The sequence below is a fragment of the Pristis pectinata genome, chromosome 12 (assembly GCF_009764475.1).
Source record: "Pristis pectinata isolate sPriPec2 chromosome 12, sPriPec2.1.pri, whole genome shotgun sequence".
NCBI lineage: Eukaryota > Metazoa > Chordata > Chondrichthyes > Rhinopristiformes > Pristidae > Pristis > Pristis pectinata.
Window position 1 is genome coordinate 22409180 of NC_067416.1, and position 478505 is coordinate 22887684.

A 478505-nucleotide genomic window follows, 5' to 3' on the forward strand; every position below is an offset into this window, starting at 1 on the left:
AAAGTCATAAGAAATGGGAGCATCCCTCCCATTGAGCCTGCTCCGCCATTCAATAAGATCACGGCTGATCTGGCCATGGACTCAGTGCCACCTACCTGCCTTTTCCCCGTAACCTTTAATTCCCTGACTATGCAAAAATCTAACTGTGTCTTTTTTCTTTTTACAATATTTTTATTAATTCCACATAGAAAATACAGAGTACATGAATCATAAAAAAGACAAAATACTACAGAATACATTGTATTAAATCATACATAAAATCACAATACCCTGTATTGATAAACAAAAATGATAATTAATAACAATTAAATTAGAATAATTTGGAATAATTTTATTAAAAAAAATCTAAACCCACTACCAAGACTAAAGCTGTTTGATTAAAAAAACAAAAAAAACCACCCTAAACAGATAATAGTAATTAGCCAATATCTATACTTAATCACCAAGTCAAAGGTTTTGAAAATAGTTCAAAAAAGATCCCCACAATGTTTGAAAGTCTAAATTAGATTCAGAAATTGAACAACGGATCTTCTCTAAATTTAGGTATGACATAACATCCCATGGCCATTGGACATGAGTAGGGGGAGTAACTTCCTACCATTTAAGCAACACAGCCCTCCTGGCTATAAGAGAAAGAAAGGTCAATACATGTAGCTCAGAAGTCTCCAAAATTATATCTTTTTCTCCTACAATCCCAAATAATGCAGTCAGAAGATTAGGCTTAAAATTTATTTTAAACTGTGTTTTAAATATATTTAATGAGGTAGCCTCCACTGCTTCCCCGGGCAGGGGATTCCACAGATCCACTCCTCTCTGGGAAAAGCAGTACCTCCTCAGTCCATTCCCCCCGATCCTTGAGGCAATGTCCCCCTAGTTCTAGTCTCATCTACTCGTGGAAACAACCTTCCCGCCTCTGTTGTGTCTTTCCCTTTCATTGTGGTGCAGAGCAAACCCCCAAAGTCCATTGTAGTTGTTTAATAAAAACCGATGAAACACCAACCTGCTCTGCGACGCCCCGGCAGCTCCCAGAGCGCCGAGTAACCGCCGCCTCCCCGGAAGTGACGTCACGGTGGGCGGGACCCCCAAGCGGCCGGCTCGTGCGGCAGAAGTTTCTGGTGACAGCTCGGCGCTCTGGTGCGCGGTCGGGCGGTGAGCGGAGCCGGAGCCCGAGCTGGGCGGTGCGGGGTTACCGGGCAGGAGGTTGGGGCGGACCGGCGAGTGCTCTGTCCCCCTCCCCCGGTCCTCCTTGTGAACCGCGTACTAAAACCATCGCTCATTTACCCGTGCGCGCGCCCGTGTAATAATTTTCTAGAAGGTTCTGGAATAGTTTGATGGTTCTTTCCAGGAAGTTGATTCTTTCCCCGCAGCCTACGGCGCCGAGCGAGGAGGGATGGAGGCCAGGGAGCCCCGGGAGTGTGCAGCGGCAGCTGGCGGCTCTCCCCCTCGGACCGCCACCGACCACAGGGACAGCGGCAGGGAGGATGGTGACTTCAAACAGGTAGCATCTCCCCTGCGCCTCCTCCAACTTCTCCAGCTTGTTTAGGTCCCGTCGGAGATCGGTGGGCATCGGGGTAGCGCAGGCCAACCTTCGACCCACGGTGAATCCTGCCCCTTGCCCGCTGTCATCCGCGATTGAATGTGTTGGGGCTGGCAATGCTCTGTCCCCCTTCCTTCCAAAACCTTCCCACGTTGTCTCTTTACTTCCAAAGTATGCCGCGGGTGGTGAAGCTGTCTAATGAGCTGGGACCCCCCCCCCCATAAAAGCGGGTGTTTTTATTTTTATTAGAAAACCAGATAACAAAACCAGAATACAGAAGAAATTGCGAGGTGTTGTGCAGTTCGCCTGCAATCATAACACGGAAGTGACTCGCACATAGTCCTGTTTAACACACTTTGTCCTCTCATCCACCCCTTGTGGGATTCCCATCTCCGCCCCTGAGGGTTTTAAAGGTGGTTGTTTTCCCCCCACGAATCGCACGTAAAACGTTCGAAGTGTTAACATCCGTGTACAGACGCTGTTTGACCTGCTGAACGTTTCAAGCACTTTACTGGTTGTTATTTCAAATTTCCAACAGTTGTATTATTTTTATTTGATTTCCCCCCACCATGATTGGATTTCAAACAATTCCCTCACAATATTCATGGGAAAACAAGGTACAAACTTAGGTAAACAGAGGACTGCAGATGCTGGAATCTGGATGAAAAAAACAATAACTTGCTGGAGAAACTCAGCAGGTCATGCAGCATCAGTGGAGAAAAGCAGACTGTCAACGTTGGGTCAGGACCCGTCCTTTTATTAAACCAATGTTGTCCAATACATTTGCCACTTGCATCCTTCTGGCAAGTTCTGAAGCTAAAAGTTGCAGATTGCACATGTGACTTGTAAGCAAGAGTAATGCACACAAATGTTGACTGAGAAATGCAGTGCCTGTTTTGTTTTTGGTGTATGTTACACTTTAACTTTTTGGTGACATTTGAAGATAAAAAACTGCATACATATTTTTTGGTTGCATGCGCTTTACTTCCTTGGACTGCTTGCTAAAATGATGTAGCATGTTGAATATCCCAATCATCAATTAATGGCAACATTGTGTGGTCGTCATTGCGATCAGCTACATTTTTGTATTGGGAAACAGTTTGGGTTTCGTTATCTGTTTTTTTTAATATCTTTGCCATTGTTAGGAAAAGTAGAGCTCTTCAGAATTTCATCTTCTGAGGTGCATTTTAAACATTAGACTTAAAATGGTAGAGTTTTAAAATGGCATGGAAGCATGGGGGCTGTGATCCCCTATTTTGTAGAAAAGATTTATCCATGTATAGTATTCACAACATGGATATAAGTTTAATGGCATGGATTCCAATGAGATCTTCCCTGTCCACAGAAATATGTTAGATCCTGTATAGCAGTGATTCTCTACATTTTTTAAGCTAAGGTAAATGGGGAGACGAGGACCTTTTGGTGACAGATGAAACCAGGTCATTCTAGTTAAGCCTTGGTTTTATTGCTTTGATTCCTAGAAAGCACTCCAACTAGAATCTTTTATTCTTCAAATGAATCCTTTCATGAGCAAGCCATGCTTCAAGTGGAGTACATGAATTAAACTATCTGCAGGGCAAACTACTATCAATAATATAGGCTCTGCTATTGGGTGCATGAGAGCAGCTGTACTTGTATAATGGAGACACAAGAGACTGCAGATGCTATAATCTGCAGCAACAATCTGCTGGAGGAATTTAGCTGGTAAAGTAGCGTCTGTGGAAGAAAAGAAATTGTTGATGTTTTGGGTTGAAACCCTGCATCAGGACTGAGAGTGGAGAGGCGAGATGGCCAGTATAAAGAGAAAGGGAGTGGTGAGACAGGAGTCCAAGGTGATTGTTGGGTTGAGAAGGGGTGTAAGATGACAGACAGGTTGTGCCAGGTAGGAAGACAGTGGTAGGTGAATAATAGGTGAGGGTAGATGGAGAAGAAAAAGAGAGGCAGATGAACCATTGTTATACTTGTATAATGATGTTTGGCTGCAGTCACTAGGTTTAGCAAAGAAATTGCTCATAGACATCACTTTGGGAAAGGTTTGTTTTTGACTCATCGATCAGCTTTCTGACTCTGAGCATGAAGACCTACTGCATTTCATACTATTTTGATAGTGCCATCTTGAGTTATGTCCTTTTGGAAGAGGGAACTGTATTTGCTTCATCAATACACTGTCAGGGCAATTCAGGAAACTTTTAAGGTGGCAACAGAATTACTACATCCAGAAGCTTCTTATTTCTGAGAGGATCAAGAAACGAGCTGTTTTCTGATCAGACAGCCACATGCACTTGGCTAAGGTTTATAGCTTGGAAGAAAACTGTAGAATGCAGGAAAATGTCAATGGACTGGTCAGTTGTGCAGAAAAGTGGCAGTGGAATTTGGCTGGATAAGTAGCAGTAATAGATTTGGAGAAGCAAACGAGTCAGTCATACAGCATGAAAACATGCCCTTTGGTCCAACTGGTCCACGTCGACCAAGATTCCCATCTAAGCTAGTCCCATTTGCCCACGTTTGTCCCATCTCCCTCTGAACCTTTCCTATCCATCCAAGACAATGAAGTGTACACTAACTAGTTGTGTAATTAATTAAGATGTTTTTTTAAAAAAATGAAAGTCTTAGGGTGGATACCAAAGCAGTTTCCCACAGTGGTCAGTAACATCACTCTCTATCATCTGGGTTCTTTGTTATTCAAATGGTGAAAGAAATATGGGAATGTATGTAAATCATCTAAGTTAGCATTCAGTTCATCATGTCCATGATGAACTAAAACAAAACTAGCCAGATTACAGCTCTCATTCCATTTCTTTGTACGTTAAGGCATATTAACTACTCAGCCAGTGCTTTTCAAATGGATAAAGACTTTCTGCGTTTTACTTTTTCAAGCAATGAACTCTGGACCTCACCACATTCTCTGTGAAAATAATTTTACTCCAGTTCTACTAATCCTTTTCCCAACTACCTTCAATTAATGCCCCCTCCTACTTGCTCACAGCTATTGAACGCAGGTAGATGACATCTAGTGAACAGAAACAGTGGATAAGATCTTCATTTTTAATTTGTTCCCTGAGTTTTAGTGATAATCCAATTATCCAGAGATGCTTTTGACTGAAAGCGATTGCCATACGCAGTAATAGAGCACATCTGTAGTTCACATACTGTCATCCATTCACATCGTGTTAATCTTCAACTTTCAGGTTGGAGCTACCTATATAAATTGTTCTCATCCAATTTTTATTTGCTCCCTAAGTTCATATGACATTTGTATTAATGCACTAGAAGCTAAATATTATTGTGCACCAAAAGGAATTATGCAAAGACATGATGCAGGTTGGTCATGGGTGATAATGCATACAGATGGATGCTACTGCAGCCTCTACCTCAGACTGACCAACAAAATAGCATATCATGCTTCAGACATTTTGATCCAGAATACTTGCTTCAATCTTGGTTGGAGATCTGCACCCTCTGACAGGATGAATTGAATGGTGCAAAAATATATATGTTCCAATAGCTTTACTGGCATTCTTTTAGTTATCTGATGTAGGCAGGCAGATGTGTTTCTAGAAACTATTACTTTAGTCTTGAAGTCAACAGACACTGTAGTATCCTTTTAAGATTTTCCTATCACTTTTCTGTTATATAAGCTCTGAACTATATTTAGATTTTTGGTAAGGAGTAAAATACAGAGGTTGGCACTCTGGATTTTCATGAGTGTGTAATCTAACCCCAGCTGATTTAGATAGCACAGTGATGAAGCAGGTAGAGCTGCTACTTGCAATTCCAATGACCTAGGTTTGATCTGGGCCTTGGGTGCTGTGTGGAGTTTGCATGTTCTCTGACTGTGTAGGTTTTCCTGGGTACTCCAGTTTCCTCCCACATACCAAAGATGGGCTGGTTGGCAGGTTAACTGGCTACTGTAAATTACTCTTGGTATAGGTGGCTGGCAGGAGAATGGCTTGTGGGAAAAGCTGATGTCATGTGAAAAGGTAATAGGTTACCAGGAAAGGCCATGGATTTGTTTGCATGCCAGCATAGACTTGATGAGCTGAATGGCCTTGTCTTATGGAAATACAAGAATTAAGAGAAAATACTAGAAACTCATATACAGGCCATATGTGTGGTTACTCACACATGTTCTCAAAATAAAGTTGAATGTTGTTAAAAATTTAAATGTCCTTTTATACTTTCATAGGACTTAAAAACTTTTGTAGCTATCATAACCGGAAGATATTCCAAAGTCTTTATAGATGGAGTACAAGCATAGTGCAGTTCTGCTTTTTGTACTGTTTTTAACATTGTGTATCTTAAAATGGAAAGTAAAGAGTTGTTAGTATTGGTTCCTCAATGTTGGTCTTCAAATCTGCAATTCACATTCTTTTCATAAAAAACAGGATCTATTCAATTAACCGTTGTATCGCATCAAGATGCTCAAATGCATATTTGCTTCCACTAAGAAGAAATGGATATCCATTTTTTTAAAATAAAAAAGTGCATTTCACCACCTTGGGATATTCCAAAATACTTCATTGTAGATAAATTACCCTAATGTTCAATTTTATGATGTTGGAGAACACAAATATTGACAAAATTCCAATTCCCTGTTCTTTTTATAGTTCATCTTATGATTGATGAATATCAATACTTGTAGAATGTATGCTGTGTATAATTAGATGATTTAAAAACTCTATAGAATAAAGTATTTTCAATTTAATTCAAAGCAATATCCTGTAGTGCTGTCTTCATTGATAAAAGCTTCATTTCAAAATAGGAAAGCATTGTTGGAGGTAATGAAGTGAAGAGTACAGCAGTGGTAAAATATTCTGCTGTCCCACCTCCTGCTGCTTATGCACGACTTCAAGAAAAAACTGACCTTAAGCTGCCACCTGCAAATTGGTTGCGTGGAATTAGTCAGCTTGGACAAACAGGTGCAACCTCTCTTGGTACAAGCAAAAAAAGCAAGCCATTTTCCAGGTGATTCATTTTGCAATTATTGTTAAGAACTGCAGATTTACCTATGAATAATTTATGCTTATTGTAAAATGAGAGCTTATTTTTCATTTTGAAAATACCATTTGTTTTTTTATAAACTTATTGAATTGATGTTAAGGGGCTAATTCACACATACAGTAAGTACTCAATTTACAATACAATGAAAAATGTTTTTCATGAGTGGAATAACTGCACATGAACAATATAATGTAAAACAACTTCAAGTAATATTGGTATTTGGTTGCAGGAAATCAGCCAGTAACCTCTGTCTGAAGATTTTAAAATTACCTTGAATTATTATTATTTCAATCCCCTACAATTTTCATCTACCCTATATGCTATTTTTAAAGAGTCGACACATTCAGTTGTCACCAGTTGTGATAGTAGTGGGTTGGGGTGGTTCTGTAGTAGCTGGTGCAGATCATAGAGATGAGTATCACAACTGACTCCAATTTTGTTATCCTTCAATGGGCATCATGTGCATTTTACTTGAAATGGAGTTGCAAGGATGCGAGCTGTTTGGAGGGAATAAAATAAATATTGCGAGGGGAAGTTATTATGTTAAACACCTGCTTAACCTTAGATTAATTGAACAGGAAAACTAGCCTTCACTAGGCTTTCAACAGAATTGTATTGTGTAACCATTTGGAAATTTTAGAAATATGTTACTTAAAAGTAATGTAAAGAATAAATTCAAAACTATCCAAGGATCTAAATATCTGCACCTACGCACTTTCACTATGAGAAGATTGCTGAATAATTATGATAAGGCACTGCAAGTATGGCTATTTAAGATGTGACATGGTTTCATTAATCACTTACGAAACAAAGTAAAATTCTTTGTAAAGTGCTGGACATGAACTGACCTTCCAAGAATTAACTTTGTTTAATTTGTAGCTTTTATTTTGAGATTTATTAGATTTATTAAACTCTTTATTTTTCCTCAAGCTTTGGAATGGCATATGACTTCATTGACTGCATCGGTAATGATGTTGATGTTGTGTCTGATTCAGAGGTACTGTGTTCATTTAAATGATTAATGTTTATGTAAAGCCAGGATATTTCTAAATAGTGTATCAGTTTTGAAATTTTCCAAATGTGAATCTCCCCAAAAATTCACAAATGAAATTTTAAGGATATTATAATTGAAGTGATATCATCAGGTTTTGGTAAAACTGGCTGGAAGAAGTGACTTCCTTTGGAGATGTATAAATCAAATAATTTCTGAAGCATCCTAGTTAATTATTTCAACATAATTTAGTTTTTTTTTAAACTTTTGTTTTGGGGTGAACGTAGACCATAGCATAATGCTGGTGCAGTTTTTTATTTTTCATTGATGTTGAACTTCACAATTTAGGTGCAATCTTAAATTTCACTGCATTTCTTTCTGGTATTAACGTAACTTGCACAAGTTTAACATTGTTACAATACTGAAATCATTTTGCACTAAAACTAATCTTGAATGTACTTAATGACATTTATTCATATTAGATAAGATCACAATTTAGATATGTTGAGAATTTGTAGAAAAACATTGTATCTTCCCTTTATAATCCATCCCCCCCACCACCACTCAGCCTGAAACAAATTTCTCAATTTCTTTCTCTGTCAAGTATGGTGATTCAAACTTGTTTGATTTATTAGAATTATACAGTTGTACAGCACAGAAATTGGCCCTTTGGCCCATTATGTCCATGCAGAATATTCTAATATCAATTACCCGCATTTGGTCCATAGCCTTCTATGCCTTGGTGATTGAATTGCTTGTCTTAAATGGACCATCACTTATAATATTGTGTCTCGATCACTGTTCCACGTAAAAGTCCTAACAGTGTGTTATTAATGCTATTTGATGATGGATACTTCATAACTTGCTCCTGCTTGGTGTTGGTAATCCTTATTGAAAATAATCAGGCAATGTAATAATAAAATGTGTGAACCTTGACAGACTCTGTGCGCAAGTCTGGCAACACCATCCCCTTCCCCTACCTTGCCCAGCTCATTTCTAATAATGTTTAAAAGCTGGATTGAATATCATCTACATCCAGCTTGAATGCATTATTTATTTGCATCAAGAAAGCTTGTGAACACCTGATCAGGAACAAGTGCAGTGATTCTTTATTGTTCTTATGTTTACTGTTGGCTAGTTATACATGCATTATCCAGTCAAGTAATTACATGTCAAGCTATGTTTGCTGGTTGCTTGATAGATTAGATATGCTATTTGTAATAAATGGAATATTTTGATGCAACTACACTATCTGCTTATACACATTTAGCTATTCTAAATATTCAATTTTTATTTAAAATTTTTATAGTTTTGTTAATTTGTATAAATATTTGTAAGATGTTTGGATAAAAAAACAGTTGAGGTTTTTATTTTACTAATGTAAAAAAGCACATTAAAATGAAAAATAGACTATTGTTTCTATGTTATACCAAAAGTAAAACATACTGTGCAAAGGACATCAAGTTTTATTTACCTAACAACTTATAATTTTAAAAGTATTAAGTTAAACATATAAAACATTGGTTAAAGAATATTTTAAAGAATTTAGTGTGGAAAAACAATGCATTTTAATGTGATTTTCTGTGTCACTGAGTAATTACTGCTTATGTAATTCTATATTCATTGTGCCTAGTATGATTGAGTTAACAATATATTTTGGACATTAGATTAAATAGTGATATGTCACTGCTGTATTCTACGAATGCTCAGTTAAATTGTTAGTAAATGTTTCACTTAGACTTTATTGGAAAATTCTTTATTGTGACAATGAATTGTAACTCCATATTTTGTTAAAATTAGAACATAAAAAAATTGCTGAAGATTCCATATAGCAAATCACATGTCAGCATGGGTGTTCATCGCATTGGAAGAACTCTCCTGCTTGATGAATTGGATATTCAGGAACTCTTTGTGACCTCGTCTCAGGTAAGTAAAACCTAACAGTGTGCTTAATATTTTAACTGTATTTCATTTAGTCTATTGGTGCTATATTGTACTGGTTAATGCATTGTGTGAGCAAGGACAAGGGCGCAAATTAACGTGCGTTATCTGCTATATTGGAGTTAGAACATCGAACAGTACAGCACAATACGGGCCCACAATGTTGTGCTGACCTTTAAACCTCGCCTAAGACTATCTAACCCCTTCCTCCCACGTATCCCTCTATTTTAAATTCCTCCATATGCCTATCTAGTAATCTCTTGAATTTGACCAATGTACCTGCCTCCACCACCGCCACAGGCAGCGCATTCCATGCCCCAACCGTTCTCTGGGTTTAAAAAAAAACCTCCCTCTGATATCTCTCTTGAACTTCCCACCCATTACTTTAAAGCCGTGCCCTCTTGTATTGAGCATTGGTGCTCTGGGAAAAAGGCACTGGCTGCCCAATCTATCTATTCCACTTAATATTTTGTACACCTCTATCATATCTCCTCTCATCCTCCTCCTCTCCAAAGAGTAAAGCCCTAGCTGCCTTAGTCTCTCCTCATAATCCATACTTGTTACGAACCAGCAACAAAAGAAACACCCCGCGTCATGTGATAAGTGTTTAAAACTACTTTATTAATAACTACTTATGATTTAAAAAAAAGTAAAAATGTTAGAAGTAAAAATGTTAAATCTTAAACATTAACCCCAAAAACTAAACTTGTGTGTGTGTGTGTGTGTGTGTGTGTGTGTGTGGGGAAACTCCAAGTCCAGGAATGGTTCTTAAAGTTCAGTTAATCAAGCCGTAAGGTGAAACATGATCAAAGGCTTCTTCAGCAACCACCGTTGACTGAAGACAAAACATAGATGTAGAGAGTAATTACGAAATTCAAATGTTCCACTTTGTAACCCAAACGACACCTCAGTGTCTACTCGGCAGTGACTATTCCACCGAATCTTCCTCACCCCGAAAGGCTCTCAAATCGTGGCTGTCCATACAAACACCTGTTTCCTTCTACAGGTCAACAACAAAGTGAACTCCACTGCTTTATTCTTAAGTATCTGCCATCCCGAAAGGTATCCGAGACGTGGCCGTCCACGCAAATACCTGTTTCCCTCAACAGGTTAACGACAAAGTGGACTCCTCTGGATTACTCCAAAAATCCATACGTGGATTGTAGTGACAGACAGTTACTGTTTCTCATCCATCGATAGAGACAAGCAGGCTGCTGTCTCTCTCTCTTTTCTCTCTCTCTCTCCTCTAGACTGACTCCGACTGACTGCTTCAAAAACGTCATTACACCCTTTATCTTCTGTTGACGTAAGCACCACACACACACACACACACACACACCACTATGCTCTATCTTAAAGGGGCATTCACCAATAGTAACCTAGTCCGTAACATACTCTCTAAACCAGGCAGCATCCTGGTAAATCTCCTCTGCACCCTTTCCAATGCTTCCACATCTTTCCTATAATGAGGCAACCAGAACTGGACACAGTACTCTAAGTGTGGTCTAACTAGAGTTTTATAGAGCTGCATCATTACCTCGCGGCTCTTAAACTCGATCCCTCGACTTAAGAAAGCTAACACCCCGTAAGCTTTCTTAACTACCCTATCCACTTGTGAGGCAACTTTCAGGGATCTGTGGATATGGACCCCAGATCCCTCTGCTCTTCCACACTACCAAGAATCCTGCCATTAACTTTGTACTCTGCTTTGGTGTTTGTCCTTCCACAGTGTACCACCTCACACTTCTCCAGATTGAACTCCATCTGGCACTTCTCAGCCCAGCTCTGCATTCTATCAATGTTCCTCTGTAATCTTCAACAATCTTCTACACTATCCACAACACCACCAACCTTTGTGTCATCTGCAAACTTGCCAACCCACCCTTCTACCCCCTCATCCAAGTCATTAATAAAAATCACAGAAAGCAGAGGTCCCAGAACCGATCCTTGTGGGACACCATTAGTCACAGCCCTCCAATCTGAATGCACTCCCTCCACCACAACCCTCTGCTTTCTACAGGCAAGCCAATTCTGAATCCACATGGCCAAGCCTCCCTGGATCCCATGCCCTCTGACTATCCCTACTACCTTTTTTGAATAAGGGGACAACATTTGCCACCCTCCAATCCTCCGGTACCATTCCTGTGGACAATGAGGACTCAAAGATTCTAGCCAAAGGCTCAGCAACTTCCTCCTTTGCCTCGCGGAGCAGCTTGGGGAATATTCCATCAGGCCCCGGGGACTTATCTGTCCTAATATTTTCTAATAGCTCCAACACATCCTCCCTCTTGATATCAGCATGCTGTAGAACATTATCCTTACCAACACTGTCCTCAGCATCATCAAGGCCCCTCTCCTTGGTGAATACTGAAGAGAAGTATTCATTGAGGACCTCACCCACTTCCACAGCTTCCAGGCACATCTTCCCACCCTTATCCCTAATTGGTCCTACCCTTACTCCCGTCATCCTTCTGCTTTTCACATAAGTGAAAAATGCCTTGGGGTTTTACTTAACCAAGGCCTTTTCATGCCCCCTTCTTGCTCTCCTCAGCCCCTTCTTAAGTTCCTTCCTTGCTACCCTACATTCCTCAAGAGACCTAGCTGATCCTTGCTGCCTAAACCTTATGTATGCTGCCTTCTTCCTCCTAACTAGATATTCCACCTCTCTTGTCAACCATGGTTCCCTCAACCTGCCATTCTTTCTCTGCCTCACCGGGACAAATTTATCCCTAACTTCCTGCAAGAGATCCCTGAACAACGACCACATCTCCATAGTACATTTCTCTTCAAAAATGTCATCCCAATTCACACTCGCAAGTTCTAGCCTTATAGCCTCATAATTTGCCCTTCCCCAATTAAATATTTTCCTGTCCTCTTTGCTCCTATCCTTGTCCATGACAATGCTAAAGATTAGGGAGCGGTGGTCGCTGTCCCCCAAATGCTCACCCATTGAGAGATCTGTCAGCTGACCCGGTTCATTACCTAATACTAGATCTAATATGGCATTCCCTCTAGTCGGCCTGTCAACATAACTGTGACAGGAATTCGTCCTGGACACACTTAACTCAGCAGACGGGACACAGTGTGTTATTTCAATAGTTGCAATTAAATTTGAAGATTTTGTTTTATTGATACAAATGTCATTGAGAGATTCAAGATTTTGTCCCATAAAGAATCCTGTGTCTTTATAAGAAGTTATAAAATCTGGCTCACTTGCAGGTCTACTGCTGCTGCTCCTCGGTAATTAGTTCTGCAAACCTACATCAAGTATTCCATGACTTTAATCCCCATTCCTAACCAGCCTCTTCTTCCCCCTCTCTGCCCCCTTGCTTCCCCTCCCCTCCTCACAGCCTGTCCTAATACCCCATTTTTATTGGGCCTTTGGGGATCTAGTTATAACTTTCTAATGCTGGTATGCTGAATGTACGTCTGTTGAGCAGGAAGACTTTGTTTAAACTGCAAGTGTGGATTCTACAAAACTGAATCTGTACTGCACAGTAATTTGATCCAACTTTTGGGTTCTCTGGCCTTTCTGGTCTCATCTTCCTCCCCTCCCCTCCCCTCCCCTCCCCTCCCCTCCCCTCCCCTCCCCTCCCCTCCCCTCCCCTCCCCTCCCCTCCCCTCCCCTCCCCTCCCCTCCCCTCCCCTCCCCTCCCCTCCCCTCCCCTCCCCCTTCCTTTTTTTTCTGTCTGATCCACTAGATATTTCTTGATAGGATCTATGACAGCTCATTTTTTGAAACAGCACTGTTCAGTAACTATTTTTTCAGTGCAATGGGTGAAATGCAAATAAATTGTAATATGCCTGGGTATTGAGTTTTATGATCTATATATGCCAGTTGTTAGCATTATAGTGCCAATATTTATTAATAGAAGCAAGGAATTATTTTCATGAAATGTGGAAGTATTTGAAAAATATTTTCTTCATTTCCCACTTAGGATTCCATTTGCCCATCTTGTAGGAAATCCAGCACAAGTAAGCCACGGTCAGTGAGTGGAAGGGGAAGAATCAAGTAGGGCTGGGTTTCACTCAAGGCCAGATACAAAGTTAGCAAAGAGAGATCAGATGCAGAGAGATCAGAACACCCTTCTGAAAGTGAAATTGTGGATGCAAGTTTGGGTCTGAAATTATGAATTTGGTTGGTTTGGAGAGATTGGGATCTAAGACAGGAAAGGGGATGGAGATGTTGATGAAACTTTGTAAAGTGTTGGTGTGTGCTTGGTGTGCAGTCAGATCATAAGGATATTAACAGGGTAGCTTGGTAAGCAGGTGGATGGTGATAGATAGGAGAGGGAACGGCAATCAAGCTTATTCGGGTCCATGGGGAGTGCTTAAAAAAGGTAGTTAGGGTTCATGTTTCCTCCCCGCTCCCACTCACCCTCTTACCCAGGTTCAACTGGACAGTTTACTGAAAGGTTTGGGTAGCCAAACTTGCCACTGTTGAGAATGGAACACTTTAAAATTATGATATACATTTAAATTAAGGATCTGCCCTCTAAGAGAAGATTTGTCAGTGTCCCCTCTAAACTGGAATAAGAACTAGGTGTCTGAGTGGGTTCACATTTTAAATATTTAATGCGGCTTTCTTGCCCATTTGCTTAACACATTTGCATGTCCTCTGCAGACATCTTGCATCCTTCACACTTTCCTAATATGATCTCTTTTTAGGCCATATTCTATGATGTGTGAGGGAATATTCTAAAATACTTTAATTTTGATATTAACCGAATACCATAACTCAACATATTTCTTTTATCCATGGGGGCAGCTGTGTGCAAGAAACTACATTGATTATAGTGGTGATGCAAACTATGGGGTTTCCAGTTCGTAATGAAATCTTTGCCAGGACGTTCTGTGAATTTTATAGACATCAAGGAATCCTGATCCATTGGAAAGAAATTATTTTTGTTTTGTTAGCACTTCATCTAAATCTTGGTCATTTATTTTTCTTTTGCTAACCTATTTTTGTTGGTTTTGTTTTGCAAATTAACAAGACTTACTTTCTTTAGACAGGGGATTGGAATTGGTTAAAAGAATTATACCAAAGGCTTGTAGATCCAAAATGGCAGAGGAAAAAAAAGAGCAGAGAACATTTTTATCAGAAAGCAATTCTGTCCAAATTTCTCTACTATAGGTGAGTGTGCATTTTAACATGAGTTAATAGCTTGTAAGTATTAATCTTAGTTCACATTAATATGTCTGTAATATAAAACTTCTTGAGTTATTTAAGAGGAGTGTTTTTGTTTTGATTAATCTACAAAAGCTGGGCTTGAGGCATTGGCTAAATATAGTTGTGTGCAGTACAAAATGAAATGCATTCTGGTCTGGGGATTCAGTTCTTTCCTAGTTAAATATTTTATTGTCAAAAAAAAGTCAATTAAGATACTTTTAGGGCTGATAAAATGATTAGTTGGAGAATTTTACTTCTGTAACATAAGAATGTGAGAAAATAAGTTTTAAAAAAAAACGTTCAGCCCCCTCATGCCTGTTCTGCCATTCATTAGGACTAAGGTTGATCTTTTACCTCGGCCCACTTTCCTGTACTAATCCTGCATCCGTTGATCCACTTAAGATCTAAAGATCTATCCATCTCTGACTTGGATGTATTCGGAAACGCAGCATTCACAGCTTTATTCAGCAAAGAGCAAAGATTCACTATTCTCTCTGAAGAAATTTCTTCTCACGTCAGCCCTGAATGGCTGAAACCTAATTCTGAGACTGACGTGTGGTTCTAGACATCCCAGCCAGGTAAACATATTCCCTGCATCTACTTGGTTAAGCCCTGTGAGACATTTCCATAAGATATTTTCTTGTTTTTCTAAACATAGAGAATATAGGGTCAGTTTGCTTAATCTCTTCTCAATGAATGATTTCCTTGCAGCCCTCTCCTCCCAGCCATTCCAGAAATCAATCAGTGAACTTTTTGTTCTCCCTCTATTGCAAGTATGTCCTTCCCTGGATAGGGAAACCAGACCTTTACGCAGGATTTCAAGTGCTTGTAGGGCCTTGATAGATAGGGTACTGATTCAGGATCTGGGCCCAAAATGTCGACCATTCCTCTGCCCCCGCTGATGCTGCCAGACCTGTTGATTTCCTTCAGTTTGTTTTCTGTCCACTTTCCTGCCCAGTTTATACATCCCTTAGACTTTTGGCACCAAAGGAAACCATTAGGCTCAACTTTGAATAGACTTAATGACTAGAACATAGAACAGTACTGCACAATACAGGGCCTTTGGCCCACAATGTTGTGCTGACCTTTAAACCTTGCCTAAGACTGTCTAATGCCTTCCTCCCACATACCCCTCTATTTTAAATTCCTCCTTATGCTTATCCAGTAATCTCTTGAATGTACCTGCCTCCACCACTGCCCCAGGCAGCGCATTCCATGCCCCAACCACTCTCTGGGTAAAAAACCTTCCTCTGATATCTCCCTTGAACTTCCCACCCATTACTTTAAAACCATGCCCTCTTATATTGAGCATTGGTGCCCTGGGAAAGAGGCGCTGGCTGTCCACTCTATCTATTCCTCTTAATATTTTGACTAGGCATTCATTGTTTCCAGGGACAGAGATGAAATAAAGAAATTTCTCGCTTCAGTCTTAGTTTGAGACTATGGTATGTTCTGGAAAATTGGCCTCTTCGAATCAGCTCTGACAATTACTTTTCGATTCTTGAGCATCTTGCTGAGATTGCCAGTCATTCTTCTAAATAGAGAATACATTGTGAATCTTGCTCAACTCCCTCATTTACAGTTATCAGTTTGGCAAATAAATTATGCACATTATCCAAGACAAATGTATCCTTAAAGTATAGAGAATAAAGACTGCACACAAGGCTTTGATATAATCTTGCTAAAATCTCATATGATTGCAGCAAGGCTTCCATTCTTTTGTATTCAGCCCCCTTTGAATATAGCCTAAAATGCTATTTGCCTTCCTAATTGCTTCCTAAAACTGTTTACTTTCTACATTTTATGAACCAACATATCATGATGTACTGTACAACACATTGATCTTTTGCACCAAAGAGAATGACTTCATGGTTATTTTCACATCTTCCATTTGGCTCACTCATTTAATCAATCTGCAGTCTCTTTATTAGACTATTTATGTCTATTGTGCAGCTTGTTATGACTTTGAATGAGCCGCATGGAGACTGGAGTTATAGATGTAAAAGGTCTTTGTTCAGCACAAACATGAGGAGACCTGGTGGGAAAATCTTGTGGTAGAATCTCCCTGAACTTAAAGGATATAATGTCTTGATGTACATTAAGTACAGTGATAACCACAGGTGATTAAATATGTTACAATTGCCTAGTTTACTTCAATATTTTGGGTGTTGTTGAATGGTTTCATAGAAATACACATTTACAATAGGAGCATATGTTAACTAACAAGACCAACTCAGATGTGCTAAGTTGCAAAATAGCCAGTATGGATCCTTCCTCGATCTTTGTTCCAATGGTGCAAAATATCTTGGGTCAAGATGCCTGATGCCTGGTTTAATGCAGGCCAATTTACTGGTTTCAGTAGGCCCTATTTTCTGTACATTTGGTCAATGCAAGTGAGTATGTTTCATGGTCATGTCAGTTTCCAAAGCACATCTCTTAAATGGACTCCCGTTGTGAGTCAGTAGTCTGCTCTTTTCACTGACAGTTACACAGCTGTTCTTGTAGTTTCACGACTGATATAAAACTTCTAGGTTACATTTGAAGATGGTTTGAAGGCTGGTTCTCATTTGCATTAAATGGCTACTATCCTGTAAACTCAATTATAGCTGTTTCTCCCTAACATTGCTCACTTTCCCACCTAGCTCTGTATAATCAACAAACTTCAACTCCTTACATCCTTGCCTTTAATAATTTATATTAATAATTCTGCTGAAAAGCTGAGAAATCGATCCTTATCACTAAGGTGTTAACAGTCTGCCAACATTATGATCTCGGGAGTATAGTACGTCACAAGAAAAGTATTATTTTTGCTGAAAAGGAGTAATTCTACTGTGAATTCTTTTCCTTGAAAGTTGAAGGGCATATCGCTTGTTTACTGTGTGAATAGATGTTAATGGTGTAATTGTGTCATCATGTTGATGTTGGTGATATGCCTATGTCCATAATGCAGAAAAGGCTGTGAGTGCTGCAAAAATATAGTCTATCCAAACCAGCACACACCTACATGAATCATTTTTCAACCAACAAATGTGGTGTAATCACATCTCAATCAATTCTCATGTTGGCACCAAACAATTGTTATTATGGTTTATCACCAAAGCTAAAGTGATATCTGTGTGTTGCAATAATTCACAGGGTGAAACCCCAGAATGTTAAAATAATTTGTATGAGAAAAATGTAAACCCGCATCTCAAACTGATTATAACACAATTTGATTCAGAGTTTGTGGCACTTTCTGCCAAAGGTTAATGTTTTTTTTAATTTTAAAGAATTTGCAAACTATTAGAGGTAATAAGCCATGATTAATCATTGATATACATAAATATTGTTGAAACATAATATAACAATACCCAGTAGAAGCCTGAAATAGTACACATATAATATTTCAAGAAATGTATTGATTTGATTTTAAAAATAAATAAATTGGAAGATAACCAGTATGTTTAATTCAGTAATTGGTTTACTAAACTAAACTGAGTACACTGAGATTCTGTTCATGTAGAAATATTTGAGATGTGGAGGAAAACTTTCAGTGTACAATACAGCGCAATCATAATTTTTGGATGAGCGATTTTATCATTTTATTTAACACAGCTTAAAAATTCTCCCTCCATTAATTCTTTTAATCACAATGTGTCATAGTCTCAAGTACAATAATAGTAATGGAGATTTTACTTTAAGGATGGAAATTCCTGTAAAATTTGACTGACTTCTTGTTGAGTGACTGGACTCTCAATTAATTTTCAAAGGTAATAAATGTTACATTTTCTTGTACAGATAATGGGCCAAATCATGCTGGACCCACTGTTTTACAAGACATGTCACCTAAGGTGCCCATGTGTCTGGACTTACCTTTCTTTAGATAGGGAGGATGGAACACTTGACCCTGCGTACCAACAGGCACCAGCACAGTTCAGTACATTCTGATGTCTAGACCTCGGGTATCATATCCTGAGACTCTGGCCTTGGAATGCACTGACAGCATCTTAATTGTTGTCATAGGCTTTTGATCTATTTCTAAACATTTTTAAAAACTGGTAAGGTAGATTAAATAAGGTAGATTGAAATAAAAAATAATTACGTCAAAGTAAAATAAACATTATTAACTATTTTCTCCACATGGTCAGTGACTCTATCAAATGCGTGGGCTGCCATTTGTACACCAACTTCTTCAGGTATACAGCTGCATCAGGCCCTTTATTCCAGGGCTCATTGGACTCCGTGTTGAATCCAGCAGCAGAGCATAAGTGCTGATGTTGGCTGAGACACTGTGGCAAAACCACCAATTTTTAATTAGTTCAATCTGGCCTAAGCTTTACCCTGTAAATGTTTATTTTTGTTTAATGATTTAGAAAAAAAATTGTGATATTTCGTGTGAATTAAATATACTTCATGATATTTAATTTGCATCGCAGATATTTTTTGTTACAACTTGGTTTTCGATTTATCTAGAATGTTATCAGCTTTTTGCAGATATAATATTCTTTCAAATAATTTTAGCATCAATGGGGATTGTGCAGCAGAAGCAGTTCCAACTCCGATAGCACAGCCCACTGACACACAGTCCCAGGAAAACCAAATAGAAGTAGAGGAGTCCTCATGGCCTGCACCTCTGAGAGCCCCTGCTTCTGTCCCTGAAGATGAAAATCCTCAAGAACAGGTAGACTTATTTAGTCTTTGTGAATACATTTCCTAAGGTGAAACTAAATGAAGGTGTTGAGTAGGTTTTTTAAAAAAACATGTTACTAGTTGTTAAATCTGGTTAAGAGAAAATATTTTAATAAGTGTTGATAATATTTACAACCCAAATTTGTAATATTTAGTGGATTTCTTTAAAACTTGGATTGGAAGTATAATCACCAGGCAACCTGTGGCAAAAGTCATTGATAAAGGGTATTAAACCATCGTTTATTTCTGTTGTAGAATTATTGAGTCAAGCATATTTTCTATGACGGTCATGTGGGTAATTTCCCTTTCCAACTAGAATACTTTAGATAAATGTTTGTAATCTTTTGGATGGAGTTACAAATTGAATAATCAAAATGGTATAAAAATTGAAAGTTCTGAATCTATTTCTGCACATCATGATTTAAGCATAATTCCTTAGGAAATTAACATTTACTAATCCCACTACATTTTAATAGTACAGATGTCGTAGCTAGTACTTTCCTTAAATTGCTTCAAAATTATTCAAAAGATTAAAAGACCAGCCCTCTTCTGCATGATATTCTAATATGAATGCAACCTTCTAAATGAAACTTGCCACTCCAGTATCTATTGAACTGTATTCCTGAGGCATGAAGGTTAAGTTTATACTAATGTATTACAGTGGAGTCTTGAAGATCAGTTTCAATTATTTTTATATTGGATTCTATGGAGTGTCTACAAAATGTTTGTGCATTACTGGCATTCTGTTACTGGATTTGAGTTTAATTGCCACAGTGCTGAGTACTGTATTTTCAGTGATAGACATTTGGTGGGAGGAGGTCTAAATTTTGTATTTCTCAAGCAATTGGAGGTAATTGCAATTTAAGATGGGAAAATGGACTTGTGCTTGAAAGCACAATCTAAATTTTAATCTGATATAGGGACTGATGATTCAGCAAGTATTCTAATTGTATTATATTAATATGAAATAATAACTACATTGGGAAATGATGGAGAGTTCTTTGGAACCTGATCTTAAGTAGGCTCTACTGTGTTAATATTTTAACACTTTTCAAATGATTAAATAGTGTGTGTATTGGGTAAAAATATACATGCTTGCACTTTTTGCAGGGGAATGTTCCTCTGGGAGCCACATATGTATTAGAGCAGGTGGCCTCTACCCCGAAAGAACAAAACCTGACTACTTTTTTGAATGAAGGGGAAAACAGTCAGGTATGGTGAAGATGACCATTTCCAATAAATTCCCTAAACAAAGGGAACTTTTATAATAGGTCCTGATTGGCATTTTTAATAGATCAAATTGGTACTGTTATTTTTGTTAGCCTTTACCATGATAACTGATTTTGTTTGTTTCCTTTATTCAATATTCTATCTTAAAACTAAATAAATTTTAATAACATGTTTCTTATTCTAAAGGGGCTAAAAAATGATTTTGTAAGGAATATTCTATGGACGTTTGAAGACATTCACATGCTCGTGGGTTCAAATATGCCTATTTTTGGTGGTGGAAAATATCCAGCTGTCAGCTTAAGACTCAGGTAAATCCTAATATCGAAAGCAATTCTTTTTATGGATTTTCTGTTCTCCTGCTCCTGGAGATGTTAAAGATATTTGATGTCAATTTGCAAAAAAAAAATCCACACACATGAAAAGAAATGCTGTATGTAGGTGCTGGCCTTTCCCCAGTGCCTTATTTGTGTATGAAGGTGAATGTTGGCAAATTACAAATCCTGATGATTTTTCACCCTTGAACTTCTGTGCTGAGGCAAATTGTAGCTCCTTAACTAGAACTGGAAAAGTAAACAGCCAGCTGGGATTTGGTCTGACAACCTTCCAGGATTATTTTTTTAAGTTTTTTTGTTGTTGTATTAACTTGCAAGGCAAAGGATTTTTAAACAATCTAATGATCATAACACTATTCTGTACAACTTGGTACAAATGTTGACACGAGAGACTTCAGGTGCTGGAAATCTGGAGCAACATAAAGTGGTGGAGCAACTCAGTGGGCCAGGCAGCATCTATGGAGGGAAATGGACAGTCAAAGTTTTGGCTCGGGACCCTTCATCAGGACTCTGAAGGGTCTCGACCCACAACGCCGACTGTCCATTTCCCTCCATAGATGCTGCCTGACCTGCTGAGTTCCTTCAGCTTTTCGTGTGTTGATACAAATGTTATTGTGCTCATTTGAATTCCCCAAAGTTTAAGTTTGCAAATAGATTAGTTTGTTAACTTGTGTCTATGATTGCCAGCTGGGTTTGAAGTAGATATTTATTCATATTTATGAAGTTTTTTTTAGAGACTTTTGAAGAGCTGCGATATGACTGGGACTTCCAAAAGATCTAGTTCACACTAGCGTATGTTTAAAACAAAAATACATGAAAAGATATATATGTATAAAGAAGTTATTCCTGTTTTCTGATGCTTTGTTTTTACTTTTTTTTAGAGATAGCAACAAACCAATTAATATATTGACGGGGATTGATTATTGGTTAGATAATCTAATGTGCAATGTTCCAGAGCTTGTCATGTGCTTTCACGTTAATGGGATTGTACAGGTAAAAACACTTTTCTTTATGGGAAAATATTCTTTGCTTTTAGTCCAATTACCTTTTTTTATGTTTAAAGTGATCAACCTGAGGAAGCAATAAAACATTTTTATCATACTCCAGGAAAGTTGAGGATTCAAAAATTCCAGTAATTGTGATGACAAGAATGCTCTGAATATCTTTCTATCAAAAATAACTTGTGTGTTCTCTTTGTCTTTTGAAATTGACTACTGTACTGTAGATTATGAAACATTATTTCTACCACTCTATTTGATTAACTTTTGGTTAACTTTTGGTTAACTTTTCTCTGATAGGGAAATTAGTTAAAAGGAAAAAGTCATTCTTGAACCTTGATCCATTGATTCTCAGCAGTATAAATAAAACTCAAATGTCTTGAATGCAGAGAGGGTGATAAAGTTTAGTTCTAAAACATTCTGGTTACACTAATCCATAAAAGATTTTATGCTTGTGATTATGCAAGATCTTGAAAAGAAACTGATCAGTTTTCCTATTGATTTTATAGTTCAGTTTTGAGTGCAGTTTGCTCCTAGGGTTTTGTCTTAAAACACAATAGCAACCATTCATGTCATCTTCCCTGTTCTGGCATGTTCTCCCACCTCCATCACCTGCCTCTGAAGTTTATTTCCACCAAAATTCATTTTTGCATTTTCCTGCATCTCCTCTTCAAATCATACTGATGTTTTTAATTTCTCTTCTGCCTAGCCTACTTAATTGATGCTGGCACTTTTTCCTTCCCCATCACCCAAATCGTAGCAGAAATTTGGGATGCTTTTATGCACTGTACAGAGGAATTTAATCTAAAATTCAATATATGGCAGTTCTTTGTACATAGGTCTTAGTTTTTCTGAAATATCTTCAAGTATTTGTTATTATGTCAGCTAGTATGCAAAGTGAGTTTTGTATCATGTGCAAAATTCATTTGTGCACCTGCACAAAAGCAGTCCTTAAGATTCTTAGGGGACCTGGTCCATGGCTGTTGACACAAGAATCTCCCTCAGCTTGATCCTTGCTTTAAGCATTCTTCACTGTTCTTGTGTCCTACAAATAAGTCATTTTCCAAGTTTCCCATCATCACAACCAATTTTCCAGTCCAAACACATCTCCAATTCTTTGTTGTACCTGAGCCCACAATATTCCTCTGTACCATTTGATCTCTCTCACCTGTTCCATTTACTCCACTACTTGCCTGCTTTCCATTACAGATTTACAAGTGGAAGGGCTAGAGAGGATTGCTTCTGTGTTGGTGTGCAAGGCTTGCACTAATGAGTGATACCTTAGGCCACATGTAATAGAGTATTATTGCTTGGGGGCTGTCCACATAATTGGCTCAGCACCTATTTAATGCATCTTGGGGTACACAGGAGTCACTTGGCTGCTGTTTTCTATTTGCCTCTTATTACTGCTGTTATGAATAATCCATTTTAAGTAATGCATAACCCATAGTGAGATTGCCAAGGTGGAAAGTACCTTGCTTTCACTTATTTTTAACCACGCGAGGTAGTAATGTTTCCAAACAATTAACCCGAGATAACGTACAAATGTGGCATTTGTACGTTATGTTCCAATTGTATAAAAATTGATAGCCAGTTTAGATGTCTTCTTGTTTAAACTATTTAAAATTTTTTTTTTACAAGCAGTGTGTAGTGACATTACAATTTTTTCCTATTCCAGCTTTTAATTAGTTTTATAACTTTTTTTTAACATAGCGATATGAAATGATAAAGACAGAAGACATCCCCAATTTGGATAATTCCAGCTTCTCCACAAAAGTGGTTAAGGATATTGCTCAGAATATACTATCATTTCTAAAAGCAAATTGTACTAAAGAAGGACATACATATTGGCTTTTTAAAGGTGAGCTTTGAGAATTGGATTAGAATCCCGTATCTTTTTAAAGATAATATTATGCAGACTATATATGTTTTCATGTTATGTATTGATTTATATATTATTAATTTTCAATTTTTTTTGAGTTGAGCTGCTTATTAATTTCCAGCAATGTTGTGCATTAATTTTTACATCCTCCAAACCATACAATTGTGTTCTAACTTTTTAAATTTGCATTTCTCTATTCTCCAATTTGCTTTGAAAACGCAGTTGTGTTTCTGTTCCTTCATGTCTCTTGCCCATTGTTGTCTGAAATCATTGTACCTTTGTTCCAGGTAGTGGGTGAGAAGGCAAGGTTTTACTGCATCTTGTTTTAATTGGCCTTGTAAAAACAAAATGTTTTTAACATCAATGCTTTTTTTAACCCCCTTTTCCCTTCATCTCGCATTTGTAACTATTGTCTGGAGAGGACAATTTCCAACTCATGTTTGCCTATCCAGCTTTGATTTGTTGTTTTAGATGTATGAGTATTCAAGTTATAGGAATCTGATGTAATGTAATTTACTCCAGGGTATACCTCCTCAATTTACAAAACTTTTTCACTTATAATAAACATTCCTTAATGCCAGCCCAGAGAGAACTATAGTCAGTAGTTGTAGACAATAGGAACCATTAATAAACAAGTACCAACCTTTGACCTATATCTGTTGTATCCTACACTGACATATGTAATCAATGGCAATTGAAATTACAGAAGTAGTTGTATCAGCAAAATCAGTCCATTAGGTTGACAGCTGTACTATGTTAGCATGGTTGCCTTGAGCAGATCGTAGTCACTTGGCCTCATGCGTTCCACTTAGCGTAAAACTAGCCATGGTATTAACATAGACCATTTTTGAAATTGACTATAAAGATACAAATAGACCCCTGTAGGGACATCATTTGGAGACTACGTTCATCTCAATGGATAATAAAATTGTTCAAGGGTTCAAGGCAGCCAAAGGTCTCCTTGCTATTCCCCTTGAAGGCAATGCTGAGGATGACTCGGTATTAGCATCTCTTAATCTACTACTCGGAGAGCCTAGAGACGCAAGAGATTGCAGATGCTGGAATATGGAAGAACTCATTGGATCAAGCAGCATCTGTAGGGGGTGGGAGGGAATTGTTGACTTTTTGGGCTGATATCCTGCGTCTGGATCCAGGGTTTCAATTGGAAATATCAACTATTCCTTTTCCCTCACAGATGCTGCTTGAGCTGCTGAGTTCCTCCAGGAGGTTATTTGTTACTCAGAGAACCTAAGGGCTTTAAGGGAATGTTCAAAGGCCAATCTTCCACTGGTGTGGCAATTTAAGAAAAAAAAAGTCTGGATGATGGTACTGCTCCTCCAAGATTATATATAGTTTTCCTTCTCCCTTCATCAAACAATGATTGTGTGAGCAATAATTTGGTCAACAGGGCCTTGCACAAAGTTAACAAAGCTTCTGGACATCTGCTTAACATTGGAGACGTGGTTGACAACATTCAAGCAGAATTTTTGTCCCATGACACCAGTTTGTTCTTACTACTAAAGTGCTATTACTTTAGTCAAGGCTTGCAATTGTAGCAATCATCGGGTATTTAATTTCAGTTTCAAGCAGCAATTCAGGAAGAGGAATAATACCAAGATAACTATAGACTACATCAGTGCCTCTTGGGATGATGTAAAGTTTGCAGCAATGAATAGTCTATAAAAAGGTTTTCAGGGGCATTCTGCTATGTCAAGAAATTGTTTGGCATCTTCAAAGATGCCAATTCCAACATGGAGCACTGCATTGGATGAGGCCACGTAATGGAATATTCTGTAGTTTAGTATAAAGAGTTTTATCAGACAAAAAGAGAGCTCTCCAGATGTCCACCAATGACACTTTTAAGCATAGGTTGTCAGCCACATAAGAACCATCACAGGAAGAACTCTTACCATCAACACTGCAGACTCCAGACTCAGATTTATCAGCACCTCCACCATCTTGCTGCAAAATTCATCACTACCATATGAAGATAAATTTAAAGGCCAGAGTAGACCACTTGCCCTTGAATCTGGTCTGACATAAAAAAAGAATGTGACTGATCTGATTTGTAACCTTGACTTTGCAATCTGCTTACTTGCACTAACCTTTCATCTCATTGTGTATCAAGAACATATCTACCTCTTAAAATATTCAAAGGCTTTGCTTCTGTTGCCCTTTTGAGGCAAATTTTTAAATATTCACAACTCTCAAAGTAAAAATTTCACCTCCATCTGTCTTGCATGAGTGATCCCTAAACCGTGACATCTAATTCTAGATTTTCCCTCAAAGGGTTCACCCTATCCTCAGGATGTATTGTGTTTCACTTGCTGTGTTCCCTGTAGGGCATGTTATGTGTAATTTTTATTATCTTAATACAACATATACTCAATATTTTTTATTTTGGATGCTACTGTGATGTATTTTATATTTTTAGGCTTTTGACTAACATACTTGACCAGCTTTTATATTGAGACTTAAGATAAATGCCATTTTGATTTGTGCATTTTTACATAATGCAATGTTTTCATGGATGTGAATCAATGAATGTCTGTGTAAATATGAATAGTCATGCCAAATCGATGTTTTTGTCATCTCTAGCAAGTGGAAGTGATATTGTAAAACTCTATGATCTGACAACACTTTGTGAAGAAACAACTGAAGACAAATATCAAAATCCTTTCACAATGCCCGTGGCAGTCTTGCTGTACAAGTAAGTTTTCAATTCCTTCTAATTATCTGAGGCTTAACTTAAAGGACCTTAATGGTTTGGAACATTGAAGAGAACAATTCAGCTCAAAATTTCTATGTCAGGTTTTTTTTTACTGGAGTAATCCAATCTAATCTAATTTCCTTATTTCCCAATCTACTTTTGAAGATTATCAACTCTGGTAGCTCACTATGTTTAGCAATTATCTTTTTACTGATCTTGACTCTCGTGGTGGTTTCCTTGTATTGAATGGCCTTCTATCATCCTTTCATTTGGTTTAGAAAGTTCTCTATACCATCATCATGAGGCTCTTCCATATATTTTGCCTTAATGATTTTGCACTGGTTGATGAAAAGGTATTGAGTTGGAGGCCAAGTATGAGAATTATCCCCATAATTCTTTTGCAAAACCAGTGCATTAATGTTCTTTGCAGATTGATTGGTGAAAGTTTTCACACTGCAATGTTATAATTATTCTTATGGTAATCAATTTCTCAATCACTTTCTTGAACTTCCACTTAAACTTTATGTAACTTGAATATCCTAGTCCATATATTTAAACCTCCAAATCCAGGTAAGTGTTGAATGACTGCTCATCCATAAATTATACATTTCACCATGGAAAACATATTTGCAGCCAGTTACACACTTGAATTCATTAATCTACAAAGTGAAAATTGTGGGCTTTATGCCTTTTGACAGCAATTCCATTGAATGTCTTTAATTGTGAAGGTAGTGCAGAAATATACATTTTTGTGGTTTGGATTTTGTATATACTTCAGATAGGACTTTGAGCAGAATGTTTCAAAATGAAGTTGTACCAAATATCTGAATGTCTTCTAGACAACAATCTATCTGGGATAATTTAAATAATATGAAATATGGATGGACATATTTTGCCATTCTAATCTCAATATTTTCTTGTTTTTTTTTAAAAAGCCTGTCTGAAAATGTCAGCGAAACAAAAATGGGCAAATGGAAGATGAATGGGTGATGTTTTAAAAATGGGTTTGGTGACTGAGTAAGGAGTTTATTGTTTGAACAGATGGCTCAAAGGAAAATAGGTGGTGTGAGATAAAGTGGATCTTGCTGTGATGACAACTAGGGATCAGCAGTGTCAGAATAGAACTCTTGAGATTGCTGGCCATGTTTTCCTAACACTTCCAACCAAAGAAAATTTTGCTGCCTGTAGTTTATGGCTCTATTTCTGTAATATGTCATTGCCACCCACCAACCCTTCCACAAGATGGATTAAAACCAGACAAATAAAGTGGAAGTAATGTAAAGGAAGAAGGAGACAGGGAAGAAGCATTGACAGAAGGCCATAGTATCTAATTTATTACACACAGTACAGAACTGCATGAAATTTGCTTTTTGTTGAATAGTTGTTCAGCTTTGCAAACCAATCAAATGTACATTAACCAAGACTTTGCATGAACATATGTTATGGTTTACAGGGTTGCTAGCAACATGATGATGAAGAAAGTTCAGAACAGAAAGCATTACGGGATCATAAGGATGCTCTTGTTAAATTGCATTAAATTACTGGACAAAGAAAAACATCCCCAGGTAAAAATTATATTGTTTTGTATGTACTTTAATGGACATTGTAGACTCTGGAATTATTTTTAAAATTCTGCCATCAAAGTATTTAGCATACTGACCAATTTTAAGATCTATTATTTTTTGCAACAAAGCTACATTTTTTAAACCTGAAGCCATAAATGCCCATGTGCAATAGTACTCATTAAGCTACATCGCAAGTATTTGTGCATTGTATCCTGAGCTTCTCATAACTTCTGACAACCTTCATGAGATCGTAACAAAGAACCACACTGTTTTCCATGGGACTTAATTCTATTTTTAAACATCAATTATTATAACAGCTAGTTTGTATTTCAGGGATTTGAGGAGGGGAGGCAGACTTGGAGAGAACTGAAGTTTTTTTATGCCTGCTACCATACTAACAACCTACCTGAGGTTAATAAATATAGCATTGCTTCAATGTTTATACAATACTGATCTTCCAGGCATTTTGAGGAGAACTTAAAATTGATGGTCTTTAAATATGTTAAAAGCTAATTGGAGTTCCATTGCTTATAGTGAGTAAGTGAGAGAGCTTGGTAGTGCAGGGAAATCCCAACTTGGCTAGTAATTGAATAACAGAACCATGTGCATGGTAGATGAGTTGTGGGGTGAGAGTTTGCTGGCTGTCAAAGCTGCTAAGGGATAGATTGACCACTTGTGGTTGGAAAGGCCCTTGGGGATTAGCTAGGAGCTGGCTCCTCTCTGAGGCATACTAGCAGAAAGTGTGGTTGATAGCAATGGTGTTTGATCACGGGAAGATCTAATTCTGGGAAAAAAAACAAGAAAAATCTTGTACCAAAAATTAAGGATGGTTAAAGGTCTGAGCTTTGTAAGCTTTCTGGAAATGGATACTGTAATTATTTTGTTTGCAAGTTCTAAAATGTATCAGCTATTGGATGCTTTACACTTTGCATGATGCACTTTTCCCCTAGGATTATGGACAGTGTACACAGCTGCTTGTATTTTTTATAGTACCTTTCATGACATTGGGATATTCCAAAGCATTTTACAGACAATGAAATAGTTTGATGTAGAGATTATCAAATTGGATTGATGCAATTAATGACTTTGCGATGCAGCATTGTCAAAATCCTCTAAATAATGGATTGAAAATATTAAACATTTTATTGTTCAAGACTTGAGCAGAATTAAAAAGGAAATGCATTTCTATCCTATTGTTATTTCAACTAAAATTTCAGTTTGTGCAGATTATTGCTTCAGCCAATTATATGATCTCAGAACTTTTCCAACTGAATGAGCCACCAAAGCAAGATGAAAATGGATCAACCCTGAATGAAAATTCTGATGATAGTTACAGTGAAGATGAGGATCTTCCGGAGGACAGTGATGATAATGGTTCATTCAGCAATGGCTCTGATCCTTCAGATGATAGCAAAGCTGTTGCCGTCATTAGATCTGTTGGCGAGTTGTCTGTACCTGAAAAGTACAAATCAACACACCAGATAAGGGTATGAACAAATCTTTAATGTTTGTTGCAAGGAAATGTATATTCCAAACTTCTTGAATACTAATCAGAAGTGTAGATTATAATCAAAAGTAATGGATCACATTAATTGTTTATCTTCAGTAAAAAAAAATTATTGTCCAGATTCTCTTGAAACAGATTTGCTTACAGTGGGGACAAATGATATAACCCCAGAATAATATGATCATTAGTTTCAAAACGAATGAGATTGATTTTAAGTTGAGAATATTTTACACACACAGTTTTTTTTTGTTTTTAAGCCCAGCTGCGCCTTTCCAGTCTGTCATGACATGGAGGAACGTTGTAGAGTTGTTCTCAATTATGTTCTCGAGGTAACTTACTAGCTTGCATTTGTATTTTTTTTAAACAATCACTTTGTGTAAATGCTTGCATGTGTTTTTGATCTAGCTTTACATTTGTGCACATTTCACATACTTAATGTAAAAAAAAGTACTAGGCTTACCGAATGTCGGTAATGGAGCCTAGATCAATATTGGGGCATGGACTGGATTTGAACACTAATTTTCAGAGTTCCAGTTTTCTTTTGCAAAAAAAAGAATATTTTCTTTCAGTAAATATCCTTGCAGGCAGATTTGCTAGGGTGGTTCAGGAGGGTTTAAACTAGTTTGCGAGGGGGATGGGAACCAGAGGGGTAGGTCAGAGGAAGAAGTGGAAAAGTCAGATCTAACATGTAGAGAGGCTTTGAGGAAGGAGAAGCAGAGTACAGGGTATAAAAGTAGAAAGGTGGATGGGCTAAAGTGCATTTACTTAAATGCAAGAAGTATCAGGAATAAGGACGATGAACTGAGAGCTTGGATAAGTACATGGGACTATGATATTGTGGTTCTTGCAGAGACTTGGCTGTCACCAGGGCAGGAATATTCTTGGATTCTAGTGTTTTAAAAGGGATGGGGGGGGGGTTGTGGGGAGAGAAGAGGAGGAGGGGTGGTGTTACTGGTCAGGGATACTATTACGGCTGCAGAAAGGGTGGATAATGTAGAAGGATCCTCAGTATGGGTGGAAGTTAGGAAGGTGAAAGGAGCAGTTCCTCTACTGGGAGTATTCTACAGGACCCCCGGTAGCAGCAGGGATACTGAGGAGCAGATTGGGAGGCGGATTTTGGAAAGGTGCAAGAATAACAGGGTTGTTATCATGGGAGACTTCAACTTCCCAAATATTGATTGGCACCTGCTTAGTGCCAAAGGTTTAGACGGGGCAGAGTTCAAGTGTGTCCAGGTTGGATTCCTGTCACAGTATGTTGTCAGGCCAACTAGAAGGAATGCCATATTAGATCTAGTATTAGGTAATGAACTGGGTAAGGTGACAGATCTCTCTGTGGGTGAGCATGTGGGGGACAGTGACTACCGCTCCCTAACCTTTAACATTGTCATGGACAAAGATAGGAGCAAAGAGGACAGGAAAATATTTAATTGGGGAAGGGCAAATTATGAGGCTATAAGGCTAGAACTTGAGAGTGTAAATTGGGATGACACTTTTGAAGGGAAATGTACTATGGAGATGTGGTTGTTGTTCAGGGATCTCTTGCAGGATGTTAGGGATAAATTTGTCCTGGTGAGGCAGAGAAAGAATGGCAGGGTGAAGGAACCATGGGTGACAAGAGTGGTGGAACAACTAGTTAGGAAGAAGAAAGCAGTGTACATAAGGTGTAAACAGCAAGGATCAGATAGGGCTCATGAGGAATATAGAGTAGCAAGGAAGGAACTTAAGAAGTGGCTGAGGAGAGCAAGAAGGGGACATGAAAAGGCTTTGGCGAGTAGGGTTAAGGAGAATCCCAAGGCTTTTTTCACGTACGTGAAGAGCAGAAGGATGACAAGAGTAAAGGTAGGACCGATTAGAGACAAAGGTTGGAAGATGTGCCTGGAAGCTGTGGAAGTGGGTGAGGTCCTCAATGAATACTTCTCTTCAGTATTCACCAAAGAGAGGGGCTTTGATGACGCTGAGTTCAGTGGTGATAAGGTTAATGTTCTTGAGCATGTAGATATCAAGAGAGAGGATGTGTTGGAGCTGTTAGAAAATATTAGGACAGGTAAGTCCCTGGGGCCTGACGGAATATTCCCCAGGCTGCTCCGCAGGGCGAGGGAGGAGATTGCTGAACCGTTGGCTAGGATCTTTGAGTCCTCGTTGTCCACGGGAATGGTACTGGAGGATTGGAGGGTGGCAAATGTTGTCCCCTTATTCAAAAAAGGTAGTAGGGATAGTCCAGGGAATTATAGACCAGTGAGCCTTACGTCTGTGGTGGGCAAGCTGTTAGAAAGGATTCTAAGAGATAGGATCTATGAGCATTTAGAGAATCATGGACTAATTAGGGACAGCCAGCATGGCTTTGTGAAGGGCAGATCATGTCTCACAAGTCTGATAGGGTTCTTTGAGGAGGTGACCAGGAAGATTGATAAGGGTAGTGCTGTAGATGTGGTCTACATGGATTTTAGTAAGGCGTTTGACAAGGTTCTACATGGTAGGCTTCTTCAGAAGGTCAGAGGGCATGGGATCCAGGGAAGCTTGGCTGTGTGGATTCAGAATTGGCTTGCCTGTAGAAAGCAGAGGGTTATGGTGGAGGGAGTGCATTCAGCTTGGAGGGCTGTGACTAGTGGTGTCCCACAAGGATCGGTTCTGGGACCTCTACTTTTTGTGATATTTATTAATGACTTAAATGAGGGGGTAGAAGGGTGGGTTAGCAAGTTTGCAGACGACACAAAGATTGGTGGTGTTGTGGATAGTGTGGAGGACTGTCAAAGCTGGCAGAGGGATATTGATAGGATGCAGAGCTGGGCTGAGAAGTGGCAGATGGAGTTCAATCCGGAGAAGTGTGAGGTGGTACACTTTGGAAGGACAAACTCCAAAGTTAATGGCAGGATTCTTGGTAGTGTGGAGGAGCAGAGGGATCTGGGGGTTTATATCCACAGATCACTGAAAGTTGCCTCACAGGTGGATAGGGTAGTTGAGAATGCTTATGGGATGTTAGCTTTCATAAGTCGTGGGATCGAGTTTAAGAGCCACGAGGTAATGATGCAGCTCTACAAAACTCTGGTTAGACCACACTTAGAGTACTGTGTCCAGTTCTGGTCACCTCGTTGTAGGAAGGATGTGGAAGTGTTGGAAAGGGTGCAGAGTAGATTTACCAGGATGCTGCCCGGATTGGAGAGTATGCATTATGAGGAGAGACTAAGGGAGCTAGGGCTTTACTCATTGGAGAGAAGGAGGATGAGGGGAGACATGATAGGTATCCAAAATATTAAGAGGAATAGATAGAGTAGACGGCCAGCGCCTCTTTCCCAGGGCACCATTGCTCAATACGAGAGGGAATACCTTTAAAGTAATGGGTGGGAAGTTCAAGGGAGATATCAGAGGGAGGTTTTTTTACCCAGAGAGTGGTTGGTGCATGGAATGCACTGCCTGGGGTAGTGGTGGAGGCAGATACGTTGGTCAAGTTCAAGAGTTTGTTAGATGAGCATACGGAGGAATTTAAAATAGGGGGATATGTGGGAGGAAGGGGTTAGATAGTCTTAGGTGTGGTTTAAAGGTCGCCACAACATGGTGAGCCGAAGGGCCTGTATTGTGCTGTATTGTTCTATGGTTCTAATCATTTACATCTGGCAATTGAGTTTTTCTTGATTATGTGAATGCTAAGTTTTAATTAAAATTGATCCTAATATATTCAGATATCTACTGCAACTTCCTGTTGTACAACACCCTGAACCTAAAGATCAAATTACATGGTCTTTGTCATTTATCTTCACTGTGAGGACTGGTTTTGCTAATCTTATGCTAATTATTTATTTCAGGGACTGAAGGCTGTTGATGGGAGTATTAAAAAGGAGAGTGATCTTCCAGCTGCTGATCCAAGTATTCCAATCCCTCTGAAGTATGCAGATGAATCAGAATGCACGGGTCACAAAGCTCTTAAGAAACAAATTGCTCTGTTTTTAGATAAAGGTAAAAAAGACATCCTGAATATCTCATGTACTTTATTTTGCTAAACTATAATTTCTAATTATTTCATATTTTATAGTTACTTTATGGTGGTATATTACCAAAAGCTACTAATTGTTAACTGTTTTAAAGGTATTTTTCTAAATACATGGCTAGAGGTCCAAGCAAATTAATATTTCACTGAGGATGCAGGGTTTCAACCCAAAACATTGATGATTCCTTTTCCCACCCCAATCCACTGAGTTCTTTCAGTAGATTGTTGCTCCTGATTCCAGCATTTGCAATCTCTTGTCTCCTTAGTATTTCAACATTGAATCATTTCACAGTATTGTTTCTTTAAGCTCCCAATTTATTTTTAAATGCAAATGTGCAGCTCTTGAATATATTAAAACTGCATGCTAATGTAATATTTGAATTCATTATTTGAACTCACTGTGTGCATTGCATTCATTTGCAGACATTGCAGTTTATGTTCTCATTATTCATGTTCGTTTTTTAAAATTTTCTTGCTGTCATGAGAACATGCATTCAAATTTAAAATAAAATCCAAGTTAAACTTTAATTTTGCCATGGAGAGTGATCTGCACGCTTGTAATTACTTTGCCTGAAATCCAAGTTAAACTTGTGTGCTATTGAGTTAAGTGCATTAACAATTTTAGAATTCTTAATTTCTGACAAATGTATATCATTTTATCTAAACTTTTTCAATCATTTTAATTTTTAATACTCATCTTTTTGACAGTGGGTCCAGTTCATGATACAGTTAACCTTCCCAGTCAATCTGGAATGATACCAAACACGTGGCAATATCAAATGAAATTGAATCTGATCTTCAAAGCTTCAAGAGCTTATTTTATTCTTTCAGAGGCAGCTACTGCTCTGCAAAAATATGGTAGAGCTTTGAGATACATTAAACTTGCTTTACAATCTCTAGGTAAGTAAGTGGCAATATGGTTAATGTTGTTATGATGCTCTGTTATGATGAAAAATGCAGCATGGATTTAGAATGATGGTATAATGGCTCAAATTGTTTTGAAGTCCGTGATTCTGGCAAGTTTTATGGAGGGGCATTAATTCTAGTTAAAAAATGATTGTATCATTCTTTGATCAGATTTTTACCAGTTGTTATCAGTTGATTTCAGTCAAATAGAATTGAAATTTAATGGGTATCTTCGAATCATTCTTTCTTAAAAATTGCTAAGTTTATAAAATAACTTGAAGAAACACTTCAATTTTCAAAGGATGCTAGCAGTCTGAAGGCTTTACAAACAGCAGTTAATGCTAGAATAGCTAATTTCAAACCTATGTTTGCCATATACAGTATATTGAGGGATTTGAAGTGTGGCAGGGTATAACATGGTTTGGTCACAGCTCAACCATAATATTGTTAAATGGCTGTACCAGCTCATGGGTTGTTCCTGAGGTTATCCATTAGGCCTAGGCAGTGTCAGATAGTCTATTTATGATGGGCAGTGGACACTCAATGTGATAAACCTTTTGCTGCAACAATAATATAGCTTTAACTTGAGCTGGAAACTTTGGAGAAAATTTGGACCTTGGAGCTAAGAAGGAAATTGTGCCAAGGAATTATAGCTTTGATAACTTTGTTTGTCAGCTGTTCATGTTTTGGGCAAATGGTGCAAGTTTGCCTTTTAATGTTATACTTCAATAAACTTGTAATATTACGAACAGTGGGAAAAGTAGGATGTCGCAGAAACTTGAGGTAAATGAAAAAAATATTTTCGATACAGAAGAATACAGGTGCTGAATCATTTGACTACTGCCACAGGAAAGTTATTGGAATATATAACGTCTTGGTTCCAAGCATGATGTGTTAACTTGTACTTTTCTTTTCTTTTGATAGATGCCTATTGCTGCCTTATTAATAATTTGTCACCCGAGGTCTTATTTTTTCTCAGTCAGTGCTTGACACTTAATGGTGACATTCAGTTAATGTTAGCACAAAATGCAAGTAATAGAGCAGCTTATCAGGAGGAATATAGCTACCAATCCAGAGAGGATCAAGAAATCTTACATAGTCTCTACAGAGAATCAAGTTGCCAAGGTTGGTTTTTATCTTTATTTTGTAGTCGCACAGAATTAAAGACTGAAGCTGAATAATTCTGATAAGTATAACTCCATACATTTCTTCCAGCCAAAGCAGCAGGGGGTGCTTTTAATGATGCCTGTTGCAACAAAAACCTTGCAACTCTAAACCACTTCGTTTCCCATTAATACTCTTTTGCATAGTTTGATCGACAGTGGAATGCCAATGACGTCGTGCCTTAGATTGTCATCCCACAGATGATCGAACATTCGGACCCTTTTGAATCTAATCACGAGGCCAGTTCTTGCTTTCAGGGTAAATAATTTGCAAAAGTTGAGTGTCAGTTTAGACCATTGTAGGTATTTTGCAAGGGTTTTGCTTTGTCTGGAGTGAGTTGATGTTTCAGCATTTTCTTAAAATCACATTCATGGTTATGAGTAAAAATGTGGACAGGGCAGGAAGACCCCAAATTATGTCCCTGGTCTTTTCTCTCCTTGACTTCAGTGGTGAAAGCTGCGGATACTACTTTTGTGTTCAGGTGTGGAATGATCTCTGATTATCATCCAATGACCTATCTTTAGTGTACTTGGACTTGGCTATTATATGTACTTGTGTGCAAATTCTGAACTTACTGGAAACTCTTTGTTAGCTTTTTCTGACTGCACTGACATCAAATTCCTCTTGGATGCCAGCAGTGAAGCGTGAAGTTGAAGCATTTCCTCAGCAATTATTCAGGGGTATCTGACCATAGGACTGCATTAGGTTCTGATAATGGAACATTGATTTGAAATGTTGACCCTGTTTCTTTCCATAGCTGCCAAATGACCTACTGAATGTTTCCATCTTTGTTTTTGCTGCACTGGATTAGACCTGGTGCAGTTTCAGGAACTATATTCATTTGAATGGAGAGGCATAGCTTCAAGAGAACAAAGTTGCTATGAATTAATTCTTTAATGTAATTGTGTTTAATTGAATATTTTTAATTATTTGTTTTAATAACATTTTAAAAGATTTTGTTTTGAAGGTTAATCTTGAGACATCCAGCAGGTACTGGATTTAAACTGATCATATAATAATTAAAAGTTTTTAAACATATATCACAATTGTATATGTGCACATCACATTTGATAAGAATATATAACTGGGGATAACCTGGTATAAAGTAATCGGGTTATATCCAGCACTAGGTAGATTTTGCAATAAAAACATCAAAAATATATTTTTGAAAACTATATTTAAAATACCATAATTTGCAACCATTTAATTAAAAATTGCTTCAAACAAAATATCTTGGGTCTACATTATTTCTTGCAGCTGCCTTTCTCCCTTCAAATGAATGGAGTGCCAGGTACTGCACAAGTCTATCCTCAGAAATTGTTATAAATGTCCTTGACAGTTTTGACAACCAGCTGTCTTATCATCATGTTTATGGATAGGACTAATTTTGCAGCTCCACTCCCCCCAAATTATTTGTACCTGGACAACTTTGGATAAGAAGTTTATGCCAGTAAATGCATATTTAGTATAAGTTAATGTGGAGTGCAATAAATTTTGGGCCAATGTATTTAAAGTCCTGTTAGTGATAATTGACTATTTTCCACCTATAGTTTTTCATTTTTTTCCACCAATTTGTATTGTAATACTCTCATTATTCTAGCTTTCAGCTGGGCTACAGAGCTTTATATGGATCTGGAATACCAACTTTCAGTTAGCTGCAAATGCTATGAGGCAGCAAATGAGCTGCTGCATTCCTGTGATCAGAAAGTTCATGTTGTGGAGCAACATACACAAGTGCTAAAAAGATTAGGCAATAGCAGAAATGAGGTTGGAGTTTTCTATATGAATCAGGCTGCTGCTATTCAAACAGAGGGAACAGGTAAGGACTTTTAATGATCGTTTTAGACTACATATTCCTGCTGTGTGTGGCTTCCAAGTGAACCGAAAACTGTCCAAAACCATTTTGTTGTTTTCAGATGTTGGAAAATATAGTTTTAAGAAAATTCATGGAAAAATTAATGCACTATTGACTGTATTACATATGATTGCAATTAATAAAATAATAATATGCTTGATGTTTCTATCCTATGCAGCAAGCAAAGGCATCACAGCATTAGAACAAGAACTTTGGAAGAAAAGTTTTTCCTATTTTGAAAAGGGAATTCAAGATTTTGAGACCATAGAGGATGCAACCAATACTGCCTTATTACTTTGCAACACTGGTAGATTGATGAGACTTTGCGCGCAGGCACACGCTACTACTGGAAGCAATATGAAACGAGGAGAATTTTCACCTGAGGAAGCCTTGTATTATAACAAGGCACGTCTTTTTTGGTCATCATTCCTTGCTTTGCCTGCATCTATTTTTGAAAATACTGAGTTATATTTTCAGAATTACTCAGCAGTTGATTTCAAGTGCCAATATGTACGAAAGAAGTGTACAAACTTAATGTACCAGATTATCCTCGATATACATGGCATACACATCATTAGCTCTATTATATTCTTAATGAGCTGTGATGTGTATATGCCCGATACTTGCTAGATCCTTTTTTTAAGAAAATAATCCATAAAGGTTTTTAAATAAGCTATTAAACAAGTTGTTTGCAACCTTTCTCTACCATGAAGATTAAGAAGGCATTCCTTGTGCCTCATCAAAATTGGTGCTGAGTCTTGAACTGACTTCCCTCCACAAGTAGCAGGCCATTAGCTCATGTTATGTCTCGATCATTGTGCCTTGTTTTGAGCTCTATGTTGCTGTTCAGCTTGCATGCCTGTGTTGGAGCAGTCTTTGAATTTCCAGTTCAAATGGACTCCAGGCCAAGTAGCCTCCTCCTTCACTTATTCTCTAAATATGCTTATGGAGAAATCCTAAAGTCATTCTTACTTTCACGACAGGAAAGGTAGTAGTTTTTCCAATTATTACTTCTGCAAACTCCAAGTCTCCATGTTTTCTCAAGTTTTCTCAATTGAATGTACTGGAGTTGGCGAGCTTTTTTTCAAGAAATTGGATGTCCTAATCCAAATATCATAAACTTAGCCACATTAATTTTTAACAGCTTAAATTTTGTAAAAGAAATGACTGCAAGGCTGCCAGCACATATCATTGATTTAAAACAAAAATAAGTTGGAAGTATTTTCCCCATCAGCCCTGATGGTGTTAAATATGGAAATCAGGAAATTGCTGACTGGATCTGGAAGTTTGACTAGTGCAGTAAACTTGCCACAAAACTTGCCATTCAAACGCATGAAGATGCAAACCCACTTATACACTAAAAAAATGCCAGGTAAAATTATGATGTCCTATTTGGTGTGTAAATTTTTAAGCCATAATTGATGTGGTCAGTGCCAATCTACTTCTAAAAGAGTGGAGTCTAATTCCTTCAGATTTAATTATGGTTGGAGATTTTATTTTTTTTAAATCAATTTTTTTCTAACCACATTTTACTTGCCCCCTTTCATATATGGACGTGCAGTATGTTAAATTTGCTAGCTTTTGGAGGGTTTATATATACGTTATCAATGTTTTGGAGTAAATTAAGTATTCTACTTTAGACTTGCTGATTTGGATTCTGTATATATCTCAGTAAAGATTCATTTTAATTAGTTTAGAATGTATGTCAGTGATTGCCCTATTTACACAATTCCCACAATTCATTTGAGAGAACACTGCACTCATTTAACTACTTATGGTCACAAGTTGCAGTCAAAGCCCAGAGAGTCTGTGGACTAGTGTAATTAGACTAATTCTGTTTCCTGCATATAATACTTAATTTCAAATATTTTTCATATCCATTTAAACTCTTTTACCTATATGTATCTGAAGGGTAATCTGAATTATAGGTTTTCACAAATGTATTTTGAAAATGAAAACAATAGTGTTGCCATTTTCTCTTTAAAGGCCTGAATGAGAGCACAGGACTGGTTATAATATACATGTGGTTCCCAACTCAAAAATCCTAAGACATCAACAGGATTTTGTATGAAGCAGTACAATGAAAAGAATATTCTTTAAACTTAATGACAAGATGTTTAACACTGACAAGGTTACGTTTATTGACCACTTCCATTTACTTAGCTGAACTTAAAATATGGTCATGCCATATAATGATTTGTTTCCCAACAAAACGTTTTGTTTGAATTATCATTTCACTTCACATCTTTACATAAATGCTGTGTAAAAACAAAAATAGTTCTTGAAATCTATAAATAAAATTCATGTTATATGTTTAATACATTTTTATTCTTTCCCTTTTTCAAATGATACACTTAAGTCATAACCAGGATGTAGTTACATATGCCAATGTAATTGTATCCTGCCTAAGACTTGTGAACCCATGAGGATCAAGACGAATTGTAGCATATAGCATTTTTCTACTCCCTACCACAGATGGTTCCAGCTAATTTAACAGAGAACAAAGACCCATCACCTCTTTATAGTCTAGCATCTACACCGTAACTATCTGAGCAAGTGATATGAATTCAAATATTAAAATTAAAAGTAAATATGAATAGTAAGAAGGCTCTTATTTGCAAAATAAGATTACATTAATCACACAATGCAAGTATTAGTTTATTGTGCTGTGAGGTGCTCTTAAATTTTAAAAGAAAACCCATTGGAATGAGGATGTTATAAAAACAATAAAAACGTGAGTCGGTCACTGACTTCCAAATAGCTGACTGTACTCATGCAAATTAACACCTAAGCGTTCTATATAATTTGAATTTGTGACTGTTGGATCATGCTTGAAAAGTCTTTTATTTGCTTACAGGCTGTGGATTATTATCTAAGAGCAATGCGATCACTCACTAAATGGGAGAAACATCCAGCTGTTTGGGATTCAGTGAAATGGGAGCTGTCAACAACCTATTTTACAATGGCAACACTAGAACAAGATTACGCTCCACTGTCGAGAAAAGCTCAGGAACAGGTATTGGAAAAAGATGCATTTTGTGACTTTGTAATCTACTGTTACCTATCTTCAATCTGTTTAATTATTTTCCATATTAAGAGGATAATGTTCATTGTGCATCATTTACATTAATGACTTTATTTTTCTTCTAAACGTACTAATCTATGATTGCGTGGTTGCTGGAGGTATCATTTTGTTACCCATAAGGCCATGTTTTACTTTGGTAATAAATATTTTCAAATTATTTGATTATGAAATGACAACCAATGACCATACTGAGCACACACATGTTCTTCCCACCACAGAGTGCTGCAGAGAAGCAGAGATCCCAGATGATTTGCCTTTTTCAAACAAAAAACTTCAGTCCCTAAGACATAGAGCAGAATTATGCCATTTGGCTCATTGAATCTGCTCCACCATTCAATCATGCTTGATTTATTTTTCTTTCTCAACCCCATTCTCCTGCCTTCTCCCCATAACCTTTGATGCCCTTACGGTCAAGAACCTATCGTCCTCTGCTTTAAATATACTCAATGACTTGGCCTCCACAGCCGTCTGTAGCAATGAATTCCACAGATTCACCACCCTCTGGCTAAAGAAATTTCTCCTCAGCTCTGTTATCAAGGGATGTCTGTCTGTTCTGAGGTTGTGCCCTCTGGTCCTGGACTCTCCCATGACTGAAAACATCCTCTCCACATCCACTCTATCCAGGCCTTTCGGTAGGTTTCAATGAGATCCCCCCTCATTCTTCTAAACTCCAGTGAGTACAGGCTCAGAGCCATTAAATGCTGCTCATACGTTAATCCTTTCATTCCAGGGTCATTCTCGTAAACCTCCTCTGGACCTTCTCCAACGCCAGCACATCCTTCCTTGGATATGGGGCCCAAAACTGCTCACAATACTCCAAATGTGGTCTGGCCAACACCTTATAAAGCCTCAGCATTACTTCCTTGCTTTTATATTCTAGTCCTCTTGAAATGAATGCTAACATTGCATTTGCCTTCCTTACTACCAAATCAACCTGCAAGTTAACCTTTAGGGAATTCTCCACTAGGACTCCCAAGTCCCTTTGCACTTTGATTTTTGAATCCACTCCCTGTTTAGAAAATAATCTACACCTTTATTCTTTCTACCAAAGTGCATAACCATGCACTCCCCTACACTGTATTCCATCTGCCGACACTTCGTCCATTCTGCCAACCTGTCCAAGTCCTTCTGGAGACTCCCTGCTTCCTCATCGCTACCTGCCCCTCCACCTATCTTTGTATCATCTGCAAACTTGGCCACAAAGTCATCAACTGTGTCATCTAGATCATTAACATATAATGTGAAAACTAGCGGACCCAACACCGACCCCTGTGGAACACCACTAGTCACTGACAGCCAACTAGAAAAGGCCCCCTTTATTCCCACTCTTTGCCTTCTGCCAGTCAGCCAATCTTCTATCCATGCTAGTACCTTTCCTGTAATACCATGGGCTCCTATCTTGTTTAGCAGCCTTGTGTGGCACCTTGTCAATCCAAGTAAACAACATCCAAGTCCAACATACATGGAAAATCAAAGTAAACAACATCTACTGACTCTCCTTTGTCTATCCTGCTTGTTACTTCCTCAAAGAATTCCAACAGATTTGTCGGGCAAGATCTCCCCTTAAGGAGACTTTGGCCTATCTTATGTGTTTCCAAGTAACCCGAAGCCTCATCCTTCATAATGGGCTCTAAAATATTGCCAACCACTGAAGTTGGGCTAACTGGCCTATAACTTACTGTCTTTTGACTCCCTCCCTTAAAGAGTGGAGTGACATTTGCAATTTTCCAGTCCTCTGGATCCATTCTTGAATCTAGTGATTCTTGAGAGATCACTACTAATGCCTCCACAATCTCTTCAGCTACCTCTTTCAGAACCCTGTGGTGTAGTCAATCTGGTCCAGCTGACTTATCTACCTTTAGACCTTTCAGCTTCCCAAGCACCTTCTCCTTATAGTGACTACGCTCACTTCTGCCCCTGACTCTCGAATTTCTGGCATGTTGCTGATGTCTTCCACAGTGAAGACTGATGCAAAATACTTCTTCAGTTCATCTGCCATTTCTTTGTTCCCCATTAATACCTTTCCAGTGGTCCGATGTCCACTCTTACCTCTCTTTTACTGTTTATATATCTGAAAAAAACTTTTGGTATCCTCTTCTATATTATTGGCTAGCTTACCTTTCATATTTCATTTTTTTTCTTCCCTTATTGCTCTTTTGGTTGCCTTCTGTTGGTTTTTAAAAACTTCCCAATCCTCTAGCTTCCCACTAATTTTTGCAATGTTGTATGCCTTCTCTTTTGCTTTTGTGCTGTCTTTTGACTTCCCTTGTCAGCCACAGTTGCCTCATCCTCCCTTTAGAATGCTGCTTCTTCTCTGGGATGAACTGATCCTCCGTCTTCCAAATTACTCCCATTCCATTTTATTTTAGTTGTAATGTCCCTTCTGCAACTTGCTGGATATTGTAGGGGTCAATATAAAGGTATCTGCCTTAACATGGTAAAACTTCTGAAGGTGCAGTGCAGCATTTTCAAGCAAAATTTGACTCTAAATTCCTTGAAGGAATATTGATAAGGCTTGGTAATACATTTTAAAAGTAAGAGAAAGGGGAGAGGGCTGAAAGGTTTAGGACCAAACAGCTGAAGGCATAGCACCAAAATAGGATTTGTGCAAAATGTTATGTATGGAGCTCTTAGAGTGTTGTCAGGCTGGACATGGGGGTGGAGGTAGCAGGGGATGGGGGAGGCCATGGAGGGATTTGAATTCAAGGACAGTAATTTAAAAATAAGTGTTTGAAGCCCAACGAGTGAGGGATGACTGTGTCAGCATGAGGTAGGATCTGTTGGCAGAGATTTGGAAGAAGGACCTTTTATGGATACTGACTGGAATATCATTGAGATAGTTAAATCCATGTGTATAAAGCCCTGGATGAAGGTTTCAGCAGCCTTGTACTTTTTCTGCAGCCAGTATCATGTAAGATAACTACATGCTACTAGGAGGAGCTTCAAACATTCTAAATGAAAGTAAAGTGCAAGTAATACACTTTAACTATTTATCTGTATACTTTAAGAAAAAAATAACAATTTTAATGTACACAATTATTAGTGTAAATAATCGAGCAATTTGTGACAAGGCAGAGTTATACCTTGAGTTCAAAATTGTCCAAGTTTCTGAATGAGTCCCCCACCTGTGCCCCATTTAAGCTGTACCCTCCACCCAACCTCTCCTCCATGTTTCACAAAATCTGTACAATAAATATTCATTACAGTCACTGCAAAAATTTAGGGTGAATTACCACCCTTTTAATAATGGTGTTCCTGCAAACCTATTTAACTCCTCTAACTGGGTGGGATGAGGGGCATGGAAGGAACTGAATCTGGATTAATTACAGAGAGAATTATTCTGAAGGAATTTCATAAATTTTACTTTTCTTTGTCTCTTCACCCACCCCACCACCCACCCCCCCCACACACACACACACACACACAATCCAATCATTTCTCCCCTGCTCTTTCGTTCGTCACCTGATTTCACTCAAGTGTTCTTAATTTTTTTCTGGCCCTATCTCCGTGAGTAAGGAGATAGCTGGCACAATTCAGCCCATTGTGTTTGTTTGTTGCACTAGAGAAGGGAGCAGCAACACGTCCACAGGGAACACAGTCCTGAAGCTCTAATCCTAGAATGCTGCTGACTGGCTTCGACAGAAGCTGGGGCATAGTTAACAAAATCACAAAACATCCTAACATTTAGGGGTGAGGTGCAAGGGGAGAAATGTGAAAAAATAAAATGTTACATTTCATGTATCTCTTTCTATTATTACTGTCCTTTCAGCAGTCACTTGAAGGTAAGTGTATTTTAATAGTAGGGATCAATGTCATCATTTCTTTAATGAAAGCAATTTGTAATTTGGTTGGTCAAATTTGTTGTTTATTTTTCCCGTAAGTGATTTAGCTTGTGTTGAGTGCCTTTTAGTTTTCTGAGCTATGGGTGGAATCTTGTTAAATAATATGGGAGGTTTCTTATCATTTTACAGATTGAGAGGGAAGTCACCGATTTCATGATGAAATCTCTTAAATACTGTGATATACATACAGAATCTGCAAGACAACCTTTGTGTCAATATCGGGCTGCAACTATTCATCATAGACTTGCTTCCATGTACCATAATTCCCTTAGAAACCAGGTAATTTGCAATATTAATGAAATTGCATGTTTGTATGTTTTAAAGCGCACATCTGACAATCATGACATGATTTAGTTTGCAACCCAATAAAAGACTTATTTCCTGAGTGTAATGCTATTACAGTGCCAGCAACCTGGGTTCAATTCCTGCTGCTGCCTGTAAGGAGTTTGTACATTTTCCCTGTGTCTGCGTGGGTTTCCTCCGGGTGCTCCAGTTTCCTCCCACATTCCAAAGACGTACAGGTTAGGAAGTTGTGGTCATGCTATGTTGGAGCTGGAAGCATGGCGACACTTGCAGGCTGCCCCCAGTACATTCTCAGTAATGCAAAAAGACTCATTTCACTGTGTGTTTTGATGTACATGTGACTAATAAATAAATATCTTATCTTACAAACCTGTAATCCAAGCTTGGCAAAGACAAAGGGTAGATAAGTCCCCGGTGCCAAATGAGATTTATCGCAGAATGCTATGGGAAACGGGATGAGATTGCTGGGGCCCTGACAGACTTGCATCTTCCTTAGTCACAGGCAAGATTCCAGAAGACTGGAGAATAGCTGACATTGTTCCTTTTTAAAGAAGGACAGCGGGAATAAGCCAGATAACCACAGACTAATAAGGCTTAAGTCAGTGGTAGAGAAATTATTGGAGAAATTTCTCAGACAGGATTTGGAAAAGTAGGGTCTGATTAGGGATTGTCAGCATGTCTTTGAGGGGGAAAACCTGCATCCCTAATTTGATTGAATTTTTTGAGGAGGTAATGTAGGAGATTGATGAAGACATAGTGGTAGATATTGTCTATATGGACTTTATTAAGGCATTTGACAAGGTCCTGCCCAGTAGTCTGGTCCAGAAAATTAAGGCATATGGATCTAAGGTGAGCTGGCTAATTGGATCCAAAATTGGCTCGATGATAGAAAGGGAGTGGGTAGCAGTAGAAGGATGTTTTTCTGATTGGAAGTCTGTAGCTAATTGTGCACCACAGAGAGTAGTGCTGGGACCTTTGCTGCTTGTGACGTTTATCAATGACTTGGATGTGAATATATGAAGTATGATTTTAGGTGAACCCCCACCTCCCCCCCCCCCCCCCCCCCCCCCCCCACCCCGCCATGCTACAGGGGAGGGTTCTGTTCCTAGTCTGTATCTTCTGGTCTGTATCATTTTTCTTAACACAAAGCATCAAGAAAAAACAGTTGAACAAAAATTTGTGTATTTTTTTCACTAATTCTCTGAGCGAATTTTATTCCATCTCTCAAATTTTGGGTAGTGACATGAATTCTGTAAGGGCAAATTTTTGCTACCCAAACATTCATAACGTAGGGGTTGTCTACAGTAAGTTTGCAGATGTCGTGAAAATTAGCAGTGTTGTGGATAGTGAGGAAGATTGTCTAAGGCTACAGCATGAATTTTAACCCTGACAAGTGTGAGGTAATGGTTTTTGGGAAGTCAAATGAGCAATATGACACCATTTTAATTTGTAAAATGTAGTTCGATTTTGTTTTTATTCATTTAATACAATTTATTTTCCATACATTATTTTTAGACCATATGTATGTTGTTTTGTTTTTAGAATTATGTTTACATTCCATTATCTTGAATGTTGAATGGATAGTTTTCAGGCAGTAGACATGGTGCAGAATTACCAAAAAGGCAATTCCTGTATTGACTTCTTTCCCCTCTTTACCAACATGTGTCCTGCAGGAAAGCTACTGCAATGAAACATTTTTTAGGCTTACTAGTAAATTTGATCTTATTATATCATGGCACTCTATTTAACAGAAAAATTAATTAGTACCGTATTGTATTTATTTTGCATTTCTGTCGATACAATTGGAAGTGGGAACTAAGTCACTTTCCCAAGGTGGACAAATTGGAGCTAATGGTCTCAAACCATCTTTTACAATGTAAGATGTTCTGACTGGCACTGCAGTCTGCATGATAATCATGAATAAGGAAGGCCCTTTGCCATCTTGTTTATCCATCCAGTCAAACTGTAAGCTTCCATTGTGAAGTAATCAGTTGTTCCTTGATTGATTTTCAGAGTTTTCACCTGAGAGTACTTTTAATTTATTGGTTACTCATTATCTGAGGGGAATACTTAGTGGTTTGATGTAGCATTCCACTATACTATCTGCCTTCTCAGTTGGGATGCAAGTGATCAATTAGACATTAATCGACTAGTGTCTAATTGACATTAATCGACTAGTGTCTAATTGACATTAATCGACTAGTGTCTAATTGACATTAATCGACTAGTGTCTAATTGACATTAATCGATTAGTGTCATCATCTTGGTATCCTTTCAATATTTGCCACCATCAACCAACATTCTGTTATGCCACCATCATGTTGTGACATGCCAAAGTACTGTCCTTATTTTTCTCTCTAACCAATCTTCAGGCTTGAAGTCTGCATGATACCTAGTGTGACTAATGTACTAGTTAAGTCACTATTTCCAGTTACCAGTTTGCTACATTTTCTGGCAACTTAGCCAAAACTGCGTGGAAACCCTCATGTACCTAGCTTTGTCATTGTGATCTATGATTTTATGCAAAGTGGCTATCCAGTTTCCCAATATTACAACAAAAGCCATGCTTTGAACATCTGGAGGTTTGATTATTTTCCATTCAAATTGAAGAATGTTTCACATTGTGGAAATAATATTTCTGATTTTATAAATTTGAAATTGGCAGCAAGCTCTGGTCGAGTGCACAATATTACCTGACAGCTATCCAAAAAATAATATGGTGCAGGGAGAGGAAGCAGCAGAGAGATGCTGAGAAACTCCCCCCCACTTGATTATTTAAATAAGTAAAATTAAATGGTAATATAGATTATTTAATCCAATAATTCTGCATCTTGGCATTTAAGGATTCTGGCAAAAAGGATTCTAATTGGTTTAGCCAATATATCCTATGTGAAAGCATAAATGTTTTAGCTAACAAGATGTGCAATCACTTTTGTTTTAAATAATAAATACAGGTTGGTGATGATCACTTCCGCAAGCAGTACCGTAGTTTGGCTGATCTCCATTACAACAAGGCTGTAAAATTGTTTCAGTTGCTGAAAGATGCACCTTGTGAGCTTCTGCGAGTTCAATTGGAGCGAGTTGCATTTTCAGAGTTTCAGATGACAAGTAAGTAAATATAAAGTTCTGTAATAGCTGAATTTTAATACTTTTAAAAGGTAGCTATTCCTTAATTAGTGGATATGGTTCTAAAGCAAAGATAAGCACAAAATGAATAACTGACAAACCACAGCAGTCCAAATTTCAGTCTTATCACCTTTGTATTGCCTAGCTATCCCACATTAATGCCTGCTTTCTGGTCCTCCTATGCATGCATTTCTATAATATGTTGAAGTATACAATATTCAGATCTCCCTTTATTAGATAAGCAATATTAGATAATTATCAGAGATTGGGAAGCAGTGTTTTGGGCCATCTTGGTCAATTGGAATTTCTAGTTTTGAAAGAATATATACTATTGCAGTATTACTATTGCAATACTATTGTAATACTATTGCAATATTACTACAGTAATTTAGTATTGGGTATAGTGCAGGAGAAAGTGGCAGATTAACAATGGTCATTGTCAACTGTGCTTGAAGCACAATTTCATCATGTTCAAGAAATAAACAATTGTAAACTTGTAGAATCATAATGAAATAATAAACAAGATTAATAACTTGTTGCACAGCTGCTAATTTGAGCTGCAGTATTTTAGGCTAGTTTTGCTGAAAATAATTTGAACCTAACCAGCACAAAAATAACCACAAAAATCCATGTACCAGTGAGGAGAATGATGCCAGAAAATAAAATGAGCAAAAAAACTTGTTTCCTGCTATAGTTCTTACTGTATTACATTGGGGGGGGGGGGGGGGGTTGGGAGTGTGTGGATAGGTTATTTAAAAATGTTGGGGTTAAAATTGCTCCCACCCAACATTTCTCCCAATCAGGAGTGTCTCCATTCTCCCAAAGAGGGGGAATGGGCAGAATAACTTGTATCCACTAAGGGAGATTATAATCTTTGTTGCTCATTACTTTCAACCAACAAGCAGTTTTTGTTAATAAAATTTGGGTGCAAACTGCTCCCTTTTACACAATCCTTAGAAATTAAAACATTATGCACAGAATTGTAAATTAAAAGCAGGCATGTTTATCTAAAATTTGTCTTCATGTTGGTGTCTCTTATAGAAATTATACCAGTATGCTATAATAGTGAAATTTTTTTTTCTCCATTTGCAGATCAGAATAGCAATGCATCAAAGTTGAAAACACTTTCAGGAGCATTGGATATAATCATTAATTCAGAATATCCATTTCAATTGATCCAAAGTGAACTTTCTTGTGATCAAGCACGGGTAATTATTTTTAAACAATTTTAGTGCAACAAGTGAAGAAAAATGGGTAATGCAGCAAATTGGTGTATTTTTTTCCATCTGAGATCAAATCCATGACTGATGAAATGGAGGCATACTGACTAAAAAAAGGCTTAAGATAGTCTGTGGCTAAAGTCCTACTCTTATTAAAGCAGACCACAATTATATTTTTTTAACTACAATTCAGATTTGAACTTGTAACAGACGTGCTTGCTGAAAGCAGTCTGAGTTTAAAATCAGAACTATATTCTATGTTAATCCATCAATATGTATAAACTAGTATTTATTATTTAAGCAGTCATAATGTGTAGACAATAGACATTGAGGGGAAAAATAGTTCCGTAAACCAAACTCAGAATTGTGGAAATACAAAGCATGTTAGGTAGTTTCTATGGAGGAAGAAACTTTCAAAAAAAAACTTTGCATTTTAGAAGGCAGATCTTAAATTAATACTTCTCATCTTGTATTCACTAAGGAGAAGAACGTTGAAGTTGGTGAATTTAGGGAGAGGGATGAATGAATTCTAGAACATGTTATTATTAAGTCAGTATTAGATGTTTTAGCCAATTTAAATGTGGTTAAGTCTATAGAGCCTGATAAGATGTATCCCAGGCTACTATGGGAGATAAGGGAGGAGACTGCTGGAGTCATAGTAGTAATTTTTAAATCTTCACTGGCCACAGGTGAGGTGCCAGGTGATTGGAGGGCTAGTAAATGTGGTACCTTTATTCAAGCAGGGCAGCAGGAATATGACAGGAAATTACAAATCTGTGTGCCTAACATTTGTGGTAGGGATGTCATTGGAGAAATTTCTGAGGGATAGGGTTGATCTACACTTGGAAAGGCAGTGATCAGTCAAAGATAGTCAGCATTATTAGAGGGATATCCTCCTTGAACAATCTGAGTTTTTTTTTGAAGAGATAACAAAATGTATTGATGAAGAAAGTGCAGTTGATGTTATCCATGTGGGAAACTTGCCAAAAAGGTAAGAGCAAATTGGCTTGGAAATTGGAGGCAGAGAGTGCTGGTGATACCACAACAATTTGTGCTGGTACACTTACTTTTTTTTGTGTATATATAATAACAATTTGGACATGAATGTAAGAAGTATGATTAATAAGTTTGCAGAAGACATGAAAATTGGTGGTTTTGATAATGAGGAGCACAGTCTTCAGCCACAAGATGATGTTGATGAGCTGATAGGATGGGCTGAGAAATGGGCCTGGAATTTAATTGCAAGTGTGAGGTGATGCACTTTGGGAGGGCTAAAGGTTGGGCATACAGAATAAATGTTAGGGCCTAAAGGAGAATTGAGGAACAGAGGGACCATGGTGTGTGCATCCAAGGATCCATGAAGGTGGCAGCACAGGTAGGTAAATGCTGGACCATAGAATGCAAAAGCAGGGTGGTTACGGTACAACTTAATAAAATATTTGTTGGGCCGCAGCTGGATTACTGTGTACCGACCTGGTCATCGGACTATGGAAAGGACATTTCTGCTCTGGAGAAAGTGCAGAGGAGAGATTCATCGGGATGTTACCTGGAACAGAGCATTTTGGTTATGGGGAGAGACTGGAAGGGTTTGTTTTCCTTGCAGCAAAGAAGGCTGAGAGGAGATGTGATATGCATGTACAAAATTATGAGGGGCGTGGATAAGATTGATACAGCAGTAAAACTCTGATAATTCACTATCCTATCATTTGAAAATCTTGATGCTTCTACATCTGACTCACCTGGTCCAGTTCCCTGTGCACCTTTGAAACTCACTGGGGTACCATTCCCTGTACTCTTTGAAACTCACCAGAATCCATTGGAAAATGTATTATACTACTGTGCATTATCCTTTTTTTAAAAAAAAATGTTAATTAACTGTGCATAGATATATTAATAGGAGTAATATCCAATAGTCAGGAAAATCTGCACCTGGCACTGCCAAAGTCGTAAAGGTGTTGGATTATCAGTTTTATTGTAGTAGGAAGCTTTTTCCTAGCACAAAGGTATTTGAAACTAGAGGGCATTGGCTTAGGATAAGGGTTAAGAGATTTAGTGGAACTCTGAGGAGGAATTTTTCACCCAGAGGGTGATTGGAGTCTGGAAAGCTCTGCCTGACGGGGTTATAGAGGCAGGTGCACTCAGAATATTTAAGAAGTATTTTGATGAGTCTTGTATCACCAAGGCATAGAAGGTCACAAACCAAGTGCTGGTAGGTGGGGTTAGTATGATTGAGTGCTTGTCAATTAGCATGGACATGGTGTGTTGAAGGGCCTGTTTTTTTTTGTGTGACTCTGTGACATTTGTCATGAGTATTTAGAAGAAAAGTCAAGTTAATATATCCTATTTGTATTCATTCATCCAGCAAGGTGGTTGCCATGAAAATCAGGAGGGAAATGCCTCTGAAAATGATTCCTCCAGCCTTAACGAAGAAGAGATTCTGAAACTTGTCAACATGTTTGAAACTCGGCTCTCCTTTCTTTTGTTTCAACTTATCAAATTGCTAACTTCAAAAAGAAAAAGCAGGTAAAGCAGTTTCCCTATTCATGACATGATTTCAGCCTATTTTCCCAAGTATATTTGGATTGTTTTTTTTTAACTAAGTGCTTCAACAACGTTCGTAAATATGTGTGTGGAGGATATTTAATATTGATTTTTTTTAAAAAGTTTAAATTCCTGCCTGTGTTGAAATCTGAATCTGCCTTTGAGATAAGTCCACACCCATCCTTTAATTTAGTAACTCTGGAGGGATTGAAACCCATAAAATCTTGCTCCCTATCTTGTCCAGTTCCAATAAGCTGCTGGGAGACTAAAGCTAACTTAATGCCTTTTATTGCAGTCTCTGTTGCTGCTTCTGTTATCCAATCAAATGCAAAATCTGGAAAAATAAACTTAATTTGAACCAAGAGTGTTCCTATTTTGTTGTAGGAATCAGTGATGAAATGTGGTTAAACTAGGGGAAAATTAAATGGAATTTAATTCAGATTCTGTAATTTTTGCATTCTTAAACTAATTTTGTATTTTTTTACATGTGTAGTGGAACTATTGATGATCAAATAACATTGAAAAACTACAAACATGCTTATTCAACACTACTGCGGGCAACAGCAGATAAAGACACCACCTTACTACAGAGAGTGGAAATGATACTGAGTTTATTAAAACAATTATCATCTCGTTAATGACACAAGATTTTCTCTGACGGTTACCATATTGACAGCACCATTATAATGTTTATCTTTGCTGACAAGACTTTATTTGAACAGTCAGTAATGCAACCTGTTCAAAGATAGTGCAGCGACTTTCCAAGAGCCTCTTTGATCTATGGAGGTATAATCATATGGTGTTACTAGTCTGGATGGTACCTCAGCAACAGATAAGTATCACCAATTTAAAGCTAATTATTTGAAGCAATACTTTAATTTACCATTAGACATTGCAATGAAATTGTCAGAACCTGGGACTTGGTCTGCATGAGTAACCTAGTTTTGGGCAAATTGGTAGTTATGGTGCTACAGTTAGCCATGCCATTCCTGAATTAAGGAATGTGGTGAAATGATTCATGTTCCCTGCTGCTGATGGTTTTTCATGTCAGGTGAATGCAGGACTAGGTCTGACAATGGTATCTTCACCTTTCAATAGTTGTTTGAAACTTCTACCTCAAACTTGTCACATATGAAGAATGTCTATGGCGAGAAACTGAGTTCAATATCCCAGCATGTCGCAAAAAAGGAGGAAAATGGTAACAAAAGCAATTTAAGAGCTTAATTATAATATTGCTTTTTTAATTGTAATTATTTCCAATGTGTATGCAAATTGCATTTCAAAATGTGTCGGTGAATTACTGTATGAAATGTAAATCTTGTAACTAGAGGCAACATGAATGAAGCTCTCTAAATTGTGTAGAACAAACAAGGTACCATAATAAAACTATGCCCACAAAATCAACTTGCAAGACAATCTACAGTGTCGTAAATGACATTTGGAATATTTTGCAATTTACTTAACAGAATATAATATGTGAATATTAAACAGCATTTGCCCATGATAATAGAAAATATTTGCAAAGTAAGCAAAATGTTACGATTTCATTTCAAAATGAAGACAGTAAGCTAGACCTGTGGAAACTTCTTATCTTGATCAGCTCTTGGGCATAAAGTTGTTTTTTTTCTTTCTTAGAACATGTGTGTTTCAGGCAGGATTTATTCCCTAGCCTTATTTAACTTGAGAAGTGCAGGTCTTTCTATTTTATATGTGCTGAAACAGCTCCCACTATTACCTTAGCTAGGACTTTGAACCAGCAACAAGTGAATAGTAATATATGTCTAAGCTAATAAGTGTTAGGATTCTTGAAGGTGATGCTTTCCAGTCAGTTATTAAATAAAGTAATGAGTTTTAGAAGTTATCAAAGGAACATTTAGATTTTCTGCAGACCATTATGTATTTGGTGCACATTGTGTACCAGAAGTAGAGAGGTATATTTTAAGCATGAATGAATTTGTGCATATTTTAAGCTGATTTTGCTGTGGGCAGTTGCTATTTTTTTTGCAACTGAACCCATCCTGACAAATGGGTGTGCTCTATCACATTCCTAACTTCTGCTCTGCTCCCATAATGCATTCTGGGTGACAAGGAGGCTCTTGTTGCAAAACACCCAGCCTTTATCTGATTTAGTAGTTATGGTACTACTGAGGCTAGTCCAGTAAAGTTTGTGTCAGTTGGTGAATTTAAAGTGCAGGGCAGTAAAGTGGAGGGGGCAGTTGGGCTAATCTTTACTAGAATAGTGCTTGCCCATCAATGTTACTTGCCACTTAATCAGAACCTGGATGATATGTTCTACGCAGATAGCTTCATTATTGATATTGAAGCAGTCTTCTGGTAATGGTGAATGATGGATATAATGATACTCTCCATGTCCATGGTTCTCATAATTATCACCTTTATTAACTTTTTGGAAAAAAGCCCTGCAGCTAATGCATTCAATCAGTTCAGAAAAGATTTTTAAAATTGCTTAGCTTTACAAGTTTGAATTGATATTAACAGTTCCAAGGGAATACTTTGTTAGCTGTAAAGCACTTTGGGGTGTTCTATCATTCTGAAAAGTGCTATTTAGAAGTAATCTTTTGTGTGTTTGCACATAATATCCTTGTGTTGTTCAACATGTTAAATCTGCAGTTTCATAATAAGCATAATTGTTTTTAATAAAGAGAATTCAACAGTATAAACTTGAGATTTTCAAGATTTACAATGTGCATCTTGTATAATACTGGATTTTTGTTATCAAGTTGTAAAGTTTGTAACTAACTGTAGATAATTTGAAACAATGTGCAATGTTCTCCAATGGGCAGATTTGAATGCAAAATTTGTAAATCGGGTCAATATTTATACTGTAACTTTAATGTATGATTTGAATGCATAACAAGCACGTTTTTGTAACTTGGAATGAGTGACTGTCTTCTAATTGGTATGCCGAAGAAAATTGTGTTACTTCATTCATAGTTTTATTTCCTTGTCTTTATGACCTATTGTTTCTTTTGTGGTTTGGATGAGAGAATTTTATTTAGGGAGAAGAGTCTTTGTGAATCCATCCTGAGATTTCAGGTGGTTTGGAAAAAGTGTTAAGTAGATGGAGCTCAAAGAGGGAACATTTCAGAACTAATAGAAGTTGAGTGGAAAAGCTTACGATAATTTTTTTTCAAGATTGGAAACTTGAATTCTATCAACTTTTATAATTAGGAGTCTGGTTTCATAAAACCCAGAGGGCTTTGTGGCATTTAAATACTCAGAAATGTATTATATTTTGGAAAAACGTTCACTCCGCTACCAATAGGTAAAAATGTGTGACATTTTAAAATAAAATTTAATAAATAAGAAAGAAATTACTTTCATGTTGTCCTTTGTACATTGGTACTGAACAAATGTCTAACTTGAAACAGTAGATTTAGCTATTACAGTGATAAATTATAACCATCTATGTAGTAGCTTTCCAGAAAACCAATTTAAGCATCCTTTTTTACTACATGTATCTGTTGTTTACATGGAGAATACTGCATATTAAATTGGTCATATTTAAAGTTTTTAACCAAATTTTAAGAATATTTGGAATTGTGTGATAGTTTGTCTCAAACATTGATGCTTATAATTTTAACTATCGTTTCTTGTCCTTAAGTTTTGGAAACTTTTTGGCATAAATTTATTAGATTAAGTTTAAAAGCAGGCTAGCAATTTCATTTGCAATTCAAAATGGCCTTTGTCATGTTTTAATTCCTATTTGCATTTAAGTTTCTAATTTGCTATGAAGACCTTTGTGCCAAGTTCAATGGCTAGTTCAGCATAGAATAATGAACATTACAAATATCAAACCACTGTTCTGATATATTTCTTTTGGGCAATAATCCATTCATTGGTAATATTGGGTTCTGCTTTTTATCCCAATTATCAACTACTTTCCAAAAGAAATTGCCTTTGAAGAAAAAGATTGATTGGTAGTGATAAGAGTAGTATACAGCATTTAGATTTTCAATGGGATGATCATTCAACATTATTGGTGGGAATACGTCTATGATTCTTTTCGGATATCCATTAACCTGGTTGGTATTCACATTGAATGTAGTCACCTATAAAGAAAATGAATGTAGTTAAATAAATGTAGGAAAACATAGAAAGTGGTCATTTCCTTTGAAATAAAGTATCCCTGTATCATTGGGTAGAAAAAAGGAGCAACATATAGAACCTCGTGATTGTAACCCCTGCCACTCATGTCAACTGCAGGAGCTCCCACTTTGGCCTTTTACAAGTGTTTCACAAAATACTGGTTACCTTTACCATAGCTATCACTATAATTTCCCGAAATAAAGTTGGTGTTGGCTTTTAAAAGCAGAGTTAAGGTCCTTGTCGTAACCATGTCGAACAAATGTATTCCCCTTTTTAAAAAAAAATAAAAACATGGTAAAACCACACAAGAGCTGCACCATATAGCTTGCAGAATTAGTGTACAGTTGTATCTGACCAGCTTAAGATGACCAAAGATTGATGTACCTCATTGACTTCTGTTAATTTTGGTTGTTATCTGTCTTTAGTAAAGCAAGTATAGAAACAAAAAAAAAACTCACCCCAAAAGTGAAAAGTACCAGAAAAGTTTTTCGAGCACTAATTGTGTACCATTGCACATCTTCCAAAAGTTTATATATACATAAATTGCTTTATCTTTTCTGTGACTTGAGCAAGAACTTGATTAAGTCAGTCAAATGTAATTTGCTTTGACATTCCATACAAACTTAGAGTGGAGTGACTTTTATAAATACCAATTAATTTTGTCCCAAACTATTGTCTCAAAATGTCTCCTCAGCAGCAGGTGGGGAAGCAACCAATCTATATATAATGCTTCTTGCACAACATTCCATATTACACTTAATGCCCTCAGGATAATCATGGTTGGGTGAAAGTGTTTTGCATCTGTCACATGCAGTGCAAGAAGAACAAAAAAAAACTTACATTTGAACCTTTAAAGAAATATATATGTTGGTCTCTCCTGTCATAAAAAGCTGCATCGATTGGGCCCCTCACACCTGGAAATCCTTCAGAAATTAACATGGGATATCTGTTTCCCTCTGTGTCCATTGTGTATGTTTGATCATTTTCATTATCATATCTCCAATACTGAATACCTGAGTAAGAGCATAAATTAACATTGAAAGCAATTTGCATGAATTAATGGCTTTTAAATGTATTGATTATTAAATCACCTTTAAAGAAATAGATGGCATCTCTTGTCCACGTCCATATGTGTACAATAGCATCAATTCCACTACTTGGGATTCCTTGCCATCCAACTGAGATTGCAATGGGATCTCCATAGCGTGTTCGATTATTACGATTTTCATAAAGCCAATACAATTCATTTCTGAAGAAGTAAGTGTTAAATTGAATCATCAGCTCCCCATATTGATTTTTCTCCTTGTGAATCCAGTCAAATACCGTGTCAAAAGGACTTTCACATACACCTAAGAAGAATAAAGGATTTAAATCTATTGCCATGTTTTCTTATATAATTTGCTCAACTATAGCCATTAGATGCAAGCCTTAAAACACTGTATTTTGATGACAAGTAGCTATGTGTATTGCAGCAGTATTGTATATAATAGTGTTTTGTAGGATTTTTTCCTGCACCCTTCATGGTGTGTTGCACAAAGTGTTGATGAGGCCAGACTTGGAGTATTGTGTGCAGTTTTGGTCACCCTGCTATAGGAAAGGTGTTATTAAACTGGAAAGAGTTCAGAAATGATTTACAAGGATGTTGCCAGGATTTGAGGGACTGAGTTATAGGGAGAGTTTGGACAGGTTGGAGTGCAGGAGACAGAGGTGATCTTATAGAGGTGTTATCATGAGGTGCATAGATAGGGTGAATGTATTTGGTCTTTCTACCAAGGTTGTGGAATCATGAACCAGAGGGCATACGTTTAAGGTAAGAGGGGAAAAATTTAATAGAACCTGAGGGGCATTTTTTTGTTACACAGAGAGTGGTATGTATGTGGAATAAGCTTCCAGAGGAAGCAGTTGAAGCAGGTACAATAACAACTTCTAAAAGACAGTTGGACAGATGCACAGATAGAAAAGGGTTCGAAGGTTATGGGCCAAATGCTGGCAAATGGGACTAGCTTGGATGGGCATCTTGGTTGGCATAGGCCAGTTAGGCTGAAGGGCCTTTTTCTGTGCTGTATGACTCTACACTGCCATTGGTTAAATTTGTCCTGACGTTTCTAGTTATGAATTACCTTTGTCATATGGTATGTTTTCCAAGTCAGTGAAACATTTGATGACAGGATTCCCAAGACAAATGGTTTGATTTTTGCAGGGGATTTGAACCATATTATCCTCAGGGTGTCTGTTGTGGGCTGCTGCCAGGACAACAGGTGTTAATTCTGCAGCACCACACAGACAAACATGCAGGTAAATGAGAAGCTTGTCTAACTCATCAAGGCCCCCCTCCCACCCCCCCCCCCCCACCCATGTCACCCTGGTTCCTCTGCAATTCCTTCACCAACCCCTAACCTTTACTTCCATTTCCACCTCCACTCCATGTATTAATTCCAGTGCTCCTGATCCATAATCTCCTCCTGCAGCACAAGTAATGTTTTATATTGTTGTGCCATAATCTCCCTGCTATTACATTCTATATCCCAACTAATGAAGAACTTGCTGCCTTAACTACCTGCACTGATGTCTTTAGGGATCCTTGGACACTTACAATAGCTCTCTCCATTCCTCTGTACTTTCTAGGGGCCTACCATTTATTATGCATATCTGAGCCTCAATATTCTTCCAAAATGTTGAGGACATTGTGGCTGCACCGTGCCAGAATAGTGACTATCGGGCAAAGCAGTAGACGCAAGCAGATAGTGCAGGAGTCTTCTGTGGCCATTCCCTTCTCAAAAAGATACTGTGTTGGATACTCAGAGTCAAGCAGCATGGAACTATATAAAATATTTAATGAGAGGATAGTTTTGGGTTACAGAATGATATCAATCAGCTAAGCAAAGGCAGATTAAATTTAATCCTGAAAACTGTGATGTTATTCATTTTAGACTCGTACAGCACAGAAACACGATCTTTGGCTGCCATGAACATACTCAACATCAAGCAGCCATCTATACTTATCCTGTTTACCAGCATCTGTTCTGTCACCTTCTCTGTCTTTGTGATTCAAGTACTTGCTGACTGTTGCAAGAGTACCTGTCTCTACCACCTCCCCAGGCAATTTGTTCCAGATTGCAACCACCTGGGTGAAAAAAATTCCTCAGATGCCTTCTAATCCTCACTACTCACCATAAACCTATGTCAACTGGTTTTAGATGCCTCTGTTATTGGTAAAAGTTTCTCACTATCCACCTTCTCCTAATCAGATATACCTCCATCGTCCCAACTCAGCCTCCTCCACTCCATTGGAAAAAAAACCCAACATATCCAATCTCTCCTCGTAATTGATAAACTCCACCCAGCCAAAATGCAGAGATTTACAAGGATGTTGTTTCTTTGTTCCAATCCAAGAAACATCCATGGGCACTTTTTTAATGCTCCGAAGACTATAACTTAAATCAGATCTCTTATTCAGACATTTCATTTGATACCAAACTGAGCATACATCTTTGCCCCCATTAAAATACATTTACAAAGTTCTGCTTTTTCCTGACTAGACAGTGGAGAGACTAAGCCGTAGCTATTTTGTGTTTGGTTACAGCCCTTTCAAAAAACAAACTCAAATTCCAATTTCAGGTAACCTTCGCCTCCTGTGTCCCCCTTTCTATCCTACTGATCCACCTCCAGTCTTCCCATTTTTGTCTCAATCCCCCTCCTGGTTCCATCCTACCCACACATTTCACCCACTGTATCCCCTCCTCCATCTGTCCTAAATCTGTCCTTAATGGTTCCCATTATCACCTTCCTTACTTATCAAATTCGAGCACTTGTAGCCTTTGCTTATCACCCTCCAGTCTCTGTCTCCACCTTCATCCTCCCCTCCCCCACCTGGTACCATCTACCTTTTTTTCCCCTTGTCTGTTCCACCCACTACCCACCTACCCCTGTCTCTCATCTCGACTCCACCCCACTCCCTCCCCCACCTGGCTCCATCTGCCTTCACTCTCCCTCGGTCCACCTATCATCCAATGACCCCTGTTTTCCCCCTCTCCCTCTCTTTATTAGTCACATGTACATTGAAACACACAGTGAAATGCACCTTTTGCGTAGGGTGTTCTGGGGGCAGCCCACAAGTGTTGCCATGCTTCCGGCACCAACATAGCACGCCCACAACTTCCTAACCCGTACATCTTTGGAATGTGGGAGGAAACCCACGCAGACACAGGGAGAATGTACAAACTCCTTACAGAAGCGGCCGGAATTGAACCCGGGTCACTGGCGCTGTAATAGCCTCTACAATACTGGCTATCTTCCCTCTCCACTCTCATGCAGGCTGTCCACCTGAAACATTGATAATTCCTTTCCCCCTACAGATGCTGCTCAAGCTGTTGAGATCCTCCAGCAGTTTGGATTTTGCTCCTCATTTACTACCTCATTTATTATGTAATTGATCATTTATTTCTTGCTTACTGGCTGCACAATATTTTTTCACAAAATAATGAAAATATCTTGAATGCTTCAATTATGTTCCATCACTATCTTTTGTCAGAATTTAAATTTGAATTACATGCTCTCACCATAGAGTTGCTGAATGGCTTTTCTGTCAAGCCAGTCCAGTTCAAATGTTGAATCTTGTGGGATATAGCTGGGCTGCATTATTGAGCCAGTCCTGTAGCTATGAGGCAAACCCAATACATGACCTAGTTCATGAACAGCCACCTGTATATTGGACAGATTGAAATGTCTCATGAATTGAATTCATCGAAAACTACTGGTCTTTTACACATAGGAGCTGTTTCCTTTGGTATTTCAATCCTGGTTAAGTTTGTAAATTAAATAATGGAAATCATTGCCTTCAGGGTTGTTTTATAAATGTGCAATAAAGCCCAGTCAGAATGTGTGAATAGATGCAGCACCCAGTCCAGTACACAATCAGGAAAGTTCTTGATACTACAATTAGTTTTACTTTCCTGGAGTAAGGGAGGAATCCTTTATCCTGCTGCCATCTATTGACCTCCTCAAATGGTAAATACAACAAAATGTAAACTAAGCTTGGCAATCTGCTCCTTACATTATATGCTCCTGCATTGTGTAGATAACCCTGTGAGTTCCTCATTCTAGGCTAGCTCTCTTTTAAAATTATTTGTAGAATCTATTTCTACCACCTTTTCAGGTAGGTGATTCCAGATGCTGACAACTTTGAGTAAAAACATCTATCTTTCTCTCTAAAGTCCTTCTTTGTTGGATTTCCCCCCCCCCCCCCCGACCTTTAACACATCAGTGAAAATATAAGGCAGTAATTAAAGACTGCCAATATTACTGTATTGTTCTTGCACATTTGAAACTAATTTGCTCATTTATCTTCTTTCCATTGTTTAGATTGCCATTGCTCTGTACAAAAATCCTCGTACCCATGTCATAACACTTCTGATTCCTAACTCAAACCAAATAATTCATGTCCTAGAAATACCTAATTTACCTATTCTACTTAGTGTTAAAGATTATGACCGAGTTCTGTTACACCCCACCTCTTTTTACTTATCATTCCTTATTAAGCACCTTATTGTTTGGTTCATTTGGCGTGGCAATGTATGCCTCACAAAACGTAGTTATGTTGCACATATTAACCTCCATGAATTAATATGACCTATATCATTTAGCTAGCTTCTCAATCTGTTACCTGTAATTTTCTGTATATTTCTATGAACCACAGAGTATGGATATTGCTTTTCCTCCTGACTGTGTGTGTGTGTTTATAGCATAATTCTCTATGCTGCCTGTTTAGCACCCAACTTTAGAGTAGGTAATGTCAAATAACTGCAACTTGTAACAATACCACCTGTTTTGATTGATTCTGTGAAAGCACAGTGTATCTGCACAAATCACTGGTTTGTGGATGAGAGAGAAATAGATTCAATTCACAGATAATATAGCAGTTCTAATACAATTTTCTTCAAAAAATAAATTTGGAAGCATTTAATTGCCAATTGCAGAAAACCAATGAAAGGAAGAATGCTAGGGGAAAACTTACTTTCAGCAAGCTAATTCCATTTCCATTGCTTGGAATGGTAAAGTGATCATCATCATCAAAATGAATATCACCTAATTGCCATGCATGAGCAAACTCCTGCCCATTGCCATCAAATGCCCGTGTGCAGCCCATATGGCGACCTACAGCAAAACGAAAATGGATTTTCATGTTAGCTGATCATTCCTTAGACCATTACACAAACTAACTTGTACATCAATAAACGTATGTAAAATTCACAGTTTTATGGCAAATATCATACTTTCATCTTTTGTTCATTAATATGTTCATTTATTAACATACGTAATCTATTTCATGCTTCAGTAAATGTAGTTATGAATAATACATGCATTTAAAAAGCCATCAGCGTTACCTTTTCCAAAGCCAAGTTTGATGTCGACCATTGAAGCAGAAGAGTCAGTATTCTCTTCAAACTCTAAAGGAATGACTTCACTCCACATCCTGAAAGCCAATTTCAGCACACGTTTCTGGTCTTCAACAGACAGCTGATTGCTATAACTTTCTCCCATCAGGCGCCATGTTAGCTTTGATTTAGAAAAGGCCATTCTCACTGCCTTATTATCCATGTTAGGGCCAACTGATAATTTTTTTTGTGTGGGAGAAAATAACAAATGTAAAAAACGCTTCTTGCGACCATTGGAACCGACAACCACGTCAGTAGTTTCACTGTTATCAGCTGCAGTTTTGTTGAAGTCAACAGTATGGTTGTCAGTGGATGTCTCATTGTTTATCAAGATATCATTGGACAGGACTTTATCTGGGACCCCACATCGTGGTTTGTTCATAGCTCCTTTAGTAGCCTTGTCTAATTCTCCTGTCACAGGTATGCTATTGGCCTTCTGGAACTGTTTTAAGGCTTCCGTATAGGCAATACTTTTAGTGGGATCAGCCCTAGACTGTTCCCTTTGTCTAGAAGCAGATGATCCTTCTTCAATAAGGTCCAGTAAATCTTTGGGAGCTGGATGCTCATCTGCATGATTCTTCAAGTCCTGGTACTTGATGTTCTCCCAGTTTACTTGTTGAGTCCATCCATATTTGGACAGGTATTGCTTAAAAAGATATTTCACAAGATACAGGAAATGCAGCAGACATTGAACAATAAGCATGGATATTAATTTGATCAATAAATATACAGACAAAAACTTAAGAATGATGTGACCAATATGTTGACCCAGGATGATGGTTTAAAACCAAAACTTCAGCTACTTTAATTTCTATAATTTTATTAAGCTTCAAAATCAATCTTTTCTACATCATCCATAGCACACAAGTGTCAGTCCTCACTATCTTTCATATTTAGCCAATGCACAATGCTGAGCTGCTTAACTACGGAGGATAATGACAGGTGAAATACACAGTGACACAAAAGATAGTGCTGTTGCCTTGCAGCTCCAGTGACCTGAATTAGATCCCAAGCTTCAGTACTGTCTGCGCAGAAGTTTGCATGTTCTCCCTATGACTGTGTGGGCTTGCTTCATGTGCTTCACTTTCCTCCCACATCCCAAAGATGTGCTGGTTGGTAACTCAATTGGCTACTATACATTGTCCCTTTGTAAAGGGCTAGTGGGAGAATCAGAAGGGAGTTGATGGATATGTGAGAGAGAATAAGTTACTTTGAGAGTTGGCATAGATTCAATAAGCTGAATGGCCTCATTCCTATATTGCGAAAAATATGAAATATGAATCCAAACCTGTTCTAGTCTAACATGGAGAGTCTTAACCTTTAAACAGGAATTTGCATATTTTTCCTCTAAAGACAGGTTACATTTGGGATCTCACTGACACAAGCATAGAGAATAGTTGCAAAACTGAAAAGGTTCAGCAGGTCTGGCAATATCACCAAAAGAACGGACTAATTGAGTGATCAATTGTCTGGTTGGGAAGCCTGAACTCAGCATAGAGTGAGCATAGTGTGATGCCAAACCAAATAAACAAAGCCTTTCCTCATGTAAAGTGCCGTCTGCTGTTGACCAATGGCTCCTCTGTACTTGAGTGCAACACATTCAACTTTAGAATGTTTGCTGTGTGATTAGGAAAAAAATCACTTTGCTTTTGATATTATTGTCAATTAGTAATGGGCAGGTAACACTGGTTGTACTGCCATAGAAATGTAGTTAATTCGTTTTTGAGTTATGGTATTTTTCAGCGAGTTTGCTTCCACTTTGCTATTTGTAGTTGGAAATTTTGATTGTAAGCCTGTAATAATTGGAAAAGATTCTGAGGTATATGATGAATCTACACTGGAAAGGCAGGGATTCATTTATTTTCAATGATGATTATTCAGGATTTCCAGCTGTGTTCTTCAACAGATGAAGGGATTTGAAACTAATAGAAAAACACCGGTAAGGGATGCATCAGGATTTCCGACTGGTCCAAACGCCAGATAAATTACCCAAGACTATGCTTAATCGTTGACAGGCCGTTTATCAAAGCAACCGACCCAAAACAGTGACCTCCTCCACTTCGGCAGGTAGAGGAACCAAAAGGTTAAGCTCCTATCACTGAAGTAGATTCCGCGTGCATTGAGTTAATCTAAAGCAACACAAACTGAGAGGCGTGCTTTCTTACCTCGGCGGCCAGCTGGTCATGGATGAGAGGTGCCCAACGTTGCGACGGAGGCGCGATGTCCGAGTGGTCACGGCTATGAAAAGGTTTCTCGCAGTTTGCCCGGACAACGGCGGAGACCGACAGCAAGCCCAGCTGGAAAGCCACCCACATTGCTGATGGCTTTGCAAATGTCAACTCGTGCACTGGCCGCCGTGCGAGGAGATTGAATTTATGTACCTCAAGCCCACGGATTCTTTGACCCAACCCACCCTCAAGCAATTCTCAATTTTCAGTAACTTTTGTTTTAATCCTACCGGAGGAGGACAGTGAACCTCTTGAGTCCTGTGCTGATTTGTTAACAGACCAATGATATATTTACGGGAATATTATTTTATATGAAGGTGTTGCGTCCTTCTGTTCTGCATTTGCAAGGGTGACTTGCTGAGATCTGTCACCAAGATGAGGTCAATTCCTCCCCGACACTTGTGTGTTTGGTAAACAACATATTTAATTTATGTACATTTGACAGCTGTTGTTGTCCTGAATCGTCGGGGTGTTGAGCAGAATTGGAGAACTTCACTTTAAATCAATTGCATTTCGCGTTTTCCAACCTGTTACATTTTAAATAGCCTTTTTTTTTCCCGAAACAAAAATCGTCCCTTCGATTAAAAAAGACAACCGCACATCGGAAGGAACGGGGTTTGTGAATTTTTCAGTAAACACTCACTCAGAGCTGAACAAAGCTGTCGGGGATTTCAGGATGCCGACAAAAGCAAACTGTCAATTGTCAGAGTTGACACCAATTTGATGGTTAATTTGCTCAGCTGAGAGGAAAAGTGTGGATTCTTTTGTATTTCAACCTGTTTGACTGCAGCGTTGTTCCAGGGATCGTTGTGGCTCTAAGGAGACGTGGATAGTTTTAATTCCAAAATCTAACTCTCCGGACGAGAATGAAAATTAGTGATCGACCAATGTACCTCAGCAACCTCTTTTATAATGGTAGATGGTAATTTGATGGGTCCGGGATGGGTACTTATTCTCAAAAATGTCAATTTTGGTTTAATAATTTGACTTTAAAGAGCAGAGAATAATCTAGGCCAGTAATCTTGATTCATTGGAGCACTTCTGTTTTGCTAAAAGCTGAATCAGTGAGCACTGTAGAACATAGAACAGCCCAGCACTGAAGAGGCCATTCCGCCCACGATGTTGTGCCGAACTTGTTGCCACTTTATACTAAATGTCCTCCTCTTGTGTATCATCCATATCCTTTCATTCCTTGCATATTCACGTGTCTATCTAAATGCCTCTTAAACTGCACCAAACTGCCTGATTCCACTACAACCCCTGGTAACCCATTCCAGGCACCTACCACTCTGCGTAAAAAAACTTGCCCCTCATGTCCCCCTTAAACATCTCCCCCTCTAACCTTAAAAGCATGTCCTCTGGTGTTTGACATTTCTACACCGGGGTAACAGATTCTGACTGTCTACCCTATTTATGCCTCTCATAATTTTAAAAACTTCCATCAAGTCTCCCTTCAGCCTCCAGTGCTCTATGGAGAACAACTCAAGTTTATCCAACCTTTCCTTATAGCTCATACCCTCTAATCCTGTCAGCATCCTGGTAAACCTTTCCCGCACCTTGTCCACAATCTCCACATCCTTCCTATAATGGGGCGACCAGAACTGCACACAATACTCCAAATGCAGTCTGACTAAAGTTTTATACAGCTGCAACACGACTTCCTTACTCTTATACTCAACACCCCTACGAATGAAGGCAAGCATGCCAGACACCTCCTTTACTACCTTGTCCATTCATGTAGCCACTTTCAGCGAACGATGGCCCTGGACCCCAACCCAGTAACCTTATAGTAAACCCAGTATGGATGAAAAATCAAAGATACTATAATGTTCCCTTCATTTCATTTCAACAACAGTGATTCAGTACACAATCTGTAATACTTAGTTTGAGAGAAAGGTCAGAATAAAATACATTTAGGCTGCTCAGTACTTGGCATCATACTTTGGTTCATGTGGTCCAGGGCTTGCTTATGAGAGCTGTCTTATGCCCTGACTGTGGCTTTGGTTTGGGCTATAAATTACGAATTCAGCCATCCTTGCCTCTGTGCACCTGGTCGGTTTATTGAGGTTTAGAAACCTTATTGACAATAAAATAAATATAAAATTACTATTCAAATGAATCTGGGCCACATCACTAATATTTAAGTGATCAACCTGTATCCCATGAGCTGATTGGTCACATGACCATGTTCCACCTCCAGTAAATCAGAAGCCAGTTGGGTTTGGTCCTTTTTATAGATTTCTTGCACTTCAACTTGGAAGTATGTTAAAAACACAATCCATCTGCTCTTGAGAGTTAAAATTCACCTCAAATATTTCTCAAAATGGACATGACTTTGTTCTGATTGCCATTACAATGATAAGACAAGGGATCAGGTTAAGGCTAAGCCTTTAGATATCACAAGGAGCTCTGAATAAAGATTTACAGTTGTAAATAGATAAATGGACCATTGCTTTAATGAAAATAAATTCTTTACTGTATCATGCACAGAAGTTAATTACAAGTTAGAATCAGCCCTGAATGTCAATTACTTTACCTTATACCAAGAATACATATCATTTAAAGATGTAGCCATCACATTGACATGTGAGATTTCATTCAGTTACATACAGAAAGACAGTTCAAACAAATTTCCTAGAAATCTTCTTCAAGCCACCCAAATTTCTTTACCGATCACAAAGTTTTGGTTAAAAAAATTTGTAATATTCCAGTGCAAAATATCCTTCACTAATCAGGATTTCTCAATTTTTCAAAAAAAAATTGCAGCCCTACAAAAGGGATTTTTTTTTAAAAAAGAATTTTCATGTACCTGTGCAATTAACTATCAAGGGAGTGAGATATTTTAAAGTGGAGTTCAATCAGTATATTCCACTTTGCACACCCAGTACATGTAACCACATGAATTTCTACCTCAAGCAATCTCCAAGTGATTCACACATGCAGGATATTTCTAACCAATCTTTTTTAGCCCTTTGCCACATAGCAGACTGGAATTTGATGGTATCTGTAGCAGGCCCAGTCAACTATTCCAACACTGATCAGGTCAAGCTGTCAATGGTGTGGTGAGGGTAACAGGCATGCAAGAGCTTAGTGAATGGTGGATCCAAGAGCATCTCTTTAACCAATGGAATTTAATATTTGAGAAAGAAACAAAGGGAAGAGAAGAAGGATGAATTAGTGCGCATGAACTCAGTGTCAAATCAGGTTCACAAAGAGGAATAAGTAACATGAAAGAAAGATTAAACAGTGAACAGTTCAGTGAAAATGCAGCAACCTCAGGGAGGTTGAAGACGAGCTGCTGTTTTAACATAGCTAAAGAAAGATTGGCTGAAATCATCTACCAATTTACTGGTTCACAATTCACAGAGCATCTCTTCAATATCAAAAGTAGCTGGCCCGTTTGCACATTAATGATGTATTATTGATCACACATTTATTCACAAAATTCAGCTCAATATCATAAGTAATTTAGAAAATCATGTTAAGAGATGACACTACAGATTTTTTCCAGGGTATTACAAACAATGCAAATTTGGAACTATCCTGATTTAAAGTAATTTTACAATGAAACAACAGGGCAATTCAAAGTGAGGACGGAACAAATTAAGCATATATTTTAGCCATGAGACAAAAGCAACTATTTATTACTATGTACTCTGTGCATTGCTAGAGCACTCTTCTTATGCAAGCCGCCAGGTCTTGTGGTGTAGGTTTTTCGGCAGTACAGTTCACAGTCAGTCCCGCTGATGCCATTGCTTCAGCTGTTGTTGATCCTATTGCTGCAAACTGAAAAGAAAAAAAAAATTAACAAAATGACCAAATTTCACCTAGCATAGAAGAATGAATGAAATTTATCATCACATTTACCAAAGGACTCTGAACACCACACAAGGCCTTTCAACTCATTGTACACGTTGGCCAAAAGATAGTTGCACTAATCCCATTTCTCAGCTCTCAGCCCATTGCCATATGCGTTATGATACACTGAGAAAATGGTAACCCTGAAAGCTCATGAGAAGGGGCATGCTATTGGAAACATGAACAACCTGGAGGGCTGGTCTGTACCTGTTAGAGAGCTCAGAGGTTGGTAAGCAGTTTTATACAAGAAGGGTATGCAGGCATAAAAATTAGCAGCAGAATTGGCTTGATGATTAGAGAGTGATAGTTGAAGGTCACTTCTCTGACTGGAAGCCTGTGACTAGTGGGGTGCCCCAGGGGTCAGTGTTGGGATCTTTGTTATTCATTGTTTATGAAAATGATTTGGATATGAATGTACATGACACGATTAGCAAGTTTGCTGATGATACCAAATTAGGGGGTCTTGTTGATAGTGAAGCAGGTTACAATGAATTACAAAGAGATGTTGATCAGTTAGGGAGATGGGCTGAGGAAAGGCAAATGGATTTCAACTTAGATAAGTGTGAGGCAATGCATTTTGGACAGTCACACCAGGGTAGGACTTGTACAGTGAATGGCAGGGCACTGAAGAGTGTTGTGGAACAGAGGGACCTGGGAGTACAAGTGCACAGTTTGCTGAAAGTGGCCGCGCAAGTAGACAGGCTGGTGAAGGTGTTTAGCATGCTGGCCTTCATCAGTCAGGGCATCGAGTTTAGAGTAGGGACATTATGTTGCAGTTATACAAGTCGTTGGTGAGGTTGCACTTGGAGTATTGTGTACAGTTTTGGTCACCATGTTATAGGAAAGACATTGTCAAGCTGGTGAGGGTGCAGAAGAGATTTACAAAGATGCTGCCTGGACTGGAGGGCCTGAGTTATAGGGAGAGGTTGGCTACACTGGATCTTTATTCCTTGGGGCGTAGGAGACTGAGGGGTGACCTCATAGAAATTTATCAAATCATGAGCGGTATGGATAAGGTCGACAGTCATAGTCTTTTCCCCAGGGTTGGGAAGTCCACAACTAGAGGACACAGATACAAGAGGGGAGAGATTTAAAAGAGACCTGAGACGTAACTTCTTTACGCAGAGGGTAGTCAGTACTTGGAATGAGCTGCCAGAGGAAGTGGTTGAAGCAGGTACAATTGCAACATTTAAGAGGCATTTGGATAGGTACTTGGAGGGGAGGGGCTTGGAAGGTTATGGGCAAACTGCAGGCAACTGGGAGGATGCTGTGGTCAGCATGGACCAGTTGGGCTGAAGGGCCCGTTTCCATGCTGTATTACTCTATGACTATGAGTAGGCCATTCAATAAGATCATGACTATTTTGATTGTAACCTTAACTTCACATTGCCACCTACCCTGTAACCTTTCACCTCTTATCAAGAATCTTTATAACACTTTCTTTTGAGGAAGAGATGCGTGGATTCACAACCCTCTGAGGAAAAAAGTAAATTGTCTCATCTTTGACCAATTGGCAACCTCTTATTTTCAAACAGTGAGCCCTTGTTCTAGATTCTCCCACAAGAGGAAGTATCCTCTCCATATCCACCCCATCAAGACCTCCAAGGATTTGCACATTTCAAGCAAGTTCTCTGTTACTCTTCTAAACTCCAGTGGATACAATTCTAGCTTGTCCACCATTTCCTCAAAACCCATTCATTCCAGCTACCTGTCTAGTAAAACCTCCCTGAGCTACTTCCAATGCATTCACACCTTTCCCTAAATAAGGAAACCAATAGTGCACTGAGTACTCAAGATGTGGTCTCACAAATACACTATATGATTGAAGCACAACCTCCTAACCTTTCTACTCAATTCCAACAACAATAACTTATAACATTCTACTAGCTTTCCTAATTACTTGCTTCACCTGTATACTGGCCCTGTGCAAGAAAGGCACCAGGACACCCAGGTTCCCCCTGCATCACAAAGCTCTGCAATCTCTCCCTATTTAGATAAAACTCTTCCTTAATTTTACCTGCCAAAATGGACAGTTTTGCAGTTGCCAGATCTTCATCCACACAGTTAATCCATCTATAACCCTCTGTAGCCTGCTGATGTTATCTTTGCAACTTACTTTCCTATCTACCTTTGTGTCATTGGTTAGTTCAGCAAGCTTACCTTTGGTGCCTTCATCCAAGTTATTAATATAAACCATAAAAAAGTTGAGAACCCAGCACATTCCTTGTGGCACACTACTCATTACATCTTGCCAACCAGAAGAAAAACCATTTCTGCCTAGTCTGTTTCTTGTTCATCAATCAATAGACCATGAACTTTTCCTGTTGGTCAGCCAATTTTCTATCCCCACCAATGTTACCCTCTATATCACAAGCTCGTATTTTCCATAATAACTTTCGGTGGACATCTTATCAAATGCCCTTTGGGAATCTAGGTAGAATCACCAATTCCCCCTTATCCCATTCTCCAGCCATTCCCAGATAGTCCTGAAAATTTGATCCTTTCCAGTAATTTATCCATTTCCTTTTAGAATGACACAATTGAATTTGCTGCCACTGCTCCTCCTGGCTGTTCATTCCAGGTTCCAACCACTCCTGTGTATTAAATAAATTCTCTCGTCACTTTGGTTTTTTTGTCAATCAGCATTATTCTATGCACACTAACTACTGACCTTCTGCAATTTGTAGAATCAAATAAGATGTATAACATAGGAGGCCATTCAGCCCAAGGCTCTGTGTCAGTCGATAAAGATCTACCTAGCACATAGTCCATTGCCACTGGTCACAGCTCTTCAGTTACACAGCCAAGTATTTTTTTAAATGTGATGAGAGTTTCTGCCTCTCCCACACTTTCAGACTGTGGGTTCCAGGCCCTGACCACCCTGTGGGTGAATAAACATTTCCTCTCTTCCAATTATTGTACAGTTTACTTTAAATCCAGGCCGCCTGGCTTTGATCCCTTTGCTAAAGGAAACAGATCCTTCCTACTTACTCTGTCTAGGCCCCTCATATCTAATAGTAGGCTTCTCCTCAGTCTCTTCTGTACCAAGAAAACAAATTTACCAAGCTTTGTCAAAGGGATTGTAAGATTGGCCAAGCACAACATGAAAACCACTTCACATATACTGTACCTTGATTTGATTAATAGAATCTCCAGCCAATTTTTTAATGGTCTTCAAACAAAACCTGACACCAGAAGGACTGAAAAAGGTAATGCTTGCTGGGATTCCCTGGCAGAAAAGAGGAAAATATTTATTTTAGTTCTAAACTCTAACGTCCTTGAGAAGATGGGTCAAGTCTTACTGGACTAGACCTGCTGCATGTGATCTCGCCATTCTCAGAAATTGCATCGAAAGTTTTGTTAGCCCAAAGTACCCTAGGTTCCAACAGTACAATCTGAGCATTGAGTGATGCACTGAAGAACTCTGTTCCAGAATCACCACTGAAAGCTTTGTCAGTTGGTAAACCCACCCTCAGCTTTTTTTGGCTGTCAAAGCTGTTTGTCACTTAATAGTTTTTAAATGACTGGCATTCAGAGATATAAACATCATGAATAATTAATAAAATAAAAACTACAAATAATTATCTTAAAAATAAAACATTAACTATCAGCTCAAAGTACATAGAAATAATTAAAAATAAACTAAACTGAAATAATTAAAAAGCAAGGAAATGACCTTTCCCTTTGTTTCATATCTGTAGTACAATTCCTATTGAAATCAATGGGGTTTCAGATCACAAGCCGACCCATCTTGCACTTCCCTTTAGGAGTTTCACAGCCTGTGGTCATCACAGGGACCACTTCAGCTGACAGGCAGGAGGGTGGAGGCACATCGGCTGTGTGGAAGTTCTGGACTTGCCAGAAATGGGGATGATTCCATTCCGTATAAAACAATCATGGCAATTGCTCCTCCCAACTAAAATTCCCCAGTTCTGGCAACATCACTATACATTTCTGGATCCTCTATGGTGCAATCAAATCCTTCCTGTAATAATGGTGACCAGACTTGTATGCTGGCTGCTCTGATGAGGGGCCAATCATCTGTTGACCCCTGAGCCACTCAAGAACACCAGCTGCCAGCCATTTCTTCCAGTAAATACCCAGATACAACCTTATGATAGGAGTCTGGTCCCAATGGGTTAGTTGTTCCTGTGCAGCATAAGTGGATGTCCAGGCCACTAATGGCTCTGACATCTTATGTGCTCCACACCCAAGGCTAATGAATGTCAGATAAACCGGTCCCTTTGATGGCTGCAGTCTAATTGTGCAACACCTAAGGGGGAAGGGAAGTGCAGAAAGACTCAGTTCACTGTCCTAGGCTTTGCAGTGAAGCCTTCTTTCAGCCTCCTGCTAGCACCACCAAAATATCCTGTCCCTCCACCTTCAAACCAAAGTAAAAATACCTTTTGTTATCTTTTTTGATAGAAAGGAGGCAGTTGTAGTTTAATCACCCTCCAGGTGGCTACATGGGTTCCATCAATCATTTTTTACTTTAGAAAAGCAGATAGTCATGTTTAGTCGATCAACCTCTTTAAACTCAGATTGGCATCGGAAAGGATAGGTTGATCTTGGCCCTCCCTCAAAAAGTGTCAGTCAACTGCTTGAGGTACCCACTGAAACTAAATTGGTCTCAATGCAAATCAGGAAAAGCCAGGGGCAGAAAGATATAACAGAATTGAACATTCTAATAATTGGAGTGACATTCGAGCTTGATTACAATTCTTTCCTAAGCAGATAAGCAGGTGCCCTCCTCTGACTCCTGAGATTGTGACCTTGGGTTATTGCCAGGTTCGAGCTGGTATACCCAATGGATATCAGAACAAATTGGACTCTGCTATATTCTTGCCTCTTGCCACTCCATTAGCCCAGATTCACCAAATCAGGTAAGTGCTATCTAGACTACTGGTAGCAGGGGTTATCTGCAAACACAAGGGCCAGTAACAATACTGCCAGGAGGCTTTTGCAAGATCTGCTCCAAGTGGTTCCAGCATGACTTCCTTGCTCTTATATTCTTTGCCATGCTCCTTGTATTCTATGCCAATAAAGGCAATTGGACCATTTGCTTTGATAACCACATTACCCTCCTGTCGAATGTCATAGAGAGAGCCATAGAGTCATATAGCACAGAAATGGGCCCTTCTGCCCACCACATTCATGCTGACCTTTCTGCCCATCTATATTAGTCCCATTTGCTGCATTTGGACCTTATCCTTCTATGCCTTGCCTTTTTAAGTGTCTGTCTAAATGCCTCTTAAGCATAGTAATTATATCTAATTCTACCATCTCTGCTGGAAGGAGTTCTAGATATCAATTACCCTCTGTATAAAAATACTTAACTCTCCTTCAGGGATCTGTAGATATCCTGTGGGCACCCTCTGATCCACCGCATGTAGCTCTCAGTATCAAGCATTTTCAGTATCATGACATATTTTTGTCTATACTCAATGAGCGACACTGATATATGTAAGGTAGGGTATGCATGACATTCCTCTACTCACTACTTCATTAGCAGTGGAAACCACACTTTGTGCTCTCATGGCATGGCATATCCCACACTCTACCATTACTATCAAATTATGGGATTAACCCTGGTTCAATGTATAGAAGGGCATGTTGGGAACAGTGCAGTCATACCTAAAAATGATGAGCTGCAATACAAGAGCATGTGTATGCTAAACAACAGCAACAAATAACATAATAAGTGGAGCGAAAAAATCTACAACCATTGGATCAGATTGAGGCTCTGAAGTTCTACCATATCTAACTGTGAATGGTAGGGAATTAAAACACCAAAGGGAAGAGGAGACTCAAAAAACATTCCAATCTTCAATAATGGCAGACCAAGCATGCAAGTGCTAAAGAAAAACCTTAAACACTTGTATCCATGTTCAGTCAAGAGTGCCGAATAGATGACCCATGTTGGTGACTTCCTGCAGATATTACCACTGTGAGAAGCCAGTGAACAAAATTCTCTCTACTTAATTAGATGAGTTGTTTCAACAATGCTGGAGAAGCTCAATACAATCTTGGACAAAGCAACCTACCTGACTGGCACCCCATCCTCTACCCTAACTCCACCTCAGGACTCCATGGCTGCAATGTGTGCCATCTACACATTCACAGCAATTATTGACCTAGGCTAATCTGACAGTACTTTGTAAATCCTGAGTGAGAACCATAAAGACAAGAGCAGCAGGTTTATGGGAACATCACCATCTGCAGATTCCCTTCCTGAAATGGAAATGCACCGTTATTTCATCATTACTGGTTCTCAAGATTTTGACAATGCCTTGGAGGCAGTTCCCTCCAAGGCATTGTCAAAAAGTAGTAGTTCTTGGCATCTTTTCTATTTTGTGCAGGTATGTCAACTCACATTCTTCTCCTATCTAATGCAATTGCAAACACAATCTATTCCCTTGAAGCATCTCAATTATATACTCTGGAAGTCCATGATGTCACATGAATGAAATCAATAATGCTTTATACTTGGAGAATGATGGAAAATTGAGTCTGCCTTGTTAGCTGGTACTTCATATTACTTTTGAACCTGATGTTGACAGACATATTGCAGAGTAGGGCACCTGCGATTAAGGGGATGCAGCTGTGAATGGCACAATAATATCACATAGAAAAACCCAGTAACTTGGATGCTTTAGTGAAATGGCTGCTTTCAGTTCCACAGAGAGTTCTGCCCGTGGTTACATTAACTATGGCTCCGATCCCAGAAGCTGACACAAGTCTGAAATCACATTCCTATCAAGCCCTGCTCCTGACACACAAGACCCTTATGGATGACAGTTTAGCAGTCTTCAATATCAGACAGGGGATTAAGTTCTGTAGTTTCACCTCTTAAAGCCTCAAATAACCTGTATTTTGAGCTCTGAGAGTTGCTGATATCTCTTGTATTTAATTTGACTGATTTGATCAATACTCTTACTGAAGAATCTTTTATGCAAGATCTCATTTTGGCAGTTTCCTCCAAGGCATTATTCCCAGTTTAATATGGGATAGAATAAACAAGACTTAGAAAGTTTGCAGAAATGTATATAGTCCACATTATTTATTACTAAGCAAATCAGTAACAGAAGATAAAGATGACTTATTAAAGTACATCAGAAATATTAATTTCCAGGCAGAAGACCATGGACAGTGATATGTTTTTGTTCATTTAATGCTAATAAGTAAAATTACTATTGTTTAATACAATGTAAATGTGTCTAGTCACTGGAACAAATAAATTACTCTTCAAAATGATTGCCCACGATATTAGCATTCTTAATGTAGTCACATTTCTATATATATATTCCTTTTTGGATGGTATTAACTCATATAAAATAAGAAGAATAATAAGTCTATTAATTTGGTTCTAATTCATTTCCAAGCCCTGCATAATGCCCATCCCCAATTGCCCTTGTAAAGGTGGTAGTCACCCACTTTCTTGAAGTGCTGCAGTCCTTCTACTGAAGGTACTTCCACAATACTGTTGAGTACAGAGTTCTAAGATTTAGACGCAGCAATGCTGAAGAACTGGCAAAATATCTTCAAATCAAGATGCACTGTAGCTTGGAAGATAACCTGCAGGCGGTGGTGTTTTCATGCACCTGCTGCCCTTGTGGGAGAAATTGCTGGATTGGCAAATGCTGTCAGGCTAACCTGGGCAAGTAATGACAGTGCACATTGTGCTCCAGTGGTGAAGCAAATGAATGTTATACAGCAACTGTTGGCATGCCAATCATGTGGGCTGGTTAGGCCTGGATGGTGTCAAGTGCCTTAAGAATTATTGGCACTGCATTCATCCAGATATCACAGTCCAAACATTGGCCTTGCAGGTGGTCAAAAAGTTTTGGGAAGTTTAGGAGGTGAAGCATTTAATGCATGATGTCCAGCCTCTAACCTGCTCTTCTAAACAGTGATACTTATATGGCTGGTTCAGATGAGTTTGTGTTCATTGGTGATCCCCCAGAAATTAATGGTGAGAGATTTAGAATGATAATGCCATTGAATGTCAAGAGTAGATGGTTAGACTCTATTGTTGGCACTTTTGCTTAGTCAGAACTCATTACAGTTACAAGAGATTCTTCATAGAGTGGGAACTTTGGCTGACAGAAGCCACTGAATAATTCATTTACAGAATCTTATTTCATTTAGTTTAAATAGGCAGGTACTGCACTATGATCTGAATCGCATACCTGTTCTGAAAAATAATCATTTAAAGCCTGCTGGAAGGAAGGATGTGGAGATGTCTGATAGACAGTGATACTCTCCAAAGGCACATCTGAAATCAGAGTAGACATTTGGAAACTAAGCAGAAGTAAATAATACAGTGCAAAAGCTTTTAAGAGTTATATCACCACTTTGTGTACATTGCTTTGCATAAAAATTCAGCAAACCTAATTAACATCATTTCCTTTGAGTATTGATTAAAACCGATACCTCAAATTGGATTGATTTTTAGCAAGTATAGAAGACGTGTATATATTATAACAACATTTTAGAATAAAAATGCAAAAGATATCAGAAATCTCTGAAATGAGAAATTTGGTTTTCATTTCTGAGACCTAGGTTTAAATGCAGTCCAGAATGATGGCTTGAAAATCTCCTTGCTCCTCCCTCCTCCAATGTGAAAGTAAGTTGTGGATGGTAAACAACAGTTATAGGGAGAGGCTGGGGAGACTGGGCTTGGTTTCCTTGAGCAGAGGAGGCTGGGGGAACCTGACAGAAGTATACAAAATTATGATGGGCATAGATAGGGTGGATAGTGAAAAGTTTTTCCCCTTAACAGGGACATCTAAAACCAGAGGACATAGTTTTAGGATGAGGAGTATAAAGGTTACAGGGGAAAAAATACACTCAGAGGGTAGTTGCAAACTGGAACTCATTGCCTGAGTGGTGTGGAGGCAGGTCCTCTCAAGGCATAGAAGACCATATGCTGGTAAATGGAATTAATATAAATGGGTACTTGATGGTTCCTAGGGATCAGCATGGACTCACCACAACTCCTTTAGTTTTAAGATAGCTATAGATAAGGATAAGTATGGACTTTGTGGGAGAGTATTAAATTGGAGCAGGGCAAATAACAGGAAGCATTAGGCTGGAACTAGGGAGTATTAATTGGGAACAGCTATTTTTTGGCAAGTCCACATCTGACACGTAGACAGTGTTTAAAGGCCAACTGCACAGAGTACAGGACAGGTATGTTCCAGTAAGAAGCAAGGACAAGGATGGCAAGGTAAGAGAACCTTGGATGTCGACAGAGATGGTGAATTTAGTCAAGAAGAAAAAGGAAAAGCATGTAAAGCTTAGGAGGCTAGGATCAAACAGAGCACTTGAGGATTATAAAGAAGCCAGAAAGGAACTCAAGAAGGGAATTAGGAAAGCCAGGAGGGACCATGAAAAGTCCTTGGCAAGTAAGATTAAAGAGAATCCCAAGGCATTCTATACATATGTCAAGAGAAAGAGGATAACTAGGGAAAGGGTAGGACCACTCAAGGATAAAGGAGGGAACATGTGCCTGGAAGCAGAGGATGTGGGCGAGGTCCTTAATGAGTACTTTGCACCAGTGTTCACCAAGGAGAAGGACATTGAGGATAGGGAGACCAGTGTGGAGCATGCTAATATGCTAGAGCATTTCAAGATAAAGGAGGAGGTAGTGTTGGGTCTCTTCAAGGGCATTAAGGAGGATAAGTCCCCAGGGCCTGATGGGATATACCCCAGGTTACTGAGAGAGGCAAGAAATGAGATTGCTGGGGCCTTGACCAATATCTTCATGTCCTCTCTAGCCACAGGTGAGGTCCCAGAGGAGTAGCTAATAATGTTCCATTATTCAAGAAGGGAAACAGGGCTAATCCTGGTAACTATAGACTGGTAAGTCTCACGTCAGTGATAGGGAAGTTACTGGAGAGGATCCTTAGGGATAGGATTTATGAGCATTTGGAAAACCATAGCCTAATTCAGGACAGTCAGCGTGGCTTTGTGCAGGGCAAGTTGTGTGTTACTAATTTGATTGAGTTTTTTAATGAGGTGATGAGGGTGATTGATGAAGGTAGAGCTGTAGATGTTGTCTACATGGATTTTAGTAAAATGTTTGACAAGGTCCCTCATGGGAGGCTCATCCAGAAGATTAAGATGCATGGGATCCATGGTGAATTGGCCGTTTGGATTCAGAACCGGCTTGCTTGTAGAAAACAGAGGGTAATGGTTGAGGGGACTTATTCTAGCTGGAGATCTGCGATTAGTGGTGTTCCTCAGGGATCCGTACTGGGACCTCTGCTGTTTGTGATGTATATAAATGACCTGGATGAAAACGTACGTGGGTGGGTTAGTAAATTTGCAGATGATACAAAGATTGGTGGTGTTGTGGATAGTGTAGAAGACTGGCAAAGGATACAGTGAGATATAGATCAGTTGCAGATATGGGCGGAGAAATGGCAGATGGAGTTCAACCCGGCCAAATGTGAAGTGTTGCACTTTTGGAGATCAAATGTAAAGAGACAGTACACTGTTAATGGCAAGACCCTTAACAGTGTTGATGAGCAGAGGGATCTTGGGGTCCAAGCTCATGGCTCCCTGAAAGTGGCTACACAGGTTAATAGGGTGGTAAAGAAGGCATATGGTATGCTTGCCTTCATTAGTTGAAGCATTGAGTTCAAGAGTCAGGAAGTTATGCTGCAGCTTTGTAAAACTTTAGTTAGGCCACATCTGGAGTATTGCATTTAGTTCTTGTCACTCCATTATAGGAAGGATGTCGAGGCTTTGGAGAAGGTGCAGAAGAGGTTTACCAAAATGCTGCCTGGATTAGAGGGCATGTGCTATGAGACAGGTTGGACAAACTTGGGTTGTTCTCTCTGGAGCAGCAGAGGCTGAGGGGAGACCTGATAGAGGTTTATAAGATTACGAGAGGTATAGATAGACAGCCAGTATCTTTTCCCTAGGGTTGAAATGTCTCATACCAGAGGATGTGCATTTAAGGTGATAGGGGGTAACTTCAAAGGAGATGTGTGGGACAAGTGTTTTTTTCTCCTCCCCCCCCACACAGAGAGTGGTTGGTGCCTGAAATGCACTGCCTGTGGTGGTGGTTGACGCAAATACGATAGGGGCATTCAAGAAGCTCTTGGATAGGCACATGAATGCGAGGGAAATGGTAGGATATGGACATTGCGTAGGCATAAGGGATTATTTTAGTTGGACATTTTATTACTAATGTAATTGGTTTGGCACAACATTGTGGGCTGAAGGGCCTGTTCCTGTGCTCTACTGTTCTGTGTTCTATCTGACTGTAAAATACAATATTGATCTGCATCTAAAAATGTTAGCATTTTTTCATCAATACTCATTGGCTCTAAAGAAGTGTCATATCTGAAACATCAATCTATCTCAATCTTTTAAATACTATTTGACATACAATTCTATTTTGTATTTTCATTAAAAATTTTCAACATCAAAATTAATACCTACTATTTTCATTCAGGCATCTGGGGAGTGTCTCTCTTTTAAGCGTACCACATAGAAATAGAAGAGGCAGGGAGTTTGAAGATTCTTCTGTTGAAAGCAGTGCAAGATGTTTTTAATTACAAAAAGGCTTTTTTCACTACACAGCATTATAAAGCATAATTAGTATAACAAAAGGTGCAATCCAAAAATCAAAATCTACATTGTAAGAATCACATCTGTATAGACTGGCTCTACTGAAAAGCTTGTATTTTCTACACTGTAAAGGGGGTAACATAAACCAAGATCTGTTTAATTGCCAGCTCAAATCTTCTGTAATTTCATTTATGAGTCTTCCCAATAACTCGCCTGATCACTGGCTTCTAATATATTATTTTCTGAATTCTAACCCTGAAAGTGACACGGCATGTACAGAAGCCCCTTTTATCAGCTACTACACATAATTTGAAATTGCAAATCAGCTAGCCACTTTTTTTAAACATTCATTGTAAAACAAAAACCAACACTAGCTTGTAACCTGCTAACAATAAAACAATGCTGACTGAGAGCAGAGCTCAGATTACATGCTTGGGCAAACACTGACAGTGCTGCTTCATATGACTCAAACAACACGCAGTAGAGTGCCTAACTTTGATGTAGCAACTGCACATTGCATTCCACCAATATTGTCATAGAATAGTTGATGAAGCATAGCTAATGTCTTGTATATATTCCAAAGCACTCATTTTTTACTTCTGCATCATGCCTGATATAATTGATTATCTCTAACTATAGTACACATCTTATTAACATTTTCTACTTGCTATTAAAGGTTAATCCAGTACAATAATTAACACAGAGAAATATCTCATAAAATGGAGTTGAGAAATGCCCCAGTTTAGTTATTTTCTCATCTTAAATAAAATCAATATGTTATTAGAGAATGTTATTTGTATTCATAAATGACTACACCAATAAAATGAACTACATACGAAATGCTTAAAAAGATAAATTATGAATGCATGTTTATTCACTTACTGCTACAGATGTACGCAGCTAGGTTTTCTGCATTTCCAGATTCTTCTCCTAGTGTTGAAAGACCAATTTCCTTTACTTGTAACAAGGGGGAAAGAAAAAGGATTTTTCACTGATTAGTTACACATCAATAAATCTGAAGTTACTGAAGAATACTCACGTGCAAAAGCCAGGAAATTCCTTATAGATTGGACAGCTCATGAGACTTTCTGACTTTGCTCATTCACTTCCCTACATTTACGCTACTCCAGACAGATCAGCCTTTATTAACTAGCATTCATTCCTCTCTCTTTGATGCCACCAAAGCCAATTGTGTCACATAGACAACCTTGGTCTCCATCTTATCACAGACATTCTCCACTATACCCCTCCCTGTAACTTAAAACACACTTATTTTCTTACTTTTCCTGTTCTGATGAAGGGTCATTGACCAGAATTATTATCTCCATTCCTCTTTCCATAGACACTATCCAACTACCTTGTAGATTAGACAGAACAGGTGAAGTTAAGAATTTAAATAATTCATTCTTTCCGAACTTCTTTTGAGCTAGGACCATAAAGAATGCATCACCCAGTCCTTAGTGGGAGTCATTGGGGTCCTTAACCATTGCTCGTTCATGCAACACAAGGGAATATAGTCCTTTTTAGCGCAAATAAATGCCCTCCTCAAGCCAAAACTGAATAGATCCACAGTCATTTCAATTTCTCCATGGTTATTCCAGAACTCTTCAACCTACTGTGCTTTACCACCAAGGGGCTTTTGGGAATTTTGTAGTCAAATTCCCAACAGCTGTCAAATTGGCTTATTATAATGAACAGCTTACAATTTTTTCCCCACACATCTGTGTACTTCTCGGATACCAATGATCTCCCAACATTTTAGAATCAACCAATCAGACTGGATGCAAAGTTGTCAGTTTCCTGTTTCAGTTGTTTGTACGTGAATCAAACATGGTACAAAAATAACTGTTTTCTACCCTCTCAGCCACCATGTTTGTTCACTGCCAAAACCCAGCGATACTGAAGATGAAATTGTAAGTCACTTGCTACGTGCACTCTCTGATGTTCCTTCTCCAGGTATCTCTCCACAATACTCATTCCAAAAAGCTCACTACTAGGTCACGCTGTAACAGCTTTCAACCCTTGCCCGGTGTAGTGTCCCTTCTATTTTCCTATTCGGTTCTGGACTCACCTTACTGCTTCTACCTTGTCTCAACTCCTCACTCCCAGGCCTCTGATCCTCATCCTGTGCAACATCAAGAAGGTTGGAACAGTTCTAAATTAATATCACACTCTATATCTATTCCAACTTAATTCTTCCATTGTATAATTTTTCAGAAACATGATTAATTTACCTAATGTGTAAAGTAATACTTGGGGGAAATATCTGTGATGTACATGGAACTAATTTTTCTTACCCAAATTTGCCGTTGATCTTCCTGCAACATAGATAGATTTTTCATTCCACTGTTCTCTTAAAGAATGATTGTACCATGCTGTTAAAAATTAAGGAAATTTGATTAACTGCATTTAAATTTTTAGTTTAAAGTTACAATTTTCCTGATATTATGATATTCCCCACCATCGAGGACATCTTCAAGAGGCGGTATCCATCATTAAGGACCCTCACCACCCAGGACATACCCTCTTCATGTTACTACCATTGGGGAGGAGGTACAGGAGCCTGAAGACCCACACTCAACGATTCAGGAACAGTTTCTTCCCCTCCACCATCAGATTTCTAAATGGTCTATGAGCCCATGAACACTACCTTGTTATTCCTCTTTTGTACTATTTGTTTTTGTAATTTTTATGTCTTTTATGTCTTGCACTGTACTGCTGCCACAAAACAACAAATTTCACAACATATGTCAATGATAATAAACCTGATTCTGATTACCAATTGCTTTTCCTTATTCCCAATTACAACATGATTATTGCAATGTCGTCTTTAAATACAAACTCTGAAAAATTTTAAATATGCTAATATTGCACTATGGAAACTATACCAAAAGTTTGCTATTGGTCCAAATGTTCTGATCAATCCCTGCAGAATACACTGGGATAGAAATTCTTTGACAAAGTGAAACATTGTTGTGTACCATGCAGGAATTGGATTTCAAACCTGATCACTAAATGCAACACCATTCTTCAGGGTCATACATTTTCAAAAATTTGTTTGGGTCATCTACAGATATGAACATCTGGGAGCTGAGTGAAGTCTTACAGCACAGACTGCATGTTCAAACATCAGTTGAACAAAATTTATTTATGCATTTGAGGCCCGCAAATAGCAAGGCTACTTAATGAGAAGCAGACCTTAAATGAAGAGCTGAGACTTGCTTATGCATTAGTTAAGGTCCCTCCTAATCCACGATCAGGCCATTTATCTTCTGGCACACAGATCCTTTTTGAGAATTTTGTTTGGTGTTTACTCTGATGCCCCTCCTCCCCAACATACCACTGCCAAAGGTATTCATGCTCCTACCCTCAGATCAGTACCTCCCCAGCCCAGGCCTGTTCCCTTCTGAAATGTTCCTTCACTTAAGGCCCTCAGGCCTTTATATATATCCTCAGAAGGACCTCTCAATCCCCCTCTACTCCTCAATTTACCAGATTTCTTCTGTTCTTTCTGCAATGACAGAAGCAATGAAGTAAGTGCTTTTTTGCATACGTTTTCACGCAAGACCTGTTCACTCAGCATGATGACACAGGCTCTGTACTTGATAGAATAATCCTTCCAAGTGAGGTTGCTCAAAGCCTATCTCCTCTCTGGCTTTGCTGTTTTATGCAGCTTTTTAGATGCTAATGTCCTGAGGCAGTGTGTTCAATAATAAAATAAAAATGATTTTTAGAAATTAGAAGGATCTTAAACGTTCCAGACATTCTTGATCAATTTTCATCTCTGATTCAAAAGTAAATCAAACTAGCCTGTGATATTTATAGCTGAGCAAACAATTATTTATTGATAAGGCATTAAAAAGCAGGCTGAAGAGATTTACAAGAATGATTCGATGGATGAAGAGCTTCACTTATGTGGAAAGACTGGAAAAGCAAGGGTTGTTCTCCTAAACAATGGTTGAGAGGACACTTAAATGCTCACAATTTGGAATTATTTCACAAAGGATGGTTCGATGCTGTGATGAACATTCATACAAATTCCATGTTATAATGAACTAAACTAATTAAATACGAGAAAAAATAAATAATATCCAATTGTTGTAATTAAAATACAAGAAATTTGATTTCATTCATTTTTATATTTCTATTTTTATCTCTAGGCAGTTAGTTAGTAAAAGATAATACCTCACAGTTAAATGTATTATAACATATTATCAGAGTTTAATAATTCACTCACCTTCTCTAATAACCTTCTCTCCCAAACATAATTTCACAGCATCTACTGCTCTGGGACTAGTAAATATCAGCCCACCATAAGCTTCAGGGCGTTCAAGCTACATGCAAAGTAGAATGAAAATGAATTACTGCAGAATTAATTCCTTACAATTCAGAAAATACAATTCAAATACCTATTACAACATGACTAATATGAATTTCACATGAACCAAGTATTATGCAAACTTTTCAAATTAACATTGTTTTATAAAAGAATCAAATGGTTTGCTTAATTTGCATTATTTTCAGTACTGAATCTCAACTCAATCTTATAATTTATTCAAAGACTAATACTTGCTTTGGATACAATGATTCAGTATAACAATTGTCCAAAAATTACTAACCAGCTGTAATCACAATGACCAATGAGACACACTAGTTTTTGTGGAAAACTCCTTACATATACTTAGATAATAAAAGTAAATAAACATCACCTGTACATTTTATTTCTTAGGATTTATCACCATTCAGTAGCTAAAAGCAGAAAGCATTTACTGATCAAAGAGTACTTACTTTTCATTTTACCACATAAATACACAAATGCTGATGTCCATATGATTTGAGCTTAAATGCCCAATGAGCTTGTTAATCATCTATTTGCTAACCTGAAACAAAGTAACCCTTTCAGAATTTCCCAATCATCTACACATGACTAGTACTTCAGCACTATACAGCTCTAATAAATGCACAGCAATGGGCATTATTAAAATAAACATAAATGAGAATGAAATATGTTCAGTGAAGAATTGTTTTCACTAACATTTTAGAATGACGTTGTCCTGAAATGAATGATTTCATTTGCCAAATGCATTGTAGCAAATGCATTGTTTGTATGCGGCCACGTGCAAACCTAACTCAATACTCACAGAGTTGAACTTTAAAAAACCATAAGCCAAAGTTTCATCAGTTATGGGCAATCCACATCAACAACTAGTTTTCAATAATATAACTCCTTTAATTGTTTTAAGTGTACACAAATTTAAAAAATGTTGAACTAACCAAGGAGATATTTATAGACAGATGAATAAAAATTTGGTCAAAGAGGGGATTTACGGAGCGTTTTCAAGGAGGAAAAGGAGGTAGAGAGGTGGGGAGAGTTACAGAGGACATACTGTATCAGAGCTTAAGGTTTTGGCAACTGAAGGTGTAGCTGGCAATAATGAATTAAACACGTGAATGCTCTGATGGTCAGAACTGGAGACAGCACAGAGTCTTCGGAGGATTATAGGAGTGGAGAACATTACACAGAAAAGAAAGAACAAGACCAGACAGAGATTTTTAAATTTGCAGCTTTGCTTAACTAGTTGCCAATGTAGGTCACCAAGCACAAAGATAATTAGTGAACAGACTTGATGCAAATTAGTGTACCGGCAGCAGAGTTTTGTATAAAATTAAGTTTACTGAGAGTTGAATGCAGAAGTTGAAAGCAAGTTGTAGAGATGATCTAGATGATAGCTGTTAAGATCTGAAGCAGGAGTTTTAGATTACTAATATCATGAGCACATACGATATAATTAGTGATTTTGATCAAAGTGCTGTTCCAAGGGGGGAAAAGAAATTTGATTGTAAAAATTCAAACAAGAAGTTCTTCCTCTTTTCCCACACCTTTCAAAACTGAAATTGTGGAAAAAATTTTTGGCCTTAATCCTTGTCAGAAGGGCTTGATAGCAATAATTTATGATTTAATTATGAAAATTCATTCAGAACCACTGGACAAAATTAAGAATGAATGGGAAAGTGAACTCCAGACATCTTTACCTACAGAGACTTGGAAGAAAATTCTTCATTTAGTTAATACATCTTCAATGTGTGCCAGACATTCTTTGATACAGTTTAAGGTAGTTCACAGGACCCATATGTCAAAAGATAAGCTAGCTCGTTTTTATCAACATATAAATCCTATATGTGACAGATGTAAATCGAACGTGGCTTCTTTGACACATATGTTTTGGTCCTGTCCTCTTTTGGAAAAATATTGGAAAGATATTTTTAACATTATTTCAAATGTATTGAAGATTGATTTACAACCTCATCCTATCACTGCAATTTTTGGTTTACCAAGGATAGAATCTGGCCATCTATCTGCCTCCGCTAACCGTATGATTGCCTTTGTTACATTAATGGCCAAACGATCCATTTTGCTTAAATGGAAGGAACCAATACCCCCTACTACTTTTCAATGGTTCTCTCAAACTATATCATGTTTAAACTTGGAAAAAATTAGGAGTGGTACTGTTGATCCTTCACTTAAATTTGAGGAAGTTTGGAGTCCATTTATTCAATATTTTCACATGATATACATCCCCTTATAATAACCCTTCAATTTAAAGGAACGGAGTTGATGACATAATATTGCTCTGTTTCTATTGAGAAATCTTAGTCCAGTTTTTTTTTGTTTGTTTTTGAATTTTTTTTTCTTTAGCTTAGTTTGGTTTGATATATTGTTTATAATTTTTCTTATTGTTTTGGTTTTTTTTTTCTTTTTCTTTATATTTTATAATAAAGCTTTTTCTTTTATATTATATTCATTCACTAACAGATCATTGGATCTACAGATTTTTTTTATACTCTATTGTTCTTTATGATTATCCATGTCATGATTGTTCTCCTGATCTCTTTGTATTGCATGTATAAACATTGATATATCAATCTGTATTAATTTGAGAACTAATAAAAAGATTGAAAAAGAAAGAAAGAAGTTCTAGGCAAGAAAGGCATAGGTTTGGAAGGTAAGGACTGATTTGGGGATGACAGTTTGCAATAATGGAATAGGTCATAGGCTTTTTTTATTGAGAGGACAGATGACACTGGATTGGAAGGAAAGGATGGCAGTAACTAAGGAGACAATGCTATTAACAATATCAACAAACAGTAGGGTTCAGGAAGAGAAGTAGCATGACTAGTGGTTTAGTAGGAACTAAAATATAATGGAATAGGTAACACTATAAAATCTTACTATTATTTCAGGGTTTACTCCTATTTAGTTGACATTATAATATTATGAAAATGATTAATTACTTGCATTCAATAAATAGCAACTATAAATATTTGAGTTTCATAGTCTTTCCTAAATTTTCCTAAATGTTATCTCAAACATCGTAATTTGCTGCTTTTTCTGCACCTATCATAATGCATCCATTTCCTTAAGAATGGTTTCCATTGCCAATTTAAAAAAATGTTTCTGAGTTGCAAACTCCAATATAAAATTCTCAACCACCAGTGACACAGAGTATCAGTCTCTGTATTTTCTGTGGCATAATTCATTTGTCTTCATGGACATAGATTATCATCTCACTATCTAACAAAAAATACAGAGCTAATTTTCTAAGCATTCAATATTTCACTACCCTTATTTACCTTTCTTGATAAGTCTTGAAGCGATATAAATTCAAATGATAAAACAGGAACTAAAGTTGCTTGAAGGCCATGTGAAGCAAACTCCTGGTAACAAGAAGTCCAAATTAGAATACATTACAGAAATTTTAATTTCTTTTCATATGAAATTGTAAAGCATCGATCTGGTACATTCAAATAAAATCTTAAGCCAAAAATGTCTACAATAAAGTCTATGTTGCATTGAGTAACATTTCAAGGAGTTGGTTACTTGTCATAACATGCAAACACAATTGCAGCAAAGTATTATAAAATAATGTAAAAGTAAAAATATTTCAGGGAACTTACCTGAACATATGGATCAGCTCCCAATTCTCCTTCCCTAGGATCTTTAAGCAAAAGGACTTTCATTTCTCACACTTCATTCACAGTGCTAAGAATGAGATTGCAAATAACTGAAATTGCATGGAGCAAAGACCATAAACTGAAACTTGCAGACTCATTTTCATAATATCAAGATAGTGTTGTGTCAAATAATCATTGATGGCTTCTTTGTAGCAACACCCTTTTGTAATAAATAGATAACAACTTCCAACAGGTTAACTCAAACTTAAACCACTACGATGTCCTTGCAGTCACGAAACCACTCATTTTAACAAATGTTTTGTAAGATAAGCCTTAAATGTCGAGACTAACGGTGCCTTCTTCAGCTTCTGTGACTTTTTCTTATTAGCATTATTGTACTACTGTATACAATTCATTTGTTCACTGAGCCTCTAGGGTTCATTTATATATAAAAATGAAATTATTTAGGGTTTTTTTACTTTTATTCTCAAACACTTTGCTTAATATTCTTGTATAGTTTCTTCCCATAACAGAAATTTACATACTAATTTTCTGTTTATGTATTTTCTTGTCTCCTCATTCTCAGTATTATTATCATTATGTGTTTTTTTCCATGTTCCTCTTTACATTTGTCATCATCCTCCTTACTATATATCTTAAATTTATGCCCTTCATCATAGACCTTCTGTTTCTCACAGCCACAATGCATCAAGTTAAACACCACCCTACCTCCACAACCCCAAAATGTGGCAGCAGAGCCTAAACAATTCCAAATCACTAAGCACTCACTTGGTTCAGAGAACACAGGGAAGAATGTATTGAGCTGTGGTGGAAGATGGCATACTGCCTAGATGCACTCTTCCTAATACATATAGACTTTTTCCCCAATTTGAGTGACTAACTGTAACAACGAAACTCTAATTCCCACCCTTTCCAACAAAAAAACAGGTATCAGTGTTTGAATATCTAGCAGCCCATTACTGGTTTATGATACACCACATTTCAGCTGCCATCCATGAATAACATTTCCAGAAAGCAGTTTCAGCAGTTCTGGCCACTCAGACTGTATATACCACCCACTGAAACTTGCATTCTGCAAATATCTGTTTACGTCATTCAGTGTGAATTTTGCTTACAAGTTGTTCCTTCGCATATGTGTGTACTAATAACAGCTGCTATCATTCTGCAAATGTCCTTCATATTACTATTTTTACTCTATGTAAAGCTGCTGCTGTTTCCATCACATTTGTCATTCGCTGTCCTGGTTACCTTACGTATCTGCCTTTCTAAATGTGCCTGTCACTTTCTTTATCACTTATTATCCCGTTACAATAAGTATCTCTTAATCGTTCTCACAGCCACTTATTGATCCTATTCACTCAGTGTTTCTGTCACATTATGTTTATTCCTCACTAATCCTATCACTCTAGCGACCAGTCATTCAGTCACTCACCAACTGTGTCCTCTTTACTTCTGTGTTACTGCATGTTTACCCCTCGCTGTCTGCCCCTACCTCACTGGTTGAGTTTAACTCTCACACACCTCCACTGGATCCTGTCCCTCACTCTGTCTTTCTGAATCTGTGACCCTCATTGACCCCATCACCTATATCTGTGAGGGACACCAACTTTGCCTCTGATGATTATTTGCTGCACTAATCCTGTCTCTGGTGTTTGTTTCACCTCCTGCATGAGTCTGCCCCCATTGGCTGACCAATGATCCTGACCCAACTGGTTTTGTTTGGCCCTCAATGACTCTGCCCCCATTAGGTTTGTTTGCCCCTCAATGACTCTGCCCCCATTGTTTACGTTTGACCCCCCCCCCCGAACCTGATCCTCCCTCTGATTGGCTGTTCCTCCTCGGGACAGGGAGCCCACCACCAATGACGTCGGCAGAGCACATTAACTCACGTGAGCCGCCGGTTCAGCCAGGGGTCGAAGTTCATGAGTGGCGGGTTGTCCCAGACCTCAGCAGGTTTACACGTCGCTCATGAGCAGCAGCTAATGCGCCGTTGGTCGGTAAACGCCGCACAAGGCATGATTCCCGGAAGAAGTGCGATGGGTTGACCGGACAGGCTGCAACAACAACCTGGAAATGGGAGGCCCTGAAGAATAAACTTCCGCTGACGGAAGCGCAGGAAGATGGCGTCGTTGGCCAAGCGCCGCGCGTTGGAGGATGCGGAGGGGACGGGCAGCGGCAGTGGGAGCAGCGGGTCGGGGGAAGGGTCCGGCGACAGCGGCGAGGACTCGGCAGAAGAACTGCACGAGGTGAGGCGCGGCGGCCCCGAGACTCCGAAACCACGTGGGCAGGAGGGGGGGAGAGGGGCAGGAGGGGGGGGAGAGGGGGAGGAGGGGGGCGGGAGGGGGGGAGAGGGGGAGGAGGGGGGAGAGGGGGAGGAGGGGGGCGGGAGGGGGGGAGAGGGGGAGGAGGGGGGGGAGAGGGGGAGGAGGGGGGCGGGAGGGGGGGAGGAGGGGGAGGAGGGGGGCGGGAGGGGGGAGAGGGGGGGGAGGAGGGGGGCGGGAGGGGGGAGGAGGGGGCGGGAGGGGGGGAGAGGGGGGGGAGGAGGGGGGCGGGAGGGGGGGAGGAGGGGGGCGGGAGGGGGGGAGAGGGGGAGGAGGAGGGGGGCGGGAGGGGGGAGAGGGGGAGGAGGGGGGCGGGAGGGGGGCGGGAGGGGGGGAGAGGGGGAGGAGGGGGGCGGGAGGGGGGGAGAGGGGGAGGAGGGGGGCGGGAGGGGGGGAGGAGGGGGACGGGAGGGGGGGAGGGGGGGAGAGGGGGACGGGAGGGGGGGAGGGGGGGAGAGGGGGACGGGAGGGGGGGAGAGGGGGAGGAGGGGGACGGGGGGGAGAGGGGGACGGGAGGGGGGGACGGGGGGGAGGAGGGGGACGGGAGGGGGGGAGAGGGGGAGGAGGGGGACGGGAGGGGGGGAGAGGGGGAGGAGGGGGACGGGAGGGGGGGAGAGGGGGAGGAGGGGGACGGGAGGGGGGAGAGGGGGAGGAGGGGGACGGGAGGGGGGGAGAGGGGGAGGAGGGGGACGGGAGGGGGGGAGAGGGGGAGGAGGGGGACGGGAGGGGGGGAGAGGGGGAGGAGGGGGACGGGAGGGGGGGAGAGGGGGAGGAGGGGGACGGGGGGGAGAGGGGGACGGGGGGGAGGGGGGGACGGGGGGAGAGGGGGAGGAGGGGGACGGAGGGGGAGGAGGGGGACGGGGGGAGGGGGACGGAGGGGGAGGAGGGGGACAGGGGGAGAGGGGGAGGAGGGGGACGGGGGGGAGAGGGAGGAGGGGGACGGGGGGAGAGGGGGAGGGGGGAGAGGGGGAGGAGGGGGACGGGGGGGAGAGGGGGAGGCGGGGGACGGGGGAGGGGAGAGGGGGAGGGGAGAGGAGGGGGAGGGCAGGGGGGGAGAGGAGGGGGAGGGCAGGGGGGAGGGGAGAGGAGGGGGAGGGCAGGGGGAGGGGAGAGGAGGGGGAGGGCAGGGGGGGAGGGGAGAGGAGGGGGAGGGCAGGGGGGGAGAAAGAGAGGAGGGGGAGGGCAGGGGGGGAGGGGAGAGGAGGGGGAGGGCAGGGGGGAGGGGAGAGGAGGGGGAGGGCAGGGTGGGAGGGGAGGGGGGGAGGGCAGGGTGGGAGGGGAGGGGGGGAGGGCAGGGGGGGAGGGGAGAGGGGGGGAGGGCAGGGGGGGAGGGCGGGGGGGAGGGGAGAGGAGGGGGAGGGCGGGGGGAGGGGAGAGGAGGGGGAGGGCGGGGAGAGGAGGGGGAGGGCGGGGAGAGGAGGGGGAGGGGGGAGGGGAGAGGAGGGGGAGGGGGGCGAGGGGGGGAGGGGGGAGAGGGAGGGGGACGAGGGGGGGAGAGGGCAGGGGGAGGGGGGGACGAGGGGGGAGAGGGCAGGGGGAGGGGGGAGAGGGCAGGGGGCGGGGGGGAGGGGGAGATGGGCGGGGAGGGGGCAGGGGGAGATGGGTGGGGAGGGGAAGAGGGGCGGGGAGGGCAGGGGGGAGGGGAGAGGAGGGGGAGGGGAGAGGAGGGGGAGGGCAGGGGGGGAGGGGAGAGGAGGGGGAGGGCAGGGGGGAGGGGAGAGGAGGGGGAGGGCAGGGGGGGAGGGGAGAGGAGGGGGAGGGCAGGGGGGAGAGGGCAGGGGGAGGGGGGGAGGGGGAGATGGGCGGGGAGGGGGCAGGGGGGAGGGGGAGATGGGCGGGGAGTTGATGGGGGAGATGGGTGGGGAGGGGGGAGGGGGAAGAGGGGCGGGGAGGAGGGGGGAGAGGGGCGGGGAGGAGGGAGGGGAGGGGGGAGAGGGGAGGGGAGGGGGGAGAGGGGCGGGGAGGAGGGAGGGGAGGGGGAGAGGGGCGGGGAGGAGGGGGGAGAGGGGCGGGGAGGAGGGAGGGGAGGGGGGAGAGGGGCAGGGAGGAGGGAGGGGAGGGGGAAGAGGGGCGGGGAGGAGGGGGAAGAGGGGCGGGGAGGAGGGGGAGAGGGGCGGGGAGGAGGGAGGGGAGGGGGGAGAGGGGGTAGAGGAGGGGGGAGAGGGGGACGGAGGGGAGGGGGGGAAGGGGAGGGGGAGAGGGGGACGGAGGGGAGAGGGGGAGGGGAGGGGAGAGGGGGGGAGGGGGTCAGGGGGGAGGGGAGAGGAGGAGGGGGGGACGGGAGAGGGGAGGGGGGGTAGAGGAGAGGGGGAGGGGGGAGGAGGGGGACGGAGGGGAGAGGAGAGGAGGGGGGGGGACAGGGGGGAGGGGAGAGGAGGGGAGGGAAGGGGACGGGGGGAGGAGGGGGGGACGGGGGAGGGGACGGGGAGGAGGGGGGGAAGGGAACGGGGGAGGAGGGGGAGGGGGGTACGGGGGGGAGGTTGTGAACCCCTGGTTTTGGACTTCTCAGCCAAGGAATATATTCTCCCTGCTTTCAGCCTGCAAGGATTTTGTGAGTTTTAATCGTGTATCTAATTTTCAATCCGTATTTCTATTTTGCAGGAAGTGCAAATAGATTTTGAAGCACATACCATATCTGACAGTGATTGCAATGGAATCAAGAGATTGTTACAGCAGGTAACTTGTAAACTGTGAAACTATTTTGAAATTGGAAGTCTTTGTGTGGGTTGGTACATGTATGCTTACAATTATTGTCTTTATTGTTTACAGTTATTTCTCAAGGCCAGTATCAACCTCACCGAACTCGCTGATATCATTATACAGCAAAATCACATTGGAAGTGTTATACGGGTATGGTAACATCAACCACAGTGATTATCATTAATTTAAGCAAATTATTTATAATGTATCAGAGCAGAATTGAGGGGAAGAATAATGACTGGGTAACAAAATATTGCTCTTGTTTTGATCTTCGTAGGTGGAATTGGTTGATAAACTCAACCAATTTTTTTGACTCTGATTTTCTTTTTGTTCAATTAGTCAAAATGAAGTTTATTTGAACAAAATTCAATGTGTTTAAATTATTTATCTTCCTGGGAGAATATTCTATGCCTTTATCTTTCAAATTTTACACCTAAAACTATGTTTACTGTAAAATCTGATGTTTTAAAAACTGAACTTGCTAGAAACAGCAAATCGGGCAATATCTACAAAGAGAAAAATAGGCTTATTTCAGACTGGCCTTTCACTTGATCTGAAATGTTAATGTCTGGTTTATTTCACTTGGATACGTGTTATGAAAGTATTGCGTATGGTAGCTTGTTTAAACCACTACTTTAGCAATTATAATAAACTTTTGAGTGAAGCAGTTCCCTTTGTACAGTGTAATACAGAATTCCCTGACATTTACTTTTTCCAATAGTTTGCTCATTATGGAATATTCTCATAATTTCCAGTGTTGCATTTTAAGAGCATGTTTAATATTGTCTGCTTGATGACAATTTGTCTTTCCCAATCTTGTACTTGCAATGTTCTTTGTTACCATTACAAGCTGTAGGTGCAGCTAGGAATAAGAACTGCCGTGTATAATCTTCACTCCTTACTGTGGCAGGCACAGTAGTGTAATGCTATTAGAATGCCAGCGAGTCAGGTTCAATTCTGGCCACTGTCTGTAAGGAGTTTGTACGTTCTCCCTAGGTCTGCGTGGGTTTCCTTTGAGTGCTCTGGTTTCCTCCCACATTCTAAAAACGTACGGATTAGGAAGTTGTGGGCATGCTGTGTTGGCACTGGAAGCGTGGCAACACTTGCGAGCTGCTCTCAGAACGCTTGACACAAAAGATGCATTTCACTGCTTGTTTTGATGTACATGTGACCAATAAAGATATCTTATTTATTAACCTGTAAATAGTATACTAGTACATATTCTGTAGTTAAAAGCCTTGCCTTTGGTTTTTGATATGTGGATTTTTTTCTTAAAGCAAGCAGAAGTCTTGGATGAAAGTAATGAAGATGATGATGAAGATGGAGTTTTTGGATTTATCACAGTTTTAAATCTGACTGAAAGAATGGTATGTAGACCATGCATTAACTGGTCCAACTAGAATGTTGCCTTGTCTTTGGGCCTGAATTATTAATTATAATGTTTAGTCTCTATTATAAAATCAGAGTCATTGGAACTCGTTGGCTGCTTAATTGTTTTGTATAGGAAGTCCTGTTGAGGAAATTGCATCATTTTGCATTTGCAGGAATGTCTGGTTTTAAGTTCATGAAATACTGGGTTTCTGTCAAGTTCTTGTCAAAATTTCCTTGTTGCTTAATCAGGCTGACTGTTTTGTGAGCTACTACTAAGAATGCAAACAATCCTTCACTTTCTGAACATTTTGAACAAGAATGATCCAAAAGCTGAAGGGTGATGGTTAATTCATTGTTTATAAACAATTATAAATCAACAGTTGTTTTGTTTTTATGAATAAATTTGTTTCATTCATTACTTGGAATGAAATTAGTGGATAGACTAATGGGGGCTGTGAACATAGATTTCTGAAGGTCAATTGATGGTTAAGTAATTTTGGCAACATTGCAGAATTAAAGTGAAATCTTTTTTTGTCTATATTTGTATGCTTCAAAGGAAAAGTTTATTACAATAGTGCATGGTATGAGGCTGAGGCTAGAACTTGCGAGTGTGAATTGGGATGACATTTTTGAAGGGAAATGTACCATGGAGATGTGGTTGTTGTTCAGGGATCTCTTGCAGGATGTTACGGATAAATTTGTCCCGGTGAGGCAGAGAAAGAATAGCAGGGTGAAGGGACCATGGTTGACGAGAGGTGGAACATCTAGTTGGGAGGAAGAAGGCAGCATACATAAGGTTTAGGCAGCAAGGATCAGATGGGTCTCTTGAATATAGGGTAGCAAGGAAGGAACTTAAGGGGCTGAAGAGAGCAAGAAAGGGACATGAAAAGGCCTTGGTGAGTAGGGTTAAGTAAAACCCCAAGGCATTTTTCACTTATGTGAAGAGCAGAAGGATGATGGGAGTAAGGGTAGGACCGATTGGGGATAAGGGTGGGAAGATGCCTCTGGAAGCTGTGGAAGTGGGTGAGGTTCTCTTCAGTATTCACCAAGGAGAGGGGCCTTGATGACACTGAGGACGGTGTTGGTAAGGTTAATGTTCTAGAGCATGCTGATATCAAGAGAGAGGGTGTGTTGGAGCTGTTAGAAAATATTAGGACAGATAAGTCCCTAGGGCCTGACAGAATATTCCCCAGGCTGTTCTGTGAGGCGAAGGAGGAGATTGCTGAGCCTTTGGCTAGGACCTTTGAGTCCTCATTGTCCACGGGAATGGTACCGGAGGATTGGAGGGTGGTGAATTTTGTCCCCTTATTCAAAAAAGGTAGTAGGGATAGTCCAGGGAATTATAGACCAGTGAGCCTTACATCTGTGGTGGGCAAGCTGTTGGAAAGGATTTGTAGAGATAGGATCTATGAGCATTTAGAGAATCATGGACTGATCAGGGACAGCCAGCATGGCTTTTTGAAGGGCACACCATGTCTCACAAGCCTGATAGGGTTCTTTGAGGAGGTGACCAGACAGATTGATAAGGGTAGTGCAGTAGATGTGGTCTGCATGGATTTTAGTAAGGCATTTGACAAGGTTCCACCTGGTAGACTTCTTCAGAATGTCGGAGGGCATGGGATCCAGGGAAGCTTCGCTGTGTGGATTCAGAATTGGCTTGCCTGTAGAAAGCAGAGGGTTGTGGTGGAGGGAGTGCATTCAGATTGGAGAGCTGTGATTAGCGGTGTCCCACAAGGATCAGTTCTGAGACCTCTGCTTTTCGTGATTTTTTTTTATTAATGACTTGGATGAGGGGGTAGAAGGGTGGGTTGGCAAGTTTGCAGATGACACAAAGGTTGGTGGTGTTGTGGATAGTGTAGAGGATTGTCAAAGATTACAGAGGAACATTGATAGGATGCAGAGCTGGGCTGAGAAGTGGCAGATGGAATTCAATCTGGAGGAGTGTGAGGTGGTACACTTTGGAAGGACAAACTCCAAGGCAGAGTACAAAGTTAATGGCAGGGTTCTTGGTAGTGTGGAGGAGCAGAGGGATCTTGGGGTCCATATCCACAGATCCCTGAAAATTGCCTCACAAGTGGATGGGGTAGTTAAGAAAGCTTATGGGGTGTTAGCTTTCATAAATCGAGGGATTGAGTTTAAGCCGCGAGGTAATGATGCAGCTCTATAAAACCCTGATTAGACCACACTTAAGAGTACTATGTCCAGTTCTGGTCGCCTCATTATAGGAAGGATGTGGAAGCGTTGGGGAGGGTGCAGAGGAGATTTACCAGAATGCTGCCTGGTTTAGAGAGTATGCATAATGAGGAGAGACTAAGGGAGCTAGGGCGTTACTCTTTGGAGAGGAGGATGAGAGGAGACATGATAGATGTGTACAAAATATTAAGAGGAATAGACAGTGGACAGCCAGTGCCTCTTTCCCAGGACACCAGTGCTCAATACAGGAGGGCATGGCTATAAAGTAATGGGTGGGAAGTTCAAGGGAGATATGAGGAAGGCTTTTTACCCAGATAGTGTTTGGGGCATGGAATGCGCTGCCTGGGGTGGTGGTGGAGGCAGGTACATTGGTCAAATTCAAGAGATTGCTAGATAAGCATATGGAGGAATTTAAAATAGAAGGATATTTGGGAGGAAGGGGTTAGCTGTCTTAGGTGAGGTTTAAAGGTCGGCACAACATTGTGGGCCGAAGGGCCTGTATTGTGCTGTACTGTTCTATGTATTAATGGTAATGTGACAACATGGAATAGCTGGGAGATGAGATCTGAGAACAGTAAATGGGTGAAAATAAAATCTGCAGATGCTGAATCTAAAATAAAATAAAAAATATTTGGAAATACTCAGCATGTCAGGCTGCATCTGGGGAAGAGGAACAGTTGATGTTTCCTGTTGGAGACCCTTGGAACTCTGATCCAAAACCTTTTTATGGTTTCTCTTTGTATAGATGCTGCCTGATGTACCAAATCTTTTTCCCAACACTTCCTCTTCTGTAAACTTTTGGCTGATGTGATCTATTTTAAAACAGCCCATATTCTAGATATTGGCCCAGTTAATTGACAGCAGACTAGTTTGTGACTTCATTAAAGAACCACTTAAATTGCAAGGAGATATTATTAAAAAATGCATCTGTCCAAATTGAACATATTCACAAATTCTGGTTAAAGTGCTTAATATTGAATTGTAGATTCTCTAAAGTTAATTTTAAAAACAATGTTTTGATGGTTTATTAACTCTGAGTGCTAAACGTATTCAAAAACAATGAAAATGTTTAGTTAGCAGAGCTGGGTCCCAGGCCTTTGCCTTCAGTCAAAGGTTTCCAGAGGCGTTTTATGGTCAGGGCTTAGCACTGATTTATGTCACTCAAGGCCCTGCCCACTCACGGGTCTTGCTGTTCAGCTCTGCAATTATCTGGGCCAGCAATATTGGTCTCCCACATATAGAGAATTGGGAATATGGGCTATTGGCTGTATTCGGGGTCATAAAGTGAATAGAACATTGCAACAAACATTTTCCTATGGCTTTCAAAAATGAGTTGCCATTGATTCCATGATAAACATTTGAAGTCACTTGATCTTGTCTAATAGCTCTGGTAACATTTTCAATGAATGTGAGTGATTTTCATACTTCTGTAAAATGGTGCACTATTTCACTACATTTTCTAGATCTGTTTTGTTTTTAATGATGAGTTTGGTTATCTGTTTTTCTCTGATTTAGGGAACTGAATCTGTAGAACAGATTAAAGATTTGGTTCTGAGCCAGTGCAAGACCCATCATCCGATGGCAGCTGAGCAGCTGGAAAAAATACTAAATGACAACAGCAAGCCTGTGAATTTTCTCATCAGTGAGCGCTTCATTAATGTGCCACCTCAGATCGCTCTGCCCCTGCACAAACAGCTCCAGTAAGGGCCACATGCTGAGCAATTACATTGTAATAGAAGGTTTATTTGTGAACAATCCAGCAAAGGAAAACTTGTGTTTCTAATCCAGTCTCTTAAATTAGTACAGTGAAACTGGTTTAAAAATGCTTGTTAACTGAGTTGTCTATTACGAATAGAAACAAAGTACTGATATGTGTTGAAAGCATACTGCTGTGCAAAGCATACTGTGATTATTGTACTTGCTAGTTAGTGTGTTCTGTAAAAACAAAAAGGAAGATGCTCATTAGGTTCTTTAAATCTGCTCTTTGGATTTAGCAGCTGAGGCATTTGGATATGGTATTTCATGTATGAAGTTCGTTAAGACTTCAGTTTGTAACTTAAAGGATCTGTATCAGTATTTTAAATGTTGGTCTATCTTGTCTAATTTCATGCCTCCAGCTAAGGCACAGTAACTTCCATCCACAGTCTGATTCCCATTTTAGGATGCACAGTTTCTCAGCGTAGCTAAGTTGTAAGTGCCAATCTTGGTGGTGTCGTGGCAGAACTATTTATTATTTCACACTTTCAGGAAAGAATAGAGCTAGAAACTGCCCTTAACACATGCCCCTTATACTGTCATGGGATAGCTGAAAAAGTACAATAGATATAACAAAAGGTCTTGCAGCTTACAGCTGGGCACCCATAAGGTGGTATTACTCTACTTTTAATGATGTTTACTGCACCTTGGCCATAAGGCATTTGGAAGATAAGTATAGCCAGGTAATTAAACAGCTATTGTCAATAGCAGAATTGCATGCTGCCATAGTGAGTAACGTGAAATGGTGCATTCCTTACACTTCTAATAGCAACTAGGCAGCAAATCAGCCTGGTGTAATGGTGTATGCAAAAAGACACGAGTCTATCAGCAGACATTTGTTCCATACTATGGGAAACTCACAATGTGGGGCTATCTACATCTTAAAGACCAAGAACAGTTAAATAGTCCATTGGCTAGGAGGTTGGAGCAAACCTCTTAATTCGTCATTAGAAATGAAACAAAGTTGGGGTGGGGGGGGAGGGGAAGGAGATGGAGTTTATGATGAATATTCCAGGAGCAGTAGAAATTATATAGTACTAAGCAGATATTGTCACATTGTGCTTCATCTAATGTAAAGATCTGGCAGCATCTCTTTCCATAGTTACTGCCTGACCTGAGTATTTCCAGCATCTGCAGTTTTTAGATTTTCATGCTTCAACTAATATTGAGCTTTTTGGTAGTAAGAAAGTGGTTTATTTCGCAGCATTCAGTGCTTTGTGTTCAAAACTGGTATAATGCTTGATCAGATAGACCAATGAATGCTTTCTTATGCAGGCATTTATGAGGATAAACTCTTATGCTAGATACTTACAAGTCCAAAAGTTGTTTTTCAGTGATGAGAGTTTGAAGTTTAACATAGAACTTTAGTGACCTACTTTCATTTAGCAATGTACTTGAATGCCTTGTGAAAAGAATTGCTATCTTATTTGTAAGTTGTGTACTCATTTCATGGAAATGTACTCCTTGTTTCTTGATTATTACTCTTTTTAAATGTTTAGAGCAGAATTGGTTGATGCCCAAAAGACCAATAAACCTTGTGGCAAGTGTCATCATTACCTTATAATCAGCAAGGCCTGCATGGAAGCAGGAAAGAAAAAGCCACATCAAAGGGGCAAGCAGAAAGAAGATTTAATGTTTGCAAATGCAGAAGATGAGTTCTTTTATGAGGTGGGTTTTTCCTCTTTCCACTTGCTCAATGTTAGGTTAGACCCTTTCTGCTTAAGCTTGGCAAATTTATGTCAAAATTGGCATATTCAAGTTTCAAGTGTAAATGTGAAACAAATGTGCATCCATCACAAAACAAAATGCATTTGTTTTTTGTACTTCAGGTTTGATTTCCCATTTCTAATTATTTGCCTTTTGTTCTAGCAATCAATTATGAAATTCAGCTACAGTGTGGAAGAGGAGAGTGACAGCTGTTTATCTGGACGTTGGGCATTTGACGATGTTCCCATGAAGCCTCTTCGTGTAGTAATGCTAATTCCTGCTGACCGCTTAAACGCAGTTATGGACAAACTCAAAGAATACTTATCTGTATAACCAATATCTTTCACTTTGGCTAATGGACAAATTTCAAACTATAAATATTTAGCATTTTGTCCTGTGATTTTAATGAACAAATAAAATTTTTAGACAAGAATATTAAACTTTTACAAGTAAAATCTGAAATCTAATGCATTGAAATAATTGATTCATCTCTAAACAAGATTTTAGTCTTTCAAATCATTGCAGAGGTTGTATACAACTTTATACCAAGGTAAGATTATCTTGTCCAATCCTGAAATTGTGAAAGTTAGCCCATTATTGAATGGTGCATTTGTCTTCATTTGGATGGTTAAGGTTTTTCTCTGGTTTATCATTCTCTTTGTTTGTTACGTGGTGTACTTCATCTGTTGACAGTTTTAAGTGATCAATAATTTCCTGTAGTAGCTCCTTACTCTCACTGTGGGGTAGGTTACTGAAGTAGTACTGAGGAGCCAGCTGTACAAACCTGAAGAGAAATATGCATTCAGATTAAGAAGCTGATTTCACAAACATTCCATGATGTGGCTGTGTTGCATAGTTACTTTGAAGCAATGCTTAATTTATGAAACTAAATTGTCTAAAGGCACTTAGCACAACTCAGTCACTGACAGCTGTAAGTAATCAGAACTTTTTCAACAAAGAGACCTGCAGACAGTTCAAGACTGCCCTAGCAGGTTTCATTACTGTCCACACCACAATGCAGATGTGCAGTGGCCTGAAGATGGCTTGCTGCCAACACCCTTTGGGCCTCATTTCACTTTAGCATGAGTAGCGGTTGCTACCGTGAAATAAAACAAGACGCTAGTCGGAGGATTGTCAAACAAGAACTGGTTTATTTTCCTGCCTTGCGCGGGCCTTTTAAGGGAGACTGTTCCCGCCCAATGCAACCAGCAATGACGTAAGTACTATGTCATCAAGTCTTTCCCGCGTGTGGGTTCTCCTTGTCGCTCGGGAAAGACGAGGCCTGCTGCCATCTTGGGCCTTGTTGCTCCGAAGCTGCGCGACCCGACTGCCGAGCCGGTTCGCCTGACCAGACGGTGAGTCGCTACACATGACATTATTTTGTGAAATGAGAAAGCCATCCTCCTGTGCCTTGTCCATTACTTATCTCAATCAACATCACAAAAACTGATGTGGTCATCAGGCACCCAGTTTGGGAACCAACTGCACACAAATTGACTGCTATTTTCCCTAATTTCAAAAGTTTGTCACCTAAAGCTCTTCAGCTGTCCAGGTGTTCTGAAAAATGTTAACTTGTTCTGTACTAAACAGTAAATATTGAAATGCCATTTGATTCAAAATGGCAAGAGTTTAGTAACTTAAAGAAAATATTAATCTTAACAGTTCTTGTTTCAGGCATAGATGTTAACATTTTTTCCATCTGTTTTTCTTGAATCTCATTTTAAAATACAACTGGCAGGCATATTACCATTACATCATGTAGGGCATCCACCCAGCAAAGGCAATTCCCCCCAGCGTGATCGTCCTACACAGAATTAGCTCCCTACTTGTAGGAATGTGATTTTTAGGTTGGGGTAGCCAGGAATGGATTGAAATGAACTGAACTGCTATAGTTGGGTATAGGAATTCAATTACAATCGAGTTTGGCAATCAGATCTCTAAAGGGGTACATAGCTGGAAAGATTGCTAAGAATGAGTAGTATTAAGGGATTTAAAAGCAAGGACCAATATTGTGAAGTCTGTATGGCCAGACTTGGGAAACATTAAAATAAAATGACAGTAGTAATAGAGTTCAGCACTTTGGGGTTAAGGTGTAATGTTTTGAATTGGCTGCAATCTGAGAATGCTGGCAGAATTTAGAACACTCTCTGGATCGTAAGTAATCTGAAATGATGAACTGCCACCTAGATGGTGAAGAATGAATGGGGTAAGATAAAGCAAATTTAACAAAACTAGTGCTTTACAGTGCAAGTGTAAAGTTGAAAGTTAAGGATTGGAGTGCCTTTGGAGGTAAAATTAAGTGAAGGCCACAATATGAAGTGGGATGAAGAGTAGGTCCTATGAGAGGCCAAAGTGGTAGCCCAAGTGTGGAGGTGGAAGATGCATAATTTGAAGAATACTTGTATCTGTGTCATAGAGGGGGATAATACAGAATTAAGATTGAAGAACAATGTGAAATGCTGGTTATAATAAACAGTAAAAGGGAACATAAAGAGTGTAACATCTTTCAAAGTGGATAAATCATCAGGCCTGGACAAAGTAGATCAGAATTTTAACAAGGGAAGAATAAGTAGAGAGAAAACAATTTTTGGTCCTCTGGTTATCGAGCTGGAAGACTTCAATGCTGAGAAATTCATCCTATAAATTATAAACACTATATAGTACATGATGAATCAACTCTACCTCCAATACAGATCAGAATGATTTGCTTAATATTGCAGCATGTACAGTGGCATGTAAAAGTTTGGGCACCCCAGTCAAAATTTCTGTTACTGTGACTTGCTAAGCGAGTAAAAGATGACCTGATTTCCAAAAGGCATAAAGTTAAAGATGACAGTTCTTTAATATTTTAAGCAAGATTACTTTTTTTATTTCTGTCTTTTATAGTTTCAAAATAACAAAAAAGGAAAAGGGCCTGAAGCAAAAAAGTTTGGGCACCCTGCATGGTCAATACTTAGTAACACCCCCTTTGGCAAGTATCACAGCTTGTAAACACTTTCTGTAGCCAGCTAAGAGTCGTTCAATTCTTGTTTGGGAGATTTTCGCCCATCCTTCCTTGCAGAAGGCTTCTAGTTCTGCGAGATTCTTGGGCCGTCTCGCATGTAATGCTCTTTTGAGGTCTATCCACAGATTTTCGATGATGTTTAGGTCCAGGGACTGTGAGGGCCATGGCAAAACCTTCAGCTTGTGCCTCTTGAGTAGTCCATTGTGGATTTTGAGGTGTGTTTAGGGTCGTTATCCTGTTTTAGAAGCAATTCTCTTTTCATCTTCAGGTTTTTTTTAAACAGACTGTGATGTTTGCTTCCAGAATTTGCTGGTATCCAAACATACCTTTGCTCATTGCAGCCAAAAAGTTCTATTTTAACTTCATCAGTCCAGAGGACTTGTTTCCAAAATGCATCAGGCTTGTTTAGCTGTTCCGTTGCAAACTCCTGATGCTGAATTTTGTGGTGAGGACGCAGGAAAGTTTGGAGAAAAAAGGGTGCAGAATTTCAGGAAAAGAACACCTCTCCAACTGTTAAGCATGGGGGGTGGATCGATCATGCTTTGGGCTTGTGTTGCAGCCAGTGGCATGGGGAACATTTCACTGGTAGAGGGAAGAATGAATTCAATTAAATTCCAGCAAATTCTGGAAGCAAGCATCACACAGTCTGTTTTTTGGAAAAAAAAGCTGAAGATGAAAAGAGGATGGCTTCTACAACAGGATAACGATCCTAAACACACCTCAAAATCCACAATGGACTACTCAAGAGGCACAAGCTGAAGGTTTTGCCACGGCCCTCACAGTCCCCCGACTTAAACATCATCAAAAATTTGTGGATAGACCTCAAAAAAAACAGTGCATGCCAGACGGCCCAAGAATCTCAGAACGAGAAGCCTTTTGCAAGGAAGAATGGGCAAAAATCCCCTAAACAAGAATTGAAAGACTCATAGCTGGCTGCAGAAAGCATTTGCAAGCTGTGATATTTGCCAGAGGGGGTGTTACTAAGTACTGACCATGCAGGGTGTCCAAACTTTTGCTTCAGGCCCTTTTCCTTTCTTGTTATTTTGAAACTGTAAAAGATGGAAATAAAAAAGTAATCTTGCTTAAAATTTTAAAGAAATGTGTCATCTTTAACTTTATGCCTTTTGGAAATCAGGTCATCTTTTACTCGCTTAGCTATTCACAGTAACAGAAATTTTGACGGGGTGCCCAAACTTTTGCATGCCACTGTATAAAGTATATTTAAGATTATTTACAGCAATGGTTGATTTCAGGACAGGTATGAATTTTAAATTTCTGCACCAGAGCAGGCTCAACCTTGTGGCATAATCACTGATATCAAGTTCTGTATTTGCATTTAATAGTACATAGCTTTAACAACTAGTTTGTTACCACACTTGTTTCTGCGATTTTGCTATGCAAGTTGGTTGCTGTTTTGATACTTCATGACAAGTGGTTGTACTTAAAAGTACATCGTTGGCTGTAAGTGCCGTTGAACACCTTAAGGCAACAAAATTTATCCAGGTGCAGAGCACTGACCTTGCTGTCAATTTTACTGAGTAACAATCGATAACTTGTTCTCTTAATTTCAGATGAACACTTTTCTCAGAGGTTGTTTGCTCAACCTCAGTGCATTTGGACCTCTACTTCCCATCTGTAGTGTCTTCAAACAGTTACTTTGCCATTTAATTGTAATCAATTAAACTGCATGCATATAAAAATAGAATTTAATGGTTCCTAGCAGAAATTTACACTTACATTTCAGGTGACACCTCTGAGATAATCCTGATGCAGTTGTTCTCTGATATTGTAAATTCATGGAACAAAACCCATTCTGGCTTTAATCTTGTGGAATGGTAACTTGAAAAGGGGTGCAACTGTGTTACATGTTTGTGTGTTAGCATGACGTAGTTTCCTAATCCATCAACATCTCGAGCAATCTAGGATAGAAGGATTGCATTAATATGGTAAGAGTTTCTAGAATTCTGAATTAGATTAAAAATTACTTCACTTTAACTATTTCAAAGTAGTTCATAACTTTCAGTCCACAGTTCAAAAGATTTTTTTGATGCTTTTGCATCTCAAAACTGAGTTAATGTTCAAACCCATCGGCTACGTACATGGAGTTTGTTTTTCCACTGAAAGCCTGACTATTGACTAGCTGTGCCTCAAATAGAAATTAGACCTAAACACAGTGTACAGTGAAAAGATTAAAGTATGACAAGAAGTTTATACACTGTCAAGGAGGAAGTGCAGATGCTTTGTGGAGATGAACATGATATATTTAGAAATACTATTGTTAGTAATAAACCCCTTTCAGACCATTGTGAAAAATCTTTCCAAAAGTCTTTACCTGCATGAAATAGCCAGACAATAAAGCTCTTTTCACATTCAATGAATTCTTACGCGTGCCAAAAGCAGGTTCTGAAATGGGAAGCTCAATGCGCTGCATGATGTCCAACAGATCAGCCCGGATGGCATCTGCTATTCTCAGAGCAGAACAATTTAAAAAATTGTCATGGCACCATTTTTCATCTTCAGAGACTGTTAAAGTAAAACCAAATCCATCAGAATAGCAGGATTTTTAAAAACAACAAAATGCAAGGGGTTGATTCAACGCTTTCAAAATGATATTCAATTCTTTTTAAACAAGGTCAAAAAGCATGCTTAAGAATTATTAATTTTAAAAAAATCAATATTCTTCCTCTTTTAGTTTACTTACATTCAGTTGATGAGATCATTTTGCTTTGCTTAAATGCAGTGTAAATATTTATAAGTGTAAAGTGATCGCCCTCTGGATGGAAGAATTTCCTTCGACAAGTGTATGCAACTTCCTCTGAACTGGGAGGTGGATCCAAGAAACAACAAGGAGCTTTACAAAAGATAAAACACAGGAGGCATTTTACTTCTGGTGCAATTCCCTAAACTGTTGTCATTAAAATCCACAATTGCCATAATAATGACAGTGAAATCTGTGTTTGCTTTCATTACTTAATGAAATTTCCATGCTTGCAAAGGTTAGTGTGGAAATGCTTAAGTTCCTGTCAGAGAATTAGTGCAATTAGCTAACAATTAGTTAAGTTCTCTTAATCGTGTATTATTGATATGATGTAGCTCCACTATAAATTCCTTGTAAATCTTACAAGGTTGCTTCTCAGTATGCCATTAACATTTCCATTCTAATGCATAACTAACTGGCCCTTATATTAATGCATACTGTAACTGCTCATTAATTTACAAAATAAGGGATTTTATAATAGATATTTAATGTTTTACCCTTTACCTTAATTGCATGTATATTCCCATTGTTATTTAGTACTGGTTTAATGCTTTAATAGAAATTTAATTGAAAATCAATAAAGCAATGAAACTATGATCATCAAGCTGTGCAGAGAAAGGGGCGGTTTGTGCTACATAAATTGCTGGAACCTTGTAGGAAGCTTCCTTAGAGGTATAAACGCCATTCCTTAACAGTTGATCATAAATTCTGGGACAATGATACCAATCATATTAAATCTTTAAATATGTCCTCGGATTTTTTTTTTCAGTTTTTAAATTTGATTTTCTGCACACTGACTATTTTGAATCTCCAAAATGTAGCGCACCTTATGAAATGGGACATAAAAACAATAGTATTGCTTAGAAATGTCTTGACTATTAATATAGCATAATGTTTCATTATTTTTGGAAGATTTATAGATACAAGTGTTTTTTTTAAAGTCCATACTTAATCAGTGTGAGAACTAAGATTTTTATTTGCTATTGGATACCACTATTCCAACATTATTACCTGAGCAACATAAGTACATGTGAAACGGAAAATGCTGGAATCATTACGACCTCTTGGCCTCCCCACATTGCTCCAGTGATTCCCACGTGGGCTTGAGGAACAGAATCTCATCTTTTGTTTGGCATGTTCAAGTTCTTGGGGCTCAATATTTTAGATACGCCATCCCTTCCTCTCAGCCCCCATCATTCTCCATAGACTTGGCTATACCTTTCACTTCCAATTTGTTTCTCTTCTGTCTCTAACTGATGGTTTTTAAAGTAGTTGTTACCTTGACAACTTTGGTCAAGAGTTCCTGTCAGAGACATTCCCTCTGTTCTCTCCACTCTTCTCTCTGCAACTTTGAACATGCTTGTTTTCTCATTTGTCCATTTCTGATCATACTGAAACATAATTCTATTTGTCCCCACTAACCATTGCTTAACTTGAATGTTTCCAGCATTTTCTGTTCGTGCTTTGGACTTCAGCACCTGCCATTTCTTTGCTCCAGTAAATCTGCCTAAATGAGACCAAAAGAAACCGAGTACTGGATTGTTTAAAGTACCTGTCACCATGGCAGCTATTGTTAACATTTCATGTACACAGTCAAATTCACAGGATGCAACAAGAGCTTTTGCCATTTGGGGATCCAGGGGAAATTCTGACATAATGATTCCAATCTCTGACAGGTTTCCGTCATCATCCAAGGCTGCAAGGTAATCAAGGTCTTCCAATGCCTGCATCAAGGCTTCAGGAGCTGTTAGAAAAAGGAAATTTAGTGAACCGATATGCATTTAATTTAAAATCCAAGGCATTGTACTCATAGTATTCTGTAATCAATGCCCCCATCCTTCTTCTGTGATTCTATAATGGATGATTAAATAAGACTTTGGTTGAGATACTAATCTGCCAGGTCAATTAATGATAGTAAATTACATTTTACAATAATTCATCAAAGCAGATAATTAGCTACAGAAAATTAAATGAAGCAGTGAGAGTTAAGAATCTAGCTTAGCTATCGCTGTGGGTGATGAGTAGAGTCAAGTGTTCATAAATAATAATTAACTAAAGATGTTGGCTATAACATATAAGTTTGCACAAATACAATGCTAGAACCAAAATGCAGCAGTGCTACATCTGGTTTGTTGTAGGGGGTAGGGGAAGAGAGAGGAATTTTTGGGAGAATGGTTTTATGAAAAACACAAACAGTAAAGCATCCCATGAAATAAACTTTGGCATAATGTACTTCTTCCTTTTATACATGAAGTGAGGGTTATTCCAGGGACCCATTTCCACTCGAATGACAAAAGTTTTTATACAGTCACTGGGCAACCACCAACTTATCTTTTGGTAACTTTTCATACTTGGCAAAATGGGCTTGAGTACTGTTGTATCAACTGGGGTGCTGCTGATGGTATTTAATGAAAGTGGATTCCTCATATTTTCAGAAGACACGAGTTTCAATAGGTCTTAAAAAGGGTTGGAATCAATTCAATTTAAAAAAATACTTTTGTACACTTAATGTTTGTATTAAAAAGTTATAATTCTTCAGTTTCTAATTTTAAGTCTTTCATTATCTTTTTTTCATGTTTTGGGATGCGAGGCCAGCATTTATTACCCATTACTAATTGCTCTGGAACAGAGTGATTTACTGGGCATTTCTGAGGATATTTGAGAGTCCACCAGATTGGTGTGGGTCTGGATTCACATATAGACCAAATCAGAAAAGGGTGGGCAGTTTCCCCTCCTGAGGGAAATTAGTGAACCAAATGGCTACCACAAAAATCTGGTAGCTTTGTTGCATAATTATGAAGAATTTTATATTCAAATTTTGTTTTGGACTAAATTCCAGAACTGCATGGTAGAATTTGAATTTTGATTATTCATCCGGGTCTCTGGGTTGCTAGTTTGGGTATACAATAACTATTTTGGTTATGCTGAAAGTCAGAGAGGCTATGAAATAAAAAGCAGCTTTAGATATTTTGTCAGATTGGTTGCATGTAACTTTGGAATGATTTGTAATAGTGTACCAGCTTCATTACAATTATGGTCTGAGACTAAAATTTTGAACAGTTTAATAGCTAATAGCCACTTAAGAAATGGATAATTTCACTCATATATTGTATATTGTAACTATAATATTACCTGGCCTCTCAATGAAGTCACATTGGCCCATATCTGCTATATCCATTCTCTTTAGGAATAAAACCATGCGAGTGAGGTTTGATTCTAGCACACAAGCTGGCGAGAGGTCAGGCATCTCTTTCTTTAGAAACTCCTCAGAATATAAGCGGAAACATTTGCCTGAATAAATCAATTAGATCAATTTATTAATTAAGTTGCGCATTCATAGTTGTATAACATGACAGGATACATCAATTATAAGAAAACATGTAGGTAATAACAAAATTTGCATCATCCAATAAGGAAAATATCAACAGGAGACCTAAGAGACTGCAGGTGCTGGTGTCTGGAGCAACAAACAATCTACTGCAGGAACTCAGGGGGTTGATCGGGGGGGGGGGGGGGGGGGGGTGGTGGCGGGGAGTGGGAAGGGATTACTAATGTTTCAGGTTGAAACCTTGCATCAGGATTAAGAGTGGAGAGGGGAGGCAACCAGTATAAAGAGGAGAGAGGGAGTGGTGATGCAGGGGCCAGACATGAGTGGTGGACCAAGAAGGGGTGAAGGATGGTGGGCAGATTAGACCAGGTAGAGGAGGGAGAGGAAAACATCAAGCTTTGGTGTCAAGAAATGAACACATTGTCAATAGTTGTTCTGCTTGTCTAAGCACATACACCAGTCAAAGCAGGCTTGGGGTACAAAGGCTCAGGAGCAGATGGTTTCGTTGCTGAAATTCTAAAACTCGGCAGAGAAGAGCTTCAGTCACAAATCCACAATCTCATCATCTACATCTCAGTTAAGGCAGGTGTCAAATAAGGCTGCTTAACACTTTTCTCAATCTTTCTCACTGCACCTTATCGCTCATAAAAGGGGAGCTAATCCTCAGAACTAATGAGAAATTGTTCAACCTATGGCAACCAGACTCCAAAACCAAGGTCACCCAAACCTCAATAGTCAAGCTGCAGTATGTAGCCCATCTTTGGAAATGTCATACTCAGAGGCCGAGTTCCAAGCCATTGAGAGAATTGGCTTACATTAAATTGACTGCAGGGCAAGATTCCACCACCAAACTGTCTCTGCTGCACCACACTGCCTAACAACTATAAAGATTCAAGGTGGACCACTTCCTGCATCTTGGGAGACACTGTTTGGTGAAGGCAGATATTGATGATGAAAATCACCATTTCCTTCAACGCACCAGCACAGTCTCTGGTCAATTGAGGAAAAAGCTATTTGAAGATCAAGAGCCTACCTGGCACAAAACTCAAGGTATACTAAGCAGCAGTAATCCCTCCCCTCCCCTCGAATATGCTTTTGAGACCTGGACTACCTACAGCAGGCATCTCAAGACACTGGAAAGGCACCACAAAAGCTTTTCCAGAAAATCCACCAAGTCACTAGGAAGGATGCGAACCAACATCAAAGTCCTCTCCCAGGCCAATGTCCTTGTCATTTGTTGCATTCACTCATCTCCGTTGAACAGGTTGCCTTTTTTGCATGCCTGATATCAGACTCCAGAAATAGACACTCTATTCTGATGTCTGTCATGGGAATGGATTACCAGATAGACACAGGGTAAGATTTAAGGATGTACTCAATGCCCCCTTGACGAAAGGTCATTAATTCCATGACTTCTGGGAATCTCTAGTCCCTGACCATTCAAAGTGGAGAAGGACCATCTGGGATGATATTGGGAACCTCGAGGCCATGTACTGGGAGCACACAGAAGCCCAGCGAAAGTGGTGGAAGGACTGTGCCAGCTCTCAAACAACCCACCCAATTAGGCACCACCTGCCCCCAATCTGTGGAAGAGTCTGTGGTTCCAAAATCGTCTTCATCGGCCACCTCACAGTCCACAAAACTGGAGAGGAAATAGGTCATCCCAATGTGGAGAAGAGGAGGAGGAAAATGAAAGAAGAAAGGTCTTAGGCATTCAGTGATCAGCATCATTCATTTCTGCGTGTTGTGTACAAAAATAGAGCGTAGCTCTCTGTCAATCAAATTCAGCATAACGAGTTCAAAAGATACATTTTTGGATGCATATATACTGTGTTTAGGGGAGTTTTTATATCAAATAATATCACTCTTTACCCAGTCTAGAAGTGTCTATGATTTGTGTGCGCATCTTTGCCTGAATTTTGCTGATGGGTCGCATTACTAAAGATTCAGCTCTGATTCTTGGATTGTAAACCTAGGGTTAGATAGAACAAAGTGATTACTCGATGGCAAAAATGAATCCTGCCTAAGGGACAGATACAATACAGCACAGTTTGTTTTTCTGGCCATCTGGATAGCCAACATATGCAGAAACTGCCTCTAAATGTAGCTATCAAAATATTCACAAAGGTTCTCCAGTAGGCAGTGCTTACAATTCCTCAGCTTTGACATATGGAGGTAAAATAATGAATTAAAGGATTTTGTACCTCTACCACAGATCCCAAGGAGAGTGCTGATGGTGGAAGAAAACACTTGAATTAATCAATTAGTTTCAAGCCAATTTACTTTTGGACAAACAATTTACTTACAATCTATCTCAAATCTCAACTCCACTGGTGACTTTTAGAGATGCATTAAAAGTACTATGACCAGTATCTTGCATCCTAGTAATGGGAAGCAAGTGAGTCTCAAACTGGATATCTTTACCTGGTTGCACTCCAAGAAAAAGCACCTATTTGCAGTGTGAAATATTGATCTTGATTCTCTGGATGGTATAATAGTGCAGTTGCTCTCATAGTGTAAGGGTTTGAACTCACGTTTGTAGTTTACAGAGATACAGGGAACAGAGAATCCATCAAGATTTTTAAACATCAAGATTAATGTCTGTTAGAAAAACAGGGCTTTTAGGGGACACTGTCTGAAATTTGAGCTTGTTCCTCTCGCTTGGTTGTTAATTTTACCAGAATGTTGCAATATTTGTTTCACACTTCAGACTTCAGCCCAAGTCTCATGGAGCTTGAACGTTTGATCATTTACTCATACATGGTCTCGCAGTAATAGCAAGGCACTGCAGTTGATGGATTTGGACTGAACCTCCATCCTTTGCTATTTCTATCCATTCCTTTACCCTTAAGATTTCAAATCATACAGATTGTTTATGAATCTTCACAAAAATATGTAATTAGAAAGGAAATGGTGGGGATACAATTATTTTAAAGTGCAGTCTTCCCCCAACAAACAATGCTGAAGCATACTTCTCAGATCAGAATACCACTTCTCATTCCATTCCAAATCAGAATACCATTTGTACAACCACTTCTCATTCCCATTAAATCGTGCACTGACAGTGAAAGACGTCTAATCAATGTGCCAATTCATAAACACAATTTGAAATTTGCTTCAAACACTTGAAAATTCAGTATAAAAAAATGTAAAATATGTAAAAATACAAGTTAGATTTGCTCAAAAAGATGAAGTGATGCTATAGAAAAGGAAGAAAACATCCAGAAGTGATGTAGGATCTGGGAATAGGATACCAGGAGAACATCTGTGAGTGGTTTCACTTTGTGCTGCCCTCCTAGATTCTCTTTTGTGATCTATTGCAAAAAAATGTGAACTTTTTGGTCTGAAAAGTTTTGTAAATGCTGTAACTTTATATCCCTTGAAATATAGTACTTGTATTTTCAACACATTTATTAAACAAAATCTGCTACAGAAGTGGTGTACTCACATTCCTTCTCTCCATGCCCACATCAATGACAAACTTCACATTTTCGATGTAAAGTAAGGACTCTCCCACACTTGTGGTCAGTATCACCCTCCTCTTGTATCGTTTGCCGTTCTGCTCCAACATGTCACTTGGTCTGTCAAAAGACCTTGTCTGCTCTGGATAAAGAGGAATTGGCACTAGTTCTCCCAGCATCGGATGCTGTTTAGAAATATCTCGTTCAATAATCTTGTAGGCCTCATCAATTTCCTGAAGGTATATAATTGATCATTTGAATCCTGATAACTCACAGCCAAAATTAACTTTCATTCTTTAGGAGATCCAATTCAATCATACAAAATGATACTGTATTTGATTCATGCAACACTGAATACTGCTTTAGCTCATCAGTTTTATGGTTATTTTATTACAACCATCCAATTGTAATGATACTGGTAAGAGATGAAGAAAAAGCTTCAATGACCCTGGCTTAATGGACATCTCTTTAGACTGAACATAGTTATGATGCTCCATTATCAGAAACTCTAGCAACACTCTTAAGCCTCATAAAGGAAGAAAAGCAATCTGAAAGCTACTAGGGCACCAGTGACACTTCGGAAACTGATGAAAACAGGAGAAATTGAACACATAACAGGAGAAATAAAATTACATTGCAAACCTCTGAAGAATAACGTGAAAACATTTTCTGGAAGTATGCTGTTTTTTTGAATAACTTTGGGTTACAAGTGTAACTGGAGCAGGACAAACAGAAGGTAGCTCTATTCTTCACAAGAGGCTAAAAACATGGAGTGGCCAGTTTTATGTTAGAATAGCCAAGGAATTTAGTTATTTATGTCCCTCAGATAATCAGTGCAGTACGCCACTGTGATCAGAGGACCAGGAGCAATAATTCATCTTCAGTCAAAAGTATTAAGGGACCAACATTTAATGGGTGTGAAGCCATCAGCTACAGTTGTACTCATTTCTGATATTTGGTTCTAATGGGTGTTTCTTTACTGCCATGTCATTTGTGTATTCAACAACATTTCTGTATCTTGTTATTAGGAGGAATGCAAATGAAACAAGCAAAGAGCTTACCTTTTTACAGGATAGAAAAATTGCAACATCGCCCTTTTCTCTTGTACTATGTATGTTAAACAACAGTCTAAGTGCTGGTAAGAAATAGTTTTCTTGAGGCATGCAACTGTAAACAACCTCGAATGGGCACTCAATGGGCTCTTCACTCTCCACTTGTATTAGAGGAATATCACCATAATAGGCGTGCAGCTTATTGGACATGTGAGGGGAGGTTATTATTACAACCTTTAGTTCTGGTCTCTGTCTCACAATGTCTTTCAGAAGACCCAGTAGCACATCTGTAGAAACAGTTCTTTTGTGAGTTTCATCTACGATGATAACTGCATAGTGTTCCAGTAGAGGGTCTGACATCATCTCCTGCAGAAGCATATCATCTGTGCTATACCTAAGACATTAGGAGAATATTATTTGGATGGCTTGATTTGAACTTGCTTAAAGGAGAAAACAAATGGGTTAAATGTCACAGACTTTTTTTTATTTTTCCCTAAAACAGAACACCTCTCTTCATCCACGTGTACATCTTTCACATCTGACAGGATTCCAGGGGAATGATAGAGAGAGTAGATTTTCAATAGACTGAATTTTGATCATATGTAAAATGAATTCTGACAAGTTGAATTAGCAGGAGCGGCCCTCAGTTTGACAACCTTACCTAGAAGTTTTAAAAACTGCAGGTGTGAGGAGAGGAAGTGCAGAGAATGGACTGCTCTTATTTTGCATTTAGCTCAAAATATATTTGAACCCTGTGAATTGGAGGAAAGTTTCTTTCCCTGGAAGCAATCTACCCTCGTTCCACAGGCTTCTCCAGTTCATCCTAAGTAGCAATTTAAAAGCAGAGATCTGATATCAAGTAACCTGTCCTGTCAGACAAGGAATAATCCCCAACCTATTCAAATGTAAAAGAGAGCAAGAACAAAAAAATAGTGTGGAATGATAGAAAAAGGAAACAGTTATATTTTTATCATGAATTTCTGTGCCATAAGTTTTCCATTTAATTATCATAAACATAAATAAATCAAGTTACATATAAATAAGTCATAAAGGGTCAGATAAATTGTGGAAGTATTAACTACAGGCACAGCATTGGGTTAGAATTGCCATTTAAGAGATAATCCTTCCCAAAATGTTAACTTGGATTCTAAAGTTATAAATATAATTTACTCTTTGGATGTTTGCAGCATGGAGTTTGCTCAGAATTGTTTCCATAATGTCTATATTAGACCAAAAGAGATAAAGGTATTTGGACATGTATCAATTACAAGTATTTTAACCCTGGCTTTGAAAAAAAGAGCTATCTTCAACTCATGTATTTAACACTTAATTTACTATTTGATGTTAAATTATATACAATGCTTTGTTCAAATTTTGTTTCACTCAGACTTCTTTTGTCTTGCTCTCCTCCTGCTCATCATCCTCATTCTAATCCATTCTCTTTGTCTGTCATTATCATTGCACTCTATTGTTATTCCTTGTAAAGAGTAATGTAAATGCTAAGGAGCAGCATATGGTGTCAGTTGCTTAAAAAGAGGCATGCAGCTGCAGGCCCCCATTTATTGTTTTCCATTTGTATTTGAGTGATGGTTCCACAAAGGTCACCAGAAGTAGACAGAAGCACACAGACCTCAGGATAGTTTCATTGATGCAACAGTTTTCAAATGGAATTATGTAGCCCACTTCATGCCCTATGTTGACATCCATCTCATCTGCCACACGAAGAGCAAGGCCAACAGCCGTCTGCTTGTGTGTCTGTGTGCACACAACAACCCCATGCTGATACTTGGAGGAAAGACAATATTCCGCACACCACTGGGGAATCTGCAAAAGATAACAAAGGAAACAATCATGGCCACTGCAGTCTTTGAGTACAATGCTTCACTATAGCATGCTTGGGCAGCCAAGCCTATACATCTATAGAAGTTAAATAGCTTCAGAACAGACGAAATACTACGTAATAAGCACTTGACATATATCAATTTGAATACATACATTGTCAATAAGTATATACATATACATGACTCTTAGTTTGGAAATGAAATGGATGAGCATAACACTCCCCTAATCCCATTAGCTCAATAATTTTTCTAATAGGTCAGCAACTAAAAACATCGTGCTGTAATGAATGCATTAGTCGTTGGTACTAGACTTCTGTGATTTTGGCAGGGATGTTAGATGCACTATAAACAGCGTCATTGTACCCTGAGGTAACTTGCTGTTCCAATTCTAATTCCTGCAAAATTCAAACCCAAATAAATCTCCTATGGTTCTCCTCAACTTATGATTATCATCATTTATCCATACAATCTTTAGGTTTTATTGTTGAGTGTTTTAGGTATATTAATATTTGTTATTTTTACAATATTATTCTACTCTCTCTTAATATTTTGGGTTATTCCTTTCTCAATTCTTCATCTCTTCTCCCTCCACCTGCCTACCTCACAATAAATTTGTAGCTACATAAATACCTCGAAAGTTTAAAATAGACTTTCAAAGGATACTGTAAAGCTGAGAGAGTGATAAATATGCATGGTAGATGCTATTAAAGTGCCAGCGATCCGGGTTCAATTCCAGCCTCTGTCTGTAAGGAGTTTGTACGTTCTCTCCATGTCTGCATGGGTTTCCTCTGGGTGCTCCAGTTTCCTCCCACATACCAAAGACGTATGGGTTAGGAAGTTGTGGGCATGCTATGTTAGCGCCGGAAGTGTGGCAACACTTGCGGGCTGCCCCCAGAACACTACGCAAAAAGATGCATTTCACTGTGTTTTGATGTACATGTGACTAATAAAGAAATCTTATCTTACAAAGTAAGACACTGCAAAACTTCACAGATCAGTATTTCATAAATGTTCTTTGTTAAGCTGATGACTGAAATTTACATCACAAGGTATAAGGAAACTTCCTTTAACTTTCATTGACTTTTGTAATGTACAACATACTTTAAATTTCCCTTTTAAAAGGAAAGGAAATTCTAGGAGTTTGAAACACATGCAGAGGAGGGAAACTCTAGGTTGCAGAGAAGAACTTGCTCACTCTGATATCTAGTCCTCCCAAATCACCTGAAGAACAAAAAAAAAACTGCAGATGATGGGAATCTGAAATAAAACAGAAAATTCTGGAAATATACAACAGGTCAGGTAGCATCTGTGGAGAGAGAAACAGAACTAACACTTCACGTCAATGATCTATCATTAGAACCTGAAATGTTAACTGTTTCTCCCTCCACAGACGCTACCTGATCTGCTGAGTATAACATTTTCTAAGTTTCGGGGAATGAGTGGGGGTGGGGGGGGGAGGGAAAGATCAAAGAGAATGTCTGTGGTAGGTTGGAGACCAACAGAACTGAATGACACAAAAAGTGTTGGCGCTAGTTGGGGCGGGAAGTGAAAGTTTGTTAATCACAAGTAATCTCTCTGGAGGAGATATAAATAGGAGGAAGAAAGAAGAGGGAGAGAAAGAGAAAAATCAATCCTGCAATGGTGAAGTACTAAACACTGCATTCCTGGAAATAAATGAAAATGATAGAAGTACTTATAGAACATAGAACATTACAGCACAGTACAGGCCCTTCAGCCCACAATGTTGTGCCAACATCTTATCCTGCTCTAAGATCCATCTAACCCTTCCCTCCCACATAGCCCTCCAGAATATTACATATTTGTCTGATTTGCCCACGTAGGGAAGGATATACTTGTGATGGAATGAGCACAGCAAAGCTTAACCCAAGTGGGCTCCTCCTCCACTGTGCATGACAGGTCTCTGAACCAGTTCTGTCCCATTACTAGTATTTCTATTCTAACCCCCCTCTCCTCCCAGGCTCTGCTCCTCTTGTCTTCACCTTCCACCCAAATAGCCTCCACCTCGTGAATCATCAACCACAATTTCAGCCAGATATAATGTGAAGCCACATCTTCCACTCCCACCGCGATATTCCAAAGGAGCTGTTTCCACTGTTCACTCTTTCATCACCATCACCCATTCCCCTTCTCACAGCACCTTCCGTGCAGCCATAAGGGATGCAAATTCCAGGTGAAGCATGGGATTTGGATTTGGGTCCCTGGATGACGAGAAGTGAAGAGGCAAAAGGGCAGGTATTGCATCCCTTACTTGTACTTCTTCCAATTCAGTGCACTACATTTAGTGCTCACGTTGTGGTCACCATTATAGTTGGAGAAACCAAATTCAGATTGGGTGACCACTTTGTAGAACACCTCCACTCAGTCTGCAAGGGTGATCCTGAGCTTTCAGTTCCTGTCACCTTAATTCTCCATCCTCTTCCACTCTGCCTTATCTCTCACACTACTCCAATGAAGCCCCCAATACAAGGTTGAGGAACAGCACTTGAACTTCCAGCTGAGTAAGTTATACAACCCATTGGGCTTAACATTGAATTGCCAAAGTTCTTCTCATTTATATGAAAAAGATCCCACATGCCCTAAGTTAGCAACTATCAAATACTATTCTGTAAACAACGTGCAAGTTATAAGTACAATATTTCCAATGCTATAACCCACATTTAGATAAATGGAAAGGAATTTAGTTAAAAACTAAATGTAGTAGATTTAGTTAAAAACTGAAAAGGATTTTCAGAAAAAGAATAATTTTTTTTTAATCAGGACCAATTAATGTAAACACTTGTTTACATTATAAACAAAACTTACAACAGGCATTGTGTTCCCTTTTGCCAGAGTTCCTCTTTAATGCCATCTTTAAAATAAGGCAAGAGCATCAGAACATGCAATTCTGTGTTGCAGTGTTACACAAGCTCGTTTGGAACCATTCCCCTACTGTAGAGGGTATTTGTGCCTTAGCTACTGAATAAATAAACCTTTGATAGTATTGGCGCCTTTTTCAAAACCGTGGGACACTATGCAGTGGGATAATTACTTAAAGCCAGCCTCCACTCGCACTACCAGCCCTGCCCCCGCACACACCAAACACTTGCAACCTGCCAAGTATTAAACAAGCGTTTAATTTCGCCGCAATTACAGTTACTTTGGTTATTCCTACCTGACTGCTTTTGCCGATACCGGCTTCTCCAGATAGGATGACGAAGTGACTGCCTGCTAAACTTTCCATGAAGACGTCCTTAGCTTCCCACACCGGCAGCCTCTTCCTTTCTTGCAGGAGTTTGTAATAGCGAGATGAATAAGGCAGCCCATCAAAGGGATTCATCTCCAGGTCTGTGTCACAGGGTAACACTTCATCCCCACTGTCGGATCCAAACTCCTGCGGGAAGCTTTGCCTGGCATTGTCCTGGTTTGCAGTGCACAGTCTAAGAGTAGCCATACCAGCGCCAGTCAGCACAAAGAGAGCCAAGCAGACGGCGAGCAACTCTCCGCTTTACTTCGTTGTTAGTACCTGGTCCTACAGGGAAGGTTGCCGCAGGTCACAACAACCTCACACTTTCCGCCTACTTTCCCAGCGATCATCTGCAAACCAAATCAGTATCTCTTGAAAATCAACTGTTTAAAAACTTAGGGGGTAAAAGAAAGCTATTCCTGTGACCATCTTTTTAGTTCAAAGCTGCTCGATTTCCCCCGCTATCCCAGCCCACGTGTCGGGCTATTGATTGACTCTGAACAGTCCCGACTAAACGAGGAAGTATTGTACAGAATAATACGGTCATGTGGCCACTTAATCTCTTGACAATAAGGGCCGGGGAATGCTTGTTGGAATCTGCAGAGTATGGAAAGTCTAATTGGTCTCTTAGTAACCGACTGCACAAACACATCTGTCACAGAACCGGCTGGTCACAGCCCTGAAAGCAATGCGAATTATAACCCTCTGGTTGATTTGAATGTGAATGGGATCATATTTAATTGTGTTTGCGCGCTGTCCGAACGGACGCTGAACTGGGGATGTTTTCCTCATACCCAGAAAGTAAACCTCTATAAAGGGATAGTCACCAGCCAAAGATGTTAGTTCCATACTTCCTCTCAAATGAACTATGAAAGAAGCATCGCAATTTCAGAACAAGTGCCATTAATATCTATGATCATAAAAATCTCCATCTATAACATAATAAATTGCAGATACTGGAAATCTAAAATAAAAGCAGAAGATGCTGGAAATACTCAGTAGATCAGGCCACATCTGTGGGAAGAGAAACAGAGCTAGCTGTTCAGATTGAAGTCCCTTGGTCAGATATCTATACAACATACTGCTGTTTTATTAATGAAGAATAAAACTCTATCATCAACCTAATGCAACCCTAATTTCATTTTCTTAAGCAAGGAATCAAGTTGCAGTACATAATTAGAATAAAGAGGAATAAAAGAAATCATGTAACAAGTGACGTGGCTGGGATTGGTGTTGAGGCTTCAACTTTTTACAAGTTATATAAAAGACTTGGATGAAGCCATCAAAGGTATGAATGTTAGATTTGCTGATGACACAAAGATGGGTAGGGAATGAAGAGGGCAATGACATGTGGGTAGGTTAACTATGTGAACAAAGATCTGGCAAATGGTGTTTAATAATGGAAGGTAGGATGTTGTCCATTTTGGGAGGATTTTGTCAATAAAGCACAAAATCTACAAAATCAGAGATTGCAGAGCTCTGAGGTGCAGAAGGATTTGTGAGTCCAAATGAAGGATCCACACAAGACCAGTATGCAGGTGAAGCAAGTAGTTAGGAAAACTAATGCAATGTTGTTGTTTATTGCTAGGGGAATTGAATACAATGGAAGATGGTGATGTTTCAGTTATTATATGCAATCTCTAGAGTACATTTCAAACTCTCAACTTCCTGATTCAGAAGCAAAGGTGTTATGCATTGTGCATTGGTTGGGAATAGATATCTGCCTGTGAAAGTTTGGTTTCTTTTCCCTCATTCTGAATTCTTTATTCACCCTGAGACAAGGCTGATGCTCTGTGATTCATCTCAGAGCCCTAATCAGCAGATTCTATCTGTGGGTCTTTTATTCAGACTGTGTTCCTTACACTAGAATAATATATCATTGGCATGATCTGCCATAAAGCACATTGTTGCACTTCAAGAAATTATGCTACTTTGGTCTATTTCCAGAACTGCATTATCAGCAGCAGCTCCTTTTGCCAATCCTGCCAAAGTCAATCACCAATCATCCATAACATATAAGAACAGAATTAGGCCATTTGTCCCATTGAGTCTGCTCTGCCATTCAATCATGGCTGATTTTTTTTAAACCTCTTCTCCCACCTTCTCCCCATAACCCTTAACCCTCTTACCAATCATGGACCCATCAGTCTCTGCTTGTAATACACCCAATGATTGGCCTCCACAGCCCTCTGTGGCAATGAATTCCACCACCTAGTGGCTGAAGGGATTCCTCCTCATCTCAGTTCTAAAGGGATGTCTTTTTATTTTGAGCTATGCCCTCAGATCCTAGACTCTCATACTAATGGAAACATCCTCTCCATATCCACTCTATCCAGGCCTTTCAGTATCCAGCAGGTTTCAATGAGATCCCCCCTCATCCTTCTGAACTCTGTCGAGTGCAGGCCCAGAGACATCAAACACTCCTCATACGTTAAGCCTTTCATTCTTGAGATTATTCTTGTGAACGTCCTCCGGACCTTCGCCAGGGCCAGCACATCCTTCCTTACATACAGGGCCCAAAATTGCTCACAATATTCCAAATCCAGTCTGACCAATGCCTCATCAAGCCTCAGCAGTACATACATGCTTTTATATTCTATTCCTCTCAAAATGAATGCATTTGCCTTCTTTACAACTGACTCAACCTGCAAGTTAACCTTGAGGGAATCCTGAATGAGGACTCCCAAGTCCTTTGCACCCCAATTTCTGAATTCTCTCCCCATTTAGAAAATAGTCTGTGCCTTTATACTTCCTACCAAAGTGCATAACCCCACATTTCCCTACAGTGTCTGCCACTTCTTTGCCCACTTTCCCAACCTGCAGACTCCCTGCCTCTGTATACGAGCTGTTCTTCCATCTATCTTGGTAGCATCTGCAAACTTGGCTACAATGTCATCAATTCCTTCATTCAGATCATCGCATTACCTTCTGTGAGATTTTCCTGTACAACCAGCTGCAAAAGGGCCAAATATATTATATGTATGCCATACACTTTGAGTTTTACAGTCATAGAGCAATACAGCGTGGATACAGGCCCTTCAACCCAACCAGTCCATGTCGACCCTGCTGTCCACCCAGCTAGTCCCAATTTCCTGTTTTCGGTCCCTACCTCTCCAAGCCCCGCCCCTCCATAAATCTATCCAAGTGCTTCTTAAATGATATTGTACCTGCCTCAACCACTTCCTCTGTCAGCTCGTTCCATATACTCACCACCCTCTGGATGAAAAGGTTGCCCCTCAGGTTCCTTTTAAATCTTTCTCCTGTCACCCTACATCTATGCCCCCCTAGTTTTAGACTCCCCTAACCTGGGGAAAAGACTGTTACCAGCCTTATCTATGCTTCTCATAATTTTAAACATTTCTATAAGGTTGTCCCCTCATTCTCCTATGTTCCAAGGAATAAAGACCTAGCCTGGCCAAACCTCTCCCTATAACTAAGGCCCTCTAGTCCTGGCAACATCCTCGTAAATCTTCTCTGCACTCTTTCCAATTTAACCATGTCCTTCCTTTAACAAGGTGACTAAAACTGTACACAGTACTCCAAGTGTGGCCTCACCAACAACTTAGATAATTGCAGCATAATGTCTCAACTCCCATGCTCAAAGACCAACACTGTTTCTAGGCCACTTGGGCTTTTATAGCTCTGTGCCCTAGCAGTGTCCAGCCCCTCCTAAAGTCAATTCACTGGAATGGAATTGGAATTGGTTTATTATTGTCACTTGTACTGAGACACAGTGAAAAACTTGTCTTACATACCACTCATACAGATCAATTCATTAAATAGTGCATTGAGATAATACAAGGTAAAACAATACAGAATGCAGAAAAAAGTGTAACAGCTACAGAGAAAGTGTACTGTAGGCAGACAATAAGGTACAAGGTCATAATGAGATAGATTGTGAGGTCAAGAGTTCATTTTATCATACTAGGGAACCATTCAATAATCTTAGTGGGATAGGGCTGTCCTTGAGCCTGGAGGTACGTGCTTTCAGGCTTTTGTATCTTTTGCCCGATGGGAGAGGGGAGAAGAGAGAGTGTCTGGGGTGGGTGGGGTCTTTGATTATGCTGGCTGCTTTACTGAGGCAGCGAGAAGTGTAGACAGAGTCCATGGAGGGGAGGCTGATTTCCGTGATATGCTGACCTGTGTCCACAACTCTCTAGTTTCTTGTGGTCAAGGGCAGAGCAGTTGCCATACCAAGCTGTGATGCATCCAGATAGGATGCTTTCTATGGTGCATCGATGAAAATTGTTGAGTGCCAAAGAGGACATGCAAAATTTCTTTAACCTCCTGAGGAAGTAGAGGCACTGCTTAGCTTTCTTTGCTGTGGCGTCTGCGTGGTTGGACCAGGGCAGGCTATTGGTGATATTCACTCCTAGGAACCTGAAGCACTCAACCCTCGCGACCTCAGCACCATTGATGTAGACAGGTATATGTGCACCTCCCCCCTTCCTGAAGTCAATGACCAGCTCTTTTGTTTTGCTGACATTGAGGGAAAGGTTGTTGTCATGACATCATGTTACTAAGCCCTCTCTCTCCTTCTTGTACTCCAGTTCATTGTTACTTGAGATATGGCCCACTATGGTGGTATCACCTGCAAACTTGTCAATGGAGTTAGAGCAGAATCTGACCCCACAGCCATGAGTGTATAGGGAGCAGAGTAGAGGGCTGAGGATACACCCTTGTGGAGCACCAGTGTTGAGAATAATCATGCTGGAGGTGTTGCTGCCTATCCTTACTGATTGCAGTCTGTTGGTCAGGAGTCAAGCATTCAGTTGCAAAGGGAGGTGTTGAGTTCCAGGACTTGGAGACTGGTGATGAGTTTGTTTGGAATTATAGTATTGAAGGCAGAGCTGTAGTCAATAAACAATAGTCTAACATAGGTGTCTTTATTGTCCAGATGCTCCAGAGATGAGTGTAGAGCCAGGGAGATGGCATCCACTGTAGACCTGTTTCGGCAGTAGGTGAATTGCAGTGGATCAAGACTGTCTGGGAGGCTGGAGTTGATGCGTGCCTTGACCAGCCTCTCAAAGCATTTCATGATGGTGGATGTCAGAGCCACCAGGTGGCAGTCATTAAGGCACGTTACCTTGTTTTTCCTAGGTACTGGGATGATAGTGGTCTTCTTAAAGCAGGTGGGAACCTCAGATTAAATCAGGGAGAGGTTAAAAATATCTGCAAATACCCCTGCCAGCTGATCTGTACAGGATCTAAGGACACAGCCAGGGACACTATCCGGGCCAGATGCTTTCCGTGAGTTCACTCTCTGGAAGACTGATCTTATGTCCTCAATGGTGACTATGGATTCAATGCAGAGGGCTTCTTAATACCTGACAGGTCATTGGAGGCAGTTGCAAGAGTAACTTTTTTTTAAAAAGAGAACATCTGAAAAAAAATGCAGAGCTGCAAGGGAGGAGCAAAAGGAAGGTACGAGTTGCAATACTTTTCCAAGAGTCAACAGAGGCAGAATTATCCAAGAAGCCTCTTTCTGTAAAGTTCAATGATTCCGCTGTCTTCCCCATCTCCCAGAACCCTATTGAGACCACACCTAGATTATTGTCTGCAGTTTTCATCTTTGCTTTACAAAAAATATACCTGTCCTAGAAGGATTACAACAAAAATTTACCAGACGCGTTTCTTGCTTCTTATGAGAAGAAGTTTGAGTAGATTAGACCTGTATTCTCTAGGTTTAGAAGAATGAGAGGTGATTAGTTGGAAATTGTAAATTCCTGAAGAATCAGAGTGGATTAGGGGAGGATGCTTCCCTGGCTGAGGAATCTAGAACCCAGAGCACTGTCTGAGAATAAGAGTTAGGCTACATCAGCCCAAACCGATAATGCTGGAAAAACCCGGCAAGTCAGCAGCATCTGTGGAAAGAGAAGCAATCATTGTTTCAGGTCTGATGAAGAGTCACAGACCTCCGTGGCCAGTTCTGGTGAAGGTTACAGATCTGAACCGGTGACTGTTTTCCTTCCACAGACACTGCCTAACTTGCTGAGTTTTTTTCCAGCATTTTCCATACATTTTTCTCATAATTTTGTCCTCTCTTGCACAAAATCGTCACCAGGAGAGTTTAGTTTTTGCCTGAGAGACCTGCACCAAGAGCAAGAGCAGTGGGAACCGGTGGAGAGAGAGAGAACAATCTCGCTGAGGAGAATGGGTATCAGACACAAGTGGCAGGTGCAGGAGGATCATGTGATGTGCTGTAGGAGAGACTCCTTCTCTGCATGTGCAATTGGAAACAGTTTACTGGCCTGGAGGTTATCCTGAATGCCTCACCCCATGGTTCCACGTCACACCATGTCTGATGCAGCAGTATGGAAATAGCTCACTATCCCGTATACTGCAGCCATTATTCTCAGTGGACAAGGAAGGGAACATGGCAAACTATGCCACGACTACCATTCTCTTGAACTACAGTGGACCTCACACACTGACCAAACTAAGTACTGCATTATCACAGCAGGTACATCAGATAATATAGATGTATGAAACAGGAACAGTTTGTTCGGTCATTCTTGGCCTCAACACTACCTTCCTGCTCCCTAGCCTATTCCCCTTGAACTCTCAAGTGACTTACATGTCTGTCAGTCTCTGCCTTGAATATATATAATGATTGCACTTGTAGCTCTTTGGGGGTAGAGAATTCTCAGAGAATCATGTTGTTCTTTTATGTCTTTTATGAACTAACCTCCGGGTCCTTTTATACTGCCAACATATGGCAGCCTCATTCCATTTAAATAAGAATTTGATTTTTTCATTCTTCCTTCCAGAAGACATAGGAGCAGAATTAGGCATTTGGCCCATTGACATTGCTCTGCCATCCGATCATGGCTGATTTACTTTTCCCTCTCGACCCCATTCTCCTGCCTTCTCCCAGTAACTTTTGATGCCCTTACTAGTCAAGAACCAATCACTTCTGCTTTAAATATACCCAATAACTTGGCCTCCACAGCTGAGTGTGGCAATGAATTCCACAGGTTCACCACACTCTGGCTAAAGAAATTCCTCCTCATCTCTGTTCTAAAGGGACGTCCTTCTATTCTGAGGCTGTGCCCTCTGGTCCTAGAATCTCCCACTACTGGAAGCATCCTTTCCACATCCACTCTATCCAGGGCCTTTCAATATTCGGTAGGTTTTCAATGAGATCGCCCTCATTCTTCTAAACTCCAGCAAGTACAGGCTCAGAGCCATCAAACGCTGCTCATACGTTAATCCTTTCATTCCAGGGTCATTCTCGTAAACCTCCTCTGGACCTTCTCCAATGCCAGCACATCCTTCCTTGGATATGGGGCCCAAAACTGCTCACAATACTCCAAATGTGGTCTGGCCAACACCTTATAAAGCCTCAGCATTACATCCTTGCTTTTATATTATTGTCCTCTTGAAATGAATGCTAACATTGCATTTGCCTTCCTTACTACTGAATCAACCTGCAAATTAACCTTTAGGGAATCCTCCACTAGGTCTCCCAAGTCCCTTTGCACTTTGATTTTTGAATCCACTCCCGGTTTAGAAAATAATCTACACCTTTATTCCTTCCACCAAAGTGCATAGCCATGCACTCCCCTACACTGTATTCCATCTGCCGCCACTTTGTCCATTCTGCCAACCTGTCCAAGTCCTTCTGGAGACTCCGTTTCCTCAACACTACCTGCCCCTCCACCTATCTTTGTATCATCTGCAAACTTGGCCACAAGGTCCTCAATTCAATCATCCAAATCATTAACATATAATGTGAATAATAGCGGACCCAACATCAACCCTTGCGGAACACCACTAGTCACTGTACAGCCAACCAGAAAAGGCCCCCTTTATTCCCACTCTTTGCCTTCTGCCAGTCAGCCAATCTTCTATCCATGGTAGTGACCTTGTCCTGTAATACCATGGGCTCCTATCTTGTTTAGTAGCTTCATGTACTGGCACCTTGTCTAAGGCCTTCTGAAAATCCAGGTAAACATCCACTGACTCTGATGTCTATCCTACCTGTTACTTCCTCAAAGAACTCCAACAGCTTTGTCAGGCAAGATTTCCCCTTAAGGAAACCATGCTGACTTCAGCCTCTTTTATCACATGCTTCCAGATACCCTGAAACCTCATCCTTAATAAGGGAATCTAACATCTTACCAACCACTGAAGTCAGGCTAACTGGCCTATTATTTCCTGTCTTTTGCCTCCCTCCTTAAAGAGTGGAGTGACATTTGCAATTTTCCAGTCCTACTGGAACCATTCCTGAATCTAGTAATTCTTGGAAGATCACTACTAATGTCTCCACGATCTCTTCAGCTACCTCTTCAGAACCCTGTGGTGTAGTCCCATCTGGTCCAGCTGACTTATCTAACTTCAGATCTTACAGCTTCCCAAACACCTTCTCCTTAGTAATAGCAACTACACTCACTTCTGCCCCCTGACTCTTGAATATCTGGCATGTTGCTGGTATCTTCCATAGTGAAGACTGACACAAAATACTTCTTCAGTTCGTCCGCCATTTCTTTGTTCCCCAGTGCTACCTCTCCAGCGTCATTTTCCCAGCGGTCCAATGTCCACTCTTGCCTCTCTTTACTGTTTATATATCTGGAAAAACTTTTGGTATCCTCTTATATTATTGGCTAGCTTACCTTCATATTTCATTTTTTCTTCCCTTATTGCTTTTTTAGTTGCCTTCTGTATGTTTTTAAAAGTTTCCCAATCCTCTAGCTTCCCACTAATTTTTGCAATATTGTATGCCCTCTCTTTTGCTCTTCTGCTGTCTTTGCCTTCCCTTGTTAGCCACGGTTGCCTCATCCTCCCTTTAGAATGCTTCTTCTTTGGGATGAAGTGATCCTGCATCTTCTGAATTATCCCCAGAAACTCCTGCCATTCCTGCTCTACCATCATCCCTGCTGGAGTCCCTTTCCAATCACCCTTGGCCAGCTCCTCTCTCATTCCTCTGTCATTACCTTTACTCAACTGTAATAACCAATACATCCGATTTTAGCTTCTCCCTCTCAAACTGCAGGGTGAATTCTATCGTATTATGATCACTGCCTCCCAAGCTCCCTAATCAGATTCTGGTTCATTGCACAACATGAAGTCCAGAATTGCTTTTTTCCCCTCGTGGGCTTGACCACAAGCTGCTCTAAAAAGCCTTCTCACAGGCACTCTACAAATTCCTTCTCTTGGAATCCAGTTCCAATCCGATTTTCCCAAACTACCTGCATATTGAAATCCCCCATGAGCACCGTAACATTGCCTTTTGTACATGCTTTTTCTACCTCCTGTTGTAATTTGTACCCCACATCCTGGCTACTATTCGGAGGCCTATATATAACTCCCAATAGGGTCTTTTTACCCTTGCACTTTCTTAACTCTACCTACAAGGATTCTACATCTTCTGATCCTATGTCACTTCTTGTTAAGGATTTGATTTCATTTTTTACCAACAGAGCCACCTCACCACCCCTCTGCCCACTTGCCTGTCTTGTCGGTAGGATATGTATCCTTGGATGTTTAGCTCCCAGCTATGATCTTCCTTCAAGCACGATTCAGCAATGCCCACAGCATCGTCATACCTGCCAATTTCTAACAGTGCTGCAAGCTCATCTACCTTATTTTGTATACAGTGTACATTCAAATATAACACCTTCAGTCCTGTATTCACCACCCTTCTCAAATTGGTCTCCATGTTGCCTAAAGTTAAATTCTTATCCATTTCTAAACTCTGTCTTATTCTTTATTCTGGAGACTTCAGTAACCCTCTTCCTGCACTCTCCTTGCTCCTCTTTACTTTAACCCTACTTTTCCAATCTGTTGAACCCACCCCCCCCCCCCTACTATTTAGTTTAAAGCCCTATCCACAGCCCTAGTTATGTGATTCGCCAGGACCCTGGTCCCAGTGTGGTTCAGGTAGAGCCTGTCCCCTATCAGAGCAGCTCTCTCCTCTTCCCCAATACTGGTGTCCAGTGACCCCTGAATTCAAATCCACTTCTCCCACACCAATCTTTGAGCCGCACATTTAACTCTCTGATCTTATTGACCCTGTGCCAATTTGCGTGTGGCTCATGGTAGCAATCCACAGATTACCATTTTAGTTTCTGCTTTCTATTTAGTCCCTAGCTCCTCAGATTCCCTCAGCAGAACCGCTCTGTCTTTGTTCTACCTACGTCATGGACCATGACAACCTGGATCGTTTCCCTCCCACTCCAAATTCCTCTGCAGGTCCGATGAGATGTCTGAACCCAGCACCAGGCAGGCAACACAGCCTTCAGGTCTCTCGATCCTTGCGACAGAGAATTCTGTCCATTCCCCTGACTATACTATCCCCAATTACGACTATATTTCTCTTCTCTCCCCCCTCTCAAGTGGCTCCCTGAACCACATTGCTTCAGTTCAGTTTCTCATCCTTCCTACAGCCCCTACTCTCATCCACACAGGGAGCAAGAAACTCAGTACTGCTCCGGGGGGGGGGGGGGGGAGGGGGGGTTTAAACTAGATTTGCATGGGGAGGGGAACCAGAGTGTTTAACTTATTGACATTTTATTTATAGTTTTGTTAATCACTTGTACCTAAAGCTTATGTTTCAATTGTCATTTCATACTGTGTAAAGTATTTAACAAGTTGACAACATTTCACCTTTTAGTAATTTGTTTGTTGTCTTTGTGAATTCTTCAGTGTGAATGAGCAGTCAGCCTGCCTGAGAACACTACTGTTGGTGGGTGCTAGAAACCCCTGGAACTGATGAGTTCAGCCACATGGCAAGTACCAATATTTCACCACTGACCACAAAATCAGAACCATCATCAACAGACACTCAAATTATAAGAAAATAAGGGGCTCTGTTATCACACCTAAGTGAAATGATTAGGAGCCTGGACAGAAGTTGGATGCCAGGGGATAGATATAAGGATTGGAATGCCATTTACATAGAAATAGGAAGTAAATACTACAGAACAATTGAGGAGGAGCACACAAGTGCAATTGGTCAAATATTATTGTAAGTCTGAGTTTCCTTTCATAACAGGTGCAGAAAATGCATCTGAGAGAAGTGTTATTGTGCAAAAGGTGAAGGAAATTCTGACTGAGACCATGAAAATATCATGGAATGTGATATGTTCTATTAGGAAGATCACTGAGAATTCTCTGGTAGTTAGGAAATGATATTGATGGAGAATCCAGAGGCTGGTCAAACTTAAACAGATGAACAACTTGAATTGCACAGTCAGAGTGGGGAAACTCAATTCAACCCAACTCAATTCAACAGAGATCTGTGCTGTTTAAGTTGCCCAAGATTTGGACAACATAAGAGCCACAGGGTTCATTCCTACCTGATAGAGGAGATTGCATAAGCCAAAGGTTCCTTGAAAAGTGATAAGGACATTATCACTTTGCCAACAGATCAATTGGAAACGTCAATCCAGAATTATTCTCAACATAAATTCATTGGGTGATGTCCCAGCTCAGAAGCCAGGTGCCAGTTCCTTTGTTCACAATATATACTGCAACTTTCCATATGGAAGAGGTGATCTTTCCATATAGAGAGGTGATTGTGTTTGACGAATCTTGTAGAGTTTTTCGAGGAGTTTACCAAGATAGTAGATGAAGGAAAGGCTGTGGATGTTGTCTACATGGACTTTAGTAAGGCTTTTGACAGTGTCCCACATAGGAGGTTAGTTCAGAAGGTTCAGACACTACGTATCCATGGAAAGGTTGTAAACTGGATTTGAAACTGGCTGTGTGGGAGAAGACAGAGAGTGGTAGTGGATGATTGTTTCTCAGACTGGAGGCCTGTGACTAGTGGTGTGCCTCAGAGATCTGTGCTGGGGCCATTGTTGTTTGTTGTCTATATCAATGATCTAGATGATAATATGGTAAATTGGATCAGCAAGTTTGCTGATGATATTAAGATTGGAGGCGTAGTGGACAGCGAGGAAGGATTTCAAAGCTTACAGAGGGATCTGAACCAACTGGAAGAATGGGCCAGAAAATGACAGATGGAATTTAATGCAGACAAGTGTGAGGTGTTGCATTTTGGAAGGACAAATCAAGGTAGGACATACACAGTAAATGGTAGGGCACTGAGGAGTGCAGAGGAACAAAAGGATCTGGGAGTTCAGATACATAATTCCCTGAAAGTGGCATCGCAGGTAGACAGGGTTGTAAAGAAGGCTTTTGGCATCCTGGCATTCTTAAATCAAAGTATTGAGTATAGGAGTCGGGATGTTATGCTGAGGTTGTATAAGACATTGGTGAGGCCAAATTTGGAGTATTGTGCAGTTCTGGTCACCTAACTATAGGAAGGATATTAGTAAGATTGAAAGAGTGCAGAGGAGATTTACTGGAATGTTGCCGGGTTTTCAGGAGTTGAGTTACAGGGAAAGATTGAACAGGTTAGGACTTTATTCCTTGGAGCACAGAAGAATGAGGGGAGATTTGATAGAGGTTTACAAAATTATGAGGGGTATAGACAGAGTTAATGAGAGTAGGCTCTTTCCACCTAGATTAGGAGAGATAAGTACGAGAGGAGATGGCTTTAGGGTGAAAGGGGAAAAGTTTAGGGGGGACATTAGGGGGAACTTCTTCACTCAAAGAGTGGTGGGAGTATGGAAGGGTCTGCCATCTGATGTAGTAAATGTCGGCTCACCCTTGAGTTTTAAGAATAAATTGGATAGATACATGGACGGGAGAGGTCTGGAGGGTTACGGACTGGATGCAGGTAAATGGGACTAGTGGAATACTGTTACGGCACAGACTAGAAGGTCCAAATGGCCTGTTTCCTGTGCTGTAGTGTTCTATGGTTCTACGTGTTGGACAAGTTTAAGTACTGATGCTCCTCCAGCACTACCTCTTGGATCCCCCTACCTGCCTCACTCACAGTCACACCCTCTTGTCCCTCACCACAGACCAAATTTGAAGTAGTTAATCTAATGGGTGTGACTGCCTCCTGAAACACAGCATCCAGGTAACTCTCCCCCTCCCTGATGTGTCGCAGTGTTTGAAGCTCAGATTCCAGGTCATCAACTTTGAGCCTGAGTTCCTCAAGCAACCAATACTTGCTGCAGATGTGATCACCAGGAACCACAATGGGGTCCACCAGCTCCCACATCATGCAGCTACAACACATCACCTAATCCTGCACCCTTACTTTATTTAATTAGTTGTAATTTGGTGTCTTTTTATTTAACTACTATAAAAAACCTTACCTGTTCTTACTTGTGCCTCCTTGCCAAACCTTCTTGACCCAGAGCCAGAGCCTCAGATTCCCACTCCTACACTGTCCCACTCTCAAAATGGCCACTCCACTTTACCTGACCTTCCTTTTATTGGCTGAGATGCCACACACTTAGCCAATCACACAACTTTAAAAAAAAGAATCAACTTCCACAATGGATAAACTTCCACAATGGATTAACTTCCTTTCTGTTCATCTGCCAACTTCTTGTCCATCTATGTCACCTTGCAGGCTCTTTATGTCTTCGTCCCGACTTGCTAACACACCTATAGTAGAATTACCAGTAAATTTGTCTCAAGTTTGTTCACCTGGCACTTGGTTTGTCCTTCAGGTCATCGATATAGGTTATGAGTGATTGATGGTTATGAGTATGAGTGGACTACTTGACACTCTATATTGATACTGATTGCCTATCCAAAAATGACCCTTTTATCCCAACACACTCAGTTTCCGTTAGATAGACACTCCCCTTTCCATAATCTTTTATTATGAAAAAAGAGGGAGTTATTATGTTCTCCGCCTGAAAGGAATCCTTCATCTGCCGAGTTGTTCATTAACATCTGAATGAACGGTAAATGTAACAATTGAGTGCAATTGCGCAATGCAGCAGTACTCCGCACATTAACTTCACCGCCCAGTTAGAGTGGATTACTGGTGAGAGAACAAAATTAACATTATAATAGCATCATTATTTCAATGAAATTTACCATTTTTGCATCTGTCAGTTGCAGTATAACATATATGCCATCAAACCTGGCATAGGGTGCATGTGATTCTACCATGACTCCTGTGATGAGTGGTTGGAAATGGACTCCTCTGTGCTCCTTGTCACCTTTTGTACTTGGTCAGAACAGAGAACAGCAGAACACAGGAACAGGCCCTTCGGCCCACGATCTCTGTGCCAACCATGATTCCAATCTAAACTAATCCCACCTGCCTGCACATGGTCCATATCCCTCCACTCCCTGTCCGATCATGTGCCTGTCTAAATGCCTCTTAAACATTGCTAATCATATATGCTTCCACCACTTCCCCTGGCAGTCCATTCCAGGCACCTATCGCTCTCTGTGTAAAAAAGAATTGCCTCAGAAATCTCCTTTAAACTTTCCCCCTCTCACCTTAAACCTATGCCCTTTAGTATTTGACATTTCCATCCTGGGTCTGACCATCTACCCTATCCATGTCTCTCATAATTTTATATACTTCCATCAGGTCCTCAGTCTCCGAGGTTCCATTGAAAACAATCCAAGTGTGTCAAACTTCTCATAGCTAATACACTCCAATCACAACATCCTGGTGAACCTCTTCTGTATCCTCTCCAAAGCGCCTACATCCTTCCTGTAAGGCGGCAACCAGAACTGCACACAATACTCTAAATGTGATTTAACCAAAGTTTTATACAGCTGCAACATGACTTCCCAACTTTTTTTATTCAGTGCCCTGACCCACAAGGGCAAGCATGCCATATACCTTCTTTACCACACTATCCACATGTGTTGCCACTTTGGTGAATCAAATATCTCAGTGCTCAGCTGCATCAACTTTTGCATGAATGTTACAGTCCTCATTGAGTCCTTTGGAACAATACCGATGTGTGTTTCCCACACCTCCCCCCCCCCCCCAAACCCCCAAATCAGCCCCACACTGGATATCCTTCACTTCTTGTTTGACGGCAGCTGCCTAGTACCAGGTGTCTTTCCTCTGATGCTCTCCTCTAACCTATTCTGCACATGTGATGCTGGCATCAGAGTCAATATTTAATAGGGTCAGTCACAATGATGCAATGCCCCTACCATCTATTTTTTTTGGAAGCTGCACAAAATTCCATCAGGAAAAAGGGGAAGCATCACAAGAAATAAATTTGCCTGCACTTTCGTACTGGGATCATGATTTAAAATTGGCAGCCAATGAAATGAGCTGAATTGACACATGTGGACCATGCAACAGTGTTTCAAAATTGGTAATGAATTTCTAGACATACAATTTTCAAATATAATGAGAGATAATAAACTTCAAAAGCCACATAGCAATAAATTGAGGCGGTTCTAACATAAAAGTGACAATTGTTACTCAATAGCAATCTCAACTATAGTTTTTTCATGTAATTATGATTGACTTTTTTATGGAAACACAATCTCCAAAAATTTGCATGAAGTTGAGAAATTACTTTTACTTTGTTTGCAATGCTTTGACCTTATGGTTCACTCCCAGTTATGACACTATCTTTAGCAGTGACCTCGCAGCATTAATAATATGGACGTTGTTGTGATAGTGTGAGCTACAGCAGCAATGACCTCATTCCCATAATGGGAACCAGTCCAAAATAATTTGCATAACTATAATTGAAACACTTATGGTTTGCTACAATTCATAGATAGCATTACCTCTTTCTAGTGCTATGTTTATGTTGTGTTTTCTGCTCTATTAAATGGCCATGTGATAGTCCTCAAGCCAACTCCTCCTATTGTGACGCACCATGGTATTGAACTTTATTGGAATAAACACCAGCTGCAAGGAATTGGATCATCAGTCAAGAACTATATCTCTCAGTTGAAAACAAAGGCATTAAAACACATGCAATTGGTAACATACATGTGTAATCTCTTAAAACTTTGAGAATAATCAGTATTTCTCCTGTAGCATCAATGATTTAATGCAACTTTGGTGTTATACAAAATTTTTGCATGTCACTGGTAGGGAACATATTTTGTTTAGAATACATTTTTGATGGATTTACCTTATGTTTATGTTTGAAATAATATGCAAGATAGACAAATTGAAAACTAAGTAAACAGTAATATATCACTTTGTGCAACCATTTTTCTTACCTCTGTTGTATCTGGGAAACTACCTGCTAAGCTGTTCCTGTCTCTTTAATCTATCAGTCACTCCATCTATAATTTTGTCTAGGAATGCCCTTTGTACCATGCATAGAAATGTAGAATACAGTCAATTAACTGAAGTTGTGGAGATGGAAATCCACAATATTGTGAAATTAGGAAAAGTCAAAATTAAGCTTTTAACGTTGCTGTCAAATATTTATTATGCTTTCCTCTTGTTATGTCATCAAAGCAAGATTGATGGATGGAACACTGAACAACATAGAATGAACAGCTGTGACATCATCAGGTTATAACAAAGATTGACTTTATGACCCAAATGATACACAATGAAGCTGAAAGCTCTGAATTTCAGGATTTAAGTGCATAATCTAGGGTGACGCTTAAGTATATTACTGAGAGAGTGCTACCTTGTCCAAGTTGTGATATTTTAATGAAAAATTAAGCCACAGCCCTGCCTTTTCATTGAAGTAAAAATAAAAGTGGTTTTCTGTGTGTCAATGCCTACATTCCTTCAAACTAAAATAGATTAACTGGTCATTCAGTTTGTTGATATTGTTGGGACCACCAGACTCAAGGACAGCTTCTATCCTACTGTTATCAGACTCTTGAATGGACCTCTCATACGCTAAAAGATGAACTCTTGAACTCTTAATCTCCCAATCTACCTCATCATGGCCCTTGTACTTTATCTGTCTAATTGCACTGCACTTTCTTTGTAACTAATACTATATTCTGCATTCTGTTTTCTTTTTACTACCTCGATGTAATTATGTATGGCATGATCTGTCTGGATGCCACGCAAAACAAAAGCTTTTCATTGTGTCTTGGTACATGTGACAATAATAAACCAGTACCAATACCTTGCTGTGTGCAAATTGGCTGTCTTGGAGAGTAAACATTGATTTGAATGGGTTGAATCTAATATCTTGTTTCTCTGCTGTAACTTGTGTGTGAAAGAAATAATTACTGCAATACTTGAATTCTACCAATAGATGCCACTAATTCACTAATAAATACTGGATTATGCTGTGAAATAACAGTGGTTCTCAGGTTTCTTTTGGGGGGAGTGGGGGAGAGTTTATTGATCAAGTTTCAGTACTTTGGAAACACTGTCCCGAATAGTGTTGCCAGATGAAAATCCAAATAAGCAAATGATTCCACATAAAGCCCCATCAAATTTGGTGTATCTCTTTATTCATTGCATTAAAATTCATTGCAAAAAGTGAGACATAATGATCCATCTCAAGTTACTTTAAAAACTTGTCTGGTTTTGACAGTAGAAAAAACCCATTTTAAAAGTGCTCACATGTGGTACATTCAGTATATATAATTCCTACAGATGGCAATGTGATTCATACTTACTTTGTAATAAACCTCACATGTAGTATTAATTGCATGTCACCCACTGGCTCCGTTACAAAGGCATTCCAATCCAGATGGCAGCTCAGGATGCTACTTATCCTTATTACTGATTATCTAGTGAGATTAACTGGTTCCTGAAGAGCAGCAGTGTAAACTAAAAATGCTGTTATTCCTCTTCATGGTAGAATGCTAACAATTAAACCACCCAGAAAAGTCTGGAACAGTGTAAAGGGTAACAAGAAAAGTCTGCTAGTCTGCTTCTTATTATCTTATTTCTGTTATCAATTGGATCTGAGTTTAACCACATGACCCAGGAGAAATTTGTCTTCCTAACATCTGTGATCTGAGGGAGCCTCCAGTTCATTTATTCTTCCGGTTTCCTTCCCAGATAAGCCATTAAATATGTCAGCAGATTTCTCATGCTCCTGATCATTTCTTTTCAAAGCTGAATAGGAGAAACAACCATGTTCTCTTGATTGTTCATTTGGGGTAATCCATTGCTTAAGCACAATGTAAATCTCACTGTGTGTCTACCAATATCATCTGTCTCAGTAAACCACCATGACTGGAGGAAAGTTCAGCATCTCAGCTGCTCTCTCCTGCCACTGTTAGGTGGCAGGAAGCAGAAAGACCAGAACAACTTTTGCTTTGTTGGGGCCACATGCAGAGGTTTAATTTGGTCCCCTACATTTCACTCCAGGCGTGGCACCTATAACATTGTGAAAAGTATCTCACCTCCTAACTCCTCAAAGCTGTCCACCATCTACAAAACTCAAGTCAGCACTGTGAAGGAATACTCTCCACTTGCCTGGCTGAGTGCAGCTTCAACAATACTCAAGAAGCTTGACATCATACAGGACATAGCAGCCCATTTGATAGGCATGCCATCCACAAATATTTACTCACTTGCTCACCAACCCACAGAAGCAGAAGTTTGTACCATCTACAGGATGCATTACGTCAACTCACCAAAACTCCTTAGGCAGCACCCTCCAAACCCACAACTTCTACCAACTAGAAGGACAAGTGCAGCAAAAGCATGGGAACACCACCACTTGGAAGTTGCCCTCTAAGCCACACACCATCCTGTATCGCCGTTGCTTCACCGTTACTGGGTCAAAATCCTGCAACTCTCTCCCTAACAGTGTTGTGGGTATACTCACACCTCAAGGACTGCCGCAGTTCAAGAAGGCAGCTCAGCACAACCTTCTCAAGGGCAACTAGCGACGGATGGGCAATTCAATACTGGCTCAGCCTGTGAAGTCACATCCCTTCAATGAACGTACAAAAATAGTTGAAAGCAATTAGACAAATAACTGTGAATGAACTATTAATATGGTGTGATTTGATTCTTTGTTCCTGGGTTGGCTCAAGGCTTTGTGCATAGGTTGCATGGTCCCAATTCTAGTTCCAGGAAAAGAGACAGAAATGGGAGAAGGCAGAGAGTGGGTGTGGAAGGGAATGAGAGAAAGGAAAAGGAAGGGCAGAAACAGAGAGCAGAGATGGATGAGAAGGAATGAGGAAATGAGACTAATACTGTGGTTTTTCATCACAATGCATTGTCATTGGCAACAGTACCACTTTGGGACCCCTTTTTTAAACTCCAGAGTCAACTACAGAGATATTAGTTATTATAAGGTTGCAGGTTCAAGTCATATTTTAGATATTTGAGTTCAAAAGTTCAGACTGAATCTTCAGTGCAGAATTAGGGTGTGCTGCATTATTGCCATTGCCATCTTTCTGGTGAGGTATTAATCTGAGTCCTGACTATGCTTTAAAGTGAATCACAGAAATATGAAAGATCCTCTCACACTATTTCAAAGAGGAGCTTGGGTGTTATCCCTCATATCCTAGACAATACTTATTCCTTAATCAATAGTACAAAAGCATATTAGCAGGTCATATAACATTTCTGTTTGTGAGAGGCTGTTCTACACTAATTAACTATTGTTCTTCCTACATTACAATCGTAGAAGTATTTAATTGGTTTTGTAAAGACCTCAGGTCATGAAAGGTACCAAATAAATCAAATTCTTTTTACCTTTTTAACTTCACAAAGTTTGTAACCATTTACTCCAGGATTTTCCTTTTCTACTTCATTTCCATCTAGCTATCAGCATCTTTCTCCCTTAGTAGATTATTGAACCTTCTGTAAAAGTAGGCTGCAAAATCCCTTACTCAGGATAGAAGCAACAAGCTGTCAACAGGTGTGGATGGGTGTTTGCAGGGCTTGAATTTCTGCCTCCCAGGTGACTTTAAATCCAAGAGAAGGTCATCCCTTACAGCCTAATCCACTTCCATCTCCCCTCTGATTTTCCTTTCTTTTCATTTCTCTTTCCACTTTACTCCTCAATTTCTCCATCCCATCTGCATCACTTCATCCTCTAGCTCTGCATGACCTGAATCTATGCAAGGAATTGAGATCAGATGCACAGCAATCAGCTGATTAGTAGGAAATTCACATGTGAAGTGGTGAGTCATTGAAAGCTTATTCTGACTTGCTGTTTTAAAGTTAGTGATCAGTCTTTCCAAAATCTCCAGTAATCAGAGCAATACCAAAGCTCTTGTGATTGTTCACCATTCTTGATCTTTCAGCATCTTTGGAGGAAAATGAAAGGCTTGACCTGAAAGGTTTTGCTCGTCATTTTGTCAGTCCACCCTGAATTTTCCTATAAAAGGTGCAGAGCAAGGAATAAAAAAATATAGGCCATTTAGCCCATAGCGTCTGTGCCCCTTGAAAAAGATGTGCCCAGCCTACTCTGACCTTCCAGCACTGTTATCATATCACTGCAGGTCAGAGCTCTTCAAGGATATACCCAAGTTCTGTGTATGTATTGTGAAGGTTTCTGCCTCTATCACCCTTTCAGGCAGTGAGTTCGAGACCCATGCCACTCTCTGTGTATAAATGTTTTCCTCATCTCCCCTCTAATCCCTCTGCCGATGCCCTTATATCCACTTCCCCTGGCTTTTAATCCTTTGCCAGATAAATCAATTTATTTATTGTGCAAAACATGAATCCAAAGAGGGCAAAATTTAAAATCTTTATTTCACCAATGGCCATTATATATCAATTCTGGTTTATTTTCTTTTTCCCTCTTAAAATTTCAACAAAGTTTATGTGAGCAGCACAAATGATCTAGTATAGTGTATGAGAGGTAGGCAAAATAAAAATATTTCAGATAGCTTAGATCTAGAACCAATATAGGTGTTTCAATTCAGATTTTGCTCATTAAAGATTAAGGAAAAAACTATACTCAATTTTTAGCTTAGTACTTCCTTAGTTTTCTAGTTATGAGAATGTGAATTTGTGCTTCCATTTGGATCCAATGACTGAAAAACAATTAATATTATAACTTAATAAACAAAATTTCAAACACACAATATTTTATTAAACACAGTACTGTTCACAGTTCTGAATGGAATTAATGGTTACACTTTACACAGATAGCAAACTCCCACTTGCTTATACATGCTTGCTTGCCTATGCTTGGCAGCTTGTTCCTCCCATGTTCCTTATCTTCTATCTTAGAAGGTTCCATTTTTCATGTTGGAAAATATTGGGTAGTAACATCTTTGTAGTAACTTAATCCTCTGTTCTTTAGAGACTAGATGAGATCTGAGAGGGAATTATTGTGCCTAATCATGGAGAAGACCTATTTGACAGCATTGGAATGTAGCATAATTAAAACTAATTGAGCAAATCAGGGGTGGGTGTAGCCATCTGTGCAACTCCCAGAAACTCAAGAGCCACAAAGTTGTCCTTGTTTACATTACAACAGCAACTACAATCATTTTTGTTTTGTAAGTCTTGGTTATAAAGGCATACATCTTCTTTCTTTCCAGGAGGTTGAGTGATGAAAAAAAGAGCAGAAAAATTAGGGCAGCAAAATCCAGCTACGTGGTGCTGTGTTCACTGTTTGCTGACAACAGATGCCAACTTGCTTTCAGCTTGGCATCCACTGTGTGAGTTGATCTGACCTTCACACTGGGAAAATTGCCATAAATATGCAGAATAAGCACACCACAATGCCAATCAGTTGCAAAACTGATTTAATAGCAGTGCTGTTAAATTAGGGCTCAGTGATGCAGCTAATGTTGCGTGTTAAGTACGCAGAGAGAATGCAGTGCTCAGCGACAGGAAGGGTGCCTCTACCATATGCTCTTTAGAGGGATGATCATGTGCTTCCAAGTTTGTTGATAATTTGTCTTTGTTAGATTTTACTGCAATCCAAATTGGGTTTAGTGGTTCTAGACTTTAGAGTTGAAAAGATCCGTCAGGAGCCCATGTAGTTTGTCTGGGCTGAAACTTCTGTAATAATATGATTGCTTTGGTGGTCGTTCCTCTCAGAGTACAAAGTGATGAGGAGACATTACAACAAATTATTAGTCACAATACAAGAATAAAAATCAACACAAAATAAACAATGTATTTCAAATTAATGAAGCAATGCAAACCATTCTGCACTGAATTGTTAACCAGTCACTCCTGTGTATTCACTTAATGCCTATCTTCTATCTACCATTGCCTGACCTGGTGTTTTTATGCACGATTCTCCTAGTAATTTAGAAAGGTTTGTGGATAGTTGCTAATTTTCATTGGAAGGTAATGCAGATAATCATATTGGGAGACCTAGAATAGCTCTAGACTTAGAAAGCATTGGTTTGGAACATAATTTCTTGGCACGGTCTGCAGCAGTCAGTGGTGCTGAGTGACAGGCAACAGCTGGGACTTTCATAGAATTGACAGTGGGGAGATTATGAATTTTGGCATCCTGAGAGAGGACAGCAGATTTATGTTCCAAAGAGCCATCACTACTCTTCTGGATTATGATATTTGTGTCAGATCAAGTGACAGTGTGTCCTTATCCCATTAACATTGAAAATTTACATGGTGATAGAAGAGTTATTGCAGCTATATCATTCCAGGCACCTGAGTTCAATCTGGTCTCCAGTATCTCCTTAGATCCCAAAGACACACTGGGATCTAAGTTAGTCTAAGTTCTAAGTTAGAAGAGTTTAGTCTCCTTCTGTGTTGTAGTTAGGAAGTAAGTAAATGATCTACAGCTTGTAAGTGACAACAGAGTGTGGGCTGAGTAGAAAGCAGGGTCTGAGGACTAGGAAAGATATGAGGTTATCAACATCTTCTGTGGTTTTGGTCTCACTGCTGGCCACAGATTTCATCTTGACTGTTATAGAAAGCACTCTCCCCTCCAGGTAGATGAAGACAAACGTGCGACCCATTTGGTTTGCTTCTGCTAGTGCCTTCTCCACCTTCTCTGGATTGCTTTTAGAAGCATGCCTTCCTTGTAATGAGTTTATTGCATCAGCATCAAAACATTCATCATGTCCCACACAATACTTGACCATGCCCACTTCGAAGAAGTCTTCCCTTGACCATCTCTATCCTTATTGATCATGGTGTGTATCGTTTAGGAATAATAATTCACATACCCAATGTTTTAATCTTAACCTATTGCACAAGAAAGTTTAGTTAGAATGTTTCCTTTCCTGAAGAAGAATCAAGAGCTGTAATTTTATTTTGTTGTGAAAATTGTATTTTGTAAATCAATCATCTTTTTCCTATTCTTTTCATGTTCAATTATCCTCAATAAAACATATCTCTTCTACTTCAGGTAATACATGTGTATTGCATGTCAAATATTGATTCATTAGCTCCAAGAAACTCTGCCAACTGAAGCCTTCCAAAGAGTCACTAAAATAGCATTTAAGGTATTCTCTCAAGAGTAAAGGGAGAATATAAGCATCCACAAAGTCAGGCAGGATGTTCTCCACAGTATCATGGAATAGATAACTGTTCCTTTAGCCTTTGTGACTTTAGCTTGGAAATTTAGTCCATTAATGGCTGCTTCTTATGCACAAATTTCACATAAAAATGATTTATCCAAAGTTAGATCACACTGATTCTCTAGAATACCTCCATGTGCAGTTCATATTAACACATCCAATATTGTCCCCTGGTATAGGTCCTGCACCTAATGACATCACAATGTCTTCACAAGTGTTGCACTGTATGCTTGCTCTCTACTGACTTAAGTTGGAGCTTTTGGGTGCAACAACATCCTTTGTTAAACAGGCACAGTACAACTAAGAGTATCAAACAATTTGCTGGAGGAACTCAGTAGGTCGAACAGCGTTCGCAGGAGGAAAGGAATTGTCAATGTTTTGGGTTTGAAACCCTGCATCAGGACAACTAAGGGTATATTGCGTTACTTTGCTGCTTTGTATATATTTAAAGAGACCCTGTCCTGCTGTTGGAAGACCTGAATGGGCAATTCCAGAACTCACTGCTGACTGCTCAAGCACCTTCCAAAGGACATAGGGTATGCTTCACCCAGTAAGGAATGCTTTTTCCAACAATCTATGGGTACATTGGTGGTGATGGCACAGGCAGCACTCCATTAACAAGCTACAGACCCTGTCAAAGCTGAGCTATGACAGAGTCTGCAGCAACGCCAACTGCTACTCCACTGGTGTCATTTATCTCTGCAGAAAGAAGAATGTTAATTAGCCTAAATGAGAGCACATTATATCATTTTTACAACAGGGAAAAGAATTGAGTAATAAAAACATGGAAAATCAAAGCATTTTTCTGTAAAATTAGTGCCTGTTTTGTTTCACTACTGTTGTATATAGGTTTCGAAGTCTGAATGCTACATCATAGTGTCTCTGTGTAGCTGCTGAAAAGACAGCTCCCTTTCAATTAGAGTCTGCACAGATGTTCTTGCTGACCCATGAGATTCTCTTGCCCTAGATGGGTCAGCTTCAGACAGATGCCCAGGACCAATTGAAGGAGCAGTCTAGGCTGGCTGCAATGGGGAAGAGCAGACATGTTGATTGAGAGGTCATGGTGGGGAGTGATTTGATTTCTTAAAGAAGAGGTCATCAGTCTTCTGAACCTACACTTCAAGCAACCTCTGCACAGACAATGGTACAATTATCTACTGACACTCTGACTATTCCACTTTGTTCCAATGTCAGACCTGTAGCTGAGTTTGTTGACAGATCCTGCACGGACGGATCCAGGCACAAGTGTCCTGTCTCTGCTGTCTTCACTCTTCTCCTTGAGTCAGTTCTCTCCATAATCTAAGTATGGAGAGAACTGACTCAATAGACCCTGCTAATGAAGAAGAGGTGGGTGAGCAGGGGGGATATGTCTCTGCTCCTGTACGAGAGGAATATGTTCATGAGCAGTATCTCACTGTTTTGTAGAACAGCAAGCTGCTGATATAGTGCCCCTTTGCTCCCATGGAGCTATGAGCTGCTGATAGATAGCACCCCTATGCCCATTGTCAACAGCAATCAGCTGATGAATGATATCTCACTGTACAATGAGGATATCATGCTACTGGTGGCATATCACTGATCCTTCAGTGCTTCAAGCTGCTTTCCTGCAGTAGAGAACAAAAGAATGGAAGAAGTGAGAGCCGGCTCTTCTAGCCTGTTTTGCCATTCATCAGGATCATGTCTGATCTTCTACCTCAGTGTCATTTTCCTGCATTATTCCCATTTCTCTCAGTATCCAGAACTCTGTCAATCTCTGTTTTAAATGAGCTCAGCTGAACCTCCACAGGTAGAGAATTCCAAAGATTTACCATCCTCAGGGTAAAGGAAATCTTCCTCAATCCCAACCCTAATACTCTATATTCTGAGCCTGTGACCACTGTTTTTGGACATTTTGGCCAAGGGAAAAATCCCATGTCATCCAACTTTTGGTGCCCTGTAAGAATTCTGTAAGTTTCAATTAGATCATCTCTCATTCTTCTCAACTCTAGCCTGTTCAATCACTCTTCATAGTGCAAACCAGGAGCCAGGCTAATGAAACTTTATTGCACTCCCTCAATAAAGTTAAGGAGATCAAAACTATACTCAAAAGCCCTGGAACATTTTTCTTAGGCACTATATAATTGCAGTAAGACCTTTTTACTCCTATATGCAAATCCTCTCATAATAAAGACATCATAACATTTGTTTTACTGGACCTGCATATTGGCTTTAAGCACCAAAACCTCTTTGAACATCAACATTTCCTCGTCTATCACCATTTAAAATGTATTCTGCTTTTCTGTGCTGGGTGCCAAAGTGGATTACTTCATATTTTCCACATTGTATTCCAGATACCATGTTCTTGCCCACTCACTTGGTCTGCCTACATCACCTTGAAGTTTCCTTTTATTCTTCCAGGTAACACTTCTAATTCACCTTTGCACCATCAGCTAACTTGGAAATTTGGTTTCCTCAGCCACATTGTTGTTATAGATTACGAACAGCTGGAACCCAAACACCAATCCCTGCCAAATCCCACAAGTCACAGACTGTTAACTCTCTTTGCTTTCTGTCTGATAACTATTTCTCAATCTATATCAGTATATTGACCTCTATTCCACAAATTCTACCTTTCCTCACCATTGGCTGTCTAGGATCATATGGAAAGCCTTTTGAAAATCTAAATGCAACACATCTACTGGTTTCCCTTATCTATTCTGCTAGTTACATCCTCAAAGTTCTTTTAGATGAATAAGCTTTACATTATAAGGAAAATGGGAGAGGGAGTGGGGAGGTAAATGAAAGAAAGAAATGGAGGAAAGAGCAAAAGGGAATATTTATGATGGTTGAATATTTTGTCATTTTTTTTCTTGTAACATTGAAGGAAGCCACTTGATCTTTTGATAGATGCTCCGAGCTTAATCCCATCAATCCCATTCCCCCACTTATTTCCCTCAACCTATTCTCTGTCACATGCCCATCAACACTGCCTCCCCCCTTTCCCCCACTTCCCTTACACCAGGGCAATTTACGGTGGCAAATTAACCTACCATCACTGTTGTTAGGATGTGGGAGGAAGCCAGAACATCCAGGGAAAACCCATGCAGCCACAAGGGGAATATGCAAGCTTCACGCAACCAGCACCAGAGGTTGGGTTCAAACCTGGGCTGCTGGAGCTGCAGTTGGGCAGATGAAATAACAAATGAGGCGACAGTCAAGACAAGAAAAACTGATAATGGGACAAATAAAGAATCAGTAAATTAGTGTAGAAGAAATGTAATTGGAAACAGCAAAGCTTGATCAATGTTCATCATCTTTTGTCCAGCCTTTCACTTTCAACAATCGTAGCTAATGACTCTACTGCTCTCATTCACTTCTCCTCTGGAGCCATATTGTGTTTCTCCACTTTCTCCATTATCACTTGCTTTTGCCTTGCATCATCTCCTGTCATTTAATCTCCCCTTAATACACCCTACCTCAGACCTTCCCTTTAGTTCTTTACTTCCCCTCCAATTTGCTTGAGATGTGGCCTTACGTGGGCCCAAATCCTGGGTGGTCAGCAAAGGACAATGAGGTAGAAGACTATGGTACTTCACCACTGGTCCATTTGCGTGATGTGGTAATCTATTCATGGGTTGGAAGGGGTCAGGATATTTAACTCTGTTCATCTTATGAAAAATGCGCAATTAAAATGATCTTGAAATACTACTTTCCTGCAATGATTTCAGAGCCCTTTTTTAGAAGCTGCCGATGCGATTACAAAATGGCTTCATATATTCATGCAAATTAATGCACAATGGATTCAGATGGCATTTTAAATAACTTTAAGTAGGATGCCTACTTGCAGGTAGCCTGGTCAGTGAAGTCTGGTCTACAGGAAGAAAATACATTATAAGTTAAATATTACATTTACCCCTTTAGATTTGGGGATGTGGGAAAATGGGGTAGCCAGAGGTGGCCAGAAGGATAACTTCAGCTAGTGATTTCCTCTGGTCCTGGGAACATTGCTGACCATGTAAGATATGTTAAGGTAAGCACTCTAAAACTTTGAACCATCCCTCAGTTATAATGCCTCTAAACACAATCAGCTGCTACTTCAATCCTGCACATTCAACTAACACACACAGACACTTATCCAATTCAGTTACCATTTCTCTAGGTTATACCTTCCATGACTCATTATCTTCTCAGCAAATGGCACAGTTAGACACACAGACAGACACACGCAGCTTTTATTTTTTGGGAGAAAGTTACCACAAGCACTTGAAACAATAATCTGGAGGGGGCCTCTTCTTGTCACAAAAGCTTATTTCATCTGAGAGAAGGCCTTGCAGCATGTGCTTCCTCTGAGCATTTGCCATGGAGAGAGGTCAGACTGCAGAACTATCTGTCAAGTGGATGAGTGGCCTTTCAAATCCTTCAACTGCAGTAAATGGAGTGTTATGAAAATCTGCTTTCTTTTGAGTGTCCAACCAGTTTTGCAGAGCATAAAAAGCTGACCCAATTTTGGTTGATATTGCTTGTGTGTTGCTCACTGGATGACGTCACACCTGTGCACCCTAAGACATCTGACCATAGGCTAATTGTGACTGGAGGTGCCAGATGAATTTCATAAACCACGGTTCTCGCAAAAATGAATGCATTTTTGCCATTTGTTGACAAAAACGTAGAAGTATAAAGATAAAGTGTTCACAACTTTGCTCTATATTATCCACTTCCTAGGCAACCTTGTTGCATTTTGCTAACTCTGGAGCTTAACAACATTTAATTGAAATGGTACTTAACATTGTATTTAAACTTGGGAAAACACTAAGCCTGTTTCTAATATATGCTGCAGTAATGGTATTGTGGTTTTCATTAGTACATCTATCCTGAATGCTGCTTCAGTATAGATGCCTTGGCAGTAAAGACTCTTCTAAACTTGGGCTCTGTTATAGCTGCCAATCTCCAAAAAGAATAATGTTGAAAACTTACAGTGTCTTGGATACAAGCTAGCATTAGCAATTTTCAATTGCTAAAATTTGTATCAAATAGTTATTAATCATTATTTGCTATAAATTATAATTCTGTAATGCCACATTAATATGTTGAGACTGAAACATGAGGTGAAGAACATCTTCATCCCTCTCTACTGTCATTTTCACTAATATCACTAGATGGCAGAAGCACATTGTTTTCAAACTGGCTGGCAGCAAGAAGACACTAATTTATCAAAGAAATGAAACATATTTTCATTTTGTATGAAATTAAATCCAATCAGTATAAAATGAAACAATTTTTCTCTCTAATGAGCTTGATAATGTTTCTTTTCCACGATTAACTTTTCGTGGGGCCCGGTAACTGGAGGAGAGTCATCACTAAATTTATGAAATCTTGTTTGTAGTACCTTATTTATGAGTAGATGAGAATTCTTCATGCTGCATTATGATAATATTAACAACTATGTACTAAAACTAACACCTATTACTGCAGTGTTGTGTAATCTTCTACCTTGGGCACATGACATCTAATTTTGAGGATTTACAAAACTGACACATAGGTTTAAGCTTGTATGCTAATACTAATTCAGCTTCCTTGGCTCTCTCATATTGATATCATCTATATTCCAGACAGGCAGTGGAGTTCTTAATCGATGTAATCAGTAAATATTTATACTGAAATCTCAGTAGAAAAAAGGTATTAAAGTGTTTATAACTCGTAAAACTTTTAGATTTTTTTGTAGGGATGATGTTTACTCTTTAACATCCCTCTTACTTAAGTACTGTGTAAATATTTATTTTATATGGATTTCATATTTAATTTATTTAACCAAGTTTGGTACTATGCTTTTGGTGTCCCAAAAAATTCTTTTATATCTTTACTTTACAGAGGATGTGCCAAGTAGCATATTGCAAAGGGCTCTCTGCTTTCACTCCATGTAGATTTGGATTAAAAGTCATTAATTGTTCAGGATCCGATGCCCACTGTTTCTACTGTACATAAGTGTCACTGAATATTCTTTTCACTGCTGATGAAATTTTTTGCCATGATGTTACAGCTGTATGCTGAGCTGGTTTATTCAGTGGCTGATGTGTTGCCAACTAGTCAAAGATTTATTTTTTTTCCATTATGCATTGCAACCTCTTGCATTTATAATGATCATCAATATGTATATGCATTTTCATTCAAAAGAAATATTAATTGAACTGTCAACTTGATTTCTTGTATCAGATGCAAGAGAAAACAGAATGAAGTTCCACTCAAGGGCTGAATGTTTTGTATTTCTGCTGGCCTGAATTAGCAGTGCTACATTAAGATCACATCCAATTAGTTGTTTGAGATGACGTCTTCATTAGCTTTTATTTCCAATTCGATGTAGATTAATTCTAGCCATCATTTTGACTCCACACAATACCTCCTCCAAGCCAATTTTGATATCAGGTCTTTTATCTGTGTTTAGTAGTTGCACATTTAGTTCTTGCATACTTGTCAAAAATATGATGAAACTTCCTATCAAACCAAAGAGGACTTGCATTTCTGATACACAAAGTGATAAAAATCCATGAATTCACATAATGAAACATAAATGTAAGGAAATACAATTCAAAAACTTCCATTTTCAGTGCTTTGCCTAATTTTGACCTGTTTTCTTCCTTTGTTTATCAAGGCGGTCTTCCTTGATTGAAAAGGTCACTGTTCCTGGCTCCCTCCTTTGCCCCTTTAGTCCTTGATACTCTAATCAGAGACCTGTCATAACTTAGAATGAAAGCAAACTATTTACATAATCTTGACCTTGATATGACTTCCTTCCCTGGGGATCTCAGAGTTATGTGATATCAACACATTTCTATCCATCAAAGAGTCATGCATCTGCACTGTGAATATTGCAATTTGGGTATGACGTTTTCTATATTTTTTCTGTACAGTAAGACAACAAATGTTATATTTTTGTTATAGTTCAATAAAAGGTAGATGCTCTATTTATCTTAAGGAGATGCAAGTCCCTGCAGATTTGCACAGTATGCTCATGTTCAGTACAAACTGAGCACATTGCAATTGGAAGGCTGTTTTATTTTGTGTAGATGTTGATATCTTTTAATGGGGTTAGCTGAAAACTCTGGGAATGTAGCAATTGCTAAACAGTAGTGCTTGGTAAATATGTTGTTTTACTCATATTTGGGATGTGAACATTGCTGGCAATACTCATCCCTAATTAACCTTGTGAAGATGATAATGTGCCACCTTCTCAAAACTGGTGCAGTCCTTCTGGTGCTCCCACATGCAATTGGGTATGAAGTTTCAGGAGTTAGACCTGGTGGTGATCAAGGAGCAACAACATTGTGCATGACTTGGCAAGGAAGCTCCAGATAGTGGTGTTAATATGAGCCTGCTGTCCTTCCCCTTCTTGTTGGTAGAGTTCAGAGGTTTGGGAGGTGTTGTCAGAGTATCCAAGGTGAGTAATTGTGGATGAAATGTATGCAGACACAGTGCACTGATGATGAGGAAATGAATGTTTAGAGAGTCTGGTAAGGTACCAATAAAATGCATTCTATTGTCTTGGATGGTGTCAAGCTTCTTGAGTGTTTCCACTGATTTTTGGTCCATATTAAAAGATCTTTAGAATTTTTTAAAATCCAGGCTATTTCCTATTTGGGAGTGGAGTGCTGTCATCAAGATTGACGATATTAACACTGGCATGAAACTTCATCTTTTTCCACTCCTTAATTACTTTTTCCAGGTCTAAAGGAGGATAGATTATTTCATCAACAGTTTTTATTTGGTATATCCTTATTCTGTTTTTCTGCCTTCATGGTTGATATGAAGATTTTAATTATTTACTTTTTGTTTTATTATTAGGGAAACCGGTGAACAGAATGCATCTACATCATGCTGTATTTCAGAATGATTTAAAGGGAACATTGCATATATTTCAGCCATAATAGGTGATACTATTACATTTATTCAGTGATTTCCACCTATTTGCAATACTGGATTACTGATATTCTTATGCTGATTTTAGTTTTTGGTCCAGTGATTATTCAATTGACTAATTTGTGAATTTCTGAATGAAAATAATTGTATCCTTACATTGGTATTAGTATTGGTTTATTATTGTCACAAGTACCAAGATACAGTGAAGCCAGTCATGCAGATGATTTCAAACCAGAAGTATATTGACATAGTAGAAGGGAAAAGCAATAACAGAATGCAGAATATACTGTTACAGTTACAGAGAAAGTGCAGTGCGGGTAGACAATAAGGTGGAAGGGCCACGATGAGGTAGATTGTGAGTTCAAGAATTCATCTTGCATGTGCAAGAGGTCAGTTCAAGAGTCTTATAACAGTGGGATAGAAACTGTCCTTGAGTCTGGCGGTGCATCTTTTCAAGCTTTTGTATCTTCTGCCCAATGGAAGGGGGGAGAAGAGAAAGTATACAATGTCTATATTTAACTTCATATACCTGATTACTCACAGACACCTAGTCCTCACCAATCTACCTAAGGCTGATGCAGCCATCCATAATAATATTGTTAGAAGTGATCACTTCAGTGATCCTTTTGGAGACAATGTTTCATTGCCATATTGAAGATGCTGACTACATGTTGTGTGGTACTATTGTGCTAGATGGAATAGATTTAGAACAGGTTTATCATTACAGTAGTGGGCATGCTTGAGCCATAGTGAGCCAACAAACTAACAGAATGGTATTCTTTCACCTTCATATATTACCAGTCGGCTGTAGGCAGAGCAAAACAGCCCATCATCAAATGGGTCAGCTCAAAACGCTCTACCATATTCAATCATGATAAATAATGGATCATTTGGGCAGGCACAGTAGTGTAGCAGTTAGCTTAATGTTATTACAGCACCAGCGACCTAGGTTCAATTCCCACCGCTGTCCTTAAGGGGTTTGTATGTTCTCCCCATATGTCTGCGTGGGTTTCCTCCAGGTGCTCTGGTTTCCTCCCACATTCCAAAAACATACAAGTTAGGAGCTGTGGGCATGCTATGTTGGCGCCAGAAGAGTGACGACACTTGTGGTCTGCCCCCAGCACATTCTCAGAAAAGCAAAAGGATGCATTTCACTGTGCATTTTGATGTATGTACATGCGACTAATAAATAAATATCTTATCTTATCTTGTATAGGCATTGGGATGAGTAAATTCTGATGGAAGCCACACTGAGAGTGGATCTCAGCTTTTAAATCCAGAAGGTACGACCGAAACATTTGCAAGAATTTCCAGCCAGAAATGCTGTGTAGACTACCTGTGTCAAAGCAGATTATCCTGCTCTGCCTCCACCTTCATGGAAACCAGTATTCAGCCAATTTAATTGATTCAATGTGCTGTGGAAACACAGCTGAGTGAACCAGGTATGGCAGACATCATTCTGACTGTAGTGCTAAAATCATGCTCTCGAACAGGCCAAGCTGTTTTTGTGTAACTACAACACTGCTATTTACCAGACAATTGACCAGGTAAATCCATTCACAAAAACCAGGACAAACTTAATCCTGGCAATTACCTTCCCACTTGCCTGTTGTCAATCAGCGAAAAAGTGTCATTGGCCACTTGGCTCCAAATCTCTTTACCTCCCTGGTCTAAGCGTGGGTAAAATAAATGAATTCCCAAATTTATACACCTCAGTTTGATCGTCCTTGACATCCCAATTCTCTTTGACCGATTGTAGATCAAAGAGTCTGAATAAATGAAGTTAACAGGGGAATTGAATCAGAGTAAGTTCTCTACATTACACCTAACACAAATGGTTGTGGGTTATTGGAAGCCAAACATCTCTGTCCAGGACTTCAGTGAAGGAGTTGTTCAAGGTGACGAACCAGTCTAACCACCTTTTGCTACTTCATCAATGACCTTCTATATTGTCAGAAATAGGGATCAGGTGCTCCCCCCCCCCCCCCCCCCCCCCCCCCCCCCCCCCCCCCCCCCCCCCCCCCCCCCCCCCCCCCCCCCCCCCCCCCCCCCCCCCCCCCCCAACAATAGGTGAAAATGATAAACTGGATTAAAAACTAATTACAGAGAACTACTGGAGAGAACTGTCGTGCATGGATCAGTTTGTGCCTGACTTCTGGGCATTGTGATGCAGAAGTCAGGAATGAGGTGGTGTTCAGATCTGAACACATCTGATCTTGCACTCTGCCCTTGGACTCAGCACTGAGTCTAGGGCAGAGCACAGATGTGCTAAACTGAGGGACTAGATGAACTTTGCATCTGGTCCCTCACCTTTACAGCACCCATTGGCGGTATTTATACCTCAATTCCATCTGAATGGGGTCGCAGATCTTGTTGACAGGGTAAGCGCAGCCAAATGCTTTATTTAACTTTGCACTTATAATTAAATTCTACCACTTAAATGCATTTCTTCCTTAACTTTTTAATTTTTATTTATTTTGTTCTTGAAATTTAAAAAAAATCAACTGTTTACATTTCCCTGAATGTCAGAAACATCTAAAAACAGCTTGAAAGCCTTTGATGGCAGTGAGCTATCAAAAGGCCAATAGGTGGTGCTGGGAGGTCTCAGGATCAGTTGTCTGAGGCCTAGTCAATGCTCAAAGACTGCTCAACTTTGTGTGGCCTGGCGGATTTTGGATCTGCAGCGTCACCAAAAGAAGGAATGAAATGGAAACAGGACTGGCAGCAATTGCAACTGCTGGGTCTGATTGTCCAAGGTACCCACTTTTTCAATATATTGGTGTTAAATAAGTTTAGGAGTATCATTTTCCACTATTCTACAAATTTGATAACATCAAATGTAAGTCATAAATTCAAAGGACCATGCATGCAAGGCAATGTAATTCCTAAAATGCAAACAGGTCCCTAAGCATGAAAGCTACTCACTTCATAATTCCCAAACTAGTCAAGAATCAATTCATATGACAATCATCTCCAGAAGGTTAATGGCAGGACTCCTAGCAGTGTGGAGGAACAGAGGGATCTTGGGGTCCATGTTCATAGATCCCTCAAAGTTGCCATGCAGGTCGATAGGGTTGTTAAGAAAGTGTCTGATGTGTTGGCCTTCATTAGTCGGAGTATAGAATTCAAGAGCTGCGAGGTAATGTTCCAGCTCTAGAATTCTGGTTAGACCACACTTGGAGTATTGTGTTCAGTTCTGGTCGTCTCATTATAGGAAGTATGTGAAAGCTTTAGAGAGGGTGCAGAGGAGATTTACCAGGATGCTTCCTGGATTGGAGAGCATGTCTTATGAGGATAGGTTGAGTGAGCTAGGGCTTTTCTCTTTGGAGTGAAGGATGATGAGAGGTGACTTGATGGAGGTGTACAAGATGATAAGAGGCATAGATCAAGTGGACAGTCAGAGACTTTTTCCCAGGGTGAAAATGGCTAACACGAGGGGCATAATTTTAAGGTGATTGGAGGAAGATATAAGGGAGATGTCAGAGGTAAGTTTTTTACACAGAGAGTGGTGGGTGCGTGGAACGCACTGCCGGTGGAGGTTGTGGGGGCAGATACATTAGGGACATTTAGGAGACTCTTAGATAGCCACATCAAAGATAGAGAAATGGAGGGCTATGTGGGAGGGAAGGGTTAGATAGATCTTAGAGCAGGATAAAATGTCAGCACAACATTGTGGGCCGAAGGGCCTGTACTGTGTTGTAATGTTCTGTGTTCTCTGTCCTAAAGTTCAAATAATAATTTGGGTATTAATTATACTTGATTACTTTATTAAGTCACAGCTGTTCACACACCCTCAGCACCAATACATCCTTTTTTTTAATATAAAAGTATTCATTATTTTGCGTCCCTCCTAATCTTTGGATATCAGCACCAGGATGTTTTTGACAAGGATGAATGGATGAGCTTGTCAGTTTGAACTCATTCATCTCTTCGACTCACATGCAGCTCTATGCAAATATTTATAAGTGAACGTCCATGAAAAAGTATCAGAAATTCAAGTGATATTCATTTTCACCTTAGCGGTCCAAAAAGTCTTGCAAGCCCATCCGAGATAAGACTGGTGACACAAGTTGAAGATCAAGTCAATGCTGGCTTCATAACACTGAGAGCCACACCACTGGAGGGAGTCCCTACACAGGACTTATTTCCATAGAGCTGACTGCAGAAAGGAGCCCCTCACAATCCAATGATGATTGTCAACAGTCATAAAATTATTATAAGTCTGGTTCATATATAAGTGTGGTTTATATATATGTGTGGTTTATATATATATCTGTATGGTTAACTCAAAACAGTCTCGTTCTGTGAAAGTAATAGGAGCTTGAATAAATTAAAGTGATTGTTTTATGCAATCTTCAAGGTTAATGTTTGAAAGTTAAAATTTATTTTTATTTCATAATTTTAAAGGTATCTTGCTGCTATTCGCAGGTGAACCTATTTATGATACTTTCAGTGATGTGAAGGTGAATGTACTTGATATGCTGTGGTTCTCTCCACATATGATTCTGCAAATCTTTTGTCAGAATACTAATGAAAGAGACTTAACAACAATATGACAGACAAAGGTGGTAAATCAAAAAGCCAAAAACCCCTGTAATTTGAAGAAAATCCAAAAATTGTTGGTGGTTTTTGATAGTTCTATTATGCCCAGACAATTAGTTTAGGTTTTAATCTTTCAGAAACTAACCTGTATATTTCTATATTTCTAGAATGTTATATTTTAGCTAGCTTATTTCTACTATGTTGGTTTATTTCACCCAATATTTCCATCCATGATTTTCGATTATAGACATCTCAATCATAGGTTGATTCTTGATTGGTCAGGGAATTATGAAATGGGGAGCTTTCGTGCTTAAGAACCGGTTTGCATTTTAAGGATTATTGTTGTGAAATCTATTTCTATTTTGTAACAATGTTTTAATTCAGTTCCTATGGCTCATAAAAATGTGCGGCATAAAACAAATAACTTAAAGCCCCCTTCATAGTTCATGTTTATTTCTGTGTGGTCCCCACTTCAATCTATCACACAATGTCAGCCACATGACAGCTTACTGATGGTTTTAGATAGACCTTAGATGGTGAGCCAACTCAAACAATACTGGAAGGTAAAATTCCTCTAATGATTCAAACTCTGCAGATGAAAATTATATCAACTACCCCCTAGGCTGTGTAGCAAAAGTAGAAAACCAGATGTTGCAAAGTTGATCTGTGGAGAAAGAAAATCTATCGAGGACCAACAGATGTGAAGCAAGATGTAGAGTTCACAAATATTTTGAGAACAATTTCAGGGAATTAGTCTTTACCCAAACCCTCCACACATCAGTAACCATGTCTGAAAGAGAGGAATGAGGATACAAAACTGCAGAAAATTCAGAATTCTTTGTAATGAGATTATTTTCTATTCACTTGCAACCACCTTCTTCAATTGCTACAGGTCCTGTAATGAAAGTACCCCCACAGTGTTGTCAGAGGAGGATTTTGACTTAATGACTGTGAGGAAATGGCAAAATCTTTCCTTTTGGATGGTCTGTGACTTGGAGGTGGACTTCTGGGTAGCAGTGTTCCCAGGTCCTTCTAGCTGAATGAGGTCATGGGTTTGAAGAAATCTCTGTGAATTGCTTCAGTGCATCTTGTAGATGGCATAACCTGCCATGTGCTTCAATAGTAGTAAGAATATATGTTTAAACTGGAGAAGGATGGGATGCCAATCAAGCAGCTACTTTGTCCTTGATTGAGCTAAACCTGGTGTGTGTTCTCATTAAGCCAAGTATTACATCACATGGCTGACATGCCTTGTGATCCATAATTCCTTGAAAGTGGCAGCACAAGTAGATAGGGTTATAAGGAGAGCTTTTGGCACATTGGCCTTCATAAATCAGGGCATTGAGTACAGGAGTTGGGATGTTAGTTTGAAGTTGTATAAGAGGTTGGTGAGGCCAAACTAGAGTATTGTGTGTAGTTCTGGTCACCTACCTATAGGAAAGATATCAATAAGCTTGAAAGAGTGCAGAGAAAATTTACACAGATGTTGTCAGGACTTGAGGACTTGAGTTACAGGGAAAGGATGAATAGGTTAAGAGTTTAATCCCTGGAGTGCGGGAGAATGAGGAGCAATCTTATAGAGGTATACAAAGTTATGAGGGGTCCAGGGTGAATGCATGCAGACTTTCTCCCCTCAGAGACTAGAACTAGAGATCATAGGTTTAGGGTGAAAGGTGAAATATTTAAGGGGAACCTGAGGGGGAACTACTTCACTCAGAGGGTGGTGCGAGTGTGGAATGAGCTGCCAGTGAAAGTGGTAGCTGTGGGTTCAATTGTAACATTTGAGAGGAGTTTGGATAGGTACATGGATGAGAGAGGTATGGAGGGCTATGGTCTGGGTGCAGGTAGATGGGACCAGGCAGAAAACCAGGCCAGCATGGACTAGATGGGTCAAAGGGCCTGTTTCTGTGTGTAGTGCTCTATGCTCTATGACTCTATGATGGTGGAAAGGATTGCCTATTCAGGAGGTAATTCCGTTACTGCAGACTTTATGCCTCTGACCTGCACTGGTAGCCACAGAGTTTATACAGCTGATTCATTTAGGTTTCTGGTTAATGGTGGCCCTGAAGATGCTGATTGTGGGGTATTTGAGTATGTACTGTTATTGTAGGCTAAGTGCTTGGATTCCCTCTGGATGTCATACGAGTTTGTTGCATGCAGGCATTGAGTGCTTCTTTGAGGAACCACAAATGGAGCTGAAAGCTGCTCAATCATCAGTGAATATCCTCAATTCCAATGTTACAATGTGAGTCAGATCATTGAGGAAACAACTGGGCCTAGGGTAATGTCTTGAGGAAGATCTGCAGTGATGCCCTGGGGCTGAAGTAATTGGCCCCCAATATCCACAATCTGAACAATAACACCCTAATTGTATATTATAAATATTTAAACACATTTAGAAAATAGTTCCATTAATTATATTCAGATGATAATTGCTCAATAACTTAACTTCCATTTGTAGTACAAACTCAGTAAATTATCGAGGCAGCTACATATAATATTCCACATAGGACTATCACCATAACAACTCAACTGCAAATCAATCACTTGTAGATTCTGAGTGTTGAGAAAAATGTATCCCTTTGACTGCCCTAATACTTATAATGAATAAACACAGATGAAGGGAGCCGAGTGAACTGGGGCAACATATCACTGCCTGTCAGTGCAATTACAGATTTGAGTTTTATGTTACTATGATACTATATTTTGCAGTTCAGCTAAAACCTGACCTCAAAATGGAGTAAGTCTGTGTTGATTTATTTGTTCCATATGCAGCTGTGGCAGTTTACAGGTGGGCAGTCTTGAAGCACTATGCTATCTGCACGTTTAAAGTCAGCTTCAGCTTCATACTTTGCTGAGTGTGATATTGGACTAACGCTAAAGCCACTTATGTAAATGTTGAATAAATCTTACTTAAAGTCATTATGCTTCTCTGAAACATTTCTGATATTTAGAACACGTGTAATGAAGAAATTGCTTTCACCAAGAACATTGATAGTTTACGTTTTGCTTCACATTATGTGTGATGTACAACTGTTGCCAGGAGCAACCACTAAGTTACATCGATGTTCAATTTAATATTTGTTGCCTTTTCCCTAGTACAAATTAACCTGTCCTACAAGAAAAGATGATGTTTAAAATATGTATCATCCGAGAATTATAGAAATAACAGAATAGCGGAAGGATCCCATTTGACTAATCATGTCTTCCCTGACCCAAGAGCTATTGAGTACAATCTTACTTTCTAACTCGTTCTCCTTGGTCTTGTAGGTTAAACTACAATAAATGCTCATCCAGATAATTTTTAAAAATTATGAGCATTTCAGATTCGACCATCCATTCAAAAATGATGTTTATGACATCATCATGACACTGAGTTCCACTCTTTCGATGAAAATATTTTTCCTCAATTCTCCTGTAATCCTTCTAGCTGTTATCTTAAATCTAATTCCCCAGTTATTCTCCTCTTTGATAAGGAAAATAAGTCTTTTTCACTTGCCCCTTCTCGGCCCCTCATAATTTCACACAGCTCAATTAAATCTCCCCTGGATTTCCCCTGTTCCAAAGAAAACAACTCCAGTGTAGCCAAACTGCTTGGAAAACAAATTGTCTTCATCCCTAGCAACATCCTCATCAATCTCTTCTGAACCTTGTATAGTACTGTCCTATCCTTCCTGTAATGCAGTGAACAGAATTGTACATAAGAATTACCCAACATATGTTTTACTCTGTTCTAGCATGACCACTCCTTTTTGGTTACTAAAGGAAAACATCTTGTAAAATATTCTCAGCTACTGTATATACCTGTTCTACTACTTTCAATAATCTTGTCAATGTCATACAATTTAATTTGTACTCCCATTCCACATTTGCCCTCTTTTTTTCTCATATTGAATGCCCTGTGCCACTTCTCTGTGGTAATTGGTAACACCAGTTCATAACACATTTAGTCATACACAGAGCCTTGATTATATCCTTAACAATCTGAGATTCCTTAAAAATGTATCTACTCTATAAGATGTGAACAATTGATAAACGGATAAGAATGCCACTATTTGGAATATTTTGCACTGAAAATGAAAGAAATCTGCTGGAAATCTGAAATGAAAACAGGAAGTGCTAGAAACACTCATCAGTCAACAACTGTGGAAAGAGAAGCAGAGATAACATTTTAGATTTGAAACCCTTTGTCAGAACTTTGCACATCTTCTTATTTTGCATTCCTCCTTAATCAAGAAGGAATGCAAAATATTGCCTGTTTATTTATTGTTGTCCTCTTCTGAAAAGACAGGTCCTATATTGTTTTAGAACTGTTTCCATGATTCCTTCATCACCCACAAGTTACTATTTTCATCTCCACACAGACCCTACATATTCCCTTGATATCCTGTTGCCCAGTAGATTCTTAATAAACATTATCAGGTTTCTTTCATATCTTTGGAGCATTGGTTTGAGGTTTTGAAAACCGTTTTCCTTTTATAAACCATTGGAATCCTGTTGAGATAGAACAGAATGGAAAAGGGCAGTTAATGATTAGTGAAAATGAGAACAAACAGGATGAAATAAGATAGCAAAGCAGGATGGCAAGAGAAAGATGAAATGTGATGGAAGATGTTTGGGAAAAAAGTGTAAGAGAAAGAATTTTTTAAATATTTAAAAATATTAAGACCCAGGGTATGGCAAGGCCAATATTTATTGAACTAAAGCAAAAATGCTGGAAATACTAAGCAGGTCAGGCAGAATCTATGCAGAGGGTTAAAGTAACATCAGAACTCAACATGTACAGAACTATGAAGATGATGGTGCACTGAAGGTACTACACAGTCCTGTTACGTAAAAACTTCCAAGATGTTGACCCAGCAGTGATGAATAGTGTTTTCGTTCAAGTTGGGTGACTTCTGGCTTAGAGAGGAACTTGGAGTTAAAACTGTTCACACATACCTCCTGTCCTCGTTTTTACTTAGCAGCAGAGGTCGCCGGATTCCAGGTGCTTCTGAAGAAGCCTTGGCATGCTCTTATTATGCATCCAGTAGATGGTGTGCACTGAGAAAACTTGGCTGCTGGTGCTGCTAGTAGCTTTTCACAGTTGTTGGTGGGCCACCAATTATGCTTTGTTTGAGGTGGTGTAAGAGTTGTATGGGGATGAGATTGGATAGGGTTGAATGAGACAGACAGGGTGAAATAAGATAGGAGGGGATGAAGATCATCAACTTCAAAAAGGGATGCAATATGAAAGTGCAACAACAGATAGATAATGGAGAACATTTACTCTGCAGGTACTGCTGATTAAGCATCCCTGAATTGGGAGCGTTCTTGCCTTTCAGTCAGAAATTTCTTGGTTCAAATCTCAGTCAAGAGATTTTACCACAACAATCTAGAATGATGTTCCAAAGCAATATAGAAGGATTACGGTACTGTCTGCAACCTTTTTTCAGATGAGCTATTGAATCTCTCTCTGCTCGTTCCTGTAAAAGATCCCATTACACTCTTTTGAAGACCAATGGAGTAATCGCCAGAGTCCTCCTTATATTTAAAAGGTCATTATTACAATACTGTTTGTAGGAGTTTGCTACGTGAAATATGGTTGCCTTGTTTCCTACACTGAGAAAATTAACAACATTTCAAATGAACCATTAGCTGTAAAAGAGCTTTGGATTTTGTTTATGGTGCTGTATAAATGTAAGTAAATCAGAGACAAATTTCTGCAGGCTGCTGAATTTGAGGAAGGTGCTCCCAGTTGGTGGAGTCAAAGGCTTTAATGTGGGCAAATAGGGCTATGTTAGTGCTGTGCCCAGCAATTCTGTTGGAGTTGATGTATTGGGAGCACATAGAAGCCCAGCAGGAACAGCAGAAGAAGAACATCACCTTACAAGGTACCCATATGCCCATTCAGTCATGCACCTTCTGCCCTATCTGCATCCCACATTGGGCCCAGAACCTACAGAACAGCAGTGGACACAACTTATCTTTAATCTCAAGGGACTTCCTAAGAAGAAGATTTATGGAAATCTTTTCCTTTATCATACCTATAATATTGGAGGGAGATTATATGAGCCAAATTTATTGCAATATCCAGAGAAAGACTGCACATTTGTTGAATGTTTTGACAATTTGATTTGGTCACAGGAAGAAGCAAATCCACCTAGTCATGTAGTAGGCTGCTTGACAATGACAAAATCCCAATTAAATGTTTACTATTCCCCAGTTGGTAACGATTCTGACAAAATTTGCTGCTAATGTTATCCAAAAGCACAGCAGAGATAAAGACAGGCAAAATGAAGTAATAAAGAAAAAAGCTGTACAAATATATTGGGCTGATTGTTTGACAACCTTATTTAAGCTAGCAATGAATTCAATTTTGATTATTGAATCATATTGAAAAATATTGCTTTACTTCTTAAAGCTTTATTTTAAATAACATAATACCAACATATACATTTTCAGAAAAGTGGAAAATATTTGGAAGAGAAGAAAATAACATTTCACATTTTGGGACAATATCTGTATCCTTCTCATGTTGCAGCTTAATGCTAGCCTGCTTTGCCGGACACCTGGATGTTGTTAAATGCCTTCAGAGATTTGGAGCTACATGGGAAGCCCAAGATAATGGGGGATCATCCTCTGTGTACAAGGTTATGGATGGGGAACACTTCAATGTGATTGAATGGATGATAGATGATGGTTGTGAGGTATGGAATTCATTCAACACTAGTTTTATAATTGCTATACAAATGGAATCAATAAGAATCCTAATTAGTTCCATATGTTTTGGTGATATGACTGTTCTAATTTCCTCTAAAATTTGGCAGTACTCACTTAAAATAGTAGAGGTGCCATCAAAAGAAGTCAAATAAAAAGAGATTAAAGGGGTGCTTTTCCTAAGCTTAAGAGCAGTATCGAGCTGGTAGAGAATGCAAACTTTCACTGTCTCAGTTAGGATTTATGGGCACAAGAAATTATAAATTACCAGGATGACAACATAGAAACAATAGCCTAGAAATTTTAATGTTCCCTACAGTGTGCACTACAGCAGCAGGATGCAATGAACAATTTGATCATGGCTCTTCATTGAAAATTTCATTTGTACCCGAATTGGAAAACTCAATACTCCTTTCTGATATGGAGATGATGGCAGGGTGGGTTTGATAGATACAGGTCTGATTGGAATCACCTTCGAGCCAGCGAGTCAAAGCAGGACAGATTCGGATTTTGGAAGGTTGTGGTTGGTGGTGGGGGTGCGGGGAGTGGAGGGGGGGGGGCGCAATGGTAGATTGGGAACTGGCAATTCTTACATTGTCTGGAATGGTGTAAAGATAGGGATTGGCATTGGCACTTGGCATAATACAGGCGGCTGGAAGGATTGCATACTGTACCGGGATTTGGGTTGCTGATGGAGGTGGGAAATGGGATAGTGATTGACGTTGGGGCAGGAGATCAATGAATCAGACCGAGATTTGTGATGTTGTTTAGTGGTTGTTGGAGTGGTGACGATGGAAGCATGGGGATTGGGACCAGCAGTCCCATTGGACTCTAGTTTGTAGTTAGAGGTGCTTGCGGAGTGGAAGTAGAATTGGGGTTTGGGAGATTGAGAAGAGCAGAATCAATGGACAGGTTTGACAGGGGGTGAGAGATTGGGGCCTGGAACTCGGGTGCTCAAGGGGTTGGAGGTGCAGGGTGGGGGAGAGTGTGAGGGCAGGTGGCATGAATGACAAAGCTAAGAATTCACTAATATGCCAACGTCCCAGTCCATTGCTACTCTTGGGAGACCCTCTTGTCCATAAGTCCACAAGATATAGGAGCAAAATTAGGCCATTTGGCCCATTGAGTCTGCTCCGCCATTCGATCATGCATGATTTATTTATCCCTCTCAACCCCGTTCTCCTGCCTTTTTCCCGTAATCTTTGACATCCTTACTAATCGAGAACCTATCAACCTCCGCTTTAAATATACCCATTAACTTGGCCTCCACAGTTGTCTGTGGCAATGAATTCCACAGATTCACCATCCTCCGGCTAACTAAACTCCTACTCATCTCTGTTCTCAAGGGACGTCCTTCTATTCTGAGGCTGTGCCCTCTAGTCCAAGACTCTCCAATTACTGGAAACATCCTCTCCACGTCCACTCTATGCAGGCCTTTCAATATTTGGTAGGTTTCAATGAGATCCCCCCTCATCCTTCTAAACTCCAGCGAGTACAGTCCCAGAGACATCAAGCGCTCCTTATACATTAACCCTTTCATTTCCAGGATTATGCTTGTAAGCCTCCTCTAGACCCTCTCCAATGCCAGCACATCCTTGGATATGGGGCCCAAAACTGCTCACAATACTCCAAATGTCATCTGGCCAATGCCTCATAAAGCCTCAGCATTACATCCTTGCTTTTATATTCCAGTCTTCTTGAAATGAATGCTAACATTGCATTTGCCTTCCTTACTACTGACTCAACCTGCAAGTTAATCTTTAGGGAATCCTCCACTAGGACTCCCAGGTCCCTTTGCACCTCTGATTTCTGAATTCTCTTCCCATTTAGAAAATAGTCAACGCCTTTATTCCTTCTACCGAAGTGCATGACCGTACAGTTCCCTATGCTGTATTCCATCTGCCACTTCTTTGCCCATTCTCCCAAAGGATCTGATGCTGGTGTTCCTTGGACAACATGGTCTAAGTTCTCCTGCAAAGCATTAGGATCTTTGGGCAGAGAATTAAATAATCCCACATGTCATATTGATGTGAAGCAATGTGAAATGAGTAGGCAGTGGCTGTGATCATGTTTCACTCAAGAAGAAAAATTAATTACGTAAGGCTGAAAAAGATATTGTTATACAATTGAATTTCTAGGTAAATATGTTTTCAATCCAAAGTGTTCACAATTTTCCTTTTACACACTTCAGAGTGCAAGCACACATCTGGAAATGCGGCACATTATATCCTGCTTTCTAGCAAGTAGAGTTTCAGTTTCAACTTCAATGCCAGCTCAGCATTGGTGTGAGTAACGGCTGATTCAGATTCTGAATTTTTTTTACATTATTTACTTTTAGTGATTCGATCATTTTTCATGAAAAAGTCTAAATAAATTTATCAACATGACATCAATTGTACAACCTATTATACTACACTGTAGTGTCTGGATGAGTGGAAAAAGACAAAAAGCAAATTAAATGCATGTGAGGGAAATAAATTGCAAGGCTACGAGGAAATCAGGAGGAGGCAATGGGACGGATGGGATTGCTCTCTCGGGAGCTGTAATGGACCCAATGGACTAAATAACCTCCTAATGCATCAAAGTGAGCAAGAAGCTTGTCGTGCACTGTCATCCCAGGTTGCTTTCACAAACATCCAAGTAACTAGTAGTAGAGGTACAAAGTCAGAAAACTTTCAGAGCTTAGGTGAAAAGTAACATCCCAAAAGAAATTATACAAATAAAAGCTGGATGGTATGATCATAAGAGCATTAGAACATAAGATATAGGAGCAGAATTAAGCCATTTGGCCCATCTGGAGGAACTCAGCAGGTCGAGCAGCATCTGTGGGAGGTAAGAAATTGTCACAGTATCAGGTTGAAACCCTGCAACAGGATTGATACCATCTGGCTGCAATGATCTGAATCTCTCCATCCCCTGCCTGTTCATGTGTCCATCTAAATGCCTCCTAAATGTTGCTATCATATCTGCTTCTTCCACCTCTCCTAACAGCACACGGCTCTAGCTCCCACTGGCTATTGGGAGGCCTATAATATAACTACATCATAGTGATTGCACCTTTCTTATTCCAGAGTTCTAACCATATAGTCTCACTGGATGAACCCTGTATATTCAAAGATCTGTACACTAAAAGGCCAGTATATTGGGGCTGGTATATTGAGCTTCATATATTTAATTGGAAACTTTCATATTGGCTCAATCTTCTTAAAATATTTCCCCCAATGTAAAAATTAATCCTGTCAGCATCCCACATGTACTGTGGTGAAGCTGTGTCCTTGAGCAGATGAATTCCCAGTAACTAAAGTTGAAATTTAAAGTTTTCTGTATTCAGGCCTATAATAAATACTTGTGCCTCATCCATGAAGGAATGAGCAAGTAACAAGTAACAGCAATGTTTTTGTTGTGGCAGATGTCTTGACTTGGGAATTCCTTTGTTATCACACTCCAAATTAGGCATAGAGAAGTAGAGAATGCAATCAGACAGGGAGATTGATTGCCTCCTTTACCTAATGTAAATTATATTCTCCCAATCACAACCCTTCATTGCCCAGTAAAATGTAAATTATGATGGGGTGGCACTGGTTGGGAACATGGATGATCTCTTTGTCTTCTGCTCCAATCCTTCCACCCCAAGGGAGCAGCAGGAGAAACATAGCCTTTGTTCTTTCAGCAAAACTGAAAGGGTCACTGAATCTCCACTTAAATGTTAACACAGAATTAAGCAGTGGATATAAAGATTTCAATTATAAAATCTAACTGCAGGGCTGGTGTCAGGAGATTTCTTTATATGCAGACTGTGATTTATATTTGAAATGAATTTCTCAGCAGAGTGGCATTGGCAGGCATCCTAAAACAAAGTATATGCATCGAGGGCTCATGGCAGCTAGAAGCAGAGAGGGGATGGGTGGTGACTCTAAAGTTGTTTAGTACAATAGGTCACGCGGCCTTCATCTGTAAGTAATTTGCAGCTTGTGAATGCTTGCATTCAATAATACCATATTAATTCAATCTCCCATTCTCACCACCCCTGGTAAAATCCCCACTTTCATATCTTTATATTTAAGGTCTTGACTGCAAACTATGCACAATATTAGATCTGTGTTCATGCTCTAAATTGATGTCCTCTCTAGGGAAGAGAATTATGTGATATGACTGAACAGTGATCCGTATTTCTACAGACTTCTTGGAATGTGCCTTCCATTACGTAGAATGAAAGGGCAGCTAAAAGCCCAAGAAACATATTGGGAATATTGAAATGCAGGGAACCAGCTTCCACTATCACTTTCAGGGAAACCTTGATGAGCCAGAACGTTTGTCCCCAGCATTAGAATGGTGTGACCAAAGGATAAGCACTATAAAGCTAGGTCTTCTTGGCCCTGGGGGCATGGGGGGGGGGGGGGTGGGTGAGGAGGGGGGAATCTGTTGGTAGGCTGATATATGGAATGAATAAACCGATTATGATTTACAGGTATGATTCATCTGCAGGTGGATCAAAGGCTGTACAGAGCATTCCGCTACAGTATGAGGTGCTACAGAAATAAAAGTCTTTACTTTCCTTCCAGGGGCTTTTGCTTGGATTTCTGTGGGTTTGCGATCCCTTTTATAAGTGGCTTAGGGGCGCTGTGTTTGGCCTCCACTGGTCTCATGATGCACAAACAGCACCGAAATTTGCCATTCTTGTCTTTTCAGATGGTCTCCTGCAGAGGCATAATTGTCCTAAGGCATATTTAAATTAGGGAGCCTCCCATTTAATACCACATTCTCTGGACAGGTCCACAGCAAAGTTTGTTGATGCCCTCCTCATTGAACCCGTAGATCTTGGTCCTTAATTTTCCAGTTTTCTTACATTTCTGTTCTTCATAATCCTATATATCTTTAAAACATTAAAATATTCAACATTCATTCCTTTTTTTTGGCTGTGATTGCATCTGCTATCACATTGAATTACATGTTAAATCTTTTTCAGTCATCACTTGATCTGGGTCAACCCTTTATTTGAATATTTACAGCAAATGTGTTATTTTTGTGAACATCACAGTTTTAGACTCACACTCAATGTTTCAGGAACAGCTTCTTCCACCATCAGATTTCTGAATGGTCCATGAGCCCATGAACTCTGCCTCATTATTTCTCTTTTACTATTTTATTTATTTATTTATTTTTGTAACATAGTAATTTTTATGTCTTCTACTGTACTGCTGCCACAAAACAACAAATTTCACGACATATGTCAGTGATAATAAACTTGATTCTGATTCTGGACTTTAGGAATATACAAATGCAGCAACAAATTGCTTATTATTTTTGTGAAAATGCTATTGTTTCATAATACTTTTAAACCTCAGTATTTTTAATATAGAAAGTTCTGAACCAGCTTTATCATTTATGTTACGGCTTGTAAGAATGTCGTCAATAAATGTTGATATGGCAGACCTACAGGGTTACAGATGGATGTTGTAGAAGGATCATCTCTAGAGTCAGTATGGGTGGAAGTAAGGAACAAGAAAGGAGCAGTTACTCTACTAGGAGTATTCTATAGGCCCCCCGGTAGCAGTAGAGATATAGAGGAGCAGATTGGCAGGCAGTGTTTGGAGAGAAGCAAAAATAACAGGGTTGTTATAATGGGAAACTTCAACTTCCCAAATATAGACTGGAACCTGCTTGGTGCCAAAGGTTTAGATGGGACGGAATTTGTTAAATGTGTCCAGGAGGGATTCCTGACGCAGTATGTTGACAGGCCAACTAGAGGGAATGCCATGCTAGATCTAGTTTTAGGAAATGAACCGGGACAGGTGAAGGATCTATTGGTCGGTGAGCATTTGGGGGACAGTGACCATTGCTCCATAACCTTTAAAATTGTCATGGACAGGGACAGGTGCAGAGAGGACAAGAAGATATTTAATTGGGGAAGGGAGAACTATGAGGCTATAAGGAGAGAACTTGGGAGTGTAAAGTGGGATGTCCTTTTTGAAGGGAAATGTACCATGGAGATGTGGTCGATGTTCAGGGATCCTATGCAGGATGTTAGGGATAAATATGTCCCGGTGAGGCAGAGAAGGAATGGCAGGGTGAAGGAGCCGTGGGTGACGAGAGAGGTTGAACGACTAGTTAGGGAGAAGAAGGTAGCATACATAGGGTATAAGCAGCAAAGTTCAGACAGGGGCCTGTGAGGAATATAAAGTAGCGAGGAAGGACTTAAGAAAGGGCTGAGGAGAGCTAAAAGGGGACATGAAAAGGCATTGGCTAGTAAGGTTAAGGAAAATCCCAAGGCCTTTTTCACGTACGTGAAGGGTAGGAGGATGGCTAGGGTAAAGGTAGGTCCGATTAAAGACAAAGGTGGGAGAACGTGCCTGGAGGCGGCGGAAGTGGGAGAAGTTCTCAATGAATACTTCTCTTTGGTATTCACCAAGGAGAGGGGTCTTGATGATGTGGAAGGGAGTGCTGGTAAGGGTAATGTTCTCGAGGTTGTAGATATCAAGAGAGAGGATGTGTTGAAGTTGTTAAATAATATCAAGACGGATAAATCTCTGGGTCCTGACGGGATTCTCCCCAGGCTGCTTTGAGAGGTGAGGGAGGAGATTGCTGAACCGCTGGTAAGGATCTTTGAGTCCTTGTTGTCCACGGGGATGGTACCGGAGGATTGGAGGGTGGCGAATGTTGTCCCCTTGTTCAAAAAAGGTAGTAGGGATAGTCCAGGGAATTACAGACCAGTGAGCCTTACGTCTGTGGTGGGTAAGCTGTTAGAAAGGTTTCTAAGGGATAGGATCTATGAACACCTGGAGAATAACGGACTGATTAGGGACAGCCAGCATGGATTTGTGAAGGGAAGATCTTGCCTCACAAGCCTCATAGCAGTGGATGTGGTCTATATGGATTTTAGTAAGGCATTTGATAAGGTACCTCATGGTAGGCTTCTTCAGAAGGTCAGAGGCCAAGGGATCCAGGGAAGCTTGACTGTGTGGATTAGGAATTGGCTTGCCTGTAGAAAGCAGAGGGTTATGGTGGAAGGAGTGCCCTCGGATTGGAGGGCAGTGACTAGTGGTGTCCCGCAGGGATCGGTTCTGGGACCTCTACTTTTTGTGATATTTATAGGTGACTTAGATGAGGGGGTGGAAGGCTGGATAAGTAAGTTTGCGGATGACACTAAGATCGGCGGTGTTGTGGATAGTGTGGAGGGCTGTCAGAACTTACAGAGGGATATTGATAGGATGCAGAGCTGGGCTGACAGGTGGCAGATGGAGTTCAATCTGGAGAAGTGTGAGGTGGTACACTTTGGAAGGACAAACTCCAGGGCAGAGTACAGGGTAAATGGCAAGGTACTTGGCAGTGTAGAGGAGCAGAGGGATCTGGGGGTTCATATTCACAGTTCACTGAAAGTTGCCTCACAGGTGGATAGAGCAGTTAAGAAGGCCTATAGGATGTTAGCTTTCATAAATCGTGGGATTGAGTTTAAGAGCCGCGAAGTGATGATGCAGCTTTACAAAACTCTAGTTAGACCACACTTAGAGTACTATGTTCAGTTTTGGTCGCCGCATTATAGGAAGGATGTGGAGGCGGTGGAGAGAGTGCAGAGGAGATTTACCAGGATGCTGCCTGGATTAGAGCGTATGGAATATGAGGAGAGGCTTAAGGTGCTAGGGCTTTATTCACTGGAAAGGAGGAGGATGAGGGGAGACATGATAGAGGTATACAAAATATTGAGAGGAATAGATAGAGTAGACAGCCAGCGCCTCCTTCCCAGGGCACCAATGCTCAAGACTAGAGGGCATGGCTTTAAGGTTATGGGTGGGAGGTTCAGGGGAGATGTCAGGGGGACGTTTTTCACCCAGAGAGTGGTTGGTGCATGGAATGTACTGCCTGGGGTGGTGGTGGAGGCTGATACATTGGACAGGTTCAAGAGTTTGTTGGATAGGCATATGGAGGAATGTGAGATAGAGGGATATGCAGGAGGAAAGGGTTAGATAGTGTGAGGGTGGTTTGATGGATGGCACAACATGGTGGACCGAAGGGCCTGTTTTGTGCTGTATGGTTCTATGGTTCTTTCTGTCTCTGTTTGAATTTTGTATGCCATGAGTAAGCTGGAAGTGGCCAAATCCTTCAACACAGAAGTACTTTATGTAACTCAATGTGAATCATTTCATTGGTGCAGTAATGGACTAGCATTTTATTTACTGACATTGTTAATTTTTTGCTTTTGTGTAATGGTATACTGTTTATATCCTTTCTATTCCATAGAAAGTGATTGGTCTCCTTGAGGAATTTGGAAGACAATGAGAATTTACATGAATGGAAACCCTGACATTGTCTTTGTTCTAAAACAAATCAAGGGCAGATTAATACTAATTCACCTTTACTCACAGATTAAGTTGTGTATCTTAAGATGGAAGTTTTATTGGCAATAAATTATTAATACGAAATAATTTGATTCTTTTTAGATTCTTTGTCTGTTTTTCAGTGAGGGTGCAATGCCCTTTGTTTTCCTTCCATTGCCCAACTTCCACGAGTTTCCCACGAGGAGTGGGGTGGAAGCACCAACATTGGATGTTTCTACCAGTGCTGTTTCAAAGTGAACTCCTACGAGGCCCTTATACTGGACGGTGACTCATCTGCCTCCAACCAACCCATGAACTGGTGCTCCAACACAGTGGAACAGAGCGCTTTTTACCATATTAAACAGAATGCTTCTCAAAGTTGTGATGTACCACGAAGACTTTTTTTGGACTTGTATTCTTATAATAGAGGACTATGTTTTGAATTTTTACAAGCAAGCAGGAGTATGATTAAAAACAACTGTACTCAAGTGTTAAACAGTGTTTTGAAGAAGGGGTGGAGATCATGAATTGATAGTAGTGATATAAATGTAAAAAAATTCAAATAAGTTAGAAAATTTTATACTGAATGCATTTGAAGGCATATAATATTAATGGTCTCCTCTTAGTCTTAATATTGATTGACTTGTACATTTCCAACATGGTTTTCTTTTGTCAAGTTTATGAAGTTGAGAAATAAAAACAAAAAGTGCTGGAAACACTCAGTAGCTCAGACAGACAGTAGAAAGAGAAGCAGAGTTTTTCAGGCTGAAGGCCCATTGTCAGAAGAATCTTAATTTATGTTCAGTACGAAAGACTTTATTTGGGTTAAAAAAACCAGGAGTTTATAGTTCAGCCTGTTGAACATAAATAGAGTGGGTTTGCCCTGAAGCTGTTCATCTTCTTTTGGTGTGTTAAACACAGATTGTTTAATACCCACTCAGATTTCCTGCAAAAGCATCAGATGTTGTGCAAAAAAAAATTGTGCTATGGCATTAAGCACATGGATTCATGTAGATCAATGGGACCTATGTGCTGTCCAGAGGGTGTTGCATGAAGACCTCACACCTGCTGTGCCATTGCTGTACTGACTGCTAACATTCAGAGAAATCTTACAACAGTGACAGTGCAAAGGCAGAAGGCATCATGGAAGTTAGAAAATGTGCGGAGGAGAGACACAGTGCTCTCCTTTATATCTGGGTCCTCACACTCCTGGTCAACTCCCCTGAGCCACTGCGCGATTTGAGGCTGATCAAGGGACAAGTGATCACAGCCTGCAGCTCACAGACGGTTTTTAAAAGAGGTTGTGATCACTGAAGGGAGCACCACTGATTAATTCTCCACAACGTTGACAATAGGAATGAGGCTGGGAGACACTGCATGCAAGAGTTTATTTGTATTTCATTCCTCAAACCTGCTTGATATGGTCCTAGTTTGTTTCTGAGGGAATAGCAATAGTCGTAGGTTTTCCCCAAAAGCTACATCTTCTGTCAGCATTGGAGCAATGTGCGATGCACAATCTATGAAATTATTAGCCGTAGTACTGATGCCAGGCAAACATCAGTCGCAGTAAGGGGAATTGCACTCAAAGGTGTCTGGGCCAATTTCCCGATCAGTGCTTTGTGACCAGAAATGAGCACTAGCATGATCTAAAGAAAATGACAAGCAATCTTTATGCATGTTTTGCACACGTGTGATGGAGTACCCTCCACTTGACTGGATGTGCAGTTCTGCCTGCATTCGAGAAGCTCGATGCACGCAGATGAAAGGAACTTGCATGCTTCCACGCAATCCACTACTTTAAACATTAAATCACTTGGCTACTGTTGCAACATGACTACAGTGTTTACCCTCTGCAAATTGCACTGCAGTTAGTCACCTCGGGTAAAATGACGACGCCTCCCAAATCCACATACCCTTCCACCAAAATGTACAAGGGCTGCAAGCACATAGGAACACCACCACTTGTGGGTTCCCCTCCACATTACACACCATCCTGACTTGAAATTATATTGTCCTTCCTCCATCATTTCCAGGTCTAAACCTTGAAATTCCCTACCCAAAAGATTTGTGGGACTGGCTTCAGCAGAAGAACTACAGTGTTTCAAGACGGTAGCTCCCCATCACCTTCTCAAGGTCTAATGATGCTCACATTCTGAAAAATGAATAAATAAAAACTAAACTCTTCCATACTTTCATTTATACATTTGATTTGGAATGTTTATATGGTATTGCTCTTTATTTTTGCTGTGTATTCTAATGGGATGCATTGTCTTGGATCTAACCCACTGCTCAAACTCACCCACCTGCATAAACCTAATTTGGAATATAGAGGCTGGATAAACCAGCCAGATTTTGTGATCCATGTACTTTACCTAGACTTCTGATGTTCTAGCTAAAATCTAAGAAGATTTCAATTAGTATTGATGCAGAATTATTTGTTTTATTATGGATCATATTCAAATAAGGTATTATTAAGCTCTTTTAAAAATCTAATTGTTGTTAATTTTCCTGGCTAATTTAAATTTAAACAAAATGTGAGAGTATTAGTTCCTGAGGAACAATTCCCAATACCAGCCATTTATTTTGTAGGCTGCTGTTTATAAATTGTAAAATCCTTGGTTTCTTTCTTTGTCCCTAAGCATCTCTTTATCAGAATGTGATAAGTGGAAAATATCAAGTTATATTTCATGAATATAACTATCTCATATTGGAGGAGAGATTTATGCGTTATCTACTTATTTCTGGTATATTTTGCACAGGTGATAACTGATTAAATATAATTCTGTTCTTTAATTTGTTAAACTTACTGATGTTATCTTGAAAGATTAAAACATGACAATGTACACAATAACTAATGACACAAAGGGAATTGTTTGAACACAGAATTTAGTGAATAATGGACAGTTCACAAGCATAATCTTGAATCAATGGCAAAGGAAAACAAATTGCAGAAATGTTTCCCTGTAAAACCTAAAACATACAACTAACTTGAACAAGCTTAAATGGAATGTTACATACATTTCATTTAAAAATACGAGCTCGGAGTGGCTAGCTGACCTTCTAGTATATGTAAATGCTACAAAAATGTGTGTATAGTTTAATCAATAAACTACATCAGACACTAATAACAAATTTGGAATTCTTAAAAATCATTTTACAAAATGGTTTACCTGAAAAAGGAAACAATGCAGTGATTTGATTTATATGAATTCTGTGAATCAGTCCAATCTGTGCTGAATTCCTCATTTAAATCTGATTTTTGTTTTATTTCCTGCTGTTTAAGAGTAATAGCACATTGTGTTTATTGGTGCCCTAGTAACTGTAGAGCAAATGCATTTATTCTGCTAAGCTGCAAATAGGCAGAATGTTTTCACTGAAAATTATCACAATTATGACACTCAGAGTTTTTCCTTTAAGAAATTTCAGCTATTGTAAAAGTGTCTACCACAGTGCACTGCATTGTAATAAATATTCAACATAAATTAATAATTTACACGTACCTGAGCAAGTACACAGCACCATAAGGAGCCACAGCACCAAAAATAGGAGCTCAGAATCCTTTTATCTGTACACGAAATATGTTGAGCGCCAGCTAATTTGATTACAACCTTTGGTGGTGTGAGTTTATCTCTTATTTACAGTATAAGGTTGCATTTCAAACAGTTGGTTCAGTCACTGTTAGCACATGCAGCACTTCTGCTAAATTAAAATGCCTAATCGTGTTGGTTCATAAGTCACTCAGAGATTTAACAGATATTATGTCTGCTGTTATATAATTCTAATACTATGAATGGGTCTGATCATACAGCACAGAGGCATTATATCCATGTGATCACTTGTTTGTACAGTGAAAGCACTGTTAAATTTCAGTACTTTAACTGTCGAAATGATTTGCTCTGATGTCATCAAAAATTGAATAAAATGCATTTTTAGTATGGATGCAGAATGTTACACCATAACAACCAGTGATGGGATACAATGAAGCTATTACAGCACATTGCTAAGATGCATTGTGGTACCATGAGATGCTAATGACAGTGGGATGCAGGACCACTTTCACTGTATAAAACATATTGATGGTCCAGGTTCTAGGCATCTCTCAATTAGATACATTAACAGCTATTTCCTCTTCCACTAATTAGGCTGAGAAGAACAGTTTGGCCGTCACCTATATTTTACTAGATTTGCCCATGCCAGTCAAGAAATATGGGCACAAATATGGATATATGGCAGAAACATTCCTACTCGCGATGCTGGTTAAAAAGCGGATTAACTCCGTTTAGAATTCTTATATAGTGCAAACATGTTTGGTCAGTTGCTGGCAGATAAACTTCTTCTGTCATTCAATATCAACAACGCCGATTAATATTGTATTGTTGAGGCTTCTTGGGAGCTGGTCTGAAAGAAAACAATAAAGATAATGAGTAAACGAGAGTGTTGAAGAAGTCCTGCAAGTGTCAAGGAACAGATCCCCAATGGTCTGGCATCATGCTTTTTGGCAGCTATCCTTCCTTCTTGAATGATTTACCAATCGAACTCTTCTCCCCATCACTGCCCTGCTTATCTCCATAATCCATCTGCAGCTAGAACTGTCAAATGCTGGCATGTATGGCTGATAGTCACTGTCCTGTCATCTGTCTTGTCTCTACTGCATTTGTTTTGGTTTAGGTGATCAAACGTCTTCAGGTATAACTGACTGTATCTAAACTCGATTTCTTCTAAGGTTGAGAGCAATCAAGATGTCACGTATGATAAACCATTCCTCTTAAAATGCTTGAGAAAATGTAAGTGTAGGTAATACTATTTACGGTCTCTGTATCTTCAATGTAAGAAATATCTGATGTAAAAAATTAAGTCAAATGCAATTTATATAAAAAGTAATGTGAGTGGACCCAATCTAATTTCATAGTCGCTGTATTCAAGGAGATCATTTCTGAAGATTAGTCCAAAAAAGTGAAAAGAATAGACCCCCAGAACTTACTTTACTCAGGTAACGCATCATATTGAAATGACATAGGAATTGATGAGGATGCAAATATGTTGGGTTCCAACATGTGAATCCACTTATCCTTACAAGATGAGTTACACACAAGAACACAAGTAAATAGGAACAGGAGTAGGCCACTTGGCCCTGCAAGCCTGTTCCATCATTCAATCTGACCATGACTGATCTACCCCAGGCCTCGACTCCTCCTCTATGCCAGATCTCCATAACCTCAATTCTCCGATCTTTCAAAAATTAATCTACCTTCACTTTAAATACATCTATTGATCTAGCCTCCACAAATCTCTGAGGAAGAGAATTCCAAAGACCCACTACCCTCTACAAGAAGAAATTTCTATGCACCTTTGGGGGAGGGGGAGTCATGATTGGGGGAGGGGGAATTATGATGCCATTAGGCAGGAATTTGGGAGCGTAAATTGGGAACAGATGTTCTTGGGGAAGAGCACAATGGAAATGTGGGGGTTGTTGAGGTTGTTTAGGGAGTACTTGCATGGTATTCTGGATAGATTTGTCCCATTGAGGCAGGATAAGGATGGTAGAGTGAAACCATGGTTGACAAGAAACGTAGAATATCTTGTCAAGAGGAAGAAAGAAATTTACCTAAGGCTTAGAAAGCAAGGATCAGACAGGGCTCTGGAGAGGTACAAGGTAGCCAGGAGGGAGCTTAAGAATGGATTTAGGAGAGCTAACAGGGAGTATGAGAAGGCCTTGGCAAGAAGGATTAAGGAAAACCCTAAGGCGTTATACACGTATGTGAAGAATAGAAGGATGACTAGAGTGAGGCTGGGACCGATCAGGGATAAAAGAAGAAACATGTGCCTGGAGTCAGAAGTGGTAGGGGAGGTCCTTAATAAATACTTCGCTTCAGTATTCACCAGAGAGAGAGTGAGACCTTGATGCTTGTGAGGATGGCGTACAACAGGATAATACATTAGGGCATGTTGACATGAGGAAAGAGGGTGTACTGGAACTTCTGAAAAACATTAGGATAGATAAGTCACCAGGGCTGGACGGGATATATCCAAGGTTATTACGGGAAGTGAGGGAAGAGATTGCTGTGCCTTTGGTGATGATCTTCGCAACCTCACTGGCCACAGGACTAGTGCGAGATGATTGGAGGGTTCCTTTTTCAAGAAAGGGAGTAGGGATAACCCTGGGAATTACAGGACAGTGAGTCTTACTTCAGTGGTGGGCAAATTACTGGAGAAGATTCTTAGAGACAGGATTTATGGGCATTTGGAGAAGCATAGGCTGATTAGGGACAGTCAGCATGGCTTTGTGAGGGGCAGGTCGTGCTTCACAAGGCTGATTGAATCCTTTGAGGATGTGACAAAGCACATTGATGAAGGTAGAGCAGTGGATGTGCTGTGCATGAATTTTAGTAAGGCATTTGATAAGGTTTCTCATGGAAGGCTCATTCAGAAAGTCAGGAGGCATGGGATCCAGGGAAACATGGCTGTGTAGATTCAGAACTGGCTCCCCATTGAAGACAGAGGGAGGTTGTGGATGGAGCATATTCTGCCTGGAGATCGGTGACCAGTGGTGTTCCGCAGGGATCTATTCTGGGACCCCTGCTCTTGGTGATTTTTATAAATGACTTGGATGAGGACGTGGAAGGGTGGGTTAGTAAGTTTGCAGATGACATGAAGGTTGGTGGTGTTGTGGATAGTGTAGAAGGTTGCTGTAGGTTACAACAGGCCATTGACAGGATGCAGAGCTGTGCTGAGAAGTGGCAGATGGAGTTCAACCTGGAAAAGTATGAAGTGATACACTTTGGAAGATCTAATTTGAAGGCAGAATACAAGGTTAATGGCAGGACTCTTTGCAGTGTGGAGTAACAAAGGGATATTGGGGTCCACATCCATAGATCCCTCAAGGTTGCCGCACAGGTTGATAGGGTTGTTAAGACGGTGTATGGCATGTTGGCCTTCATTAGTCAGGGTATTGAGTTCAAGAGCCGCGAGGTAATGTTGCAGCTCTATAGAACTCTGGTTGGACCACACTTGGAGTATTGTGTTCAGTTCTGGTTGCCTCATTATGGAAAGGATGTGGAAGCTTTAGAGAGGGTGCAGAGGAGATTTACCAGGATGCTGCCTGGATTGGAGAGCATGTCTTATAAGGATAGGTTGAGTGAGCCTGGGCTTTTCTCTTTAGAGAGAAGGAGGATGAGAGGTGACTTGATAGAGGTGTACAAGATGATAAGAGACATAGATCAAGTGGACAATCAGAGACTTTTTCCCAGGGCGAAAATGGTTGACACGAGGGGACATAATTTTAAGGTGATTGGAGGAACGTATGGGGGGGGGGGGTTATCAGAGGCAAGTTTTTTTACACAGAGAGTAGTAGGTGCATGGAACGCACTGCCAGCAGAGGTCGTGGGGGCAGATACATTAGGGACATTTAAGAGACTCTTAGATAGTCACGTGAATGATAGAAAAATGGAGGGCTATGTGGCAGGGAAGGGTTAGATAGCAGGATAAAATGTCGGCACAACATCATGGGCCGAATGGCCTGTACTGTGCTGTAATGTTCTATGTTCTAAATGACTGGCTCCTCATCTTGAAACTATGACTGTCTACAATGCTACTATATCCTTTCTTTGGAAGAAGACCAAAACTGTGAGCAGTATTCCAGGTGTGGCCTCACCAGCGCCCCGTATAATTGTAACAAAACTTCCCTATTTCTAAACTCCAACCCCTTTACAATAAAAGCCAATATAACATTTCCCTTCGTAACCGCTTGCTGCACTTGCCTGGTAACTTCTTGTGATTCATGCAAAAGAACAGTGTCTTTCACTTAAATTGCAGTCTCCTTTCATTAAAGCCTCATCAATTTATATGGCACCTTGTCAAATGCCTTTTCTAAGTCCAAATACACCACATGTAAAGATTCCCTTCCATCTACTTTGCTTACAAAAGCTGGATGAGAGTGGGAACTGGAACTCAGCACACTGGAAGCTTTGGCTTCTCCATAATTTAGTTGCAACTGGGGTATTTTCAGAAGTTAATACAGCAGAAAAAGGAAGAACGCTAGCATACAAAAGACAGTGGGTGAACTCCAGAAGAAACATCTGCATTTTCAGGCTCACTTCTGCACTCTTTACTTTTCCAACCTATCAAGTTCATGAAGACTAAACTTAAAAATAACCGAAGCAAAAAGTGAAAAAAGGTTAAGATGTTGATTTGTATCTTCCACTGAACAGAGAGTGCCCGAATTCACTGCACAACTGTCAAAGTTCAGTCTTACCTGGAGCAGGTTCCCATGTCCTGTCTTCCTCCAGGATGCCAGCTCCCAGCTGATCAATGAAGGCTGGCTCAGCCCCAGCCCCAGGATTGCCTTGTACAGAATGGTTGGTACAGTACAAAACCATTCAGCACATTTTATTCTCCACTATCAGATGTGAATTAATTCATCTATTCTCTTTGAGGGCTTATTTTGCTCATTGTCAAGTAAAAACTAATGCTTCCTTGAAAAACTTACCTGACTGGCCTGATCTGGATCTCAGGGTTCTGAATGGAGGCATGCAGTTGAGCTGGCCGATTAACAGGATTTGCTGGCAGAGGTTTCTGTGGCGGACTACGTTTAGAAGGCCCCTGCAATGAGCATGAGAAATAAAATGTGGTTTGTAATAATTTGAAGTGATGTGGTTCGCCAGTTAGAAAAGCAAATACTGTAAATGCCCACACTTTTCACAGACAGACTGCTGCAGAAATGTTGGAATTCTAGATTGCCAAAGACATGGAGGAACTAGAGAGAGGTAGGGTTGTAAAACGTAACAGAGATGCGGAGTGGCAAGACCATGGAGTAATTTGAAGGTAAGCATAACCGTTTTAAACGGGGCATCAATATATGCCAGCAAGCAGAGGGTGATGGGTAAATGTGACCTGGTGCAAATTTGAATATGGGCAGCAGAGCTTTGGTTCACTTCAAGTTTATGGAGGATGGAAGATGGGAAGGTTGACTGGAGAGTAATAGAATAACAGAAGTAACAAATATTTGTCAGCAGCAGATGAATGGGGCTAGGGCCAGAGATGGGCGGTGTTACAGAGGTGAATGTAGATGGCTTTGGGATGGAGAGAATGTGTGGTTGGAAGCTCAGGATGTTGAGGTTGTGAACCATCTGGTTCAGCCAGCAGGAGGGATGGGATCAGTAGCTAATTATGGCCTGTGGCACAGTTTGTGTAGAACAACTCAGGTTTAATATTATCTTAAATACACTAAATCAATTTTACAGTTGTGCTATTAAAAAGGGTTAGTTTCTTTAAAAAAAAACTGCTGTAGATAATTTGTATGCCAAATGCTGACAGTTCCAGATACACTGCATTGTTGGACTCAGATGTGGTTACCTGTCACTAATACAAATGAAAGATAATGATAGGTCTTCTGCTGACTGATGTCTATAATTGGAAGTGTATGTTACTCACAATCCATAAAAAAATTCTGTTCACTATTCACTTGCAATGTGTCAACATACTTAATAACAACAATTGCTTCATTCATAATAGCAAATAATAACCTTTTATAACTTTGGCTTAATAGTATAAGATATAACATATACTGTACAACCAGGCAAAGAAAAAAATAGTAATCACATATAGAAGTCCACTGGCTGTCTCCTTTCATAATAATAGTAACTCCAATATAAATAAAAATAAAAATTATTAAAGAGAAATGCTGGGTTTACCATTTTACCAGCAGTTCAGAAATTGTTAATTTCTTCTTTTCGTATGCTGACATTTATGTGTATCTCCAAGATCCAGAGCTTTTATTTTAAATTTCTAGTATTTGTACTAAAAACAAAAAATGCTGGAAGCAATCAACAGGTAAGGCAACATTTGCGGAAAGAGAAACAAAGTTAACACTTCTGCTGGAGGGCGTCTGACCAAAAGCATTAACTCCGTTTCTCTTCCCACAGATGCTGCCTGACCTGCTGAGTAACTCCAGCACTTTCTGTTTTTAGTTCTGATTTGCAGAAGCTGCAGTTTGTTTGATTTTAGTTCTAGTATTCGTGCTTTTTCTCTGAGTATGAACTAAATCACCTTGAGTTCTTCAGGGATGTTCAGATATTTTATGGTGCTGCTTTTAGTGTGGTTCTAATGACTGGAATGGGACAGCTGATATTTTATTGCAATGTGACACGCAAATACTTTTTACAATATTTGCATTTAAAAGCCAGTGGGGCAAAGCAGGTAGGACAGTTTAATTTATGTTGTCCTGTCATCCACTGATGCTTCAAATTATATTTTATTTAAAAGCTGCATGATAAAAGTTAACAGAGTCAATAAAGCATTCTTATCAGCATTACTGTCTCCCTTAAAGTTTTTTGTTCCCATAAAGTTGCTTTTATGTTGCATTTGTGGTGGTTTTTAACATCTGAGTGTCTTGCATCTCTAACTAGATTACTGAATCTTGACAATTTAGTTTTTAGGTTGGATTCAGCTGTGTGAGACATGGAAGTAGTTTCAATATAGCCATAGAGGCACAGGGTTGTACAGCCCTTCGGCCCAACTCATCCAAGCTGACCATGATGCCTATCTACACTAATCCCATTTGCCGGCATTAGGCCTGTATCCCCATTTCCTACTTTCCTATCTAAATATCTGCACAAATGCCTTTTAAATGTTGAAATCATATCTGATCATTCCAGATAACCACCACCCTCTGTGTGAAAAACTTACCCCTCAGATCTCCTTTGAATTTCTTCCCTCTCACCTTAAGCCTATGCCCTCTAGTTTTCGACTCCCCTACCACAGGAAAAAGACCCTGATAATCTATCTATGTCCCGCACAATTTTGTAAATTTCTATAAGGTCACTCCTCCTATGTTCCAGTGAGAATGAACACAGCCTTCCTGATCTCTTCTCATAAGTAAAGCCTTTTATTCCAGGCAACACCCTGGTGAATCTTTCCAATGCTACTACATCCTTCCTTAGTGTGGTGACCAGAACTGTACACAATGCTTCAACTGTGGGCTGACTAATGTTTAGTACAGCTGCTACATGTCACCCCAATTCTTATAGTCAATGCTTTGGCCTATGAAGACAAGCATGCTAAATATCTTTTTTAGTACCCTATCCACTTATGTCACCATTTTCAGGGAGCTATGAAATTGCAACCTATGGTAAGATGAAGCAGAACCAGTGATTTCCCTGTTGCAATCACTATCAAATGGCTGAATATATTAACAAACAGCTGACTTAAGCTTCGTTTTAGGCTCTGGTTACACATGTAGGCCTGACTGTGTGCATTTACTGGAAATCATGTGGTGGTTTCCAGAAAACTGTGTATCGGTGGTCCTGCCTTATACAGAGTTGTTATTCACTTGTAGGGGAGATAAGGGAGACCCTGAACAATATAATTGTAAGGTCTTTTGAAGGGATTTTTGGAACTTTTCCATGGGCTGGGTTGCAACTGGTGACTGGCGACCTTGATACCCCTTCATGTCTCGTCGAAGTGTCGGGGCTCCCCGGCCGCTAAAGACTGAGTGGTTAAGAACACACGAGCAGTGCTGCTAATTGTTAATTGCTGATAAGTTCTACTATGAATTGCATGTAACCTTGAGCTTGATTTATTAGTGGAGAATCAAATAAAGAAATCTGAGTTTTGTTCTTTAAGAAGGGTCAAATTTGATCTGTAGTTAAGGGTTAAATAAAATTATTTGAGTTACTGATTTCTTTGTTCTTTTAGTTAAGATTTAAATTATATAATCAAACTATTTCTGTAGTTGTGTCTTCCATTGCCGACTTGGTTGCTCGAGAGGAATCAAAAGAAACCTGAGCTCTGTTTTGAGACACACCCCAATGTCCTGTACATCAACAGGTCCCTGAGGACTCTACCATTTACTGTATATGTCTTATTGGTATTTGACAACCCAAAATGCATTACCTCACACTTGTCAAGGTCAAATTCTGCACTGATCTACCCAACTTTCCAACTGATCTATGTCCCGCTGTATCTTTTCACAACCTTCTTTGCTATTTACTGTTCCACCAATTTTTGTGTCATCAGCAAACTTACCAATCAGACCACCTTCATTCACATCCAAGTCATCTATATATGATGAATGACAATGGTCCCAGCACCATTCCCTGCGATACACCACTAGTTACAGATTTCCAGTCAGAAAAACATCACTCCACCACTACCCTTTGTCTCCTATCACAATTTTGGATTCAGTTTGCCAACACATTGTGGATCCCATGTGCCTTAACCTTCTGGACAAGCCTACCATACAGGACTTTGTCAAAGCTCCTTGCTAAATTCCATGTAAATCATGTCTTCTGCCCCACCTTCATCAATTTTCTTACTTATCTCCTCAAAAAACTCAATTGGATTTGTGAGACAGGATTTCCCCTACACAAAACCACATTGACTCCTCCTAATCAGTACCCACTGGTGATCAGTACTTAACTCCTGTCCATTAGAATTTTTTCCAATAATTTCCCTACTACTGATGTAATGTTCACCAGCCTGCAGTCACCCGGCTTATCCCTGCTACCTTTTTTCAACAAGAGAACAACATTTAGCTGTCCTCCAGTCTTCTGGTATCTCACCCATGGCTAACGAAGATGCAAAAATCTCCATTAGAGCCCCAGCAATCTCCTGTCTTGCTTCCCACTGCATCCTGGGATAGATCGTGTCAGGTGCTGGGTATTTATCCACCTTAATGTGTGCCAATATCTCTGACATGTTCTAGAATATCAGTGTGCCCCCGCCTCCCACCCCCCTCCCCCCAAACCATCTCTCCATCCTCCAACATCCTTCTATCCTTCTCTCTGCTATTCACTTAGGATCCCACTCATATCCCCTGGCTCCACCTGTAGATTTCCCTAAAGGTCCCTGAGGGGATCTACTCTTTCCCTAGCTACCCGCTTGCTTCAAATATACCTATAAAAGGTTTTGGGGTTCTCCTTAATCCTGTTTGCCAAAGCCATTTCACAAACACTTTTTGTCCTCCTTTCTTAAGTCCTCGCTAAAATTTCCTACAAACCTAAAGGACTCACTCAAAATGCCTATGCCTGAAATATGCTTCCTTTTATTTCAGTAGTTTGTTTTTAAGTTTTACAAAAACTAAATTTGCAAAGCCATTCCATAATTAGGCAACCAACGGTAATCTTTAAGCTAAAAGAGCCCCATTTAAATCTAATTAAATTTGAATTCCAGCAGCCTTCTTGTCCTTTTCTTTGCCTGAATGATAAATATTTCAACATCACTCAGCACATTCTCAGCAACATGATTTTTCATATTTTCTGTGCTGTCTTCAGACTTTTATTTCTAGTCCTCTCAAACCTTACCAGAGCTTAAAAGATAACAGAAGAAACAATTTGTAGGAAAACACCTAATGTGTAACTTTAAAGCAACAAGAATACACTAGCTTTAGACTTCCATGAGCTCTCCAAGCCAAAATAGTAGAAGCTGGTGATCATGGGTTAGGACATGTGGTTGGTGGTGCTGCGTTGAATATTTATGAGGCTTCCCTGCTTTATAATCCTGGGATATATTTAGCAGAAAATCCAGAATCGAGAGCCACTATTTTATCTCAAGAGTAATTAGTTCAGTGAATCCACTCAATTGGAAAACTGAAGACTTGAATTTTTCTTTACATATATTTGTCATGAAATGCTCTATTGAAAAGAGAATCTTATGAAAAACAACATGAATATTATCATATTTCATATTTTTCATATGTCTTGTGACATGGATGGAAGCCTTTCAGCCCATTGTGCTCTCCGGTGCATTCCCATCAATCCTATTTCCCCACTTACAGGTTCTTCCCAGGTTACGGCAGGGTTCCATTCCTGCTAACTGTTCGCAACCCGGACAGTTCACAAGTCAGAAATCTGGCCGTGAACTGAGTTCTCAGGCAGCAGAAACCACCTGCAGCCCTGCAGCAGCCAGCAATTCCATCCCACCGGTCTCCCACATGCTCATTGGTATGTATGGGTTTTCCTGAGTCAGGCCTGGGGAGTACATGTATTACGCAGTAACTTATTCTTTCCCGCATGCCTGTGAACACACCCTGATTCTCCCACCTACACAAGGGATTATTTACCATAACCAATTAACCAACCAACATGTCTTTGGGATATGGGAGGAAGCCTCAGCACTTGGGGAAACCCACACAGTCACGGGGCAATATGCAAATGATGACTGCTGAATTTAAAGTTTAAGAAATGGGTTGGCTTCCGAAAACAAGAGTGTAATGGCCAAGTTTAAATAATTAATTAGTGAATAATTAAAATAACAAAGTTATTTTAACATACCTTCTCGGTCTTTCTTCATGTTAGTAGATTAATACATGCAAAATTTATGAAACAACTTCAATTAAACTGTCTGTTTTATTTGTAATATTTATATTAAAAAATTCCAGAAATTTCTGAGAAAACCCAGAAAATATTGCAGAAACATTTGAGAAGCAGTTCTTTTCAAGTATTAAACTTCTTTTGAACCTTACAGCATGTTAGCACCACACAGAACATGTGCATACCTGTGGATGTCTGAGGGAAGGGTTGGCTGGCAGTGGTCTGCTGGGTACTCCAGAATTTGACTCCATGCCATGGTTCAATGGCGGAAGGACCCGCTGCGGTGTCAGGGAAAAGTGCAAGTTTGCTCCTCTGACTGAATTTGGCAGTGGGTTGCTAATATGGACAGGCTGATAGCCGGGCGGCCGCCGCACAGCTTGATCCAGCGCAGCAGGGGATGGGAATGAGCTGGCAGGCTGAAGATTGTCTGCCTGCTGAAATAAATAGACAACCAAAAATTAACTATAATAGAACTGCTCAGTATGTGTTAATGGGCAATCATTTAATACTTTCCTGAGGTCATGTTAACTTGGTGTACAACATTTTCTTTGGATTTAGTTGAGTAAATTATTAGCAGAGTCTGTATTTTTTGACAAGAAACAATGAACTCTATCTCATATTGAAAGCATATTTTTTCTGGTATATACCTTGTATATCTTGGATTGTCTTTTGATAGGAGTTGTGTAGGCTGTACTAGACTGGCTCGGTGTAGAAGATCTGGTAGGATCCACAAAAATACAATAGGAGAAAGTCTTAGTACAGCTAATTTGAACAGATTTTATACAGTTAATTAAAATCAGAGACAATATAAATACATTTCTAATTAATCATATCTTTGCCAAATGCAACTTGAAGTAGATCGTCTTCTCATTCTCATCCTGAAAGTAATGAGTCGTGCTCCATTGACACCAAAAATAATCTGGTGGTTTGTCCAAAGCATTATTATTCTCCTATATGCAGTTGGGAAGTGTGTTTACATTACAAACAAGCCTGGTTCAATTCTTATCTGACACCAATATACATAAAACTTTGGATGAAGAAATTTCTTCTCATCTCAATCCTGAATGGCCGAATCCTTATTTTTAGACCAGGATCCCTGGTTCTACACATCGCAGCCTGGGGAAACATGACCCTTGCATTTACTCTTTAAACCACGTAAGAATTTTGAATGTCCCAAAGAGATCACTTCATATTTTTCTCAGCTCTAGAGAGTACAGGCCCAGCATGTATTCATAGGATAATCCTTTATTCCAGGAACCAATCTGGTGAACCCTTATTGGGCTGCTTTTTTAGAACACAGAACATAGAACAATTACAGCACAATTCAGGCCCTTTGGCCCACAAAGCTGTGCCGAACATGTCCCTACCCTAGAAATTACTAGACTTACCCATAGCCCTCTATTTTACTCAGCTCCATATACCTATCTAACAGTCTCTTGAAAGACCCTATCGTATCCGCCTCCACCACCGTTTCCGGCAGCCCATTCCACGCACTCACCACTCTCTGAGTAAAAAACTTACCCTTGACATCTCCTCTATATCTACTCCCCAGCACCTTAAACTTATGTCCTCTTGTGGCCACCAATTCAGCCCTAGGGAAAAGCCACTGACTATCTACCCTATCAATACCTCTCATCATCTTATACACCTCTATCAGGTCCCCCCTCATCCTCCGTCTCTCCAAGGAGAAAAGGCCGAGTTCCCTCAACCTGCATTCATAAGGCATGCTCCGCATTCCAGGCAGCATCCTTGTAAATCTCCTCTGCACCTTCTCTATGGCTTCCACATCTTTCCTGTAGTGAGGCGACCAGAACTGAGCACAATACTCCAAGTGGGGTCTGACCAGGGTCCTATATAGCTGCAACAATACCTCTCGGCTCCTAAATTCAATTCCCCGATTGATGAAGGATAATACACCATATGCCTTCTTAACCACAGAGTCAACCTGCGCAGATGCTTTGAGCGTCCTATGGACTCGGATCCCAAGATCCCTCTGATCCTCCACACTGCCAAGAGTCCTACCATTAAGACTATATTCCGCCAACACATTTGACCTACCAAAATGAACCACTTCACACTTATCTGGGTTGAAATGCATCTGCCACTTCTCAGCCCAACTCTGCATCCTATCTATGTCCCTCTGTAACCTCTGACAGCCCTCCAAACTATCCACAACACCCCCAACCTTCGTGTCATCCGCAAACTTACTAACCCACCCCTCCACTTCCTATCCAGGTCATTTATAAAAATCACAAATAGTAAGGGTCCCAGTACAGATCCCTGAGGTACACCACTGGTCACCGACCTCCACTCAAAATACGACCCTTCAACAACCACTCTTTGCCTTCTGTGGGCCAGCCAGTTCTGGATCCACACTGCAATGTCCCCTTGGATCCCATGTCTCCTCACCTTCTCCATAAGCCTCGCATGGGGTACCTTATCAAATGCCTTGCTGAAATCCATATGCACTACATCTACTGCTCTCCCTTCATCGATGTGTTTAGTCACATCCTCAAAAAATTCAGTCAGGCTCGTAAGGCAGGACCTGCCCTTAACAAAGCCATGCTGACTATTCCTAATCATATTATACCCCTCCAAATGTTCATAAATCCTGCTTCTCAGGATCTTCTCCATTAGCTTACCAACCACTGAGGTAAGACTCACCGGTCTATAATTTCCTGGGTTATCCCTACTCCCCTTCTTGAATAAGGGAACAACATCCGCAACCCTCCAATCTTCTGGAACCTCTCCCGTCTCCATGGACGACACAAAGATCATCGTCAGAGGTTCCGCAATCTCCTCCCTCACCTCCCACAGCAGCCTGGGGTACATTTTCTACATATAATCTTTCCTTAAGTAGGGAGCCAAGAACAGTACACAATATTCCAGGTGCAGACTCACTAGGGCCCTGTATAATATTTTTACTTTTGCACTCGTATCCTCCTTTTTTATTATTAAATCAAGACCAATTTAACACAACTGTCTGATTGAGACCAGTTAACTGAGGGCAGATAGACTCAACTAGGGGCTTTCTGTTTCTTCATGCTTTTTCATTGTTCATTGCAGTGCATTGACCTAAACCAATTGGGGAATTAACTTTGGCATTGTTAACAGAATTACAGGCTAGGAAGTACACAAAACTTTTTTCTATTCCTTCTACTGCATGCAACTATATTTTTAACTACTGGATTGAATAGTTTGTTGATTTGGGAAGGAAATACTTTGAAATGCCAGTCCATTAAATGAGGCTATTGCTTACTTTGGATTTTGCTTTATAATGTCTGGTACCTAGATTCAAATCCAGCCCATATTACTTATTTGCAATTTTTCTCCTTTTGTATGGACTGTTGAAACCTATTTAGGTTGGTATTTAAGTTAAAAAAAAACTAAAGGGGGAATATCCAGCATTAATTATAATGGTAAGATAAAACCAAATCAGATCAAGCCCATGAGCATCAGGAAAGAGAAACACAGAGAAAGGTCTTCTGCAAACTGCCAGACCCAGTGACCAACATAAACTAAAGAACAACACCTCATTCTGTGTGGGTAGTCTACAACTCAATGGTATGAACACTGAATTTTCCAAACTGAGGTAACCTTTACCTCCTGTGTTCCCCCCTCTCTCTCATCTTCTGTTCCATCTCTTGTCCTCCCATTTTTATTCCCTTTCCCATAGCCCCCTCCAGCCCCCGTCACCTATTTTCATCCCCCTGCCCCCCCTCTGGTTTCATCCACCTACTACCCACACTTCATCCCATTATCACCTTCCTTACTTATCAAATTCCAGCACCTGGTATCCTTTGTGTTCCTGCTTATCACTCTCCAGCAGCTGTCTCCACCTTCACCCTCCCCTCCCTCCCCCACCTGGACCCATCTGCCTTTTATTTCCTTCTCTGCTTCCACTTCCTCTACCTCCCAACTCCACCCCTCCCCCACCTGGCTTCATCTGCCCATCATCCCTCACCCCTCCTTAGTCCACCTATCACCTACCGGCCCCTGCTTCAGCCCTTCCTCTTCCCTCTTTATATTGGCTATCTGCCCTCTCCACTCTCAGTCTAGGGTCTCAACCTGAAACCAACAATTCCTGGCCCCCCTCTCCACCCCCCCCCCCACAGATACTGCTCGACCTGCTGAGTTCCTCCTGCAGTTCAAGGACAGCTTCTATCCGAACGTGATAAGACTATTGAACGGTTCCCTTATACGATGAGATGGACTCTTGACCTCACAATCGACCTTGTTGTGACCTTGCACCTTATTGTCTACCTGCACTGCACTTTCTCTGTAGCTGTGACACTTTACTTTGTACTCTGTTATTGTTTCTTTTACCTGTACTACCTCAATGCACTCTGTACTAACTCAGTGTATTTGCACTGTGTAATGAATTGATCTGTGCAGACGGTATGCAAGACAAGTTTTTCACTGTACCTCGGTGCAAGTGACAATAATAAACCAATACCAATACCAGTTTGTTTTGCAACATACAGCAGTGTTTTGTTTACAGCCACTTTCTTCTGCTTTAATTTCTTTTGAACTAGAATATACTGCTACATGATGCCACACATTATCTTTCATCATTTCAGTCCAAATGGGTTCCACTATCCAGATAATATGCATTAAAAACAATTACATTGTGGACAAAGGGAAATCTCTTCACCTTTTACATGTATGGTATCAATAATATATGGTTCTTAAAGCTGGTGGCACAGAAAGGGATGCTGAAGATATTTATAGAATAGAAAGACAGAAACAAAGCCACAAGATGTTTTAACAGCTTTAACTTCATCTTTAAAACATTTCGTGGTTATTTCCTGTAATAGGAAAGCACATATTAACCAACTTTTATGTATTAGTAATGCAGATTTTCTAGTGGATCATCACCTTAGCGCCAACAATCCTTTCATTCATTTATAATAAAAAAAACTTTGATTTTTAACAGAAATAAATACTATCAAGTTTTTGCTTCTGTAATTGACATCTTGATAAATTGGAATGCCCAATATAATCAGTTGTTCTTTCAAATTATGTTGACATCAACACTATTGGGCAAGTAGTGTGTAAGTAATGGTAATTGTGCACAGTACAATAGTGCTGGTTAATAGCAGGATTTGTAGACTGATAGTGGCACAGGGGATCTGGGTTTGGGATTTGGCAGAAATAGTAAAAAGCTCAAAGTTTGGGAGCACATCCATGTATTTTGAGCTTGGATTAAAGGAATATGAGTGAATAAAAGGACAAATTTATGACATGGAGATCCCAGGCATACAAGATCCTTCGGGATTGAAACAAAGGTGTTCTGGGTCGATTTAATCTAAGTGCTGCATGTGTAATATTTGGTACCCACTGCTGCTATCAGAGACAAATTGGAACATTTTCCATTCACTGGCACTGTCATGTATTACTTTGATGAATGTTAAGGATTAAGAACATTTCTTTTAACATAACTATTATACAGAATTAGACACATTTCCATAGTTAAAGGGATATGAACAGGATTTTTAAAATTGAGACTGAAGGAAATGAAATAGAGAAGGATTGGAGAAACAGTAATGATTAAATCTATTATCAAAAACTAGGGCACTGGATCAGCCAGACCCTTCCCCTTCTAATAGGAATTCTCCGTAACAAAACAAAGAAGGAAAATCTTCAAGAGTCTCCATTGCAAATGATGAAAATATCTTTACCTCAATTTTTTTTAATATATAAAGGCTTTACCTTAATTTTTCTACGGTGGTTATTTTATGTGAGAAGAGAAGCTGAAGCAGTGTCTTCCGTTTGAAACACATTATCATGCCAGCTGTGATAAGACTCAAAATGGTAACTAGAATGCCCACAAACAAGCTGTTGTTTCCTGAAACACAATGGGTACATACAATTTCAGTGCTGACAGCAACATTGTGTTTAAAATAGATATTTGATAACTGTACAAAAGTTTAATCAACAGTTAATCTAGGCAATTCTTTCACTGATAACTTATTCACAAATTTCTAAAATTTGGTTGCCTGTTTCGTATTTGAAAACCTTTCATTCCTAAATGTTCTGTTTGCCCACTAACACTGTGCTCTCTGACCTACATCTTTTCTGGTTAAGCCTTAATTTTAAAATTGTCGCACATGGTTTCAGATTCGTCCAAGGGCTTGTTCCTCCCTATCATTGTAATTTCATCCAGTGCTTCAAATTCTAGATTCTTGCTCATAGCTGATTTTAACTACTGCACCACCAGCAACACCCCAAGTTCTCTCCCTAACCATTCTCTCCAACCCTCCTTCCTCCCTTAAGTTGCTTAAATGTATTCCCATGGCCAAGCATTTAGCCATCTGCCTCAACATTTCCTCTTGGTGCTGAGTGTTAAGTTTTGGCATTATTAACAGATTCACAAGCTTGGAAATATTCCACACTTTTTTCTATTCCTTCGTTAAGCACTTTGGGGCATTCTACTGTGTTAAACATGTGAGGTAAATGCAAAATAAAACCAGCAAACCCTGAAACACTCAGCCAGTCAGGCAGCATCTGTGGAAAGAGAAACAGTTGATATTTCAGGTCCGAGTCCCTTTGTCAGAACTGGAAAAGAGAGCAAACAACTTAGTTTTCAGCTAATGAGAAGGCGGGGAAAGGATGGGTAGAACAGAGGGAATACCACTGATAGGGTGAGACCAAATCACTTAATGCAGTGGTTAAAAATCAGATTAAGCTTCTTTGTCTCTATTATGTGTTGCTAGTGGCAAGGCTAAGGCAGTTGCCCAGCAGGCTAGGCCAAGAGAAAAAGAAAAACTGAGCCAAAATGATGGCAGGCAGAAATGGCCAATTCTGATCGAGACAGAAAGAAAGAGTGAGTTAAAGGTGGATAATTCAATATTGAGCCCAGAAGGCTGCAAACTGCCCAGATGGAATACAGAATGCTGTTCCTCAAGTTTGTATTGGTCCTTGTTGCTACACTGCAGGAGGCCATAGGTAGACAGGTCAGGTTGGGGGTGGGATGGTGAATTAAGATGGCAGGAAACCGAAAGCTCAGGGGCACTCACTGCAAAATCATCATCCAATCTGAGTTTGACTTCTCCAATGTAGGGAAGGCCACATTGTGACCACGAAATGCAGTACATCAGAGTGGAAGAACTGAGGTCAGGTGGGGATCAGACATGAAACATTAACCGTTTTCCTTTCCACAGCTGCGGCCTGACCTGCAGAGTGTTTCCAGCATTTTCTGTTTTAATTCAGATTTCCAGTATCTGCACTTCCTTTGATTTTCATTGCTTACGATCAGAGGATTATTGTAAACCACTTAGCAGCCACATAAATAGAGCTTTTGCCAAAATAATGAACACACAGGAAATCCACCCCCCCCCTAAAGAAAGGTCTAGAGACCATACTAAGAGGATATTTTAAAGTTACAGTTTTGTTCTTCAGTAACAAGGCTTTTCTTCAATTCATAAAATGCGCCTCACGTTATTTTTTGCTGCACCGTGGCATTTTAGTGTTCCATACAGGAAGATATGAACATTTTTAGACTGTTAGCATGCTCTCGCGTTTAACAGATTTTATTAGTATCATACTTCTTCACGTTACCTTGACTAGCTTCCATATTTATATGACATCTTGTGTAAAAGCTAGCACAAAAAGAAGCTAAGTTGATAATCACAGTCAATCCTCACCTTCAAGCCTCATAGGTCCACTGTCAATACTCCCTCCTAAACCAGGTTTGTCACAATACGGAGGAGCCCAATCATGGTCACAGTGGCAGTTTTTATTGTTGTTGCAAACCTAGGAACAAGTAAAATAACTTGTAAGTAATTGCTTAAGTTTAAAAGAAGAACAAACTTTAGCTTACTGTTTTACTTAATAGTTCACACATAATAGATATTAAGCAGAAAAAACTACAAAGGCAATCAATTTAGTAACAATGACATGCTCAATGTTTCAGATATTTCATTTAGAATTAATGATGAATAACTCGGAGCTCCACTGATAAATCCACTTTAAGGATCCTGCTGGTGAATGACGGAACAGCTGACATTTACACATTTAAATGGAACCAAGTCTGGCACTTTTCTACACATGATGTCAAATGAGGAATCTCTGAACCTCAGGATGGATTTGGAATGCAGAATCTGTTCCCATATTTTACACAGAATCCAGCAGCAAAACTATAGCTTTAGAACATAGAACATTACAGCACAGTGCAGGCCCTTCAGCCCACAATGTTGTGCAGACATTTTATCCTGCTCTAATATCTATTTAATCTTTCCCTCCCACATAGCCCTCCATTTTTCTATCATTCATGTGGCTATCTAAGAGTCTCTTAAATGTCCCTAATGTATTTGCCCCCACAACCTCTGCCGGCAGTGCATTCCATGCACCCACCACTCTCTGTGTAAAAGACTTACCTCTGACATCCCCCTTATACCTTCCTCCAATCACCTTAAAGTTATGCCGCTTCTTTAGAATTGTCTCTCAGATTCTATGCCAGATTAGACCTGGCGTAGGATCCTCAATGTGTTTCCTACGCCAAAATTGGTGTTTCCAGCATTTTCCGTCTGATTTTCCATCTGATTTCCAGCATCTGTAGTTTTTTATGATTTTCATTTCTTGTATTACGTGCCTCTGATTAAAATGCCCAGGATTCTGTATATGTTTTAACTGTTTGCAATGATTTATGCACATTTATGCCTAGATCCCTGTTCTTGTAGCTCCTTGAGAATTGTGTCCTCCTGTTTATATTGCATCTTCTCATTTGTCTGCTGAAATGCAACATTTGTCATTTTTCTGTGTTAATTTCAGCTGGCATGTCTAACCATTCTCCCACTCTGTCTGTATTCTCTTGAAATCTAAAACTGTTATCAAAAAAAAATCTGACACCAAACAATATAAGCAGATATCAGGGCAGATGAACAAAAAGGTTAGTCAAAGAAGAACATTTGAAGGAGCTTCTTAAAGATGGAAATTAGAGAAACACAAGATATCAAAGAGGGTCTTGAGGCTGTCAAAGATTATAGAGATATGGAGGGGCGAGTCATACAGAAGTTTGAAACCAAGCATGAGACTTCTGAGATCGAAGTGCTGCTTGACTGGGAGCCAATGTCGGTCAGCAAATAGCTTGATAAGTAACATATAGGGCACATTTAGCATAACACAGCAGAAAAACATGCCATTGTGCTATCATAAAGAGTATCAGGTCAGAAGATCACAATTGCAATCTCTTGCAAGAACATGAGATCAATGGTGACTGATACTAATAGTTGAGAATAATGGTAATTGCAGAGGCTTATGTATACAAACACACATCTTCTTAATGTATTTAGTAATTATTGAGAGAAGGGCAGGAAATCAGGGCTCCTCAGTGTCTTCCAGTCTTGTGTACACCCCTGGGTGACTGAATCAAATAAAATTAATCCAGTACACCCAGTCCCCCATAACTTGATCCAGAATAACTGCAGGTTGTTGGTTATATCCTTGCCTTCTCAGTCAGATAAGAGCAAGGTTGGAAGAGAAAAAAAAATTAAATGACATAGAAGGCTGTATAAAAATACAAGACCATTGGAAATCTGGGAATGAGAAATGTCCTTTCAGACTGTCCCAAACACAACCTCTCCACGTTTGTTCTCTGATGGCCTTCCTTTCCCTGCCACCCATTGTTTGCTTACTTCAGCAGTATCAAAAGGGGTAGTTTTCTGGTTTTGCTTTCTTAGCAGGAAGCCGTGCCCACTGGCAATGCATATTTAAAATTAAACTGCTGACTGCATGTAATTTTCCAATTTAATTTAAAGTCATAACCATATCATATGGAAAATCATGTCCATTTTTGTTTGGCTTTGCTGGTGGGAGCTTGAGCCTATGAGCTCAGATAAACAGTGGAAGCAGAGAAACTGTAATCTGTGAAGGACTGCAAAGTCTTAGTCAAAATCTTTAACATTATATATAAACATACATAAAAATGTTTTTTAAAGATGAGGTAAACACAACCTTTAAAAAGATAATTTTCTCAATTTCAAAAGATTTAAATTCAGCAAAATGAATATTTTAGCAAATAAATGGAGTTTAAAAGGTGTTTATTTGTTGCCTGAATCTGAATTTGTGGGATTCATAAAATTTCACACTTGAAAAAGAATCAATAGGTTGAAATATTATGTCATGCAAAAATTAAAATTAGAATTAAAGCACAATATTAGAACAATGGATAGGTTATAAATTCAGCTGAAGTGGTGGTTTGAACAAGTGAAAATTAAATATTTTAATATTGGAACTGATTACTCAATAATGAAAGCAGTTTTGTAAACATCGTTTATTAATGTCTGAAAAGGATTTTACACAGCTTGTGAAACTTTTTGGCTTGATCTACTATTTTTAAGAAAAATAGTTTTTAAGTGGAATAATTACACTTGGCAATCTTACAGTGTAGCATTAAAATAATGGGTCAAATTTTAATCCAGATGGTCATTTTACTGGGAAAGTAAACAGGGTTAATTTTCAACTTGCTGGTGGAGCATAAAACAGACCGAGCTGAGGAATGAATGTAGAAAGCTGCCCAATTATCTTTGCAATTGAACGAAAACACAAAGACAGTAAATTACCCACTTCCTTTGAAAGGAAAATTGCCTGACTCAAATCTTATTTTTATGCTCTGGCACTAAGTTGAAAAGCACCCTCAATATATATACCTATAAACAGTGATGCAATATGGGAATAAAGTATTACCCACCATTCTTTAATGTGCATTGCTTTGCTTCTCCCCAAAAATGGGTTCAAAGGAACAATGGTAGAAAGGCATTTTGTACTACTAGTTAAGGCCTTGTTAATTTGCAAGAAGTTGCGCAGGACTGGGGAGGAGAAAGCAATGATAACAGATGGTTGATTGTTTTATTCAAAATCAGACTGAGTTTAATTATTGAGAAAATTTTGCAACAGGTCTGCAGTCAAACTTGTATGCTAAAGGAAAAAAGTTCATTATATAACAAAACAGAAAGGAATAGTTAGAGAGATGGTGACTTCTGTGTTTTTCTTTTCTCTTCTAATTAGTGTTCCTATTTGAATACTAGGTAGCTCTGTTACTATTGTACAGGGAAGATGGATCACGTCAGCAGGAAGTATTCATTTGAAGGGAAATAGCTTGTAAGCTGGGTGAGTATTTATTGTTTAGTTTGTGTGTATGTAGAAAGGAAACAAAGACAAAAAGACAGGGTAACAATAGTCTTTTTAAAAACAGCTACAGATAATTAGCAGAAAATGTCATTACATGTAAGGTTACACATTTTCCCTTCCACCCCAAAGCTTTGGGTCTGTAATAATACTGATTAGCAAACAACATTGGACATCAATATTGGGTGGTTTTGTAGTACTGAATTATTTTATTGGCAACTCATAGAAGTTGCAAATTGGAACAAGCCATTTAATTCAATCAGTCCATATTTTTATTTATCTTCCATGCAAGACAACAGCTCTAGTCACATTTACTAGACTACTTATGCTGTAATTCTATTGGTTTTATCTGCCAGTCAATCATTATTCCTTAACTCACAAGTGTGCAAAGAAGTCTCTTGATGTCTGCTTTAAATCCCTTGTACCCATGGTCCCTCAAGCACTTGGAATAGTCTGCTACCTAATTTCATCTTTTCATAATTTGAAAATGATTTTATCGTATTGCACCATATTCTGTGCTGTTCTAAGGAAACAACACAATTTATCAAGTTTTTCTTGACTTTTTGCCTTTCCATTTTTTTTTACCAGGGAGCATCTTATTGAAGCTATATTGTACCAGCTCTAAAGCCTCAAAAATCTTCCCAATAATTTGTAGCACTTTATTGCATAGTATGTTTAACTGAGATCTTGTGAAGATTTCACATACACTCATTATTTAAAGACTTTTACATATTTACATATCTTTATTATAAGACCTGAAATTCCATGACATTTTTTAAAGTGATTTATTAACCAAGGCACCACATGTCTAATAAAGTGGAAATGCTACTAGAGCTTTTAGAATTATTTCACACATTTCTTTATTTGAACTTGAATTGTGTATATAAATTAATTTTGTCATTACTTCTGGAATTAATGTAATAGCCTGCATTTTCAATCACTCTAGGTACTAAATGGTGTTTAAATGTACTTTCAATGTAACATTTCTGTTACTTAATTTAAACTATTTTCAACTGAAATTTTCATTTGTCCAGGCTAATATTTGTATGAAGAGGTTAAAACTAAAGCTTGTGGAACTGAAGGCAAATTACTAAACTGGTTGGGAGACTGGTTTGACAGTATGAGCACTCCAACTGGTGAAAGTGACCAGTGTTGCCCCCCTAAGGTTCTGGGCTGGGCTTCAACTAACAACTCAGGTTACATGGTTGAAATCCACACATTCAAGTTTGCTGGTGACACAAAAATTGGGGATATAATTAATGCTAATGGGAACATGAAATTATGGAAGGTCATTGATAGACTAAGTGAGGGGACAATGATGATAGATAGATTTCAGTGCAAGTGAGCATGATTTTTTCTTTCAGGGCCTATAAAGGATAAATTCAAAATTTATTTAAAAGATGAAAAGTTAGCAATAGTCAAGATGCAAGAGATTTAGGGATCAATATGCACAGATAACTATAATGTCATAGTCAGGTACTAAACAAAATGAATTGGTAAAGGGAAATGGGGTATGGGATTGATGGGATTGGTCTGAGAGTCATCTTAATGGGTCAAATAGCTCTTCCTATGTTATAAGGAAATATATGACAAGAAGTTTGGGTACTGTACAGATGTGGTCCTTAGTGAACCACATCTGGTGTACTGTGAACAATTCTGGGGATCACACTTTAATAAGGAAACATTAGCCTCAGGAGAAGTTCTGTGTAGTTTCATAAGGGTTTTCATTATGGGAGAAGTTGAATGGGGAGTCTTGAAATAGGGAAGAAGAGATGATTTGTCAGAGCGATATTAAGACTTTGAAATGAACTGAGAGTGTAGATATTATCCTTTTCCGTTGATAGAAAAGTCTCTGGTAAGAGGGCCTAACATTAAAAATCAGACCCAGGATGTTCAGGTGAGAACTTGAGAGAAGAAAAATCTTCACACAAACGATGATGTGATTGTAGAAATCCCTTCCACAGAAAACAATAGGTGCTCCCTTGATTAGTCATTTTATGTAAACAGCTTTTATGTAGACAAGAACAAGGAAGTATCAGGTCACAGATCAGCTATCATCTCATTGAATGCTGGAACAGGCCTAGGAACTGAATGGATGACTCCACTTCCAATGTTCCAAAGGCAAAGAAGTCAGTGCACATAAAAAGGGAGTTTGGAGGAAACACAACCAGAATGTTTTCTTAATTTGTGAGAGCTTGTCTGGATGAATACAAGGAATTTTGTTTCATGGGCAAATAGTTTTTGAGTGGATCTGATCAAAAATATATGTTTTCACACATAAAGGCTGGGACAGTTAAATTATATTTCCGTTACTTCCCCCTTCTCTACTGTAAGGATTCTGTTCCACTTTGCAAGTTATATTTCTCCCTTATACCACAGTACATTAACAAGCCCACTGGACAAGCAAATTACCTGATTAAGACTCATTGTCAATTAAGTTCTGCAGAGAAATGTACAAGGATTGTGCAAGTTGGCTTTCTTTCTGATTTTCTCTAATAATTTGTTGCCCCATTACAGACTGCCTGAGTGCAACAGCTCCTTCTCAATGAAGTTCACTTCTCTTTTTCTCCCATTTTCATTGGAGGCTTTTGTGATAGTGTTGCGTGATGTGGATAGTTTGCCTTGTTGTTTAAAAAGAGTGAGTTTCAAAGACATGGGGGTCATTTCCCAACTTTTATATATATTCATCTATGAATGATACTTCTGTGGACAAGATAATAGCATTTTATTTAAATAACTGGATGAACTGGGAATTGATTGGTAGCATCAGTAGCTTTGTTAACCTAAACCATGAATTTGTAGTAATCACCTTAATAAGTGTAAAGGCAATTAACATAACCTAAACAATAACATAACCTAAACAATGATAGGTCATGCCTTGCTTGGTATTGTGTGAGAATATAATTATGGCCATAAGATTTCATCACAGTGTAGTGCAGCAAGTAAAATCCACAAGTAAGAAATGATTTTGATATGCCAATGTGAAACAATACATTTAGAACTGTGTTAAGATAACAATTTCAACAATATAATCAAGTAGTAACAAGGATTCAGACAAGGGTGTTTCAAGATGGATAATTCTGAAGTTGGACCAGAAATTGGCAGGCACTTGTGCATATCCTCATGCTGTTTGTATAATAGACCTAACTGTGTGGAGTTGACTAATTTGAATAATTTTTCTGAATGGAATTTTTTTTAACATCAAGGTAAAAAGCTAACAAAAAATAAATCTCTGTCAGGGACTCTGCTAAACCGACAGTGGGAAATGGGCATTGTCAACTGAATTTCATTTTCTTTTAGATTGAGAAAAAGGTGGAAGTCCTTCTGATTTTTTATATATTACAAGGATCTTTAATCTGATCGATGTAGGGAGGTACTTGAAAAAGAACCAGAATAAGCAAGTCAGCAGTCCTGAGTGAAAACCAAATAAAGGTTAAGATGAATTCAGCTAAGTTTTTCCATATTTAACAGTTATTAGCTTAAGCAACCATCTGTTCCACTGTGGTAAACAAAGACTTCAATGAAGCATTTGGAGGGAAATTGGACTGATTCTTTCATCAAAAATGAATAAAGGAATTTGGTTTTTTTGGACAGAAAATCAGTGCAAAATAATTAAATTAGCCAACATCACTTGAATAATGGAGTGAACAGTGCTAAGTGAATTGTTTTCTACTCTTCTACTCTTCTACTTTTCTACTCTCCTTCTACTCTTGGTCCAACATTTACAAATATTTATGCCACAAATCCTATTCAGTTCATATAATTATTCTGTATGATTTCAGGGTTGTTAAACCTAATATACAACCTATGATGACCTTTATACACGCTCAAAAAATATTCTGAAAATATCCAACAGAGAAATGTTACCTATTCATATCTATCCTCAGAAGCACGTCAAAGGAAACTTTACCAGATAGCATTACTGATGAAAATATGCTTTTGATTGTTATTGCTAACCTCTTTTTTTTTACCAGTTCTTAAATTCTACATATAACATTACAAGTCTTGACTTTTTCAATTTGGCTTTGCTAATATTAGCTTCAGGATTAGACTTAATTTGCATTTAGAATATGTCACCAATCCAGCATCTCATTAATATTTTTAGTTGAGAACAAGATCAGACTTAGGTTGCTATTGATTTAAAAATAATCAGAACAATTTGGCCTTTAGAACTGATCATTAAATTTAAACCGGTTTTGTTGATGGAAGTGCATTTATATTAAATGGGATGTGATTTTATCAGCATTACTCTTAAGTAAGCATAAGTGACCAAGAAAGTAGCCTATTTTCACAGACAGCCTTTTTACAATTAGTATTAAGACTAAAACATGCATTTAAAAAGATGTATCAATGTACAATCTCACCCCTTGACCATGACATTTAGATGCACACTCTAACACTCCAAAGGCACTGATGTTCTGGCACCGTCGGTTCAGACAGATCTGGGAAAACAGAAATATTTAAAGATATCTTTATTAGTCACATGTACATCGAAACACAGTGAAATGCATCTTTTGTGTAAAGTGCTCTGGGGGCAGCACGCTTCTGGTGCAAACATAGCATGCTCACAACTTCCTAACCTGTACGTCTTTGGAATGTGGGAGGAAACCGGAGCACCCGGAGGAAACCCACGCAGACACGGGGAGAACGTACAAACTCCTTACAGACAGTGGCTGGATTTGAACCCGGGTCACTGGCACTGTAAAGCGTTATGCTAACCGCTACACTACCGTGCCTGCCCTACACTACCCTGCCTTTTGTGATATTCTAAGTGTACATGAATAAATTTGATTACATATAAATTAAGCAAGAAGAGCTGCCTCTCTTAAACATTCGAACTTCTTTGCATGAAGCAATTTTTTATAGTATAATGTACAATAATAGTCCATAGAAATCCCTGCTTTAAGTAGCTTGAACAACAATAACAACCCCTTTGACGTATAAAAACATGGTAAAACACTTCATTGAGTTGTAATAAAAAAAAACACGATGGTAATAAAAATGATACATTAGGAGCGGTGATGAAAAGCCATCATGGAGGAATTATAGTCTGAGAGAATGCTGCAGAGATCAGGAAGGGGTGAGTTCATGCTGAGATCTAACATATGAGGATTAGGTTTTAAATCTGAGGCAGCAAGCAAAATGATGGGTGAGCAACACTTGCTATAGGATGAAACACAGTCCCAGAAAACTCCAATGAAAGTTACATTAAAACTTATTGCAACCTTGATTGTTGCTTTATTGTGCAATTTTTCCCCTAAGTTTACAATTATAACAATAACTGTATTTGTCTTTCTTTTTGTAATGTTAAAATTTAAGTAAAAACAGGAAAACTCAGGGCAGGCATCCAAGTTAATGTCCTTTTTTGTGCCTCAAGTGTCAAATTTTGTTTGATAATACTCTTATGAAGCATCTAGGGATATTTTACTATTTTAGGGGAGCTTTATATAAATGCAGGATGTTATTTTCTGCTCCACCCAACACAAACAGATCTACCTCTCCCCCATCCCTTATCCTCATCCTTCTGCAGAAGGAGGGAGAGAAGGGTGAAGGTGGAGCAGATGTCTCCACCTTCGCCCTCCCCTACCCCCCTCCCCATCTTCCATTTTTTTTTCTTTTTTTGTCTGTCTCCATCTATCATCCACCTGCCTCTGTCTCCCAACTCCACCCCTCTTCCTTCCCTACCTGGCTCAAACTGCCTGCTATCCTTCATCCCTCCTTGGTCCACCAATCACCTCTAACCCTTGTCTTACCACTCCCCCTCTCCTCTTCATACTGGCCATCTGCCCTCTCCACTCTTGGTCCTGATGCAGGGTTTCCACTTGAAATGTCGGCAATTCCTTTCCACCCACAGGTGCTGCTCGACCCGTCAAGCTCCTCCTGCAGATTCCAGCATCTGCGGTCTCTTGCGTCTCCATCCTCATCCTTCTCTAAGCTAAGGGGCATAATGGAGTCACGTGCTTATATCTCATATTGCAACATGTGCAAGCAAGACGTGGTATCAACAGCCCTTGAGTTCAGCTTCCTTCATATGATGAAGTATCCCATGCTGCCTCCCCATAACGTCACTAAGATGAGAAACTTATTGACTGTGAGCACAAGTCTCAGTAGACCATAGAACACAGAACAGTACAGCACAGAACAGGCACTTTGGCCCACGATATTGTGCTGAACTAATTAAACTAGTAATTAAACGCCTAACTCAACAAGTCCCTTTTGTCTACACAAGGTCCATATCTCTCCATTCTCTCCGTATTCTTGTGCCTATCTAAGAGCCTCTTATACACCTCTATCATATTTGCCTCCATTACCACCCCTGGCAGTGCACTCACTGTGTAAAAAAAACTTGCCCTGCAAGTTTTTTACACTGTCTGTTAGAAATTCATTTAAAGATTAATGGACAAAATTACAGCGCTATTTTCACTGAAATTGTATGTAACAGATTTTTGACAAGGTGCAGATCTGATAATACTTCCATCTTATCCTGGGTGATAGCCTTAGCCCAGTGGTAGATGTCCATAGGTTCAATCCCCAGTTCAGGCTTATCCTTGGGTGATACTGCAGTGCGGGAGTGAGGGAAGTACTATCTTTCAGATGGGTCATAAGATCAAGGTGGATTTACAATTCCCATTCTACTACTCAAGGCTGAGTGGGAGAGTTCCCTCAATATAATGGCCAATCTTTATCCCTCTACCAGCTACCTCAAACAGTTATTTTATTCCTGTATATGGCCTCGTGCAAAAATTGGGAAATGCTCCATTTCCCTCAGTTTCATGAGTAATTACATATCAGAGATAATTCATTGGCTCTGATTTGTTTTGGAATGTCCTAAGACTTTGAAGTTGTTCTGTAAAGGCAAGTTTTTTTCCTCCTTCTTCCTTTTCAATAATGATAGCAATGACAGACTTGTCAGATCAACAGTAAATTGTATAGAAATTAGTGCAAAGGACATTGGCTTAGCAGTGAGAAAGCCTACACCAGTCAGCAAAGTGGTCAGTTCCAGCACTATATGCCTATATTAAAATTTTAATCTATTAAGTCTGCCCAACACTGAACCCCTATTGGCCATCGATAAGGGGAAGAGTTATATTAAAAAAAATTATGCTATGGAGCCAGAAGAAACAGGAGGAATGTTTGTTGCCAAGACCCTGCAGCCTCCTCTATCCTCTTCTTGCTGAACTTTGTGAAACCAATGATTTACATAGACAGGCTGTAAATGACGTGCCACTACAGCGAGCAACTTGAGCTGAGTACTCCGAGGCCCCCTTCAATGTTTTTTGCTCAGGCGTACTCTAACTCCATGGAGCTGAATCTACTCAATGTGTCTTATTAGTTCACAATACATAAGGTATTATGGAATGAACTACTTATTAATAAGTTATATTGAATGTCAGATTGCTTTTATTTCCACCTTTCCAATATAAATACATGTTTTAACCTGTTTTAACATTCGCAATGGAAGGTCATTTCATTTAGATTTTACAGGTAGTAATCCAATTTAAATGGAATGGCTGGATATTTACTTAAATGGGTGTCAACAGGTTATTGATTATGGATCATTCCTACCTTCCCCTCTCCACATTTAGTGCCTGTTAGCACAAGTCCTGGGTCAGGCATATCATCACCTAGATAGACATGAGTACCACGGCACAGGATCTTTCCACCTTCTTGCAAAGGGATGTTAGTTTCTATGGAGACTGCATTTGTTCCAATAACAGGGCGACTTGCTCCTCCCTGACACTGGATTTTTCCACACTGGGCATCCCTGTTAACAAGAATAGATAACTGGCATAAATGAGAGGAAATGTCAATCAATTGAGTTATGGCAAAAAATATCGTCGATAGCATCATCTAAACATACAATGCAAATAACTGGCAATTATCCTTTAATAATTGGATTTCTTTTAGCAAGGTTCAAAATATCCTTTGTTAATGAGATCATACAGTCATAAATAATCTTCTGTTGGCTATTGGCACTTGCAAAAAGTTCGGAATTATTCTTAATTTGTAGTAATCTCAATAAAATAAAAGGGACTTTTTTCGGTTGACCATCATTCGTGTAACCCTTACAGAGTTCAAAATGAAATATCACCACAATCTCTGTCTTCTTCCCTTCGTACCGCTAATTTGATTAAATAAGTTACAAATTTGCCTTGTTTAGCTTTGTTCATACCTTAGGAAAACATTTGACTGGCAGTTCATTTAAACAGTATTTATGTCTGAACTGCCAAATGCACTGGGCAGTAAGTAAATTATTAGGGCTCCTGCTTATTGAATAAATGATGAGGCCTGAAGCAAGTAGTTTCAATTTGCATGGAAAACACTTACACTGAGTTTTGCCCTTTCAAAGAAGTTTTACGTTAAATAATAATAATTATGCAATAATTTAAAAGTCAGAAGTAAACAAAGATATGGTTCTCCTGTTTACCATAAAGTGAGAGGAATTTCTGCCGTCAGACTGGAGCTTTAACACGTATGCCTTGAGGGTGGCTTAATTGGCAGAACAGTTATTGTGTCCAAGGGTTCTTTTGCAGAACAGATACACGATTCCTTAGGAATGACCTTGGATTTGATCAATTAATTAGCTATTTAGTTAACATTCATAAAATCCTTGGATATGTAAAATAATACTTGTAATCCTTACTTCTTCCACAGGATAGCACTGCAACTTCTCAAATATACTTGCTCCTAGGGCACACACAGGTATTCAAATTTTCCAGCGTTTGGAGTGTTGTGTCTTCCTTAATGTTACTTGTGCAGGCACATCACAATATTTCAGATGATTAGTGCAAAGGTCCCTGCCAACTCCCCACCACCCCACCCCACCCCAGACACCCCTCTCCCTTTTGCATGCTCCCGCCTATTCCAAAAGTGATGCAACTTCTCTTGGTCTGCCACAATAATTGACAAAGGGATAATTTTCTCTCAATACTTTAGACATAAAAGAGTCTCCCAGGTTCTTCAAAGACGTGGTTTGAAGCTGAAATGTCAGTTTAGTACATACAAACAAATGAATTAGCAGCAGGAGTCACCCAGCTCCTTGAGCCTACTCTGCTATTCAGTAAGATCATGTCTGATCTGAATGTAACCTCAGCTCGGTGTTTCTGTCTTTCTCTGGTAACCTTTCATCTATCTACCTCTGCCTGAAAAGACTCTGCATCCGCTGCCCTTTGGAGAAGAGAGTTCCAAAGACTCACAACCTGCTGAGAGAAAAAAAAATCACCTCATCTCTGACCTAAATGGGTAACCTTCTGTTATTAAACGGTGACCCCTAGCTCTAGATTCTTCTACAAGAAGGATTATCCTCTCCAGATCTGCTCTGTCAAGACATTTTGGGATCTTATATGTTTCATTTAAGTCACGTTTTTCTCTTCTAAACTCCAATGGATACAAACCTACTTATTCTACCTTCCCTCATAAGACAGCCTGCTCATTCCAGGTATCGATCTACTAAACCTTCTCTGAATTGCTTCCAATGCCTTTACATCCTTTCTTAAATAAGGAGACCAACACTGTACACAGTACACCAGATGCGGTCTATTTATAAGTGAACCATAATGTTCCGTCTTTTGTATCCCATTCCCCTTGCAATAAACCTGATAACATTCTACTGGCAGTCATGCCATCCATTGGTTGAGTGCTTAAGAAAAACTTTAAGATGGACACTGACTCATATACCACCCCACTTGGAAAAAGGGATTGTTACCCGAATTTTACCTCCATGCCTACTAAAACCTGATCTTAACTTTCCGTTAGTGTGAGCACTGCATCCTGAAGCATATTGACATTACAAAAGAGGAGTTAGCTGTTTTGAAGTGTGTAAGGTGGATAAATCCATGGGGCCTGACTGAGTGTATCTTGGGACATTGTGGAGAGCAAGGGAAGAAATTGCTGGGGCCCTGGCAGAGAATTTTGTATCTTTGTTAGCCATGGGTGAGGCACCAAAAGCAGGTATCAGGTATGCCTTACTAGCACCCATTTGATGTCTATTAATTACCTCTACAACAAAATAACTCACAAGGACCTACAACTAACCCCAAACAAAGCTATGCCAAATTTCCAAGTGTTTACTTAAAATGAAGGACCATGAACGTAAATCAAATTGGAGTTAGTATTCCCTATGCATGTAGAAACTTTGTAAGGATTTTCAAAAATAAGACTTTGTCTTTCAAATGTGTTCTTAAACTTAAAAAAAACTCTATTTCCCTGGGTTCAGAAGGTTAGAGGTGTGCTCAGTGTCATCTCCCAAGGAAGTTATGACTGATCCTTTTTCCATCTTTATAGCTGCTGGAATTAAGTTGCAGTTGACCCAAAGGTTGACTTAACCCTAAAGTTCAAAGCAACTTCAATTCACTGTTTTCTGCTTGAAACATTCTGGCAGGGCTAAGACCAAGGTACCTCATAATGTTATCATTTTCTTTGAAATATCATTTCACTATTCCACATATCTATGGAAACAGGGAGTACTGGTGCATCCCTGTTGCTACTTTCAGAAATTTATGCATAGCTATCCAGAATTGACTTGGGATATTTTTACAATAGCTTATGTGATGGTTAATTTTCTGAAGTGGAATGAAATCAGTTGCTGCAGCTTCAATGCTTCAAAATGTAATTTTCCTGGTTGAAAGGTTTTCTCTATTCACTGTGGAATTCAGCCACCTGGGACCATTTTTGGTAGAACACATTCTTTTATGAAACTGTTTCAAATTTAAATGAGCTTTTAACAATATGTGGACTATATCACTGAGAGAATGACATTCAGTTTGCTTGTGTTCAGTCTCCTTTGGAAATACTGTGCAGGCCATATTGGTTGGGGCACTCAATAATTGTTCAAGATATCAGCATGAAATTGGCATTAGTCAGCTGAATTGTACAAGCAAATGTTCAACAAAGGTTTCAAGCCCCTTTTTACATAAAGCTTGCAATTAATCACAGGCTTTGCCTTCGCCAATTGTATTTAAATTGATGCAGAGCAGGCTGTCTCCCAAAGGCAAGCTTAAACTTTTTAAAAACTCATCAGAATGTTTGATGCATCATATGTAATACTGGCTGTTAACAATAATGGCTATATTAAGTCAGTACCACTTTAAAGGTTATACCATGCACCTTAAAGCTCACTGCATTGCAGCAATAAGATTTTGTGTTTGAAGTTCCAGAGCCTTTTTGTCCTTCTGCAGAAAGTGACAGTAAAATATGCTGTCCTGACACTACCTTTCGCTTTCTTAAATAAAATGCAGCATACCAAAGAACCATTTTTGCAGTGTTAATCACTGATAAAATACTGTTTTTTTAAACCTTTTGACTTTTATAATTGGTTGTAAAATAACCTAAGTAAAATCTTGTTAATGAAGAACCCCTGTCAACTTGAATTATTGAATATTTTCTAGTAACTTAGAGTGAGAGTCTGAAACTTGGTATCAGAACCAAATGGTGATTGATGAAACTACAAAATTTACATAGCCTGCCTGAATCAGACTACCAAATGCTGATGTGATCCCTCTCAGTTGAGACAGTATGTGGATATGCATCGAGAGCCAGGGAGTTGACATAGTACATGATGGCCTTGGCGACTGGATTTCCAACCAATTAACTTAACTAAAGAAAAGTAATAGTGAAAGGATGAGTTCATACTGAGCCAGCTATGGTTAAAAAAGCACCGTAGATGAAAGCAGTTATTTTCTCTCGTTGGTCACAAGGAAAAGAATTCTACCAAACCATAAAGCCTTCAAATGGGACCACTTAGAATGCATTAAACGATTCCTAGCACATTGCTAACCCACTTAGAAATGGAACAGTTGACCTCTACAGATTATTTACATGCAATCAGGAGTAGGGAGAATCCATGGGCACTTCCTTAATTTTGTAGAAGATAATTGTAGTTTCATAGACTTGCTCAGTAGAATCCAGGAGACCGGCCAGAAGTAATGGCTACTACATGAGACGGAGTTAACTCATGAAAGTAGTTACAGACATGCAAAGCTGTGTAGCTATCCAAAGACAGGCTTGGAATGTTGGATGACCAACAACAAGAAGTACATGGAGTAAAACACAAGGCAAAAGGCAAAGGGAAAGTACGGCTAAAGTTTGTTAGGTGTTGCAGTTATTGTGGATGACAGTAAGTGGCCAAAAAGGAAAAGTTCTGCATATGGGAAAAAGTGTGTGCAATGTTCATTGGAAAATCATTTCTAAAAACAGTACATAATGAAGAGACATCAGAAGTTCATTGGGTGAAAGAGATGAGCTATGCAGGAATGGAGACAGAGTCTGATTCAGAATATCAGTTGAAAACACATACCTGATATCAAATAAGATCAACTCTGCAAAATACTATATATATCTTCACCAAGTGCAAAAGAAACTAGTTACAACTCAACTTGATTTGGGAGCTATGTGGAATGTTCCACAGAAATAAGGCATCAGCCTCAGGACAGTGCAGCTGAAATCAAAAAGATATGTTTTGTCAATTTGTGCAAGACTACACTGGAGCCTTCTGGGAGATACTTGCAAGGTAGCGAACACAAGAAGTTGAGAGAAATATGATGTGGATTCATTGTAGAGACCAGAAAGATACCATAGCTATACATTTCAGCAATGGGGACTGATATAGGCACATTGTGACAGGATAACAAAGATTGGTTCAATGTAAGCAATCGCTTCAGCTGTGCAACTTTCAGATGAATTTGCAGATGTTTTTCACAGAATAGACGAATGAAGAGTGCACTGATGCTGCTTTCTGCTCTGAGTCAGAACTCAAAAAATTTAATTATTTTGCCGCCAATCTCCAACCTGTTCTCACCTTTACCTGGTCCATCACTGACTCTACTCTTCCCTTCCTGGATCTCTCTGTCTCCATCTCAGGCTAGTCACAGACATGCATTACAAGCCCACAGTTCCACATCCATCTTGATAATATTTCTCCTACCAGATTCCTTCTTCTACAGCCCTTTGCCTCTTCTACCTATCACCTTTCAGCTTCTTACTTCTCCCCCCTCCCCCACCGTCCTACCTTCCCCCTCTCACCTGGGCTCACCTATCACCTGAATGCACCTAGCACCTGCCTGCATGTACTCCTCCCTCTCCCCCGACCTCCTTATTCCAGCTTCTGCCCTCTTCCTTTCCAGTCCTGATGAAGGGTCTCGACCTGAAACGTCGACAGTTTATTTCTCTCCATAGATACTGCCTGAGCTGCTGAGTTTCACCAGCATTTTGTGTGTGTGTTATTTCCTCCCACCCTACGTCTTGTAAGGACTCCATTCCATTCTCCCAGTTTCTGCATCTCCTTTATATTTGCTCCAACGATGAGACATTCTGTACTGATGCCTCTGAAATGTCATCTTTCTTCTTGAACCATTGCTTCCCCTCTATCTCAGCAGACAGAGCCCTTGACCACATCTCATCTATTTCCCACACCTCTGCTCTCACCCCCCTCTTCCTGGACAAAGCAAGGATAGAGTTCCTCTGGCCATCACCTTCCACCTCAGCAGTCTCTGCATTCAACAGTTCAGCCTTCGCAATACCCACCATCTACAAAATCCCATCACCAGGCACAGGTTCCTCTCCCCTTGCCTGTCACCCTTCACAATTCCATTCTCCATTCTTCCATCCCCACCAATCATTCCCCACCTTATGGCATTTTTCAAGGCAATGCAACACCTGACCTCTTCCCTTCCCACCATCCAGGGACCCAAACGGTCTTTCCAGGTGAAGCAGTGATTCACTTTCCTTTCTTCCAATCTAATGCACTGCAATTGATGTTCACAATGAGGCCCCCTCAACATCAGAGAAACCAAATGCAGGTTGGGCGATGGCTTTGCAGAGCACCTGTGTTCAGTCCGCGAAGAGCATGAGCTTCTGGTTGCCTGTCACTTTAACTCCTGCCTCATTCCCACTCTGACCTTCCTGTCTATGGTCTACTACACTGCTTTGAGGTCGAATGCAAGCTTGAAGGACAGCACCTCATCTTCCACCTGGGCAAACACACTCAATATTGAATTCTCCAGCTATAGTTGACTCATTTTTTCAACTTGTCTGTATCAGAATTGGCCATCATATTTGCTCAGTTCTTCTCATCTCATCAGTATAGTATGACCTGCTGGGTGTGTCCCACAGATGTGTCAGCAACATATCAAGCAGACTAAGAAACATATTGGGCTTCTAACAGCCACTTTAAGTCATTTGGACTCACCCCATCAAAGTTATTCCCTTTGTTTTACACATTCCTCTCCCTCCTTCTCTGCGACTGAAAACTAACCTGTTTTCTCCCTTTCCAGTTCTGACAAAATGTCCAGCACCTGAAATATTGACAGTTTCTCTTTCCACAGTTGCTGCCTGACCTGCTGAGTGTTTCTCGCATTTTCTGTTTTTATTTCAGACTGATATTAGACATGGCAGAAGGCAATGGTGATTCAACACACAGTACACCCAAATCATATGTGGCTGTGAGGGAGAAGAATGTCCAAATCAGGGGAACAGATGCCATGTCAGAAGGACCACTGTTGGGGAAATGATTATGGATGAACTGTAGGATGTATCACCAACCCTACAGAACGAGAATACCACAGTTCAACAGGCCCAGGGAGAACAGCAATTAGGTAGATCCTGATCCAGAAGGATTGTCTGTCACATAAGTATCTGGAGACCCATGTGCCGAAGTAAAGTACACAGAGACTAGACAGTTGTTTTAGATGGAGACACAAGAGAGACACAAGAGCTGGAAATCTGGAGCAACACATAAAATGCTGGAGGAACACAACAGGTCAGGCAGCATCTATGGAGGGAAATGGACAGTTGAGGTTTCGGGTCGAGACCCTTCTGGTTTAAACTTGTTTTCTTTCCACTCTTAAAATGAGGAATGTAATACGTAGTCCTATCATTGTTTGTTTTAATGCTCTACCACTTCAAGGGTTGTATCATGTAACTAGTCCCTCTCCGTTTTGTTTCAACAATGTATAGTGTGGAAGTTCCAAGGTGTCTGTCTGTGTGAAGGGAACCATGGTAGGAAATGCTGTTCTGTCACTGTACACTTTTCTTGTATTAACAAAGTATCCTTGTAGCCAATTTGAATTACTGACTATTTCCAGTGTCTTAGTGAGAGAAACTAAGATAGAATGTGGAAGCTGGAGGAGACTGATGCTCGAGCCAGTTGACCTTAGTCCTTGGCCCGTGGCTGGCAGGGAGTCTCCTGGGCTGCATCAGCCACCCGCAAGCTACAGCTTACAAACAAGTGCTGCCAGCTGTCCTCTACAGTTGTGTTCAGCATGACAAGTATCTGCACTGTGTTTCACTTTGGCCACAATCCAATCCTTTGGGCTTCAAACTGAAACTTTGGCTTAATGAAATTTAAATTCAAAGTTCCCAAAGGACAGATTTCAGTTGTGTAGCAAATTGATATGGCACCCACCTAAGATAAGCAGAGAAATTGTTGCACTCATGACTTGAATCAGACACTTTAAACTGTCATTATGTGAGTGGTATGAGCAAAGCATCGCCATGGACGACAGAGAGGATGGGGTGAGGGATGAAACAGTCCTAATGAATATTTGATGTAGACTCCTGAAGGAACTTGATATTTTTGATATAATTGGATACAAGATATATCTTGCTAAAAAAAAATCAGACAGTGATGAATATAACAGATTTAAAGTTCTATAGAAATTGGATGATTATTGCTTTCTACATACCCTAGATTTGTGGGGAACTTTAATATTGAAGAAATGGATAAGTAATTGCTACCAAGAAATTGGAAACAATGGATATAGTGTCAATTCAGTCCTTTGGAAAATGAATGGAAAGCAAATAGTGGAAAACTAAATATTTTGGTTGCACATTCAATTGATTTTTATGGAAAATTGACTTCTTATTGCACAGAATTAAGACTGGTGGAAACTTAAATCCCTTTCACAGGTGTAATAACTTACCAAGTTTAACATGGATCACATAATTTGGAAAATAAAAGGTCTTACTTGCTGTCATCCAATAAATTGAAAGATTTTCAAATAAGAGACAAATTTTACCGTGGATAATATAGCTCCAATGTAGTAAAAGAAATAAAGTGGAACAGACATGTCAATATAAAAGCAAACACTTAGCCTGTAGGTTACTCTCTTAAATCTACACGTATCCAAACTCCTCATAATATAGTTTAACACTTCAGTGGTGTTTTCCTCCATTGCGGAACAGGTTAAATGTAATCAAAACATCCAATAAAAATGTGCTGTACCTTGTATTAAATGGTGAAGTAACTAATAGTCATCAGAGAGAAAAGCAGCAAAAAGATAATTAACAATAAAAGTTAAGTGGAAGCTTGTAAAAGTACATTGAATTTTCTGCAAGCAGATTATTGGGCACAATCAATTGCTTGTATCTTGAGAAGTAATAGGTATATTGCATGTACCTGATCTCACATTTTGCAAATGAACCAGTTGAGTCCTTTCCACAATTACCATATGGATCACCTGCTGAGTTTACTCTTTCAAAACAGATTCCAGGGGCAGGTTTGGCACCTAAAGAGTTGAAATATTGCAGTCACTTTTATGGATGGATGCTTGGAAAGGTGAACAATGAAAGAACTGAAATTGAGTTCTTTTTCATTTTCCACAAAGGCAGGATTAAACAGAATATGAAAGAATTCTGATTTCTTTTACATAATGTACCCAAGTAACAATATTTCATAAAATATAAAAATTGACTGAATAACTGGTAGCACTTAGCTTTTCAAATGTATTGAATGGTATATAGTAATAACTAGCAAACTGAAGTGAATTAGTTTATGTCATAAATCAAACATTTTATATTTCAATTTCATTCCAAAGCAGTATACCATGCAGACTTCCCCACAAGTCAAGTAAATATTCTTTCACGCACATAAGTGCCCCTTTGCAGACAGACTGCCCATCAACCATAATGGCAGAATGTTCCTTTGCCAAAAGCTAGCCATTGAAACTCATCTCTGACAGGAGTAAGTCAGGGCTGGGCAGCTGTAGGAGATGATCAGATAGCCACATATGCAATGGAATTCTATAATAATCATGCCGAGCCTTGTAAAATTAACAATTATATATTTTTCAATTCTTGTGATAGCTTTTTCAGATAAATGTCTGGTCCTTGACCAGGATTGAAATCAAATCAATTTCATGGCCGTATAATACAGATGAATATAAATTTTGTTTCTATGATTCTTCATAACAGGAACTTTATGGTTTGAATCGGACCTTCTAAAGGTGACATGCTGCTGTAGAAGTAGGAACTAACAGGTAATTAATAAATAAAAAACTGTGCCAGTTGTGAATGATTTAAGTTGCTTCTGCGAAAATCTTCAAATTAGTTCAACTAGCTTTTTACCAGTTAAGTTAAATGCATTTATTTTTTATTTATTCACTGTTCATGATTTGGGCATTGCTGGTATGACCAGCATTTATTGCCCTTGTGGAGGTGCTTGTGAGCTGCTTTCTTGAACTGCCAAAACACTTCGGATGAAGGTACTCCCACAAAATTGTTGAAAGGGAGTTCCAGGACTTAGACCAAGCAACAATGAAGGATCTGCAATATATTTCCAAGTAAGGATGGTGTACGACTTGGAAAGGAAGCTGTAGGTCATGGTGTTCCCGTGCATGTGAAGACCTTGATCTTCTTTGCGGTAGAGCTTGCTGCTTTGGGAGGTTCTTGCAGAGTAGCTTAGATAACTGTAGTGCAATTTGTAGATGGTACACAGACCAAGAAACACTGACCAGCCTCTGTGTACCAGTGGTAGAAGGAATGAATGCTAAGGGTGGTGAAAGAGGTACAAATTAAGTGGTCTGTTTTGTCCTGAACAGTGTTGACCTTTCTGAGTGCTGTTGGTGTTGGAGGCAAGTAGAGAATTCTGTCATGCTCCTGACTTGTGTCTTGTTATGTCCAAGTAGGTCTTGTTCACAAAAAGCAGGACAAACCCAATCCAGCTAATTATAGCTCATTTATCAGCAAGGTTAAAGAAGGTGTTGTCATTGTTATTAATTACTCTCTGATGCCCAGTTTGGGTTTTGTTAGGGCCACCACTTCAGACAGAGTGGAAAGTCTTTTGAGAGTCAGAAGTTGAGTCACTCTTCACACAACACCTAGCCTCTGACTTGCTCTTGTAGTCACGGCATTTACGTGTCTGGCCCAGATGAGTACCTATTCAATGGTGAACCCCAAGATGTTGATGGTAGGGGACTTGTCAATGGGAATGCCATCGAATGTCAAGGGCAGATAGTTAGGCTTTCTCTTGTTGTAGATGATCATTGCCTGGCACTTCTGTGGCACAAATATTACTTGCCACTTATAGCCCATTCCTGGATGTTGTTGAGGTCTTGTTGCATGCAGGCATGGACTGTCATTTGCTGAAGAGTTGCTATGAAATTGAATATCGTACAATCATCACTTATGATGCTCATTGATGAAGCAGATTAAGATGGCGAGGGTTAGGGTCCTGCCCTGAAGAATTCCTGCACTGACCTTCAATAACCAACCACAGCCATCTTCCTTTGATCCTGCCCAGTTCAGCTGGCAGGGGTACTTGCAGAGATTTTTAACCTCTCCCTACTTCAATCTGAGTTTCTTACCTGCGTTAAGAAGACCACTATCTCCCGGTGCCAAAGGAAAACTTGGTAATGTGCCTTAATGACCATCGCCAGCTGGCTCTGACTTCCATCATCATGAAGTGCTTCGAGAGGCTGGTCATGGCACACGTCAACTTTAGCTTCCCAGACAACCTTGACCCACTGCAATTTGCCTACCACCAAAACAGGTCCAAGGCGGACACCATCTCCCTGGCTCTACATTCATCTCTGGAACATCTGGATAAAAAGACACCTCCGTCAGTCTCCAATTTACTGGCTACAGCTATGTCTTTAATACCATAATTCTAAACAAACTGAACTCCAAACTCCTAGACCTGGAACTCAGCGCCTCCATTTGTAACTGGATCCTTGATTTCCTGACCAACTAACCCCAATCAGTGAGGATAGGCAGCAACACCTCTGCCATGATTATCCTCAACACTGGTGCCCCACAAGGCTGCATCCTCAGCCCCTTACATTACTCTGTATACATACACTACTTTATGGCCAGATTCTGCTCTACTTCCACCTACAAGTTTGCAGATGACACCACTATAGTGAGCCGGATCTCAAATAACGACGAGATGGAGTACAGGAAGGAGACAGAGGGCCTAGTGGCATAGTGTCATGACAACAACCTTTCCCTCAATGTCATCAAAACAAAGAAGCTAGTATTTATTTCAGGAAGTGGAGCGGAGCATACGCCCCTGTATGTTGAGGTGCAGATGCACCATAGCAAGCATCCTATCCAGAGGTATCACAGCTTGGTATGGCAACTGCTTTGCCCAAGACTGCAAGAAATTGCAGAGACACAGCTCAGCCCATCATAAAAACCAGCCTCACCCCCTCCCCCACCCCCCCCATGGACTCTGTTTACACTTCCCGCTGCCTCAGGAAAAGGCCCCTCCCTTTCTCTTCTCCCTCCTTCCATTGGGCAGAAGATACAAAACCTTGAAAACATGTAGCACCAGGCTCAAGGACAGCTTCTATCCTGCTGTTATAAGACTCTTGAACAGACCTCTTGTAGATAAAGATGAACTCTTGACTTTGCAATCTACCTTGTCATGGCCCTTGTACCTTATTGTCCACCTGCACTGCACTTTCTCTGTAACTGTTACACTATATTCCGCATTCTGTTATTGCTTTTCCCTTTGTACTACCTCAATGTACTTATGTTTTGAAATGATCTCTATGGATGACATGCAAAACAAAGTTTTTCACTGTACCTCAGTACATGAGACAATAATAAACCGATTATCAACTTGTGTGAGGTATAATGGGAACCATTGAACTGTTTTCTCCTTGCTGCCAATTGTCTTCAATTTTACTGGGGCTCCTAGACACCACACTCGGTTCAATGTTACTTACCTCACATATGGAATTCTGACCTTTGATCCATGTTTGGATTAAGGCTGTGTTAAGGTGTGGAGCTGAGTGGTCCTGCAGGTATTGGTGTACTACTGCTGCATTATAGCAAGGTCAATGTCATCTTCTGTAACTTTGCTTAAACTGGAGAGTAGACTGATTGTGTGGTATTGAGCTGGTTTGGATTTGTTACACTTCATGTGCACTGAACATACCTGGACAATTTTTCACACTGTTGGGTAGATTCTAGTATTGTAATGGTACTGGAACAGTTTGACCAGGGAGTGGATCTTCACTACTACAGCCAGAATGTTGTCTGGTCCCACAGTCATTGTTGCATCCAGTTCACCCAATAATTTCTTGATTTCATGGGGAGTGAACTGAACTGGTTGAAGACTGCAATGGTGGGGTTCTCAGGAGAAAACTGAGGTGGGACATCCATTCAATACTTCTGGCTGAATGTGGTTGTAAATGCTTCAGCCTTGTCTTTGGCAGTTGTTGGTGAAGGAGATTATTTTTGGAGTACACTCTGCCCGTTAGCTGTTTAATTGTCTACCACCATTCATGGCTAGATGGGTTAGGACTCCAGAACTTTGATCTGATCAGTTAGCTGTGAAATCTTTTACCTCTGTCCAATGCATGCTGTTTTAGCTGCGCTCCTCATTGAATCAGGGTTTACTCTGTGGCTTGATAGTGATGGTGGGGTGAAAGATATGTGAGGCCATGAGGATATTCATTATGATGACGTACATTTATTGTGCTGCCAATGGTTGACAGTGCCTTATGGATGCCCTGCCAATTCTGTTCTGTGTCTATCCCATCCTGTGCCTCCATTTTGTCCGGATGTTTTTGTATGCAGATGAGGATTGATTCATTCTCTGGGGGAGTTGTAAATGGAATTGAACATTGTGCTATCATTAACACCAGTTAGGACAATTTTACAATGTATTAAACTGAAATTCAGAGTTGAGCTCAAAACATTATAAAAGGATGAGTTAACTTGCCTTGTACACATCGTAAATGTGTTAGATTATTAATAAGCTCCAGCTTCCAATTTGAATACATTCCATACAGAACTGAATAATACGATTTCTTGTGCAGTGTTATAGATAGATTTAAGTAACCATTATCTACCTGGTCCCCACAGAGTAATACACTGTTGCTCATGAGTCTGACAAATCCCATTGTAACAGTAGCCATCTTTCTTATGACATGGTTGCCCGTCGTGGAGATATACATTGGCTGGACACTGTGCATTTGTTCCAGTGCAAAACTCTGGCAGATCACAAGAATTGCTGGAATCTCTGCAAGGGGTTCCTGGAGGCTTCAACTGTAAGTGCACATCAACAAAAAAAAAACAAAATGAAACAATGGGTTTGAAGTTACATGGGATCAGTTTCAAGTTGTGCAAACAGCATGATGTCCCGTTCTAGAAAAAAGAAAAACTTTCAGTAGATGTGAATATTTTCACTTAATATTAATTCAAACAACATTTTGAACAAATTATAAACCTGCCTGATTCACTCATGTTCTTTAGGAAAGAAGCCAGGTGTTCATACCTTGTTAAATCTATATGTGGCTTCAGTCTCATACTAACTTGGTTGATCTTAACTGTCACTTGAAGTGATATAGCAAGGTACTCTGTTGTATTAAACCCCTCCACCACCTTTTCTAAGTAATCAGTGATAAAGCAACAAATTCTGGCCTTACCATTAACTCCCATATCCCAAGTATGAAATATATATATAAAAATATATATAAATTTGTTGATACTTATGGAGCCAAGGTATGATGGAGGGAAAGGGTATATGGCTATAATGGAAACTGCCTGGGAAAGAAATGTCAGAGGAAAGTCTAGTATCCGTGCCATTCCTTCTGTAAAAGCCAAGTTATCCGTAGGATTCAAGTTGAGGATCAGAGAGACCTTTTCAGCTCCCTCTGGCATCAGAATCAGAAAGCAGCATTCATTTCTTGCCCTTGAAAATCCCAAATAGCAAGCTCAGCTAGGGCGTTCGCAGAAACTGATCATCAGAATTTCTTCAGTCAGCACTGAAACCAGAGGGCATGTGAAAACCCTCCCTCTCCATCTTCAGTAGTATTGGTGCAAAAATACCGATGGAACGTTTCCCCTTTCATTTTACATTTTGGAAATAAATTAACCTTTGTGAGGTAACTGTCGGCAAGAGTTGAGCCCATCCTTAGCTAAATCCGGTCCAGGCAATTTTCATTTCAGAAACGATTGAATTAGGCTAATCGATGTGTTTACAGTATATGATGAAATACTCTCATGTTCCTCTACCAGCAGAGGGCCTCATTTATTGGTAATGCATTTTAAAATTTTGAAAATACTTTCATAACAACAATTTAATTAAAGGTAAATCATGCACACCTCATGTCCAGATTTCTATGTGCAGTATCTGCGATTTAAAGTCCTTTCTAGTGTCTACATAAAGGTGAAATATCACCCATACTAACAATCCCTAAGCCAACTAAAACATACTTATACTAATCATATTAATCAGCTATTTATAATGTCAAAATATATAGATAATATAATTAAAACAATTTCTCCTCTCCTACTGGCCTCTGAGCTTCATCTATACACATCCCACCAACAGTGAGGGGTAAAAGGGCTATGATTTTATGTGGCTTCTTTATCATTTCAGATCAGGCTTGTATCCAGTCCTTGAAACTTGAATGCAGAGATGTAAGGTCCATCAGACCAACAGTGGTAGCTGCCATGTGGAAGTCCTTCCTATCAATTTACAATTTGGTGATATTAACATTTTACAATGAAATGATGTTTAATGAAACCAACTGAGAAAGGTGTGAGCAAAAAGCAAAACATTGCAGATGCTAGAAATCTGAAAAGGAAAGAAGAAAAAGCTGGAGTAATACTTATTAGGTCAGGTCCACTGAGGAGTGGAAAAAGTTGATCAGTCAGTGTTTTAGTGTTAAGATCCACATCATGACTGGAATATATAAGAGGTGAATACCATTTAAAAAGAACAGCATGAAGGAAAGGAGGGAGATACATGGGAAATGAAAAGTTCTTGTGCCAAGGACAGGGGCTTATTTAATGCTATTGCTGGACGACAACGTCACTCTTTCTGCTATGCTTCCTTCTGTCTGGTTAATATCACTTTTATCATTTAACCATTTCCTATTTCCAGGCAAGTGTTTCAAAAACTATCCTATTTTTTAACTTCTGTTTTTTTTCTATTCCTCCTTCCTAATGCTTTTTCTTTCCTAAAAATGTTTCTCATTGACATGATCTCTCAGTGCTAAGAAAGGGTTCTAAGTCTTGTTTCTCCACAGATACTGCCTTTGCTGATGCATATTCCCAAGGTGGATATGGCATTTGCTCACAATGATAAATATACACGCCCTTCTTGTTTGTTACACATCAAAGCTGATTTTTTTGTTTACTTCTGTTTGAAAAATAATTTTCTTTCGCATTTACTTTTATCCTTAAGAGAAACAAACAGACTCTCCTGAATGTAGCAGGACAGGTAGCTAAGGTAGTTAAGCAGATACACAGGATACTTTCATTTGTTGACCATGGAAAAGAAAATGAGGACAGGAAGGTTATGCTAGATCTGTAATAAAATATTAGTTTAGGTATAGCTAGAATGCAGTAAAACTCCAAGAATTTGCCACGCTTTGCACTTTGGTGTTTCCGGATTGGCATATTTTCCAGACTATTAAATGTTAATAACCCAACTCACTTTAAAATCAGTTTTTTTAGATGTAACACGGTATTATGATAAATTTTACAGTTAACCCACTAAGTTTAAAGGGTGCACAGAAATCAGGATCCTGGTGAGTTTCAGGAGAGCATGTGAACTAGGGCACTGGTGAGTTTCAGGGTAGTGCAGGAACAGGAGTCACAGTGAGTTTCTGGGTAGTGTGGAAGCAGGAGCCATGGTGGGACTCAGGGAAGTGCAGGATTTGGGGTCTTGGTGAGTTTCAGGGGAGCATGTGAAACATCACCTGTGAGCCAGATGCTGAACCACTGTGATTTCCAAATAGTCAGATAACGGATTCATGGAGTATTCCTGTAATGTGTATCATGGTTACAGCATTGCAGGATGTGATTGCAATGGGAGGGTGCAAATGAGATGTGTGAGAATGCTGCACTGACTTGTGAATTTTAATTATGAGCAAAAATTAGACAGACTCGTGTCTTTTTTGGAAGAAATGATGCTGAGGACAGATTGAATGGAGGCAGTTAAACTTCTGTTGCAGAGAGATTGATACCAAGAGGGCATAAAACACTTGTCAGGAATGGATCGAGAAATGAGAAGTTTTTGATCTCTTAGGTTTAACTCACCCTCTCAAGGGGTGGGCAAGGCAGAAACTGTCATTATATTAAACATTACTTGGATGTGTACTTGGAAATCTGTAACTTACAAGTTTATGGGTCAAAAGCTGGATAGTGGAATAAGGCTGAACAACTCTTTTACAGCTGCCATTTGCCATATTGGGTGAATTGATCTTCTGTGTCATAGTTTGTTGTCATAACGCTCTGTCAATAAATGCTAGTACATTAATCACCATTAAGACCTGCACAAAAAACATGGATCAATTATCCCTTCAACTTTCTCTACTGGGATAGTGTCTTTGCAGAAAATGTGAAGAAGAGCTAGAAAAATGACCCCTGGCTGGGCAACATTGAGCTATGAACAGTTGATGCCCTCGCACTGTATCTGCTGGAGAGACAGTGACTTGGAGGGAACCAATCCAAGCCCAGATAATTACTAAAGGTGATGTCATGCAAGAATGACATTTGTTTAAAAGTCCTGCATATAAATACAATCATCTCTGCTTGTTATCATGGTGGTTCCAAGATCATAAATAGTATAATAAGTCAGGAATGTGGATGCAAATACTATGCTGAGCACAATATATTACTTGACCTTTGAACATAATGTGCCAAATTTTGAGTTTCATTGAAGTATATATTCTATATTTGGTATCTGTTCTATGTTTTAACAAGTTTCCATTAATTCTCTCATAAATGCAGCATATGCTCTTTCTCTATACCATATCACTTTACATTCATTGTAGTAGATTTAGACAACATCTGTGCTAACACATTTTTTTGGGGATCTTTGGATGGAAAATGTCAATTTGTTATAAGAGAAGGAACCTCAATTCTCGAAGGATTCAGTTACCTTGCAGTCTTTGCAGCAAAGTCCATGAGCACAGACTGCCTCAGGCTTCAGAGTGCAAGTACTCGCATTACAGCAGGGGTTGGTACATTCCTCAAAAGAGAAAAAAAGAAATAAGTATGGTTACTTATGTCCATATATTTATTCTGCCAAATTCAAGGAATAGTCAATTACTAAAATACAAAGACAGTTTTGAATTGTGATCATTATAAGGTAACAAAGCATCAAAGTCTGCTTATATCCATCAAAAAATGTAAATCTTAAACCTTATAAAAATAACCTCTTCCTGACACATTGATCATGTTATTCTTTGTCTTTGCTGCACTTAGATATTCATTTCTGCTCTACATGCAGTAAAATGCAGAACATAAATTCATCACTTGAGCAACTGACATTATTGACAAAAGCCACAACAAACTAACCAGTATGTGCTAATTCAACTCTTACAATAAACCTTGAACATCAATGTAAGCTGATGTTCTTACTTACTCTTAATCTAAAGTGTTTCCCTACAACTTGCAATTTAGAAACAAATATAATAAAGATGCCCTCAACTTCAAGCAGCAGAATCATCACTTTTGCTTTCTACTATTACAAATAAGATACAGTTAGATAGCATGCTGGCTTTTATTCACAAAATGATTAACATTGAGGAAGGCATTTGGTCTGTCTTAGTATGTCTAGCCAGAAAAATCTGAATCCCACTAATTGGAGATGTTGATCATATCTTCAATGACTACATGTTTTTATTTACCTCTCTCACTTTATGCAGAAGTTTACTTCACATGCTAATTTTCCATGGATTTCTGTCCTAAAATTAGGTCTTATAACTTCCCACCCTAATTCTCTAGTTTTATTTATGTGGTTAATCTGAAGTAATATTTTGGGTGCATCTCCCAGAATCTTAACAATCATATTGTGACCTCTCAGCTATCTTCCCTCCATACTGCAAACCCCAGGTTTTGTCAGTCTTTTCTTGTAACCTGCATCCCTAACACCTGGGATTAGTCTAGTAGTTTTTCTCAGCATTTCCTCCAGCGCTCTCATGTTTCTCTGGTGTCTTGGCAACCAGCTTTGGATGCAGAATTGAAGGTATGTTCTGACATATGCAAAGCAAATTTTGATGATTATTTCCTTTTGTTCTACAATTTTAGCGAGACAGTTTAACATCCTATAGGTGGTGTTGAATGCTTTACTGGATTAGTTGAACAAAATTAGAGTTGAATCAATATAGACTTCCACGTTTCTTTGAGCTAGCCATTTCAACACCATTTAAAATGATGCATGCTACTGATTCTTGCTTCCCATGCCTAGCACTCCATGTTTATTTACTTTAAGTTCACTGTTCTGTCCACTTATATACTTTGTCTTCTTCAGACAATTGAATTGCCTCTTCTCATTGAGTATCATTTACAAACATAACCACTTTAGCTTGAATTTCTGAATCCACATTATTAACATAAAGTAAACAGAGCAGAACCAAACCTCAAGGCCCTCCATTTAGAAGTTCCCACCATTTCAAGATAATTCTCCAACCATCATTTGTTGATTTCTATCTGTCATTGGTGTTTTATTCATGTGCATATTGTGACAATGACACAGCCAGCCAAAGTGAGATGACTGGGTTAATTACCTCAATCAGAGGTAACCAGATTGCTATAACTGACCGAGAGTGATCTTATGCACATAATTTATCTGTACTTATCTTTCACTCACTTCATTTCCTGCTTACTGAGTAAATTGATTTTGTTCACTGTTCACTTTGAGTATTTGCACCCCTAGATCTATTTAAGTTTGCAGATGATACAATTGATCATAAGGTTGAGGAAAGGTTTAGACCTCAGAAAGATACAGATAGTTGAGTTGGGTGGACAATAAGGTGGCAAATGAAATTTAATCCATAAGAGCATCAGGTAGTTCATTTTGGGGAAGTGCAACAAGACAAGGGAATAAGAGGTAAATGGGATGATATAGAGAAGTGTGGAGGAACAGAGTTTGCAATTAGAGGTAGCAATATGTAAATAAGGTTGCTAAAAAGGCATCAGGATGCTATCCTTTACTAGTGAAGATGTACAGAAAAGAACTAGGAGGTGATACTAAAATTATATCCAAGCCTGTAAGGCAACAACCTGGGCAACATGCACAGTTACAGGAAAGATATGATTGCATTGTGGATGGTGCTGACAATATTTATTAGGATGTTGTCAGGACTAGAAAACTGTAGCTATAAGGAGTGATTGGATCAGCTAGCAGTGGTTTCTTTGGAACAGGAGAGGGTGACAGGAGACTTAACTGAGGTGTACAAAATGATAGGGGGTCTTGATAAATAGAAAGGAACTATTTCCTTTAGTAGAAGGGTTAAAAACAAGGAGTACATGTAAAATAATTAGTACTGTGCGTGTGTGTGGGGGGGGGGGTGTGGGGGTGGTGGGGGGAGAAGGGGGTGGGCATGAGCACAGAAACTATCATCATACTTAAAACTTGTCTAGATGTGTACTTGAAGAGTTGTGACCTGCAGAGATACGAATCAAGTGTTGGAAGGCAGAATTGGGTTGGATAGCTCTTTTTCCACCAGCACATAGATGATGGGCCATATGGCCACATAGTGTCATTAAATTTCAATGATTTCTAATTTATTGGCTGACAAAATTTTGGCAATGTAAGCTTTTTTTAACAAAACTTGCGACTGAGAATATTGGTACACTGTAGTCTGGATTTAGGTGAAGTATGTTAATATTTGCATGGTCCCCACAGGCTTTTAAACTGGTTGCTTGGTTTGGAAGTCAGTGCTAAAACTACTTCACTTCTTGCATTAATGTTTGGATAATACACATGTGGTTTTGACTCAGCTACCTGATTTTGTACAATGACTTATTTACTACAGCACAATTGAATAAATATTCAGTAGAATATACTGGCTATAAGTATTGCTATTCTATACTTTATGCATAATTTAGTTAGATGTCAATCTGCTCAGAATTTTTTCTTGAATTTTAAGGGAATCAGAAACAAATTCAATCCCCGTTTTGTACCCTTACTTCAAGCTCCCCACAGTCACACTCTTCGCCTTCCTCAACGTATCCATTGCCACATTTTTGCCCACCATAGAGCTGTTTTATTTCTGGCATGTTGAAGAGGCACATTCCAACACCCTTTTCCAGGCTACTGTCCAGATCTTTCTTGCTACAGCTGCTAAAAACTGTGGGAAAAGGATATCTGAAAAAGAAAGAAAACAGTGTTAAGCCAAACAAATGCAATTGTGTTGTGATATCCTTTAACTTCCGTATCAGTTGTCACAAATAGCAACAGGACATTCATTTTAAAGAAAGGAAAGTCTGGTTATTTAACATGTTTGGTCTACAACCTAAGGTTCCAGGTTTAACTTTGCTTACAATATTTGGCAGTCATTATGGTGAAGGGCTGTATCAAATTTAGACTGTGAACATCAGTTTAAGATTAAGGCTTCTCATATAATGCCACTATTTACAACCAAAATGCACTCAACAGCTGCTACAATATTTAATATTTACTTATATAAAATTCATTCTGATGAGTGATGAATGGTGAAACAAAGATGTCCAGTTTATTGTGACATGATGGTAATAATATGTTCAGTCAGGACAATGACTGGAATTCATCAGCTGCAGAGATCTTGCAGCACAGAAACAAAGCATTCACTTCCAACTGCTCTGCGCTGGTGTTATACCTTGAGATGAGCTACTTCTCATTCTCATTTGACCCTATTAGCAAATGAACCTATTACAGCTAATGTTAGCAAAGTAATTATTATGGCAAAGTATCAGAGCAGAAGCATAGAATGCACTTGATTCAGAATTAGTGATATAAAGCAGCATGACCAAATATAAATGAATATTTGTCAGTGAAGTAATCCTATCAGAAATCACAAACAGCAAGAAAGAAATTGAAGCAGGTACCATATATTCCATCAGTAATTGCTACTGCAATCTCTTTTACACTGAAGAAAAGTTAACTTGCTAAGATTTACTGTATTGGATTCTCACAGTTGACCTATGGTCACAAACTCAATTGCTACAAAGGCTACATCTATATATTTCTCATATTGATGCATTTTGCTGCATTGGAATGTCGCAGTTGTAAAAATGTTGTATCCCCAATACTGATCTTATCTGCTTGACATAAGCAGAACATTTTGGGTCAACTTCATTGTGCTCTGTCCAATTAACCCACAGGGAATTACAGCAATATCAGTAATGCATGGAAATATGTTAATCAGGCACATTACAGCCTTCCAAAGCCTCAACCAAGTTCAAGAGCTTCATGTAATACTTCTTCCATTCCCATTTACAATCTCCTGGACCTATCTTTTGTTTCTTTACTTGTGCCATTAATATCCACTTTTTCTTTGCACCATCATCCTTATGGTTATTTAATCTCTCATGTTTTCCACTCCAGCATAGACTTTCCCATTTATCTTTTCCTCTCATCTCCACATTCCCTATTTATAATTGTTTAGGACTACATTCTGATGCAATATTAACTCTGTTTCTCTCTCCATAGAGGTCGCTGAGAATTTGCGGCTTTTTCTGGTTTTAGTTCAGATTTTCAGCATCAATGGAAAATGAATCACTGCGCTGCAAACACAGGGACAGAAAATCCTGTGATATTGTTTGTGGAAGATTGGTGGGTACCTGTAAGAAATGGGTGAAGAGAAATCCAATGGAAATTAATGGCAACAATGCTTTTCAAATTATATTCATACATTGGAATTGGTTGAGATGCTAATGTACAGCATGTTGTTATATTGTAATAAATTCTACAAAAGTATCTACATTAGAATACTCTGTTAGTCAATTAATAGAGAATTACCATAATATTACACAGGGTGGACAGAGGGAAGATATTTGCATTAGTAGACAAGAGGGAAGAGATATAAAAAATTTGGCTGAAAGATATAAGGTGGATGTGGGGAAATTTATTTTTGATCTGACATTCACTGACTGTAGGGGCAGTGGAAAAAGAATTAAACTGTGCCTTCTAGAGCAAATAGAAAAGGTACTTGAGAGAGAAATGTCTGTGGGATTATGGGGAATGAGCAGAGGAATGGGACTGACAGGATTGGTCTTCTTGGAAACAGTTTAGACTCAATAGGATGAACGACCTCCCTCTGTGTGTAACAGTGGCATGATTCTATGATAACCCAAATAAAGGAAGTAAATCTTAATCTCTCCATCTTTAAGGATTTTACTTAACATTTAACATCCATGTATTCTAATTATCTACTTACTATCCAAAATTTCTTCATTGATATTTGATGTGTACTGGATATTAAATCCAGTGACCAATCTGGTTCCCTTCCTTTGTTTGAGCACTGGAGAGAGAAGCTACTTGGTCTGGCCAACATAGAAAATAGGTGGGCAATGCCATTACTATGGTCAAATGACATGCCCTGCAGCCATTCTCCTTGGAAGTGCTACACATTAGTAAACAAGGTGGGAAGACAGGTAAAGAAGTAAAGCTTGCAGCTGCAGGCCTGACAGCAAACCTTCTGGCTTTTGTTGAAGAACACAAGGCCCAAAGATCCAGTGGATTCAAGAAAAATAAATGGGACAATTTGACATTTAGTTTTCTTCGCCTTCCTCTTGAGCATCTTCAGAAATTTTGATAATAATGAAGTCCCCACTGTGAGTTTCTTAGGCTTGCACAGGAAATGTGTGGTCCTTTGTTATAAATCTACAGATATGCTAGGTGTATGCCTAGTTCTATAGCAGAAGTGGCTATTTTGGAGAAGCCTGATCAATCCCAGAGGCTGGGGATCTATTCAAAGCGGTATCTATCTCCTTTCTTCTCAATGATACCTGAGAATGCTCATTCCTGCATACTTAGTATGAGGACATATGGTCCTACCATTCTCAAGATGGATTGGATTTCGATGGTTCGCATCCAAAGCATTTATTCACAAAGGTAGCCTGACAGAAGCTGACATCAGTAGGAGTATTAATAAATCTTTTGAAATACAACTACAATAACAGTCAGATCTGTAGACCCATCTATATAACCAAAGGATTTGTGATTAGCAAAGTGAATAATTAATCAATTTTCAGACAGCAATTGTAATAAATCAAGAAAGGTATGTGTACTCAAAACATTTCAATTCAAAGAAGGTGACAAACCACAAACTTGGAAAAAATGGCAGTTATTTGAGCTGCAACATTAGTTCCACACACTTCCCACAATAAACTCCTGACATTCAAATCCGATTCCTGAATTTTCTGTGGAATGTTTCCAGCATAAAATAGTCCCAGATGATGTCAACAGTAGCACGTTGCCCAAAATTCATCTGCTGTGTTACATTCAACTGGTTCTTATTTACGTCGGGAACAGATGAGTTTTACTAACTCTGTTTCCACTGAAACAGTGCTGTTTTAAGGGTCATCGCTCAATGTACATTTACTGTCTTCACTGAGATTTATGACTTCCTGTGATCTCAAACAAGCTTCGCTGGTGTGGCTGGACTGCTTTATCCTTGGAGGTCACTTCCAGACACCGGGGTCATTCCATATCTCACAATTTGCTGCTCACTACTGCATTAGGAATGTCACTAAAGCTCCATACAGAAGGAGCAGAGACTTCAGATGCATTTCCTTTAGCTCACAGTAGCAGTCAAAGAGGTCACAGGACATGATTGGTTTGCAGGCTTCCCAGAAATGTAGTTATTCAATGGCTGCACTCTTGTAGTGTAACTCCTTACAGGGACCTCTCTGACAACCTCTTGCCAAGAGTAGCTGCCTGCAGCTCTGGAGGATCTCCTTGGCCTTCTGCACGAAGAACATGTTACTTATTGTACTATTCTTCATCAGTAAAGGAAAATCAAAAAAATCTACAGATTCTGAAAATGTGAAGTAAAAACAGAAAATGCAAGAAACACAAAGTAGGTTGCGCAGAATCTGTGGAAAAAGAAAGTTAACATTTTAGGTTGAGTTCATCAGAACTTCCAACCAACCTGCCCAAGTCCCTCTGATGTCTTAGGGGAACTCTCCTGTCCCTTCCAATCACCATGTTTAAGTATCAACATTCCCCTTTGCTGAAAGATTGCTAAGTAGATTGATATATTCCCTTAAAGCTGGCTGCCAAGATCATGGCTATAAGGCTAAATGCTGGCAGCTGTGAGATCTGTCAATAGATCAATAGAGTTTGACACACTACAAGTGATGCAGCATGGGTTTACCAGGGAAACTTAACAATGGTGTTCTGTAACCCTCACAAATGAAGTTCATAATCTTTACAGGATTTTTACAGTAGCTTTAGTATGACCAACAATGTTGTTTTAAAGCCACTAAAGTGCAATAAAGAAATTTCTCAGCCCAATGCTTGTAAGTGACCTCTGTGCTACCTCAGTCTACTGTTCCTTGAGCAGAACTGGTTTACCTTCATTGCTTAATACTTAAGCTACTGAAAATGTACATAACTTTTCCAATAGTTGTTCTACTGAACTGTTTGGAACCAACAATGCATTACCTTGTTTGTGTTTAGTGGCTCCTTGACTGTGTGCATTTCTGTGTGTGTACATACATTTCCATTCCACTTCCCTCTGTTCCATTCCACTTTCTCTTTCAAATACCGTTCATCTGTAATATCTTAAACTCTTGATGAAGGTTTCATATCTTTTCACAGATGCTAACTGACCTGCTAAGTGCTTCCAGGATTTCTGGATCCTTTCTTAATACTATCATTACTTTCTAATTCCCTCCTGTCAATCCTTATAAATTTCTAATTCAATCCAGATTGTAAGAACTGGAGAAGAAAGGGACTCTATTGAAGGACTGTCAAGTATTTTATTACAATTACAATTGACAATATGGGGAACATAAATTTAGCTAGAATAAATATACTACTTTATGTTATAGATAAGTGTTAAAGATGTTGCACTATACAAATGTAAGTTGCTATTAATGGATTTATCACTGAACTCAAAACTTCATACAAAATATAAGTGGAATTCAAATTAACTTAATAAACTGACATTATCAAGATTGAACTTAGTTTAAGAATCAAATTAGGGTATGTATTGTTCTGGCTGAGAAACATGGTGGTTGTAACTGTGATTGGATCAGATTCAGATTTCATTGCAGGTAGTAAGTTAGTAGGCATACCAAAAGTGCCTAAACAATAGAAGAAATAATGAAAAAGAATGCACTGAAGATTAGGAAAGGCAGTTCAGAAGAATTATGAAAAGAAAGAAAAATATTAAATTAGCAGGAATATAGAAAGGAATTTGGCAAACATATAAAGAACAAAAGAAACATCAGAATACAGAAAGGGCCACTGGGGGCGGGGGGGGGGGGGGTTCACATAACAAAGTCACAGATGATGGCAGAAATATCAAACGGTTAATTTACCTTTATATTGCAGGCAGTGTAACACGTTTGAGATGACAAAGGAAGTGCAGTTCAAAAAAAGATAAAGTTATTGATAAAACAACTGTTCAAGATGGTTTGTATTTGCACATATTAGAAAAATCATATCATAAAAACTTATGACAAAATAAGGAGCCCATTTGGCTCATTGTGTCTGTGGTGATTAGTTCAAGCTTCCTACCCTGCCATCCAGGACCAGGTCAGAAGCCCTGCAGATCACAGTCTACATCATGCAAATACCCTTTTAATTGTGATGACTGTTTCTGCTTCCACCACTCTTCCAGGTAATGAGAAATAGAGATGAGATTATAGCCGAGAAACTCAGTCATGTAGCATTCTGACCATGTGGAATTCAAAATACAATTCCTATGAAAAGTTTTCATTAAAAAAAAATTTCCTGCAAAAAAACAATGTTTTTATGTCCTGTGCAATGGATACACCATTGTGCATTGGTAGAGGTATCCAACTGTGGAAAATACATGCCTGAATACCAATACCATGACTTTCCATCACACACACACGTGGCCAAGCCAAACATGCAGGAGCAGTCCTTACAGCACATATGGCCCATTGTGTGGTTAGCTAAAGGAAATCCCAGACTGTGGAATCCAGCACCAGAAATCTGCATTTGAGAGGTCTCTTTTTAAGTCACATGTATATATTTTACTATAGTCTTCCATCAGTTCCTTAGTAACTGCACCTTCAACAACTCAACTTCAACGTGCCTGATATTCCCTACAAAACTGATTATAAGCCTGATCCATAACACTCCCTTGATTGTAAGGCTGACCCTCAATCTTCCAAATCCTTGCTGCCCCAATCAGAATACTAGTCTAGCCACCCAACAACTGAGTCTGTTACCTACCCAACCCACCCCCCTGCTTTCGATGATCTAACCTAAATTGTAAAGTCTCAAATCCGTTGAACCCACTGCCTTCCATCTTACCTTCTCCTGCTGATTCAACCACCTTCCCCACTCTCATGGGCTTCGCTCACTTACAATCTATTTGTTTCCTTCACATGTTCCAAAGGAGAAACTTTAATCGCATAAGGCCCAGTCTACATTGCATGGGGTTTTGGGCCTGTAGAATCTTGGAGCAGCTGTCCCTTGGGGGAATCATTCATTGGCCTGCTGTACACCACCAAATTAATGCATTTTATAGTCACCATAAAATTTCCAGGTCGTAACCACAGGCCAATTTCGACAGAACTTTCCTCCCTGTAAACACTGTTCTGCAACCTCATTGTCTTCTTGTGTGAGAAGAAAATTTCTGGCTAGCCTAACTAGAAAGTTACCTGACCTTACAAGTGAAAATTTCTGGCTAGCCTAACTAGAAAGTTACCTGACCTTACAAGTACCCATCTGAAGATTGCGACCCAAGAAAGTGTTTTCATCTTGGGAAGGATTACAAAGATTAAACAGGAGAAAAATAACAAAAGCGCTCCACAAAGATGTATTTTCACTTTAACTACATATAAGTATGAACCAGTGGTGCTGCCAGTTTATAAAAATATGGAAAATATTAAGCTTTAATGTTATTGTTCTATGAACTTATGTTTGCCCATGATATGTAGTTATTTTCATCAAGACAAAATGACTTAGTTGAAGCTTTAGTTGAAAAGTTAGAATAAATCCTTCTCTTAACAGTGCAACAGATGTGGACTATTTATTCAAGCCATAAGGAAGCCATATTTATCTCTTATTTTTCATATCTTCTTACAAAATATGAGGCCATTTAGCCCATCACATCCTTGCCAGCTAACAGAGAAATGCAATCCGTCCCTTGTCCCCAATTATTTCCCTGGAATCTATTCTGTCTTACTTTGCTTAGTAACTATACCCTAATTCTCCCACCAGCCAGCTAATTTATAGTAGTTAATTAACCTACTAACTGGCACATCTTTGAGGTGTAGGAGGAAATTGTTTATTGGGAGAACAGCACTGGAGTTCAGGATCACCGGAGCAGCGAAGCTCATTGAACTTGCTGGAAGCAATAATGGACAATGAAAGAAGAAAGATTTCTAATGTTCCCCAATCACGTCAAGTCTGAAATTGTCTCAATATAGTTGGGCATTTCAATTGAAAGCAATGTGCAAGGAAGGACTAACATGTAAGCATTCTGGATTCTGAAGTTCTTAAATATTGTTTTATCTTTCTTAAGTTGTCTAACTGCACTTTGAAAGAGAAAGGGAGAAGAATAAAGTTCAGTATCAGATTACTGTAACAAATCTATCAGATGCTTTGATCTGGAATCATACACAGCCGTTACCTTATACCATCCATCTTGTATGCCCTGGGAAAGTGCAAAGAGGTCATATTATCATCTGGTGTTAAACTGGCACTGAAAAGATGCACTTCTAAACCTATGAAAACTGCCACATAGAGTTTATCAAAATTTAAGTAAACATTTTTTTAAAGAAAGGGGATTTTAGATTTTGAATATTTTTACATAAACTTTGTTGAAGTTGTAGAACACTTGCATGTAACCGACAATAAATAAATAGAGATGAACCTAAGAATTCTGATTTACATTGATTTCAGTGGGCTGGAACTTCTGTTCAATTGCACCATTTTTTTAAATGCAATTCAGCTAAAGTTGACAAATTGGCATGAAATTTTGAATGTTTTATGCATGTATTCCATGGTACATCAATTTCTGTGCTAGTCCCTGCCCACAAAATTGACCAGGCCTCGAGAGTGTTTCTGTAATTGTGATCATTTGCAAATCTTTAGGGAGACTTTAAACTAGAAAATAGTTCTATAATTTTTGCAAAAATATACTTCAATGAATTCAAACTTTTGTTGAAATTGACATGGTGGTGTGCTATTATCAGAACAAGTTAACTCTTTCACACATATGAAGGAAGTACATAAAAGCCAATTTTTTTACATTATGTTTTTTTTTACATTATGTTCTAAATTAGTCTGGTTTATGGCAGGTTTTGGCAGTTTTGCAATATTTATAATGATTTTGAGCAAAAAAAATGCAGAATGAAAACACTCCCAAAACAGGAGCAATTTTTCCATCATTTGTGTCTGAAACAGCAACTGAGCCCAAAGTGAGAAGTCTATCCCTGTTTCTCATCAATTGTTGCTGAAGCCACTATTACAAAGTTGAAGATGATAATTATCTGAACCTGAAATGGCTCTGAAACTTAATGAGTATAAAAGATAGCAACATGCAAATAACAACTCCAGGAGGAATTATAAAAAACTTTACATTTAAACAGCAGCTGATGGCAAATGTGCAGTTCTCTTGCCATTGGCAGTGATTACTAATACATTAATTTGTTTTCGTCTGATGGCTACAGTCATTTTCTGGGCTCTGATAAGGAACAGCATCAGTTAGAATAATAAATGGGGTTGGAATGGCAGTATGAGGCGCACATAATGGTGCTGTTCCAAAAGCAACTCTGAAATATGGCCACAAGATTAATTGTGGTGCACTATGCTGAAATTCATCACAAAATCCATCCCTAATGAACAACACGTTCAAATTTCTGAAAGTTAGGAGCTACTTCAGCAATGGAATTTCAGATACTGGGAACATTTGGAAAATCTGCTCCAATGAGAGAGTTGACTTGGAAAGTGTTAGTGGTGTCCAGCCGCTATATGCTCAACGCTGCATATGTTTGCCAACTCCAACTTAACCTTTTCCTGGATCACATATCATTTGGTTCCACAATGTCCACTGCTGTTTGCATTTACTTAATGGCTTAATATTTGTGCTTTCCTGGTCACTGTTAATGACCATTATTTAAAACAACAGAGCAGCCAACTCGACAGTAAGATTGAAGTTCACAGATTAATTTTATTGTCAACCTGAGACCACAATACTTATTTTGCATTTTGATGAATAATGAGTGGTCTTCAAAACTAAAGCCAATGTTCTCATCACTATTTAGTTCTCCATCATGTAAGGGTTGACCATTTCTTGCCTGCTCTTGTCAATAATGCAAACAACTATTGAATAAATCCATGATTTTACCTCCTTCTGCAGGAATACTTGATTTCTGTTTGTAATCCATTTCTGTGGCACAATAAGCAAGAGCACTAAGGTACTGCAACATTTTAAAGCTTTTTAGTTGCCAGCTTCTGGCAATGCCTTTAGGAATCTGCTCTATTAAGGACAAACCGTTTCAGCTTATTCAAGAGGATTAATGCATCTCCACCACCGTACTTCCTTCCTTTGTTTGTCTATTCAAGAGCCACAGCAAGTTACAATGTTATTGATTGCAAAGACACAGGATGCTTGAAGAACTCAGCAGGTTAAGCGGCATCTGTGAAGGCAAAAGGTGCAAGTTTGACTCTACGGGTTGAGACTTTGCATCAGGACTGAAAGGGATGAGGTACAATTGCCAGTAATATAGTACTGGAGGGGATGGACTGGGTTGGGACAGAGGCTGGGAGATAATATGTGGAACCAGATGGAAAGGTGATGATGGACAGGTGCAGCTAGCTGGGGGTGGGGGATGGGACGGGGGCTGGTAGATAAGGGGTGGAACCAGATGGGGAGGGGATGATGGGCAGCTGGACCCAGGTGGGGAGAGGAGATGTGAAAGGTGAACAAAGGGAGAAGAAAACTAGGTACACAGGTGAGTGTGTGAGACAGGAGAATACCGGGAGTGTGGGTTACCTGAAAACTTTCTTTTGTCTCTGAAGCAGTCTCTTCTGCCTTCAGTGCTGTTGGACAGTTTGGCAAATTGTGCAACTAACAATAAGCATACTTTGTAACAGTCTTGTAGGAATATATCAATAAGGAACCATTAACAAGCGAATTGAAGTGAAGTTAGAAGTGGAATATATCATTGCCTCAGATGGTTAGTGAAGCAGGAAGACTGGAGGTTGATGTGGAACATTAACAGTGACAGAGACCAATTAATTCTGTACTAAAAATTCTATATTAAGAATAATCTCAGTGTTGTCTTGAAACTTTAAAAATTATTTTACTTTACAACAAATGAAAGAGTTACCATCTTGGTTAGTGCAACCAAGCTCCCTTTCTCTCCCTGCAAACATCAGTGTGAGTTTTGTCAGGAATAAAGTGAAAGGGAAGAAGTATGAGACACAGTTAGCATTCCCAGCCTGAGTAACATCATCTTCTAAGGAGTGACATCAGTGACACTTCTGGAAAACACTGTATATTATGATACTTTGTCTCTATGACTTCAGAATCAAACTTACAAAGAAAAGTCCAGTGACAAAATGAGCAAAGAACTTCAGAAATGAACTCTCCAGAGCACATAGCAAAATAGGAAATTAACAATACAACAGTAGGGTAATTTTAACTGGTTCTCGCTTGGCTGCAATAGGGTGCAGAGTGGGGGAAAACAGGCTTTCTGGGTAGGGATTGGGATTTAAAAAATGGCAAGTTTAAAGCCAATTCCAACAAACCTAATTCAGTCAGTAAAAGAAGCACATTGGAGAGGAGGCAACTAAGCCAGTGTCCTAAGGAAGGCCCATAATCGAAATACTTCAGCAAGATTGCATACTTCAAATTTTAGCTCGGTAGATGGGGCTTCCCAGCTAAATTCAATGGGTAAGTTTCTATTGACTTGTGGGTCAGGAGAAGGAGAGCATTTCCCAGCCCACCAAACAAGATCTGTTAACTTCCCCGCAGCTGGGACAGCAAAGCACTCCGCAACTGTCATCCACAATCTCTTTCATCCCTGCCCACCTTTCTGGTTCCCAATTAATCCCTCTCACCAATCTTATGCTCTCAGTACATCCGCAAATAATGATCCCTCCCTCCTTGCCCATCTGTTGGTGAACTCCCAGTCTGACACTAGCAGCGGCTGCAAAATGGAGCCCAAAAATTATATCAGGACCTGCTGTTAAATTTGCTACCCACTACACCTTCTGCCTGCTCCCTGCTTGTCTCCTGTACGTATCAGGATATCTTATTACTTTTTAAACTCTATGTCCATTTACCATTTAAATATTTCTATGCTATTAATTGTCCATGTTATTTCCAAAGTACTGTGTGAAAATATTTAGCTTCAATTTGAAATATTATTTTCATAAGATGCATAAAAAGGCTTTGTGACAAAGAAAGCGAATGTTAATAAAGATTTAATGTTGTTATGATTGGTGACAGATTTGACACATGGCCTGGGTAGCCTGACAAAAAAATATTACATTCACAAATGTAACAAAAACACTTTGAAGTTGTGGCTCAAGCATAAAATGAACACTGAGAGCTAATTCATCAAAGCTGACAGCTTGCGAGCATTAATCTAGAGGGGTCTGTCTCCAGACCACACTGGGAATTTCACTCAGACAACAGTTTTTCCTAGAGGAAATCATGCAGCCAGGCAAAGTAGCTGTAATCAGGTCGAACCTATAAGTTGTTGGCTCATCTCCCTTCTCTATTTCTTTTTAGGCGACAGATCCATCAGTAAAATAAATTACAAAAGAAACATAGGTGAAAGATACGAATCTTGTGTTTGAATATGACACTGTTCCTGCTGCTGACAACGTAGGAAACTTTGAGCATATAAAAGGGGTTAATGGAAAAAAATGCTTTTGGAATACAGTTGCGTGTTGGCAAGTCATAATATCTGAAACTGCAGGAAAACCACTGATAAAAAGCCAAGATAGACTGGCTGTGTTTAAATTCGGTCAACAGAAACATTACATCCTCTACAGCTTGATAGATGGAGACAACCCTCAAGATGCCAAATTTTTACAGCAAGTGTGTTCAAAAGCAATGTCCCTTGACCTTGGATTGAAGAAATCAGAAGAGACCTTTGCACTTAGATGAAATTTCCACTTAAACAGATTGCTGCTTTTCATTTGTTCGTTCTACAAGTCATCTAAGGATGCATGCACACGCAGTCTTATTTTCCATAGTCAGAGTGAAGTATAAACCTAACCTAATTAAAATGTCATTGCTTACCTTCTTTAGATGCAGGATATAAATCTGGCCCATCTACACAAGAAATAATACGTGTTAAATACCCTAATATTGATGGCTAGGAAGGAAGGAACTGGGTGAGAGTTTTAGCAGCCAGGAAATTCAGAGGTAAGTGTTTCTTAGAGGTCCTGCCAAATTTAACAACAGGACTTAATTTAAAATTTTTGCATGAATTTCATGACTTCAGTCAGCTTGGCCATTGGGCCAGTTGGCTATAGGCAAGGCCTTGCAGGATGCACCAGCTCCTCCTGGCCCACATACAGAACTAGCAAGGCTCTGATCTGATGTATCTTGTCCTACTTGTCTCACTTTATCTCTCAGGTTTCCCAAAGTCCAAAAAATATACCCATCTTACAAGTAAAGTAAATGTATCCTCATTTAAAATGCTTCAGTAGTTAATGAGCTCCTCCAATGATATAAGTTACCCTACTCTCCACTAAAAACAGAAGTCCAGAAGAGTTGAGATAGGATTCCAAATGGTGGATTTTTAATCCTCCCCTTCTTATTCAGAGGGCTAAAATTACCTACCACAGGGTGGCTGGAGACAGTCTCCATTCTGTTCATTCTATTCAGTAGAGATTCTTTGGCATGTGTAAATTCATCAACAAGTTGTCTGTCAAATCAGTTTTATACATTTTGAATATTCCTCAATATGGATGAAAACTTTATAAAATTACCTCAGTTTGGAATGAATATATATATTATGTCCAGATTTATACCTGAGATTTTTGTACAGTGACTTTCTGACCTCAGGCTGCCTGTCTAAGAGGCTGGAAATTTTGATGACAGGTCACCAAAGGACAATGCCACAGCTTCCAAATAAATTAGTATTGTTAGAGGATTGGAATAAGGTGGACAATCAATTAATCTAACTAGGTATTAATGCATCATATCATACAATATAAATGAAGTTTTCCGAGACCTTATGTGGTTTGATCATCTTGCCTTATAATGAAGACTGGATCTTAAAGCTATATTTTAAAGTCAAATACCATGCACATTGGAAAGTAAAATAAAAATGCATTCAATTGCTTCCTGGATTACAAAGATAAAATCCCCATTTATTATGAGTTCAAAAATATATCAATTATTAATTAATAATTATCTGTCACTGTAGGATTTTAAATGTCTTGAAACTTCAGTGATGAAAGGGTGGAAGGAATTTCTGCATAGGAATCCCAATTTATATTCATTTGTCTAAATTCCTTCATGGATAATCTCAAAGAAAAAAATATTTGATGCCTTTAAGTGTAACCACCAAAACAACTGCATAAGTTAGTATTGCATGTAAATATTACTTCATGTTGAAATCTCATTTCAGAGACTCCTGCTCACAAATTTCACATCTCATACAGTGTCCTTAAAATATTAATAGTGATGTTTTCTAAAACAGTTTTTTGGCATGGAATCTGCAACAGGCTAGTCCTTTAGACAGTATAAATTGATATTAAAATGTTATGACAAGCTCAAATGTTAGCACTTGGGACAATTTACTACTGAGAGGTAATAGAGACCCATGGGTACACACTACAGCAGAACGCCTCTTGGGTAAAAGTGATATTTCTACTTGTATTTCACATCAAGTTCTGCACTGCTGGCTAAACTATATGAGCCTTGTCACAAGCAATATATCAGACAGAGGTTAAAACACTATGTTCTTCTTACAAGTTACTATTTTCCACATAAGCACAGAATCAAGTTCAGCATGAGAAACTCCAACAGAATAAAAAAAAGGTCAATCTTTATTCACGAAATGTTTACTGGGAAACCAGGAATGTGTAGTAATTTAGATTTTCCTCTACTGATGAAATTTCATGATGGACTGCAGTGTGGTGCAAAAGTAGAATTGTAGGTTACAGTTATTAATATACTTAAATATTAGTCTGTGATGGTAATCTAAGGCTTGTAATTAATTTGCATTGACCTATAACTGGCAACCAGTTGGCTGAAACATGTCTAATCTGTTAGAGCTAATATTACTAGTTCATCAACATACCACAATCAACTTTGTTTGGTGTGCTGTTTCCACTTAATCCATTCAAACATAAGTCATTTTTTTCTATTATTATCTATTAACCTGATAATTGATTTAACAGGTATTTAAGAAGTATCAATCCAGTGAACAGAATTAGTTTGCATAGAATAGAATGTTCATGGCGTAAAGGGCATTTCCCCAATTCTGCATTAATGGAGAAAAGGTTACTCTGGACACTATAAGGGTAAACGGTAGACCATTTATGACTGAGATGAGGAGAAATTCCTTCACTGAATGGTGAATCTTTGGAATTCTCTACCCTGGATGGTTGTAGAGGCTCAGTCACCATGCACATTCAAAACAGAGACTGAGAGATTTCTGGAACCAAGGGATATGAGGATATTGAGAGAAAATGGTGTTGAGTTAGAAAATCAGCCAATGAATGATGAAGGGCCACATGGCCTGTTCCTGCTCCTAGTTCTTATGTTCTGGTATATTTTTTAACTTTAACATAACTCAATTGGCAGAAGATGAGCAGGTTTGAGTCAAATACCCCAAAAATGGAAAGTGTGCATAACAAATGGTTGGCCAAACCTATTTTCTTCCTGGTGTTAGATTAAAATGGCCTCTAATGTGAAACAATATTATAACTTTTCATGATTCGTGGAAATGACCAGCACTTCTAATGAGATTGTGAATGTCATCCACGATTCACCATATATTCTTGCTCAAGGAAGAGTCTATATTCATTTCTTCACATTATAAGCAATGGCCTGTCATCAAGTATAGAGTTTAAAAATATAAAAGCAGCATTAAGAGCCTGAGATTTGTAATATTTTCCTTGATCAAAATGTGAGAAAATATTTCAATGTGTCAGCAAAATTTGAAGAAGATGTGTTCATCAAAGCAGTAAGGCACATTAGCCACATTGACTGTACACCTTCATTGTCTCTGTAGTGAATGGGTGTCATAAATATTGTCGTTTTATATTCAAGTCAGAAGGATTTCATAATAAAAAGTCTATGAGATCTGTGATACATTCCTTGCTGATTCTGGGCAATTTGATCAAGCTCACAGCAAACATTTGTTTTTTTTTGGACCTTTTAACAATAGCATTTAATATGGAATTCATTGGTTGTTGACACATAGTGTAGTAAGATACTATCCCATACCAGGCCCACAAGGATCAAAAAACTATGAACTGTCAAAGAATCAAAATGAAGTGAGAGTTCCTTGATCTTTAGTTTGTGCCAATGGTGTGTTTAGAGTACCATAGGGATGTTATATACATTGTTCTTTATCAGTCAAAAAAAATTAATGCATACTTGTATATTTGTTCAGACTTCAACATTAAAATATTTTCCTGGACAGCTTCCAAGTTTCAATGATAAGGGCAGTCAAATTCATTCTCTATGTACAGCTGTATAGTTTGTAACCCTGTTTACCCTGTGGACGGTGTCATAATGCAGCCTCCTTTGTCTGATGATGCCCTGCATGTACAGCCACGCTCAGGAGTATCATGGTTCATGCCAAAATTGTGGCCCAGCTCATGTGCCATTGTTACTGCTGCTCCAAGAGGATTGTCTGAATGATCCTGTAAAATTGGAGAATCAAAATTATAATTTGGAGTTTAAACTTCAGAAGGAACATCATGTCATCCAAAAAGCTGAAAGAATCAAATAAATCAAAGAAGCAATGTGTTGATTATATTGTCCATTACAGTATAAATTAGTAAATGAACTGTAAATGAATGTAAAAACTCCAGTTAAATATAGCTTCCCTATTCATTTCCTATGGCTATAATAATGCAGGAACAACAGGAGGCCATTCAGATCCTGAAATTGTTCTATCATTCATTAGCAGCATGACCGATCCTTATCCCATAACCCTTAAAAACCTTAGTTAACATAAATCCACCACCCTCTGATTTAAGAAGAGAAACAAAGGACTGCAGATGCTGGAATCTAGATGAAAAACAGTACGATGCTGGAGGAACTCAGCAGGTCAGGTAGCATCCTGAAGAAGGGTCCTGACATGAAACGTTGACCGCCTGCTTTTCTCCATGGATGCTGCCTGGCCTGCTGAGTTCCTCCAGCATCATAGTGTTTTTCAGCCTCTGATTTAAGATGATTCGCTGAGGGGACATAGCCTCAAGATTCGGGGGAATAGATTTAGGATGGAGATGAAGAGAAACTGCTTTTCCCAGAGAGTAGTGAATCTGTAGAATTCTCTGCTCAGGGAAGCAGTAGAGGCTACCTCATAAAATGTAGTTAGACAGTTAGATAGGTTTTTGCATAGTAGGGGAATTAAGGCTTATGGGGAAGGGGCAGGTAGGTGGAGCTGAGTCCACGGCCAGATCAGCCGTGATCTTATTGAATGGTGGAGCAGGCTTGACAGCCAGATGGCCTACTCCTGCTCCTATTTCTTATGTTCTTATGAGCTAGCATCTATGCTATCACAGTTTCACAGTTCTGCCATCCTTTGCACAAAGAAATGTTGCTCAGCTTATTTCCCAGATTCTGAAATTAATGTCTCTTGTCTTAGATTCTCTCACTGGCAGGAAAGCTTTCTCTCGGAGTCCATTTCTATCAATGTCTCTTAGTAATTTTATACATCTATCAAGGCTACTTGCAATGCCACCTATCTTATGTTGAGAACAAATTTGGAAACATGACTCTCCACTGCTGTATCGTAGACATTAATTAATTTCGTGAATAGTTGACCACCAGCATTATAGTATCCTGTGGGATGCCACAAGCGACTTCCCTTAAATTTGATTACATATCCATTATGTCTCCTCTCTGTCTGCTACTACCGAGGCAACCCACCCCCCACCCCCCCCAACCAGATCAAAAATTTGCCTAATCCCAAAGCTGTCATTTTATCTCACAGTGTTTTACATGAAATCTGACTGAATGCCTTTTGGAAGTTGCTATAAACCATTTCTAAAGATATTTCCCTGTCTACTACTACTTCAATTACTTCCTTACAATTATCAATCGGATCTGTTAGACTCATACTACACTTTACAAATCTACTTTGGCTCTCTCTAGTCGGTTCTGATTTCTCTTATGTGCTCAATCATTCTGTCCTTAATTATAAGCTCCCAAAACCTCCTCACGTCAGATGTAAGACACACAAGTCTCCAATTTCCTCATTTTTTTCTCTCACCTTTCTAATGGGAGTTGAATTTGCAATTGTCCAAATAATGAAAGAAATCGTGAATGAAGAGAGCTTCAGAAAATTATGGCTTAAGTACTTATAATTTCCTCACTTGCTTCCTTTAAATTGCTGGGGTAGAAACCAGCAAGTACAGAGGACTTGACATTCCGTAGTGCCATTTTTAAAATCTAATTTCCTTGCTTATGTCAGCTTCAGTTTATCTATCATTCATTTCCCTGAAATATTAGGCATATTATCATGTTCCCCTTTCACGAGGTGTGACCCAAAGTATTTATCCATTCCCTTATTTTCATTTGCCCCCATCTTTTATAGTAGTTCAGAAAACTATCTCATTTCTTCTCTTATAATTATAAAAAACTGTGTTAACCTTCGGATTCATTTTATTACTCTGTTTTTTTTGTCTTCTTTAGTTTTCTTATATATATTCATCCTTGATCCTTGGTTCTATAGCATTATTTTGCTCTTATACATCCTTGCCTTAGTTGTATGTTGTTACTCACCTTTCTGTCAATCTCAAGAAAACAAATTTTGAATTACAGGAATAATTATGATAGTTTTGTGTTTAGACACACTTTTGGGAACCATTGGAATGGATTCTGACTGAATTAGCAGATATGAAGCTACATAAATGGCAGAAAGACTTGCTTGCTTGAATTTCCAAAATAGTATATTGTTACTGAGAAACATTTTTTGAAAAAAGAAATGGATTTATTATCATCCTTAATTAAGCTAAACCTATATAAGTTCTTTTGACCACTAGTACACTTGGAGTCCAGCTGAGAGAATAGCTTAATGTTGTTGGCCAGCCTGAACAAAACTTTGAATATTAGGAAATATTTGTTCACCTCTAGGGCGTTTCCATCAAAAAACTCACACTAGCTATAAATGCAGCTGAAATCTAAAAGTCATGAATTATTAATCCTTATAATATCAGTAATTATTGTTGATGAGATAGGGTTTGCTCTTGGATTAAGAAAGTCAATGAAAAAGGAGAAGGAAAAAAAGAACGCTGCCCTCCCCACCAACGCACCACTGAGCAGCAATTGCCATCAAACTCTCCCACTAAACTTAATCGATGTACTTTTCCACCTATGATTAAAAAAAAACAAACTACACCTAAGAACAAAGTCACCCAGCTCCTCCACTTCAACCAAATAAGTCTTCCAATTTGTGCAACCAGGAAAAATCTGGCCACATATGCAATCCATAATTTAAAAGATAACATCTCTTGCCACCAACCTCCCGTATACCCCACTGAAGAAAAGCCCACCCTATTAAAAAAAACCTTCATTCAAAAAACCTTCATTACTATTACATCATTAATAGGACACAGAAAATTTCAAGGTAATCAGGCAAAGTCAATATGGTTATGTGAAAGGGGAAGCGTACTTGCCCAATTTACAGAAGTTCTTTGAAGGAGTCATGCAGATAAAAGGGAATCAGTGGAGACACAACACTTAGGTGTCCAGAAGGTGCTGCATTAAAGATTATTGCAGAAAATAAAAACCCAAAGCATAAGTGGTAGTATATTAGTGTAGACTGGCTGCCGAAGAGGAAACAGAGAGTAGGTATGAATGTGTCTTTCTCAGATTGGCAAGATGTAATGAGTGGTGTGCAACAGTGGTAAGTGATGGGGGCTCAAGTGACTACAACTTATATAAATGGTTGGATGAAGGTACTGAAGGTATGGTCGCTGAATATGCTGAGGACACATGATGGGTAGGAAAGTAAGTTGTGAAGAAATCATACTAAGGCAAAGAAGAGATATAGTTTGATTGAGTGACAGGGCAAAGAACTGGCAAATGGAGTAAAATGCAAAATGCGGAAGCATCCATTTTGGCAGTATAACAAGAAGAAGTGTCTAAATGAAAAGAGATTGCAGAGGTCTGAAGTGCAGAGGGATTTTAGTGTCCTAGTGCATGATTCGCAGAAGGTTAGTGTGCAGGTACAGCAAGTAATAGGATAGCTAACAGAATGTTATTATTTATTGTTAGAGGAATTGAGTAGAAAAATAGGAAGTTATGCTTCAGTTCTGGAGGCCTGTATATTGTATTGATCTCCTTACTTAAGGATGGATGTAAATGCATTGGAATTAGTTCAGAGAAGGTTTATCAGAATGATACCTGGAAAGGTTGAGTTGACTTATGAGAAAAGGTTGAACAGGTGATATTTAGAAGAGTGACTTGGTCCTGAGGGATCTTGACAAGGTGGTAATGGAGAGGATGTTTTGTCTTGTAGGAGAATCTTGAATTAATGGTCATTGCTTAAAAATAAAGATGCACCCATTCAAGACATAGAGATGAAGTTGTGAGTCTTTCAAACTATCTTCCTCAAAGGGCAGTGGAAGTAAAGTCTTTGAATACTTTTAAGAGAGAGGTAAATAGATTCTTGATAAGCAAGGGGGTAATCAAGGATGTGGCACTGAGGTTAAAATCAGATCAGCTGTGATCACTTTGAATCACAGAGCATGTTTGAAAGGCTGAGGGGCCTACTCTTGATTCTAATTCATAAGTATGTACTAACTGCACTGAGCACAAACTTGGCTTCACTGTCATTTCATCATCTCTCTCCCTAAGGGAATGGCATTGTGAAAAGTCATTTTGTGTTTTGGGGATGCTCCCTTTAAACCTGGTTTAAGATCATTACTGGGAATTGGTCCCCTGATTTCTAGCTAATATCTTTTGGTATAGATTTGCACGTATTTTCACTAATTTGTCATCCTTCCTTTTCCAGAATTCATTCTCTCTCGCCAAGAAGAAAATATTCCCATTTGATTTTCTTGGATACAGAGTAAAATACCTCACTCTTCCCCATATTGGACTTCTTCTACCACATATGTTTTCCCACTTATTTAACTTCTATATGTCCATTTGTAACATCCTGCTTCAGACATATTAACATTTAGGATGGTAGTGTCTAACAGGCAATCAGTGTACCAAATCTAGCCAAGAGCCCCTTTCATATACAGTATTCCCCATTTCATCCTGTAGCCAGTTTGAACTTGTTAGTTTAAATCAGATCTGACAGTAATGGTTGTTGAAGTTGTCTTTATGTGATTAATATGAGAAAAGTGGGCTGGAAAAATCTCTCAGCTGTAGACCTCCTGGGTCTGGAGGATTAGAAAAGCAGCTTCTCATTTTGTGGATTTAGACCCACTTAGGGAGCATTTCTTTATTCCAATCAGTCCTCTGGTCCAACAAGTTTTAAAAACTAAGCCTAAATCTGTGCAGTTTTCGAGTTTTAGAGTATGGAAAGAAAAATAAAAAGGGCCATGTTTCCTGTAGGTTGCCCTGATGTTAGGTTAACATGACAACAATCATCCAATGATGCAAAAGGCCGTGAAAGTTTTGTCTAGTGCAAATTAAGTTTCTGGGAGTTTTTTTTGCCTTGTTTATTTTTAAACTGTGCTGGAAAATGATGCATTCACAGATGTGGTGCACAACAAATTTAATCATCATGCCAAGTTTCAATAATTGTGCTCATTAACAACTCTTTGAGGATGATCCCAAAATTGAAATGGTTCAGCATTTGGGTGCAAGGGCAATGGCAGGCTACTTTCAAATATTTTTAAACATTACTCTGCACACCATTTTCACCAGTAAATGGTTCAATATCATTTTTAATATCACTTGTTTAAAATCATATTACTCAAAGTGGTGCACTAAGGCACACCTATTAAAATACTCTTTTGCTGATGAAGCTATTTTAAGCTGAATTACAAAAATGCATTGGGTTAGCAATCTTAAATATATCAGAGAATATTTTTAATGTATCTGAGAGAAAACAAAAACTATGTTGTAAAATTTGGCCCAAATACATTGATTCATGGAAGATTTACATATATGATTATGCAAATGAGTTTGGACAGAAGCTGGGTACATGTTTTTATGGCAGTTTTTTATGGATACATATTTTTCACCAGGCAATATTGTTGCAATTTACACTGGGTTTTATGATTTTTTCAAAAGTACAAAAATTGCTCTAAGTTGAAGATAGTGGGAAGAGAATAGTGGTGTGATTATTTTTTTGCTACGTATTTTAAACATTTATTAACAAGGAGCTTGTTTTTCCCTTGGAAGCTTTATAAATGTGTTGGAGGTAAACTTTTTTGGTGAGGATGATGGGTCATCATTGGTGCATTGGAATGGATAAATGGTTTGTATGTCAGGATTTGGATTTCTCCAGAATCATACTGTCCTCTTGCTTGATATTTAGCCCTGAATGTTAGGCCTCAATAGTTACAAATCAGGCAAGGAACCATAGAAATTGAAAGGATTCAACAGGCACAAAAAGTAAAAATACCTGACTCTTTCAAAAGCTTTTATTATCTAGTTAGGTTATGAGTGTGTGGGAGAAGTATTTCTCAATTTAGTAGAAACATTAGGGGAAATGTGAAAAAAAGCCTTTTATTCCAACTTCTTACTGATATTATTGAAAGGTATTTGGAGAAATCCTATAGAAATCCCTGGCCTGTCAGTTTCCAATGGGTATCCTTATACAAGTCATGTTTTAGCGAGGGCATTTAATCTATTCTGGAAAATTAATTTAATAAAAGAAAACTCAGTGCATGAGGGTACATTTTAGATGATATTGGCTGAATGTTTTACTTCATGTTCCTGTGATACTGCTTTTCTAAATGGTGTCAATACTTGAGAATTAAGTGAAGAGCTCTAATAACATGTGGAAAACTATATTAACTGAAAAATAAAAAAAAATGAAATAAAATCATTGCATGTGCTGGGATCTAGCTTGGTGCATTGGCACAAGGTAGACCAAACAGATCATTACTGATATTAAATCATGAGCAAAAATTGACATCTTTTAAGTCTGCAGAATGGAAGAAGGAATATCTTCTGGTTATCAATACACAAATTCAACAGGTTCAATAGTACACGTTTATTTCAAAGAAAAACTTGGGAGTTTGTATATGACAGACTGAAGCCAATAGTTTTCAACACATGTAAGAAAAGCCCCACTGTTAAAACTTTTCCTGCCAAAATTTTTCTTCCGTGAAGCTGTTGACCCCTGCTGGGACCAAGTTTTTTGGCTAAGACCTAGAGATGCATATTATTCAGTAGGGGAGACCACTGGATAGCAATCAGAAGTAGAACCATAGGGGTCTTTTTACATCCAATTTTCTCCCCATTACTCTCTCCTGTACTGAAAATGCTCAGTCATCCTGGGGCACAATTCCAGTTTCTCACCCCGTGGAAATTCTTCATGGCTTTAAGCAGGCTGCAATACCCTGGGAAATAACACAATTGAACCTGATCCTGCCATTGCTTGCCTCTACAAACACATTCTCACACAGAATGTAAAGATAACAGGAATCTTGGCTGATTTTTCTCTACTTTATTCCAAGATGCTGAGGCCAACTGCTGATAATCCAGCTGAAATGAACTAATTCAGAACAGTTTGGTCTTCATTTCCTTTCAGTGAGGCAAGAAAGACCTCACTATTAACCCTTGCAATTATATCCAGCACTTGAAGTATAAAACCTATCATGAATAGTATGTTGGGAGTAATGGGACTAGGAGGTAATGCCAAGCCGTTGACATGTGTTTACACTGGTAAACTAAATACTGCAATATTACTAGATTCCAGCATCTGCAGAATTTTTGTGTCTCCGTACTAGAATAAGAATGTATACTAAAACTTTTTATTTATTAGAAAATCAGTGGGGGCTAAATTTGCAAATTTCATGCTGCCTGTTTATTTCAATAATTCTAGCTTTCTGTCAGTGCTACTTGTGCCATTCACTGGCTGAACACATCACTGGAAGCCCATTATCATTAATGCCTGGCACACATTTAGAGCTTGCCAGCATTACTTGAAGTCAGGCAGCACTTTTTAAAAGGGGAGGTGCACTGTGGCAAGGGAAGGGGCCAGCAGCTGTTGTGCAACTGAAGCTAAACCGGAAACTGTGAAGAATGCACATCGCGAGAGAGCACAAGCATGTTTTCCAGTGCTACACTGGAAGCTTTGGTGGAGAATGTACAAAGGAAGCAAGATGTTCTGAAGCTTCAAGGGAGTGAGAGGCTCCACAGGCACAAGTAGCCAAATAACCAACACTAGGAGTCAAACCCTGATGCATGGTGAAAGGCCTTTGTATTCTGGTCAATATCAATCAGTGCCTTATCCTCCAATGTTGCTCAATTCACTGCTCCCTCATTCCTCATCTACCAACAAACTCTATCAACCAATACTCATACCCAACCTTCATGCTTCTTTGCACCCTAATATATTTAGCACTGCTACAAGCCCCACTCCCACATTTCACAGCTTGCATTCAATGGCTGTCACTTGTACAACCATGTCAGCCACATCAGCAAGTCACTCTTCTGATTTACAAGGTAAGCATGCATCTATTATTTGTGCACACTTCCTCCCTCTGCCTTCTCTTCATCATTTTTTTTGCTGCTTTCACTTCTTATGTGGGAGATGATAAGCCAGAAGTCACAGTAAAAATTGATACCATGGCATGAAGAGAGCAGGAAAGGAGGTTCAAGAGTTGAAGTTTCAGTACGTTATAGTAAAACCAGATTGATCATTATGCTATGGTTTAACTACTAATTACATGTAGTGGAATAACTAAGAACAAGCAACATAATGAACTAGTACTGAACTATTCAACAAAAGGACTGCCAGTTATACAGTTACTATTAGTAATATAAGTTATTTGGTGCCTCTTCTATACTTTATTCAGTACAATTTTTTGTGATTTAAATGAAAATGGCACCACTTAATTATAATTGCACAATTTATAATTCTAAAGTGAAAGCGAAAAATCTGGATAAAGTCCAGGACAAACACAGGTTGACAGATTGTCACTTATAAAGAGAAAGGGCTTGAAAAATATGACCTGACTCAGGCTTTTAAAAGTTTTAATTTGACACCTTTAGGAAATATAGGAAAACTGTTGACACTTTAATTATTGACTTCAGAATCATATAAGAGGATTTTTTTTGGACAATAAGTAGATTTGAAAACAAATGTGAAAGAAAACAGTTGTTGAAAATGACTGTTACAAGATCTTGTTCTAAGAAAAAATCCTAATAACTCTATTTTGGGAATGAATGTAATTTATTACTTTAAGATATCCAGTGGGATATGATAGATACATTGCAGTGGTATGGTAGGGGGAGGGAGACATGGGATGGTTTTAGTGGGGTCTGTGGCACAAAAACAATCTTGGCTTATGGTGCCTTAAGTACCTAACAGAATATACTAAACTGTGGCATTTTTTGATGAATGACCAATTATAAGTCAGAGCAATAATTTCTAAATGAGTATCTTTTGAACACTTGTTTCCCCAGTAGGCAGTGCAGCCCAGTCCTGGCATGCATTGAGGTAGCTTTGTCCAGTTGTAACGAGAATGGACTGAAAAGAAGGTATTCAAAATGGAAAATGCTGGAAATACTCAGCAGCTCAGGCAGCACCTATGATAAGAGAAACAGAGGTGACGTTTCCATCAAAAACTCCTCATTAGAACTGGAGCAGGACTGTCCTGGCAAACCCATTATCTCAGCCTGTTCTTGCCCCACCAAACTTACTTCTACTTGTACCCATGCTTTTTCTCCTGGTCCAATCCCTTCCCACTTACTTTCATGACAGCTCTGATACCCCACACATTTGAGAAAAAGGTTCTGACAAAGGGTCTTGACCTGAAACATTTGTTTAGTTTCTCTTTCTACAGATGCTGCATGACTTGCTGAGTGTTTCCAGTATCTTCTGTTTTCATTTCAGATTTCTAGCATCTGCAGTTTTTTGATTTTCAATCACTGAAAAGAAGGAAATGGGAAACAAGGATATACATTTGTCTGCCTAGAAAGTCATTCTTGGTCATCAGCATTAACTGCACCACATAGTAGCATCAACACACTGATTCAGTCTCTGAAATTTATTCTCTTGACTCCAACGGAATGAATTTCAAAGACAGAGTACAATGTACTGACACCACTGCATAGCACATTCAAAGGTTCCAACTATCAATGCTTTCTGGGCAATAGCATGTTTTAACAGTTAACTTAATAGTTGTTTTCAGATTACAATTTTGAATATTAGAAACATAAGGTCCCAAAATAGAGCTCTGGTGGGCACACATCAACACAACACGTGGAGAGTGATATGAAACAATCACCTCTTTGGTAAATCTGGAATTCCAGGAGGTACTTAAAGGCGAAAGTTTTTATCATTAAGTTAGCCTCTATAATTACTCAGTTTCCAGCATCAAATTCAACCATATCAAGATCAAATGCTGCAACTACTTTTTAAGCCAGTCTAATAACATTCTCGATTCCAACCTGCTGAAAATCACTTTCTGTTTCTCCTCTGCCCCCACCATTTCCGTTTCCCACACATGCATCCTCTTTGAATAGAACTGTAAATAAGTGCTAGGTTGTTTATCATTTTGAGGAACTTTACACTGTGACCTGCCAAATCCATTTCATTTATAGACAATCTACCATCAGCAGAGATGAAAGACTTTCAGCCAGAAACTAGACTGCATTTGAACTTAAGGTTTAAGAAGTGAAAGGAATTGTGCTGTCATTTCATCTCCATTCTCAACCTATTAAGAACCTTTATGATAGACAAATTCCAGTTCACACTGTTCATTACTTCCTGATCATTACTCACCATAACGATCCCTCCTGACTGTTCTGCTGTGCACATACTCATAATTGGTGCCATTCCAATGGTGGTTCCCTGGAAGTACACTCCACTGAAAATAGATAATAAACACACTTCATCATATTCTGAAGTTGAACAATGCTACAGTATATACTTACTATTCTCATAATTTCAGCACTTCATAGTTTTAATTAACATTTCAAACGAGATTGAGATTGATATTTGGACCCTGGTTGGGAGTCTACTCTTTGACAATTGAGCTAACTGTAATTGATTATTGTACAGCTCACATATTAGACAATCCAAACCCAAAGATGATGTTGTTTCTGAATTATATGATTATTACTGCCTTCTATTTTTTGTCTTTTATCCTGAGGTAGGCATGTCGAAGAATGTGGATCCAATAGTTTCAATATCTCAGCAACATGTTGCCAAATTGACATTTTTCATATCTAGGAATCATCAGTGTATCAGTTAAGAGAGCAACACATCCGTAGAATGGGCGGCACGGTAGCATAGCCGTTAGCACGATGCTATTACAGTGCCAGCGATTGGGGTTCAATTCCCGTCGATGTCTGTAAGGAGTTTGTACATTCTGCCGTGTCTGTGTGGGTTTCCTCCGGGTGCTCTGGTTTCCTCCCACATTCTAAAAGACGTATGGGTAGGTTAATTTGGGTTTAAAATGGGTGGCGCGGACTCATTGGGCCGGAAGGGCCTGTTACCACGCTGTAAATAAAATTAAAAAAAAAGGTGCCAGATTAATGGTCATGACAACAAGAAGTAGCTCTGATCACTAATCAACTATTCTAATAAATGGTTGAGTCATCAACATTGATATGTTAAAAGTATCACAACCAGTTCCTAGGTAATTAGACTTAAGTCTATCGGCAAGAACTTTGATATACTAACCAATTAAAAGTAGATTGAGTGGAAGTGTTTCCAACAAACTACATGGAGGGGAATGATAATTGATTGATGTGCAGACCTGCTCCAGCACAATGCTGGATGCTTCTGTCAAATTGCTCAATATGTAAATGTTTTAATTTCCAAGATACAAGTTGGATATCAGCCAGAGACCATTTCTTTATGAAACAGAAAGCAAACCAAACAAACAAATCAAACTGCACAAGCAGCACCTCTATTTTTTTCATTTTAATTTTACTAATGATCCCAATTTAGTTTCACCTTCAAACAAGAAACGCGTTTGTTGCTGACCAAGAGAAAGTTGCCCACAGAGATTTTGATGGCGCTAAAGAGCTGATTTTCTCAACGACAGTGGTGCATAAGTTTTTTTGCAGAGGGAGCCATAGTGACAATCCAAGTATAGTCAATGGCCACTCTTGAGAAATATTTTATTTTAATCATGCCTAATGAGACAATTTTAGTCATGTTTTATAAAGACACAATTGGCGTGGCCAGAAGTTACATTTTCTTATCAGTTTGTTAAATTTAAAATATACACACTTTTACAAAGTTACATTTTAAATATAAAAACAAAACAATGCAATACCAGCTATCTCACTGCCTTCCCATGTTGCCTCTCTGCTGTCTTCCTCACTGCTCCTCCACTGTCTCTCTTCCCCCATCTCCATCTCCCAATTCCACTCACAGTCTCCACAGTTTCTTCCCACTCTGCCTACAACTGCTACATCCGTGCACTTTTTATACATGAAGCTGTCGTCGTGTGGTCAGAAGCACATGTTTGTGTTGAATGGGACAATCAAACATTAACCAAGTGGGACACTGGGACCTCTTGAAGACCATGAGGCAGGCCAAGTGTGGTGCACCACAGCTTCACTGTCCTGGAGTCTTCCCCTGATTCAAGATCCATTCTCCCAACCAATCAACATTGAGAATGTTAACATCGGGAGTAGTAGGAGTCTGAGAAGCATGCTTCACTGAACAGTGTGTGTGGTGAGTGCAGGTGGGCCAGACAGAAGTAAATATCATGGAACAGTAAACCAGTCAGTGAAGGCAGGCTGTGTACACCCATCCAGCAAGGAGGGTGTCATTTACTATGGCACTCTTTGGTTGACACCCTGAACCTAGTTCTATGGTACCCATCAACAGTGAAGTGATAAAACCAGGACAACAAACCAGGAAGTAAAGAGCGTATATCATAATCCACTTCTTAATCATTTTACAGAAACCATATTTATACCTGGGAACTAACTATATGACTTAGCAGAAGCTGAAATATCATAGACTTTAAAAAAAAAGAATTTTATTTTAAATTTGATGATCTTCCTAATTGATGAGACTCGACCAATGCCCTTATTGTTACCCATCAGCCAGCCAACCCAGATTGCTCTTGTCAGTTCACAAGTGGGTCTTTTCATTTATAATTTTGATTGGAGATCTTTATTTTGCGGTGGATTTTATTTTTCTGGCCGACCAGATGTGATGGTCCACACACAGGGACAGGAAGGTATGGGAACGTTGGTATTGTAGTTTCAGTTTATTGGTATTGCATGGATGAGTCCTTGCTTCCTCCCTTCCTTTTCCTCACCACCTTCTTATTCTTTAGCTGCTCAAGATATAGCTGGCGGCAAGGGCTGCTCCTCACAATGCTGAGATTGCAAAAATTGATATGTATTCTGTCAAGTACGCCCAAGCTACTCCAGACTATCCAAAGAGCAAGCTTTCAGCTTGTCAGTGACATGCTCTATTGTATTTAGCGTGGCAGTACACCTTCTATTTTATGCATGATGCTGACATGTTTGTGGTTTCTATATCATTGTCAGCAGTCATAGCTAGCCCATTGCCATTAGCCTTGTTGCCATGCATATGCTTTGTCAGCATCATGTTATCATTGATAGCCCTTATCATTAACCACATCGTCATGGAGATCCTTTGCTACCAGCCATGTCATCACGGTAGACTAGACATTAGCCACATCAGCCAAAAGCAATCGACCTGGAACTAACCTATAGGTTTTTGATGACTCCTTTCAGTATCATTGGGGAGCGAAAGGCAGCCTTCCTACTGTTGAGCAGGTAGTCAAGTTAAGCACTGAGCTCCAATAGGACAAAGCTGATGTCAAATGAGGTTGATGCTGATTGACATCATGACCTATCTGCTTTGTGTACTTCCAATGAACTTTCACTGCATGCATGCCTTTTCTGCAAAGCAGTTCCGCTTTCACATGTGCATATGTATCATAGATGCCATTGAATGAGTGCCATATGAAATTTGCTGGTTAGGCTCCTCAAAGCTGTAATAATAAACAACAAACTTCCCCACTCCCAGTCAAAGATACTGACTTTCAATTGTGAGAATGGTTCATTCATACAGTTCACTTCCAGTACTTCTACACACAGCTAGATTTAATGTGCTATGATTTGAGAAGTAAATGTTATAATTCACTGGTTGCTGAATAATTATAAGCAGTGTTACAGAGTTGCAGAGAAGGTGGGTGAGGGCGGTGGGTGAGGACAGTGAGTGGAACGAAGGGAATGTCTGTAATAAGGTGAAATGGTGCAGCCACTGAATGCACAGCTGAGCTCCTTTGTCTGGCTAATGTGTTCCTGATGAGAAGTCTGGATAGTGTCATATAGTCTGGTCTCCAGATGTGCTGGGCAGGCCAAATGTATTCAGATTTTAAAATTACTCATATTAATATAAAATATAAATAATTAACTCAATTATAAGACAATTGAACGGTCCCCTGGTACGTTAAGATGGACTCTTGACATTAGAATCTACCTCGTTATGGCCTTGCACCTTATTGTCTGCCTGCACTGCACTTTCTCTGTAACTGCAATATTTTATTGTACATTCTGTTATTATTTTCCCTTGTACTACCTCAATGTACTGATGTGATGAAATCTGTATGGATGGCATGCAAAGCAAAGTTTTTTGCTGTGCCTCTGTGCATGTGGTACAGAGAATAATAAACCAATTTACCAATAACAATGTTGAAATTGCCTGATTAATTGGTAATTTTTTTTGTTGTAAAAATGAATAAAGACTAAAAATCATGAAAATGGCAAACATTAAAACATAAAACAGATTACCAAATTATAAAAATGCAGGCAGTGAATTTCAGTAACAGAGCCGTAAAAATCAGGTTTGATTTCTGGCAACTGTGAAGTTCGATGTTTTTGAGCAGGCCTGTTCTAGAGGTGCTACAACTGGCTTCAGTAACCTGTATAAAAGGGGAAATGCCAAAATTCTCACCTGGATCATTATCCAGGGAGTCTCAGTGAGGACAGGTTTAGACTTGCTAAAGATGACCAATGGTTGTTATCTGCCAATAATTTTTTAGTACTCAGATATCTCCAGCAAGGACTCTAAGCACATCAGAGAAGAAGAAGAGAAAATTAGCAAGAAAACTGACAGTCTTTTAATTTTATAGCCTGGAAGTGAGCATTCGTGGTATTGGCAGACAAAGCTTTATGATACTCCTCAGTTTGCTGCTTTAACAGAGGAAACAACTTGAAGCTGATTTATGGTGCATTTTCTGTTTTGAATGCACCATCAGTCATTCAAAAGGGCTTCCACTGCTAACTATCATCAGAATTGCATATTTTCTGATGAATAGTAAGTGCTTCATACACAAGTAAATATTCTAATTAAAAGTCATGTATACTTCATTTCAAACTAAGATAATTTATGAGATGCTGCTTGTCCTAACTTGTGTTCTTTGCTAACGCCCTTTTCCTAGTTGTGACTTGGCACATGCAGAACTACACAACTTTTTATGTAAATACTTGTCATGAATTAGTCAAGCTCTGTGTTCAGATTCAGCTCAGATACTCTTTTACTCGGAGAATGTTAATGGAAGTTGCAATTTGCAATATGAGGAGATGCAGCTAGAAATCATTTGTCCTCCATAATCAGCCATTTAAATTCCCTTTATTTGTAAGCTTTGACTGGAGGGTCATTGAGTTATACAGCACAGAAACATGCCCTTTGGCCCAACTTGTCCATGCCAAACATGATGCCTGTTTATACTAATCCCATTTGCCTGCATTGGATCTCTACTCCTTTCCTGTCCAAATGCCTTTTAAACATAACTGTATCTGCCTCCACCACTTCCTCTGAATCTGGCAATTAATTTGCCATGTTATTTTACAGGAAGAAGGGCTCCTTCCATGTATGGGGCTTCACAGAGATTTGATTAGTACCTCTGCTTTTTGATCATCCATCTTTAATTCAGAAGATTCAAAGAAACTTAAATCTCAAGTGGCATTTTTACAAGATGTGGTGTTGATATCTTAGACCAATTTTTACAGTGCAAACGAGAGTCATAGAGCAACAGCCCAACTAGTCCATGCCGACCATGGTGCCAACACATCTAGTCCTAATTTCCTGCGTTCGGCCCATATCCCTCTAAGCCCTGCCCCTGCATGTACCTATCCAAGTGCTTCTTATATGATACAATTATACCTGCCTCAACCACTTCCTCTGGCTGCTCATTCCATATACTCACCACCCTCTGCATGAAAAAGTTGCCCCTCAAGTCCCTTTTAAATCTTTCCTGTCTCACCCTAAATCTATGCCTCCTAGTTTTGGACTCCCCTACCCTGCTACCATCCACCTTATCTATGCCCCTCATGATTTTATAAACATCTATAAGTTCACCCCTAATTCTCCTACACTCCAAGCCTGGGAAACCTCTCCCAATAACTCAGGCCCTCTAGTTCTGGCAACATCATCATAAATCTTCTCTGCACTCTTTCCAGTTTAACCACATCTTTCCTATAATAGGGTGACCAAAACTGTACATAGTACTCCAAGTGTGGCCTCACCAATGACTTATACAACTGCAATATAATGTCCCAACTCCTATACACAATGCCCTGACTGATAAAGGCCAGTGTGCTAAACACCTTTTTCACCAAACTGTTTACCTGTGATGCCACTTTCAACGAACTATGCACTTGTAATCCTACATCCCTCTGTTCCATTACACTCCCTAGTGCCCTACCATTCAAAATATAAGTCCTATGCTAGTTTGACTTTCCAAAATACATCACCTCACACTCATTTGTATTGAAATCCATTTGACATTCCTTGGCCCACATCCCTAACTGATCAAGATCCCCTTGCAATCTATGATAACCTTCTTCACAATCAACAACACCTCCTAATTTCATATCATCCACAAACTTACTGATCAAGCCTTGTGCATTCGCATCCAAATCAATTATATAAATAATGAATAACAAAGGTCCCAACACCGAACCCTGCAGCACATCACTAGTCACTGGCCTCCATAACAAGAAACAACATTCAACCACCACCCTCTGCTTCCTACCTTCGAGCCAATTTTGAATCCACCTAACTAGCTCTCCCTGGATTCTATGGGACTTAACCTTGCAGACCAGCCTATCATATGGGACCTTGTCGAAGGCCTTTCTGAAGTCCAAATAGACAACATCCACTGCCCTACCCTCACCTAGCTTTTTGGTTACCTCTTCAAAAAACTCTAAAAGGTTTGTCAAGCATGACTTCCCATGCACAAAGCCATGCTGACTCCCCCTAATCAGACTCTGTCCATCCAAATGCTGGTTGATCCTGTCCTTCAGAATTCCTTCCAGTAACTTCCCCAGTACTGATGTCAGGTTGACTGACCTGTAGTTCCCTGGCTTGTCCTTTCTACCCTTCTTAAACAATGGAACAAAATTATCCACCTTCCAGTCTTCGGGGACTTCACCAGTGGCTAACGATGAAGCAAATATCTCTGCAAGGGCCTCCTACTTCCATTCTAGTTAATGCATATTGCTTCTCTTTCAAAGAGATGTAAACAAAGGTTACAAAATTGCCCAGAGGAGTCAAAATTCAGATTACCCACAATTTAATTGAATATTGAAAGAGGCTTGAAGAGTTGGGTTCCTTACTCTTGTACTGGGGGTCTTTCTCACTTCTGTAGCTGTTTAAACTATAAAAGGTCAAGGCAGAAGGAAGAACTGAAACAACAATGTGAATATATTTGACCAAACGGTGCATCTGTGCAATGTATCTTGAATTCAGCACAATTACAATCTTAATAACTCGAGGTATTGCAGAATGCCTACCTCACCAGTTGGGCATTGTCATGTGGTTTACGGGACAGTAGTTTCACCTTCCTCCAGTCAAGAAACTCATTGAGTGTAGTAAATGGGTCACCAGTTATTGAGCATTTATCCATATCAGTCCAAACTTCCACTCCAACTAGGGCAACTCGAATGTTCAAGGATCTGTAAAACTACAATGGAATAATTATTGTAGCCAAAGGAAAAAAAAGTTTCAAGTATGACTGGTTCAGGATTAATATTAGTGAAGACCAGTTACCTCCAGTTTAAGGCACTGAATTGTCAAAGGTCATAAAAAGGTCACAATTCATCACAAGATACAAAAAATGGTTTCAATTTCATTTAAACTTTATAGCACTGCTCCTTTTCATTATTCATTTACTAATTTCTTTAATAAAAAGCAAAATAACTTATCAAGACTACTGTTGTCTACATCTCCCATGAGCATCATCCAGTGATAGCTGAAAGCCAGAATTCATGAATCCATGAAAGAATTTAAAAAAAACAATCATTTCTAGGCTGTCTGCTTGGACAGATTTTATGGAAGACCATCAGTAAATACTGCCAAACTTTACTTATTCAAATAAAATAAGGGGTAATTGGTGATGAAGTATATACTTTTCTGGATCACAAACAATACTAACAAATAGTTCCCGTAGATGTCTCACTAATACATCCAGGGACTGGAAGAATCTTTGGTGATTTCCTGCTACGATATGGTGAGAATTACTAAAATGAAATGCAAAAGGTATAATTATGACCAGAAAGATATTTCTATGTAAAACTGTCATTCACTTTCTTCAAGGCAAAATTGCTAATTGTTGTAGTTGCACGTTTATTTTTCTTAACTTCACTATTAGCGAAGTATATATGTCAAAACCAGCCCTTTCCCAAGCTGGTCTTGCTGAACACAAAAATTCTTAAAATTTAATGAGGTGTGGGCATGGATTCTCCTCCTGTTGGAGTTCTATGCACAGGATGGTGTTGATGCAAGTATGTAACAGAGACTGGGCTGGAGAGAGGTTCTAACTTACATGTCTTCCACCCTTTCTGTCCAAACCCATTCGAAGTCCATGTTAAATGTCATTTAGCCTTGAAACTCACGAGTCATATAGGAGCATTTGCAAGTCAGCAAATTTTTGGCTTACTGCTTTTGGGAGGGAATAAAATATAGTTTTGGTATGTAGCATCCGCAGCCAGCTTTTATAGTTCCTCATGTTGCAAAATAGCTGAAGCAACAGAAGCAAGAGAATCAAAGTTTTCATTCTGCCCTGTGCATGTGCTTCTGGCAGAGACAGAGGCAAAGAGGGGCAGTCTCTAGTGCAGAGCACATAAAATTATGTGGAGTATTTAGTACAGGAACAGGAATATTACTGCCACTCAAGCCTCCTCCTGTCCTTTCTTATCCAACTCTATCAGTAAAACCTTCTTTTCCCTTCTTCCCATATGGTTAACTAGCTTTCCCTTGAAAAAAACATCTACACTATTTGCTTCAACCACTCTTCACGGTAATAAATTCCACTTCTCTCTCGATAAAGGAATTTCTTCTGAAATACTGTTTAATTTTTTGGTGGTCATTTGCTTTGATGGTTTCAGGATGAACATTTCAGGAACAATTTCTTCCCCTCTGCCATCAGATTCCTGAACAGTCCATGAACCCATGAACACGACCTCATTATTCCTCTTTTGCACTATTTATTTAGTTTTGTAACTTATGGTAATTTTTTATGCCCTGCGCTGTCTTGCACAGTACTGCTGTCACAAAACAACAAATTTTATGACATATGTCAGCGATAATAAACCTGATTCTGATAATGACATTTAAGGCACTGGTGAACAACTTACTGACAAAACTATGCTGTTGGTAAAAGTGGTCTACTGATCTCAGCCAGCAGAATTAGCAGTTTATATATTTCCCTGATGGCTTCAGCAAAAGAAAATCATGTAAACTTTTAAGGCACAGACATCCAGAGAGGTCTAATTTATGTGTGGACCCGTCGAATTTGTGTTTAGAGAATAAATTCTCATGTCTCACATTGTGATGATTTGCATATTCTCCCCTATTTCTCCTTCCTAACAAAATAAGGATATTCCCATTAGTAATATTTCACAAGATCATTCGGCAGTGGTGTAGTAACATTAACAGCTAATTTTTTTTAAGTCCCAAGAAACATCAAGCAAAACTAACACAGCATTCTTCTTCAATTTGTCATATAACTCAATGGGCTGTATTAAGCATCTCTGAGGACCTTAACGCAGGCAAATTTTTGGGGGGAGGAGGAAGCATGTGTAGATTTTTGAGTGAAGATTTGAGACAGTAGTCTTAAAACTCACCTTGTTCTTCTTTTCCCAGATCTACCAAGCAGATGTTATTTAGTCAAAGAAACTTGCACAATGGCTCCTTGTCAGTAGAAGCAATGAATAAGAGCAAGTATCCACAGATTTACAAATTGCTACATTCATCAAATGACAATATTTATTTTACACCCTTCTCTGTTCATCATCAACTTGGGAAACATATTGCTTTCAAAATACCTTGCTGCATGCTTACCTTATCCACAAAGTTGCCAATTTCTATCAATCTTTGTTTCGTCTTTTCCAAATCCTTTCCATGTTTCTGAAACTGTATACACATAAGACTCTGATAGTTAGGTTTACATTGTCTTACAAATCTTGTTATAACTATTTTACTATTTATACTTAAGTCAGGAAAATTGACTGGCTGAATAGGTCAATGAGTAATATATCTATAGAATGCTGACCTCAATAAAAGAGATTGATTTTTTTTCAAAATTTCTGATTATTATTGTGTCATATCATTGAGTTCTCCTGTTGCAGCTTCCATAGAAGATAGAGGAGACATTGCTGAGATATGCTGAACCATATGTATGTGGTTACGAAAGGATAGTGGATTCCACCTGGGCACCCAGGTTGGCATTGAGGGCTAAAGTCCCAAAATATATATTTTAAAATGTTTGTATTTGTAAGGAGGCAGCAGTAGGCACACATGAATCATTTCTGGTTTGGAGGAGTTGATGTGTCAGGTCTCCCAAATTAGCCATCAAGTGTGCTCCACTGGTATGGATGTCTGTCATCTGCTGGAGATGACAGGAAATCCACCTTACCACAGAAACTCAGCTGGGGCAAGTATGCAAGGTAAGAGACATAGGGCAGTGTTAAGAAAGTGCTGCCCTGTGGGATGTGCTAACTTTCAGGTGATGCATTCTGGTCTCTCAAGTAGTCATAAAGATATCCCATGGTAATATTTCAAAGCTTCCATATCTGGCTAATATTTAATCCTCATCAACATCATTGAATATGTTTTGTTTTAACATATTAATGATTATAACAGCTTGCTGTGTGTGAATTGGCTGCTGCGTTTCCTAAATTGCAAAACGTGACTTGGCTGTAAAGAAATGAAATGTCCCAAAGTCTTACAAGCTGTTGTATAAATGCAAGCTTGTTTTTGTTAGTAAAAAAATGACTTTGATGCTTATTGCCAGTTAAGTGTCACTGTCATATCTGATGCCATATGCTGCAACAGCAGTTTTGCAATTAATAAATCACATTGTGAAATGTCACATTAGCCAGTAACTAATTGCATAATATAAACGGGTCCAACCACAATATTGTGATTTATACTGACTGGTCTTAAGCTGTTGGAAATAGAGAAATAAACAAGAACAATCAGAATATGATGTGAATTTTTTTGTTGTTGGAGGCATCAGATTTAGAAGAGGGAAGAAGAAGAGGGAGTGGAGGTAATTTTCAGTTTGGTTGCAAATGGAAAACCGGTATCTTTCGATTGGCTACCCAATTTACATCCTGTTCCATTCACTTTTTCATGAACTCCAATGGTGCAAGCACCACTAGCTTACAGTAATAGTGGTGAAGGTATGGAACAGAATTCCAAAAAAGACGGTGGAGGCCAGTTTCATTAGCAACTGGATAAATATTCTGTGAAAGGCTTGACAGCTGTGTATGAAAGATATTGAAGGACATGAGATCACAATGGTCTGTTGGATTCTGAGCAGTCCTAATTCCATTATATTGCAATTCAAGGATAAGATATTTGAGGTGAAATTTTATAATTTAGGTGCTTTTGACCTCTAACTATTTTTCAAAAAAAAATCACAGAAGGATCAAAGGATGGTAATTGCTGCACCTAACGGTTTCATGCACTGTGCCTGTCTAAGTGCCACAATTATACATGAAATAGTCATGGGAAAATTTAATGGTTAATGAAGACCAACAAAGAGACTTTTCCACAAATAGACCAGATAGGTAGAAAAAAAACAAGTCAACAGTAATGTACTGAAACATCCCTTCAAAATCAGCTCATGAAAAATATTTTCATTCTCATCAATCGATAAACAAATCATATTGTGAGATACTGCGAAAGCAGTGGTGTTTTTCCAGTTATTCTAGTGCTCAACAGTAAAACAGAAACTACAATTAATTGAACAAAAGACCTGATGTATCCTGAACTGAAAATTAGTTCAATATCCTACCTCTCGATTGTCTGCTACTATAATCAGTTCCACATATTTAGTGGTCTTCAAAATGTCTCTCTTGTGCTGTAAAACAAAGTACAAATAATAAGCTACTATTTTCTAAAAGCTCTCAAATCCCATTTACCTTTTTTAAAATATATTATTATAATAAAATAGGTTGGAAAGAGGATATCACAGAGCTCAAAAGAGGCTCTCTGTGAGGTTGAAGGACCAACATCTTTAAAAACTGTTGCTTCCATGTGAGCTACATTTGAATAACTATTGTTTTTTCATGAGGCAACATTATGTTTGTTCGAGAAATTGAATTGGGAAAAACTCAATAACAACAGAACAGTCAGTTTAATCTCAGTTTGGAAGTTCTAGAACAATAATTGGGGAAGCATTTTTTAATGAAGTTGATGAGAGGAAAATGCAGTTGATATTGTATATGAACTTCAAAAGGCATTCAATAAAATGCAATATTTTTGGATGTCATCAAAATCCAAGGCTATGGAATAGAAGGAGTTGTAGAAGTATGGACAGAAGAATGTCAAAGGAACAGGAAGCAGAGCATAGTTTGAAAGCTTGTTTTTCAGATTGGAGGGAAATGTATAGTGAAGTTTCCTAGGGGTTGGTTAAGGATCACTGCTTTCCTTATTATATATTATTGATTCAGACTTGGGATATACAGGGCACAATTTCTAAATTTGCAGATGACACCAAATTTAGTGAACTGTGAAGATTATAGTAATGGGCTTCAAGAGATATTCACTCCCTCCATTACCAGCACACCATGAGTATAATGTGCACCATTTACAAAATGCAGTTACTTATCACAGCAACTTTGACAGCATGTCCCAAATCCATAGCCTTTACCACCTGAAAGAACAAGGGTCATGGGAATACCTGCCTGTTTTTCCCAAGTATATATCATTCTAACTTGGAAAAATATCCCTTTGTATTTATTTATAAATGTCATAGGGCCATTGAGTTATTCAACCTGGAAACAGGCCCTTTAGTCCAACTCGTCCACGCCGACTAAATTGTCTCCCTGATCTAGTCCCATTTGCCAGCATTTGGACCATAGTCCCCTAAACCTTTTCCATTTGTGTCCCTGTCTAAATGTCTTTTAAACATTGTAATTGTATCTGCCTCTACAACTTCCTCTAGCAGCTCATCCCATGTACTCATCACCCTCTGTCTGTACATTGCCCCATGTCCCCTTTAAATCTTTCCCGTCTCAACTTAAACCTATGCCCTCTAGTTTTAGATTCCCATACCCTGGGAAAAAGATTGCGACCATTCACCTTACCTATGTCCCTCATGATTTTATAAAGTCACCCCTCAGCCTCCTGCACTCCAGGGAAAAAAAGTCATAGCCTATACAGCCTCTCCTTATAACTCAAGCTCTCCAGTCCAAGTAACATCCTCGCGAACCTTTTCTGCATCCTTTCCAGCTTAATGACATGTAGCAGGGTGACAGAACTGCACACAATACTCCATGTGTGGTCACACCAATGACCTGTACAGTTGCAGCATGACATTCCAATTCCTGTACTCAGTGCCCTAACCAATGAAGGCAAGCATGCTAAACGCCTTCTTCACCACTCTGTCTACCTGTGCCTCCAATTTCAAGGAACTATGTATTGGAATTGGAATTGGTTTATTATTGTTTTATCAAACAAGGTAACATCCATTTCTGGTTAATTAAAACAACAACCATTTCTCCTCTGCCTGCAATACAATCGGAATTTCCTTGCCTATAGAAATGCAGGAGTACACTGTAGCTCTTTCTCTGAACAAGTAACATTTTGCCTGATAATGCATTTTTTACATTAAGGGTGCTTCATAAAGGCAAGTTGTTGTTTATACACAGCTCTGCACAATTAGTCCACTTCACATTTTGAAACAAGTTGGAAACCAAACATCTCCACTCACACAACAAAACCATTAATTGCTTTCAAGGGAGTTGTCATTTGTCACCTGTAATAATAATAGGTTGTTGTCCATTTGAATCAGTGGATAAAAACCTCATGAGAGTTTTCAGTTCTCCACTCAGTGCTGCCTGAGACTGGACAGATTAAGTCTTCTCATTCGCTGGAGCCATGCTGTCTGAGGCCTGTGGCCTGGCAGGAAACCCTCCCAGGCCTCCTCCAAGAGATTTAGTGAGGCTGCAGCCACCCACTTGATACTGCCTGATGCAGGCAGTGTGCAGTCTCCTGATATGCTGCAGCTGGTTTGTTGGATCTGACTCTGTTTTGTCCAAAAGACAAGTACAAGACTGCATGGCAACAACCCTGACCCAGGAATTAGTACCTCTAAAAATATGTCATTGTATGAATGAGTGACCACCAGGATGTCTGCATCACCCATGCCATGACAGGTACCTATAACTGCTGGACTGATCACCACAGAATCCACTCCATTATTTCCATCAGTGTTGTCCCAAATCAATAGTGGGAGCACAAACACTGAAACAAGGCTGTTAAAATTGAAGGTCAAGGACGCAGCAGAGAAAGCTCTTTTCAAGCGGCAACTCACTGACAACCTGACAGTTCCCAACCAGTAGTAGCTACAGAGTGTCCACAGTAACCAAACTGCATGGAAGTCTATGATTAATTGGCACCTGAGGAGAGAGTCGTTGCTTCCCCACCAGAAAACACTAGGGTTGATTTGATCAGAATGACCAGAAGATCCATTAGACTATTCACAACACAAGGTGCTGTTGGATTGGAAATTTCACCACGTCGTAAGGGCAGAAAAAAGCTCTACTGATGATGGCCAAAGTTCAACAAATAACCCAAGACCTAAAGAGCAGACAATGGGTAGAAAGTGTGCTGGAGATCTAGCAGCTTGCCGAGATATGTGTGTTCTTCAGTTCTGTTGAGATAATCGGTGGCCTTAAAGCCCAAGAGTCCAATCCGCTGACACTCAAGAATGGAGCAGAGCTTATCTAGGATAGAGAGGTAGTCAACACTATCTAGAAGGAGCACTTCGAGGAGAACCTTCAGTTATTTGCAACCCAACAGGACTGCCCTAGATGAAGAGAAGGATGATTCCAAGGTGCCAAATGATGCTAGCTGGAAAATTAGAAACTCTGCACATTTGAAATATGTGAACAGGATTGCAGCATTGGAGTAGGACACTCAGAAGCCAACTTTCCCATGGAAAACTAGACACATATAGTATTAAAATACATTTTTCTTATTTGCAAGATTTCTGTTTTTCTTTGTAATCTGTGTCATGGATGTAATCAAATGGCTTATTTTGTATTTCTTTTCCATGCGGAAAATAAAGCTGGTAAGAATGAATACAATCATTTCCTTGTTAAATGTACAATTTTGCAACTGAACCTTACTAACAAGAATGTTCTGGAGCCAATTTCCCAATGGCAAAGTTAAAATATACAGCAATAACCAATCAGATGCCTGTTTCTGGGCCTTCACAGCAGGCTAAAAGACTAAAAATGTAAAAACATGCATTAAAATGTTAAAGACATTACTTGTAAAAAACGTTCCAATTTAAATGTCCAGATTGCTTAAGAGATGTTTATAATCTTTGAAATCCAATACAGTTGGACTTAGCTGTCTAATTACTTTTCAATGTAGACAGTGGCTCAAATTACTTGAATTGGGTGTAAATCAATCATGGTTTCACAATCATGCCAAAGATTTCATAAGGTAACAAATGAGTGATTAACAATTTTATGTGATTTAAAAAATATAATTGTTTTTGTTTCTTAGCAACTGCTACATAAGACTGCATGAATAAAACAGTACAAAAAATAGTTGGAGGTGCTTTCATACTATTGCTATTACACTAACAAGCACAGAATCGTTGTATGAACTGATCTAGAATTGTGTTAAAGAGATCTACATGTGAAAGGCAGGATTTAAAACTGCACTACTCAGCAATCAGTAGCAAATGGTAGTGTTCATATTTCTCAGTCAGAAGCTTGTAGGTTCAAGTTTCAGTCCTGGCCTTAGAGCGTGTAATCCTTGTCGGGACATTAGTCCAGTATTGAGACCCTGTCTCTTACATGAGATGTTAAAATGAAGACCCATCTGCTTATTCATGGGAATGTTAAAGATGCCCTTGCCCAGCAGTAATCTGGTAAGATTCAGTATTTTTCATCAATATCATAGCAACATATTAACTGGTCATTTAACTTGTATGCCAGTTAGACAAAATTGTGCAGAATTTTGCTTACAAACCAATAATGATTACAGTTCAAATGTGGTTACAAAGTATGTGGTTACAAAGTATCTGGAGGACATGATAAACATTATAAAAGTCCAACTTCTTTACTTCCATAGTTTATGGTTTATTTGGCAACTATTTTGACATTCAATACTGATGAAACATACGCTGAATATCACTGACAATACTGCATAATGAGTTCATACGGACTTTTGTAATTCGAAGGCCCATCCATACTCTTTGGTTTGCATGGTCATATTTGAAGATAAGCTTTCATCACAAGCTAATTGTGCAATACTTAAGGTAATGAAATGCCAAATTATTAACTTTTTTGTAACTTTTGGCAATCCTTAACTTTGAGAAATCTTTATGTTCCAACTGTGAATGACATCATGGAGAAATGGATAATGAGAAATTGCAGAATTGCATTTTTAATATTTTCTTTACAATACTGAACAATGAACTCGTGACATTGCTGAACACTGCCAGGCACAAAATGTTCTCCTCATCTCAGAAGCAGTGTCTGCTGTCTGCTGACCTAAACAACAGTGAACCCCAGGTCTTCCCAAATATTGTATTCTACTAACTGAAAGAAAAGTTTTTGTATGGAAAGGAAAACATTAACCTCCAACCTCTCTATAATTCTTATATTTGAAGATGGACTATTGCTATGGTTCAGTGCCAGCATAAACAGTCACATAAATTAGATCTGTTAGAAATCTGTCAAGTTGGTGATAGCTGATTCATTGGAAAATAATTATATTAGGAAGTTCTTTTCACAAAGCTTCTTAAAACATCATTGCTACTTGGCCACACATTGTATGTATTTTGTTCTCCTAAACAAATGTAATTAACATACCCTTGTGGAAGATTCCTGCAGGGACTCAACAATACTGTTCATAGTGGTTTCCGAAGTTCTGTAGTTATGTCCACAGGCACCCACAATGCCCTGAAGATTTTCTGCTCGGTAGATCAAGTGTGTATTATTGGTAGCACCTTCAATGGGTTCTAATATATAAGTTTTATTTTCGAATGAAACAAATCCCCTGTCAAGGAAAACACAAGTTTTGTCAGAAGATACAGCTCCCAATCTTACAACATAAAATTTTCACCCTTAAAGTTAAATACCTTTACACCACCTTATTTGTCCAGCTGTGCAACTTCCTCCTCTAAAATCTATGCATTCTGATTCTGAATTCTTATGTATTTCTCTAACCAATGGCTATTGTGCTTTCCATGAAGTAGACTTCACACTCTGGAATTCTCTTGAAACTTTCTGCATCTTCAGCACTTTTCCCTCCAGCTCGATGTACTATTAAACATTTCCTTTTGCAAGTCCTTTGGTCACCTAGTATCTACTTCTTTGCCTTGGGTATCTGACTTTGCCTGCATGAAGCACTAAGAGGCATCTTCTCTACAATAAAGACACCAGATGTTGTCATTATTTAATGTAGGAGTGTAGGAGTCTCTGGGGAAATTTGAACAGTTCATTATTAAAATCTAAATTAGCAATTGATTAAAATACATTTCGGAAATAATTACCAAGAACTTTTGTGTGCCAAACAAATTATTGGGTGATGAAAGTCATCTTTTTTACTGGCCTGCACATGAACTGAAGAAATTTCAGTTGGTTTTTAACATTATTACTAATCTGGTTTTAAAAAAGTGTTCAGTACTTAATATTTGTTAAGTGGCAGCTGAAATGTTTGCCACAGCACTTTCTAATTTTGTAGCAATTTATCCTTAGTGAGAACCCAATTAAATTCAATAAATCTTCACATTTCAGGAAACCATAAAGCATAAAGGAGCTTTTATATTTTCCAACTATTTGAGAGCTTGAATTGATTTGATGTAATGCATCATGGTCAGGGGTGAAGAAAGTGCCAACATAAACTGTCTGCTTGTACTTCATATGTCACTACTTTCCTACACTCATCACAAGTTAACATTGGTTCAAATTTCACATCGCTATGAAACCCTGCTTTGATTTCCCTAAATGCAGAGCTGCAGGATTCTCTACCAACATATGACCCCACAGAGAGATCTTCCTCGCATTGAGAAGCAACCTAATGACTTTTGTTTCTGTTCACTGATGTTATGAATTTAGTGCGAGTTAAACAATGAGACCCATCTGCAAGATTTTTTGTTGAGCAACATGTTATTAAAGTGATGGAAAAGCAATGAAGAAAATCTGAAAGAGTCTAGCAACTACCGTAGGAACATTTCTGAAAATTTGCTTTCATTGAATCTTTTTGTCATTAGGGAGTTGTGTTAAATTGATGGGATCTCTTTTTAGATATTATGCTCTCCTCCTCCACTTTGGAAGTTACCACTGTCATGCTACCATGCACATCTAATGGAATTAGTCTAACAACCAGTAAGCTATGCCTCACAAGGGCACTTAAATCTCAGTATGCATATTGGATTGCTATCACCGACTTGGATCATGGACTGTTTCAACTCTCTGAAAGCTAGCACTACCATAAAAATTTGAAGAAAAACAGTACAGCATGTAAAAATGTAAATCTAATGAAAGTGCTGGCTGGCATTTCTCTGTACTTTCATTGTATAAATGAGAGCACTAACAGGCATCCTTTATTGATAATGTTTCATTGTGGCACAGTGTCACTTTTCAACTGTTTGCTGCTCTAGTTGGCAGGGTAGGGAAAAGCAAACTGTAGATTTTCCACAGTCATGTCACTCTGGAATTGGGTTATACAAGTTTTGAACTGAACTGATAGCTCATTATTTTTCTCTCCTCTCCCCAGTGCAGCACACTCTCTCCGAAAGGTGACCAAAATAAGAAATGCACTGCTGGTATTTGTGAAGCAAACCATCAAAATCTTGGGCTCATTCCTGTCTTAGTATCTCCTCTCTCTCATTCACCCTCTAGGATACTGAAGAATGGCTGGTAACTGAAATGAACAAACAAATGTACTTTATTTATGCAAGAACTTACATTGTGAAAAGCCGGTTTTCTCACAGTGACCTTCCCTAGAGACTGACAGCCTCTAGCAAGCTCCTACACTTAAACAGTGTAGCAATACAAAAAAAATTGTTGCAATTTTTAACGTGGAACCATCCACCTTCACAAATGTTTCATTCGTCCTTTAATAATGAAAAAAAGTCAAAAAGAAAATGAAATCATATTTGAAATAACATCAGTCTTCTGGTAGTCTTCCAACATAGTTTTTTTGTTTCCTTGTTTTCTCTATTCCATGAAAAATTTTGTACATTCATCTGTGAGTTGCATGGCTAAAGTGATAGCTTGCACTGAAGCAACCTTCATGATCCAGTCATGGTACAGATTTATCAACCACATCTGCTGCAGCGTCCAACTTACCGGTTTAGGAATTATATTTTTCTGGTTCAATACAATGAAATCCATATTCTATCTCAATCCTTAGGTTCACTGCCTCCAGAGAGCATCTCGCAGCAGGTCCCAGTATAGTTGCACATGACTCATTTATTTCAATTGCACCGCTTCAAGGCTGATGGTTGTTTCGGGAGGATAATACACATTACTCACAGCCAAGCTGAAATGTCACAGGTTGCTCCCACATCAACACCTTCAAATAATTACATCTAGTGGGTGTTCATTTCACAGAATTGACCTTATTTTTTATTAATTATATTTATATTTTGTATTTATTATTGTACCTTATACCAGGTACATTGTGTTCAACAGGTACGGTGAATCTGACCCTGTCTCTGCACAGCTTATCTCACCCACTCCAGGGACTTTAAGCATCATCTTCATTGTGCAGTCTTCAATCCACATCACACACACTCGTTTCCATATACAAGACTTTACTTAATTAGCCCCTCAACCTTCTCTCTACAATACTTGCGCCATTTCAGCAACCTTGGCTGTACTTTCCCTGTTCTGCTTGCTGCTTGTCTCTCACTGCATGCACTTCCTGTTGCTTCTAGCCTTGTACGCCTGAATGTTTTTTCTAGAGAAACTCTCTCTCACAAAATAGCTTCTGATGGTACAAAGAGATTCCACAAATAATCTGATTTCTGATGAGTGAGTTCTCAAAATCTCTGAAACTTCACTACTTGCTAAGAATCTTAGTTCTGTGAAGAAAACATGACAGGATTCTTCCTGCTCCTGCTTGCCATTAAAGAGCAGGTAGTGATCAACTGTTTTATTTCTAAGTGGGTTGTGATATGTTTACAATGCATCTAATGCCACCTCCAAACTCACATTTGAGGGTTTTGTGTACAATTCTCTCCCTTTGTAGCCAATGAGATACAATAACATCCTTCCATTCGCCTCTTCAGGTTTACCTACCACTGCCAGTTCGACAAGGAATATAAACTCCTCCCTCTCTTCCCTCCTTTGTCTCCATTCTTTACTTGGTTACTTGCCTGCAAAATGCAGCACCTTGGGAATCTTTATCTTCCCACCGTTTACTATCTGAAATGAATCACTCAGTTTGTTGTCTCTCAGCCGACATTCACGTGTTATTTCCATTGGGAAGGATTCTACCTTCTGTTTGGTATTTAGATTCAGACAAGGTGGCATCTAAATTTTATACTTTCAACAACCAGCACTTTTGACAGCATGGATCAATATATTCACTGTCTAAGATACCAGAAGATAACTACTGATTTAAACTAACAAACAAAGCTACCTTTTGTAAATGAAGAATAGAAAATTATGAACCATCTAGACAGAGGGACAGTGAAAGGCTATTCCCTATCATGAAGGGCAGAGAACTAGCGATCATAGGTAGAAAATTAAGAGGTTGAAAATTAAGGGTGACATGGGGAAAACTTTTTTACGCAGCTTGTGAGCAGAATCTGGAATGTAGTGCCTGCAGATGTGGTGATGGTGGGGAGGCAGCTTCCATTGTGGCCTTCAAGAGGGAAGTGAATAAGTATATGTTGATGAATATTTGCAAGGCAATGAAGAAATGGCCAGGTGGTGGAACTAGTGAGCTACTCTGGTAGAAAGCTGGCATGGATACAATGGGCTGAATGGCCTTCTGTGCTATAAGCTCTTTGAGCTCGTGCTGCTCCCATCACCTTCTGTTATAACCCATGTCTTGTAACCTTGCCCACAATAAACCTTGCTCACAGGCCCCACCCACAGCAACACCCTCCCACTCTACATAACACCTTCTCCATAATCTATCCCTAACTGTTGGAAGACAAGTTGGCAACCCTACATCTGACCAAGCTCACTGAATTTTTTTTTGAGGATTAAGAATGAGGTTTGTTGAGGAAAATATATATGATGGAGTCTGCATGGATTTTAACTACGCTTTTGACAAGGTTGCACATGGCAGCCTGGCCAAGAATGTAAAAGTCTATGGGATCCAATGAAGAGTGGCAAGTTGGATTTGAAATCGGCTCAGTGGCTGTAAGCAAAGGTTAATACTTAATAGGTATTCTTGCAATTGAAAAGCTGTTTCCAATAGAACTCCACCAGCTTCAGTGTTTGATCCTTTTCTAATTATTGCTCATATTAATAATTAAGACTTAAAAATGTAAGGGACATGATGAAAAAATTTGCAAATTTCATCAAAATTGGCTGCGTGATTGACTGTGAGGGAATACATAACTGACAGAATATCGAGAGGAGTGGAAGAACTGAGCAATCTTGAAGTGTATGCCCAGAACAGATTGATAAGGTGTTTCATATGGCTAATGTTATGCTCTCCTTTACTGGTCAAGGCGAGAGAGGTTATGCTGGAACTGTATTAGTTAGCCCAAAGATTGCATACTGCAGACAGTTCTTGTCACCGCATTATAGGAAAGATGTGACTGCATTAGAGAGGTTGCAAAGGAGATTTAAGAGGACGATGCCACGGCTGGAAAATGTGTACAATAAGAAAATATTTAATAGGCTAGGGTTGTTTTCCTTCAGAATAGAGGGAGGTTTAATTGAGGTGTATAACAGCATGAAGTGCCTAGATAGAGTAGAAAGGATAGGCAGGGTAAAAAGAATAAATAAATTTCCTTTAGCAGAGGGGTCAAAAACAGGGGCATACATTTAAAGTGATTATTAGAAGGAATAGAGAAGAGATGAAGGAAACTTCTTCAGAGGGTGTTGTGAGTCTGGAACTCACTGCCTGAAAAAGTGGAAGAAACACAAGCCATCATTGCATTTAAAGTACTTCGGATGTGTACTTGAAATGCTGTCATCTGCAGGGCAATGGATCAAATGCTGGAAAGAGGGATTCAGCTGGGCAGATTTTTCTCAGCTGGCAAGGACACACTGGGCTGAATTGCCTCCTGTGTTGTAACTTTTCTATGATTCTGTAAAGTAGTGGTTACACATGGAAGAAATTAAAGGAACCCATAATGTGTGGAAAAACTGCCAGTCAGTGATCCAAGGAAATGGGAAAGATGAAAAATGTGGACATTTCCTCTCTGATTAAAACAGAAAATGTTGGAAATATTCAGCCGGTCAATCATACTCCTTATTTGGGAAACGGTAAAACTCAGTCTATAAGACGAATCTGAAGTAAGGTTTCAAATGTTTTGAATATTTTTGGTTAAATAATAAATGCTGATGATGTCATCAAAGGGTGTGTCTTTTCTTGAAGGAGAGCTAAATGCTCAAGGCAGGAACATAAATCACTCTCTCTGTCAATGTTAATTCATCTCTTTCCATCTGTTAAATTCAGTAAGTCAGTTCCTCCAATCATTTGTGACAAAGTCTAAATTAAAATGTTCAACTAGCTTGCTATGTTCATTTTCTGAAGTGATGGGGAAGGAAGGATTTCAAATCTTTGAATTTTACTCGTTATGGGTGAAACATTGCTCCACACTGGATATAAAATATTGGGGTAAATCTTCACTTTCTTCATTCTTCAAAATGGATCATCTTTTTTATGGAAAGCCCTGATTTTATTTCTTTTACACCACAAAATTATTGGATTTTACAGCATAGGGAAGGCTAATTGACAGTCATGTCTCTGCTGGTGAAGAAGGTGTTTTGCCGTCTAAGTCCATTTTCCATTTTCTAGCTCTTGGCTCATTGCCCCTATGTGACATCATCCACCTCTAGCAACATTTCAGCCAGTGAACTCCAAACCCCACCAATTTTTGGATGAAATAAACCTCAGCATCCCTCAAATCCTTCTACCTGCAGTTAATGCCATAGGTTTTTGACCATATTAGTTCCCTCACAATTTTATGTCTCGTTAAATTGTCTCCCCCATCTCCTGTTCTGAATAAAATTAATCCCAGGGTAGTCAAATCTTTCCAGGTTGACTAAAAAAATCCTCTCTACTTTTGTCATGATCCACCTTAATGACCTCTGCATCTGCTGAGGTGTTATGATGTCCTTCCTGTAATGTTGTGACAGAACTATGTACAGTACCCTAGTTGTGCTCTAAGTAATGTTTTAATGCTATACTAGCATGATTCACTTGCTATTATGCTTCAACTAACAGGAAAGTAACTCCTATTCCATTTTAACCATCTTACCTATCTGCCCTACTACCTCCAGGGACGTAGACATGCAGTCCAAGATCACTCTGCAACATCAGGATATCTACTGAAGAGTATACAGAGCTTCTATTATCATTGAGACTGGTTCTACCATAGAAACTCTACATTGTGCATATAGGGCTGAAGTGTACTTACCTTTTGCTATTGATTAGGAATTGAACCACTGGTAAGATGTTCTCTGCAAGTCGGTGCATTCATAACCTCCATGCATGTGTATGCAGATGTGAAATTCAGGAATGTGCTCGAGGTCGGAAGCACCAGAACCTGACCTTCAGTTCTGTTGCTTTCACGACCTATTTTCACAAGGCCCAAATGTGGCCTCTGCTGTTGGACTATTCCCAGAGTGCAGTAGTTCTGATCTGAGGGACAGGATACATTTTATTCTGGTCCCTCATTTTTACACAAACTGTGGCTGACACATGCACTGCAACACTATCTATTTGATTGGGCTGCAGGACTGGATGGAAAAGGTAAATGAAGGCAAGTGGTCTGTTTCTTTTTTCGTTACTTTAGTTAATATTAATTTCTAATCAATTCACATCAATGAAATGTGTTTTAAATAAATCTATTACTCATTATTTCTTATTTTAAAAAATCTCTAATTTTCTTGGATTATTTCAACAGTTCATAAGTGTCTCTGATTTTAGACACATTCAGAAACACTTGAAAAGGCCATCGGGATGTAGCGGGGCAAAGTCTTTGGACTGAGGCCTGGTGAGGTCTGGTTGCTATTCACGGACCATGCTGCTTCATGGGTCAGCCATGCCAGTGAGGCCTGGAGTTTGATCTGTTGCAAAGGGCCACAAAAGGTTAGTGGGCTGCCTGGATTGTATGGGTGGCAAACTAGGGCCAGGATGAGCATCATCAACCCATTATGTTCTGAGTCTTGCACATGCAGTGTTACTGTAGCCTCAGCATGGGCAGTGAAAAAACATTGTTTATAAAACCCAGGCAAAGTAATTTCCCTGTCAGTCACAATCCCCAAAACCTGTTCCAGGTAGTTTATCAAAACATCAGGATCTGCCTTCTACAGTTGCATAAAGAAATAAGATGGATAACATTTTAATTTTATAAGCTGAAAAAATCTCTTTAATCTTCAACAGGTTAAGGTAGTAAAACAAGATATTTCCGTGCACTTGATCTTTTACAGATGTTCTTTGAATCTAAATTTATTTGTACTTTACTGGAGTGCAATGGTGTGCTGTTTCAGAGCAGTGTACACTGAGTTATTTTCTTCAAGGAAAGGAAACTTATCAAATGTATTTTAATTGATTTGCTTCAGTTGACATAAAACTCAAAGCTCATACACTCACATCATTTCTTCAGGTACATATATACAAACATATAAAACCCATTTTCACAAGGCCCAAATATGGATTCCATTGCTACTGACTCTAAATGCAGGTCAGCAGTAGTGTGAATGCACCTAAGAAAGTTACACGGCAGCAGAAATACCAAGTTGGCACATACAAGGCCACCTAATAATTGCTCTTCATGGGGTGGATGTAGAGAGGATGGGTTCCTGGTGGGAAAATCTAGAAATAGTGGTCATTGCTGAAAAATAAGGAGCCAGCCATTAAAGATAGAAATGAGGTGAAATTATTTCTTTTGCAGGATCACTGGAACTCTTTTAATTAAAGGAAAATGGAAGCGGAGTCTTTGATTATTGTTTAGGGTAGAGGTAGATAGATCCTTTGTAAGCAAGAGTGAAAGGTTACCAGGAGTGGGTGGAAATGTGGAGTTGAGTTTATAATCAAATCAGCCATGACAGAGGGACAGGTTCAAGTAGGTTAATCCTACTCCTAGTTTGGATGCTCGTATGTTCATAACTTAACATTTTGAAACTAAATTTACAACATAAAGGTGACACAAGGGTTCACTATATTTGGTTATTGGTTCCTTGCTTCTGCATGTTATTGTGCCCCAGACTTAAAGTACTAGGCTTATGTGCTGCAGAACAGAACTTATGCAGATAAACTCACACAAAGGCCTCTCCTCTACAAAATCCCATCTTTACGGGGAGTGAAGATCGTGGGGAAAATGTGTTCAAGACCAGACTGGAGGAGGGAGAGGGTGCTGATGAAAGTGGAGCTGAGGTGTCAAATGGAAGTAAGAAAACAGGCTGCGGGGTTAATGTGGGAGAAGGATCATGAGTGGAAGAGACCAGAGGAAGGGTGGATTGATAATCAGGGGAACGATTGAGGATTAGTCAAGAGTAGGTCAGTAAGAATATTGGGAAGGACCAGTGGACATTGTAGGTGGAGAGGATGGGTGGAGGAGGACATGGTGATTGGGAGCAATCATAAATAATGAAGAATTAATGATTAACCAAGTGATGGAAGACAGATGACTTGGATTACCCAGAAGTGGGCCAGTTAGGAATGAAGCAGAACTAAATGTTCTTGGTGAGATTTGGTTTGGTGTTGGAAGCTCAAACCAGTTGCAGGTCTTGCCTACTCAGTACAGTTTTAGGCAAACAACATTAAATAAGCTTGTCCAGTGGCCTCCATATTCTGATGCCTCATGGACATTACAATTTTGCCTGCTGTGTGAAGCACACTAATTTGCTGCATTTGCATGATGTGCTGGCAAATAAATAGGCTGACAATCAGTTTACAGGGCACTTAGAAGGCAAGTGACACCAGTCAAAATTTCAAGTTGTGTTTTTGAAGGAATCCGTAGCATCACAATAAATTACCTTTTCACTTCCCACTCGATTGAATCTGCATTGCTCTGATTCAGGACAAAGAGAAGGTTCAGCTTATCTCTTCAGTGTGGATCAAAAATAAGGAGAGCATCCCCTTTTGTACCTTTGAGTAGATCAGTCACTGCTCTCTCAACCTGAATCCATCTTTGTCTTACTTAAACCAAAGAACCCAAACATAAACAAGGATACCACATGTAGATTGTTATTTAGGAAATTAATACATGTACCCAAAGGAGAAATAATAGCATTTTTATAAAAACATTATACATGTGGCAAATGGGAAGTGTTTAATTCATACCTGAGACCAGAACAAGTGCTGAGGCTGACAGTAGACTGAGAATATCCTTGCACATGACCGTGGTAGTAGCAGTGACCCTTAAAAGAAAATATTATACAATATAAACTAGGTTTTTCCTCAGGTGTGCCAACATTTTAATAAATAATTAGCAAGCCCATTGGTTGAATGCTCCTAATTTGCACGTCTATAAATAGAAAGGCGCTTCCATAGAAAAATCAGTTATTATTTGACCACAATATAGATTATTTCAGGAAAAAAATTATCTGTGCTTACTGCATGACTCTTTTACAACGGTGTTATCTTTAACTTAGTGAGCTAAATATATTCCATTGAAGAATATGAGATTCTCAATGAAGTAAATACATGTTATAATTATGGTCAATTAAAAAAAAACAAATGATATCGTGCCTCTGTTACAACAACTTTCTTTGGACTACAGTAACAGTGCATGTGATTTGGTAGTAGAAAACGTTTTACCAAAACTTACCTGAATATAAAGTTTGCCAATTTAATAGAGACAAAATATTCCACAGAAAAGATTCCAAATTAGAATCAGCTAATTTGTCAGGAATTTACAATCAACGAGTGAAGGAAAGAAAGATATACTTGCATTTATTTTGCATCTTTCACATCCCTTCAGGGATATCTTAAACACTTTTCAGCCAATGAAGTACTTTTTAAACATAATAACTATTGTAATGTAGGGAAACTGGCAACTATTTTGACAGCAAGCTCTCACAAACAGCAAGCTGGTAAGGTTGAGGAAGGTATAAACATTGGCCAGGTAATCTGCTGTTCTTTGACATTACGCCATAGAATGTTTTGCAAACACTTAAAAAAGCAGGTATGGACTCACTTTAACACTCCTTGCAAAAGACAGTATCTTGGACAATGTAGCACTCTGATGTACTGCTCAGGGGCATTGACCAAGATTCTCATGCTAATGGCTCTGCAATGGGACTTGGAATACTCTTACTTGTAGGTAATGGGACTACTGATACAACATTTCCCTTTCACTCACACTAACTATTCTTATGTAACAGCTAGGATTATTGAAGTTTCTTTTCATTACATTAATGGAACTATTTGATGTGTATCAATTTTAAGTGGCTAGTAAAAATATTCATTTTGCACTAAAGCGCAGACCTTTTAAAATATGTATGGAGAAGCATAGCAAGATATGCAGGTTTGGCACTAAGGCACAATGACTCAAAAGATGTGCATAAAACTATTCCATATTTTTCTATGTGGAACATTTTCAGTGGGGTCCCATTATGTCTCAGCTGGTTAAGTACTGAGGAGCTGGACTGTGCAAGTGGGAGGTTTCAGCTCAATGCCTGGTCTTGCTGCTTTTAACAAGGGAATAACAAGTGAGTGACAAATGTTCCAAGGATCCCTCAGTGCAGAAGATGACAATCAGTTGGGTTGTTTGGCTTTGATTGCTACTCAATGCTCTTTACTGCAAATGCAGATGCATGGGCTTTGAGTGATAATAGGACTGGGCTCATCTTTGCATTCCATTCAGTAGTCAGATAAACACATTCTGTGAAAGTCACGCGAGAAATGTGACTTGGGGGTAATTAATTGGAGGTGCTGGTTGGTTATTGAACTATACCTCAGCAAACAGTGAAAATCTTTCAGTGCACTAGGACAATTTTCATGGAATTGTAATTAAATATACCTGAATGAAAATACTTATTACTTCCAAATCGTGGAAGGAGAGAAAACAAAACAGCAAAATTGATTATAGCCCTTCGGAAGAATCTGTTTTGCCTTTGTCCCGTGAATGGAACCTGCTGAGTAGATCCAAAGAGAAGGAAAACTATAGACAGTTTTTTGAAAACTAACGAACACAACTAAATTCACTGACCTGAAACGTTAATTCTGTTTTTTTCTCTATATATGCTGTCTGACCTGTTGAGTATTTCCAGCATTCTCTGTTTTTATTTCCACTGTGCGATGGTTGCAGACAATATCGTTGCTATAACATATTGTTTTTAAATATTGCATATATGACTATTGCATATATATTAAATATATGGTGTGCAGAAAAAAATTGGCCCAATAATGTTCCAATGCACTAATATAACACTTAGATTTTTGCCATCAACAATCAGTTTGTTTGCTTCCACTAACAATGAACCTGAACAAGTTCTAGATTAAGAGACACTGCTATAATATATCTTGTTAAATATAATGTAAAAAGAGAGAATGCTGGAAAAATTCAGCAGGTCAGGCAGCATCTGTGTAAAGAGAAACAGTTAGCGTTTCAGGTCCGAGTCCCTTTGTCAGAACTGGGAAAGAAGCAAAAACATGTTAGTTTTCAGTGGCAGAGAAGCTGGGGGGTGTGGGATAGATAGAACAGAGGGAAAATCTCTGATAGGGTGAGACCAAATGAATTAATGTAGCAGTTAGAAGCAGATTGTACTTCCTTGTCTGTGCAGTGTGTTACCAACACCAAGGCTGTGAGAGATGCCCAGCAGGCCAGACTATACAAGTAGAAAGAGAAAACTGAGCCAACATGATGACAGGCAGCAATGGTCAGTTTTGCTACAGATAAAAAGAAAAAGTGCATAACCTAAGTCGGAGAATTACCCAGACAGAAGATGAAGAGGTGTTGCTGAAAATTGCATTGGGCTTCATTGTAATTGCGCAGGAGGCTACAAACGGATAGGTCAGAGTAGGAGTGGGACAGGAAATTAAAGTGGCATAAAGTTGTTGTACATTTAGGTGTAAACTAAGTAAGTGCCTGGTCATGGTGGTATAGCAGCCCACTGTGAAGTAGGGAATGTCTTACGACCTTTAGCCTACTCCAACAGAGAACCAATATGTTTCTCTCATCTGTGCCTATGCTCCAAACCTGAAAGCTTCAGATTAGGTCAAGGAATACTTCTATTTTGTCTTGGAAAAAACCCTGGCCCATGGACCAAAGGAAGACAAACTGATCCTTCTGTGTGACCTCAATGCCAGGGTGGGAAGGGACACAACCCTCTGGCAAGGCACATTCAGCAAGGAAGGAGCAGACGAACCCTAACAGGGTCTTTCACTTGACATGATGCTTGGGGCCTCTTCATAATCAGAGAGGGCAGCATAAGACATCATGACATGACATATGACATGCATGGGTTCTTCAGTGTTGTAAAGGTCTTCCACAGTCCAAACACCCAAGGCTCCATCCCACTGAGATCCAAGAATGGGGGTAAACTCATCAGAGGCGGAAATGTTGTCAATGCCGCTGGAAGGAACATTTTGAGGATCTCCTCAATCACAATTCTGTTCTTAATGTGAGCGCCCTGGACTCCATCCCGCAGCAACCTGTTTGGGCCAGCCTTGTGGCCACTCCTGACCAGCAAGAAATCAAGAAGGTCACTTCCCAGCTCAAAAATAACAAAGTTTCTTCTGAAGTCCTAAAACTCCACAGCGAAGAGCATCAGCTATAAATCCACAATCTCTTTGTCCACATCTGGGAAGAGGAGGATGTTCAGGAGACCTCAGAGATGGCATAATAGTCACCGTCTTCAAGAAAGGAGATAATTCTTACTGTGGTAACAACAGAGGGGTCACACTGCTGTCTGCCAGAGGGAAAGTCTTAATGTATTACATAATCCTTATATGGAGTGATCTAAAATTAAAATAAACTTACTAGAGGTAATAGTTATATGCACACTGAAATAAAGGAACATTTATGGTAATATTGAAATAGAGAAATCATGAAAACCAATGGTGTTCTTGCAATAAAAAGTGTTCAAATAGCATCATCAAAGCGAAGTTGAAATGACAAACTTTGGAACATTCAGATGATACAGTACTTAAGTGCTAAATTGTTAATATACTTAGTATATTAATTTAGCAACCTGAACAATTAGTCTGATGTTATTGGCAATTTGCAATTATACTGACATAGATGGGGCTTTCAAATGCACACTAATGCTCCTCAAGGCACATTTTCTACAGACATTACAATAATTCTTAATGCCTGTTAAGCCTCAGTAACTAATTTCACTCAAAAAGTGAATTCTGATGAAAGGTCATCAACCTGAAACATTTACTTTGTTTCTCTTTCTACAGATGCTGCCTGACTTGCTGAGTGGTTCCACCATTTTCTGTTTTTATTTCCTAAAATGGTAAATAAGTGAAGCACTATAATAAAATTCTATTATGACTTACTGCTCTTAACTACCCTGGTCACTGACACTGAACAAACCATTTCAGTAATCATAGGTGGAACATTCTGGTATCTCAATTCAAAAATATTTTACACCTGAACTTTTGTTTCTTCTCATTCTTACATGGCTTTATACTTAGCATTTGATCATTTTTGGCATTTCTTCTTCTTTTCATTTATTTCTCATCCTCTTTTCTGTGTCATAAAATTTTACCAATGCCTGCTTTCATTTCACAGAGTTTCAAAACTAAAATGCACCTCTTCTCCTTAAACTCACAAGGTCAGCATTATGCACAGCAGCATTTATGATTACACTTGCAGCACTTCTCCAATGTTAATGACTAACTCTATAATTTGGGGGAATTTACAGCATAGAACCAGTAAATCTCGGTAGATTTACCACTGCTATGCATGTACTTCACTTCATTGGTGAACAAACAGCTGAAGTTGTGGCCTACACTGTCTAAATACAGGTCATTCAAAATAATACAATTAGAAAGCAAATAAAATAGAAGAATGAAAGGTAAACTTAGAATATACAAAAAATAAAATGTCTTTCCTTTAGAGTAGTAAGTGCTTGGAATAACCTACCTAGCAAGGTAACAGAAATTAAAAGATCAGGACATGAGCCCAGAAAGTGGCTATCAGTGGGCTATTTAACAATGGTGTTTCATAGTGACATCTGGCATCTGATATAGTCTCACCTAACATGCTGAAAGCACATTTCCTGCATGGGTCACAGAACAGCAGTGACCAACATGGACTAGAGATCAAACTCCAAAACTTGTGGCTGATATAGGTCAGGTACTCACTGGAATCACCTTTAAGGCAAATGGCATCTCCTACACAAGAGGTCTTCCAACTTTTCTAAGAACAGGGATCATATAATTATAAATATGCTTTAGTTTAAGGTAAATTCATGCAGGTTTTAAAAAAATAAAAGTTGCAAGATGCAGCATGGAAAACAATTATAAACCAGATAAGGTGAAGCCTGAAATGTTGCCACTCATGGCTTACTTCACACAACTTCATTGCTTCGTTCAGATCTATTTCATCAGATGCATCTTATCATTTTGAGAGTGACAGAGCTTTTCTTTATGCCACACCCCAACCATTCAGGGTAAGGTATCTGCTTGCACTGATAGGTTTACTAATGAATGATTAATGCAGAGAGTACTTAGAAGGCCAGCCATCCACTGCCTGAATACAGTGAAAAGGTTCAAAGAGATACATAAGCAGCAGTTCATTATGCTGCTGGGGTGATGGACATGTAAACAAATCCAACAGAATCCTGAAGCTCGTTAGTATCTTAAACTGGCCTGGAGTAATTAAATGAGTAGCGATAACATGACAATGTCTTTATTACTTTTCTTGTGCCCATGTTGGTTTTGTTACTTGAATAAGGGATAAACTGATTATTCTCTACAGTCATTTGCAATGCAGAAAATAAAGATTAATGATTCTTATCTTACTGGGTATTTCAGTCTGCCTTCAGAAAGATAGGAGCGATGCACTCAAGAACATAATTCAGATCACAAGATGATCCAATTGACCCTTGGATTGTGCTGCTGCATAATTAGGTATTGGGCACACTCCTCTACATAATTTTTTCAGATCTCTTACAGAATCAAATCCAGCAACTGAATATATGATTAAGGGTTGGGTGAGGGGGAAAGAGGAAATAAACTGTAAAGAACAAGAATCTCAAAGCATTTACTTAATTTAAGACACATCCTGACTGTCTTTTAATAATCAAGGAATTTGTATAAGGAGGAAATTACTAACAGGAAGTCAGGAAATGACTGCAAAGAAGAACTCAGCAGCAGTGACAATGAGAGTCTCTGAAAAACAGAGAATGATTTTGTATTATTAGCACTGGGATTGGAACAAGTTTACTGTTTTAGTATTGGTTTTCTTAAGAAATATATTAAAACATGTTTCATTATGGTTTCTGTGTATGACTGATAGATATACTGTAATCAAAAGATTATACTATAATCAAAAGATATGGGCAAGGACAGAATTTATTGCCTGCCCCTAACTACTCTTAAAAAGGTGCTTGTGAGCTGCTTTCTTGAACTAATACAATCCTTCTATTAAAGGCATTCCCACAGTGCTACTGGGAATGGAGGTTCAATGATAATGAACAATTGGTGAAATATTTCCAAGTTAAGATGGTGTGTCACTCGGAGGGGAACCTGCCGCTGATGGTGTTCCCATGCACCTGCTGTCTTTGTCCTTGGTGACTAAGGTTGCAGGTTTGAGAGACGCTGGCCTAGGCAGTGCATTTTATAGATATGGCAATCATTATGGACGAGTGGCAGAGGGAATGAATGTTTATGGTGGTGAACGGGTTACCATTCAAGTGGGCAGCTTTGTCTTCGATGGTGTTGAACTTCTTGAGAATTATTGGAACGTGAAGAGTATTCCACCACACTCCTTACTTGTGCCTTGTTGATGGTGGAAAGGCTTTGAGTCGTCAGGCGGCGAGTGACTCACCAGTGGTTACCCTGCCTCTGACCTGCTCTTATTGCCTCAAATTTAAGTGGCTGGTCCAACAGACGCTCTGTTTTTTGGTTGTGCCTGGAATGTTGATGGCAGTGAAGTGAGTGATGGTAATGCTATTGAATGCTAAGGGTAAGTAGTTAAATTCTCACTTGTTGGAGATGGTCATTGCTTGGCATTCACATGGCACAAATGTTATTTGCCACTTATCAGCCCATATCTACAGACTTCCATTTTAAACATGTATTCAAAAAAGTACAGAATTATAATTTTCTTTGGAAGGTAGTGCATGTATTTGTTTCTTAATAATCATACGTGACACATTAATATAAAAACTACGAACAGAAAATTGGAAAACTATAAAGAAGAAAGTGGTGTCATGGTGCAGAGCCAGAGGGGGAGAGGATGTAACTTGTTTTCCCTGCTCTAACCCAGTGGTGAGTGAGATAGAGAAGAAAAATTAGACCATGTGCCAATCAGTGTTAGATTTTCACTGCCGACTCAAAATGCTGATAGCAGAACAGAAGCAGCACTTTGAAAATGAGTTGGGAAATGGCACTTATGTCTAGAGACAGAAAAAGACATTGCATGGAAATTCAAAGTAAAACTGGCCAAAGTAAACCTTGTGAACAGAACAAAAATTATCTGGAGATCTCAGTACAAATTCTAATCAATTTGAAATTGTACTGCTGAATAGAACTGAGCCAAGTTTGACTTTGATAATGGATTTCCAGTGGTTCAGAAGCTCAGTGACAAAGTATTCACTTTGCCACTGAATTTAAGAAAGAGAAAAGCAATATCAACCACATAAATTCAGACTGAATTTCTTTTAAATTCCATAGGAGGTCAGTCACTTGGCATTCCTTGGTTTAACTTGTGTTTGGATATTTTTACCTTCCATTGCCCAGTGCTCATCAGGCATCTATTTAAAAGAATCATATGTCAGCAAAATCAGTAATAAAGATTCCTGAAGAAGGGTCCTGACCTGAAACGTTGACCGTCTGTTTTTCTCCACGGATGCTGCTTGGCCTGCTGAGTTCCTCCAGCATCTTGTTTTTTCATATGTCAGTAAAATGTCATTCTCTTCAGGGAGACAAATTTCTGCTCATCTAAGATTCTCAAAGAATCATTATTATGAAGTTGAAATGCTGAGAAAGCTAAACTGATCAGTCCCCAGAATCAGGTGTAAGATTAATATACACTCATTGCTTCTTATGCAGGCAGCACGCTAACTTTGTGTGACCTGCTAATTTATAAGACCGACGAGGGCAACAGTAGTTACTGCGCTCTTGTGCAGCTGCATGCCTGAACAAGAAGCCAGTGTTGTGAGTGACTAGCACCACTGTGAGATCTGATGTAAGATCATTAACCTGTTTCTCTCTCCACAGATACTGCCTGACCTGCTGACTAACTTCAGCATGTTCTGGCCTTACATCAGGTTCCCACTACTTGCCGTCTTCTGCTTTTAAGCCACTGCAAATTTGTCTTGCCTACTATCCCGTAAAGGAGAGGTGCATTGAGACTGCAGCAGCTGGAGGAAGTTGCTTTGTCAGCCGTTCTAACTGGGAAAATAATAGCGCAACTGATAAAGAGCTAGCTTCAAGAATTTCCAGAGGCTTGGTGGAGGAAGTGGACTGGAGGATATGTGTTCTATCCACAAAAGACAAAGAGACCTTACAATCAAATTCTTCAAAGACAGCTGAAACAGTTGGTGGTAACTGTTAGGCTTTAACCTATAGAAAAACTCCCAACTCATTTAAATCTCTAAGTTTGACCTTCATTTGTGAAAAAGTTATGGATCAGGTACATCACAATTTTTGGAAGAGAGCCATATATCTGGGCAGCAATACCCAACTGTATCTTGTTCAATGATGGACTATCAACCAATTTTAAGAATTAAAAATAAAATTCTTGTACCTGTACTGAGCAATTTTTAAAAACAATTAACTCAACATGTTCTGTCAGCTTCAATAAGATTCTACCACTTGACTCATATTCCCACTTTGATGAGATCACGAGTCCCTGGTCTGCTCTTCCATTCCCTATCACTCCCCATCTTACGGCCCTTTCCCATGCAACCACAGGAGGTGCAAATATCTGTCCTTTCCAGGGAGCCAGACGGTCCTTCTGGTTGAAGCAGAGATTCACTTTCACTTTTTCTAATCTGGTGTACTGTGTTTGGCATCCAGATGTGGCCTCTTTCACACTGGAGAAGGCAGTCACAGATTGGGTGATCACTTCACAGAGCATCTGTACTCACTCCGCGGGAGTGACCCTGAGATTCCGATTGCTTACCTCTTTAATTCTCCTTCCCACTCCCGCTCTGACCTTTCTGTCTGTGGCCTTATGCACTATTACAATGAGGCACAATGCACAGCTTGAAGGACAACTCCTCATCTTCTGCCTGGGCACAATGAATTCTTTAAATCTAGATAACTTGCTCTTTCTTTCTACTTGTATCAGAACTGGCCATTTCTGCCCCTGTTAAATTATTCTTTTCTTTTTCTTTTTTTATATATGGTCTGGCCTGCTGGGCTTATCCCACAGCTTTACATTAGTGGTATATCATACAAAGAAGTTTTATCTGATTTTAATGACCCCATAACTGCCACATTAGGCCATCAGGACTCATCCTGTCAGAAACACTCCTTTGCAGCATTCACCCCCATCCCTCCCCACTGTTCCACCTTTTCTGCTACTTAAAACTAACTTGTTTTCTTTACTTACCACTTCTGAAGGGTCATTAACTGTTTCTCTTTCCACAGATGCTGCTTGACCTGCTGAGTGTTTCCAGCACTTTCTATATTTTCTACTGATTTGTAAAATTGAATCTGCTAAACACTTCTTGGGATATAATTTAATCAGCATCGTCTTTCCTTCAGCACCTCACACAAGTGTCTGTGCTTCATGTTTAGCAGGGTATTTTTCTGTGAAACCATCAATACCTTTTAGAAATATTTCTTTGCTTACTGTACACACATGCATTTCTCAGCAGAGGTTTCCAAAAAACGATCAGATTTGGGAACCTTGCTGATTATTCCTTCTTCCTAGGCAGGGATTGTGAAGGTCAGCACAACCCACAGACGTCAACATTCCACTCCTCTCTGGTATACTGTGTACTTACTGCTAATGTCAAGTATTGGTATTGGTTTATTATTGTCACTTGTACTGAGTTACAGTGAAAAACTTGCCTTGCATACCGTTCGTACAGATTAATTCATTACACAGTGCATTGAGATAGTTCAGAATGCATTGAGGTAGTACAGGGTAAAAACAAGCACAGAAAATGTCACAGCTACAGGGAAGTGCATTGCAGGTAGACAATAAGGTGCAAGGTCAAACAAGGTAGATTGTGAGGTCAAGAGTCCACCTCATCGTATAAGGGAACTGTTCAACAGTCTTATCACCGTGAGATAGAAGCTGTCTTTGAGCCTCAGGCTCCTGTATCTTCTGGCTGATGGGAGAAGAGAGAAGAGGGAACGACCTGGGTGGGTGGGGTCTTTCATTATGCTGGCTGCTTCACCAAGGCAGCGAGAGGTATAGACAGAGTCCATCGAGGGGAGGCTGGTTTCTGTGATGCGCTGGGCTGTGTCTACAGCTCTGTGGTTTCTTGCGGTCCTGGGCAGAGCAGTTGCCATACCAAGCTGTGATGCATCCAGATAGGATGCTTTCTATGGTGCATCGATAAAAGTTGTTAAGGTTAAAAGGGATATAAATGTTTAGACACAGCAGTGATATGCAACGTTAGAAAAAAACACTTTCCTTTCACACAGCACCTATAATTTATGTGCCACTCTAAGTGATCGTGACATTTACCAACTAATATTTGAAATGAAGTTTCTCCAAGGGTATTAATAATAAAAACAGCCATAAAGAATGTTTATTAATGGCAAGGCAATGCCAATAAAAATAAGTTGAATTATTTGACTACCAAATCAGAAAATATGTTATTGTTATATCTATTTTCACCTTTGGCCTACTCATTAGGTCTGTTTGTTTGAGCCAACAGCATGGCCGAGGGTGACATTAGCTCCACAAGTGCAGCTAGCCAGTCATGACATATAGTTCAAGCAGGATCAAGAGCGAGTAAGTCATTTTTCATCTGCTTGAAGGTGAATTCTTTACATCTGTGAAATAACTGATGCAGTAGATCAAACAGGATCAGATGAAATTTACACTGGTCTACAAATTCTGGTGCCAAGCATTCCTCTGCTTAAATTTTGACTCTTTAATTATCGAGTAAAATCTCACTCTATTAGTAAACTGTAAACTAATAATGATTAAAAGTAGATTAGAATTGTAAGCAATGATGGATATAATTGATTAATATGAATAACAGTTGATTGACAGCACTGCCACAGTGCTGAGTTTGTTCAGCTCAATAACTGCACTGAAGTCAATGAAATGTGGTTTTGTTATTTATTAATAAGAAATTTCAGTTCCTTACCGTATGATTCCGTGTGTTTGTGACGGCACTGCCATCAAGCAGGTAGTGTGTCTCTGTATAGTTTTCAGCAAAAAGCATACTGTAAGACAGGGAAGGCATGAAAGGTTTAGAAGTATGGCTCAGTACATTGCAGCCTCATAAACAACATCATCATACCACCGGACATGGAATAATTCAAAATTAAGTTACCTCTCACTTGCTTTAAATCCAAAATAATCACACAAATAATTGTGTTATTCTTTTTAAATGCACCTGTAAACATTTTGTGGGGATTGAAATATTTTTCTGGCCCTCTGGTTTAGGGTGAAAATCACATCCAAAGTTGTTCTGTCAATTCCATTCCAAAAGTTGCCTCTTCCAGAGTTAAGGTATTGATGTACACTGTGCATGAACTAAGGTTGATGATGGCAGGTACAATATAATGGATAATGGACATCCTCTTACTTGTGTATCACTAGAGACTCATTTCCTGCTGTTCCTGAGGCAGCCAACCACACTATGCTAAAACAGGCCCTCTGTTAATATCTCTAACTAATATCTACCCCAAATGTTCAGACAAGAGTTATGGTTGTTTAGGTGTCGAACGATGGGGCCATAATCCAGCAAAACCCAATTACCTAGAACTTGCATTACCACCTGTTAGTGACATTAAATTAGCATTGTCAGTCACCCTAATGTTTCTGGAGGTCACATAAAGATCAAAACCTCAAATGTGAGGTTTACTAAATATCATTGTTCAGGTTCCTCTGTGTAACACTGCACTGAAATTGACATTCTATTTTGGACCCAGAACTATAACTCTGCTTCTCTTTCCACAGATAGGGCCTCACCTGTTGAGTATTTTCAGCATTTTCTATCTTTATTTTTGAAACTGACATTATTGTTTTCAGTGCCTCATTTCTTTTTGATATATTTCAAGTTCTCGTACCTGCCAGCATTTAGCATAGCAGGTGGATCTCAGCAGCTGACTCTTAAGGGACATACCTTAAGAGCAGAGGATGTGTGACTGAATCAATGGATGCTGCAATAATAAGAAAAAGAATGAGATATTGCTTTCAAGAGGTCAGAGGGACTTGGATAGATTGGTGAAGAACAATGCCTACATGAAGCATGCTCTTTGTGCATGGGGATGACAGAAATCCTCCAGCATAATAGCAAGGTGCTCTCTGGCAGAGACTCTGGAGAGAGCTCCATAAAGACACGAGTGCACTCTGAACGCCTACACTTTGGGAAAGCCTGTAAGTATAGCCAATGCAAGCTATTCTGCCTGTTCCTGTGGGAACATGGAAAAGTACATAAAGTCTCTTCTCCTCGGGTATGGAGTTCAGGAAACTCCATAAAGCAGCAGTGAGCAGCAAACTGAGATGGAGTGGAGATCAGCAGCAGCAGCCTGAAATGATCCTGAGGCCAGAAAGCTGAGGTGACCATGATCCTGACCTCCACAAGCATCTACCTTCAGCAATCTCTTGGGGTTGAAGGAACTACTTCATTTCTAAGAGTTCTGAGGTGGTTGATGAGGCCAATAAGGAATCTGGAAGAGGTTTTTATTAGGGTGGGTGGGTGTGTAGGTGCTTGGGAGGTGATATTCTCCTTCTGCCATTTATGTTGGGCTTCTGTGTGTTCCCAACAAATGAGCTCAAGGTTCTTAACCCCAAGTGTTCCTTCTTTATTTTAAGCAGTCATGGGCCAGACTAGATGATGGGGATGCTTCAAGGAGGTTTTAAGGAGATCCTTGAATGATTTCCTCCATTCAGCTGGTGATCTCTTGACAGAGTTCAGACTACAATATCAATTGCAGTATTCTGGTGATCAACATGGGTGCCCATCAGAGCTAACTGTAATTAGGTCTTCAGTGCTGGGTATGTCGGCTTGGGTGAGGACATTATGTGGATTCATTTATTCTGCCAGAGGATTTGGAAGATTTTGTGGAGACCATTGTGGTACCTTCCCAGCTGCCTGCTCCAGGTAGTCCATGTTTCAAGAGTAGACAAGAAGGCAGGGATCACTGCTGCGTGGTAGACCATGAGTTTAGTGCCAGTATGAGATCTAGATTTTTAAACACTCTTTCTTCCAAACTGCCAAAAGGTGCGCTGAAGCACACAGGGTGATGATGAATTTTATAAATAATGTGTGCCTTTGCTGAGAGGTGCTTGTCAAGATATAGGAAATGGTCCAAGTTTTCCAGGATCTTGCTGTGGACCTCTACTGACCACAAGCATAGAATTCCAGGCATACATGTGAGGCTGTGTTTTCAGTCATAGGAGGTTATGGACATCATTGAGGACAAAGAATGCAGGAAATGTCTTAAGTCTCTTCGTGTTATTCAAAAATTTGTGACAAGCCACTGAAGGTGAAATTAAAGTACATATGACCAAAATCTTAATCAAAGATTAATTAATCTTAATTAATTAATGTTAAGGACTCATGAAGGAGAAAGGAGGTACACAGGGATGGAGAGGCCATTGAATTCATGGATGACCAAGTGTTCAGAATTAAAGATTACACAGATGGGGAGGGGGCAAAAACAGGGATGGATTTGAAAACAAGGATGAGATTTTTAAACAATTGAGTGGCTGCTTAATCAGAAGCCAATGCAGACCAGCAAGCGCAGTGTGACAGGTGAATGAGATGTGGTGTGGGGTGGACAATATAGTTTTGGCTAACAGAGGTTAGAATGAGGGCGGCCAGGCAGTAATGTGTTGGAATGGTCAGGTGTACTGGTCACAAAGGTATGGATGAAGGTTTCAGCAACAGATAAGACAGTGGTGGATGTTAAAGAGATGGAAATTGGTGGTCCTACTGAACAAATGTATATTTGATTTAAAGCTCAACATGTGACTATATTGGACACCAAATCTGTAAAGAGTCTGCAGATGCTGGAATCTGGAGCAACAAACCTTCTGCTGGAGGAATTTAGCAGGTCGAGAAGCATATGTGGGGCGGAAAGGAATTGATGTTTCGGGTCAAGCAGGGTTTCCACCTGAAACATTGACAATTCCTTTGCCCGCACAGTTGCCGCTTGACCTGCTGAGTTCCTCCGGCAGGTGTAAAGAGCCTGGTTGTTCACTTTCAGAGAGTTGTTTCATGGAAAGATGGAGTCATTGAGTAGGGAATGGAGATTAATACAGGGAGTGAAAATGGTGGTCTTGCAATATTTACTTGTGCATTCATTACTGGATTGCAACAAGAAATCTGATAAATTAAGGACCATGGAGGGACAGGAAAGATGGAAGTGGAGAGGAGCTGAGTGCCGTGAGTGTACGTGTACAACTATAGTTATGGACATTGGCCTGGACCACCAATTGTTTGATTGGCATGCCTATTCTTTTCAAACCTTTGGGTACCTGATGATCTGCTCACTATCTTGCATTTCTGGGACATGGATCTTTCAGATTGCAAGTTGCTGCGTCTGTTTCCATCTCCTTCCCCGACTGCTCACCAATAGCCAATCAAAAGCTAGGACTCAGCACACATGACTGTCAACCTAATTTGCAGAGTTATACTAGGTGCATACTAGGAGGACTTTGGATGCTTACCCAAAATTTGTATAATCGTATAATAGCAGTGAAAGAACTTTGCAGTTATTCGTAAAGTGATATCTTAAGCCGCTTAAAATCTGTGGGAGTCCAATATTCTTTGGCAAGTTTCTCTAATGTGCAAGGATACAAAACATAGTTGTACAAAGAATTTTTCTCTATTTGTCATGCTGCTTTGTAATTTTGGTATCAAAATATGCCCAGAATCTAATCAATCAGGATCAAACCTCTCCATGCAGCTTGCATAAGTCATTGTAGCTACTCTGCACTGTAGTAAGAAACTGTAACATACTGCTTAGTACAGATGAATGCAGGTTGTTTACAAATTTACAAAAATAACAATTAATTACGTTTGATAAAGATATTGGCATTAACGGAATGATTAGTTGGCATTAAAGTAGCAAAATAACATTTAGCTCATTTCATATTTTTGTAATATTGGACCATTGCAATAAATAATCAAAGTCCAATATTTCAAACTAATTGGAGACACATATGATGAACTAAGATAATTCAGAGTTTAATTAAATTAACACACAAGCATGCTGAGATAAAGGGTGAGTGTTCTGAATCAAGGCACCTAGAAGTGTGGATATGATACAGAATCTGGCTCTCCAATTAGCCAGGGGCAGCAAGTCACAACATGTACTTCATACACAGAACTAGAACAGAAAGATATCAGTTAAAAAATCATATTGGATTTTCAGTTAAAAACTGAAAATCCAATATGAATATTAATATTGTTAATGCATTTCAGCCAGGGATTGTTTGCAATTCCAGTTGGAAGTATACCAAATATATTTAACAAGTTTGATTTTTCTCAATAAAAAAAGTGCTCATTAATAGTCCCTAATTAGAGTGCTGAGAGTAGATGATATCCTCCTTGGTTTTCTATGGGGATTTTATGCCTTCTGTAGCAAAACACCATTTATGTCATACAACTTTATTGCTTAATTTTAATTACTATAAGACATAACTGTTTACATTCTTCTCCATTTGCATAATTTATAATCACAGTTTAATTTACTCAGAGGCCCAATTGTGAGAACAGTAAATACACTTGTAAATGCAAAAACCACTTGAATTAATCTGGATGAATTGATTTTGTTCCTGGCACAGGCAACTCATCTTTCAGAATGTGAAAGAATATTTACTTTAGGATTGTGATTTTTTGATATACACTAATTGGGGTAAGTAAAGAAGATACTGTTTTATGTAATGTAAATGGATATTCTGAAGATGTTCAATAAAGACCCATAATATACTTGTTCAAAAATTCTGGAACAAACAAATATAGCAGCTAAGGAAGGAATGTGGTCAAAGGATGAGAAAATAAATTCTTAAGGTAAATGTGTTTTGCTCAGACTGGAGACAGATTCTAAGTAATGTGTCCCAGGGGCTGGGGCTGATCAATGTTATTATAGATTATCTCGACTTGGTGATAAGCACCATATCAATATTTGCTGGTAATACCACAGTAGGGATTATAAAAGGTAGCAAGCAAGCTTGCCACTAACCAATTTACAAAATAGTCAAAAATGTGGCCTATGTAATATAATAAGAGAAGCATGAGATTAGAAATGTGAAGTTCTTTGAAGGTTTCAACAGATACAGGAATAGTCCAGCAATTTTTTTTCTAGCAAGAAAAATTGAAGCTGCTTCTCCCCAATTTTCACTTATAAAACATTTCACACAAATCTCCTTACACATTTTGAAATGTTGCAATCAGCCTGATGAATCGCCATTCATCTAATTTGCATTAGTCAGAAGCAGCCCTCAGCATTCCTGAATTTGCACTGCTATGGCACCCTGAGCAACATAGATTGAAGTGAAATGTTTGTGAATCTGAAGCCAGAAAAGTCCAGTGACTTCTGCAGCTTAGAATCATGCACTCTGAGGTTCAGAATAGTATAGCTCAGATGGAGGACATCCAGCCTGTCAGATCCATGCTGACCCTTCCAAAGAATTCCTAGTACATTCCCCATTATCTCGACTTCCTTTTTGGAGACAACTATTGAATTGTTTCCACCGTTCTAACAGCCGCTATATTCTAAATGCCAATCACTCATTGTATAAATGTTTATTTCCTCATGTGGTCTCCAGTTCATTTTTTAATCACCTTTATGTCTGTGTTTCCCTGGTTCTTGACCTCTTAGTCACTCAGTTTTTAGTTATCTGCATGTTCTCGGCTCTCCATGACTTTAAATATCTCTTTCAAATCTACTTTGAGAACTGTAATCCCTCACCCCAGAACTGCTATACTGAATCACTTCTGTACCCGCTCCAATGTTGCACATCCTTCACAAAATGTGTTCCTCAAAATTGGAAACAATCCTCAAACAGGAGCCATAGCAGTGTTTAAAATACACAACTTTGTTAAACGTAACATTCTGGCTTTAATAATCCATGCCTTACCAGTTGGTAGACGAATGGTGCTGAGGCAACAATGAAAGAGAGTGCAACCCATCACTTGTTAACTCGATGCTTGGAAGATGTGCAAGAAAAAGATCAGGACATTGACGATGAGCCATGCATATGAGTGTGCTTCTCCAATCTGGCAAAATAAAAGCTCTACAACCTCCTACTACAAGACCTGCAGCTCTGCTCATCTGCTGGCTATGAAGGTGAACTTTGTCTTCAATTTCTATACCACATGGTTATTTCAGGCATCAGTGGTGGAAATCTCTGTATCATCAGCCAGGGAGCAGTACAAGCACACGTTCTTCAGATCACTGGTGCTTTGCAGCACACAACAGCTCAAACTACACTTTCCTGCAAGGCATGCCAAAGGATACTGGGTATGTAGGCAAGAGAATGGAATTGAAGGATAAGGTAACAGGGCAGGATGAAGTAATGGAGAAGAAGAAACCTGTAGAGCACAAATACCAGTGTGGATCTGTGGAAGCAGGTGGCCTATTTCTGTGCTGCAATTTCTTTTTGTATTCTGCAGTAAAGTCTTATGGGATTGTGTCAGCTGTGTAAGTGTTGAATAAGCAAGTGAAGAGTGTGCTGTCGCCAACAGTGAGATAGTAAGAAAAATCAATTATGTCCAGTGCCTTGACTTCTGAGAGTGTGTAATCTATACTCTGCAGTCCCAAGTTCCGGGCAGTAGAATTAGTAATTCTCTTGTGACTTAATGGTCGTCACACTCAACAGTCTGTTCATCCTGTCTTCAAAGGCTTCCCAGGAGCCCTGAAAGTTTGAATGAATGAAGGTGTTCATTCATCTTCTTTTGCTTAGTGCCTTCCGGGCAAAACACTGTTGAATCAGCGTAATTCCACATATTGATAAAAACATTGCTAAGATAACGCAGCACAGTGTTGCTACAGCTCCAATGTCCCTGGTTCAATCCTGACTTCTGATGCTGTCTGTGAGGAGTTTGTATGTTCTCCCTGTGACCACTGGGGTTTCCTCCTGGTTCTCCTTTTAAGATGTGTGAGTTGGTGGGTTAACTGGCCACTGGAAGTTACCCCTGATGTGCAGATGCGTGGTAGGCCTCTGGGGAGAGTTGATGGGAATGTGAGGAGAATAAAATGTGAGCAATATCGGATTAATGTAAATGGGTGCTTGATGGTCAGTGACCGAAAGGACCCATTTCTGTGCTGTATGCTCTATTGATTTATGACTCTATAAGCAATTGGGGAATGAAAACGAAGAGCCAAACAGAGACACAAGAGATTGTGCAGATGCTGGAATCTGGAGCAACACACACAGCTCCCCTTACCTATTGGTCACTCACCAATATTAATGTTTGTTGCAGAAGCATGCAGGGAGACTGTCTTTTTAAAAACTGCAAGGAAGATTCACAGTATTAAGCTACTTATACTCATTTAACGCTCATCTTAAACAAATGACCACAATTACGAAAACATGAATGAACTGACCAGAAGTATATGTATAACTCCATATGGCGCTCACCAATAGCCCCAACAACGTTTTAGTCAAAGTATTTATTGACAATACTGCATCAGCTGATGAGGGAGACAGAATGAGGCTTATAACTTTGGTACAGAAAAACAAAGTTCATTGAATTAAAAAACAGAGTCTGTTTAAAGAATGGAAACAGAAACAATAGCAACATCTCCCAGAAAAGAACAGGATAATTTCTCCAGAAGAATCCAGTGAGTGGAGGATAGCGACATACAATTATGTGCATTAAAGCAATCCCAGGCACTTGTTTCAGTGTAGCTACCAAGCTTCATTTGCAGGCAATTTACTCAATCACCTCCACTCAGGTTGACAAAAGCATCGTCATTATATACTGCCAATTTTGAATGTGTAAAATTGTGTAGGAAATTTGTTCAAAGGGAATTTAAAAAGTCTACAGGCAACTGTAATACAAGTTCTATTACTGTGGCAACTTAACTTGGGATGTTGGATTTCTCCAAGAAATAGCTCACAAGCTATCTAACTTCTGTTTTCTACGGGTGCAGTGAATTGAACTACTGTACATTCGGTGACAGGAATCTGATGCGTGAGGTCACCTTGCATCATTTTTTACATAACTGATAATGGGGCTAAATGAGCCAGTGCATTTACAAAACACTGCCTCATAATCTTCATAATACCATTGCCAATTATTAACCCTGTTTGGTTTAGTTTCAACATTGCGGATCAAGGCTCTGTGATCCAAACATAAACAAGCAAATCAGAGAACTTCCTCTGAGCGCTGTGTTTTATGAATATCATAAACATAGTAGCAAAATAATCCAGCAAAATTGTAAATAAGTTCCAAAGGATTTTGGAAATGTTTGCTATTATGTTTATGATATTGCTAAACATAAAAACTGAGAGGAAATGTTGTCCCTTTGTCCAGTTTTACATATCTGCATAATGGATAAACAGATCACAGGAAGCAAAGCTTCACTTTTGCTTTCAACCGAGGAACTAATTGAATATCACAATAAATACTGGACTCCATTTTTACCAATACAAAAATTAATGATCTTTTTGTGCCAGCACACCCCTCCAAAACACAGCCTAGAAATTGTCCAATGCAAAGAAACATGGGTGAAAATGGAGACACAAGAGATTCTGCAGATGCTGGAATCTGGAGCAACACACACAAAGTGCTGGAGGAACTCAGCAGGTCAGGCAGTATCAATGGAGGGAAATAAACAGTCGATGTTTCAGGTTGAGACCCTTCATCAGGACTGGGAAGGTGAAAGTGGACCATATAGAGTGAATTGTGAGTAGAATTTCCAAACTTTCAGTGTGGCAACTATCCACAATTTCAGCAGGCACAGAAATCGCTCAAGTGTTACACTAAGGAATGCATCATACACGACAGTTTCTAGTATATGACCAGCAGCAGTGATGATGTCTTTGTTCTTTGGCAATCCAGCCTACCATCTGCATTTGACTTGCCACAACAAACCAAAGTGTGGCTACTTGATGATAAATGCCATACACTGGCTGTTGGCTCAACTATGCAAGTCATATCTAAGTCCACTGAATACCATGTTGCCACAGAAAATGGCACAAAGCAAATCATGCTGAGACCATTCCAGTGCCACCCTGCAGCATTCAGCAGAGATGATGGAAAGATTTGTGATGGTTGGATCACCACATCATGAAGTAACATGGCCCCAGCCACATAGCAAGCAGGTGGGTTGGGGTATCATGAGGAAGCGAAGGAAGGAGAGGAATTGGAGGAAGAAGAACATAAGGGGCAACAAGGACCAGAAAACTTCTTCCTTGCTGGGCAGTTTGTGGACAAATCATCCAAAGATGACAGCAATAAACACAGCTCCAATTTCCCAGTCACCAACAGTCCTACACCATACCCACCTCTGTCACTGAGCTCTTGCTTTGGTTCCAAGATGCTGATGGCTACTATTTGTGATGGAAGGTCAGACATTAGCCAAAAGATGTTGTGTGATGGTTGGGTTCACAAGTATGTTAATAGAATTGTTAACCACTTCCATGTGAGAAGGCTCAAAAGTCCTGCGTAAGGTCAGAGTTGGACTTCCCTATGCACCTCAGTCTTTCCAGCAGGCCTTCTAATATCCTGTGCATTTCTTTTTACAAACACATCGGCTTCCAACAATAGGCTGCCCATCAAAAAGCCCATCTGAATCCTCTGCAGCAGAACTTTTGTGCAACTTCACTCTCTGGAGAGTTGGTTGCTAGGCAATCCTTTCCACCCACCTAGGCTGCAGTATGTTTTTGCCCAGTGAGTGACTACATGCAGATCTTGTTGTGAGGCTAACTATATTGTACTCAAAGGCAATATCCGAGTCAACAGCTGTAAATTTTATATAGAGTGATGCTATGCATGCATCTTCACCATCTCCTTGTTGTGGACACCCTATAGTTTTAGCTATAAGAAAGGGAAAAGAAACAGTGGTGGTAATTCTGCATTGAGAGAGAAAAGAAAATAAGATGTTCATTCTTACAAACATCTGAGTTTGTAAATCTGATGAAAACATTTATGTGGAAGGAGAGTTTATTGTGGCAATACCATCTTCCATGGTCTCAGCCCCTCAGCAATGGCCACAACAATGATAGGATAGTTTTCTCCCTCCAGTTAAGGTTTGGCAGCCACACACTCATTCCCTGCCTGTTATCTGCTGCAGAATTTCATTGCATACCACCTCGCTGTGTCAGTGAGTGTGTTCAAGGTGTAAGATGTTTAATGAATGTGCCTTTGATGACTGACTACCTGGTAATGTATAAAGCTGAAAGATTTGGGAATGCAGCTGATACTAATAAGTGTGTGAGAGTAATGTTAGCTTTGATTCCCATTGGATTATAGATTGATGATAGTTGACTAATGGGGTTGGGAGGCTGCTGGTGCAGCTGCTGAGCTCGCCACTGATGGGAGATCACTGAACTGCTTGCAGAACCACACCCACATGACCACCACAGCTATCTGTTCCCACTGCCTCTGGAAAGTTTGTCTGGAGGACATTGATCTTCTGCAGTTAGATCATTTCTCTCCAACCTTTGCATCAAGCCCTCCAGTACAGCACCTGAAAAGGTGGTACCTTGTTCTCTCCTGTGTACTGCCCTTGCTCAAAGAATAAGTGCTCAGACTGATTTTTGAAAAATCTCCCAGCATCTCCTGCAGCGACAAGTCACCTCTTTTTTATAAGGTGCAGTCTGGCTTTAATTAGTGCAAGCTAGCTTTAAGCAGTGTGAACTACTTTTGATATTGGTTCCTTGCTGAGGCATGCAGCCAATGAACAGTGTAGTTAATGCTGGCTGCACGCACCAATCATGCAAAGTTGATGTGCTGCCTGTATCGGAAGCAATGGGTACGGTTTAACCATGCATTGCGATCCTCTGGCCCATTGTCAGAAACTATTGAAGTTAGCCCCAACAAGCTCCAATAATAAACCTCCAAACACAGAAGAAATACTAAATAAATCAACCTATTATAAAAACAAATAATGATTTGGAGTGTGAGTTTACAACACACTTTCTTGATTCAGTTGAGCAGGGATCCCCTCAAGCGTGGTTGCTTGTGGTTTATGATGCTATCTGAATCTCTCGATCGAGTTTCAAACTTGTAACACACTCCAGGATCATGATCAAGCTTTTCCTGTAAATTGCTCAGTTTTCCTACACCTTTTTAGAGTTTGTAATGTACTCACTTATTAATCAGAAAGAAATATGATAAATCAATGTCATCTCTTTATAGAGGAGAAATACAACATGTAATCGTTAAGTTATCCCCAAACACAAATAATTGGTTACTTCACTGTAGCGAGTTACAGGTCCCTCCCAGCTTACGAACACCCGACTTATGTACATTGAGTACATAAGAATGACTGTTTGGGAGATCGGCAGGATGGATTTACCGGCTGCTGCAGGGCTGCAGGCATCTTCTGTCATGTGGGAACTCAATTCCCTGACGCATTTACGATATGCGAACTGTTCAGGTTACGAACAATTCAGAGGAACAGAACTGTGCCGTAACCTGGGGAGGATCTGTCCTATCAAAGTATTAGGATATTACCTTCAGATTGTCTTTAGGAAGATAGAAAGATTCATAATGCACCAACTGGTAAATCGTTTGATCATGGTATGAGGTTGCAGGGATAATAGCTTAAAACATTGCTACTGCTCTTTTGAGGAATGGGATGTGAAATTATAAATTAGGCTTACAACTTTGCATTAAAGAGTTAATGATTCTAGAGATCTTTAACTGAGTTTTCAGAGAGTGCAAGCCAGAAATTTTGCCCCAATAACAGAAGCACAATTTAGGTAAATATGTGCTTCTCATTTCCACTGCTTCCCTTTTACGATTCAGTGTTTATTTTTTCTGATACCTCATAAAATTCATGTTTCTCCTCAGTGTCTTAATTTCTTCTGAATTTAAAGTTAAAACCAGCTAAAGGTGATTCCCTGAGAAAACAAGATACACATTTGAACAAACCACTCGGCCATGGGTTTCCAGGCAAGCTTAGATGATTGAATAACTTCAGGAGGGCTCTTGGCAAGAATATTGTATTAATTTTTCTCAGAATATTTTGTATTTTATCAACACCTGCAGTAGAAGAATAACTTTTTTGCATTTGGAAAGGTACTAATGTTGATCTTTTATAACTGGGAACTCCAGTTAATTATATTTAAATTATTCAAAGTTGTAAAGAATAATGTTGGCTTATAACACATTCATTTCAATGGGACTGCAATAATCGCAGCATGCTCAAACACAGATTGCTCAACATAAGAATTAGGAAGTCTGTGCAAATTCCTGCTGATCTATTGGATTGCATAAGGATTCCACTGGTGCAGTTGGCACAAAGTAAAAGATGTTGCTGTCAGCTTAAGTCTACACCAGTGCTAAACTTTGGGACTTCAACAGAGTAACATGGGTTAAATCCCAACAGAAGTGCTGATGCCCAGATGGAAGATCTATCCTGTTATTTTAAATAGCTGTAACTCCTTAGCATTAATCCACACATGTAATGCATCAGTGCCCTGTCTTGGCTCTAACAGTAAATTGAATTTCTTTATTATATTTGATTAGGACCTCAGCTAAGCTGTTTGAGGGCATCAGTATGCACAATTCTGGCACTTGTGCTGAAACTGAGACCTATTTATTTTCAGCTTCAATGGCTTTTCTAACAATTGTTACCAGGATTACATATTAAATCAGGTTACAATTTCTACAATGAATTGAATTTCATTCCTTACATGATGTGCGGACGTTCTGCCAGAATGTTTCAATTTACTGCCTCAAGTCTTCCTTGGCTGAATTTTAATAAATTCAGATCTCTACTTACAATTCTGTCATTACTTATTTTACCACTCTGAACTGAAACTTTATTAGGTAAATATTGTTCTTTCATTTTCCCTCTGACTTCACCATGCATTAGTCTCTCACGCACATTTACATATATTCTTAACACATAAATATGTGAACAGCATGTGGAAATCTCAATGGGCACAATTTGTGGTGCCCTTTGGTAACCTCCCCACCAACAGCTCTGCGTGGGTGAACATAGTACTGCACAACTGGATTCAAACACTCATGTCTCAAGTCTTATTATGACTTCAGCTAAGTATGAGAAGATTCACAGAAAGATAGGAAATGTCAAGTCCAAAACTTTGGAGACATAAGAGACTGCAGATGCTGGAATCTGCAGCAAAAGGTAAACTGCTGAAGGAGTTCTATTCCCATTCCCACATCCACTTCCAATTCCCACATTGACCTGTCTGTCTTTGGACTTCTCCACTGCCACAGTGAGGCTAAGTGCAAACGAGAAGAACAGCACCTCATATTCCTCCGGGGTAGCTAACAGCTCAATGGTATGAACATTGAGTTTTCCAATTTTAGGCAATCCACTTCCACTAGTCCATCCAGGGTCTCTCTCCCTCTCTTCACCTTTTCCATCCCTCTCCCCTTACGCTCCCCCCCCCACCATTACATAGATCCATCACCCTCCCCCGCTGGTTCCATCTGCCCATCACCTGGGTTTCTTCTCCCTTGACTCACATTTCTTGTCCTCTCCTCCACCTGATTTAGTTTGCCCATCATCCTTCCCAAATCTACTCCCACCCATCACCCACCAGCCTCTGTCTCACCCCTTCCTCTCACTTCTATGTACCGGCTATCTTCCCTCTACACTCTCAATCTCGATGCAGGGTCTTGACCTAAAATGTTGACCATCTCTTTGCCTCCACAGCTGCTGCCTGACCTGAGTTCTTCCAGCAGTTTATCTTTCAATCCAAAACTTTGACTGCATAACCAAAGGTAGTATGGCAATAGATGCCCTATTGTTTGGGATGCCATTTTCTTCCTTTCTGCCTTTATGTTTAGGTTCTCAATAAAACTATAAACTTAAAAATCTCATCTGTAGCATCAATGATGACACCATACCATCAATTGTGCTATAGATGGGTTATTTTAAAGTTTATAGAATCAAATGTGATCAATGATGCCATGCCATGGTAAAGCATTTTGCAAAATTCCAAAAAAGTGAGTTATTCAAATGTACGGTGAAACTCCAAAGCACGGACCAAAGTAAGGGGTGGAGAAAGTGCAATAATTTCATTGGATGCATACATTTCCCCAGCCCAAATGTGTTCCTTACATTTGCATAAGAGGTATTACTGACTCAAAGGTACAGGCAAATTTAACCAACTACATTACTGACAAATGTATAATTATTTAAAAAGTGAGCTTCCCATCTGTTGCATCAGAGCTATAGCATCTAAACATGCAAAAGTGCAGCCTCAGATTTATGAAATGATAAATGCAAATGGGACTAGGCTACATTCACATGGGAAATAAACTAATCTTAATACTATGTGGGTCACAGGGAAGTTATGAAAACATTTGACAAAAACATCACTGCCTGCAGTTATGGTTCTTTTATTGAAAGAGTTCAGGCAAATAGCCTTGTATATTAGAGCTACCCAAACATACATTCTAAGAAAAGTCTTGACAGGAGTGTAAATCAAGATGTTGCTTAAGCCAGGGTCTTTAGGAACAAATCTGACAGTTTTTCTTTTCTTTCGCATTCCTTGATCATAAATCTGGTCACAATTCTCTAAATCACTTTGATCAAAATGGCCTGTGGCATAATTTATTGGCTCAGGCCAGAAGGAAAAGCTGAAATGAATAATATTTCTGAATCACACTGAGCCTAGGACAGCTCCTAGCCTAAAGAATTCACTTCAATCAAGATGGTTCTAACTCAATTGAAGAAGTAAAAGAAAACTGCAGATGATAGAAATCTGAAATAAAAACTGAAAATACTGGTCCTGTAGCATCTGTGGAGATACAGGGAGAGTTAACATTTCTCAGAACTGTAAGACTACTCATTTTAATGTCAGTACTTGTGAGGAGTTTTTACATGACTTCACTATATCATGTGCTAACCATACCATGGTCAAAAGGAAGACTGTGGCCTTATTCAATTAAGCCCCACAGAATAACTGAACTGCACTGAATAAAACATCCTTTGATTTGTGAGAAAAGTGTATAAAATCCTTGTACCACACATTTGACTCATAACTAAAAACATATTCTGCAAAGGCAGTGTACACATAGTTTCGGAAAACTTTAACAGAAGTAAAACCCTAACAGGAATGGCCATTTACTGTGAAATTCAAGAACAAGTACACATTATAGCAGATTGCAAAAAATAAGTTAAGGTGATAGCACATTTGACTCAACTTCACAATGTCTACTTATCATTAAGTGTCCACAATGTGAGTTTGTATATGCTAAGCAACAATCATGAAATATCTACAGAAGATGACAGTTAAGAAAAAAAGTTGAATTCATTTTACTCCTTTTGTTTCTAACTTCATAGCACTACTTAAAATACCATACCTTTTTGATAAAGGTATAGTGCCTTAAAAATTCTTTGATCAACATAAAAATTAGATATATTTGCTATTGGCCTTAATGTTTGATATACAGAATAGCTAATGTGGTTTTCATTTCTTACGTTACGATAACAGAACAAGCTGTAGAGGACCCATGACCAGTGCCAGACAATGGAGACAACCACAGATGCACGCTAAGTGAAAAAACATTGGATTGCTGTTCAGGATTTATGACAGGAAACAAAGCATTTTGGTCTGCCTTAAGGGGGAAGAATACTTTCAAAATACTTTCCTAAATCTCCTTTGTTGATTTAAGTTAACATGACAATGTCAATAGTTTTATTTATTTTAGTAGAGCAGAATGAATTTGGATCAGCTGGATACATCAGTCTCAGCATGCTAACATTTTTAAAACATCAGGTCCACATTTGGTTATGTAACGTGGTGCCATCAATATGCAGCATAATCTAATGGAGTGTGGACAAGGTCTTGAGTTACTTCAGGTTTCACAGTTTCACTTTCTTAATTGGAACTTAATCTGGAATCAGTTTAGATTGAATTTATCCATTTCGGTGAAGTGAACTTAGAGTCATAGAGTCACAGAGTAATACCACATGGAAACAGACCCTTCCATGCCAACCAACATGCCCATCTAAGCAAGTCCATAGAGTCATAGAGCAATACAGCAATGGAAACAGGCCAAACCTTTGTGAATTAACTCATTGAGTAAGAAGCAGTTGTGCCCATATAATATCTGACCCCTCACTTTTTAAAACACTAATTAATCAAGCACAGATCTAGTTACCACTGTAGGATATAGAGAAAAGAGAAAAATCTGATGCCTAACATGATAGTGAAAGTGAAGCTTGTTAAAAACAATCACCAGTGATGAGTTCGGCAGGTTGTACTGCTGTACATAGTTTGTCACCTTTGAAACTTGAAGCAGAGCTGAACATAATCTCAAAAGAATGAGTTGCATTGTCAGTGTCTATAAAGCCTGGTCTCTCAGCTTTAAACTTCCTTGTCATCTTACAGTTTATGGAGCAATCTGTTATAACTGGTAGTTTGACACATGGCGTTGATTTGCATAGTGTATACTGAAGCATCAGTATCATTGTGAAGCACAATGTCAGCTGTTTAGTACTTCATACAACTTTGTTATATTAGATGCATCTCAGACTAGCTAGTTCTGCATTTCTAAAGGAGGATGATTGAGCCTTCATTACACAGGATTGGCAAGAAAAGACTTAAAAGTGCATTGTTCAATTGAATCTCAACACAGGTTTTTAAAAGAAATCTTCCAGCTAAACACATTACACTTTCCAGACTTTTCACTGAGTCCAAAAATTTCAGAAAATCAGCAATTCCAGACTTGGTACCTCACAATTCCAGTATTGATAGCTTCTTTTTTTTCCCCTCTTTCTGCTGGTATTGTCACATATAAGAGAGAGTGGAAAGATTGGGCTTACATTCACTAGAGTTTAGAAGAATGAGAGGAGATCTGACTGAAATTTATAAGATCCTGACAGATGCAGTGAGGAATTCTAGAGCCAGCAGTCGCAGCATTAGGATACGGGCTACACAACTTAAGACTGAGATGAGGGTATATTTCTTCACCTAAAGAATGGTGAACCCACGGAATTCTGTACCACAGAAGGCAGTTGAGGCCAAGTCATTAAATATATTCAAGAAGGAGTTCCATACAGTTCTAAAGGCTAAAGGGATCAAGAATGAGAAGACAGGAACCGCTGAAGTTGGATGATCAGCTATGATATATTGAATGGTATGCTTTGAGCACCATATGGTCCACTGTTACTCCTACTTCATGTGTTTCTATATTTATTCACCTATTTTGCACCTCCTCCAGGCTCACTTATTCACCAATTTCTTTACCAACCTCATTCACTCGGCTCCATTTTCCCTTTAGTTATTCAATGTCTCCTGTACTCTGTCTTGTCACAGACCTTCCCTTTTGTGCTGGAGTAATGGCAAATGTAGGCATTATTGTATATGTTGGCAGATAGAATTTGTTGCCATTTCATTTAAACTTGACCACATCATGAATAGGTTCATTAAACTTCTTGCAGTACTGGGGTTAATCACAGTAGATATTGTTCCCACTGCACTTTTTTTCTGCCTTTGATGGCTTCCTGGAACTCCAGTGTTCAGATCCTCCGTCAGGGTAGCCATCTTTTCTTCTAAAATCCCTAGGGTGCATTTGTGAAACAGGGCACCTGCTCCCCATGTCTGTGCTTTCTTAAATGGTCTGAGTGCTTCCCAAGTTGAATGATTACTTTCAGCAATGGTCAGATTTAGTGGATGCACAAGAGATTCTGCGATGCTGAAATCTGGAGCAACACACACAAAATGCTGGAGGAGCTCAGCGGATCAGGCAGTATCTATGGAGGGAAATAGTCAATGTTTCAGCTCAAAACCCTTCATCAGGACTGGAAAGGAAGAGGGCAGAAGCCAGAATAAAAAGGTAGGGGGAGGGGGAGGAGCACAAGCTGGCAGGTGATAGGTAAGTCCAGGTAAGAGGGGGAAGATAGGTGGGCGGGGGAGGGGGGATGAAAGGGAATCATGTAAGAAGCTGAGAGGTGATAGGTGGAATGTGGTTACTTCTTCCAGAGGAGCTGGTACAACATCAGTTTGTGGTGGTCAGATTCAACAGGTGATTGGACCTCCTGAAATTACTCATGAAAAGAACATTGGCCCAGGCCTCTGAGGAGTACACCCGTAAATCACACACTAACATCAATGGGACCAGATTTTAACCCATAGGCATTTGAACTTTGAGAAACTCCCATAATTGTTTTCATAAAAGGAGGTAACTTGTGTGAATTATTTTTGCTGTTATTACTCATATTTGATCAATGCAAGCAAAGCACATTGAATAACATTGTCTTATTCACTCTCACCAGTTTTCTACTTCCTCTGGAGTTTAAAGAAATTTGGTATGTTCCCTTTGACACTCACCAACTTTTATCGATACACCATAGAAAGCATCCTATCTGGATGTATCACGGCTTGGCATGGCAACTGCTCTGCCCAAGACTGCAAGAAACTGCAGAGAGTTGTGGACACAGCCCAGCGTGTCATGGAAACCAGCCTCCCCTCCTTGGACTCTGTCTTTACCTCTTGCTGCCTTGGCGAAGCAGCCAGCATAATCAAAGACCCTACCCACCCAGGTCATTCTCTCTTCTCTCCTTTTCCATTAGGTAGAAGATACAGGAGCCTGAGGGCACATACCACCAGGCTTAAGGACAGCTTCTATTCCACTGTGATAAGACTATTGAACGGTTCCCTTATACAATGAGATGGACGCTGACCTCACAATCTTCCTTGTTGTGACCTTGCACCTTATTGCACTGCACTTTCTTTGTAGCTGTGACACCTTACTCTGTGCTGTTATTGTTCTTACCTGTACTACCTCAATGCACTCTGTACAAATTCAATGTAACTGCACTGTGTAATGAATTGACCTGTACGATCGGTATGCAAGACAAGTTTTTCACTGTACCTCGGTACAAGTGACAATAATAAACCAATACCAATACTATAATCACATGCTGATTCCAATATTTCATTTTTGTTCTTGAAGAGCTGAAGCATGGTAGAGTAAATCTTGGAGTGAAGGAAGGGAAGGGTGTTCTGCCAGACATTATTTCATACATTGCATCCGAATGGAATCAGCAAAATGCATCTCCATCAGACCATAATCTTGAGGGAGTCCACGTAATGTAATGACCTGGTTTCTATTGGTACAAGTGTAATTTAACAGTAAGTATCATTGTATAAAAAGCCATCTGTTAAATTCTATGTCAGAATAAAATCCTCACTGAACTTATTCTTCAGCACTTGGATTCATAACCAGATCTCAGCTCTGACGTTTTTATGTTAATCTTTAAATGAAACTGGGTAGTTCAGGGTTCTGAATTTTATTTATGGTGAAGCTAATTCCAAACCCAACCTTACCAAATTGCCTTTCCAGCATTAGCTAAGGAACTGACACAGAAGTTACTGAAATTTGATTGTACTTTTTAAAATCCGAATTATTCTTTTCCAGGAAGCATTGCTTTCAAGTTCCCAGATTTGTAGCATTTGGAGTTGCAGAGGAACTACTTGCTCTTGGTTTCATCATTTACAAAAACGGAACGATTAAACACAGAAAAGACAATTGCTTATCAATATTACTTATCCGTATAGAAAGCATAATGGATTAACTATCATTCGAAAATCCATCGGCTGCATTTATCACTTTAGTCAGTTGAGCAGTGAATTTTTCTCTGCTCTTTTTAACTTGCTTGTTGTTCTAATTAAGGTTAATTTGTTCCTTGATTGCATTCCTGTATATTACAGGGCATGGGGCAATTTCAAGAAATACACAACACTGTAACTTTATTCCTTTTTATAAATCCCAGTAGTTTTTAATTCTAAGGAGATTGAATGTTGTGGAAGGAATTCTTGTTGCCTTGAAGCTAAATTGAAAGTGTACCGCCTTCATAGAGAAAATTGTCACGTCCACCACTTAATTTGCTTTGGAACAATCAAGAATAATTAGCTGGTTCTATTGTAATACAGGCAACACAGTTCTCATAGTACTGTGTCTTATTCAAGATCACTTTATGGGACGCTGTATTTGCGTTTGCCATACTTCATCAGATGCCAACTCTTGTTACATTTACTGAAAAAAATTGTATGTGTCATATTCATAACAATTAAACACTATTTATTTACTTTTAAAGCTTTTATTTACTCTCTGATCAAAATTGCAACAAGCTGATCACAAAGGAAGGCCACTGCAGGGCTCTGGTCCACTGAAATAAATAACCTGTCATAAGCTTTCTCTTGTAAAATTGAAGCATTAAAAATAAAATCCTGTCTCTTAATTTTAGTGAAAGAAGTTAAATAAGCAGATGACCAACACCTGGAAAAAGAGGTAACAGACTCTTCATTCCTTATTATCATTGCGTAGGATTATGCTTCCAGCCTGAGATATGCTGAAGAAAATTTGAATAGAAAAGATTTTTGGGGGGTAAAGGAATTATGATATTGCATAAGCAGTCTGGTCGGTAATATTTAATCATATGGCATCAGTACTGTGAGATGCAACTGGAGGACACAGCAGCCATGAACTTCAGAGAACAGAATTCTAATATGGAGCACTGCGGGATGAGTCTCAGACAGAAGGTGGAAATAAGTCATGATCTCTGGTAATCTGCAGGGACAACCAATCAATCATCCACAAAGCACCATCACTGATAGTCACAGAGGTTAATTTTCTATTCCCTGCGCATCTAAACATTGAACAGTGAACGGCATTCTTTTTAAATTGTTCCTGATAGAGGAACGAGTTTTCTAAACCTTCCTTTGTGTTTCTTTCCGTGCATTCTCCAAGTGGAATCCCAAGGCACTCTGACCATTGCACCATCCCACTGCTTGGTCCACAGAGTAAATTGAGACAAATGATTGGTCCCAGTTCACATGTTCTCTGTTGACAGGTCCACAGAGGATTATATTCTGAGATAAATCAGAAGGGATAGGGTTAGGAGAAGGTCTTTGGATTACAATCTAGCACTTGATGTGCCCTCAGTAAACTTCATTTCTTTCATAAACAATTCTGTCTGCACTCATTTTTTTCTCAAACACATTGATATCTAAATGTGATGAGGCATCTATATTGAAACTGATAGAGGTTATTGTTCTGCTGCTGTGCACTGGGAACTACTTTATTTTTCCTGGCTTGTGAAAAGGGCAAGGAGGACAATTGAGAAAGAAATTATCTGGCTGCTGTATATTAGTTACTTTATAACCAAAGTGGGAATGGTCTGTGTTTGCTGTTTGTTTAAAAAAGCACAGAACATTTTAATAGCTATTTTTGATCTTATTAAATATAGAGATTGGACAAAATTATTCCACTATATTTCAAATGTCATTAAAATAATGACCAAAATAAATCTTACTTTGCTGTGTACAATAATTATTTACATACTTTTCATCCATTTCATACACTTGTATATCAGCAGTGCAAATGAACATACTGATGTAATAGAGCATAAAACACAGAATGTAATGAATAGAACACTTAGTTCACATTGAGGATCCATCTCAACTGTTTCACAGCTAACTAATCCTTACTGAGCTTGACATGTCTCCACTCATCTGCACAATGAATTTTTTCTTCTGATGAGCTGTCACCTGTTCACTCCTGACCTCCCTGTTGCATACCACTCTAGTCTTTAAAAATAAAAATAAAAGCTGTTCATCAGGCATGGAGCTTTGCCTGATGCAATTATAGTTTGAGAATCTAGTGCAGGGGTTAATAAGCACTGCAATACTTTATAACTATTAATTTTAACTACTACTGAAGTACAAATTCACATGATGAATCCTTATGAGTAAGCCAGACCATTTGGACACGATGAAATGATTTATTTCTCTGTCTATAGGTAAGTTGTCACAGCAAACTAAGTTTTTGTATGTCCTCTTCTTTATTAAGCTCAAGTTATTTACCATATTGAAAGTTATTCTGTTCTGAGACATGAAGATCTACAACCGTTAAATACAACTTAATACTTGATCTTATTAATAAGCCAACTAATTTAGCAAACTATTGGCCCAGAACTTCTGATTAAAAGCCAGCAGTTCCACTCAGAACTGGTTGTTGCCAATGGAAATGGACCAAAGTGCCAACTTTGCTGCTGGGGTAGTTAACAAGTAGCATTATATGTTGCATGTTACAAGACATGTGACAAGACATGTTGCAAATGGATAACTTGGCTATTCCAAAAAAAAATCCACAGTAAAACCTCTTTCCAACAGCAGATTCTATCATCCCCATTTAAATTTACAAATAGGTTATTAGCTTCTTTGCAAATGAGAAACTTGCAACGTGCTTATTTCAATGTTTAAGCATAGTTTATAACATACAAAATACAAACTTACATCTTAGTATCAAGGATATAAGACTGCAGCTTTCTGTGTCTGAACCCAGAAGGCTGTGATTTTCTTTTTCCCATCACGAAATCCAAAATCTATTAAAACTGTACATCCCAATATATGTAGTTTGTTCAACAGATGTAAACATTAACCAAAAGAAAGTATCAATTCAAAGTAATAACAATATATTCCCATAATGTTACTATTGTGGTTGCATTTTTGAGGTCAAAACTTTTCATCTGGCAATCTGACAATAGAACATCTGCCTTCTAATGATGCACAGAGTGGGTAAATTGTGCTCAAATAAGTTTTCCCTTTATGTGAGCAACAATCATTATTGCTATATAAGCAGCCATCAAGCAAATCCATTAAAGTAATTGTGATCCCTCAAATGCATGTTATTTCTCCTTCAAAGTTATCCAAACCCAAATTTTAGCTGGAGTTAAGTTCATGAACCACTCAAATATTTTTTTTTTGTTATCAAGCTGAAGAATGCTGCAGAAATCAGATGTTGGATGCAGCTTATCAAACTTCTTAATTTATGTGGTACTTTTGTGTTTTGTTATGGTGAGAAAATGTTTTTCCTTTTTGTCCTTTGTTGAAAATAGTCATTAAACTTCAAAAGGCTGAATATTACACTAATTATTTAACTACTATCTTCATTAACATTTTCCACATTATTTCATAAATTACTTTTCAATAAAATATTTAATTCTTGTCCACTTAACTCTTTATTCAAACACAGGCTTTTCATTTAGTAATTACATTAACACACTGACTACGAGAAACAAGAGGGAAGGGAATATTGGTGATTAGAATTGAGAAGTAGTGCAAGTAGAAAATAAGAACATTCTTAAGTTGTATATGTTTAGAATGATTAAGATATTTTAAATTCTCCCCCAGTAATGAAGTGCAAAATTGAATATATTATTGGTTTTATAACTGCCTTTTACATTGGACCTTTCAAGAACAACACCATATTCTTCATTTAAATTCTAATATAATGCATTAGTATACAATATACCTGAGAAACTATGAATAGCATTTGAAGAGGTATTTACTCTTTATTGCTCATGTTCACGGTTTTTGGCAATGCATCCAGGTCCCTTAAGTATGACTCCTGGCATTGATGTCCAGAGTTATTGGCTAGCACTACCTTTTTGCTCAAGTCTAAAGGGCCTCCTGCTGTTCGAGGACATTTCTCCCCCTTCCTTCCTGTTCACCAAGGCCCCAATCAACATTTGAAAATAACAGAGACCACTCCCTGTTTTGCCTTTTTCCAGGTTCCCATGTTAGCTTCAGTCGTAAAATGCCTGCTGACCACAATGCTTTTCTCCTTTAAGAGACGCAGGCATGGTTTGACAGTTCAGACTAGCTTTAGTGTTGGTCCCTGCTGAAGATTGCAGTCAATGCAGTGCCGCCTGCATCCCAGCATAAGTGCTTATTATGATCATCATTCTTTCTTTGTTAGATGAAGGTGGTGATCGAGGGAGATGCTTCTGCAGGATGGAATTGCTGGCCAACCATATGCTGGGGATCATAGAATCATAGAGATATATCACACAGAAACAGGCCCTTCAGCCCACCAAGTCTGCATTGACCATCAGCCGCCACCCATTTATACCAATACTACTTTTGATTCTCCACACATTCTTATCAACTCCCCCAGATTCTACCACTCACCCACAGACTAGCGACAATATAGAGTGGCCAATTAACCCACTAACCCACATGTCTGAGACGTGAGAAGAAACTGGAACACCTAGTGCGGGCAAATGGGACGAGTATAGACGGGCAAGAAGGTCAGCATGGACTTGGCGGGCAGAAGGGACTGTTTCTGTGCTGTACAATCTGTGCTGTACAACTCTATGATGCCCAGAGGAAACCTACACGGTCACAGGGAGCATCCGAGCTCAGGATTGAACCTGGGTCTCTGGCTGTCTGAGGCAGCAGCTCGACCAGCTGTGCCACTGTGCCACCCATCAATCTCTCTGAGCATATGGGGGCTAGGGGTGGAAACAACCTGCTAACATCAGGCAGCATTGGGCAGGTGGCTGAAGTTCCTCCCTGAGGAGTTTTAGAGGAGGTTTGGGGAATGGGGTTGGGAGCCCATGCCAGACCATGGGGCTAGGGCAATACTGTTGCTGGGTCTGGGTGCTCAGGGAAGGGAAGAACTCATTGGTACGGGAGCAGCACACAGAAGGGCGAGCTGAAAGGAAGGAGGTGAGTGAAAAGAAAAAGTGGCTGAGGTGGAGGGGGTGAAAGGGAGGGAAAAGGAGATAAGGAAGGGAGATTGGGGAAAGAAGGAAATAAAGGATAAAAGGAGGGACATTAGCAAGGATACACTCCATATATACCCACTACAGGAAAGATGTGGAGGCTTTGGAGAGGGTGCAGAAGAGGTACACCAGGATGTTGCCTGAATAAGAGTGTATTATCTAAAGGGAGAGGTTGGACAAGCTTGGATTGTTTTCCCTGGAGTGTCCGAGGCTGAGGGGTGATCTGACAGAAGTATGTAAAATTAGAAGAGGCGTAGATAGGTTAGAGAGTCAAGAGTCTTTTTCCCAGGGTAGAAATATCAAATACTAGAGGGCATTGGTTTAAGGTGATAGTTTAAAGGGGATTTATGATGCAAGTTTTTTTACACAAAGGGTGGTAGATGCCTGGAATGTGCTGAAAGGGGAAGTGGTGGAAATGTTTAAGAGGCATTTAGACAGGCACATGACCAGGCAGGGAACAGAGAGAAATAGACCATGTGCAGGCAGATGGAGTTAGTTTAGATTGGCAATGGACATGGTGGACCAAAGGGCCTGTTCCTGTGCTGTACTGTTCTATGTTCTATATTCTATGGAGCAGGGTGGGGAAGCCACAGAGAAACTTGTGTTCAAGTACCCATCTGGCTCTGTGTGGAATGAGTGTATCTGTGAGTGGTTCGGTTGCGAGTGGATGTTCCTGTCTGTGCGTCTTCATGTCCTCATGTGTGTGAGTATTTTGTCCATAGAGTAAATCCTGGTGTGCAATCATCTTGAACCATTTTACCACTGGATCAACACACTGCTCTGCCAAAACCATGTGATAGCTTGCATGCAATGGCCATCCCATGTTAAAATAATTCACACATAGGCAACTGTCACTCCATAAAATGAAGTTCAGGATCTGGAATGTCAGGATCATCATGGACAATTCCACCAACAACAGCTCCAAATATGGCACTTCTATCATAACCAAGAAATTACATCTTTCACCACTGGTAATGCTGCCTTGATTGAGATTGTAGGCAGGAAAAAGCAGCTCAAGAAAGAAGGAAGGCATACCTTCTTTTGAAGAAGAATAGCATTCTCATGTGTTTGGTTTTGCTATCAAGGATGAACTAGTCTGGCATGTTAGTGACTCCCCTCCACGGAAGTCAACCAAAAGCTCATCTAGTTTACCATATGACAAAGCCAGCAACCTATCACATATATTCCTTGACCCTGGAAGCAATGGATGAGGCCATAAAAGAATTCCACTCCAAACTTGAGCAATGGCTGAGTTCCAATGGAAGATGGGCCTCTTGCTGAATTCAGAGCTGGAATAGCCACATAACCTCTGCTAAGGTGTAATAGGAAGCGAAAGAGTAGTGAAAGCTAATATTAACAAAACTTTCCTCCTCCAGAATGTTTAGAACATAATCCAGTCATAACTGGCACCTTATTTATTCAGAGAAGCAAGTATAAGACCTCATGGCAAAACCTGCAATCCATGCACTGGCACCTGCTGGGCTATGTTACTGGCTCTGTGAGAATCTGCAGGGATGTCCATATCACCCATACCATGGCAGGAGCTGACTATGACTAGATCATTCATACTCTCAATCTACTCTGTCATTTCTATCAACCTGGCCTAGAATTCACAATGTATCCATAAGTGCCTGGTCTGTCCTGAACTGCATCATAAGTCACATCTATGAATTGAAACTCAGTCCCTCTACCAGAAAACAGACTCTGGCTTGAGGAGAATTTTCAGAAGATATAGAAGCAAACAAACGGTAAATCCAAGGCATTCATAGACTGCGAGCATCATCCCAACTCAAGGAGTGAAAAAAAAACAGATCTACAGGCCTTGGAATGCTGAGGTCCAACAAAAAGTTTGAAAACTGAACCACAGATGATAAGTGGAAAGAATGCAGAAGATCCAACAACCAGCTGGTAACTGTGATGTGCAGAAATTCTTCAGTGCTGTCAAGACACATTTATGGTCTAAACACTTAAGAACTTACCCCAATCATCAAGTGAGGCAGTCAGCAATGCTGGGAGGGGCACTGCAAAGATCTTCAGAGATATTTGGGTTCTCAAAGGACAAAGAGGGAGAGCTACTGGAAGTCTGAGAATTCGATGTTCATGTCGCCAGGTTGGAAACTGCCCAGTCAGAAAATGAGGTAAAATGGCTGACCACTGGGAGATCCCAGCCAGCATAGCAGATCAAAGATGCTCAGTGAAGCGATCACCCAGTCTGCATCCTGTCTCACCGACGTAGAGGAGGCTGCAACAGGCTCTCTGTCTTTGATACATGTACCCTTGACTCCACTCCCCGTTGATCCGATTCACCATAACCCTGGTGCTAGTCTAGTCTGAAGAAGAGTTCACAGAGCCATTCATCGGCTGAAAAACAACAGAGGATCTGGAGCAGACAAAATCTCCAGTGAATTACTAAAACCTGATGGAGAAGTACTTCTGGCACCAAATCATGACCTCATTACATCTGGGAAGAGGAGACCGTGCTGGGAGATCTCAGAGATACTGTAATCATGAACACATTTAAGAAAAGAGACAAGTCTGATGCAATGATTATTTATCAACCTCCCACAAATGGGCTCAAAAACTCCTAGTTACAAAGACAAACGCTTTAATGTAGCTAGAACCTGCTCTGATTGGACCTTTAGTTAACATTTAATTCAAGTTACAGGGACAAATACAATCCTTCTCCTTCATCAAATGGGTGTGTTTCTGGGCCAATAGGAGAATTCCTTCTGCCACACCTTCGAAAAGGTTCAAAAGAGACAATAAATACAATCCATCACAAATGCTTTTGAAAGCTTTCTCAAGGCAGCAAACCATCAGTAGAGTCCTTAATTTTGTGCCTGAGGGATGATTATGTTCTCTAGTGCAGTTGGAATTCCAATATGAGTTGAGAAAATGGAAAGAAAATTCATTTGGTGTTATGCTTGCAATTACTCTCAGTGACTTCCCAGGCCAACATTCCCAGCATCATAGCTCTGATCACACTCAACCAGCTTCGATGGCAGTCCCACTTGTTCACATACCTGGCACCAGACTCCCAAAGCAAGCATTCTACTCTGGCCCAACTCACAGTCGGTGATCTGTGGGACTGCAAAGAAAATTCTTAAAGCATGTCCTCAAAACCTCTCGGAAAAAAATGTAACATCCTCACTGATTCATGGGAATCTCTGCCAGAGACCACTCAGACTGGTAGAGAAGCATCCAGGAAGCTACCAAGTTCTCTGAGTGCCTTGACAGGAGCATGTGGAAGCCAAGCACAACCAATGGAAGGAGCATGCAAGAACCAAATAAGCATATCCATATACCCGAGTGAGAGCCTGCAGATCCAGTATAGGCTTCATTCATCACCTCAGAATCCATAAAACTGCAGTGGAAGCAAGTCACCCTTGAAGGAGTTGACTTGTTTTCAGCATTATCAAATGTAACTTCCTTTTTGTTTTAAAAAAACTGCCTTTGTAGAGTTACTTTAGTTCCAATTGTTTTCATCCTTAAGTATTTTCACATTATATTGCTGATAATGTTTTAACTATTGTTGGTTTGGCTGGTAGTATTTGGGTGAATATTTCTGGTAAGAATATTGCACAAATTACTATCCAGATATCCCAGAACTAAAATTGTTTGATTGCCACATATTTTGTCATCTTTATGAAAGCATCCAAGTGGTTATGTTTAAATCTGTCACTTTTCTCTCCAACAGTGATTTACAGGCAAAGTAATGCTATTCTAGGTACTAAACAAGGAAGGGAAGGACAAACTGATGAATGTGGAAATGTGACAAATAAAAACCAGCCTATCTGGTCTCCTGCTTTACTCAGTCCCTTTTCAAGACTGCAGCAGTTAGGTTTAATCTCAACTTCAATGTCTATTTGTTTAATTGTTCCACATGATGGGACTGAACAAATTTATAGAACATAGAACATAGAAAACCTACAGCACAATTCAGGCCCTTCGGCCCACAAAGCTATGCCGAACATGTCCTTACCTTAGGAAATACTAGGCTTACCCATAGCCCTCTATTTTTCTCAGCTCCATGCACCTATCCAGAAGTCTCTTAAAAGACCCTATCATATCCACTTCCACCACCGTTGCCGGCAGCCCATTCCATGAACTCACTATTCTCTGAGTAAAAAACTTACCCCTGACATCTCCTCTATACCTACTCCCCAGCACCTTAAACCTATGTCCTCTTGTGGCAACCATTTCAGCCCTGGGGAAAAGCCTCTGACTATCTACCCGATCAATACCTCTCATCATCTTATACACCTCTATCAGGTCCCCCCTCATCCTCCATCGCTCCATGGAGAAAAGGCCGAGTTCCCTCAACCTGCTTTCATCAGGCACGCTCCGCATTCCAGGCAACATCCTTGTAAATCTCCTCTGTACCCTTTCTATGGCTTCCACATCTTTCCTGTCGTGAGGCAACCAGAACTGAGCACAGTACTCCAAGTGGGTTCTGACCAGGGTCCTATATAGCAGCAACAATACCTCTTGGCTCCTAAATTCAATTCCCCGATTGATGAAGGCCAATACACCATATGCCTTCTTAACCACAGAGTCAACCTGTGCAGCTGCTTTGAGCATCCTATGGAGTCAGACCCCAAGATCCCTCTGATCCTCCACACTGCCAAGAATCCTACTATTAACACTATACTCTGCCATCATATTTGACCTACCAAAATGAACCACTTCACACTTATCTGGGTTGAACTGCATCTGCCACTTCTCAGCCCAACTTTGTATCCTATCTATGTCCCGCTGTAACCTCTGACAGCCCTCTATACTATCCACAACACATCCAACCTTTGTGTCATCTGCAAACTTACTAACCCATCCCTCCACTTCCTCATCCAGGTCGTTTATAAAAATCACAAAGAGTAAGGGTCCCAGAACAGATCCCTGAGGTACACCACTGGTCACCAACCTCCATGCAGAATATGACCCTTCAACAACCACTCTTTGCCTTCTGTGGGCCAGCCAGTTCTGGATCCACATTGCAATGTCCCCCTGGATCCCATGCCTCCTTACTTTCTCAATAAGCCTTGCATGGGGTACCTGATCAAATGCCTTGCTGAAATCCATATACACTACATCTACTGCTCTCCCTTCATCGATGTGTTTAGTCACATCCTCAAAAAATTCAATCAGGCTCATAAGGCAGGACCTGCCCTTGACAAAGCCATGCTGACTATTCCTAATCATATTATACCCCTCCAGATGTTCATAAATCCTGCCTCTCAGGATCTTCTCCATCAACTTACCAACCACTGAGGTAAGACTCACTGGTCTATAATTTCCTGGGCTATCTCTACTCCCTTTCTTCAATAGGGAACAACATCCGCAACCCCCCCCCCCCCCCCAAATCTTCTGGAACCTCTCTTGTCTCCATTGATGATGCAAAGATCATCGTCAGAGGCTCCGCAATCTCCCCGCTTGCCTCCCACAGCAGCCTGGGGTACATCTCATCCGGTCCCAGCGACTTATCCAACTTGATGCTTTCCAAAAGTTTCAGCACCTCCTCTTTCCTGATATCTACATGCTCAAGCTTTTCAGCCTGCTGCAAGTCATCACTACAATCACCCAGATCTTTTTCCGTAGTGAATACTGATGTAAAGTATTCATTAAGTACCTCCACTATTTCTTCCGGATCCATACACACTTTCCCACTTCTGCACTTGATAGGCCCTATCCTTTCGCATCTTATCCTCTTGCTCGTCACATACTTGTAGAATGCCTTGGGGTTTTCCTTAATCCTGCCCGCCAAGGCCTTCTCATGTCCCCTTCTTCCTTCCTGTTAGCCTTATACTCTTCCAGATCTCTAACATTACCTAGCTCTCTGTACCTTTTGTAAGCTTTTCTTTTCCTTTTGACTAGATTTATTATAGCCTTTGTACACCATGGTTCCTGTATTCTCTTGTGACTCCCCTGTCTCATTGGAACATGCCTATGCAGATCTCCACACAAATATGCCCTGAATATTCGCCACATTTCTTCCATACTTCCCCCTGAGAACATCTGTTCCCAATTTAAGCTTCCAATTTCCTGCCTGAGAGCATCATAATTCCCTTTACTCCAAGTAAACACCTTTCTAGTCTGTCTGTCCCTATCTCTTGCCAATGATAGCATAAAGGAGATAGAATTATGATCACTATCTCCAAAATGCTCTCCTACTGAGAGATCTGACACCTGACCAGGTTCATTTCTCAATACCAAGTCAAGCACAGCCTCTCCCCTTGTAGGCTTATCTACATATTGTGTCAAGAATCCTTCCTGAACACACTTAACAAATTCCACCCCATCTAAACCCCTTACTGTATGAAGATGTCAATCGATGTTTGGGAAATTAAAATCTCCCATCACAACAACTCTGTTATTATCACACCTTTCTAGGATCTGCTTCCCTATCTGCTCCTCAATATCCCTGTTACTATTGGGCGGCCTATAAAAAACACCCAGTAAAGTTATTGACCCCTTCCTGTTCCTAACCTCCACCCACAGAGACCCTGTAGACAGTCCTTCCATGACGTCCACCTTTTCTGCAGCCGTGACACTATCTCTGATCAACAGTGCCACTCCCCACCTCTTTTGCCTCCCTCCCTGTCCTTTCTGAAACATCTAAAACCCAGCACTTGAAGTAACCATTCCAGTCCCTGAGCTATCCAAGTCTCTGTAATGGCCACCACATCGTAGCTCCACGTACTGATCCACGCTCTAAGCTCATCCACCTTGTTCACAATATTCCTTGCGTTAAAATAGACACATCTCAAACTGGTCTGAGCACGTCCCTTCTCTATCACCTGCCTATCCTCCCTCTTGTATTTACTACAAGCTTTCTCTATCTGAGAGCCAAATACCTCTTCCCCAGTCTCTCCAGTTCGGATCCCACCCCCCAACAATTCTAGTTTAAACTCACCCCAGTAGCCTTAGCAAACCTCCCCGCCAGGATATTGGTCCCCCTGGGATTCAAGTGCAACCTGTCCTCTTTGTACAGGTCATACCTGCCCCAAAAGAGGCCCCAATGATCCAGAAATCTGAATCCCTGCTCCTTACTCCAATTCCTCAGCCACACATTTAACCTCCACCTCATACTATTTCTATACTCACTGTCGCGTGGCACAGGCCGTAATCCTGAAAGTACTACCTTTGAGGTCCTGCTTCTTAACTTCCTTCCTAATTCCCTATAGTCTTTTTTTCAGGACCTCATCCCTTTTCCTACCTATGTCGTTGGTGCCAATATGTACCATGACCTCTGGCTGTTCTCCTTCCCTCTGCAGGTTATCTTGGACGCGATCTGAAACATTCCGGACCCTGGCACCTGGGAGGCAAACTACCTTCTGAGTTTCTTTCCTGCGTCCACAGAATCGCCTGTCTGCCCCTCTAACTATAGAGTCCCCTGTCACTAATGCCCTCCTCTATCCTTCCCTACCCTTCTGAGCCACAGGGCCGGACTCTGTGCCAGAGACACTGCCACTGTTGCTTCCCCCAGGTAGGCTGTCTCCCCCAACAGTACTCAAGCAGGATTACTTATTGTCAAGGGGTACAGTAACATGGGTACTCTCTAGTACCTGACTCTTCCCCTTCCCCCTCCTGACTGTGACCCACTTGCCTGACTCCCGGCACCCCAGTGTGACCACCTGCCTATAACTCCTTTCTATCACCTCCTCATTCTCCCTGACCAGACAAAGGTCATCGAGCTGCATCTCCAGTTCCCTAACGCGGTCCCTGAGGAGCTGCAGCTCGACACACCGGGTGCAGATGTGGTCGTCCTGGAGGCTGGAAGACTCCAGGACCTCCCACATCTGACACCGAGCACAGAAAACCACACTCATACCACTTCCTTTCCTCAAATCACCTACCTCTCCTCGCCCCTTTACGCCTAAGCCCGTTGAGCCAAAGCCCAATCACTCTGCTCCCTCTCACTCCGCTGCCCGCTCCGACGCTGGATATGGCAGTCCGCTTTTTTTCATTTTGAAATTATTTTTGCAACTGTCCGTGGAAATCTGTTGTTTGCGGTGATGATTCAAACTGTAACTTAAATTTTGTCTAGTTCTCCCAGACGAACTTTCATAAAATATCTCTTCATCATTTTCATTATTCTAAAAGTTTAGATATTAGCTCATATTTTTTCCTACCCTGATGAGAGATTCACTTAATCTCATTAATTATCGATATAGTCAGTGGCCTAGATTAATCTTTATTGGCCTTCTTTGAATTATTTCCACCGCATCTTACCTTTGGCAGAAATGGTAACCAGAGCTATGTAATATAATCCAGAGGTAAATTTGGGCATCAGTCAAGCTTTTCCCATAGTCTTATATTACAAGAAGAGCATTATAAAAGAATTCTGAAGAAGAGGTTCCTCAGTATCTTCTACTTGTGCTGGCAACATTGAAAGAAAAATCTAAAGTCATTGCAAAATCTGATTTCTCCACTCTTCAGCCAGATCATGAAAAAGTTCTCATCCACTGGATGGAACAGACAAGTTATGTATCGCCTAATAAAAAGGATCTGTGCCACTTCATTATAAAGTGGAAATTAATGCCTAATTTCTGTAAAAAAAAAGTTCAGCCCTGAAGTCAATTACAGGCTAATTTATCTTAGACATTTCCTGAGGTCAATTGCTCCGCTGTTGATTGGCAGCTCATTGCAGGTCTCTGGCTTGCCAAAGATCAGTAGAAGAACAATGAGAAATGCATTGAATTGCATTTTTAACAAATGCTTAACATTTGAAATGTGGCATCTGGTAAACAACAGTTTTATGTACACAGTAATATAGACATATTTTGACCAGTAAGGGTCCCACACTTCAGTTTTGGCACACACCGCTGGTTGCAACTGTCCTTTTGGAACTATTACCATTCTCCTTGTTACCTAACATTTTGCTAAAATATCACCCCCTATCTTGCCACACACTGCTGGAAAATAGGGCTGCACTGTTCAGCATCAATTGAAATTCTTCTATCGCCACCAGTTCCCAAACTAGGAAAACTGCTGTCTTCTCTACTGTGCTCACAGCAAACAAATTCCAACAGGGACTAGATCAATGGTGGATTTGTTTACCACCTGCACCTTACTACCAGTTCCCAGGACTGGATGGAGCAATGGTGTTGTGAGGCACCAGCTCTACTGGCTGCACCACTGTGCTGCCCCCATCTTCTCAAATAATGTTAAGCATAATTCCTATGATTTGGAATTAACTCTTAATAAATGGAATGGAATTATTTCCTTTGCAATAAGCTGAAAATTATTTTCATTATAAATATTAAACTGCCATGCTCATGCTTCTAGTCCTTTTATAAAATTAGACATTAACAACTTCAGTCTACTTAAGTTGCAGTAATTTCATTAAAGGTTCTTAGAAGTGCAATTTCTAGTTCTTTTGCTTTAATTCTCTTGATTGGTGAAACACTCTGGTTATTTTCAGTGAATGCCCTTTATATTTTCCTTGAATTTGTGAATCATACATCCATCCAACCATTGACAAAGAACAATTTACTAGAGTGCAAACTGCTATTAAAAATAAACAAGTCTCTATTCCAAAAGTATCTATAATGTATGGATGATTTATTTGTTTAGTCATTACCTAGATACCATTTCTGTGGTTTGCAGAGACCAGAAGTGCAGAGACCAGAAGCACAGAGCCATTATGTTTAACACATCTGGCATTTGCTGCTTGCTGCTCTCTATTTTTCCCATGTAGCTTCTTTCTTCACTGAAAGTTATCACTGAAAGAAGAAGTTTGCACAGCAAGAAGAATAATTTACAGCCGAATTTGGAGATTTGCTTTGCAACTACTGACACTTAAAATAGACATGCACCACATTCTGATCCAGCTTTCTTTCTAAACCCAAAGACTTGCACTAATTGCAGAGTGTTGAAAATATTGAAGAGACATGAAGCACAAACTCCAACACCACAAAATGTTTGACATGGAAAAACTCTGAAATAAAATCTAATATCTATTTTTGAAGTCTGGAAACCTTTAAAGTAATGGGGAAAGAGCTATATTAATCGACTTGATTACAGGGAGCTTTTGAGAGAGCCAGCCTCTTTTTAGTTCAATCTTTAGGCCTGTTGCTTTGTACAAATGATTAACAGCCTACTGGAGGTAAATGCATTTCATTGCTGCTGCAAAAGCTTCTTGAAAATAACTTGAAAATCTGCTGTTTTGTTTTGAATTAAATCAATTATTTTTTTACCATTTTGTTTTATTTTTCGCATACAAAAAAGTAAATTAAGAGGAATATCAAATGGAGTTTAATTCAAATAAGTGCGAGGTGTTACAGTTTGGAAATTTAGGACTTTCACAGAGAATCGTGGGAAATGTTGTGTGCGGCAAGTGATTTAGAACAGAGGGACCGTGGATTTCAGGTGCATGGTTCCTTGAAAGTGGAGTCACAGGTAGGGTGTGAAGAAGGATTTTGGCACTCTGGTCTTCATCAGTTAGGGGATTGAGTATAGATGTTGGGAGGTTATGTTAGAGTTGTACAAGATGCTGGTGAGGCCACATTTGGAGTATTGAGTTCAGCTTTGGTCACCCTGCCATAGAAAACATGTTATTAAACTGGAATGAGTGCAGAAAAGATTTACAAGGACGTTGCTGGGACTCGAAGGACTGAGTTATAGGGATAGGTTGGACACGCTCAGACATTTTTCCCTTGGAGTGTAGGAGACTGAGAGGTGATCTTATAAAGGCATATAAAATCATGAGGGGCATAGATAGGGTGAATGCACTCAGTCTTTTTCCCAAGGTTGGGGAATCTAGAACTGGAGAGCATAGGTTTAAGGTGAGAAGGGAAAGATTTAATAGGAGCTTGAGGGGCAATGTTTTTACGTAAAGGGTGGTATCTATGTGGAATAAGCTGCCAGAGCAGGTGGTTGAGGCAGGTACAATAACAACTTTTAAAAGGCAGTTGGACAGGTACATGGAAGAATTTATCCTAGGAGCAAAACATTGAAAGAGAAGCAGTTGCTTTGCAGGAGATGCTTATGAAATAATTGACTTGAAAACAAGATACGAGAAAATAGATGAAGACAGTAGATTTAGAAGGATATGGGCCAAATGCAGGCAAATGGGACTAGTTGGATGGGCATCCTCGTCAGCATACACCAGTTGAGTTGAAGGTCTGTTTCTGTGCTGTATGACTCTATATTTCTTCATCTATTTTTTTGTACCTTGCTTCTCTTTCAATGTTTTGCTCCTAGGATAAATTCATCCATGTAAGCATATAATTTTTAAAAAAATTTTATTTACAGCATGGTAACAGGCCCTTCTGGCCCAACGGGTCCGCGCCGCCCATTTTAAACACCAAATTAACCTACCCGTACGTCTTTAGAATGTGGGAGGAAACCGGAGCACCCGGAGGAAACACACGCAGACACGGGAGAACGTACAAACTCCTTACAGACAGCGACGGGAATTGAACCCTGATCGCTGGCGCTGTAATAGCGTCACGCTAACCGCTACGCTACCGTGCTGCCCCTATGATGAAGATGCTTGGTTAATACTTGTTTATTAGGTACTCCTGGAATTCGGAGTGTACAACATTGATACCTGTATGCTACTAAATTGCATTTTCTTCACTAAATTGAATCCTTTAATCTGATGGCAAAATTGCAGAACCATGTTAATGTATTTCACAAAATTGTCTCTAATACAGAGAAACACTAAAATGTAAAACATGCAATATTGTTCCTTTTGCTAGATGCAATTTAAAGCACATTTACCTGTGACTGATATATAATGAAATGTAGACTGAGAAACAAGTTGTGTTCAAAGCACTATCCTTTCACCAATTCCACTTAGGCTGAAATCCACCACAGAAAAAAGGATTCAACATCTTGCTTCAATAGAAATTATGAACTAATTTACTTCACCCAGGCTTGATGTGTAGTGAGTGCCTTTTGAGAAGAAAGTAAAATGGAAATGGCAAAGCTGGTCATTAATATGGAATCAGTACTGAAATAAAGGCCAACATTCATGAGTCATGAAATAATTCTGTTCAGTCTTCATTTTCAAAGTACTTTCACTGCCTCATGTTACATCTGAATTAGTAGTACACTGTAATATTTCACCCACTCAGACAAGTGCTTGATAAAACTTGATGAGAATGTAATGATGCCTACATTGATCCAAGCCAGAAGTTCCAGCTTTAGCAGAACTTACATGTGAAGGTATGCAGAGAAGCTGAAGAGAAGAAAGCTGTACACTCTACAGTTCACCTCTGTAATACAGAAAGCAATCAACCCACTCAAAGCTGAAATATCATTGCTGACAAATATTCAAAAACCTGGAAGGTCTAAATGGAGCAGCAAAAAAAAATTAATGGGACATTGGCAAACGATATTAATTCAAGCTGACATAATGATATGTCACTTCAATTCTGGAATGGCTGCAGGATTTGCATAATGGCTGTGTGCCTTTAAGAAAACAGAGGAACAAACTTTCTTTGCCTTGCTTTATGTATGGGATAACTGTAGTATCTCTGCAGACAACTCGGCAGGAGTTTTCTACCAACAAACACAGGACAGCATTGTCTGCATGACAGTTTCTATCATTATGGCCAGCACCCAGATTTGTGCACAATGTACTGCTACAACATCTGCCACGTTGCACTGATTCAGGAACATTCTGCAATGGAAACTCGTGCCCTGTTACTTCCTGACACATTGTCACATATTAATTGCTCTGCTGGTTAGTTCCTATAGCCTGAATACATGACAAGTCACTCCAGCGACATTGTAGTTGCAAGAACAAAAAAAATTGCAACTATCAATGTCACATAAAAAATCTTGATGAGATGTTGAAGAACTACAAAGATATATAAAGACTGAAGAATAATCTCATTCAGACAGATCACTATGAATCGCTCCTTTGTGTTAAATTTCTTCCATTACCATATTGTTCTTAAAGCTTTGAAGAAAATATATTCTAAAGAACAATAGCCCTTTGTAAATTAGTCTGTCAGGCTGTGGTTTACAAGCAAGCCAGTAGCACAATCTCCTAAAATTCAGTCAATTGATTGAAGTTCAACATAAAGAAAACCAGTTATCACCAAGGGCATAAGATTTGCAGATTTTAATTAGCTTTGTTAAGATATAATTAAACTACCAATTACATATGGAAAACTGTAATATTTCTTTGGATAAGAAAGTTAGCGCTTTAAAGATAAAAAAGAAACAGAGCCACAATCTGCATCTGTTAATAGTTCCAAACCATCAACTCAACAAACAGCCTTAATACCCAATTCTCCTCCATCCCTGACTATCCCTTGATCTGACACCATTACAATTCTCTGGCCCTGATTTACCTGCACTGTTCCTCCCTCCCTCCACAATGCTATTACAGAAGTCATTTCGTCAAAATTTGTAAATCGCCTTAAACTGCTTTGTGTTACATACATAAATTGTTCACTTTCATTCTCTCTTAAACGAGAAAAAAAGTTTATCTTTCTATTTAGCATTTAACTGACTTTAAATTAGATTCAGTTCAAATAAGCAAGACATCAAAATGGATCTGATTTAAACCTGTGTGGGCTTCTATTGCACTGATGAAATAAATTGAAATGAATGATATCCTCCATAAGTAGCAATGTTTCAGACATACCTGTATTCAGATGTTACCATATATAGCTGATGAAATATTTGCAAATGTTATATGATGCCCTTCTGAAAACTGAAAAGGCCATTAAATAGTTTAAGGTTAAAGTTTAAATGTTCTTTCCTGTTGTTGTTATAATCATTAGCAACTTTGTAGTGTAGCTGCAATAAATGGTGTGAGAAGAGCAGCAGCGTCAAATCAAATTTCCCTGCATAGAAATTGGATCACACAGTTCGATGTTTTTGTAGGCTGTATAATTCAATTTCAATAAATTTAATATTCATAGGAAAATCAAGGACTTTGTATGTCTGACAAAGTCTTAGATTTCCCTTCTGGGCCTCTGATGTGCTAACAGCTGGATGAGGTCAGACGCACAGTAACATCTAACAGTTCACAAAGCATGCCTGGATGCTACATCCTTCACTTTGGTTAACTTGTATATGGTCTGGGGATTCAAGGTCCGTATTTGCAGAAGCAGGCCTTCACAACACTTGTGAGATCTGCTTTATTGTTACTTGAAGGGGAACTGCCTGAATAGGTACCAGCCCAGGGAGTCTGGCTCTGGTATTCCAGATAAAATTCGTAGCTAATTGGGAATATCCTTACCTATTTCGTCCCCTAACTGTAGACCTTTGTTCCCACACCTAGCCTACATACCGCTTACAATCCACATTGACCCCTTACTGACCATTTGTCCTGACACCTCTACTGACTTCTGACCCTGACATCTCTCCAACCTCTGGCCCTGCACTTCACCTCCATCCCTGACTATCCCTTGACCTGACACCACTACAATTCTCTGGCCCTGATGTACCTGCACTGTTCCTCCCTTCCTCCGCAATGCTATTACTACTCTATGATTCAGGCATGGTTTTCTACTAACAGGCCAACTGCCAATAGAGAACATCTGAATTCCATCAAAGTGAAAGACACTGTACATTTATCTGAGGATTAGCTTAAGTGGAATTGAGATTTTGTCTCCATTGCTGCATCATAAAATGTAAGTTTTCTATTCAATCAGCTGAAGCATTGAGAATAATAGTGGATAGCCCAAAACCTAATTTGACAGATTTAATTTACCAGAAATTACACATCTGGGAAATTAATTTATTACCCTTTTCAGAAAAATGCCACATGGAATGCACATTGATTCGGGATTCCTGTTTCACAACACTGAAATCAACAAAATAATTGCTCATGTACAGTCCACCTGTGCATTCCATTCCCCACTGTTGCATAATTTTGACGATCTCCCATCTACTGGAATTTAGAATGCAGCAACTGTAAGCACGACAATTGAATATTATGATATCTGTTGTTTTATATTTACAATCATTTCAATTTGAAGTCAATGGCATCATCTACTTGTTTCAATATTTAACTGTAGGAATCTGACTGAATGATTAGTCACAATGAGAGCTGCAAAGTATCATGGAATAGTACAGTATAGAATGAGGTCACTAGGCCCATCAAACCTGTTGGCTCTTTCAAAGAGTTCTCCAGTTCATCTCACTCTCCAGTTTTTTCCCACATCATTGCAAATGTTTCTCCTTCAAGTATTTACCTAATTCCCTCTGAGGACTATAATTGAAACTGTATCTGCCACCTGTCAGTCTATGGATCCAAATCCTAATTAGTCTCTGCTACAAAAGTCTTTCCTTAATGACACTTCTAGTTTTGTTTTGACAGTAAATACAAATTGGTTTCATTTGGTATCAACCCTTCATCCATTTGAAACTGTTACTCTGTATTTACTCTATCTGCACCCTTTATGATTTTAAATATCTTAATCAAATTACCTCATAGCCTTCAATATTCTAATGAGAACCACCCAAGCTTCTTCAGCCACTCCACATATCTGTAACCCTGCATTCCTGCAACTAATCCAGTGAATCACTTATATTTATATGTTCAATATAATATTTTGGATATTGTAAATTTTGCCCCTATTTACATGTTTCAGAATCCCTTTGTTCACCTATCCTGCCACCTACAAAGGGCTGTACACTGACATGAACAAGTATCTCTTTTCTTGCACCCCTTTATTGCACATATCATTTGTCTTCATATTTCCTACCAAGATGCATCACCTCACAGTTTCTTTCACCTGTCATGTGTGTCCATTCTATCCTGTTTATTCACTCTTTCTCTATGAATATCTACTTCGCATTTACTGCAGTAATCCTAGTCATGAACTTTGTGAATCACGAATGTACACTTCAAATTCCAGTTACTTGGACAATTTTGTGCCCACACTTTTGTTGTGCCTTTTATTCCAAAGGATTCAATCTTGCTAATGAGTAGATGCGGTTCCGAAAGCTGACTTTACACCTTTCAGCTAAAGCTGCATCGAATAAATAATGATACCTCAACATTGATCAGCATAAATGGACACCAACAGCCATTCATTCTATTTGCACTTGTCCAATGGCTTATTATGAACCATTGCATTGGAACATTTTGATGATAAGAGATTCAATAGTGTGAGGGATTATCTACAGGGGATCTCGAACTTGTGTGAACATGGCAAGCAACTGTCTTTCTCCTCAACTAACAAGTTTTAAGAATTTAGACTGAGGTACGCAGAGTCATAGTGAAAATGAGAGTTAGAATGATTAATTGAATACCAAACCATATAAAGAAAACAAAATAAAGAGAGAGAAAGAAAGATTATAATCGTGAGAAAGAGGCAAGAGAGTTAAACAAACTGATATTTCCCTATCCACTTAAATAGCATTCAGAAATATGTTTCAAATTGGAGTAAAACTTGCAAATAAATTAATATATTCATGTATTTTGGAGCTGCATACTGCAAATGTAGAGGCCTTGTATATTGAGGGGTATGTCAATCCAGATAGGACATTGTCTACCTGGGTTACAGCTGTATAAACAGGTGAACAAATTACAGAGTCATTTAAATTACATAATATTCTAAAACAATGCACCAGTTAAGTTTTAATACATTTACAAAGGCCACTTCAGGTTGCTGTAAAGTCAGATAACAGAAACATGTGGTGACAATCAGAAAATTAACTATTGTAACACTATTGATAGTGTAGCAAAGTTGCTGAACACATTTTAAGCTAAGAAAAGCATGGTCCATCCATTGTATGGTTTTTTTAGTCATACAGCACAAAAACAGGCCCTTTGACTCATGATGTCCATGCTGACCATCAAGCTCTCATCTACACTAATCCCATTTTTCCTCAGATCCCCATCAACAGCTCCCGACACCAATTCTCCTGTCAGCCACCTGTACTAAGGGGTAATTTACAGTAGCAAATCAGCCTCCCAACCAACACATCTTGGCATGTGGGAGGAAACTGGAATAAACCCAAGCAGTAAGAGGGGGAAAATGCAAACACCACAGAGGCAGGATTGAAGGTCAGGATCAAAGCCTAGTTTCTGGAGGTGTGAGGCAGTAGTGCTAACCTTTGTGCTGCCGAGCTATTGTGCCATCCTGCTGGCATTTAACTGAAGGGGGCAGTTCTTTGGAGTTCTAATACATTAATGTTCTTCCATATTTTTCAAACACATAAGGTGGTTAAAAAATGGAACCTAAGTAAAAGAAAATCACTATTTCTGGAGATTAATTAACACCATCATTTGTCAGAAATGTTTCTATGATCCTCTGAGCACTTATTTGGGTTTACCATTTAAACCATATGATTCTGTATTGAATCTAAATAAAATCAGATTTGAAGTGAAACAAAAATAAAATTGAAATAAAAATCTCAGTTATCTATAATCTTCAGGGGTTTTTAGCCTCATCATTGAACAAATGGAGAATTAATCTTCTACTCGGCAAAGATTGCTCATTGGGAAAATAAATGCTACAAGGGACCAAATCATAATGATGAAATTGGAGGGGGGAAGTCGGGTGATTGAAGTTTCGGAGCCAGATAGCTGTAGCAAATTATAAACCAGTGGGGAGTTAGCAAAAAAAAAGGCAGGAAGAATCTGAACTGAGCTGAAAACTTTACTGGTGTTACTCACAAAGCTGCTCTATTCTGGAGGTCTGAAAGATTGGAAGGAACTCAACTGATGCAATGTGGCAAGTGACATTTTCCAATTCTGCTAACAAAAATCTTATTCTCATGAACTGGAACAGCTAATTACAGAGACACTTAGAATCACAGTCTCAGCAATTTCTGATCCTCAGTCTCGTTTCCAAATTTACCCACAAAAAGCCACTTATCATATTTATATTTTCTCATGGCATAGAAAGAGTCCATTCAACCCGTGGGAATAATCTCACCAACCTCATTCCCTCAGTTATTTCCTGTAACCCATTCTCTCTCACATGGCCATCAATTCCACCCAGATTCTCACATCACCCACCTGCACCAGGGATAATTTAAAGTAACTAATTATCCAACTAACTTTAGGATATGGGAGGAGACCAGAGCATCCAGGGGAAACTCCACACAGACATCACCAGAGGTCAGGACCGAACCCAAACTGATGGAACCATGAGGCATCAGCACTACCTCCTGCGCCACTGTACCACCCACTTGCTGGAGATCAGAATGTGTGATCTTGCAGATAACTATCAGGAACTGAATGAAACTATCCATTTACAGTAAGTGCTATCAACTGCATCTTATCCCAACATGCATCAAAATCCCCTAATTTTTTGGTGTGTCGATCAATCAATGCAATGGATTAACTCCTAAACAGGGTAAGCTATGCAGCCTTGGAATTCAAGTCTGTAAACAGTTGGTCAGACAGGTGTTATTTAGCATCTCCCATCAGCTGCTGCGTGACTCTTCTTAAAATATGTCAGTTGTTCACCATTTTAAGCCCTCAGGGTGACTGGTAATTGGACACAATTTATTAAGGCACACAGACATTATAACTGCCTCTCCAGCTACTTTCTATGAAACTGCACTCAGGGTAAATTTAAGTGGGTGAAGGGTCATTCACTGAATTAGGTTTCATCCTTTTCCAAAAAATATAAAGACATTGTTCTGTGAGTCATTGTAAAGCTTCCAAAAGAGTTCTCATTATAATAGGGCTAATTACTGAAAAATATTCAGATGTTTAAATGGTTTATATCTTGAATTTGTTACATCATGTGTAGTTTTATTAAAGCTTGAAATTGGATCTGTTTCAAGATACATTCTGCTTCTTGTGTTCGGCCCTGAAATATAACCATTGTTAAGTCTCAGTCAGATGGAGTGAGGGAATATTACATTTACAGTTTTTGGAGAAAACACTTCTGCCAATGTCACAGACTAAACCATTTAAAACAAAAATAAATGAGTTTAAATAATCGGGTGGATTCAGACTTTGGAATAGGATGCAGACAGCACCCCTCTAAAAAATAATTGACAGCAACTGAATACAAAGCTTGCAAAAACACAGTTTTGCCTGAAGGATTTGCAGTGACAGCTTTCATAGGCCACTTGGGAAATCAGCTACCAAAGAAGGAAAACCTGCGTCTTCCCCCAGGACCGCCTGTGAAACTGAATGCTGCAGACAGACTACTCCTTGGACCACCGAGGAAACTAAACCTCATAGTTTCTTAGGCTAGTCAAAAGCAGACACTTGTCGCCAACTCAGATCTACTAGGATAGTGGGTTTGCAGGAGGGGCAGCAGAGGAAAGTTCAAGGGAGCAGCAATAATAATTCTGATAAAGCAGGCAATGACAGAAAAGGGAAAGGTTCACATGCTTTTGATGAGAGGGGCTCACATACTTTTCCTACCCTCCACAGTCACAGTCTGTAGACTTCAAGGCAACTGTTATGATTTGTTCTTCTCCAGATATTGTTTCCTGAGACCAACATAAAAGCCATAGGCAAGCCCACATTTCTTCTGAACTAAAGTGAGACCCTCTGCATGAAAGAAAACAGGAAAGCATACACAAATGATTAACTTGTTGTCTCAAGACTTCTATAAAAGATTTACACTGCATTGTGGTATAACTTCAAAACTTAATTAATACAGGTCCTTGCAGAAACTTTACCAACAAAGTGAACTGCCATGTTCAAAGCAGCAATTTACATCTGCTTCATGATGGCTGTAACCAACAGGTCTACAATAGTCCCAGTTGCAGTGTAGACTGGTGTCATGCAGAGTTGTATCATAATCCCATCAATTTCTCAGTCTTTCTCACTGCATTGCTTCACATAACATCCAACAGGCTTCCTGCTGGAATGAAACTAACCTAAAGAAGAAATGGGAAACTGTTCATCTTGCATTACTTCCACTCCAGAATCAAGATCACCCATCAAGATGCAGTAGGCAGATGACAACTGCATCTTAACACATTCAGAGGCTGAGCTCCAAGAAATCACCAGGCTCCCAAATGGACGCTATATTCCGAGCTCTGTTCATGTAAAAGAGATTATCAGGAGGATGGTGGAAAATATTCAAGAATATTCTCAAAGCAACCTTGAAAAAATGTAACATCCCCACTGACTATAGGAATCCCTGAACTTTGCCTGCCCATAATAGAGAAGCATGTGGGTGATACTGAAAACTTCAAGTCCATTCATCTGGACTGCACAGAAGCCCAGTATAAATGGGGGAAGAAGTGCACTGCTCCCCAAACTACCCATGTGTCTGCCCCATCGAGCACCTTCTGCCCCACTTGTGCCGGAGACTGCAGATTCCACAGTTGCCTTGTCAGCCTCAGTGGAACTCATGGAACTGGAATGGAAGCAAATCATCTTCAACCTGAAGCTCTGTCTCGGTAGAATAGGAATGGGAAGTTTAGATGGAAGGAACAACAGGTCTCTTTTGAAAGAAGTAATTAATCAGTTGTGCATCATTTGAAGAGACAAACACATTAGGTCCTTTTATGTTTTTTTTTAAAGAAAATGGGTGATCCAGTGATTGAAGTGAAATAACCTCAGTGAATTTCCTGCCAAAATAATTTTTAAGCTAAGTTACAGAACTGGCCAGACTGTAATTGATATCAAAATTGTCAGATTAATGCAATCATAAAACTCTTATCCCGCACCTCTCAGCAAGGCAATAGAACCTTATCTGAATAACTGATAGCTTATTATTCACACATTGGCACGTCCCTGGCCACTTGTAGTGTGTGATAAGTATTGGATCAGACTGTGCTCTATTGGAACTGCTGCCTGTGCTAACCCCACAGCCTCACTAACTTTTTGTGACAGGGTGGCTCCCAATGCCCCTGAGGTCTCAGTTCCAAGGCTGACCCATAAGCGGAGTGGGCTGCAAGTGCAACTAGGCCCCCAGGCAATATGTCCTGAGCCCCTGCCTGCCCCAGCACCATTATAACAGTCTTTGACTACTCATACTGCCAACAGCTCTTTGGACAGTGCGTGTCTTCATAGGACAATCAAGATTTGCTCCTGTATTACCCGTCCTCCTGGATAAAATCAGGGACAACAGAGAAAAGCAGAAAGCAAAGGCAATCTACTTATATAGTAACAAACAAGGGAATGTTACGGTCCAGCTGACCGGCATGTATCCCATCAGATTAGTAACAATATTTGGCATCTAAGTAATGCCATACTAAACCAAGAAGTTGATTTTCCACTCCCACCCATCTCAGGATCAGTTGGGGTGTACAAGTATGACTTGATCTCAGCTGAGTCCAGATGTTGTTTTAGGTTCAGTTTATTTTAAAGGCTGATCAAGCACCAAGTGGGACTATTAATTTAGAAATGCCAGTCACTATAAATCAGCGCCAGGAAATTGTGCTGTATTACAGATCTTAAAGAACTGTAACATTATGTATCTCAAATAGCATTTTAGCCTTGGGCTTTGTCTGCTGTCTTCTATTCTGCAGTTCTGTCACATCAAACATTCAGGAAATCCCAGGAAGTTGTCAGAGACACCTTGCAGACCTCATGATAGTCACTTGGAAGGGCCTCCAGGAAACAGAGGTGGTTTTCTGCTTAAACTTTCAATTGAGCTTTACCCACATGAAGTCTAGTCCCAAGAACAGAACAGTGGATACTTTGTTTATCCAACAAGAAACTATTATTCACAATCTGTCATCCCCATGTCGCAAATCAGAGTTGTCTTCTAGGTATAATCCAAAAAGTATGACCGGGAACTGCCTTTTCACTAAGAATTCTAGCTGATCCAACTCAATTAAACCATGTGTGTAACTCATCAAAGTATTACAGTGACATAAGACATAACACCTACAGTGCTCATTATTATGTGCAAAGTCGAAGCCTAGGTTTTGCTGTTGACAAATGGAAGTGTGATGAATAAGAAACAATTCAAGCCTCAACAATGTGCAACCAAGATGACCAGTGAATAAACCGTCTAGTCTACAGCTGATATTCAAATTGATGTTACTGAGTGTAGTTTGATTCTCAGAATCCTAAACTTAGTTCACTACTCCCAGCTAATGCTTATAATCTTTGACATTGTCTTTTGACTCTTCCATCACTATCTAGGCAGGCTGCAGTCCTCGGCCATTTGAAAGAAGGAAGACACAAATGGCCGAGGACTGCAGCCTGCCTAGATAGTGATCTAATGAAGGAGGGCAAAAGGCATAAGAAGTACCTAGTGCACCAGCTACAACTTGTAAATCAGAAGTGATTGTAGGATGAAAGGTTGGTTAGAAAATAAAGGTAATGAGGCATAAGGGTAGCTTCAGATTTAATGGTTTCCACCTTGGCACAGGCCACAGTCAGTCCAATAATGGATTGCAATCTTCCTTCAGAAGGTGAGAGAATACAGATAAGCCAACACCTGTCAGTTAGTTGCTGCTGCAGGAGATAATCTGTTCCTTTTTCCCTCAAGAGAGAGGAAAGCACATTAGGGTCATGCTAATGGTTTGGGTGATGTGAGAGCCATGGTTGAATAGCTGGAGTGCACGCAAGCTGTCAGATATGAGTGGGAGATATGCAAAGGTACTAAGTGCATGAGGCTGAAGTGCACAATACGCATATTAGGTAAGAATCTTGTTTGATGGACAGGTGAGTTATGCAGTAGTGATGAAATGAGCTGTTTGTGAGGCTACTGGTGCAGTTGATGGAGTACGACATTTGGATATGCATTCACTAAACTTGACCAAGCATGTGAGGTCATGTGAATCCAGCACTGTATTTGTATACTCAGGGCTTGCTTCCAAGCATTCTCCTCTTTATCTCCCTCTCTTGCCTTCACAATGTTTGCAGGGCTACCTGGTTCCTCACCTCTTCCACATCACACCTCCCCTCTAAGATTTAGATTGCAACAGCTGACAAGTGGGGCGTGCACTCTCTCCTGTGTTGTTCCATTCCTTTGTCATCAAGTTGAAAGTTGAATTTGCCATCACTTGCAGTTCCACCAGTTCAGAGTAAGAGCTGCAGGCAGGCTTAAGTTGAGTGGGCAACTTTGACTAATCACGAAATCTATGCTGAGGAGTTCATCAACTTAACAGTTAGTTATGTTGGCTGGGTGCTGCAATCAGGTTAATTGCACATTGTATTGTAAACCCACACCAATACTGTCTAACCTATTCCATGTGATATCTAAAAATGCATCATATTTAAAACCTGGAAATAAAATTTAAACCACAGGATGTTCGAAATCCATTGTAGGTCAGTGTGCATCTGCAGTAAAAAAAACTAGTAAAGATATTTGAAAAATGTATCCTTTGTACATCTCAGTTATAACTTTGCAGTACTTGCAATCTTTCCTTTGTCTTTTGATATTCAGAAACATTTAGCTTGAAACTACAATTACAAATATTGTTAAAGATTTGTTTTAAAAGTCACCAGTGTTGATAATGAAACCTATAGTAATAAACCAAGATTATTATGGAGTCTCAGCTGTGCTTAGTTTTGTTAATCTTCATGAATCTCCATGCCAACAATGAAAATTTACCTTTAATTGTTTCCAGCTTTCTCAGCTGCTTACAAGACCTTTAAACAGCGTGGAGTGTGTAACTTCAACAGCTAGGAATGGTAGAGGCAGCAGCAAAGGACAAAGCTCACAGATGTACAACATCCTATTATGTTTATAATACAAAGGAAATGTCATGGGGGCCTCCAGCTTACCTCAGCAGGATCTAACTTCTCAATGAAAAGATTGCCAGTGAAACTTTCAACAAGAACCTAGAATAGTGGTAACATTGAACCAACCAGATTGAAGGGTCATGCTTGCATGGATATATAATTGGCTAAGGAACAGAAATCAGAGAGGAAGATGATTAGTTGATTTTCAGACTGGAGGGAGATGTACATTCCTGGAAGTTGGATGTTATTCATTTCTGTTTACTAAACATGTGCTGTATAGAGTGCTAATGCCTAATTTGATCTCCCACAATCATAAAATAGTGATCTGCACTCAGAAACATGCGCTAAAACCAGCCAAAGCATCCAAGATGGAGCATTGCCTTATTTAGTGGAGGTGGAAACACTTCCAGACACAGATATCAGAGGGAGACACCAGTCTTTAAAAATACACTGCAGTCCCACCTCCAGCAGGCTGATACAGTGATGGCAATAGACACACTGGACTTGGGTAGTCAATAAACACAGACAAAATGACGTCAAGACCATCACTGGCAAATTTTAATGAATGCAGGCAACAAGATAACTAAAGGAGGTAATATATTCAATCCCAAAATGTTAAATACCATTGAGGAGCAAAGAGAAGGTGACAACAGAAGTTGATATAACTATTGAAAAGGCAGACTGGATCTCTGGTTTTAGACATAAAAATGAACATAAACTTTGTGCATAAATTTTATAAAAGACTAGTTAGGCACCAGCTGGAATATATGGCCATTTCTGGGCACCATACTTCAGGAATGATGTCAAGACATTGCATAGATAAAAGCTAGGAGAACAGCATCAAGAATGAAAGACAATGATTCATGGATAGACGAGGAAAACATGATTGCTCCTGGTAGACAGAATACGTTAAGGGGAGACTTGAAGGCTAAATGGCTTCAAATGAATGGCTGAATGGCTAAATATTTGAAGGGGAAAAGACTTGCAGGGCCCTGGGGAAAGAGCAGAGAGTGGTTCTAATTGGATAAACTTCCAAAAAATATGGGCTGAATGCTTCCTTTCTGTGCTGCATCATTCTCTAATTCTGTAAATCTTTTAAAATAAAGAAATACGTTTTAGAAAAAACCTTCAAAACTGATTAAAATTCACTTTTCTCTAAATGCAGAAAACTTGCACAGCTGCCTCTTCTTTTGGCGACTTGCAACTGGCTGGCCTTTACTTGGCATCCAGCTTGACAGAAATTTCAAACTGCAAGAGCTTTTAATTGTACCTAATGTGTATAGTCCTTGTTTTTTTTTGCTTACTAGACAGAGCTTTACATGATCTGCACAGCAAGGGGTAAAGATTAACAACAACCAGAAATGTATATATTTTATAGTTTCCTTTTCCAAATGAAGTGAAATGGGATCCAAGAACTATTAGGATCTCAGCACTGATAACGTGAGGCAAAAGTTTCCAGACAGCTCAGCAACCAAGCCCCGCTCCTTTTGGCTATTTTCACTTAGTTTCTGATGCTCTGCAGGCTTTTTCAACTTTAGAATTAGTAATTAGGTTCAGTGATAACAGAATAACGATTTTATTTTATTGGTTATAAATCAGTGGAATGAAAACCAGCCAGTTTCTCTAATGGACATCTGATCTGTTCTGTCAATGTATCGGCCAGTTAGAGAAGCTGAAAATAGACCTCTTCTTGTTTTGTTACCATCCTGAGGAAGATGACAGCAAATAAACTGAAGAGAAAAAAATTCAGGCTCAAGGGACTCCATTCGATAGCCATCCTCACACTTCCAATGAAGAGAGTTCCTTAAATTCTGATACTGGAGTCCCCAGAGGGTATGGAGTTCTGGACCAACACCATCCTCTTATTTTTTTTTTCTTCCCTTACTAACTCACTCAATCACTCACTCATTTACTGATGCATTGAATTTAACTATTTTGATGAGGTTGCTTGCCTCAGATTTTAGCTATGCATTAAATTTAACATCTTCATTCGGGTTTCCCAGGCTGAGGAAACAAGCAGTTGTAAGTAGGCCAGAACATTACCTGTACACCAGTGAAGAGCAGGATTGCCTCCTCTGGAGTCGTAGCCCTTCAAAATAACTAGCATTCCACTTTTATGACATTCTCCTGCAATTATTCCCCATCCCGCCAGCAATCTATCCACACCCCTCATTTCAGTGCAAATGCCGTTTCTGACTCTCTTCCAACTTCTCCAAACAGGACAATCACCCCCTTCTCCTCCCAAAGCATTTTGGTGTCTACCCCACCCCCTTCCTGCTGATCATCTCTTCTTCCCTCCTCTACCTTCCAAACTGTGATCTGATCCAGCAGGCTTCTGCCCACAGCTAACCAGCATTTCAATCTGCTTAGGAAATGGAGTCAAAAAGTTTAAATTCAGCAGCAGCTGCAGAAAGTCTATATTGATAGGTTTACTGAACACAACACTTCACAAACCCTCAATCTCTTCCTCCCATCTCAACATATTCTCCTCATATTTCTGGGCCACTGACATTAATAATCCACAGCCTTTCTTGACTGGAGGATAAGATTAAGAAAATTGAAAAACTAGAGTTTTACAGATTTAACAAATTGTTGCATGGTGATCTGCTCCCATAAAGATGTCAGAACATACTGAGGGAGTTCCTAGAAGAGGGGTAATTGCTAGGATTTGGCATGGGTGATCTCGTTCTCAAAATAATGTCTGAAATGGACTGAATACCCTGCCTGTTTATCTGATGATTTACGTAGGTTTAGTATGTCCCCTGTGCTTTTATGTTGCATAAATCTCAGAGAAAATTCTTGGAATAATATTAAAGATGGGGGTCAGTTAGCCATGATTTTGCAACATTTTAGGAAACATAATCTTATACAAAGATAATTCAATTTTTGAGACTAAGACATGAGTGGTTGCAAAAATCAATTGGATTCATCTGTCTGCAACTGTTGGAACAATTCATGTTAGCCTGTGAATTGTCCCAAATGTAACATTTATTCTGACTCACTGAAAGTTTCAACTAAAGATTTTTCTGCCTCATTTGGTCCTGAATTCACGTTTTCTGTAGGTCTATGGAAATTTTATGTTCTGTGAGCCTGTGTAGGAAATTGAATGTGGCACGAGCAACAGGAAGTAGCACATGTAGGTTTCCATGCCAAACCTGCTGTTCAGTGACATCACACGTCCATGTGGTAATAAATACAATGCAAAGTTACATCCAGTGCTGTGCCAACAGCAGCATCAGCACAGAAAATTCTGATGACTATCATTGAGTGCTTACTGAATATTGAAGATTACTTTAATATACAAATTTTTTAACATATAGAAATAACACAGAAACAGCAAACCTATGTTAGCAATAACATTTTTTCTAGTACAGCTTGGCAATTCTGAACTTTAAACTCTAGAACTGGGATTGCACCTATTTTTGATGCATTAAACCACGGTCTCCCTGCAAGAAAAAAATCAAGAAGTTGACGATAAAGAAGTTTGCAGTAGCATTAGGGTATTTTTTTTTACTCAGGAATTCAAAAACAACATGTACAGTTCCTGATGAAACCACTTTCATTCAGGTGATGCTGTTGAAGCTTTGGTGCAAAGCTCCTAAAGGCACACTCCCCACAGTAGGCAGACCACAGCAACACACACTATGGAGGAGAGGGAGACTGCAGGAGGGAGGCTGGAGGAGAAAGGAAACGAGCTCCCAGATTTATACAATCAGACAAACAAGTGAGGGATAAATGCTAAGAGGAAGGTTCTATATGCCAGGGAACTAGAAGATCCTCCAGGGAAAACAGGAATAGCCTGGCAAGGGATCACTCAAATAGTTTTCTCTAGTGAGAATAATTGAAAATGAAGAATGCCAAAAAAAATTGCATGAGCTCAGAAGATAAGACAAGGTGAGCTGCATACCACAAAAAAGTTTCTCTCCTATGCACACGCACATCAACTTCACATACCTTCAATCCCTTCCTCCCACCTCAACCCATTCTCCTTATACACACACAAACCAATGAACATGGACACACTCTCCAGTGAACACACACATATGTACAAAAGTAATAATCACAAAAACTGTCAGTCAATCGACACCCTCATCTCACCATTAGCATTCTACAGGGTGGTCAGGACCTCCCCTACAACAAGGGGAGGTCCTGTTTTGAGAGCCGGTGAGGTCCCACTTCCCAACACCCACCACATAAAGGTCTGTGAGCCGAGGCTGTATAAAATTATTCCACTGATTGCCAGTGTGCATCTTCATTATCACCAGTGGCATTATCATGAAATAAAAACAGAAAATGCTGGAAAAACTCAGCAAGTCAGGCAACTCTAATGTTCTGATGAAGGGTCTTCAACTTGAAACTTTAACTATTCTTCTGCCTGACCTGCTGAGTTTTTCCAATATTTTCCAGCATCTGCAGTAATTTTTTTTGATTTTCCACTGTCATCATCCTGGAACACCTATATAAATAGACTAGAGGCTCAACATTCTGCAGCAAGTGATTTACCACTTGATACCAAATTCTACAACACACATCTACAGTGTAATGGAGTAGCCTCTGTTTCCTTGGTTCACTGGAAAATCTGCTAGTCTGGTACCATCAAAGACCAAGGCATGTCAGATTATTGAAGCTTTGCTGTATTTGACTTTGCTTTGTTTTAAATGATTTCAAGACACTAACAGCATTCAAGTGTGTTCTTATTTAATGCACCAAACATCCTCCAGTGTGCAGGGATAAGTTACAGTGGTGTGGTAACTGCTGCCATTGCAGCATATCATATGATGCCTCACTTAGAAAAGCTGCTAATGTCATATGAATGCACTTGAGAAAAATCTTTGTTTACTACAAGACATTGCACGATGCCTTTCCATCAAAAATGATGGTGTCACCGCAGCAGAGCACTTGACTGTAAAAAAGTTTGATTGATGCTACAGCTGCCATGTGAGGATTTAAAAATGCCTTACTGAAAAGTGATTGCTTGTGAAACTACATTGATCACTTCCAAATGTGAACTGAGTGGAACTTTCAACTTCTGCCACTGATTATTCAGTTCTTCCCCATTGTGTAATTTGAAACTGTCAGTTGATACAAAGAGCTTCTTATTGCCGATTAACTCTAGGCTCTCTTACCATGAAATGTTAGCAATTCCCTCCCCCACTGCATGTCAAATCGATCAATATATTGTGATGTGCATTACTCTCAACTGCATTGGATATAATGGGGAAGAACAATGGACCAACACATTCAAGCTTTTGACTGTTGTTTAGACCTTCAGAGTGGAGATCCTCTGTGTAGAGGCCAGAGTTCTTTAAGTGAGGCTCCACTTATCAGGAACTACAGAGACACCACTTATCGGGAACTACAGAGACACTGTGGCAGACCATTTAAGTACTTGGATCAGGGACCGTCACACACAGAAGGGTATGAAGGAATAATATGCATCATGTCATCTCTTCCACCTGATTGTTGGTGTGCGATGCTGGTGGTGATGGTTTGATCATGGAGAAGGTCACTTGGCATGCATTGCAGACTATTACTTATGAAGAGTGTCTCTTCCATTGATGAACAGGCCTGCATTAGTAATCATTGTCCTTATTGGCAGATGAGTGCATCAATGTCTGTTTGAATTCATGGGAAGTTAGCAGTGGTGACAAACCCCAGTGCCACTCTCGCCTCAATGAAATCAAAAAAAGATGAATTTCCTTCATGAGTAGAGAGGCTTGGTGACCTCTTTGATACTCTGGCGTGTAGAAATATAGACTGGGGTCGAGAATGATACAGTAACCAGGGAATTGACCATCACTGTCAACATGACCTCCAAAGAGAGATCTGTCCAAGCATGAAAGTCTCACAGGATTTCACATTTTTCATTTGAAAGACTTTGAAATCCTGAGCCTCATATTCTTCACACAGGTCCAGTTACAATGTCTGAAGCCTCTCTGGGAATCGTTTCTTTGCAGATGGGCATGTATTTACCTCTTGCCCTGATGTCCCAAACCTCTGAGTGGTCTGCCACAGTTATGGCAACGGTTCCTGCAATGGATGCCAGCCAGTCAGCAAAGACAGTACTGAGCCACCCATTGATACAGTCATCCAGCAGCTGAATGCTGGAAAAAATGTTCCCTGTAGTTGTAGCATACTCTGTGAATTTTGAAAGGTGTTGCAGCAGACTACAGGCAGTTCCCAGATGAACCATTCCATCCTCTTGATGTTCAAAGAGCGTTCCTTCAGTGGAGAGAAAAAGCAAGGACACAGTGTGGTCCTATGTAATTGATTCTGTTCCATGACATTTATTGAGTGAAGCTCTGTCCAGTTTATTTTGGTATGGGCAGAAACATGCGTTGCATGACCAGTGATTAAGTTAGGTGGCTACCTTACAGCCCATAAGGGGTTGGCAAACTAATGTGTATGCAAATGGAACTGACATGATTTCACTCCAAAATGATTATTAGCTCAATCTAATTTGGAATGAAAATCAATATTGTGTTGTGCAGTGCTTAAAAAAATGCAATGCAATCTAATTTCTGGGCTTAAGTGCTGCACTCCCAGAAATATGTTACCAATTTATTTTCATGTGACCCAGGTACTGGCACTTCAAGGTTTTAATGGAAGAGCTAATTATAATTAGCGTCAATCAAACTTTAAAGTGTACCTACAATTTAAGCACGTATAATGTAGATCTATTAACTTTCTTCACTCTGTGGTTTCATACATAATTATGTAACGTAACCTGTTCTAACCTTATACTCTTTGCTAATGGAAAATAAATTTGGTGTCAAGCTAGAGAAATAAAAATCCTTAAGATATGTGTGGCCCCTAAGAGTAGGTACCATTTGGAATTTTCAGGCTTCAAGTTCAACAAACAATCATTACACAAAGAGGAGGATGTTCAACTGTGCTGTAGCATTATCTTTTTGATAGTCTTACAATCCTAATTGGCAAGTTTTCCAAATTAGCAAACCATAGTGTAACAAAGGATTAACACACTGCATTCTAACATGGTCTTTTTAGGTGCACTTTCACTGATTAACCTAGTGGTTTGATCCAGATTACTGTTTAATTTCTTTATCAAAAGTAAAATAAATCAGAATTATATATCTTGCTTGTTCAAAATATTGCATTATTTATGGCAATGGAAACAATCTACTGTTAATTTCCTACAACTACTTATTAATCACATACAAAATTGTGGTCTATGTATTTCTACACAGCAAGTTATCCTCTTGGGAAAAAAAGAATCCTTTGAACAGCTAGTTAGACTGTTCATTGTGCAAAATCAAAACCATGTATAGAATTTGTGGCTTTACATGAAGACAAATATGAACGTATGATGTCAATAACTGAATATACAGCCACAGTGGGTTTCTAACAGGGTCCGTGACTGAAAAGTCGCCCAAATTGTCAATATGCTTTCCATTAGTTTTTAAATGGGGCAGATCTTCTTCTGTCCATGAGATTGTCATCCACATGTCCTTGAACCATTATGTTTCTTCCATCACACTCTGGGACACAACCTTCCACTGGGAAGCTGGGCCCTAGATCATGGGTAGGGCCCAGCACAGTATAAGATCTCCCCTGGCAGATGTGGCAATCTATGCTGGAAGAATGGCCTTGACGGTTGGTGAGGTCCCACTTCCCACCAAACCCCCTCCCCCTTACTTCCCACTCGAGCTCACCAGCTGCCTTTGACATTGACGAGCATTCAAAAACATCCGGGATGTATATAGAAATCACTACATTAAAATGCTAAAAACTATTAAATACATTTAAAATAACTGAAAGGAATAAACCAAAAGGTCTACTTACCATTTTCCTAGCAGTCATACCATTGGGACAATGGGACCATTGTGCATGTTGAGCCTAGCACAGATTGAATGAGAGCTGGAAAGTTCGAGGAAGTTCAAGCTGCCCAATTGGATTTCATTGGTGCAGCGCACATGCAATTGGTAGTACATAATATAAAGCAGAAAATGGAGTGATAGCACTGAACTTAGAACTTTTGAAAGGATGTGCATAGCTGCACATCACATTGTGCCAGAAGCACTGGGACCCAGTTGAAGATGACCTGAAACTATTTAAATTCTGGTCACTAGTAAAAGTGTGACATAGCAATAGCACAAAATAAATACCGGGCCAGATTCTGCTGGACCTGGCCTGTTGGCTAGACTCACCTTTTATGGTGCCTGTCCCAATGGACTTAGTTTACTTTTGGGTGCAGAGGGCTGAACAAGTTGATCCTCTATAGCCCTCAAGTACTTGGTGAGGTGGAACAGGCTGTCAAAGGCTTTTGAACAGTTTTTAAGTAGTCCTGGCATTTGGGAACATTTTAAAACTATTCCAATAGATTTAAATAATTACATAAAATAAAAGTTCTTAAAAAAATTAGGAAGCATAAATTTATTTAAAAGTACCTTGAACTACTAATAAATTTTAAAAAATAAAGTGAAATGAAGCAAGCACTTAGGTTTTTCCATGGAGTTGGGCACTCAAATAAATGGAGATGTCCTTTTTATACCAGCCATCCCTGACAGAAAGCAGAGCTGTTGGTTGTAAAATGCACCTGGCTTCGTTCCTTGGCACTTCAGTGTTCCACTGGAGAAGATGGAGGTCAGATGCACTGGCATCCGATCTTCCCCTCGTCTCAGATTTCCATATTTCATCGCGAGCACGTCAGAACCTGAGATGCAAACAGCTGACTGGCAGTAGTTCAGTCAGGAACTATCGGATGGCAATTGCTTCACTATGGTCCCATTTGTGCATCTCACTTCCCAAAATGTCTTGAGAATGTCCAGAGCCAGCTAGGTTTCCATTAATTTCAGCGAACAAAGCTCTATTTTTATGACTTGTGGCTTGAAATAATTGCCCTTGGTTTCATGTTGCAAAACAAAAGAAAAAAACGGCAATTAGCCCTGTGGATATGCTTACTGTACTGGAATCCAATAAAACAACATAATTAAAAAAGATGGTCATTCTGCTTTATTGTGCTCATGCACAAACTCCCTGTAGAATATGTATACATTGCAATAATTACAGCACATATTGACATACTACTTTGACTTTATCATCAACACAGATCAACACAGATACTTAACAGAAGCAAGGGGTGGGGGTTGAATCACTCTGTACTCATACCCACATGCCTCCTAGTATTGCTACACAGCAGTATAGGCAGAAACACTGGCAGTAGCAGATTTGGTGTTTAGATAACTAGGTTTGGTCTGTCATAATTCTTATTTGGCAATGTGATGATGTCTGGTTAACATAAGAATATTCTGATGAATAAACAGATCATGATTCCAAAGCCACGCAGCATGTGTTTAATTTAATGATTGTCAAAATCAGCAAAAGCCACTGGGCATTATCGCCAGAATCAGAAGAATGCTGGCAGGAATTGTTACTGCGATCTCCCTAGAGCAACATTCTGAATTGTCACCTTTTTACAAATGCCAGGCTTCATCATCCATAGAACTGAATGATAAAATCAAAAAGCTTCCAGCAGCAGTGAGAAAACTATCAGTGATACACTCTATGTCTGAACGTGAAGGAGACTTTATCAAGCAGCATGGCTCAAGATTAGGCTTACGCATCTTATTCTCTTAAATGGCATAAGAGACAACACACTTTTATGTCTGAAAACTTGGTTGTTTTGAGGATATGTCATTAGCTTAACCTGGGATACCAGCTGCTTCATTTATTAGAAGCAAGTTCCCTGGATTTCTCCTCAGTATCCTGAGACAAGAAATTTTGTCTCTAGTCATGAAAATTGTCTGGAGTGGGGCTCAGGGGCATGGGGAGAACTCAAAATTTGCTGATTTTTGGAGTGACATGCATGTTGCACACATGGACCAGAACCCATGTCCTTCTAACTTGGAATGTTTGTTATTTTTTTTCAATGTGTGTTGACCTTTTACTGCCTAACAATTGATTTTCTTTCTCTTGAGCATCAAGTTTTACAAATATCATCCATCAACTATTCATTCCAGTTTTTGTCCCAAAGAGTATTGCTTAGAAATTGTTATAAGCGATGTATTATTGTTGAATGACTATTTAATATATTAATTTCATATTCGCAGGGTAGTACTTCAGTAGAGGTTTAAAATGATTTAAATGTCTGTGATAAAGTAGCAGAGGAACTGCAAAAAAATGTATTAAATCTTCAATTTCTAGGCTTACTTTTTTCCTAAAGGATATAGGGTCCAGATAATCTGAGTTGAGATCTGGGATGTTTCAACACATCACATTTCTCAAGCTGTTAATCTCAAGGTTCAGTTTCTTAACGGGCCAGGTTACTATTTGGTGAATGTCCCTTTAAGGCACCTGGACAGTAGAGTAGTGTGTGTGCGGTGTTATCAAGACAGCAAGACTAATACAACGTGCTGACGGTTTTGCTCAATGAGTCAAAGTGAGTCGAAGAGTGAGTCGAGGAGAGAGACACTGACTGCTGGTCTCCGTATTGATGGATGAAGAACAATAGCTGTGTCTGTCACTTCAATCCATGTATGGATTTTTGGAGCAAACAAGTGGAGTCCACTTTGTCGTTAATCTGTATTGGAAAACAGGTATTCCTGTGGGCGGCCACGTATCGAATACCTTCGAGGTGGCAGATACTTTGGAACAAAGCAGTGAAGATCATCAGAGATTGAGGTGTTGTATGGGTTCCATTGTGGAACATGTGGATTTTGTAAATTCTCTCTATATTCTCTCTACATTTTCTCTTCAGTCAACGGTGGTTCTTGGAAAAGCCTTTGCTCACGTTTCACCTTACGACTTGCTGAACTGAACTTTGAGAACTATTCCTGGACTTGGGGTTTGGGAATTTGCCACACACACACTTTGAGTTTATTTGATTTGGGGTTAATGTTTAACATTTAATGTTTTTGCTTTTCTTATTATCACAAGTAGTTATTAATAAAATAGTTTCTAACACTTATACATGTCTTGTGTTTCTATTGTTGCTGGTACGTAACAAGTTTCATTAATATATTAATCTTGCTTAGAAATATGAAATGGTTCTCTGAATGTATCATATATTATCTGCTCATTCTGTCCATTACAGTGCAACAATTTTAACTTTTAATTTTAATGTCTACTGCCAGGGAAAAACGCAACAGCAAATTAGACCTTTATTTTGCATTCCATCAGATTTTCTTTGCCTTTGAAAATGTCATTCTCTCACAGCTTCTGTGCCTCCAGCCTCCTCCCTTCTAAAGTGACAGCTACTTTTTTTACTTCACTCTTCCCCTCCTGGTCTATGATCAACAACTCCATCTAATGCTCCATTTAGGTGAAACAATATTTTCCTCCGTCTCTTGTCTGCTCTCAGTGTACTGACCCATCTATTGCCCATAAGCAAGTGCCTCTGAATTTATTCTTGTCCTATGACATAAAATTGAATTCTTTTGTCCTAGCTTTCTCTCTCCTCAGAAATTGGTTGTTTTCACTGATGCTCTTGGGCCTTTCAACTAGCTGCAGTCTTTTAGGAAATAATGGATGCTATCTTAAATGATAAGATTTTTCATTTAAATTAACATTGCCCATATGCTATCTATGGTGACACTATTAGCTACATTAGCTGCATCTGAAATGTTTCCCTTAAATACTGGATGCTTCAAGAACCTGTTTAGGTTCTGTATGTTCCGGCTGTTCACCATGTTTCCATTCTTTTTGATCATTTTTGCTCTTACATAGGTCTTTCCTTACACACATGTATTTGTTCTTCTTGTCTATCAATTGTCGATTTATCCAATCTTGTCCTTTTTTTCATGATGGTATCACTATGCTGATTTCAGTAGTAAAAGGTGTTGCCTATAACAAAGCAGAACAGCAAGCACGTTGAGAAACATTTGCAGCTTTAAGCATTGGACTAATTGCCAAGGTGGCTATGAATGTGACAAAATGTACTTGAATAAATGAATGTAATTACTGAAATATACAGACATTGAGTTCTCCAGCTTTTGATCTATGCTATGTCTCAACTGAAAATATTTAGTCTGGGAGAATTTTCTGAGTTATGTAACATATGTAAAGATTATTGCCTTGATTTTGTACAGAAGAATTGTCTGTGGGTTAAATAAAGAGAATATGAACAGCTGATACCATTCATTATGTTAATCTTCAACATACCATTAAACTTGGAGAATGTTGTACTTGGGAACAGGATACCTCTCAAGCTATGCCAGAAATTATTATGCACAGCATCATGACATTTGAATCACAAATTTTAAAACCAAAAGGTTCTAGATTTCTACATTCTCAGGAAGCAAGGTTATAATGGTAAAAATTACTTCATATAACACAATCACTGAAGTGTTTGAATACTGATTTCATGTAATGTTACAAAATTTGTTTCATTGCTTTAGCTTTTATGATTAGAACTATAAAACTCTTTACAGCTTAAAACAGTTTCACAATGCCAGATATAAAAACTGCTCCAATATGTATTTTTCGTAACAAACCACATAGTAATGCAAAATACCTACTTGCAAAATAGTTCCAACGACAAAATTGTCTGAAAATTCTTTGATCAAGTTACAGTCATTTTAACATAAACAAATTGCAGATGATTCATAAAATTTTAATGGACTTTGAAACATGAATAACCTAAACTTTTCTGTCAAGAGCAGAGATCCGTAAAGAATGAGTCTTCTGATGTGGCACAGCCTCCTAGTCTGCTTTCCTCTGGTGTGTGATGGAGGATAGAATCTAGTGGGAATCCAAATTGGGAAGATCAACAGGAGGACATTGATCTGATGCCTCTCTCCCAAAACTAACATTAAAATGGTCTGCTCTGATACAAATGAATTTGGGGAAATCTACTAACTAACAATGAGGATAGTACTTCCCATCAGCAAACATGAATAAAGATATAAATATATGAATTATGAGCAGAAGTTGACAACTCGGCCCTCAAAGCCTGCTCTACCGCCTAATAAGATCACAGCTGATCTGCACTCAACTCCATATTCCTGTCTACCTGCAGTAACCTTTCACCCACTTGCTTAGTAATTATCCATCTACCCATATCTTAAAAAATATTCAAAAACTTTGCTTCCACGGAGAAATTTCTGAAGACTCATGACCCTCTGAGAGAAAATAAAATCACTACATCTTAGCCTCCCTAGTTCTAGACCTTCCCACAAGAAGAAACATTCCGTCCATACCCCACCCCCACCCAGATCTTACATGTTTCAATCAATATAATTCAGAAAACAAGAGACTGCAGACGTTGGAAACTGGAGCAAAAAACAAGCTGCTCGAGCAACTCAGCAGCCCAGTCAGCATCTGTGGAGGGAATGGACAGTCGACGTTTTGGGTGGGGACACTTCATTTGGACATGAAGGGTCCTGACCTGAAACGTTGACTGTCCATTTCCCTCCAGGGATGCTACCTGACCAGCTGAGTCCAGGGAACTGATGGGACAAATTAAGATAATCATCTTTTTCCAAAATTAGAAAGAGAGATTCCTTCTCCTGAATAATAGGACTCTTTATTCTGAAATGCCTCCCTTATTTATTCTATTTAATCCTTTCTTTTCCTTTTTTTCTGAAGACAGTGTTGAATTCTGATTTAATGGCTAGCAGTGATTTCTGGTACCTCACCCTAGTGATAGCAGACTACTTACGCATCAGGCCCAATTTTATCCCCTGTAACCATCCACAGCATATACTGTACATGAACTGTAATTAGAACCAGGAATTCTTTCCTTCACAACCACAATATGTTCAGGCCAATTGTGATGTTTCCTTTGCTTGGATCAGTTTCTCACCACAGATCAAGACTCAAACTCAATGGTTTTGCATTGATTAATAGTGAGAAGTTTTCTTTGGATCCACAGGTTGGGACCATTCTTTTGTAAAACAGTATTATTTAGAAAAAAAGAAAATGATTATGAAGACAGAGCAGTATAAAAATAAACCAAAATTGTCAGAGCTACCTTTATAAATACTTGTGCTAGGTCAAAGGATGAGGCAACTGTTACTGCTGCATCTTAAGAATCAATTACAGAGATTTCTAATTAAACCATAGAACCATAGAACGATACAGCACAAAACAGGCCCTTCGGCCCACCATGTTGTGCTGTCCATCAAACCACCCTCACACTATCTAACCCTTTCCTCCCGCATATCCCTCTATCTCACATTCGTCCATATGCCTATCCAACAAACTCTTGAACCTGTCCAATGTATCTGCCTCCACCACCACCCCAGGTAGTGCATTCCATGCACCAACCACTCTCTGGGTGAAAAACCTCTCCCTGACATCTCCCCTGAACCTCCCACCCATAACCTTAAAGCCATGCCCTCTTGTCTTGAGCATTGGTGCCCTGGGAATAAGTTTATCATTTTGTGATTTATTCTCTCTACTTCTTTTGAAGTTTTTGTTAGGACACTGAATGTTGATATCATCGCTCAGAGAATCAATCTGTGGGAGTCGCAAGCCAAAAATATGTAGGTACTAGAACACTGAAGCAACAGAAAATACTGGAAATACTCAGCAGGTCAGACAGCATGGGTGGAAAGATAAGCAAATCTGCAGAAGTCACTTACACTGCTGAGAGTACAATAATCAATAGTAATGCAGTTAGTTATTTTGTAATTGTGTCTTTTCAACTGTGTGTTTGCAATATATGTTGCAACATTCAGAGAAAGTTCCTCAGGTGCTTAGATGCTGATTAAGAGATAAAATAACATTTCTATGTTCTGGTCATGGATTGCACACAGCAATATAATTCAGAAAACAAGAGACTGTCAGACAATATAAGCAGGAAAAGGGTAAAGCTAATTAAATGTTTCAGCTATGCTTGGTGCATGGTATCACAATTATTCTAAAAATAAACAAAGAACTTGGTCAATGAATGATTAATTAGATCTCAGGCTAGTAAGTTTTTTTTTCCTGCCAATTAATAAAGTTGTCTTTAATACCATTGAAATATATTGAGAAAGATTATAATGTTTCTGGATTTTCTGATAATTTTTTATGAAAGTACGTAAGAGTTGTGCTTTAAAGTAAATCCCATTTTGGTGCCGTGCCACATTTCTAAGCCCACTAATAAGACACATCTGGACAGGATGATGAGCGACTGTTCCCTTCTGTTTTACTTCTTCTGTTCAGTTAATGCTATTGCAAACTACTGTTTAATCTGTGGTTTACATATCTGCAATATTCACTTTTTTATTGTTTTTGCTACTTTAATCAAACTGCTGAAAATGTTAATTACAGATACCATATACATACTGAAACATTAAAGGAACGCAAGAGTAAACAAGACTCTTGGTATTTTGTTGTCAGATCTACTGAGAAAATGAATGATTTACTTATTTCCTATAAATAAATATGAAACACCAATATCAAGTAAAAAAAAGTGTAGAAAAGTGTAAAAAATTTTAACAGGAAGACAAATTCATGCTCTGAGTTCAACACTTCTCCAAAATTAGATAACAAATCTGTCCTATGCCCAGCACATGAAAGAAAAAGGAAACTTAAAGACAACCAACAGCAACATGGAGCATGCATTCTGACTGCAAGGTCTGAGCTGCAAGTGTATTTAATGGCAATGGCTGAAGGAGGGAATGAGCCTCCATCTTAAAAGTACCTTCAGTGGGTTTTCAATTGCAATTGTGAATTGAGCCCTTGTAGCCCAATAGTCAGCTTACAACCAGAATAAATTTGCAAGGGAGGACTGGAGCAGAATAAAGGAATACTGACAGCTGCTTAAATAGTGGGCACAGTACAGTTGTCTGGTGAGGGATTGCAATTCCTTTCAATTGATAAATATTTCAGGAAGGAGAGGAATCAGTGGCCTCTGTAATACACTGGCCAACTGTAAGCTGTAAGAAGTAGATGATATCACCTAATGCTGCTGAAAAGCAGTGGATGGCATTAAAAGCAAGGATCACAGTTTCTTCAATGTCGCAGGTAGTGATGTCTGTGTCCTGGTTTGAAGCTGCACCTAACACTCAGGCAGGCAGAAACTGCCTTCTTGATGAAACAGAGGCACCTCACTAATTATTCCTCTTTCAAGTTGAGCTAAGATGTATTCTTGCTAAAAACTCACTGTGCCTTTGGCTTCCTGTGCAGAGTTCTCTTCCCCCTCATCCAACATCTCCTGCTTCCTTTTGCATTTCTTGCTGTTCCTAATGATTCCTTATTCCCTAACTCATCTGCTTCAGACTACCCATGTTTTCAGCCAGACAATTTATGAGATAAAGAACCATAACCTGAATAAGTAATCCACATTGTCAGCAGAAGCAGCAAACTTGCTTCTGCAGACAATGTAGATTGCAAATTTATTAAAACTCAACCACACCTGGAAATTAAAGCCAGAAATACTGAGCAAGAAACTAGCATGCAAAAATGGCATGATTCACTTAAATATAATGAAGACTGGGCTTCAAGCCAGTAATGTCAAATTGAGCAGTGTGAGGTCAACGCGTGGCAGGCAAAGAACTACACGATGCAACGTATAGCTGCTCGTCTACCTAGATTATTCCTAACTTCAAAATCAGCCTTATGTGTACTCCTGATTCAGGTGCTATCTCTTCCACTAGTGTGGTGAGCCTTTCGCCTGCTATTTTGGATTCCTTTTAAGCTGTGTGCTTAGGAAACAGGCGCAATGCAGATGAATTCTAGGCCTTTAATTTAGGCCATACTGCACTGTTGTCAAGGAATAACAACATTTTCACTAAAATTGTTTCCACATTTTACAATATAATTTGAAAACAGATTTGTAGCTTATGCAGGGAAACAAAGCAAGCACAATTTCAAAATCTTTTCAATGTTATTCAGTTTGAACACAGTCCAAGCCGTAAGGAAACACTTCATTTAAATCATTTAGGAAGGTCAACTGGAGAGCCACTACCTCTTTCTTTGGAACCTCTAGGATGAGATACATGTGCTTAACTTTCTAGGGTCATAAGCAAATTAAATCACTTGCAGTTGCTGTAAAGTCCCAGAGGATCTGTGTCTGAACTGAGGTTTAAAGTGGTAACCTCTCCCCAGAGTACTGTACCATGAAAACATCTGGAGAATTCAAAGTCAGCAGATAGCTGTGATTCTGCTTAATGTTTTGGTAAATATTTGTCTTTAACAAGGATCAGCAAACAAATAATCCTCCTAATTTTGTAACCAGAATTATACATATTACCTCTCATTTGGTGCTTCTTAAAATAAATTCATATATAAGCACTGTATCTATTAATTTCAGCTTACACTGCATGAAGTCAACCATACCAATATCAGAGATTCCTGCTAAATCATTTTGAAACCAGGAGTCACCAACAGTCACTTTTCCAAGCTTACTCTCAAGTGTTAAAATGGGCTCTAATTCAAATCACTTAGTGCTTAAATGTCCCTAATTTCAATTATAAGATGCGCAAAGGGTCAACCTGAGTTGTCTGTACTGGATGCTGCTTACTGTGTCCCCAGCCCCAGAAGAGGAATGCCAGAGAAGTGATGCCTGCTCCTTTGCCTGAAATGAACTACACATATGATACTGGTAGAATTCCAAATCACCGAGCAATTTCCTGTTCATTTCAGCACAATTTGTCCTGTCTTATATCTCTATGCTTCTTGTTTAACGTTTTAACAGGTGTCAGTCATTTTGCTGTTAGGTCTGTGAACGCACTGAGATATCAAAAGTCTTGGCCACTGAACTAAATTTTCATTTCGCGGTCACCCGTCTGTCACAAGTTCTGCAGTCCAAAAGTTTTTTTATCAAATCATTCAATGTTTGAGAGATATTAACAGGACAAATAAGTAGATACATCTTCCCCGCCTCCTTTTGCCACCCTTCCTCCTGTACGTTGATTGCCAAGTGATGGGAAGGGGTGATCCCTCATGATGGTGAAGCTGTGGAATATCCATCCTATAACTGCAAATCTGTATACCCAGTCAGCAGTGAACTACAAACTTCTTCCAGACCAGTGCTGGTAGCAGCAGTTTGCTTTGCCAATTGTTACATGATGGCATTTACCCACAGAAATGCCTGTGAGTTCGAAGATTTCCATGCAAATGCGGATGTCCCAGTAATGCTGGCTGATTGCAGCCAATATTTCAATCTGGACACTGCGTGGAGTGCAACAGTGGAGAAAAGGTTTGCTGGAATGTCCCAGCACTTAAACTGGGAGATCTCCTCTGAGAACCTGCTCCATGTTAGCCTTGACACATGATCCACAAGCCAATTCATTTGAAAGACAATTTTAAGGTTTTGAGAAAGAATGGTAAGAAGAAAATAAACTGTGCTGTTTTCAGTATTTGTGTTTGACTTAATATTTTTAATTGTTTAGAAGTATTTCTAAGCGGGTTAATGATTTTCTTTCCAACTCTTAAAATAATTCTAGTTTGCTCACATGACTTGACCGGGACACTTGATGCAAGTGGCGCAGAGGCCTTAAAATTATTCTCCAGGATTGTCTCCACCAACAAGATTGGCCATTCAGGATCAGGTAGGTTTGTGCCAATAGTGTAGGGAAGCGGTGAGTGCAGGCAGTTGGCCCCACTCAGTAACAACCAAGCCAACAAAACAGTAATTTTGAGAACTTCAAACATTTAATAAAGTTACGACCATGAATTCTATCAATTAGTTCAGAGAAATGTGCTGTCATTTTTGTGGAAGTTCTTACTTATTTAAGAGGTTGTTGTTTATATACATACAAACCAGAAAGGGGAAAAATAGTCACTAAAATACATAAATAAAATTCATCATAAGAAGGGAAACAGCCAGGGGATGGCAAACCACCAAGCAATTCCTGTCTTCAAAATGGGAGACATTACTAATCTCGAAAACTGTAGAGCATTTAACTAAACATCGGTTGCAGAATTGCAGTATATATCAGAAGGTTTAACTGAACAGTTGCCAAGCACAGTTGCAGAGACTGCAATGAAGGCAGCACAACTTTTTCAAGTTGCCTGCTCATTATCATGACTTCTACATGTAACCTTTCGAACAAAATGTAGATTAATTATATGCATCAACAGAGGATTCAAGATTACAAGTTTTAGCACCAGTTAAAGTTAGCCTGAATCCTTTAAAGGTACTCTGAACCTCTTAAAATGGAGATGCATAGTGGTTGGACCAGGTACTGATTGTTGATTAATCAAATTTGGTCTGAGGAACGGTGTGGATTTGCATAGCATGGGAAACTGTGGGTACTAAGATTTTTGGGTTTTATGCTGGAAGCCTTGGTGGAAGTGAAAAGAAGAAGAGGTGTCATGGATTTGGAAAGGGTCCAGGCACATGCTCAGAAAGCAATGGCTCAAGATAGATCGAGCCAGGAGTCCTTTATTGAGAATTTCAATGCAATTGTCACTAGAAGTTCAAAGACTTCACATGATTGATTACACTACATCTGCCATGTCTTACCAGCCCCATAACTAAACTCAGACTTCTCAATTCACCACCCTTTCATCACTCAATGACCGATGATCATTATCAATTAGGACTCATCCCCAACTTCCAAATGGTTCACCTCAAATTTATATGCCTGCTACGACTGTAAGTATCGCATCCATATCTCATAGCTTGCACACACTGTCAGCTATTCAAATATTATGGCCACATCACCCCCCACATATGGCATGAAACACAATTCCCTCTTTTTTGTAGGACAAGTTGGCATGCAACTGGAGACAGCAGGGGCTATGTGTGGGGAACAGTTGCACCTACACAAATTCACCATAACTAGATGATGCTGGCCATTACTGAATCATTCATTATTGAATAAAGTCAGCAGCTGGACTAAAGCTGTATCCTTCCACCTAATTATTACTCCCATGGCCAATTTCCCCTCACCCCCCATTTTGTTCAGACTTACATTCTGCATGCACTCTGTATTTATCCCCATTCCCCTCTCCCGCTGCTGCATCTTCCCCTTACACTTGTGCTTTTTCCCTCTCAGTGCAAGAAGTACAGTGAAAAATTCCCAAACAGTGAAAAAAGCAACAAAAAGACAAAGGTGATGAAGGCATATCATGATGATATCACATTCACAGTTAATTGCTCGGTTATTAGCATCACGTGTAACATAGAGGCTGGCATGGAGACAACACCTGCACGTGCTAAGATATCAGGCCATGGCCTGCAGCATGGAAGGGGGTGAGTGGGCAAAGATGCCACAAGTGCCAGCTTGCCAGAGGCCAGACATGGTTCCTTTACAGAAAACTCCAATGATGACTTTATTGAGGAGAAGGGAACTGGTGGGTAGGCACAACAAAATGGTGCTCTGTGAAACATGTTACCACTGTACAGGAGGCACAGGATAGGAACAAAGGCACTAAGGGAATAGACCGCAATCATTGGTGTGATTTCATTCATAAAATTGACTGGTATGTTTGTTTTGCAATGGCTTGTTTTTCTGCATTGGCCCCAAGCAGACAATGTGATGGTTGTTGACAGGGGGAAGTTAAAATGTGAGCAGCTGGTGTATCGGGACCCAGACTTATTGATATTGCATGCAGATTGGTTCTTCATTGCTAGCCCAGGAAGAAACACAGAAACACAGAAAATAGCAGCAATGGGTCATTCAACCCTTCAGGTCTGCTCTGCCATTCACTATGGGTGATTATCCAAATTCAGTACCCTGTACCTGCTTTCAAAGGGGCAAGAAAGATAGCTAAACAAAAGGTAGCATGAGGCGGAAAGGTTTCCAAGGGTATTAGCAGAATTCGACAGATACCACCATCTATAAAGTTTGAACAGTTCCTTCTTTTCAGGAGACCTGATTAAAAGTTTTAAGATTGTGACATGGTTTGACAGAGTGGATGTGTTTTTCTTTTGTATGAGAGCCCAGAACAAGGGCATAAGTACAACAGAGCCAAATCAAATAAAGATTTTAAGTAGAATTTCCTTACACATAAAACAACATGAATATGGAACTTACTCTCAGGTGGAATGATGCCGGACAGCATTGATGCACTTAAGGCTGGTTTGATTCATATCAGAAAGAGAAAATAACAAGGAAAAACAGAAGGTGGAAAGTGGAAATGGGAGTTTGAGAAATCTTTGGTGGAGTGTAACAGCTGAATGGCCTGATTATATGCTACAGATTCAGTATGGAAAGGGTTACAGGGATTTCATCAGAATCCTATGTGTAATGAGCTCTGCTTTAATTGTGGCTGCTATGTGCACTGGGCCTTGTGCAGGGTGTTTTATGTGCCTTTCTGGGGTTGTTTTTTTTTGTGAGGTTCATTCTGCCAGTATATCAACCTACTATGCAATCAGATTTCAGAGAAATTGTAGTAAAATACACATTTTGTGTTTGGCCTAATATAAATAACACTAACTGACAATGCTGTAAATTCCTATTGGAGGTAATAAATAAAACAGAATTGCACTTTTTCAGCAAAAATAAATCAGAACAAAAATCTACTTATTTGGTTAACAGACTAGGTATACTTATATGAAATAGCAAGAGGAGTTGCCAATGTCTTATATAAATCTGCCCAAGTCTTAGTTAATTAGTACTATCATCAAATTTTAAGAGAAATATATTTTATTTGACTGATAGTATCAGAGTTTGAGCAGAAGCAGCCAAGAGGAAATATTGGTTGAACTCAACTATTTTTATACAACAGATAACATGGCTGGTGGAGATTCCTGTATTTGTCTACTAAATGCAGCACCAGAAAAAAAAGACTTTAAAGAAGGGCAAAATATTTATTAACCTCATTATGAAAGAAGAGGAATATTTGAATCAGCTCAAATCAGAAATGTCTGCTTGGGTTAGTTTGCAACATGACTGTTTCTGAATAGATTATCATGGGTTGAAGCTTTCACATGTAACCTACTTCACTGCAATGCTGTCTGAATCTTTTCTTTTGGATAGGATGTTAAAATGGGAGTCCTTCCACCTGCTCACGGGCGTAAAAGATCACATTAAATTATTTGAAAATATATTTAAGATTTAACAAAATTTATTGCTCAAGATAGATGAGACCATCATTTCCAACAATGGTAAAATTGGCAATGTATTCTGCAATTTACCACACTGATTTTATCTTTAAAAAAGCCTTCCATGTCCATACACTTTTAATAAGAAAGTAGCTCAGCAAGCACGCTGGCAGATCAGAAGAGGTACAGCCAAAGAACAATGCAATGCTCCCCCACTAGTTGCCATGCTGGTAGTTTAAGTATTAAATGGCTACAGAATTGCTGCAGCTGTTTTGTGACACAGACTCAATATAACTTCTACTTCTGCAGATGAAACTGTAAAATCTCCTTTGATGGGGGATCTTTCTTGGCAAATAGTTCACTGAGTGAATTTATCTCAATTTATGGCTCGGTTGCCATTTCCTATTCAACAGTGATATCTTTGGGCCAACAATGATTTTCTGAGGTATGTTGGTTACCACTTTCTCAAATGCTACTTTTTTATTCAGTCTCTACATGCTAATAAATTCTCATGTTAAAGGGGTGCCCATTCAACCCAGGCAATAAGATACATTAAATTATTCATTTACACCTGCTGCTTGAGAATTAACTGTGGGCAAATAATTAAATAAAAACTGAATCTTAGTACTAGTTAATAGCTGTAGGGAACATGCTCAGTTCACGCTTGGCTTTTTGGGTAGCTATCAAAGATATTTACTATAATCAGTGATGAAGAGAGTTGTAGGATTCTCCAATTTCTTTTAAAGGTAAATGCAAGTAAGCCATTAAAATTAACTACCTAGAAATTGAATTTCCCCCATATTTTCTGTGCTAAATGGGCAGTTAATGCCAAATCAAAAATTAGTATTAGAAAAATTCATAAAATTTGGATATCATTGTTTTAAGAAATCATTATTTTGGCTTACTCTCTTTAAAAATTGTTAAAACCTGAGTTGTGCAATTCACAGGCACCATGGCTTGCTCAGGAAGCCTCAGCTCCAGGCTGCCATGAAGGTGATGTTGCACAGCGAGGGAGGGGTGGATATCATGAATAATGGAGGTAGAAGGGGAAATCAGGAGGGTGGAGGGGAAGAAGGATGGAGCAGTTAGCAATTCACAGAAGCCTGGATCAGAACTGAGGGCTGCTGGCAACAAAGTTTTATATCAATAAGAATCACTGTGGATAATTTTTAACACACAAAAATGATATCCCAGGTGGAGAAGTTTCACTACTTTCAGTATGGTACTCCTCGGTGAACTGTGAATTAAATACAAGGTTTATAAGTTGCAAACTATAGGTCTAGTTTCTGTTAGTAAGTAACGAATGGATGTTGTACACAATGATGATATCATCGTCAAAATATGCCCATAATACTGGCAAGTGCACTACTTACGGATAAAAAAGGTACAAATGTTTAGTTCACAATCCACTTACCAGGTTAACACTGCTCAACAGTTACATTGCCTGAAACAAAGTTTCTATCAATAAACCAAGTTTTCGAGTTGTTAATAGTGGCACAGAGGAATCATCTGGAGGATTAGAACACTGCATGTAAATGAGTAGTAATAGCAAGTCCTGATCAGCAAACACAATTAATTTGATGTTTAAAAGAAAGCAGTCATTGCATTATAAACATAATGAATCATGTTGGTAACAGACCATTAGCATACCTGGGAACTTTGAATTCAGCTGACCCTGAGACCAGTAAAGCCACTGGTTGGAGCGGGAGCATCAATCCCATTTATACAGTACTAATAACCTGGGCAAATCCAGAGAGTTCCCAGAAATGCCCAAAGGGTGAACAAAACCTTATAAGCAGGATTCAAGAATCTGTGAACACTGAAAAGGCTATATTTTTAAACACACCTGAAGCTATAATTTCACCACTCAGCACAAAGGTTTTTGATCTCTGCATTCCTTCACGACAAATCTCCCTTTATCTTGGAAACTAAACATCCAAGAAATGATGTGGGAGAAACACATGTTTGGGTGCCAGCACCAAACATGTGCAGGAACATCAGCTGTTGGCTTATACATGCTGTCTGCGATTCAGTTGAAGTCAATGTATTTTATATGAGTGGTCAGATGTCAGGTGTCTTTAAAAAAATATGACTCTTAAAATCTTTTATTACATATAAAATTGTTGGCTTCTATCTATGTTGGAATGAAATATTATAAAAATGAAAAATAAAATTATGCTAGCCCTACTCCCTCATCTCACCACAAATTCTTTCCTTTCAGATGTTATCCAGCTTCCTTTGAAAAGCTACAACTGAACCTGCCTCCCCTAATACCCCTGGTAGTTCATTCCACACCCCAACCATTCACTGTGTAAAAACAATTTTTCTCATATCAGTCTTGGTTCCTTGCAAATCGCCTTCGTTCCATGTCCCCTAAGTTTAGAACCCTCTGCAGAAAACTATTTATTTGTTGCAGCTTCTTTGGCATACCCTGAGAATAAATTGCTTAAGAAAGACCAGTTCTTTTTACCTTTATGCCATCACCAAACCATGTAGCAGTTGCAGACATAGCTTTTCTTCTTGAAAATAGGAGTTTGTTAAGTTTCTGTTAATTTACAACCCATAAAAGCATCATGGTTGCAAAGGGTGGTTCATAAGAATTCCATCTCTTTCATGGTAACAAAACCTAACATCTGCAATAATGATTCTTTAATGTTCAACAAGCACCCAATGAGACACTGAACTGCTTTAAATGTGGAAAACATTGTTAGTACAGCTGTTCAGTGTATTAAGTTTATGCAATATGACTCACGGGTCCCTTCCTTTGCTGGTGCTTTCTATCACTGAGAAACATCAGCAGATTTTTGGGCTGAAGGACAGCCCCAAATATCCAGAAATACCAAGTGAGTCAGTCTTGATTAATTCATACTGTGATCTTTCCTAACTCTTCTTTAATATCGTGCGGATCTTGGAGTGAATCTGGGTGACATTCATGAAATCCTGATGAACCCAATAAAGACAGTGCTATTTATGGCAAATGTTCTGAGCACATATGGAGATGGGTCTGGTTTACTAAAGGTACAGTGCACTTATGTGAATATTTGATCTATTTAATCTTGGCTTATGTCTCTCATCTTATTGTTATGCTTATCTTCTTTCCCCAATTGCTGCAGACCTTCTTCTGCCTGTCATAACTGTATGCAAAGTTATTCAGCAAGCTATAATAACCTTGGCAAATTCTGCAAGCAAGACTAAACTGTAGCACACCTCTGCTCTTTCCAGGCATCTGAAATGCTCCTCGGGAACATCAGTCAAGTCCTTCTCTGGTGCCACATTTTACCTCACTGTTTACTGTCCCTGGATTATACATGGTTTTGTGAGCTCTGGCTGTGGTACATTTCTGGTCTCCCAGCAGCCACTCCTGCAGATTTCATAGCCCTTCAAAAATTGCTGGCAGAGTTGACTGCTGTTGGATGAAGGAATCATTGAAGTTGCCAAGGTAATGACATTCATATGCACAATGTGGCTGGAGAACAGTTATATATTCTTGGAGCAGCAGCTCTTTCTGTTCCTGAAAGGACTGTCTTGGGTTGGGATGCATATGGCCACATTAGCAGTGTCAATTATACCCTGCACTTTGGGTAAACCTGCCATATGGCAGAAATGAAGGGTTATTTCCTGTTGGAGTCTGCTTTTGAAAGGTTCAATTCACTAGCTTTGGCAAACAACAGGGAGCTGGAGCTAGGGCTGGGGCTCGAGCTGGGTAATTGTAACAAACTTAGGGTTAAACACCAATTCTTCGTTCCCCACCCTTCTCCTGCAGCTCCCAATCCCACTTCAATTTTACTTTCCATTAACAAAGAAAAGTGATTAAAATAGAGAGTGGAGTGTCAAACCAGTAAGAGATCCAGCATATCTTCATTTGGGCAAGTCCATTTTAGCAGTTGCACGGCAAATTATGCACGAACTGTTGGGAGATGTGACAAAAGTCAGTTACGATTGCTCAATTGAAAGCTCCCCCATAAATGTTTATTACAGTTCTAACTGCCACTAATGACTGACAGCTGACCCTGTTTTGGAAGCGGTTTCCAAGACTGTTGCAAGAATGTGTATGATTTTGTTATGGCTTCTGGGTAATCTTAGACTGTGCATTAGCATACATCTTCAGACTACAGCAAAGAAGGGAGAGTCTGGAGCGGTACTGGCAAGAGGATGGATCATAATACACTGTAAACCTATGTCTAATATGCCTCATCTGAATTTTCTTGCCCTCTCCAGAATATGCAAAGACAGAGGTACACCAATCAGAATATTCAAAGTCTGTCAACAATGGTGCCATTCTTTGGGCAAAATATCACAAATGGCAATGCTCTACTACCTGACAAAGCTTTCAGGAAGTGTCTCAGTATATTCATCACCTTCCCTCATCCAGTAATAACAATAAAGCAGAAACATGAAAATGTAACAAATGACAGCAAAACAGCAATGTACATTAAAGACGAACAACTTTTCTGAAGAAAGGCTGTTTTTCTCACAGCAATTTTTTTCACATGCTTGAAGAGCACTGTCCATGGGTGATTTGGACTTTAAGATCACTTCCCTTTATTTGAAAATGAACTGGGCTACGGGTGAGTCCATCACATACGTGGGGTCCAGGTTCCACATATTTCATGCACCAGCCAATTCCCTTTTACAGCAATGTGTACAAGGATGAGGAATTGACATCGTAATGCTATGAGTGTCAAAGATTACGCTCTGATAGATAATATTCCTCTAATTTTGGACAGGAAATTATGCAGCATATTTTTGATTATTTTAGTCTTTTATCATTATATAAATCTAACAATCATTATGCCCAATTTATTAGCATAGAAGTGTTTATGACCAACCATTCCACACCAATAGTATTTGTATCCCCTGTTACTCTGCTGACTATATAAACATGGAGGAAGCCAGTGAAACTGAATAAGGGAAAATTTCCAATAGCAAAAAATGCTTGAATTTACCAACTGATATTGTTTTTGATTTGAATTGAAGCTTTAGATTTAAACTAAACTTATTTTCTTATGAGTAATGAAAAGTTTGGACAACAGTTTAGAAGAGGAAGGCGTTAGTAACTTGGAGCATGCCTTACACTTACTGGACGCTTTCAGAGAAGTCAGGCTGGTAGCCACGTCTGCCTGACAAAAGCCAGCCAGCACACATAGCCCGTGATGCCGGATTGCCTGTGATAGGGAGTGTTGCTCCCAAAGGAACACAGAAAATAGCACATTTCCGCTAAGTACTCAGCACAGTGGCCATGATTCTTGACATGTAGACTACTGACATCAAGCAGATTAAGACAAAGTTACTGAGGGAAGCTTACAGCAGGAAGTCTGACCCAAGGCTAACATTTTCTGCTGAGGAAGGGAAACTGACTCACAGACCAGACCGTAAGTACAGTCTGTGGGGTCCAGAAGTGGAAAAATACAGCCAACTGCCTGCAGATGCTATTGGAAAATCTGACAGCATTCTTCAGTATACACGACTTAAAGGAAAGCCACCAATTCATTTTGACTTCAGATGTGCTGCTGAACATTATCTTCCCACAATACTCTACCCACACGTATTAACCAACAAATCAAGCCTTCTTCTTCTTCTCAGGCAGTCCTTGAAGTCAGGCAGGAGGTGCATAATAAGGTGGGCAGGTGATATGATTTTTCTGCCATTAACTCTGGGCTTCTGTGTGTTCCCAGTGAAGGGACTCAAGATTTTCAGTGCCATCCCAGATGCTCTTTCTCCACTTTGAGTGGATTTGGGCCAGAGATTCCAATGAGTCAGTCAGGATATTCATTTTATTTTAAGGAAATATTGAGATATCCTTCCATCATTTCCCCTGTACACTAGCTAATCTCTTGTTGAGATGGACTTCAGAGCAGAGTGCCTGTTTTGTGAGTCTGGTGTTGGGCATGCAAATGAGATATCCTGTCCAGCAGAGTCAAACAAGTGTAATTAAAGCTTTGATGCTGGGTATGTTGTCCTGGAAGAGAATACTGATGTGTGTTCTCTTATCCTGCCAGTGGATTTGGAGGATTTTTCAGTGACAGCTTTGATGGTATCTCTCCAGCATTTTGAGGGATCTGCTCTAAGCAGTCCATGTTTCAAAAGTGAATGGGAATCACTGCTGCCTGGCAGACCCTGAACTTTGTGCTGGATTTGAGGTCTTCAAAAACTCCCATCAGCAATGTCTGACTTTGAAGAGAGATGGCTCCTCAGATTTGGGAATTAGTCCATGATTTCCAAGGACTCATTGTATACCTTTATTGTCAAGGACAGTGTTGGAATGAGAACCTTTGTTTTATGGTGTCCAATGCAATGCCCATACTCCTGTAAGCCTCAAAGAACAAATCGATAATGACATGGAGCCTACCCTCCAAATATATGTATTCCCAAGTAACGCCTGAGTACTTCATCTCCGTGACTGAGATTAGAGTAAGGGACGTAGGTTTAATAATTTGCCATTTGTCTTATAGGTAACACCATTCCAGTGGGAAGCTTGTCAGAGGCGAGAAAGATTGACAAAAAAGTGTTGGGGTAATGTCGCTGCCTTGTTTGCACTGCTCTGCAGTGCAACTGAGCCTGTTTGGGATAAGAAGGCACTCATGCCTCTGCCATAACTGCAACAGGCTCTCAAAGATTCCAACCGCTCAGAACCATGGAATTTGTAATCGGCAAACTGAAGAATTAATCTGAATCATTTAAAGTACTCCATCAACAACTTAACTTAGTTATAATTTAAGGAAGGTACTAAAAACAAAAACTCTCTGTGCCCTTTCAAAGGAAATCATCCTTTGCATTTGGGCAATGAAAGAGCATGGTTTCTCTCTCCGTTTCAATTGCTTGCCACTTTGTACTTGCCAGCACAGTACATGCTGCACAGTCTGCCCTCTCTGGACCATTCCACTTTCATCCCATTTTTTTGATCTCCAAGAAGGCTATCAATGATCTCTTCAAAGATCACAATTTTCCAACTTATTCCAAATATTAGCCATAAATGCCAAACAAAATATTATTGTTAAACTGAAATTGAACTGAGCTGTCAGTAACAGTGGTGTCTTCTACAACATACCCTGGCTAGAAACAGCAAAATAAAAAGAATCTATCAGCAGATCCTATAAACCGTTACTCAGTGAGCCTGGAGAGGTCACTGGGAGTGGCTATTCATTGGTGGTTATCTGCTGAACTGCCAGCCTTAAGATCACCTGAATATCTGGTATAGCCCGTCCCAGTTGCTTCCTGTTCCCAGTCGATATTTATCCACTTTACAAGAATAATATTTCTTGCATTGAGACAAGTATAGAATCCAGCAAATGCTGTAAATTAAAACTATAATTATCTGCTCACTATTTTGACCAAACAGAAATGTAGTAAGAAATAAGAAAAAGAAATAAAATCTATGGTTCTCAAAGTGAAAACAACAGAATACTGAAACTTTGTCTGCATTCCAGAAGACTTTGAAATCTGAATGGTTTGTGAGTCTAAGCACAACAGTAAATTGGGAAATTGGTTTATTATTGTCACATGTACCTAGGTACAGTGAAAAACTTTGTTTTGCATGTAATCCATACAGATCATTTCATCACATCAGTACATTGAGGTCGTACAAGGGAAAAGCAATAACAGAATCCAGAATATGGCATTACAGTTACAGAGAAAGTTCAATGCAGGCAGACAATGTAGTGGAAGGCCATGACAAGGTAGATTGTGAGGTCTTATTGTAAAGAAGGTCCATTCAGTCATCTTATAACAGCCGGACAAAAGTCATCCTTGAGCCTGGTGGTACGTGGTTTCAGGCTTTTGTATCTTCTGCCTGATGGGAGGGGGGAGCATAGACAATGTCCAGGCTGGGAGGGGTCTTTGATTATGTTGGCTACTTTACAAAGGCAGCGATAAGTACAGACAGAATCCATGGAAGGGATCTATTTTAAGGCAACAACTGTAAAAAGCTTCCAAGCTGCTCAGTAAATTATAGCCATTATTATTCAACTTTTAGTTTTGGGAAGCCTTAGCATGCTGAACACCAAGAATGATCATAGAGATTAAATATCGGAGACTCTCAGAAACTATAAAATAGCATCCCAGGTTTTGACCAGAGGCAAAGCTTCGGCCATAGGCTGTCGGGGTAATCCAGCGACTGGACCAACACACCTTGCCACCTGAAGCCCAGTCACTGCTGAGGTCTCAGTATACCTTGCTGGGTGCCTCCTTAGTGCAGAGACCCGCCCTCCCATCTAGTCCAGGTAACTGCAGGTATACATGCAAGGACTATAGATTATTAGTCGGGTTCAGTATGGTTCAGCCCATTACCAATAACAATTCCAGAATAAAAGGAGGAAAATATTCATCAAAATGTGAGCATATGAGATGAGGGGAAAATGATAAGTTAAAAGCAGTAAAAACATGAAAAGGAAGTAGGAAATATGGGAGCTTTGAAACTGAAAATTGGGTTTTGGTATGTAGCTGAAATAAGCATTCTTTATACAGAGGCCCAGGGTATAAAGAACAAACAGAATAAATTACAAGCATGAATTCAGCTGGGAAGATATGAAATAGTGGCTATTCCTGAGACAGGGCTGCAAGGTGGTCAGCAGTGGGGACTGAATATAAGAGGTTAAAAGGAAATGTGGGAAAACTGGTCGAGCCTCAGTGGTTGAGTGAAATTGTTTCATTGCTCAGAACAAACATAACAAGCAGCAAACAGGTTCTGGAGACATTATGACAAGTAAATTCAACAGCATAACACTGTTCTTTTAAGTATTATGTATTTGAAAATTGACTTTACCTTAAATGAAATGCAATATAGACCATTTCTTGGTCAATTTGTGTCACTTTGGAAATTCAACTGGGCACTTGTGTACAAGATGACATTTGCTCCTGACTGTTGTCAGTTTTGCCCTGTTTCATTCATGAATCTGAACTCTGAGGGTCCTGAATCAGAGCAGAATCATTCCCTGACATACTGAGGCCTAAATTAGAAATTTTCAGTTGATCAGGGACTTTGAATAGTTTTGGAAAAGGTAAGTGATGTTGACAAGCCTGATAGATGTTTTGATGATGTAGCTGTGTACGGGGATTGTCTAAAGATGACTTTTATATGGACATCTGATTAAGTTCCTCACAGGAGACTTGTTTCCTGAAGTTGAATAATATCCAGAACTCTAGGGTTGGGGCCTCAACTATTCCCTGCATTTCTTAACTACTTAGATGGTGAGATTAGAAAGCCATATTGCCAAGGTTTTCAACACAAAGCCAGCAGTGTAGATGGTAGCATTAAATTGCAAAGATATAATAAGAGATTACATTTATGGTAAATAGAATTCAATGTGGGCAAATGTGGGATTGTTCACTTCAGACAGGGAAAGAATACTTACTTAACATGTAAATTAATAGTCGTAGAAGTCCAAGGAGACTCGAAGGTCCATGTATATAGATCATTACATATCATGGAACAGAAGTTATTCAAAAATATTAATGGAATGCTGACCTTTCTATCTAGAGGATAAGAACGTAAGGGTGTTAGAGTTAAGCTACAACTATTTAAAAGCCTGGTTAGGTCACACCTGGAGTATCACACTTCAGGAGGAATTTATTGACCTTGAAGAGAGGGCAGGGTAGATCTATCAGCATGATACCTGTATACAGATTAAATTACAAAGAGAGATTACACAAATAAGGGTTGTTTTCCCTGCACTTTAAAGAATAGGGGGTGATTAGATTGATGTTTTCAATATATTAAGAGAATCTGTCTCTACTATTTTGAGAGTCCAGAACAAAGTATACAAGACCATAAAATTTAAAAACAAATCATATAGAGGCAAGCAAACAGGGTAGAAGTGTGGAAGTTTGGAATGGCTTTTCACAAATAGCATTTGATGTGAGGTTGATTTATAATCTTAATCTAAGGTTAATGGATTTTTAAAAAAATCAAAACTGTTAAGAAATATGAGGAAAAGATGGGTGTATGTATTTAGGCCATAGGTCAACTATGACCTCTTTAAATGTCAAAGTAGCTCAAGGGACTGAGTGGCCTTCTCCTGTTCTTGTCTTGCCTCCTCTTGTTCCCTTGGGGAAGAAGTGACAATTTAATTGCTGGATTGAAAGAGTGGAAATTGAAAGTGAAAGACAAACAAACAGCATAAACAAAGAGAAATTTAAGGATGAAGAGGAAGTAAAGCAAGGGGTCTCAATGAGTACATGGTGCCTTGGTGAGAACAGGGAGGATTTCTGTAGAGGAAGCTCAGAAGAATAGGCCTGCTGGGTGTTCTGCAGAAAGTAACTGCAGGATTTCTCTTAAATTTTTATTATTTTTTTTTGCCTGCTAACCAGCCAAATTGACAGCTTTGGCTGCCTTTTGGGTGGGAAAGCAGCCAAGGAGCATAGTGAGACTGACAACAAGGGGTTGCTGGATGGAAAGCTAAACATGTGGGGAGAAGGACTAGAGTTAAGGATCAATAGGTTAATACACATAGAATGAACTGGACCACTTCTTTTTAACCTTCTTCCACCCACCCACTATCCTTAGAGACCAAAATCTGCTCCATCCCCCATGGTTACAGGAACAGAAAACGGGACAATTTTGGTGTTGGCTCTGAACAACTTATTTCAAAATCAATCCTAAACACAAAAAAGAAAATACACTTCAGACCCAAAGGAATATAAACTGTGGGGATAACGTTTTGGCTATAGATTCTTCATTAGAACTGAAATGTTGCTTTCATATTGCTTGGAACATTAAACTGCCCTATCTTTTTCAGCTTCTCAAGAATATTCCAAGATTCTTGATTTCATTTCCGACTATCAGCAATCACCAGCCTATTCTAGGAAGGGTTGATGCAGATTTTAGGTCATGCTAGTTGGAACGATATGGGCTGAGCCGTTCTGAACCCAGCCTACTGCCCAGGCTCACTGCTTGCAGCCCTCACCTGCCCACACATACTCCCAGAATCGTAGGATTGGATGAGCTGATTGGGCTCCAGGTATCAATAGATCTCAGGCACTGAGGGTCCATTCTCAAGATGCCCTGAGAGCCACTGAAGGCTTGTCATTGTCAAAGCATTTAAATTGTTTTTAGATATTTCTGATAGTCAGAGACTTTTAAAAATCACTCAAATAGATTTAAATAATTAAAATTATTTTAAAATTTTAAGAGAATAAATAATTAAAACACCTTAAAATAGTAAAACATAATTAAAATCTATTTTATGTAAAATAAGCACCTAATTTTTTTCCACAGGGGGCGTTGACTCTGTTCAAGTGAATGAGGTCGTTGTTGGTACATCAGCTGGAAGTTGGGGTTGAGTGGGGAGGGGTGCTGGGTGAAAAGGCATATTTACGGATGGAAGAGTTAAAGAGCAATAGGTCACTGCCCACAGTCCCCACCCAACCCCCATACCCTTTCCACATGCAGAGATTTGGATGAACTGTAACTGAGACCAAGTAGTGTACTTGTCACAACAAGTAAGATAAGATATCTTTATTAGTCACATGTACATCAAGACACACAGCGAAATACATCTTTTGCATAGAGTGTTCTGGGGGCAGCCCGCAAGTGTTGCCATGCTTCCGGCGCCAACATAGCATGCCCACAACTTCCTGACCTGTACTTTTTTGGAATGTGGGAGGAAACCGGAGCACCTGGAGGAAACCCACACAGACACCGGGAGGACGTACAAACTCCTTACAGACAGTGGCTGGAATTGAACCTGGGTCGCTGGCACTGTAATAGCATTACACCATTTCGTATTTCAAATTTTGTACCTTTTATGGATCCTTGCAAAGGGACAGTGGGACTAATGGGGCTGCTCTGCTGGGAGGAGGCATGGACTCAATGAGTTGAACATCTTCCTTCCAGAATGTAATAAGTAAGTAGAGCTGCCCCTGCCCTCAAGCAGAGGGTCAGATGCAAAGTGCGGCTGACTCCTCTGCTGAACATGTCAGTGGTCCACTGCTCAGTTCAATGGTAAGTCCGGTAGCGAAGCAAGTGGTCAGGTGTCCCAAAATTTTATCTACTGCATACTTTTTACTTCTATATTTGGCTGTCTATGCATGGAAATCCGAAAGATGCTGTCACCAGTTTTGGCCCAATGTTAATTGGTATTTCACAAAACCTGCCCTAGTAAGAGTCCAAAACTAAATTCAAAAATGTAAATTCACATCAGCAAAACATTCCAATGGTAAGTTTTGTGTAAAACTGCAAAAATATTCTTTTATTGAAGAAAACAAATCCTGAATTGATATTTCTGCCAAATGGATTAAATTTAGCACTTCCTGTACACAACAGTTAGCTTTAATTTAATTGTTGAGAAACTGCTTTATATCCCTTTAAGGAATCATAAATAAACAAAACAAGAGCCACTAATTCATTTATGATGTGCCATCAGGTATGTGCATTTGAATTTAAATACAACTGCTTTTGGCAGGGCATTTATAAACTGACCTTTATCATGCTTAATAATTATTAGGGGAGAAAAGGGCCCATGCCCCCTGTGTGCAATGTAAACTCAGTTGGATCTTTTTTATCTTTACTGTAGTAACGAGAATCCAGACAACACTAATTCTACAGAAGCAAAGGGTTACGCTGGAAATACATAAAGCCTCTAAGCTCATATTTCCTTGCTTGTGGGAGCACTGCACTATTGAAATATTAAGTTACAGTTTATATTACTGAACACCTGATATTGACACCTAATGTTTTATTTTATCCTGTGCATTTTGGACATAAATGCTATTTTCATTTGGTGTAAAAATCTGCACTTGGAGGCAACCACATGGAATGGCACAAGACTCTTTCATAACCTCAGTAACCTTAGCTTTCTCCCACAACCCCATGAGCCCAGTCACAATAAAGCCTCTGTCTAGACTTGGTAAAGGAGACAGGGGACAGATGATTCTTCGCATTGATTTACCCTTTGTTGGAAAGGTGAGGTTGTGCAAAAATATATTAATGGAAACAGATATTGTGTGTGGGCTGAGACAGTGTTCGCTCACTCAAACCTTTTAGAAGTTATTTATTGCAAAAAAATCTTTATTCTTGTACAGGAGAGTTTATTTAACTGCCAACTATTTTCTAGTCTTCAAGAGAATATCCAAAAAAAATCTGTAGGAACATCTATCCACTTCCTGTACTTACTTCAGCCAGAGAAACATAAAATAGCTATAAATGAGGCTAAACTGTGCCCTTGCTGCAATTGGAGCCATGTTGTATTTTAAATTTTGTATTCTCAAAACCAAGGCTCTCGCTGTTGTTATAATGTACTTGCAAAGATCACATATAGCAACTGGAAATTTCATTGGTTGGCCACTGAACAAAAACTACAGAAGGCAGTATACTACAATGGTAGAACACTGGCAAATGCTCACAGCAGGGCTATTTGAAAACTCCTGTTCCCAATATCCTTAAGGACCAAACCAAAAACTTCAGTAGCTTCCAACAAGGTCTAAGAAGTTGGGCATCAGGGAAATGGTAGAGGTTGGTTGCAGTGAGGAGTTGGTGTGGCTGGATTGTTAGGGACATCAGGCAAGAAGTGAAGAAGTTTCAACTGGATTCAGAAGGTGCTGGAAATACTCAGCAGACCAGGATACATCTGTGGAAGAACAGAGTGAACCTGTTCTACTGCAGCCTCAGCAATCTGAAACGTTAGCTGTTAACTATTGACTTGGTATTCCCAGCATGTTCTGTCTTCTTTTCAGATTTCCAACAACAACATTTTTGTACCAGTTATAGAATTTGATGTGGAGACTGGAAATATGGACAGAGTACAAAGTTTTCGGGGACTTTTCATGGTAGGAGTAAAGGTAGGAAAGCAAAGTGCTTTTGGAAGACAGTGCTGATGTCGGGGATATAATGGCTGAAAGGAACAATGGGAAGAGTAATTAACTTCTCTGCCAGACTTTCCCTTCTGTTTTTCATCAATCCCAGACCTTTGAATGCAGATACAATAACTCTTCTCAGTCAGTGCTTAAAGTTGAACAACTGAATACTTACTGGCTGTTTTAACTTTCTCTCTCATTTTAGATTGTGGATTAACAATGAAGGTTAAGTTTCAAACAAAAATAGAGCTCACTAACTATTCAGGGGTGATTTTACCAGCTGCTCATCAAGCTTGGCTGTGCACAAAATAAAGCAACGGCCTGACAGAGGGATGAAAAATGCAAAACTGAAGTTAAGGACTCAGAGGCAGTATGATATCCCACATGGAATACTGAAGCACAGCCACATGATCCCTGGAAAAGTTGTCCTCAGCTCCTAAAGTAAACATTCTTCAATTTCCAAAACATCTTATTAACATCTGTTGTTGAAACCTTCGTGCATGCCCTCATCAATTCAAACATGATTACTCCATTTCTTTCCTGGCTAGTTCCTGCCCTCCACCCTTCATAAGATCCAGATCTCCCCAAACTCTGCTGCTTATACTCTATCCCACACCCTCATCCTCACTGACATACGTTGGCTCCCAATCTCACATTTCATCTTGTCTTTAAATCATCCCATGGCATCTCTCCACACAGAACATGAGTCCCTTTGGCACTTCAAGTCTTTGCCAAATCTGTTGAAGAGGAAAACAGTTCATCACAATCTTTTCCCATTCTTTCCCCTTTTCTCTGCAATCTTTTCTCCAAATATTGATCCAATTCCCCTTTGAAGGTTACTGCTGAACCTGTAGCCTAATTTTTCCTTAACCTCCTCCAATTCTACAAACTTCTCCCTATCAATCAAACTCAACTCTTCCCCAATTTTGTCTTCTTTTACATCACTTTCCCTCATATTAGAAGCTGTACTTCAACCATGTTTTGCTCTGCTGTTCCCCCTCCATCTTTCAACCTTCCTATTTTCCCATAATACTCCCTGAAATCCACCAGTTCAGCCATGCTTTTGTTCACTCCTCTAATTCCCAGTTGCTTTGACTTTACAGCCATCTCATGTATCTGAAACGTGCCTAAGCACAATTTGTCAAGTCAAAGATGATATTCAAACTCCTTTCATTGTAGATGTACAGCATTACTTTGTCTGGCTTTCTCACTGAGACATTAATCTGCTTAGAATAACATTGTAGACTTTAATCTCTATACTTCCTGGTATCACATTCAATCAGAGGCATTGAGCCTCACACAAAGTGAATTAGTCCTGAGTGTGTAGGTTCTAGAGCCTTCCTCAGTCACTTACATAAACAGCAGTGTGCAGCGTTCTTTCAAGTTTTCAGCCAATCCCTGTTCTTCAAAAAGTTCTGAAAACTGCTCAAAAGGTGTCACAACAAGTCAAGAGGGAAGTCTGATTGCAGCTGACACTGTAATCAACTATCACACTTTTTAAATCTGTTTATGTACTTTGATCTTGATATACCACAGTTGACAAATAAATAATTAGTCATGATTGGCAAAGTGATAAAACCCTCGGGTACCCAGCTGCTGAACTTGACCATGAGAGCACTAATAGTTTTAATATGAACAAATGGATAAAAAGGACATCTCATATTCCTCAGCGGCACTCCTTAAGAGCGTTATGTACTAGGATCAGATTTATTCTGACTGGTAGGCCCCAGTAGTTACAAAGAGGAAGGAAGTGATGGGAGGGAGAAGGAGGTGGGGGTGTGTGCGCGATTGTGGCTGGGACATCTGGAAAATCCAAGATCACAGTAGTACTGGTGCATTTAATGAGAGAACTTTTTTTTTAGCCCACTTTCTGCCTAGACAGGAAGTCCAATAGTAGAGAGTCACAGCCGGGGTCAATCGAGATGTCCCGTCAATTGGAAAAGATCAAGGCACGGGAGATGGACGGTGATTTAGTCTGCAGCACTGGAGTGCAGGAGGAGGAAAGACTGCGGGGGGAGTGGGTTAGGAGTCTGTAGCTCACTGGGGAACAGGGCTAATGAGCACAGGATAGCCAACTGTCACGGGGAGGCAGGCATATTGTGACAGAGGATTAGCTCCAGGGACAAAGGGGAGCACTTGCTAGATCTGGCAGCAACTGCTTGCAGCCTCTAAATTCAAATGGCTCTTAAACTGCAATGAAAGCAGCCTCACTCAATCACTGAAATCAGAGACCCTCCTTTTTGAAGTAGCCTACTCAGTTATCCCTAAATCAGGTGCTGTTACATCAGAAATAGGAGCATTCACACCAGGTTTTATATTTTTACCAGCTTTTTGACTCACAACTGCTCAGTGGAAGGGAGGGGGCAGGGTTTGCTCCATTACAATGGGATCGATCATCCTGCTGTCCACTCATCTCAGTTCAGCATCAAGGTCAATAATAATGCATCCAAAGCAGTGTGCAGTGCACTTTGGAGAGCCCCAGCACCAGTGGAAGGTGCAGAAAAAGTGGTGCAGGGAAATAAACCACAGCTCAATGCTGCCAGCCAGATGGTTCTGATTGGATATTGAAAAAAAACATTACAGATATGTCTCATCTAAAACTGCTGGCCTGCTCCCAGGACGGTGATATTCCAAGGGCAGACCACAGCATCAAGTTATCGAACCCTTGCCAAGCAATGTCTGGTAAGCAGCCCCGCCAAAAAGGAAGAGAAGATCCTATCCTGCTTCATCGCAGTTCCTCCGGTTAATGCGAGCCTACTCGAGACCCAAGCCATGATCTGCTCTTCTGGAAGTCCCAGTGAAACATAAGGAAAGTAATCCTGATGATCTGCATTGTAATCCTTTTTCTTACCAATGCACATGGGGAGTTGGACGTTCCCCAGGTCAAAGTACAGGAAACTTCCTCCTGCTAGTGCTATATTACTGATTTATTTTAATACTATTTAAAGTTGCATTACAATGAATACTGCATGAGAAAAGTGATTCATGCTCTAAACAGTTGCACAAGGTTGCTCTTTGTCAACAAGTAGCAGAAAGAGCTCTCCTAGTACCCACCATCAAGTACTGTGTCCTCAGGCTGAGCATTTTATAATTGAACTAATTAGGATATTTGCCAGAAGAATAGCAAACAGCATAATATGGAAAGGGCTGCAAGGCAATCTCATGAAACATTTCTGCCTGATGCCTTCCAAAGAGAAATTTGTACTCAGATTCCATCATAAATGCTTTTTTTTCATGCAAAAAATAAAATGAACACAGAATTATAAATCAAAGCTGACAAGCAAACACTAATTCAGTCCTCAACGATGCATAAAAATATGAAATAATATTTGTGGGAAAATATGCAAAAGAATGAAAAATTATAATTCCATTAATTGCCCCCTCCAGATGTTATTATACATTGAAATCCTTATATTCCCTGTAGACCATCTTAGTACAAAAAGGAATGTCAGACCACAGTCTATGAAAGATGCAGGGTTGGTGTACACGTAGTTGTTCCTAAATTGATGCCAGAAACTTTCATTCCTTGGATTCAAGTTAGAAACTGGATAACACCAGTGTAATGGAGCCCTCCTCAAGACAGTATTCATATTATCATTTCTGCTCTTTATAGGACCCAGAGCTTTGCTTAGAAAGCTTACATTGCACATAAAGGTGTGAAATAGAGGAGGTGATAGTGGATTTTGTTGGTCTATGTAAGTTAATTTCCAAATGTCAAAAAAATGCAATTCATGGAATCTCTCCTGAATACAACCTAGCCTTCCGACACTGCTTCCAGCTGTGACATTTTGGCACAAATGTACACATCCCTGTACTAAAAGGGATTGTGAGTGGATACAGCTAATGTGGCCATCTGTGTGTTAATTTCTTCACAAACAAATGTTCTGCTTGGCAATATTCTGATCCAGTTTTGGTAACATTAGCTGAGAAACTGTGATTTTTTTCAGTGCTACAAAATCCAAAGTTGATTTATACCGAGGGTAAATTAAGTTAGCAATCATTTCCTGGTGAATTTCTGTTAATTGTGAAATCAGACCAAGCCCTTCTAGTCTTCATTCACATGCCTAACATTCTCCCAGCAGCAGGCAAGTACCTTATAAAGTCATGGTGTCATACAGTCACGCAGCATGAAACAGGGCCTTTGGTCCATCCTGGCCATCGTACTTACTTATACATCCCAGTTTCCAGCATTCAGTACCTAACCTTCCATGCCATGGCATTGCAAGTACTCATCTAAGTAATTCATAAATGTTGTGAGTCCCTGCCTCTACCACCCTCTCAGGCAGTGCACTTCAACCATCCTTCAGAGAAAAAAATCTTTTTCACATCCCCTCTAAAGCTCCTCTGCCTAACCTTAAATCTATGCCCTCTGGTTACAGACACATCTGCTAAGGGGAAGTGGTTCCCATTATCCACCCATCTGTACTCTTCATAGTATTGTGTACCTCATCCTACCTCATTCAGGTCCCCCCTCAGCCTTCAAGGAAAATAAAGCCAACTGATCTAGTCTCTCCTCATACCTGAACTGCTCCAACCCAGGTAACATCCTGGTGAATCACTTCTGCACTCTCTCCAATGCAATCACTTCATCACTATAGTCTGATGACCAGAACTGCTCTCAGTACTCCAGCTGTGAAATAACTGATGCTGAATATAGTTTAGTATAAACTCTCTGCTCTAATGTTCTGTGGCCTAGCTAATGAAAGCAAATATTCCATATGCCTTCCTAATCACCTTTTCTTCCTGTACTGCTGCCTTCAGGGATCATGTACACCTCTCTGTTCCTCAGTACTTCCTATGGTCCTGCTGTTCATTGTACATGTCCTAGCCTTCTTGGTCCTCCTAATATGCACCACCTCACATTTTTCAAGATTAAATTACATCTGCCATTGTTTTGCCCATTTTAGCAACTCATCAAAATTGTTGCATAGCCAAGGACAATCCTGCTCACCATCAATAACACCATCTATCCTCGACCATCATCCTCAACTGTCAATTGTCATACAAAGCAGGTTTCAGCTCACATCAACATAAATCAGAGCTCAAAACTCTACATAATGACTGTCTGAGGAACACTCTCAGGAGAACCAAGACTGTGCTGCACTGTAGTCTTGCTTTGCTCAAGATTTAAAGGGAAAATCTGCAATCATGGGAACACTTCAAAAGGTAACTCCAGAACTCACAAGAGACTCACATATTCCAAAGTGCTCAGTCTGTGCTCAAATCTAATGCCAGCTGGTTTTTTTGGAACATGTAACTTATAAGAAAATAATATTATGTTCAGTTTTATAATTATCCTGCAGATAGTGTCTGGCTCCATGTGGCAGGCGATTCTGGGAGGGGAGTTGTTTGAGGGAGAAGGTACAGAAATCAAAAACACCAAGGGCCCTCTGCTTAGCAGCTTCTCTTGCCCCTCTTGGCAGCCTGTATTCTTCTGGTGTTTGGCTACCATGGGGACTATGCCTTTAAGAGTTCATGATCTTTCCAGAGTGCTGCTCAGCAAAGTGGCAAAAGTTGTGTTACAGTAACACTGCTCCCATTGGGACCTGCATAGATTGTGATTCACGCATTGTTTCAGGTTGAAACTATGCTAACACAGTTGCACACTTGTTTTTAACCAATCCTGTGATCTTCTGGGGTGGGGGAACCAATTTGCCATTGCACACAATGATACATCAGCACACCAAAAAAAGTTCAATTCAATTCATGACAAATGTATTTGTACTGTGTGTAACTCATTGACTACTGATGTGTAGCTCAAGGAACTAAATAATTAAGTCAATGTGCAATGGCGTTGACATAAGCTTTTATCACTCATTCAAAAACAATGACATTCTTTATGAATTTGTAATTCTAAAATTCATTTTGTCTTAATTGAGTTTTCTTAGGCTAAGGAAAACACCTCTTGGATCTATGGCCCACACTGGGACTGATTTCTAAATTTAATAATCTTTTATTTTTCTTACTTCAGTTGAACATATTTAAAAAAATAACAACATGAAAATAGCTCATTTACCCAACGTAATATAAGACAACATTTAACCTCCAGAATCTCAGAAGGGTTTTTACATCATAACTTTACATCATAACCATATTACATCAATCCTTTTTCTTCATCCATCCACACCCCTTAACAGTACAGTCATTCCAGATGAACTATTTGCTGACCTCTTACAAATGGCAGTAAAAACTATTGATTACAAACTTCATCAAACTAGCTAAATCCATAAGCCTCACAGAATCAAAGAAATATTGTGATAGTGCACATTTCATATTTGATGTTTTAAGTACTTATTTACATGGCAGCAGTGTGAGTTTAGAAGATGTAACGGCAAAGTAAAGCAAGCCAAAGAAATGCAATGAAATATTCATGTTAAGTAATATAATGTACATGGGTGGGTGAATTTCTAGAGTACAACATGCAACAGAATCACTGATATATGAGTTTGGATATATGGAAATGCTGTGTAATGTCTCAGAGAACATGTGTTGTTAATTCAGTGCTTAGTAAAGAAATGAATCGCATTTCAAAATACATTCCCCCATAAAATACAGTTCAATAGTGGTGTGCCACTTAGTCATATATAAACCCTTCCCCCAGAAAAATAAGATTTTATTGTAATGTGTAGTTAGTACTTTGTAATTGGTGCAGCCTTCAAATTAGATTTTCAAAACTAGTCATGAGCAAAAATAAAGCCTGACCAGTTACATACTTCTCAGGCCATGCATAATTGTGGTCTTTTCCACAAGTACAGAATGTTCCCCTGCTTTCCTTCCAACTCCTCCAAAGTAGTGCTCTGAAATTATGAAAATTACTCCTCAGCTTTTTTTCAATATGGAAACCATCAGGTAAATTACTTAAAAAGCTAGTGAGTGTTTGCAGAGATTTGCCAAACTCCTTCTCCCTAACGAGCAGAGTAGACGAACAGATACATGTCGGGCTGTTGAGGATTCAGTTTTCTGATATGAGCCAAGTCAGCTGTTACACATCAACCATGCCTACATTTGGCACAGCAAAAGATGACCTGTCTCTCTGCAAATCACTTCCCAATTAATGGGAGGGGAAATTCCAACTGTCTCACCACCTGACAAGAAATTGGGTGGAACTGGAAGTGAAGCTGAGTAGCTTTTTAGTCTTTGGCCCCGTGACCCTTGTAGCACTGAGTAGGACATTTAATTTAATCAAGGCATTTGTAATAGTCTGAAAAGAAAATAAGTACTTGTATTTACATACTGCTTTTACAATTTGGATGTTCCAATGCACTTTTCAGGTAATGAAGCACTTCTGAAGTTTTGAATGAGGTAATGCTTGTAGAGGACCCAAAGAGCAAAATAAAGGTTTTCAAAGCTTATGGGATAAGGCCGTTGCAGAGACAAACCACTCTCCAATAATCAAATAACATGAGTCCAGATGAAGGATCTCGACCCAAAATGTCGATTCTCCATTTCCCTCCATAGATCCTGCCTGACCCGCTGAGTTCCTCCAGCACTTTGCATGTTGAATTAAATAACATGATTAACCTGAAAAATTTAAACCTTTTTCCTCCTGTATGAACAATGCTTGATGCAATTACACTGGCATAATTGGCGATAGGTGATATGATCTGAAAATCTCCATTGGCATTTGAGCACATCTGTCATTATTTCTGGTGGAAAATTGAATTCCCCGCAAAGCCAATGTAATGCTCCAACCACTTCACCAATCCCTGGAAAAACCTCCAGAAATGGGTGATGATATAAAACAAAAAATAACAAAATGCTGGAAATATTCAGCAGGCCAGGCAGCATTCATTAAAAAAAAAGCAGAGTTAAACATTTCAGGTAGATGTTCTTCTCTTGGAACTGAGAAAGAATAGAGATTAAACATGTTTTAAATTGTAGAGGGACAAAGAGGACAAAGGGAATGCTTGTAATAAGGTGGAAAGCGAGAGTAATTAAATGTCGCAAGTGCTGATGTGCAAGTTGAGAGATCGTAGTGAAGACTTGTTAATCACAACTGATCTACCTGGAGGAGAGATGAATTGCTACTTCATCTGGAAGGAGTGTTTGGGTCCCTGGATGATGGAAAGGATGAAGGTAAAAGGGCAGGTGATATATCTTCTGCAGTTGCTTAGGAAGGCACTGGAAGAAGTGGAGTACTTATGGAGGTGGATATTATTTTAATAGTATTTTTATAATATTCTTTATTTCCATTTGGAATAATATAAATGGTTCGCAAATATTTAAATGCTTGTATTAGCGATTTATTGCCTGGTCTTCATGGAGATGGAAACATGAATTAGGGAGCAGTGGAAGGAATGGTCCCTGCAGAATTCTGAAGTTGGAGGAGAGGGGAAGAAGTGGCATCACATTGAAGGTGATGGAAATCAGATAAGATCCATTAAATGCCCAACCCAGCTACCTCCATGCACCAACATTGACTCGTTTCTCACTTTAAGTACCAAGTCACTTTAAGGGCATATGACTAATGTTTGGTCAAAAAATAAAGGTTAGACAGACAGAAAGTTTCAAGGAGGGAATTCCAGAACTTTGCCCAGCAGCTGAAGGCATGATTGGCAGAGGCAGTGTGCTAAAGCAGGTGGAGGTGGAGGGTGAATAGAGGCAGAGTCACGGGAATGCCTTGGTGAAACTGAAGAAGATGAGGGAATCAATGATACAGACTTCTGACTGCTGGTCCAGGCAAGAATAGAATCTGTGGAGTCTGTGTGTGTGTGTGTATGTGTACATGTGTGTACATGCATGTACATGTGCATGTATGTGTGCACGTGTGTGTGTGTGTGTGTATACGCACATGTGTGAAATCTATGCAGTAGAACCTGGTCTCCAATCATTCTGGACTTCCTTTCCAAGGCCAAATGTGAACTATAGTGCAATGGCCAACCAACCTAATGTTAAAAGAAATCACAAACACATAAACAGGACACAGATTATATAACGTGTCCATTTAGCTGTCTAGTTCAATTTACTGATGAAAGTTTGACAATAAACAGAGCCTGACAGAACATGACATCGTTTCCAGTAATTTTCCCAAGAGAAACCCTTGAAAACCAATTATTTTGAAATGAATATCTGAAGAACTTGCATCACCCTTAACACCAATTTGTACAGGTTTTGTTTGCACTGCCAGCTTAGAAGGATCTGTGTCTTCTGGTAAAATATGCATAACAGAGAACTGTCGATATTCACAATATGTTTTTGTCAACAAATATGATGGGATATGAACTGATAAGTGAAACTCCAATCAAGTCCAAGCTTAGCAGAGACTTAATCAATAAAAAAATCTTTTCAGGAAAATCTGGTAACAGGAGACAAGAAGTGAAATCTATTCTATCAATTTGTAAATTTGATAATTTTATAAAGCAAGTAGCTTTCAATGGCTGATAACTAATACTCAGTGCTGATGAGCACACTGATTAAGATAAAATAAGTATAACCATTTGATTTTTTGTGTGCTGTCTGAAGAACCACCAGTGTCTGAATTACTTGGAGCATCTGGCATTATCTATGAGGTAAAGAAATGAGGGCAAGGATCCACTTGGCTGAGTGAAGAATGACTAACTGTCTTGACTTTGGCACACTGCACACTTCTGTGTAAAGTACAACCCTAGAAAGGGATATCATTGTATCCTCAGTTGGAAATGGACCTCACATGGATGTTAATTTTTTTGATTGGTATTATTACCACACAAACTCTTCCTTATCTTACCACTGGAAATTACACTAGCATGGGAGTAAACATTGGTTATTTGTCAAATTATGAAAAATTCAAATCAAAAACTATTTGAGCCACACATAAAATCTGAGCTGGCTCACCAGCAAATTTCTAGATTCAAAGATTGATATTCTGAGATTGATTGTGCACAGAGCAGAACTCAACAATGTCTGACTGTCTTGCGGTAAACCTATGTTTGTGTAATGAGATGATTTCATATCATGTATCAAATTCATGTCACAAAATAAAAATACAGTTATACTTTGTGGCAGCATGTTTTTTATTACTGCCTCAGACTTCATTTAACAGTATGGTTGACAAAACTGGTATCAGAACCAGAAAGGCTCAGGCATCAATTAAGGTAGTGTATATATATTTTACGTCAAATCATAATGGCTTTGTAAGATGATGAAGTTCCATATTTTGTCAATTTCAGCATAGCTAAAATATCAATATCAAAGAATAATAATGGGAAATATCACAAGCCTGCCATTGTTACTTTTGGAGACCTGTTTTTAAAGCAGTATGTTGATTCCTACAATAAAATCAGAAAATGCTGGAAACACTCTGCAGCCCAAGCAGCATCTGTGGAAAGAGAAACAGTTAATGCTTCAGGTTGAAGACCTTCAGATGCTGCCTAACCTGCTGAGTCTTTCTAGGATTTTCTAATTTATTTCAGATTTCCAGCATCTGCAGTTTTCATTTTGATTTTTGTCTCAACCTAAAACATCAACCATCCCTTTGCCTCCACAGATGCTGCTTGACCCTCTAAGTTCCTCCAGCAGTTTTCTTTATGCATGCAAACTGTGTTCTCAACTAATGGGCCAACAATGGAGTCCATCTCAGTGCAGACTGGTATTAAGCCAGGCAGCATTACCTCCTCCCCACCCTTCCCACCAACACTTTTCTCAGTATTACACATCTCCAGTAAGTTTCTTACTGAAGTGGAGATAACCTGTAAGACAGATGAATAACTGTTCACCCTTTGTCACCTCCACATCAGAACCAAATTCACCCCTAACCTCAATCGTCGAGCTACAGTACACAGAAATAAAAAGCAGAAAATGCTGGATTTGCAGGTCAGCTACCATCTGTAGAGAGAGAAATATGGTTAACATTTCAGATCCAAGACCCTTCATCAGAACTGGCAAAGAGAGAAAACGTCAGTTTTCAGCAGGACAGTGGGAGGAGGGATGGGCAGAACCACTGATGGGGTGCTTCCAAATAAGTTAATGGGAGCAGTTAAAACGCATTAAGTGGCTTTGTCTGGGACAGCAGACGAGACTATACTAATAGAAGGAGAACAAATAAGTTAAAATGATGACAGGCAAATGGTCAATTTTGATACACATGGAAAGAAAGTAAGAGACCTGAGAATTTGAAACTGAGTCCAGAAAGCTGCAACATGCCCAGATGGAAGATGAGTTGTTGTTCATCAAACCTGTGTTGGACCTTGTTGTAAAAGTGCAGGAGGCCACAGACGGAGAGGTCAAAGTGAGAGTAGGATGGGGAATTAAAGCATTAGGCAAAAGGAGACTCAAAGTCACCCCTGCTGACTGTATGCAGGTGCTTCATTAAGGTACCACCCAATCCGTGTTTGGTTTCTCCACTGTAGAGAAGACCATACTGTGAACACTGAGTGCACTACCCTAGACTGGAAGAAGTGCACATGAATTGCTGCTTTACCTGGAAAAAACTTTTGGTGGGAGGGGACGAGATGAAAAGACAGGTATTGGATCTCCTACTCATCACCTCCCCATTCAGTGCTTCAAAGGGATTTTTTCCTTTACAACTCCTTACTCCACTCTTCTGCCCCACCACCCACTCGCTGCCTTAGGGCATTTCCCCAGGTAACCATCACTTTCTGTGCTTTTTTAGATTTTCAGCATTTGAAATTATTTTGATTTTCATTTATTGTACACTTTAAATGCTTGCTATTGCTCATGTTCAGGAGCCAAACTCCAAGTCATCATTCACTTATTCACTGCAGCTTACAAGAAAATAGGCCTACACTGAATGTCCACAAACCAAGGATCCTTTAGAAACCTTCCCCTGCATAATAACATCCTTCAACAATAAAGGTCCATGTGTTACGAGTCAGGTTGCTATTTGGTGAATGTCCCTTTAAGGCACCTGGACAGTAGAGCAGTAGCATGCGTGTGGTGTCATCCAGACAGCAAGAAGATAACAACATGCTGACGGTTTTGCTCGGTGAATCGATGGGAGTCGAAGAGAGGGAGAGAGAGAGAGAGGCACTGACTGCTGGTCTCTGTAACAATGGATGAAGAACAATAGCTGTGTCTGTTACTACAATCCATGTATGGATTTTTGGAGCAAACAAGTGGAGTAGTGGGAAACAGGTATTTTACAGGTATTTCTGTGGACGGCCACGTATCGAATGTCTTCGGGGTGGCAGATACTTTGGAACAAAGCAATGGAGATCATCGGAGATTGACGTGTCGTATGGGTTCCATCGTGGAACATGTGGAATTCGTAATTTCTCTCTACATTCTCTCCACATTTTCTCTTCAGTCAACGGTGGTTTTGCAAAAGCCTTTGCTCATGTTTCACGTGATGACCTGCTGAACTGAACTTTGAGAACTATTCCTAGAATCGGGGATTTGGGAATTTGCCACACATTTTGAGTTTAGTTTTGGGGATTATGTTTGATAGCTAACGTTTTTACTTTTCTTATTATTACAAGTAGTTATTAATAAAATAGTTTTTAACACTTGTAAATGACTTGGTGTGTTTCTATTGTTGCTGGTACGTAACACATGAGAAAAACCTCGAAAATATGGACCAGTTCCCATATTTTGCATAGGGCAGGCATGGTAGTGTAGCGGTTAGCGTAACGCCATTACAGCGACAGCAACCCGGGTTCAATTCCGGCCACTGTCTGTAAGGAGATTGTACGTTCTCCCCATGTATGCATGGGTTTCCTCTGGGTGCTCTGGTTTCCTCCCACTTTCCAAAGATGTATGGGTTAGGAAGTTGTGGGCATGCTATGTTGGCACCGGAAGTGTGGCAACACTTGCGGGCTGCCCCTAGAACACTCTACGCAAAAGTGTGTTTCAATTTACATGTGACTAATAAAGAGATCTTATCTTATCTATATATTGAGAGCCACTTCAATGAGTGCAATCATCATTTATGAAATTCACCATCACCTTGATGTGCCAGTACAGGCTTTGGCTATTTGAGGAAAGGTGTGATTGAAGATCAAGACTTCAAACATGGTCTACCAGGCAGCAATGATTCCTGTCCTCGTGCACAATTCTGAGACAAAGACAACATAAAGGAGGTATCTCAAATCATCGAAAACGTGCCACTAATGCTGCCTCCACATAATCCTTCCAATCCACTGGCAGTATAAGCAAACATCAGTGTCCTCTTCCAGGCCCAATACTTCCAGCACTAAAGCACTAACTACAGATAGCCGGTTCTAATGAGTAGGCCATGATTTTCACATGCCTGTACACCAGGCTTTTGAAACAGACGCTCTACTCCATCTGTCAAGGCAAAAGATTACCAGGTAGACAGAGGAAACAATGTTCTTGAAGGCACCATGAAAAAATGTAACATCCCGGTGAACTTGTGGCATTCTCTGGCTCGTGACTATTCAAAATGGAGGAGCATTGGGAATGGCACTGAGAACTTCAAGTCCTTCTTCAGGATGAAGTAGAAACCCAGCGTAAATGGTGGAAGGAGTACATCACCATCTAACCTACCCAACCACCCTCTACTTCAAGCACTTCTTGCCACCACCTGTGGCAGAGACTCCAGGTCCCACACTGTCCCCATCAGCCACCTCTGACCCCACAAAAAAGAAGTGGAAGCTAGTCAAACTCAGTCCCGATGGACTGCCTAAGGAGAAGTAGGAACATAATAAACAATTCAATGATGAGTTTTGAAAGATTAGTTTCAAGTGGGAAAATTCGGGGTAGATTTTAGAATCTCAGCTGCTGCTCCACACAGACTAGGAACTTCCTCACAAATTTCCTTTTCCCACACTGATGGGAACATTGAGAGGAAGTATAAGGAGGTCCAGTCTGGTCAGCTGATGGACAGCATGCATCTATCCAGTTCCACACCAATCCCATATGTGAATATGCACTGACAACATGTGAAGCAAGATAATAACACCTCATGTCCTGGATGATTAGGGATATATAGATAAAGGGTAGTTAGTAGGACTTGGCTATAAACTCCCCTCTGCCGTCTAGATTTTAAACCTCTGGGAATTAACTTTAACTGAAGGATGATACTTCATTATGAGGTAAGCCTGAACACAAATCCTTCCATTGAAAAATGGCCAAAAATACAAAACATAACAGTAAACAAATAAAATACCAGAATATGTAATCACATCTCCCCAGAGAACAACATCCTCCCATGTGGTAGTTCTTGTGCAGGGATCACCATGTCCACAGAGCACTTGAGCAAATGCAAGCTGCACGTGCTGGTTTTATGACTTTCTGGCATGAAGCAATCTCCCAGGCTGTTGTGGGAGGGTCAATGACCAGACATCAAACTCGCAAGCAGGAACTAAGCTTGCATTGTTATCTGTCTGCTGCTCTGCTGCTGACCTAATGCTCCATAATATAAAAAGGACAAGTTCCATAAAACGGATGCCTTGGATATCTTTATTTGTTGATGATGACTTTACACTAAAAACTTTCAATGAATAGCACCCAAGGCGACATACATTAATCAATGTAGCAGGCAACCATTCACTGGGCACACATAGGTTACAGTGGGATACAGTGGGATTCCAGATGCTGGAATCTGGAGGACAAATCAAACTGCTGGAGCAACTCAGGGGGTTGAGCAGCATCTGAGGGAGGGAAAGGACTGCAGCAGGGTCTCGACCCAAAACATCATCAATTCCTCCCCCCCTCCCCCCTGACAGATGCTGCTTGACCTGCTGAGTTCCTCGAGCAGATTGTTTGTTGATACAGTAGGATACAGTTGTACTTCTGCTGATGTTTCGGGGCACCTTATGGATGCCCAGTTTTGAGCTGCTAGATTGGTTCTGAGTTTACCCCATTTGTCGCAATGATACTGCCGAGCAGCATGATGAACGGTATCCTTGGTGTTAAGAAAAGATTTTGTCTCGGCAAGAACAGTTTGATGGGAACTTTTACATGATATTGTGGACAGGCACATCTGCAACGTGGATTGGTGAGGATGGTGTCAAGTAGGTTTATCCCTCACACTGATTCACTTATCACCTGCTGTAGACCCATTCTGGCAGCTTTGATCTTCAGGACTTGACCAGCTCATTCAGTAGTGGTGCTACCAAGCCACTCAGGGTGAAGGCTATTGAAGTGATGCACCCAGGGTATCTTCTGTATTCTTGGTAAGGTGAATACTTTTTCCAAGTGTTGCACTGGTTCATTGATTGAGGGAAGACAGTAAGTAGTAATCAGAAGGTTCACTTACTCATTTTTGACCTGATACCATGAAACTTCGTGGTGACTGCAGTGAATGTTTAGGATTCTCAGGGCTACTTCCTCCTGTCTAAATGCAATTGTACTGCCACCACAGTGGGACAGGGCATACTCAAGGATTATGATGAAGTGATCTAACATACTTTCTATAAGGGATGATTATGTGAGTATGACACCACCGGGTTTGCAGTGTGACTAGTCTAAAGGCAATGCTGGGAGAGAAACATCACTTTATATCAAAGCCTGTCAAGGTTTTGTAACAAGCTTTAAATGTCTACAGTATTCACAGATGTGTAAAAGAAATTAATATTAATGTAATATTTTTGATATTTTGAGAAATAAATAATGAAATTAATGAAACCACAATAAGGCATGAAAAAATAATTTAAAATCTTAAAACAGAGTAAAGTAAATTAAGTTAAAAAGCTTTTCCATTTTTTCCATTTATACAACAGGGCCAGAAAACTTCATTGAAGTGAACGGGAATTGATCATACACCAGGTCTTATGCTTGTTCCACTTAAGTCCATGGTTGGCTTTTAAAAGCCATCTAGATAAGTACATGGAAAGGAGAGGTTTAGAGGGCTATGGGCCAAAAGCGTGCAGATGGGACTAGCTCTCGGGCAACACAGTCGGTATGGATGAGTTGGACCAAAGGGCCTGTTTCCATGCTGTAAGACTCTATGACTCTAGTTACTTGTCTGGGAGTGGTTGAACGCTGGAAGTGTGGGTCACAGCCAGCTCAAAATGGCCCATTATAAACTTGGGAAAATGCAATACAAGGTAAATCTTGCTGTGTTACCATAATCCTTGTTAGTCTGCATTGGAATAGGTATTCATGACATGGATGAGAACATTGTAGTACCTGATATTATTTTTTAAAAACTGACATTTACTGCAAGGGATGAAACAGACATTTGAAATTTATGAGACTCTAAGATACTTTTTCAAAGAAATGGGTGATGTTTTTACAACTGGTATTAATCCAAGGCTTCTTACTTCCATGCCAAAGTGTCTTCCCAACAATGAGTCATGATAGAGTTCTATTATTTGTCATAATCCTAATAGCCCTATAAGCCTTGCTTGTACAAAGGGAAATGGTTTTATCATTATTGAAGCGAGGTGAAGGATAGCAGAAAATGTCTATTTAAAAAGGGCTTATTAATATTAAAATCTGAAATGAATGATGAAAATCCTAATCCATTGTAGTTAAATTGTGAACAGCTGTTCAGGTTTAGACTCATTAAATACGGTCTTCATGTATCTGGATTCAGAGTTGAACAGGTTACAGGTTATCTATGTCACATCTGACAGTGCAGACTGTCACATTTATTTGATTCTGAAGTAGACTCAGTTAACTATTTTCATCCTCCGCTGGAACATCAATCTCCATTTTTGTTTACCGGAGTTGGAAATTGTGTGCCGTTGACATCAAATGAAAATGGAATCTGGCTCAACTATGAGACCTTTTGCAGAATAATGAACTGCCGATAATGACTGCCTTAAGTCATGTACAAAGCTGGTCCTCTTTAATGAGAGAGAACTTGTCAAGCTTGTTGAAACCTGTTAAATTCTCCTCTTCTTTCCCTTTAAAGCCCTTAAAATGTTTTGCAACTGCCCAAATCCATGTCCATCTTACACGGAATTTCATGTGTGAAATGTTAAAATCACATTTCATCCTTGCCATGATACTGAAGCACTTTTAATCACAGGTAATTAAGACAAAAGCATGATCCTTTTAGATCTATTTGTAGACCTTCATCCAGCCGTTTGTCTCTGCACTTACCTGGTTCCATTCTTATCCAGTTGTAGAAGAAAACCAAGAGTAATGTCTTCTCAAGTTCTCATTACCTTTGGTGCTCTTCCCAGGATCCTTCCTTGGCTCCTTTCTGTTTTTCATCAACCAGGCAGTTTACTACTATTCAATTTGTGTTTTAGACTCATGCCTATGTCATGACCAGGTTGGCTTATATTCACCCCTGCAACATTATCTGACTGCTGAAACCTTCATTCATGCTTTTGTTGCCTCTAAACTTGATGATTCCATCCAAGACCTGATTGGTTTCCCTTGCTCTATTTTCTGAAAAATTTGAGGCTATCCAAAGCTTGTGTCCTCACCTGCACCAAGTCTTGTTCACCCTCACCTCTATGCTTACAGGCTGACAATGGCTCCTGGGTGACTAATGCCTTGATTTTAAAATTCTCATCCTTGAATTCCAATCCATCTATGGTTTCAAACATTCTCACATCTGCAATCTCCTGTAGCACAATAGTGGTCAAAGGGATCGATGGCCTTCTCATTCTGACTTCCTCCTCATTCCCAGAACTAATCACTCTACTGATTGTGCCTCTAGTTCCCAAAGGCAAAAAATCCTCTGTCTTTCCAGCTCCTTTAATACACAACTTAAAAGTAACTTCGTTTGTCCAAGCTTCTGCATCTATTGCCTTTTGTGACTCAGTGTTCATTTTTCTTTTGATAATTCTCTTTTGAAATGCCATGGAATAGTTTTGAGATGTTAAACCCAGAAAATAAATTGAAATTATTACTAGGCCAAATTTTCCTGGCTGTATCTGGTGGTCCTGAAGGGAGCTTTCAGTGTTCAGACATTCCTCTTTAAGCAAATCCTGGGACATGCTGAGTGATAGATGCTGGTGCATCTCTCCCACTCTTCCCTGTCGTTGGACTCAACATGGCTTAATGGCGTAACCTTTTCTTGCTGGCATTTCCAGCATTGTACTGTGGGAAATCAGCTGTTCCCAATCCACATCAATCATATCTATAGTATGTTCAGAGTCTCCAATCATGTGAGTGGGAATTCCTGTCCTTGCAACTGGGAGAAGTAGATTGTTATTTAATTTTACTTACTTTATTTTTATGTGTTTTAGTAATTTCTTAGTCTTTCAATGCATTTGCAATATTTTAAATATTTTCATATTTTAATTATTTGCAGCTCTGAATATCAGAGACATTTAAAAACAATTTTTAAAAATCTCCTGGCTTTCACAGAAGACAAAGCTCTGTCCCCAGCTTCACCTCCCATCACAGGCACACCGGGTGATCTGGGGACAGGGCCTCAGCAGTATGTCACCTGAGACCTAATCTCGCAAGGCCACACTGGGGGGATTTGCCAACTGTCAAATCTGTATCAGCCCAGGTAAATGTGGACACTTTGGTTAATACTAATGCATAAAATTAATTTGTTTTCAATTAAAACTGCCTTTATCAATTATATAATTTATATAATTGCTTTTATATAATTATCTAGTTAAAACTATGTACTTAGATTGAAAAGGGAAAAAGCTATATAATTTATATGTAATGTGTTTAATAATATGTCTGGTTACCAGCTACATCTATATTGATATCTGATATACTGTAATTCTGAAAGATTTGAAGCACATTGCAAACAAAATACTGAGATTGATAAAAATGTATGTGGCTGAGTACAGGAAAATTAATGAAAGAAATAATGTTAACATGGAGGTAAATAGAATAAGACAAAGGGATGAACTGTATACAGATAAGTGAATATTTTCTGTTAGTTTTAAGAAGCATCTTTAATTCAACTTATCAGAAAGTATTCAAGAACTTAAATATGAATGTGTTGAAACTGGGATATCAGAGTTAAAATCCATTTACTTTATGTAAAAAAGTAAGTTTAGGAACAAAGGAAGGTAATTCAACTCTCTCCAGATGAAGTCCTTTTTCTGAATTTATGTTCAAGACAGATTAGTCTGGATCAGTGCCAAGTGCATATCCTTCTTCCCTAATCAGCAACATATCCATTTCTGTCTTGAAAGCTTCCACAGATTGTATGTTTTAGTAGCATATATTCCATCAGTTTACAAACCTACATGTGAAAAAGAAGTTGAACCTTAAGTCATGTCCTGCTTGAGACTTCCTAAGCCTATAATTATGACCCCTGCTTCTTTACTTCCTGTGAGGGACCAGTGCCTAATGAGGGACTCACGCACAGGAGGCAATTGACCCTGAGAGCAATCCTGTCTTCCTCTGTTTAGACATACTTAGCAATTTGCCCAAGATGCAGCACTGATGTCATTTGTGGAGTTTTTTTTTCTAAGGCTGGCCGTCTATCCTGAGGAGGACATTTGGGAAACATAAAGCGGAAAGGGAAGCAGCATGTAAAACTCTTCAATGTTAAGACTTTAACTCATAAATCAAGTGTTACTTAAGAAAACTAGGTGCGAATCTAAAGTTTGTTACAAATATGTTTACGTACTCTAACACCGAAAAACTGCTGATACACTGGTTTCACTACACTATAAATTTGTCTTGAAGATATGCCAATGACCAGGAGATTCATTAGGGTTTGTTTGATAATAAATACAGACAGCAGAAAATGCGAGAAATACTTAGAAGAGTTAGAATAACAGAAAATTATGCATAGAGGGCCAAACATAGACATTAGGTTAAGTGTCTTTACAGCTCTTTTTATAACCCAGGAGGTACATTAATGCTTTACCCCCACAGCCTGCTGAACTCTCTGTCTCCTCTGACCCCTTCAGCAGAATGATGATTCAAACTATCATGAGAATTGGAGCCCCCAGCAGCCAACACCCACCCCCTTCCCCACCCTAGAGTGGAATAGATCAAATCATCTTGTCCTGAAGTCTTACTCAACCACACTGCCCACCTATGCAACCTGTGCTTGTTACTATCTGGAACATTTTTTTTTACTATGCCTTTATAAAACATACAGTTCCAACATGGAGTGGACTTTGAGATGTACCCACTCTTCTTCTCCTTTTGGATGATGGAGGTTGTGCATTTAGGATTTGTGCTGCGTAAATTTCAGCAAGTTGTAGCAATCCATCCTTTGGATAATAGAGTGCAGTGAACAGGTGAGAGTTTGGAAGTTCGAGGTAGTGGATGGGCTGCTGAAAATACAGACTTTGGTCTGGATGGGGATGAATGTTGTATGTTGTTGCAGCTGAACCCTTTCAGACAAATGTAGAGAATTCATCACATTCCCACTTTGTGGCCTGTAGGTGATGGAAAACCTTTGTGGAATCAGGAGGTAGCACTTGCTGCAAAACATTCAGCTCATGTCCTGCATTACCAGCCATGGCAGTTACATGACAGGTTTACTTGAATTCTGGGTCAACCTCTGACAGAGGATATGTTGAGTTTTGGGAAGGTAGATGGATTCAGACCAGGGGTGAAAATCACATATGGCCCAGCAGGTATATTCCTTCCTAAATTATAGGTCCTCTACATATTCGTCTATAGACTATTTTGGAGAAATTTTATGTGATTGTTTTAAAATTACAACATCACATGCCCACGTTTTCTCCATTTAGAAAGTAATTCTATAAAATGCATTCTACTTTTTGCAGCAAAGAATATCCACAATGTCCACTTAATATAATTATCATGCAGTCCTGTCACTCTTCATCCCGATCGTAAATTTTACCCCCCAAAAATGGGTCTGTGCAGTTAATACTTAAGTTTTGCATTACTAACAAAGTACCTGCAACATGGAATTTAAAAGAAACCTAGTTCTGTAACTGCCAATAAGCTTTGTAAACAAATGGAACAAAAAGCTTGATATTTCTGCACCATTTTGGCTTTCATCATCTGACGGGTCTATTTGCCGTATCCTGGCAATTCATGAATATATTTAAAAAGTTTAAATTAGTCATAATTAGCTTGCATTGTAGGATAGTCTACATTTATGAAAACAAAATACAATTAGAATTGTATTTTTCTTCTTTTCTTGTGCATAGAAAATTCCATTTTGAAAGCATGTGACAATCTTCATCAGTGCAACTAATACAGTTTGTACATAAAGTAAACATCATTGGGCTGGCTAATTCCCTTGACCTGATTTATCATCTTCTGAGCGATAAAACCATTACATTTTTCAAAATGATAGAAAAACAAGATACATGCAGTGTAAATAATGCATTAATGGTGGCAATTAACTGCCTAATTTTGGTAATTTTATAGGGCCTAATCATTGCAAACAAGGAACTCGTAGAACTCCAAAGGATGGCAGTGGAAACTTCTTTCCAACTGCTTTTCACTTGGCCCTGCCACTTCAACGATTACCCACCAGAAGTAACAGGGTGCATAAGAGTTTGCTTGTTCAAATGCCATGCAAAATGCCAGAGAAACAGTATGGCTGCACCCAAATTCTTGGGTCATCAACCCTTTCCTGTGGTACATTTCCTAGGATGGCAAGTGCTCTCATTACCTGGTTTAAGTGAATATTTCTCATGCCCAAGTTTTGATGATAAGTATTAGTAGCCTTTTCATCACATCCAGAGTCAATTCTATGCTTATGCCATATTCACGTATGCATTTCAACAGAGCTCAACAGATGTAAGAGTCTGCAGATGCTGTAATCTGGAGCAAAAAAACAAACTGCCTGAGGAACTCAGCGGGTCAGGCAGCAAGTTACTCATGCAGAGTCTCAACCTGAAACATTGACCATCGCTCTACCTCCACAGATGCTGCCTGACCCACTGAGTTCCTCCAGCAGTTTGTTTCTTTGCTCAATACATAGTAATTATGTATATGAATCCTGGCTCAATTTTTACCGGGACACAGGCTAATTATAGCACATTTCATGGTCAACCACTGACGCTGACTAACTTGCACCATATTTTCTTGGTTTCTGCAGCTCAACCTGAATAAGGTTGTAGAGCTATCGGAATAAAGTGTTGTCACATTAAGCTCTTTAATCCACAGTGGGAGGAGGACAGTGACTGGAGGAGAGTGATGTGACTGCTAACTGTTTGAATAACCCAGATACAAAACTGAATTAAATGCATAATTAAGTTTGACTGTAAAAGCAAAAAGAATGCTGGAAACATTCAGCAGGTCAGGTTGCACCTGTGGAAAGAGAAGCAGAGTTAATGCTTCAGGTCAAAGGATCTTACACAGATGCTGTCTGACCTGCTGAGTGTTTCCATCATTTTATTGTTTATACAATTATTTTACTTCAGACTTCCAGCATCTGCGCTTTATTGACATTAATTGAATATTATTACCTACTTCTGGCAGATACCACTGAATTCAATAACCATGTGGAAAAATACATCAGATTAAAAAGACAATTAATTGGTCTTCTGCTTTTATTTTCCAAATTTTATTTAACACTCAGTTATTCCATTTCTCCACTGGAACAGTACACATTAGTGACATGATTTACCATAAAGAATAAAAGCATTTTGCAAGACTTTATTACTTTTAATGGAACTCTGGTTATGCTTGATTGTTAGAGTTATGACATGCAGCCAATGAACAGCAACAAAATGGATACTGTCCCTGAAAATGGAGGGCTTGAAATATTTATGAAGCATTTGACATATGATATTAATATGTTTTAATTTAAATGCAACTCTCTGTTATATTGAATTAGGCAATAATGAATGACAAGGTCAATGCTATTGGTAGGATTCTGTGAGCAGAAAGTTAATTCAAGTACATGATTAATTGCAGACAGAGCAGGGTCAGTTTAATGAATGTTCTATTCAGTAGAACAACACTTCCTTGGTCACCAGCTGATTGCTTAGTAACAGTTAACTGTAGGCTTTAGCTTGGGCATTGGGGATTGAACTGACTGCCCCAGTCTGCGATGGACATTCCACTGACATGTTGCAGTTGTAACTGTATCCAGTAAGGCTGATTCTTCCTTTACTTAAACATTTTTTGTTTATTTTGATTAGCTAGCATAAGGGTCAAGCCACAAGATACAAGCTTGTCAACTGTGTTTTTTCTAAAAGGCAAATATTTTATGCAGCTCCCCCAAGTGTTTATTATTACAACTTACTCTCATCTCATGCAAAACAGTGATTTATTGTGAATTTAAGATAAAAGCATAAATTAACAAATTTTTAAAAAAGGAAGATACAATGCTTAAGTGCAATTATGCCTGATGTGAGCTAAATTGTGCCCCTTCATGAAGGGGCTGGATCACGCTGACAGCTGACCCATGGCTCTATGGAAAACCAACCTCCGTGTGCAGCGTGCACATCAGCTTGTTCTGGATTACCGTGCCTGCTCAGTGCAGTGCGGAGTATAGAACGTGCTGGATGTCAGATGCCACTGCATCTGAAGTCCTACCCCTGAACTCAGTGCTGACTTCAGAGGAGGTTCTTTATGATACTAAGCTGAGGGACTGAATACACTTTATTTTCGGTCCTCCAGCTTCACCCCAGCCATTTCTAGTGCACCCCCATTCATTCAACTATGATCACTGACCTTCATTAAATAGGTAAGTGAGGCTAAGTGGTTATTTTCCTTGAGCAACCAGCAATCTACTGGAGGAACTCAGTGGGTCGAGCAGCATCTAAAGGGGGAAAGGAATCGTTGATGCTTTGGGTCAAAACCCTGCATCAGGACCAAGAGTGGAGAGGGAAGATGGTCGGTATAAAGAAGAGAGGGGGAGGGGTGAGACTGGAGCCCAACATGATTGGTGGACTGAGGAGGGGTGAAAGATAATGGGCAGCTAGGGGAGGGGAGGGAAGGTGGGGTTGGGAGACTGCGGCAGGCAGATGATAGATGGGAGCAGAAAAGAGAAAGAAATAAAATAAAAATGAGAGGCAGATGGAGCAAGGTGGGGGGAGGGAAGTGTGAAAGTTGGAGACAGCTGCTGGAAGGTGATAAGCAGGAACACAAAGAGTTGCCAGTGCTGGAATCTGATAAGTAAAGGAGGGGATAATGGGAATCATTAGGGGAGAGGTGAATGGCAGATGGAACCAGAAACATTTTCTTTCATGTTTATTTTTCTTCCCTTATTTTAATTAATATTAATCATTCCAAAGACGTACGGGTTAGGAAGTTGTGGGTGTGCTATGTTGGCGCTGGAAGCGTGGCAACACTTGCGGGCTGCCCCCAGAACATTCTACGCAAAGATGCATTTCACTGTGTGTTTCGATGTACATGTGACTAATAAAGAAATCTTATCTATATAATTTCGCAATAATTTACTTCTCTTAAATATATTCTTTATTAATTTGTAAGTATTTCAACAATTTCTAAATATCTCTGATCACCAAGAACAATTAGAGACAGTAAAAAACGCCTTCTGACAGCATGAGCTGTCAAAAGACCATACATGTGGTCTAAGATTCCACCACCTGAGGCCTAGTCATTGCTCACAGACCACTCTGCTTCGGACAGCAACAGTGACACCTCCCAAACATTGGGAGCCATGCAGCCACAAAATGGTAGATGTAACTGCTGGACTTGTGTGGGGTATGTGCTTGAGGAATGGGCCAACACAGACTGATAGACCAATACAGGATAATCATTAATGTCTATCAACACAAAATCCTTTCACAACAATAAATATCCGAAACACCTAGACCATAAATTCAGTTGATGAAGCAGTTATTATAGCAGTGGAAGCAGGCAGGCATTATCAGAGGCTCTCAGACAGATCTTTATTGTCTATGTGCCCAGTGTTTGCTAACACCACCTAGCCTGGGTGGCAGATATGAGAATATAGCTTGGCAGATATGACAATCAAAGCCCAATGTTAAGGCCTCCTTAGTTCTCACCATGTAAGCACTACAAGTATACTCTACTCATTTGTACATCTAAATAAGAATTTTCAACCCAAATTATTCTGAAAACATAGTGATTCTGAAAACACTTGTGAAAAGTTATAAATGAGCAATTTATATTCTGCCATAACCAAGATACCACTCCAGTCAATTATGGAATTCAGCTGGAAAAAATCTTATAGTTCACTACCATCTTAAGGGAAAGGGCTTTCACCTGTATTTATATAATGAATCCTGCTATAACCAAAGTGTATGAACTAACTGGTTAAATACTGTTTTTATCAAGTCAGTAGAAATTCCTTCATCTTTTATAGTTTCACTGGAAGTCTTCTTAAAGAAACATTACAGTATTTATCCTAATAAAATTAATAGGAAAATCTGAAAGCTTAGAATAAAAAGTGATGTTGTGGCATACTATAAGGTTGAGTAGAGTTCAGTAGAGTTTGACATCTGCAGGTTTAGTTGGTGGTCTTCAAAAACAGTCATTTTTGAATTATTATTCTTAACCACAGCTGTAAAAATAAAAATAATTAAATCTACAATCAAATAAATTAAGATCTCAACACAGATAGGTACAAGGCAAGTACTTGAGCTTCAGCAATTTAAACTCAATCTGAACAGCAATAAAAGAGCAGCTGATGCTGTGTAATTGTTGGTATGTTTAAAAAGAATTATTCTTTCAAATTTGAGAATGGATGGAACAGTAGTTCAACTTTTGCCAGTATTATGTTCACTATGCTTTGTTTAATGCAGTAGCAATAGAATACTGGTTATCAATCAATTTTTGATGAATTCATCATCACTGTTACCTCACTAGCTACTGATGAAGCCTACAGCAACCAATCCTTTGTCTAATGTGTATGGGTCTCATAAGAACAAATGTCTTAAGTTATCTTTTTCTGTCTTCATCTTGCTGCTGTTATGGTTTGTCAATGTCAAAAGGAAATGGGCAGTATTCGAGGAATGACAGTTACTGGTATTGCTAAACTAATTTTGAATTAATTTACCAATTTCCATTTTGTGTCCATATGTTATTAACACTAAAATATGTCTCTTTTTAGTAGTTATGTAATGCAATGATTTTTTTTCCATTTTGCACACTACTGACTTTATAAATCTGATAAGGGAGACAAAGTCAAAACTGTAATCATAAACTGTAGAATTGAATATGATGTTTTCAATCAAGCATAGCTGCACTCATAGCAAGATTGTTTAATGGAATGTTGCAGTTCAGATTTATTAGGGCAAAACAAAGTTACCACAGAGTACAAATTCTGTCAAGCTGGAAGTGTTTACTGATGACAAATAATAAGGCTATATGTTTTAATCAAAAAAGTAAAAGGAATAGTGTCATTAAGATAGCTCATTGTCATATTTGTCACAAAGTTTGAACTATATCTATGATGTCAATGAATGTTCAATATCACTTGGCATGTTTCACAAAATCTTAGAATCTGTTGATTAATGCTTACTTGAGTTAAGAGTAATTTGAATTTAAATAGAACTATTAGAGTTACAATATATTTACCAGAAGCTACACATCATTAAGCAGAACACACTCATTGCCCCAGGCATTACATATGCCATCAATTTGTAGCACAGACTACATTAGTACTACTCACTCATTTCTTTCAAGTTCGATGATCAGCTGTTTGCCTTCAGCTTCAATTAGGAATTTGGCCCACATTGGATGGTTCTATGGTAAAAATACAAATTCATTATGAAACAGTAATTAACATACATAGTACAACAAGAATTGTTGTTTATATGTGTCTTGAAGTAAATCTTAGTCTATTCACCATTTCACTGAGGTTTCTATCCAGCTAACGCTAAGCTGTGATGAAAGCTGGCAATGTGCATTATAATCAGAGCAGCCTGGCCAACAACAGTGCTTCTGTGGCAGAAAAGGCCAGATCACAATTCTGAGAATACTAAAAGCTCTTGAATATAGTGAAGTGACTATGACATGGCTTACTTTTCTGAAGGGATGGAGAATACCAGTTCAGAGGTTATGCCACTTCATTGCTTACACTTGAAAAAATATGAACATGACAGTGGTTAAAGAAACACAGGAATCAAGCCTATTTGTATTCAACTTTCACAACCCCTTCAGATCACATGGCCTCAAAGCTCATAGCAGTCATCTTGCAGGGCAAAGGTTGAATTACTATATCTTGAATTCACCCAGATCCTGCAATGAACAATGGAAATCCTGCTAATTTCTTTGAAGGCAAATGTGCTCCTTGAAGTTTATAACCTGATAGCACAGCCTATATATATTTACCAATATTCTCAGTCTCACCATTGCTTCTAGCCCCCAAGAAGAGTGTGTAATACAATTTCTAAAAATGCCTAGTCTTATGGAACCATTGTTTGCCTTTCAACAAATTCTAACTTTCCACAAAGGTGAAGTTCATCCATCTTGAATGCTGATTTTATACCTGGGGAAGTCAATACAATCCTCTTGAAGTCTTGTACAATATAGAAGATAAAAACGTGTTATTTGATGGCTAGCTCTTGCTTCACTTCCTCATCCCATGCAACTGACAGTATTATGGTGAATGCCCTTTTGGACTTCACCTCCAAGCCAAACCTTTGTTTCTTACCTTGTTCAGTATTCCCTTTTGTTCCATCACCCACTTTTGTCATTTGATCTCTCCTGCCTTCCATTGTCATTGACTTTCCCTTTTGGTTCTATCCTTCTGCATCTTACACCTGTTTATCTTAAACTTTTCCCAGTTTTGATAAAACCTGGTGTTAACTCCTCATCTCTCTCTATGTATGTTGCCTGAAAATACCTGTTAAGTATTTTCACCGCTTTGTTTTTATTTCACAACATACCTACCCTCTCCTGTTTTGGAGTAGCTGTAAGCATAGGAACCTTCCTCTTCCCAAATCCTTACTACAGTCAGATCAAATCTCATTGCCCAATGTTCATCCACTTAATATCAAACAATTAGTGTTCCTGTACTAAATGAAATGCATGCAGCTGTGTTTAGTGTTTATAGCCTAATAGGGCCAAAGTGTAACTTCAGAATCCATGAAGAAAAGCACTAATGAAAAATATCTTATGTGAGAAGTCAGCTATAAATATCTTATCACTCTTCTACTCCTTGACTAGCCATGGGTTAAGGAATACACAGTATGATTTGATCACTAAGGTCTGAATATAATTGATCAATCTACTCTACATCAGCATGCCATGGTTCATTAAGCTTGGGGAACTTTGCACTGGCGAGAAAAGAATCTAAAGTCCTGATACAGCTAAACCATGTACAGAGAGATTTTCCTGGATATGTACTCTGATGCTTTGGATTGCCTGGGTCCAACTAATGTAGGAAAATGTCAGAATGGGCCAGGCTCCCGTGTAAACGTACTCACTGACCCGTCAATTTTATGGTAACCCAGATTGCTTGTGGAAGCAGAAAAATGTACCCTTTTAACTAAAATTTATGATGCACAAACTTTAATCAAAGTCTTCACTTTCTTTTACAATTTTAGTTTGCATAGTAAACTAAAACAGATGATTTTATAGTCGTACAATTATCTCTAGAGTAAACCCCACAGTGACAAAAAATGTTCTTATAATTTGGATGAATTTCTGGCATCTATGGGTATTACAATCTGCAAGTTCTTCAAAATAAAAGTACCAAAAAGAAAAATTCAGAAATGATAAATGCAGAGATGTTTCCTTCAAATACATTTATGAAGTGTTAGATTTTAATTTTTCCTGGGTAGCTGTGTTGACTATTATTGTTCCACTGCCAAAAATAAAACCTATTGGACAATAGCTGTCAGAAAAAAAAAGAACCATTTCATTTTTATCTGTATTTCATCATATTTTTCCAAGTTTAATTCACAAACAAATTAATCCTACAAAATTCTAACGCTTCGTATTCTCATCTGAGCAATGAAATTCCCCTTATCCTGGTTTGGGAAGGCATTGGCAAAGTAATATGGGCCCAAACAAAATACGCATTAAATCAAGAAATAAGTCTGAAATTGATACTGTAAGGACCTGAATATAAGATTTATTCTAAAACATAAATATGGTGCACGAACAAGGCATGGAGGAAATTAAGCCCTGGAAATTATTGTTTGTAATGTAACAAACTCTTGACATAATTTTATGGCATTTTTTTGTATCTGCTTTTTTAACATTAAAATAGATTTATAATTTGAAAATAGTGGACAAAAGAATATTGAATTTGTGCACTGTGCCTAAATGACATTAATCTTAAAACCCTACTAAAATGATTTTTAAGCTCTCTTTTCCTGAAATTTGTATGGGGTGTTTTTTGGGCATCAGAAAAGCATGCATTAACTAATGAGTCAATCTAAGAAAATATTTCTCAGTGAAAAAGTTGTTTGAAAGCAGGAAGGTCTTAATATTTCTATTCTTTCTCCTCTTAGTTTCCCATTTCCCTTGCTATGACAGGGAAACCATTAATTTTATCCGTGAAAGGAATTCATGGAGTTAAGAGTCATAGATATATGAACCTATTCCATCTCACTAAAATGAGCATCTTCTATTAAAATTTTAAGAAAGTTTTGCCAAATTAACTGCGTCAATCATAATATCCAGCCATACCTTTAGCAGAAAGAGGATACTAATAGCTCTATTTCCTTCCCTTAAGTTGAGACCCGGGTGTCTAGAGTAAGACACAGGCTTCCTGATCAGAACTCTTGTAAAACTGCAGATACCGGAAGTAATTGAATAAAATAGTTTAAATTCCTCAGGGCAGAAAAGGGTACCTAAACATCAGACTTTGCACGTGTACTCAACCACAATCAGGTTTACATGGTATGTTTCTGACTGATGTTAGATGAATATTTAGTTATTTTTATATATATGGAAAATTCCAATCATTTTCAATTACCAGACTAGTAGCTGTCTACATTATTTTCGGAATGGGGATAAAAACAATCTCACCCGTCCTGAGGAACAGCACCTCATATTCCTGGGCAATCTCCAACCTGGCGGCATGCACATCAAATTCTCAAACTTCCGGTAACCACCTCCTTTCTGTCCCTTTTTCCCTTTCCTCTTTTCTTTCCCCTCCTGATCCACCTGGGCCCCCATCACCCTGTCTCTTTCCCCTCCCCCAACCTCTCCATCTGCCCATCACCCACAAACTCCTCCCACTGGTTCCCCTCCCCCACTCCCTCCCTTTGTTCCATGCTCCACCTTCTCCTCCTATCGGATTCTATCATCTTCAGCCCTTTGTCACTTCTACCTATCACTTTCCAGCTTCTGACATCAGCCCCACTCCCCCCTTCCTCATCTGCCTATCACCTCCCTCACATGGACCCACCTATCACCTGCCAGGTCTTGTTCCACTCCTTCCCTCCACCTTCCTATACTGACTATCTCCCCTCCTTCTTTCAATCCAGATGAAGGGGCTCGACCCGAAACGTCGACTGTCCATTTCCCTCCATAGATGCTGCTTGATCCAATGAGCTTCTCCAGCACTTTGTGTGTTGCTCCATATCCCTTGTGGAATATTCCATATCCCTTGAGTCTCTTGTGGCTCCAATTAATTCCGTGTCCCTGTTCTTACCCATGACCTTGTAATTTTTCCACAATCTATTGTAATTTATTTTCTAACTTTAATCTTGAATTTGCTTCCTCCATCCTTTCCAACAATCCAGTCCAGAATATAACATTTCATTGAAAAGACTATTTGTTGCGATTCCATTGGTTTTTATGAATGATAGCACACGAATGATAGAGAAATGGAGGGCTCTGTGGGAGGGAAGGGTTAGATAGATCTTAGAGCAGGATAAAACATCGGCACAACATTGTGGCCGAAGGGTCTGTACTGTGCTGTAATGTTCTATGTATATCAAATATTTTAAAACTGCCACTGTAAGTCACTCATCCTTCTGCCACTGGAAACCCTATTTCCTTACTTCCTCTCTCAAACCATTAAAGATGTTCAACACCTCTTTCAAATCTCCTTTTATCCTCCTGTGACCTTTGAGAACAATTCAATCTTTTCCAGAAATCTGGATCTCCTCAGTATGTTCCTCCTATATAACATTCTTGTAAATCTCTTCTGCACTCTCTTTAGAGCCCTGATTCTGTTCTTAGTGGCGTACTGCATTAAAAACTTCAGTTCAGTGTTTTTTATATACAGGTTAATCATACTTTAATTCTCTATTAATGTTTTCTGCAGACAGCCTGCTCATAAGGGATTACTGGTTGACAGTTATTTGATGAAAAATGGTCAAAGCACATTTAGCAAGATCACATTCTAGATGAATACAAGGACTCTGAAAAGGTCACCAGACAAAGAGACTCCATGAGCACTCATCCTCTGCATGAAGATGAAATAATGATCAGCTGGACTGGATCATCCATTCCTACCATCATCCCATCTCTCCAACGCCTTCTCTCACTATCCCCCATCCAAAGAAATATCATAACTGAAGCAAAAATTCAACCCACCCCTGGCAACAGGAGTCAACTAAACTCCACCCTGCCCTCCCTTGGAATAGAAATATAGTATAATGGCCATAAACACATGTCAACCACACCCCATCACCATTGCCAAGAGAAAAAGGCTGGGATGAGAGATGAATCATTGTGATCTACCACTCCAAAGATGCACACCAATTTCACAACTGGGAAATGGAAACCTATGAAAGCTTCAAATAATTAAAAATTGTTTTACAACCCTATGCAACAATTACAACATTTTAATATTATACACTGGTATGAGTTAAATGATGTGACATCTTTAACTTTCATATAGTGATGGAGATTAACGTAGACACATGAACAGCCAGGGAATAGAGGGATACAGACCACGTGCAGGCAAAAAGAATTAGTTAGATTGGCATCATGGTCGGTGCAGACAAGGAGTGCTGAAGGGCCTGTTCCTATGCTGTTCTGTTCTGTGTTCTAATTCATTGAAATTGCTGATGTTCTTAACTATATAGTTAACCAGTAAAACTAGCTTTTTTTCCATTAATGAGTCAAAAGGCCTAAAAACAGCAGATGTTGGAAAACAGAAACTGTTGGAAATGCTAAGCAGTTGAGACAATATACGTGGAGAGAGAAACAGAGTTAAAGTTTTAGGGTAATGAACTTCCATTAGAGTTTTGGAAAAGGTAGAAGTCAAAGAGTTGGGAGGCACAGAAAGAACAAAGGGAATATCTGCAATAGGGTGGAGACCAAGAGAGGCTGAATGACAAAAATGGTGTTAATGCACAATGAGAGAGGGTGAAGACTTGTTAACTGCAATTGTGCTACCTGCAAGAACTATGAATAGTAAGGAGATGAATGAGAAGAGAGGAGAGAAAGAAGTGCTGGAACTGTGAGATACAAAACACCGCAGTTTTTGGAAATCTGAAATAGAAGGTAATACTGGAAATACCCATCAGATTATGTGACATCAATGAAAAGGCAAAAACTGAGTTAATATTACAGGTTAATAACATTTCATCAGAACTGGCCAGTTTATACAAGTACTGGAACATCTGGTTATCTGATATTCTTGAATTTATTGTTAAGTCCTGATGGCGGTAACATACCTCATGGGAAAATCAAATCCTGTTCCTTGACCTTATATTTGGCCTTGTGGAATAGTGTAAATGATCAAAGACAGAGGGGTCAGAGTAGAAGTGGGATGGAAAAATGAGAGGTGACTATGAATTTAGAGTCACCCAATTTGCATTTGGTTTCTCCATTGCTGGGGAAACCACATTAAGAGCACCATATGTAGTGCACAAAATTAGAAGTACAAGTAAATTGCTGCTCTGCCTAGAATGAGTATTAGAGTCCCTCAGTGGTGGGAAGGATAGAAGTAAAAGAGTGGGTGTTGAATCTGCTACGAGTGCAGTGGAAGGTGCCATGACAAGGGAAGTGGTGGAGATGGTTGCCTTTTTAATTTAAAAAATTATACTTTTATAACAGTCTTTGTCCTCTTTTGGAGTAATGTAAATGGTTAGCAAAAGATTTAATCCTGCTGTTAGTACTTTCTAGCAACATTTCACCATATGTTGTTTAAATCTATATTTTAATAGAATTGTCAAAGGGAGAAATTTTATCTCTAATGTATTTTACACAAATGTATGCCCAAGGGTTAAAGACTGGAATACGTTTGCTGTTTATATATGGTGCTTTTTGCACAATGATACAAAAGGTAAATGCAGGATGCTCTTCTGCAAGCACACAGCTTGTTTTCTCTGATGGATGGAACTGATAAGTTTCCTAATAAGGTCACATTGCGAACCATTTGTAGCATTATTAGATGCCTGTGCATTCAACCATAACGTCACTTCACACTATATTTTGCAGTTGTCATTTTCTTAAATTTAAGACATGATTCATATGTGTGAAGCTTGTTTATTTCTTAATAATGCTTTTGGGAATTATTGTATTTCTCCTTTGGTTGATCTGCCATCAAAAGTGCAGTTCTAGAGTCCCCAACCTTTTCCTGAATTTCTTACAATCCCCACAGCAGGTTGTTCAAATGGTTGTTTGGCAGCATTTTAAAGCTATACCAGTTGTATGTTAATTGCAAAGCGATATCTCCAAATTTCCTTCATGCACATGAAATCATTATACAATGAACTACTACAGACTTAAATAAGTCTGGGTGTATGCTGTAGATGTGACAGAGAAAGGCAGTCTTTGTGATGAAGAGATAGTTTTGTGATGAAGAAGAAATGGTTTTGAGAGTTAAACATGATGTCAGATTTATAAGCTATTTGGATCATCCTGTGAGCCAGGAGGGGCCTAGTTAGTGGCGAAGGTACAAAGTTTATAGTGGGTTTAAGGATAATGAACTCAGCCAGATTGTTCAATACCCAGCATGCTGCCCAGATTTGCCACCCAACTAGACTTCGTTTTTCCAAATTCAAATTTGAATCCAAATTGAGGATCATTGAACAACACACATATACTGTATATTCACTCAGAAGAACAGCATTGCAAATTCAACAGGTTATATAACTGTCTGCATGTATAGAAACCCACACTATTAGAACAAGAATAGGCCTTTCAAACACATAACCTTACTTCAGTATTCTATTTGATCACAGCTGATCTGTATTTCAAATGCTTTCATCCACCTTGGTTCCTTACACTTAGTACCCTTGCTTAACTCTCTTACCTGAAAGAACTGTCAACCTCTGTTTTGAAATCTTTGATTGACCTAACTTCAACAAATGCTTGTAGTGACACTCCCAGATATTGACTACCATGCTTAAAAAGTGTTGTCCGGTATCAATGCTGATGATAAGAGGAAGCTCCAATTTTAAGGTTATTCCCCCTCTTTATTCTGGATCTTCTGTCAGAGAAAGTAATTTCTTCCCCATCTACTCTATAAAACCCTTTAATCATTTGAATTGCCTCAATTAGATTACCTGTTGAATTTGCAATGCTCTCCCTTCAAGTGAATATATTTTTCCTGAGGTGTGATACCCAGAACTGAACACACTACTCCAGATGGAGTCTAATCAGAGCTCTGTACAGCTGTAACACTTTCTACTCCTCTGTATTATAGTCCTCTTGAGATTAAGGCTGACATTTCATTACCTTTTTAAATTATTTTTGATCCTGCAGATGAGTTTTAACAATTTCTCTATTTGGACTCCTAAGTCCCTGCACAGTGTTCCCAACTTCTCACTGTTTAGCAAACTTTAATCTTTCTTTCTTAGTCACAAAGTGGCTGACACCTAATTTCCTATAACTGATCTCCATCTTACAGTTTTGATCACTCATTTAATCCAGCTATCTTACCTTTGCTCTACTGTACATTATTAATTATGTCATCTAACTCACTGCCACCAGCAAAGTGAGAAAGACAGCTCCCTATTTCATCATCTAAGTCACCCACAAATGGAGTCAAAAGCTACAACTCAACACAGTTCCAAGCGACACTAGTCACATGCTGATGAACTACTTCATCAAAAAAATCATACATGACTGCCAAAGTTTAATTGAATATAATTCTGACTGTTAAAAGCAAAAGATATCAGTACTTCTAGACCTTAAATGTGTATTTTATCGATGTAGCCCTAATACCAGAAAGATAACATTCATTAACCTCTAAACTGGATACAGTCTTTGTTATGTAAAAATCAGCAAAGTTGTCCTTAAAAGGCAGGAAGACATTATTTCCTGGAAAATAAGCAACAATGAATATAATGAATGGTATACTTAAACTGCATAAAATCTGCTGAGGTTAAATTTGGCTTCACGTTCTCCCTTGTGAAAATTAGCACATTTCAGCCTAATGGACTGTGTCTGATATTGAGCATTAATATATTGACACTGAGTTTCTGTCCAAAAGTTATGACTAATTTTGCCCAACTAAGCAATATTTAATTTTCTGTTGATAAACAATCTAATCTAAAAAGTCCAGCAAATTACTGTAAAAAATGTTAGAAAGATACTAAAAGTACATGGCAACGATTGTGTCTACTTGATTCCACTATGAATAATTATTTATGAAGCATTAGGCATAGACCACTTTGTTATGTGAGAAACAGGAAAAATAAAGATGCCGACCTTTCCATGAAGGTTGCTGGATTGTTCCTGGTGATCTCCATCCAGGAGGTAAGGAACGACTTGCTCATATTGTTGCAGCTGTTTTAGATGGTCTTGTTGCCTAGGCGATGACAATTTACTGGACAAAATATTGCCTGTAAGTACATCATTGTTATTAAAGATCAGGAAATGGACCATGTTCCCATATGTACCATTATGTGGCAAACTTGTTCAGATACATTTATGTGTCAAGAGGGAAAAATATAAGGTATATTTTGCAGCAGTGGGTACAGTATGTTAAGCCTTGAATTTAAAATTCAGTTACAACAAAGATTTTGCAAGCAAAAGAGCAATGTCTCAGCTTTTCCCCTTCTACCCCAAATAAGACAAAATCTGGTTCACCGGATTGATGCTTCGGATGGGGAAATTGTCCTCTGTGACAAAGCAGACCGGGTCTGTACTTTCCAAAGCTTAGAAGAGAGATGATCTCATTGAAATATACAAAATTGTAACAGGGCTTGACAGGGTAGATGCACGGATAATGTTTCCCTGGTTGTGTTGTGCAGAATCAGGAGTCCCAGCTTCAGGATAAGGGGTCAGCACTACAGGAGTGAGAATAAGAGATATCTATTCACCCAGAAGGTTGTGAACTGTGGAATTCTCAGCCCAAGGTTGGAGGCTCAATCCCTGAGTACATTCAAAACAGAGGTTGATTGATATTTGGATATTAGGAAAATAAGGGGATATAGGGTTAATACAGGTAAGTGCTGCTGAGGTAGAAGATCAGCCATGAACTTACTGATTTGCAAAGCAGGTGCAAGGGTCCAAAAGGCCTTCTCCTGCTTTTCTTTTTTTCTGTTCTTAAACTCTAGCTTAGAATATTGGAAAACAATTAATGCAATTGCATTTTCAAATGCTTTAAATAATATCATAAGTGATCATTTCTTGACATGGTTAATGTATTTTTTAATGTATTCATTTTATGGATCTGGGCATCACTGGCTAAGCTGGCATTTATTGCCAGTCCCTGATTAACCTTGAGAAGGTGGTGGTGATCTGCCTTCTTGAACCATGCAATCTATCTGATGAAGCTTCTCCCACAGCTGAGGATTCCAGGCTTTAGGACAGCAACATATTTCCAAATCAGGATGGTGTGCAACTGGAGGAAAAACTGTAATTGGTGGTGTTCCCATGCCCTTGAACCCTTTGTGGTAGAAAGCACGGAATTGGAAGGTGCTGTTGGGAATAGCAGAGATGAGCCACTGCATTCTGTTTTGTAAATGGAACACACTCCACAGCCATAGGGAATGAACGTTTACACTGTGAATGAGGTACCAATCAAGTGAGCTGCTTCGTCCTGGATTGTGTCAAATATTGTTGGAGCTGTATGGTATTGCCTCACACTCTTAGCTTATGCCTTGTAGATGAAGGAAAGGCTTTGGAGTTTCAAGAGGTGAGCCACTGACCACAAGATTCCCAGCCTATAACCTGTTCTTCAAGCTATGATATTTATATGGCAGATCTAGTTGATTTCTGGTCAAGATATTGTTGGCGGGGATCTCAGTGATGGTAATGCCATTGAATATCAAGGACAGCTGGTGAAACTCACTCTTGTTGGAAATGGTCATTGCCTGGCACTTTTGTGGTGTCAATGTAATGACCCATTAATTGGCCCAGACGTGAATGTTGTCTAAATCTTGCTGCATGCAAGCAACAACCACTTCTTTTGTCAAGGAGTTGTGAATGGAATTGAACATTGTGCAATCATCAGCCAACATCCCCATTACTGACCTTGTAATGGAAGGAAGATCATTAATGCAGCAACTGAAAGTATTTGGGCATAAGGCACTTCCCCGAGAGCTCCTACAGAGATATTCTTGGGCTGGGATGATTGACCTCCTACAATCACAACCATCTTCCATTGCGCGTGGTATGAATCCAACCAGTGGAGTATTTTCCTTTGATTCGCACTAACTTCAGTTTTACCAAGGCTTTTTGATGTTTCAACAACAGCTTCTTCCCCACTGCCATCAGGTTCTTGAACTGACCTGAAAAACCCTAACACCACCTCGGACTATATTTTTTTCTCTCTCAACTTGCATTAACATTATTATGTTTATTTTAGTTCACTTTGTTGTGTAAATTACGTATAATTTATGTTAATTTTAAGTCAATGTTAACTTATGTTGTGATGTTAGTAATGTACAGTGCTGCTGCTGCAAAAAGCTAACTTTTATGGCATTTATACCCTGAGTATGTATGCCTATGGCAATAAACTTAAACTTGAAGCTTGAATTTGAATACCTGGTCAATTGCTGCCTTGATGTCAAGGGCCATCACTCTTACTTCAATGTGCAATGGACCAAAGCCACGATGACTTCTGGACCAAGTGGCTTCATTGCTTGTTACATCAGAAGTGCTCATTAGAATTGTGAAATACTATACCAATTACTTACAGGAGATGAAAATTTAAAAAAAACTGCAAACCGCAAATCTAAAATAAAAACAGAAAATTCTGTAAATGCTCAGCAGGTAGGTGAGGCCGCATCTGTGGAGAGAGACACAGAGTAAACATTTCAGGTCAAAGACCCTTCATCAGAACTGACAAAGGGTCTTTGAACTAAAAGTTTTTTCTCTTCCCACAGAGCTGGCCTGACCTGCTGAGTATTTCCAGTATTTTTTGTTTTTACTCACAGGAGATAGTTTGCTACGTAGAGATATACCATGCATAGATTCTACAATTTGCCACAGAAAGAGACAAAATTTGGAGGGAGAATCACCATTCTCCAGCATTCCCGACTGCATCATTGTGGAACACCTTTCAGGTATTGGCCTTGGCTCTTTGGTGGAACTCTCACATCTGGGACAGAAGATCATGTTTTTAAATCCAAGTCCAGAGACTTTATCATATTTATGTTGGATGGCCTGAAACCATCTTTTGTTTGATATGTTTAATTAAGACCTTTATGTGGAGTTCATACCGTAGGAAAATGGCTGGGGAAAAAAAAAGCTTAGAAATGCTTTCAAAGGGAAGGAATGCTTTTAAAAGGAAATTAGAGCATGTGAGCGAAAAGAAAACAGAAAGATACACTGAAAGGCAAAAAGATGAGGTACCTGAAATGGAAAGAGACTCATGTGAACTATAAACAGCAGCACACATCTGAAAGGCATGTTTTTGTTCCAAGTAAAAGACCCATGGAATTTTTTGAAGGGGTTCGCTGGTCGTTCATTTTACTGCTGTTTCTGGGGTCTTGCTGCAAAAACATTAGCTGCTGTGTTTCCTCTATTGTAATTGTGTCAAAACTTCAAAAATAATTAATAGACTGTAAAATGCTCAGGGACCTCTTGAGGTCATGAAATGTGTTACCCAAGTGCAAGCTATTTTGTTTCCTTTCTTTTATTGGTATTACATTGGGAACAGGTAATATGCTCATCCAGCAGAAGACACATGATTTAGGAAGACCCATAAATCAGAAAAAGGAAAACATAGCATTCAAAAACATAGTGGCTGAAATTTGACAGATACTTTGACATAAATAATCAATGTCAGTCATGAGTCAGTTGGTGGCAATCTTACCTCTGGGTCAAATGTTTGTGTATCCAGGTCCTACTCCAGAAATTTAAGCACAAAAATAATACTGAGGGAGTTCAGCAAATGTTTAATCATTCCAATGAGATACTTAGCTGAGGCCTTGACTTGCTTCTCAGCTGATAATAAAAGTTCACAACATGAGCAGAGAAATTCTCCTAGTGTTTTGGTTAATATTATTTAATCAATATCAAAAAATAGACATTGGACTAAATTAGATAGGGTGTTAAAATAGCTGTGGTGATTGTGATATGCAATGAAGTCATGCATGTTGCTTCCAATAGTCATTTGCATGATTGCAACGCACAGCCAGCATCGTCCATTGGAGGTCCATTAGCAACCACAATTATTTCCATTTATATCCCATCCTTAATGCAGCAGAGCACCCCAAGGTCTTAGCAAAATTGGAGTCATTAAAACTTGGGATGCTCAAGAGGCCAGAACCAGAGAAACACAGATCACTCAGAAGGTTATTGTCTGTAAGTGGATAAAAGAAACCAGTGGGCAACCAGAGGGACATGATTTGACAAGCTTAATATTGAGGATCTGCTTAACTGTGAACCAATGTATGTTAACAAGCATGGGTGTGATGAATGAATGGGACTTTGACGACATAAGATATAGTCGTAGAATTTTGAATGAAACCAAGTTTACAACAAGTAGAATAAGATAGGCCAGATTGGAATGCATTGGAAGCAAAATGATTATGAGCAGATAATAGCTGCAAAATCCATCTCTGTAGCCCTCTTTTTTTTTGATGTTGTGAGTCTGCATGGTTACAGTAAGGCATCCAAAGCATACCAGAACATATTTGGCTGAGTGAAGTGCTCCTCTGCAGCATAACACAAATGTACCATCTCATCCACAGAAGAGTTAGCATCCATGGTATCCATTTCTCCTGTCCTCATGGTTGGCCATTCATACCTGGAGTCTCACCTCATGCAGATCCAATCAAAGCCAATCTCTAAATTGCACATATTGTACCAATGTTTAGTCTGCTTGAAGTTTTTGCAGAAAGAGAGGTAGAGGGGTAGGATTGAATTCAAGGAAGTAGAGGGATAAGTAGCGTAAGTAATTAATGCATGCTTACACCATCTGCAGCTTGTGTAGAATGGCAAATAAAATGTAAGAAGGATGATTATCACCTTATATTGATTCAGGCTCAATACAGATCTCAGCAGTAGTCACTAGGATAACTGCAGGCTGTCTGCATTCACTCATCAGTTAGATGCTGCTGCCAACGATTGAATGCCAGCTTTTCTTGTAAATGAGTGTCAGTGAATGCCATGCAAAGCATGAGAGTGAAATGGCTTTTGGTTGAATATCTGGCAGCACATGATGGGGTGTGCGAATGCACTCTTAGAGGGTGAATGATGGTGAATGTTACTTTTAAGTCCTAATTGTTTGAAATTTTGTTGGTAGGTGTCTAATGAGGTGATAGGTTGACTGTAAGATATGAGGGTCACAGAGTCATAGAGTAATACAGCATGGAAACAGGCCCTTCAGCCCAACTCATCCATGCCGACCAAGATATCTATCTAAGCTAGTCCCATTTGCTCCCTTTTCACCCATATCCCTCGAAGGCACAAGAGACTGCAGATTCTGGAATTCAGAGCAACAAACAGTAGCCCTAAAGGAACAGGACATCTGAAATAAAAACAGAAAATGTTGGAAACATTCAGCTGGTCCAGCAGCGTCCCCAGGGAGCTAATGTTTCCTCATCAGCAGATCCTGTTCCTACTTTTCCTTATGTTGGTTGATTTCAAATTAGTGCAAATCTTTTTTGACATTGCAGGGCTGAATACACTGCATGTTACCTCTACAATCAATATCCACCTCCAGTTGAAAGAATGAAAGGAAAAAACTGCATTTATATTGCACCTTTTTTAACTTTTCTGCTCTGACAGCTGGAATGAGTTTGGATAGTGACAATTTAATTCCATTATCAAGAAGCAATTAGCCTACATTAGCAAACTTAGAAAGAACTAATTGCAGTTGATGTAGAAATTTGCAAGCATTATACTGATGAAGCTGGGTTTAACTTTCACATATTGTCATAAAATCTCTTCCATGCTGCATTGAAGCTAGAGAAATTAGACATTTACAATGTGCAGAAGTATAAAATCTTGCTTTTCCCCATCTCCATGATAATTTATTAGTTTGAACATAAAAATTAATTACAAAGCTTGATCTAATAATCAGATTAACTACTTATAGTGTGGCAGAGTGGAGCAAACTGTAAATAGTGTGGTGGGTCACTCTAGACCCAGACTCAGCACCCACATTGCCTGCATTTACTTTATCTGGGAGTGAATGTGCAGGTGAGCTCACCATCACCCCACCACCATAACCCATCTCCCACCCCTCACTATCTCATGGGCATCAGCAATGCAGAGCAGGCTATGAGCGGTAAGTGGGCCTTGTGCATTGTATCCCAACACCACTTCTTGACTTCTTGAATGCCCCAATTGCCTTTGACACTCCACTTTCCTGAGAGAGATGTTTATAAAAATATTCAGAGATTTAAATAACTTTACGAATAAGTATAAATCATTTTGAAAACTAAAATATAAAGTTAATTAAAACCACATTAAAAACAATAAACAATTTAAAACATTATATTAATTTACCTTTTTTCACATGGTCAGCAAACCCAATCAAATGAATGGGGTCATGTCTCATATGCCAGCCCTCAATGGGGTAATGCTGTGTGGCAAATGCAAATACCATCTCTTTAGCAAGTCACTGCTCTGCCAATGGACTCGATGAGTTCAATAAAAGAGTGGGCATTCACATGCACCTGCATTTGATCTTCAGTGTGTTTCACAACTCCTGGCTATCAATCAGCAAGTTTCAGCAAAATGTGACTGTGTACCCATCAAGGAATTTGTACATCTCTTCTGAGTACTTCCAACTTAATCAGGTGGGATTTGTAAATGAGCATTTTGCAATTATTTTAGACTGCATGATGGCACCTCCTTGGCAAATACATTTAAGAGGAATCAAGTTTAAATTATATCTCACCATTCTGAAAATGTTTAACTTTTAGCTACTGCCTGGTGCTCAATTCACATTATTTCATCAGTATTCATTTAAAATAAATAATAACTGCTTACATTTAAAGCAATTTCTATACACTTGCACATTGTTGTTAGACATTAGTTAATAGGAATGAGAATGACTGGCTACTCATTTTTATTAAACAGAGTAATTTCTAGAAAATAACAGTAAAGGAATCATGCATTACCTAATCTACTGAGATAAACAATAAGAGTGGCTGTTCACTTGACACTTTAATTGCTACAATTAATATTCCAGAAATAGGAATGGATCTTTTCAAACCATTAGCCGCACATGAAGAGTTTAAACAAACTCTTACTGGGTTAACCAGACAGAACTACAGGAAGTTATAGTCAGATCTCAATTTAAATGGATTAAATTGATCTATGTGAAAATCAATAATGCCCTATAATCTAATTTCCCCTTTGCTGGGACATGAACCTAATCCTTTGAAATTAAGAATACAGGAAAACCGCTTAGTCATGAGAATATTGTAATGTTATTACTGGTTTCTACTGAGTTATGACACTCCAATATCACTGCACTACACAAAGGCAAAATTGAATAGTTTTAACACATTTGAATTTTATGGATTGTGCAAAAACTATAACTGCCATCTTTCAAACAACCATCTAATACCATGGACTCTTATTCAATTACTTTATGTGGCAATGAGGTTAATACTGCAATCATTCTTCCTATAGATATATTCCTTCCTCGCATTTCATTCCTTTTCTGATTATCTTAAATTTGTGTCAGCTGTATTATTATTTTGTCAACTAATGGAAACAATGTATTATTTATTCACACTTTAATAATCCTTTCCAATAGCTTTCACAACTTTGTTGAAAATGTTTCAAGCTTCTTTATGTGGCTGTAACCCTTCATTCCCGATAACATCCCAGTGAATTTATCCTGTACGTTAACTTTATACACTTCCAAAAATGAAAAGCCCAAAACCACACGCAACGCACAGATCGAAGCCTTGGACTAAATTTTCTTATACATTCGATGTTATATCCTTTCATTTGCATTCTTCTACTCTGGATAAAAAACTAGAATTCTATACTACTTGCTGATTTTGCATGCCTTGTTATGTTTAATGATATGAGTATCTGCACATCCATTGCTTCACAACCTTTAAATCCCACAAGTTAGAATGCTTTTTCTTTCCTGATCTTCCAAAGGGTACAACTTCAATTTTTTTCCCCCACAGTGCGCTGCATCTGTAATCTATTTGCCCTCCCTGCTAAGCCATTTATAGGCTCCCGCAGTCTTTCACAACTCTCATTACAACTTACCTTACTATCCACAAATTTTAACATTCCCTCATTTCCAATGTCCCAGATCAGCTATTTAAGAAGCAAATGGGATCTTTGATTTTATGCACAGAGGCATGGCATACCAAAGCATGGAAGTTACGCTAAACCTAAATAAATCACTGGTTGGGCCTCAGCTGGAGTTGTGTCCAGGATGTCAATGTCTTGGAGAGGGTCTGGAAGAGACGTGCCAGAATTATACCAGAACTGAGGGGCTCCCATGATATAAAGAGACCAAAGAAGATTGAGGGGGTGGATTTAATTGAGGTATTCAAAATTATGAAGTGTTTTGATAGACTAAATAAAATGAAATTGTTTCTAGGGTTGGAAAGATTGATAACAAAAGGACATAGTTTTTAAGATGAGATATCTTATTAGTCACACGTACACTGAAACACACAGTGAAATGCATCTTTTGCTTAGAGTGTTCTGGGGGCAGCCCACAAGTGTCGCCACGCTTCCGGCACCAACATAGCATTGCCACAACTTCCTAACTCGTATGTCTTTGGAATGTGGGAGAAAACCCACACAGACACGGGGAGAACATACAAACTCCTTACAGACAGCAGCCGGAATTGAACCCAGGTCGCTGGTGCTGTAATAACGTTACGCTAACCACTACACTACTGTGCCTGCCATGATTTGCCATAGGAGCAAAGGAAGATAAGGATTGTTTTTATGCAGCATTACTAATCCAAAATGCACATGAAAAGCTGGTGATAAACCTATTCCAAGTCACTTATGCTGATATATCATGGGCGGCCAACTATATCTCGCCCACATTATACTAACCATTTATCATTATGATTGAATTCAATTGCAGACATATTGGTAATATTCAGACACGACTGCTTGTTTTTAAATGGAAGCTCTGCGCCATTAATGATCTGTCCTGCACTGTATGTACTTTTACATTGTACAATGAGATGCATATTCTTTGTCTATTGGGATATTACATGCATTCTGCATTTTACTGCCACAGTATTACGACTTAGAAGCAAAGTACAATAAAGTTCAAAGAGAAGAGTTCTTATAACTGAAAAGAAGAGCACTAACAATTTAGAGTTAAATTTCAGATGCTGGTCAATTGCTAAGTTGTTCTGATGATACAGATTTTGCACTGAATTGCCTTAGCACAATGTCCTGACATTTTTATTCTGATGCGTTCTCTCACAATATGTATCATCCTATAAGTGGGAAAAATGCATTAATGTGCCATTAGAGTACTGTTCTTGAAAAGTTACTGCTGGACTTGGAGGGGATAGTCCTGGAATGTCGTACTAATTGGACAGTCATTCAAAGAACAAGGACTGAGCAAATCTTTCTGACCTCTGAAAATCCATTGGTCTTAATTAGTATTGCCAAAGAGCAGCCCCAAGATGGATTCTAATTGAACATCACTCCCTACAACTTACCAGTCTGAAAACTTCCTTTAATATTGCCTTTTCTTTTCTGTCTCCCATCAATCTGTCTCATGGCTATATTACCGTTAATTGTTTCCGCATTAAGTTAGGTTTGTGAAAAAACTATTTGTGAAAATCCCTTTCAACTTTTCCTTCTTCTTCATTATTTTTGCAATGTATCGAAAAAGATGATCAAACACAAATTAATTTTAATAACTTATGCTCAATGGCATTGATTTGCTTGTGCTTCTACTCAATATATTAACTTTGGATTATTAATCAACTAGTCCCATTGTTACAAACCTGCCTAGAGTTTCATGGCTTATTTAGATAGGTGTCCATTTGCCACCATCTAATGCAATAGTGGTATGGAATTTTGGAAAATTGCTAGAAGTTACGTTATTTTCAACTTTACTTTCTTCATAATCTTTCACTCAAATTATCTTCAAACTATTTGCCTACCTAAAGTATGAGTAATGTCAATGAGACCTTGTTGTCAACGTGATTAGAAACGAACTCATTACTGTTAGTATATTCAAAAGATGGTGCAAACCTTTCAAAATCTAGATATTGCCAGTGATTTTCAGATGGCAATCTACATTTTAGAGAAAGCGTACCTTTTTTTGAGTATAAAGGAGATTGATTTTAACAAAGCCCAACTTTGCAGTGACAGGCTAGTTATATTTCAGAGCACTATCGCCATCCAATTTCTGACAATTTCAAGTACTTCTAACTTCAGACTACTTTCAAGTGTAACCATTTTGATTTTCTTCCAAACTCAGAATTTATCAAAGCAGATATTCCTTATTCATGTTATTTCTCAACCTTTTATTGTCACAATGCTTTTATCGATTAAATTTTCTGGCCAAAGTCAAAATAAAAGCCTAGAAATTCAATTGCAGAGTGCCTATTTCTTAATTGCTAACCATGTAAAATCCATTTTACCCAAGATAAATAACACTAACAGTCATTTCCAGATGAAAGCAAGCTACCACAAAATCGGATCAGGGCACTTCCTACCCCATGGCAGTGCACCTAGCATTTTATGAATGTCAGGCAGGCACCAATGAATTCACTGGTCGCACACTGCACATTTCTGGCCATGTCAACAAAATCTTCAATATGCTCCGCATTAAAAACATCCTGGAACAGTCTCAGTAAAACTAGGTGCACCTTGCACTAGACTGTTGCTTTTTCACTATTAAAGGGGCACATTGCTTACATAGGGAAACCAGACTGACTGCAGATGCTCAGGCACTTTCCGAGTCCATAGAATGTGCTTAAACTAACAGAGAGTGTTTACTCCAGCATGTTGCGTCAACATGTTTATTCCATGGTGCCTTGGAGTTATGCTGCAGGTAGAACTCCATTCCTGAATGCATCATTACAGTCATACAGCACAGAAACAACCCTTAGGGCCACCATATCCCTGCTGACCAGGAAACATATAACTATATTAATCCTATTTTCCAAGCACATGTCTTGGTAATTCCAGTGCTCATCTAGATCTTCTTAAATGTTGTGGGAGTCTCTAACTCCAATACAACCTTCTGGCAGTTCATCTAGATTCTAACCACTCTCTGGGTGAAAATACTTCCTCAAATCCTATCTAAACTTCCTATCTCTTACCTTAAAATCTCTGGTTTTAGATACTCTGCTATAAGGAATGATTTCTTACTATCTGTCCTGTCTATGACCTCATAATTTTGTACACCTCAGTCAGGTCCCCCTTCAGCCTACTCTGCTCAAGGAAAACAAATCCGGTGTATCCAATCTTTCCTCATAACAGAAAAGCTTGGTTCTTGGTAACATCCAGGTGAATCTCCTCTGCATCTTCTCCTGTCAATCACATCCTATCATGCGACAACCAGAACTCCAGCTGTGGCATAACCAATGACTTACATAGTTGTACTAGAATCTCTCTGCTCTTTTATGCTATGCCACAGCTAAGTATCCCAAATGCCTTCTTAATTACCTTCAGGGATCTTTGACACGAACACCAGTACCTCTACTTTCCCCAATACTCCCTAGGCTCCTACCATTCACTGTGTAGGTCCCAGCCTTATTAGTCCTCCCAACGTGCACACTTCACACTTATCAGGATTAAATTCCATCTGCCATTGCTCTGCCCATCTTACCAACTCATCAATATCATACAGCTTTCTAAGACTACTATCCTCACTATCAACAACACCACCATTTTTTGTTTCATCTGTCAATTTACTAATCATACCATTTACATTCACATCCAGATTGTTAATATCTATGACAAACATTAAGGGTCCCAACACTGACACCACAAATCACAGGCTTCCAATTACAAAAGCAATCCTCCACCATCATCCTTTGCCTCCAGTTGCCAAGCCAATTTTGGATACAATTTGACAACTTGCCTTTAATCCCATGGTCACTAACCTTTCAGACCAGTCTCCCATGTGATAGTCTGTCAAAGTTGGTCATTCAGGGTAAATTAGGAACCTCGGGGCAGAAGGCAAAAACAAGCACATGAGAAATGAGCCAATTCCCAAAGTCTTCAGAGGCACTCCATCCTACCCAGATTTCACTGATGAAAATGCAAGGATGAAGAAAGTTTAGGTTTTCCAAGAGTGTCATTACTGATATATGTGACATTTTGTTGGAAGACCTTCAGTCACACTCCTCGTGCCTGGTCTGCTCTCTTGTGGCAGTCCAGTTATGAGCACTCTGAACTTCCTCACCATTGGATCTTTCCAAACTGGTCACAGCAGATCTCTCCTTTATCTCCCAACTGGCTGCCCTCTCAGCACCTAAGCACTGCACTCACAAAGAAATTATTTCATTACTTTGAGGAACAGCTGCCTTATAGGTTCTTGAGATTCGCTACGATTGCTAGCTTACCAAGAGAGAGGCAGCCGTTGACTACATTAATTTGCTCATAAGGGCTTCCTTTACGAACCCCGAGCTTTTCATCAACAGGAAAGGTTTCCATTTCTTCAATATGTTGCTTGTTGTGGATTATGATAATTAATTCCTCATGGTGAATGCTACGTTTCTGGGAACCACACATGGTTCCATCATCCTAAGAGAGTTCAGACTGCCAGACATTTTTAGATTTAGCAGCCAGCACTGCCTGGAGGGAAGGATCCCGGGGACAGGAGCTACTCTCAACTTCCATGGCTGCTAACACAGTGCCTTCTCCAATCACTGTTGCCATGGAGGTACTATGGGAACAGTGGAAACTGCCATTGGTCTCTTCAAGATGAGATTAGTTGCCGGCATCTGTCTGGGGGCACACTGCAGAACTTGCTAAGCAGATGTAGGGAACTAATCATTGCATATTACATGCTGCACAATCCTGCAAACCTAAAACAGCTGCCAGGTGTCAAAGGGAGAGCAGCAAGGAGACCTGGAGCCTGAGGGCCATGTAGCAAAGGCTGAAGAGCAGCAGAAACAAGAGGACCAGGAGGAGGAATGTGGCTACTGGGCGATATCCCTGATCAGCACCTAGAGCCTCATCTCCCAGCTAAGAACAGGAGGCAAGCACTGTAGCATGGCTTTAACGGTCTCCTGACAAGAGTAATTGCTTCTAAGCAGCCTAAAAAATCATGGTCTATGAACCAAATGACCCTCTCCACACGTCAATCAGGACCTCAGCTAGTATACCAAGAATCCAACTCCGCTTCTCTCTCCACATAGGCTACTTGACATACTGAGTATTTCAACATTTGATTTTTCTTTGCAATGAAGCAATAATCAGAAGAAGGGCTCAGATGATGCATAAAGTCCTTCACATCCTGCTTTGCAGGTCCACCTGCATCGATTACAACAAATAAGTGAATTAATCCCTGCTCCAATTACTTAAATGGCTTGCTATAACATCTCTATATTCCTGAGTGGTACCTTGCTTCTGGATAAAGTACACATTCCTCTGAGAATCTCCTGTCTGTAAGTGTGAACAGTGGTGTGCAATTACCCCAGTGCATCTTGAGAGGACATGAAATTTCTTTCTGCATTGCACCTTAGCGTGGGGATTCTCACAATGTGAGTGAGGCCCCATCAGTTTATGGGCTTTATCACACTGGATAAATGGGTGGCCAATTTTGAGACTTTTTGCAGAGAAACCCAGCTATAGTTTTTAGTACAATAAAAATAAATCAGTCCATTTTTCTGAGCAAGAATCCATTCACTGGTGACAATAATTCCTGTCCATTTTGCCTAGTTGACAGACTTTAGAACAGAACTGCTTGATGTAAGCACCATACCCAAGGCTCATTTTTATATAACCATTCTTCTTGGGCAATCCCTCAAGATTGAGGATGACTTCTTTCCACTCAGTTTTGTGAGTTCGGAGAAGCTGAAGAGGCCAATGTGGGAACTGAAGACTCTCCCATGAATGGAGCAGGAGATGCTGGATACGGTAGGTAAATTGGTAGTCTGTGATGTGGTACACCCCTTCCACTGCTTCAGTGTGCTGCTGACACATGGCCTTGAGATTCACAACACAATCACAAATGCCCCTTCTCCACTTTGAGCAATTCCTTGAATCTTTTCCTCTGTCCATCTGATAATCACTTCCCACTACAGAGCATAGAACAGAGTGTCTGTTTTGGGAGTCTGCTGTCAGGCACTGAACAATGTGACCTGCCCAATATAGTTGAGTATAGTTAGGGATGTTGGCCTGGGCGAAGACAATTATGTTTGTTGACTTATGTTTGCACGTTATTATACTAACCAACCAATCTACAACAGAGCCAGTTTCAGTAAAGACTGGCATGAAATAAATCTGAGTCATTGCCCCAAAGTTTTCTCAATCTTTCTCAACACAAAGTTGTATCCCACTTCCAACAAGCTTCCCTTGGGAGTGGAGTTAATCATCAGAACTAATGGGAAATTGTTCAACCTATGGTCACTGCACTTCAGAATCAAGGTCACTCAAACCTCCGCTGTTGAGCTGCACTACGCAGATGATGCTCGCTTTAGCCAAGCTCCAAGTCTTTCTCAATTCATTCAAAGAAGACAACCGTTAGCCAGCAATTTAACCCATTAATCAGGCTTTGAAATTCTTCTGTGAGGAGAAAGGGCATTAAATGTATGTTGCAGAACCAGCTGAGGAAAATAGGTAGGTCACAAGACATGGAGAAAAATATCACAATGGAAAGAGGCTTCAACGGGAGTAGGAAAAGAAAATGGGAGATTGAGAGTTGGTTCAGTATCAAGTGTGGAGACTTCAGGGTGTGAACTTCATTGTAGATGTAACAAGTACCCCATCACATTCAGCAAACATTAAATTCCATCACGTAATGCAATTAAATGTTGTGCTGTGTGACAGAACTTCTACGTCATAATGTGAATGGCATATGCCACATAAAAGCTTACAGCACAAAGAACATTCTAAAATTAATCCTAATACTATAATCTTTGCACATAAACAAATAACGATGATAAGGATAGTTCTTTAGTGAGAACTCATAAATTTCATCAGATCACTAAACTTATTTTTATAAAGATCAAAATTTGAAGATATAGAAGCAAATTAGTTAAGTGAGACAGCAGATATGCTGGAAATAAAAATATTCTTTTTGATGAGGAAGAGTACCAATTCAATGTATTTCAATAAATTGATGTTCTCACAAAGAATCATTAAAATTAATTGTATCTAAGATCCAATGGGCTGTACTTTACAGACTTTTATGCAACATTTACCAGGTGTGTGTTAGATAAAATATTTCTTGATAAGCTGATGATTATACCACTTCATTAATTATGTATTCAGTTGTGATACGAAGCAAGTTAAGAGTTGCCCTGTGTCTAATGTTTTGTCCTCTTTCAAAATCACTGCCTTTATGTCCTATTAAAATCTCATCTATACAAGAACAGTCTTTGGTGCATAATGCCAGAAGATAATAGATCAATGTCATTTGACTTATGATGTCGTAAATGCAGCTGTACAGGAATACCCTGACCACAAGTTTCTACTCCTATGTAAAGTAGCTCAAGGGTATTGTATAAAATGTTATATCTCTTTTACTGGAAAAGTACTGGATGTTTTAAAAGTGTTTTTTTAATAAATAATAACTTCAACTATTGCATTTTGGCAAGTCTTGTGGCAAAGTCCCGATTTTATTTCCATTAGCATTAATCATTTTCTTAAAAAGTTCCAAAGGCTTAAGATACGCTGTATCTATATCTGTGCACACTTGCAGCCCTTTATGTATCTAAACAAACATCACATCTGCAGAACAAACAGAAATCTAGTTTTTTCCAACACATTAATTGCAGGGGGATCAAACCAACAGTAACACAAAACAATTGGAGATCCTTCACAATCTGATAAATGAAAATCAAAATTGGCGGTATAATCCTGTCACAAAACAAAGGACTGATGTTTTGTTTTAGAAACCGAAACAACTTTTTGCAAGTGTTATTAACAAAGCAACAGTGCAGCCACTTATGCTTAAGTGGCAAGTGTTTTGTTTCTGAAAACAGTGTGGTTAAATTAAAATGGCTGAGCTTAAACTTTAGTAATCCACAACAGTCAGGAAACTATTTCTGTCGATATTCTGATATGCACAAAGGAACCTTTCAAATGAAGACAGCCATTCTAGACCCACTCTAAGAATGAAAGGAACACATGGTTTGTGTTCCAGTGGCAGTGCCACTGAACTCTTCCCCAGGGACCTGAATTCACGGTTGTAAGGAACTAAGAAATGGAAAGCAGAGGTCAGTTTGCTGCAGTGCAAAGCAATTCCACAAACCATCAGCATAACAAGAGATGGGTTTCAAAGTCTTCGTTTTCGCCTAACCTTAAAAGTTTAAACAAAATCTTGCAACCATAGTTTTAAATCTGAAAGGATGTAATAGTTTTCGTCGAGTTATAGAGTTGTACAGCATAGAAAATGGCCATTTGGCCCATCAGGTCCATACACTATACAAAGGGAAACTGGTCCATTGTCCCACCTGCACTAATCCCATTTGCCTGCATTAGCTCTGTATCCTTCTATGCCTTGCCTATTTAGTGCCTATCTAAATGTCTCTTAAACATAGTGATTGCATCTGACTCCACCACCTCCTCTGGCAGCAAGTTCCAGATATCAACCACTCTCTGTGTAAAAAAACCTTCCCCTCAAATTCTCTTTAAAGCTCCTTCCTCTCATCTTAAACCTATGCCCTCTTGTTTCTGATTCCCCTACCACGGGAAGATTTTGACTGTCTATTCTGTCAATGCCTTTTATGATTTTATATACATCTATTAGGTCAGCCCTCAGCCTCCTTTATTCCAGGGAAAACAAACCCAGCCTATCCAATCTCTCCCCATAACTAAAGTCCTCCAATCCAGGCAACATCCCAGTGAATTTCCTCTGCACTCTCTCCAGCACAACCACATCCTTCCTATAGTGTAGCAACCAGAACTGCACACAGGTTCGTTCTAACCAATGGTTTGTAAACATCGAAGATAGAACATTGAACAATACAGCACAGGAATAGGCCCTTTGGCCCACAATGTCTGTGCCAAACGTGATGCGAAATTAAACTGAATCTGTTCTGTCTGAACATGATCCATATCCTTCCATTCTCTGCACATCTAAATGCCACTCTCATATCTGCTTCCACCACTATCCCTGGCAGTCCGTTCCAGGCACCTACCACTCTCTGTGTAAAAAAACTTGCCCTGCACATCTCCTTTGTACATGCTCCCTCTCACTTTAAATGCATGTCCTCTAGTATTTTACATTTCTACCCTGGGAAAAAGATACTGACTGTCTACTCTATTTATGTCTCTCATAATTTTATAAACTTCTATCAGGTTTCCCCTCGGCCTCCAACGCTCCAGAGCAAACAACTCAAATTTGTCCAAGCTCATACCCTCAATTCCAGGCAGCATCTTGGTAAACCTCTTCTGTACCCTTTCGAAAGCTTCCACGTTCTTCCTGTAATGAGGCAACCAGAATTGCACATAATACTCCAAATGTGGCTTAACCAAAGTTTTATATAACATAACGTCCCAACTTTGATATTCTATACCTCAACCTATGAAGACAAGCATGCCATATACCTTCTTCACCACCTTATCAAGCTGTGTTACCACCTTCAGAAAATTATGGACTTGAACCACAAGGTCCCTCTGTTCATCAACATTCCTTAGAGTCTTACCATTTACAGTATATATCCTACCCCTATATAACTTCTCAAAAAGTATCACCTTGCACTTGTCGCAATTAATTTCCATCTGTCAATGCTCTGCCCAACTTTCCATCTGATCTAGATCTTGCTGTAGCCTTAGACCACCTCCATCGCTTTCCACAGTCACCATTTGTACAGGGTCAAGATCACAGTTCTCTTTGGATGCAAGGGATGAGACATAAATCTAGTCATTTGAGAAAAGGCAGGAACAGAGGAATGCAACATTTTAGAATTTAATCTCCAATATTAGTTTCACAATTGCCTGAACTGTACACACCCCAAATGTTTGATCAAGATACACTCTCCAAGGGGACGAGGCAGGACTTCTTTCTAACAATACAGCTGCACACTGATTCCCATGAGTTTTCACAACGTAGGCCAATAAGCAAATGCATGATGCCCTTGTTTGTTCAATAAAATGAGGGTGAAGTTTGTACAGAGTGGGTATCAACAACCTGTCACAGCAGTAAGATGCTGTGGTACGAGAAAAACACCATTTTGACTGGTTTTCTTTTTTTCCCTTTTTGGACTTGTGTGATACAACTTTGGCTACATTTTGATTTTTTTGGCTCCTTTCCATCAATCACTGAATAATGGCAGCCTGGCCACAGCATCCAGTAATCTGGCCTAAATGCATAAAGAGCGAAACTATAGCAGAGACTATGATTCAATCTTAAGTACCAATTTAACACTTACTCACCCATCTGCAAAAGGCTGTTTCCTAATGATGAAACCAAATTAATGGACTGGGTGAAACATCATTTTGTGTAGCTTATGATATTGGTAACTTCTGGCACACAAGAAAACAAGTTGGAAGTGCAGAAGGACTACATTAATCTACCCAGATCCTTCTGATACCCTTTAATATTTTTCTTCTTTGCTTATATAATTGAATCTTGACTCCTGATTGGTTTTAATATTTCAGGTAGCCATTCTCTGCAGGAACATCAATTTCATGATGTCATGTTATATTTTGGAGCCTGTTATGAGAAAAGTAGGCTTGGAATCTGTGTGAAAGAAATTATAGTTGTGGATGACCTTTAACATAAAGAAAAGCTGATGCATTCCTTAAACAGAACCAGACTGTATAGAGAGGTCAAAATAAATAAATAAATATTCTCCTAACTTAATTTTGCCAAGGCTCTCCTGCACATATTAAGCACTGATTTTTTTCCAGTCAAATCCAGGTTAACAAAAAAAATCAGTCTCATCCCTGCCAGTGTGGAAAGTTTAAAGGAGCCAGACATTATTTGAGCACAGCTGTGCGAGTTCCTCTCTCAATGTGAATTTGGTTTTCCTATCTCATGGATGACCAATTTTAAACAAAGAACTTTACATCAGTAAAGAACTCGCAAAAAAAAAACTGAAATATTACTTCCAGGAAATTCTAACAAATCCAGAAACTTTTTGAAGATAAAAAAATTTATAATTTTGTTCTTGACATGTTCACCCCTTGAATGCAACTTCCAAGAAAATCTGTATCTTTCTTCTTCAGATTGCTATGCCAGTGAAATCGAGAATTAACTATGAACAAAATAAAGTGGATCAGGTGATGTAATGAATAAGGTCAATATTAATTGCCTTTAAAATTGTATACATGCTCTTGTTAAGACCCATTCCCTGCCTGACAGTACAGTAAAATTCCAATAATCCACTGTCCGGGTACCCCTGAAACTCATCAGGGCCCTGGTTTCCGTGCTCCGCTTCAGCTTGGATCCTGCATTCCCTTTAAGCTCGTTGGGCTGCAGTTCCCAGTCTCCCTTTAAGCCCATTGAGCCCTTCCAATTCATGACCAAATTCACTGGAAAATTTATACTACTACTGCGAAGTATCTAACGAGAGTGAATTAAAAGCATGTTGGAGCACTGATATGAAGAACATCCAATAGTCTGGAAAATCTGCTAGTCTGACACTATGAAAGTACTGAACCTACCACTTTATTGGAGCTTCACTTAGTATGGTAATTTCAACTCACTTATATTTGGATTAATTTTCTTGGTTTATCATGCCAACATATGCACATACCATTTCAATTCAGATATGTTGACAAATACTTTTTTTTCTTTGTTGAAGCATCAACTGCAAACATGGCCATTACTATATAAAGCTGCAACTTTAAATTGTTTCCTCTGTCCTCAGCCCCCAGTCAGCATCGCATAAACAGATGATCTGGTTACTGTCACCTTGACGTCGAGCTGTTGGGAGAGTCTATTTTGTGTAAGTTGGCTATCCTGCTTCCTATAGTAAAGTATTGAAAAGAAAAACAACTTGTGCTTTTTTGATCTACATGTCCTGAGTTGGTAAATTAACCAAGTATAGTGTAGTATAGGCAAATTACAAAATGAACTTTTACTATAGCACATCAAAGCAGTATGAGGAGCAGCGGGAAGGGCTGAGTGGCCTGTTCTTGTCCTTAATCCACATTTACAGGTAAAACAGAATGTGTATTCACAGGTCACTGAACTTTTACAACACAGAAGGAGGTCATTTGGACAATCGAGTCCATATCAGCTATTTCTATTTCTACAATGACAATGGAACTTTTAACTTCTGGTGAAGCAACTGATCTTTTCAGTTTCATTATAAGTAATTGGGTTGAGTTTTCTTGAAGCTAATTTACAACTTCATAATACAAATATGTCCACAACACTTACCGAAAACCCCAAAGGAGATGTGAATATTCTAGTTCTGCTTTGTGCTTCAAGGGCAAATATAAATTAAAATGATGTTTTTTTTTTCTCAGCTGAACTGATTTTCTTGGAATCAAGGACAGATCTTGGGAAATGCACAGCACTTTTTCTGTGTGTCCATTCCCAAAAACAAAATAGTCGAAGTCAAAGTTTATCCATAGTTTTCTGGCCTTCATGCTGTGCAGTTCTTTACCTCTGCTGTAAAATGTGGACGCAAACATCTTTCAGTTGCTAAATTGCAATCACAGTGTGTATACTTTAAGATTTCTGTAAGTTCTGAGATAAATTAAATAAATAAATAAAATTTATACAGCACGGTAACAGGCCCTTCCGGCCCAACGAGTCCACGCCACCCAATTACACCCACGTTAACCTACCTGTATGTCTTTGGAATGTGGGAGGACATCGGAGCACTTGGAGGAAATCCACGCAGTCATGGGGAGAATGTACAAACTCCTTACAGATAGTGGCGGGAATTGAACCCTGATCGCTGGCACTGCAGTAGCATTACGCTACCATGCTGCCCTGATGTATATTGAAATGACCACTGCACTGCATTTTTAAACAAGATAGCCATAGGTTAGTCAGGGATAAATTGTTTAAGATGAAATCCAATCTGTGATCATTAGCAGGGAGGTTAGCAACTTTTACTCACTATGAGACAGCTAATATTTTCATAGAATTAAAAAAGTAATTTCAATAAATTTGATAGCTTATTGATTCATAACGCAAAGGAATAAAATATTCCTAAAAACCTCCTGACAAACTCAATGACTGAGTAGCAAGGACCTTCAGTCCCTAAAGAAGGCAATTTTATTTACTCCTATTACATTGAAATAGCTTCCAACTTTGCAAAATACATTTTTTAGAATATATTTTGAAAGAAATGAAACACAGTTCTAAATTCACAGTCAACCCAAAAAGGAAGCATCATATCTAGTTTTGTACCTAACTTTAGGCAGTTTGAATACGTTAAGCTTCTAATTTTGGCGTATTGAAAACCTCAAGTCTGGAGCTAATAAATGGCTTCATTCAAAGCATATGACTGGAAATCTGTACTCATCAGTCATGGTAAGCACGTTTGGCTTGTATTAAAAGCAAAAATGTTTCATAGAAATAGCCTGTTTTGAAATAGGTTTGCATCAGAACATTATGTCAATATTGTACACATATAAGTATATTTTATAATTATTTATTTAACTTGCATTAAATATAAGTTAATTAATAGTTGATCTACTTAGCTGCAATTAGGCTGTTTAGATGACAAATGCTTCTTCATCTTAATATTTATTTACAATGATTTTATGCTAAATAGAAAGCATGCAGAATTTTGTAAAAATTGCCAAAGCTTCTGATTTCATTTCCATTTTTAAAAATGTATTGGTGATTTAATGGGTTGTATTTTTCTGAAATACAATTTCCAGAAAATTAGAAAACGTAGTCTCTCAGTGGCTGATGGAGCAATGATGTGATGCTGACAAGTATAAACCAGCGAAGGTGCTGGTTTGTTTTCTGGTCTGATGACTCGTCTGGAGGATGAATTATTTCTGAGTTAGGCAGTAGTGGAGATCCCACCAGAGACATTATTGTCTCCAGTTAAGGGAATAGAAAATCAGCCAAGATTTCCTACTTTGATAACTGTCAAGTGATATGACAGTAACTGAATGATTAGAGAAAGTGATGTGGTTTAAAACAAATTAATGAGGCTTCTAACTGCAAGAAGAGTTAGCATATTGTAAGGTATGGGAAGAGTGTACAAATGTATTGTGGCCAGGATATTAAAGTCTCTGTCATTAAAGAAGAGGTGGAAAGAGGAATAGGAGATATAAAGGAGGCCAGAAGAGTAGAGAATGTGCATTAGCAAGTATGTCAGAGGACTGTAAACCATCCAATATGGCATAGCACTTAATAGGTAATTAATTGGGAAACTGCAATTGCATAATCTATTATTTTCTGGAACAAAACACAAACTGCTGGGGGAACTCAGCAGGTCAGCATGACTGATGTCGGGTCTCAACCCGAAATGTTAACCATCCCTCTGCCTCCACAGATGCTGCCTGACCCACTGAGTCCCTCCAGCAATTTGTTGTTTTGCTCCAGACTACAGCATCTGCAGTCTCCTGTGTCTCTGTCTATTATTTTCTGCCTGTCAACATCAGAGATTGAAAAATCAAGAGTAAAGTGCTCACAATTTACTATGCCCCCACTAAGGGATCTTTCAGGAGAAGAATTCATAATACAAATGTCTGATTGGTTTGGATAACGTCACTGCAAGTGCATTTGCTCCTTATCCATCCATGCAGCATGACCACGTATTCCCCAGCCCATTTTTAATGGATTCAAGAGGGGTCAGGTTTTCCAAGGAAAGTTAATCAAAGTCTTATGCTCTGACACTGTACCACAGTGCAGCTTGACAGTGAACAAAGGGCTCCGCTAGAGTTGAGGAACAGTTGAGTACAAAGAGTAGTGACTTAATTCAAGTAAGATCTGCAAGATTTGAAACACAATTGTGGGAGCTGTCTAAGGTCCCCTGTTGTTTTCAATATTGCTGTCAGCTAACTAGTCTGTGAGCAAGATTAGCTTTTGACAGAAATCGGGAAGTCCAATGTGGAACAATACAAAATGCTATTCTAGTTGGGTGGATCTCAGTGATCCCAAAATTGTTCTCATGGCTGCCTTCATCTAAGATCAATCATATTTTTAAGGCAACTCTTTAACCCAGTCAAGCTGGTTGAGTATATCGAAATGAGCAAAACTGTGTAGTTATCTATCCTACATTGTGCTTGTCAGCTTTCAAACACGATTGACTCTGAACTGGCTTAGTATTCAGTGGTATTGGAGGTATGATGCAGAGATATTAGCCTTTCCATTAAGAGTAAGTGGAATATCCTGACGAGACACAAAAGACTGCAGATGCTGGAAATCTGGAGCAACACAACAAATCTGGTGCTGGAGGAACTTGAGACCTTTCATCTGATTCCAAAACATCGACCTTCCACTTCCCTCCATAGATGCTGCCTGACCCACTGAGTTCCTCCAGTGCCTTTGTGTGTTGGTCCAAGTGGAATATCCTGTTTTTTGTACCTCACTGTTGCTGTTGAGGCTATAGTTTTAAGAGCATTTGGGGAAAGACTCAATTGTTGGAAATAGACTACAAGACAAAATAGAGCTTCAATTAAATTAGTTTGATATCACACCCATCTTTATCCTGGTCTGTGAAACATATACAAATGGAGGTCACTGAGTCATATATTGAAGTTTGCTGGCATGAGGACTGAGCCTTGTCAAACTCATTATTGATTGTACATAGTGACTTTTTTTCTCTAATCATTGAGCTGAACTTCATTAATGTATTTTTAAAACCTGATGACCTGGAAAGACTAGAGGATGCCAAGACTGGCCTAGAAAAGTTAAATTGTCAGTTAAAAATTACAACACTGGGTCCAATTTCATTCCCCTTGTGTTCAAGTTGCTGAGAGATAGCTTGCACCACCAAGTTGCATTTCTGGTTGCCAGGTTACCAGATGCACTCTAGATGAAATATGCTTGTTCTCTTCACCATCAACAGCTCGATATTTCCTCATGGAATCGTTATTCTTAACTGTTGGACCACAATTACATAATTTTAATTTATGGCAATGTAGGGTAGTCTATGCCCAGGAAATAAATTTCTAAGAATAATTTCCATACATTTCCTTTCTTTTGCCTAATGCTGTCCGATTGTGAACTGATACAAATAACAAAACGACAGTAGTGACAACCTAATATACAAGCATTCTTAAAGATTAAAGCTGCCTAAGATGGTATGCTCTAAAGTTATAACACAACCTTGGATTTAACCAAAGGGACTTCAATTATGAAATTAATGTTGATATCAAAACTCTTGACGTGAATAATATTCTCCAAGGTGCCTTAAATGACGCTGCAACAGCACCTTATATTGTTGATAAGCTTACTTAATGCCCCATGCATATTGTGTATGGCATATCAGGATAGAAATGCTCAGAGCACTAATAACCTGCAAACAATAGTGTACAAAGCCATTAAGGTCCTGAATTGTACCTGAATTAAGTCAAAACTTATTAATGCATAATGGATTGCCCGAGAAATTGTTCTGACTCTCAGCTTTGTTTCCAGTAGTTGCTGTGGGAGATGTTGCTTTTATAAAGTTTACCTTCGTCCATAAAGTGGGTTCTCTTATTTAAATACCATCCCATAACCTGCTGATTTCCTTTCTACTGTAAAACATTCCTGTGCTGCAGAACCAGTCACTTGACTATTTTGCTGCTTGGATACCAAGTCCATTACTGCTTACCAAAGCTCTTTGAAATGTTGATGTTTTTGTTTCCTTTCAAAAGGAATGTTCTGCTTTTGTAAGGTGTTGGCTCCCAAATTATGGTCAGCCTTGGCCCTCAGTATTTGCAATCCACTGTGCACTACTGGCATAAAAACGGCAAACAGAATTTAATCCAGAAAAATGTGCATTAGTGCATTTGGGGAGGAATTTGGGAATATGTGCACAATATTGCTTCTTCTTCTTTGACATTTCCTCGGGATCATGGATGACTTACTTCCACACTGGTTTTGTGCGTTCTGAGGCAACTAACAGGGCTAATTTGGGAACCACATTCTATTTCACAGATGGGGCTGCAAGTGGCTGAAGTGGATAGATGGGTAGTTATTTTGTACAGTGGTCCATTGCTTCTGTCTCTTACACATGGCCTCTGTGTCCTCCCAGTACATAGCCTCAGGGTTCTCAATGCCATCCTGAATGCCCCTTCTCTACTCTGAGTGGTCATAGGCCAGGGATTCCAGGAGTCATTGGGAATGTTGCATTTCTTCAAAGAGGCTTTGAGTACATCCTTGAATTCTTTCCACCTGGTATTCCCCTCTCACCCACAGAGCTTGGAACAGAGCGTCTGTTCTGGGGATTTAGTGTCAGGCACACAAACAACATATCCAGCCCAAAGAAGCTGACTGAGTGAAACTAGGACCTCAGTACTGGGGATGTTGCCTTGGAAGGGATCAGTCACATTGGTTCTCTTATCCTTCCAGTGTATGCGGAGCATTTTATAGGAGATAACATTTGTTCCATTTTCCAACTGTATTTAAGATACCTGCTGTAGGCGGTTCAGTGCTCCAAAGCACATAGCTATGCAGTAGATCATAAGTCTTGTGTCAAGTCTGATGTCTTGTTCATCAAATAGCTTTTTCCAGAGTCGACCAAAGGCTGGACTGCACATTAGAGGCAGCCTGTGCACACAGTTCTGCTCACTCCATTCTAGGAAAGATGAGATCTTTCCTGTAATGCAGTGCACTGCAGAGACTACAGAGGCAATTTATGAAGATGAAAGTTGCAGCTATGAGGAACGATTGGAGGGCTAAGGAGATTTTTAACTCAGCTATGTAAAATTAAGGACCTAGATAGAGTAAGTGGGAAGGTACTATTACCCTTCGTGTGTGGGATCAGTGAGCCAAAGGGCCTGCTTCCATACTGCACAACTATGACTCTTAGCAGAGGAGGTTAAATCCAAGGAGCAGAGATATAATTAGTTAATTGGTAGGTAGAGGGGTGCTGGCAAAATATTTTTTTCACCCATAGGATGGTTGATTATTATTCACTGGTTACCAGGGTGCAGAGATAGAAACCCTCACCACATTCAAACGCAGATGTGTACTTGCAGAGCTGTGTCCTACAGAGCTACTGACCAAGTACTGGAAGGTGACGTTTGGCAGGGGATCCCTTTTGCAGCCAGAATGGACACAATGGGCTAAATAGCCTCCTTCAGTGTTGTAAGGTTTCTATGATTCTATAAGTAAACAGTTACCTAAAGCACCTGCCCTTGATTCGTAGCCTATAGTCAAATTAAAGTGATCTCAATATCTTTACAACATGAAAGAGTTTTCCAGCCTTGTAACAATGCTGCTGATTTACATCTCCATGCAATTATAACATTGGCAATTGAACAAATTTTTGTAAAATATTGCCATAATGTTGAATTCATTTGTTCGTAAATGTAACATTACATATGTCATGTCATGGAGCATAGTTTCAACATTTTGCTCCCCCAAATTAAATAATCTAATCTGAATCATGGATGGCATTATCTTGAAAGAGAAACCAGAGAGCAAAAGATCTTTAAATATCAAGGATATTATATGTCACTAATCAGCAAGAAAAAATAATTGCATCTTGCTCTGATTTACCTCTATCTTACTCCTGAATATTCTCCCTGTTCCTGTTTACTTTCCACACTTTCATATATATTTTCCTATATGTAAGTTAATGGCATCAATATAGAAAACATTACATTCAGTGTATCTTAATTGCAATTTTATAGCTTAGTTTAGTTACTTTAATTACCTAAATATTTGTTTAAGAGCTTTTATACATTTCCTTTACCACGCATAAATTATAATTTGTTGAGTGTTGTTTTGAGCTTAATAATCTCGGTGTGCTATTTTACAGAATAGTTATTCCACCACAGAAAGCAAAAGTTCACAGCTGTATAATACCCTTCCCATCCAAAACATCTCTTAGCTGGTACTACTTAGATCTAATCCGTTGTCATACAGGGAACCCAAACAGCCATTCAGCAGACAGCCAGACTAGCAATGAGGTCAATGATCAAATCAGAATCAGGTTTATTATCAGATTTACTTGATGTAAAATTTGTTGTTTTGCGGCAGCAGTACAGTGCAAAGACATAAAAATCACTATAAATTACAAAATAAACAAATAGTGCAAAAAAAAGGAATAACGAGGTAGTGTTGATGGACCATTCAGAAATCTGATGGCAGAGGGGAAGAAGCTGTTCCTGAGACATTGAGTGTGGGTCTTCAGGCTCCTGTACCTCCTCCCTGATGATAGAGACAAGAAGGGGGCATGTCCCGGATGGCGAGGATCCTTAGTGATGGATGCTGTCTTCTTGAGGCACCAGCTCTTGAAGATGTCCTTGATGGTGGGGACAGTTGTGCCCCTGATGGAGCTAGCAGAGTTTACAACCCTCTGCAGCCTCTTGCGATCCTGTGCATTGGAGCCTCCATACCAGGCTGTGATGCAACCATTCAGAATACTCTCCACTGTACATCTATAGAAATTTACAAGACTCTTAAGTGACGTACCAAATCTCCTCAAACCCCTAACGAAGTAGAGCCACTGGTGTGCCTTCTTTGTGATTGCATCAATGTGTTGGGCTCAGGATAGATCCTCTGAGATACTGACGCCCAGGAACTTGAAGCTGCTCGCCCTTTCCACTGCTGACCCCTCAATGAGAACTGGTGTGTGTTCTCCAGACTTCCCTTTCCTGAAGTCCACAGTCAATTCCTTGGTTGTATTAGTAAACTGATTTATTGATATTGTTGCATAACAATGTTCTTCAGGACAAAAACAACTTTCATCAAGGTAAGGTGTTCCTAATACTTCAGGTCCACTATCAAACGTTGTTTGATATTAAATCATGTATGGAAATAAAAGGACAGAAGACAGGTATGTTTTAAAGAGCATCTTAAAATGGAGGGACACAGACAGGCTAAGTAGAGGATTCAAGAACCTTTGGCCAAAGCTGGGTGTCGATGGTGGAATGTGCAAGAGTTTGGATTGGAGAACTATGGAGATAGCAACATGGCAGTAGGAAGCTACAGTGAGAGTAGCAAAACCGTGAAGAGATTTGAAAGTAACACTGAGAAGTTTTAAACCAAGGTATTGCCAGACTTGGAGCCAAGACATCAAACACTGTGGTAATGGGTGAATTGCAGCTTGAGAAAGCATGTAAGCAATTGAGTTCAAGTTTATGATGGGAGTAAAATGGGAAGTAGGCCAGCAAAGCAGTAGAGAAGTCAAGACCAGGCAATATAAAGGTATGGATGAGTATTTCAGCAGAAGTGATGCAGAAGTTCTAGGAGTGAGGATGAAGTAAGCAATATTGGTAATGGATGCCTTGGCTATGAAAGCTACCTTACATCTAATTAGCCTACAATGTGCCTGAAATGCAATCAAAACTGAAAGAGCAAAAAAAAATTAATAAATTAAAAGATTTCTTTGGTTGAATCAGAAATCAGTTCATCAGCGTCAAAGCCATACTATCTTTGACAAGTCAATTCTTAGAACTAGCTAAGACTATTATAAAATGATCCAGCAATGATCTACATGGGAATCTTTTGAATTCACCAGTTATTTATTTCTTGAAGTTCAAAATATTAATGCTGCACAACTTTCCTATATACATTGTTTTGTATACGTATCCTTATAAGTAACAGAGTGTTGGAAATATTACATAACCAGATTGGAAGGTCCAGCTGCTTTCTGCCACCCACAACTATCCCCCACACTTTCCCCACACCTATGCTTGTGTTTTACGGCTCTATAGGAACAATGGATTTGGAGCTCTGGATTCTACAGCTGTTCCATGAGATAGTGGGGGCTGTGAGTGTCAACTCAGCATCAGGCGGTGGACTCTAAGACCCCGCTGCCAAAAGATTCAGAAGGCCCTGTGACCTCTCCATTATCAAAGGCCTTTTTAACTCGCTCTGTAGGTCAGAGACATTTAAAAACATTTAAATAGATTTAAATAATTAAATATAATTTTAAAAGTATTTTTAAATATATCTATATAAATGCCTGGAAATTAACTCAAAACAAAGCTAAAGCAAGATAAGTGAAAATAAATAAATCACTTAACTGCACTTATCTTTTTAATCAAGGATGACAACCTCACCTCAACACAACAGCACTCCGCTGTTGGACTCATTGGTGTCCAGCAGTAGATTGGGAAGTCACGTATCTAACCTCTAGCTTGTCTCTGACCTCTGCATTTCAACATACAGGTGTGAATGTCAGGGACCATGTGATCCACAAGAACATTGCCAGCAAATCTCGACAGAACTGACATATGCAGATGAGAAGGTCATTGGTCAGTACTGAGTTAATTAGATGGTCTGAATGGGGACAATAATCATGTTTATTTGATTAGTGTAGAGAAAAATCAGACAGGGACACCTGTTCTATAGTATGGCCATTAGGTGAGGAAAAGATTTGAGTTGCCTATTCTCAGTTGATAGACAGTATAGTGTCACAGCTAGTAGAACTGCTGCCTCACAATGCCTATGAGCTGGGTTCAATCCTGACCTCTGGTGCTGTTTGTATGAAGTTTGTACATTCTCCCCATGACCACATGGGTTTCCTCCAGGTGCTCTGATTTCCTCCCACTTCCCAAAGACATGCTAGATAGTAGGTTAATTGGCCACTATAAATTGTATGTGAGTGGTAGAATCTGGGGGGAGTTGTTGAAAATGTCAGAATTAAAAATGAGATTAATGTAGAATTAGCGTAAATGGGTGGTTGATGGTCGGTACAAAATTGGTGGGCCAAAGGGCCTGTTTCTGTGCTATATATCTGTATGACTCTTTGACTCTATGAACTAAGATCGAAAGCTAGATCTTCTGCCAATGGCCACATCAGAATGGGCATTAACATATCAAGGCAAACTCAAATTGTAGGGCATTGTTTGCAATCAACAAAACTGCATCACCGTAGATAATGCAGTCATGATGCCGTCATTCTGTTGTGTCAGCTGCATTTTAGCCATCAGAGCCAACCAAGGAAAATAAATAAAAACTATATATGCTGCAAATCCTGTAAAATGTCCCAGACCTAAAACACTGTTTCTCAATCCAAAGATGCTGCCTGCCTACTGAGTGTTTCTGCCATTTTCTATTTTTATAGCAAACTAAGGTGTGGCTATTGGAAAGCAACATGGCTGAGTGTTGCTCCACTCCACAACACACTGCAGATCTAGGCAGCAGGTACAAAATGAAAGCCATGCAGCCAAGCAAAACCTGATGAAGTTGACGAGTAGTGTGATGAAATGACAACAGTCCAGCTGCATGAATAGCTCAGGAGGAGCTTGCAGTACTTGGCAGAATAACTGTAAGGATTGATTATGGTGTGCTGTATCTGCATGACTTCATCTTGAGAGCACAGCTCTCATCACCAACTACATGATAAGCAGCAGAGTAGGAGAGAAAAGAAGTAAACTGGTTCTGGTAAAAGGTCATCAAACTGAAACATTAACTTTTTCTCTCTCCACAGATGCCACCAGACATTTTTTTTAATTTTAATTTTATTTACAGCGTGGTAACAGGCCCTTCCGGCCCAACGAGTCCGCGCCGCCCATTTTAAACCCAAATTAACCTACCCGTACGTCTTTGCAATGTGGGAGGAAACCGGAGCACCTGGAGGAAACCCATGCAGACACGGGACAACGTACAAGCTCCTCACAGACAGCGACGAGAATCGAACCCCGATTGCTGCGCTACCGTGCCGCCCCAAATAAATATTTCCAGCATTTTTGTTTTCAGCTGGTTGCCCAGCTCCTTTCCACCTGGGATACCCAAAGAAAACTCCTATGAGTGTGATATCTGCAAAAACAGCATGGCTAACTGCTGTCCCTGTGCATTCTAGCTATCACAGGTTGTCAGACTGGTGACCCAACAAAACCTTCGCTCATTGTAATCTATGAGGACAGCAGTCGGCAGCACTCGAGATTTATGTTAATTTCAGTTTATGTCATTTTTGTTTGTTATGTTAATAATGTACGATGCTGCTGCAAAAAAAAACCTGATTTTCATGGCGGTTATACCCTGAGCATGTATGCCCAAGACAATAAGCTTGAACTTGAACTTAATTTTATTTGTGATGCTTTGATCCCAGATGTGCAAATGTCTGAATCAATGGGGTTCAAGCTCTGTGCAACTCCTTGTATCAAGTTGGTGTCGGACTCCTCCATGCTCCTTAAAACAGAATAAAAGCTCTCAGGCAAACCTCCCTTTGCATGAATCATTTAACTTTGCACAATAGTTAGATTGCCCCAAAATCCATGCCCAAGTCCGCTCCAGCAGACCACACAAGGTCTTGTTATCTGGCAATTTGGCACTGACAATATTTTTTGCCACTGTTGTTGTGTCATCATACGTAGATTCTGCATCTACACCATCTTTAGTATCCAAGCCAATGGCTGTGAGTTTGAAATCAAGTGACTGCATTGTCATCATCATCCTCTTCCTACTTCTCCACTGCCTGGCCAGCTAATTAGTTATCAGAAATGAGAAAGAAGAGTTTGGCTGCTGTGTAGGATGAAGGGAAAGTCTGAGGTGGATGCTTACATGATTTACAAAAGACTGACGTGGAGGTGTGATGTAAGAAGTAGGATCTAAGTTTGAGGATACAGGCATCTTTGCCAATTTCAGCTGTGGCACTGGCCACAGCCTCAGCTCTGAGCATCCTATTGAGGTCAGCACAGCCTCCATCATATGGCTCAGGACATGCAGACATTCCTCTTCCCTTCAATTGGTTGCTACTGTGTCTGTTTTTGCATCACCTTGTCCTGCAAGAGAGAAGGAAATTGCCAATGAATGTTGTGCGGTGTATTTGCTTGACACGGTTTGTCACACTTCAAAGGCTGGCAAGGTTCACAAGCTGCAAGATATGGGTGAAGGGCTCAGGCACTGCAAAGTTTGAGAGGGTGTGGTGGAGTATGTGGATATCAGATACAAGTCCTGGTTGACAGACATTGCTGGAAGGCAAGAGATTGTGGTGACCTGAGTATTTCTCAAATCAAGTGAAGAAGTAAACAGGATGTAGCTTCTGAAGGTGCTTCTATCTTGATCACATCTGTAAGGTTATTGGTCTGGAATCTGCAGTTAATGGCAACCTACCCACTCTCAACACTGAGCTACTTACCATTCTTGAATCACTTTCTGCTGTCAGTGCTAAGCTCTGTGGTGAAGTTCTGCATGGCTGCTGGGCCCACCTCCTACTCCTAAATTCTGTCACAAAGGGAGATAAACTACAACAAACCCAACTCTAAAGCTGCTGAAAAGATTGACAAAGTTTCACTGCTGGTTTAGCCAGCAGTCAAAGCTACTAAAACACTGAATATTTCTTAATATCTGAAATATTCCAAAACATCCAAAACCTGCTAAAATTATAAAAATTACTAAAGCATTTAGATTATCTCAATTAATTAAAAAAAACTAGAAGTACTAATGCCTTTGTGCTTCACAGCTGTTCTCTTCAATGAAGCAGAATCCAACCTGCACAGGTTCTTCAAGCAGGTTCCCCAACATAAAGGCTAGCATTGGGTAAAAGAAATTGCTGGTGAGGAACCCATGATGAATAGCAATCAGGTTAAAAAAAAGTAGCTCTTGGGACTTCCGCATTCCAACATGAAGCAGTCCTGAAGTCGTTGGCATTTACATGGGGAAATGCCAAGTAACATATGGAACCATGGCATCCTCCTGCGAAATCCAACTGAACTCCTTATGGGAATCTAACCAGGTCCTCAGGACTTGACCTCCAGGGGTATCTGCGTTCACTTCCTCCTTGACATCTTTTACAACAAAAACTTCCAATCTAGCAATCAAAGACCACATACCTTTTCTATCTTATGTAGTATCATTCTTCACCATTTCCCAGGTCAGCTTCATTTGTAGGACAACTGGCACTACCTGCTCCACTACAATGTGTTTCTCTTTTAAGAAAAACAGATTAACTTTAGCTAGTGATATGTATGTATGACTTTGGCTACTTGGAAAAAATAGCCTCTTAGTAGTAACTATGCATTACATTCATTACAATTAGCAGACAGGAATAAAGTTTATATATTGCTTGCATTCAGCTTGAACAGGCACAAGTTAATCGCTCATTGATTTCCACAACTTTTTAAAGGCTATCAGATTTAGACCCAATAGCTCCTATTTAAAGAAAAAATATTTTAGTTTGCACCAATCAATTCCTATGTGGGCAGTCATGATTTACCATTTAGCAGCTACCATGGAGTCAAGAAACTCAGATAACATTTATTATTGGCTCTGTTAGTTGACATCTAGCAAAATAGTAATAGGAATTTCTGTTTGGTTAACTTTATTTCAGAAGAATTACTTTTTCAAGGTTAACATTCATGGAGAGGTTTTAGGAAAGAATGCCAGGTGAACGGCATTTCATGGTCATGAAATTATGTCATTGACAAGGGACATTTTCAAGTTCTCCACTCAACTTCTTTCCCCTTGTGCACATGTTCCACCCCCTTAAAAACCAGTCCCACAATGACTTGGGCACCCTTATTTGTCAGACTATTTTATAAATTGGGATACAGACCAACGAAAGTCCTACTTTAAAGAGAGAACGCAACTCCTGGTATGTCAAGTTTTATCTTAAAAAACAAACAAAAATATGTCAATTTGAAATGTTTGGACATTAGGTCCATTTTCTTATCTCTAACAGTTCCCCTAGTAAACCTGGATCAATAAATGGTTGTCAAATTGGAGCACTCTGAAAGAGTCGGCTTTTTAAAACAATGGAACAGATAAGCTAATTTATTTTGTGTATGGCAAATGTTCACAAGGAACAGAAATGTATATATGTAATTTATAAAACTAACAAGATTGGTATGGGAGAAGCAAGTGCTGGACAGAAATATAAAGCACTCTTTTGCACTTGCAGCATATAAAGAACCATAATCAGTACTAACTTAAGTCTTTTTCCACACGTAGTTAACTGTGATATCATATATTCAGGCCTTTATCAATGCATGTAGATAGGAGCTAAAAGAGGAATTACTTTTGTTATACAGTACCTTCAATACATTGCTCAAATATCTTAAAGTACATTGCATTCAATGAATTAATAACGGTGGGTATATTTCTGAATTATGTGAGGAAGTAAAGCAGCCAATTTGCACGTGGCAACAAATGAGATTAAAGACTCACTTAAGATAGTGAAAATGACTGAAGAATGTTCATAAGGACACTAACTCCTTAATCTTCTTCAGTGATACAATGGAATCCTTTCAGTTGTGCCTGAATAAGGGGCCTTAGTTTAAAGTTTCCTCCAAAGAATGAAACCTCCAACAAAGCAACACTCATTCAAGCAATCTTAAACACTCAAGGTCTGCAGTGAGATTAGAACCCACAACCTGTTGATTCAGCCAAGCTGTGGTTTGAGAAGAAAAAAATTAACCCAAGCATTTTCAGCACATCTCAGCATTTTAGAATCACTTTAGAACTTGTACTTAGATCTGGAAACATTATCACCTCAAAATTGCTTTGTACTTTAACAAAAAAAAATGATGTGCAGTTGAAAATCAGTTTAGCCGAGAGTACACCGATGTTGCACACATTTATATGGCTGTTTTTTGCCTGTGGAGAAATTCAGCACCTGATTTTTCAGCAGGATTTTTGTTTGCCCCAGAGATTTTTTATCTGGCATAAAAATCCTCCAAATGACATAAATAGTAAAATGGTCAAAGTGAGTCTTCCAGCACAGTTTTAACCTCACTCATCTGAAAAATTATGGTTCTTAATTATTCACAGAATAACAACATTTTATTAACCCCCTACTTCATCTGAAACCATGCCACTTAAGAGGGCCAAAACTCAAACTGCATTCTCTGTCCTCACTGAGAATTACGACCTCCTGTGATGCCAAACGCAGCATCAGATGTGCCTGTACTGCTTTGCCCTTGGAGGTCAATCTTCCTGGTCTCAGAATCATTCAAGGCTGCTGCTGATCTCTGCCACATCTCATAGATTGCTGTCCACTGCAGCAATAGGGAGGTTACTCAAACTCCACATCCCAGGAGAGGCTTCGCCTGCTTTTCCTTCAGCCCACACGTGGAGGCAGAATCATCTGCCTGGATTGCAGTGTTCCCCAAACTGCAAGCATTCATAGATTGCACATGTAGTAGTACTCATTGTAGAGACTCTCCTGGCAACTTCCTGCCAGACAGAGCAGGCTATAGCTCATTTGCACAAAGAACATGCCCCTTGCAGGCACAATCCTTTAGAATCTGTTCCATGCAACTATAAGCCACTAGGGGTATGTTTGCATACTCCCCTCCCTTCCCCCCCACCCCCTTACATTCTACTTCGTTAATATGACATGTATTTGTTAATTGGTAACATTCTCCCTGACTGAAAGAGTGCTGCTGTATTGTTGTACAACCCTTAAAGAGCTGACTGCTGAGATTGGAGCTGCTGGGTTAAATGCCAGCAGTTGAGAGAACTTGTAATAGATTGAGAGCGAATGCTCTCCTGAAACTTACATTCAGCAGTGTTCTCTAAAAAAAACTCAACTACATTGTCCTGTAAATCATGTAATAGAAGATTTCAAACTGAGACTTTCACAATCAGCTTCATGATGACATAAAATGCTGCTTCAGCACAATACAATGGCAGTTAAGCAAATTACAGGTCTACATGTTTGTGTAAATTGGAGACATTTATTGATTTAAATCAATTTATCAGCTGGGGGGGATTTTTAATGAGAAATGGGGACTGAATGTGCACTAAATGAAATTAACTCTAACAGAGATGTAAAATAGCTTAAATAAAAATTTAAATTAGAGCTGCTTGATGGCCCGTTTGGACAAGGAAGTATCCAAGCAAGAAAAACCAGGAGCTGGAGTATCTGCGATGGCACAATCAACAATATGCACCAACAATGTACAGGAGATTGCTAGTATGTTTACTCAAGTTTCTGTAGAAACTCATCAGCATGAACTTGAAAGCAAAGTCCTGCAAATTATCAGTGCAATTGCGCATTATCAATTTGTAACTAGTGCAGGGCCAATGAGGCCTGAGTGAAATCATAAATAATGTAAGAGTTGATTATTTCTGCTGTTGCAGTGTAGGTACATGGCTCTAACTGATTGTTAGACACTTGTCCTCATTTAACTGATTGAAACGTCTACAGTAGCAACAAGCCAGATCAACTGATTGACGTTCAGCCATAGTTACTCAAGTAAATGCTGTAACAGCAAGGCAGGCCCAGACAGCAGCCTAATTTAACTGCTTGTTGGGTGATTAATGGTGGATTCCTGTGCCTATGTGTGCCAGAGAATCTAGACACTGTGTGACATACACCCCAAATAAAGAGAATTGTCAGTTGGCCCCATCACTGGCTTTATTGGAAAGAACAGCATCAGGTGAAGACAATGCTGAATCATCACAAGAACTATGGATAATTTAATGTATAGGGCTAATAGTTGTATGCACATATCACTTAAGCTTAAAAATTCATGCAATTTGATTTCATTCCATTCAGAATAGGGCAAAAATCATATGGAAATTCTAGTCTCCAAAGGATTTGAAGTTTGATCCTTGTATATGCGAACTGGGTGATCCCAATCAGAATGACGATAAGGGATTACAATTGATACTATCTAGTCTGGAGTCAGAAAGAAAAAATGCAGCAAGGCTGTCTGCCAATGGCTGATATCTGTTGGAAATGCATGTGGCAAATATCTGATGGGAGCAGATTTATGTGTGACGTTGATACCCTCATGCAAAAATGTATGGCCATGTTTATATTATCATGAAGAATGGTTACTTGGATGAGACACTGGAGAGGACCCCAAGTCTCTGAAGCCACAACCCAGCAAAGAGTCAATGGACCGGATCTTCTGATGACTGGTGGGTTGCCTGAGCTGGCTTGTCGCTTTGCGCCAGGAGTCTGCAATTCCTTCCAGCATGTTCCCAAGCACAATCTCCTGACAAATCTGGGTCCCCATCTGAGCTGACACCCCCCACAGTACAAGCCCATACTGGCCCCACCTTTGAATTTAACTGGAGTTTCACAAGAGCTGGAGGAGAAGGATGAAGAGAGGCTGGAGATCAAACAGATTGGGAAGACTAAGTGGGCTGGAAACTGGGAATGATAGATATTGGAAAGGATGAAAATAGGGATGAGCAGGGAGGCTGGGAAATCGGAGGGCTCGACAGGTTATAACATTTTACTTGCATTACTCAAGGCCTCTCTGTGGGAAGCTCAATAGCTTAGTGGGATCCCTGGGAATACCAGGAACCCCATGCAGGACTACCTATTCAGACTGTATGCCAATGGCCTACGTGCCTTTGCAAGATCCAGTACAAAAAATACAAATCAGTGGGGAAGAGGCCAAAGAGTGGTAGTAAACAGAAGCATGAATAAACAATACATTATAGCACAGTGGATCAAACAAATACTTATCAAAACACATTTGTTTTTTTTTATGTAATTCAATTTCATTTTCCTAAGAAATGTTCCATTGCAGGACAATACTTGAATCACTTTGTAGAAAGATTCAGCAAAGTTCCAAAATATAAAACTTTTCAAGAACACATCAGAGTAATATAAAATGTTAAGAATTCACAAGGTCCTTAAAAATATTCAAAAACTTGAGGCCACTTTAATTGTAATAATGCATTTAATCATTTGGGAATTCCAAGACTAACAGTAGCTGGTGTTCAAACAGAAACGTTTCTCCCTTTAAGAGCTAACTGGCATCAAGCTATCTAATGAATTAAAATTAAATCTGACAAATAAAATATTGATAGATTGATCAAAAAAGGTTAGCAAAAGAATCATTTATTTTGGTTTCTTAGTGTGGGCTGTAGTTCTAATACTGATGATTTATTATTCTTCAAAAAGGTGATTAAATACTGCAGAATATGCTTGCCAGCTTTGGTATTTTAGTTTAACATCCAGCACATCTGGAGTTGATCCAAGAACTTTGAACATAATCTACAGGGATCTAAGTTACGAGAAGACTCCTTGGATGGACAGCTTAAGAGAGATTAGTGCTAAGAAGGACTGACTTAAATAAAACATTCTATCTCACAAAGAAACAACCTTAACATAGTTGCACTACATATTTATGAATCCTTGGAAGCATATTATAATCTTTAGAAACCAACATTAGAGGATGATTCCCTCTTCAAAAGCCAAAAAATATTGGAGCAATGTTGTTAATAATGCCTTATTGACTACTGTAATTATTGTGTGCTTCCTCAATGTAAACGCTAAAGTCTACTTAAACTATGCAGTACAGGTTCTCCCCAGCTTACAAATGCTCAATTTATGTACAGCCTGTACATACAAGTGAGCATTTAAGAGACCAGTGGTCTGAGCTGCTGGCTGCTGTGAGATAGTAGACATCTTCTGTCGCCTGGGAGCTCAGTATGCAACCGTACTTGAATTGTGAACTCTGCCGTAACCTGGTAGAGTTTAATATTAATTTGAAATTAATTCTGTAATATCTCTATTGCACTCATAAAAGTTTCACTGTTTTATTTTTATTGCATATTCTGTTTTTAATTCATTTCTAATTTTTCATGTAATTGTTATTATTATATTGAAAATTCTAAATGACCTATATGAATATGAATTGCTTTGAGCTATTGTATATTGCTATGTCAATGATTTATTGGCTAAACTTATGTAATCAAATGGGAATGTTGACAGGAAGATTACAAACAAGCAATTTGAGACTATCTTGGGTTATGCCACGATGTATTAAAAGTCACAAGACTATCTGACTACTTTACACTTTCATTGACATGAAAGCAGAATCAATGTATCACAGAAACTGAACACATTCAATACTACTTCAGAATATGTCATTCTTGGTACATCACCACTGTTATGGAAAAAAGTATTTTTCTAAAAATACAAGTACCATAATCACAACCTACTGTCATGTACGTGTCTTGTGCAGCTGGACCATACTTCTGTTCAGTAAAATTTACTGTTAAACTATTGTTTATAAGACAAACAGCATACATAGTGAAAGCAAGTACACCCTGTGTTTTTCTCTGTTTTAATTCTGTTGATTTAATCAGTTCAAATGAATGAGGAATTTACTTCCCCCACTCATTTAACCCCAACCTTCATCCCCGTACCCAAAGTAGATTTTAATACCCTACATTCGCTGCCTTGAATAACCATATAAGTGCTTTTGATTTTACAATTATTTACAGTGTAAAACAAAACTCCTTTGTGAGGATTAATGTGAAGAAAATGACTAATCAGGATACATCACAAACAAAGCTCTTCTCGCACCACTTCATAATTTAATAAGACAATTATATAGCTTTTAAAGAGAAAAACTATATTAAGTCTTACAGTGCCAAACTGATGATTTATAAATATTTTGACTCTTCTACTTAACCTCGGTTCACTGATTTTGATTTGGATGCCCAACTAGAAAAGCACGTTAAATCACTTCAGTTTTGTCGTCAACCCATAATAATCCTCAGACAACTTGCAGCAGAGAATTCTTGGCCTCACAGTAATGCCGATACTTATGCCCCTTGGAACGGCATCTTGCCTTGCTTTATCCCATTGTATTGGCATATCTTTCTATTCTTTTCTCTCTTTTGTACACTTAGCTTGCTTTTGTTTAAATGCATACAGCATGCTATTGAGCATCTCAAGGCCATGCATCAGGAGAATGAGTGGTGGAAGGAGAGGACCAGCTCACAAACCTGCCCACCCCCTCACCCACCACCTGCTCTATCAGTGGAAGAGCCCATGGTTCCCATAATTAGCCTCATTAGTCACTACAGAACCCACAAAGCCTGAGTGGATGCCCAGGTCATTCTTGGTCCTCGATCCTGAGGAACTGGCTAAGAAGAAACAGCATCTTGGATAGTAAGTTTGCGGATGATTCTAAAATAGGTAGGATTGGTTAGTAAGTTTGCAGGTGATACTAAAATAGATGGTATCACAGACAGTGAAGAAGGTTATCAAAAATTACAGGGAAATCCTTATCAGCTAGGTAAGTGGGCAGAGGAATGGCAAATGGCTTTCAAGTTAAATAAGTGTGAGGTGTTGCATTTGGGAAGTCAAACAAGGGTAGGACTTGCCCCAGGTAGGTAGGGCCCTAGGGAGTGTTGTGGAACAGAGGGACCTAGAAGTACAAGCACATAGTTCGCTGAAAGCAGTGTCACAGGTGGACAGGTGGTGAAGAAAGAGTTTGATACAATGGCCTTCATCAGTCAGGGCATTGAGTATAGGAGTTGGGATGTTATGTTACAATTGTACAAGACATTGGTGAAACCGCACTTGGAGTACTGTGTACAGTTTTGGTCACCCTGATATAGGAAAGACATCATTAAACTGGAAAGAGTGCAGAGGAGATTTATGAGGATGCTCCCAGGACTCAAGGGCTTGAGTTATAGGGAGAAGTTGGGCAGGCTACGTCTTTGTTCCTTGGAACGTAGGAGATTGAGGGGTGACCTTATAGAGGTGTTTAAAATCGTGAGGGGCATAGATAGGGTGAACACATGGTATTTTTTCCAGGGAAGGAGAACTAAAAACTAGAGAGCATAGGTTTAAGGTGAGCGATGAGAGAGTTAAAAGAGACCTGAGGGTAACAACTTCTTCATGCAGGAGGTGGTGTGTATATGGAATGAGCCAGGGAATGTGGTTGAGGAAGGCACAATAACAACATTCAAAAGACATTTGAATAAGTACATGGATAGGAGGAGTTTCGAGGGATATGGGCCAAAAGCAGACAAATGGGATGAGCTTGGTGGGCACCATAGTTGGCATGGATGTGTTGGGCTGAAGGGCCTGTTTCCATGCTGTATTACTCTATGACTCTATCTCTACTTGAAACAACAGTGAGTTCCACATTCTAACCATGTTTTAAGCAAAATGTTGCATTGGTAACTCAATAGTTTAGCAATTACTATCTAATTTTCAAACAAATCCCAACCTCGTTTGAGAGCTAAACAATAGAAGCTTCCTTCTCCTTCTCTCATTATCACCTTCCCAAAAAAGTGCAATTACAAACCACTTAGACTTAACAGTGAAGCGTACCTGTGGTGTTGTCAAACTTTGTCAACAAAGAAGGTAAAGACTTGCATTAATATCGATCTTTCATGCATCTTTCATAGAACATTCTAAGTGCTTCACAGGTAAATAAGCATTTTTGAAATGAACTTATTGTCATACTATAAGATTGTGGCAATTTGCATACAACAGCTCCTGGAACCTGCTATATGCAACAATGAACAGATAATCTTTTCTTACTGAGATTGGCTGATGGGCAAATATTGGCTAGGATATTAGAAAAAATACTTCCCTTTACTTCTTTGAAACAGCCCCATACAATCTTTAGTGTTCCTCTGAGAGAGCATTTAGGATGAAATAAGACATCTCATCTGAGTGACGGCACTGCTGACAAAGCAGCATGCCATACTTCCCACATTGATTATCAACCTAGAAATTGTATTTCATTCTCCACTGTGGGACTTGAAACCACAACCTCCCAACATTGAGGTAAGGTTACAACCTATAAGGGCACAACTGACATAGGGCCCCAATACCTGTAGGGAGGCAGTGACATCCATCACAGCAGTGGAAATAAACCTGGAAATATTGAATTTTTTTTTGGAGATGTCGAAGGGAGAAGGTGACATCGGCTGCTGATTAGGTAAATAACCAGCTTCCCTCGTCTGAAGTTGAATATTTGGATTGTACAAATACTTGATGCCTTTTGGTATCAAGTGACAGTCGGTTTTGTTATGCCAATGGCACAGATATGATCAGTCAGTAAGGACAAAGTCAGGCATCCAAGTAAATGTCCATGACGATTGGGAATAACATTACTTCCACCCCTGTACCCCTTAAATTTGCCAATGCTTGTGTCATTATTGTGGTTATTCATACAACTAGTAACACTTTCCAGATGTAATCACCTCTATAAAATTTGCCAAAATACACCTTCAGTGCTCTTCACTGTAAGAAACAAACTGTTACAAGCAGAGATGAATATTCCCAAGAAATTTGAGCAAGCCAGTAATATGGTAGTGTTACTATTATTGTGTTTAAAGAACAATTGAACTAAAACAAAAAGGGTTTCAAAATTAATACTAACTTGCCAGACAATAATAATCATTTTTCTGAAACACTTCAATTGTTTATATTTTGCTATATCACTGGCTTGCTCAGGTTTTTTTGGGAATACTGTTCTCTGTAACCTTTTGCTTCTTACTGTGAATGCTACTTAAAAACTGTTGAAGATGCATTCTGAAAAAATTGTATGGAGGCGATTACATTTGGAAAGCACTGGATGAACAGCCACAATTATGACACATTGTTGAATTTAAGGAGTACAGGAGTGGAGGCAATGCTATCCCAATCATACGGGATATTTTCTCTGTTCCCTGACCTTGCCCTTGCTGACAGATTATATCTGTGCCATTGGCACAACTGACGTGGCTGCCAATTTCTTGAAAAGTGCATCACTAATTGCTGGGAAAGAAGACCAACAGGCTAATTTATAGACTTCTGGGCCCAGAGATAGGGTTACATATATTTTTGGTGTGCCAACCACCTGCTGTGCATTGCATTAATGTCCACCCATACCACCTGCAAAGATCAGTTAAAAGCAGTGCTGCAGCATTTTACAAACAGAATCATTGTTTAAAACGTGAGTTATACGGATCCTGTCAGGAGGTGCACAGAGACCTTGTAGCTGCCCCACCATCGCTGCACTGATACCTGGGAAGTGTGTAATCAACATATTCTCCTGAGCAGCCATGAAGCAGCTACAGTAAGGACTGTTCAGGAGGTAATGGAAAGAAGGACAAGGGGGGACACAGCAATCTCCTGTGTACTTGTGCTACCCTATGCAATGATCTGCTGAGATTGACTGTGGTGCAACGAGTTGCACCCTTCGCTGCGAGGTGTAGGCTGATCAAGAAGTCAGTGATCACAGAATGCAGATCAAAAGTAATTTGCAAAATGGCTGCTGGCAGTGAAAAAAAATCACTGATGCATACTCCATGCTCATTAAAAATTTAGCTGGCAGATGCTGTGTCATAATGCAAACCCGTTTATTCTCTCTTCATTGCTAATCCTTGTGCAAGGTGCTTAGAGTTTTTCTTTGTGAGTGATCATCGAAGGTAGTAGGTCACACACAAAAGCTCCAATTCATGCTGGCAGTCAAGGAAACATGCTGTGTGTGGCTTGTGATATCATTAGGTGCACATCTGACATGGGAAAAATAACAGCCATACTTAGGATCTGCTGATCCAATTTCTTGATGGAAATCATATAACTAAAAGAAATCTTCTATGCGTGATTTCAGCATGTGAAGTATGCATAAATGGACCCAATTTATAGGTTCTGGGGTTTCTGGTTTGGTTACCCTAGGAGTGGATTTGGAAGATTTTGCAGACACATCTTTTGTGGTACCACTCTAGTACTTCAAGTTGATTGATGCTGGTAATCCTTGTCTCAAAAGTGTATAGAAGGGCAAGGATCACAACGTTCAGTAGACAATAACCTTTTTCTTAGGTCTGAGCTTCAGAAGGTGGTGAATGTCATGATCGATGAATGCCTTCACTGAATAGTGGGTCCCACAGAAATATGAAGTGGTTCACGGTTCCCAGGATCCTTTATTGTTGGGAGGTGGTATTGTTCAGCAGCAGCAGGTTTGTGGAGGAACTTTGTCTTGTGGACATCATTTAAGGCCCATCCACTCATGTTCTTCAGTGAACAACAGCAATACAGTGCCACAGCTAGTAGAGCTGCCTCACAGCTTCAGTAAACTGAGTTGAATCCTGACCTTCGATGCTGTGTGTTTAGATGCTTTGCCTGTGACCACATGGGATTCCCCCAGGAGCTTCAGTTTCCTTCCACATCCCAAAGACATGCATGTTGGTAGGTTAATTGGTCACTGTAAATCACCCCTAGTGTGCAGAGGAGTGATAGAATCTGGGAAGAATCGACGAGAATGTGGGGACAATAAAATGGGATAGTGTTGGACTAGTATAAATGGGTGTTTGATGGTCGGTGTGGCTCAGTAGGCCAAAAGGCCTATTTCTGTGCTGTATGATCTATGACTCTATTTAAAAGGGATGTGACAGAGGCTCTAGAGAATCTTCCTCTGGCTTTTGCTCATTCCCTGAAGGAAAGTGCCTGACCTCTTAGCAGCATCTCCCCAAGCCAGCCTAACTAAAGCAGAAAACTCTTTGTTTACAGAGTCAGGGGAATAAGTTTGTCTCACTCTGCAACACAGCAGACTGGTTGGCATCATCCGACATGACAGCATGCATCTTTTAAAATTATTAATCTCACTGATGTTGGAATAAAAATATTGAACTTCATATAAAAAGGAACACAACAGTTCCCACTATTGATTAACCAAGTGACAGTATATGGCAAATGAAATTGAATACTGATGTTAAATAAAGTAGCTTTCACTTGGCTTCCTTATGCAAAATATTGAACATATATTTGAATGAGAACTAATTGGATCCTCACCTGCTTCGGTTTGCAAAATTCCAAAGGCCAAAACTCTGCTTTAGAAGTCCATTAGGAATGATTGGAACAATTTTAAATAAAATTAGCTTCAATTCTTGTTCTATTTTGTGCATTCATTTTCATTGCATAGTGAAAGAAAAACCTGATTACTGCAGTTGCCTGATCTGGAGAAGCAATTAGCCTTTTAGATGAAATGCCAAATGAGTTGATAAGCCTTGCATCATATGTCCAAATGAGGAAAGAAACGGGGAATATTTTATTGATTCTACAGCCTACGAAAGAGCTGATGTTTTGATTTCATTTTTGATAAAAGGTAAAACCTGTCAAATCCAATAAGTGAGTTTCCTCCAGCTAACCCCTAACATATAATTATGACCAAGGTAAGTATAAGGTGACTTCTGTTCTAATGAAACACCGCTGGAACTAGTGTTTGGTGTAATTAAGTATCATCAGAGAATACTGGAAAGTGTTTCAAGTTAACTTCACATTCTCACTGTGTGTTGGTTAAGAAAAGGGCGATGCTCTTCTCTAAAGCACAAAGACAGTGAATTGGGAGAGGGAACTAGTGTGTGTCCGCAGGCGGATCCCTTAGACCTAAATATTGATCCGCATTGGCCACTCATTGAAGGATCGAGCGAGAGAGGATCTATTGCTGACATCTCATTCGCAGCATAAAAATAATCTCAGAAGTGTACACGCAATCAAATCGTGCCAATTTATGATCCCAAATCAGTGAGTTAGCGAATTACACAGTATCTCGCATTCAATTTCAAACGCTGATTCCATCCAAAAGTTCCACACAAGTCACTCTGTTGCTAAGTTTCCAGTTACTTTAAAAAGTGAATAGTTTCCAGCTTTTATAAGTGCGCAGGAGTTAACTGGACAAACATTAAAAAACTGGTGATAAAGTATTTCCAACTCCTAGCTCCTTCCAATGGTCATTAGATTTCCAACGGAGCGCTTAACTTTCAACACACCAGAACTGCTTTGCTCTATAAGCGATGCCGACTCAATATTCTTACGCTAGGAGTAAACCAAAAGACAGAAAACCAGTCTCGTTCATAGTTACATGGGCACGAATCACATCGGTTCAATATATCTCTCTCGGGATACCAAAGTAAACTGTGCAACTGATCTGCAGCACAATAGAAAAGTTTGATCCCAGTGTATTTTGAGTAATTCAAATAGGAGCCAGATGGTGTAACGGCCAATGGATGACTCAAAGCAAAGAGTATTTGTAGCAACGGGCACGGCGTGATAGCAAGGGAATTGCATTGCCCATAGAATATTAGAAAAAACACACAGAAGTTATAGTACGTTTAAGAACCAAAATAGATATCTTTAAACAAAAACTCTCACCATCTTTCCATGCTACGAATGCATCGGTTACGCTGATAAAAACATACAGTATTTGCAGTCTCGCTGCAAAACGACTGCGCCCAAGTCCTCTTGTCATCTTGTGCAGACTGTGAGATAACTTTGCGATCTTTTCATCAGACTGGATGGGGGAGATCAGCACCATAATATAGAGGGAGCCGGGATCAGGACGTGGGAGATTTCCGGCAGACGGTCACTCGCCTCATACAGCCCTCCCAGACTGGGCAGGATCTCGGGCACTGTCACAAAGTTCACTTGGGACAAAGGCAGCAAAGACATGTGTTCTTAAAGAAGCTGGCGAGGGCCCAGGTACCCAATTCATGTGCTCAAGACTCAGACGGAAAAACCTGCTCTAAAATGCCACTTTAGCAGCTTTTCTTCACCACCCCCCCCCCCCTTCCCTCTGCCAATACCGCTGTTTGTCGGACCACAAATGTAGATCCTGGGTCCTAGCGCCCGTCGTGTTACTGGTTCAGTTTGAAAATATGAATGGACCAATCCTGCTGACGTAATCAAAACAGAAAGTCCTCCCATCCCCTGAAACGGTTACCTCGGCCAAAATTCTTTTGGCCTTAGCAGGTGAGGTGAGCAATATAAGAGGTTGCACACTGCAACTGTCCTTTGGAAAATTTGGATTTGTGAAATCTCTCATACAGTAAGGATTCATGAAATCTCACATACAGTTAGGGTTTGCAAAGAGGGTGTGGAGAAAAATGCAAGGGTCTTCGTCACGGTTCATCCCGAGCAGCTGTATAACAGAGGACTTTCTGATCTACAGGCTGTCCCCAGGGACACACACAGAGACGGACGTCAATTGCTGGGTTTTAAAAATAAGCTAACTCTACTGAATGAATTGTCCATGAATGTAAAGGTAATGCACTGTTTCTCCTTGTATATATTTTTTAATTATGAATAAAGTTTATTTTGAAATAAAAATATCTTCAGGAGATCAGGATTTCAGGAACACTTGACAGACAAAAATGCCCATTGTGTCCGTTTAATGGCAGTGCACAGTAAAAGTTCAACATTAACAAACATGCGGTGAAATGAAGGTGAGCAGCATGTGCGTAAATCTGATGTCTTAATGGAAGCCTTCCAGTTCAGCTTCTCTCCACTTTCTTCAGTTTGAAAAGAGCAGAGCGCATTCTTCCTCATTGTACAACAAACTTTTTTTGTAAATTAATCAGGAGCAGTGGGAGATAAATTTGAACCCAGTAATCTACACATAGTAAAATCAATATAAAGCAGAAAACTTCTGCACGTCTTAGTTCTGTGTGACTTAATAAGCCTTCATCCCTGACAGACTTTCAATAAAGTATCTTGGGTAAATAATTTGTTCTTATGGTCTTGTGGTCTATAATTTGTTGTTGTGTTGAAACAATTTACATATTCATATGTTTCATGGATATAAGCATGTCAGAAATCCGTGCAACATTATTGTATACTCTGTCTTTGTACACAGTATTTCACAACTACTATATTTAAACAAAGTTATAAATCAATGTATAGCTGCCTTGAATGACATTTGTTCCACAACACATTTTCACAGCATGCGCAGCACAGCGGGAAGTTTTACCAGTGTCTTGACTTCACCAGTGAAAGTGGCCAAAACTAAATTAAGTTGTCATTGCTATATATGCAAATTTAAGACTATCCACTAACAATGACTGCATGTCAGTGTAACTCATTCCATGCAAATTGCTTCAAGACAGTTCCGAGGGGTATTCTGAGTGATACACAAGTTTCAAGTTCACTTCATCATTACACAGGAATGGTCAAAATCACATTTAGCTATTACATTGTGTTGCCACAGCTTTAACTTGAACTTTGCTTGTCTTGTTCTATGCACAAATGTTTACATGGATACATAGAACTTTCCTAACTAATAATGTTAATAGAGAAGAAGTAACACAAGTTGCCTACTAAATTTAAGATTATAATAAAAGTCAGTGAAGGCCCATAGCCCACCTAAGCATTAATACAATTCTACGACTCATGGAACCACAACCCACTCTGTGAAATCTACAATGAAAAAGGTCAAAGACCATTTCAAATTAAAAAAAAAACTTTATTTATACAGCACAGTAACAGGCCCTTCCAGCCCAATGAGTCCACACTGACCATTTTAAACCCATGTTAACCTACCTGTACGTCTTTAGAATGTGGGAGGAAACTGGAGCACCCGGAGGAAACCAATGCAGACTCGGGGAGAACGTACAAACTCCTTACAGACAGTGACAAGAATCAAATCCCGATCGCTGGCAATGTAATAGTGTCGCGCTAACTGCTACACTACCGTGCCACTAGGATCAGTCAGCTAGAATGTAAAATTGGGTCCTAACACTGGAGAAACTCTGTCACTTCCACATTGATATGCACCTGAAGCTCACATACATCTACAAGAAACTGGCAGTGTCAACAAAACATCAGAATGTTATATTAACCTTGTGAAGCCACAATACTGGACTGGTTGGATATCAAACACCAAAAATGGTAGACTGTAGCTGACAAGCAAAAAGAAATTCCAGATACTTGTAATACAAACCAAAAAAGAGAAAATTCTAGGAACATTCAGTAGGTCAGTCAACACAAATAGAGAGAAACGATCAGAGTAAAGTTCAGTATTTGTAAGAATCATTCTGAAAATAGTGGTGAACAAGCAGAAGAGAAAGCATCATGACCATCCCCATCCTCAACTCTGGCATGGCCCATCACATGAATGCAAGGGCCAAGTACTGATATTTTCAAGTGCCTTTGGCCAAATGTTGGAATTGGGCAACCTTACTTGACTTCTTCTCAAATCCCTCCTCAGACAGATGTCAGTACTCAGCCAATTGAGTTCATGTCGTATAACTTCAGAAGGTATGGGGACAAACGCTGAAAGCCGTGGGGCCCAATAGCATCATAAGTGTAGTGTTAAGAATAATCCACAAGAACTGAGCTTAGATTTTGAGCTGAAGTCCTTATGGACCCAAACTGAGCCAAAGGTAAGTTCAAGTTGTTCTATTATTTTACCTATTATTGATGTTGGACTTCCAGATTTGTTGCCCTTTTTAAATGTAAAAGGTCACTGTCACTTTTGAAGAATACCAGGAGAGTTATCTCTGCTGTTCTGGTGAATGTTTACTTACTAGCCAACTCCCAAAGTAGAATATCTCTTCCTGATCTCATTTCTGTTTGTGAAGTCTAGTTATGCTTGAAATCACAGCCACATTTCCTATCTTACAACAGCAACAGCAACAGCAACCACACTTAAGACAAGGCAAGCTAAGAAATACATGATAAATGTGAGAAAACTAAATATAGAGGAAGAGAGGGATCTTGGAACACATCTGTACAGGTCTCTGTAGGTAGAAGCACAAGCAGATAAAGTGCTTTAAAAGTCATGTGGGATATTTTACAGCCTAAGACACAGATTATAAGAGCAGGGAGGTCATGCTGAAGCTATAGTAAACAATAGTTAAGCCACAGCTTCAGTACTGTGTGCAATTCTAGTCACCACACCACAGGAAGGATGTGATAGCACCAGAGAGAATGCAGAGGAAGCTAACGTGGATGCTGCCAGAGCTGAAGAATTGGAGTTGTGAGGAGATCTGACCAAACTGGGGTTGTTTACTTTGGAATAATGGAGACTGGGGGGAGGGGGAGGGCAGTGGTGGCAGAGGGGGTATTTAACTGGCATGCATTAAATTCTAAAAAGACTAGATATGATGAACAGGAAGAACCTATTTTCCTTGGTAGAGTGCAAGATAATGAGTGAATGAAGATTTGCATTAGTTGGTAGAGGATTAGAGGGGACTTTTCACTCCAAGAGCTGTGTCAATTTGGAACTTACTGTCTTAAAGTATATTGGAGACAAAATCTCTTCACATTTAAATGGGTGTCTGGAGAAACCTGAATAGATGCATTTGTGACCAGCATGGACATAATGGCTTTCCTTTTGTTCATAAACGTTGATGATTCCATGGTTGAAAAATACATAAATAGGAGATGGACTGTTTTGGAGTGTGCTGAGGTTGAAAAAGGCACTATCACATTCCAAATATCAGATAAATCGTTACAGTAAAGTTACAAAACTGATATAAACCATGCATTGTGGGACATTGCCCAGGTATGGTGCACTAAAAGGACAAATCCAATTTTTTCCCAATTACCACACAATAATAGCATACAGTCATCACCAAAGTGGTGGGAGGTGTCATCAAAAGTTTAATCAACCAGCACTTACCCAGAAATAATCTACTTACTAATACTTAGTTTGGGTTTCACCTGGAAAATCTGTGTGAATGCCCTTAGCATAAAGACAGCATTTGACTGAAAGTGGCATCAAGGAGCTTTGGTAAAACTGAAGTCAATGTGGAACTTACTGCCTGAAAGCATGTTAGAGGTAAAATCTCTTCACATTTAAATGGGGCATCAGTGGGGAAAGCAATCCTTTGGTTGAAGGCATATCTCACAAAAGGAAGATAGTTGTGGTTGTTGGAGATTCCAACTCCAAGACATTACTTATGTGTGTTGGTCCAACCATATTTGCTTCATTTTCAGGTCAGAAGTGGAGAAGTACTATCACAAATTCAGAGCTGGCAACAGTCACTGAACATCAATTCTATTTTGCAGTTCTTCAGATGATGAAGTATTCCATGCAGCACGACCTGAATAACATTCAGGAGACACAAGAGAGTCCAGATGCTGGAATCTGGAGTAACAAGCAGTCTACTGGAGGAACTCAGTGGGTCGGGCAGCATCTGTGGGAGGAAAGAAATTGTTGACTTTTTGGGTCGAAACCCTGCATCAGGACATTAGGCTTGGATAGATAAGTGGAAAATGACGTTTGTAATGCACAACTCCCAGGCAACAAGTGTTTCCATCTGGAGAGATCTAACCATTTATACTCGATGTTCAACAGTATTACCGTCACCAAATGCCCCACTGTCAACATCCTGGTGTTTACCAATGACTAGTAAATTAACTGAACTACTATAATACTGTAGAAATTCTACACTATCCAGGACTAAGCAACCTGCTTGATTAACACTTCATCCATCATCCTAAGTGTTTATTCCACCACATCATGACAATGGTGTACACTATCTATAAAATGCACAAAGGTATTTGCCTAGGCTTCTCTGAAATCATCTCCCAAACCTAAGACATCTGTTACCAAGAAGGACAAAGGCATCTGGTGTATGGGAACACCATCACCTGCAGGTTCCTTGCCAAATCACTTACCATTTTGACATTGAAATAAATCACAGTTCATTCATTATCACTGGATCTAAGTATTGGAACTCCCTATCTAACAATAGTGTGTGAATACTTCCATCGCAAGGATTGCAAGACGGCAGCTCACATCCACTTTCTCAAGAACTATTAGGGAAGGGCAATTAATGTAGGCCTTGCCTGTGATATCAATACCCAAAAACCTGGAATGGAAAAAAGCTTAGAGAGTAAATATGCTGACTTACTAAATTCTGAAATAAATTGCCAAATGCCTGAAAACCAGACAGCAAATCCATATATTATAGTAGAGCTGCTGGGTATGTTCGACAAACTAGCTCTTTCATATTCATTGAGAACTGTTGCCTCAATACTCGTAGTTTTAACATTCTTCTCTTAAATATTTATTTAATACAACATTCCATTGTGGGTATTTTTTCTACAAAATCATTTTATTTACAGCTAGCTCAAATAAAATAAACAATTATATAAACAATATTAGTAACAACTTTTATTTTACTTGCACGCCTGAATCTCAGCAGGTAGGACTAAAGGGATCACCCAAAATCTTCAGGGCCTTTATTTAAATATATGCCTTTAAGGCTCTATTGATATCATTGGGATCTGACTACAATTTTTACAGGGAGACTTGAGCAAGGAATGGATTGTGTTTCCCTCATGCCAACTCAACACGGAAATGACTGAGTCCAGACAAGGTCTGAAATAAAAAGTTTACATTTATTTTTATTTACTTCTCTGGCTGTGTTAAAGAGATGTCAATCCTCCTCTGCCATGGTATCATAACATACATCTTTCCAACTATCCCATCAATACATGAGGATCTTATTTGCTGTAATGTGATTTTTTTAATTTCAAAAATAAATGTGATTCATAATAAAAAAATACAAAGGAAGAAACAGTAAAACAAAACTTTTAAATTCATGGTCATTACATTCAATAGTGTAAATATGTTTTTAAAAAAACAATAACAAACAAATAAACATAGCACCATGCCGCTCGTGTGGCCCCTTTTCATTGTGTGAGGGGCTTCCCCACCCAACTCCGCCCCTCCTTGTGCGGTAGTGGAAGGAGCCTATACTGTGGTCCTTCCCCACAGACACTTAGCATTGCCTGCACCGAGCTTCAGTGTGTCCCTCAGCATGTACTCCTGCAGCCTAGACTGTGTCAGTCGGCAGCATTCTCTTACAGACATCTCGCTGTGCTGGAAGACCAACAAGTCTCGGGCAGACCAAAGGGTGCCTTTCACCAAGTTGATGGCTTTCTAGCAGCACTTGATGTCTGTCTCAGTGTGTGGGGATGAACCGGGACACATCTCCACACCCTCTTTGCAAATCCACAGTCTGCAAAGAGGTGAGTGAAAGTCTCTTCCCCACCACAGCCGTCCTGAGGGCAGCATGTGCTGGGGATGATGTGTCGTCTGTACAGGAAGGATCTGACTGTGAGGGCCCCTTTCACTGCCAGCTAAGAGAGGTCTTGGTGCTTGTTGGTCAGATCTGGTGATGAGGTGTTCTGCCAGATGGTTTGGACAGTCTGCTCAGGGAACCACCCCACCGTATCCATGGTGTCCCTGTCCCGCAGTATCTGCGGGATGTTCTGCACTGACCACTGTTTGATGGACTTGTGGTCAAAGGTGTTTACTTGGAAGTACTCTTCCACAAAGGACTGGTAGTGTGGCAATGTCCAGCTGACTGGGACATTGCACGGTAACAGGACCAGGCCTATCTTCCTCAACACAGCGGACAGGTAGAACCTTAGCACGTAGTGACACTTGGTGGCCAGGTACTTTATATCCACACACCGACTGATACAACCCTGCACAAAGGTGGTCATCAGGCTGAGGGCAATGTTGAGTACACTTTTGCCCCATTCTCTGGGGACTTGTGCAACATAAACCGTCGGACACACTCTATCTTGGACCCCCAGATAAATTCATCAGGAGGGAATTCATTTCCTATTCAGGGTGAGAGGCAAAAATTGTAAAACTCTCTATTTGTTTATTCTGACTGTCTCTGCAATTAATTGTGTCTCCAAAGCCAGTCTTTGAACTTGGAAACACATCTTCCCTGCAGCATTGTACACCAATGACACTCAGTGTCCCAGGTAACAGTGAGAATGAATTGAGGGAAACGTGTTTTATGGATGAGGGCATTAAGCAACTCCTTTGAAGCAAATGAAAATGCACTCAGTCCTGTTAGGTCGGATTCTGCCTCACCTCACCTTAATGCCAGAGTATTTCCATTCTGGCTCCACGAATTTCAGAATCATTGTTTCTGCAGAAATACACAGAAACTGAACATTGACAAAATTAAATGAAAAAAAGTAAAATATGCATCGGAATTGCTATAGGAATGGTAAAATAAAATATATCACAGATAAAGACAAATATGCTCATGCTCCACATGGGCCTTCTATACCATTTCACCTAACTCTATCAGCATAATCTTCTATTCCTTTCTTTCTTACATGTTTATCTACTTCCCTTTAAATACATCCATGCAATTCACTTCAACTGTTCCTGGTATAACTATTATATCATACTATAGTCTCTGGGTAAAAGAAGTTTCCCAGAATTCCCCATTAGATTTATTAGTGACTCATTCAAATTTACGATTTTTGGTTTTGTATGTCCCACGAGTGGAAAAATTTCCATGCTTTTACTTTCTAACCCTATTATGGTACTAAATGAAATATTAGCTCAACCCATAGACATTTTTCTGGAAGAAGAACTCCCACCCTATTCAATTGGTATAATCTCTCAGTTCTGCATCAACTGGATAATAATATTATGGGCTTTCATGATTGCAAGAGAAGTTTGAAACATGAGATACTTGGGAAATAAGGATTCCAATAAAGGAGGAAATGGGAAGGAGATGTGTTTTAATATGTGTGAATAACAATGGAAAGAATATATGTATATGTCAGGTAAATATGATTAGGGGATCATTTGTTTTCTCCTTCCTGTCCATGGTTTAGTCATGGCTCAGCTGATATGCCAAAAAGGAAAAAAGTTTCATTCATGTAGTGCCTTTAGTGGGCTTGGGTCATCCAAAGAGTTTCACAGCCAGTGAAATGTAGTCACTGTTGTAATGTGGGAAGCACAACACCCAGATTGTCCACAGTAAACTCAAATAAACAATGTGGTAATGACCAATAACTTGTATCTATGATGTTAGCTGTGATAAGTATTGGCAAAATTACTGGAATAACTCCTCTGCACTAGTACAATGAATTCTATTAAAAGTTAGCATACAATTCCAATGTTTCATCACACCCATGTTCACCATGCCTGGATTTTAAACAGAGTATAAATGTTATGATACTTTCAGTCCTCCCAACAGTAGGTGCCACTGTTACACCTCCATAGTGCAATATCTGATCCTCTAGATGGCACCACAGGTACATTCTATTTAAATTTTATGTGCAGTTTACCTTCCTTGCACATTTACCTGCAGGCAGATATTATTTTAATGTTCACTTTTATTTACCACCTTCTCTGATTGCCACTTTTAATCGCAGTAGAGCTCCTTGTTAGCTTAGACTTATCATCTCATCTGAGTAAGGAGATCTTTCACTTTCTTGGAAAAATTGCATTATCCTTCCTGACTGCCACAAGGCCACTAAACTGTAGGCTTTTTCTTGCTGTGCATTGTTTCCCCTTAGTCTTGCTCTCTATCTCTAGCCTTTGCGTTCTTTCTAATATACCCCTATTCGGATCCTTCCATATTTCCGTGCTTGCTTCCTGATCTTCAAGAGAACTGTACTGAGATGCATTAAGGATCATAGATCGCAAAGGTGTGTGTGTGTGTTTGTTTGTGTGGGGGAGGCATGAGGGATGATGGGGGAAGCCTGCTTAAATATTTGTACAAGGATGAATGGTAGGATAGAGCTGGTTGAGAGATGAAGGGTGGGTTTATATATTTGTGGAGACAAATATGTAAGAATGAAGGGGATAGAGGGATGAAGGTTCAGGGAAAATTGGATTGTGAACAAATGCAAAGGGGACAGTTATCCTTTGAGAAACATTTCCCCAAAAACAGCAAACTTCTTTTATTTTTCCATCTTATTTGTCAAAACATTTTCTAAGGACTCCTTCAAGTAAGCACCTCCCTCAGTGACCAGGTTATGGGGAATGCAGAACCATTCTATAACGGGAAAGATTCTCCAAATATATTAGATCAGTGGAAGACTTGGTTTGGGATGCTAACTGAGTTTACAGTTATGGTCTGGAACTAGAATAAACTCAGCACTCAGAGGGAGCACCAGCAGTACACACATAAAAACAGCAAGAGACCTGTTACTAGGGATAAAATTCTTGCTTATTGTATGTGTCTCCGTTTGTTGTACCTCAATCATCATAATTTGGTTTCTTAATGTTCCTCTCTGATTAGTTCAAAATTCATTTTGTAAATCACATAAGGGAGGTGAAAAAACAATAAGAAAAGAACATTACCAAAGTTACTGTGTAATGTTTCAAAATGCTTACAAATTTATAAGAAATTAAGGAAAATTTGTACAAAAATAAAAAAAATCACAGAAGTTTGCAAGAAAATTCTTACAATCACAATTACAACAGCAATTTCCACATTGTGATTAACTAACAGCATTTTCTGGTATATGGAAGTCGCAGAGTAGCTGAAAGGCTAACCAAATTACAAGCTACAGTACCCAGCTTGAAATTATATCTTGAACATGCAGATTTTTTAATAATTAATAACAGGAATTTCCGTTCACAGCTTGTGCTGGATCTGCTATTCTAAGCTTAACCAATATTGCATTCATTTGTATTTGTAGAAACTAATGAGATTAAAATCCCCAGAGTAATCATTGTTAAAAGCTATTAAACTAATTAAAAAATATATTGTATAAAAGATCATGAATAATATAAAGCATGTACTTTTGAACATTTTCTGTGATAACTCTGAAAGCAGGAAACAGTAAATATATACTTAACAATTACATCAAACATAGATTTTATCTATTCACTTTGCAATATTAACCCTAAACTATACATGCAAATCTATGTATCTTAACTTTCATCTAATTGGTTCTAAATTCATATTCATAAGCCTGCAATGAACCATTACTGTCATATGGATAAAATGACTAAGAATGTAGAAAATCAACCAATCACAATAAAGAAAATTGCGAAGAAAGAAGTGGGATGAATAAAGTCAGTCTTGTTGCTAATTTGTGAAAATTAAATTTGGAAATAAGATATGTAACATAATAAAGACAAAAAATTAACTCTTACAAAAAATCATTTTAAGTTATTTATGCACTGCCTTTTTTGAGTTTTGTGTGCTGTAAGCATTCTCGTTTGCATTTTGCAGAACGCCGACTACAATTTACAGAACGTATCAGTCCTAAAATTCATAATTAAAACAAGAACAAAGGCAAAACTGATCACATGCAAAGAGTGAGTAGGCTTGATATTAATGGGTTCCAACACTTCTTCCTTTCTATCAATGATAATCAACAGATTAAAGAATTAAGACTAAAAGGTGATCTTAGTCCTAATTTCCCCACGGGAAAGCATTATTGGAAGCAGTAAAGTTAGTTCAAACATTTTGTTTTACATTGAAATAACATAAAACAAACTGTAAAATTTAAATCTGACGCAGTTTCTCATGAAATTAACGAAAACCATTGGACTGGTAGAACTCCCAGGAAAATGGTGGAGACTTGTACAATCAGATCTCCATGATTTATGATTGCCTTCTCCCCTTTTACAATGAAAGCGCAGACATGCACAAAAACTGCATTTGCTATGAATTTTGGATGAGTAGCCAACTCATTTATTGGAGACCAGTGGATGAAATTCATGGAGTGTTACCAGTTTTCAAAGGACCAAGTAAGGGTCCACCCATAAGCTTCAAGCAAAAAAATCAAGGTCACTCCCCATATCCCTATCTTAGTCAAGGGGCTGAGGGAAACAAGGCTGGGGTCAGCTGGAGTGAGAAGGCCATGGAGACCTAACAATGGGAAGTAGATACCAAAGTTTGTGCGAATTTGATCAAGGCAGACAAAGCACCATTGATGGACCTGCAGAAGTGCTGTGCCCACCTATTCAACACTAATTAACGCTCCCCCACTGTTCCCATAAACATTACTATTATTAATAATAACCCAATCATGGAATTTACGCCAAAGGTAGAGGCCATTTAGCATGTTGTGCCTGTGCTGGCTCATTGAAAGAACATTTGTGCTCAGTCCCAAATTTTGGCTATTTCTTCATATCCCTGTTAACTTCTCATGTTAGCTTGGGAGTATATGGACTGTCTTTACTGGTGTCTTCACTGGTGTCATCACATTGCTTATGATCCCCTGGACTTCTTTCATGTTATGCTTCCTTCTCTTTATCTCTCCTTTCTGTCCTCTTTCTATTGTTTGCTCCTATCCTAAAATAAAGTCAACAAAAACTGCAGTTTACATTTGAAGGGTTGTAGTTTGGTAGCTGCTCACTTCACACTCTGTTTCTGACTCATGTTTTTCCCCACTGTCTCACTTCAACTGCAGCCCCTCACCCTCATGTCCTGAATACCTATTTCATCATTCGTTCATCTGTTTCACTGACTCAGTCAGTGAAGCCTCAACTTCCCCTCCCACTGTCACTCACCTCACCCTTATCCATCCATGCACTTTTGACCATTCACATGCTACATTACTAAGGGGCCAGGGGGGTTCCTCTCACCCACAATCAGATTCATTTCTCACCCCAGTTTATAAAGCACATAAACAAAAATATAACAATACTAAACAAAATACTGCAAACCTTAGAAATTGAAATAATAAAGCTTGACAAGACAGGTAACACCCATAGAGAGAGTGAAAGATAGAATTTCAACTGACTGTGCTGGATAGTGGCCACACTCACTCTTTGCAGTTCTGCCATTCCAATCAAGCTTGACCATAGGACCGTAAGATATAGGAGCAGAATTAGGCTATTTGGCCCATCGAGTCTGCTCCGCTCTTCAATCATGGTTGATTTCCTTATTCCAATCCCATTTCTCCTGCCTTCTCCCTGTAACTCTTAACCCCTTTATCAATCAAGGACCTATCAATGTCTGCCTTAAATACACCCAATGACAAGTTCCACAGATTCTCCGCTCTCTGGCTGAAGAATCCTTATCTCAGATTTAAAGGGACAGCCCTTTATTCTGAGGCTAAGCTCCCGGATCCTAGACTCTCCTACTAATGGAAGCATCCTCTCCACATCCACCCAATCTGGGCCTTTCAGTATCGGTAGGTTTCAATGAGATCCCCCCTTATCCTTCTGAACTCCCAAGTACAGGCCTAGAACCATCAAATGCTCCCCATACACTGAGCCTTTCATTCCTGGGTTCATTCTTGTAAACCTCCCCTGGACCCTCTCCAGGACCAGCGCATCTGTCCTTAGACACGAGGCTCACAATTTTGGGCCCCTCTAAGGAAAGATGTGTTTGCAGGATGCCCACAACAGCCCAACTTGAGGTCAGGCTGCTGCAGGCATCCTGAAGTGAGCAACGACTTGGCCTTAGGAGTTGGATCCTGACACCCCACTCCCCCAAAACCTGAGTGGCGATTCAACACTTTGCTGTTGTGAAAGGCCTTTGCATCATTTTAATTGAAGACATTTAAAACAGGTTTAAATAATTAAAAAAATATACACTTAAATAGCTTAAATATAAAAAAATGTTAAATAAAAACATAAAGTAAAATAAAGAAACAATAATCAGACTACTTACTTCCACTTGGAGTAATATTATTTACCTTCCTCTCTCCACAGTTGCTGCCTGACCTAATGATTTCCTGGAATATTCTGCTTCTGCTACTTATTCAACTTACTTTCTCACTCTGTTATAAAAAAAAGTACTAAGTAACTTTTGATAATACCTTTGAAATATATTCACTGGCTTCTTAAAGTTAGATGAAGAAAAACAATTGCACAGAATGTGATGGGAGATTATTTTTTTAATTCAATGAATGATGCTGACTGAGCAGCTCTAATGCATCATGGGAAGTTAGACACATATATACAGACAAACTTCACTCAGAAACATGAGGGGAATTATATTTCAGTTCAAGGCAGATTTTTAAAGAAAGGCTTTAACTTTCAAGTAAAAGCTTTAATAGAAGTATTAACATTTAAAAATGTTGTCATTTTCTGATTGTCATGGCTGATAGCTAGTTGCAACTCAGCACGTCACTGGGCTGGACTCAAGGGTCAATATACTATGTAGTTGCTGCACTTATTTTAATTATACCCTAGTTCTTTGAAATGATTTAGATGGTTTTCAGTTTTGAAGTATTACACTGGAAACAAGAGGAATGCTTATATCAATCTTTTACATTTGACAGAAAGACATCTGTAAAACTGATATATTTCAAAGCAAGTACACCCAAACCAACCTCAATTTATGTAACTGTGAGATATTTCATAAATAGATAACATTTGGGAAATTCACGTTCCTGTTGACCTTTTAAAAATGAACAAAATCAAGCACTCTTTCAAATATGTACAGTTCTCCTTGCAAAATTCAGAAAACAAGTTCTTCCTGTGCTAGAGAAACATAAGAAAAGTGTTTTTTAGAAAAGTTTTATTAAATGAATTGTATGATCAATAATAGTAATGTGCAGTGTACCCAGATCCTCATGGTATGATGTTAAGCCAGTTTCATATCAGCAAAAATAAACAAACACATCTTTGGTATTTTAATGGTAACTACATCCTTGGTGATCATTGTATGTCAATACAAATTGAAAAGTCCTGGATAACAAAAATCAATGGATTTGGATCTAGCTTTGATTCTTCTAAAATTTTAATGTTGGCAAAATCTATTTCAATCTTAAACTACTTCAGAATAGATGCAGGTGCTCTTGTGTCACCAACTAACTAGGGGTTATCTTCTCAAATTCTTATTTAACCATAACCAAGGTTTGGATGGTAACAGCAGATTTTACGTATAGGAAAAGACCACATAGCCCCCTTGAACGTCCCACTATTCAATAAGATGATTCTTCAACACATGTCCATTTTCTAAGCCAATCACACATCTCTTGATTTTCTTAATGTTGATTGATCTCAACTTTGAATATTCCCAATGACTGAGCAAACTGTAATAAATAATTCTTCTCACCTCAGTTCTAAATGGCGATAACTCATCCTCTGACCATGCCCCAAGTTCTACAATTGTTAATCCTGAGGAAACAGCTTCATAGCATCTATCCTGCCAAGTCTTACATGCCTTAATAAGATAACTGCTCATTCCTCTGAACTCTGGTGAACATGGTCAATTTTACTCAATCTCTCCTTCTAGGACAATCCCATGAACTGAGTAAATCCAAACTGCACTAACTCCAGGACAAATGTATCCTTCCTTAGTTATGAAGACCAAAACAGCGTACAGGTTCTGAGATGTAATTTCACCATTATTCTTTATAACTTTTGCAAGTTATATAGAATATGGAATACTCTTATATACATATAGAATACTATATGTATATTCCAGCCCTCTTTCACTAAAGACAGTAGTTCTTACCATTTGTCTTCATCATTCTCACTTTTCCTCCATTTTATAAACCAGCACATCAAGATCCTTACCTATACCCACATTTACCAAGCTACAAATTTAATATGTTTCTCATGAAAGCTCATGAATCTGAAAAATTAGTTCTGCTTCTCTCTCCTCAGATGCTGCCTGACCTGATGAATACTGCTAGAATTCTGTTGTTATTTCAGATTTCCAGCATCTGTAGGTTTTTGCCTATCAATTACTAATTTCTTATCCCAGGTGGTACTGAGAAAGTGATGGTGATCCTTCTCCATAAACTGCTGCTGGTTTAGGCAAGTAGATCATCTCAGAATAGATTATTCTGAATTCTATTCAGGTAAAATTTAGAGTCATAGAGCAATACAGCATGGATACAGGCCCTTCGGCCCGATGAGTTCATGCTGACCATGGGACCCACCCAGCTAGTCCCAATTTCCTGCGTTCGGTCCATATCCCTCAAAGCCCTGTCCCTCCGTGTACCTATCCAAGTACTTCTTAAATGATACTATTGTACCTGCCTCAACCACTTTTTCTGCCAGCTCATTCCATATACTCACCACCCTCTGCATGAAAAAGTTGCTCCTCAGCTCCATTTTAAATCTTTCCCCTCTCACCCTAAACCTATGCCCCCTGGTTTTGGACTCCCCTACCCTGGGGAAAAGACTGTTACCATCCATCTTATAATTTTAAACATTTCTGCAAGGTCGCCCACCATTCTCCTATGTTCCAAGGAATAAAGACCAAGTCTAGCCACCCTCTCCCTATAACTCAGGCCCTCTAGTGCTGGCAACATCCTCATAAATCTTCTCTGCACTCTTTCCAGTTTAACCACGTCTTTCCTGTAACAGGGTGACCAAAACTGTACACAGTACTCCAAGTGTGGCCTCACCAATGTGTTTTGAAGACAAGTGACAATGAAGAACACAGAGATATATGTCCAAATCAGGATGGTATGCATTGGAGGAAAACTTGTTTTGTTCCTGGCTTTGCTTAAATTGTCCTTTTTATGACTAGAGTTGTCAGGAAGGAGGTGATATTGGTATATCCCCTGTGATTTAATGCAATGCATCATGTTGATTGCATATACTGCAGCTATAATGCACTGAAATGGAAGAGTTGGGTATTAGATCAATAGCCATATTTAGCATCAGAATTTCAATGATTAATCAATGCCTTTTGATTTAATGTAACCTAGAAGGAACAACTGCAATGCTGCTTTGAAGCATGGGCCATAATGGAAAACCTGCACTGAATAACAATTATTTGTTTGGAATATGAATACTTGACTTTACGTTATATATAAAAAGATCTACTGCCCTATACTAACAATGTTATTATAATAGTAGAATAGTGGCCAGTACAAAGTTAATGGGTCAATTTTTGCTTTGCTGGGTGTGGTAAGATGAAACAGGATTAATGATTTCCCTGTTGCAATAGCTATATAATGGCCAAATATATCAACAAGATGGCTGACTTAAGTTTCATTTTAGGCTCTGGTTACACAGGTAGGCCTGTCTGAGAGATTTATTGGAAATCATGTGGTGGTTACCAGTAAATTGCGTATTGGTGGTCTTGCCTTATATGGAGTTGTTATTCACTTGTAGGGGAGGTAAGAGAGACCCTAAACAGTATAATAATGTCTTTTCAAGGGACATTTTGGAGCTTCTCCAATGGGCTGGATCGCGATCAGTGCCAGGTGACCTTGATACCCCTTCATGTCTCAAAGTGTTGGAGCTCCCCAGCGGCCAAAGACTGAGTGGTTAAGAACACACAAGCAACGCTGCTAATTGTTAATTGCTGATAAGTTCTACTATGAATTGCATGCAACCTTGAGCTTGATTTATTAGTAGAGAATCAAATAAAGGAGTCTGATTTTTTTGTTCTTTTAGTTAATAGCTAAATAAAGTTACTTAATCAAACTATTTGTGTAGTTGAGTCTTTCATTGCCGATTCAGTCGCTCGAGAGGAATCAAAAGAAACCTGAGCTCTGCTTTGAGACACTGGGGACAGTGAGATTCAGAAAAATAGAACTAGAGCCTAATCGAATTAAAAACAGAAAGCAAGAAACTGATGGTGAGAGAGTGAGGATGAGGGAAAAATCAATGGAACCTAAATATTGGCTCTAGTGGAACATACTGCTGAATAATGTAGGCAAAACAAAACAAATTACTAATTCAAGTTGACTTCTCGCTCTGGAAAATTCATGTTAACCTAAAGGCGGCTCTATTTTATGTGAAGGAAAAAAATGACCAACAGCTGAAGACAGTTTTATTATTACATTAAGATAAGGGTATGTAGAAAGTTAAAAATGCATTATTTTCCTGAACCAATTTTTCCTAAGAAATTCAAAATGTTGGTAATTTTACCACCCAAATATTGACAAAGAGAAACAATTCTGCTTAGGTATTAAAGATATTTGAAGATGTGCCATGCATACTCAGCACATTCCAGTCTAACACCGCAGAAAATGATTACTGCTAGTGGACCAAAGTGCCAACTTAGCCAATTATTAGAAAGTGAATTCAATTAAATCCAGTAACTGAAACCATATTGCAGCCTTTAAAAAGGCATGCAAGAGCCTATGTTCTCTGCCACAGCTGGGTTAGATTATAACATGAGCCAAAATTATTAAAATGAGACAGACTTCTTAAGATGTCTCATTGTTTGGCAGCACCAACTAATATTTTACCTGAGGAGTAACAGAAAGTACTGGAAAGATGGGAATACATGGACTATGCTGGAAAGCTTAATTAAATACTTTTTAACCAAATATATTTGTTTAGCAGAAAAGCAGACAGGCAGACATATAAACCCAATATTATGTTTATATGGACAGTAAAGCATCTCATTTCTCTTTACTGGCATTGTTGAATTGTATTTAAAGTCTTTCCCAATTTCTTCACACACTGTTGACCATCACACCAGGATTTTTATTCCTGCACCTTAACATATTACATTTATTACATATACAGTATTTTTTATTTTATAATACATTTTCTGAGCTCACTCAGAAAATTCATTGCTAAATTGGACAAACTGAAGATGGGGAAAATGTTTCAAATATTGGAACCTGTGGGGAATAAGGTTTCTGCCAACACTAAGGCTGATCAACTGATGGATGGATCAATTCCTAAAAGTGAACCTCATACACCCTGTCAATGTAATTTCCATTACTCTGACAGGCCAAACAATAGACTGATGTAATTTCAATTACCTCATGGTCAATGCTTGCCAGAAGTGCACTTTATGTCTTAAATTCTTTCGACGAATGGAAAACTGAACCGATTATGTTTTTGGAGAAGGTGAAATAAACCTAATTATACTTTGACATTTCACTTCACAATAAGTCCTGTTATAGTGTATGTATCTTTGTATTCTCCTTGAATTAAATAGCTGAAAATACAAGGAAAATGTGTTGGATCCAGTTACATATATTGTAATTAAGCAATCTCAGAAGTTTACTTCATGGTTCAGTACAATAAAGAATTCAAAGTAACCTTTTATTCACGAGCAAATCACTTATGACAGTGCACATGGTAAATGAGATATGTGAAGACAGGAGCTTATCACTTCTTCACTTGCCAATCTGTGATTTTCTGCCCATTAACTTTAGTGCCTGGGAAGTCACAGGCTACCGAGCACAGAAGCAGAATATTTAATCTGGAGACTCTACCACTAGTCAATCATCTTCATGTTGCTGTTTTCCACATCAGTTTCTGTAACATTCTGTTGCTGTGTCTTCTTCTCAGTTTCTCTGAATAACTATTTTTACTTCTCACTGCCTTATTCGGCAGAGGCCATGACTTTTACTATTTCCTTCTAGCTGGGTACTGGTGAATGAGGGCTGTAAGCCAAATTTTCATTCAGTGGAGGTGGCGGAAAACATAGAATGCAATGATTGATGTTTTTTTCCCTCCCCTGTGACATGTTTCTTTACTCTTGGGAACTGCAACACTCTTGGTCTGATTATTTTTCATCTTCAAATTGAAGTTCTGATTTGGAAAAATCCTTCTATATTTGAGTACTGTTCCAACCACTACACTTTCTTAACACCTGTGACATTTCCAATGCTACTTATCACTGCATGGCCGTTATGCTTGAACCCAATACTTCTCTGCATCCATCGCTTTATTTGTTCAATCATAGCCTGCAAATATTGTCTGTACCACCCACGATCTTCTCATGTTTCTAGTTGCTGATTATTATTCAACGTGCTTCCTGAAGCCCTGCACAAACTAGCCACCCATCCATACCATCAGCTACCTCCTGCCTCATTTTTGTGGAAATATCTGTGGTTTCCACATTGGCCTCATGAGCCACCTCAGAACCCACAAAACCAGAGTGGAAGCAAATTATTCTTGATCTCAAAAGACTGCCTAAGAAGAAGAGACTATTAAAATTTGTGGAGTATCTGGTGCTTCAGAACAGTTCAGAATGTAATCCATGGTATTTTTCTCCCATCATACATAGTAATCAGTTTTGTGGGGATCCCACAATTTCATAGGAAATTTGCATCTGCTAAATCCCACTTCAAACTGCTGATATACAATATGTAACACTTACATCCTACATGCCGGGTATACATCCTAGGGATATTGTTATGTCTAACAAATCTGGGAGTTATGATTTATTCTACAATCTGATTTATGATTTTAGTTTGAGAAGCAGCACAAGGCTCCTTAATAAGTAATATTCCAGAGTCAAGAACAAATCATTCATGACTGATCAAAATGCTACTAGGATTCTTAACTTGAACCCACACTTAAAGAGTAGGCAGCTATAACACTGCTATTTAAAATTGTGCAAAAAGGCATTGTTTTCCAATAAATGATTACATTTGTCTATTTGATTCTTATGTGATTATACCAAAATCAAAAATCTCTACTTGAGCACAAATGGTCATTATCCATGCTCCTGAAAACAAAATGGCCCTATCTGCTAGTTACCATAGATCTCTTCTGTCTCATTGCTACTTGATGGCCTGGATACACCTTCTGCCACTTTCTCAGTCTAAATCAATGGGGTAAATGCATTTAATTAGCAGATGCTGCCTTGATTTCTCAACCTATTTCATTGAGGCCATGTCCAGTTCCAAACTTCTTGCCTCTCATTTAAAGTCATTTAGATCACCGTACAAAGTTCAATGCAGATATAATCAGCAAAATACCTTCTTTTATTTCTCTGTTAATCCATACAGAGCAAGTCCACATTATTTGCATTGGCAATACTTCTCTGGCTCCCAGTCCTCATTGATTCTCAATAATGTTCTCACCTATACCCATGTGACTAGTCTTTAACCTCAGCTTTGCTAGCATCCTATCCACCTTCAATATCTCAATCACCAAGATGGCTATTTCTAGCTACTTCCTTATTTAACTTCCCACCTCCCCTCCTCCCTCTAATCCAATAATTCTCACCCAGTTTCCTCAGATATTCACTTCCAATCTCCCAACACAATCTACCCATTACAAGACCTCAGTCACTACTAATGTGTCCATCCGCTTCCTAGCCTTTTAATAGTGTTGCTATCACCAAATAAGTTTCTCAGTCTTTCCCCTCAAATGTACCACTCTTATAGTTTTCCCCCTATAGTCTGAAAGCCATGAACTTAAACACAGTTGGTGTATGATTGGTCTTGTCATTCATTGCTAATTTTTTTACTTGATAACATTATGCTTCACACTATTTAGCCAGCTTTCTCTCAAGGGCAGGATTCAGTCACCTCGGATTACTCCAGAATTAATTTTGGAGGGCAAAAGTATTCAATTTTCTTCAAAAATCTGCATCCACAAATTCCTTTCAGTTCTTCCTCATCCCAAGGACTAAGAGTTTGTAGAATGCCTCATCTCTCAACCATTCACCCCTCTGTTTCAATTGCTACATATTTTTCCTCTTCTCCCTGTTGCTAGCCTCTTCCAGCACTTGCTCACTCAAACCCTTGATACCTAAGCATTGTAGTTTCTCTGTGATCTCCATTCACACTCTCTGAGACTGTTATTTCCACAAGACCAACGACATCAATCCTAACTCAGCAAGTCCTGATGGAGTGTCTCGACCTGAATCAACAACTATCCCTCTGCCTCCACAGATGCTGCCTAACCTGCTGAGTTCCTCCAGCAGTTTGTTTTCTCTCCAGATTCTAGCATCTGTAGTCTCTTGTGTCTACATCAATCCTATCCTGCTCAATAACATACGTCTTTGCTCATAGACCTTGTCATTATCTCCATTCATTATGCAAGATACTTGACTGCATGGTTGCCTCTTAGATTCAATGTCAATCTCTCTCAAAACACTGGTTAAATCCTTTCAGTCTGGCTCCAGCCTGCTCAGAACATTGTGTCATCCTTCATCACAAATGACTTCATGAACCATGTTCTCTCTCACAGCAGTTCATTCCAAAAAAATCAATAAGATCAGATGTGCCATTTTTTTCAAACTTCTTTCTTCTTGTCGACTTCCATGGGACTACTGTTGAATGGTTATTTTGAATGGTTATTTTCCAGTCCATTTCCATTTGAAACAGTTACTGTTTTCAACACCTTTTATCTTGTTTTTCTGAAGGTTTTCATGAATTCCAATCCATGAAATATATACCTGTTCATATCTTCTTTGGCATTTGCCCAAGCTGTATCTTTGCTGATCTCTACTGGCTTATCGTCCCACATGCTATAAATTTAAACTCGTCCTTGCTTACAAATTGTTCCACATCTTTGTATTCCTCTTACACATACATCTTAAGAATGCTTCTTTCTATCAAACTTTCAGTCACCCTCCCTAATCTTCCAAAATGATATTATTCCTTCATACATTCATCCCTTTGCAAATTACATTTCACTCCAGGGAGAACAGTACAGAAACCTAGCCAGACACCCCTGTTTTGTCCTGAAGGAGTTTTACATTGTCAGGGGTGCAATTATTCTGAAGAAATGTTGAACTTTGGATCTTTCTGCTCACAAATGTCATAGATCCTAGAGAGCTATTTCAAAGAAGAGCAGGGGAGTGACCTCCAGTGTTCTGGTCAGAATTAACCTCTCAATCAACTTCACTAAAAATATAAGTTATCTGAACATTATTACATTTTCATTTGTGGGAGATTGCTATACACAAACTCTTACCATGTTTCCTACATAACATCAGTAACTATACTTCAAAAGTATTTTGTGCTTTGAGGTTTCCTTGGATTATGAAAGGTACAATGTAAATGTATGGCCTTATTCCTTGACTTCAAAGATGTGAAACAAAATCAACTTGTTAGTGGCGAAGTGCAAACATATTGTGAATCACAATGACCAAGAGGGTTTACTTCTTCCTTTCTTTTATGAGGCAGCTGACACCAAGGGGGATATTTTGCAGTCAGAAGATTTTGCAGTCAGCAGAGCACTGACAACATACTCCGCTCAATTAAACATATTACCTTGTGCAACTTTCCCTGCGGAAGTCTGAGGAAAATACTGTGAGGTTTTGTTTCTGGTGAGACCTTCCACAGCACCACAACAACTGAATAGGCCAGCTAAAACAATACCATCCATTTAGCCAAACTGCTAAATCCTCTGTTTTTTTTAAAACAATCTTGCCCTAAAATTGCACTTCCCCCTATATTTATCATCAGTACACATCAGGTCACTCTGCAAAACAAAATCATATATTTGGCTAAAAATATGTGTAAAAAATCATTACAATAGCCTACACCCAGAATCATGCATTAAAATAGGACCTACATGTTTCTCAAAGGGATTTGCTCAATTTAACACACCTGCAGACACTCTTCTGTGTATCAGTCCCAGCAGGGTATCTGCCCTTAAAGGCATACTCCCCTGTACAGCCACAGCGCAGCAATACACAATGAGGGTGGCAATGGATGTGAAAGAAGCAGAGTTGGAAGGATAGAGTCCTCTGCTTCACTGAGTAGGACACCAAGGTGCCAGTGGAAGACACTGAAGCCAGGAGGGAGGAGCTTTGTGCAAGGACAGATCAAAAGACCCTCCAGGATGCTACTAGAAGGTTGTGGCAGGAACTGGCCAACATAATCACTGCCCAGAGTGAGAATCACGTATGGCCCCTTTCCCATGTGGTCACCCTTCTGAGTTCAATGCCTGAACACAACGGAGAAGATTGTGCTGAGAGTTATTGGCAGAGGTGACTACAAGCTTCTAATAACACATGTGTCCGTGGCCATTGATGAGGCTGATGTATTCTCTACCATATTCAGCCAGAAGTGCCACATGGATATCTTGGCTGAGAATAACACCATTACAGAAGCCAGTCTTCAATCAATTTGATTCACTACACTTGATATTGAGAAACAGTTGCGATTACTGGATACATCAAATGCAATGGGACAATGTTGGCAATAGTACTGAAGCCCTACACTCCAAAATTAGCTGGATATGTAATATAGTAGTTCCAATACAGTTATGACACTGACATCTACCCAACAATGTGGAAAATTGACCTGTAAAACTGCTCAAGAATGAACTTTCACACAGAAAGGACAAACCTAAACTGGCTAATTATTGCCCATTCTGTCTCCACTCATTCATCAGCAAATGGTAGGTGTTGTTGACAGCTACTATTCTGCTCACTGATACCCAGTCTGGATTCCGCCAGGACCATTCACTTCCAGACTTCAACACAGCCTTAGTCCAAATACAGACCAATGATCTAAGTTGCAGAGGGAAGGTGAGAATGACTTTTTTTTTGACATTGGGGCAGCCTTTGACCAAGTGTGGCTTTGAGGAGTGTGGGTATTAAAGAGAAAACACTCCACTGGTTACAGTCACACAGAAGAACATAAAGTCAAAGAGTACAGCACGGAAACAGGCCCTTCGGCCCACTGCTCCATGCCGACTAAGATGCACCATCCAAACTATTCCCATTTGCCAGCATTTGGCCCATAACCTTCTAAACCTTTCCAATCCATGTACTTGTCCAACTGTCTTTTAAAAGTTGTTATTGTACCTGCCTCAACCACTTCCTCTGGCAGCTCATTCCACATAGACACCACCCTTTGTGTAAAAAAGTTGCCCCTCAAGTTCCTATTAAATCTTTCCCCTCTCATCTTAAACCTATGCCCTCTAGTTCTTGATTCCCCAGCCCTGGCAAAAAGATTAAGTGCATTCACCCTATATATGCCCCTCATGATTTTATATACTTCTATAAGATCACCTCTCAGTCTCCTATGCTCTATGGAATAAAACATTTTCAATCTTAATAAAACACCTTCAATCTTGCTCAGCCATTCATCAAGATCATAGCTGATTTTCCATGTTACTCTCATTTTCCTGCATGATTCCCATAATCCTGGATTCTCTTAATATCCAGAAATCTATCAGTCTCTACTTTGAATGAGGTCAGCAATCGAGCCTCCACAATCTTCTGCAGTAAAGAATGCCAAAGATTCACCACCCACTGAGCAAAGAAATTTCTCTTCATCTCCTAATGGTAAAGGCTGAAGAACAGGACCTCAAGTGTAGCAATCTCAGGATTGCTGCCAGTGCCATGTGATAGTGAAGGTAAGAATAGGAGGAGATGGCAGACGAATTCGTGGCTGAGGAGTTGGTGCAGGAGGGAAGGTTTTAGATTTTTGGATCATTGGGATCTCTTCTGGGGAAGGTGGGACCTGTACAGAGTGGATGGGTTACACCTGAACCCGAGGGGGACCAATATCCTTGCAGGCAGGTTTGCTAGTGTGGTTCAGGAGGGTTTAGACTAGTTTGCAAGGGGAATGGGAACCAGATGGGTAGGTCAGAGGAAGAAGTGCATGGGGAAAAGTCAGATCTAACATGTAGAGAGGATTTGAGGAAGGAGAAGCAGAGTACAGGGTATAAAAGTAGAAAGGTGCATAGGCTAAAGTGCATTTACTTAAATGCAAGAAGTATCAGGAATAAGGGTGATGAACTGAGAGCTTGGATAAGTACATGGGACTACGATATTGTGGCTCTTGCAGAGACTTGGCTGTCACCAGGGCAAGAATGGATATTGAATATTCCTGGATTTCAGTGTTTTAAAAGGGATAGGGAGGGGGGGAGAAGAGGAGGAGGGGTGGCGATACTGGTCAGGGACACTATTACAGCTGCAGAAAGGGTGGATAATGTAGAAGGATCCTCTCTAGAGTCAATATGGGTGGAAGTTAGGAACAAGAAAGGAGCAGTTACTCTACTGGGGGTATTCTATAGGCCCCCAGGTAGCAGCAGGGATACTGAGGAGCAGATTGGGAGGCAGATTTTGGAAAGGTGCGAGAATAACGGGGTTATTATAATGGGAGACTTCAACTTTCCAAATATTGATTGGCACCTACTTAGTACCAAGGGGTTAGACAGGGCAGAGTTTGTTAAGTGTGTCCAGGACAGATTCCTTTCACAGTATGTTGACAGGCCGACAAGAGGGAATGCCATATTAGATTTAGTATTAGGTAATGAACTGGGTCAGGTGACAGATCTCTTGGTGGGTGAGCATTTGGGGGACAGTGACCACCGCTCCCTTACCTTTAGCATTGTCATGGACAAGGATAGGAGCAAAGAGGACAGGAAGTTATTTAACTGGGGAAGGGCAAATTATGAGGCTATAAGGCTAGAACTTGCGAGAGTAAATTGGGATGACATTTTTGAAGGGAAATGTACTATGGGGATGTTGTCGTTGTTCAGGGACCTCTTGCAGGATGTTAGGGATAAATTTGTCCCGGTGAGGCAGAGAAAGAATGGCAGGGTGAAGGAACCATAGGTGACAAGAGAGGTGGAACATCTAGTTAGGAGGAAGAAGGCAGCATACATAAGGTGTAGGCAGCAAGGATCAGATACGGCTCATGAGGAATATAGAGTAGCAAGGAAGGAACTTAAGAAGAGACTGAGGAGAGGAAGAAGGGGACATGAAAAGGCTTTGGCCAGTAGGGTTAAGGAAAATCCCAAGGCTTTTTTCACTTATGTGAAGAGCAGAAGGATGACGAGAGTAAAGGTAGGACCGATTAGAGACAAAGGTGGGAAGATGTGCCTGGAAGCTGTGGAAGTGGGTGAGGTTGTCAATGAATACTTCTCTTCAGTATTCACCAAGGAGAGGGGTCTTGATGACGCTGAGGACAGTGTTGGTAAGGTTAATGTTCTAGAGCATGTAGATATCAAGAGAGAGGATGTGTTGGAGCTGTTAGAAAATATTAGGACAGATAAGTCCCCGAGCCCTGACGGAATATTCCCCAGGCTGCTCCATGAGGCAAGGGAGGAGATTGCTGAACCATTGGCTAGGATCTTTGAGTCCTTGTTGTCCATGGGAATGGTACCGGAGGATTGGAGGGTGGCAAATGTTGTCCCCTTATTCAAAAAGGGTAGTAGGGATAGTCCAGGGAATTATAGACCTGTGAGCCTTACGTATGTGGTGAGCAAGGTGTTGGAAAGGATTCTTAGAGATAGGATCTATGAGCATTTAGAGAATCATGGACTGATTAGGGACAGCCAGCATGGCTTTGTGAAGGGCAGGTCATGTCTCACAGGCCTGATAGGGTTCTTTGAGGAGGTGACCAGGAAGATTGATGAGGGTAGTGCAGTAGATGTGGCCTACATGGATTTTAGTAAAGCGTTTGACAAGGTTCCACATGGTAGGCTTCTTCAGAAGGTCAGAGGGCATGGGATCCAGGGAGGCTTGGCCATGTGGATTCAAAATTGGCTCGCCTGTAGAAATCAGAGGGTTGTGGTGGAGGGAGTGCATTCAGATTGGAGGGCTGTGACTAGCGGTGTCCCACAAGGATCGGTTCCGGGACCTCTGCTTTTCGTGATATTTATTAATGACTTGGATGAGGGGGTAGAAGGGTGGGTTGGCAAGTTTGCAGATGACACAAAGGTCGGTGGTGTTGTGGATAGTGTGGAGGACTGTCGAAGATTGCAGCGGGATATTGATAGGATGCAGAGCTGGGCTGAGAAGTGGCAGATGGAGTTCAATCCGGAGAAGTGTGAGGTGGTACATTTTGGAAGGACAAACTCCAAGGCGGAGAACGAAGTTAATGGCAGGATTCTGGGTAGTGTGGAGGAGAAGAGGGATCTGGGGATTCATATCCACAGATCACTGAAAGTTGCCTAACAGGTGGATAGGGTAGTTAAGAAAGCTTATGAGACGTTAGCTTTCATAAATCATGGGATGGAGTTTAAGAGCCGAGAGGTAATGGTGCAGGTCTACAAAATTCTGGTTAGACCACACTTGGAGTACTGTGTCCAGTTCTGGTCGCTTCATTATAGGAAGGATGTCGAAGCTTTGGAAAGGGTACAGAGGAGATTTACCAGGATGCTGCCTGGATTAGAGAGCATGGATTATGAGGAGAGACTAAGGGAGCTAGGGCTTTAGTCTTTGGAGAGGAGGAGGATGAGGGGAGTCATGATAGAGGTATACAAAATATTAAGAGGAAAAGATAGAGTAGACAGCCAGTGCCTCTTTCCCAGGGCACCAATGCTCAATACAAGAGGGCATGGCTTTAAAGTAATGGGTGGGAAGTTCAAGGGAGATATCAAACTTTTACCCAGATATCAGGTTTTTTACCCAGGGAGTGGTTGGGGCATGAAATGCGCTGCCTGGGGTGGTGGTGGAGGCAGGTACGTTGGTCAAATTCAAGAGATTGTTAGATAAGCATATGGAGGAATTTAAAATAGGGGGATATGTGGGAGGAAGGGGTTAGATAGTCTTAGGCGTGGTTTAAAGGTCGGCACAACATGGTGGGCTGAAGGGCCTGTATTGTGCTGTACTGTTCTATGGTTCTATGGTAATCTCATTACTTTGAGTCTGTGACCACTGGTTCTAGACTATTCAGAAAGGGACACATCGTCCCTGCATCCACTTCTTGTTCTTTGAAATAAAGTAGACCCAGTCTACTCAAATTCTTCTCTTGTACCAAATCCATTATCCCAGAAATAGTTCAGTGGATCTTCTCTGCACTGTGATGTAGTGTTAGAACTTCTAAATCACTAAATTACTAATAAGGTTGCAAAATGTAAAGAAAATTTAGGGTGTTTACATTTAAGAAAATA

At 39.4% G+C, this 478505-nt stretch overlaps 6 protein-coding genes across 9 annotated transcripts; 2 read left to right on the forward strand and 4 right to left on the reverse strand.

Annotated features, from left to right (window-relative positions):
• Positions 1-1095: 1095 nt before the first annotated feature.
• edrf1 (erythroid differentiation regulatory factor 1) lies at positions 1096-54878 on the forward strand. 4 transcript variants are annotated; one of them, XM_052027270.1, is made up of 25 exons: positions 1096-1498; positions 6300-6502; positions 7469-7535; positions 9330-9455; positions 14480-14604; positions 19141-19300; positions 20419-20520; positions 20725-20846; positions 21752-21863; positions 23582-23729; positions 26349-26460; positions 27914-28025; positions 29243-29512; positions 29772-29861; positions 33333-33483; positions 34223-34414; positions 35345-35545; positions 37185-37403; positions 37618-37844; positions 40297-40455; positions 44496-44645; positions 47624-47777; positions 48888-49003; positions 51378-51538; positions 52050-54878. In XM_052027270.1, exons 1-25 carry the CDS (start codon positions 1391-1393, stop codon positions 52192-52194), a joined length of 3732 nt encoding a protein of 1243 aa, XP_051883230.1. In that variant the 5' UTR covers positions 1096-1390; the 3' UTR covers positions 52195-54878. The 4 variants fall into 4 exon arrangements, with proteins under 4 accessions (XP_051883230.1, XP_051883231.1, XP_051883232.1 ...); XM_052027271.1 differs by having other exon boundaries at positions 29790-29861; XM_052027272.1 differs by lacking the exon at positions 20419-20520.
• Positions 54879-55335: 457 nt separating this feature from the next.
• On the reverse strand, positions 55336-64415 carry mmp21 (matrix metallopeptidase 21). The gene is made up of 7 exons (XM_052027741.1): positions 64266-64415; positions 62050-62746; positions 61680-61819; positions 60226-60367; positions 56758-57015; positions 56507-56679; positions 55336-55629 (listed from the first exon to the last, which is right to left on the reverse strand). Exons 1-7 carry the CDS (start codon positions 64413-64415, stop codon positions 55336-55338), a joined length of 1854 nt encoding a protein of 617 aa, XP_051883701.1.
• Positions 64416-66763: 2348 nt separating this feature from the next.
• On the reverse strand, positions 66764-89781 carry uros (uroporphyrinogen III synthase). The gene is made up of 10 exons (XM_052027512.1): positions 89633-89781; positions 87726-87810; positions 87402-87485; positions 84007-84103; positions 82067-82144; positions 80652-80726; positions 79641-79724; positions 76376-76461; positions 71317-71415; positions 66764-68114 (listed from the first exon to the last, which is right to left on the reverse strand). Exons 2-10 carry the CDS (start codon positions 87786-87788, stop codon positions 67995-67997), a joined length of 786 nt encoding a protein of 261 aa, XP_051883472.1. The 5' UTR covers positions 87789-87810; positions 89633-89781; the 3' UTR covers positions 66764-67994.
• Positions 89658-100246, forward strand: bccip (BRCA2 and CDKN1A interacting protein). The gene is made up of 7 exons (XM_052027510.1): positions 89658-89989; positions 92666-92740; positions 92834-92914; positions 94042-94131; positions 97844-98028; positions 99583-99751; positions 99953-100246. The coding sequence occupies exons 1-7, from the start codon at positions 89864-89866 to the stop codon at positions 100121-100123; spliced, it is 897 nt and encodes a 298-aa protein (XP_051883470.1). The 5' UTR covers positions 89658-89863; the 3' UTR covers positions 100124-100246.
• A 129-nt stretch (positions 100247-100375) lies between these two features.
• On the reverse strand, positions 100376-118601 carry dhx32a (DEAH (Asp-Glu-Ala-His) box polypeptide 32a). The gene is made up of 11 exons (XM_052027509.1): positions 118407-118601; positions 115024-115217; positions 113403-113787; positions 112329-112574; positions 110753-110852; positions 108685-108843; positions 107105-107296; positions 105496-105645; positions 105127-105308; positions 104532-104713; positions 100376-100574 (listed from the first exon to the last, which is right to left on the reverse strand). Exons 1-11 carry the CDS (start codon positions 118569-118571, stop codon positions 100385-100387), a joined length of 2145 nt encoding a protein of 714 aa, XP_051883469.1. The 5' UTR covers positions 118572-118601; the 3' UTR covers positions 100376-100384.
• Positions 118602-172015: 53414 nt separating this feature from the next.
• On the reverse strand, positions 172016-451070 carry LOC127576999 (disintegrin and metalloproteinase domain-containing protein 12-like). The gene is made up of 23 exons (XM_052027846.1): positions 450719-451070; positions 405066-405199; positions 396166-396239; positions 286089-286167; positions 274972-275048; positions 265356-265542; positions 260315-260380; positions 258355-258426; positions 255807-255976; positions 248791-248875; positions 238416-238564; positions 222721-222898; positions 219686-219775; positions 215643-215838; positions 210962-211070; positions 202135-202333; positions 198933-199010; positions 191088-191196; positions 189154-189289; positions 184089-184158; positions 183627-183875; positions 177621-177733; positions 172016-173533 (listed from the first exon to the last, which is right to left on the reverse strand). The coding sequence occupies exons 1-23, from the start codon at positions 450879-450881 to the stop codon at positions 173485-173487; spliced, it is 2832 nt and encodes a 943-aa protein (XP_051883806.1). The 5' UTR covers positions 450882-451070; the 3' UTR covers positions 172016-173484.
• Between the last annotated feature and the right edge of the window lie 27435 nt (positions 451071-478505).

Bases quoted from the DNA above. Each gene is read 5' to 3' on its own strand.
- edrf1 (XM_052027270.1), top strand. From the start codon at position 1,391: ATGGAGGCCAGGGAGCCCCGGGAGTGTGCAGCGGCAGCTGGCGGCTCT. The intron at 7,536-9,329 runs GTACTGTGTTCA...TGTTAAAATTAG, and splicing joins ATGTTGTGTCTGATTCAGAG to AACATAAAAAAATTGCTGAA. The intron at 44,646-47,623 runs GTAATTTGCAAT...TAATAAATACAG, and splicing joins ATAATTCCCTTAGAAACCAG to GTTGGTGATGATCACTTCCG.
- mmp21 (XM_052027741.1), bottom strand. From the start codon at position 64,415: ATGTGGGTGGCTTTCCAGCTGGGCTTGCTGTCGGTCTCCGCCGTTGTC. The intron at 57,016-60,225 runs GTGAGAGCATGT...TATTCTTCTTAG, and splicing joins AGCCATTCAGCAACTCTATG to GTGTATGTGAAAGTCCTTTT. The intron at 56,680-56,757 runs GTGATTTAATAA...GCTCTTACTCAG, and splicing joins TGCCATCTATTTCTTTAAAG to GTATTCAGTATTGGAGATAT.
- uros (XM_052027512.1), bottom strand. From the start codon at position 87,788: ATGAAAGTCCTTTTGCTTAAAGATCCTAGGGAAGGAGAATTGGGAGCT. The intron at 84,104-87,401 runs GTAAATAAGGGT...CTTTGCATGTAG, and splicing joins TTCAAGACTTATCAAGAAAG to CTTGAACGCCCTGAAGCTTA. The intron at 80,727-82,066 runs GTAAGAAAAATT...CCTTGTTACAAG, and splicing joins AAGATCAACGGCAAATTTGG to TAAAGGAAATTGGTCTTTCA.
- bccip (XM_052027510.1), top strand. From the start codon at position 89,864: ATGGCGTCGTTGGCCAAGCGCCGCGCGTTGGAGGATGCGGAGGGGACG. The intron at 92,741-92,833 runs GTAACTTGTAAA...TATTGTTTACAG, and splicing joins TCAAGAGATTGTTACAGCAG to TTATTTCTCAAGGCCAGTAT. The intron at 94,132-97,843 runs GTATGTAGACCA...TCTCTGATTTAG, and splicing joins TAAATCTGACTGAAAGAATG to GGAACTGAATCTGTAGAACA.
- dhx32a (XM_052027509.1), bottom strand. From the start codon at position 118,571: ATGAATCCCTTTGATGGGCTGCCTTATTCATCTCGCTATTACAAACTC. The intron at 108,844-110,752 runs GTAAAGAGTGAT...TGATTTATTCAG, and splicing joins CATAGACACTTCTAGACTGG to GCAAATGTTTCCGCTTATAT. The intron at 100,575-104,531 runs GTAAGTGTAAAT...ATTTCTCTTCAG, and splicing joins TCAGAGGTGTCACCTGAAAT to GTTTGTACAGCTGGCTCCTC.
- LOC127576999 (XM_052027846.1), bottom strand. From the start codon at position 450,881: ATGGTGCTGATCTCCCCCATCCAGTCTGATGAAAAGATCGCAAAGTTA. The intron at 215,839-219,685 runs GTAACTGAATCC...GTGCACTTACAG, and splicing joins TTTGCTGCAAAGACTGCAAG to TTGAAGCCTCCAGGAACCCC. The intron at 177,734-183,626 runs GTATGCACATGT...TGCTCATTGCAG, and splicing joins CTTCCCTCAGACATCCACAG to GGGCCTTCTAAACGTAGTCC.